This window comes from Neoarius graeffei, chromosome 3 (assembly GCF_027579695.1).
Source record: "Neoarius graeffei isolate fNeoGra1 chromosome 3, fNeoGra1.pri, whole genome shotgun sequence".
Lineage (NCBI taxonomy): Eukaryota > Metazoa > Chordata > Actinopteri > Siluriformes > Ariidae > Neoarius > Neoarius graeffei.
In genome coordinates, this window is record NC_083571.1 from 10,350,941 (window position 1) to 10,927,656 (window position 576,716).

The window sequence follows — 576,716 nt, forward strand, 5'->3', positions numbered from 1 at the left end:
CGAGGGCCTTTCTGTGTGGAGTTTGCATGTTCTCCCCATGGGTTTCCTCCGGGTGCTCCGGTTTCCCCCACAGTCCAAAGACATGCAGGTTAGGTTAATTGGTGGCTCTATATTGACCATATGAATGGTTGTTTGTCTCTGTGTATCAGCCCTGTGATTATCTGGCGATTTGTCCAGGGTGTACCCCGCCTCTCACCCGTAGTCAGCTGGGATAGGCTCCAGCTTGCCTGCAACACTGTAGAACAGGATAAGCAGCTACAGATAGTGTGTATCTATGTATATATATATATATATAAAAATGATATTATATGGCAGCACAAAGATATGAAGTTTATCTTCGAGTAGTGACTGTATATATTCACAAGTGAATGAAGCTAATGAGTGAAATATTTTTCAACACGAGAAAATAAACTTGATATCTTCACGTCACTGTGTAATGTTCTTTATATTATATGGACACACCCACCCACACACACACCCACACACACACACACACACACACAAACTGCAAGTTAATCAAAAGAATTTTAATTATGAACCGGTTTGCCATTTTGACAACGCACGTCTAACCAGCGGGAAAACACTGGGAGTGACGTCATCGGAGTGAAATATCAGGAAATATGTCACTCAGATCCATGATGCATTTCTTATGAAAAATACAAGCTTTTCAACACGCAAAGATAAACTTCATACCATTAAGCCAACGTGTGATTTTCTTTTGGAGATTTACATCACGGTTTTGGTTCTCCATGTCCTGGATGGAGCTCGTATGAAAAATATGAGTGGTGTATTTCCTAATAAAACACTCATGTCCATATAAGATTTTGGAAATTATTATGCATACAGGACACTTCCTTGATGGAATAAAAACATGTGTTCTATTCCCTTCTAGCAGGTTTCATTCATTTGATTTGATAACATGCAATATTGTTAGCATATCACTTATCCTATGTGTATTACGTCACTCTACCCAATGGAGAATGAGCGTTGAATATGGTTTACGATATTGCATGGTTGTTGAAACAACATGACATCACATGTTGGAGACGTCAAACTTCCACATTAGTGAGCAACTGGGACAATTTGTAAACAAGCATGGCCGCCAAGTTTGCTTTGTTAAATACAGAAGATTTTGAGAGCATTTTGAAAGAGAAAGATGCATTGAACACCCAAAAAGAATGTATAATAATAATAATAATAATAATAATAATAATAATAATATGGGCTGGCTTTTTGTGGTATATCAGATATATTCCATTCAGCTACTTGTCTTTGACTCATTCAGTATCATGCTAGCTGAATGGAATATATCTGATACACCACTCAACACCAGCCAATATTATTTAAATATGTCATGGTTGTAATTCTCAATGTCCTGGATGCAGCTCATATGAAAAAAAAAAATATATATATATATGTGTGTGTGTGTGTGTGCATGACACAAATATCTATCTTTCTCCATGGACTCAAGTTTCAGCCACTGCATATCGAAGTTCCTTCTTCACTTGAGGATGAGGTGGGCAGGCTGGAACCTCCTCATTCTCACAAGAGGTGTTTGTTCACATGACACAAGAGAAGCTTTTCAAAATTTGCATCAGAAAGACAGTTTCTCTTTCGTTGGAAAAGATCTTTTCCTCCACTAAAGGGCCGTTCACAAGCTACACTAGCAACAACTCCTGTGTTGTACAACCCCAAATCAGAAAAAGTCAGGACAGTATAAAAAATGCAATAAAAAAGAAAGCAGTGATTTCTAAATTTACTTTGACTTGTATTTCATTGCAGACAGAATGAGCCCCATATAGTTCATGTTTTGTTGGTCAACTTCATTTCATTTCTTAATATACACCCATTCCTGTATTTCAGGCCTACAACACATTCCAAAAAAAAAAAAAAAAAAGTTGGGATGGAGGTAATTTAGTGCCAATAATGAGGTAAAACAATTAAATAAAGATGTGATTTGAAACCAGTGATGTCAATAGGTGATTGTAAGCATAATTTAGTACAAAATCAGTATCCAGGAAAGGCCTAGTGTTTGAGGAGCTGAGATGGGCTGAGGATCTCCAGTTTGTCTATAAATACATGAGAAAGTGATTGAAATGTTGAAAAACAATGTTCCTCAAAGAAAGATAGGAAGGGATTTGGATATTTCACCCTCTACAGAGCATAATATCATTAAACGATTCAAGGACTCTGGAGGAATTCCAGTGCGCAAAGGGCAAGGGCTCAAGCCTAATCTGAACACCCGTGATCTCCAATCCCTCAGACGGTACTGCATCAAGAACCGTCATTCATCTATAGCTGATATAACCATACGGGCTCAGGATTACTTTGGCAAACCTTTGTCAAGCTCTACAATACAGAGTTACATCCACAAATGCCAGTTAAAACTTTACTGTGCAAAAAGGAAGCCTTATGTTAACTGTGTCCAGAAGCGCTGTCGACTTCTCTGGGCTCGGAGGCATCTGGGATGGACCATCACACAGTGGGAATGTGTATTGTGGTCAGATGAATCAGTATTCCAGGTCTTTTTTGGAAGAAATGAACATTGTGTGCTCCGGACCAAAGATGAAAAAGACTATCCAGATTATTACCAGGAACAAGTCCAAAAGCCAGGGTCTGTCATGGTATGGGGTTGTGTCAGTGCCCTTGGCAAAGGTAACTTACACTTCTGTGATGGAGCATTAATACAGAAAAGTACACTGAGGTTTTGGAGCAACATATGCTGCCTTCAAGACAACGTCTTTTCCAAGGAGATTTCAACAAGACAATGCAAAACCACATTCTGTACACATTACAAAGACATGGCTGTGGAAGAAGAGGGTGTGTCCCCTCTGTCCCCAGTAGAGAATCAAGTCAAGTCAAGTTTATTTGTATAGCGCTTTTAACAATAAACATTGTTGCAAAGCAGCTTTACAGAATTTGAACAACTTAAAACATGAGCTAATTTTGTCCCTAATCTATCCCCAATGAGCACGCCTGTGGCGACGGTGGCAAGGAAAAACTCCCTCAGACGACATGAGGAAGAAACCTCGAGAGGAACCAGACTCAAAAGGGAACCCATCCTCATTTGGGCAACAACAGACAGCATGACTATAACATTAACAGTTTTAACATGAAGACAGTTTCGTTGATGTTGTAACTCTTCACTGATGGAAACTTGAGTGCAAAACTGTTCATGACAACTGCAGTCCTAAAGTTAGCAAGTCAACTGTAGTCCTCAGCCATAAAAGCATTACTGTAAGAGTCCAGAGTGTCCCCCAGGTGTAACTAGAATGTGTGGAGAATTTTGAAATGAAAAATATGACGACGACGACCCCGTACTGTTACACACCTTAAGACCAGTTTGCAGGAAGAATGGGACAAAATAACACCTGAAATGCTTCATCACTTGGTGTCTTCAGTCCCTAAACATCTTTTAAGTATTGTGAGAAGGAATGACATCATTACAAAGTGGTAAATTATTTACCGTCCAAACTTTTTTGAAACGTGTTGCAAGAATCAAACTTGAAATGTGTTTATTTTGACAAACAATAAAATACATGAAATAAAACATTAGCTTGGCAGCACGGTGGTGTAGTGGTTAGCACTGTTACCTCACAGCAAGAAGGTTCTGGGTTCTAGCCAAGTGGCTGACGGGGGCCTTTCTGTGTGGAGTTTGCATGTTTTCCCCGTGTCTGTGTGGGTTTCCTTTGGGTGCTCCGGTTTCCCCAACAGTCCAAAGACAGGCAGGTTAGGCTAACTGGTGGCTCTAAATTGACCATAGGTGTTAATTGTTGTTTGTCTCTATGTGTCAGCCCTGTGATGATCTGGCGACTTGTCCAGGGTGTCCTCACCTCTCGCCCATAGTCAGCTGGAATAGGCTCCAGCTTGCCCACGACCCTGCACAGGATAAGCGGTTACAGATAATGGATGAATAGAAGAAAAACATCAGATTTTGTGCTGCTGTATTGTTTTGAGTGCAATACAGGTCAAAGATTATGATGACCTGTAGATTATTATTATGAGAAGGGTGATTTGTTGGAGTAAATGGAAAGTTTCTGCAGTAGTTTGAATGTGTTTATGTTTTAGTGTTCTTTCTTAGCAAAAACATCACTGAAATGTTTAAAGGTGTCTGTGGCAGCGGGGGCGTGGCCAAGCAGCAGCCTGTGAATAGAGGGCGGGGTCAGGGAAGGTAAGTGGCTAAGTCATTCCACCTGCTGTCAATTAATGTGTGTGTGTGTCACTGTTTGTTACAGGGACGGAGCATAAAAGGAGAGAAAGAGCAGAGAAAGGGAGCTCTCTCCCCAACCACAATAAATGTGTGTGTGTGTGTGAGAGTGAGTGAGTGAGTGAGTGAGTGATAGATAGATAGATAAAAGGAAGCTGAAAAGCTCAATAAAGTTTCGGATAAACATCACCTCTCGCCTGCCGTGCTTCTGTGCTCCACTCACATCAGGAAGTGTTACAGTGGTGCTGAAACCCGGGAGCACAGAAGAGAACCACCCCATGGAGTCCCCGCCATTCGAAGAGCTCATCCTTGCCCTCGCTACCGCCCAGCAGAACCAGCATCAAGTGCTGATCGCCCTCCGAAAGGAGCAGGAGCAATGCTTCGAAGCCTTGATACTGGCCCAGCAGGAAGATCGCCAGGCGTTTCGGCACCGGCTCGCGTCAGCAGAGGTGTCGACCACCGCTGCCGCCACTCTCACAAAGATGGGACCACAGGACGATCCGGAAGCGTTCCTCGCTCTTTTCGAGCAAGCAGCCGAGACGTGGGGGTGGCTGCTGGAGCAGTGCGTGGCGCGCCTTCTCCCGCTCCTGACGGGCAAGGCGCAGCTCACAGCGCAGCAGCTCCCTGCTGACAGCCGGCTGGTCTACGCTGACCTAACGAAAGCCATCCTGCAGTGGCTCGGCCACTCCCCGGAGCAACATAGCCAGTGCTTCCGGACGCTGGCATTGGAGGAAGTCGGCCGGCTGTTTGCATTTGGCCAGCAACTCCGGGACGCCTGCTGGCGGTGGCTGAGGGAGGAAAACTGCGATGCCGACGAGATCATTGATCTGGTGGCACTGGAGCAGTTTGTCTTTCGACTTCTGGAAGGAACAGCGGAATGGGTCCAGTGTCATCACCCGGCGTCGCTGGAGCGAGCCATCGAGCTGGCAGAGGACCATCTGGAGGCGGCTCTGACAGCAGGCAGATGAGGCATCTCCCCTCGCTTCTCTTCTCTCTCTCTCTCTCTTTTCTCCCCCTGTCTCTTGCACCCCTCCCCACCCCGTTCCCCTGCCACGGAGGTGGTGGCTGGCTCCTCCCCAGCCGGCCCATTGCACCCATGGTGTCCTCCCCTCTCCCATGTCTGTGTTGTCTCCCCCTCAGGTGAGTGATACCCATAACACCAGTGCAGAGGGAAAGCCTGGGCCGGTGTGCTGGCGCAGTGGGGAATCGGAGCATCTCCAAGGTCAGAGCTCCGCAAGGGAGGTGGGTGCTGTAATCCGGATCCCCGACGTGCCAGAAACTACCCCCGATCGGGCTGGAATGTGTTGCATACCGGTGAGTATCCAAGGGGCTACATATCACGCTTTGGTGGATTCCGGTTGCAATCAGACCTCAATTCACCAACGCCTGGTGCAAGGTGAGACATTGGGGGGAGCACAAGCGGTGAAAGTGTTGTGTGTGCATGGGGATGTTCACCATTACCCTCTAGTGTCTGTCCAAATTCTATTCTGGGGCCAAATGCATAGAATAAAGGCGGCGGTTAGTCCCCGTCTCACCCACTCGTTGATTTTGGATACTGATTGGCCAGGATTTAAAAACCTAATGGAATATTTAACACGCAATGGGTCCTGCACTAGTAGGGCATGGGAAGGTCCCGGTGTGGCGTTGACTGGAGAAGCTATCGCAGAGCCGTCTACATCAACATTGCAACAGAGTGAGGAGCAGCCCGTTCCTCCTCCCTCTCTTGGGGATTCCCTTAGGGATTTCCCGTTAGAGCAGTCGTGAGACAAGACTCTGCGGCATGCGTTTGACCAAGCAAGAGTAATCAATGGTCAAACTCTTCAGCCAAGCGCAGCACCGACCTTCCCCTATTTTGCCATTATTAAAGATAAATTGTACCGAGTGACGCAGGACACTCAAACCAAGGAACAAATAACCCAGCTGTTAATCCCAAAGAGCCGTAGGGAACTCGTGTTCCATGCGGCTCACTTTAATCCCATGGCTGGAAACTTGGGGCAAGATAAAACACTAGCCCGAATAATGGCCCGATTCTATTTGCCAGGGATTCGCGGGGATGTCTGTCGGTGGTGTGCGGCATGCCGTGAATGCCAATTAGTAAATCCCGCAGCCACTCCAAAAGTGCCTTTGCGCCCTCTTCCTCTAATCGAGACCCCATTTGAGCAAGTTGGGATGGATCTCGTCGGGCCATTAGATCGGTCAGCATGGGGATATCACTTTATTTTAGTTCTAGTGGACTATGCAATGCGATATCCGGAAGCAGTGCCTCTCCGCAATATCTCAGCACGCAGTATTGCAGAAGCGCTCTTCCGCTTTACCTCCCGGGTCGGGATTCCGAAAGAAATCCTGACTGACCAAGGCACTTGGTTTATGTCATGCACACTGCGCGAGCTGTATGGGTTACTGGGGATTAAGTCTATCCGTACCAGTGTTTATCACCCACAAACGGATGGCTTAGTAGAGCAATTTAACCAGACACTCAAAAACATAATCCGTAAATTCGTAAGTGAAGATGCACGTAATTGGGATAAGTGGCTCGAGCCCCTGTTGTTCGCAGTACAAGAGGTCCCGCAAGCCTCCACAGGGTTTTCTCCCTTCAAATTACTATATGGGCGTAAGCCGTGTGGCATTCTGGACGTGCTATGGGAAAATTGGGAGGAGGGACCTTCACCGAGTAAAAATGAAATCCAGTACGTTCTTGACCTGCGCGCAAAACTCCACACCCTCACACACCTAACCCAGGAGAATTTACGGCAGGCACAAGAACGTCAAAGCCGGCTGTATGACAGGGGCACGCGCCTTAGAGAGTTCACTCCAGGAGACAAAGTGCTCGTATTATTGCCCACGTCGAGTTCTAAATTAGTCGCCAAGTGGCAAGGGCCCTTTGAGGTCACACAGCAAGTCGGAGATGTCGACTATGAGGTGAAGCGAACGGATAGGGGTGGGGCACGGCAAATCTACCACCTCAACCTTTTAAAACGCTGGAATGAGGGGGTCCCCGTAGCGTTAGCATCAGTAGTCCCAGAGAAGGCGGAGCTGGGGCCGGAGGTAAAAAAGATAACATCTCAGACCACTCCGGTTCCTTGTGGAGACCACCTCTCACTGGCCCAACTCACGGAGGTAGCAAAGTTGCAGAAGGAATTTTCCGACGTGTTTTCGCCCCTTCCTGGTTGGACCCACCTCATAGAACACCACATCGAAATGACCCCGGGGGTGGTAGTGCGTAGCCGCCCTTACCACTTGCCCGAACACAAGAAAAAGGTGGTTCAGGACAAATTCAAGGCCATGCTTGAAATGGGCATAGTCGAGGAGTCCCACAGTGACTGGAGCAGCCCAGTGGTCCTGGTTCCCAAGACCAACGGGTCGGTGTCTAAATTTGACGCATACCCAATGCCTCGCATTGATGAGTTGCTTGATCGGTTAGGTGCTGCTCACTTTTATTCGACACTGGATCTAACAAAGGGATGTTGGCAGATCCCCTTGACTCCTCTATCCCGAGAGAAAATGGCCTTTTCCACACCGTTTAGATTACACCAATTTGTCACGCTCCCTTTTGGGTTGTTTGGGGCGCCTGCTACCTTCCAGCGGCTTATGGACAGGGTCCTCTGCCCTCACGCTGCCTACGCGGCCGCCTATCTAGATGGCATTGTAATCTACAGTAATGATTGGCTGAGGCACTTGGAACACCTGAGGGCTGTCCTAAAGTCGCTGAGGCGAGCGGGCCTCACAGCTAACCCAAAAAAGTGTGTGATTGGGCGGGTAGAAGTACGGTATCTGGGGTTCCACTTGGGCCATGGGCAGGTGCATCCCCAAATTAATAAGACCACAGCAATTGCGGCCTGCCCGAGGCCCAAGACCAAAAAGGAGGTGAGATGGTTCTTGGGGCTGGCTGGCTATTATCGTAGGTTTCTACCTAATTATTCGGACGTCACCAGCCTGATAACTGATCTCACTAAAAAGGGGACTCCAGATCCAGTCCAGTGGACAGAGCAGTACCAACAGGCCTTCTCTGAGGTAAAAGCTGCACTGTGTGGGGTCCACTTTTACACTCCCCTGACTTCTCTCTCCCATTTATTTTGCAGACTGATGCATCGGACAGAGGGCTGGGGGCCGTTTTGTCCCAGGAGGTGGAGGGTGAGGAACGCCCCGTGCTGTACATCGGCCGGAAACTCTCGATGCGTGAAAGCAGGTACAGCACAATCGAGAAGGAGTGTCTCGCCATCAAGTGGGTGGTCCTCGCCCTCCGATACTACCTGCTGAGGCACCCTTTCACTCTCTGTTCGGACCACGCGCCCCTCCAGTGACTCCACCGCATGAAGGATGCCAATGCGCGGATCACCCATTGGGATCTCGCCCTCCAGCCATTTAAGTTCGAGGTGATCCACAGGCCGGGGGCGCAGATGGTGGTGGCGGACTTCCTGTCCCGTCAGGAGGGGGGAGTCAGCTTCAGGCCGGACAGCTCCCCGGCCTGAGTTGGGCAGTGGGGGTATGTGGCAGCGGGGGCGTGGCCAAGCACCAGTCTGTGAATGGAGGGCGGGGTCAGGGAAGGTAAGTGGCTAAGTCATTCCACCTGCTGTCAATTAATGTGTGTGTGTGTGTGTGTCACCGTTTGTTACAGGGACGGAGCATAAAAGGAGAGAAAGAGCAGAGAAAGGGAGCTCTCTCCCCAACCACAATGCATGTGTGTGTGAGTGAGTGACCGATAAAAGGAAGCTGAAAAGCTCAATAAAGTTTCGGATAAACATCACCTCTCGCCTGCCGTGCTTCTGTGCTCCACCCACATCAGGAAGTGTTACAGTGTCACATATTTACCTCTTTCACCAAGCGCTGCAGACTACAGCTCAGCTATGATGCTAATTTCCGCATTGCTTAGTGTTCATGTTGCCACGTGTATTTTGTTTTGGTTTATGTCTTGTTTCTTTCCATGTCTTGTCATTGGTTGTCTCCTTCGTGTGTCATGATCACCTTCTCCTATTTTCAGGTTGCCCCTTGATTAACTTTTGTATTTGAGCCCTCATGTTTCTATATGCTGTGGGAAGTGTGTTTCTACCTACACTCTCAGAAAATAAAGTACATTAGTGTACCTTCAGGAGTACAACGGCTTGTCACTGGGGCAGTACCCTCTAAGGTACTTATTTGTACCCTTTATATACTGATTAGGGGGTGGCATGGTGTTGTAGTGGTTAGCACTGTCGCCTCACAGCAATAAGGTCCTGGGTTCGAGGCCAGCGAGGGCCTTTCTGTGTGGAGTTTGCATGTTCTCCCCGTGTCTGTGTGGGTTTCCTCCGGGTGCTTCGGTTTCTCCCACAGTCCAAAGACATGCAGGTTAGGTTAATTGGTGGCTCTAAATTGACCATAGGTGTGAGTGCGAATCAGTGGTGGCTGGTAGTCTTTCAAACGGGAGGCTGGTCGGTTATGATATTTCCAGATTTTAAAAGAAAAAACACATCAATTTTGCCCATACTCTTGCCTCTGATCTGGCTGATTGTTGGCAGGGTCACAAACTGTGAAATAACAGGTTCTTTTGGCCCATTAGCCTACTGTCCAATATACATGATGGTGGTGTTGGGGGGTATATTTTAAGATTTTATATTTTAAAATTGTGGCATGTTGTTTAAAAATTGATCATTATTGAAAGCAGCTCTTTGTCAGGAACCTCAGCAGTAACAGCAGAGTGTTCTGGAATAGGCACAAGCACTGACCTTGGGGAGCCAAACATAGAGCTGGGTGCCAGACATTTCATTCAATGACACTTTCCCTATATTTTACTTATTTTGACTGAGAAATGTTTTATTGACAATTTTGATAACCCCTCACTTTTAATCCAGGTCTGTAGTGTGAAATGTTCTCGGCTGTGTTTTTGTTTAAAAATGTTTTCCAAATTGTAGCTGTGTTTAATTCATATCCAGAAAAATATATATTCCAATATAATATACTCAGCATAAACATTTTAAATAGATTCTATATTTTTGGTCCATCCATGATATATTACTAAAGTAGCCTATTTACTGTTGTTGATGTGGGTCACTTGCTGTTAGCCAATTCACTTTCTCGTACCAGGAGAGCTGAAAGGAACGAGTATTATTCCCTACCTTTTTCACCAAGTCAATTTGAGGCGTTGGTCTACCCTGCTCTTTAATTTTAATTTTTTCCTCGAAAGGAAGACTGGCAAATGGCTTCGCCAAAATTAAATCAGCAATGCTTGGCATCCGTGCGCAGCTTTCTTGCTAGCTGACTAGCCCCCTCAAGTTCAGTCACTCAAATAAACGAAATTTCTGGAACTAAGATAGCAAACTTGACAACACTATATTTACACTTTATTTACAATGAAAATATATACAAACTAAAAAAGCTGGTAGAAGCCATATGTAATGAATGAAATCGAAGTGTAAGCTGATCTCTTACAATACACCACAGCACTTGCGAATCCGCATGGGACTGAACTGAAATTAACCGCTGCCTGTCTATATTTGAAATGAGCTGTCAATCAAAGAAAATATCCGGCCACTTTCACCAATCACCAGTCTCCTCGCGGAAAGCTTTGCCAGGTCCCTCCCACTGTGAGGCTGGGAGTCTGTGGGCAGGTGTTTTCGCAGTATTTGTCCAATAATCGTCTTGCATTTTGATATTGAAAAGCGCATAGCTCCCAAATGCCATTGAAGTCCACTGAGGCTGGGCTGCATCGCGCTGTCACGAGGGGGAAAAACTCATGCACACATTAGGCGAACTGGGGAAAGTTATAACGGAATGATTTCGCACTGTAGTTGGGTTGAGCACATATATTTCTATGATTCTGGATCTGAAATAGCAATGTTATAAGGTCGGCTATAACATAAGCCTAGCGCAATTCATCCTACACAATGTTCATCATTTTTAGAGGAGGCTGAGCCTCCCTCGTTGTCTTAGAGCAATCGCCCATGGTGTGAATGGTTGTTTGTCTCTGTGTCAGCCCTGCGATAACCTGGCGACTTGTCCAGGGTGTACCCCGCCTCTCGCCCACAGTCAGCTGGGATAGGCTTCAGCTTGCCTTCGACCCTGTAGAACAGGATAAGCGGTTACAGATAATGGATGGATGGATGGATATACTGATTAGGAACATATATGTATGTTTTTGGTCCTAAAAAGGTACACATAGTTACCTTGAGGTCGAATAATGAGCCCTAGGGGGTACATTAGTATAGATTGTACCTTGTGGGACAGAAATGGACTCCAATTGTACCCCTATTTCTGACAGCGTATCATTACTGAGCCTTGCTATGTGGTCACATTTTCATTCTGGTTAAGATCATTGTTCTGGTTTCCTGCCTCTTGCCTTGCCTAGTTTATGTCGTTTGCTCATTGCCTGGCCACTGTATGTTTCCTGACACTGAGTTTCTGCCTGTTGATTTGTTCTTTCATTGGGAATTTAGGATCATACAGATCATTACGTAGAAATCAAAAACATGCATCGCAAATCCTTTAACATGTGTTCAATTTGGGTCAAAATATTAAATTTTTTTATTTATCTTTTCATTGTGTGTCTTTCTTGAACATAGATGCATGTATGTTAGTAAGGTTAGTCATGTCAAATGTTCTTTTCTTTCTTAGCTGCTCTAAATTGGCCCGTTTGGTAACAGAATTGAGGGTTAACTGCGTCTCAGTGTGTCATTACAGGTGGGAGGTGTTGCTTATTCTTTCGTATTCATACATACCAGTGCAATTCAGCATGCAAGCCTTTCTTTCATCAACAAAACTTTGCTCTCGTATTACTTACATTATGCTTAGTGATTCCCAGCATTTCACTAAAGACCTGGTGAACTGGAAACATGATGAACTAGGACACAAGGGAGAGGGAGAGAGAGAGAGAGAGAGAGAGAGGGGAGAGAGAGGAAGGAGATGTAACTGAGCCTTGAGTGTCACAGGGCATCTTATAAAAGGACATTACAAACATTTCAGAGCTCAGAGCTCTTTGCCAGAGATAGCGATAAAGATATACTTCTGGACTTTTGGATGCCATGATGGCTGTTTCAGCTCTCCTAATGCCACTGGTCTTGTTTTTGGGCCAAACATCAGGAGCTGATGTGGATCCAACACTGCCTTTCATGGAGTATCTGGACTCAAATAGTAACTTCCTGCTCAGGTGGGGTTTTGACACAGTCAAGGATACCATCACGTTTGAGGTGACGGTGAACACCATGGGCTGGGTTGGCTTTGGGTTCAGTCCCAATGGAGGAATGGCTGGATCAGATATCGTCATCGGGGGAGTTGGGCCTAGTGGGATATATTTTACGGTAATGCATTTGGTTTTTTTTGCTGTTGTTGTTGTTCAGGGGGGTTTTTTGTGTGTAAAAAATATCCCTAATTAAAGTACATACAATTTTAAATTATTTACTCAAATTAATGCATTTGTGCATCATGTCATGAATTGCTTTGTGTTGGTGGATTATGCAATTTAATACCTGGAAGCAGTGCCTCTTTGCAATCTCTCTGCACATAGTGTTGCAGCGGCACTCTTCCGCATTATATCCTGAGTTGGGATTCCGGAAGAAATCCTGACTGATCAAGGCAGTATTTTCATGTCACGTACATTACGCAAACAATACAAATTATTGGGGATTAAATCAATTCATACCAGTGTTTACCACTGTCAAATGGACGGGCCGGTCGAAGGATTTAATCAAATGCTGAAAAACATGATTCATACGTTTGTCCATGGGGACACTAGAAACTGGGATAAGTGGCTTGACCCTCTGTTGTTTGCAGTGCGTGAGGTCCCACAAGCTTCCAACAGGTTATCCCTGTTTGAATTATTATATGGTCGCAAGCCTTGTGGCATCTTAGATGTCATGAGAGAAAAATGGAAGAAGGGACTGGCACGGTGGTGTAGTGGTTAGCACTGTCGCCTCACAGCAAGAAGGTTCTGGGTTTGAGCCCAGTGGCTGAGGGGGGCCTTTCTGTGTGGAGTTTGCATGTTCTCCCCATGTCTGCGTGGGTGCTCCGATTTTCCCCACAGTCCAAAGACATGTGATTAGGTTAACATGGGGGCAGCCTTGGGCTGAAGTGCCCCGAGTGAGGCACCGAACCCCCAACTACTCCCCGGGCACTGTAGCATAGCTGCCCACTGCTCTGGGTATGTGTGTGTGCTTGTGTGTGTTCACTGCTTCAGATGGGTTAAATGCAGAGAGGAATTTCACAAGTGTACGTGTGATGAATAAAGTTATTGTTTTTTTCTTCTTCTCAAAGCAAAAATGAAATTCAATACATTCTTGACCTGAGAGCAAAATTCTACACACGGAGTTACATAACAAAGGAGAATTTGCTACAGGCGCAAGAACATCAATCCCACCTGTACAACAGAGGGACACGGCTAGGGGAATTTGCACCAGGAGATAAAGTGCTCATTCTACTCCCCACGTCAAGCTCAAAATTACTGGCCAAGTGGCAAGGGCCTTTTGAAGTCACATGGTGAATTAGGGGACTCAACTATGAGGTCAGGCACACGGATAGGGTGATGCATGTCAAATTTAACACCTCAATCTCCTGAAACTGTGGAGAGAGGAGGTTCCTGTGGCTCTGGTGACAGTAACTCCTGAGAGGGCGGAGCTGGGAAGTAAGTCCCAAAAGTGTGGCCCGATTCACCCCAGTCCACTGTGGAGACCACCTCTCACTGTACCAGAGAGCACAGGTTATCAGATTGCAGGAGGAATTCTGTGATGTGTTTTTGCCTCTTCTCAGTCATACTAACCTCACAGACCTCATAGAGCACCACATAGAGACTCCTCTGGGGTGGTGGTGTGCAGCTACCCATATCAGCTCCCCAAACACAAAGAAACATGTGGTTTGGGATGAAGTCAAGGCAATGCTTGACATGGGGGTCACTGAGGAGACACATAGTGGCTGATGCAGCCTAGTGGTCTTAGTTCCCAAGAATAACAGGATAAAAGTCAACGTCGTGTCTAAATTTGATGCATATCTGATGCCTTGCATTGATGAACTGCTCAATCAGTTATGCAAGGCTTACTTTTATTCGACACTGAATTTGAATAAGGGATATTTGCAGATTGTCTTGACTCCATTATCTGGTGAAAAAAGAGCCTTTTCCACTACGCATGGATTATACCAATTTGTCAGTCTGTTTGGGTTGGTTGGGGTCCCAGCGACATTTCAGTGTCTCATGGGCAGAATTCTCTGTCCCCACAGTGTGTACGCCACTGCCTATTTAGACAACCTCATTATTTATAGTAATGACTGGCAGTGGCATTTACAACATCTGAGGGCTGTCCTGAGATTGCTGAAGCCTGCAGGACTTCCCGCAAACCCAAAGAAGTGTGTTCCTGATATCTGATATGATATCAGCAAAGCTCCTAATATGATTACAAATTAGCCAGCATCCTAATAGTTATCTGTAACCATACAAATGATCAACTTAACATGTAACACCAAAAGTTTGTGTTGTTTTGATGTTTTTCTTCCCCCTGCTTTTCAGTTTAAGACACTGTGTTTGTATCTTTTTTATTCAGTCCTGTATAGAAATTTCGATTACATGCTTGAGGCTGATGCAAAAATGTAAATTAAGTAGGAAATGATTTCCAAATATACCACGAGTTGGCCTAGTGGTTAGCGTGTCCACCTCTTGATTGGGAGATCTTGAGTTCAACTCACAATTGGGTCATACCAAAGCTCATCATAAAAAATTATACCTACTGCTGTCTGGCAAGGCATGCTGCAATACAGATGTGAGTGGGGAGTCAAACTCTTGTGGTTACCAGAGGACTAACCCCCCCACTGTAACCCTAGCTATGTGAGAGGCTGAGGGATATGGAAATGGAGATCGGTGCTGCCCTATGCACCACATGGTGTGGGAAGGACTTTGATTTGATTTCCAAACATACTGTATGTTGATTAGAGCAGAACCTGTTTTGCAAATCAGTACAAATTTGTCTTTTGTAATTGTCAGAAGAAGACTATAGCTCAAATGTAATAAACAAACAAACAAATAAATAAATAGTCTGTGATGATCTGGCGACTTGTCCAGGGTGTACCCCGCCTCTCACCCATAGTCAGCTGGGATAGGCTCTAGCTTGCCTGCAACCCTGTACAGGATAAGTGGCTATGGATAATGGATGGATGGATGGATGGATAAATAAATAGTCATCAAACCTAAACAAACAAACCATGAATCGTGCATTATGTATTACAGCACAGCGCTGCTGAATTCTCGACTCTGATTGGTCAGAAGGTGTTGATTAATTATTTTTTAAATTACATTAACAATAGATACTATAGTAAAAGCTTGTTCACAGGCTCTTGTATGTTGGCCTCTCCACAAAATTTACACCTAAAAAATGGCTGTATTTGTTGAGATGGTGAAGTTTTCTCTCAGGTGATGAGATATATATATATATATATATATATATATATATATATATATATATATATATATATATATATTATTTTTTATTTTTTTTTTTTTTGAAGGAGTCTATAATCAAAAAATAGTCCTGGGTATAACTTTAAACTGCAACTGGTGGTGAGTCTCAGGTCTGGGAGGACTTGAGTATTGGGGAAAGTGGAGATACCGCTTAATCACCATTGCTCCCAGGTCCACTCTGACCTGGAGTGGTAGCACCTGCCTGGGTTCCAGCTATGGGTTAAATAGTGCATCACCAATAAGGCACTGGCAGCAGGGTGCTTTTCGGTGCAATGTGGCTGATGAACCCAACAGGGTCAATGGCACACCACCAGATGGCATGAGGAAGAACCACTCAAATGGCCAATGGATGGCATCACTTGGCAAGTCAGTTGTCACTGTGGGGAAACTTCCATACCCATCAGGTCTGTGGCACTTTTATGCACCACTTGGCATCAGGTCTGGAAGTCCAGAGAGACAACACAATGGGGGCACAACATCTTACCTTACCAAGGTGCTTTGCTAGGAGAGGAGAATAGTATGTGAGAGCTCACAAGGCCAGACATTCCATGGCGGCTCGGCCGGGCCATTCATACCGCCGCTGCGGGCGACTCTGTCGCTCTGGTGCGGGCCTCGCGGCCAATCTACATTTCTGCACATCCTGATGAAGCAGTCATCATCGCTCGTGATGGACAGCCGACAACGAGTTCGCAAACTTATTAACAAACAAAAAGTGTCACCATAAAAAAATTACTTTTAATGATTGCACAAGTGGGCGGCACGGTGGTGTAGTGGTTAGCGCTGTCGCCTCACAGCAAGAAGGTCTGGGTTCGAGCCCCATGGCCGGCGAGGGCCTTTCTGTGCGGAGTTTGCATGTTGTCCGCGTGGGTTTCCTCCGGGTGCTCCGGTTTCCCCCACAGTCCAAAGACATGCAGGTTAGGTTAACTGGTGACTCTAAATTGACCGTAGGTGTGAATGTGAGTGTGAATGGTTGTCTGTGTCTATGTGTCAGCCCTGTGATGACCTGGCGACTTGTCCAGGGTGTACCCCGCCTTTTGCCCGTAGTCAGCTGGGATAGGCTCCAGCTTGCCTGCGACCCTGTAGAACAGGATAAAGCGGCTAGAGAGAATGAGATGAGTATTACTCTTTAAATAATACTTGATATATATGCAAATGTTTGGGCACCCCTGGTCAAAATTGCTGTTACTGCGAACAGTTAAGCAAGTTGAAGATGAAATGATCTCCAAAAGGCATAAAGTTAAAGATGACTCATTCCCTTTATATTTTGAGCAAAAACAATTTTTTATTTTCATCTTTTACATTTATTTTTTTGATTGTGCAAAACAATGTTGCTTTTATTAAGAGGACTGTTTGTGGCTTTTATCGTCTGGCTTATATCATGTCGCCCCTCGCCAGAAGGTGCTGGTGCTATGCCGACTGCGCTACTGAGTTACACCCGGGACCAGCTCCTACTTCTCAGTACCAGCTACACATCGGCCCCCCAGCTACCGTGTGAACTGCTGGCTCAACGCCCGGAGAGAGGTTGCAGGAGACGGACGCGAAAGAGGGGGAAACGTGGCGGAGTATGACAGAGACTACGGAGAAGAGCTAATAGACCATTACTGCCCTCCATGCTTCTCTGTAACGTCTGCTCCCTGAAGAACAAGGTTGAGGAGCTCAGAGTCAACGCCAGGTTTCTCCACGAGTACCGGGAATCATGTCTGCTCGTGTTCACTGAGACGTGGCTGCAGGAGGACGTGCCCGACTCACTAGTTTACCTGGATGGCTTCTCGTTGGTGCGCTCTGATAGGAACGACAACTCTGGCAAGAGCAAAGGTGGTGGCACCTGTGTCTACATCAACAACCTGTGGTGCTCGCAGTTCACCACGAGAGAGTCGGTCTGTAATCCCGACAATGAACTGGTATGTTTAAGCCTGAGACCCTTCTACCTGCCACGTGAATTTGGGAATATTTTACTATGTACTGCATACATCCTGCCTGGAACTAGAGGAGGCCACAGATACCATTACGGATTATATTAAGTTCTGTAAAGATAATGTGGTAACTCAAAAATCTATCACTATGTACCCAAATAATAAATCTTATATCTCCAAGGAGATTAAAGAGTGCATAGTACAGAGGAAAGTAGCATTTAAGAATGGGGACCTATTAAGCATGAAAAGCACGCAGAAGGAACTTAATCACAAACTAAGGACTGCTAGGAGGAAGGAGAAGGATAAATTTGAATCTCACTGCTCGTGTATCTCTCATCTCATCTCATTATCTCTAGCCGCTTTATCCTTCTACAGGGTCGCAGGCAAGCTGGAGCCTATCCCAGCTGACTACGGGCGAAAGGCGGGGTACACCCTGGACAAGTCGCCAGGTCATCACAGGGCTGACACATAGACACAGACAACCATTCACACTCACATTCACACCTACGCTCAATTTAGAGTCACCAGTTAACCTAACCTGCATGTCTTTGGACTGTGGGGGAAACCGGAGCACCCGGAGGAAACCCACACGGACACAGGGAGAACATGCAAACTCCACACAGAAAGGCCCTCGCCAGCCACGGGGCTCGAACCCGGACCTTCTTGCTGTGAGGCGACAGCGCTAACCACTACACCACCGTGCCGCCCCTGCTCGGGTATGAATACTAAAAAACTATGGGACTCTATGAAAACCATGACAAACATGACTCCAGCTAAGAGGTGTATCAATGTGTTAAATGAGGAGGAAAAGGCTAACGAGCTGAATAACTTTTTTTTTGCCGATTTGACTTGAGACTTCTCATATGAGAAGTAAATAGCTATGGATGGTGTACCTGAATCAGGCCCTGGAGTAATCACTATTGACCAGCATGCTGTGGAGAGACTTTTTTCATGCATCTGCCCCAGAAAGGTCTCTGGTCCAGATGGCATCTCTGGGCAGCTACTGAAGTCCTGTAGCAAAGAACTGGCAGAAGCCTGGTGTCCCATCTTCCAGAAATCACTAGACACTCATTCTGTTCCCTCTATCTGGAAAAGTTATCATTCCTGTGCCTAAAAAAGCAAGCTGTAAAGAGAATAATGACTACCGTCCTGTTGCACTGATTTCGTTGGTAATGAAGTGTTTTGAGAAAATCTTGAAGACAGAAGTTAGTGGTTTTGTAGATCCCTTTCAGTTTGCTTACAAGAGCAACAAATGTACTGAAGATGACATTTTAGCTGTGACCCACCTTATCAATAAGCACTTGGAGGATTCTAGCTCATTTGCACGTCTTTTATTGGTTGATTTTAGTTCAGCTTTTAATACTTTGCAGCCACATCTTTTAATTAGCAGATTAAATGATTTTGCTGTTCATCCTTTTATTATTAAATGGTACTTTTCGTTTTTTAACAAATCATAGACAGCGGATCAGTGTTAATGGAACTTTATCTGAAACTAAAACTCTGAGCACAGGTGCACCACAGGGATGCGCGAGTTCACCGGTTCTGTTCACTCTGTACACAGATGCGTGTAGACGTTTTTATACAAACAATCACATCATTAAGTTCTCAGACGACACTGCAATTTTATCACTGTTGAAAAAGAATCATGATATATCTGACTACTTTCTGGAAATTCAGAGGTTTGTTGAGTGGTGCGACGATAACCACCTCATTCTGAATGTGAATAAGACAGAAGAAATGGTGTTCGACCCTCGAGGACTGGGTGACCACAGGCCCGTGGTCATCCACAATCAAGTCATTGCCCAGGTGCAGTCATACAAATATCTGGGTGTCTTTATTGACAACGCACTCATCTGGAGCACACACGTCGACAGCCTTTGTTGCAGACTACAGCAACGGTTGCATTTTCTTCGTCGTCTGAGAATTCATGGTGTTGATCAAAGATTTATGTTGATTTTTTATAAGGCAGTCTTGGGAAGTCTGACCAGGTATAGTATCACAGCTTGGTTTGGTAACCTTTCTGTGCAGCTAAAGAACAAACTGCTTCAGCTAATTCATGCTGCTGGAAAAATTATTGGTGTTAAAGAGCACTTCTCCATTCAGAGTATTTATGAACAGGCCACTCTGCAACAAGCAAATAAGATTATCTGCGATCCATCACACATCATGCATGAGCTGCTACCATCTGGTAGAAGGTTTAGAGTTCCTCATTGCAGACTGAACAGATTTAAAAACCCATTTGTTCCTGTGTCAATTAAGCTGGTAAACAAGGTCAGATAAGACCAGAGCACAGATGACTTGTGGTGGTTTGTTTTGCACAGGTTAGTATTTTTACTTATTAGAATTTTAGCATTTTATTACACCTATTAGGTGTTATTTATTCACTCTTATTTTTTGTATTTTTATTATTATTATTTTTTTAATTTTTATTTTATTTTATTTTTAATTCACAATGTTTCTTGCACTTTTAGGCACCTTTGTATGTCTTTGTATGTGTATTGTATGTTCTGTGTTGTGGCTGCAGCATGGGTGAATGGCCCAGAACAAATTTCTCACTTTGTGAGACAATAAAGTTAATCTTGAATCTTTAATCTTGAATTTTCAAAATGACAAAAAAGGAAAAAGGCCCGAAGCAAACGTTTGGGCACCCTGCATGGTTAGTACCTAGTAACACCCCCTTTGGCAAGTATCACAGCTTGTAAACACTTTTTGTAGCCAGCTAATAATCTTTCAGTTCTTACCTGGGGGATTTTCACACATTCGTATTTGCAAAAGGCTTCCAGTTCTACAAGTTTCTTGGGCTGTCTTGCATGCACTGCTCTTTTGAGATCTATCCACAGATTTTCAATGATGTTTAGGTCAGGGGACTGTGAGGGCCAGGGCAAAACCTTCAGCTTGTGCCTCTTGAGGGATTCCATTGTAGATTTTGAGGTGTGTTTTGGATCATCGTCTTATTGTAGGACCCGTCCTCTTTTTAACTTCAACTTTTTTACAGATGGTGTGATGTTTGCTTCCAGAGTTTGCTGGTATTTATTCGAATCCATACTTCCCTCGACCAATGAAATGTGCCCTGTGCCACTGGCTGCAACACAACCCCAAAGCATGATCGATCCACACCCATGCTTCAGAGTTGGAGAGGTGTTCTTTTCCTGGAATTTGGCACCCTTTTTTCTCCAAACATACCTTTGCACACTGTGGCCAAAAAGTTCTATTTTGATTTCATCAGTCCACAGGACTTATTTCCAAAACGCATCAGGCTTATTTAGATGTTCATTTGCAAACTTCAGACGCTGAATTTTGTGGCTAGGATGCAGGAACGGTTTTCTTCTGATGACTCTTCCATGAAGGTCATATTTGTTCAGGTGTTGCTGCATAGTAGAACAGTGCACCACCACTCCAGGGTCTGCTAAATCTTTCTGAAGGTCTTTTGCAGTCAAACATGGGTTTTTATTTGCCTTTCTAGCAATCCAACAAGCAGTTCTTTCAGAAAGTTTTCTTCATCTTCCAGACCTCACCTTGATCTCCACTGTTTCTGTTAACTGCCATTTCTTGATAACATTACAATCTGAGCTACCTGAAAACACTTTGCTACGTTCTTGTAGCCTTCTCCTGCTTTGTGAGCATCAATTATTTTATTATTCAGAATGCGAGGGAGTTGCTTAGAGGAGCCCATGGCTGTTGATTTTAGGGACAAGTTTGAGGAGTCAGAGAATTTATACAGCTTTGAAATCTGCATCATCTGACCTTTCCTAACGAAGAATTTGAACAAACCACAGCTCAATAAGCTAATTAAGGTCTGGAACCTTGGTAAAAGTTACCTGAGAACTCAAATGTATTGGGGTGCCCAAACTTTCACATGGTGTTCCTTTCCTTTTTTCACTCTCCAATTGTACAAAACAAAAATAATACACAAATCTTGCAGAAAATGCTGAAAAGAAATGTGTCATCTTTACCTTTATGCCTTTTGGTGATCAGTTCATCTTCTACTCACTTAACTATTCACAGTAACAGACATTTTCAGTTAGGGTGCTCAAACTTTTGCATGCCACTGTGTGTATATATAAGTTTTTAAACCACAGATTAGTAACAGTTACCACAGAGTAATCTGTATTCATAAACAGTAAAATTCAAACTCTGTTTGCTGAAAGATTTGTGTTTCATTAAGGACAGGAATGCAGCTGGGAACTTCATGCCAGCTCTGGACCAGAAGCAGGACTATAAAGTCCTCTCTTTGACCGAGGCTAATGGACAAACTGTGATGAAGTTCCAGCGATCCATCAAGTCCTGTGATGAAAACGATTTTCCCATCACTGTGAGTAAATGACAGGAAATTCAGCTCATATATTCCACATCACCTTTCTATCACTTTCACATTCATGGCTGAGTTTTTGTTGGAATAATGGACACATAATATCTTGCAGGTTTCATCTTTCTCATGATTTATATGTTTCCAGGGGTCTAGAGTTGCTGAATATGTCTCTGTACTATCATACTTCAGGTTTCTTTCAACTCCCTGTATGCTATGAGCCTTTTTCATTTCTTTTCAGATAAATATTCTGTATTTAGTCTATGTTTATGTTCTTCGGTACTCAGAAGCCATCTTGTTTGCAAGGTTTAGTCAGTGATTTTTTTGGAAAACATCTAAAGCTAATCCTACTTGCATAATTGGGAAAAAAACTAGCACAAAAGGAACTGTTTTAAGGGTTCAAAATATTACAATATGGTTTTCTGTAGCCGTGAAAAAGAAAAATAACTAGACTCTCTTTTATTTTCTTGTCAGGAAATCCCAGTGAAGCTGATCTACGCCTATGGTAAAACTGATGACATCGGCTATCACAACACCCTGAGAGGAACAAAGGAGGTGAACCTTCTGAACTACATGCCCCGAACCAGCATCCCTGACAGCAAATACTTTGACCTGACCATGACCAATGTACGGCTGAGTTATCCTTATGCCTCATTGTTCTTATTGTAGATGGATAAGTTATGAGAAGAATGTTGTGAAAATAATCCACTATGACAATAGTTCTTAGACATCAATTCATTTTTCAAATTTATTTGTATAATGCTTTTAAAATAGTCACAAAGAAGCATTACAAAATTCCAGCCTTGAGAAAATGCTGTGATACCCTCTAGGTTGCCCCTAAGGTAGATCAAATGTGATAACTTTCCCTCTAGGGTGTTCTTACAATGGAGATCATGTGAAGTACCCTCAATGTGCCTGTAGTGTAGATACGATGTGATAACATGCCCTGTAGGGTATTCTTACAGTGGTGAAAATGTTATGAAGTGCCCTTTAGGGTTCCCCTAAGGTAGATAAAATGTGATAAGATGCCCGCTATGGTATTCTTAAGCTGGATAAAATGTGAGAAAGTGCCCTCAAGGGTATTCTTAAACTGGATAAAATGTGAGAAAGTGCCCTCTAGGCTGTCCTAAGGTAGCTAAAATGTGACAAGATGCCCCCTAGTGTATTCTTACAGTGGTGGAAATGTAATGATGTGCCCTCTCGGGTGATCCTAAGGTAGATAAAATGTGATAAAATGCCCAGTAAGGTCCCTTCTGGTGGAGAAAACAAGATGAACTGCCCTTTAGGCTTCCCTATATGTTAGAAAATGACATGAAGTGCCCTCTATTGGTGCTGCTATTGTAGAAAAAAAATGACTAAATGTCCTCCAGATACACCTGTCCCCCCCATATCTATTAAGATATTTCTTAATGGCCTAAAATTTTAAAACTACAGTGTAATACATTTATCTAAGTACCCTTCACTGCAGAACCAAAGGTCAAGCTCAACACAGAGTCAAACCAAAAGTTCAGGAGGTTGAGTCGGACCTTACACAGCTCAACACAGAGTCAAACTTAAAGTCCAGGGGGTTGAGTCAGACCTGATCCAGCTCAATGCAGAGTCAAACCTAAAGTTCCGGGAGTTGAATCAGACCTGATCCAGCTCAATGCAGAGTCAAAACAAAAATACAGGGGGTGGAGTCAGACCTCATACAGCTCAACGCAGAGTCAAATCTAAAGTCCAGGGGGTGGAGTTGAACTTCATACATCTCAATGCAGAGTCAAACCTAAAGTCCAGGGGGTTGAGTCAGACCTGATCCAGCTAAATGCATGGTCAAACCAAAAGTCCAGGGGTTTGAGTCAGATCTGATCCAGCTCAACCGAGAGTCAAACCTAAAGTCCAGGGGGTTGAGTCAGATCTGATCCAGCTCAATGCAGAGTCAAACCAAAAGTTCCAGGGGGTAGATTCAGATCTGATCCAGCTCAATATCAAAACCAAATATTCAGGGGGTAGAGTTGGTTCTGATCCAGCTCAACACAGAGTCAAATCTAAAGTCCTGGGGGTGGAGTCAGACATGATACAGGTCAATGCAGAGTCAAAACAAAAGTCCAGGGGGTGGAGTCGGACCTGATACAGCTCAATGCAGTGTCAAACCAAAGATCCAGGGGGTAGAGTTGGATCTGATCCAGCTCAATGCAGAGTCAAACCTCAAGTCCTGGGGGTGGTGTCAGACCTGATACATGTCATTACAGAGTCAAAACAAAAGTCCAGGGGGTGGAGTTGGACCTGATATAGCTCAACACAGAGTCAAACCCTGAGCACTGCTTTTCTGGTTATTGGTTGAACAATAGGCAAAACAATGAAATGATGGTCTTGCTTTTTCACTGAGGTACATTCTCTTCACAGTAAGTGTAACTGATATGCATTAAACTAAAATAAATGAAATAATCTAGGTTTTAGTTCATTTTTGTTTATTTAATTTATTATTAAATATGTTCTGGTGAAATCTGCTTATTAAAGAGATTCTTTTTAAAATTTCCTTGCAGTTTACGATACCTCCTGTAATCACTTATTACCAATGCAAGGTTATGAGACTTCCAGCCTTTGACAAGACTTACCATGTCTACCGTGTAAGTAGCAATGTTTATTCTTATGCCATAGCTTTATGTTAATTAGACTGAGCTTGCAGGTCTGACTTATTAAATAAGTAGTGCTGATGGAGTTTTGTATTCCATAAAGATAAAGGTATCTCAGAGATTTTCACCATGTTGTTGCCTCTAGATAGAACCAGTGATCCAGAACCAGGACCTCGTGCATCACTTGTTGCTGTACCGCTGTCCACCAACAGTGACCGAGCCCTATGAGACTCCATGTTACACCAGAGAGAAGGGAACAGAGTGCCACCAGGCCGTCGTTGTTTGGGGAGTTGGAGGAGGAGTAAGTGATGCCTATCTTTTAGGGTCTGGATACTGTTTCATAGGTCATTCAAGTGATTCCATGACTGAGGTGTTATTTGTGTCCTACTGGTATTACATGGGGCGGCATGGTGGTGTAGTGGTTAGCACTGTTGCCTCACAGCAAGAAGGTTCAGGGTTCGAGCCAAGTGGCGTTTGCATGTTCTCCCCGTGTCTGCGTGGGTTTCCTCCAGGTGCTCCAGTTTCCCCCACAATCCAAAGACATGCAGGACAGACTAATTGGTGGCTCTAAATTGATCATAGGTGTGAATGTGAGTGTGAATGGTTGCTTGTCTCTATGTGTCAGCCCTGTGATGACCTGGTGACTTGTCCAGGGTGTACCCCACCTCTTGCCCATAGTCAGCTGGGATAGGCTCCAGTTTGCCTGCGACCCTGCACAGGATAAGCAGCTACAGATAATGGATGGATGGTATTACATGTACAAACGTATGTAAAATAAAGGTAAAAAGACTTTAAAGTGCATATCACGGGTAAATTCAGGAGCAAGATCAATGTAATTCTCCTATTTTATATTAAACTTTGGTCAAATATCTGTCACATTTTGCATTTTGTGCAATTTTTTTTACCTTGCACAATACCAGAAAAATTTAGTTGAAATCGAGCCATTTGAGCCGAATTCGTCCGTCTCTGAAAAAACTTGGCATTTGGATTTCCCGGCAAACACTGATTTTCATGACATCACGTGCGGGACGCCTCCCTCTGAATCCTACGTCAGCGCTGGTTTGTTTATGAGAAAACGACCGTATTATTTACATCCCTGGTGTTGTCTCAGTCATCTTCACTACTTGAATCATCATCAAATCCAAACAGATGAAGCCCCAACTCTGACATCTCATTATATTCTTCATCCAAAAGTGAAGTAACATTGCGCTCAGGTGACAATTCCATATTTCAATGCAAAATCGCTAGCTGCTAAACTTGGTCTACACAGGCTGTGCACTGAAACCGTGCAAAGCTCGCGCAGCCTGCTGGCGCTTCCGCAGGTGACGTCATGAATCTGGCTCCAGACTCCCTTGGGATTTTTCCAGACGCGTTTTGTTATTTTATTTTTTTCTGCTGTAGACAGACAGCCTTGTGCAAAATTACCCTTCTGGATGAGTGTGTAAAGGGACAGACTTTCATATAAAAAAAAAAACGAAATTGGTCCAGGATATGCACTTTAAACACAACAAAAAGAGTCCTTCACATTAGCCTACCTGCATGTTTCAGATAAATAACTTGAATAAAATGTAATGATCTCTGGGCTCATTTGGTTTTCCTGTGTTGTGTTGGCTCTTCCCACCTGGTTCAGCCTCTATATACAGTGGTGCTTGAAAGTTTGTGAACCCTTTAGAATTTTCTATATTTCTGCATAAATATGACCGAAAACATCATCACATTTTCACACAAGTCCTAAAAGTAAATAAAGAGAACCCAGTTAAACAAATGAGACAAAAATATTATACTTGGTTATTGATTTATTGAGGAAAATGATCCAATATTACATATCCATGAGTGGCAAAAGTATGTGAACCTCTAGGATTAGCAGTTAATTTGAAGGTGAAATTAGAGTCAGGTGTTTTCAATCAATGGGTTGACAATCAGGTGTGAGTGGGCACCCTGTTTTATTTAAAGAACAGGGATCTATCAAAGTCTGATCTTCACAACACATGTTTGTGGAAGTGTATCATGACACGAACAAAGGAGATTTCTGAGGACCTCAGAAAAAGCGTTGTTGATGCTCATCAGGCTGGAAAAGGTTACAAAACCATCTCTAAAGAGTTTGGACTCCACCAATCCACAGTCAGACAGATTGTGTACAAATGGAGGAAATTCAAGATCATTGTGACCCTCCCTAGGAGTGGTTGACCAAAAAGATCACTCCAAGAGCAAGGCGTGTAATAGTTGGCGAGGTCACAAAGGACCCCAGGGTAACTTCTAAGCCAGCGTTTCTCAACCTTTTTTCAGTCAAGGCACCCTGCATAAATATACAAATTCTCAAGGCACCCCCATATAAAATATACGCAGTCATGCTGACCATACGCTGACCCCAGCAGTGACGTTATGACATGGGAAAGGGGGCCGTGAGACAAATTTTGATGATGCATGAGGTGGCGATGATCTGCATTAATGTAACTATCGTTTTTTGGAATTTTAATTCATTTTATTTATTTCAATGTTAGAATAAATCATTTTTTGATGGCACCCCGGTTGAGAAAGGCTGTTCTAAGCAACTGAAATCCTCTCTCACATTGGTTAATATTAATGTTCATGAGTCCACCATCAGGAGAACACTGAACAACAATGTTGTTCATGGCAGGGTTGCAAGGAGAAAACCACCACTCTCCAAAAAGAACATTGCTGCTCATCTGCAGTTTGCTAAAGATCATGTGGACAAGTCAGAATCAAATCAAGTTTCAAATCAAGTTTATTTGTACAGCGCTTTTAACAATAAACATTGTCGCAAAGCAGCTTTACAGAATTTGAATGACTTAAAACATGAGCTAATTTTATCCCTAATCTATCCCCAATGAGCAAGCCTGTGGCGACGGTGGCAAGGAAAAACTCCCTCAGACGACATGAGGAAGAAACCTCGAGAGGAACCAGACTCAAAAGGGAACCCATCCTCATTTGGGCAACAACAGACAGCCTGACTATAATATTAACAGTTTTAACAGGTATAACCCTCAACTGTCCTCATGGGGCCGTCCTTCACAGGAGTGGGGCGATAAAACTCCGACCAGACACAGGGCACCAGGATGGATCAAGCAGGTCCGAGGGGCAGAAGAGGCCAGCATCTCAATCCCAGGATCAACATGTAACTCAGAGGGACAGATGGGGCGGGGGAAGAGAGAGAGAGAAAGAAAACACGTTGTTAGGTATGCCCTAAAAATGACAAGTATTAAATCTGTGTGGTAGGCTCACAGAGACGAGAGTCTTTACATCAGGCATAACACACAATGTCATGTTAATATGGTAAAAAATATATCATGACCTGCTCTGGCTGGATGCTTGATTGGGTGATGGGAGCACACTCCTCAGCAATGATGAGATGCAGATGGGACCCTTAGGCCTGGCCAAGACAATTCAGTTACATTTCACCAGGTCTGGGACATGCGACAGAATGTCTGACGGCCGATTCCCTGCAGGCTACGATAGCCAGTCGAGGTCCCCACCGTCTCCACCAAAAGATTTCCTGTTGACTCCATGTAACTCAGAGGGACAGATTTGGGGTGGGGGGAGAGAAAGAAAACACAGGTGGTTAGGTATGCCCAATGTCACCTGAATAAGTAGGAACAGTATACATATTGCACCGAGTACAAGCAGGGACTCCGGCAACTAACTATGACAGCATAACTGAAAGGAGAGAGCCAGAAGGTAACACAGGCATGAGGGAGCCCCGGGACATAAAGCAGCCAGCCACTACACCGTCAACAAACTCGAGTGAGCAAGCGAGTGGGGACTGACAGCATCCATACATCCCAGTTTACCAAAACACTCTATGTCTGAGGACCCTCCAGATCTACTCCTTTACCTCATAAACACCATTAACAAAAGGCTTGACTAAACAGATATGTTTTCAGCCTAGACTTAAATGCTGAGACTGTGTCTGATTCCCGAACATTACTTGGAAGGCTGTTCCATAACAGTGGGGCTTTGTAAGAAAAGGCTCTGCCCCCTGATGTAGCCTTCACTATACGAGGTACCAGCAGATAGCCTGCACCTTTTGATCTAAGTAGGCGTGGCGGGTCATAGAGGAGCAGAAGTTCACTCAGGTACTGTGGTGCGAGACCATTTAGTGCTTTAAAGGTCAATAGTAGTATTTTATAATCAATACGAAATTTGATTGGGAGCCAATGCAGTGTGGATAAGACAGGCGTGATGTGGTCATATTTTCTAGTTCTAGTAAGGACTCTTGCTGCGGCATTTTGAACTAACTGGAGCTTGTTTATGCACTTATTGGAACATCCAGACAGTAAGGCATTACAATAATCCAACCTGGAGGTAACGAAAGCATGGACTAGTTTTTCTGCATCATGCAATGACATTAAATTTCTTATCTTTGCAATATTTCTGAGATGAAAGCGTTAGAAGGCTATTGGAAAAATATTTTGTGGACAGAGTAGATCAAAATAGAACTTTTTTGGTTTAAATGAGAAGCGTTATGTTTGGAGAAAGGAAAACACTGCATTCCAGCATAAGAACCTTATCCCATCTGTGAAACATGGTGGTGGTAGTATCATGGTTTGAGCCTGTTTTGCTGCATCTGGGCCAGGACGGCTTGCCATCATTGATGGAACAATGAATTCTGAATTATATCAGTGAATTCTAAAGGAAAATGTCAGGACATCTGTCCATGAACTGAATCTCAAGAGAAGGTGGGTCATGCAGCAAGACAACGACCCTAAGTACACAAGTTGTTCTACCAAAGAATGGTTAAAGAAGAGTAAAGTTAATGTTTAGGAATGGCCAAGTCAAAGTCCTGACCTTAATCTCATCGAAATGTTGTGGAAGGACCTGAAGCGAGCAGTTCATGTGAAGAAACCCACCAACATCCCAGAGTTGAAGCTGTTCTGTACAGAGGAATGGGCTAAAATTCCTCCAAGCCGGTGTGCAGGACTGATCAACAGTTACCGCAAACGTTTAGTTGCAGTTATTGCTGCACAAGGGGGTCACACCAGATACTGAAAGCAAAGGTTCACATACTTTTGCCACTCACAGATATGTAATATTGGATCATTTTCCTCAATAAATAAATGACCAAGTATAATATTTTTGTCTTTGCTTGAATGTATTTGTTTAACTGGGTTCTCTTTATCTACTTTTAGGACTTGTGTGAAAATCTGATGATGTTTTAGGTCATATTCATGCAGAAATATAGAAAATTCTAAAGGGTTCACAAACTTTCAAGCACCACTGTAAGATCAGTTTGGCAGATACCAGACAGACAGGCCTCAGGTGAGAGTTTTGTGTTGGCTCCTCCCACCTGCTCACCTGGGGCGAGCCAGCCAGGAGGAGTCAATATAAAACAGGAAAACCAAATGAGCCCAGAGATTGTTACAAAAAAAGTTAATAAAAATGAATGTCCCATTACCTGATCCATAATCAGTCACTGATTATGAAATGTAAGATTTAAACACTTCAAACAGGGTTACTGTAGAGTTTTTTTTAAATCAAATTTAATGAGATGAGAAATTTAATACTTTTTAAGATGTGACCAAACCTGGCAGTCTGCAAAAACCCTTCACATGGTCAACTTTCTGAGATTTTCTATGAGAAATAGTTCCCTTATTGTGAAATATATTACTCTTCTACACATACTACTAGTATGTCAACAAGAAGTACATTAAAGTCCACCAAAGCTAAAGAGAGATAAAATTTCATTTAAAGATATTCTGATTTCACTGAAAGATGCCCCACCTACTTCTGGAAAAACAATATGACTGACAAAGTCTAAATGATCCTAATTTTACAATAGGATATGCTGATCATCACTTTGATTATCAGTATCATCCACCTCAGTCCAGGGGCGCAGATACGTTTTTTGAACTGGGGGGGACAAAGCTGCCAGCAAACCAACCCCAACCCCAACATGTGTTGTGCGAGGAATATACTCTGATGCCCTTAAAACTGCCTTCTGAGCACTGTATCTACAGGCTACCACCGAAAGAAGGAGGCTACCAGAAAGGCATCTCTACTCCGTACGATTTTACTTTCACTACGACATTATTTTGAACAGACTATCAAAAAATTGCAAGGTGATATGATAAAGTAAGGCACAGTTTACTTACAGTCGTTGTTTTTTGAAAAAAATGATGCAATCGTTTTCTGCCTTTTCGGTTTGGCACCCTTCATCATGCCGTGTTGGGGTTCTGAACTAGGAGCTGTCCCCGATATGCCTGTCAAACTTGTTGTGGGTAACCATAGCAACCAAGCTCGAGCTCGCAACCTGTGCAGTCTGCGCAGCTCAACCAACCGAATATCAGTCTTTGTTTTGTTTTATGTGAGTTGTTGCAACTATGTATGTACTGCTGTGCACCTCAATAAACCGAACGGTAATTAGTAGGGCTGCACGATTATGGAAAAAATGATAATCACAATTATCTTGATCAAAATTGTAATCACGATTATTCTTGATGTTAGGGAAATCACTTACATTTTATTTCACTATATTCAAACAAACAATATGAACAGCTTTCAGTGCAGAATGAAATTTAAAAGAGAAATTCTGATTTCCAAATGACAAATAAATGAAATTTATCCAAGAAATTACCAAAGGATGAAGGAACTGAAAACTCAATTGCAACAATTACATAGCATTATACTGAGGCCTACAAGTTTTTAGCTAGAAAGACCAGCCTATCAACATGCTCTGGCTTTAAACATGAGTGAAGGCAGGTCACAGCATTGCCTCCAGTGCTAAATAGTCTGTTGTTCCGACATAGTTAGCTTTTCTCTCTCACCTCAATCTGTTACCTACTCTCACCCTATCACCCCTTGAAGATACCGCTGCACTGAAGCTCTGCGCACTTGGCTTGCTTGCTTATTTAGGCGGAATAATGAAACCTTACATGTGTTGGTTCGCCCCCTAATGGTTTGGCGGAGTACTGGTCAAAGTGCTTGACCAGATATGCAGCAGAGCTCGCATTTTAAATGGAAATAAATCGCGATTTTCATTTAATTTAATCGTGGCAGCCAAAATCGCGATTTTCAATTAAATTCGATTAATTGTGCAGCCCTAGTACTTAGTCTTTTGATTTTTCCGTGAGGTTTGCCTTATGCAAAGAAAGACAGCATAGACGTTTTTTCCTCCCTATAAGTGGGGGGGACCGAACAAGGTGAATTTAAATCTGGGTGGGACGAATCCCCCCCGTCCCCCCCTCTATCTGCGCCCGTGCCTCAGTCTCTGTCTCATGGACATTTTGACAGCCAGAATCTGGTCTCATCTCATTATCTGTAGCCGCTTTATCCTGTTCTACAGGGTCGCAGGCAAGCTGGAGCCTATCCCAGCTGACTACGGGTGAAAGGCAGGGTACACCCTGGACAAGTCGCCAGGTCATCACAGGGCTGACACATAGACACAGACAACCATTCACACTCACATTCACACCTACGGTCAATTTAGAGTCACCAGTTAACCTAACCTGCATGTCTTTGGACTGTGGGGGAAACCGGAGCACCCAGAGGAAACCCACGCGGACACGGGGAGAACATGCAAACTCCGCACAGAAAGGCCCTCGCCGGCCCCGGGGCTCGAACCCAGGACCTTCTTGCTGTGAGGCAACAGCGCTAACCACTACACCACCGTGCCGCCCCAGAATCTGGTTCAAAATTAAATTGATTCTGTTTCTCTACTCTTCAATTCTCCAAAACTGGATCATATCATGAGTAAATCACACTTACTGAGGTCTTAGACATCTTTAGACAAGCTGACTGCATTTACACTTACCGGCAACTTTATAAGGAACACTCACACACCTGCTGTTTTATGCAGTTCTCTAATCAGCCAATCCCTTGACAGCAGCACGATGCATAAAATCATGCAGATACAAATCAAGCACTTCAGTTAATGTTCACTTCAAACATCAGAATGGGAAAAACTGTGATCTCAAAGTGTGACTTTCTTTCACTGTGGCATGGGTGTTGGTTTGAGCCAGATGGACTGGTTTGAGTATTTCAGAAACTGCTGATCTCCTGGGGTTTTCTCTCTCACACACACACCAGTCTCTAGAGTTTACACAGACAGAATGGTGCGAAAGACAAAAAACAGTGAGTGAGTGAGCGACAGTTCTGTGGGTGGAAACAAACGCCTCGTTGATAAGAGAGGTCAGAGGAAAATGGCCAGATTACATAGTTCAAGCTGCCAGGAAGGATATAGTAACTCATATAATCACTCTTTACAACCGTGGTGAGCAGAAAAGCATCTCAGCATGCAACAGCAGAACACCACATTGGGTTCCACTCCTGCAGCCAAGAATAGGGATCTTAGAATCAAAAACAAGTTCCTTTTAAAGTGGCCAGTGAGTGTATACTGCATTTGTTAAAATGGATCTTTTACCCAATGTGATGCAGAAGGTTAGAAAATAAAGTTAAAAAAGGACAACTTTTTTTTTGCTGTTTTCCAGAATTAAGCTCTAGAGTCTTTCCAGACTGCCTTGTGCATTTCTTTTATTCAAAATGTGCATGAAAATCATGACAAATATCTTTAATACATAGGACACTGCTTAACATCTCCTGAAGTTTATCTAGCTTGACTACAGAAGCACAAACAAGCACAAAAACAAAAATGATTGATGAATAATTGATTATTATTGACATCCTTGCCATCGATCCTTAAAGTCGTAGACATTTTAAAATAGAAATTTATGATAAAATATTTAAATATGTTGCTTTTATCTATTAGGTATTGCATTTGATATACAATATATGTGAGAATGTAACTTCACATCACATCACATTATCTCTAGCCGCTTTATCCTTCTACAGGGTCGCAGGCAAGCTGGAGCCTATCCCAGCTGACTACGGGCGAAAGGCGGGGTACACCCTGGACAAGTCGCCAGGTCATCACAGGGCTGACACATAGACACAGACAACCATTCACACTCACATTCACACCTACGGTCAATTTAGAGTCACCAGTTAACCTAACCTGCATGTCTTTGGACTGTGGGGGAAACCGGAGCACCCGGAGGAAACCCACGCGGACACGGGGAGAACATGCAAACTCCACACAGAAAGGCCCTCGCCGGCCCTGGGGCTCGAACCCAGGACCTTCTTGCTGTGAGGCGACAGCGCTAACCACTACACCACCGTGCCGCCCTAGAATGTAACTTATGTTTTTTTTTTCTAGAAGAAGAGAAAAAAATGAAGCAGTGCAAATAAAAAAAAAAAATGGAAGTAATTGGCACCCAAACACAATTATTTTGAGATTAGATGTAAAATGTGCTGAGACATTTCAGTTAGGCACAGTGGGGATTAAAGTGCTTGATTCTTACATGAAATCTGAGAAACACAAGCAACTGCTGCTAATTTCATGTAAGAATCAAGTACTTTAATCCCCATTGTACCTAACTGAAACGTCAGCACATTTTACATCTAATCTCAAAATAATTGCTTTTTGGTGCCAATGTCTTGCAAAAGTATTTATCCTCCTTTGTGTTTATGCTGTTTTGTCGCATTACAAGCTGGAATTAAAATAAATTTTTGGAGGGTTAGCACCGTTTGATTTACACAACATGCCGACCACTTTAAAGGTGAATTTTTTAAAAAAATTTTTATTGTGACACAAACAATAATTAGGATGAAAAAAACAGAAATCTGGAGTGTGCATAGGTATTCACCCCCCTTTTGTATGAAACCCCTAAATAAGAGCTGCTCCAACCAATCCACTTCATAAGTCACATAATTAGTTGATTAAGATCCACCTGTGTGTAATCAAAATGTCACATGATCTGTCACATGATGTCTGTATAAATCAACCTGTTCTGGAAGGACCCCGACTCTGCAACACTACTAAGCAAGCAACATGAAAACCAAGGAGTTTCTAAACAAGTCAGAGACAAAGTTGTGGAGAAGTATAGGCAAGGCAAGTTTATTTGTATAGCACATTTCATACACACAGTGGTTAGCGCTGTCGCCTCACAGCAAGAAGGTCCTGGGTTCGAGCCCCGGGGCCGGCGAGGGCCTTTCTGTGTGGAGTTTGCATGTTCTCCCCGTGTCCGCGTGGGTTTCCTCCGGGTGCTCCGGTTTCCCCCACAGTCCAAAGACATGCAGATTAGGTTAACTGGTGACTCTAAATTGAGCGTAGGTGTGAATGTGAGTGTGAATGGTTGTCTGTGTCTATGTGTCAGCCCTGTGATGACCTGGCGACTTGTCCAGGGTGTACCCCGCCTTTCGCCCGTAGTCAGCTGGGATAGGCTCCAGCTTGCCTGCGACCCTGTAGAAGGATAAAGCGGCTAGAGATAATGAGAATGAGAATGAGTAAAATCATTAAAATCAAAATTAAAAGAAATTATGTTAAAGGAAATTAATTACACTTTAGGTAAAAATTAATCAAGTGAAAGCATCTGAAAACAGCTTTGTCTTGAGCCTGGATTTAAAACTAACAACAGTAGGAGCATTTTTGATCTCATCTGGAAGTTGGTTCCAAAGCTTAGCAGCATAGCAACTAAAGGCTGCTTCACCACACTTCGTTTTGACAGCTGGTATTACTAACAAGTTTTTCTCCTGTGATCTTAGAGACCTAGTTGGTGCATATAATTGAAACATATCCAGTAGGTAGCTGGGTCCCATCCCATTTAATGTTTTAAATAGAAGTAATGCCTTAAAGTCAATTCTATAGCTCACTGGGAGCCAGTGCAGAGACCTTAGGATTGGAGTGATATGGACTACCCTTTCTGTTCTTGTAAGAACCCTTGCTGCTGCATTTTGGATTAGTTGAAGCTCTTTGATGGTCTTTTTTGGAAGACCTGTGAAAAGGCTATTGCAGTAATCAACCCTACTGGAGATGAAAGCATGAATAAGTTTTTCTAGATCATGCTTTGACATGAAAGAGTTTTTTAGGTGATAGAATGCAGACTTTTTTACCACTTTCATATGACTGTTGAAGTTAAGTTCACTGTCAATAAGGACACCAAGGTTTTTGACAATATCCTTTGCTTTAAGCCCCTTAGTTTCAAGAACAGGCGGCACGGTGGTGTAGTGGTTAGCGCTGTCGCCTCACAACAAGAAGGTCCGGGTTTGAGCCCCGTGGCCAGCGAGGGCCCTTCTGTGCGGAGTTTGCATGTTCTCCCCGTGTCCGCGTGGGTTTCCTCCGGGTGCTCCGGTTTCCCCCACAGTCCAAAGACATGCAGGTTAGGTTAACTGGTGACTCTAAATTGACCGTAGGTGTGAATGTGAGTGTGAATGGTTGTCTGTGTCTATGTGTCAGCCCTGTGATGACCTGGCGACTTGTCCAGGGTGTACCCTGCCTTTCGCCCGTAGTCAGCTGGGATAGGTTCCAGCTTGCCTGCGACCCTGTAGAAGGATAAAGCGGTTAGAGATAATGAGATGAGATAGCAAAATGGACAGAATATGGCACCACTATAAACCTGACAAGAGAAGGCCCTGCCCACCAAAACTCACAGACTGGGCAAGGAGGGCATTAATCAGAGATATAACAAAGACACCAAAGATAACACTGAAGGAGCTGCAAAGATCCACAGCGGAGATGGGAGTATCTATCCAGAGGACCACTTTAAGCCGTACACTCCACAGAGCGGGGCTTTATGGAAGAGTGGCCAGAAAAAAGCCGCTGCTTTAAGAAAAACAGAAAACATGTTTGGAGTTTGTCCAACAGCAGGTGGCAGACTCCCCAAACACATGGAAGAGCATTCTCTGGTCAGATGAGACTAAAATTGATCTTTTTGGCCATCATGGGAAATGCCATGTGTGACTCAAACCCAACACCCTGAGAACACCATTCCTACAGTGAAGCATGGTGGTGGCAGCATCATGCTGTGGGGATATTTTTCATCTGCAGGGGCAGGAAAGCTGGTCAGGACTGAAGGAAAGATGGATGGCACTAAATACAGGGCCATTCTGGAGGAAAACCTGTTTGAGACTGAGACGAAGGTTTACATTCCAGCAGGACAATGAGCCTCAACATACTGCTGAAACTACACTGTTATCATTTCAAGGGAAACATTTAAATGTCTTGGAATGGCCTAATCAAAGCCCAGACCCCAATCCAATCGAGAATCTGTGGCATAACTTGAAGATTGCTGTACACCAATGCAACCCATCTAACTTGAAGGAGTTGAAGCAGTTTTGCCTTGAGGAACGGGCAAAAAATCCCAGTGGCTAGATGTGCTAAGCCAATAGAGACATACCTCAAGAGACTTGCACCTGTAATTGCAGCAAAAAGTGGATCTACAAAGTAATGACTTTGGGGGTGGGGGGTAAATGCCTATGCACACTCCAAATTTCTGGGTTTTTTTTTTTCATCTTAATTATTGTGTCACAATAAAAAGCAAACAACCCCCCCCCACACACACACACAATTTGCACCTTTAAAGTGGTAGGCATGTTGTGTAAAATCAAATGGTGCTAACCCCCCCAAAATCCATTTAATTCCAGCTTGTAATGCGGCAAAACAGGACAAACACCAAGGGGGATGAATACCCTCCATTTCCTTTTTTTTGGAATTTGCACTTCCTCATGTTCTTTTCTTCCAGAAACATCCTTTCTGGAAAGTCCTTATGTCATCATATCATTAGCATGGATGCTCGTTAATCACATTTTGTGTATTTGCTAATTCTTTGCTAACACCTTAACTTTGTTTCTTATTCAACAGCAAATATTTGGGTAAATTCATGTTTTTAGAATATATTTTGAAAAGAAAAGATTATTTTTTTATTTACTTTTGATGTTATAAAGCTGAATGGCAGTTAGTCATTAATTGTGACCATGTTTCTGATGCTCTGAGACAGATGCAGATCCTCTGCTTAGGTGGATTCCTATTTAACACAGTGTGTTGCAATTTAACTCATAATTTCTCTTTTTAACATCTTCAGGCTTTTGAATTTCCTGAAGTGGCTGGACTTCCTGTTGGTGGGGATGGAAATGGGAGCTTCTACAGGCTTGAAGTGCACTACAACAACCAGAAAAAGACTGCAGGTACAAATATACACAGATAGCTGACCTAACCAGCTAACATTACATTACATTAATGGCATTGAGCAGATGCTCTTATCCAGAGCAACATACAACGTACCCAGAGCAGCCTGGGGAGCAGTTGGGATTAGGTGCCTTGCTCAAGGGCATGTAAGCCATTCCTGCTGGTCCAGGGAATCAAACCAGTGACTTTTTGGTCCCAAAGCTGCTTCTCTAACCATCTGGCCATAGCTTCCCCAGCTAACACACTGATAATAAATGCTCATTATTGTTTTGATGCTAAACATCACATCTTTGTGTACAACCCCGATTCCAAAAAAGTTGGGACAAAGTACAAATTGTAAATAAAAATGGAATGCAATGATGTGGAAGTTTCAAAATTCCATATTTTATTCAGAATAGAACATAGATGACATATCAAATGTTTAAACTGAGAAAATGTATCATTTAAAGAGAAAAATTAGGTGATTTTAAATTTCATGACAACAACACATCTCAAAAAATTTGGGACAAGGCCATGTTTACCACTGTGAGACATCCCCTTTTCTCTTTATAACAGTCTGTAAACGTCTGGGGACTGAGGAGACAAGTTGCTCAAGTTTAGGGATAGGAATGTTAACCCATTCTTGTCTAATGTAGGATTCTAGTTGCTCAACTGTCTTAGGTCTTTTTTGTCGTATCTTCCGTTTTATGATGCGCCAAATGTTTTGTATGGGTGAAAGATCTGGACTGCAGGTTGGCCAGTTCAGTACCCGGACCCTTCTTCTACGCAGCCATGATGCTGTAATTGATGCAGTATGTGGTTTGGCATTGTCATGATGGAAAATGTAAGGTCTTCCCTGAAAGAGACGTCGTCTGGATGGGAGCATATGTTGCTCTAGAACCTGGATATACCTTTCAGCATTGATGGTGTCTTTCCAGATGTGTAAGCTGCCCATGCCACACGCACTAATGCAACCCCATACCATCAGAGATGCAGGCTTCTGAACTGAGCGCCGATAACAACTTGGGTCGTCCTTCTCCTCTTTAGTCCGAATGACACGGCGTCCCTGATTTCCATAAAGAACTTCAAATTTTGATTCGTCTGACCACAGAACAGTTTTCCACTTTGCTACAGTCCATTTTAAATGAGCCTTGGCCCAGAGAAGACGTCTGCGCTTCTGGATCATGTTTAGATACGGCTTCTTCTTTGAACTGTAGAGTTTTAGCTGGCAACGGCGGATGGCACGGTGAATTGTGTTCACAGATAATGTTCTCTGGAAATATTCCTGAGCCCATTTTGTGATTTCCAATACAGAAGCATGCCTGTATGTGATGCAGTGCCATCTAAGGGCCCGAAGATCACGGGCACCCAGTATGGTTTTCTGGCCTTGACCCTTACGCACAGAGATTCTTCCAGATTCTCTGAATCTTTTGATGATATTATGCACTGTAGATGATGATATGTTCAAACTCTGCAATTTCACACTGTCGAACTCCTTTCTGATATTGCTCCACTATTTGTCGGCGCAGAATTAGGGGGATTGGTGATCCTCTTCCCATCTTTACTTCTGAGAGCCGCTGCCACTCCAAGATGCTCTTTTTATACCTAGTCATGTTAATGACCTATTGCCAATTGACCTAATGAGTTGCAATTTGGTCCTCCAGCTGTTCCTTTTTTGTACCTTTAACTTTTCCAGCCTCTTATTGCCCCTGTCCCAACTTTTTTGAGATGTGTTGCTGTCATGAAATTTCAAATGAGCCAATATTTGGCATGAAATTTCAAAATGTCTCACTTTCGACATTTGATATGTTGTCTATGTTCTATTGTGAATACAATATCAGTTTTTGAGATTTGTAAATTATTGCATTCCGTTTTTATTTACAATTTGTACTTTGTCCCAACTTTTTTGGAATCGGGGTTGTATCTACTCTCAGAAAATAAAGTACATTAGTGTACCTTTTAGAGGTACAATGGCTTGTCATTGGCACAGTACCCTCTAAGGTACTTATCTGTACCCTTTATATACGGGTTGGGAACATATATGAACCTTTTTGGCCCTAAAAAGGTACACATAGTTACCTTAAGGTCTAATAATGAGCCCTAGGGGGTACATTAGTGTAGATTGTACCTTGGGGGACAGAAATGGACTCCTACTGTACCCTTATTTCTAATGGTGTAGCTTTGGATTAGTCATGTCTGAAAGAGGAAGCAGCAGTCTTCCTCAAGTTTCAAATTTCAAGTTTGTCATATGCAGTTGATGAGTGTATTTGTGGACATACCATATTTCTTCAAAAGCCTTAAAAAATAAAGTCTCTGTTGTGCCCTTTTACTGACATAACTAATATGCAGGGACCAGGAGTGGGAGTCAGAAATATGGATGCCTAGGAACTTGAAACTTAATTTCAATAGGTATATTAGTTATGTAAACAGGTAACCGAACAATTTTATTTCTCCTGAAGTTGATAATGAGCCCTTTTGTTTTCTCCACATTAAGGGACAAATTATTATGACACCATATTGACAGGTTCCTCACTTCATCCCTATATGCCGTCTCATCGTTATTTATTATGAGTCCCATCACTGTTATATCTGGAAATTTTGCAATGCTGTTTGTCGGATGTTTAGCTACACAGTCATTATGTATACAGACTATACAGCAAGGGACTGAGACAGCAGCCTTGTGGAGCACCAGTATTCAGAACTGTGGTAGATGAGTATCTGTTACCAACTTTTACCGTCTGGAGATGACCTGTCAAAAATTTTCAACCATTTGCAGATGGAATTACAGAGGCCAAGGTCTGTTTAGATACCAGAACAGATGGTATGATTGTATTAAAAGCACTGCTGTAATCAACCTAGTCCTGGGTATGACTTTAAACTGCAACCAGTGGTGAGTCTCAGGTCTGGGAGGACTTGAATATTGGGGAAAGTGGAGTTACTCCTTAATGACCATTGCTCCCAGGTCTGCTCTGACCCAGAGTGGTAGCACCTGCCTGGGTTTCAGCTATGGATTAAATAGTACATCACCAATAAAGCGCTGGCAGCAGAGCAGTTTTCGGTGCAATGTGGTAAATGAACCCAACAGGGTCGATGGCACACCACCAGATGGCATATGGAAAAGCCACTCAAATGGCCAACAGATAGCCTCACCCGGCAAGTCAGTTGTCACTGCAGGGCAACTTCCATACCCGTCAGGTCTGTGGCATTTTTGTGCACCACTTGGCATCAGGTCTGGAGGTCCAGAGAGACAACACGATGGGGGCCCAACATTGTTTGTCTTACCTTACTGTGCAAGGCGCTTCATTAGGAAAGGAGCTCCAGTGCGGGCCTCACGTCCCATCTCCATTTCTGTGCATCCTAATGAAGTAGTCCTCATCGCTAACGATGGACAGCCAACGACGAAGGCTGTAGTCAACAAACAGCATTTTGACGTATATGTTTTTGCCCTCCAGATGCTTTAACACAGTATGTAAAGCCAGTGAGATAGCATCATCCACAGATCTATTTGACCAATATGCAAACTGTCGTGGGTCAATATTGGTAGATATGTTATTATTGATGTATTCTCTTACCAGTTGCTCAAAGCACTTCATAATCACAGATGTTAAGGTTACAGGTCTAAAATCATTCAGGCAAGATGCAGGAGATTTCTTGAGCACAGGCACAATAATGGATTTCTGAAAACGTAGGAACCACACAAAGAGACGGTGACAAGTTAAAAATATCTGTGAAAACAGAAGAAAGCTGACTGTAACAGGACCTGAGGACTCGTGATGTAATGCCATCCAGGCCGGCAGCTTTGCCTGCTTGAATAAATTTAAAAACTCTCTACACATCAGCCTGTGTCATCTGATGTGTTGTCCCGATGAATGTGTTTGCAGCATGAATTTGTCCCTGTGCTGATGGCTCCCTGACATGCTCAAAACAGGAATAAAAAGTGTTCAACTGGTCCAGGAATGAAGCAGTGGTGTTGGTGAGGCCACCAAGCTTTGTTTTACAGTTTGAAGTCCCTGCCATAAGCGTCTTGAGTCCCTACTGTAGCAATAGTTTTAACGTTTGTCCCAGTATTGTTTTTTTGCTGACTCAATGCCTTCCTCAGCTTGTACCTGGCTTCCTTATAATGCTCATGACCCCCCCCCCCCGCTTTTAGTGCAGTGGACCGATCTTTTAGTCTCTGGTGAACAACACTATTAATCCATGGTTTCTGGTTTGGATAGAAGCAGATGGTATGAGTGGGAATACAGGTGTCCACACAGAATTTGATAGTCAGTAACTGCATCAGCATACTCTCAAGTTATCTGGATCTCTGAAGACTGACCAGTCAGTCGATTCAAAACAACACTGGAGTTTAAGCTCTTCCTCTGCCGGCTAGCACTTGACTGTCCTCATTGAAGAAATCAAATGATATGAAAGCAATGCACTAAAGTCTTTGCTTTACAATTTGACATGTTTTCTGCATGTCACTAATAAAATGCAAGACCATGTGTATATCATGTTTCACCTTATTTCACGGGCGGCACGGTGGTGTAGTGGTTAGCGCTGTCGCCTCACAGCAAGAAGGTCCGGGTTTGAGCCCCATGGCCAGCGAGGGCCTTTCTGTGTGGAGTTTGCATGTTCTCCCCGTGTCCGCGTGGGTTTCCTCCGGGTGCTCCGGTTTCCCCCACAGTCCAAAGACATGCAGGTTAGGTTAACTGGTGACTCTAAATTGAGCGTAGGTGTGAATGTGAGTGTGAATGGTTGTCTGTGTCTATGTGTCAGCCCTGTGATGACCTGGCGACTTGTCCAGGGTGTACCCCGCCTTTCGCCCGTAGTCAGCTGGGATAGGCTCCAGCTTGCCTGCGACCCTGTAGAAGGATAAAGCGGCTAGAGATAATGAGATGAGATGAGACCTTATTTCACTTCATGATAGTTTTTAGTTCTTGAATCTTCTCCATAGAATACACCCTTGCAATTAATTAACGTTTCAGACACTCGCAATAACTAACAAAACTATGTCTTAAAGTAAATCACTTGAACACAGTGTCTGTACTGGGATTAGAACACTGGAAGTTTTGGGAGTTTGAGGAGGAAATGGCGGGCGCTATTTTTCTATCTCTGACCATTTTGCTCGTGCTTGCTGTCAATCTCTATTCTTGGCAGCAATTTCCATCCAAGAAGCACGACAACAATTTCAGCATTAGACTGAATGCTGATTTCTTTGTGGGACTACAAGCAAAGGATGGTTTGGAGGCATTGTACCGCTGGTCTGGTACATAAATACAACCTAGCGTTGGGCATGTTTTGCTCAAGCATGAAAAGAACTCTGACTGAAGTTGGATTCTTGCTTAGTCTTCTTATGACTACTGGAACTGTCGAAGTTAATCCAGGTCCAATTTCAGCTCGTTTGTCTGGCTCAACAGTTAATTCTAAGCCCAAATTCCATAGTTTAAGCAAGTCCAGTTGTCTTAGATGCCTCTCGTTTAATGCCCAAAGCATTACAAGTCAAAACGAATCTGGCAGCGCCATAGTGAGCAATCTGGCTTCCATCCTAGATCTTGTGTATGCGGAGAATTTTGATTTCATGGCAGTCACTGAAACCTGGCTGCATGAGAACACGTTTAGTTCTGAAATCTTCCCATATGGCTATAACATTATTCGTAAAGACCACCCTGTTGACAAGCGTGGTGGTGGTGTGTTGATAGCTTTACGCGGCAATATTCGTTTTACAACTTTAAATATGGGAAGCTGGGGTGATCGCTTGGAGATTATTGCTATTGAAGTGGAACTCATCAACTTGAAAAGGAGCCTGCTGTGTTTGTTACCGGTCTCAGAGCTGGAATCTTGACAAATGGTTGGGTTTGTTTATTTCATTCCTAGAAACTATTTCTGGCTATGACAGAATACTAATTACCGGTGATTTTAACTTCCTGGACCTTACTTGGAATTCTGAGTTTGTTCCTGCAAGGGGTGCTTCCCCTGGGTCAGTTGAGTTTAGAGAAGTGACTATGGAGTTTTATTTAGAGCAAATGAATATGTACCTGACCAGACTGAATAATATTCTTGACCTTGTGTTCACCAACTCCCCTGAGGCTGTCACTAACGTGTTATGCGTACCGCCTCAATCAATAGGTCTTTTTAGTGACCACAGCCTATTGTTTTTTGACTGGGAAGTTTTCGTAAAGGCTCCCGCACGTGATGCACGTACAGTTTTTGATTATCGCCTCGCCGATTGGGACGGTCTGGCTGAAACCTTGTCACATATAGACCTTTCTCCCTCAGATATAACAAATGAAAACATCGATGATGGAGTGATACTTTTCTTGCCGCTGCGATTACTCATGTTCCTTTAAAATCTTTTGAGAGAAGTAACACCCCTCCTTGGATTGACAGTGATGTCAAGTGCTTGTTAAAGAAAAAAGAGACTGCCAGACGCAAGGCTTAGGCTAAGCTTAGCCTTAGCCTGCAGGAAAAGTTTCGCGATCTCCGGCGCGAATGTCTCATCTCATCTCATTATCTCTAGCCGCTTTATCCTTCTACAGGGTCGCAGGCAAGCTGGAGCCTATCCCAGCTGACTACGGGCGAAAGGCGGGGTACACCCTGGACAAGTCGCCAGGTCATCACAGGGCTGACACATAGACACAGACAACCATTCACACTCACATTCACACCTACGGTCAATTTAGAGTCACCAGTTAACCTAACCTGCATGTCTTTGGACTGTGGGGGAAACCGGAGCACCCGGAGGAAACCCACGCGGACATGGGGAGAACATGCAAACTCCGCACAGAAAGGCCCTCGCCGGCCCCGGGGCTCAAACCCAGGACCTTCTTGCTGTGAGGCGACAGCGCTAACCACTACACCACCGTGCCGCCCCGGCGCGAATGTAAAACTCTTATTTCGAAAAAAAACTAAGAGTTTTATGAGTCCTTGCCAAATTTGCTCAAATCCAGCCCTAAGAAGTTCTGGTCAGTTTTCAAATATGTTTACAGCCTTTCAAGTGTCCCTAATAAAATGACATGGACACAAGTCATTTTATTAGGGACACTTTTTTTTTCTCTCCGTGCTTCCACGGAAGGCGGTCGCATTCTCTGCTCTCCCTTTCCCTCCTTTTTTTCTCTGCTTGTGCTTCTTTGTCTTGTCTCGTCTGCTGTACTTTTTGAAGAGACTCTTCCCGCATTACTTTCTAAACTAAAAAAAAACCCCATGGAATTGATAAACTGGTCTCCTAACAAAATTGACACAGTTTTCTCGATGAGAAGCCTGGGTTCGGGGGAACCCACCTGTCCTGCCGGAACATTTGCAGCTGGTTACACGATGGACGCATGGGAGCAGTGGCAAGTCGTGTGTCTGGCGATTCTTTCTGTGGAGGACATTGAAGATATCTACCTATTCGGAACCATGATTACAGGACTTTTGCTGATTGGATTAGGCATTGCCCTGGTATATCGAGGAAATCAGACAATGGTGACAGCTGTTCAAAGCCCCACAAAGCTGCCCGATATGATTGGAGCAGTGGGCAAAGCTGTTGGCACTCAGACTGTGGATTTTCAGAACTTGAACCACAATATGGTTGTTATCTTGGAGAAGCTTTCGGCTTTGCAAGGAATAAGTTTTTCAGAGACCAGTTTGAACAGAATGGATGGAATGGACAGATATGGACGAGCGGTGTGGACGTGCAAAGACTGCGTCTGGAAAGACCAAACAATTTATAGCTTATCGACATTTGGCGCCCTGAGACAGCACCGGCCTCGGTCAAGGCCGTTGCTGAGGCAACATTTCCCCCTGAAGGTCACTGCTGGGAGACGCTCTCGCATTCCTCGCATTCTTTCTCCAACTTTCCGCGGTCGCCATTTTCATCCCCAGTGTAACAAGCGGGTGTGTGACCAGCGCCTTCATGGCTGCAGGAGCGGACGGCTGCTTGCTTGTGCTGGGTTACCTCTACCTCCTCCCCCCCCTTACCCCCCCACCCCTGATTGCCCCCTCTTTTCCCCCCTTTCCCCCCTCAAGTCCCATGTTTAAAGTGTACTTGTGTTATTGTGTGCTTATGTGCAAAGGTTTTTTTAAATGTTCCCACACTGTACTCCTGAAAGGAGCATAGTGGGAGGGTGTTCTTTTTTTTCCTTATCTCTCCTCATGTTGTGTTTCCTTTTCTTTTATCCCTGTCTTCCTGTCCTGTTCCCCCTCTGTAAGGACAGGTTGATGGTCAATTTCACTGGCAACAGTGATAATAAAGTGTTCATTCATTCATTCAAGATGGTGGTGGTACTATTACAACAGCTGATAATCCTGCCAACATCGCCGCACTACTGAATAATTACTTTTATTCGGTTTTCAAAAAAAACCTTTCGAGTGAGGAGTATCTATGACCGTTTCCACCTTTATCATTGCATAGTGAAACTGTTGCCAATGAATTTAGTACCATCTCCTTCTCCCCTACTGAAGTGCGAGACATTTTACTTTCATTGGACATGAATAAAGCAACTGGCCCTGATAAGATTCCAGCCAGGCCGTTAAGGGGCTCTGCACTTTATATCTGTGACTCTTTAGGCTCCTTGTTCAACAAATGTCTCAGCTTGGGGAAAGTCCCGTCTTCATGGAAATTGGCAAATATCATTCCTATTCACAATGGCGGGGCCACTAAGGAAGTGACAAATTATAGGCCTATTTCACTATTGCCCGTGGCTTCAAAAGTAATGGAACAGTGTGTTTACAACAAAATCATCGACCACATTGCCGCCCAACTGTACAAACTTCAGTATGGTTTTTTTGAAGGGGTTATCTACTACTAATCAGCTATTAAAGGTTCTCCATGAGATAGGTCAACTTCTTGACACCAGAATTCAAGCTGACGCAGTATACCTAGACTTCGCCAAGGCTTTTGATAGAGTAGATCACCACCTACTGCTCATGAAGCTGTGGCGGTTTGGTATTACGGGTAAACTTTTGGACTGGTTCTCATTATCTCTAGCCGCTATCAGAGAGTGATAGTCTTGGGCAAAACATCAGAGCCACTTCTAGTACTCTCTGGAGTGCCACAGGGCTCTATACTTGGGCCCTTGTTGTCAATGATTTACCCTGCGTAATCACGTCATCATCTGTTGCATTATACGCCGACGACACTAAGTGTTATCATGCAATTAACATCTCTGAGGACAGTGCATGCCTGCAAAACGATCTTGACAGCATAGTTGGTGTGATCTCTGGAGGATGGACCTCAATCTGTCAAAGTGTGGGCTTCTGTCATTTACGAGTAGCTCCAAGCCTCTGTTGACCACATACCAACTGAAGGATGCGCCTGTCAAAATGACTGAGTCAAAGAAGGACCTTGGTGTTACAGTCACGCCATATCTCAAGTGGAATTCTCATGTCCAATTGGTTTTAGCTAAAGTGAGTAAAATGTTGGGCTTTGTTAGAAGATCTACTTTTAAGGTTAGAGATATCAAGGTGCGGAAGTCTCTTTACATCTCTCTGGTCAGAAGCTGTTTGGCGTACTGCTCTCAGGTCTGGGCTCCGCAATCAGTTATCCTGCTCTACTCAGTTGAGAGACTCCAGAGACGCACAACTAAGTATATTTTATCTCTTTCGTTTAGATCAGATGTTAACTACAAGGACAGATTGTTAAAGCTAGGACTCCTTCCTTTGTGTTACTGGCATGAGTACCTGGATCTTGTTTATCTTTTTAAATCTATGTCAACAGACCATAATATTTCTATTAGTATACCTAGAAGGTTTACGAGGTGATTAGATTTGTCTAGGGGAACTAGACAATCTTTTTATATTTGGGGTCCTAGAATCTGGAATGTTTTACCCCCACATTTAAGGAATTTGAATCAATCACTTTCAGAGTTTAAGAAGGACCTTTTTTTTTATATGATAGTAATTTAACGAGGCTTTATTTTGATATTGATAGACCACAGACTTTTAAATCTGTGTGTGTAAAATGTCATACATGTCGGCCAATCTCCACTCTCGGCACCAGTTTGTGCTGCTTTTAGTATGTATACTTCTAGGCTGTTTTTCTCCCCTAATGTTTTATTTATTGTACTATTTAAATTTTTGTAATTTTGCGGGACCTCAGGTATTGGAGCTTATTGCTCTGTTGATGGATTCCCTGCCATTTAATCGGCGAAGTTTCTCATCTCATTCTCATTATCTCTAGCCGCTTTATCCTTCTACAGGGTCACAGGCAAGCTGGAGCCCATCCCAGCTGACTACGGGCGAAAGGCGGGGTACACCCTGGACAAGTCACCAGGTCATCACAGGGCTGACACATAGACACAGACAACCATTCACACTCACATTCACACCTACGCTCAATTTAGAGTCACCAGTTAACCTAACCTGCATGTCTTTGGACTGTGGGGGAAACCGGAGCACCCGGAGGAAACCCACGCGGACACGGGGAGAACATACAAACTCCGCACAGAAAGGCCCTCGCCGGCCACGGGGCTCGAACCCGGACCTTCTTGCTGTGAGGCGACAGCGCTAACCACTACACCACCGTGCCGCCCTCGGCGAAGTTTATAAATAAAAAATAAAAATGAATAAAATCAAGCAAGTCTGTGTGACATTACTGAGGAACTGGACATAAATTTATGCAGATATTTACGCAGAATATTTTAAATGACTAATTAGCAAAATTATGTGAATTTGATGTTTTTGCTGAACTAACAGTACAACTCTCAACTAAAATAAAGCCCTCTCTACCCAAGAAAAAATGTATATGCACACTACACTCACCAGCTACTTTAATGTGAACATGTTCCTGATTCTAAGATTCCTGTTCTTGGCTGCAGGAGTGGAAACCAATGTGGTCTTCTGCTGTTGCATGCCGAGATGTTTTTCTGCTCACCACGGTTGTAAAGAGTTGTTATATCCTTCCTGGCAGCTCGAACTAATCTGGTAGCATTTCCACCCACAGAACTATCGCTCACACGATGTTTTTAGTTTTTTGCACCATTCTGTCTGTGTAAACTCTATAAACTGGTGTGTGTGTGAGAGAGAAAACCCCAGGAGATCAGCAGTTTCTGAAATACTCAAACCAATCCATCTGGCTCAAACCAACACCCATGCCACAGTGAAAGAAAGTCACACTTCACTGTGAGATCACAATTTTTCCCATTCTGACGTTTGATGTGAACATTAACCGAAGCTCTTGATTTGTATCTGCATGATTTTATTTTGTGCATTGTGCTGCTGTCACGGGATTGACTGATTAGACAATTGCATTAAACAGCAGGTGGATTGCATTAAAGTGGCTGGTGAGTGTATATGATTAGACTAACGGAGTGTAAACTTTTTCAGTGCAAAATTTGCATCCCCCATGATTTATGTGCTGGGGGGAACAAAGAAACTTCTAATTTGCACTTTACCAAGAAATTGAAATGACAATGGATCTTTCTATAACAAGAACAAGGAAAGAAATCAACAGAAAAATATTTTGAAAGGAACATTTTTGCCGGGCGGCACGGTGGTGTAGTGGTTAGCGCTGTCGCCTCACAGCAAGAAGGTCCGGGTTCGAGCCCCGTGGCTGGCGAGGGCCTTTCTGTGCGGAGTTTGCATGTTCTCCCCGTGTCCGTGTGGGTTTCCTCCGGGTGCTCCGGTTTCCCCCACAGTCCAAAGACATGCAGGTTAGGTTAACTGGTGACTCTAAATTGAGCGTAGGTGTGAATGTGAGTGTGAATGGTTGTCTGTGTCTATGTGTCAGCCCTGTGATGACCTGGCGACTTGTCCAGGGTGTACCCCGCCTTTCGCCCGTAGTCAGCTGGGATAGGCTCCAGCTTGCCTGCGACCCTGTAGAACAGGATAAAGCGGCTAGAGATAATGAGATGAGGTGAGACATTTTTGCCTTCTTGGTCTCCATAATTGATATGAAGAAAGTGGTGTATGACATTGATTTAAAAATCAATACTTCAGGAAGAATGCTGAAGCAAATATTACAACTGGGAGAATCCAAAATTCTGTTAAAGTGACAATAAAAAATATTTTACTTTTAATAGTATTGCTTAGGTGGCACGGGTGGTGTAGTGGTTAGCACTATTGCCTCACAGCAAGAAGGTTGTGGGTTTGAGCCCAGCAGCCGACAGAGGCCTTTCTGTGTGGAGTTTGCATGTTCTCCCCGTGTCTGCATGGGTTTCCTCCAGGTGCTCCAGTTTCCTCCACAGTCCAAAGACATGCAGTTTAGGATAATTGGTGGCACTAAATTGACCGTAGGTGTGAATGTGAATGGTTGTTTGTCTCTATGTGTCAGCCCTGCGATGATCTGGTGACTTGTCCAGGGTGTACCCCGCCTCGCACCCACAATCAGCCGGGATAGGCTCCAGCTTGCCTGCGACCCTGTACAGGATAAGCGACTACAGATAATGGATGGATGGATAGTACTGTATAGCTTATAACTAATTAAAAAAATTAATATTAGAGATGACACTGAATCGATACCCAGTATCAATATTGGGATGATAGCAGCAAAAAATGATGGATTGGAGATTGGATTTGGAAATGCACATTTGGACACTGTATACAGAGTCGTTAATTAGTTCTCTTTTGTTTGGAATGATTATTTATACTTATTTTTATGTGAAAGAATTTAACTGTAAAGTGCTTCAGTAAAAAAAAAATACATTTTGAAGCTTGGTAGGATTTAAAGAAAATAGCACATGGGTATTGAGATCAGTGGATATTATAGTTTCAGTATCAGGAATGGAATAGAAAAAGTTGTTTCCTGCCATCATTACTGACCGTACATTGTTAGAAAACTTCTGTTGCTTATGTTTTTTTTTTTTTTTGGTAATTAAATTTCTCTTCCTTTTTTCTTACAAGTACGAACCTTTACTCTTGTATGTACTCAGAGCTTTTTTCAGCTCTCCTTTGCGTGTGTATGCAGGTATTGTTGATAACTCAGGCTTGCGTTTTTACTACACGGCTCAGCTGCGGCAGTTCGATGCTGCTGTACTGCAGACAGGACTCCAGGTGCTACTCGGGACAGGATATGCAATCCCACCTCATGCTGGAGCCTTCCTCACATACGGCATGTGTAACACCAGTCACTTTTCCCAGGTACAAAATCTGCTTCATATTTATATACACACACTTTTTTTTTAATCTAACATCACTCTCAGGCTCTGATTTACTCCGATCACTAATAATAAGCATTAATTTGTGTGTGCAATCTTTTTCAATTATATGTTGCTCAGAAAATGGTTTGAATGATGTCATGCAAAGTAGGAAGAGTGAATGATATTTTTGAGTGAGGTAAATCAGTAAGAAATAAAACACTTCAGTTGTGCCGTTTGCCTTTGGACAAACCCAGTGTTTCATGCTCTTTTTATCCATTTATACACTACATTATAGCCATTTAGCAGATGCAATATACAAGACCCTGACATACCCACAACAGTTGGGGGTTATGTACCTTGCTCAAGGGTGCTTCAGCCATTCCTGCTGACCCAGGGAATCGAATCAGCAACCTTTTGGTCCCAAAGCTACTTTTTTAACCTTGAGGCTATGACTTGCCCCATTTATAGTGACATTTAATGTTGTTTAATGTCCAAGAAACAAATTAATTCCTGTTAGGACTTACAGCACCTGTAAAGAGTGGTGTAAGGCCAAATTAAACAATAGTGCGCCACAAACATGTGCCTCACTTTTAAAAAAAATGGAGTTTGATCATATTCTGTGGCTGAACATATTCTTCAGGTCCTCGCTCAGCCGCCACAGGACCTACAGGTTTTCGCAGTTATCCTGCACACACACCTGGCAGGAAGGAAGGTGCGAGTCGGCCAGTTCAGGTAAAAACAAACAAACTGTAGCTGGAACAGAAAAATGTACAAAATTAAAGGGATCCTCCAGCGGATTTATTCTCAAACTTGTTTTAAGTAAAATTAGTTGCAGATTTCAAAACTCAAACTTTCATTTTCAGAGACCAAATCATGTTCAAGAAAAAATTATTATTATAATGCCAGATGGGCTTCCTGCAGTGGTAACTTATATGATGATGTCAGGTAGCGGTCACTTGGAGCAACTCAGCTGTTTATGTTCTGTTTACATCGTAGTTTTACAAGTATTTTACCAAATTTATCCGTTTTTAAATACATATGCCTCATTGTGTAGCATATAAATGCCACAATGATGCTAAAAAGAAAATCACAAGCTGGAACTAGACTGCATTTCCACAGAGAAAATGCAGTGTGCTGACTCAGCTTCGTGCTCTAAAATCTGTTTTAAACCATGCCACACTCTCTGTTAATCTACACAGAACCAGCTGTAGATCATGTAAAAAAAAAAAAAAAGATTTTTGAGCGCAGTGTCATGTCATGCTGTAAGTTGAGTCCTTTTTAAATAGAGATTTTAGAGCACGCAGCCATACACACTACACACACACAATCTGTAGAACATGTAAAAAAAAAAGATTTTGCAGCACGAGGTCTCGTGTTGAATCCAGTTTCTCTCGGTGACCCTCTGCTACAGCTGAGCAAGCACATTTTGCATTATCTCTGTGGAAATACGGTCTAGTTCCAGCTTGTGCTTTCTTTTTAGCATCATTGTGGCATTTATATGCTACACAATGAGGCATGCTTATTTAAAAACTGAAATTTGGTAAAATACTTGTAAAACTAGCAAAACTATGATTTAAATGGAGAATATAAACAGCTGAGTTGCTCCAAGCGACCGCTACCTGATGTCGTCACAAATGTTACTGCTGCAGGAAGCCCACGTGACATTTTAAAGAAAAATCTTTTTTCTCAAACACTATTTGGTCTTGGAAAATGAAAGTTTGATTTTTGAAATCTGTAACTACTTTTACTGAAAATAAGTTTGGCAATAAATCCGCTGAAGGATCCCTTTGAGTCAAACTAATGTGTGTTAAAATCATAGACCTGTTTTACATTTAATGAAAACCTGAGTAACGCATTTAAAGGACGTGGCGGTTCTGGAACGTTTTAGAAGTGATATGTAAAACTGAAATAAATCTGAAACTCTTGATCAAAAGCAAAGATTGAAATGCGTCCGAAACCAGCTAAAGCTTAAAACAAGCTTTACTGATTGAACAAAATAACAAAAGATGTCGAAACATGAGAATGTTTGTTTGCATGTTCAGTTACCTGAAACTTGTTATTGATCATTTTAAGAATAGAAAGGACCGAGTGTACAGGCGTGCGTTGAATGCTGCGTTTTGATGTCTTTGTGTTCTTTAGGGACGGAGAGCAGATTGATTTCTTAGCACTCAGTGAACACTACAATTTTGAATTCCAGCAAGTAACAAACCTGGGAAAAACCAAAACAGTTAAACCGGTAGGTATCGAGTTATTTCCATTTCTCAGAAATTCAATATGAGGAAACGTTTGAAATTTGTCTTGTATATTCCGATGCATGCAACATCCCAAATAATGACAAAAATCTAAATACATCTTTCCTCTCACAGGGTGACCAGCTTGTGGTGGAATGCACATATGACACGTATAATCGAACAGGACTCACTTGGGTTGGTCATTTGTTTGTTTAGTTAGAATGAACGTCTCAGTTTAAACCATTCGACACAATCCGTGTAGAGTAATATATTGTTTAAGTAAGGAATAAAACATTTGGAGGTGTGCTGTTATAGGAAAATAATCAGTGACACAGTGGTGTGATGTGGCATGAGATGAAGTGGAGCTACTCTTACCAGCCAGAACAGACAGGTTATTTTTTTTTTCCAATAACTGCACATTGCAGTGTTTTATTCCTCATATACCACAGCAGCATGTAGACAATTAAAAACAACACATTGTACTTTTTATCCATTTATGGTTAGTGTCTTGCAAAAGTATTCATCCCCCTTGGTGTTTGTCCTGTTTTGATTTTTTGGGGGGTTAGCACCATTTGATTTACACAACATGCCTACCACTTTAAAAGGTGCCTTTTTTTTTAAATTGTGACAAACGATAATTAAGATGAAGAAAACCCCCAGAAATCTAGTGTGCATAGGTATTCACGACCCAAGTCAATACTTTGTAGAGCCACCTTTTGCTGCAAGTCTCTTGGGGTATGTCTCAATTAGCTTAGCACATCTAGCCACTGGGATTTTTGCCCATTCCTCAAGGCAAAACTGTTCCAACTCCTTCAAGTTAGATGGGTTGCGTTGGTGTACAGCAATCTTCAAGTCATGCCACAGATTCTCAATTAGATTGAGGTTTGGGCTTTGATTAGGCCATTCCAAGACATTTAAATGTTTCCCTTTAAACCACTCCAGTGTAACTTTAGCAGGATGTTTAGGCTCATTGTCCTACTGGAACGTGAACCTTCGTCCCAGTCTCAAATCTCTGGCTGACTCAAACAGGTTTTCCTCCAGAATTGCCCTGTATTTAGTGGCATCCATCTTTCCTTCAGTCCTGACCAACTTTCCTGTCCCTGCAGATGAAAAATATCCCCACAGCATGATGCTGCCACCACCATGCTTCACTGTAGGAATGGTGTTCTCAGGGCAATGGGAAGTGCTGGGTTTGCTCCACACATGGCGTTTCCCATGATGGCCAAAAAGTTAAATTTTAGTCTCATCTGACCAGAGAATCTTCTTCCATGTGTTTAGGGAGTCTGCTACATGCATCACAAAAAAATAAAATTGCACCTTTAAAGTGGTATGCATGTTGTGTAAATCAAATGGCGCTAACCACCCCAAAATCCATTTTAATTCCAGTTTGTAATGCAACAAAACAGGACAAACACCAAAGGGGATGAACACTTTTACAAGATACTATACATTTAATGTTGTGGCACATCCACAAAACTTGTTCCTGTTAACACTTACATTAGAGCAGCTATAAATAGTTGTTCCATCACTTTTTTTTAAATCTTGAAATTAATTAGATAGGAACCCCCCCCAACTTTTACAACTGTACTCCTTCAAGAACTTTATTATCTAGAGCATCCACTGTACGAGTCCCTGTGTATGCTGTTACTATATTACATTAACGCCATTTAGCAGATACTGTTATCCAGAGTGATGCACAACATACCGTACATACCCAGAGCAGCCTGGGGAGCAGTTGGGTGTCAGGTGCCTTGCTGAAGGGCACTTCGGCCATTCCTGCTGGTCCAGGGACTTGAACTGGCAACCTTTTGGTCCCAAAGCTGCTTCTCTAACCATTAAGCCATGGCTTCCTTTGGAAATGCTACTGTATCAGAGCGAGTGTAGTAATATAAACCTGATTTGTAGTTTTGTTGCTGTTATAGAAAATTGATCAACACATTTTGATCAGTCAGATTGGTGAAATAGCCAGTGTAATTCTCTATTCTTCATTCTGTTAACAGGGGGGTCTGGGAACTAATGATGAAATGTGCCTGGCTTTTCTCTATTACTACCCCGCTATGGAGCTCAGCAAGTGTAACAGCTTCCCTGACTTTCAGACACTCATGACCGAAATGGGAGCCGCTAATGCCACGTAATACAGCTAATTACTGTCAGTCTCCTTGCTGGTGATTTTCACACCAGGTCCTTTTTTTTAAATCTGAAATCGCTTTACTTTCTTCACTATACAGAGACTGGATGAACATCATGAAGACAAAAGTGTGGGATAACAACTCCGTTCTGGAGTATCAACAAAAGCTGAAGACTATTAAACAGTACACTCATGCTGGAAGCTTAGTGGTGAGTTACACAAGTCCATCAGTTTTCGGTCCACTCAGCGGCCATCTTGGTAAATTAGTTTCCAGTTATACAACAGGAGAAATGAGGAGAGACCCATAAACCAGAAACAGATGTGTAAGATGATGTTTCACATGCATGAGCCAGCATTTCCATGAGACAACCTAAGTAAGGATGGGTGTCCATATAGCATTTTTTTTCCAGTTGTTCCCAGTGAGGAGAGAGCATGCGGACACCTTGAAAACAAAATACTGTGCCCAGCATAATTTTTCTAAGTGCTGTGCCATTTTTATATGGCTTCTCCAAGCACAAATTCCACCGAAACATGTTTTGGCCAATTTAACTGACTATATCAAACTGGAGCAAGACAAAGGTCAATATATGTATAGGCATGGGTACTCCTCGATTTACAGCATTCGATACAGTGGACCATAGGATCCTACTGCAGAAAGTTTAAGTTCTAGGATGTCATGAATCAGCCTGGTTTCGGTCCTATTTGACAGAGCAAAAGCAGTCAGTTGAGATTTGAGACACAGTCTCAACTCCCTTATTCATTGAATGTGGAGGATCAATTCTTGGTCCATTGTTTTTCTTTATCTTTGTGAATGACATTCCATCAGCTGTTCACTGCAAAACACTCCAATATGCAGATGATACCGCCCTCATAATGTTGGGCGCTAATACCAAGAACATAGAGTAGATACTCTCCTCGGAGCTCGAGTCTATTAGGGAATGGCTGACAACAGGCAGCACAGTGGTGTAGTGGTTAGCACTGTTGCCTCACAGGAAGTAGGTTCTTGGTTTGAGCCCAGTGGCCAACGGAGGCCTTTCTGTGTGGAGTTTGCATGTTCTCCCTGTATCTGCATGGGTTTCCTCCGGTTTCCCCCACAGTCCAAAGACATGCACGTTAGGCTAATTGGTGGCTCTAAATTGACCGTAGGTGTGAATGTGAGTGTGGATGGTTGTTTGTGTCAGCTCTGCAGTGACCTGGCAACTTGTCCAGGGTGTACCCCACCTCTTGCCCATAGTCAGCTGGGATCGGCTGGGATAGACTCCAGCTTGCCCGCGACCCTGCACAGGACAAGTGGTTACGGATAATGGATGGATGGATGGATGCTTGACAACAAGCTTTCCCTTCATGTTGGACAAACCAATACAATTCTATTTGGCTCCAAACAAATTAAGAAAACAAAATTCCATTCAGGTGCAATGTGTTGGAAATGCATTGAAATGCCAAACTAAGGAGAATTACCTAGGTGCCACTCTTGATCAAGCTTTATCTGGAGAGAACATGGCCATAGATGTAATTACCAGGGCAAATCCATCCATCCGATATCTGTAACCGCTTATCCTGTGCAGGGTCATGGGCAAGCCGGAGCCTATCCCAGCTGACTATGGGTGAGATGATCATTTCAGCATTGCGTGCTGTTTGTGTGCAAATTTGTTCATTTGTAATTGTTAACTGTTTCCATGTTCTTTGAAATAATATGGCGATCTAGAAAATAGCATTTAAAGATCCTTTTTGAAGCTCAGATTTAGAAGTATAATATATGAACTGAACTTTTCCTCCATTTTTATGGACCAGTTTGGTCATTTCCCACCCACCAGCCAGCTCTCCCTAATCATATGACAACTCCCAATTGTGGAGAGTGTGGACTCATGAAGCTAGCCTCCACATCTTTTGAAACTCTTGCTGTATCACAGGCCAGGGTAACACACTCTGAGAAAATGGCTATCAACCTTCTTCTGCATACATGAGCTCAGAGATGCCCAAGATTCGTTAGTATCCTTGTGATTGACAAGAAATTGACAGTGTGCCCCTCTCACACAGAGTATAGCTAATTTTTCTCCCTGGACTCCTGGCCATGGATGACTAGAACATCAGGATTCGAGCATGTGATCTCCTGACAATACAGTGAATGTTTTCCCATTACATGATCAATAGTTGGTGTCTGTCTGTCTGTTGCCATCCTCACAGCTGAGGGTCAACAATCCAGGAAACCATTCTGCAAATTTATACAGCATCCAGGTTGAGTGGTACTTGCTGCTCATTGATACTTTAAGCAGTGGCCTGTCTCCACTAACCTGAAGGTCTCCTGAGCTGTGATACTTACTACCCTTACTTTACGCCTGTGAGACCTGGACTGTTTACAGCAGACATGCTAAGCAGCTCAATCACTTCCACTTGACCTGCCTCCGCAAACTTTTTCATATCAAGTGGCAGGACAAAATCCCAGACATGGAGGTCCTAAAATGGGCTGGACTTCCCAGCGTGAACACTCTTCTACAGAAAGCCCAAGCCAGATGGACCGGCCAGGTTGTCAGGATGCCAGACAGTCGACTGCCCAAACAGTTGTTGTATGCAGAGCTGTGCCAAGGCAAGAGCTCATCTGGGGTGCAGAAGAAATGCTTCAAAGACAGTCTCAAAGTGTCCCTCAAAACCCTAGAAACAGCTCTCAACTCCTGAAAGTCACTTGCTCAGGATTGTCCAGCATGGTGGGCAAAGCTCAACAGTGGCATACATGCAGCAGAGATGAAATGCAGCGCCGAGGCCCAGAAGAAATGAGCTGTGCAGATGGCTCAAACTATCACCACCCCCACTACAGCACCTACCCACACATGCCCGACATGTGGGGGTACCTTCAAAGCCCGGATTGGCCTCATCAGTCAACTCCGGACCCACAACTGCCACCCACCAAACTGAAGTCATGGTCTTCTTTGACCCTGAAATACAAACATCATCAGTGTCCCATCTTTACTCATACTGGGATCCTGGAGAACTCTTTACCCTTTACATATGTGACGAGTCATGGAATCCACGGACATATGTCGGCCGAAACGAATCTGAGAAAATCGCAAAAGAAGCATTAATTAATTAATTAATTAATGCTTCTTTTGCGATTTTCTCAGATTCATTTCGGCCGACATGTGTCTGTGGATTCCATGACTCGTCACATATTACATTTTACTGCTTTCAGTATAACAAGTAGTTATTAGTTTTAATGAGTTGTAGTTACTTTTCTGGGTGAAACGGTGGTGTAGTGGTTAGCACTGTCACCTCACAGCAAGAAGATTCTGGGTTTGAGCTTGGTGGCCTTTCTGTGTGGAGTTTGCATGTTCTCACCATGTCTGTGTGGGTTTCCTCTGGGTGCTCTGGTTTCCCCCACAGTCCAAAGACATACAGTTAGATTAAGTTGCTACTCTAAATTGCCCATGTGTGTGAGTACGCAGAAGGAACTGGCCACCCTACTGCTGCAATTCTGGCCAAGTCAACCAAACATGGTTAGGCAGTGATGACGATGAGGCACTTTTATGTCTAAGGAAAGAAAGTGTCACTAAATGAGGCATGCCAGCACAAACTGAGTCAGGTGTAGCAAAAGTTTATTCTGAGAGCATGATTTGAAACAATAACATGAAAAAAATATCACCCACATTTTACATTGTTTTTCTAATTTTGCCATAAACATACGTACTACTTAATCTATAATGTATCCATCACCAAAATATTATACTGTAAAACAACCTATAAATGACTTTGTAGGTCAAATAAATGTTATAATGCCATTTATTAATTAATATTTCAATTTTCACATCAAAGTTTATCGCTGATTTTCTCCAAACTTGATTTTTTGTTATGGGGATGGTGATGATGATGAGGATGGCAGTGAGGATGATTATGATGGGGATGATGATGGGGATGGCGGTGGTGATGGTGGTGGGGATGGTGGTGGTGATGATGATGGGAGGATGATGATGATTATGATGGGGAAGATTATGATGGGGATGGGGATGATGATTATGATGGGGAGGATGATTATGATGGGGAAGATTATGATGAGGATGATGGGGATGGGGAGGATGATTATGATGGGGATGATGGTGATTATGATGGGGAGGATGATTATGATGGGGATGATGGGAATGATTATGATGGGGATAATGATTATGATGGGAATGAGGATGATGATTATGATGGGAATGGGGAGGATGGGAATGATTATGATGGGGATAATGATTATGATGGGAATGAGGATGATGAGGATGATTTTATTTATTTTTATTTATTTATTTAACTTCGCCTATTAAAATATAAGCTGGTGCCCACAACAGCTTCACCGATTACTGTGGGCCCGAAGGGAAAAAAATAAATAAATAAAAAATACATTAACCATTCCACACAATTAACTGCAGCAACTGACTGCAGTTACCAAACTACGGCTGGTATTGCACTTTAAACAAATAGTTTTCCAAGTATGAGGATTGTCTACATCATAGTTAATCAGTCGGGCAGAGTTATAATATACATACATCAGGCTCTTAAACTGATTTAAGGTTAAATTAGGCTGTTTCAGATTAACAGGAAGGACATTCCATGTTCTGATTCCTTCTTTATAAGAACATCGCTGAAAAGTCAGAGTTCGGCATTTACGAGATCGATAGTTTCTTTATCCAGAGTTCCTTGATCTTGTTACTCTAGTACAGGGGTTCCCAAACTTTTCCATGCCAAGGCCCCCCAAACAGCATTAGCTTCTGGCCGGGGACCCCCTTTGCAAACCCACAGACAATGCTACAAAATATGTAAAGAAACATCAACATTTAGAATGTTTTCTCTTTTATTCAACAGTCAATAATTGTTACATTTGTTTAGCATAAGAATATTATTAACTAACATGTTTTCAACACAAATATTTTCGCACTGAACAATAAACTTTTCAACAAACTGTTGATAAGAACAGCACAAAAGAAATCAAACCACTCTCAATTGTGTGTGTGTGTGTGTGTGTGTGTCTGGGAGTGACAAACGGTTTACACTAGTGGGAGGGATGGGCTTGGTGGCTCCTACATAGTTTGTCAACCCTGGGCTTAATCTCCGTCAGTGCCATACGCATGTCGTTGTCCACATGTAGACATGCTCTGTTTGGTTTTGAGTACCTTTAAAGTTGAAAAGCCAGACTCACACAAGTAGGTTGTTGCAAAAGGGAGAAGGCATTTCAATGCCCTGTCAGCCAAGCTGGGATAGTTCTTTCTTACATGTAGCCAGTAGTTAGACAGGGGAAGAGCCTCAAAGTCCATTTTTAAATCCCCTGAGTTTGTCATCTCAAATCGGCTCCTCCTGTGACTTTAAGTCCAGACTAGAACCGACACCGGGGGCAAAGGGGTTCCTAACCCAGTTTAAATGTGTGTTTTTGAGGTCAGGGAAATAGTCTTTGAAATATCCTTGGAGGTGCTCCAGGTGGGACTGGATCAGTGGAGAGACGGAGCCCAAATCATCACATAACAGCAGCTCCTGGTGAAGTAGTGGGAACATTTCTGTAACTCCCTCCTGGAGCTTGTTTGACCACAGCATGATCTTTTTGGAAAAAGCACGCACTTTGTCTTGCACCTGGAGTATGTACGCGTCACGTCCTTGCATGCTTTGATTCAGTACATTTAGATGCTAGAAAATGTCTGACATGTACTGTATGCAAGTTTGCGGATCCAGGTTGCATTGGTGAACCGATCTGCCAGCTGATGCTTTTCAGATGAGAGGAACTCTGCAACCTCCCTCTGCAGCTCATAGACACAGTTCAAAACTGCGCCCCGTGACAGCCAGCGCACGTTCGAGTGAAGCAGCAGACCCTCAAAACGAGCGCCCATCTCATTACAAAGCAGGGTAAACAGTCTGTGTTTCATGGGACGGGCTTTAATAAAATTCACTACTTGTATAACCTCCTGTAGTACCTGATTCAACTCATTATCCATCCTTTTTGCGACCAGTGCCTCGCGATGGAGCATGCAGTGTGTGGCCACTACATGCGGGGCCTTCTGCTTAATGAGAGCGGTCACTCCACTGATCTTCCCGGTCATTGCCGCGGCTCCGTCCAAACACACCCCCACACAACGGGTCCAGTCCAATCCGTTAGACTCAATGTAATCATCCAAAACTTGAAAAATGTCTTTCCCAGTAGTTCTTCTTTCAAGTGCTTTACAAAATAGTATTTCCTCCACAAATCTTTCCTGTGAAATAAATCTGATTTACACAAGCAGTTGGGCCGCATTGGATAAATCTGTGCTCTCATCCAGCTGAAGTGCGAAGTATTCGCTGGCTCTCACCTGCTCCAACAGCTGAGCAGATACGTCTTGAGCCATGTCACCAATCCGTCGGCTCACGGTGTTATCAGAGAGTGGGACAGCATCGATTTTTTTTTTTTTTGGCAGCATCCTCACCAAGCAATTCTCGGACAATGTCTTTGGTGGCTGGTAAAATCAAATCTTCTCCAATTGAGTGAGGTTTTTTAGCATGAGCAATGTGGTACGAGGCAAAAATGATGCCTTCAGGGCCCGCTCGGGGACAGTAGCTTGCTGGGTGAATGCAGCAGATTGCCTGACCAAATGCTCTTCTTTGCATTTGAAGAAATCTACTGTTTTTTTTTCGGCATCTGTCGGATGTTTTTGTACCAAGTGATGCTGAAGTTTTGAAGGTTTTAAGCACTCGTTTTACAGGGTCTCCAGACAGAGGACACATTTCGGGCAATCATGGCCATTTTTCTGTATGGCTGTAAAGCCATACTTAATGCATGCTGCCTCATATTTTCGGATTTTAGTTGGCCAGGACTTCTTAGTTTTTTTTCGCAGCAGTGTCCTCCACAGCAGGGCTGTTGGTTTGTTCCTTCGGTCTCTTCTTAAAAAACCTGTCCATTTTGCGCTAGCAATACGCTAGTTTGAAGAGCAAAGCAGCTTGATAAATGGTGCAAACCGCAACGTCACAGGTAATCAGAGAGATGAGCTTGGCGAACAACATTTCGATATGATGTATTATTATTAATAATTATTTTATAATAATGATTAAAAACTAATTACAATATATTTAATAATTATTAAAAAAAAAATTTCGCAGTTTTTTTGTTGTCGTCCCTCCAACTTTGAGGCCCCCCTAACGGCCCCCCAGGGCCGTTGAAGAAGACCAGGTCCAAAAACTCATGCCAATAAGTAACAGGTAAGAGTTCAGTAGCAATCAGCCTGTCCTTATAGCTTTCAGAACAGATGAAAGGAAGATTGAGGATGAATTTTGTTCCGTGTCTCTGAATGCGTTCAATTCTCTGTATCAGGTCGATTGACTGAGTACACCACACCTGTGTTGCGTATCCAATAGCAGGTCGTACTATAGTTAAGTAGATGGTCCGGTGTATATGATAGCTCTGTAATTGACTTGCGCAGCGTCGTGCAAAGCCGAGCAATTTATTGGCTTTAGCACAACGGTCTAACATGTTTGGTCCACATCAAATTGCAGCTAATCCAGACACCAAAATATTTTTCAGCTCATGTACCATATCTTCTAAGGTCTTACCATCCAGTTGATAAGATGTTTCTACAGGATTGATTTTTCTCGTTATCTGTTGACTTTTACACTTATCTGGGTTAAAGAGAAGGCCAGAAGTTGTAGACCAGATTTCACAGCTATTTAGATCTTTTTTTTTAAAGATTTTTGGGGCTTTTTCCACCTTTATTGGATAGGACAGTGTAGAGACAGGAAATGAACAGGAGACAGAGAGGGATTGGGAAATGACCTTAGGTTGGAATCAAACCTGGGTCCCCGGAGTTATGGTATGGCACCTTATCCACCTGAGCCACGACGCCCCAGCTATTTAGATCTTTTTGAAGGGCAGCATTGTCTGAGATGGAGTCTATACAGCTGAAGATCATGGTGTCATCAGCAAATGCGGCACACTTGGAATTGCTTACGATGTCAGGCAAGTCATTTACGTACAGCAAAAACAGGATATGCCCGAGAATCGAGCCCTGAGGAACTCCAGATGTAACAGTTTTCTCAGATGATGTTACCCCAAGGACAGTTACCCTTTGTCTTTGGTTGGCAAGATACGACTCCAGCCATTTAAGGAGGTTTCCCGATATGTTAAAACTGCGCATCTTTCTAATCAGAGCAGCATGGTTCACTTTATCAAAAGCTTTGGTCATGTCCAAATAAACAGCATCAATCTGCTTCCCAGCATCCAGGAGAACTCCAATGTGCTCGAGCACTTCGATGAGTTGTGTAGTACAAGAATTCCCTGGAAGGAAGCCATGTTGTGCATCATTGATTAACTTCAATAAGTGATCACGTATATTGATGACAATACATCGGTCTAGAATCTTCGAAACTAATCGGTAAGAGGGAAATCGGTTGATAGTTTTCAACCTGGGTTTTATCGCCCTTTTTATGGATGCGTACGATGTTAGCCAGCTTCCAGAGCTAAGTGACACGTTAAATAGTTGGGTGAGTGATGGAGCGATCTCTTCAGCTACCCCTTTTAGCAGGCGAGAGGTGATTCCGTCAGGGCCAGCGGCTTTGTTACTATCCAGTGACTTAAGAACATCAAATACTTCACTCACGGACAGACATACGTCTATCAGATCTAAACCTTGAGATGAAGCTTGGGTGGAAGAAAGATCTTCCAACATTCAATGACTAAAAACAGACGCAAAATGTTCATTGAACAGTTCCACTACTTCAGGTGGTGTAGAGGCAGTTTGAACACTGGAAGAATCTCTAGCTGTATCTTGGTTGCATCCCCTAACGACATGTTTCGGTACACTAGCCGCTTTACTGTCGGTCTTGAAGACAGACCAAAACCTTTTTGGATTAGCCTTGAGGTCTGTGACCAGAGAGTTGAAGTATGATTCTTGGCTCTCCCTTACCATTTTCTAGACCACTGCGCATAGTTTCTTGAACTTTTCCATGAGGACTTCGGTTAGAGAAAATTTCATCTTACAGTGAATTGTTTCCTTTTTCTTGATGGCGTGAAGAATATCACTAGTTATCCATGATGATGAATGTCTACCTTTTAAGCCTTTTAGTTGGAATATAGTCTGTCACAGCGGCAAGAAAAGCGTCCTTCCATGCCTCCAGTATGAGTTGATGTCTGTGTTTAGATGTTCAACACTAGTAAAGTCAATGGCAGGGCGCAGCAAAGGCCGTCGAATTATGATGAAGCCCCATTATGATGGGGATGATGATAGGGATGGGGATAATAATGATGGGGATGATACCTTGAACATTTTGCTAATCTCTCTGGATTGGCTCCACAAACTTTAATCAATAATAATTAAGTGTAAATTTAGAATATCCAATAAAACAACTTTTCATCTTATCTGTTTGTTATATTTAATGACACCATTATAGGCTCTTTGACAATGTGTACGGTGAAAGTTTTAAGCAGAACTACTTAAGAAAGTGAAAATATTTTTGTCCAAGAGCGTATAATAACTCCTGTAAAACCCTGTTTATCTCCCAGAACAATGTGCACAACATGGGGAAGATTCCTGAGATCAAGCTGTCTCCATCGAGCAACTGTTTAAGAAGCAGAGCTGAGATCCAGAGCCCCGTTACAGATGTCCTACTGCTCGGACTGATGCTCTCACTGATTCTCTTGTAACATCTTCACCAGCCAAACATCAGTCAGACTCCAGCTGTAGAAAATAAACTGATTTAACTGTATATGACTGATCGGAGGATATTTGCTGGTTTATATCAATGTAGATTTTTGTTCAGAATGAAACAAATCATGCACAAACCTGTTAAAGATTTACTGTCGCTATTAAATCAAACACAGTTGTCATTATGTGAATCAGCTGCAGATGAATCTGATTAGTGTTAAATCTAAACTGTGCTTCTGCTGCTACAACTTTATTTTGTCTGTTTCAACTGCCAGTTCAAACAAAATGACACATATATAGTCAATATTAGAAAGTAGACTATGGTTCATGACCTACAATTCACATTGTGTGTGTATATATATTTGAAGAAATGTAGACCAGGACATGCAGATTTTTGTGTCTGGGCTGTTAGTTGCCTATTGGACAAGCTGGTTCAACAACCCAAGAAAGAAAATAAACCCTAAAACAAATGTTAAATAACACTGCAACATCCAGACCTGTAAAATCAGGAAATAAACTACAATCTCTCATTCAGGAAAGTGCCACATGTTTGCTAATCAGTAATAAATTAATTTGACACAACTGTATTGGAAGGAAAAAAAAAACACTATCCATCCATTAGCTAAATGATTTATCTGTCATGGTTGCAAGGGAAGCTGGAGCCAATCCCCACCAAGTTTGGTTGAAATGCAGGGTTCACCTAGTCTGGTTAACACCAGACCATATCACAAGTGAAATATGGTCTGGAATCCGCCTATTGAATTTCTCGTAAGGGAGGTGTGGTTTACGATAGTCAATGGCCATTTATTGGACGTTGCAAATGTCTATCATTTGGCGTATACGTAGCCCATGGCCAATCATGGCAGTTGTACCCGGTGATGTAGTTAGAGCGACGAAGAGGCGAAGAAGAGAAGGAAAGAGAAAGAGAAGGCAAAACAAAAATAGGAAAACAATGGCACCGAACGATTACTGCCATTTGTGCAAGACAAATATGAGAGAAGCTGGTTTGGTTAGTTTGGTTCGTATCGCTCGCTGCCATGTTGAATGTGATCCGTAAACAGTCCCAAATAAACTACAAGCTTCCGTTTGTCGAGTAGTACGCGTCACCGTCTTTCCACCCCTCCCCACTCTCTGATTGGCTCCCTAACTCAGGCGAGCCTTTAGACCATAGTTTCCGTGCTCTCTTTTCAGATCGGAATGATTGTGCAAAGCAGCATGGGATTTCCCAGGCTAGGGTTCACCCTGAGCAAGTCGTCAGTCTATCCCAGGACTACACAGACACGAACCACCATTCAACATTCACACCAGTGGGCAATTTAGACTAGCCAGTTGACCTAATCTGCATGTCTTTGGACTGTGAGAGGAAACCCATGCACGCATGCAAAGAACATGCAAACTCCATACAGAAAGCCACCACTCAATTATGAGGTTTGAACCCAGAACCTTCTTGCTGTGAGGTGACAGTCATAACCACTGCACCGCCCACCACACACTAATTCAGTACAAAAAACTTGATCCATAATTCCTGTTAACGCATGTGACATGTCTTTATCTACAAAACAGCTTCAGAAACCCAGCTCAAGCTTGGCTGCTTGCAGAAACTCTCCCACCTGCGCCACACCATGAGTTCCACATCAGAAATCATCACTTTCATTTCTGCTTTACTTTCTAAGAAAGGTTTTTACAAAAACAGTCAAAACCTGTGATGCATAAAAGTAGGGTTTCAAAGCATGGAAACAAGTGAAGGAAGTCATAATCTAAATTTATGGTACTTTTACTACTACATTATAGTTACATTTAATTTATATTTAAACAGATAAAAAGTAATCATGACAAATTGCTGTGGTGTATAAGAGGAATTAAACACTACAGGATGTGTAAGGAAAGGAAGCAACTTGCATTTATTTGACAGAAAATTAGTTTTGAGAGTTGTGGGTAGGCCAGGTAACGGGATGAGCCTGACTGACTTGGAAAACCAGTCCATGATGTTTGTATGGTTCTGTGATGAAATTGATTGCTAGGTGGGACCAAGGGCGTTGGGGTGTGGGGAGCAGAATCAGTTTACCTACTGGAGGTGCCCGGGGTACCTTAACCTGGGCACAAGCAGAGCAAGAAGAGATGAATCAGTTAATGTCCGTGTGTATGTTCATGTTCTGGTGGGGTCGGGGTGTTTGAGAATAGGACCTGAGGTGAAGGCAGTTTTGAGCTGGGCGAATGCACTTTTGGCTGCCAGGTTCAACTGGAGGTGCTTAGGCCCCTTCTAAAGTAGGGAAGTGAGGGGAGCTGTAATGGAGCTGAAGCCCTGGATGAAGCGCAAGCAAAAGTTGCAAAACCCAGGAATCATTGGAGCTCCTTGGGTCAGAAAAGGCCAGAAGTTTGCTAACTGTAGTGCGAGACCATTCAGTGCTTTAAAGGCCAATAATAATATTTTATAACCAGTGCGAAGTTTGATGGGGTGCCAATGCAGTGTGGAGAAGGGTTGATGTCATCATATCTTCTAGTTCTAGTCAGGACTCTTGTTGCTGCATTTTGGACTAACTGGAGCTTGTTTATGCACCTACGGTACTGGAACATCTAGACAGTAAGGCATTATAATAATCCAACCTAGAGGTAACAAAGGCATGAACTAGTTTTCCTGCATCGTGTGACATTATGTTCTTTATCTTAGCAATATTTCTGAGATGAACGAAGGCTATCCTCATAATAATATTGACATGAGTTTCAAATGAAAGACTGGAGTCAATGATCACCCCGAGGTCTTTTACTGCTGCATGTGAAGAAACACAAAGGCCATCCAGAGTTACTATGTAATCAGAAAACTTATTCTAGCTGCATGTGGTCCTAGTACAGTTAAGTAGAAGGAAGTTAACCAGCATTCAATGTCTAATGTCCTTTACACATTCCTCAGTTTCTTTCAGCTGTTGTCTCTCATCTGGCTTTGCTGAAACATACAACTGTGTCTCATCAGCATAACAGTGGAAGTTAATACCATGTTTATGAATAATATTATCCAGAGGTAAGATATATAAAGAAAAAAAAAAGCAGTGGGCCTAAGACAGAACCTTGTGGAACACCAAACTTTACTTTAGTCAGCATAGAAGTGTCACCATTTACATCAACAAACAGATAACCAGTTAAACAAGACCTGAGCCAGGAGAGGACTATTCCTTTGACTCCCACAACACTTCCTAGTCTATCAAGGAGAATGGCATGATCAATCGTGTCAAAGGCTGCACGAAGGTCAAGCAAGGAGGCACAGCCCTGATCAGAAGCCAGTAGTAGGTCATTTACTACTTTAACCAGTGCTGTCTATGTGCTATGATGAGGTCTAAATCCTGACTGATGCATTTCATGGGCGTTATTCCTATGTAGATATGAGCAGAACTGCTGCGTCACAGCTTTTTCTAAGATCTTGGAGATAAACAAGTCAAGTCAGTTTATTTGTATAGCACTTTTAACAACAAACATTGTTGCAAAGTAGCTTTACAAAAAAAAAATCAAAACTCTAAATATATGAAGTAATTTTATCCCTAATAAATTTATTTATCCCTAATATGAGCAAGCCTGAGGCGATGGTGGCAAGGAAAAAACTCTTTCAGGCGACATCATAAGGAAGAAACCTTGAAAGGAACCAAGGTTCTAGGTGAATCACACATCTTAATCATTTCGGACACAACTATCAGCACTATTTCTTTCCGTAGACATGGACTTGGTCTTTTCTTCTTCTCCAAACATTGCATCAAGGCTTTTGGCAGCTTTTGCCATGGAATCTGAAAACTTTCCACCCAGTTTACTATAATATCAATCACTTGCTAGGAGATGGTGAACATGAAGAAGAGTATGATGAGGATGGAGGGGAATGGGCATTGGGCTGTTCCATCCTCTCTGTGGAAGACATTTTCATTCAATCTTAAGCAATTTTTTTTTACACCTAAAAATAAGGAAAATGTCATTCTGGAGTATGATACAGATAACTAAACTTTAAATAAAGTGAGTGAAATGTCACTAATGTGTCACTGTTAAGTCTTCTAAGTTTAAATAAACTTATGATTCTTGGACCAATCTTGCACCAGTTCTCTTGCCTGGACTGGCCTCAATGCTGACAATAAGTCAGCTTCTCGGAGGCAACATAAATCAACTCGTAGTGATTGCAATGTCTCTTCTACTAATTTCATACATGGGATTGGCAGACCTGGCAACACCACCGTCACAGGACTGGTTCAACTATTCTGCGCCAGGTTATGCATGACTAATTTGGAAAAAAGAACATACTAAACGACCTGCAAACGTTTCAAGTAATATCTTATAGCAAGAGTGACAGAAATGTATGTTTATCATGCTTGAAACTGGAACAGGTTGTTCTGATCACCATTTGTTTTGGCTAGTCAACATAGTCATAAGATTATGAGCCTGATGAGTTATGTAATGGTACAGAACATCTCTTTTCTTTCATACAGCAGTGTAGTCAAGTTTATTTTTATAGCACTTTTAACAGTAGGCATTGTCGCAAAGCAGCTTTACAAAATTTTAATCACTTTAACATAAGCTAATTTTATCCCTAATCTAGGAACCAGACTCAAAAGGGAACCCATCCTCATTTGGGTGATAACAGATAGCATGATAACATTTTTAACAGTTTTAACATGAAGTCTGTTTCGCTGATGTTATAAGTCTTCATTGATGCAAACTTGAGTGCAAAACTGTTCATGACAACTGCAGTCCTAAAGTTAGCAAGTCAAACGTAGTCCTCAGCCATAAAAGCATTATTATAAGTGTCCAGAGCGTCTTCCAAGTGCGACTTTCAACTGTCCATATGGGGCTGTCCTCCACAGGAGCGACGTGATGAGACTCCAGCCAGACATAGGGCACCAGGAGTCTAAACCAGTGATGTAATGCTTCATCACCCATTTACGTTATATATAGATAACTTAGTTTCGTCAATCACATCATCCTCATCCAATCACAGAGCTACAACACATCCTTGAATGTGAATATATCCTCATGTTTGTCCTACAATAAACTAAGAAACATCTCTGAACAACTGTGTCTGTGTCAGTGACTGTTTGCTCCCAGATTGATCCGTCAGCCAGAACTCAAGTGGCTGGACCTATCTCAACGAAGAGAACTCCATCGCGGTATCCACAAAGTATCTGAAGATACATCAAGTTTCTCTAAAGGTACAGATTTCCACACATACAATACGCGCAATAAGAATATGCTGAGAACAGTTCAATCCAACACCAACCAGGGTCTGTGAAGATCTCAAATCTTGTGTCTACACAGCTGGAACTCCTTACCTGATGACATTCAAAGAGCGGTGAAAAGTTTCTTCATAGTAAATAATTAGGGTTTTCATCTCATCTCATTATCTCTAGCCACTTTATCCTGTTCTACAGGGTCGCAGGCAAGCTGGAGCCTATCCCAGCTGACTACGGGCGAAAGGCGGGGTACACCCTGGACAAGTCGCCAGATCATCACAGGGCTGACACTTTTGCCGCTTTTCCACTACAAACGCGGCTGAGCCGTGCCGTGCTGAGTCGAGCTGAGTTGAGCTGAGCGGGGCTGTTGGAGTTGCATTTCGACTACAACCGCGCTGAACCGTGCTGGCTGGAAGTGGGTGGACATATTGGGTGGAGTTAGCGAAAGTGGGTGGACGTCACGTGATGTCGTTAAGCAGCACAAACAGTGACATCAGTGACAGTGGCGGAACAAGTCAGAGCCGGGCCGGGGGCGGGGCAAATGACCGGGCCCTTTATTAAAGCTTATCATAACATCATTTTAGGCTACAAAATGTCCGCAACAGCGGTGTTTACCAATTTCAACACTACCGGGTGCAACTATGTTATTTAGTAGTACATCAAGTCCTTCAAACGAACATGTAACTCAGAAACAAAAAACATTAGGATACTGTACATGGCTCATAATAAAACATCAATAGCCTATACTGCGCACATTATTTGAAGGGCATACGAATGAGCGCTCAGAGGTTGCAACGGTGACAGGAAGAGTCAGAAATAAAAGAAGGGCGGTGCAAACCTCACTGAATGCACTGTGTTTACCAATTTCAACACTACAGGGTGCAACTGTTATTTTGTACATTAAGTCCTTCAAACGAACATGTAACTCAGAAACAAAAAAACAGGTGACATACTGTACATGGCTCATAATAAAACATCAATAGCCTACTGCGCGCATTATTTGAAGGGCATACGACGAGCCTTGCGCTCCGCGAACTCGTGCACGATGCTCTGTATATCACTGATTCAGTGAGCTTTTAAGCAGTAGTCTCACGACCCGAATAGTAAACAATAAACATGGAGGACATGGAGTCGTTAGTGTTGCTGGTCTTGGTGCTGTGGCTTGTTGTCACCGACAACGCGAACAGATACTGGCAAGAGCGTATAGACGAGGCGAGGCGCAGAAGGCTTCAGAAATTCTCGTAATTCGTAATTCTCCTTCTTCCGGGTTTGCGGTGTTTACAGATCCCAGCGCGCTCGCGGGGCGTGTGTGGGCATGTGAGGACACTCCTCCTCACCAATCAGTGCACAGGGGAGTGTCTGCTCACGCCCCCAGCCTCACTCGGCACGGTTTGGCTCGCTTCAGCCCCACTCCAAAACCGTGCGAGTTTTAGGGGCTAAGCAGGGCTGAAGCGAGCTGAGTCGTGCTGGTTTTTGGTAGTCGAAACGCGAGCCGTGTCGGGCTGAAGTGAGCTGAAGCGAGCTGAAAAAGGGTAGTGGAAAAGGGCCAATAGACACAGACAACCATTCACACTCACATTCACACCTACGGTCAATTTAGAGTCACCAGTTAACCTAACCTGCATGTCTTTGGACTGTGGGGGAAACCGGAGCACCCGGAGGAAACCCACGCGGACACGGGGAGAACATGCAAACTCTACACAGAAAGGCCCTCGCCAGCCACGGGGCTCGAACCCGGACCTTCTTGCTGTGAGGGACAGCGCTAACCACTACACCACTGTGTCGCGCCAATTAGGGTTTTGTTCTTTTAAAAAAAATATATATATATATATATATATATATATATTTATTTTATCGATATTGTTTTTTTGTCATTATCATTCTTTTTGTCATATTTATTAGAATATTTACTTAGTATAGTTTTCAGTGAGGGCGGCACGGTGGTGTAGTGGTTAGCGCTGTCGCCTCACAGCAAGAAGGTCCTGGGTTCAAGCCCCGTGGCCGGCGAGGGCCTTTCTGTGCAGAGTTTGCATGTTCTCCCCGTGTCCGCGTGGGTTTCCTCTGGGTGCTCCGGTTCCCCCACAGTCCAAAGACATGCAGGTTAGGTTAAATGGTGACTCTAAATTGAGCGTAGGTGTGAATGTGAGTGTGAATGGTTGTCTGTGTCTATGTGTCAGCCCTGTGATGACCTGGCGACTTGTCCAGGGTGTACCCCGCCTTTCGCCCGTAGTCAGCTGGGATAGGCACCAGCTTGCCTGCGACCCTGTAGAAGGATAAAGCGGCTAGAGATAATGAGATGAGATGAGTTTTTAATGATATGTATATGGGTCCGTCTCAGAAACTGGTCTCTCATTTGGGACATTATGGTCAAAAAATAAATTTTCTAATTTTACTTTTTTTTTTTTTGCATTTACCGAACACTCAGTATTTCTTTTGTCATGTTTAATAAGAATAAAGATAATATCTTGCTTTATCTGGCCGCCACTGTGGAATTTTTTTTTTATTACAATTCAAATGCTTTTGTAAAATTGATTTCCATATAAAATAACTCCATCATGAAGAATTAAAGCCCCTCCTTCACAGATGAGTGAAAATATTGAATAAATTTCCTCTTTTTGATCGCTTGGGTTAAAAATGCCAAGTTATGATGACTGAATTGATTATTCACTTAAATATGAATAATATGATACATTTTGGGTATTTGATATGGCGAAATAGGACACAATGGAAAAATCAAGAACACACCTGAAAGATGAGAATAACGGTGGTGGTAAAAGAACAGCGACTGTACCGACTGAAGGCACGTGAGCAACAGGACATCACTACCGCACCGGACGGAGCGCGAGGCGGAGGCGGGGCAAAATGACTGGCCGTAGATTCTATCAAAAGTTCGATCTAAATTGACCGTGGTTGCAAAATATTGGCCAAAAATACGAAAACGCTATGAAATATGAAAGTAAGATGAAAAAGAAACATTCTATTGCCTTATACTGCAAGACTAAAACAAAATAAAACTGTCAAAACTCACCTTTTCAGTGATAACGTCCGAACAGATCACCCGCGTAACAGAAAGACCGCAAATGGAAGCACGATCAACTTCTAACTGTTGGAGTGGAAAATTCCATTCTACACACGCAAATTGTTAATGCGTGTCCTTCCCCGCACACAAATAACATGCTACGGTAAAAAATAGACCACGACTCATTTTATAGCTCAGAAATTCATACAAGACCAGCTACCATCGTAACATATTCTGTAAGAAACATATTCTATACCTAACTTTCAGCTTTCGTTTTAAAAAACAAAATCGCAGATTTATAACTACATTTTTATACGGCGTAGTGATTTTAAGTTACTACTTTTGGTGAGGTCGTGACCTTGACCCTGAGGCTTTCCATTTAGATCAAAACACACGATCGTATTGATTTCGGGTTTGCGGAAAATGGAGTTACGACGGTGATGAAATATTTTGCATGATGTTTTATTACGGTTATGATTATTCTGTGAGCGCACCAATCCTTAGGTGGATAAAGTTACAACTTAAAATACAATTAGTGATAACTGTAGACTTTTCAGTGGACTACAACCTGCGATGTAGTCGACCATTTATCATGTCCCAGATCAAGCCGCCATTTTTCAACAAATTTGCAGAATTTTTGCCAAATTCTGAATAGAGTATTCACATCAAAGATTTAGTTTTATCTGTATTATTTCTTTCATCATTTTATTTCAAATTAAAACCAACATCACCATTCAAAACCGTATAGTTTATTGACTGAGTATATTTAGTGGGCTACCCCCACAGTACCCAGTTTCTGAGACACACCCATATATATTTTTTCAACTTTTCCAGAGCCCTACTGAAAATCATATTGTATGACGTACAATATGTTTTACCTCGTGTTCATACCGTTTTTGGTAAATGTTTTTTTTTTTTTTTTTTAAATACACTGCCATCGTTGAGTGGAATAAGCTAGGTTCTGATACACAGAAGCTCAACAGTTTAAAATGTGTGAACAAAAAAGTTTTGATAATTTTATATCTGTATCAGAAGACATTTGTTCATTTTTCTTAATATGTTACGTTTTTAATATAATATGTTTAGTTTAAGTTATTTTTTTTATTGTTTGCTGTATTTTCTAATTCTTTGTATACCCTGGTTATTTTATTTCCACTACACAGAGGACCTCAATGGAAATAAGTCTTCTATTGGACTTTTTTGAGTAATCCTTGGATTAATATACTGTGGTACAATTTTTTTTTACTCATTCACCATTGTGTATTTTACAATTTGAGAATTGATGCATCTAAATGTACTTTTTTTTAAAATACCAAATAAACAAAACAAAAAAAGTAGGTTTTCTGAATAAAGATTCCTCTGAATAATAATAATAATAATAATTTATTATTATTAACAACAAGTGTTGCGGCGGCACGGTGGTGTAGTGGTTAGCACTGTCGCCTCACAGCAAGAAGGTCCGGGTTCGAGCCCCGTGGCCGGCAAGGGCCTTTCTGTGCGGAGTTTGCATGTTCTCCCCGTCAGGGCCGGCTCTAGGCGAGATTGAGTTTTGGCGCCCCCCCCCCCAAGAAAAAAAAACCCTCTAATAACATCTAAATAACACTTTAATCTCATCTCATCTCATTATCTCTAGCCGCTTTATCCTGTCCTACAGGGTCGCAGGCAAGCTGGAGCCTATCCCAGCTGACTACGGGTGAAAGGCGGGGTACACCCTGGACAAGTCACCAGGTCATCACAGGGCTGACACATAGACACAGACAACCATTCACACTCACATTCACACCTACGGTCAATTTAGAGTCACCAGTTAACCTAACCTGCATGTCTTTGGACTGTGGGGGAAACCGGAGCACCCGGAGGAAACCCATGCGGACACGGGGAGAACATGCAAACTCCGCACAGAAAGGCCCTTGCCGGCCCCGGGGCTCGAACCCGGACCTTCTTGCTGTGAGGCGACAGCACTAACCACTACACCACCGTGCCGCCTACACTTTAATCTAATCACTCTATTACTATTAAACAATGTACGGTGCATGGACAATAAACAAGAAGTCATTTTTATCTTTTTCATTATTGTTATTATTGTTATCATTATTCACATAAAGTGTCACAAAGTAAAATGACCACACAAATTCAATATATATCTCCATATAATGGGCAAAAACTCTTCCGCACCCTGTTCAAAGTGTAGTGCATGGACAATAAACAAGAAATTATTTTTAGTTTCTTTTTTGCTATTAAAAGTTAAGTCATCTCTGAAGAATTAACAAATTAAATGAATAAAAAATTCTACAATTCTAAATTGTGCAAACTTAAGCACCCTAGGACATCAATGGGCTGTATTTTCAAACAAAAGTGCTATTATGGGTACTTTATTATTGAAGTAACATTACAATGGGACTCGTCTGGTCTTCCTAATGGCAAATTCCTTGATAATATCATCAAATGATATTTCTCTTGAGATCTCTTGGTTGATGCTCATCAGAGCAAGCCCATTCAGACGTTCTTGACTCATTGTTGACTGTCTTCAGCAGTTTTAATTTTGAAAAGCTTCTTTCAGCAGAAGCTACTGTCACAGGTAGTGTAACAGCAGAGGTAAGGAGCGCGTATTTCTACATCCCCAGCCGCATCAGAGGTGTTGTAAAAAAGGTTTTCAACCTTTCATGAGCCAGGGCGCACTTTTTTCAATGAAAAAATCTCAAGGCACATCACCAATAGAAAATGTTGACTGAAACTAAAACGCTGTTGCCAATATTTACAATATACAGTCATTCTATAATTTTCCACGGTCAAAAAAAAAAAAAAGTCAAAGTCCTTCCCACGCCTTACAGTACCTGGTATTCCTAGGCAGTCTCCCACTCAAGTACTAACCAGGCCCAACCTGTATGTGGCGCATCGGGTGGCGCCGATCTCCGTTTCCATAGCCCTCGGCCTCTCGCCTATTACATAGCTAGGGTTACAGTGGGGGACTAGTCCTCTGGTAACCACGAGAGTTTAACTCCCCATGCACATCTGTATTGCAGCGTGCCTTGCCAGATGGCGGTAGGCACCATTTTTATGATGGTCTTTGGTATGACCTGACCGTGAATAGAACTCACGATCTCCCGATCGAGAGGTGGACACACTACCACTAGGCCACTAGTCGGTTAATTTTCCACGGTACACTTGGTGATCTCTCACGGCACACTAGTGTTCCGCAGTACTAGAGTTCGGCAGCGCAGTGGTTGAAAACACTGTACACCACTGATGCACTTGGTAACATCTCCATTCAATAACTCCATCCCTCCTTTTTGGTGGGGTTTTGGTCGCCCTTGGCGCCCCTGGGCACACTTTGCGCTCTAGGCAATTGCCTAGGTCGCCTATAGCAATCGCCGGCGCTGCTCCCCGTGTCCGCGTGGGTTTCCTCCGGGTGCTCCGGTTTCCCCCACAGTCCAAAGACATGCAGGTTAGATTAACTGGTGACTCTAAATTGACCGTAGGTGTGAATGTGAGTGTGAATGGTTGTCTGTGTCTATGTGTCAGTCCTGTGATGACCTGGCGACTTGTCCAGGGTGTACCCCGCCTTTCGCCCGTAGTCAGCTGGGATAGGCTCCAGCTTGCCTGCGACCCTGTAGAACAGGATAAAGTGGCTAGAGATAATGAGATGAGATGAACAAGTGTTGCCAGGCAAAACAAACCTCGCCTCATAGCACTTATGATGAATATGAAGGAAGAGATCACGAAAAAACGATTTTGACCTTGTGGATGAACATACTTGGCCAATAAACATGGTTCTGATTCTGATTCTCTGCTGCACTCAGCCAATCAGAACACACTGTACTGCGCAACATTCTTACAGCATGACGACATAGTGGCTACCGCCTCTATATTAAGCAGTAGCCACAAAATCCTTGACCGGATGACCCCCAATATGTTGGCGGTTCTATTTGAGACCAATGTTCATCTATCCTGAAAGTTTCATGAAGATTGATCCAGCCATTTTCCCGTAATATCATTAACACCCCCCCACACCCAACAAACGCTCGTTCGTGTAATTTCCTCGGGAATTACACTGAGATGTCAGCATTCTCCAGCCAGCTGACTGTGTCCATGTCCAGTTTCATGAGACCATCAGGCCCATGGGATGGCCTGAAGACTGGGCACTCCTGAAGGATGTGGGCAATTGTCTGTGTGCGACCGCACTGGCAGGCGTCGTCCTCACTAGCTCCAAGTGTCTTGAGGAAGGCCCATGCAAGGATGATGCGAAGTATTACGCCGCGTCTAGTGCACCTTACAGAGCCTTGTTTCCTGTATTTGTTGACCTCCTGGTTTTTCGACTCCTGTTTCTCGTCCCTTGATCTTGTATAGTTTTGCCCCTGATATTCTGTCCGCGCCTCGATTGACCTCCTGCCTGTTTCCTCGATTACAACTTTGTCTGCTGTTTCGGACTGTTTGTCTGTTATGTGCGTTTCACGCACTTTATGCTCATATCGCACTGTGTATTATTTAACATATCTGCATTTACATCCGCCTCTCCCCCACACACACACTGACAAACTGGGTTTTCGCGCCCAAACCACAGGAAGTCCATACAAGGTTATAGAAACCCTAATGAGGCTGAGGTGACAATCTAGTTAAAAAAAAAAATGTTAGAAAAATTACAGTGGGCGCTTTTCTAATATTCTTATGCGGCTATTGAAAAAAAATGTATGGTCCGACAAAGGGAGGTCACGGGCACCCCCCCAGCTACGCCCCTGAATTAGATGAATGCTCCTTCCCAAGTGCAGGAAGAACTGACTTAAAAACTCCTTTGTCCCTCACGCCATCAGACTGTACAACTCCTCTCTGGGGGGATGGGGGGGTGGAAGGGTAACAGGACGACAGAGGATGGGAAGGAGCAGTAGCCTAGCCTAACAATAAGTTCAAGTTTTATTTGTCACATATAATTACAAGTAATTACAGTGAAATTCTTATGTACCTTAGGTCGTTGAAAGTATAAAAATATATAGATGAGATAAATTAAAAACAATAGAAATAAAGGGGGGAAAAACCCTCTAAAACTATATTAATGAATGGAAACATGGCAGAGATGTGATGATTGTGTGGTTACGAGTCCTTAAAGTCCAAAGTGCAGTCGTGCATAGTAGTGTACCTTGTTATCATTATAAAAGAGTTCAACAGTCTGATGGCCTGGGGGAAGAAGCTCCTCATCCTCTCAGTGTTGGCCTTCAGCTGTCGGTAGCGTCTCCCTGAAGGCAGCAGGGAGAACAGTCTATTATTTGGGTGGCTGGGGTCGCTGGCGAGCTTCCTGGCTCTGTCCCTGTAGCGGTTGGAATAAATATCCTGCAGGTTAAGGAGGGTGGTCCTGATGGTTCTCTCAGCAGAGCGAACAGTGGTGTGCACAGACATTTTGGGGGGCAAGTGCTCTGGGGGGAAAAAGGGCACTTTTTTGCACATGTGGAACACCTTATTATAAAAGTCTGAGATTTAACCCTCCTCTTGTGTTCGGGTCGCCACTGACCCGTTTTAGTTTTTAAAGGTGTAAAACAACCACTTAATGTTAATTTATTACATCAAGGCTTTTTGACTTTGCCAGGAATCTCTAGTTGAACAAAATAGAAAAAGAAATTTTTGTTTTCCTAAATCTGAAAATGGTCTAGCAAAAAATATAATACTTATGTGCAGTTGTTTCTGTATGCGATGGGCTACTTCACGACAAAATAATTACAGCTTGGGCTTAGAGGGCAAACAATACATTTTCACTCGATTCATGTGTTAGCTGGCTGGTGGGGCAGGGGAAGAGCTGACTGACTGCCCGATGTGTTGTCTGCACTACGACAAGGCCGTGGCTTCCAGGACGCTACGCTGCTGCAACCTCCCATTGAATGCACTGCACGCTTGTTCACGTGACAGAGCAAGAGAGACAGAGGTCCGGTGTGTGTGCGGAGGGGGCACACATCGGGACATTATTTTCACACACGCTTTTAATCCCGTGGCTTTTCTAAAAGAGCATGTTGACATTGGCCTCAGTAAACTGTAAAAAAAAAAATTCAAAAGGGCACTTTTTTGGACAGAGGGCAGAGGGGCAGGTGCTTGAGCACCACCTCGTGTCTATCTGTGCACGCCACTGAGAGCGAACCACCTGGTCTCTCCTGGTGATGCTCCCACTTAGGACACTCTCAATAGTGCAGGAGTAAAAGTTCCTTAGTGCCCTGAGTAGGAGTTTGAAGTCCTTCAGTTCTCCTTAAGAAGTAGAGGCGCTGGAGGCCTTTCTTAACCAGCGTGTTGGTGTGACAGGACCAAGAAAGGTCCTGTGAGATGTGGACACCCAGGTATTTGAAATTGCCCACTCTCTCTACCTGGGCCCCGTTGATGCAGATGTGTTGGAGGTCTCTCGGCTGCTTCCTGCTGAAGTCCACCATCAGTTCCTTCGTTTTGCTGATGTTGATTGTGAGGTTGTTCTCCTCACTCCAGTCCGCGAGATATTTAATAAGCAATACCGGACAATGTGCAATATCTCTCCTGCTGGCCCCTTCCCCCATATCTAATCCTTTTTCTATTTGTATATGTAAATAATTTAATTTATCTAGAAGTTTTTTCTCTATTTTCTATTCTCTGTTTATCCTGTAATGATGCTGCTGGAATCTTAATTTCCCTGAAGGAACCCTCCCAAATGGATCAATAAAGTTCTATCTGATCTAAAATGACCGATGGGTGTGGTAATATGGCGGCCAGATGGCGTCACTCTGACAAGCCAAAGAGCATCCAGATGATTTACAGAGCGACCAGGGCACAAAAAGCGTTTTTTTTTTTTTTAAAGCTGTCGTCAGAAACAAATAGATTAATAAGATTAACTCAGGCGGCACGGTGGTGTAGTGGTTAGCGCTGTCGCCTCACAGCAAGAAGGTCCGGGTTCGAGCCCCGTGGCCGGCGAGGGCCTTTCTGTGTGGAGTTTGCATGTTCTCCCCGTGTCCGCGTGGGTTTCCTCCGGGTGCTCCGGTTTCCCCCACAGTCCAAAGACATGCAGGTTAGGTTAACTGGTGACTCTAAATTGACCGTAGGTGTGAATGTGAGTGTGAATGGTTGTCTGTGTCTATGTGTCAGCCCTGTGATGACCTGGCGTCTTGTCCAGGGTGTACCCCGCCTTTCGCCCGTAGTCAGCTGGGATAGGCTCCAGCTTGCCTGCGACCCTGTAGAACAGGATAAAGCGGCTAGAGGAGATGAGATGAGAAGATTAACTCAGGTTATTACCGACAGGGGAAAACGAGTCATATATGCCAGTCGGCTCTTTGAGTCATTCTCAGTGTTCAACGAATCAGTCGACTCGCGCATATGCATAGTGCATCTCAAAAAATTAGAATATTGTGAAAAAGTTCAATATTTTCCATCAGTTATTTAAGAAAGTGAAAATGTTATATATTATAGACTCATTACACAAACTAAAATGTTTCAAGCATTTTTCTATTTAAATTTTAATCAGTATGGCATACAGTACAAAAACATAAAAAAACCCATCTCAAAATATTAGAATATTTCATTTCGAGTTTGAGTAAAACAGTATGAACACAGTGTATCTCTCGGTCTAGTTCAGTACACACAACCACAATCATGGGGAACACTGCTGACTTGACTGTTGTCCAGAAGATGATCCCTGATGCCCTCCACAAGGAGGGTAAGCCACAAAAGGTCATTGCTGAAAAGGGTGGCTGGAAAAGGTGCACAAGCAACAGGGATGGCTGCAGTCTTGAGAGGATTGTCAAGAAAAGTTGATTCAAGAACTTGGGAGAGCTTCACAAGGAGTGGACTGAGGCTGGTGTCAGTGTATCAAGACCCATCACGAACAGACATCTTCAAGAAAGGGGATACAACTTTTGCATTCCTAATATCAAGCTACTCCTGAGCCAGAGACGATGTCAGAAGTGTCTTATCTGGGCTAAGGAGAGAAAGAAATGGACTGTCGCTCAGTGGTCCAAAGTCCTCTTTTCAGATGAAAGTACATTTTGCATTTAATTTGGAAATCACGGTTCTAGAGTCTGGAGGAAGAGTGGAGAGGCACAGAATCCAAGGTGTTTGAAGCCCAGTGTGAAGTTTCCACAGTCTGTGATGATTTGGGGTGCCATGTCATCTGTTGGTGTTGGTCCACTGTATTTTATCAAGTCCAAAGTCAACACAGCCATCTACCAGGAGATTTCAGAGCACTTCATGTTTCCATCTGCTGACGAGCTTTTTGGAGATGCTGATTTCCTTTTCCAGCAGGACTTAGCACCTACCCACAGTGCCAAAACTACTACCAAATGGTTTGCTGACCATGATATTACTGTGTTTGATTGGCCAGCCAACTTGCCTGACCTGAACCCCATAGAGAATCTATGGGGTATTGTCAAGAGGAAGATGAGAAACACCCGACCCAAAAATACAGATACGCTGAAGGCCACTATCAAAGCAACCTGGGCTTCAATAACACCTCAGCAGTGCCACAGACTGATCACCTCCATGCCACACCGCATTGATACAGTAATTCATGGTAAAGGAGCCCCAACCAAGTATTGAGTGTATAAATGAATATACTTTTCAGAAATTGGACATTTCTGTATTGTAAATCCTTTTTTTGATTGATCTTAGGGAATATTCTAATAATACTGGATTTCTGATTTTCATGAGGTATAAGCCATAATCATCAAAATTAAAACAAAAAAGGCTTTAAATATTTCACTTTACATGTCATGAATATAGTTTACCTTTTTGAATTAAATTATGAAAAAAAGGAACTTTTTCATGGTATTCTAATTTTTTGAGATGCACTATATCCCTTTTCTTTTGATCCATATCGCGTTACCTTTGTAGTGTAATTTCATCCAAAAACATTTCCAGTGAAACATCTTTCCAACACAAGTACTGTTCATTTGTGTGAATCACTCATTCTGACTCGTGTGTTTGACTCAGCTGTCACAACGCGACTGGTTTCAGTGAGGCCCATTTCATTAATTGAGGTCCACTGTACATTTCATTAATTAAAAGTACAAGCAATGAAAATGAAAAAAAAACTGATTTTAGAAGAAAAGAAGAAAAAAAAAAGAAGTGTCGTTTGGGAGTCGAGTCTTTTGTAGTGAGCCGAGTCAAATGATGTGACTCACTGAACAGAATGAGTTCTGGTTACCTGCTGCTGCACGCCGGAAATCTCGCAGACAGCCTGAGAGAGACATGGCGGACACTTCCGGAACTCCTCCAAACTTCTCCTGGGTGGAGGTGAATAAAGTGGCAGGACTTGCCTGGCCTTCCAGCCCAGCTCATTACCAATACTTAGTGAAGAATGGGATTAAACACCTGGTGTGCTTGTGTGAATCCAAACCGCCGGGTTCTGAGAGCTGCTCGGATCTCACACTGCACCACATCGCCATACTGGACTTCAGCCCACCGAGTCCGAGTCAGATCCGCACCTTTCTCTCCATCACTGAACACGCTGACACAGGACAGGTGAGAGTGCAACACACACACACACAGTGGTGCTTGAAAGTTTGTGAACCCTTTAGAATGTTCTATATTTCTGCATAAATATGACCCAAAACATCATCAGATTCTCACACAAGTCCTAAAGTAGATAATAGTGATGTATCGGTCGCGAACGATCCGGTTCAAAGAGCCGGCTCTTTGAAGTGAACGACGGGAGCCGGCTCTTCGGTGGGAGCCGAATTAGTTTTTTGTATTGGTGGGACATGGCGATTCATTTCCGCCAGTTCGTTCATGTCGGTCAGTTCAGCAAAGAAATTCGTTCGTTCACTCGTTCATTTTGATGACGTCACGGCAGAGGTGCCATCCACAATAGATTTTCATACATTACAATGTGCTTGAGAAAAAGATGGAAGAAAAACATTATCCTAGCATTATCTGAAAAAGACTACATAAACAAAGCTCTGAAAGTTAATTAAATGTAGATGAGAATAAAGCTGTTTTTATATTTATTATATTTATTTTAGTAGAGCCATGGTCTGCCGGCTATGCAGTTGTTCTCTCAAACCCATTAAGCAAAAAAAAAAAAAATTGCTTATTTAAGGCTGCTGGGCCATAGAAGGTTCACGCTGCACGCTACACGTTCACGTGAAGAACCGGACCCTGGGCCATTAAACTTCATGCTTGGATGTTCACGTGTTGCGTCTGTTCTACTTTGACCGAGTAACCAACAATAACCAACAATATGGACTCTTCGGATGACGACGATTGCCTCATTCTGCTTTTACTGAGACAGAGGAAGAGAAAAAGGAACAGAATTTGGAGCCAAGAACACTTCCTTCTGAGAGAAACCCGTGGTGAATTTCACCGAACATTCTATAATCTGCTTGACAATCCCGATGAAGAACTATTTTTCAATTATACCATTCAATTATATTTTTTCTGAAGTTTTCCCCTGAAAGCATAGAGTTATCTCCCTAGACCCGTTCTGATTGGCTGGCGCGGCGGTGACCGCATGCATTGACTGGAATTTCCATCTTCACGCCTAGAAAAAAGTGTGCATGTTCATTTCACGCTTCACGCGTGAAGTGTGCAGCGTGCAACGTGAACGCCGTTCTATGGCCCAGAGCAAGTCATGCTACGTTTGTCCACTTTTCTTTACACGCGTGCAGCGTGAACCTTCTATGGCCCAGCTGCCTAACAGCAACACTCATTTCAGAGAATAACATGCACCCCCCATCCGCACCCAAGTTCATGTTAAAGACCAACGGAATATTCAACTCTCGTCCCAGCCGGGGCGAAGGGGTGGGGGGGGAGACTTATCGTGATGGTAAAAGTTGTGATAAATCAAGTCACTGTAAAGTTAATCTGAAAAGGTAAATAAAGTTCTTGTAATTTTTATATGTATTCGTACTGCCTACATTGTTTGCATTGTTTCTTCTTGAACTGGTCTCAATTTTAAAACTCACAATTTACAATGACCAGTCAATTGTGTACTGTATCTGGCGCTAGCTCCGTCCAGTACTACTCTGTCAACAACGAGAGAGGTGGTGGTGTTGCTGAAAAAATGAATACAAATGCTAGTTCTGAATAAATAAGTAGTGGCAGCCCGCTGTATCTTATTCTCTCTTTTTTTAAGTATTATTATGAAATTGTAATAGACATGCATGCCCCCCGCCCCATAGTGGTGCGAACTTTCTGATAATGGTATCTCCCAGTAGGCAAGGGAAATAAAGTAAAGCCAACTACGATAGATCCAGACTGTTTCATGCAGTTGTTCAAACCCATTAAGTAACACCCATTTTGCTCATATTCAACAGCAACGCTCATTACAAAGAACAAACCACTTTATTATAAATTGCATTAACATTAAAAAAAACGAACACAGTATGCCGCGATCTCCAGAGCCATGTTCTTCATTGTTTATCACAGTCATGGAAACCGTTGCTATGCGCCCAGCCCAGTATGGCAGCAGGCAGGCTGGCTGCTGGCTGTTCGTTCGTTCGCGAACTGCTGAGCTCGTTCGCTGTGAACTGAAATGTATTGCTGAGTGAGAGCTCTAAATTGTAAACTAAAGACCTGGCATGTGTCAACGCTCTGATAATAGGGCTCAGATAGCCCTTAAAGAAGTAAAGTGGCGCTGCTCTGCACAGATCAAAATGCAAGTTGGACGCCCTTCTGCTACTGAACAGATCCTGCTGATTCGCCAACGACCGAGATTCAGCGACCGCCCTGCTGCCAGTGAGCAGAGACTGCTGATTCGCGAACGACCGAGAACGAGAGGCAGCGCGAACTAGTTCTAGTCGTTCACTTCGAAGACTCGTTCAAAAAGAACGGTTCGTTCGTGAACGACACACCACTAGTTTTTTGTCCTTAGGTGCCTCAGAGAGAGAGAGAGACTTTCACAAAAAAAGTTGCTGTCCGATTGCGTCTTTGTGTTGTCTATTACCATTCAAAGGAAAAAAAAGTAGCATGGTGTACACCTACTTTTTTTGGTTGGGGGGGTTGATGTCATTCACAGCTGCGAAAATACGAAAATTGGTGTCATGCTTAAAGGGATAGTTCGGGATTTTTGACATGAATCTGTATGGCATCCCCATCAATAGTGTCGTGCAAACACACTGACTTACCCCCGACAGCATCCTGTGAGTCCAGTTCTTGTCCAGTTTTGGTCCAGACGAAAGTAGTCCGGCAAGTTTGTTGGGGTCACGAAAGTAAAACGTTTTTCGTCTCAAAACAGTATGTGTTCAAAAGAGTGATATATTTGCATCACAAAACCTTTGCCAAATAAAAAGTCAGACCTCGAAATCGCTTGGCACTATTTCCATGTCAGGGAAAAAGAAACTACCACTGCTGCCTATGTAGTGCCCTATGTATACAAATAGGAGTCATTCAGGATTCAGCCATGTTTTTGCTCCGTGTCATGGCTGAATCCTGAATGACTCCTATTTGTATAAATAGGGCACTACATAGGCAGCAGTGGTAGTTTCTTTTTCCCTGACATGGAAGCGCACTTGTATACTGAGGAGGAAAGCAATTTGCATTACAGCCGTGAGGCGGCTCGGCTCAGCTTTCCCTTTCGGGCGCTCTCGTTTTCTGTTAGAATTTGGTAAAGAAAAAATAAATAAATAAATATTATTTACCAGCTTACCGGGTCCATGAACATAAATCTGACAGCTAACAAGGTCAGGATATAAACGAATCGAATACAAACCACCCGCCGGGACTCCTACTTATGCGGCTCCAGCTTATCCTTGAAGCTGGAGCCGCAGCTGGATGAAGCCGGCAGCGCGCAGGAAAATAGTGCCAAGCGATTTCGAGGTCTGACTTTTTATTTGGCAACGGTTTTGTGATGCAAATATATCACTCTTTTGAACACATACTGTTTTGAGACGAAAAACGTTTTACTTTCGTGACCCCAACAAACTTGCCGGACTACTTTCGTCTGGACCAAAACTGGACAAGAACTGGACTCACAGGATGCTGTCGGGGGTAAGTCAGTGTGCTTGCACGACACTATTGATGGGGATGCCATACAGATTCATGTCAAAAATCCCGAACTATCCCTTTAAAGCTGTGGAGCGCAGGGGAGAGGAGTCTGATATTTTATTTAATATTTTCTCATTATCTCTAGCCGCTTTATCCTTCTACAGGGTCGCAGGCAAGCTGGAGCCTATCCCAGCTGACTACGGGCGAAAGGCGGGGTACACCCTGGACAAGTCGCCAGGTCATCACAGGGCTGACACATAGACACAGACAACCATTCACACTCTCATTCACACCTACGGTCAATTTAGAGTCACCAGTTAACCTAACCTGCATGTCTTTGGACTGTGGGGGAAACCGGAGCACCCGGAGGAAACCCACGCGGACATGGGGAGAACATGCAAACTCCGCACAGAAGGGCCCTCGCTGGCCACGGGGCTCGAACCCGGACCTTCTTGCTGTGAGGCGACAGCGCTAACCACTACACCACCGTGCCGCCCCTATTTAATATTTTATTTAATAAAATATTTTGTTGCACATTGTTCTGTTTGTGTTAAAATAATTTCCAACTTTGCTTCATAGTTTCTTAGGCCTGATTTATACTTCATAATTTATTTTGTGGCATTTTGTTCAAGGTCGAGTGTGAAATAAAGCCATAAAGGATAAACAGTTGATGTCTTCTGTGTATTTTATATTGGTAATATATAACAGTTTTGCATTATGTTTGTGAGAAAATAATTTATTAATTGGTAAGTAAGTTTTATTTCTATAGCTAGAACATTGTTACACTGCTATACTTTACAAAGCTTTACAATGGCTACAAAAACTAAAAAATAAAATGGAAAACATCCTATTGATAAAATATAAATAATAATGTAATTAAGTAACTAGTTAATTGTAGCAATTAAATCAAAAATAAAATCTCAGGAGCCGTTTGGGAGCCAAAAGAGCCGAAATTCCCATCACTAGTAGATAAAGAGAACCCAGTTAAACAAATAGAGTAGAGTGGGGTAATACGCCCCCGGCCTGTTTTACCCAAAATAACCACCAGATGGCGCAAAGTTACATTTCTATTGTTGCTATGGACTGGCTTGACAACGGGGATATACAAATATCCACTGTGGATCGCATATCAGCAACGCAGCGGAGAGAAATCAAATTTCATGGTAAGTGATATAATTTTCAGATATCAGTAAAACTGTATTTAGATAGCTGCTGTTTCGTCAGATATCACAGCTGTGTATGTGGTATGAGTAGACAAGTCAGTACGTTAAAAAAAATACATTAGGTATAAAAAGTTGAATCACATTTTGAAAGTAAGACCCTTTTTTGTAAAAGTGTAGTCTGTGGGGTAAAACGCCCCCTTAATGGCGGGGTAAATGGCCCCCAGGGGGCATCGTTTCCTTTTATCATAATTACTGTATTTCATACATTTCTGAATAGCAGATACATAGTTTTTAATAACATCTCGCTTACCTGGTTGAGTAAAGCAAGTAATTTGAACTTGATATTAAAAATAATTGAAATTTAAAAAAAAAAAATTGAAATTAAAATGCGAAATATAATAAAATAATGCAGCTATTCATTAATTCAGGGATATTTTCTTGTTTCTTTCACATTATAGGCTTAAGTAAACACTTTTGCTATCCAAACAGCTTTTTTTGAGTGAGGGGGCCTTTTACCCCACTGGGGGGGGGGGGGGGGGGGTAAAAGGCCCCCTTGGCACAATGTTTTTGTAAAAAAAAAAAAATTAAAGTATTAACTTTAGGCAAACTTTAGGTGGCATTATTGTTCATGTCACTGTTGTCAAAAACTGTGATTAAAACTAAACACATGGTTCATTTCAACTTGGAGAAAAACTGAGTTTTCCTTAAGGGGGGCTTTTTCCCCCACTCTACTCCAAGACAAAAATATTACACTTGGTCATTTATTTATTGAGGAAAATGATCCAATATTACATATCTGTGAGTGGCAAAAGTATGTGAACCTCTAGGATTAGCAGTTAATTTGAAGGTGAAATTAGAGTCAGGTGTTTTCAATCAATGGGATGACAATCAGGTGTGAGTGGGCACCCTGTTTTATTTAAATAACATGGATCTATCAAAGGCTGATCTTCACAACACATTTGGCACGAACAAAGGAGATATCTGAGGACCTCAGAAAAAGCATCGTTGATGCTCATCGGGCTGGAAAAGGTTACAAAACCATCTCTAAAGAGTTTGGACTAGGGATCGACCGATATGTTTTTTTCAGGGCCGATACCGATAATTATGGAATTGGGATGCCGATAACCGATATGTGCAACCGATAAATGTAAACATTACCTACTGTATAATTCACATGAAATTAAACATAGCACACACTGACACAGACCTTCATATCCATAAAATGTATGTTTAATTGTAAAATTGAACATGAAATTTTGTGCAGGGAGATGCCAGCAGCATTTGTACAATAAAGTCAAACATTAGTTAGAATAAAGTGAGAAATAAAATAAATATTCACCAGTAAAAAAATAAATCACTCCCTACTATATTACAGCTCACCATTTTCAGTGGAAAATAAATGAAAATACACTCTGGATTCTTTTACACTAAGAACTAAGTAAGACTTACCAACTTCAAGTAGTTTTTAAATAACAAATCAAGTGTAGGGAGCTGCCTGCAGCATTTTTTAAAAAGTAAAATCAAACATAAAGTAGGCTATCACTCCCTATTATGTAACAACTTAACAGGTAACCATCTACATTCTAATGCTTTTAATGCCCAAGCCTAATATTCCCAATTTAGGAGGATTATATTGTAGTAAAGGAAGCATTACATGTAGTTTCAGCGAGACTAGTTGGTTGTAGGCTAATTCAAGTGCTTCCTTCCGTAAGCTAAGTTTGCCTGGCTACACAGATGCAAATGGACAATTTTAACGAGTAGTAGATGAAGAATGTAAACATATAATGATGTTGTGCTTTTGCAACTTGTGTGTTTGTGACTTACTACGGCAAAAGCAGCGTGTCCTTACCTTGAAGTGGGATCTGCTTCTGCCCGAGTGCCCATACGGCCGCCTTGAAACAGTTCACAGCGTTTAGCTACACGTGTCGATTGGCTATATGTCTTGTGCCAAACAAATCAGATGTTGTGGTGGGCGGGACCGTGTTCTTGAACTCAGAGAGGCGAGTGCAGGAAAGGACGTGCAGTGACAGTCACGTTAGGAACGAAATGGCTGCAAAAAGGCATGTTATTGGCATATCAGTGGAAATTATGGCCGATACCGATAACCCTAAAAATGCAGAATATCGGCCCGATATATCGGCCAGGCCGATTATCGGTCGACCCCTAGTTTGGACTCCACCAATCCACAGTCAGACAGATTGTGTACAAATGGAGGAAATTCAAGACAATTGTTGCCCTCCACAGGAGTGGTCGACTAACAAAGATCACTCCAAGAGCAAAGCGTGTAATAGTCGGCGAGGCCACAAAGGACCCCAGGGTAACTTCTAAGCAACTGAAGGCCTCTCTCACATTGGTTAATGTTCATGAGTCCACCATCAGGAGAACACTGAACAACAAATGGTGTGCATGGCAGGGTTGCAAGGACAAAGCCACTGCTCTCCAAAAAGAACATTGCTGCTCATCTGCAGTTTGCTAAAGATCACATGGACAAGCCAGAAGGCTATTGGAAAAATGTTTTGTGGATGGATGAGACCAAAATAGAACTTTTTGGTTGAAATGAGAAGCGTTATGTTTGGAGAAAGGAAAACACTGCATTCCAGCATAAGAACCTTATCCTATCTGTGAAACGTGGTGGTAGTATCATGGTTTGGGCCTGTTTTGCTACATCTGGGCCAGGACGGCTTGCCATCATTGATGAAACAATGAATTCTGAATTAGACCAGTGAAAATGTCAGGACATCTGTCCATGAACTGAATCTCAAGAGAAGGTGGGTCATGCAGCAAGACAACGACCCTAAGCACACAAGTCGTTCTACCAAAGAATGGTTAAAGAAGAATAAAGTTAATGTTTAGGAATGGCCAAGTCAAAGTCCTGACCTTAATCCAATGGAAATGTTGTGGAAGGACCTGAAGCGAGCAGTTCATGTGAAGAAACCCACCAACATCCCAGAGTTGAAGCTGTTCTGTACGGAGGAACGGGATAAAATTCCTCCAAGCCGGTGTGCAGGACTGATCAACAGTTACCGCAAACGTTTAGTTGCAGTTATTGCTGCACAAGGGGGTCACACCAGATACTGAAAGCAAAGGTTCACATACTTTTGCCACTCACAGATATGTAATATTGGATCATTTTCCTCAATAAATAAATGACCAAGTATAATATTTTTTGTCTCATTTGTTTAACCGGGTTCTCTTTATCTACTTTTAGGACATGGACATGTCCTAAAAGTAGATTATGGACATGGGATCAGAAAACTTATTTATAAGCAGTAGCCCCATGGACCCATAGGGTACCCAGAGGTGGACAAAGTACCCAACTTTATTACTCAAGTTAAAGTACAGATCCCACTGGTTAAATGTTACTCCAATACAAGTGAAAGTTGGACAGTCAAATTTTTACTTGCGTACTGAAGTACTTGCTTTTAAAAAAAAAAGTATTAAAAGTACATTTTCTGTCACAATGTTTATTGCCACAACGCTTACAAAACCTAATGCCTCTGAAGCCACCAACTGGATTCACTGACTAGCGCATAGAACCTGTAGAGCTGACGCTCCACCTGACATGCTAGCAAACTCTTTTCAAACTCGGTCATATTGGGTAACTAACGCTACTAGAAAAGAAAGATTTCTACATTGTTTATTTGGCAAGATTATGCGAAAACATATTTCTGAAAGGACTTCAGATAAGTTAACATTATTCATGTTAGCGCAACTCCATGCCATACTTTACATGCTAACTAACAGCGTCCAAGTTAACTAGCTAAATCCATAGAAAGTCATTTGACTACAGCAACTGCAATGTTATCGCTAGCTCTAAAAGCACAAACAACTTCATTGCAAGCTTTCTCTTGGAATAAAACGTTTACATCCCTCAATATGCTTCCGCAGGTTGGACGGCGAGTTTTTGTAGGCCGTGATGTGGTTCGTTTTCAACAAACAAAGCAAACATTTAAAACAAAACGACTTTAATCCTTTTAGAAAACTGAAACATGGGTTCTAGGTATAGTCATGGGTGCGTGCATTCTCCAGAAGAACCGCCTCCTTCCGTTCTGCCATCAACTGATCGTGTTAAATAATGCTGCGGAGAAATCAATGAACTTGATTTTATCCAGTGACGTGACCCTAGTGATTACTGATAGACTGTCTCAGTGTCACCTGCGATAAAACCAATCACGTTTTGGAAAAGAAAAGAAAAAAAATCCACTTTCAAAGCTGCTTCATAGTAGGGCCATCCTTAAAAAAAAATCCGTTTCCTGTCCACTGGGTGAGCAAAAAAAATTTTCAGTCGGGAGGGAGGGATTTTTATATATATATATATATATATATATATATATATATATATATATATATATATATATATATATGGATGGATAATAAATCGCAATGCTGTGTTTGCTTTTTCTTTCAGTACTTTTTTTTATTACAAAAGCAGACACATTTAATAAAATATGTCGGTTTAATCAACTGAAACTTGTACAAAAACTTTAAGTTAGCATTTTAAATGCTGACTGCAACATTTGCAAAACTTTTACAAAGGTACTTAAAATGTCCGACACACGGACTTTTTGTAGTTCTAAATCGAGCGTTAGGCCTAGTTCGGATGAAATTACACTATTAAAATGATCACCGAATGATTTGTTTTTCTGAATCTTTACTATTTTGTTGTTCGCTAGAATACCATTTTGCGATTTCACACTTAAGCAAATGTTTGAAAACTCCGGATCTCCTTCCTTCATGGCGGCTGCCATTTTTTTGTGCCGCACGGCGCATGCACAGAGCTGATTCAGTTCTATATTCTGCGTGGAATGCAGGGCTTTCCACAAGCGCCGGCTGCCGGCCATACAGCCGACTACACAATCAAGTCCAGCCGGCTACTTTAATGACTATTATTTTTGTAGCCCACAGGCTCTAAATATTAATTTGTGATTTTAATAAAATTTAAATGTTTATCTAATGGACTGACAATAATGTCAAACTGAACCGCACTCATTTAAGTTGTGATTCGTGCTGTTTGTACCGATAATAACCACAAATTCCCCGCCGACTTCGTTGATCAAGGGAGAGTAACTCATCCGCGGCCCCGACATGCGGTGTGTGCGCGCACTCGGCGGAGGCAGTAGTGTGTCGGGGCTGTCGGAGGGAACAGAAGCAGAGATAACGCTTATTTTGTTTCCGGTAAACCAGTCTTCTCTCGTTCAATTACGTGCTGGCATCAAAAGACACCGTTGGTTGTAAATGAAACCAAACTGAGTGGTTGGAGTGTATTTTCATACACAAATGGAGAAATGTTCGCTGAGTGTGTAATTGTGTCGCCCCACTGCAGACCGTTGTCGTTGTTAACCCTTTGGTGACTGACCCCTTGAAAATGGTTCCTCCAGGAACCATGACGTTTCAGTTGTCAAGACAACGGAAAAACTAAAATACAAATACAAGAGCATTTTGTTTTGTGCACAAGAGCATTGTGACGTATCTTTCTGTTTTTGTATTTTAGTTTTTCCGTTGTCTTGACAACTGAAACGTCATCGTTCCTGGAGGAACCATTTTCAAGGGGTCAGTCACCAAAGGGTTAATTCATAGCATGCTCAGCTGCGTGAACGTGTCATGCACCGAAAATAAGAGATTTACAAGCCAGGAACGCCTCATGTTGCAATATGCAAGAAAAGAAAGAAGATTTACTGCCATTTTACTTTGTATTTGAGTAAAGTGAATAAATAAATGGTCTGTGGAAAATACATTTAATCCTGGGAACTGCGTGCACAGGAGTTTATTTTGTGTTTACCCCCCCGGCTGGCTACTTATTTGTCATGGCTGGCTAGTATGAGCCTTAGTGGAAAGCCCTGGGAATGCGGAAATGTCAAGTTCAATTTTAGATTTACGAACCTGAAAAAAATGTCAAACCCGGCGTTAAAAAAAAAAAAAAAATTCAACCGCACAAACGGCACTCACCCGGCCGGTGGACCGGAAACAGAACCTTTTTTAATAATGGCCTAACCACTAGGCCAACTCGCGGTTGATTTTATCTATATTTATTCTAATTACATATAGCACCTTACTGCTGTCTGGTTTTAATGTTTATGTTCTGAACTGTTTTTTTGAGGAATTGTTTTTATTTGGGCCTCATGGAGTGCTATCTGAATCTCGTCATATTGTTGTTTGACTCCAATATAATGACTAAAGCTGTCTGATCTGATAAAACAGGGAGAACAGGTTTCCCTTCAAACACCTGGTGTTCGTACAAAAAGTTCTGGTACATAAAAATCTCCCGTGGACAACGTAGTGTCATAGCTCAGGAGCAAGTGGCTTAATTCGTTCAACATGTCTTCCACTCCTAAAATTACAACAAGATCCGGAAAAGCTGCAACGAAATGAACAAGTCGTTTGTCTTTACGTGCAGTCGCTTGCATATTTATTCAGGAATCTTTACTCGGCCTTTCTTCCGTTTTGTTTTTCTCTTTGAGGTGATGGATTTGACGGACGTTCCGTGATTTCCGCTGCCTTTTCTGTGGCTATGGACTCTTTTTGTATAATTTACGGGCACTTCAGTCCGTGTTGCTTTTTACCGTCTCCTCCATCTTTTCAATGACTGAAGGCTTTGGGCTTACGGATATTTTTGTTTGCTTGATGCAATTTCCGTGTGCCTTCGGTTTAGATATATAGATCCATCACCGATGTAATGCAACATTGCGCTGTTCTTAAAGTTTGGCGACAACGGGACGTGAACTTCTTTTCTATGTCAGTCTTTGGGTGAAATATGTAAACTCCCCCCCCCCCCCCACTGTTGCAAAAATGGCATTTCAGAGTTGTGTTCTCTGTCTATTATTAGATGTTTCACATCTTCTATCGAAAGACTCGTCTGCCAATCAGTGACTATTGGCTCGACTTTATGAGTATCTGCCGCTTCTACCTTCATCATCAGCAGATAACGTCACCATGGAGACAGTCTTTGTGACATCCGTGTTGTTGTTCCGTAGACTTGGAGCGACGTCCGTAAAATTAACCATCCGTGATGCATCATCCGTATGAAATCCGGAATATACTGGTTTACGCATGTGCAAAAAACCTTGACTTTTAAACACTTACCATGTCTTGCAAAAGTATTCACCCCCCTTGGTGTTTGTCCTGTTTTGTCGCGTTACAAGCTGGAATTAAAATGGATTTTTGGAAGCTTAGCACCATTTGATTTATACAACATGACTACCATTTTAAAGGTGAAAATTGTTCTTTTATTGTGACACAAACAATAAGATGAAAAAACAAATCTGGAGTGTGCATTGGTATTCACTCCCTTTCGTATGAAACCCTGTAGGGGGGGCTGCCATGCCGTAGCCATAAGAACCATCTTCCCCCTTTCACTGTACAGCATTGAACACATCAATCCCTGTACTTGATGTCACGTTCTATCTCCGCCCATTCTTCTGACTCCCTATGATGGTATTGGATACAGAGATGATACCGGATACCAAATAGAGTGACATCACGACTGTGCTTAAAGGGATAGTTCGGGATTTTTGACATGAATCTGTATGGCATCCCCATCAATAGTGTCGTGCAAACACACTGACTTACCCCTGACAGCATCCTGTGAGTCCAGTTCTTGTCCAGTTTTGGTCCAGACGAAAGTAGTCCGGCAAGTTTGTTGGGGTCACGAAAGTAAAACGTTTTTCGTCTCAAAACAGTATGTGTTCAAAAGAGTGATATATTTGCATCACAAAACCGTTGCCAAATAAAAAGTCAGACCTCGAAATCGCTTGGCACTATTTCCATGTCAGGGAAAAAGAAACTACCACTGCTGCCTATGTAGTGCCCTATGTATACAAATAGGAGTCATTCAGGATTCAGCCATGTTTTTGCTCCGTGTCATGGCTGAATCCTGAATGACTCCTATTTGTATAAATAGGGCACTACATAGGCAGCAGTGGTAGTTTCTTTTTCCCTGCCATGGAAGCACACTTGTATACTGAGGAGGAAAGCAATTTGCATTACAGCCGTGAGGCGGCTCGGCTCAGCTTTCTTCGGATAACAGACGGCGCACTCTCAGTCGCCAAGCAAGAGCGATCTCGAGTAAGGCTGGCATCTGGGCAATTGTTAGTCTTAGTTGTGGCTAGTTAATGTGAAGAGGGTCGTTTATTTGAATTCATTCATGGTTTAAATGTACGCATTTTGATTCACATGAAAGTCTGTCTTAAACCGCGTGTTGTTTGATTTGCTTTGTTTACTATCTGTATTTTAGTTAGATCGTGCATGCGTTCTCTCTCTCTCACTCTTTTTAACTCCCTCTGTCGCACTACACTCCTCTCACATTTTAACATCCACTCGCCCCTACACTGAACACTTGCATATAGCCTATTACTTCTGATCACCATTCGTGCCTTAGTTATCATATTCACTGCTGATTTCTTACTCTGTTTATTACTGGTTATTATTCTATTTATTACTGACTATTGCTCTATACACTACTGATAATCTCTTGTATATATTGTATCACCATTTATATTGAATTATTCCTTGGCTGCTATTGTTGCTATATCTGATCAGTATTAGTTTGCTAATTTGTGTCCGCTATTTCAATAAATGGTATCTTTGGAATAAACTGTGTCCTGTCTATTGCTACAACATTCACTGAGTGCCAACCTCTGCCAAACAAGTATTCTAATTGCCTTCGCCCATTTGGTTGTTATATGAATGTTAGAGATCTAGAGTAAACGTATTACATTAGAGCTACAATACTCACTAAAACTATAGCAACATCAGGTTATTCCATTGATTTTAATAGTTTAGCTATAAACTATTAGACACTTGAATTAATGATTAATGAATTTATGAGACTGATCCCTTTTTATACGAGACTGATTCGATAAGCCTATTGCACCTACAAACCCCTAAATAAGAGCTGGTCCAACCAATTCACTTCATGAATCACATAATTAGTTGATTAAGATCCACCTGTGTGCAATCAAAGGGTCACATGATCTGTCACATGATGTCTGTATAAATCAACCTGTTCTGGAAGGCCCCTGGCTCTGCAACACCATTAAGCAAGCAACATGAAAACCAAGGAGCCTCCAAACAGGTCAGAGACAAAGTTGTGGAGAAGTATACAGTAGATCAGGGTTGGGTTATAAAAAATATCCCAAACTTTTAATATCCCACAGAGTGCCATTAAATCCATTATAGCAAAATGGAAAGAATACGGCACCGCTACAAACCTGACAAGAGAAGGCCGCCCACCAAAACTCTCAGACCGGGCAAGGAGGGCATTAATCAGAGACTGGAGTATCTGTCCATAGGACCACTTTAAGCCGTACACTCCACAGAGTGGGCGGGGCTTTATGGAAGAGTGGCCAGAAAAAAAGTAATTGCTTAAGAAAACACGTTTGGAGTTTGCCCAACAGCATGTGGCAGACTCCCCAAACACATGGAAGAAGATTCTCTGGTCAAATGAGACTAAAATTGATCTTTTTGGCCATCATGGGAAATGCCATGTGCGGCGCAAACCCTGAGAACACCATTCCTACACTGAAGCATGGTGGTGGCAACATCATGGTGTGGGGATGTTTTTCATCTGCAGGGACAGGAAAGCTGGTCAGGACTGAAGGAAAGATGGATGGCACTAAATACAGGGCAATTCTGGAGGAAAACTTGTTTGAATCAGCCAGAGGTTTGAGACTGAGACGAAGGTTCACATTCCAGCAGGACAATGACCCGAAACATCCTGCTAAAGCTACACTGGAGTGATTTAAAGGGAAACATTTAAATGTCTTGGAACGGCCTAATCAAAGCCCAGACCTCAATCCAGTTGAGAATCTGTGGCATAACTTGAAGATTGCTGTACACCAATGCAACTCCTCTAACTTCAAGGAGTTGGAGCAGTTTTGCCTTGAGGAACGGGCAAAAATCCTAGTGGCTAGATGTGCTAAGCTAATAGAGACATACCCCAAGAGACTTGCAGCTGTAATTTCAGCAAAAGGTGGTGCTACAAAGTATTGACTTTGGGTGGGGGCAGAGTACCTATGCACACTCCAGATTTCTGTTTTTTCATCTTAATTTTTGCTTGTCACACAAAACAATGTTCACCTTTTAAAGTGGTCGGCATGTTGTGTAAATCAAATGGTGCTAACTCTCCAAAAATCCCAAAACAGGACAAACACCAAAGGGGATGAATACTTTTCCAAGACACTGTAAAGCTACTTATAATAGCTAATCATATGGCTGCACTTGGGCGGCACGGTGGTGTAGTGGTTAGCGCTGTCGCCTCACAGCAAGAAGGTCCGGGTTTGAGCCCCGTGGCCGGCAAGGACCTTTCTGTGCGGAGTTTGCATGTTCTCCCCGTGTCCGCGTGGGTTTCCTCCGGGTGCTCCGGTTTCCCCCACAGTCCAAAGACATGCAGGTTAGGTTAACTGGTGACTCTAAATTGACCATAGGTGTGAATGGTTGTCTGTGTCTATGTGTCGGCCCTGTGATGATCTGGCGACTTGTCCAGGGTGTACCCCGCCTTTCGCCCGTAGTCAGCTGGGATAGGCTCCAGCTTGCCTGCGACCCTGTAGAAGGATAAAGCGGCTAGAGATAATGAGATGAGATGGCTGCACTTATGTGCATTATTATAATTAGGGCTTGTACTATTGATATTCATCCCGTTTAAATGCTGTACCGGTACCCTTTAGTCAATGAGCAGGTTCATGGATTTCACCAGACATTGGTCATTATTTCTCTTTGGGAGGGTTAATGGGCTTTTGATGGAATGTACCCCATTCCTTAACCCCACTGAAAGTCTTTGGGATGCTAGAGAAGAGTTTCCAGAGTGGTTCGATTCTCAAGTCGTCAGTGTGAGACCTTGGCGAAAAATTAATACAACTCTGGATGGAAATAAATGTGACGTTGCATAAAGTTGTTTCAACCTGTTTTTTTTTTTTTCTTCTTCTTTGCGTTCCTCAGGCAGTTGCAGTGCACTGTAAACATGGCCACGGGCGTACAGGAACCATGCTGGCCTGCTACCTGGTGAAAACGAGGAAGATCTCAGGAGAGGAGGCGATTAAAATGATCCGCTCACTTCGCCCGGGGTCCATAGAGACGCGTGAGCAGGAGAGAGCCGTGCTGGAGTTTGAGCTGTACCTCAATTCAAAGACTGCTCTGTAAACACTGAGATACAAACAAACACCAACCTGAATACGGGCACAAAGTTTATGGTAGTGTTCAATCTTTTTCGAATGAAGATGTCTGATCACGATGATGATCATTTCTCTGTGATTGAGTTCGCGTTTTCCGAAGCAGTGATGCTTTTTAACATGAGTACGCTGTAATGAGCTAGCACTCAGCTAGCACCCCTCCCCCACCCTCAAATAAAAATTGTAGATTAGCAGACGAATCAAGAATGAATGACAGTTGTGTAGGTCTTTTGAACTCTGATATTAACTGACCCCTGGAAGCCCCACCCCCTTTCAACATCTTACATTCGTCTCAGTTTTCCAAATGCCGTAATTACTAGGTGTAATTCACACTTGAACGCCACCACAATGTCGTAATTACAACTCAGGAACCTGCGTTTTTTCTATAAACCCCTTCCTTTCCAACTTGCATCTGTCAGTACAAAAGTGAGATTTCAGCGGTAATCTTTGTGCTGTATATGGTTGTGGTCAAAACAGCACTCGTGACCGTGGCACGTTCCGATTTTTTTTTTTAGAATTCCATCCGTGATTGGGAAAGAGGGCGAGGAAACTCTGAGGCTTAGTACAGAGAGACGAGATGAGCAGGGCTGATCTAACAGAGGCTAAAACCAAAACAGCTCGTGTTTGCAGGAATCATTTTATCTCAGGGGAGATTCAAAAGCTTTCTCGATAACATCATGGAAGAATTTTATTTCGTGTTGCCAGAAGTCTGCTATAAAATGAGCGTTCTCTTGTCGCGGTTCACTCGGTCGTTGTTATAATTTTAACACGTGTATTACCATTTCGCTTCGAGGAGCGCCAGCAAAATTATACGATAGAAACAATCCAGACTGGGCACCCACTCAGAACATGGGCTACGTTTCGCCCAAGGTCAGACTTGATTCTTTGGCAGCTGATCCAGATAGAACGCAATATCTGGGTACTCTAGGTGTCTTATCTTCAGAAAATGGTCGCCCTGCCATGAACTGGAAGCTGATGGATCACTGTCTACAATTCAGATCACCATGGACTAAGAAGCTGCTGTCCAAGAAATAACCCCCTGCTCCAAAACTGACACCTTCAAGCAATAACTAAAGTTTGAAGCTGATCACACAGACAAAGAAAAAGCCTTCTGGAGGAAAGCTGTATGGTCAGATGAGACAAAGATTGAGGGACACTGTACCAGCTGGCGGTGGTGGTAGGATCATCATGCTCTGGAGCTGTTTTGCTGCCAGTGGAACTGGTTCATTGCACAAAGTGGATGGAATAATGAAGAAGGAGGACGACCTCAGAATTCTTCAGCATAAACTATCAGAAACTTGAACACGACTTGGGAGTTACAACAGGACAATGAACCCAAACACACATCAGAGCTGGTTGTGGAGGATAACGCAGGCGAACATTAAGCTTAAAACAAGTCCTGACTTCAACCCTATTGAAAATACATGGACCGGGCTTATAAGTCGAGTCCATGCCAAGAAAAAGAAACAAATGTAATTGAACTCCATCAATTCTACCCTGAAGAGTCGTGAAATATCCAACCAGATTTCTGCCAGAAGCTTGTTCATGGTAAACAAAATGTTTGGTCAAGGTGACTCTTGCGAAGAGACATTTTACCCAAATATTAGGTGTGCTGTATGTATATTTTTGACCCTGCATTGATTTGAGAAAATTAAAACTTGTGCACCAAATTATGATGTTTTTCTTTTGTATGCTGTACAATCATTCTGCCACAGAAAAAGAACAGTTCAAGAAATTACTGAAAGCCCAAATATTGCCATGACGTTCATATCCAAGATGACATTCACGTCACTGTATGTAAACTTCTGACCACAACTGTATATAACACAGGGTACACTAAAGTTATGGAAACTGAAAAGGGTAAAAAATAAAATTAAATAATGGCTGTATGGAAAGATTTCATGCAATTACAAGGGATGTTGGACAAGGGAGTTGCGAAACGACAATATATACAGTGGTGCTTGAAAGTTTGTGAACCCTTTAGAATTTTCTATATTTCTGCATAAATATGACCAAAAATATCATCAGATTTTCACACAAGTCCTAAAAGTAGATAAAGAGAACCCAGTTAAACAAATGAGACAAAATATTATATTTGGTCATTTATTTATTGAGCAAAACGATCCAATATTACATATCTGTGAGTGGCAAAAGTATGTGAACCTTTGCTTTCAGTATCTGGTGTGACCCCCTTGTGCAGCAATAACTGCAACTAAACGTTTGCGGTAACTGTTGATCAGTCCTGCACACCGTTGGAGGAATTTTAGCCCGTTCCTCCGTACAGAACAGCTTCAACTCTGGGATGTTGGTGGGTTTCCTCACATGAACTGCTCGCTTCAGGTCCTTCCACAACATTTCCATTGGATTAAGGTCAGGACTTTGACTTGGCCATTCCAAAACATTCACTTTATTCTTCTTTAACCATTCTTTGGTAGAACGACTTGTGTGCTTAGGGTCGTTGTCTTGCTGCATGACCCACCTTCTCTTGAGATTCAGTTCATGGACAGATGTGCTGACATTTTCCTTTAGAATTCACTGGTATAATTCAGAATTCATTGTTCCATCAATGATGGCAAGCCGTCCTGGCCCAGATACAGCAAAACAGGCCCAAACCATGGTACTACCACCACCATGTTTCACAGATAGGATAAGGTTCTTATGCTGGAATGCAGTGTTTTCCTTTCTCCAAACATAACGCTTCTCATTTAAACCAAAAATGTTTTATTTTGGTCTCATCCATCCACAAAACATTTTTCCAATAGCCTTCTGGCTTGTCCACGTGATCTTTAGCAAACTGCAGACAAGCAGCAATGTTCTTTTTGGAGAGCAGTGGCTTTCTCCTTGCAACCCTGCCATGCACACCATTGTTGTTCAGTGTTCTCCTGATGGTGGACTCATGAACATTAACATTAGCCAATGTGAGAGAGGCCTTCAGTTGCTTAGAAGTTACCCTGGGGTCCTTTGTGACCTCGCCGACTATTACACGCCTTGCTCTTGGAGTGATCTTTGTTGGTCGACCACTCCTGGTGAGGGTAACAATGGTCTTGCATTTCCTCCATTTGTACACAATCTGTCTGTCTGTGGATTGGTGGAGTCCAAACTCTTTAGAGATGGTTTTGTAACCTTTTCCAGCCTGATGAGCATCAACGACGCTTTTTCTGAGGTCCTCAGAAATCTCCTTTGTTTGTGCCATGATACACTTCCACAAACATGTGTTGTGAAGATCAGACTTTGATAGATCCCTGTTCTTTAAATAAAACAGGGTGCCCACTCACACCTGATTGTCATCCCATTGATTGAAAACACCTGACTCTAATTTCACCTTCAAATTAACTGCTAATCCTAGAGGTTCACATACTTTTGCCACTCACAGATATGTAATATTGGATCATTTTCCTGAATAAATAAATGACCAAGTATAATATTTTTGTCTCATTTGTTTAACTGGGTTCTCTTTATCTACTTTTAGGACTTGTGTGAAAATCTGATGATGTTTTAGGTCATATTTATGCAGAAATATAGAAAATTTTAAAGGGTTCACAAACTTTCAAGCACCACTGTATGAACAAATTTTACTCTGTTTGCGGGACTACCTCCCTCTCGGAGCTTGGCAGGTCTGATTAATTTTTCCCTTTCATTGTTTAAACATACCAAATCCTTCTTTCTGTTCTACAGGTTTCTCAGATGCCCATTCAAATACAGATCATGCAGGAGGGTGTGTCTGTGAAACGCAGGCCGTTTGCGTCCAAATACCTTATAAGCCCCATGATTGTCAAGCATGTGTGTGCGCGTCCTGTTTTCATGGTATATGAGGACAATAATAGCTTTTACATTCCACACCCTCTGTATAGTAACTCTTGGCTTAAGGACTGGTGCTTATAAGGCTACATGACGCTTCAAGAAGCTCCGCAGGCGTTTATATTAAGACTTGTTCCAGCACAGTCAGCCGATCAAGACTTCATTGGTTTTTAACAGATGTTTGATATTTATGTTTGAGAAGTGCACCGTGCTGGAAAGCGTTAGAACACCCTAACGCCATGTGCCTCTGGTGTTGCGACGACTTCTGTTGGAATAAGGCTTTAGGTTTATGTTGGTTGTTACGAATGACTTATAAAAGCTGTCATGTAGCCTGAGGAACAATCAAAGATGTTTTTATTAATAAATTATCATGGGATCATTGAATATAAATGTACATTCTGATTTGTCAGAGGGTGTTGATTCATTTTCTATAACAGCTCTATGTTACCACGCTCGTTCTAATAATATTGTTTCTAGGGTTGCAAAGGGCTGGAAAGTTTCCGGGAAACTTTTGAAGGGCCGGGAATATTGGGAATTTTCAATTTTGGCATTTAAGTAAGTTTTAAACATTTCATCACCCAGAAAAACAAATTAAAACCCATGTTAAGCCTTTCTTTCAGTTATGTACCGTTTTGTGCTCATTAAGAATAGGACATATTGCTAAAGGCCAATTAATAAAAGGCTTTTAGTTTTTCAGTATTAGTATTATATTCAGATTTTTCAGTGAAAAATTATTCTCAATCATCTAGTCCGAGGGACACTTAAAGGGGAACAGAGGGCAATATATAGAGTAAATATAACAATAAAACACACATTAACAAACCTTATTCAAGACTTACAAAAGTTTTTTGTTCTAAGGTTGGAAAGTTTTGAAAGTAGCTCGAGCAAACTATTTCCGCAGTTTGAACAGCCCGCCATTATATTAATTTTATCCAATCAGAATGCACGTTCATTTTCTCTGCGTAACGCTCATGACGTATGTATGCGCCCAGTTGTGTTGGCTCATTGAGGTTGGGAATAGCACGTGTGAAATACCTGTTTCTGCCTCTTGCGACGATTTCGCAAGTCCACGGGTGGCGCCTATCTCATTGCAGCAAATAAATTCTGCTGTACTCGTGAGCAACTCCACGTTACATTTTCTGCACGAGCACCACGCCGTGTCACCTGCACGCAGACGCTCTGCCCCACGCTCAGCATCAGTATCGGTCTCATCCTCGCCGTCATCCGAGCTTTCTTCTCTTATTTCATCACCGGAGTCGAGAGTACCTCTCCTAGGTTCAAACTGGCACCCTTCTAAGCCATAGCCTGCTTGCAGTGTGTCTTGCGGGATCTCTTCGTACGATTCGACAGAGCTGTCGCTTTCACTTGATGCGCCCGACGCCATGATTACACGCTTCTCTCCTAGTGCAGTGGGTAGGGCTGACGTCACGGTCTTTTAAAAATGGCGACTCTTGTGCCGTTTAGCGTACCGATTATTATATTTACAATTACCAAGATATTTCATTGTTTTCTAGTATATAAATTTGATAGAATACTTAAGAATACGTTACTTTGTCACATCAGCAACTGTATATATTATATTTGGTACCCCTTTAATAGAAATCCAGTCAAAATTGTCAAAGGTCAAATGCGCATTCCCAAGTTCCCGACCACAAAAGTGGAGAAGGTCTTGTATCCCTGGGTCGACTACACATTTTGAATACATGTGTGTGTGTGTTGGGGATCTCTCGAATCTGCATTTGAATAGATTTCTATTAAGTGTCCCTCGGACAAGACGTCTAGTCATTTTGAACTGAATCAAATCGATTATTTTTCTAGAGTGTACCCTTTGGTAAGAATTAACTGGAAATCTAACTCATTGCATAACAAGTAGTGATTTCTAAAAATCTTGCAAAAACTCAATTTTGACCATTTTTATTACAAAATTTTACAAAACTTGAAGACTTGTCTACAGATTTAAATCACAAAGGTATCACGTCATAAAATAAGGATTATTTAAAAAATGTAAAATTTCTAATTACTAGTAGTCTTGAAATAAGTTTTGCTGCTTGTAAAATATATTAGTGCCGCTTTTTTCTTTGAATCTGGAGCAAGGCTGTTTAATGTCATTGCTTTAATAGCATTGTAGACCCGAATCGTTACTTCTAATCCGATAATTTGCAACCAAATTACTTGACAGGATACGGTTTACAAACCAGGTGCAAAACGAAAAAGGAATTCGAGTTGTTGAAGTAGACTTAGTAAACAAAAAAAGTTACAGGAAGCAGTCTTCAAAATGAGAAGTAGAGTTAAAGTTGCTTTTGAAGAGAAGTTCTCACAAAGTCGAAGGTTATTGTTTAATTCATTCAACACGTACCAGGGAAAACCCGTATTGATTTTGTAAAACATTCGGTGGTTATTAATTTTCTCAGTTGTTTAATTAGTTACATGCTTGTTTTTGCTTGTATGTTCTTCCGAACAGAACCCCAGAGAAATATCCTAATCTGAATAAAAGGACCTGATTTTTTTGCATCAATTTTTCAGTAAAGTTGGTTTTCCCGTTAATTCCCATGGACATTTTCCACTCTGAAAATTCCCGGGAATTTTGCAACCCTAATCGTTTCTATCGTAACAGCTTACACAGGGACAACAAAAACACGCCTCGGTTAACGTGGTGAAGTTTTCTGTCAGGAGATGTTTCTTTAACATTTATGGAAGGAGTCTCCAGCGTCAGCGCTTTGTAACGACATTTTCATTCACGCCGTGAGTGTTTTCAGGGAACATGTAACCTTTATTATTCTATCGACATTCACTGGATGTGAGAAATCGCATGCTCTGATTGGCTACTCTAACTACTTGGGTATCAGCTCATATCCTTGACTTGCGAGTGACGTCAAAGCAAAATAGAAACCCGGATGTCGGCCATGTTGTTGGTGATACGAATGCTGGGTCAAGCGACGCTCCAAACAAAACACAGTCATGCGTGTGCGACTCTGTTTTGTTTTTCCACTGCTTTAAGCGTCGTTTTAGCTACGCCATATCTTTGTGCCGTATATGGTTGTGGTCACAACAGTACTCGTGACCATGGCACGCTCCGATTTTTTAGAATTCCGTCCGTGATTCGGAAAGAGGGCGAGGAAACTGAGGCTTAGTATGGAGACGAGACGATCAGGACACTTCGTCCAATCACCATTTTGTCCAAAGCCTTTTTCATACGCACTATCAATTATTTTATATTTCAGGTATTCCGGTGTTCACGAACGAAGCCGCCGTGACAGCGCTGTTCCGCGCCTGAAGATTTAATACGATCCAGCCGGAAACGTACACATGCACGGGCCGACCTGGTTACCCCCTTTAGTGTCGAAGCGCACATACTATGGCACTCATTTCCTTTACAAAAATGTGTTTTCCTTCGGTCAAATTCCATTGAGAATTTCTCCTTTTTTTCAAACAAATACCTGAAATATAAAATAATCGATAGCGCGTATGAAAAAGGCTTTGGACGAAATGACCTGTATTCGTACTCGATGGTCGGTAGAAGTGTCTTCAGAGAAGTCTGACTTTTTTAAGGTCAAAACCCACACACATCGATCTCCTCTTTGTATCGAATCTTCGCTCGAGCATTCAAATCGCGGTAATACTGAAAATTCAGCTTTGTTTACAGACACGCTTTCAGTACCTGCAATTGTAGTCGCTTTGTACTGTATATCCACAATCATGCTGGACGCTCATGACGTACTGTAGCACATTTTGATTACATGGCTGCAAGTCATCTATAGAGATCTTGCAGTCACGTGACCGGAAAGTACACAACCGCCATCTTGTCGGTCAAAAACACCGCTGAATACTGCTGCACTCGTGTACAGAATGGATCAATTTCAACCGACGGACTACACGGCTCATTTTTCTAATGAACAGATAACTAGATATGTGTCTAAAATAAACGATCTACAGATTAGTGACCCTTATGGCTTTCCGGACGGAGTTTTCACGACCGGATTTTGAACTGCCAGCGGAATACCCGGACGTGTATAATTACCTCATTAACTTTCCCTCGCTGTTCAGTGGTGAAGCACTGCGTGCTTATAAATCTCTGGACAGTTATCTTTACAGAAATTCAGGATTTGTCAGCGACTCAGATGTGGCATCTTGTAAACAAGAATCCTCATTGGACGGGTAAGTCACTTAAGTATTGAGTATAGCACTGACCAGCCGATTATAGAATAGAATAAGGTAATTCCAGCTGTAATTCCAAATCGTCCGTGTTGTTTACCATGGATCTGGCGTTGGAGAGGTAGAGGCTTAGCAGTGGAGGTTTGAGTGGCTGTTTTCTGAGCTTAGTCAACAGGCCGGCTCTGCCTGCAGCCTCGCTTTTGCTTCCGCTCCCGGTGCCGCCTCCTTCGCTTCCGATAACAATCCACGGAGACCCCGCTGGTCTCGCTATTTCGTCCGGAATGTTGTGCATGCGATGGAAATCGCTACAAACCGTCATTTTCTGCTGGAAACCAATGTCCAGTAAGTCCATACGGTTGTAGTGGATATTGAAGTCCGGTACAGACGAACAACACGCAAAAATACACACAAAAAACGTGCACAGGTAGGGAGAGCTTGTAGCCGCAGCCGTTGTAGTAGAATTGTATATAGTAGGGTTTTCCAGAAGAAAAGGTAGAAGTAAAAGCAGAAGTAGAAGGCGGAATATGGCGTTTGACCGACAAGATGGCGTCTGTCACAATCTGGATCGGCTGTGACGTCACATGCAAGTGCTCCATACCGCGAGTAGAGAAAAACAAAATGGCGGAGCTTGTTGCTGAACAAACTGAAGACGAAATAAAAACTCGACTTGAAAACATGGTAAGAAAATTATTACTACAGCATTTTTCCTAAATTGCTCGTCATTTTGCCGGTTTGTTTGCATTCTAAGCAGAAACGATTTTGTCGGACGGTCTGGATAAAGTGCTTTTTTTTTTTAAATCGAATTTGCAAAAAATCAAAATAAAGTTATTTCACTCAATCTCGTCGTACATGGCTTATAGCCGACTATCAGCTCATATACGACTCGATTTTGTGGACCTTCTCCAACATTAAAGTAAAAACAGATAAAAAATAAACCATGGTTATTTCAACCGTCATCGACAAACCGCTGTGGTACAAGAGGAAAAAAAAAACGATCAAGATTGTGTTTCACTCTTACAAATAATACACTTTTTTTTTTTTGTAAAATCTGAATTTATTTATGATTTACAAAATCCTAACATGTAACAACCAATAAAATGAAATCAAATAAACTCTTCCTGAACCTAAAATGATAAACGTATGAGTGTGTATACATGTCAGTTTACATTTCTGAAGCAGAAATCAAAGGTGAAAGGATATCGACACTGTAGTGTTACGTATTGGTTGAATTTACAAAGTGTGTGTATTGTTGAAGAAGAAGAAAAATGACGAAAGAAAAAATAATAATAATAATTTACACATACACCAGCAAGTCCAGAGTGTCAATGCAGATCTACAACCACATGGTCAACTTTAACTCCAATACTGTGATCGAGGGAAATGGAGCTAAATTCAGGAATGATGTTACATCATCATCATCATCAGGGCTGGTCTGAAAATCATAAACGAAAGGAACAAAAAAAAGATGAAAATCCTTTTTGTTAATCAAATTTCCAACTTGCGTGGATCAAAGAAACACCTGCGAAAGCAGGGCTTCTGTGCTCGTCTCGCTTCCTTTCACGTCTTTAACCTCAGCTCAACTATCACACGTCCTTTCGGTTCACCTCACTTCACTTCACTTCACTTCAAATCAAATCCTTTGAGAAGAATAAAAAACTAAAAGTGGGAAAAATAGAAAACTATTATAATAGAAAAATATAAAACTGAAACTTTCGCTCTCTCTTGAATTAGAATATAAACACAAACCTCCTCTTCTCCGTCCGGAAGCCAGAGGAAGACCGACGTTCGACGAGATTCATCATCAACTCTACTCTTAAATGTTCAAATGTTTACAGACACTCTCCGACTGCTGTTTCCTGGCAGACAGGAAACCGGTCCGAATCAGAAATGCTCAGAAAACGGGAAAAAATAAATCAAGTGTGGAAGCTTGCTGATAAAACGCCACCATAAAACGTCCCAATGTTAGAATTAATCAGTGATTTTTAAAAAATAATAATAAAATATGAAGCGAGCACGTTGCTTTTTTTCCCTTCCCCTCTCAGAATTGACATTTCACAAACCAAAAAATACGCCATTGCAGATCCATTATTAATAGAATTAAAACATTTGTACAGTGCTTTATTATATATCTGATACGCTGGAGGGAAAAAAAAAAATCACGCAGTATTGTGTCCTGACGCTAAAATTATACTTACTGCTCCAGTTATGCCATACAAATCAAAATTAATTTGGGGGAAAAAAAAAACAACAAAACAAAAAGACAAAGAAAAAGCGAAGCTCCGGCTGAATCTCTCTCTCTCTCTCTCTCTCCAGTGCTGGGTCAGGGATTCGTGTCGAGTCCTGCTAAAAATCTCTTCGCTACTGTTTCGTGTTCAGTTCGTTCTCCAGCTCCGTGAGCTTGCGCGAAGCCTTGACTTTGTTGGAAACCTCTTTTCCCTGTGAGAAAAGTCTCTGACGCTCCTTAAATGTGAGATTCTCCGGTGCTCCGGCTATCGAGTTCTCCTGGTCTGGTCCACTGAAATGAAAACAAACATCCACAATTTCAGGCTGAAAATGTGTAGCTGGAGACTAATAAACAGATATAGTTTTACTGGTCTTAATATATTAACCAGTAACTCTGAGATTAAAAAAAAAGTCCCAACTGTGAAATTTTAACGCACTATCTTGCGATTGCAAGAAAAGAATGTGGAGCTGTGTAAAAATAATTATTACATAATAAAGGTCACAATTGTGTGAAAATAACTCCCAATTGTGACATATAAAGGACAGTCACTTAACTTGAGAAAATAAGCTCCATGAAACCTTGCAATTAGATAAACGAGAAGGTCGCAAATGTGCGACATTAACTCAAAGAAATAACAAAGAAAATAACTTGCAATACCAAAAAAAAAAAAAAAAAAGGCACAATTGACATATAATATTCACTGGCAGTTTCAAGATTAGAAGAGTTACATGAAAATTATATAATGAACTCGCAATTGTGTGAAGAAAGGCGCAGCTGCGTGAAAATAACTCGCAATTACGAGATGTCAGAGATTAGTCAAAGGAGCAAGAAAAAGGTTTGCATCAAAGTGACTCAGAATTATACGAGAAAAGACGCAGTTGCATTAAAATAACTTGATTACGAGATGCAAGACGACGCAGTTGCGTTAAAGATGAGTCACATTAAAGTAAATCAAATTACGAGATAGAAGTCACAGTTGCATTAAAGTAACTCACAATTATGAGATAAGACGACGCAGTCGCATTAAAGAAAAAGTCGCATTTGCATTAAAGTAACTCAAATTACGAGATAAAAATTCACAGTTGCATTGACGTAACAACTGAGATAAAACAAGACGCAGTTGCATTGAAGTAACTCAAATTATGAGATAAAAATTCACAGTTGCATTAAAGTAACTCAGTTATGAAATAAAACAAGACGCAGTCGCATTAAAGTAACAATGAGATAAGAGACGCAGTTGCACTGGAGTAACTCAATTTACGAGATAAAACAAGACGCAGTTGCATTAAAGTAAAAGTTGTTGCATTTGCATTGAAATAACTTAAATTACGAGATAAAAAGTCACAGTTGCATTCAAGTAACTCTGTTACGAGATAAAACAAGACGCGGGTGCATTGAAGTGGCTCAAATTACGTGATAAAAATTTGCAGTTGCATTGAAGTAACTCAATCACGAGATCAAACAAGACGCAGTTGCATTAAAGTAACTCAATTGCGAGATAAAAATTTGCAGTTGCATTAAAGTCAGTCAATTAGAAGATAAAACAAGACGCAGTTGCATTAAAGTAACTCAATTAGAAGATAAAACAAGACGCAGTTGCATTAAAGTTGTTGCATTTGCATTGAAGTAACTCAAATTACGAGATAAAACAAAATGTGGGTGCATTAAAGTAACTCAATTACAAGATAAAACAAGACGCAGTTGCATTAATGTACCTCGATTACGAGATAAAACAAGATGCAGTTGCATTACTGTACCTCAATTACAAGATAAAACAAGACGTAGTTGCATTGACGTAACGCAATTACGAGATAAAATAAGATGCAGTTGCATTAAAGTAACTCAAATTACGAGACAAAAAAATGCAGTTGCATTAAAGTATCTCAGTTACGAGATAAAACAAGACGCAGATGCATTGAAGTAACTCAATTACGAGATAAAACAAGACGCAGTTGCATTGAAGTAACTCAAATTATGAGAGAAAAATTCGCAGTTGCATTGAAGTAGCTCAATTACAAGATAAATCAAGATGCAGCTGCATTAAAGTAAAATAAGTCACATTCGCATTAAAGTAACTCAAATTATGAGATAATTCACAGTTGCATTAAAGTAACTCAGTTATGAAATAAAACAAGACGCAGTTGCATTAAAGTAACAATGAGATAAGAGACGCAGTTGCACTGAAGTAACTCAATTTACGAGATAAAACAAGACGCAGTTGCATTAAAGTTGTTGCATTTGCATTGAAATAACTTAAATTACGAGATAAAAAGTCACAGTTGCATTCAAGTAACTCCGTTACGAGATAAAACAAGATGCGGGTGCATTGAAGTGGCTCAAATTACGTGATAAAAATTTGCAGTTGCATTGAAGTAACTCAATCACGAGATCAAACAAGACGCAGTTGCATTAAAGTAACTCAATTGCGAGATAAAAATTTGCAGTTGCATTAAAGTAAGTCAACTGCAAGATAAAACGACGCAGTTGCATTAAAGTAACTCAATTACGAGATAAAACAAGACGCAGTTGCATTAATGTACCTCAATTACGAAATAAAACAAGACGTAGTTGCATTAAAGTAAAAGTTGTTGCATTTGCATTGAAGTAACTCAAATTACGAGATAAAACAAGATGTGGGTGCATTAAAGTAACTCAATTACAAGATAAAACAAGACGCAGTTGCATTAATGTACCTCGATTACGAGATAAAACAAGATGCAGTTGCATTAAAGTAACTCAAATTACAAGACAAAAAAATGCAGTTGCATTAAAGTCACGCCAATTACAAGATAAAACGACGCAGTTGCATTAAAGTATCTCAAATTACGAGATAAAACAAGATGCAGTTGCATTAATGTACCTCAATTACAAGATAAAACAAGACGCAGTTGCATTGAAGTAACTCAAATTATGAGAGAAAAATTCGCAGTTGCATTGAAGTAGCTCAATTACAAGATAAATCAAGATGCAGCTGCATTAAAGTAAAATAAGTCACATTCGCATTAAAGTAACTCAAATTATGAGAAAAATTCACAGTTGCATTAAAGTAACTCAGTTATGAAATAAAACAAGACGCAGTTGCATTAAAGTAACAATGAGATAAGAGACGCAGTTGCACTGAAGTAACTCAATTTACGAGATAAAACAAGACGCAGTTGCATTAAAGTAAAAGTTGTTGCATTTGCATTGAAATAACTTAAATTACGAGATAAAAAGTCACAGTTGCATTCAAGTAACTCCGTTACGAGATAAAACAAGATGCGGGTGCATTGAAGTGGCTCAAATTACGTGATAAAAATTTGCAGTTGCATTGAAGTAACTCAATCACGAGATCAAACAAGACGCAGTTGCATTAAAGTAACTCAATTACGAGATAAAAATTTGCAGTTGCATTAAAGTCAGTCAACTGCAAGATAAAAATTGGCAGTTGCATTAAAGTAAGTCAATTAGAAGATAAAACAAGACGCAGTTGCATTAAAGTAACTCAATTAGAAGATAAAACAAGACGCAGTTGCATTAATGTACCTCAATTACGAAATAAAACAAGACGTAGTTGCATTAAAGTAACTCAATTACAAGATAAAACAAGACGCAGGTGCATTAATGTACCTCGATTACGAGATAAAACAAGATGCAGTTGCATTACTGTACCTCAATTACAAGATAAAACAAGACATAGTTGCACTGACGTAACGCAATTACGAGATAAAATAAGATGCAGTTGCATTAAAGTCACTCCAATTACAAGATAAAACGACGAAGTTGTATTAAAGTATCTCAGTTACGAGATAAAACAAGACGCAGATGCATTGAAGTAACTCAATTACGAGATAAAACAAGACGCAGTTGCATTGAAGTAACTCAAATTATGAGAGAAAAATTCGCAGCTGCATTAAAGTAAAATAAGTCACATTCGCATTAAAGTAACTCAAATTATGAGATAAAAATTCGCAGTTGCATTAAAGTAACTCAGTTATGAAATAAAACAAGACGCAGTTGCATTAAAGTAACAATGAGATAAGAGACGCAGTTGCACTGGAGTAACTCAATTTACGAGATAAAACAAGACGCAGTTGCATTAAAGTAAAAGTTGTTGCATTTGCATTGAAATAACTTAAATTACGAGATAAAAAGTCACAGTTGCATTCAAGTAACTCCGTTACGAGATAAAACAAGATGCGGGTGCATTGAAGTGGCTCAAATTACGTGATAAAAATTTGCAGTTGCATTGAAGTAACTCAATCACGAGATCAAACAAGACGCAGTTGCATTAAAGTAACTCAATTACGAGATAAAAATTTGCAGTTGCATTAAAGTAAGTCAATTGCAAGATAAAAATTGGCAGTTGCATTAAAGTAACTCAATTACGAGATAAAACAAGACGCAGTTGCATTAAAGTAACTCAATTACGAGATAAAAATTTGCAGTTGCATTAAAGTAAGTCAATTGCAAGATAAAAATTGGCAGTTGCATTAAAGTAAGTCAACTGCAAGATAAAACGACGCAGTTGCATTAAAGTAACTCAATTACGAGATAAAACAAGACGCAGTTGCATTAATGTACCTCAGTTACGAAATAAAACAAGACGTAGTTGCATTAAAGTAAAAGTTGTTGCATTTGCGTTGAAGTAACTCAAATTACGAGATAAAACAAGATGTGGGTGCATTAAAGTAACTCAATTACAAGATAAAACAAGACGCAGTTGCATTAATGTACCTCGATTACGAGATAAAACAAGATGCAGTTGCATTAAAGTAACTCAAATTACGAGACAAAAAAAATGCAGTTGCATTAAAGGTCACTCCAATTACAAGATAAAACGACGCAGTTGCATTAAAGTATCTCAGTTACGAGATAAAACAAGATGCAGTTGCATTAATGTACCTCAATTACAAGATAAAACAAGACGTAGTTGCATTGACGTAACGCAATTACGAGATAAAATAAGATGCAGTTGCATTAAAGTAACTCAAATTACGAGACAAAAAAGAATGCAGTTGCATTAAAGGTCACTCCAATTATGAAATAAGACGAGGCAGTTGCATTAAAGTCACTCAATTATGAGATAAAACAAGATGCAGTTGCATTAAAGTAACTCAAAGTACGAGGTAAAAGGAGACGCAGTTGCGTTAAAGTAACTTGCAGTTAAGGGATTAGAAAGAGTTGTAAATGTGCGATATTAAGTTACAGTTGCCTGAAAGCTTGCAATTACAAGATAAATAATTCTCAATTGCATGACTAACTCGCATTAAAATAACTTGCAATTAAGAGACTTAAAAAGTCACAAATGTGTCCTATTAATATTTTAGATGTGTGTACACATTGTATAAAAATTTACTAAATTAAAAAAAAAAAAAAACCCTTCATTTGATATTAATTCAGTATTTCAAGATGGATATTTTCACGATAAAGTGACAAACCCAGTGATTTGCGAAAGACTTGCAGAGCCGCTGTTCCGAGGGTTTTTCCTTCAAGTGCTCGTAACGAAGGTGTTCGCGAGAGCTACTCACCCTTTCGTCCATTTCTCTCGTGGGTCCTTGTAAACTTCTCCTGATCCTACAACTCCCGTCGTGTTTCCAGTGTACGAATTAAACCCTGTTTTCATTTTGGTAAATTATAAAAAAAAACAAAAAAAAAAAACAGACAGTGAATGACAGAATATACATATCACACCGCATCATGCGAATGACATACGCTTTTAGGGTTTTAACGTCTTCCAGAAGCTTCTGGGTTCAAATTCACGCCGTAATGATGTAAATCTGCATCACACGGAGCACATACTGTATAATTACAGTAAAATTAACATTCATATCAGGCTTTTACATGTAACCCAGGAGCTTTTGGGAGCAGTTCATCAAGCTGCCTTTACCACAGACTGGAAGCTGAGCAGCTGGAATACGCTGGCGGGGTTAGTACCAGAACGTTCTGAAGCGGGTCTGTGGGTCGCCAGTCTTCAGTGGAGGTCAACTGAGACAGTTTGAACATCCTGACATGAGCTCTGAACATGACGCTGACCTTAAAATGCACTCGAAACAGGGCTGCACCAAACCAATCGAGTTTTTAAAAATCTCGAATACGATACGGTTAAAGGTTTTTGATGGTTATCAGCCATCTGATTGGTTGAAGGACGCTCCAGTTGGCATGATGTACCTGATACGAGGACGTCTGTAAACCAAGGAAACACTGGTTCAAATATTTCTCTTTAATATCAGCCGTTTCTTGTGCAACAAAAAATAATTCCGTTAAGTATTTCCGTTGCTATTCAACAAAATAATGTTGTTGGGGGGGGGGACAAACAAACAAAAAAAACAATTGTTGAATCAGTAAATTAGCTGCTAGTCTGAAAGTTTCATTCGCCACCCGTTTAGAGGTGTAACAGCTAATATTGTTACTCTAACTGTTATGAATTATTAGTATAAATATGCAGGTGATTATAGAAAATCGTGCGTGCTGATTGGTCGAGAAATTCGGATTACTTCTTGATAATCACCTCACGTGACTCGGCAAAATGGCGGCTGATCGCTTTACAAATGATGAAAGAAAATGCTGTTCCTAAAAGCACTAAAGATGCTACGAAGTTTGGTCTAAAACTATTCAAACATAACGTGGAATTATGGTTATCGATTTCAAAAGAGGATTTGATGCGACTCGGCGTAAACAAGTGACGCAAGTCTGCGCCGCACCGTTATAACAAATTGTAAATAAAAACAGAATGCAATGATGTGGAAGTTTCAAAATTCCATATTTTATTCAGAATAGAGCATAGATGACATATCAAATGTTTAAACTGAGAAAATGTATCATTTAAAGAGAAAAATTAGGTGATTTTAAATTTCATGACAACAACACATCTCAAAAAAGTTGGGACAAGGCCATGTTTCCCACTGTGAGACATCCCCTTTTCTCTTTACAACAGTCTGTAAACGTCTGGGGACTGAGGAGACAAGTTGCTCAAGTTTAGGGATAGGAATGTTAACCCATTCTTGTCTAATGTAGGATTCTAGTTGCTCAACTGTCTTAGGGCTTTTTTGTCGTATCTTCCGTTTTATGATGCGCCAAATGTTTTCTATGGGTGAAAGATCTGGACTGCAGGCTGGCCAGTTCAGTACCCGGACCCTTCTTCTACGCAGCCATGATGCTGTAATTGATGCAATATGTGGTTTGGCATCGTCATGTTGGAAAATGCAAGGTCTTCCCTGAAAGAGACGTCGTCTGGATGGGAGCATATGTTGCTCTAGAACCTGGATATACCTTTCAGCATTGATGGTGTCTTTCCAGATGTGTAAGCTGCCCATGCCACACGCACTAATGCAACCCCATACCATCAGAGATGCAGGCTTCTGAACTGAGCGCCGATAACAACTTGAGTCGTCCTTCTCCTCTTTAGTCCGAATGACACGGCGTCCCTGATTTCCATAAAGAACTTCAAATTTTGATTCGTCTGACCACAGAACAGTTTTCCACTTTGCCACAGTCCATTTTAAATGAGCCTTGGCCCAGAGAAGACGTCTGCGCTTCTGGATCATGTTTAGATACGGCTTCTTCTTTGAACTATAGAGTTTTAGCTGGCAGCGGCGGATGGCACGGTGAATTGTGTTCACAGATAATGTTCTCTGGAAATATTCCTGAGCCCATTTTGTGATTTCCAATACAGAAGCATGCCTGTATGTGATGCAGTGCCGTCTAAGGGCCCGAAGATCACGGGCACCCAGTATGGTTTTCCGGCCTTGACCCTTACACACAGAGATTCTTCCAGATTCTCTGAATCTTTTGATGATATTATGCACTGTAGATGATGATATGTTCAAACTCTTTGCAATTTTACACTGTCGAACTCCTTTCTGATATTGCTCCACTATTTGTCGGCGCAGAATTAGGGGGATTGGTGATCCTCTTCCCATCTTTACTTCTGAGAGCCACTGCCACTCCAAGATGCTCTTTTTATACCCAGTCATGTTAATGACCTATTGCCAATTGACCTAATGAGTTGCAATTTGGTCCTCCAGCTGTTCCTTTTTTGTACCTTTAACTTTTCCAGCCTCTTATTGCCCCTGTCCCAACTTTTTTGAGATGTGTTGCTGTCATGAAATTTCAAATGAGCCAATATTTGGCATGAAATTTAAAAATGTCTCACTTTCGACACCTGATATGTTGTCTATGTCCTACTGTGAATACAATATCAGTTTTTGAGATTTGTAAATTATTGCGTTCCGTTTTTATTTACAATTTGTACTTTGTCCCAACTTTTTTGGAATCGGGGTTGTGTGTGTGTGTGTGTGTGTGTATATATATATATATATATATATATATATATATATATATATATATATATATATATATATAAAATCACCAGTATAGTTTTATACTAAAACCATTATCCCCCTCAGGCTCAGTGAATATTAACTGAACTTTAACGAATACAAAAAATGGATATATTGTGAACGCAAACACACAACATACCTGCAATTTATATTGTTCTCACTCAGTCAGCACTGTTATCCAGAGCCGATCCTGGGAACACTGGGAGTGAGGCGGGAATACACACAGGATGGAATTCCAGTCCAGCTCAGGTGGTGCTGGTGTTGTTATTAAAAGAGAAGATTAAACTGGAACTGAGAGCATGGAGTAAATGTTCTCAACCTACCCAGGATGATAATGTGTAATATTACATCGACACGAGTGTTTTACTGGGAAACACAGCACTCGTATTTTTCATACGAGCTCCATCCGGGACATGGAGAACCAAAACCAGGACATAAATCTTTATATGTAACTCGTGAGGAAATCGCCGAGCGAGTTGTTTTGATAAATTTGGGTACTTTTTGTTTGTCAGTGTGTCGATATAATAAAAAGAAAATCACATGTTGGCTTGAAGTTATGAAGTTTATCTTCTCGTGTTGAAAAACTCGGATTTTTCAGACGAAATACATCACAGATCTGCGTGACATATTTAAATAATATTGGCTGGTGTTGAGTGGTCTATCAGATATATTCCATTCAGCTAGCATGATACTGAACGAGTCGAAGACGAGTAGCTGAATGGAATATATCTGATAGACCATGAAAAAAGCCAGCCAATATTATAATAATAATAATAATACATACATACATACGCATTCCTTTCGGGTGTTCAACACGTCTTTCTCTTTCAAAATTATCTCAAAACCTTCCATTTTTTTTAACGAAGCAAACCTGGCGGACATGCTTGTTTACAAATCATCACAGTCGCTCGCTAGCGCGGAAGTGACACATCATGTTGTCTTGACAACCATGCAATATCGTAAACCATATTCAACGCTCGTTCTCCATTGGGTAGAGTGACGTAATACATGATGTGCTAACAATATTGCGTGCTGTCAAACCAAACGAACCCTGCTAGAAGGGAATAGAACATGTTTTTACTCCATCAAAAAACAAAAGTGGCCTGTATGTGTAATAATTCCCAATATTTCACTCTGACGACGTCACTCCCAGTGTTTTCCCGCTGGCTGGAGGTGCGTTGTCAAAATAGCAAACCGATTCAAAGTTAAAATTCTTTTCATTAACTTGCATATTTTTTTCCCCTGGATGTGTCCATATAATATAAAGAACATTACACGGTGGTGCGAAGATATGAAGTTTCTCATGTTGAAAATATTTTCAGTCGTTTGCTTCGTTCACTCGTTTAAAAAAAAAAAAAAAAGATATTCGTTACCATTTCCCATGGTTCTATTTTTAAAACAACTACTACTTACTGTAAGATGGTGGACAATCAGAACAGCAGTTGAACAGTTTGTTGAAATGTCTCTCAAAGTGCAAAGACTGGACTGTAAAGTTATTTTCCCACAGAGGTTTCATTCTTTGTAAAGTAAAATAGTGCAGTGTTCAGAGAACAGGATCATTAGATCAGCTGTAACGCTGAAGGGGCGGTTCATTAAACATCCAAACTAGCCGCTAGTTTACAGACTCAACAGCATATTATTATTGCTAATTTAAAAAATATATATATTGCTACTTTATAAAAGTAACTCACAGCGGAACTACTTTTTGTAGCGGATGAAATGGTCAGCACGTGGAAACGCTGATATTTGAAACAATCCTCAATAAATTGTTTCCTTGAGCTCGGGTCATTTTGTTATTCGCGACAACAAACTCCTTGTTGTTTTCTATTGCTGGGTTTCAGTCACGTGACTTTTCTTAGCCGTTTTACCAGAAGTGAAATAGCTGGTGGTCTAAACGGCTGCTGTAGTGCAAACAGCTAATCAGAGTATGCTCGTAATCTAGAAGCCACTGCTGGCTTTAGATATATTCACAAGATCGCTATGTGCAATGGAAAGAAGGATTTGATTTATCATACGATTCAGTCGAGTTCCCCGACATCTCGAACTATCTGGTGTTGCAGACGTCCTTCTACACCGCAAAACAGATGAAAGCGTGGAAGAGTACGGAGGCGTACAACTTTTTTGTACGTGGCTGGGTAAAGGACCTCGCTATCAAGTCGCTGCCCAATGAATCCTGGATTGTTTTGTATAAGCTTTTCAATTGCGTCTTTACAACGAAGCGCAAACAAACAAACCAACAGTTGGCTTGATTCTCACTCGTCTTGGCTCTTATCTCTCCGCTAAATCATTCACAAAGATCATCAGAAACCCCTTTAAAGACCTGGATCTTAGTTAAACAAGACGGAGAAGAAGTGATCACGGCGCATTGTAACTGTACGGCTGGGGAAGAATTTTGTCGCGACCTTCGTGCATATGGACTTTGTGAGGAGGAAACAAAGAAACAGCTGGAGAATCAGCTTTAGCGCTTCGAGACTTAAAAAAGTAGCGTAAAATAACGACACATAGCAAGAAAAGTACTTGGAAAACACTAAGGACAGAGCTGAGAGGGAAATACAAACCTTTCACCAAGTGATCGCTGCAAACTCCAGCACGCTTCGACTCGGCTCCCTTCGATTTCACCGAAAAGCCGCCTTTCTCCACGCCTTTTTGTGAAATCCTGTGTTCGTTCAGCCTTTTTTATAAGTTCACAGGAAACCCTGAAAAAACTTTATCAGTTTCACGGTTTGATCGATTCGCTACAAACAACGCAAGCGTACGGCATTTTTCATTCGACCGATGAACCTTCTCCGTACAAACGCTTTGTCAACTGAGCTCTGGTAGACCACCAGCTAAAGTTTTGAATAACTCATGAGGCGGATGTGATGTCACGTGAAACCCAGCAACAGATTAAATAAATGTTTTTAAAAAACAAACAAAAAACCCCCCTTACAAATCACCCAAGTTTTGGAGTTGATTCTTCACAGTGGATAAAGTTCATGAGCAGAGGAGAAAGTGAAGCGAGGAGAGAGAAGAGATTTCCCTGGCACTGTCTTTCTCCACGCTACCAACACCGACAGTATGTTGTATGGACTGTATTTTTGAGATCGCAGGTACTGAAGAAGTTCACGCGGTCTGTTTAGCTAGCGTTAGCTCTCCAAGTGATGTTGATCACGAAATTGAGGTGTCAAAATTTGCTGTCCTATCACTGGAAAAAAAAAAAAAAAAAAAAAAAAGAGTTTATTATGTAGTAGAGCCCTGCACTCCCGTGGGAGTCCCGCGGGACCCGATGCAAAGCAGTGCAGCGCGGGACAAATTTTGAAAGCTCATTGCGGGCGGGAGGGGTAGTGCACAATGCGGGCGCGGGCGGGAGAGGTGATAAGCTGCAGTCCCGCTAACTAAAAACGTGTTTAAAATAAAATTTATAAATTATTAATTTATGTCTGTCTATCATATATAATTTGTGCTGGATATTTTATTTGGCATTAATAAAAACATTTTAAGATGCCTAAATTTGCGGATGTGGTCTAATCTCGCGTACGTTTCCGATTCCTTTCCGCTCTTCCGTGTTTGAGATCTCCGATCATGGCAGAAGAGCAGAGCTCCTCTAGTGAAGCTCACAATGGGTATCTCTGTAAAGCCTCAGCTGTGGATGCCGCCTGGCAACGCGCACCCTCGCTACGTGCGCTAGGTGAAGGATCGGTCAGTGGGGAGCTCAGCTAAGCTCGGCATGTTTAATTCCCCAAGCCAATGACAAGAACTTTCGTGAGAAATAACGCGAACGTCTGCATCATGCGGGATTTGTGGGCGGGAGCGGGACAAAATATGGCAGGCGGGAGCGGGACTGCACAATGCGGGAGCAGGCCTGAAAATTCTGTACCGTGCAGACCTCTATTATGTAGTTCATAATTTCGCATTATTATTTTGAGTTGCAGAACTGAAACTAAAGAGTCAAATCCATTGGGTTCTAATCTCTGAATCCATTACTGGAAGCTTCTGGAAATCAAACTGCTGTAATAATAATAATACCCGAGTCTTCGTGATTTAACGCAGTTAGCTGAGAAGCATCCGGTTTCCTTCTTGCGTGTGTGTGAGTAAACTTCTCCAGCATGACGCTCTATATTTATTAAAGGTGTTGAGTTTAAAATACGCTTGGTAACTCTAACCAACTCTCCTCAAGCTTCTGTTGCCAGTTTGGGGACAGACATCGTTGGCGTAATGGATGTGGACAGTTTGCGTCCTGGGTTCTATGTTTAAAGGAGATCAACTTGTCCCCAGTTCACCCCACGTGTGTGTGTTTTCATGTACAAGATCGATTCGACAGAATCTGGTTTAGTCTCGCAAACCAGACTCCCAGCTACCATTGGTGTGTCTGGTACCTTTCTTCGTAGGCAAGAACCGCCCACTTTCGCTCCAAGCGGCAATGTATATGAACATTTTTGAAAACTGATTTTTTTCCTCCCACTCCCCATCAAGTCCACCAGTTTCGAATCACTGGAAAAGCTTTTTTTTTTGGAATGAAAACATGTCCTGCTCTGAAAGTTTACCGCCACCTACTGGGCTGGCATGCTCATGCAGTAGTCCATGATAAACATCTGTCCAAGCTACATGGACTACGTGAACCAGACCCACCTAGATGGGACTCCGAGCTAATGACACAGATTTGAAGTTTGTCCCGGGTCGTTTATTAAAAAAAAAAAGGTTATGATGGCAATCCTGAAAGAGGAGCTTTCTTGTACATTTTTTCGGCTAAAATATCGCCAAGATTCACTTCTGCGTGAAATCAAGGCTCCTTGTTACAAAAAAAAAAAAAAGGTGATTAAAAATGCTCAGTTGGGACCAAAATCAGTCATCGCCTCCAGTACCTTTGAAAGAAGAAAGCATGTTGTCATGATTCAAACGACCCCTGTATAGAACTTGATAATTATTCAATTGTTCATTAATTCTTTAACGATCTGCAGAAGTAAGGATTTAACGTTTATATTTTCAATGTATTTTGATGTGGTTGCTTGGTTACAAAATGGAATTTTTTTTTTTCTTCCTCAGTGCATATTTTAGTTATGGATTTATTGAGCATTTAATGTCGCCGTGGTAACAAGGAAAAACGTGCATGTAAATTATGGTTTAAAAAAAAGACAGAACTTCAAATTTCACGGCTTTAACTGGATTGCTGGCCATAAGCCAGTTTGAATGATGTCATTTGATCACATGATTACAGCACTAAAGCAACTCACTCATCGAGGCTTGCTATCACAACCTTCGAAGAAACTATTTATTGTAGATTAAAAAAAAAAAAAAAATCCATGATGGCGCTGGTCATTGGGCCTCTTGACCCGTGGACTAAACTAGTCCGGCGTGTGAGACTAAATCAGATTCTGTTCAACCGGTTTATGGACACTTCCTGTACATGTCACAAACACCGGTCACAATTTGTCCGTTTTCATTTGGGACGGGAATTTTTTTAAAACTCCGTATCGGATTGGTGCATCCCTTGTATCTCTATTGACCACGTTACAGAAATCCAAGCCCTGAGTGACTGATAGCATTTCTCTAAGCTAATAAGTTTAAACACTGCTAGCCTTCACAGTGACCTCCACCTCTGACCGGCTCAAGGCATCATCTATCAGGCTCGCGTGTCCGTGTGTCTGTCTGTCAGGGCGAGGAACAGTGAGTGCGTCTCCATCTACAACCTCTGGATACCAATCTTATTCTGCACGGTGGTTGTGGTGATGTCACAACCGCCATCCAAATGCATGTTGAGGTTCTTGGATGATGAAATGGACTGGGAAGGGCGGGGTGACGGGAGCAGACACAAACACACTGACGCCTGTGAGCCACTAAGTCACTCCGCTGACGGTTGCTCGGATTCAACAAAAACGCTGCGGCGAAACTCGGTACGTTTTATACCACAGTGCTGTTGATTAATTTTCTCTAACAGCAGCTCTGACGGTAGTTTGAGGTTTAGATCAGCGTGCTCGTTTATATTTGGTGGTAACGGCTCATTCACACGTACGGACGCTTCCGCACAATCCAAGAAAACGGTCAGAGAAATGTAATTTATTTCACAAATAAAAATGTTTAGTCGTTTATATATGGCGAAGTCTCCAGTGTCAGAGCCCCCTTCGGACCCCCCCACTATGGCAAAGACTTCAGGATGTAGGATTTGTGCTTTATTGTTAACATGACAAGATGTGCGTTTTTAATTATTTAGACCCTTTATAGCTGCTGTAATGGAAGTAATAACAGGAAGTAACCTGTTTCATGGATGTTCCACATCGATACATGGAACAATAAATGGATAAGTTCAAATTAGGCTTGCAAATCACAGCCAACCAATTCATGATTAGCTACATAGTATTTTTGAAAAAATAAATTAAATGAAAACGTTATTAGAAAAAAAATGCAACGTTTATTTTCCTAATCATCGACTTAAATCTTGTTTTCTTAAACTTTTAACATTTGCACTCCCACCATTTGCTTCTCTTCATCTTTCAGCCGTCTGTAAAAGGAGAGCTCGGATATCTCATTAAATTGATTTGTACAATCACGCAGCAGCTCTTTCCCCTTTTTGATCAGATTTTTGCACGTTTTTCCCAACATTCGAGCTGGGTTACTTCCGCCTACAGTGAAGTCAGGTGTATTCCCGTGATTCCTGCTGTCTAAACAACGTAATTACGGCAAGGACAATCTGAGATATTACGCAGCCTGATCGTTTTCATTTCGAATCGCCGGATGATACATTGTTACATACCTTGTGTAAACCGGTTAAAAAAAAATTGTAAATGCTGTGGTATAAAAGGAATAAAACACTCGAGGACATCCTATGGGAAAATAACAACAGCTCAGAGTGGGTAACAGTCACTCAGCTTTGCAGTGTTGATTAATTTCCTATAAGATCACGCCCCGTCGTGTTGTACTCATTCGGTAAACTTGTTTTCTCCAGTTTAGAAAGTCCCTTAGCTCAGTGGTCTGGCCACCGCCAGCGGAGTAACGAATGGAGGCGATGAGCAGAGCCCGGAGCCTCAGGTGCTGAAAGTTCACCTGAGGCTCCGCTGGCTTCTGAGGTGGAAGGAGGAGTTCAATATGCAGCGCTGATGCGACAGACACACGGAGACAAGACAGAACAGGACAGGACAGGACAGCACAGACAGACAGACAGCAGGTAAGAGCAGTGCAGCGGACAGATTTAAGAGAGCAGAGCAAAGCGCAGGCAGTAACCAGCAATGGATACGTGATCAGATTAATCTCGTCAGTCTGAAAAGCGAAGGATGCTGCCACAGCGGGATTGTGTTTTTTTTTTTTTTAAATTGGATAAGCAAGGTTAGTGATTTGTCCTTTGATTAGAACAAATGGCACTCTGATTGCAACAGGTCCCACTTGATGGGGGGGAATACAAAGCTGATTGCAAGTTGCATGCAAGATCAAATACACTGGGCATCTTTGTTAATCCGGGATGCATCGTAGGTGTTTTTGTCATGCATGGCTGTTTAAAACGTTGGTTGTTTTGTAGAACTTTGAAGAATCTTTTTTTTTTTTTTGCACAGTACTGAAGGCTTTCAACTTCCCCAACCTTCTAGGTTTCATTACAGAGCAAAGAAAACACAACCCATGCAAGTTTACTCAATTGAGAACCAAACGCATCTTTAAACAGCCATGCCGCAAAGCACGTGCCTCGTATGACAGATCTTTTCCCCCTTTGCCAAGTGTGCAGAAGTAGTCTGAGGAGGGCTGCTTCTGTGCGCCCGCCACAGCCAGTGACAGAAGCCAGCGTCTCATTCCCCTGAGCCGACAGCGGATGAGCAGGAGTCTGCGGAGGCCTGAGCCTTCCCCAAAGCAAACCACATACCCACACACTCACACGCACACACACACGCACACGGGATGGCCGGCAAAACCAACAGTACTCCGGAGTGAATTTAGAGGACAGGGTTAATCGTGGGCTTTATCGATTGCTTTTACACCGCCAGGATGATTGGAGGAAGAGGAATTTGGTAGGACAAGAGGAAATTTGGACAGGTGATCAAAAAAAAAAAAAAAATCTGATTGTCTACTGAAAAACAAGGAAGGTGAGACAACACACAGCGACAAGGAAACGAGAAAGCCGAAATAAACAAAGTAGGGGATTGGAGATCTACGGAATTTATACAGAGATGAGGAAAATTTGAGATTTGAGAATTACCTCTCATTGGGGGGAAAAAAGGAACAGGAAACAAAAAGGAAGACTAAAAAACATGAACCAATAAGAACGGAGGAGGTGTGGGCGGATATGAGGCCCTCCTCTCTCCTTGGCGTCTCTACCTTTGGGTTTGTTGGGAAAGGGAGGGGCTTGCCCTGCCTTGGGCGCAGTACTGTTGGCATTGGCCTCTGCAGGCAGCTGGAATGAGCTGGACAGAAAGATGCCGTCTGAGACGGGGCGGGGCTTGCGCGCAATAGGCGGCGGCGGGGGCTTTTGGGCAGGCACAAGGTCGCCATAGGACTTCCGCGTAGCAGAGAGCTTAACCTGACCTGCTAAGCCTGCATCATCCTCCTCCTCCTCCTCCTCCTCGTCATTGTACGAGACAAACTTGGCAGTATATAAGGTGTCGGGGGAGATGACCTGGGTTTTGAGGTACGAGGTGTTTCTCTGAGGCGGGGTCGGAGGAGGGTTGGTGGTGTTAGTGGCAGGAGGGGGGGGCTGGTAGTCCCGGGGGAGAGGAGGTCTGTACAGACCAGGCTCGTCTGGCGTCAGCAGCTTGCGCTCGGCCTCCTCGTGCTGCCGGCGCCGCTCCGCCTCCAGGCGGGTGTAGTACTCCTCTTCCTGTCTCCTCTGAGGGGAATAGGGGAAGAGCCAGTTAGAGCCGCCTCAGCTAGCCTCACCAGCCTCTGCCTGCTCATCTACCTGATTTGCTCATCGACTTTGCAAAACCATACAATGATGCTTGAAAGTTTGTGAACCCTTTAGAATTTTCTATATATTTCTGCATAAATGTGACTGAAAAAAACATCAGATTTTCACACAAGTCCTAAAAGTAGACAAAGAGAACCCAGTTAAACAAATGAGACAAAAATATTATACTTGGTCATTTATTTATTGAGGAAAACGATCCAATATTACATATCTGTGAGTGGCAAAAGTATGTGAACCTCTAGGATTAGCAGTTAATTTGAAGGTGAAATTAGAGTCAGGTGTTTTCAATCAGTGGGATGACAATCAGGTGTGAGTGGGCACCCTGTTTTATTTAAAGAACAGGGATCTATCAAAGTCTGATCTTCACAACACATGTTTGTGGAAGTGTATCATGGCACGAACAAAGGAGATTTCTGAGGACCTCAGAAAAAGCGTTGTTGATGCTCATCAGGCTGGAAAAGGTTACAAAACCATCTCTAAAGAGTTTGGACTCCACCAATCCACAGTCAGACAGATTGTGTACAAATGGAGGAAATTCAAGACCATTGTTACCCTCCTCAGGAGTGGTCGACCAACAAAGATCACTCCAAGGCGTGTAATAATCGGTGAGGTCATAAAGGACCCCAGGGTAACTTGTAAGCAACTGAAGGCCTCTCTCACATTGGCTAATGTTCATGAGTCCACCATCAGGAGAACACTGAACAACAATGGTGTGCATGGCAGGGTTGCAAGGAGAAAGCCACTGCTCTCCAAAAAGAACATTGCTGCTTGTCTGCACTTTGCTAAAGATCACGTGGACAAGCCAGAAGGCTATTGGAAAAATGTTTTATGGACGGATGAGACCAAAATAGAACTTTTTGGTTTAAATGAGAAGCGTTATGTTTGGAGAAAGGAAAACACTGCATTCCAGCATAAGAATCTTATCCCATCTGTGAAACATGGTGGTGGTAGTATCATGGTTTGGGCCTGTCTCGCTGCATCTGGGCCAGGATGGCTTGCCATCATTGATGGAACAATGAATTCTGAATTATACCAGCGAATTCTAAAGCAAAATGTCAGGACATCTGTCCATCAACTGAATCTCAAGAGAAGGTGGGTCATGCAGCAAGACAACGACCCTAAGCACACAAGTCGTTCTACCAAAGAATGGCTAAAGAAGAATAAAGTTAATGTTTTGGAATGGCCAAGTCAAAGTCCTGACCTTAATCCAATGGAAATGTTGTGGAAGGACCTGAAGCGAGCAGTTCATGTGAGGAAACCCACCAACATCCCAGAGTTGAAGCTGTTCTGTACGGAGGAATGGGCTAAAATTCCTCCAAGTCGGTGTGCAGGACTGATCAACAGTTACCGCAAACGTTTAGTTGCAGTTATTGCTGCACAAGGGGGTCCCACTAGATACTGAAAGCAAAGATTCACATACTTTTGCCACTTACAGATATGTAATATTGGATCATTTTCCTCAATAAATAAATGACCAAGTATAATTTTTTTTTGTCTCATTTGTTTAACTGGGTTCTTTTTATCTACTTTTAGGACTTGTGTGAAAATCTGACGTTTTTTTCGGTCATATTTATGCAGAAATATAGAAAATTCTAAAGGGTTCACAAACTTTCAAGCACCATTGTATATGACATTTTCTTTGAGTGAGGTTTCATATTCAGGCAGGAAGCCACGTACTGCTCCCTGATGGCTTCGACCATTGGGAAATTTGATAAACATGGAGTCGTGCTGCATTCCACCGTACAAGGAAGATGGAACGAGTCGCTTCTGATCGGTATATCGCGCATGCTTATCGCAAAATGATGCTTTACATTTGAATCGTTAAATGACCTCCGAAAGCATTTAGTGCTGAAATTTTAGACGGTCTCAACGCAAAACCTTCACTTGCAAATTCTCGAATCCGGTTAAGCACCAGGTGTTGGAACCTGCCCAAGGTTTCTTTCCATTTTTAGTGTTTAGAGGACAGTGGAATGCAGCATCAGAATCCACACAAGTCCAATTATTATTCATTGATAAATCTCTGCCTACGTGGTGATGTCATCAAAATCAGACGCTGTTCAGAGAAGTCATTCCATCGTGTTGGAAAATTACAGAAAGTCTTTCGAGTGATTAATAATGACTCTTGTACAATATGACCAGAGTGATGAACTGATGAGGTATGACACCCAAACACCTGAAAGGATATCGTGATTAAAATTTCAAATCTGGATATTCAAATATGGTCCTGAGGATAAACACAGAGATCAGCATGTCCTTCAAGAAAACCTGAAGTTTTATATAAATGTTTTGGAGCTTGATGATTATGATAAATCTCCAGTTCTACATTCTTCGTTTCCTCATGGGTCCATCAGGAGGCGCCAGAAAGACGAGTACAACTCCTACTAAAGTGCTTAAACAAATGGCCCTGGTTTTAACCGATGTGGAAGACGTGCCTGATTGGTGTTTACGACTGGCATTTTGAGGTTTTTCACAGGAAGGGCTGCTCTGGTCTCTGTACATGGATGACCCTGGGTTAATGTGCAGTGACGACGTCACTGATGACGGAATGAGGGTGGACTGGGACGGGTCGTTCCAGAACTACGTCTCCAAAACAGCGTCGGGTGAAATGATGGTTTCCCAAAGAAACGTTGGACTCTATACTATAATAATAATAAAAACCTGACAAGTGACTCATGCATTTTTTTTTTCCTTTTGGGTGGGGACACATCAGAAACACAGGACAGGGATCACTGTGAGAACATGCAATTGGACATTAGGTCTGGGCTCTAAATTTTCAGTGGTCTGAAAGTGACGCACAGGCATGGCCACACACTGAGATGAGATTCCCACTTAGCACTTGTGATGAATGATGGACGTTCAGACCGCTGGGAAATTTAATAGCCCAGTGAAACATTTCATAAGCATTTGAGACCGTGGATATGTAACACGGAGGTGCTACACAAACCGAGCTAACAACCTTCTACGTTCCGGCTAAAAATGCTTTCAAGCGATACTCGGAGGTTCCCATCAGCACCTCATCTGTATAAAATCGCACTAAACCTTTAACAATGTTATAAAACCTGAAATTATGCAGCATAACGTTATTTTTGTCCCTGATAAAACAGGACTAGTGTGAGGAGTCCTTATGAAGATAATCCACTGTTTTGCTAGCAAACCAGTGTTGTAATTTCAGATCAGAGATGGACGATACTTTTAAAGGTGGGTTAAAGCTACAGTAAAATAGTTGTGAACTTGAAGCCTGGTGATTAAACAAAGTCCTGCTTGATCGTTGCCTATGATATAACTGAAACACGTACGTTTGTAAATTCAAGTTTGTCCTCAGCTATTGGTTGCTAGCTATCCTGTCAACCTTAAACTGTTTTTCCTTCATTTTAATAAACCTTTTTAGTCGCTTGAATAAGTTCTTGCACAGTGGGAAAATTCTCCATATTTGATTTTCTGTGCTGAAATCAGAACATTAGTGCAGCCAAAGGTACTGGTTAATGAAGCAAATTCCATGCCAAAGTTAACTTGCTTTGAACCCAACACTTATGCTGTGTCTAAATTCGTTCCCTATTCGCCATAAAGTGCACTATTTGAAGTGGAACTATGTTCTAATTATCGTGTACTACATTATTATTAACAGGACCACGAGCTGGCCTAGTGGTTAGCGTGTTCGCCTCTCGACCGGGGGATCGTGAAGAGGTCGGGTCATACCAAAGACCATCATAAAAATGGTACCTACTGCCAGTACAGATGCAAGTGGGGAGTCCAGTACTGGGACAGGAGACTGCCTGGGAAGACCAGATCCTGGTGCGGGAGGGACTTTGACTTTTTGACATTAACGTGTACACTATATGTTAACTGATGTGCACAAAGTATCACAAAAAAAACAGTGATTTTTTTTTCCCTTCTGACAATTTGAAGTGGCGAATTTCACATAAACATGAATAAAAATGTTTAAACACCGTTGAAGTCCGCATTGGCTTTTAATATGTTTGTGTCTGTATGGGATTTGGGTTGCTATGTAGTTTGTACTGTTTGGATTGTTTAACGATGACGTGTACTCACCGGTCAGGGTTGTATAAATTCGGTCCGGTGCCTCGCTCATTTCTGCTCGACATAGTGTCCTGTTTAGAGTGGTCACTAGTGAACGAGTGAGTGAGCGAGAGATTCGAGACAGCCCAGGTTTTGCTGATAAAAAGATAGTATGCCTGGGTTTTTAGGAAGAAAGGGATACTCAACATCTACGGTGGATATAAAAAGTGTACACACCCTGTTAAAATCCTAGGTTTTTCTGATGTTTAAAAAAAAAAAAGACCACGATAGATATATAATTTCAAAACTTTTCCCACCTTTAATGTGACCTATAACCTGTCGAATTCAATTGAAAAAACTAAACAAATCTGTTAGGCGGGGAAAAACAAAAAATAAAAAAACGTACAATACGCTGGTTGCGTAGGTGCGCACACCCTTAAATTAATACTTTGTTGAAGCATGTTCTGATTTACAACCCCAATTCCAAAAATGTTGGGGTGCTGTGTAAACTGTAAATAAAAACATAATGCGATAATTTGCAAATCATGAAAACCCTATAGTTCATTGAAAATAGTACAAAGACAACATATCAAGTGTTGAAACTGAGAAATTTTATTGTTTTTTGAAAAATATATGCTCATTTTGAATTTGATCTCAGCGACACATTTCAGAAAAGTTGGGACAAGGGCGTGTTTACTACTGTGTTGCATCACCTCTACTTTTAACAACACTCTGTAAACGTTTGGGAACTGAGGAGACCAATTGCTGTAGATCTGAAAGAGAAATGTTGTCCCGTTCTTTTCTGATATACAATTTCAGTTGCTCAACAGTTCGGGGTCTCCTTTGTTGTATTTTGCACTTCATAATGCGCCAAATTTTTTAACTGGGAGACAGGTCTGGACTGCAGCAGGCCAGTTTAGCACCCGGACTCTTTTACTACAGAGCCATGCAGTTGTAATATGTGCAGAAAGCGGTGCCTTCCCTGAAAAAGATTTAGTCTGGATGGCAGCATATTGCTCTGAAACGTGTATATATCATTCAGCATTAATGATACCTTCCCAGATGTACAATCTACCCATGTCATGTGCACTAATGCCCCCTCATACCATCACAGATGCTGGCTTTTGAACTGTGCACTGATAACAAGCTGGATGGTCCCTCTCCTCTTTAGCCTGGAGGACGTGGTGTCCGTGATTTCTAAAAAGAATTTCTACTTTTGATTCGTCAGACCTCGGGACAGTTTTCCACTTCGCCTCAGTCCATCATAAAAGAGCTCAGGCCCAGAGAAGGGGGCGGTGTTTCTGGATATTGTTTATATCTGGTTTTAACTTGCATTTGTGGATGCAGTAATGAACTGTTTTCACAGACGATGGTTTTCTGAAGTGTTCCTGAGCCCAGACAGTGATTTCCACTACAGACACGTGTCTGCTTTTAATGCAGTGTCGCCTGAGGGCCTGAAGATCACAGGCATCCAATGTCAGTTTTCAGCCTTGTCTCTTGCATACAGAGATTTCTCCAGATTCTCTCAATCTTTTAATGATATTATGGACCAGAGATGATGTGATCCACAAATTCTTTGTGGTTTTACATTGAGGAACGTTATTCTTAAATTGTTGCGCTGTTTGCCCACGCAGTCTTTCACAGAGCAGTAAACCCCGCCCCATATTTACTTCTGAGAGACTCCGCCTCTCTGGGATGCTCTTTTTTTTATACCCAAATCATCTTACTGACCTGTTGCCAATTAACCAAATTATTATTATTTTTTTTTACCATTATGCAACTTTTTCAGTCTTTTGTTGCCCCGTCCCAACTTTTTTGAAACTTGTTGCTGACATCAAATTCAAAATGAGCATATTTTTTTTTCCAAAAACAATAAAATTTCTCAGTTTCAACATTTGATATGTTGTTTTTGTACTATTTTCAAAGAAATATAAAGTTTCCATGATTGGCAGATTCTCATATTCTGTTTTTATTCATGCTTTACACAGCGTCCCAACTTTTTTGGAATTGGGGTTGTAATTACAGCATTCAGTCTTTTTGGGTCGGAGTCTATCAGCCTGCCACATCTAGACTTGGCAATATTTGCCCACTCTTCCTTGCAAAAGCGCTCCAAATCTGTCAGATTGCGAGGGCGTGTCTTGTGCACAGCCCTCTTCAGGTCACCCCACAGACTTTCAATTGGATTTAGGTCTGGGCTCTGGCTGGGCCATTCCAAAACTTTTTTGGGGTCATTGTCGTGCTGAAAGATGAAATTCCTCTTCATCTTCAGCTTTCTAGCAGACACCTGAAGGTTTTGGGCCAAAATTGACTGGTATTTAGAACTGTTCATAATTCCCTCCACCTTGACTAAAGCCCCTGTTCCAGCTGAAGAAAAACAACCCCAAAACACGATGCTGCCGCCACCATGCTTCACCGTGGGTATGGGGTTCTTTTGGTGATGCGCAGTGGTGTTTTTGCACCAAACATACCTTTTGGAATTGTGGCCTAAAAGTTCAACCTTGGTTTCATCAGATCATAACACATTTTCCTGCATGCTTTTGGGAGAGTTGAAGGATTTTTTTTGCAAAATTTATCCGGGCCTGGATGTTTTTCTTTGACCCTACCTCATAGTCCAGACATATGGAGAATACGGGAGGCTGTCATCACATGTAGTACACAACCAGTACTTGCCAGAAATTCCTGCAGCTCCTTCAGTGTTGCTGTCGGCCTCTCGGCAGCCTCCCTGACCAGTTTTTGTCTTGTCTTTTCATCAATTTTGGAGGGACGTCCAGTTCTCGCTAATGTCACTGTTGTCCCATATTTTCTCCACTTCTTCTTGATGCCTGTCTTCGCTGTGCTCCATGGTATATCTAATGCCATGGAAATGTTTTTGTCCCCTTCTCCTGACTGATACCTTTCAACAATGAGATCCCTCTGATGCTTTGTAAGCTCTCTGTGAACCCTGGCTTTTGCTGGAGGAGGCAACTGAGTAAATCTCTGAACTTTATTTGGGGTTAATCAGAGTCATTGTAATTGATGGCGGGTGTGAACCCAAAAACACTGAATGCTGTAATTAAATCAAAAGGTGCTTCGACAAAGTATTAGTTTAAGGGTGTGCACACTTACGCAACCAGCTTATTGTACGTTTTTTATTTTTCCCCCTAACAGATTTGTTTTTCAATTGAATTGTACAAGTTATAGGTCACATTAAAGGTGGGAAAAGTTTTGAAATTATTTATCGTGGTCTCATATTTTTTACATCAGAAAAACCAATCATTTTAACGGGGCGTGTAGACTTTTTATATCCACTGTACATCAAGTGGCGAAGAGATTGTTCTCCTCCTCGTTATTATTATCTATTCTTAAATATAAACTACAGACTGTAGTCCTCTCCTGAATACCTCCACCACTCTGTCATTATGAAAAGGCTGGAAGTGAAACAGTGTAAGGTCATGTTTTTGAGCGTGACTCTCCGGGGTGTCGAGCGCTCTCAGGTCACTCAGCCTGGTGTACCTTCTCCTCGGCCTCTCGTCTGGCTCGCTCCTCTTCTCTCCGGCGTCTCTCCTCTTCCTGCTTGGCTCGTTCCTCCGCCTCGCGCTTACGGATCTCCTCCAGCTGCTGCTTCCGTCGCCGCTCCTCATCCTGCAGCTGATGACGCACACACACATGCAATGTACACGCATAATATGAGCATTTCTTAATAACCATTTGTTGCTATGGTTCTTCACAAACTTATCCTAATAGTGGCAAAGTGCATCTTAATTGCTGTGTATGTCAGAATTAATGATGCGTGCTTTAACCATTTTGGCTATTCGAATATCCACATCGTTGGTATGTTATATCTGGTTTTTAAATCACACGCTTCACCTAAAACCTTCTGTTTTTAACCCAATCTAGGTATAAATGAAGACGGTGAGCGGAAGTGTCCTTAATAATGTTTAAAATAAAATTCACTTTTCTTTTCACTGTGGCATGGGTGTTGGTTTGAGTATTTCAGAAGCTGCTGATCTCCTGGGGTTTTCACACACAGGATGGTGCGAAAAACAAAAAACATCGAGTTGAGTCAGTGAGCGATAGTTCCGTGGGTGGAAACAAATGTCTTGTGGGTAAGAGGAAAATGGATAGATTGGTTTGAGCTTTTTTTTTTTTTTTGCCAGGAAGGATATCCTTGTCTTGCGAGCGACGTCAAAGCAAAATAGAAACCCGGATGTCGGCGGAGATACAAATGCTGGGTCAAGCGACGTTCCATACAAAACAGTCACGCATGCACGATTCTCTTTGTTTTTCCGCTGCTTTAAGAGTTCTTTTAGCAACGCCATACCTTTATGCTGTATATGGTTGTGATCACAACAGTACTCGTGACCGTAGCACGTTGATTTTTTAGAATTATATTCGTGATTCAGAAAGAGGGCAAGGAAACTTTGTACGGAGAGGAGACGAGACGAGGTGAGGGGATCAGGACACTTTGTCCAATCACCATTTCATCCAAAGCCTATCAATTATTTTATATTTCAGGTATTCCGGTGGTCACGAACGAAGCCGCCGCGAGAACGCTGCCTGAAGATTTAATACGATCCAGCAGGAAACATAGACATGCACGGGCCGACCTGGTTACCCCACTTAGCATGCTCTTTAGTGTCGAAGTGCACGTACTATGATGGCACTCATTTGCTTTAGGATTTGAATGAAATGACCTGTAGTCGTACTTGGTCAGTAGAAGCGTCTTATCTTCAGACAAGTCTGCCTTTTTTTTTTTTTTTAAATACACTACCGTTCAAAAGTTTGGGGTCACTTTGAAATGTCCTTATTTTTGAAAGAAAAGCACTGTTCTTTTCAATGAAGATCACTTTAAACTAATCAGAAATCCACTCTATACATTGCTAATGTGGTAAATGACTATTCTAGCTGCAAATGTGTGGTTTTTGGTGCAATATCTCCATAGGTGTATAGAGGCCCATTTCCAGCAACTCTCACTCCAGTGTTCTAATGGTACAATGTGTTTGCTCATTGCCTCAGAAGGCTAATGGATGATTAGAAAACCCTTGTACAATCATGTTAGCACAGCTGAAAACAGTTGAGCTCTTTAGAGAAGCTATAAAACTGACCTTCCTTTGAGCAGATTGAGTTTCTGGAGCATCGCATTTGTGGGGTCGATTAAATGCTCAAAATGGCCAGAAAAATGTCTCGACTATATTTTCTATTCATTTTACAACTTATGGTGGGAAATAAAAGTGTGACTTTTCACGGAAAACACAAAATTGTCTGGGTGACCCCAAACTTTTGAACGGTAGTGTAATATGGGTCAAAACCCACACACATCTATCTTCTCTTCGTATCGAATCTTCGCTCGAGCATTCAAATCGTGGTAAAACTGAGAAAATTCAGCTTTGTTGATAGACACGCCTTCAGCGGCTGCCGTCCTAGTCGCTTTGTTGGACGCTCATGTGGCGGCACATTTTGGTCATGTGGTTGCAAGTCATCTACAGTAACTCATACGTATAATCACTCTTTACAACCGTGGTGAGCAGAAAAGCAACAGCAGACCACCACATTGGGTTCCACTCCTGCAGCCAGGAACAGGTTCCTATTAAAGTGGCTGCTGAGTGTATACTTTTTAATACAAATTTGAATTTCAAATCTCTTTCCACTAAACAGACAGCTTTTTATATTTATTCTGCGTTCATCAACTTTCTGACTCGGAACCTGGATACTCACATCTTTTAAAAAAAAATGTAAAATAAATAAAAGCCAAGATGACCAGTTTGGTTCGCGTTTCCTTCATTTAAAAAGGAGGAAAACACGAAAGCGTGCAGTTTGATTAAAATATCTTACTTTCCAATTATCCCATGCACATGATCCTCCTGTAATTTGGGATCTTAAAGTGACTCGAACACAAATAGAAAAACTTGGATGCCTGTTAACAAGCTTGAGACACATGCTATGGTTTCTTGGTCTTGTTTTGTCCTCCGGGCGCTGACGTGCTCAATAACGTCACCGAGTTTGACGCTGTTAAGAAACGTAATTGTCAAGCTGGAGGGCTGTTCAGATGAATTTTTGTCCGACTTGGAAGTTGGAAACGGTTCAATTCCCACTTACTGTGTAAATCGCACGGACTGAAAATGGATGTCTTCCGCCATTTTGTTGCATTGTGTCTCGTGATATCACAAACAGAAACAGGAGCTAGGGTACTTGTTGATGATGGGAAAGTGGGCGGGGTCAAGGTTTGGATTTTCTGGTTCCAGAAATACAGTGGGGCAAAAAAGTATTTAGTCAGCCACCAATTGTGCAAGTTCTCCCACTTAAAAAGATGAGAGAGGCCTGTAATTTTCATCATAGGTACACTTCAACTATGAGAGACAGAATGGGGGGAAAGAATCCAGGAAATCACATTGTAGGATTTTTAATGAATTAATTGGTAAATTCCTCGGTAGAATAAGTATTTGGTCACCTACAAACAAGCAAGATTTCTGGCTCTCACAGACCTGTAACAACTTCTTTAAGAGGCTCCTCTGTCCTCCACTCGTTATCTGTATTAATGGCACCTGTTTGAACTCGTTATCAGTATAAAAGACACCTGTCCACAACCTCAAACAGTCACACTCCAAACTCCACTATGGCCAAGACCAAAGAGCTGTCAAAGGACACCAGAAACAAAATTGTAGACCTGCACCAGGCTGGGAAGACTGAATCTGCAATAGGTAAGCAGCTTGGTGTGAAGAAATCAACTGTGGGAGCAATTATTAGAAAATGGAAGACATACAAGACCACTGATAATCTCCCTCGATCTGGGGCTCCATGCAAGATCTCACCCCGTGGGGTCAAAATGATCACAAGAACGGTGAGCAAAAATCCCAGAACCACACGGGGGGACCTAGTGAACGACCTGCAGAGAGCTGGGACCAAAGTAACAAAGGTTACCATCAGTAACACGCTACGCCACCAGGGACTCAAATCCTGCAGTGCCAGACGTGTCCCCCTGCTTAAGCCCGTCTGAAGTTTGCTAGAGAGCATTTGGATGATCCAGAAGAGGACTGGGAGAATGTCATATGGTCAGATGAAACCAAAATAGAACTTCTTGGTAAAAACTCAACTTGTCATGTTTGGAGGAGAAAGAATGCCGAGTTGCATCCAAAGAACACCATACCTGCTGTGAAGCATGGGGGTGGAAACATCATGCTTTGGGGCTGTTTTTCTGCAAAGGGACCAGGACGACTGATCCGTGTAAAGGAAAGAATGAATGGGGCCATGTATCGTGAGATTTTGAGTGAAAACCTCCTTCCATCAGCAAGGGCATTGAAGATGAAACGTGGCTGGGTCTTTCAGCATGACAATGATCCCAAACACACCGCCCGGGCAACGAAGGAGTGGCTTCGTAAGAAGCATTTCAAGGTCCTGGAGTGGCCTAGCCAGTCTCCAGATCTCAACCCCATAGAAAATCTCTGGAGGGATTTGAAAGTCCGTGTTGCCCAGCGACAGCCCCAAAACATCACTGCTCTAGAGGAGATCTGCATGGAGGAATGGGCCAAAATACCAGCAACTGTGTGTGAAAACCTTGTGAAGACTTACAGAAAACATTTGATCTCTGTCATTGCCAACAAAGGGTATATAACAAAGTATTGAGATGAACTTTTGTTATTGACCAAATACTTATTTTCCACCATAATTTGCAAATAAATTCTTTAAAAATCAGACAATGTGATTTTCTGGATTTTTTTTCTCATTCTGTCTCTCATAGTTGAAGTGTACCTATGATGAAAATTACAGGCCTCTCTCATCTTTTTAAGTGGGAGAACTTGCACAATTGGTGACTGACTAAATACTTTTTTGCCCCACTGTACATTTCTTTCTTGAAGCTTGTGAAACAGTCGAAAAGCGAACACTAGTAAACACTAGTGTCGGTGTATGACGTGGCTGAATTTTATCCAGAACTGCAGGAAATAATAAAACAAAAACATGCAGCGAGAAAGTCCAAGGTTTATGGTGACCCGTCACAGGTCAAAGTTCAACTAGATAAAGATAAAGCTGACACGACGAAAAAAAACTAACCGCTTTTCTGGCAGGGCAAATGTTTGGTTGCGCCATTTCCAGGTGTGTCTCTCAACACCCTGAGCAAAGGAGTCAAAAATTTTAGACTCTACAGCAAAACCGTAAATATTGGCACCTTTGCATCGAACAGCAGAAACACTGACTCATTCATACACTGGGATACATCCTGTATACACACACACACAAATCACTTCGATCTATATTTAACAAGATGGTATTTGATTATTTACGGACAAAATATAAAGGCGAAGCATCTTTTTTAAATTATTCTATGGTCAATATATACATTACTGACCTCAGATTATGTACAGTAGGTAGCTGTCATCTATGTGGCCATGCAACAGTAACTAGATACAGACTGTGACTAAAGTCAGAGTAATTTGCGCTAGCTGTTACGAACCGGGACATCTGGTCACCGTAGCCTATAGATCCGGAACGGTAAGAGATACAGAATGACGCTTAGTGAGGAAAAGTTGTGCCCTGAACAAAATTATTGAAAAAAAAAAATCATGAAAATTGATAGAGTTATAAGTGATCCAGATCAGCACCAAAAGTCATAGCAAATGTTATTCAACCCAGAATGTGAAATCTGATGATTGGTTGAAAACTGAAGGAGAAATGGCGTCCTAAAAATGTTAGAATAATAAAAATAAAGTAGAAAGATCCTGAATCCTGAGCGAGAGTAACAATTTGCGCCACCGCTGCTAGCGCAAATTAATCGGCGCTACCATGGCTGTGTAGCCATGGCAACGGGAAACGATCTAAAGATACAGTGGTGCTTGAAAGTTTGTGAACCCTTTAGCATTTTCTACATTTCTGCATAAATATGACCTAAAACATCATCAGATTTTCAAAAATATTACACTTGGTCATTTATTTATTGAGGGAAATGATCCAATATTACATATCTGTGAGCGGCAAAAGTATGTGAACCTCTAGGATTAGCAGTTAATTTGAAGGTGAAATTAGAGTCAGGTGTTTTCAATCAATGGGATGACAATCAGGTGTGAGTGGGCACCCTGTTTTATTTAAAGAACAGGGATCTATCAAAGTCTGATCTTCACAACACATGTTTGTGGAAGTGTATCATGGCATGAACAAAGGAGATTTCTGAGGACCTCAGAAAAAGCGTTGTTGATACTCATCAGGCTGGAAAAGGTTACAAAACCATCTCTAAAGAGTTTGGACTCCACCAATCCACAGTCAGACAGATTGTGTACAAATGGAGGAAATTCAAGACCATTGTTACCCTCCTCAGGAGTGGTCGACCAACAAAGATCACTCCAAGAGCAAGGCGTGTAATAGTCGGCGAGGTCACAAAGGACTCCAGGGTAACTTGTAAGCAACTGAAGGCCTCTCTCACATTGGCTAATGTTAATGTTCATGAGTCCACCATCAGGAGAACACTGAACAACAATGGTGTGCATGGCAGGGTTGCAAGGAGAAAGCCACTGCTCTCCAAAAAGAACATTGCTGCTCCTCTGCAGTTTGCTAAAGATCACGTGGACAGGCCAGAAAGCTATTGGAAAAATGTTTTTTGGACGGATGAGACCAAAATAGAACTTTTTGGTTTAAATGAGAAGCGTTATGTTTGGAGAAAGGAAAACACTGCATTCCAGCATAAGAACCTTATCCCATCTGTGAAACATGGTGGTGGTAGTATCATGGTTTGGGCCTGTTTTGCTGCATCTGGGCCAGGATGGCTTGCCATCATTGATGGAACAATGAATTCTGAATTATACCAGCAAATTCTAAAGCAAAATGTCAGGACATCTGTCCATGAACTGAATCTCAAGAGAAGGTGGGTCATGCAGCAAGACAACGACCCTAAGCACACAAGTCGTTCTACCAAAGAATGGTTAAAGAAGAATAAAGTGAATGTTTTGGAATGGCCAAGTCAAAGTCCTGACCTTAATCCAATCGAAATGTTGTGGAAGGACCTGAAGCGAGCAGTTCATGTGAGGAAACACCAACATCCCAGAGTTGAAGCTGTTCTGTACGGAGGAACGGGCTAAAATTCCTCCAAGCCGGTGTGCAGGACTGATCAACAGTTACCGCAAACGTTTAGTTGCAGTTATTGCTGCACAAGGGGGTCACACCAGATACTGAAAGCAAAGGTTCACATACTTTTGCCACTCACAGATATGTAATATTGGATCATTTTCCTCAATAAATAAATGACCAAGTATAATATTTTTGTCTCATTTGTTTAACTGGGTTCTCTTTATCTACTTTTAGGACTTGTGTGAAAATCCAATGATGCTTTCGGTCATATTTATGCAGAAATATAGAAAATTCTAAAGGGTTCACGAACTTTTAAGCACCACTGGATGAATGCTTACTAGTGACTAGTAGAGCGCGATTTACACGAGATGCGTAAAGAAGCACGGGAACCTTGGATTCATGTAATTCGAGTTGGATATTCGAATAAGCACGCACATCCCATCCCATCCTATCCTATCCAATCTAATTCACTATTTATGTTCTAAACATGACTCTTGGGTACGCAAGTGTGCCACTACTAGGACCCTTTGGCACAGCACACACACATGCACAAACACCAACATGCCGTTGTACGCTTGTGACTCCCAAGGTGAGCTTCATGTACATGCGAGAACTGAACACGAACACTAAACCACTGAGCACAAAAATGTCTCGCACAAGTCGACTCTGTAACACAATACCCTGATGTGTAAGAGGAGACGGAAAGGAAAAGAGCACGGCACAGATGAGGAGCACAGCAGCATGGACCAAGCTGAGAGACAGAGAGAGAGAGAGAGAGAGAGAGAGAGAGAGGTTTGACGCTGAGACCTGAGCATGCGGCCAGGCCAGGCGTTCGCTGCAGGAGAGAGGAGGCCAGCAGATCATGCACCAACCAGCCCTCCCTTCTCACTCTTACGTTCAACCACACTGAAACGAGAGCTTCGGAAATCCATAGAGCGTGACAAATCCAGCTCTCTGCAAATCCAGGAGCGGGTTCCTGTTCAATTTTGGATCTGATTGCATCGTTCATTGATGTCAAATCAATATTAAATAATAATAATAGCACCACATTAAGTTTATCCAGGGAGAAGGAACGACAGCGACGCACACCCCAGGATGGATTCCCTGTGGAAGCTCCCCCTTCCCGTTATAACCCTCAGATAGAGAAGAGAACGAAACCAAACGACCAACACGAGGGGGAGAGAATGAGCGAAGAGGGACACAGGTGGAGTCGGAGGTGGGGGAACAAACAAACAAACAAACAAAAACAGGAAGAGAGCGTCATTAAAGAGCATAGAGAACGTACCAAGTCTAGAACAGAGATTGCTGGGACAGCAGTCTGCTGCGGGGAGGAGGAAGAGGGGAAGAAAGAAAGAACCAAGAAAGGCATGAGAAAGAAGAAAGAGGACGTCGTGTAAGGGGAAGAGAATAGAAAAGTGAAAACGCGCTGCTGCGCTGCCAGTGACATTCCTGGGCAGAGTGGGATTGATTAGTGCCCGCGGCTCGCTTCCTGTCCACAAACACACACTTTGCACGGAACTGGCTCTGGCCCTCTCTCTCACTCACAGGAGAGCCGGCGAAGAATTTATCCATCATTCCGTCTCAAGCACGAGCAATATTTTCTCTTCGAACCCCGGGACGTGATCTCCTCTCTCAGCTGACTATAAAAGGTAAAAGATAAAACGTTCCTGCCGTCAGCCGTCGGCGCAGCTCTCGTACAAGGCTTCGATGATGATGATGATGTGTTAGACTGCAGGACCGAGACGTTATCCTGGTCTTTGGAATGCTTCATAGTCGAGGTTTTTCCGACCTAATTACCAACATGCTTTAATTTAAGCGCACTTACATTCGTCAAAGTCTATGGTGGATTCTGATCCGTATTCAATAACGGCAGCGCCGGCTCTTAAAACACGGGTTTAACGTATTTAAATAATGCAGGCTGGCGGTGAGCAGTACATTGGACATTAAAAGTCTACACACCCCGTTAAAACCCTAGGTTTTTCTGATGTACTAAATGGAGACCATGATAAATAATTTCAAAACTTTTCCCACCTTTAATGTGACCTATAACCTGTAATTGAAAACCAAATCTGTTCGGGGGAAAAACATAAAAAATAAAAAAACGGGGCGGCACGGTGGTGTAGTGGTTAGCGCTGTCGCCTCACAGCAAGAAGGTCCTGGGTTCGAGCCCCGTGGCCGGCGAGGGCCTTTCTGTGCGGAGTTTGCATGTTCTCCCCGTGTCCGCGTGGGTTTCCTCCGGGTGCTCCGGTTTCCCCCACAGTCCAAAGACATGCAGGTTAGGTTAACCGGTGACTCTAAATTGACCGTAGGTGTGAATGTGAGTGTGAATGGTTGTCTGTGTCTATGTGTCAGCCCTGTGATGACCTGGCGACTTGTCCAGGGTGTACCCCGCCTTTCGCCCGTAGTCAGCTGGGATAGGCTCCAGCTTGCCTGCGACCCTGTAGAACAGGATAAAGCGGCTACAGATAACGAGATGAGATGAGATGCTGGTTGCATAAGTGTGCACACCCTTAAACTAATACTTTGTTGAAGCACCTTTTGATTTAATTACAGCATTCAGTCTTTTTGGGTCGGAGTCTATCAGCCTGCCACATCTAGACTTGGCAATATTTGCCCACTCTTCCTTGCAAAAGTGCTCCAAATCTGTCAGATTGCGAGGGCGTGTCTTGCGCACAGCCCTCTTCAGGTCACCCCTCAGATTTTCAATTGGATTTAGGTCTGGGCTCCGGCTGGGCCGTTTCAAAACTGTTTTGGGGTCATTGTCGTGCTGAAAGATGAAATCCCTCTTCATCTTCAACTTTCTAGCAGACACCTGAAGGTTTTGGGCCAAAACTGACTGGTATTTAGAACTGTTCATAATTCCCTCCACCTTGACTAAAGCCCCTGTTCCAGCTGAAGAAAAACAACCCCAAAACACGATGCTGCCGCCACCATGCTTCACCGTGGGTATGGGGCTCTTTTGGTGATGCGCAGTGGTGTTTTTGCACCAAACATACCTTTTGGAATTGTGGCCAAAAAGTTCAACCTTGGTTTCATCCGATCATAACACGTTTTCCCACATGCTTTTGGGAGAGTTGATGGATTTTTTTTTTTTTGCAAAATTTATCCGGGCCTGGATGTTTTCCTTTGACCCTACCTCATAGTCCAGACATATGGAGAATACGGGAGGTTGTTGTCTCGTAGCACACAACCAGTACTTGGCAGAAATTCCTGCAGCTCCTTCAGTGTTGCTGTAGGCCTCTCGGCAGCCTCCCTGACCAGTTTTCGTCATCTTTTGAGGATGCAACTGAGTAAATCTCTGAACTTTATTTGGGGTTAATCAGAGTCATTGTAATTGATGGCAGGTGTGAACCCAAAAACACTGATTGCTGTAATTAAATCAAAAGGTGCTTCAACAAAGTATGAGTTTAAGGGTGTGCACACTTACGCAACCAGCTTATTGTACGTTTTTTATTTATGTTTTCCCCCTAACAGATTTGTTTTTCAATTGAATTGTACAGGTTATAGGTCACATTAAAGGTGGGAAAAGTTTTGAAATTATTTATCATGGTCTCATTTTTTTTACATCAGAAAAACTGATCGTTTTAATGGAGTGTGTAGACTTTTTATATCCGCTGTACATCAGATATTCCATTCAGCAGAAGGGAACTGTCAGGACCTTCAGAAGAGGTCCAAACATATCAGTGTTTAAAACGTTATATTTAATTTCTTACATAATTCTCTTCGAATTCAGCCACGTTTTCTATCGAACTTGCTTCAGGAATGAAAGGGTTATGCCCAGGTCAGACGGCAGAAAGGCGCATACTGCGACCTGTGATCGGTCGGGTGGCGACTGATCGCAGGTGGACGCAGGCGTTTTGCGTCAAATCCTTCGTATTGCAAGACGCAGAGTTTTTAAGCTGCACGAACAGACGCGCAATTGGCTGCGTCTACCTGCGAGTGCTGAAGAGTGGAGGCAGAAGTCCCTTGCAAATAGTCTGCGGTTCGATAAGATTTGACGCAACGTAGCTCTGCGTCTCGCCATTTCCGTTATTTATCCTGCCTACCACTACTTGAGACAAGTAGCAAGTAATCGCATGAGTAATTGCACCACTACCTGCAAATCGCACAAGGGCAAGTGGCAGGAACGGCATCATCAGTCTTGCAACTAGTTACGACAGGACGCGACCAGCCGGAAGCAGATGCAGCGAGACGCAAGTTGACGCAAACTATCTGCGTCTACCATCTCGAAAGATTTGTCTTCGCCTGCATCTAGCTGCCACTACTTGCTTCAGCCTGCGATTGGTTGCTCAAGCGTTGCACAACCGCCTGCCTCTACATGCGTCACCCTGCTATTTGCACCGATTGGAAGCGAATCGCAGCTGAAACGCGAACAGATCGTGATCCGCTTACGTCAAGCTGCCTTTACTAAAGACCCTCTGCCATTATCTTGCATCGACGCAAGACTGGTCTCGTGTCTACCCGCAATTTTATCATCGCAAGTAGCTGAAAACTAGTTGCAGCCTGCCGTCTGACCTGGACATCACTGTCCTGAAAACGTTAAAATCGAGTTATCCAGTGAGATTTTTTATTTGTGTTTGTTGTGGAAGACTTTCGAGCTGGCTCGCTCATTGGTTAGGACTTCATTGCCGGGACAGAAGGCCATGGCAGTGTATGTTTATGTCGGACGTGACGGATGAATCAGTCAATCAATCAGATTTTGATTTATCATGGGAGGGAACAAAAATTTCTCGAAGGCCAACACAAGCTTAACCGCAACAGTGCAGTCACCTTCCAGCCGGTGTAGTGTTCATCAGTAGTGTTAGCGAATGCTATTAAACTGGTCAAGCCAGTGCTATTTATCGAGAGCTACAGGCTCTAAAGTTGATTTTCTGATTAACTTCACGAGAGAAAAACAACTATCGCGAGTTAAGTGTGACTCCGCTTCATTCCACCACTGATTACTTTCCTACGCCCGCATGTGTAGCGCTTTATTCTGTTCATTTCAAACTTTTCGCCCGTATTATTTATTATTTGTCCCCTCCATGAACACTTTTAGATGCTTTTCTCTCATGTCTACTGATCGTTTCAAATACTTTCATCGTCCAATACACATCTGAGCAGGACTTCTCGAATCACATAAAATATAATAATCACTCGTCCTTAATACAGTCGCATGTTTTAAAGCTAGTGTTCAACTTTTCATCTTCAACAACTGCCCTTAGACGTCTTCCATCATCATCATCATCATCACGGAGTTTGGAGTTTATCTTTTCTTTCTCTGTACATCGAGAGTACCTACACATACTTTAAATAGCAACCAGAGCAGCGGCTACAATTATCAACGGTCCATAATTATCGACACCTTTTCAGATTTACCAATATTAAAATTTTACAAAGGTGAGTTTCAGTTCCAACAGTTATTATTGGTTAAGTAATCAACCGGAAGACCCGCCTCGCCCTTTGATCTTGTCGTCCGAGATGGAAATTTTTCCGCCCGATCAGCAACTTTTCAGAAAACGCGGACGCCATCATCGCAGGTAAGCACGGTGGAAAGATCATGGACACGTTTTTACTTCTCAAATTCACCGATATTTCATGATCTCTTTGTCGAAACCTACTTTGTTTCTTACTCTTTCATTCAACAGCCGCCATTTTGTATCTAAACGCGTGTTTGAGAAGTCACTCACGTGAGGTGTCGATAACAGTGATCACTTTCCACTAACGGTGTCCACCATTATCGACACCCTGTGGGATTTAGTGACATTTACATACAACGGTTATTGCTCGATATTTGCGTAATATTTCTGAAGTACTTTAAAAAAAAAAAAGTGCTGTGATTTATATTTTTTTTTCTTCTGATTCATAACAGAATGAAATGTTTGTAGAGTATTTGGAATTCGATTGCAATAAACAGAATTAGACCAGAATTAAATTAAAAAAAAAAGATTACATGCTTGAAATATTCAGATTTTTCGATTCCATTCAGAATTTTTTTTTTTTTTTGCGGTTTGTTGTAAATCTCTACCACGTATTACAATATCAGTAGACGTTTTAGATTTTGGTTCGAGGAATGAGATGCGACCTTTGACCTGGATTTTCACGTGGTTCCAATCTCAATTTCCTGTTGACGTTTATTGGTAAACTACAAAACTAGAAATTAATACAAACGACGACGAATGATGAACATAATGTGATCTACGAAAATCCTGAGAAAGCGGGTAGAAAGTGGAACAAAAAGATTTTCTGACGCAGGTTAAACAATTATCAGTTCATTTGTTTACAAACATTCGAATTACTTCCTCATTTACGTACGTCAGCACCGACATCGAAAAATATTTATATAAAAGATATTTTGGATTAAGTATCAGTCTGGGTAAAACAGGGATGAGAGTGGTGGTCATCAAAAAAAGCAGAAAACAAGATGGCGCCCGAAGCCAACCGGGGGGGAGGGGGGGCCTTCAAGATGCCCCCCGGAAAATTTTGAAAAATAAGGCCTTACAAACCACTTGTCCTGCAATCTGAGCTGTAGTAGATTAAAAAAAATGTCTTTTTTATATATTTACATGAAAATATGTTTCAAATCAATAGGAGTATTGTTTGAATTCAAGATAAAATCACATTCTACATTCAAGGGTATGGTTATAATTCATGATCAACAAAAACGACAAACTAAATTCACATTAAACGCAAGTTTTATTAATTACCAAAATGCTCATATATTAAATAAAATTTTAGGGTGACTGACCTTTTCTCCCTATGTCCTCATTAGTTGCATATGATTTCTTCAAAAAGTCTTTTGAAATATTTAAGTTTTCAAACTGTCAGCATTAATTCAGATTTACTGACCATCATATACATGTTCAATGTATTAAATCAAACGAATGCTAAGTTTACGGGATAATGTCTATGTACACTTTATACAATTATTTATAGTTCACAGTCACTTCTCATTTTCATTTAATCATTTCGACAACTTCTTCAGCTTTTTGGCCAAAGACAAGAGCTTGTCAGCTTGTCTCTCTGTTTTTTATACCAGCATTGATTTCACGTACCTTCGCTTCGTCTCGCTCGTCAATTGTATTCGGCATTTTGAGTAAAAAAGCCGATACGAAAGAGAAACGTATTTTTGAAGCGCAGCGACGATGAACATGTGCAAGTTTCGATAAAATAGAACAGATGCGGGTACTTTTGTAAGAACTGTTATGATTGGCTTTTGTTCTCTCTCACGCTCTTGTAAGAACGGTTATGATTGGCTATCATGCTCTCGCCAGCGATGTTTTGGCCAATTACATTGTAGATAACACGTATTCTACCGCGAGGCTTAGCGAGACTAAAGATGGCGAAAATGTAAACATGTAACATCGTCGTACATTGAGTATCACGAAGGAACATACCCCAACCCCCCTCAATAAATGAAAAAAAAAAAAAATAACGGATTTGGCATAATATAAAAAGGTTGATTTTTACTCGGAAAAAGCGGAAATCCGCCAAAAAGCGGAAAACTCTCATCCCTGGTAAAACAAATTTGAAATAAAAACTATATATGTTTCGTTAACTTAAGACCACATACCGATTATTTAAAATTTTTTTTAAAAATAAATAATCATCTGGATGTCGATAATTGTGGAACGGTGTCACATGATCTGATACGCTAAGTAATCGGGAATCAACTCGTATTTTTTTCCTCCAGTGGAAGTTTAAGTAATTATTCATGCGCAATTTACATACGGCCAAAAGATCGTTAAGGTGCCGATAATTGTAGCTACTCTGGAAAGAAGAAAAAACAATTTTGTAACCTGAAATCCTGAAAATCCTCGAGAACACACCAGATTTCAGAAGAACTAGCTGTGCTGAGACCGAGCACATGCATATAATAATAATAGCAGCAGCAACAACAACAACGAGGAGGAGGTGATTAATAGTGATCATGCCCGGTTGGTGGTCACGTGCTGGAGAGTACTGGTGAATGTAATCAGGATGAGAGTGGGTATGATCAGTCAGACTCGAGTGATGAGACGTTTGAAGCCTTGGCGTTCTTGATGGATGTAAATCAGAGATGCTGCGACGCTTTGCGAGAGCGTAGGAGTCGTGATGGGTCGGATTTGGACGTGGTAGGTTGAGATGGATCAAGCACGGGTGTTGAGGGCGGTGCTCGACATCCTGCAGCCTGTAAAACCCTCCCCCCTTGCCAGTGCAGCGGGAATCAGCAGCTCAGCATGGCAAAGCAATGACATAAGCATGGTACGGGTACACATTGCGCAAAAACATTATTAAATAAAAAAAAGACAAAAAACCCAAATCATCCTAACACCTTGAGCTTAAAAAAAAAAAAAAGATATCTGAAAAGATTGTCCTTTATTTTGTTCAGTTCTGTGTTACATGCAAAACCTGCATACACCTTTTATGGTACGTGCACACTCTGAGCGACGACGCAAGTATCTCGTACTCTTCCACATTTAACGGTAACAGCGGCGCGTTTTCTTTTTGCTTCAGCTTGTTTAGGCTGGGTGTGAAGCTTCATAGAGCTCTGTGTTACGCAGCACTCGTTCACATTTCGGAGCAATTTAGCTTAGCCAGTCCACCTCCTGGTATATTTTTGGATGCCGGGAGGAAACCCGGACTGACGGGCGAGAACTCGTCTGAAACTTCACACTGCAGAGACCAACACGAGGCTCAGAATCGAACCCCGGAGCTGTACGTTCAATTTGTCAGGACACGTTTCTTTTATTCATGTTTATCTTCATAATCATAAACTGCTACGACAAACTTTTTGTGCTTGATTTATTACTTCTTTTGTATTTCTGGAAACTCGTGCACGTGTTGAACCGAGGTCCCGATTGATCAGTGCTGGTTTTCTTTAAGGCCCCGTCCCAGAATACCGATAACTAGAGCAACTGTGAGCTACTGCTCAGTTACATGTCCCCTCACTCTCGCTTCTATCAGAATTGCAAGCGATCGAAGGAATAGGACGCTTATTATGAATGTTGACTTCAACAAATAATTAATTCTGAAACGAGAGCAGTGTTTCTCGCCGGGGATTTCAAATAGCATCCTGGTAAACGGTCATTTTGCTTCTTGAAATAGCACCAAAATCCACCCTTTGCGTTTCGTAAATACCAGGGCTTTGAACCGGTTCAAGGAACGAAAACCGGGAACTTTTTCTATTTCACATGGAACAGAAACAAAACCAGAAACTTTATTATTTTTTATGTTCCGGAACAGAAACGCTTATTAAAAATAATGGTAACCGGTTAATACCGGTTTTTATTTCGTTCCTCAAAGTTTCCGTAGCCTACAAATAAATAAAGTCATTCTTCTCCTGCGCAAGTTTCTATGACCCGCTGGGGTTCACTTCCTGTGTGACGTTCGCTGACTGAATGGAGAGAGCGGGAGGGTGGACTACTATCACGTCTCCACATCTTAAATAAGAGGTAAATATTGCAGTCTATTGTTATTCAAAAACGTCAATTTCAAACACGATATCAATATATTTGTCCACGTTAATGAGAGGCTCGCGAACATTAAATGACGTTAACCTCTGTTAGCCTATCAATGCATAGGGCCTGACTAGCCTTTGGTAACACACTAAACGAATTCTCTTTCATTTTTGGCACTTTTTCTGTTTGTGTAGATGGGAAGACATACTGAGAATCCAAATCGCCAACATTTGAAATAATAATTGTTTTGAATTATTTCTTGTCTTATTTAATGAAGGTTGTAACAGAATTAGCCTACATTTGGCTTAAGCTGGATGAGACAGAGACATAATTTTATAGCCATTTGTTAAACAGCTGACAGGGAACATAATTAACCGTTCCGGGAACAAAATTTTTTTGTTCTAACCGGTTCGGGAACGTCTATTTAATGGTGGAACCCAAAACCGGAAACGTTAAAATTCCGTTTCTGTTCGGAACGAACCAATAGGAAAAAAATTCTGGTTCAAAGCCCTGGTAAATACATTCAGTCGGTAAACAGGAAGTCGATGTGCGACGGACCTGAAAACGGTACACATGGTATAGAACCCCAAGCTGAAGCTCGGTACCAAATCTCAAGTGGCTATGATTTGTGGCTGCTGAGAAAAAGGGTGTTTCGGATGGACGGAGGTAAACCAGTATACCCCCCTCCTCCTTCCTTCCTTCCTTCCTTCGGAGCGGGGGTATAACTAGAACCATAACTCAGTCCCCTGCAGTTTATGTGGTCGGTGCTCACGCCTGGGTTTATCCGTATCTGTAAGATTGCTTCTGGAGAGAGCTTTCCAGACCTGGACCTGATCCGACATGATAAAACATCTGACCAATCAGGTCATTATTATTATTATTATTATTATTTACATCTGACGTTGTCTGAGCACACGCTATTTTATCTCGGGCATCTTCGTACCTCCTTGAAGTCACGGATTGACGGAAAATCAAAAAATAATACAAAGCACGGATCTTTTATTCACGGATGTGTGATTATTTTCCGTCAAATATCAATAAAGTAAACATATGACTGCAGGCAAGATATTTTCAGGGATGAGAATGAAAAATATTTAAAAAGTCTGAAAAAACCAGGGCGGGGCCCATGGCTCAGGGGGGCGGGGCCCAGGGGCTAATGATTTTTGGCTATTTTTTTTTATTTATTTATTAATTTTCTTTATTATTAGACAGGGATATTATTAGACAGGGAGATGATTATTAGACAGGGAGATTATTATTATTAGACAGGGAGATTATTACTATTAGACAGGGAGATGATTATTAGACAGGGATATTATTAGACAGGGATATTATTATTAGACAGGGAGATTATTACTATTAGACAGGGAGATGATTATTAGACAGGGATATTATTAGACAGGGATATTATTATTAGACAGGGAGATTATTACTATTAGACAGGGAGATGATTATTAGACAGGGATATTATTATTAGACAGGGAGATTATTAGACAGGGATATTATTATTAGACAGGGAGATTATTAGACAGGCATATTATTATTAGACAGGGAGATTATTAGACAGGGATATTATTATTAGACAGGGATATTATTATTAGACAGGGATATTATTAGACAGGGAGATGATTATTAGACAGGGAGATTATTATTATTAGACAGGGAGATGATTATTAGACAGGGATATTATTAGACAGGGATATTATTATTAGACAGGGAGATTATTACTATTAGACAGGGAGATGATTATTAGACAGGGATATTATTAGACAGGGATATTATTATTAGACAGGGAGATTATTACTATTAGACAGGGAGATGATTATTAGACAGGGATATTATTATTAGACAGGGAGATTATTAGACAGGCATATTATTATTAGACAGGGAGATTATTAGACAGGGATATTATTATTAGACAGGGAGATTATTAGACAGGCATATTATTATTAGACAGGGAGATTATTAGACAGGGATATTATTATTAGACAGGGATATTATTATTAGACAGGGAGATTATTATTAGACAGGGAGATTATTATTAGACAGGGATTATTATTATTAGACAGGGAGATTATTAGACAGGGATTATTATTATTAGACAGGGAGATTATTAGACAGGGAGATGATTATTAGACAGGGAGATTATTATTAGACAGGGAGATTATTAGACAGGGATTATTATTATTAGACAGGGAGATTATTATTAGACAGGGAGATGATTATTAGACAGGGAGATTATTATTATTAGACAGGGAGATTATTACTATTAGACAGGGAGATGATTATTAGACAGGGAGATTATTACTATTAGACAGGGATTATTATTATTAGACAGGGAGATTATTACTATTAGACAGGGAGATGATTATTAGACAGGCATATTATTATTAGACAGGGAGATTATTAGACAGGGATATTATTATTAGACAGGGAGATTATTATTAGACAGGGATTATTATTATTAGACAGGGAGATTATTAGACAGGGAGATGATTATTAGACAGGGAGATTATTATTAGACAGGGAGATTATTAGACAGGGATTATTATTATTAGACAGGGATTATTATTATTAGACAGGGAGATTATTATTAGACAGGGAGATTATTAGACAGGGATTATTATTATTAGACAGGGAGATTATTACTATTAGACAGGGAGATGATTATTAGACAGGGAGATTATTACTATTAGACAGGGATTATTATTATTAGACAGGGAGATTATTACTATTAGACAGGGAGATGATTATTAGACAGGCATATTATTATTAGACAGGGAGATTATTAGACAGGGATATTATTATTAGACAGGGATATTATTATTAGACAGGGAGATTATTAGACAGGGATTATTATTATTAGACAGGGATTATTATTAGACAGGGATTATTATTATTAGACAGGGAGATTATTAGACAGGGAGATGATTATTAGACAGGGAGATTATTATTAGACAGGGAGATTATTATTAGACAGGGAGATTATTAGACAGGGATTATTATTATTAGACAGGGAGATTATTATTAGACAGGGAGATTATTAGACAGGGATTATTATTATTAGACAGGGAGATTATTACTATTAGACAGGGAGATGATTATTAGACAGGGAGATTATTACTATTAGACAGGGAGATTATTATTATTAGACAGGGAGATTATTACTATTAGACAGGGAGATGATTATTAGACAGGGAGATTATTAGACAGGGATTATTATTATTAGACAGGGAGATTATTATTAGACAGGGAGATTATTACTATTAGACAGGGAGATTATTATTAGACAGGGAGATTATTAGACAGGGATTATTATTATTAGACAGGGAGATTATTATTAGACAGGGAGATTATTAGACAGGGATTATTATTATTAGACAGGGAGATTATTACTATTAGACAGGGAGATGATTATTAGACAGGGAGATTATTACTATTAGACAGGGATTATTATTATTAGACAGGGAGATTATTACTATTAGACAGGGAGATGATTATTAGACAGGCATATTATTATTAGACAGGGAGATTATTAGACAGGGATATTATTATTAGACAGGGAGATTATTATTAGACAGGGAGATTATTAGACAGGGATTATTATTATTAGACAGGGAGATTATTAAACAGGGAGATGATTATTAGACAGGGAGATGATTATTAGACAGGGAGATTATTATTAGACAGGGAGATTATTATTAGACGGAGATTATTAGACAGGGATTATTACTATTAGACAGGGAGATGATTATTAGACAGGCATATTATTATTAGACAGGGAGATTATTAGAAAGGGATATTATTATTAGACAGGGAGATTATTATTAGACAGGGAGATTATTAGACAGGGATTATTATTATTAGACAGGGAGATTATTAGACAGGGAGATGATTATTAGACAGGGAGATTATTATTAGACAGGGAGATTATTAGACAGGGATTATTATTATTAGACAGGGAGATTATTATTAGACAGGGAGATTATTATTAGACAGGGAGATTATTATTAGACAGGGAGATTATTAGACAGGGATTATTATTATTAGACAGGGAGATTATTAGACAGGGATATTATTATTAGACAGGGAGATTATTACTATTAGACAGGGAGATGATTATTAGACAGGGATATTATTATTAGACAGGGAGATTCTTTTGTGTAATCTGAGCTGAAGTGGGTTTTGTGCTTTGGTTTTTTGGGGCGCGCGTGCTCTCTCTGCCATGCCGATCCTGTAGGCTGCACTGACTCAGCTGAAAACTCCAGTCCTCGAGAAAAGAGATAAAAGCCCGCCCACACTGAAAGCTGATTGGCTTATTTTGCTGAGTAACCCAATCAGGATGCTCTTTGTCTGGCATGCGCTACATGAACAAGCACACAGGCAGTGTTGCCACACTGGGCGGTTTTAAGTGCATTTTGGCGGGTTTGGAACATATTTTGGGATGGAAAACATTAGCAGTATCTGGCAACACTGCACACAGTCTCCCTCACGCGCGCACGTTCTAAGATGCGTGATGCAGACCTTAATATTGCGCGCGCGCACGCTCAAAAACGATCATTTTGGTCTGAAAAAATCAGAAATCCGCCGATCGGCGGAAAATTCTCATCCCTGTATTTTAATTATGAACTTGGGTCCAAACGTTTAATTTTCTTCTTAATTTTTTTTTAATCCGTGACGCATGAAATAAACCGAAACGTCCGCGAACAATCCGTAAATTATTAGCACCCGTGATCCATCCGGATTAAAATGTATCCTTATCGGTTATCGGTGTTGTGGGACCGGGCCCGTAGGTCACAATGATGAATTTATTCCCAAATGAAAACGAGCGACATTTCAGACGGCGAGCGCCTTTTTAGTGTGCACGTGCCCCGATATCATTTCTCCCTCATCTCAGGAACGCATCTAAAAACGGCGTCTGTCACTAAACTGTCTAAGAGACGACAGACATGGTCTCTCGTGCCTAATCTCTTCCCTGACGACTGTAAAGGACGAGCGTGTCCTACAGCGCCTCACCCGTGCTCTCTTCTCAGCTTCCAGCCTCTGCATGATCAGCACCGTGTCGACGTCTTCGTCGTCCTCCTCCTCCTCGTCCTCCTCGCTCTGCTTGGACTCCTGGAGCCTCTTCTGGAACTGCCACTCCAGCATGAGCTTGCGCAGGCGGTCGCTCTCCTCGGCCGTGCGCTCCTGCTTGGCCTGCAGCTCCTGGATCTCCTTGTCGAGCAGGTCGACGATGTGCAGCTGCTGCTGCTTCTCCAGCTTCTCCCTGGCGTCCCTCTTCCACGGGTCCGGAGACAGGCTGTCTGCCGCAGACAGCTCCTCTTTGCTGATGGTGATGTACTGCAGGTCGCGCCTCTCGATGGTGCGCGGCTGCTGCTGAGGCTGCAGGTCCCGGATCACCGTGTCCTGAAGAGTGGGAGGAGGAGGAGCTCGGGGAAGAGCAGGCAGCTTCTCAGGGCGGGGAAGTTGCATTTGGGGAGGCTGAGCCGGGGGCAGGTAGGGCTGGGGGATCTGTTGCGGCGGGGGCTGGCTGCTGTTGTGCAGGATGGGTGGAGGCATGGCAGGGTTGCGGATCTGTCCCAGCTTCCTCTCCTGCTCCCTCCTCTTCCTCTCGCGCTCCTCCTCCAGCCGCGCCTTCTCCTTCTCATACCAGCGCTGCTGCTCCTCCCGTTTCTTCCGGTCGGCCGCGGCCTGCTGCTGGGTGACCGAGGGAGGAGGGGGGAGGGGTATGTCACCCTGCGGATCGTAGTCGAAGTGCGCCGGTGGAGGCGGAGGAGGCGGCAGAGGCAGGTCTGTACGAGAGGGTTGGGACACGCTCACCGGGCCGGGATGGGGTGCTCCGGGGGTCTTCCAGCGGCCAGCGCCACTCTTGTGGTTGCTCTGGGATTTGCTGGAGGAGGAGGAGTAGTTGTTGAGGTGCTCCTGGCTGGAGGTGCTGGACTCCACTGAGGAGGAGACGTGGTGGTTCCAAGGATCTCCACCACCACGATAGTCTGGATGCTGGTAGTCTGCATCCTGCTGCTGCAGGTGGAGCAACTCGTCCTGTCGCATTCGCTCGGCGGGGTATCTCGTGGGCACGTCACACAGGTCCTCCTGAGAGCGTGCTACCCGCTGGCACAAAAAACACATACACACACAAAATCAGACTAAATCTCAATACAAGGCTTTTTGTTTTTAATTTTCAAGCTCAAACACACACAAAAAAAAATCTAATCGAGTAACAAGAAACTGGAGTCTTTTTTTTTTAAGGAACTCCTTTCCCTGGATACAAGTCACGGCCTTATCGTGAGGAGTAGGAAAAGTACGCATCGCAACAATCCACAAAACCAGAGCGTCAGCGCGGCTGGAGCGATCACAAAACCACGGAGTAACGTTTGTGCAGGCTGATTCGATCTTCCGAAGAAAACAATCAATCAAAATCCATTGAAAACTCAGGGAGGGGTCGCGATTTTTGTGAATTGAGGACGGATGGCGGATGCCACGTGATGGCGATAAAAGAAACAGTCAAACATGAAAAAAAAAAAAAATTTATATTTTAACACCAAAAATTATGTATCTGAAACATTTTACGAACATTTTTCAAACCTATCCTACTCTGGTCTTACGGTATATACGGACAGGAAATCCAACACACGCTGAGCAGACTCCGCTGGATTTGTGGCTAGGTTCATTTGCAGGACTGGATCTCGACCCAATTCCCTTGTTTAAATAAAGATAAAACAGACCGATTAAGCAGACTGAGTTTACAGGGTGAAAAGGATTAGGTCGTGCCTCGATGTCTATCTGATCCTATACAGAATACACAAGTTCCTAGGTGTTTCCCATGACTTGAAAATGCTTAAGTGGGCGTGGCCCTAAAAGATACATCACTCGAGTTCATAATCTGTCTCAACCCGTATTGTAGTCGCGTCGCTAAACCTCAAGTCCGATCTTGAGTCCCCGGTGTTCAAGTCCGAGTCGTTAAAAAAAAAAATGTCGAGTCCGAGTCGAGAACAAGCCTCCAGCCGCACCGTTTGACGGTGGCTATTTCAGCGACGTTAACGTTAGTTTGTCCCTGAACAGGTGAATGTGCTTCTCTTTATCAGGGAGTGTCAAGTATTCGGTCAGAGATGGTTGGGAGACGGATGCAAGCGCAGAAGGTGTGTTTATTAATACAAGCGAAGACGGGAAACAATCCAGAACGGCAGGCAAAATCGTAAAACGGGCACAAACAGGCTATCGCAGACTCGGCGGAATCAAAGACGAGAATCAGGGATCAGGAAACCAAACAAGGAAATAAGGCTCGGTAATGAGTCAGCAACACAAGTCAATACTTCGCAAAGTAAGTGTTTTTTCACAGTTTTCAGATCGGCACGCTGGTTGCGCCTTAATCCTGTGTGGGTGCGAGTCGTATACGGCGCGTGCGAGAGTCCGCTTGGCGCGCACGCACTGTCCGGAGTCTATCTGACGCATGCGCCAAGGTGTGCAGGTGTGACACTCTTGCACAAAATTAGTATAAAAATGAATGTAGATTAGGGCTGTGCAATTAATCGAATTTTGATCACGATTTCGATTATTTTGCCATTTGTCGGGGACGCGCACACGCAATACATTTCCTTCCCGCAGGGCCATGCACAGACTTGCCGACAACACTCACTCACGCGGCGGGAGCAGTGTGTGTGTCTCTATGGCTCTCCACTCACGCAGCTGAAAGGAGGAGAGATTGTGAATTGTTTGGCGCGAGGTAGGCTCGCAAGATGACAGAAGGAGGGCGGAATCGGTTGGTCGACAAAAAGGGACGAAAAACGTCTGTAATATGGGATCACTTTGGATTCGAAGAATCTGACATGGAACAGAAGCGCATCGTGTGTAAGATTTGCAGTAAGGTAGTATCTGCGCCTCTTGGGAACACTACAAACCTCTTCAACCACCTGAAACTGAGCCATAAAGTTATTCACGACGAAACAATAAAAAACAAACAAAAAGATAAAGCCGATGCCGCCACAACCAGCAAGACAATGCAGCCACTCCGTATGACACGAGTTCGGAGAGGCACAACGCACTCACAGCAGCCATCAGATATTACTTAGCCAAAGACGTGCAGCCTGTGCACATTTGTTTTTCTCTGTCTTATGTCAAAAGAATATTTTTTTTGTTTTATACATCGCAAACTTAAGTTTTTCTAGACTATATTTATTTTCAGTTTGAAAGAAAGGTGAACGTAAATGATCAATAACAGAGGTTTTTTTTTGTTTTAAAGAGAAATGCTGAATAAATGCATTGTTTCAAAAAATCGTTTGAATAATCGTGATTTCAATATTGACTGAAATAATCATGATTATAATTTTTTCCATAATCGAGCAGCCCTAATGTAGATATACAGTGGGGCAAAAAAGTATTTAGTCAGCCACCAATTGTGCAAGTTCTCCCACTTAAAAAGATGAGAGAGGCCTGTAATTTTCATCATAGGTACACTTCAACTATTGCCGCTTTTCCACTACAAACGCGGCTGAGTCGGGCTGAGTGGGGCTGTTGGAGTGCATTTCGACTACAACCGCGGTGAACCGTGCTGGCTGGAAGTGGGTGGACACATTGGGTGGAGTTAGCGAAAGTGGGTGGACGTCACGTGATGTCGTTAAGCAGCGCAAACAGTGACATCAGTGAGCTTTTAAGCGGTAGTCTCACGACCCGAATAGTAAACAATAAACATGGAGGACATGGGGTCGTTAGTGTTGCTGGTCTTGGTGCTGTGGCTTGTTGTCACCGACAACGCCAACAGATACTGGCAAGAGCGTATAGATGAGGCGAGGCGCATAAGGCTTCATAATCCTCGTAATTCTTCTTCCGGGTTTACGGTGTTTACAGATCCCAGCGCGCTCGCGGGGCGTGTGTGGGCATGTGAGGACACTCCTCCTCACCAATCAGTGCACAGGGGAGTGTCTGCTCACGCCCCCAGCCTCACTCAGCTCGGTTTGGCTCGCTTCAGCCCCACTCCAAAACAGTGCGAGTTTTAGGGGCTAAGCAGGGCTGAAGCGAGCTGAGTCGTGCTGGTTTTTGGTAGTCGAAACGCGAGCCGTGTCGGGCTGAAGTGAGCTGAAGCGAGCTGAAAAAGGGTAGTGGAAAAGGGCCATACGAGAGACAGAATGGGGGGAAAGAATCCAGGAAATCACATTGTAGGATTTTTAATGAATTAATTGGTAAATTCCTCGGTAAAATAAGTATTTGGTCACCTACAAACAAGCAAGATTTCTGGCTCTCACAGACCTGTAACAACTTCTTTAAGAGGCTCCTCTGTCCTCCACTCGTTACCTGTATTAATGGCACCTGTTTGAACTCGTTATCAGTATAAAAGACACCTGTCCACAACCTCAAACAGTCACACTCCAAACTCCACTATGGCCAAGACCAAAGAGCTGTCAAAGGACACCAGAAACAAAATTGTAGACCTGCACCAGGCTGGGAAGACTGAATCTGCAATAGGTAAGCAGCTTGGTGTGAAGAAATCAACTGTGGGAGCAATTATTAGAAAATGGAAGACATACAAGACCACTGATAATCTCCCTCGATCTGGGGCTCCACGCAAGATCTCACCCCGTGGGGTCAAAATGATCACAAGAACGGTGAGCAAAAATCCCAGAACCACACGGGGGGACCTAGTGAATGACCTGCAGAGAGCTGGGACCAAAGTAACAAAGGCTACCATCAGTAACACACTACGCCGCCAGGGACTCAAATCCTGCAGTGCCAGACGTGTCCCCCTGCTTAAGCCAGTACATGTCCAGGCCCGTCTGAAGTTTGCTAGAGAGCACTTGGATGATCCAGAAGAGGATTGGGAGAATGTCATATGGTCAGATGAAACCAAAATAGAACTTTTTGGTAAAAACTCAACTTGTTGTGTTTGGAGGAGAAAGAATGCTGAGTTGCATCCAAAGAACACCATACCTACTGTGAAGCATGGGGGTGGAAACATCATGCTTTGGGGCTGTTTTTCTGCAAAGGGACCAGGACGACTGATCCGTGTAAAGGAAAGAATGAATGGGGCCATGTATCGTGAGATTTTGAGTGAAAACCTCCTTCCGTCAGCAAGGGCATTGAAGATGAAACGTGGCTGGGTCTTTCAGCATGACAATGATCCCAAACACACCGCCCGGGCAACGAAGGAGTGGCTTCGTAAGAAGCATTTCAAGGTCCTGGAGTGGCCTAGCCAGTCTCCAGATCTCAACCCCATAGAAAATCTTTGGAGGGAGTTGAAAGTCCGTGTTGCCCAGCGACAGCCCCAAAACATCACTGCTCTAGAGGAGATCTGCATGGAGGAATGGGCCAAAATACCAGCAACAGTGTGTGAAAACCTTGTGAAGACTTACAGAAAACGTTTGACCTCTGTCATTGCCAACAAAGGGTATATAACAAAGTATTGAGATGAACTTTTGTTATTGACCAAATACTTATTTTCCACCATAATTTGCAAATAAATTCTTTAAAAATCAGACAATGTGATTTTCTGGATTTTTTTTTCCTCATTCTGTCTCTCATAGTTGAGGTATACCTATGATGAAAATTACAGGCGCCTCTCATCTTTTTAAGTGGGAGAACTTGCACAATTGGTGACTGACTAAATACTTTTTTGCCCCACTGTAAATGTCTTGCGCCAAATTATGACGACACGCTACAAAAAATAAAGAAAAAAATCCAAGTCATCAGGGCTCAAATCCAAGTCGAGTCACGGAGTCCTTAAAATTAGGGCACGAGTTGGACTTGAGTATTAAAGCACGGTCTCAACGAGAGAGAGGGGGGGGGTGTGCGCTGGATTCTCATTTTTAATCCTCCTCATGTCTTTAATCCATTTGTAATACTTTCAAAAAAAGTATATTATGAATAAATAAATTGCTGTAAATGTAAACATACAGCACCGCATGGTTTTTGTTTCACAACCTCGAGCTTCTAACACGCCTCTCCAGCTTCAATCGGATACCCCGTGAACATTTCTGCTTTGCAAGCTTTCCTTAGAAACAAATACTCGTACCACGACTGTTATTCATATCGGGATCATATAGGGATATGTCGGACACACGTGTGCACATGTTGTCCTGGCTAACCTGCATAGCCATGCTATGGTGATGCTCGTCCATGGGAGGAAGAGGCTCCGGCTCGTCGCCCTGCCACACCTGCCCGGGTCCAGGCCCCATCCTGTCCTGAGATTTGGAGGCTGGGAAGGTGAAGTAGTCCCTGGGGTACGTCTGCGTGGGGATGGGGTACGCCTCGGGACGGGGCGGGGACGGCTCCTCCTAATAAGGATGACAGAACAGTTTAATGCTGATTACAAGTTGGGCTTTGAAGATGCAGCTATGATCCAGATGGCTCCACGGGCAAAAACCCAACACTTCCTGTAGTGTTTTGGTTACAGAGTGAATAATGGCTGCTCTGCTCACAGAAACCAGTGTGTGTGTGTGTGTGTGTGTGTTTAATCAGACACAGTGGTTGGAAACTTGATTACAACATCGATGCCTTTGTTTTCGACGGATCCTAATACGGCTTTCTGGTCAATTAACGAGAGGATTTCCAAATATGACGCTTCGATTGAAAACAGCTCCAGCGAATTTCCTTCGAGCTCCATGTTTAACACAATCACCACACAAAAAGACGATCACATAAAAACCAGCCAATTAGATTGTTTGAATCGCCGCGAGGGCAGGGGTTCTCAAACTTAAGGACCTCTTTAAGTGGATACAAAAATAATTGCACCCTCCATTATGCAAACGAAGGACTAATTTAAAGGTGCTCATTAATTGTAGCTAGAGTTAGAGATGTAGCCAGTGCTAATTTGCATACTGGATTCGATTGGTCAAAAGCAGTTTTGTGACATCACAAATTGAGCTTTCGTACACAAGCAGGCAATAGGCTGCATTCAGTCACGTGACTTCTGGTTGCACGTTTGAATGAAGTCGTGGTCGGGCAAACCGATTTAGCAGCTGTTATGTAAAGAGCGAGTGAAACCGTCTCTGACTACAGTATATCCAAATATATACCTTTAGAAAGTTGCTCTTTGCGATGGGATAGATCCTTACACACGAGTAAAGAATTAGAAAATCATCCATCCTTGAGTTCCCCGACATCTCAAACTACCTGGTGCTGCAGACATCCTTCTACACGGACAAACGGATGAAAACCCGGAAGAGCACGGACGCGTACAACTTTTTATATGTGGCTGAGTTAACCCTCTGGGGTCTGAGAGTATTTTCTGGCACTCTAATGATTTTGTCGTCAATTTCAACAAATCTAAACAGTATTTTCAAAGTCATATGACTTTTTTGTGTTCAGCTACAATAATATCTCTGCGCTGTGTTGGAATGTGTGATAAAGCATTACCCATTGTGTCGAACCGTTTTCATCCCTTGAGATGATTCTGTCCAGTATTGGGAATGGATCAAGCACAAAAACTTAAATCTGCTCCATTGATTTGGACAATTAACTGGTCATTAAAAAAATTATGTCCTATTGTTTTGAGATAAAGGGTTGGCAGTCGGAGGGGTATTCAATGAGACGGGTAAAAATTTCCATTCCATTCAATGAAAAGAGTGAAAGCCTCTCCCACTGTCAACTCTTAATCCCATCAGGTCAAGTCCCAATGGGTAAGGTCATGTTTTTTCACACATTCCAACAGTGTTCTAAAACTGCTTTTTACAACGGCTTCATTGATCTGGTATTGGACTTTATTTTGGTATTTGACTCGATTCAGTGCGTCTTGAAATGAACTCTTGTACTATTTTACTCAGTTCAGAGCCACAACCAACTCTGTTACACAATTACTCTGTCATTTTGCTCCAACCCCAAATTTTACACTCTAAACTCGAAGTAGAGCAAAATTAACTGTTTTTGAGGAAAACACTTAACTCTGGAAAAATTGCTCATTTTTTCTGTGTAGGCACTACAGTGCACGCATCAACCCATCTGCTCATCAGAAATAGGAGAAATATTTACATTTATTTGAGCTGATCTTCAGCCAGATCGAGTCATTTTAAAAAAAAAACAAAGCTCATCATCAGTGTCGCAGTTCTCAAGATTGAACTGAATCGCTGTCCTGAATCATGAATTGAAATCATCCATTATCTGTAGCCGCTTATCCTGTTCTACAGGGTCGCAGGCAAGCTGGAGCCTATAAATTGAATCACTGTGCTGAAATTGAATCACTGTGCTGAATCATGAATTGAATCACTGTGATGAAATTGAATCACTGTCCTGAATCATGAATCAAATCACTGTCCTGAATCATGAATTGAATCACTGTCCTGAATCATGAACTGAATCACTGTCCTGAAATTGAATCACTGTACTGAATCATGAATTGAATCACTGTGATGAAATTGAATCACTGTCCTGAATCATGAACTGAATCACTGTCCTGAATCATGAAATGAATCACTGTCCTGAATCATGAATTGAATCACTATCCTGAACCATGAATCGAATCACTGTCCTGATTTGAATCATGAATTGAACTGCTGTACTGAAATTGAATCACTGTCCTGAAATGAATCATGAATTGAATCGCTGTCCTGAATCATTCGAAGCGCATAAAATCTGCGTGCCATCTCGAAACGAGTTTTACCTCCAAATAGCCTAAACTATTTCTGACAGATTCGATCCTGTTTACGGTGGGCGTTCCCACCGCGAAAGATAAACCAATCGAAACCGAAAGAGTGAAAGTGATTATCATGACGTTACCATGTGAACAGTCTTTTATGAATGTGTAAGTGGGCGCTCAGCACTCCGACGTGACTGAGGAAGGTGACACGTTTTATGTTTCATCTAATTTAGGTCATTTAAAAACTATATTATTATTTGGCAGCGGGCACATAGGAAAGCGTAAAGTATAAAGCTTCAGTCAATATGTTTATCATGCTTGTGTGATGAAAAACTAGTGAAGATATTTATGTAAATACTTGACCTACTCATTCTAAACCTGCCGAGCTTCACTGGTGAAGCTCTCGACCCCAGAGGGTTAAAGATCTGGAGAGAAATCCTGTATTGTTTATGCCCAAGTAAGTAGGAATTTCTGGGCTTTTTGTACGTGTCTTTGGGGCGTTTCCTAGGACGCTACAAGTTTTTGTATCATGTATAAAAAAAAAAAGCGCTCAATTCTCAATCCTCCCTGCTCTTCTCTTCCAGATAAATCATTCACAAAGATCCAGAGAAACCCCGTTAAAGACCTGGGGATTGATGAAACAGGACTGAAGTGATCGCGGCTCACTGTAACTGCATGGCCAGGGAAGCGGCCTCGTGCTGTTAACTCGTGAGCTCTGCTTTTGTGTTTCCGTGGATCATCTTGATGATCTTCGCTCTCTAGTTCAGTGTAGGAGTCCAATATTTTTTTTTTTATTATTTAGTGATATTTTAACAGGATGCTTCTTCACCAAAGTGATTTTCAAGAAGGTCCTGTAAAGACTAACGACATGCTACAAGATTGAGAAAGTTTAAAAACGAAATATTTAAAGGGGAACTGAAGGCATTTTTTTAATCATCAAAATTCTATATCATTTTATTAAATATCGGAATGCATTTTTGATCGCTATTTTATCGCTGCTGTAGCAAGTGATGAGTGTTTGAAATATGCTCTGTAATATATTAGTCCATATGTCAAAGCAACGGCCGTAAATGAGATTCGTTGAGACCTGTGCGAGACATCGGAGGACGGAAGTAAAACGTACAGCGAAAAAATCAAAGCGACCGACATCTGCCAACGTTGTCAAAAGACGTGCGCGCCCTCTTTCGAACGCTGACGTAATCAAGCCAGAAGTTTTGTTTTGATAGCGATCAGGAAAGTTTGAAAAAAGTAGGCAGTAATCGTCATTTAAACTCGTTTTTGTGCAATACTTCGTTTGGAAAACAGTTTTCAAAATGGCGGCACTGACACCTGGCTGACGCGTCACGTTTCGAAGTCTCGCACAAGTCTCGTGAAGATCGCGCGGATAAGCGACGCCTGCCGTGGACCAAACGAACTAAATTCGACACGGCTAAAAACCGAATAGGCCGATAAGTATAATATTTAATTGCAATTAGTTGCCAATACGAGTCACGATATAAGGTTACTAAAACCGAAAACGTCATTGAATAACACGCTAATTAAGAAATAAAGCAAGTTTAAAAATGACTTCGTTTCCCCTTTAAACTAAGTGAAACAAATTGATAAAAAAAAATTATTACAATAATGCAAGGATACAGAAATTTGAATCTTGTGCATTGAAACGACTTTAAAGGAATTTAGATTTAAACTGGGAAATCTTACAGCACTGTTTAATATCGTCACTTAGAAGGCTTGATACGATATTGTTTGTTTTCCCCAATCTACATCAATCATTGCCCTTGTAAAGATTGCTAGGACGTCTGGATAAATAAAGCGAAAACGTGTGCGTTTTTTATTTACCGGTGAACTTTACAACCTATTTGAGTATACGCATCTCGCACAGAAAACCTGGGAGTTTATGATATCATTTTCGTAAGACTATCACTTTAAAGGAGAACCGAAGTCATTTTTAAACTTGCTTTATTTCTTAACATGTTATTCAATGATGTTTTCGGTTTTAGTAACCTTATATCGTGACTCGTATTGGCAATTAATTGCAGTTAAATATTATACTTATCGGCCTGTTTGGTTTTTAGCCGTGTTGAATTTAGTTCGTTTGGTCCACGGCAGGCGTCGCTTATCCGCGCGATCTTCATGAGACTTGTGCGAGACTTCGAAACATGAAGTGTCAGCGCCGCCATTTTGAAAACTGTTTTCCAAACGAAGTATTGCACAAAAACGAGTTTAAATGACGATTATGGCTGACTTTTTACAAACTTTCCTGATCGCTATCAAAACAAACACAACTTCCAGCTTGATTACGTCAGCGTTCAAAAGAGGGCGAGCGTCTTTTGACAATGTTGGCAGATGTCGGTCATTTTGATTTCCGCCGTACGTTTTACTTCCGTCCTACGATGTCTCGCACAGGTCTCGACGAATCTCGTTTACGGCCGTCGCTTTGACATATGGACTGATATATTACAGAGCATATTTCAAACACTCGTAACTTGCTACAGCAGCGACAAAATAGCGATCAAACATGCATTCCGATATTTAATAAAATGAGATAAATAGCATTTTGATGATAAAAAATTTTGCCTTCAGTTCTCCTTTAAAATGAAAGTAAAATGTGACTTCTGACAAACACTACTCGATATAATCAGACTCGGTCATTAACGCTTTAAACGTCGACTTTCTGAGTCGGGTTAAATGACGACTTCTAGATGACCGTGTTTAACGGTGTTCACTCACATCAGGACACAGGTTGCCCGTGGAGACGGAGGTGATTTTTCCTGGCGCTCCTGGATACACGGGCTTTCCCCCTGGACTCTGGGCTTGATCTGCAACAAGGCAAAAACAATCCAGGTTTCACTTTCAAAAACTAACCCGTGTTTGATAGCCATCGTACAGCTTCTCGGTTCTAATCCTGTCCTATCTAGCGTGTTTGGACACTCACTGGCCACGTTGGGGCTGGAGCGGTGATCTGCGCGGTTCTTCAGCAGCCTCTCGTCCCTTTTCTGCTCGGGGTACGAGTCCCAGTTCCCCTGCGGGCTCTCGGGAGAGCCGTTCTGCACGGAGTTGTTGTAGAGCTCGAAGCCTTCGCTCTTGGGCCTGGCTTTGCCTTTATCCATACGGCCCCGGTCTGCTGCTGAGGAGGGAAACGGGGACGTGTGCATGAGGGAAAACTGTCAGGAAGAGCTCAAATACACAAGTCAGCTTTATTCTGTGGATAAACACGAGCGTTGGTTTGAACGTACGGTCTCATAAAAAGCATAAATGCATTTTTAATAAATCAGCATGTGGATTTATTTAAATCTCACTTCATCAATCCAGAATTCTGCCATCATCAGCTTCCCAGAAATCAGAATAATTTAATACATCTGAATAATCAAACATCAGACTGGGGAGAAAAAAACAAAACCCCATCAGATGCTTTTTCCCCAGTCATTAATTTTCTCTCTCTCGCTCTCTCTTTTTTTTTTTTTGGACCTGGGCTAAAACTTTTAACCTAATTCATGATTTCCAACCTCGGTAAAACTGTGGATTAACTACGATTCTTAAAAGGGATTTTCCATCACTTCTTTACTCTCTCTTTCTTCCGTCCACACCTACTGAGTATTCTTGGGTTTCAGTCACGTGACTTCTCTTCGCGATTTCACTTCTGGTAAAACAGCTGGTGGGCGAGCAAGCCAAAACGGCTGCCGTAGCGCAAACAACTAATCAGAGTACGCTCGTAATCTAGAAGCCGCTGCTGGCTTTAGATAGATTCAGAAGATCGCTATGTGCAATGGAAAGAAGGATTTGATTTATCATACGATTCAGTCGAGTTCCCCGACATCTCGAACTATCTGGTGTTGCAGACGTCCTTCTACACCGCAGAACAGATGAAAGCGTGGAAGAGTACGGAGGCGTACAACTTTTTTGTACGTGGCTGGGTAAAGGACCTCGCTATCAAGTCGCTGCCCAATGAATCCTGGATTGTTTTGTATAAGCTTTTCATTCGCGTCTTTACAACGAAGCGCAAACAAACCAACCGCTGGCTTGATTCTCACTCGTCTTGGCTCTTATCTCTCCGCTAAATCATTCACAAAGATCATCAGAAACCCCTTTAAAGACCTGGATCTTAGTTACACAAGACGGAGAAGACGTGATCACGGCGCATTGTAACTGTACGGCTGGGGAAGAATTTTGTCGCGACCTTCATGCATATGGACTTTGTGAGGAGGAAACAAGAAACAGCTGGAGAATCAGCTTTAGCGCTTCGGGACTAAAAAAAGTAGCGTAAAATAACGACACATAGCAAGAAAAGTGCTTGGAAAACACTAAGGACAGAGCTGAGAGGGAAATACAAACCTTTCACCAAGTGATCGCCGCAAACTCCAGCACGCTTCGACTCGGCTCCCTTCGATTTCACTGAAAAGCCGCCTTTCTCCACGTCTTTTTGTGAAATCCTGTGTTCGTTCAGCCTTTTTTATTAGTTCACGTCGAACCCTGAAGAAACTTTATCAGTTTCACGGTTTGATCGATTCGCTACAAACACGAGCGTACGGAATTTTTCACACGAGCGATGCACCTTCTCCGTACAAACGCTTTGTCAACTGAGCTCTGGTAGACCACCAGCTAAAGTTCTGAATAACTAACGAGGCGGATGTGACGTCACGTTGAAACCCAAGAATTTCCTCATCTGTCTGTCTAATTAGCATTTTTTTTTACACATCTTTTTTCATCCTTAACCAGGATTCAAACTCAGACCCTTCTGTTTCTTAACCCAACATCTTAACCACTAGACCAGTGACACATATTTTGAATTTATGAATGAGTCCAGTCTTATTACATTATCAAGTAGTTTAAAATACAAAAGTCTTCCCGAATCTGAACACTAGATATAAAAGCAGTAAATTATGAACTGGGTTTAAAAACTCGAACCTCGGTTGAAAAATTCCATCTGATCTACAATTCTGACCTGCAACACTGACACTGTAGCGCCACTAGGGGGTGGAGAGAGCAAGTACAAATATCTTGAAATGACGTCAAATGGCTCGAAAAGTTCTTATTCTTTGATTATTATACAGTAAATAAAGCGCAGGATTATGCAGCTTGTTCTCAGGCACGTTTCAAGCTTCAAATTTGTTTTCAAGCAACATTCGTATTCTCGACATTGAAAATTTGTTTCCGAATAAAGGAGAACTTAAGGCAAATTTTTTACCATCAAAATTCTATTTCTCTCATTTTATTAAATATCGGAATGCATTTTTGATCGCTATTTTGTCGCTGCTAGAGCAAGTTACGAGTGTTTGAAATATGCTCTGTAATACATCAGTCCATATGTCAAAGCGACGGCCGTAAACGAGATTCGTCGAGACCTGTGCGAGACATCGTAGGACGGAAGTAAAACGTACAGCGGAAATCAAAGTGACCGACATCTGCTAACGTTGTCAAAAGACGCGCGCGCCCTCTTTCGAACGCTGACGTAATCAAGCCGGAAGTTTTGTTTGTTTTGATAGCGATCAGAAAAGTTTGAAAAAAGTAGGCAGTAATCGTCATTTAAACTCGTGCAATACTTCGTTTGGAAAACGCTTCACGTTTCGAAGTCTTGCACAAGTCTCGTGAAGATCGCGTGGATAAGCGACGCCTGCCGTGGACCAAACAAACTAAATTCAACACGGCTAAAAACCGAACAGGCCGATAAGTGTAATATTTAATTGCAATTAGTTGCCAATATGAGTCACGATATAAGGTTACTAAACCCGAACACGTAATTGAATAACACGCTAATTAAGAAATAAAGCAAGTTTAAAAATGACTTCAGTTCTCCTTTAAAATTGAAGCTTGAAATGAACAACAAAAAAGCCTAGTTTATATTTAAGATATTTTTCAGTGTAAGAACAAAAAAAAAAAAAAAAAAATCAGGTTATACAACCCATTTACGGGTGTGTGTGTGTGTGGAGCAGTTTTGCCTTGAGGAACGGGCAAAAATCCCAGTGGCTCGATGTGCTCAGCTAATAGAGACACATCCCAAGAGACTTGCAGCTGGAATTGCAGCTCTACAAAGTATTGACTTGGGGGGGGGGGGGGGGGGGGGGGGGGAATACTTACGCACACTCCAGATTTCTGTTTTTTTCATCTTAGTTATTGTTTGTGTCACAATAAAACACTTTTCACCTTTAAAGTGGTCGGCATGTTGTGTAAATCAAATGGTGCTAACCCTCCAAAAGTCCATTTCAATTCCAGTTTGTAATGCGACAAAACAGGACAAACACCAAGGGGGATGAATACTTTTTTGCAAAACACTGAACACCTCACCCTCAGAGTGATTCCGTATAACTGAAAAGTTAAAGCTGTACTCTTCTTACCCCGGGGCATCATGGGAGACGGCTGGTTGAGCAGCGTGGCCAGGCCGTGGTAAATGGCCCCCTGTTTGGCCACCTCCAGAGTCACCACCGAGCCTGTTCGGGTCATCAGCTCCGCCGCCCTGCCGACAAACACACAAACACGTCTCGGCAACAGAGCCACGCCGACAAAGCGCTCCCGGATCCCTGTGGAGATGTTTCTACAAGACCTCGCGCTTTACTTCTGGCAGAATGTCAAACCGACGAAACCACGCTGGCGTCGAGCGTCACATTCCTCAGATTTATAACTTCAAACACGATTAGAAAAGCGTAAACACCATCTGCTTTGAATCGGACACAAATCCTCCGTCTGAAACTTCAATGAACTTGCTTGGGGTTTTTTTTCCCTTCGTAATTATAACTGCGACGGGACAAAACTAGATTTTATTGACAGACAAATGAGTATTTTACTAAACCGAGCAGCTCTGGTTCAGAACACACTGTTTTTTTTTTTCCCCTGGAATGACGGGAAGAGCAGCGCCGAAGCTAAAGGGCTGACATCAGGACGAGGGATGTTTTAATTTAGGAACAAGTTCATTAACAAACCTCAGATGGGCGTGTATATATTTAAACTTTTTTTTTCCCCCCCTTTTTGTCTTCATGTTCATTCGCTGTGCTCCTGAATTCTGATTGGTCAGGACGTGTTACGTTTCTATAAATCACAGGTTAATATCAATGTGCTCGTTCTAATACGTTATTGTTTCCATAGTAACAGCTTGCGCAGAGATTTGCCACATAAGCTGATTGTAAAACGCGTGTAACTACGGTATATGCGGGTCATTCTAGAATTCGGGGTACGTTTTGCCAAGATGAACCTTTTCCACAATTTTCCACAAAAGAAATCTTTATGGAATCAGTTTTGAACAGGAACGACAAACTTTCACCAACAGCGATGCTTGATGTACGTTTTCGACCCAATTTATCCATAAAACATTTAGCTAAATGACTCCCACCCCTCCCCCCACATTACTGTCTGGCTTCGACTCCTGATTCAACTCAAAAAGTGATTCAGTCTAACGATCTGTTTTTTTCGAGCTTATTCTATTCACTGTTATAAAAGCAACTGCATAGAAAGTCTATTTTCTGTATTATGTGAAATTTCAGTCATAAAAAATATATATATATTTTTTAATCCGGCCCAATGTTCTCGTCAACTCTGTTATAAAAGTGCATAAAATCCACAAAGACTTAATAATAATAATAATTCACATGACAACTGCAACAAGTGATGTCACTTCCTGTGGCGGGAAACTTCAGAAAGGCAGTGATGGAGAGAGAGAGTTCTGTTTCTTCGCTCAGTAATTTGAACAAAATGTTGAGGATTTTACACCAACAGCACATTAATGATTCGTCAACTCTGTTGTGATATTGGAGCGAACCTCGCGCTCATTTTCTCAAAAAAAAACAACAATACGATTAAAATCCGTAACATTCTGTTTTAATACGTGCCACATGGTCGCTAGTTTGACGTTAGAACGTGGAGTCCAGACACAAAATGGCGGGAGGTGTCAATTCTGTTAACAGATTGCCCGGCTATAGACCCTTCCCACGTGACGTCACGACAAACACGGCCGCCATTTTGGACATGAACTACCAGTAGTCTACCGCAGCCAACAACGAGGAACGACGGCGAAGCGTCGAAAGGAATATAGCCATCAAAGGAAGTTTTTACTTTCAGCAAGACTTCCATCATGCCGTTATATTGTTGTGCACCTGGATGTAGTAACCATCAACACACAAGGCAAGATTTATCATTTTATCGGATCCCAACAGATGCTGACCGACGGAGAAGATGGATGGTCTTGAAAATATTGGCAAAATGATGTTTATTGACATAGCAATCGTGTGTAACGGGAAGCATTTGCATATCCGAAGTGTTGTGTTTACATCAAAGATAAAATAAACCGATATGACAACGACTGCTGCTGCCAGGTTGGGGACACAAACTAGTAGAAAGGAAGTGTGCCAACAGTGCCAACACACTTCCTTTGTGGTCGATTCTGCTTTAAGGTAAGATGCAGTTAATTATTCGTCTGCTGTGGGTTTGGAATCGGTAGCCTGACCGATTCGTTCATGTTTGTGGTGCCATTTGTTTGTTGACGCGTGTTGAAATGGAAGATTGGTTGTTGACATGATTTCCAGTGATGCTTTGGTGCTGCTGTGGATCAGATGTGTTGAGTAGCCTGACTGTTTTTTTTTTTTTCTTGCGTGTGGTATCATTGTTGACGCGAGGTTGTTTTTTGAACATGCCAATGCGGACACGATTTCCCCTGATGAGTTATGACTTCAGACGCGATGCGTGTGTGGAGTCCGCGTGATGTGTGTGTAAGATAGGCTTCTCATGTGTTTGGAGATCCGCGCTCTGAGACAAGCGCAAGCACACACCCCCCAAGGGAAAAAAAAGGGACCCCCCGAAAATATCGGCATAGTTCGAACACTGGGTTGGAGAAAGTAATGGCAAATAGTGAGTGCACAAACCATAGAAGGTAAACTGTACACAGCGCCAGGGCAGTGTGATGGTATGTCTACTTTTAGATTGTGTTAGCTTATCAATGAACGCACTCGTCACTCGACGAGTTTCACGTCTTTACGGCGGATACTTAAATGTGTGTTAGGTATTATTGTTGCAGTCTAAGCAGTCATTGTAGCAGCTAGATGAGCGAGAACCGAAAAGGTCTGTGCCATAAACCGTTATTTCTTCATGTCCAAAATGGCGGTCGCGTTTACGAAGGTCACGTGAGTGAAAAGGGTCTATAGCGATCACAGAGTTGACGACGGAGTCGACGCTTGAAATGCAAGGAGACTCGACTTCAAGTAAGCTTGCCATCACCTTACGAACAGAATACGGCAGACATCCGGCAACGTTAAACAGATGAAAAGCGCGACGTGTCGTTCTTCAAGGAATAAAATGTTGTAATGATGATCAGATTGCTGTGGAGTCGGAGGAATAAAACAACAAGAGGACTTCCTGGAATAGGAAAATAATAGGGCTGTAACGATACACCCAACTCACGATTCGATTCGTATCGCGATTTTTGACCCACGATTCGATACACCCACGATTTTTTTAAAATGTTTTTTTAAAGTAGTAAATTTGACTTATTAACATTTACTTACTTACATTAACTATTTAATAACAAATAATTCAGACCACTGCAGAGAATGAGTAATATGTATGCAAAAATGAACAAATGTATATCCAAAGATTGTTTTATTTCTCAAAATAATACTGTTGAGCCGGAAGCTCTGTTTTTTTCGGTTCTGAAAAAGTCATTTTTCCAAATCGTGTAAATCCGTTAAGATTTTTTTTGGGGGGGGGGGGGGGGGTGGCTCTCTCACTGTCTCACTCTCATAGGGCCAATGATTTTCTGTGATTGCTGAAAACAGATGGAAATTACAGAATTTTTATGGTGAAACGTTGCTCGCGTGTCAAAATGTAACTGCCGCAGAAGGCTTCCGCCCAAGCAGACATGCCTTCAGTGTTGCCAGATACTGTAACGTTTTCCACCCCAAAATATGTTCAAAACCAGCCAAAAAGCACCTAAAACCGCCCAATCTGGCAACACTGCATGCCTTTCCGGTCAAGTGATTGTGATTGGCTTGTGGCACACCTAGCCAGCCAATGAGCTGCTTGTTTACAGATTCGCTCCCCGCGTCACAACCAGAATGGCGACCGCTTAAAAGAAATGAATGCTCTGCCAGTGGCGAGTGCGGACGATGCGTGACTTGCAGAAGATTGTCGCAGGTCGGCGAAAAAACGACTTACTAATAGATATAAAAAATAAAAGTAATTTAAAATGTAATTTAAATAAAAAGTAAAGTATTCATAAATTGAAGTTTGGAAGCGCATCTGTTTTTGGGCTGAGGAGAAGTTTGAAAGGGTGTACCGCGATTCTGCCTTCTTGTATCGCGACACGGATCGTGGCTCTGCGTATCGCGATTTCGATACGCATATTGTTACAGCCCTAGAAAATAACCAACTTTCATTTCACCACCTGTTATTATGTTGATTATTTTCCGAGAACAGCATACCCCCAAGTGTTTTGTTTTATCCCTTATTTATCCACCAGAGACACCGGATATTACATGCTTAGCTTTAACTTTCAGAAATCCAGCTTAAAAAAAAAAAAAAAGGGTTATGAAAGTACCTCTCCTGAGAGAGTCCGACTAGACTTCTCCCGTCCACGCTGAGCAACTGATCTCCAGCAGCCAGACGGCCGTCCTGAAAAACACACACAGTGTTATTTTACCGGCATGACATAAACCCATCGTTGGCTCCACTGAGCTCATGCTTTGTATATTTATGTCCTCACCATGTCTGCAGCTCCTCCTTTGACGACAGACTTGATGTAAATGCCAAGTTTCTCCTGTCCAGCACCCTATTAAAACACACACACACACACACACACACACACACGCGCGAGCGATTAGAAAAGGAAGACCGAATTTCCCCTACATTCCCGTTCCCATAATGGATTCCAGTGTGAAACGCTACGCTCTCGAAACTCGCGAAAGACACCAGGACGACAAAGGGAGCCCAGATTATTGGTCACCAGATGAAAGCGAGCTTTTGTGGTGCAGTCATGAAGATCTCCTCCCCGCCAACATTACACGATTCTCCCCCTCTCCTTACACGTCCACGTCTGACAACGAGCTCCTTGAGATGCTGAATTCGGCGGGCGTGACGCCATTTCCTGCCCAAAACGCAGGAATGTTATAGCGGCACGGTAACGTCGCTCCGCCTCGGAGCCTCACAAGGCTTTGCTTTACTTTTACGACTCCCTTTTATGTCATGTCTGTTGTGCCAGTAGCCTGGATTCGTCATTGCAAGTCGCCGCCGCCACGTGAAATCCCCCTGGATGCTGCCAGAACGGCGTTAAACGCGATTCGAGGCTTCGTGTCCGCTTCCTGATCATCGCGCTGAATAGCGTCCACACCTGAACGGCACGGGTGTGAGGGGTGCGAACGGTGCGCTTTTATAACGTTACAGTACGCAGGAATGAAAGCTGTAAGAGGGAAACTGATGAAACGTCGCACCACACGCTTCATCGGCAGGATCAGAGGAATCATCCGATTCCGTCAAACGTCTGGATTTGTCATTTTGCGTGCCATCACTGAAATCATGGCTCTGATTGGTTGGTTGTTGCCCTAATTAGTTGCCCCGTGTATCATCTTTAAAGATGTATTAAAGACTGTTTCATGAACAGCCGATCTCCAGACTTAAAAGAATATAGTAATGCGTCGACAGGATTTTTGACGTGCATACGAACGACGTCCGTGTACAACCACCGAGAACCTGGTTGTAAGTGAAGGCAACGGATCTCATAAACACAACAAAATCTGTATCTTTATTTTTTTTTTTAAGATTTTTTTTTGGGCTTTTTTCACCTTTATTGGATAGGACAGTGTAGAGACAGGACAGGAAATGAGTGGGAGAGAGAGACGGGGAGGGATCGGGAAATGACCTCGGGTCGGAATCGAACCCGGGTCCCCGGATTTATGGTACGGTGCCTTAGCCACCTGAGCCACAATGCCCCCTGTATCTTTATTTACATAAGACAGACGGGTTTTTATCCAGTGCTTCGTTTTAGTTTGCTTCTGAAAAAACAAACGTGGGATTATTTACTAACACGTTTTGCAGAAAATACTGATAAAAAGCGTTTTCTAAACATCATTGGCTTTTTTTTTTTTAAGCTGAACGATTTCTTACTCCGCACACTCGTGTAAACTATGGAATCAATTTTGTGCCAAAATGTTCATACAATACTTTTGAAATATCAAACAAAAACGATAAATCAAAATTTAAAAAAAAAAAAAAAAGTCAATTTTTTTTCGACTGGCAAACAAATTATTCGTGTAATCGTGCAAAATATCAGTCTATTACTCTGCAGAAACCTTTTATTTTTGTTCCGCGTCTTTCTCAGTTTTGTTTGACGTAATTTATTTTGGTTGCGATTCCAGCTTTCTCGTTTGCGCTCCCTGACTTTTTGCTTGCAGTTTTGGCACAAACTTCACGTGTGGGTGGGCTGTCCAGGAATGCATTCCCATTGGCTAACTTGTGTTTGACTGACAGCTACGTACGCTCAGCGATTCCCCCGGAGGCTGTTGCGGCCATTTCCTACTCGGATTCTGGCGGACTGTTTGACGAGTGACCGATCCATTGACGGTAAACAAGGATGGAGTGGACTTCAGTGGCGACTATGATATTGAATTAATTCAACAAAGGGTAAGTACGGGACGTATGTGTTGCAGTAGTGCACATTATGCAGGCGTGTTTAACGTTAGCAAGACAGCTATTATATTGGGTAGTGGAGCCAAGGCTAACATTTGACTTGCCACGAAACACCTGCATAATGTGCACTACTACAACACATACAACACATCTGTCCCGCACTTACACTTTGTTGAATTAATTCAATATCATAGTCGCCACTGAAGTCCACTCCATCCTTGTTTACCGTCAATGGATCGGTCACTCGTCAAACAGTCCGCCAGAATCCGAGTAGGGAATGGCTGAGCGCAGCTGTCAGTCAAACACAAGTTAGCCAATGGGAATGCATTCCTGGACAGCCCGCCCACACGTCAAGTTTGTGCCAAAACTGCAAGCAAAAAGTCAGGGAGCGCAAACGAGAAAGCTGGAATCGCAATCAAAATAAATTACGTCAAACAAAACCGAGAAAGACGCGGAACAAAAATAAAAGGTTTCTGAAGATTAATAGACTGATATTTTGCACGATTACACAAATAATTTGTTTGCCAGTCTAAAAAAAATTGACTTTTTTTTGTATTTTGATTTGTCGTTTTTGTTTGATATTTCAAAAGTATTGTATGAACATTTTGGCACAAAATTGATTCCATAGTAAACAATTATTGTACAGTTCAATAGCAATTAAGAGCATCTTTCCTTAGCTTGAGATGATCTAAACCTACCGCGGATCGATATCGATTAGCTCTTACGTGCGATAATATTGGATGGTAACTATACAGTCGTGATATAAAGTGAAAGTGCTGGTTCACTGCTGTCCACCAGGCGCCCAGCAGAGTCACAACATCATAAACGTTGTGGTGGTGGTTCTGGCACATGGCATGCGATGTCAAAGAAAGGAATAAATATGCCTTCGTAACATCTGCCAACGCTGTCAAAAGACGCACGCGCCCTCTTTCGAACGCTGACGTAATCAAGCCGGAAGTTTTGTTTTGATAGCGATCAGGAAAGTTTAAAAAAAAGTAGGCAGTAATCATCATTTAAACTCGTTTTTGTGCAATACTTCGTTTGGAAAACAGTTTTCAAAATGGTGGCGCTGACACTTCACGTTTGGAAGTCTCGCACAAGTCTCGTGAAGATCGTGCGGATAAGCGACGCCTGCCGTGGACCAAACGAACTAAATTCAACACGGCTAAAAACCGAATAGGCCGATAAGTATAATATTTAATTGCAATTAGTTGCCAATACAAGTCACAATATAAGGTTACTAAAACCGAAAACGTCACTGAATAACACGTTAATTAAGAAATAAAGCAAGTTTAAAAATGACTTCAGTTCCCCTTTAAAGGCAGTGACTTTTTTTTTTTTAAACCTAATGATGTGAAACCTCATGAAAGAGAAACTCTGATGAAAAACATCACCGACATACTGAACGGCTAAATTTTAGAAATACCTTAAATCATTAGATATACATTTTAAACTAAATAAATAATTCAAACCAAGGAATATTGGCAATTATTCGATTCACATTCACTGGATATGAGCAATTGTGCGCTCGGATTGGCTACTCTACTACTAGGCTCATATGCTGTGCGTAGAGAAAAACAAAATGGCGGCGCGCATCAAGTCATTCATATATAAAATCACTTTGTTTTCAAGTATTTAAAAGAAACAAATAGCTAAAAGAATATAGCTCTCCCCCCCCAAAAAATGCAACAAAATATGGAATAAAAGTATTTGATCGTAAGAACATATTTTTTTTTCGCGGTGCGGTTTCCATCAAATCCTGCACTCTGATTGGCTGGCGAGCGGGTCCGTATCCTATGGTACGGACCCCGGTTACGGGCCTCTGGTGACTTCGCTCGTTCACAACAACAACAAACATAGTAGCATTTTTTGTCAACATTTATCTTCGCATTTCTCAGTATAACAGCATTAATTTTACAGCATGGATAGTGATAACGACAGTGTTCACAGCGAAAGCGAGTTTTACTACCCTGAGGAAGAAGAAATAAAAGAAAACATTTCAGGAGAAAGCTAAAAACCTGTAACTGTTGCTAACGCCGAGCAAAAACATGGCTGAATCCTGAATGACTCAATTTTGTATAAATAGGGGACTACATAGGCGGCAAAATGTAGTTTTTTTCCTGCCATGGAAGTGCACTTGTATACCGAGGAGGAAGCCATTTGCATTACAGCCGTGAATGAGGATTCAAAATGGCGGCTCGGCTCGGTTTTCCTCGGCCCTGAATACTGACCTCGGCCCAGAGGGCCTCGCTCAGTACTTTCAAGACCTCAGTCACGGTATTTCACCATACGGACCTCCCAGCTGGTAAATATATCATATATTTATTTTTCAAGAATTATCATCGTATTTTTCACAAATTACTCCTGTCATTTCGCCGGTTTGTTTACATTCTAAGCAGAAATTATTTTGTCGGACTTTTCGTATAAAAGTTTTTATTGATCGAATTTGCAAAAAATAAAAATGCTCCGTTTCCAAAATCCAGTGAATGTGGATCGAATAAAACAGTTATTCCACTCAATCTCGTCGTACATCGCTAATAGCTGACTCGGTGCTACGCGCCTCGTCAGCTATCAGCTCATGTACGACTCGATTTCATGGAATAACTGTTGAATAATTTATTTAAGAGATTTGAAGTTGAACTTCATCTCAAGCCACACAACCAGCGGCGCATTACAAGGCGTTCGAGGTGAACCCGCCCTTTCGGAGCTCCTTGATCTTCTCTAAAGCATGAGATGGAGCCGTGATCGCACCACTAACCCCGGAGCAAACCGGCGGAATAGCTTCCATATCTGGACGTTCTCCAAACACACACAACGCTGCTGGAACCAGTTTTACAGGTGAATAGACGGCAATTGAGTGCGAAACTGCGGTTTATTGTTTCGATGAGGAAGCTGCTGCTGCTGCACGGGGAAACGGAGCACGGCTTACGTTATTAAAAAAAAAAAGTGAAGGATGAAGGCGAGGAGCAGACTGTGGGCTGAGATGGAAACAGAATCCGCCTGGGAACTGCTCGCAATTTCTTTCAATAAAGACCACCGGAACAGACGCCCACCCACAGCACCGACCATCAATCACAGGAATCCACACACACACACACACACGCTGCAGGATTAAAAACCGTCCACATACTGAGTATACGATCAAGCGCGCACGAATATGATTGATGCCTATTCGAGGGTGGATATTCAGACAAGCGAGGCTGTTTAACAGGAAAATTTTTCCACGTCACCACGTGTTTGGGAATGACGATTAAATCAAAGAAGGGAAAAAAATAAAAATGCAAGCAAATCTCCAGTGGATCGAAGTTTAAATTCCATGAAAGAGCCGTGGAAATTATATATTTAAAAAAAAAAAAGATTTTTAAAAACGTCCCTACGACACGGTCTGGATACCAAATCACGAAAAACATGATAGATTATACATCGACACCATCGTAGGCTCCGCCCACAAGAGGCACTTTTCATACAAGGGAACATTTCAGAGGTCCAGAGGGAGCGTCCAGGGTCCGGCGGACACAAAGACGCCAAATACAGAAAGGCCCCCTCTGTTCGTGCATCCTGTTACTCTGAACACAACAAGGCAGGAATCGGAGCACTGGACCCCCCCAACACACACACACACACACACACACACCATCACGTCACGGTTAAGCGCTAAGAAGTTATTCGTTTCCTTTTGTGCCTTAAATTTGTCTGCAGGTCAGCGAGACACCCGACACCTGCTCTCCAGCCGAGTTGTTCACACGCTAGCGAGTAAATAACTGAAGGTCACATGCGAGAACGAGTTTCTCCGAACGCTACAGAGAAAAGCCACAGAGGGAGAAACTCGAGCGAACGCTCACAACAGCACAGAGCAACACGAACACAATTTAAACCTTCAATTTAGCTTTTTTTTTTTTTTTTAATTGCATCGCGACATCAGAAGGTGTTGCTCGGATACATATTTAAATAATACTGGCTGTTTTTTTCAACGTGTATCAGATATATTCCATTCAGCTAGCAGGATACCGAACGAGTCGAAGACGAGTAGCTGAATGGAATATATCTGATATACCACGAAAAAACAAACAGCCATTATTATTATTATTATTACATACGCATTCCTTTCGGGTGTTCGAGGCGTCTTTCTCTTTCAAAATTCTCTCAAAATCTTCCGTAGTTTTTTTTTTTAACGACGCAAACCTGGCGGCCATATTTGTTTACAAATTGTCCCAGTCGCTCGCTTGCGTGGAAGTTTTACGTCTCCGACGTGTGACGTCATGTTGCCTTGACAACCGTGCAATATCGTAAAGTAGGGCTGCACGATTATGGAAAAAATGATAATCACGATTATCTTGATCAAAATTGTAATCGCGATTATTAATCGCGATTATTCTTGATGTTAGGGAAATCACTTACGTTTTATTTCACTATATTCAAACAAACGATATGAACAGCTTTCAGTGCAGAATGAAATTTAAAAGAGAAATTCTGATTTCCAAATGACAAATAAATGAAATTTATCCAAGAAATTACCAAAGGATGAAGGAACTGAAAACTCAATTGCAACAATTGCATAGCATTATACTGAGGCCTACAAGTTTTTAGCTAGAAAGAGCAGCCTATCAACATGCTCTGGCTTTAAACATGAGCGAAGGCAGGTCACAGCATTGCCTCCAGTGCTAAATAGTCTGTTGTTCCGACATAGTTAGCTTTTCTCTCTCACCTCAATCTGCTACCTACTCTCACGCTATCACCCCTTGAAGAAGAAACCGCTGCACTGAAGCTCTGCGCACTTGGCCAGTGTTGCCAGATGCTGCTGACGTTTTCCAGCCCAAAATATGTTCAAAACCCGCCAAAATGCACTTAAAACTGCCCAATCTGGCAACACTGCACTTGGCTTGCTTGCTTATTTAGGCGGAGTAATGAAACCTTACCGCGTGGGTTTCCTCCGGGTGCTCCGGTTTCCCCCACAGTCCAAAGACATGCAGGTTAGGTTAACTGGTGACTCTAAATTGAGCGTAGGTGTGAATGTGAGTGTGAATGGTTGTCTGTGTCTATGTGTCAGCCCTGTGATGACCTGGCGACTTGTCCAGGGTGTACCCCGCCTTTCGCCCGTAGTCAGCTGGGATAGGCTCCAGCTTGCCTGCGACCCTGTAGAAGGATAAAGCGGCTACAGATAATGAGATGAATGAAACCTTACATGCGTCGGTTCGCCCCCTAATGGTTTGGCTGCGTACTGGTCAAAAAGTGCTTGATCAGATATGCAGCAGAGCTCGCATTTTAAATGGAAATAAATCGCGATTTTCATTTAATTTAATCGTGGCAGCCAAAATCGCGATTTTCGATTAAATTCGATTAATTGTGCAGCCCTATCGTAAAGCATATTCGACGCTCATTCTCCATTGGGTAGAGTGACGTAATAGACGTAGGATAAGCGATATGCTAACAATATTGCATGCTATCGAACCAAATGAATGAAACCCGCTCGAAGTGAACAGAACACGTGGTTTTATTCCATGGAAAAAGTGTCCTGTATGGATAATATTTAAATAATATGGGCTGGCGTTGAGTGAATATCAGATATATTCCATTCAGCTAGCATGATACTGAATGAGTTGAAGACGAGTAGCTGAATGGAATACATCTGATATACCACGACAAAAGCCAGCTATTATTATTATTATTAATACACACTCTTCATATCAGCGTTCTCGAATGCTGATGCTGGCTTACCCGCGACTTGGTGCTGTTAGCGCTGCAGTCCAGCTACCTTCCAGCTGGTGTAGTGTCAGCGCAGGCCAACGCTATTATTATTATTTTCCCTGTGTAATTTACTTAGCTACTTTTAAAATCAACATCGACAGCTACATACAACAGAGCGACCTGGCAGCCTAAATTCTCTCAAAATTTTCCCGCTTTTAGCGAAGCAAACCTCACAGCCATGTTTGTTTACAAACCATCACAGTCGCTCGCTAGCGCGCAAGTTTTACATCTCCGATGTGTCTCTTTTCCAGTTTTTCGATGGCATGTTTTTCTCTTGTAAATATGCGTGAAGAATATAATGAAGTTTCGGTCGCCTTTCAGGCGTTCAGCGCGTCTTTAGTTTCAGTTTTCAGTTTATTTATTTAGTGCTTAAACCGAGCACTGGAACAGCCTCGTCTTAATGTGCGTTGTCTTGACAACGTGCAATATTATAACAATATTGCATGCTCATTCTCCATTGGGTAGAGTGGTGTGATGCATGGAGGATAAGCGATACGCTAACAATATTGCATGCTATCAATAAACTTGCTAGAAGGGAATAGAATACATACATGTTATTTACCAGCCGGGAGGGCCGTATGGTGAAATACCGTGACCGAGGTCTTGAAAGTACTGAGCGAGGCCCTCTGGGCCGAGGTCAGTATTCAGGGCCGAGGTCACGGTATTTCACCATACGGACCGACCTTAAGCTGGTAAATAATATATTTATTTTTTTCTTTACCAAATTCTAACAGAAAACGAGAGCGCCCAAAAAGGAAAACCGAGCCGAGCCGCCATTTTGAATCCTCATTCACCGCTGTAATGCAAATGGCTTCCTCCTCGGTATACAAGTGCACTTCCATGGCAGGAAAAAAAAACTACATTTTGCCACCTATGTAGTCCCCTATTTATACAAAACTGAGTCATTCAGGATTCAGCCATGTTTTTGCTCGGCATTAGCAACAGTTAGAGGTTTTTAGCTTTCTCCTGAAATGTTTTCTTTTATTTCTTCTTCCTCAGGGTAGTAAAACTCGCTTTCGCTGTGAACACTGTCGTTATCGCTATCCATGCTGTAAAATTAATGCTATTATGCTGAGAAATGCTGGCAAAAAATTATAAGATTTTTGATAATCTTATAAATAAATCTTATAAAAAAGGATAAATGTTGACAAAAAATGCTACTATGTTTGTTGTGAACGAGCGAGTTGCCAGAGGTCCGTAACCGGGGTCCGTACCGTAGGATACAGACCCGCTCGCCAGCCAATCAGAGCGCGGGATTTGATGGAAACCGCACCACGAAAAAAAAAGTTCTATTACATGGGGGAAAAGTGCCCTGTATCACCGATATTTCACTCCGATGACGTCACTCCTAGCGTTTTCCCGCTGACTGGATGCGCGCTGTCAAAATGGCGAACCGGTTCAAAATTAAAATTCTGTTGATTAACTTGTGCATTTTTTTTTTGTCTCAATGCAATACAATACAATAAAGACGCATTCATTATGTTCACTTTGCTCAGTCGCGAAATATATTCACAACTCGAAGATGAACTTCGTGCCTTCGCACCACCGTGCGATATCCTCTGTATATCATATTAAAGCACTTGTTCTAATACACTACCGTTCAAAAGTTTGGGGTCACCCAGACAATTTTGTGTTTTCCATGAAAAGTCACACTTTTATTTACCACCATAAGTTGTAAAATGAATAGAAAATCTAGTCAAGACATTTTTCTGGCCATTTTGAGCATTTAATCGACCCCACAAATGTGATGCTCCAGAAACTCAATCTGCTCAAAGGAAGGTCAGTTTTATAGCTTCTCTAAAGAGCTCAACTGTTTTCAGCTGTGCTAACATGATTGTACAAGGGTTTTCTAATCATCCATTAGCCTTCTGAGGCAATGAGCAAACACATTGTACCATTAGAACACTGGAGTGAGAGTTGCTGGAAATGGGCCTCTATACACCTATGGAGATATTGCACCAAAAACCAGACATTTGCAGCTAGAATAGTCATTTACCACATTAGCAATGTATAGAGTGGATTTCTGATTAGTTTAAAGTGATCTTCATTGAAAAGAACAGTGCTTTTCTTTCAAAAATAAGGACATTTCAAAGTGACCCCAAACTTTTGAACGGTAGTGTACGTCATCGAGGGATCGTATTGTATCCCAGACATCAACGAAATGTAATGTGCTCTGTACGTTTTCTTTATGGTTTATTATTTACGAGGTTTTTTTTTTTTGTATTGACTTCAACAGAGTGATAACAGGAACTCACGGATGTTCCGCAGCATTAAAGGTAACTATAAATATTACTATAAATACGATACAATAAAACGTATGGTTGTTATACGTCTATTGCTGTGTTCACACTTATACCGGTACGAAAGTGGTATAACTGTATCGATACAAAGTATACCGGTACAGTTTAGTGCATCTGTCCACACTAGCGAGAAATGTTTGCGGTTTTCTTTCACGGTAGTTGAAATGCGCGTGTGCGAAATGTTTCCATGGTTACCGAGTAACTTCCTTCCAAGAATATACGGCATCCATTATTCCGTGATCTCGAGAAACCAAAATTATTTCACGATCTCAGCTGGATCACTCAGTGCGTTTACATGCACGTCCAAATCGAGCTACTGTCGGTAATCGAGCAAAGGGCCCCAGCAGGGGTGCCAGAGAAATCCAATCCTACATGCACAAGTGAAATCGGGCTATTGTGCAAGGTGCATTGTGCACCCGAGCCACACGTGGTGCTACACGCCCCATCGTGTTGGTTCACTTCCGGTTGTCGTCATGAAGAAGAGCTATAGTGTTGCCAGATACTGCTGACGTATTCCAGCCCAAAACATGTTCAAATCCGCTAAAATGCACTTAAAACCCCCCAATCTGGCAACACTGGCAGTTCCGTGTTCAAGCTGTTAGGCTTGCTCTAACAGACTGTATGGCTACAAACTGTCCGGCGCAGACCACTGTTTTGTAAGACAACTTATTTTGCACAATAATATTTTTCTAAAGTCCATTTTTTGCTTACAAAAAAATATATTTTTTTTGCTTACAATTTAACTTATGTCTTAATAAACACACAAAAAGTTCAATTGTTTTGTTTTTATTGACATTCTTCAGATGTTGGACATATATTTGTGTGTATATACACACACACACACACACACACACACACACACACAAATACAATGACTTGTTTATGTACACAATTCACAGCTATGCAACAGCTGTACAGATGTATTTGGTGATACAGTAAGTGAGTTAAATTTTAACAGTGCAAACAATGCCACAAAAAGAAAAGATTCATGCCGTTGTCATGCCGACCGAGGCTGTTGTGTTTCCCTTGTGGTCACTCGTCACTTCCGGAAGGGGCAGTGCTGAAGTAAGTAGCTCGAATACGTAGCTCGATAGGGTTTACATGCACTAAGTAGCTCGGCAGAAATCGCATAAACTAGGTCGTGTAGCTCAATTCCGAGAAATCAAGTTCGGTTCAATTTCAGCCGAATTAAGGTGTATACATGGCATTTTGAACTTCGATTTCAGTCGAGCAACGGCAGAAATTCGATTCTCTCTATGTGCATGTAAACGCACTGACTGTATCTCCGTCGGTAGAGACGAAGCCGGGCCAGTCTTCTGCGGAGGTGCCGCGGACTAATTTTGAAATGATCCCTTATTAAAAGACTTAATGCAATCTCTCCCTGTGTCAACCCCTGATCAAAATATTGCCTTATTAGGTGATCGATTATTCCAGACATTCTAATGACCAAAGTTGCGTCTATACAGAATGAGAAACAGCCCCAAAGTCAGCATATCACAAGTCTCTTGGCGCTCCTGAATGAACCATTTCTCAGCTGTTTACTCGAGATCATGAAATAAATGTTTTGTTTTCTCGAGATCTCGAAATAACGGTTTTGTTTTCTCGAGATCTCGAATTAGTTGTGTTGTTTTCTCGAGATCCTGAATTAATTATGTCGTTATCTCGGGATAACAAGGTGAATAAAAAAAAAAAAGGATTATACGAAGGGCCTCTCTCGGCTTCCGTACGGATGAAACAACATGTGTGCGCTTTTTGTTGTCAATGTACAGTCTGTATTTCTGGTGGTCATTTATTCAGTTGAATCGTATAAAACGCGCGAGGCAGTTGAGAAAGAAACAAACGAATCTCCGTTCTTCACTATTTTATTCAGCGAAGACATCGATTGAGGTGTGTGACTTTGCGCATTATATTTGTATCGATACAGAACCGCTTCATCTGTCCACACTACAGCGAAGCGCGACATTACCGATACTGTACCGGTTAGAAACCCATACATTTGTGGGTTTCGTACCGGTATAGTTGCTAGTGTGGACAGGTGTTGCGGTACGAAAGTAGTTTCGTATCGGTACAAAATCCCTAGTGTGGACAGGGTATATTAAAATGTTACACAGTTTTCCTTTTGCACCAAGAATAACGGGCCATTAATATCCCCCCCAAAGAAAGAAACACTGAAAGTCACATTACTTTCACTTCCCAACAGTATGAGGTGAGGTTCAAAGCAGAGGACCTTCATGGGTGATTACCGACAGGGTAAATAAGAGCATTTTAGCTCGACTTGGAAGCAGTTCAAGCTTGTCTTTGGCAGGCGGTTTCAGATCTGAGCTACGAATCACAGCGAGAGGGCATGAGGCTCGAATTTACTGGAGGCGTTTATTGACTCCAACAAAGTCACGGCATCTTTAAATCAATCTCAAACTCAAAGTCTGTAAAGCTGCTAATATGGCGTTTCTTCTCGGCTTATAAAGCAGCCACGGTGGGCCACGTCTTCGCTCTGGGGTGCAACAGTTTCCGTGAGCGAGTTTATTTGCGCTAATTATTAACTGAACATGGGCTTGAGACGAAGTAAAACCGAACTTCGTTCACAGATTTGGTCCAAACGCGTGTTTCAAACTGCAGCGTCTTCAAACTGCTGATTATTAACATCTGCAGAGAGACAATTACAGACAGCACGACACCAAAGCATGCTGTGGCGAGTCTGAGTGTGGACGTAAACACACACACGGATTGACTTAAGCTTTTATAACTATAGTCTTTAATCTAAAAAAGGACCTACAGGCGAACAAGCTGACTCTAGTGTGCTTTTAAGGTCCAAGACAATTTATTAGCATTTCAAAAACAACCAATGAGGGCTAGTTAATGTTTTTTTTTTTTTTTTCCTTGAACGAGTCTCTGAGTAAAAACAGTCTGTAGAGCGTTTAGCAACAGTTTATCTGGACGAGTCGACCTTCTATGGACTTTCTCATCCCTTGACCCATCGTAACTTCAACTTCAGCTCATGTGTACTCTATTGAGGATGAGCATGCTGCTTTATAATTTGTTAAAAAATAGCCTCAATGAGGCTGGAGCACATACCGGTAGCAGCCACCGTTGTCGCTGTACGAGTAGCAATTTTTTGTGAAATTGCACACGACCCCTGTGTAGCTGTATCCATGGCAGATGGCGCCACCCGGTGAAACAATTCTTCGTCTTTAGAGTCTTCTGGGTGAGTTTCAGTGAAAACGTCCCAGCAGTTTACAGATAGTAATGTTTGGTGTGACGAGTCACCCAAAATCTTCAAACGCCCATGAAACGGTAAATATGACAGGTGGCGCCGCCATCTTGACAAATTTTATACACACCCACCCGCGTAACATTCCATAAGAGTTTGATCAAAATCTGATCACTCCTGTAGGAAGAGTAGCGATTTTCATGAAATTGCGCATGACCCCTGTGTAGCCGCAGCCACGGCAGGTGGCGCCACCTGGTGAACAATTCTTGCTGGAATATGTCTTTAGAGTCTTCTGGGTGAGTTCCGGTGAAAACGTCCCAGCAGTTTACGAAGAGCAGCGTTTAAATGTGGAGTCGCCCAAAAAATTTCAGACGCCCATAAAATCGTAAACATGACAGGTGGTGCCACCGTCTTGACAAATTTTATGCACAGGCGCCTGTCGTAGTAGTCGCGATTTCTGTAAATTGTAGACGGACGACGCGTGATCGCATAAGCTCATCCGGCCTGGCCTGCGGCTGGATGAGCGAAAAACGACCCTTTTTGAAACCCTTCATACCGTGTTATACCAGGATACACTTGTCATGAATACCCTGTTATGCAAAATACACTGCATGGCCAAAAGCATGTGGAGACCTGACCATCACACCCATACGTGGTTCTTCCTCAAATAGTTGCCACAAAGTTTGAAGCACACGACTGTACAGAATGTCTTTGTATGCTGGAGCATTACAACTCCCCTTCACTGGAACCAAGAGGCCCAAACCTGTTCCAGCATGACAATGTCCCCGTGCACAAGACACGGTGTATCAAGTTTGGAGTAGAAGAAATTGAGTGTCCAGGGCAGAGCCTCGACCTCAATCCCACCGAATCCCAACTTTGGGACGGACTAGAATGCCGACAGTACCCCAGACCTTCTCACTCAACATCAACACCTGATCTCACAAATGCTCTTGTTTCTGAAGGAGCACAAATCCCCACAGCTATGCTCCAAAATCAAGTGGAAAGCCTTCGCAGAAGAGCAGAGGCTCTCTTCATGCACACAGTTCTGGAATGGGATGCGAGAGTAGGGTTGCACAGAACAGCTCTAACACTTGTTCAACACTATCATGGCAGCACAGTGATACAGTGCGGTGTGTTCCTGGTTCAATTCTGAGCTTGGGTTACTGTCTGTGTAGTGTTTCATGTTCTCCGTGTCCATGTCGGGTTCCTCAGAGTTCCTCGGGTTTCCTCCTACCTCTAAAAACATGCTGGAAGGTGGACCAGCTACATGAAATTGCCCTGATGTTAGGGGTCTCGTTCAAGGTGTATTCCAGCCTCACGTCGTGTGTTAGATTCTGGGATGGACTCCGGATCCCCTGCCACCATGATCAGGATCAAACACTTCTCAAAGATGAAAGAATGACCACTATAAGTTTTTTTTTTTTGTATGCCACGTTGACCGTTTGTTGATGATTTGCTGATAAACAATGCATCTTGGATTGCATTATTCATCTGACGCAGATTTTCGTTTTTCTCACCAACATTATTATTTCGGGATCTCTCCAAGTTCTAGATTTCTCCTGTTCCTTCAGATGTTTGCCTTTTGCAATTGCTTCACTGTCCTGATAAACATCTTCACCAATAATACACCTCTGTTTCTGTTCACACGTCGTCTTGTTAATTACGCACGATTTCGACTCGAGCTTGCGTCCCCGATTATCACCTTCCTGTTTATTCGCCGTTACGCCACATCGTAAGTGTAGCTTATTGCATCCAGGGCTGTCGTTGAATAAAACACTGGCTGCATATGGGTCAGCCATTTCTCACTTGCTGGACCTGGAAGCGTTCGCAGATCTCCGTGAAGTGTCAGCTCACTGGTTATAAGCAACAGAGACATTCCGCAAGCAGAGCGCACATCACGTCTACCTGCTGTCTGGTTTCCATGTGGTACAGATTAATCCCTAAAGACTTCGAGGTGGGCGTGTTGCTCTTCTTGAAACAGTGCAGGCTTAACACTTGAACAGAATTCAGAGAACCGAGACCCCACCCTGACACTTCCTGTCTGAGGAAGAGCTCTGCAACCTGTCGCAGGAAACTGGAAGCTGGAGATGTTCCATCAGGCTCCGTTTCCCATCTCCCTCGAGATGCATCGACTTCCTGTTTGGGATTTACGATGGAGAGAAGCGATCGGATTTGAGCCTGGCCTCCTTCGGGACCTATACAGTTCAACAGAGGTTCTTGAACCTTTCTGTTTAAGAGCTCAAAACGTGATGTATCGTGCATGCCGTATGGCGAGTCCTTGCTGAACAAATTCATCAGCCCTTTGAAAATCTATCGACAAGACCAAAAAAAGAAAGAAATACTTCGTTGGCATAACTCATATAATGGTAGCCTGAATATCTGTTGGAGTCTTTCAGCTGTATCTAGATCAGAAAGTGAGGATTGATGGACTGCTGCCGTCATTTTGGTGCTCTTCTGATGCCAGGTGCAAAATGTCATCACCAGAACAAGAGGCTTTCGGTAATGAGCTGCTTGCAGCCAGACGCATTCATCACATCTGAGAGGCTTTAATGATGGAGACTGTGGGCTGCTGGCTTGGGTAAAGAGAGACCAAACAATGTCTGCCATGCATCACAGGAATCGGGACGATGTGGTGGGGACAGGCAGGCAATCCATCTTTCCATTAAAGCTACCAACAAGAGCAAGGCAGGGCCTCATTCTTGATCTGCAAGTGGAGAAAGAGCCCTCCGTTTGAAAACTGTGCATTACTACAGTCGTTACGGTGTCCCAGTTGGTCAGGACATACAATCGGTCAGTCAACTCACTGCTGACTTTAAAAAAAATAACTCAATTAAAATGCATTTCTGTCCATTACAGCTGATCAAGGGTAACTCCCTTGGGGTCTGGGTCAGGAAGGGATGAAGCGTACAGTATTTATTAGCGCTTCCTAAAGAAACGTACCCTCTAACATCTGTTACTGCTGTAAACAAGTCACATTTCTATCTCTGCTGCCACTTCAGGGTAAGCTCGTTGATCTTTTTAACTGCCAAATCGGTAGCCTTGAACAACTTATTTATTTTAAATTGTTGCCTCTCGGAAAAATGCGTTCAACGAGACCGTCAATGACGGAGTAGCTCACTCCGGCCGTGTCTAGTCCAGAAGGAACGATCTAAAGTGGGCCACCTTGTGCAATAAATGCTGCAAGCTATATACGGTACACTATATACAAGCGATATCCACCCTAGGAATACCGACCCATTTGCCAGAAAGAATTCAAAATGCCAAGGAATTGACGAGAAGCGATTTTTGTTGAACTGCTCATTAAAAGAGAACGGAAGTCATTTTTAAACTTGCTTTATTTCTTAACGTGTTATTCAATGACGTTTTCGGTTTTAGTAACCTTATATCGTGACTCGTATTGGCAACTAATTGCAATTAAATATTATACTTATCGGCCTATTCGGTGTTTAGCCGTGTGGAATGTAGTTCGTTTGGTCCACGGCAGGCGTCGCTTATCCGCGCGATCTCCACAAGACTTCGAAACGTGAAGTGTCAGCGCCGCCATTTTGAAAACTGGTTTCCAAACGAAGTATTGCACAAAAACGAGTTTAAATGACGATTACTGCCTACTTTTTTCAAACTTTCCTGATCGCTATCAAAAACAAACAAAAAGCTTCCGGCTTGATTACGTCAGCGTTCAAAGGAGGGCGCGCGCGTCTTTTGACGACGTTGGCAGATGTCGGTCACTTTGATTTCCGCTGTACGTTTTACTTCCGTCCTACGATGTCTCGCACAGGTCTCGACGAATCTCGTTTACGGCCATTGCTTTGACATATGGACTGATATGTCACAGAGCATATTTCAAACACTCAACTTGCTATAGCAGCGACAAAATAGCGATCAAAAATGCATTCCGATATTTAATAAAATGAGAACTAGAATTCTGATGATTTAAAAAAAAAAATAATTGCCTTCAGTTCCCCTTTAAGGCTTAATTAGTCCATGACTTCATTAATAATTGCAATTAAGCAAATCTGGGTAGAACTCATATGCACCCTAGGTACCCCTACCTTCATGCTAGAAAGAATCAAAATCGGTGAAGAATTGAGATAGAAGACGCGATTTTCGTGAAATATGAACGACGCCAGACAACACGATGGCATAAACTCATCGCCTTTCGGCCAGTTGCGTTAATAACCAGAAAGAGCAGGTAGGAATCTCTTCCTGTTCCTTTGGAAAGAAGGCCATGTTTGAAGTTCAAGTGGTGCGATGTGTCTCATTCCTCTGACTATAGTACGAGCTAGTCGTGTCAAGCTCCACCACCCGCTGCACTACACACATCAGCTGATGTGGCAGATAAGATGGAAATGGACAACTGTTTGTGGAAGCGCTGACAAAACTGCCACACACAAGCGTCTCCTCATGACTAAGCATTTCGAGAGAAAATAAAGACGCTAGCAAGGCTTGAATAACATTATTTACTTGCAATGCTAGGACGGGCAGCATAGTGGTGCAGTAGTTATGAATGAATAACTATTTAAAAACACGATAAGTTAAATCAGCAGAGCTGGTGGGGTCGAGCATGTACAGACATACAAAGAAAAAACCCAAAACCAAAATATATACAAGCTTTATTATGAAAAAAAAAACTTAAAGCTAGACCGCCTTTCAGATTTTTCAAGTGTAGGTCATAAAAAGAATTTTCCCCGACACACAATTATTTTTGTTTATTAGACTGAAAGCTACTAAATTCAAATCGCAGACTTCCAATTTTTAGTTTTTTTTTTTTAAATAGAACAATTTATGAATTTAGAGCCACATGGCCCTAAATTCTCTGCTATTTTTTCCTGCTTCACCATGACCCAATTCAAGATACTACATCAGGCATGACATAGTGGTGGGCTTTCCCCGTTCGTGCAAGGCATTGTGGGATACAAATTTGAAACAGGAGAGAAAAATGGAGGACGCGAGTGTGCGAATGAAACGTGAAAGACCGACTACAGTAGCAAGAAGAAAAGACATTATGTTCTAGACGAAGGAAAGGAAACGCAGGACCAAACTAATAAATATCAGGGGGATCAGCTGTTCGTTTAGCGACAGAATGATGGAACCGTCCGTGCACGCTCAAAGGTAAACCTGCTCATGTGCACACACACACGGACTTCCTCTGTCTGCTTGACTGCGCGAAGCGAGCGATTTCATGCACATTTGCTTTAAAGCCCAAAAAAAAAAAATAAAGTGTTTCCGGTAACATGAAATACTAAAATAAGGTCGGTAGGTAGGAAAAAGTTTTTTTTTTCTTATTTTTTTTTTATTTTGTTCGAAAAAATTAACACAAGTAAACGTCTTACAAAATAGTATTTTGGCACAGAATCCTTTATACCACACATCATAATAAAATAAAAGTGTTTTAAATCTTTAAACGAATAAAAAAAAAATATTGCGAGAGTTCGAGTTATGATCTACGGAAGCGTATTGCTGCCACACTCAAAAAAAAAATTGGCTTAGAATCAAGTAATTACGTGAAAAGATATTGTTAAAGTTATCACGTTTTTACAATATATTTATCATGTAATAACATAACATCACGTAATTTCATGATACGAAGTTATCACGTTATTTCATGATATTTTCATGTAATAACGTGAAAACACCTCATCAAGAAATAACGTGAAAATAACGTCCTAGGCTAGGCTACTTCCATTAAAAGCAGACGGCCTAGCCTAGCCTACTGTAGAACTTGGGTCGAGCAAAAACATGGCTGAATCCTGAATGACTCCTATTTGTATAAATAGGGGACTACATAAGCGGCAAAACGTAGTGTTTTTCCCTGCCATGGAAGTGCACTTGTATACTGAAGAGGAAGCAATTTGCATTACAGCCTTGAATGAGGATTCAAAATGGCGGCTCGGCTCAGTTTTCCCTTCCTCCTTCAGTATACAAGTGCGCTTCCATGTTTATGCAGGAGGGCTGATAGAAGTGGCGAAACATTTTACTTTTTATCGTTTCTTTCACAACTTGAATGCGTTGAAACAAAAAAATTATGACAAACTAACGCCGCTTACACTAAAACATCGAGGGAAATTTGTAATAAAAACTTTACGGTCGGCAATTTCGACGCGGAAATTCTCGGTCGGTCGGGTTACCGGAAACACACTTTTTTTTTTTTTTTTGGCCTAATCCCTTCAAATGAAATAACTTCCCAGCCACAGAATGGCCTGGATTATTTTGTGAGATTTCAGAGGGAACCAAGTTTCACCCGTTTTATGAAATCGAAAGGCCGTCTAGCTTTAAAATCTGTTATCTTCACATTAAATGAACTAATAGAATGCCTAACTATCGTCTTTGTTTAGTTACAGCTATAACAGGATCAAAGTTTCTTCTGCGAATGTCAAATTTAGCCAGCAAACGCTTGAATTCTTTTCAGTTATTAGCCTTTGATTCCTTGCTCCTCTGTATCGTATGGCGTTCCGAGTAGAATTCGTTTCTGGACTTGGAAGAATTATGTCTCTGTTGTTTCTACTTTCACGGCTTGTGCAAATAAATCCTTGAATTCTGTAACGGTATAAAATTTCATGCATTTGAAGACGAACTCCGTACATCGTCTCCAAACTGTCCCGTCCTGTTTGCGGTAAAGCTTCTTCAGTGCTCGTGTCCCATGACAGTCTATATACTGTAGAATACGCCTGACCCTTGCATGGAGTTTTTCCAGGTGTGGCTTGTTGCACAATCCTTCTTGTTAGCACTGTTGCCTCACCTCTGGGTTCGAACCTCACGACCGGCGGGGGCCTTTCTGAGTGGAATTTGCATGTTCTCCCCATGTCAAAGACACGCAGTTACTCTAAATTCACCCACTGCTGTGAACGGTTGAGAGAAGAAAACCTCTCAACCATTGCTGGGTTTCACGTGACGTCACATCCGCCTCGTTAGTTATTCAGAACTTTAGCTGGTGGTCTACCAGAGCTCAGTTGACAAAGCGTTTGTACGGAGAAGGTTCATTGCTCGTATGAAAAACGCCGTATGCTTGTAGCCTGGCAAGCCAGACTAAATGTGAATATTTAGCCTGGCCTCGCTCGTAGACATTTCCGAAGCGGGTAGGAGGAACAACCCGCTGTCTTTCAAACTGTCTCTGTGCGTATAGGCCAACGCTCTGACCAATCAGCGCAACAGTGACTGTGACGTAGTCAGAGCGACAGAAAGCAGTGGGGGAGGCCTTGAAATAAATAATTTTTCAAAATGCGTATTAATTAATAAACAGGTTCTAGATATTAAGAAGTTTGGAGATAATGACCACAAGTTTGGAGTCTGTACCACATACTTAACTCATTTTTTTTCAAGTGTTTTCAAGGGTTTGCTTAAACTGTGTTTGAGAGTTTTTATTTAGTGGTGTTTGGTGAAATAATTTCCCTTAAATTTAAAATAACGGGAAAATAAGAAACAATCAAAAAGTAATGTTTCAAAGCTGTTTATTAATTCTTCGTACTGCACAAACTAGCCCCATCCTTTTGGCTACGAGCGGAGCCAGCTGGTAGATCAGACTTTTGCCATAGCCGGTCGGCAAAACAGCGAAAACGTCCTTCTTGAAAAGGAATGAGCGGAGAGCCTCTTCCTGCTCATGTTTCAACCAAAACTCCAAGTCTAATTCTTCTAAAACTGATTCCAAAGCGGAGTCAAACGAGCGCTGTTCACTAGCCGTAGCCATCTTTCCTGTTGTGCTTTCTCCAGCGTTGCGCAGCCTTGTCGTCACTCCTGTAAAAGCCCGCCCAAAGAATCCAAACAAAAACCTTGCGTTGTGATTGGCGGGCACGATTTGATGCCCGGGGTGTTTTGTTGATATGGTGCGAGGCTAGACCCACTCGTAGGCAAAAATATTTTTGGCCTCTAGGCGGGTGGGTCTAGTTTACTAGGCTAGTACGCTTGCGTTGTTTGTAGCGAATCGATCAAACCGTGAAACTGATAGTTTCTTCAGGGTTCCCTGTGAACTAATAAAGGCTGAACGAACACAGGATTTCACAAAAAGACGTAGAGAAAGGCGGCTTTTCAGTGAAATCGAAGGGAGCCGAGTCGAAGCGTGCTGGAGTTTGCAGTGATCACTTGGTGAAAGGTTTGTATTTCCCTCTCAGCTCTGTCCTTAGTGTTTTCCAAGCACTTTTCTTGCTATGTGTCGTTATTTTACGCTACTTTTTTTTTTAGTCCCGAAGCGCTAAAGCTGATTCTCCAGCTGTTTCTTTGTTTACGCCTCACAAAGTCCATATGCATGAAGGTCGCAACAAAATTCGTCCCCAGCCGTACAGTTACAATGCGCCGTGATCACGTCTTCTCCGTCTTGTTTAACTAAGATCCAGGTCTTTAAAGGGGTTTCTGATGATCTTTGTGAACGATTTAGCGGAGAGATAAGAGCCAAGACGAGTGAGAATCAAGCCAGCTGTTGGTTTGTTTGCGCTTCGTTGTAAAGATGTGAATGAAAAGCTTATACAAAACAGTACAGGATTCATTGGGCAGCGACTTGATAGCGAGGTCCTTTACCCAGCCACGTACAAAAAAGTTGTATGCCTCCGTACTCTTCCACGCTTTCATCTGTTTTGCGGTGTAGAAGGACGTCTGCAACACCAGATAGTTCGAGATGTCGGGGAACTCGACTGAAGGGTCGTTTTCCAGCTCGTATGATAAATCCTTCTTTCCCAGACTGTCGGGGTTGATTCCATTGCACATAGCGATCTTCTGAATATATCTAAAGCCAGCAGTGGCTTCTAGATTACGAGCGTCCTCCGAGTTGTTTGCGCTACGGCAGCCATTTAGACCACCAGCTATTTCACTTCCGGTAAAACGGCTAACAAAAGTCACATGACTGAAACCCAGCAATTACAATCCAGTACTGTAATTCTTCCCTCGAAACTTTGATGGCTGGAGCCGTCAGAACGGCCACGTCGCTGTCCTGATGTGCCAAATGGATGGATAGATCGAAAGAAAGCTAGGACAGAGCGTCACCGCTAAAAGCCAAATTGCTCCTTCACTATAGAGTTTATTAATGCGCGGAGCTAGCTAACTAGCTTGCCATACGTCATTACACTTTGTCTCACTTTTTAGCCATTAATTAGATTTCTGGGCATCCATCTGGACAGCACACTGCAGCTTGAGCTTGTTGGGCTACTTAATAAAGCGCTAAATATTACAATCTACGACTTGCAGAAGATTTTGCCCAAAACGTTATTTTCCCAAACTAACGAACCCTGATCGTCCCTGCAGCACATCTTGGGCGTACAGAGTCGAACAAGGAATGAAGGCAATGTCAAAAATGCGACCTTGACAGACGCGAGGTCTGAAAACAAGGCGCTGTCGAGTCTATCTAACAGCTGTTAAAAGATCATCAGCCAAGAGCGTAAGAGCAAACAGAAATCCAATCCAGGAGACGAGAACACAACAGCAGATACCGAGAGACTAATTACAGAACCGTGTTTGGCTTAAACCTGCCATCCATCTGAAGTCAAATTCCACTCGGGTGACTCACTGAAGCCATGCACATGCAGCGAGCATCTGGACAGGGTTTGCGATTACATGGATCTCGTGACTCTCCGTAAAGGCAGGAGACGAGAGAAAAAGAAAAAAAAAAAGTCTGTCCAGGTGCTTGTGTGGTTTCGAGGCTCTCGTCTTTCTTATTCTCCGAGCGTTCAGGAAGTGCACAAACCTGCGATATCCTGCTATTGTTAGCGCGGTGTACTAAAGGGGACAGGAGACGGAGGAACCTACAGCGAGGGAAGTCACGGTGCTATTGTGGTGCACTTTGTACAAACAAACACACGTCCAAACAGCGTTCCTAAGAAGCAGAGGTGTAGATCGAGTGGGGGAAAAAGATCTCCAAGCAGAAGTTCTGGAAGGAGGTTTGGATGGATGTGTGGACGAGATCAGACACTTCCTGGGTTCCTGACAGGACTGAATGTGTGTATGGTCGCAAGATTTCCCTTCGCTGTTGCTTAAAATGGTTCCACCGGGGGGGGGGGGGGGGGGGGGGGGGGGAATTATTTCTCTCACACACACCTGTAGCTCAACCGCCTGATATTCCAACATAATATACACCAGTAATGAATTATATGGTACGGAAGCCGAGAGAGGCCCTTCATATACGGTAATCCTTTTTTTTTATTCACCTTGTTATCCCAAGATTACGACATAATTAATTCAGGATCTCGAGAAAACAACACAAATAATTCGAGATCTCGAGAAAACAAAACCGTTATTTCATGATCTCGAGTAAACAGCTGAGAAATGGTTCATTCAGGTGCGCCAAGAGACTTGTGATATGCTGACTTCGGGGCTATTTCTCATTCTGTATAGACTAGTGGTGTCAACAATAATCGATTCGGCAATGCATCGCAATGCGGGGCATAGACGATTCAGCATCGATTCGGCAACATGCCAGATCGATTCAGCGTATTAAAAAAAAAAAACTTCCGTGGGCATTTCCGGAGCAACATCACAGACACGCGCAGTCTGTAGCTGCACGCCAGTCGAGAGAGCACTAGCTTAGCAAGATGGCTGAGGCGGAGGAAGAGGACTGCGAGAGACAGGTTATTATTAACGCACCCAAAGCTTGGAAAGCTGACATCTGGGCACATTTTGGATTCTACGAGGTTGATGGGAAAGTAGACAAGACCTGTGTGTAAAAAAGAAAGATCTGGTCTCATTCAAAGCACTAAAAAGCTGTAATTTGTTTTCTTTTTCATATTTGAAACTCTAACATTCAATTTTATTTTGTTTAAAACAGGAGTGATACACACAACAGCCAATAAAATGTTGTTCAGTATCTGACTGCTTGTATTGCCTCATGACTACTGAAAAATTTGCCTTGCTTTCAGTAAAATTTTAACACATCACAATGCATCGTAGAATCGGATTGAATCGAATCGAATCGTTACCCTCCGAATCGTAATCGAATTGAATCGTGAGGGCTGTGCCAATGCACACCCCTAGTATAGACGCAACTTTGGTCATTAGAATGTCTGGAATAATCGATCACCTAATAAGGCAATATTTTGATCAGGGGTTGACACGGGGAGAGATTGCATTAAGTCTTTTAATAAGGGATAATTTCAAAATTAGCCCGTGGCACCTCCGCAGAAGACTGGCCCGGCTTCGTCTCTACCGACGGAGATACAGCGATCCAGCTGAGATCATGAAATAATTGTTTTGTTTTCTCGAGATCTCGAAATAACGGTTTTGTTTTCTCAAGATCTCGAATTAGTTGTGTTGTTTTCTCGAGATCCTGAATTAATTATGTCATTATCTCGGGATAACGGTTTTGTTTTCTCGAGATCTTGAATTAGTTGTGTTGTTTTCTTGAGATCTCAAAATAACGGTTTTGTTTTCTCGAGATCTTGAATTAGTTGTGTTGTTTTCTCGAGATCCTGAATTAATTATGTCGTTATCTCGGGATAACGGTTTTGTTTTCTCGAGATCTTGAATTAGTTGTGTTGTTTTCTCGAGATCCTGAATTAATTGTGTCATTACCTCGGGATAACGGTTTTGTTTTCTCGAGATCTTGAACTAGTTGTGTTTTCTTGAGATCTCGAAATAACGGTTTTGTTTTCTCGAGATCTCGAAATAACGGTTTTGTTTTCTCGAGATCTCGAATTAGTTGTGTTGTTTTCTCAAAATCCTGAATTAATTATGCCGTTATCTCGGGATAACGGTTTTGTTTTCTCGAGATCTCAAATTAGTTGTGTTGTTTTCTTGAGATCTCGAAATAACGGTTTTGTTTTCTCGAGATCTCGAATTAATTGTGTTGTTTTCTTGAGATCCTGAATTAATTATGTCATTATCTCGGGATAACGGTTTTGTTTTCTCGAGATCTTGAATTAGTTGTGTTGTTTTCTCGAGATCTCGAAATAACGGTTTTGTTTTCTCGAGATCTCTAATTAGTTGTGTTGTTTTCTCGAGATCCTGAATTAATTATGCCGTTATCTCGGGATAACAAGGTGAATAAAAAAAAGATTGTATGAAGAGCCTCTCTCGGCTTCCGTAATATGGTGTGTGTTCAAGACTAGCACATGCAGCGTAAGGGGGGGGGGGGGGGAATGACCAAGTAATCATCCATCTTGCTATTTACAGAAAAACAGTGGAGTGCAAAAGTTTGCACACCCCAACAGGTTCTGAATGAAACTCTAGTTTTGTATTTTACAATATCTCTCTCTCTCTCTGTTTAATAAAGAGATTAAACAAGAAAACAAAAATGACGCAAAATTAAACAATCATGGACCGAGCCCTAAAAGACGGAACCGGATACATGTAGCATCAAGAAAAAGAAATGACATAAGGTTGATATTTATACAGAAAAAACAGAGTTGAGTGCAAAAGTTTACAACCCCCTCTATAGTTTTTGAATGGAGGGGAAGAAAAACAAACAAACAAACAAACAAAAACACACACATACCTGTATGTTACAAATGATCTTTAAATAACTATAAATAAATAAATAAATAAATAAAAAGGTTTGAATTCTCACATCTGATTGGTCAGCAGGTGCCGGTTCGTTTTTCTCCAAAAGCAGATGTTCAAATTGCAGGTTGATATTAGCGCGCTCGTTCTAAATACGTGATCGTTTCTATAGCGACGGCTCACTCACATGGGCTTGTCGAGCGAATGGGCCAAAAAATTAATTTGCGCTAGCAAATTAGGATCTCCCTTTTCTTCTTCGCCGAACATTTTTAGGACGCCATTTCTCCCTGTTTTCAGCCAATCAGCACCAAATTTCACATGAACGCCTCTGGGCTGAATTACGTTGCTCTGACTTTTGGTGCTGATCTGGATCGCCGCAGAATGATCCATGAAAAATGGGATTTTTTTTTCCCCCAATCACTTATAACGGTCAATTTTCATGATTTTTTCAAAATTTTTGCCTTCTTTTTTTAAAATTTTGTCCAGGGTGCAACTTTTCCTCACTAAGCGTCATTCTTACCGTTCCGGATCTATAGGGTACGGTGGACCAGGTGACCAGACGTCCCGGCTTGTACGAGCTAGCGCAAATTACGGTGACTTTAGTCGCGGTCTTTATCTAGTTGTTGATCTGCTGAAGTTTTCAGTAAGGAGATGTTTAACGTTCATGGAACGTTTTGCTTCGTAACAGTACGTTTTCCTCCACAGGAAACTTCACCACAAACGAGTTGCGTGGTTGGTTAACTGCTAACAATGCAACGCGCTGCATTTTCTTCGTCTTGTTAACCCTGAGAGAGAGAGGCTAGTGAGTGGTCTGTTTGTTTACAGCTGCTATAACATAAGGGACAAGAGGAACCAACTTGTCTTCTCACGGATGCATCGATGTGGAACTATAAACGAAAAATAAAATCGGTAACATGGTATAAGAGGAATAAACTATTTCTTGACCTGCACTTAGAGGAAAATGAACAACTTCTGGATCGTTCATATGAACTCAATTTGGTTGTTGGAAGGGTATACAGACTTTTGCGCCGTGTTTTGTTTTTCTTCCTTTTCCTGGAGAGGCACCTGAAGAGGAAACGAGCTCCAGTCTGTAAGCTGTAATAAATCCTCGTCAGTGGAATGAAAAGGAGTCTGTGCTACTGTTTCCCCTCACGCATCGAAACATCTCACCAGCTTCAAACATCTGGCAGTGTTTCCTCACACACACACACGCGCGCCAACCCAAGCAGCGCCTTACCGACTGGTCTTTCCTGCCGACCACAGAGAACCACATGCTGCTATCTCCGCTCTGGTTGTGAGAAGAAGCCGCCGAGTGTGACGCACAGCTGCTCCAAGAGCAACACGTTCCTTCTCAGGTGAAGCTGGATACGATCCGAGGAACCCGTCCGAGCTCAGCCTGATGCTACATGCTAAAGTCAAAACCGGCTCCCAGAGAAGAAAATCAGCAGATTGCCCCGGAGCGCAAGAATCCCTGGAGTCTGAGTGAACTTTCTGTGCTACTCCACACACACACACACACCGGGACAAACCTATCATTACTGTGCTCCGGCTGGATCCACCTCTCTCCTCCCTCCCACCCTCCCTCCTTCTCTGTGCACGGTTTCAAAATAGAAGTTATAAAAACAGTTCAGGCTAGCCTCCATCCTCTTGCCTTTTTTTGGGGGGGGGCTTAAGTTCTTGCATGGCCTCGAAATCCTCCTGCCGCATCTGGAATCGAGGCTTTCCTTCCTTCACGTTTACAGCTTACGACTAAAAGGCGATCTGAAGCAACTGCTGTGCGCGTCTACGCTTAAAACAAATCCTCCTCAAACGTACAGAACGCGTTCAGGACGCTTTTCAGTGCTCAGACCGCCGAATGTTTTTTTTAGTGCTGTCAAAAATATCGCGGTATTAACGCGTTAACTTGACTCAATTTTAACGGCGATAATTTTTTTATCGCGAGATTAACGCTCTGTGGCATGATGTAGGTTTTTCATAAGCTTTTGAAACTGCCAGGAACTTGGAACAGAGACTTTGCTTAGAAAAACGATAGCAGCTAGACTGTAATGCCACGCCCCGCACAGCCAGAGTCCTCTGCCCTCCTCCGAAGAGCCACGGTGCTCGGCTTAGGTTTCGTTTTCCCATCGGCGGCTCCAGCCCGACTTTGCAGTGGCTGTGACAAGACGTGTTATGCTCTGCAATAAAAAAAAAATAAAAACATTGGTACAACCAGTGTTCGAACTATGCCGATATTTTCGGGGGGTCCCTTTTTTTCCCTTGGGGGGGGGGGGGGGGGGGGGGGGGGTGCTTGCGCTTGTCTCAGAGCGCGGATCTCCATCGCGCGCTCACTTCGGATATGCAAATGCTTCCCGTTACACACGATTGCTATGTCAATAAACATCATTTTGCCAATATTTTAGAGACCCCCCCAACATTTCCCAAATCATGTTTTCAAGGGATCTCATGTCTGTTTCAGGGGATCTCGGATCCCCCGAGTACCCCCGTAGTTCGAACGGTGAGCAATTCACAAGCCCATTCACTTTTTTATGCTGATAAGAGAAATACATGGTTTTTCATGTGACAAAAATGTGCGATTAAATTGCGATTAATCGCGAGTTAACTATGACAGTCGCGACATTAATCGTGATTAAATATTTTAATCGCTTGACAGCACTATTTTTTTTATGAGCGGAACGTGGATGCACTGCGTAATCTAGGATCGCTTTTTAATGGTCATCATCAATGATCAGGAGGAGGAGATGCGTTTATTGGCTTAACTTTAAAAGTGAGAGAACGAATGTTTATAGCTTCATGTTCGACAATGTAAAGGATAATCAATCAACAGCTTTAATAAAGTGTCAAACTTATAGCTGGCCACAAGTAGCCTAGTAACTGGGGACACTAGCCGTAAATAAATACGATTAAAATCTGGCGGCACGGTGGTGTCGTGGTTAGCACTGTCGCCTCACAGCAAGAAGGTTCTGGGTTCGAGCCCAGTGGAGTTTGCATGTTCTCCCCGTGTCCGCGTGGGTTTCCTCCGGGTGCTCCGGTTTCCCCCACAGTCCAAAGACATGCAGGTTAGGTTAACTGGTGACTCTAAATTGAGCGTAGGCGTGAATGTGAGTGTGAATGGTTGTCTGTGTCTATGTGTCAGCCCTGTGATGACCTGGCGACTTGTCCAGGGTGTACCCCGCCTTTCGCCCGTAGTCAGCTGGGATAGGCTCCAGCTCACCCGCGACCCTGCACAGGATAAGCGGTTACAGATAACGGATGGATGGATAAAATCTGAAATATAAGCCTTAAGTCTTAAATGTATACTATAAAACTTAGAAAGGAATTCCTAACTGTTATTCTCAAAAAAAAAATCCTTGATTGGAATGGAATAGAAATACAGATATGACGGAATATACAGATATTAAACTTGCTTTATTTCTTAATTAGCGTGTTATTCAGTGACGTTTTCGGTTTTAGTAACCTTATATCACAAGTGAAATATGGTCTGGAATCCGCCTATTGAATTTCTCGTAGGGGAGGTGTGGTTTACGATTGTCAACGGCCGTTTATTGGACGTTGCGAATGTCTATCATTTGGCGTATACGTAGCCCATGGCCAATCATGGCAGTTGTACCCGGTGACGTAGTTAGAGCGACGAAGAAGAGAAGGAAAGAGAAGGCAAAACAAAAAATAGGAAAACAATGGCACCGAACGATTACTGCTCTAAACTATTCAGAGCAGTGTCTAAAGCTTGATCGAAAGTTTGGTTCGTATCGCTCGCCGCCATGTTAAATGTGATCCGTAAACAGTCCCAAATAAACTACAAGCTTCCGTTTGTCGAGTAGTACGCGTCACCGTCTTTCCACCCCTCCCCACTCTCTGATTGGCTCCCTAACTCAGGCGAGCCTTTAGACCATAGTTTCCATGCTGTCTTTTCAGATCGGAACGATTGTGCAAAGCAGCATGGGATTTCCCAGGCTAATCGTGACTCGTATTGGCAACTAACTGCAATTAAATATTATACTTATCGGCCTATTCGGTTTGTAGCCGTGTTGAATTTAGTTTGTTTGGTCCACGGCAGGCGTCGCTTATCCGCGCGATCTTCACGAGACTTGTGCGAGACTTTGAAACGTGAAGTGTCAGCGCCGCCATTTTGAAAACTGTTTTCCAAACGAAGTATTGCACAAACACAAGTTTAAATGACGATTACTGCCTACTTTTTTCAAACTTTCCTGATCGCTATCAAAACAAACAAAACTTCCGGCTTGATTACGTCAGCGTTCGAAAGAGGGCGCGCGCGTCTTTTGACAACGTTGGCAGATGTCGGTCACTTTGATTTCCGCCGTACGTTTTACTTCCGTCCTACGATGTCTCGCACAGGTCTCAACGAATCTCGTTTACGGCCGTCGCTTTGACATATGGACTGATATATATTACAGAGCATATTTCAAACACTCATAACTTGCTATAGCAGCGACAAAATAGCGATCAGAAATGCATTCCGATATTTAATAAAATGAGATAAATATCATTTTGATGATAAAAAATTTGCCTTCGTTTCAACTTTAAATATATATGAGTGATTCCACGCTTATGGGAAAAAACATTTATATGCCAAAGTCAGAACGTAACAGAAGTGTTGTGGACATATAGATTCTCAATTTTAACAATGTAGAATTACTTTTTGAAACATAGGAAGGTGATGTTTTAGCAAATATCATTAATAAACATGTGTAGTAGAATAAACATACACATTCTTTCAATAAGATTAACATGGTATAGAGCTAGATTGTAATTAATTTGTAACAGACGCGAGATGGACAGTCGTAACAGAAGTAATGGAACAGACATCATTGTGGAACTCATAGGCTTGACTTTGGCATATAAATATGTTTTTATTACATCCCAGAAAATTAAAGTTATCTTTTAACATATCATTCATTAAAGATTACATGTTTTGTGACCTGATGGTAAAAAAAGAAATGGTTTTAGGTGAATAAGTTCATGTCCCCATTTCAGTACCCATAAGCGTGGAATCACTCATATAATAAAATCTTAATCCTATACTAAAATGCTTAATATACATATATTTGAGGTTAAAACTCACCAAATCTAAATCTCAGTATTAAATTTGATATTAATATGCTGATTGTTGTATATTCGAGGTCGTGGTATCCCGCCTTGCGCTATAGATCCAAGATCCTTCTTTCTTATGCGGGACTTAAAGGAAGACACAGAATTTGCTTTTCTATCATTCCTATCGAGTTTTGGTCACAATTACGGGCCAAAGTATCTCAGTGGACGTGAATATTCACAGGGACGAAACGTTTTGAGGATGACGTTCAGTGCAAACAGAAACAGATTAAAAAGGATGATGTTATGCTGAAATTTAGTGCTGTACTCGAGACTGGTCTCGACCGCTTTTTGAACGTCTCGGAATCGACCGCATTTTTATCGATCGGTCTGGTCTCGGGCGCAGATATGGAGGAGGACTTGGGATTTTATTTCGCGACTGTGGGGATTTCACTGAACTGCCTGTGCATTGTCGGATTTGTGGACGTCGTTACTGTGACTGGGTGTAAAATTTCCTGCTTCGAATGCGACTCGTTTACGGCTGTCCTGGTCTTGATTCGGTCTCGCTCTCATCCCCTTAAACTCTTGGTCATGACTTGGGCTTGGTTTAGGTGGTCTTGACTACAAATCAAAATCCCTCTCACGCCAGGCTCTGGTCTTCCCAGGCAGTCTCCTGTCCCAGCACTAACCGGCTCTTTGCGGCGCATGGGTGTGGCGCCGATGTCCGTTTCCGGAACCCTTGGCCTCTCGCCTAAACAGCTAGGGTTACAGTAAGTGGGGGGCGTGTCCTCTGGTAACCGCGAGAGTTTGACTTCCCTACTCGCATCTGTATAGCCTAGGTCACAACTGGACGTACGATTTTTTGGCCGTGCGATTTTTGGCGTTTCCCAAATCGCTGCGTTTTTTTTTGTTCGTGGAGAAAGACGCACGTTGGCCGCAAGTTTGGCCGAATCCCATTTCACCCCTTGGACCAACCCCTTGGCCCTTCCCCTCCATTTTGCGCATTCACGTGAAGGGGTAGGGGTATCCCAATCCCAGTTAACGCGGAGGGGTAGGGGAAGGGGTAGGGCTTCTGTACCCCTCCAAACGGAGATTTTCCTGGAGCTGACTCCGAACGAAGGGGTTTGAGTGATTTCCCACAATGCCATGCGGATTTCAGCGAGATTTCATGCGGATTTCAGAAAGATGGCGGTTCCCGCGGCGAAAGATTGTCATAAATGTATTTTCTCCATTATTTACGTGTTTTAAGTTGTTATCCAGAGGAAACACGCCGCTTGATTCGCTTTCGAGCTGAGAATGAGCAGCAATTTCTGAAATCCAAGCTGCTGCTAAAAAGCTTTGGGAGTGAGTATTGTTTTCGGTTGCTTGACTGCGTACGTTTTGTTCTGTTATTCTCGCTTTTATTGTTTACATGAGTGTTCTGACACCTCATTCTGTCGGATGTGGTGCACGAAGCGCCAAAGATATCCCATTCAGTGGTGTTAGTTAACAGATCACACCCTGCCAGCAGAGATCTCTGGCTCTGACTGTAGCGGCTGGTCGCAGCCAATGACGCATTTGGTCGCGTTTTGCTAACGTAAACGCTGACGGAGGTACGCGATGACGTATGCGATCGTTGAAGGGCTATCCCAATACGTAGGGGTTGAATTTCAAGCCCTATCCCTTGTAGCTCAGTTTCAAGGGGAAGGGCCAAGGGGAAGGGGGAGGGGTAGGGGTAGAAATTAGAATTGGGATTGGGCCTTTGTCTTGCAACCTGAAAAAAACGTAAGCGCCCGTAGAGTTTGTTTGACATGACAAAGAACCTCTGCGGCCGGTCTACGGCTTGAAAATCAGCACGTCACATGCGCGCCCTCCGTGCGTTTCTTGCACGTAGACCGGCCGTAGGAGCACGTACAGCCGGTTGTGACCGAGGCTTATTGCAGCGTGCCTTGCCAGACGGTAGTACTGTAGGTACCATTTTTATGATGGTCTTTGGTACGACCCAACCGGGAGTAGAACTCACAGTCTCCCAATCGAGAGGTGGACAGGCTAACCACTAGGCCAGCTTGCGGTTGGTCTTGCAAACACTACTTAAAGTAAAAAAAAAAAAAAAGTAGATGACTTTCAGCAACTTCCCGTTACATAAAAGGGAATAAAACCCTTTGAGACGTAGGGTTAGAAGAAAAATCATTGAGGCTGATATGGTAGGTGCGATTCAACACGATGCAAAAGACTCAAGGATGGTCCGATGCAAGAAGAGACTTTTACATGGAAGCCATGGCCTAATGGTTGGCAAAGCAGCTTTGGGACCAAAAGGTTGCTGGTTCGATTCCCTGGACCAGCAGGAATGGCAGCTGCTCCCCAGGCTGCTCTGGGTGTGTTGTACGCCGCTCTGGATTACGAGTGTCTGCTCAACACTATGAATGTAATGCATATTCTGAAATCCCGTTGGCGCTGTGGCAAGAGAGCCGCAAGAACTTACTCGAACGCCTCTCGCGGAGATCACCAACTCGAGCAACAGTTTAAAGAGAAGGAATCAATATTAAAAAAAAAGTGTCACATTTCGAAGAAATAAAAACATACAGCCGGTACGAATAATTATATAATATACCGGATTTTACCAATATATTGGTAAAGATGTTAGAAATCATGCATCCTGATTTCATCATTTCATCCCAAAATTGTAGCTGGTGTATTTTTATTTTGATTTTTTTTTTTAAATTGAAGCAATCGAATGGTGAACTTTTCAATCAGTGCACTGATGTGACTCAGTGAATCCCAAGAGCCCTTTGCTAAGGATGATTTTTCCGCTAACAGGACGCGTCTTATTAGCGCATCCGGTCGTAGGCCAGGCTGGATGAGCTTATGCGATCACGCGTCGTCCGTCCACAATTCACAAAAATCGCTACTCCTCCTACAGGATTGATCGCATTTCGATCAAACTCCTAAACGATGTTCCCAGGTTGGCGTGTATAAAAGTGGTCAAGATGGTGGCGCCACCTGTCAGCTTTACGATTTTATGGGCGTCTGAATTTTTTTGGCCGACTCGTCAGATTAAACACGACTGGGACGTCGTCACTGGAAATCACATATAACCCTTTTCCACCAAATCAGTTCCAGGGCTGGTTTGGGGCCAGCGCTGGTTCACAACTCGTTCAACTTGCGAGCCAGCTGAGAACCAGTTTGCTTTTCCATAGCTCACGGTGCTAAGGGAAGCCACGTCATTACGTCGCTGTATACGTCAGTTACGTCGCTACGTTTGCATAAACCTTGGCGCGAATATCGAAGCAAAAACAACAACAATAATAATAATGGATGACTTCGCGTTTGTACAGCTGCTGCCTCTCATCGCTTAAAAATGGCGATCTTTCGCGGTCTTGTTATTGTTTTTCTGGCCCCAGAGCCAGTTCTTTGTCAGTGGAAACAGAAAACCCGGTTCCAAACTAAGCACTGGCCCCGAACCAGCCCTGGAACTGCTTTGGTGGAAAAGGGGCACCAGAAGACTCTAAAGACATTATTCCAGCAAGAATTGTTCACCAGGTGGCGCCACCTACCATGGATGAAGCTACACAGGGGTCACGAAAATCGTTACTCCTCCGACAGGATTGATCGGATTTCAAACACACACACGACAACAGTGGGGTATGAGCTCCAGCCTCATTGAAGCCATTTTTCCACACAGTCATTCCAGCATCTCGTACACATCTGTCGAATTCTTGAATCTGATTGGTTGAAAAGGTGTCCATCATTTGTTTGAGTGTCTATGAGCATGTTCACTCAAACATTTAACCGTTTCGATAGTAACCGCTATCTTTGTCCGAGAACAAAACATTTACAGAAAGAAACACCAGCGTTAAAGACCACAAGAGTGTGATATCAAGCTGTTTCCAGTCATGTAAAGATCAGCAGGAAGTTGTAACAGGAGTCACACCTCTTCCCTGTGACTGCCCAGGTTGTTATTGGCTCATTCTGAACAGATCGGATGCGATCGTCGCTCAGGCAAAGCGGACAGTGTTTGTCGGCTCGTTCGTTTCCGTCTCGGCGCTCGTTAAAAACCACGCTCGATCTTAATTGCAAACTTAACTTTCCGAGCAACTTTGATCTGGATCTCGGCTCCTTCCTCCGACTCGTAAACCTTTCAGCAGCAGCGAGTGAGATTTTCACCTCGTAAAGACAAACACGCTGAGAGCCATAAAGCCGGAGCTGAGAGTAGACTAAACACGATAACACAACAACAACGGCGGCACATGGAAGCTCCGCCCCCTACACCACAGGCATGGACTGAAACTCTCACTACTTTCTCAGGTTTGTCGTCTGAACACTTGGATTTGGCTGCTGCTGCTGCTGCGAGCGTCGAAACTCTTAAAGGAACGTTCTAGTGATTTTTAACCAAATCTGTCTCTCTCTCTCTCTCTCTCACACACAAAGTTCCACATAATCAGCTCGAGCTTTTTATTCCAGATCTACAGTGAAGGAAGCTGGGAAGAACATACACTAGATATTAATGTGAAAGTAAAACTCCAGATTGTATAATTAACTACAAAAAAAAAACCTTGATCATACTGCACCATTTCTGGGACGTCCAACATCTATAAAACAGAATCCAACATCTGCTCTGACGCATTATAAAAATGTCTGCTCTCCACAAACTCGACGTTCAAAGTCATTTAAAACCCAGTAGCTATATACGCGTCCCCAGGAGGCGCTCAGTTCCAGTGCCAGGACTGATGAGATGTTTCCTTACCTTGGCAGCGACGATGCTGAGGCCCATGCCATTGTGCTTCTTCAACGTCACCGTCACGATTTCAGGTTCCTTCCTCATTGGCTGTGAAGAGAGCAAAGAGCAAACAGTGGGGTTAGAGCTGACGGGACAGGAGCCGGAGCAGGATTGTGAGTTGTTCTGGGTTTCAGGCGCTGTCTCATGGCTGGTTCTGGACGAGAGGAGGAGGAGGAGGAGGAGGAGGAGGCAGGGCGAGGCACAGAGCGGCGGTTGATTCTCGGAGCGAGGCCTGACCACAAGGAGAAACGGCGGCTGCTGGAGCCGAGTCAAGAATGAAAGCCACATGCGTCAGCGCCACAGAGCGCCGAACTCGCTTCCACATGGGCCAGAGAGAGAGAGAAAGAAAGCAAGAGAAAGAAAGAGCACGCAAGACAGCACAAGAAAAAGCGAGAGCAAGAGAGAGCACGAGAAAGCACAAGAGAGAGCTAACGAGAGCAAGAGAGAGTGAGAGCACAAGAGAGAGCTAGCGAGAGCGACAGAGAGCAAGAACAAGAGAGAGAGAGCGTGAGAGCACAAGAGAGAGCTAACGAGAGAGCTAGCGAGAGCGAGAACAAGAGAGTGAGAGAGAGCGTGAGAGCACAAGAGAGCTAACGAGAGAGCTAGCGAGAGCGACAGAGAGCAAGAACAAGAGAGCTAACGAGAGTGAGAACAAGAGAGAGCGTGAGAGCACAAGAGAGCTAACGAGAGAGCTAGCGAGAGCGAGAACGAGAGTGAGAGCACAAGAGAGCGCTAACGAGAGCGACAGAGAGCAAGAACAAGAGAGAGCTAACGAGAGAGCTAGCGAGAGTGAGAACGAGAGAGAGCGTGAGAGCACAAGAGAGCTAGCGAGAGAGCTAGCGAGAGCGACAGAGAGCAAGAACAAGAGAGAGCTAACGAGAGAGCTAGCGAGAGTGAGAACGAGAGAGAGAGAGAGCGTGAGAGCACAAGAGAGAGCTAACGAGAGAGCTAGCGAGAGCGACAGAGCAAGAACGAGAGCTAACGAGAGAGCTAGCGAGAGTGAGAACGAGAGAGAGCGTGAGAGCACAAGAGAGAGCTAACGAGAGAGCTAGCGAGAGTGAGAACGAGAGAGAGCGTGAGAGCACAAGAGAGAGCTAACGAGAGAGCTAGTGAGAGCAACAGAGAGCAAGAACAAGAGAGAGCTAACGAGAGAGCTAGAGAGAGTGAGAACGAGAGAGAGAGAGAGAGAGCGTGAGAGCACAAGAGAGAGCTAGCGAGAGCAAGAACAAGAGTGAGAGAGAGCGAGAACAAGAGAGCACGAGCACAAGAGAGCGAGAGAGAGTGAGCGAGCAAGAGAACGCGCGCAAGCAAGAGAGTGCAAGACGGCACAACAGAGAGCGAGAGCGTGAGAGAGCACAAGAGAGAGCTAACGAGAGAGCTAGCGAGAGCGACAGAGAGAGCGAGAACGAAAGAGTGAGAGAGAGAGAGCATGAGCACAAGAGAGCGAGAGCACAACAGAGAGTGAGAGAGAACGTGAGCACAAGAGAGAGCGAGAGTGAGCATGAGCACAAGAGAGCGCGAGAACAAGAGAGCACGAGCACAAGAGAGCGAGAGAGAGAATGTGAGCACAAGAGAGCGAGAGTGAGCGAGCAAGAGAACACGCGCAAGCAAGAGAGTGCAAGAGAGAGCGCACGAGCAAACGAGAGTGCGCAAGATGGCACAAGAGAGAGCGTGAGAGAGCACAAGAGAGCGAGAGAGCACGAGAGAGTGAGAGAACGCACGAGCACAAGAGAGAGCGCGAGCGAGCAAGAGAGCGTGCACGCGGAAGAGAGTGTGCAAGAGAGTGAGAGAGCGCGCGAGCACAAGAGAGAGCGTGAGCGAGCAAGAGAGCGTGCACACGCGAGAGTGTGCAAGAGAGTGAGAGAGCGCGCGAGCACAAGTTCAGCTTCCCACAGCCTAGAGAGAGAGTACAGTAGAACACTCGCGTGATCATTTAACTCTGACAAACTCTGCTCTCCCCGAGACTAAATTATGCGATATCTGAAGGAATCTGATCAGCGCGAGGTCCTTCACCGCACACGCACTCTTCATTTACTTTAATGGAAGGAGTCTCCAGTTTAAACGCTGTGAATCCAGCTTTCTTAAAGTGATGTAATGCCTTACTGTAACGCTTTAAAATGAATATATATCATCAGTAACGACCAAAATGAATGAATAAAGCAGGGGGAAAATAGTGTTATTTGATCATCAAGCACAAAACTATCGATAAATCACGGTGTCCGGATCCCGGAAAAAGGCAGCCTTGCCTCAGGGTAAATCTCGCATGACGTCATGCGTGGAACCCCGGTTATCTGGGTCATTTCTGTTCACCTGACTCCCTGCTTGTTTACTCGCTGAAATTGGATATTGTTGATGGAATCTTACAAAATGTGAAATGTGAAAGCGCTGCGCTGCGTTTGGATGTTCAAATCCATATACAACGGGACATTCAGTTCACGAATTTCGAGAAAATGACGCAAATCTCAAGCGACAGCGGGTGGGTGCGGTTTGTGCAAACGAAACGGGCAGATTTCGTGTCGATTTCCTACTAATAATAAATCTGATTCATCAAGTGTTCACCACCACCACCACCAGAACGACCACATGGGAATTACTGGAGCAAAAACCAAACCTGTTCATTTAGTAAATGACATTTGAGCTGACGTTTGGACAGTTCATCGATTCGCCCATTATCTCACACACACGCAGGATTACGAGCAACATTTACACGCTCGCGACATCCGATCTCATCGTATCTGCTGCACTTTAACAGGAAGAAAAACGTGCGCACAATCAATTATTAACTGAAACGTATTAAATGCTCTCAGACTGCAACGTTGCAGGACTCGATTTGTTTTTAGTTTTGTTCAGGAAAACATGATGAAAGGTAACCACTGCGTTCTGCACATCTCTCTCTCTCGCGCACGCTACAGAGGAGGACAGTCATGAACGGAGTGAACTGGCATCCGTTTCTCATCTTGGGGGCTCGAGAACATCACCATTTACTCCGGAATATCCTTGATAATCATCTTCTCCTTCATCCGACATATACAGTGGTGCTTGAAAGTTTGTGAACCCTTTAGAATTTTCTATATTTCTGCATAAATATGACCTAAAACAGCATCAGATTTTCACACAAGTCCTAAAAGTAGATAAAGAGAACCCAGTTAAACAAATGAGACAAAAATATTATACTTGGTCATTTATTTATTGAGGAAAATGATCCAATATTACATATCTGTGAGTGGCAAAAGTATGTGAACCTCTAGGATTAGCAGTTAATTTGAAGGTGAAATTAGAGTCAGGTGTTTTCAATCAATGGGATGACAATCAGGTGTGAGTGGGCACCCTGTTTTATTTAAAGAACAGGGATCTATCAAAGTCTGATCTTCACAACACATGTTTGTGGAAATGAATCATGGCACGAACAAAGGAGATTTCTGAGGACCTCAGAAAAAGCGTTGTTGATGCTGATCAGGCTGGAAAAGGTTACAAAACCATCTCTAAAGAGTTTGGACTCCACCAATCCACAGTCAGACAGATTGTGTACAAATGGAGGAAATTCAAGACCATTGTTACCCTCCCCAGGAGTGGTCGACCAACAAAGATCACTCCGAGAGCAAGGCGTGTAATAGTTGGCGAGGTCACAAAGGACCCCAGGGTAACTTCTAAGCAACTGAAGGCCTCTCTCACATTGGCTAATGTTAATGTTCATGAGTCCACCATCAGGAGAACACTGAACAACAATGTTGTTCATGGCAGGGTTGCAAGGAGAAAGCCACTGCTCTCCAAAAAGAACATTGCTGCTCATCTGCAGTTTGCTAAAGATCACGTGGACAAGCCAGAAGGCTATTGGAAAAATATTTTGTGGACGGATGAGACTAAAATAGAACTTTTTGGTTTAAATGAGGAGCGTTATGTTTGGAGAAAGGAAAACACTGCATTCCAGCATAAGAACCTTATCCCATCTGTGAAACATGGTGGTGGTAGTATCATGGTTTAAGCCTGTTTTGCTGCATCTGGGCCAGGACGGCTTGCCATCATTGATGGAACAATGAATTCTGAATTCTACCAGCAAATTCTAAAGGAAAATGTCAGGACATCTGTCCATGAACTGAATCTCAAGAGAAGGTGGGTCATGCAGCAAGACAACGACCCTAAGCACACAAGTCGTTCTACCAAAGAATGGTTAAAGAAGAATAAAGTGAATGTTTAGGAATGGCCAAGTCAAAGTCCTGACCTTAATCCAATGGAAATGTTGTGGAAGGACCTGAAGCGAGCAGTTCATGTGAGGAAACCCACCAACATCCCAGAGTTGAAGCTGTTCTGTACAGAGGAACGGGCTAAAATTCCTCCAAGCCGGTGTGCAGGACTGATCAACAGTTACCGCAAACGTTTAGTTGCAGTTATTGCTGCACAAGGGGGTCACACCAGATACTGAAAGCAAAGGTTCACATACTTTTGCCACTCACAGATATGTAATATTGGATCATTTTCCTCAATAAATAAATGACCAAGTATAATATTTTTGTCTCATTTGTTTAACTGCATTCTCTTTATCTACTTTTAGGATTTGTGTGAAAATCTGATGATGTTTTAGGTCATATTTATGCAGGAATACAGAAAATTCTAAAGGGTTCACAAACTTTCAAGCACCACTGTAAGAATCCCAATCACTCTCGGAATTCTCTTCAAAATTCCATATCGAGACTGCTCTAACCACTGCTGCGCACAGGAACGAAATCGATACCTGGATCTGTGTTACGCGTGTGACGTCACGCACCACTTCGGGATCTTCCGGTTCAGTCTCCGTGAAAATCGGCTGATCTTACAGATTTTCCATTAATTCATCTTTCGAAAACACACATGGTCAAATCAACATAATGACTGTTGCTTTGGACAAGGGAAGACGTGTGGGTCAGAGGCGTTACATTCACTTTAAAGCTGCAGTTTTAAGTCTTCAGGACAAAGGAATGCTTTTGGTTTGTTGGTAAAAATCACGTGCTGCCTTCTTTGGTTTATTAACATCATAAAAACGAATAGAAAACGCAAGGCTTGTGAGGGACCCAGTGCTTCCTTAGCTCTGTGTAACGTGAGCAGTAACGGGAAGTACCTCAAGAACGTTAAACGTAACTCGAAATGGACGAAAAAAAAAATGGTCACAAAAATTGTTCGTGTTGGAAAATTGGTGTGCAAAACAGTAACTTCAAACTCTACTTAGTGTCGGGCTGCACTGATTATTTTCCTGTAACAGCACACGCACAATGTTTTACTCTTGGCTTAACTACCGTATTTTCTGGACTATAAGCCGCTACTTTTTTCCTAGGTTTTGAACCATGCGGCTTATACAAAGGTGCGGCTAGTCTGTGGATTTTTCTTCCACCGCTAGGGGCGCTCTAACCGGAAGTAGAATCAAAAATAAGATAGACGAAAAATCAATGCAAAGAAGAATTAGCAGATCTTTAGCAGATAGAACACGCACGACAAATTACTAACTGGTAATTATTTTCAAATCCAGCGAAGATGATTAAAGTGACTTGTGGTTTCAAACACAGGAGAAATGAAGGTAAATAAATACCGGTTATTTTCTCTTGGTTCTGTTCCGTTTTAATCAGCAAAGTTGCTGCCGTGTTAAAAGGCGCTGTTTGGAAATAATCTGTTCAGGTACATACATGTACATTTACAGTACAAAATCGTTCTGTACATGCAGTAAATATCTAATTTTTCAACATAGATATCTGCGGCTTATAGCCCGGTGCGGCTTGTATATCTTTTTTTACATTTTTTTTAAAAAATAGAGCGGATGCGGCTTATATACAGGTGCGCTCTATAGTCCAGAAAATACGGTACATACTTTTAAAGGAGAACGGAAGGCAAATTTTTTATCATCAAAATTCTATTTCTCATTTTATGAAATATCGGAATGCATTTTTGATCGCTATTTTGTCGCTGCTATAGGAAGTTATGACTGTTTGATATATCAGTCCATATGTCAAAGCGATGGCCGTAAACGAGATTCGTTGAGACCTGTGCGAGACATCGTAGGACGGAAGTAAAACGTACAGCGGAAATCAAAGTGACCGACATCTGCCAACGTTGTCAAAAGACCCGTGCGCCCTCTTTCGAATGCTGACGTAATCAAGCCGGGAGTTTTGTTTGTTTTGATAGCGATCAGGAAAGTTAGAAAAAAGTAGGCAGTAATCGTCATTTAAACTCGTTTTTGTGCAATGGACCCTTTTCACGTGACGTCACGACAAACGCGGCCGCCATTTTGGACATGTACTACCAGTAGTTTACCACAGCCAGCATTGAGGAACGGCAGCAAAGAAAGTGTTTATTTTCAGCAAGACTTCCATCATGCCACTATATTGTTGTGCACCTGGATGTAGTAACCATCAACACACAAGGCAAGGGTTATCATTTTATCGGATCCCGGTAGATGCTGACCGACGGAGAAGATGGATAGCGGCCATAAACAGGAAAGATTGGCAGCCCTCGGCATACCAACGCTTGTGTAGTGACCACTTTGTTGGAGGTAAGACGAATAAAATTAGCCAGAAAAGGCATTACATTGCTGCTAACATTCTGTGGCGGCGAGTGTGTAACCAAATAGGCTAAAATAACCCATTGTAACCTCTGCTCTTCTGTAGTAGCTATTAGCTAACGACATTAGCTAGCGTTGTGTTCCTTTGCTGTTGGTAGACTGTAGGACAGATCAGAGGCAGTGTCCTACAAACAGCGCTTAATTTGAGGGGGAGCAAGCCGGAGCGCGCTCCGGAACCTCGGGCGTTGGCTCCGGCAGCTATTTACACTGGATCCGGTGATCCGACACCTCTTTTGACTATGTAACAAAAAAAAAATAATAATAATTAAATAAAAAAATGCAAGTTTATTTAGTGTTAATGTCTGATTTTGATATCTGTCTTGTTGGTGATTTCTCTCATGAAACGGCATCCACAAAATATCTGCAGATGAACTTAATTCGCAGTGTTATTACAAAACATGCCCAGAAGCGCAGTGCCCCCCCCCCCTCTTTTTTCCGCACCGGAGCCGCTCATCCTCTGCGCTCCGGGACCTCCCACTTTACAAATTAAGCACTGCCTACAAATAAGTGTTCAAAACAAGAGTTTTCAGATCAATACCCGTGTATGGCGATGGGTTTTTAACGACATAGGTATACAGATCATGTGGGCCGAAGTCAGGTAAAGACGAGGGCTTCGTGTACTTCCGTACGTCAGTGAACAATCCAGGCGGAAGCAGATAAACGTCGTTCTCTAAGCCTGCTAACCTCAATTTTTGAAAATACCTCTCCCTCTGCTCGCCCTGTAAATGCCCTACGTCGCTGGATAGCGAAGGTGTTTTCTGCATCTCGCTCCTTTTTCTTGCATGTTCTCCGTTTGTCGCCTTCCTCGCATTCAAACCAATTCAAGCCGAAGTCCGCTACATGTCCAAAATGGTGGTCGCGTTTACGAAGGTCACGTGACTGAAAAGGGTCTATACTTCTTTTGGAAAACAGCTTTCAAAATGGTGGCAATGACACCTGGCTGACACGTCACATTTCGAAGTCTCGTACAAGTCTCGTGAAGATCGCGCGGATAAGCGACGCCTGCCGTGGACCAAACGAACTAAATTCAACACGGCGAAAAACCGAATAGGCCGATAAGTATAATATTTAATTGCAATTAACGAGTCACGATATAAGGTTACTAAAACCGAAAACGTAATTGAATAACACGTTAAGAAATAAAGCAAGTTTAAAAATGACATCAGTTCCCCTTTAAGTACGTTACGTTTCAGTGATCGCCAAGCTTTCTAGAGGCGGGCGGGCGGGGCATTAATCTTGGCTCATTAAAGAAATCTGATTATTAACTGTCTTTATTTACATTTAAATGCAGCAAGCCATAATCTGATTTTGTGTATGTATACAGGATATGAGCAATAGTGTGCTCTGATTGGCTACTCTACTACTAGGATATCAGCTCATATACTGTGAGGAGAGAAAAACAAAATTGCTGAAGCAACCGAGGACGAAATAAAAAGTCAACTTGAAAATAAATCCCTAAAAAATAAAATTAAAAAAGCAACAAAATATGGAATAAAAGTATTTGATTGTAAGAACGGATCTTTTTGTATTAATTTTTCAAGAATTATTAATCGCATTTTTCACAAACTGCTCCTGTCATTTCGCCGGTTTGTTTACATCTTTAAGCATTAAAATTTGTTGACATTTTTAAGCTCATTAATTTTAGCTAATTTAAAAGAAATCCACTAGAATTTGGTGCACAAGTTTTAATTTTCTTTGGGTTTTCTGAAATCAGCGCAGGGCCAAAAATATACATACAGCACACCTAATATTTGGGTAAAATGTCTCTTCGCAAGATTCACCTTGACCAAATATTCTTGTTTACCATGAACAAGCTTCTGGCAGAATTCTGGTTGGATATTTCACGACTCTTCATGGTAGAATTGATGGAGTTCAATTACATTTTTTTTTCTCCCTTGGCATGGACTCGACTTATAATCCCGGTCCATATATTTTCAATAGGGTTGAAGTCAGGACTTGTTTTAAGCTTAATGTTCACCTGCTTTATCCTCCACAACCAGCTCTGATGCGTGTTTGGGTTTATTGTCCTGTTGTAACTCCCAAGTCGTGTTCAAGTTTCTGATGGTTTATGCTGAAGAATTCTGAGGTTGTCCTCCTTCTTCATTATTCCATCCACTTTGTGCAATGAACCAGTTCCACTGGCAGTAAAACAGCCCCAGAGCATGATGATCCTACCACCACCACCAGCTGGTACAGGGTCCCTCTGTACATGGTGGTCATTGTGGCCAAACAACTCAATCTTTGTCTCATCTGACCATACAGCTTTCCTCCAGAAGCCTTTTTCTTTGTCCGTGTGGTCAGCTTCAAACTTTAGTTCAGCTTGAAGGTGTCGATTTTAAAGCAGGGGGTTATTTCTTGGATAGCAGCCTCTTAGTCCATGGTGATCTGAACTGTAGACAGTGATCCATCAGCTTCCAGTTCATGGCAGGGCTGTGCCATGGTGGTTCCCAGGTTGTTCCTGACCATCCAAACCAATTTCCTTTCAGCTCAGGGTGACGGTTTGGGTTTTCTTGAAGCAAAGTGACTACACCTCACAATAACTTGGATACAATTGTTTGAACTGATCTTGGAATTTGCACTTGTGTATATCTGCGATCCTCTTTCTCAGATCTGCACTGAGCTCTTTGGACTTTCCCATTTTACTGTGTGTTGGTCAATCCAGTGAGTGCTGTAAACAAACTCTTTTTATGAAGGAACAGAGAAGCTACCAGCTGTAGTCGATCATGATCACTAACAGGAAGTTAAGAGACGTCGGTCTTGGCAAGATAAGAGACGTTTTGGAAGTCTCAGCACCTCTGAATTAATAATCTAAGTGAGCGAATGCAAATTTTAACCCTGTGTTGATTTCAGAAAACTCAAAGAAAATTAAAACTCGTGCAGCAAATTCTAGTGTTTTTTTTAATTAAAGCTGTATGCTGTACAATCATTCTGCCACAGAAAAAGAACAGTTCAGAGAAATTACTGAAAGCCCAAATATTGCCATGACGACATTCCATATCCAAGATGACATTCACGTCACTGTATATATCTCATCTCATTATCTCTAGCCGCTTTATCCTGTTCTACAGGGTCGCAGGCAAGCTGGAGCCTATCCCAGCTGACTACGGGCGAAAGGCGGGGTACACCCTGGACGAGTCGCCAGGTCATCACAGGGCTGACACATAGACACAGACAACCATTCACACTCACATTCACACTAGAAATCACATTTATTTATTATTCACACACACACAATATATATATATATATATATATATATATATATATATATATATATATATATATACACATATATAAATACACAGCTTGTGTTGTGTGTGTGCAGGAAACGGGGAAAGCCCTCCCCACACACAAACACGAGCCCCTCTGGGAGCTGCTGCAGTTTTACACAGCAGTGCTTCAGCTCCCTGATAAAAGCAGCGCGCCTCACTGCAGCATGAATGAGATCGTTAAGAAGTCGTCTGAGACGCGGGGGCGGGTCTGTCTAATGCACCCGGGCTACGTGCCAATCAGAGGCTGCTTGGCGCTGGGACGCTGAAAGCTGGCTCCTGCTTGAGCGCGGCCTGGAGCCGATGAGGCCCGGCCCTCTGTGTTTGGGCACGGTGCATGCAAACCACGGCAGGAAAAAAAAAAAAAGAAAAAACGGAGATTACAGGGGAAGCGGTGCAACTCGGGGGGCTTTTGTGTGATTAGGGTGAGCAGAAAGTTATAATTTACAAAGCTCTGGTCATTAATTAGGTGCAGCGGTGGGAGCCGTGTTGACTGTAATCTAAACACACTGAGGTAGGTCTGCGGCGTATGCACAAAAACCGAGACGAGTCGGATCACGCACGTCGTCGTGCGGAGGTTCCGTGGTTGTGTTTCTGAAGATCAGACCCACCATCCATCCATCTCATCACACGGACAAGGAAGAAGACTCACGGAACACAACAAAGCCTTCTGAGCACTGAGTGTCTTTAAATATCAAAAGCGTATTCAAGTTATTCCACGAAATCGAGTCGTACATGAGCGGATAGCCGCTATAAGCCAATGTACAACAAGACTGAATTGACTTGTGTTGTTTTAAGCTCATCCGGTCATAGGCCAGAAAATTACAAAAAATTTTTTTTTTTACAAAAATCGTGACTCCTCCGGCAGGATTGATCGGATTTTGATCAAGCTCCCATACAACATTCCGCAGGTTGGTGTGCATAACAAGTTGTCAAGATGATGGCGCCACTTGTCATGTTTACAATTGTCAGATCACGGAATCCAGGGACACATGTCCGCCCGGGGGCATTTTGAGTTATTGACAGATTCAGAAAGTACAGTTTCTAAGCTTTCCAATGATGCCTTCCATGTGGAGATCTGACAATATTTGAAGAATGTGTGGCCTTTTGAAAGTGTATACCTCTTAAAACAGAAAAGGGACAAAATCGCCCTCAAAGTTTTCCTTCTCAGCTACTCTGGGTGCAGGGCGGGCACATAATGGTGCTTATTTGCATGATATTAATGAAAGCCCTACCCCCTACGAGCTAGCACGATACTACTTTCATGTAAACAAAGATCACCACGTCAATTTTCCTTCCATGCAAAGTATGCCCAACACAATTATGAAGTACAAAAATAAGTCCTAAAGTATACTTTAACGTTTTGTGGTTGAAAAATTACTCACACCGTAAGAAAGAAAGATAGCACGATGATGACACAACTAACACAACGCTAGTTTCATGTAACCAAACCACAACACTCTCCGTTACATGCAAAAATAACCACACAAACTTAGATTAATAAACTCACCCCATCAGAAAGAGAAATGGCACCTTGCACACATCAATGCCTCCGATGGAATATGTAGTCCTAGAACACTTCCTTTTGGTTGCGGTTTTTTTGCTAGAAATGGTGATCTCCGATGTAACTACCGTGTGTCTGTTTGCTTCGCGGTGTTTCAGCTCCTCTGCGCTCTGTTTAGCTTGCTCATTCCATAGTGAAATTACACGCCTGTATGCAGCTTAAGTAGCCACGAGCTCAGCTCGTATCATACAGCTGATCGGCGGAAAAAAACAAAAAAGAAGACTTAAATCATCATGTGAATGGCCCATATGGTAATTTACCCACACCCCCCAGCAGGCTACAGTCCTGACAACAACGAGACAATTTGCAACAAAAAAAGTATGCTTTTCCAACAAAACAATCTATTATCTGAAATACTGATTGCATTCTTCAAGATCTCAACTTGCACATGATGGAAAAAAACGAAAATCACAAATTTGGAAAAAAAAAAATGCTTCTTTTGCGATTATCTCGGATTCGTTTCGGCCGACACGCGTCCCTGGATTCTGAGGTGTCACTTTTATGGGCGCCTGAAATTACTGGGTGACTCGTCACATTAAACACTCCCGCGACGTTTTCACTGAAACTCACTTAGGGCTGCAAAGGGGTGGAAAGTTTCTGGGAATTTTGAAGGGCCTGGGAATTTTCAATTTTGGCATTTAATTAAGTTTTAAACATTTTAAAACATTTCATCACCCAGAAAAACAAATTAAAACCCATGTTAAGCCTTTCTTTCAGTTACAGTGGGGCAAAAAAGTATTTAGTCAGTCACCGATTGTGCAATTTCTCCCGCTTAAAAAGATGAGAGAGGCCTGTAATTTTCATCATAGGTACACTTCAACTATGAGAGACAAAATGAGGAAAAAAAATAAAAAAAAGTCACATTGATTTTTAAAGAATTTATTTGCAAATTATGGTGGAAAATAAGTATTTGGTCAATAACAAAAGTTCATCTCAATACTTTGTTATATACCCTTTGTTGGCAATGACAGAGGTCAAACGTTTTCTGTAAGTCTTCACAAGGTTTTCACACACTGTTGCTGGTATTTTGGCCCATTCCTCCATGCAGATCTCCTCTAGAGCAGTGATGTTTTGGGGCTGTCGCTGGGCAACACGGACTTTCAACTCCCTCCAAAGATTTTCTATGGGGTTGAGATCTGGAGACTGGCTAGGCCACTCCAGGACCTTGAAATGCTTCTTACGAAGCCACTCCTTCGTTGCCCGGGCGGTGTGTTTGGGATCATTGTCATGCTGAAAGACCCAGCCACGTTTCATCTTCAATGCCCTTGCTGATGGAAGGAGGTTTTCACTCAAAATCTCACGATACATGGCCCCATTCATTCTTTCCTTTACACGGATCAGTCGTCCTGGTCCCTTTGCAGAAAAACAGCCCCAAAGCATGATGTTTCCACCCCCATGCTTCACAGTAGGTATGGTGTTCTTTGGATGCAACTCGGCATTCTTTCTCCTCCAAACACGACAAGTTGAGTTTTTACCAAAAAGTTCTATTTTGGTTTCATCTGACCATACGACATTCTCCCAATCCTCTTCTGGATCATCCAAATGCTCTCTAGCAAACTTCAGACGGGCCTGGACATGTACTGGCTTAAGCAGGGGGACACGTCTGGCACTGCAGGATTTGAGTCCCTGGCGGCGTAGTGTGTTACTGATGGTAGCCTTTGTTACTTTGGCCCCAGCTCTCTGCAGGTCATTCACTAGGTCCCCCCGTGTGGTTCTGGGACTTTTGCTCACCGTTCTTGTGATCATTTTGACCCCACGGGGTGAGATCTTGCGTGGAGCCCCAGATCGAGGGAGATTATCAGTGGTCTTGTATGTCTTCCATTTTCTAATAATTGCTCCCACAGTTGATTTCTTCACACCAAGCTGCTTACCTATTGCAGATTCAGTCTTCCCAGCCTGGTGCAGGTCTACAATTTTGTTTCTGGTGTCCTTTGACAGCTCTTTGGTCTTGGCCATAGTGGAGTTTGGAGTGTGACTGTTTGAGGTTGTGGACAGGTGTCTTTTATACTGATAACGAGTTCAAACAGGTGCCATTAATACAGGTAACGAGTGGAGGACAGAGGAGCCTCTTAAAGAAGTTGTTACAGGTCTGTGAGAGCCAGAAATCTTGCTTGTTTGTAGGTGACCAAATACTTATTTTACCGAGGAATTTACCAATTAATTCATTAAAAATCCTACAATGTGATTTCCTGGATTCTTTCCCCCCATTCTGTCTCTCATAGTTGAAGTGTACCTATGATGAAAATTACAGGCCTCTCTCATCTTTTTAAGTGGGAGAACTTGCACAATTGGTGGCTGACTAAATACTTTTTTGCCCCACTGTATGTACTGTTTTGTGCTCATTAAGAATAGGACATATTGCTAAAGGCCAATTAATAAAAGGCTTTTAGTTTTTCAATATTAGTATTATATTCAGATTTTTCAGTGAAAAATTATTATTCTCAATCTCAATTATCTAGTCCAAGGGACACTTAATAGAAATCCAGTCAAAATTGTCAAAGGTCAAATGCGCATTCCCAAGTTCCCGACCACAAAAGTGGAGAAGGTCTTGTATCCCTGGGTCGACTATACATTTTGAATACATTTGTGTGTGTGTTGGGGACCTCTCGAATCTGCATTTGAATAGATTTCTATTAAGTGTCCCTCGGACAAGACGTCTAGTTATTTTGAATTGAATCAAATCGATTATTTTTCTAGAGTGTACCCTTTGGTAAGAATTAACTGGAAATCTAACTCATTGCATAACAAGTAGTGATTTCTAAAAATCTTGCAAAAACTCAATTTTGACCATTTTTATTACAAAATTTTACAAAACTTGAAGACTTTGTCTACAGATTTAATCACAAAGGCATCATGTCATGAAATAAGGATTTTTTTTTTCGCAGTGCGGTTTCCATCAAATCCTGCGCTCTGATTGGCTGGCGAGCGGGTCTGTATCCTACGGTACGGACCCCGGTTACAGACCTCTGGCGACTCGCTCGTTCACAACAACAGCAAACATAGTAGCAATTTTTGTCAACATTTATCTTTTTTACAAGATTTATTTATAAGATTATCAAAAATCTTATAAATTTTTGCCAGCATTTCTCAGCATAATAGCATTAATTTTACAGCATGGATAGTGATAACGACAGTGTTCACAGCGAAAGCGAGTTTTACTACCCTGAGGAAGAAGAAATAAAAGAAAACATTTCAGGAGAAAGCTAAAAACCTCTAACTGTTGCTAACGCCGAGCAAAAACATGGCTGAATCCTGAATGACTCAGTTTTGTATAAATAGGGGACTACATAGGCAGCAAAATGTAGTTTTTTTCCTGCCATGGAAGTGCACTTGTATACCGAGGAGGAAGCAATTTGCATTAGGGCAATTCCATGTAAATGTCAACCTCACCATGCAAAAATAAAGCAACATGTAATACATCAAAGCCACTCCCAGAGCTCTCACCTAGGCCTGTATTTTACAGATGTGAATAAGTTGAACCAATTTGTAACCAACCTAATATGTCACTGTCAGTCTTTCTTTCTTATAATGTAAAACCCAAGCTAAAATCAACTTTGATCATGTACAATTCTATATTATTGCCACAAGCCACAGAAATGTATGCTAAAATCCACAAAACAGCAAAACAATAGCCATCCTAAATATTATTTAAGAACTTTGATAGTTTTAGCTGATATTTAGAGAGTTTTTCAAAGGGTTATGGTGGTTAAATTGCTGATTTTCTAAACATATGCCATGTCTATTTCAGACGCGTCACATCCATAACGGAATTTCGTCACATCCATAACGCTGACTTTTCCTTCCGAAACTCTGCATGAAATACAAAATATTTTAAACAAAGATTTTTTAATATTCACCTTGGACCCCTCTATCAAATGGATATCTCCATTTCGACATTAGGTTTACAATTTCACAGAGTTTGATAAAAATGTACAGTCACCCAAGAAAAGTGATACTTTTTCTGTCACATCCATAACGCATCTTTTATTGGCGTTTTCTGGCATGCCCTAGATGTACTATGGGAATTGTTCTTGTTCTATCACTTCTCCAGTATGGTACAGCCTTAAAATATGCAACACCTGTTTAAATACTGGGAGACAATAAAACATGCACTGGGTCATTTGTTGCCATTTTGAGTTCAAGTGTCACGTCCATAACGCTGGAATTGCTCATTACAGCCGTGAATGAGGATTCAAAATGGCGGCTCGGCTCGGTTTTCCCTTTCGGGCGCTCTCGTTTTCTGTTAGAATTTGGTAAAGAAAAAAATAAATATATTATTTACCAGCTTAAGGTCGGTCCGTATGGTGAAATACTGTGACCTCGGCCTCGGTCAGTACTTACAAGACCTCGGTCACGGTATTTCACGATATGGACCTCCCAGCTAGTAAATAACATATATATATTTAAAAAATGTAAAATTTCTAATTACTAGTAGTCTTGAAATAAGTTTTGCTGCTTGTAAAATATATTAGTGCCGCTTTTTTCTTTGAATCTGGAGCAAGGCTGTTTAATGTCATTGCTTTAATAGCATTGTAGACCTGAATCATTACTTCTAATCCGATAATTTGCAACCAAATTACTTGACAGGATACGGTTTACAAACCAGGTGCAAAATGAAAAAGGAATTCGAGTTGTTGAAGTAGACTTAGTAAACAAAAAAGTTACAGGAAGCAGTCTTCAAAATCAGAAGTAGAGTTAAAGTTGCTTTTGAAGAGAAGTTCTCACAAAGTCGAAGGTTATTGTTCAATTCATTCAACACGTACCAGGGAAAACCCGTATTGCTTTTGTAAAACATTCGGTGGTTATTAATTTTCTCAGTTGTTTAAGTAGTTACATGCTTGTTTTTGCTTGCATGTTCTTCTGAACAGAACCCCAGAGAAATATCCTAATCTGAATAAAAGGACCTGATGTTTTTGCATCAATTTTTCAGTAAAGTTGGTTTTCCCGTTAATTCCCATGGACATTTTCCACTCTGAAAATTCCCGGGAATTTTGCAACCCTAAACTCACCCAGAAGACTCTAAAGACGTATACCAACAAGAGTTGTTCACCAGGTGGCGCCACCTGCCATGGATGCGGCAACACAGGGGTCACGTGCAATTTCACGAAAATCGCTACTCCTCTGACAGGATTGATCGGAGTTCGATCAAGCTCCCATATAAACTTCCGCAGGTTGGTGTGCATAAAGATCAAACAAGTGCAACTTTATTCATCACATACTTGTGAAATTCCTCTCTGCATTTAACCCATCTGAAGCAGTGAACACACACACATACCCAGAGCAGCGGGCAGCCATGCTAACAGCGCCCGGGGAGCAGTTGGGAGTTCGGTGCCTTGCTCAAGGGCACCTCAGCCCAAGGCCGTCCCATATTAACCTAACCACATGTCTTTGGACTGTGGGGGAAACCGGAGGAAACCCACGCAGACACGGGGAGAACATGCAAACTCCACACAGAAAGTCAAGATGGTGGCGCCACCTGTCATATTTATTATTTTATGGGCGTCTGAAATTATTGGGCGACTCGTCACATTAAACACTACTGCGACGTTTTCACTGAAACTCACCCAGAAGACTCTAAAGACGTATACCAACAAGAGTTGTTCACCAGGTGGCGCCACCTACCATAGATGAAGCTACACAGGGCTCGTGAAATTTCACGAAAAAAAAAAAAATTCGCTACTCCTTCGACAGGGTTGATCGGATCTCAAACTCGCACACAACAACAGAGGCCGGTCTGAGCTCCAGCCTCGTTGAGGTATAGAACAGCTTTCGATATTTATTTAATTCTTCCTTGGACATTTCAGTGATGTAATTTTCAATTTTCTTTGAGGTTTTGAACCAGCCTAAAAAAAAAAAAAAAAAAAAAATCAACAAATTTTATTGCTGAAAGATGAAGAACGTAAACAAACCAGCGAAATGACAGGAGCAATTTGTGAAAAAAATGCTATAATAATAATAATAATTATTATTATTATTATTATTGGGGGGGCGGTAAAAAAAAAAGTTCTTACCATCAGATACTTTCACGCCATATTTTTTTGCTTTTTTTTTGTATTTCTGGGGGTTTTTGTTTTCGAGTCGTTTTTATTTCGTCCTCGGTCGGTTCAGCAACATGCATTTTGTTTTTCTCTACTCACGGTATATGAGGTGATATCCTAATCAGAGTGCACGATTGCTCATATCCAGTCAATGTGGATAGAATAATAAGGTTTATTCAGTGTGTGTGTGGGAGTTAATCGGGTCATGTGACCTACCAGGTCAGAGTTATCCGCGGCGAAGTGGCTGTCGCAGTCGGCTCCTTCGAAGTAGACGGTCCAGGTTCCGGGAGAGCGAGGATGAGGTGTGAGACGGCAGAAACCTGGAAAAGCAAGTCAGCACACACCCTGAATACACATCCAAATCATGGAGATCCTTCTCTCTCTCACACACACACACAGTCACTTTGCTCCCTCGGTTATCTGTGTGTGTTTTTGATCCGAAACAAACAGTCCTTTCTGTGAGACCTTAACCAACCACATTCCACTAGTCACACATCAGCGTTAAACAAACAAGTTCCACCTACTTCCCCGTCACCGCGGCTCCCGGAATGTTCTGTGCTCCTCTTACCTCTCTGACACAGCGGCTCCAGGAACTCCTGGAAGCCGTTGGGAATGTTGCGGACCACGTCGCAGGAGTAGCCGTCCTCCGGGAGCAGGAAGGGAAGCTGTAGGTCGGGATCCTCCTCCAGCTGAACCTCTCGGCCGTCGCTGCGAGCCAACTCGTCCGCCGTGTTCTCCGCCACGGCCACCACGTGATCGATCAGCTCCTGCAGGCGACGGCATGACAGCGTTTGCACTTAAGCACAAACCTTTACCCTTTAAAATGCAAATCTGGAGCAAGAAACCACGAGAACTGCGTTCCAGCTCCTGATGATCAAAGCACACGTTTATATCATTAATCATCATCATTCATTAGTATCGCTAATATAAAGCACGTGTGTGTTCGTTTATCTTCAGGAAGCGTTTTGTCCTCGTCAGAGCTACAGAGGATTTCAGGAACAGGTCCGATCCCGAGAACACTGCGTGTGAGGTTTGAACACACCCAGGATTGGAGAATAGTTCATTTCAATCCATCTCTCTCTCTCACACACACACCTCTTCTGGTATGTTTCCATAATAATACAGAATAAAATGTCTAGAGAGAGAGAGAGAGATAGAGAGAGAGAGAGAGAGAGAGAGAGAGACTGAACAATGGATATAGAGGGAGAAAGAGAAAGCGACTGAATGAGAAAAACAATGACAGAGAGAGAGAAGAGGGGAGGTAGAGAGAGATAGAGACTGAAAGAGAGAGAGGAGGAAGTGAGACATTGCAAGACAGATTGAATGACCGAGAGAGAATGAAAGAAAGAGAATTAACAAGAGAGAGACAGGGGAAGGTAGAGAGAGATAGAGAGAAACACTGGAAAACAGATAGGAGGGAGAGAGACACTGAAAAACAGTTTGAATGACAGACCGAGAGATTGAAAGACAGAGATTGAATAACTGACAGATAGAATATTGGGGGGGGGGGGGGGATGTTGAAAGACAGAGCGAGAGGAAGGAGAGAGACACAAAAAGAGAGAGAGGAGGGACAGAGACAATGAAGGACAGTTTGAATGACAGGGGGGAGAGAGACTGAAAGACAGAGAGATTGAATAACAGACAGGATATGAGAGAGATTAAATAACAGAATATGAGAGAGAGGAGGTAGAGAGAGATTGAAAGAGAATATGAGAGACAGACAGATTGAATAACAGAATATATGAGAGAACGAGAGAGAGAGATTGAAACAGATATTGAATAACAATATATGTGAGAGAGAGAGAGAGAGAGAATGAATAACAGAGGAAGGGGAGAGAGAGGAGGGGGAGAGATTGAATAACAGACAGGATATGAGAGAGAGAGAGAGAGAGAGAGAGAACGAGAGAGATTGAATAACAGACAGAATATATATGAGAGATTAAATAACAGAATATGAGAGAGAGAAACAGATTGAATAACAGACAGAATGAGAGAGATTGAATAACAGAATGAGAGAGAGATTGAATAAGAGACAGGATATGAGAGAGTGACTGAATAACAGACAGAATATATTATATATGAGAGACAGGAGGCAGAGAGAGATGGAAAGAGACAGAATGAGAGACAGATTAACAGAATGAGAGAGACTGAATAACAGAGGAAGGGGAGAGAGAGGAGGGAGAGAGATTGAATAACAGACAGGATATGAGAGAGAGAGATATTGAATAACAGACAGAATATATATGAGCGATTAAATAACAGAATATGAGAGAGAGAAACAGATTGAATAACAGACAGAATGAGAGAGATTGAATAACAATGAGAGAGAGATTGAATAAGAGACAGGATATGAGAGAGAGAGCGATTGAATAACAGACAGAATATATTATATATGAGAGACAGGAGGCAGAGAGAGATGGAAAGAGACAGAATGAGAGACAGATTAACAGAATGAGAGAGACTGAATAACAGAGGAAGGGGAGAGAGAGAGAGGAGGGAGAGAGATTGAATAACAGACAGGATATGAGAGAGAGAGAAATTGAATAACAGACAGAATATATATGAGAGATTAAATAACAGAATATGAGAGAGAGAAACATTGAATAACAGACAGAATGAGAGAGATTGAATAACAGAATGAGAGAGAGATTGAATAAGAGACAGGATATGAGAGAGAGCGATTGAACAACAGACAGAATATATTATATATGAGAGACAGGAGGCAGAGAGAGATGGAAAGAGACAGAATGAGAGACAGATTAACAGAATGAGAGAGACTGAATAACAGAGGAAGGGGAGAGAGAGAGAGGAGGGAGAGAGATTGAATAACAGACAGAATACTGTATGAATGAGAAAGAGAGAGAAACATTGGAAAAACAGAGGAAGGAGAGAGAGAGAAACATTGAAAGAAAGAGAGGCACTGAAACAGATTGAATGACAGAGAATGAGAGAGACTGAAAGACAGATTGAAAGAGAGAATGAGAGAGCAAGAGGGGAAAGAGGGAGAGACATTGAAAGAATGAGAGACTGAAAGAGAGAGATCCTTTATAAACCTTATCCATCACACTGAGAGTGAACACACACTGCGTACTCAAACATTTCCTGTAAATATTTTCCCCACATTCACAACAATCCATCCATCCATCTCTCTCTCTCTCTCTCTCTCTGACCTGCACTCATGAAACATGACATACTGACGCTCTAACCCAGGGCTCTGATTCCTCAGGGAGCTCGATTACGGTTCCGCAGCTGAAGGGGAATTAAACCTGGTTTTATCTGCTCTACTCACACAGGACTAAAATTACACCAGGAAGCTGTAATTATTTGCAATTTTGTGAATGTGCAGCGTTCCGAATATAGGGAGCAGAAGAAATCCCGGCTCAAAGTGATGTCCTGTGAATGTAAATGGATTGCAGGGATTACTTCAGTCATGAGTGTGTGTGTGTTTTCAGTGAAGAGCGTTCCATACGACTCATAAGTACGAGAGAGACGACAGCAGAGTCACTCACAGGGGGGATGTAGGGCTCGTCCGGGGCACAGTGGTAGTTACTCATGAGCGCGTTGAGCTGCAGAGAGTTGAGCTTGAAGCACGTGTTGTTGATGGTCTGGACGTCCTGCATGGAGTACTTGTCCATGGTGAGGAGAGTCGTCGCCTGGAAACAGAAGACATTAACGAGATAACGAGTGCCTGTGAAGACTGAGCATGAGAAATCTTACATCAGTTCGGTGTCATCACAGACCTAACGTTTATATCCGAGACCTTCCTTCTGCAGCAGGTCGCCATGTTCACATCACTCTCAAACTGCTAAACTATTTACAAATACAACATCACTCGCGCGCGCACACAAAAAAAAAAATGCCAAGCATGTTCATGTCCATCACATGATCTCAGATCTAGAACTACACCTGTCCCAGAGTTGATTCAAGGACACACCTAAATAAATTAAAAACGAAAGCGCGATCAAAACAAATCCTGGAAAAGCATCAGTCGGGGTTTTGTAGGGGGAAAAAAAAGCCTTCAAAGCTCACAAAAGGCCTTGCATTCCTAAACACGTACGTGTAAACAGCATCTCTGGATGAAAAACAGGAAGCAAGCCGAGCCGTGACCTTGAACCACCCGTTTGGATCAATTCCAAAATCGAATCTGTTCATCCGCTGGTTCCAAAGATAATTCGATACAAATCTGGCAAAACGTCCTACAACGTGCTATTGAGAAGAACGCCGTATGAAATATTCAGTTTTGGAGACTCTGCAAAATCCATGGAAAAGGTTCTTCTGGTTTAATGAGACCACGGTTGAGCTTTTTGGCCTTGGTAGTGCTCATCACCCTGAGAACACTACTGAAGCATGGTGGTGGGAGCATTATGTCGTGGGGATGTTTTGTTCCATCAGGAGGGACTGGAGAACCGGTCAGGGGTGAGGGTAATATGGATGGGGAAAAGCTGCTCGGCTCCACTCTGCAAGAGCAAGAGGCTTGAAACTGGGGCAGATTTTCAGCATACACCGGAGAGGTTCAAAAACCAAGAACCCGAGTGTGTTAGACATTATGGCCGAGTTAACCCTCTGGGGTCTGAGGGTATTTTCTGGCACTCTAATGATTTTGTTGTCAATTTCAACAAATCTAAGCAGTATTTTCAAAGTCATATGACTTTTGCATTCAGCACAAGTTCAGCTACAATAATATCTCTGTAGTCTGTGTGTCATGATTGTACTTTCATTTCATCTCATCATCTCTAGCCGCTTTATCCTGTTCTACAGGGTCGCAGGCAAGCTGGAGCCTATCCCAGCTGACTACGGGCGAAAGGCGGGGTACACCCTGGACAAGTCGCCAGGTCATCACAGGGCTGACACATAGACACACAACCATTCACACTCACATTCACACCTACGGTCAATTTAGAGTCACCAGTTAACCTAACCTGCATGTCTTTGGACTGTGGGGGAAACCGGAGCACCCGGAGGAAACCCACGCGGACACGGGGAGAACATGCAAACTCCGCACAGAAAGGCCCTCGCCGGCCACAGGGCTCGAACCCAGACCTTCTTGCTGTGAGGCGACAGCGCTAACCACTACACCGCCGTGACACCCCTGATTGTACTTTAAAAAAAAAAACATAAATGAAGCTGTTGTATAAAGCAGTTTTAGAGCCGTGTTGGAATGTGCGGGGAAAAAAAAACCATGACCTTACCCATTGTGTCGAACCGTTTTGGTCATTTGAGGTGATTCTGTCCACTGTAAATCTGTTCCACTGATTTGGACAATTAACTGGCAATCAAAAAAATGTACTGTATGTCCTATTGTTTTGAGATAAAGGGTTGGCAGTCGGAGGGGTATTCAATGAGAAGAATAAAAATTTCCATTCCATTCAGTGAGAAGAGTGAAAGCCTCTCCCACTGCCAACTCTTAATCCCATCAGGTCAAGTCCCAATGGGTAAGGTCTTCCCCCCCCCACATTCCAACACAGTGCTAAAACTGCTTTTTACAACGGCTTCACCGATCTGGTATTTGACTATTTTGGTATTTGACTTGATTCAGTGCGTCTTGAAATTAACACTTGTGCTATTTTACTCAGTTCAGAGCCACAACCAACTCTGTTACACAATTGCTCTATAATTTTGCTCCAACTCCAAATTTTACTCTCTAAACTCAAAATGGAGAAAAATTAACTGTTTTTGAGGAAAATACTTTTAACTCTGGAAAAACTGCTCAGTCATTTTTTCTGTGTACGCACTACAGCGCACACATATCAACCCATATATCATCAGAAATATTTACACTTATTCGAGCTGATCTTCAGCTGGATCGAGTCGAAGTTTAAAAAAAAAAAAAGGCACTGTTCATCAGTGTCACAGTTCTCAAGACTGAATTGAATCGCTGTCCTGAATCATCCGAAGCGCATAAAATCCGCATGCCATCTCGCAACAAGTTTTACCTCCAAATAGCCTAAACTATTTCTGACAGATCTGATCCCGTTTACGGTGGGCGTTCCCACCGCAAAAGAGAAACCGATCGAAACCGAAAGAGTGAAAGTGATCATCATGACGTTCCCATGTGAACAGTCTTTTATGAATGTGTAAGTGTGCGCTCAGCGCTCCGACTCCGGTGTGACTGAGAAAGGTGACAAGTTTTATGTTTCATCTAATTTAGGTCATTTAAAAACTATACTAAGTAACTTTAAAAACGCACAATGGAATTCAACACGATATCACTTTAGATCCATGCATATATTTGAAATTTATGATATTGTATGTAATGCACACACATCTTGAAACATCGATAAAGGACATTTATTGTCAAACTCAAGAATTAATTCACAATAAAAAAATTCAAAGTGACAGTTGGTCCATGTTCGGACCGTCATGCTGGAGATTCCGGGTCTGTGTCGTCCAGGGGTCTCAGCAGCAGTGACTGAGGGTGTCAGGAATCTGTCACGGAGGTGAGCTAGCCTGATGTGCTGATCCTGAACTGGCGTCGTGACTCGAGGCTGACCAGGGCGTGGACGATCCCTGGTGCTCCCTGTCTGTCTGTAACGCTGACTCAAACGGGAAATGGTCGAATGATGAACACCGAAGTGCCGGGCGACCTCTGTCTGTGTACTTCCGGCACGCAACATCCCGATGGCCTGTTCACGTTGATTTTGGCTTAGGCGTGGCATCTTCAATAATGACAATTTTCCCATCATTTCCCCCGGGTATTTATAGGCAAGATTGTGTGTGTACAGTGTATGCAAAATTTGTTTGAAAATTAAAGCCTGTCCATGTCATTGACTACCCGAGTCATATGGCCCTTTTCCACTACCCTTTTTCAGCTCACTTCAGCCCGACACGGCTCGCGTTTCGACTACCAAAAACCAGCACGACTCGGCTCGCTTCAGCCCTGCTTAGCCCCTAAAACTCGCACGGTTTTGGAGTGGGGCTGAAGCGAGCCAAACCGTGCCGAGTGAGGTTGGGGGCGTGAGCAGACACTCCCCTGTGCACTGACTGGTGAGGAGGAGTGTCCTCACATGCCCACACACGCCCCGCGAGCGCGCTGGGATCTGTAAACACCGCAAACCCGGAAGAATAAGAATTACGAATTACGAGAATTTCTGAAGCCTTATGCGCCTCGCCTCATCTATACGCTCTTGCCAGTATCTGTTGGCGTTGTCGGTGACAACAAGCCACAGCACCAAGACCAGCAACACTAACGACTCCATGTCCTCCATGTTTATTGTTTACTATTCGGGTCGTGAGACTACCGCTTAAAAGGTCACTGATGTCACTGTTTGCGCTGCTTAACGACATCACCTGACGTCCACCCACTTTCGCTAACTCCACCCAATGTGTCCACCCACTTCCAGCCAGTACGGTTCAGCGCGGTTGTAGTCGAAATGCAACTCCAACAGCCCCACTCAGCCCGACTCAGCACGGCACGGCTCAGCCCGACTCAGCCGCGTTGGTAGTGGAAAAGCGGCAATATTGTACGTTACTGAGTACAACTCCCTTAAATTCTGATTTGAGCACAGATTTGGAACTTATTCGGGCGGAACAAAGTTATTTTTCCATTGTGATATATTTCTTTTCTTCTTGAGATAAACTCAGCATGAATTCAGCAAGTTTTATCAATGTGCGTTTTTAAAGTTACTTAGTGTATAATAATATTTGGCAGCAGGCACATAGGAAAGCGTAAAGTATGAAGTCTGGCAATGTTTATCATGCTTGTATGATGAAAAACTCCGTGAAGATATTTGTCTAAACACATGACCGACTCATTCTAAACCTGCCGAGCTTCGCCGGCGAAGCTCTCGACCCCAGAGGGTTAAAACCAAGACTGCAACCCTTGAACCTGGAGCCTGTTATATACCAAATGATTCTTAGGAATTCTGTCAAGAAGAATGGGGGGAAAAAAAAACAAAACAGTGCTCTTCCAATAAGAAGAAGGCCATTGGATGAGACCGAAATAAAACTTTCTGGTTTAAATGAGAAGCGTTATGTTTGGAGAAATGAAAACACTGCATTCCAGGATAAGAAGCTTCTCCTGTATGTGAAACATGGTGGTGGTAGTCTCGTGGTTTGGGCTGTTTTGCTGCAGCTAGGCCAGGACGGCTTCCCATCATTGACGGGACAATGAATTTTGAATTATTCCAGTGGTTTCTCAAGGAAAATGTCAGGACATCTGTCCGTGAACTGAATCTCAAGAGAAAGCGGGTACGTGAAGTAAGACATTCTCACTCTTCTCACATCAGATGTGGATCACAGAAATAATTTAATTCCACAAAAAATAAAACCTTTGAAAAGTGATCAATGCAGCTCACTTAGTTTTACAGTGCGTGTGTACGTACCTGTACTATGCGGCTGAGGTGGCAGTCGGCGGCGAGCTCCAGGCCCTGTTTCTCAGCCCAGGCCTCGATGTGGCTGAGCTGCTGGCGCAGGATGGCGCCCCAGTAGTGCGAGCACAGGCCCGAGTCCGACTCTGTCACCAGCTTGTTGAACAGCCACATGTTGATGAAGTGGAAGAGTTGAGAGAACAGCTGGATGGTGAGGGCCGCGTTCACACGGCAACGGCGCAGCAGCGACATGGCGCCTGTCAGCGTGTGCAGCACGTCCTCTGTGTGACAGGAAACAAGGAGACGTGGTCACAACGCGACAGTTTTAGATCTTCGAGTCGAGTTTTCCAGAAGGATCGTGAACGGGCCGATGAGCGGAAGCCCAGGCGGATAAACAATAAACCTCTTACAGTTTTCTTGAAAGTGTGTTCAGTGCACTAAATTTGCAACTACGATCATCTGAAATCTGTTTTAACTATGGTTCAATGACAAAAAAAAGCAGATTTATAATTAATCTTTAAAGGAACAGTCCACCGTACTTCCATAATGAAATATGCTCTTATCTGAATTGAGACGAGCTGCTCCGTACCTCTCCGAGTTTTGCGCGACCTCCCAGTCAGTCAGACGCGCTGTCACTCCTGTTAGCAATGTAGCTAGGCTCAGCATGGCCAATGGTATTTTTTGGGGCTGTAGTTAGATGCGACCAAACTCTTCCATGTTTTTCCTGTTTACATAGGTTTATATGACCAGTGACATGAAACAAAGTTCAGTTACACAAATTGAAACGTGGCGATTTTCTATGGTATGGAAAGTCCGCACTATAATGACAGGCGTACTAACACCTTCTGCGCACTTCGGCAGCGCATTGATATCTGAGCTCCGTATCAATGCGCTGTCGAAGCGCGCAGAAGGCGTTCGTACGCCTGTCATTATAGTGCGGACTTTCCATACCATAGAAAATCGCCACGTTTCAATTTGTGTAACTGAACTTTGTTTCATGTCACTGGTCATATAAACCTATGTAAACAGGAAAAACGCGGAAGAGTTTGGTCGCATCTAACTACAGCCCCAAAAAATACCATTGGCCATGCTGAGCCTAGCTACATTGCTAACAGGAGTGACAGCGCGTCTGACTGACCGGGAGGTCGCGCAAAGCTCGGAGAGGTACGGAGCAGCTCGTCTCAATTCAGAGAAGAGCATATTTCATTATGGAAGTACGGTGGACTGTTCCTTTAATATACAGTGCTTAACAAATTTATTAGTCCACCACCTGATTTAAGGTTTATGCCACAGCAACCATAAATATACAGTAATGATCACCAAAATAGTTTATGTTTATGAAATGGTTAATCCACCAGTATGTGCATATTCTTGAACTGAAATGACATTTTTAATGCTAAAATAAAATTAGTGTTATCTGAATTTTTTTTACTGTTTTTTTTAAATAGCAAAGTACAGTGTTATTTTTTTATTAAAATGCCAAATTATACTTATTTAATTGCATTCCTAAGTAGAAAAATTAGTTTCAATTTTCAAATATTATGCTTGATTAATTTCTGACTTGTCAAAGACGTCCTGGTTGTCAGCTCACATTTGGGTATAAAAACCGTGAATTCAGTTTGAAATTCCTCACTTCTGTTCAAAATGGCAAAACGCAGAGAACTGACTGAAAAGGAAAGAGTGCGCATTAAAGCACTCCATGATGCTGGATGGTCTTTGAGACAAATAGCGCAAGACATTAAAGCTACGTTCACACTGCAGGCTGAAGTGACTCAAATCCGATCTTTTCGCCCATATGTGACCTGTATCCGATCTTTTATTGACAATATGAACGACACAGATCCGATTTTTTCAAATCAGACCCAGGCCGTTTGGATATGTGGTCCTAATTCCGATTCCTATCCGCTCTTTTCATATGCGACTTCAGTCTGAACCGCCAGGTCGCATTCATCCGACTTACACGTCATCAACAAGCCACAAACGTCACTATTCTGCGCTGAAGTAGGCGGCGGGTCTCTCAAAAAAAGTTACAACAACATGGCGCATAATCACAGGCGCAGATAGAGGGGGGGGACTCGTCCCACCCAGATTTAAATTCACTTCGTTCGGTCCCCCCCCCACTTTGCATAAGGCAAACCTCACGGAAAAATCAAAAGACTAATTACCATTCGGTTTATTGAGGTGCACAGCAGTGTATACATAGTTGCAACAACTCACATAAAACAAAACAAAGACTGATATTCGGTTGGTTGAGCTGCGCAGACTACACAGGTTGCGAGCTCGAGCTTGGTTGCTATGGTAACCCACAACAAGTTTGACAGGCATATCGGGGTTGGTTTGCTGGCAGCTTTGTCCCCCCCAGTTCAAAAAACGTATCTGCGCCCCTGCGCATGACATCAATGCGAGGGACGCTTCGGGCTGTGAAGGTTCTGAATCTTCTCAATGGAAGGACGCAGAGGTTAGGGAGCTGATTTCCATTTGGGGGGATGCAGCTATTCAAGCTAGATTGGATGGGTCATACCGCAACCGGGCGGTTTTACTTCCGTAAACACTGGCCATGCTCACTGCGTGTGACGTCGTCGTATCCTGCAATGCGCATGCGGAACACTTTTAGGTTGCTTTTCGTTCATACTGAGGATCACATACAAGTCGCATATATTTGTTAATGTGAACGACCTCACAAAAAAATCGGATTTCACAAAAAAATCGGAATTGAGCATTAAGCCTTGCAGTGTGAACGTAGCGTAAGTGTTCTCACAGTGTGGTCAAGTATGCTTTGGATTCCATTGGCGAGACTGGTACCTACAAAATGCGCAAAGGAAGAGGCAGAAAACGAAAGCTGACTGAAGCAGATGTCAGGCACCTCAAGATTTTAAGTACTAGAGACAGAAGGAAGACCTCTGCTGATCTTCAGGCGGAGATGAATAGGTCTAGATCAGAGTCTGAAAAAGTCTCCAGAATGACCGTAAGCAGACGACTGCGGGAACAAGGCTTACAGGGAAGAATAGCTGCTAAGAAGCCGTTATTGAGGACTGCAAACATCCAGAAACGTCTCAGATTTGCCAGGGAGCATAAACACTGGACTGCAAATGACTGGAAGAAGGTACTCTGGACGGATGAGTCCAAGTTTGAACTCTTTGGTCAGCATCGTCGTGTTTATGTCCGTAGAAAAGCTGGAGAACGTTTTGATGCTAGATGTATTGCACCCACAGTGAAACACGGTGGAGGTTCCGTTATGGTATGGGGTTCAATTTCTGGAAACGGCATGGGCAAATTAGTGAAAAATCGATGGTATCATGAACAAGAAGGTCTACCACAACGGCTTGGTGCATCATGGAATCCCTTCTGGACTGAAACTGATTGGTCGTGGGTTCATATACCAAGAAGATAATGACCCTAAGCACACTGCAAAGCTGTGCAGAGACTATTTGACCAAGAAAAGGGAATCTGGAGTACTGGAACTGATGGATTGGCCAAGTCAAAGTCCAGACTTGAATCCTATTGAATAGATTTGGGATTTAGTGGATTCAAAAATAGATCGAACAAAAGTTTCATCCAAAGCAAGTCTCTGGGAACAGTTACAAACTATTTGGAACACGATAGCAAGAGAGACTGTTGAAAAGTACATAAAAACAATGCCAGCAAGAATGCAAGCCGTTATCAAGGCCAAAGGAGGCCATACAAAATATTAAGTTTTTTGGTTATTATATATAAACAAAAACTATTTTAGTTGTTTCATTTTGTTATTTTCCTAATAAATAACCATTAACTTTTTAAACACATTTCTGAGAGATTTCTAAAATATTTGTGTTTTCTTGCTTTTATGACAGGTGGTCTAATAAATTTGTGAAGCACGGTATATAGTTAAAAATGTAAAATAAAAATTGAAAAATGAATCTCTTTTAAAAAAAAAAAAACTACGTAAATCTGAAAAATAAAATTTAATTTGAAATCAAAATCAAAAATAAAAAAAACATCTGATCAATCCTTAAAAATATCTGTAGCTAAAAAGCAAATATGAAATATTTATCTTAAAAAAAAATGTAAAAATTTAAAATAAAGCTGAAAAAAAAATCTAACACACCTCATGATAAAAAGTTAAATAAAAATTGAAAAATAAATCTCTAAAAAAAAAAAAAACAAATAAAAAAAACCACCAAATCTAAAAAATAAAATTTTAAATCAAAATCTAAAATAAAAATAAAAAAATAAACATCTGATCAACCCTTAAAAACATCTGCAGCTAAAAAGCACATATGAAATATTTATCTAAAAAAAAAAATTTAAATTAAAATAAAGCTGAAAAGAAAAAAAAAAAATCTAAAAACGCACCTCATTCATTAATAAATAAATCAATCCCCAAAATGTGAAAGATGCTAAATTTGTCCTGGCTATTATTCTAACACTTACATTACTGAACAGATTAATTTCATTTCAAGTGCTTTGCTGTATTCTAACGGGCTCAAAAAGGAAGGTTTTTTTTCGTTGCTCCATCAGCTAAATTATTAACACAAATTATTCAAGTCACACAAATGTGCTTTTAATAAAAGTTTAAGGCAGAATGAAGTACAAGGCTCATGCATCCTGTTGGGAGGTTAAACATTAGGCTTGCTGTGTGTGTGTGTGTGTGTGTGTGTGTGTGTGTGTTACCGATCCTGGGTCTCTGCGAGTTTTGTTCTTCAGGATCATCGAGAAACGCCGACATGTAATTATTCAGATCTGACTGCAGGCAGTGAACCAGGTACCTGGGGGAAAATAAAGGGGGGGGGGGTTTGGGGAAAGAAACACATGGAAACTTGTAAACACGGAGCATCAACCAGAATTTATTTAAAAAAAAAATAAACTCTAAAATATGCAGCTGCAAATTTAAATTCTCGCAGTGAATTATCACAAACTGGCAATGACGCAGATGAGCAGGTTCTCGAAGACTGAGCAAACTTTTACAGGTTGGGCGACAAAGTGGGCGGGGTGAGTGATGCAACAACTTTTGGAAATGAGAGCCAAATTGAGATGGCATCACACGACCTGGAAGACAGCGCAATCTGCTATCTGCCCTCTTCTACATACAACCCTGATTCCAAAAAAGTTGGGACAAAGTACAAATTGTAAATAAAAACGGAATGCAATAATTTACAAATCTCAAAAACTGATATTGTATTCACAATAGAACATAAACAACATATCAAATGTCGAAAGTGAGACATTTTGAAATTTAATGCCAAATATTGGCTCATTTGAAATGTCATGACAGCAACATATCTCAAAAAAGTTGGGACGGGCAATAAGAGGCTGGAAAAGTTAAAGGTACAAAAAAGGAACAGCTGGAGGACCAAATTGCAACTCATTAGGTCAATTGGCAATAGGTCATTAACATGACTGGGTATAAAAAGAGCATCTTGGAGTGGCAGCGGCTCTCAGAAGTAAAGATGGGAAGAGGATCACCAATCCCCCTAATTCTGCGCCGACATATAGTGGAGCAATATCAGAAAGGAGTTTGACAGTGTAAAGTTGCAAAGAGTTTGAACATATCATCATCATCTACAGTGCATAATATCATCAAAAGATTCAGAGAATCTGGAAGAATCTCTGTGCGTAAGGGTCAAGGCCGGAAAACCATACTGGGTGCCCATGATCTTCGGGCCCTTAGACGGCACTGCATCACATACAGGCATGCTTCTGTATTGGAAATCACAAAATGGGCTCAGGAATATTTCCAGAGAACATTATCTGTGAACACAATTCACCATGCCATCCGCCATCACCAGCTAAAACTCTATAGTTCAAAGAAGAAGCCGTATCTAAACACGATCCAGAAGCGCAGACGTCTTCTCTGGGCCAAGGCTCATTTAAAATGGACTGTGGCAAAGTGGAAAACTGTTCTGTGGTCAGACGAATCAAAATTTGAAGTTCTTTATGGAAATCAGGGACGCCGTGTCATTCGGACTAAAGAGGAGAAGGATGACCCGAGTTGTTATCAGCGCTCAGTTCAGAAGCCTGCATCTCTGATGGTATGGGGTTGCATTAGTGCGTGTGGCATGGGCAGCTTACACATCTGGAAAGACACTATCAATGCTGAAAGGTATATCCAGGTTCTAGAGCAACATATGCTCCCATCCAGACGACGTCTCTTTCAGGGAAGACCTTGCATTTTCCAACATGACAATGCCAAACCACATACTGCATCAATTACAGCATCATGGCTGCGTAGAAGAAGGGTCCGGGTACTGAACTGGCCAGCCTGCAGTCCAGATCTTTCACCCATAGTAAACATTTGGCGCATCATAAAACGGAAGATACGACAAAAAAGACCTAAGACAGTTGAGCAACTAGAATCCTACATTAGACAAGAATGGGTTAACATTCCTATCCCTAAACTTGAGCAACTTGTCTCCTCAGTCCCCAGACGTTTACAGACTGTTGTAAAGAGAAAAGGGGATGTCTCACAGTGGGAAACACGGCCTTGTCCCAACTTTTTTGAGATGTGTTGTTGTCATGAAATTTAAAATCACCTAATTTTTCTCTTTAAATGATACATTTTCTCAGTTTAAACATTTGATATGTCATCTATGTTCTATTCTGAATAAAATATGGAATTTTGAAACTTCCACATCATTGCATTCTGTTTTTATTTACAATTTGTACTTTGTCCCAACTTTTTTTGGAATCGGGGTTGTACATGATCTCACAGATGAACATGATTAGCTAGTGCTGCTGTAAAAGACAGGAGAGAGAGAGAGAACCACTTAGTGTTGTCAGAGTCCAGTCTCGAGTCCGAGTCATTGAAAAATATTTCGAGTCGAGGCCGAGAACAAGACTCCAGCCGCATCGTTTGACGATGGCTGTTTGTTTCAGCACCGTTAACGTTAGTTTGTCCCCTGAACAGGTGAATGCGCTTCTCTTTATCAGGGAGTGTGAAGTATTCTGTCAGAGATGGTTGGGAGACGGATGTAAGTGCAGAAGGTGCGTTTATTAATACAAGCAAAGACAGTAAACAATCCAGAACGGCAGGCAAAACAGGCTATCGCAGACTCTGCAGAATCAAAGACGAGAAACAGGAAATCCGAGATCAGGAAACCAAACAAGGCAATAAGGCTCGGTCACATGTCAGCAATGCAACTCGATACTTCGCAAAGGAAGTGTGTTTTCACAGTTTTTATATCGGCGCACTGATCCTGCGCAAGTGTGAGTCGTTTACGGCATGAGAGTCCACTTGGCGTGCACGCTATCTGATGTACGCACTAAGGCGCGCAGGTGTGACACTCTTGCATGAAATTAGGACAAAAATTAGTGTAGATCTAAATATCTCGCGCCAAATTATTATGGCATGTTGCAAAATATAAAGAAAAAATCCTCGTTTCCAATGTACGAGGCCGAATGCAGTTGATGCACGAGTCCGAGTCGAGTCACGAGTCCTTAAAATTAGGGCACGAGTCGGACTCGGGTACAACAAGCCTGGTTCCAGCCGCCCGTTTTGGTTGGCTGTTCAAAAACCTGTTTCTTTACTGGACCGATTAAAACAAACCAAGTTCCCAAGAACGACTCCTGGACATATCTGTGAAGAATCTCAGTCATCCAGGTACATATCATCATAGAATCCGAATCAGAATGCTGATGGCTGCATTGTAGGTGGCCGATAAAAGATGTCATATGCCCCTTTTCCACCAAAGCAGTTCCAGGGCTGGTTCGGGGCCAGTGCTTAGTTTGGAACCGGGTTTTCTGTTTCCACTGACAAAGAACTGGCTCTGGGGCCAGAAAAACCGGTTCCAGGCTAGAACCAACTCTTTGCTGGGCCAGAGGAAAGAACCGCTTACGTTAGCGGGGGGGCGGAGTTGTTAAGACCAACAACAATAAGACCGCGAAAGATCGCCATTTTTAAGCGACGAGAAGCAGCAGCTGTACAAACGCGAAGTCATCCATTATTATTGTTGTTGTTGTTGCTGCTGCTGCTTCTTCCGTGTTGTTTTTGCTTTGCTATTCGCGCCAAGGTTTATGTAAACGTAGCACCGTAACTGACGTATACAGCGACGTAACTGGCGTGGCTTCGCTTAGCACTGCGAGCTATGGAAAAGCAAACTGGTTCTCAGCTGGCTCGCAAGTTGAACGAGTTGTGAACCAGCACCAGCACTGGCCCCGAACCAGCCCTGGAACTGATTTGGTGGAAAAGGGGTGATAGACACCCACCTCTGTTCAATGGTGGTCGTTCCAGGTTCTTCAAGCAAGTCCAGTTGCTCTCTTCAACCAACCACAGATTACTATGTACCTGGATGACTGAGTATCTTCACAGATATGTTTCTACGCACTTTGGGATGAGTTCCCTTCGACTGGTGTGGGAGTATGAGAGGACTTCCAGAAAACTGGCAGACATCTTAGCCAGAGAGGATCGCTCATTTTTGTCAACCTGGAACGACCATCACTGAACAGAGGTGGGCGTCTAAGACATCTTTTATCAGCCACCTACAGTGCAGCCATCAGCATTCTGATTCGGATTCCATGATGATCCACGAGAGGATAAATACTGGATACCAGAGGTGGACAAAGTCCCCAACTTCATTACTTAAGTCAAAGTGCAGATCCCGCTGGTCAAATGTTACTCCGATACAAGTGAAAGTTGTCCAGTCAAATTTTTACTTAACTTAAAGTACTTGCTTTTAAAAATACTTAAGTATTAAAAGCATCATTTCTGTCAACGCATTGTTGTATTATTCCCACAACGCTTACAAAACCTAACGCCGTTACCAAAGACAGAAATGTGAATTCACAAAATGAACGCATGCTGTGCCATCATGGTGGTTTAACGTTAAGCTAGCTAGTCAGTGAAGCTCCACCTGACATGCTAGCAAACTCTCTTCAAACTCGAAATCATATTGGGTAACTAATGCTATGAGAAAATCAAGATTTCTACATTCTGTAGAAATTTGGCAAGATTATGCTAAAACATATTTCTGAAAGGACTTCAGATAAGTTAATGTTATTCATGTTAGTGTAACTCCATTTTTACATGCTAACTAGCAGTGTCCAAGTTAACTAGCTATGTGTAAACGTTAGCCGTAGACAAGGCGACGGCAACTTGGTGGGCAAATCCGTAGAAAGTCATGTGACTAACCAGACTGCATAGCTATTGCAACGTAGCTCTAAAAGCACAGACAATTTCGTTGCAAGCTTTCTCTTGGAATAAAACATTTACATCCCTCAATATGCTTCCGCAGGTTGGACGGTGAGTTTTTGTAGACTGTGATGTGGTTCGTTTTCGTCAAACAAAGCTAACATTTTAAATGAAACAAATCTTTAATCCTTTCAGAAAACTGAAACATGGGTTCTAGGTATAGACCCTTCCCATGTGACGTCACGACAAAGGCGGCCGCCATTTTGGACATGAACTACCAGTAGTCTACCACAGCCAACAACGAGGAACGACAGCGAAGCGTCGAAAGGAATATAGCCATCGAAGAAAGTTTTTACTTTCAGCAAGACTTCCATCATGCCATTATATTGTTGTGCACCTGGATGTCGTAACCATCAACACACAAGGCAAGATTTATCATTTTATCGGATCCCGACAGATGCTGACCGACGGAGAAGATGGATGGTCTCGAAAATATTGGCAAAATGATGTTTATTGACAGCTATCGTGTGTAACGGGAAGCATTTGCATATCCGAAGTGTTGTGTTTACATCAAAGATAAAATAAACCGATATGACAACGACTGCTGCTGCCAGGTTGGGGACACAAACTAGTAGAAAGGAAGTGTGCCAACAGTGCCAACACACTTCCTTTGTGGTCGATTCTGCTTTAAGGTAAGATGCATGTAATTATTCGTCTGCTGTGGGTTTGGAATCGGTAGCCTGACCGATTCGTTCATGTTTGTGGTGCCATTTGTTTGTTGACTTGACGCGTGTTGAAATGGAAGATTGGTTGTTGACATGATTTCCAGTGATGCTTTGGTGCTGCTGTGGATCAGATGTGTTGAGTAGCCTGACTGTTTTGTTTTTTTTTCTTGCGTGTGGTATCATTGTTGACGCGAGGTTGTTTTTTGAACATGCCAATGCGGACACGATTTCCCCTGATGAGTTATGACTTCAGACGCGATGCGTGTGTGGAGTCCGCGTGATGTGTGTGTAAGATAGGCTTCTCATGTGTTTGGAGATCCGCGCTCTGAGACAAGCGCAAGCCCCCCCCGGGGAAACAAAAGGACCCCCTGAAAATATCGGCATAGTTCGAACACTGGGTTGGAGAAAGTAATGGCAAATAGTGAGTGCACAAACCATAGAAGGTAAACTGTACACAGCGCCAGGGCAGTGTGATGGTATGTCTACTTTTAGATTGTGTTAGCTTATCAACGAACGCACTCGTCACTCGACGAGTTTCACGTCTTTACGACGGATACTTAAATGTGTGTTAGGTATTATTGTTGCAGTCTAAGCAGTCATTGTAGCAGCTAGATGAGCGAGAACCGAAAGGGTCTGTGCCATAAACCGTTATTTCTTCATGTCCAAAACGGCGGTCGCGTTTACGAAGGTCGCGTGAGTGAAAAGGGTCTATAGCCATGAGTGCGTGCGTTCTCCAGAAGAACCGCCTCCTTCCATTCTGCCATCAACTGATCGTGTTAAATAAAGCTGCCGAGAAATCACTGAGCTTGATTTTATCCAGTCCATGGATGTGACGTGACCCTAGTGATTACTGATCGGCTGTCTCAGTGTCACCTGCGAAAAAACCAATCACGTTTTAGAAGAAAAAAAAAAGAAAAAACATCTACTTTCAAAGCTGCTTCATAGTAACGAGGACCTTGATAGAAATGTAGTGGAGTGAAAAGTACGATGTTGGTCTTTCAAATGTAGTGAAGTTAAAATCATAAGTTTCCAAAAGAAATAATACTCAAGTAAAGTACAGATACTAAAAAGTGTACTTAAGTACAGTACTCAAGTAAATGTACTTCGTTACTGTCCACCTCTGCTGGATACTCTCTATTAGTCAGACAGAACTGAGGAAGCCTTTAGGATGAGAGGCGAAACGTCTTCAAGAACCTTCAAGCAAGTCCAGTTGCTCTCTTCAACCAACCACAGACTCCTGGACAGTTCACGCAACCCCACGCCTCGAAAAACAAAGCACTTAAAGGATAAACCCCGACTCCTGTTCACTGCTGTACAGTGCTGAGCGTAAATGAGTGCACCCCCTTTGAAAAGTAACATTTTAAACAATATCTCAATGAACACAAACAATTTCCAAAATGTTGAAAAGACAAAGTTTAATATAACATCTGTTTAACTTATAACGTGAAAGTAAGGTTAAAAATATAAACTTAGATTACACATTTTTCAGTTTTACTCAAATTAGGGTGGTGCAAAAATGAGTACACCCCACAACAAAAACTACTACATCTAGTACTTTGTATGGCCTCCATGATTTTTAATGACAGCATCAAGTCTTCTAGGCATGGAATGAACAAGTTGGCGACATCAATCTTTTTCCATTCTTCAACAATGACCTCTTTTAGTGACTGGATGCTGGATGGAGAGCGATGCTCAACTTATCTCTTCAGAATTCCCCATAGGTGTTCGATTGGGTTCAGATCAGGAGACAGACTTGGCCACTGAATCACTTTCACCCTGTTCTTCTTCAGGAATCCAACAGTGGCCTTAGATGTGTGTTTAGTCATGTTGGAAAAGTGCACGATGACCAAGGGCACGGAGTGATGGTAGCATCTTCTCTTTCAGTATAGAGCAATACATCTGTGAATTCATGACGCCATCAATGAAATGCAGCTCCCCGACACCAGCAGCACTCATGCAGCCCCACATAAGGATGCTGCCACCACCATGTTTCACTGTAGGCACCGTGCATTTTTCTTTGCGACGCCATACACTTCTGAAGCCATCAGTTCCAAAAACATTTATCTTGGTCTCATCACTCCAGAGTATAGAGTCCCAGTAGTCTTCATCTTTGTCAGCATGGGCCCTGGCAAACTCCAGGCGGGCTTTTTTGTGCCTGGGCTTTAGGAGAAGCTTCTTTCGTGGACGGCATCCATGCATGCCATTCCTCTGCAGTGTACGCCGTATTGTGTCACAGGAAATAGTCACCCCAGTTTGGCTTTCTAATTCTTTAGATAACTGCGGTGAACTTGCATGCTGATTTTCTTCAAACCTTCTCATCAGAAGACGCTCCTGTCGAGGTGTTAACTTCCGTGGACGACCTGGACGTCTCTGTGAGATGGTTGCAGTTCCATCTTTCTTACATTTTTGTACCACTTTTGCGACAGTATTCTGACTGATAAGTAAAGCTTTGCTGATCTTGTAGCCTTCACCTTTGTGGTGGAAAGAAATTATTTTCTTTGGGGAATTCTGAAGAGACAAGTTGAGCGTCACTCTCCATCCAGCATCCAGTCACTAAAAGAGGTCGTTGTTGAAGAATGGAAAAAGATTGATGTTGCAAAATGTCGCCAACTTGTTCATTCCATGCCTAGAAGACTTGGTGCTGTCATTAAAAATCATGGAGGCCATACAAAGTACTAGATGTAGTCGTTTTTGTTGTGGGGTGTACTCATTTTTGCACCACCCTAATTTGAGTAAAACTGAAAAATGTGTAATCTAAGTTATATTATTAACCTTTCTTTCACGTTATAAGTTAAACAGATGTTATATTAAACTTTGTCTGGTCAATATTTTGGAAATTGTTTGTGTTCATTGAGATATTGTTTAAAATGTTACTTTTCAAAGGGGGTGCACTCATTTACGCTCAGCACTGTATATAAAGGGGGTTTAATGAAGAGGGTCTGGATTGAATTTCACGCTCAGCACTGCACTCTGCAATTTTACAAACAATTTATTCCCTCGTTACTTAACCGGCCTCGGCACCGACGAGTCGCTCAGCACACAGATGGTCTCCGTTAACCAACGTGCTACTCTTTCACACTTCGCCAAGGTGAGGACGGAAATGTGTGCGTGTGTGTTCTTTAAAGTAAAAAAAAAAAAACACGTGATTACAGGGAATCTGACACTAATCTGCAGTGTGTCTCGATGAACGCTGCCAGAACAAATCTCACCTGTCAGTTACGATTACAACCACCGTGATATTTACATACTGCAGAGCCAGAAATGTGACACTTAAAGTGCCATTCCACCATTGGATGTATTCTTTAGCATAAAATACAATATATTTTATGACAACATGACTAGACAGAGAAATCTTTTAGCTTCAAAATGATATATCAAACATCATTTTTTGACAACGACAAGTATATTAATTTTGCGACCAAAGTCACCTACCCTTTTAATTTCCGCGCGGTAGTGAAACGTGATGTCATCGGCAGGTTCCCCTTCTTGTGTACCACGTGTCGGTCTATTTTTAGACCAGGAAACCCCCAAAGTAGAGCCCTGCACTCCCGCGGGAGTCCCGCGGGACCCGCTGCAAAGCAGTGCGGCGCGGGACAAATTTTGAAAGCTCATTGCGGGCGCAGGCGGGACCGGAAGTGCACATATGCGCGCGCGAGCGGGAGTGCACATATGCGGCGCGGGTGGGAGTGGTGATAAGCTGCAGTCCCGCTAACTAAAAACGTGCTTGAAATAAAATTTATAAATTATTAATTTATGCCTATCATATATAATTTGTGCTGGATATTTTATTTGGCATTAATAAAAACATTTTAAGATGTCTAAATTTGCAGAGAAAGTCAGACTGCCAGACTGAGTGAGAAATGGCATCTTAAACTTGCCATTGATCACCCTAAGGGGAAATCCTTTGATCACTCTAATGGCTCGCAGTTCACACCCAGCTAGCAAGAGAACCACGAGTGAATTGATTTACTTGTTGCGTTAGTCTACAACTCTAATCAGAGAGACAGGTTACACAGTGACGGTAGGCTTGACTCAATGCTATCCCAGAAATCCTTCCTGTAATATGCAAATTTGGCTGTCCAATCAGAGGCGGACAAATTTGCATATTACAAGAAGGATTTCTGGGATAGCATTGAGTCAAGCCTACCGTCACTGTGTAACCTGTCTCTCTGATTAGAGTTGTTCACTCATGGTTCTCTTGCTAGCTCTGCTTTGCAATAAAAAAAAAAAAACAACATTGGTATAAAGCAAGCCCATTCACTTTTTTATGCTGATCAGAGAATTACAATGGTTTCTCATGTGATAAAAATGTGCGATTTGTGATTAAATATTTTAATTGTTTGACAGCACTAATTATTATTATTAGAGATACTACATGCTGAATTCAGAAACAAGGTAAACAATAACAAACGTGAGCTGTATATTTATGCTCAAATCCACTCAAACTAGAGGGCGGGGCACCATCACGCTGTGTCAAGACAAGAACTTTCCTGAGAAATAACGCGAACGTCTGCATCATGCGGGATTTGCGGGCGGGAGCGGGGCAAAATATGGCAGGCACAGGCGGGAGCGGGACTGAAAATCATAATTTTTTTGTGGGCGCGGGCGGGAGTGGGACTGAAAATCATAATTCTTTGCGGGCGTGGGTGGGAGTGGGACTGCACAATGCGGGTGCGGGCAGGACTGAAAAATCCGACCCGCGCAGACCTCTACCCCAAAGTGAGAGAGTCATTTCTCCTCGTATATGGGGGCCAAAAAAATTGCGAAAAATTGAGTTAATCTTTCACTTAGCTAGATTTATTGGTATTAGCTAGATTTATTGGTATTAGCTAGATTTATTGGTATTATTTTTATCGCATTCTATCCGCCATTGCTGATAATATGTGCCACGTCACACGGTACACAAGAAGGGGAACCTGCCAATGACATCACGCGCGGAAATTAAAAGGGTAGGTGACTTTGGTTGCAAAATTAATATACTTGTCGTTGTCAAAAAATTATGTTTGATATATCATTTTGAAGCTAAAAGATTTCTCTGTCTAGTGATACCATTTATATATGTTGTCAAAATATATTGTATTTTATGCCAAAGAATACATCCAATGGTGGAATGGCGCTTTAAGATTCCATCTTCTGCTCTGAGCCAGTAAAAGTAACTCGAATAAAACTTAAACACGAAAGAACTCGTGCTGCTGATAAGAAAATGGCTTCTATAAGAAACACACGACAAATCAAGAGTTCCATGGTTTTCTCTGAGAAATGAACAGTATTTCCGGAGCCCCTTTACAGAGTCTTCAGCGTCAGTTCACTTCTCTTCTGCTACTACATTAAACGTAACGACAAAAAGGAGGACATTAATAAATATTAATAAATATGTAGCTCTTTAATAAACAAACACCGATCGTATTTGTTGGGAATTTGGTGTGGTGTAAGAGTAAGAACACACCTCTGGACTTGATGTTATTCGAAAATAAATCAACTTTGAGGTGGCAGCAGTAACTCGGTCATCACAGATTATTTTCCTGTAAAAACATGTCACCCGGTGTGCAGTGGCGTAGCCAGGATTTTTTTTTTTTACATGGGGTGGCCAAAGGGGGGGCCAAGGATATACAAGGGGTGGCCATGCTGTGACTAAATAAAGGGGGGGGGTCCGGGGGTCCTCCCCTGGGAAATTTTGAATTGGCTAGATTTGATTTCCTGTATTCTGATGCATCTGGTGCCGAACTCACGAACAAAACCCATGTGAGCCAAGAGGTCAGAAATTAATGCATTAATTTATTTATGTAACATAAAGCATCTGCAAAACAAAGAAACCATCCAACTTGTTTACTCTAGTTAAGCATCCGGATTTTAACGATCACTACTAAAATGCAAAAGTAAAAACTAAAAGATCGCCTGTCCCAGGCACCTGGGAAGTCGTAAGGATATTAGTCAGGCTTGAATAAAGAGTGCTTTGCTCAGGAAAAGGAAAATACTTGTATACTTAACTCATACATACAACATACGTAAACACAACATGTTGTGATATTGTCCACTGTAAGTACTGTACAAACTAAATGTGTTGAGTTGCGTGTGAGAGAAAGTGTTACACTGATGGAACACATGACATAGATGAGGCGTAGTGCATGAGCGGTGTGTGTGTGTGAGAGAGAGAGAGAGAGAGAGAGAGGGAAGTATGTGCACTGCATGTAGATATACCGTAGATGAGCTGTAGTATACGAGGTGTGTGTGTGTGTTATATGTTACATGTAAATACAGAAATGTAGCGTATGGGTGGTGTGTGGGTGTGTGTGTGTTCAGAGTGCACGAGTGGTGTGTGTGTGTGTTCAGAGTGCACGAGTGGTGTGTGTGTGTTCAGAGTGCACGAGTGGTGTGTGTGTGTGTTCAGAGTGCACGAGTGGTGTGTGTGTGTGTTCAGAGTGCACGAGTGGTGTGTGTGTGTGTTCAGAGTGCACGAGTGGTGTGTGTGTGTGTTCAGAGTGCACGAGTGGTGTGTGTGTGTGTTCAGAGTGCACGAGTGGTGTGTGTGTGTGTTCAGAGTGCACGAGTGGTGTGTGTGTGTTCAGAGTGCACGAGTGGTGTGTGTGTGTGTGTTCAGAGTGCACGAGTGGTGTGTGTGTGTGTTCAGAGTGCACGAGTGGTGTGTGTGTGTGTTCAGAGTGCACGAGTGGTGTGTGTGTGTTCAGAGTGCACGAGTGGTGTGTGTGTGTTCAGAGTGCACGAGTGGTGTGTGTGTGTTCAGAGTGCACGAGTGGTGTGTGTGTGTTCAGAGTGCACGAGTGGTGTGTGTGTGTGTTCAGAGTGCACGAGTGGTGTGTGTGTGTTCAGAGTGCACGAGTGGTGTGTGTGTGTGTTCAGAGTGCACGAGTGGTGTGTGTGTGTGTTCAGAGTGCACGAGTGGTGTGTGTGTGTGTTCAGAGTGCACGAGTGGTGTGTGTGTGTGTTCAGAGTGCACGAGTGGTGTGTGTGTGTTCAGAGTGCACGAGTGGTGTGTGTGTGTTCAGAGTGCACGAGTGGTGTGTGTGTGTTCAGAGTGCACGAGTGGTGTGTGTGTGTTCAGAGTGCACGAGTGGTGTGTGTGTGTTCAGAGTGCACGAGTGGTGTGTGTGTGTTCAGAGTGCACGAGTGGTGTGTGTGTGTTCAGAGTGCACGAGTGGTGTGTGTTCAGAGTGCACGAGTGGTGTGTATACCAGTGAGTGTGTTACATGTAAATATAGAAATGTAGTGCATCATGCATGAGTGGTGTGTGTGTGTGTGTGTGTGTGTGTAAGAGAGGGTGTGTGTTGAGAGTGCATGAGTTGTATCTTATAGTGAGTGAGAGACAGTGTGTGTTGAGAGTGAAGTACATGTTCATATACGAGAGAGAGAGAGAGAGAGAGAGAGTTAAGACAGTGCATGAGTGTTACATTTAAATATAAAAATTTAGTGCATGAGTTGTGTGTGTGTGTGTGTGTGTGTGTGTGTGTGTGTGTGTGTGTTCGGGTTGCCAACCGTCCCGTATTGGGCGGGACATCCCGTTTTTCAGGTAATTTTAATTTGTCCCGTCAGGGACAGATCCTGCCCCTCACTCCAATGCTGTGGTGTAAATCGCGTTATTGCCGTGAGAAGCGCTATTACCGCGAGTCACGGTCATCTGCGATTTAAAACCATTCACTGTCAAAGGCTGCCATATCCTGAATTTTTAAGCTATACTGACAAAATAGGCATCAGATTAAACTAGAGCAGATGGTGCAGCCAGTGGATACAGCCTGACTGTTCGATAAGGATAGCAGATAGCTTAAAAAAACCCTTCCGAAACAGGATAGACCTCAGCCTATAGTAGGGGAGCTTTTCTGCCTCACTCCTGCCTTTGTGATGTCTTTCTCTCTTCTTCTTCTGCTATGAAGCATTGCAGAAGGTTCTTAGGGTTTTCAAATGGACAATTAAGCAAATATCAGGGTTTTACAGCTACAGCAAATACTTTTTCAGTTTATGACATTGCCTTCATAAATATGGCCTGATGAATTATTTGGCCAAAGTTTAAAAGAGAAAAATGAGCCAATAATATTAGAATTGTTTGTTATTTTGCATTAAGTTACTTAAAAATATCCATTAATTGGTCTATTAATTTTTAAAAGCTCTATTTTAGAAATGAATTTGTAGTGGCCTGCATTTGAAACGCTCACCTAAAGGCGATTCGGTAACTATTTTGGGGCGCTGGGGTGCGCGTACAGGGCCTGTACCGGTACTTGTCTGCACCCAGAACAAAGTGTCCCTCGTTTGGATATGAGAAAGTTGGCAACCCTAGCCTGTGTTGAGAGTGTATGAATGTTACATGTAAATATAGAAATGTAGTGTAGATGGAGCATGACTCTGATACCACCTGCTGCTTGAACGCGCGAAATGTTTATGTGCTACGGTAATATGCGTCCCCGCAGAAACCAAATAGGCGGAACAAAAATCCAGCGGGCGGAACTAACATTTCGAGGGACATATCAGTTTTATAAATTTTATTGTCCGGCCCTGGGGGTGGCCAGGGCGAGGCCAAGGTGTGCCCTGGGGTGGACACGGCCCCCCCGCCCCCCCGCCCCCCTTAGCTCCGCCCCTGCCGGTGTGTTATTGTTGACATACTGCATGACATGTACACTGTTCATGAGAGAGAGAGAGACTTGGATAGAAAGAACAAGACAGAACAATAAAACCACAGATAGAACCATAAAGATGTAGACAGACAGAAAAACAGGTAGATAGAACAATAGCTAGAAAGAAAGACAGATGGACAGAATGATAGAATAATAGACAGATTATTTTCCAATAACAGCACATCAAGTATAGTGCACTACATGTACACAGAGGGAAGGAGAGAGAGAAAGGGACAGAGGAGGAGAAAAGGACAGAGAAAGCGGGAGGGAGGTGGAGAGAGAGAGGGAGGGAGGGGAGAGAGGGGAGGGGAGAGAGGGAGGGAAGGGGAGAGAGAGAGAAAGAGGGAGGGAGGGAGGGAGGGAGGGAGGGAGGGAGGGGGAGAGAGAGAGGGAGGGAGGGAGGGAGGGAGGGAGGGGGAGAGAAAGGGAGGGGGAGAGAGGGAGGGAGGGAGGGAGGGGGAGAGGGGGAGAGAGGGAGGGAGGGAGGGAGGGGGAGAGGGGGAGGGAGGGAGGGAGGGAGGGAGGGAGGGAGGGGGAGAGGGGGAGGGAGGGAGGGAGGGAGGGGGAGAGAAAGGGAGGGAGGGAGGGAGGGGGGGGAGAGAAAGAGGGAGGGAGGGGGAGAGAAAGGGAGGGAGGGGGAGGGAGGGAGGGAGGGAGGGAGGGAGGGGGAGAGAAAGAGGGAGGGAGGGAGGGAGGGAGGGAGGGGGAGAGAAAGAGGGAGGGAGGGAGGGAGGGAGGGAGGGGGAGAGAAAGAGGGAGGGAGGGAGGGAGGGAGGGAGGGAGGGAGGGGGAGAGAAAGGGAGGGGGAGGGAGGGAGGGGGAGAGAAAGAGGGAGGGAGGGAGGGAGGGAGGGGGAGAGAAAGAGGGAGGGAGGGAGGGAGGGAGGGAGGGGGAGAGAAAGAGGGAGGGAGGGAGGGGGAGAGAAAGAGGGAGGGAGGGGGAGAGAAAGAGGGAGGGAGGGAGGGAGGGAGGGGGAGAGAAAGGGGGAGGGAGGGAGGGAGGGGGAGAGAAAGGGAGGGGGAGGGAGGGAGGGAGGGAGGGAGGGAGGGGGAGAGAAAGAGGGAGGGAGGGAGGGAGGGAGGGGGAGAGAAAGGGAGGGGGAGGGAGGGAGGGAGGGAGGGGGGGAGGGGGAGGGAGGGAGGGAGGGAGGGAGGGGGAGAGAAAGGGAGGGGGAGAGAAAGGGAGGGGGAGGGAGGGAGGGAGGGGGAGAGAAAGAGGGAGGGAGGGAGGGAGGGAGGGAGAAAGAGGGAGGGAGGGGGAGAGAAAGAGGGAGGGAGGGAGGGAGGGAGGGGGAGAGAAAGAGGGAGGGAGGGAGGGAGGGAGGGGGAGAGAAAGAGGGAGGGAGGGAGGGAGGGAGGGAGGGGGAGAGAAAGAGGGAGGGAGGGAGGGAGGGAGGGAGGGAGGGAGGGAGAGGGAGACCAAAAAGAGAGAGAGGGGGAGGGATACAAAAATAGACAGAACAGATACAAAAAAAAAGAAAAATAGATAGAATGATAAAACCGAAAGAGACCCATAGAACAATCTACTGAAATAATGAAATATAACGATAGAACCATAAACAGACAAATAGAAAAACAGACACAAAGAACAGATAGAATGTTACAGAGAATGACAGAATGAAAGATAGAACAAGACGAACAGATAGATAGAAGAACAGACAGCATGTTCGACAGATAGACAGACAGTGAACTGTGCATGGATCAGTTTGAAATAAAAGCAGGATGTTGCCTGGTCATTTGGTTTTTTGCCTTAAATAGTGACACTTTATACCATGTGTGTGTGTGTGTGTGTGTGTGTGTGTGTGTGTGTGTGTGTGTGTGTGCGTGCGTGAGAGATGGGCTCTAACACATGGAGCTCCTGTTAGTGCTCCTGGCATAAAAGCATACAAGAACTAATGCTGAAATGTATTTGATGCTAAATCTGAAGCGTTAAAATGCCTTTTAAAAGGAAGCTGATAGTGCGAGTGTAAACACGTGGGTTTTTTTTTTCCTGTAACACTTACTTGAAGGCCATCTGGACGAGGTGCGCGAGGACGTCCTGGGCGTCCAGCGTGACGCGGCTCAGGTCCTTGTCCTGCTTGATGAAGTTGAGCAGCTCCGAGGCGTTGGCCATCCAGAAGGCCAGAGCGCCAGCGATGTTTTTCTGCTTCTGTAAGAGAGATGGCGTGTTATCCACAGCTCGGGAACAAAGTCACGAGGGCCAGGAGAGGGGTTCTCACAGCCACAAGAAGCAGCAGCAGTCCCAGGACAGACTTGAGCCCCTGTCTGACCCACCCTCGCTCCCCCACAACCAGACACCGCCGGCCGACCGACCGGAGCGCAGATCTACTAAAAGCAAGGCTGCGCTGCTTTTTCCTTTAGCCATACATCCAGTATCGAAAATTTTACCGAAAGTTTCCCATTTCGCGTTTGGGAAAGGCGATCAACACTCAGGGAAAATAAGACGAGAGCGCCACCTAGTGTAGAAACTCACTAACTAACCCATAACATTATGAGCTTCATACACAACACTTTACTGCTGTGTTTTTCCAACAGCGTCTTCAATCAAAAAGTGCAGCCGCAAAAGCATTTCTGCTTTACTGAGCAACCTCTTAATGCAAATTAATTGTGTTAATGTTTTCAGTGCCTTCATACGCTGTACTGAATTTAACATTTCCACCAGATTTACAAAATTTTCGCTGATTTTCTTCAGAGCTCGCGTACACACGTGAATAAACACCACAAATTACAGTGAAGCATGTTCATGGCGTAGTGGATTTAAATTCAGCCACGCCCACAGAGAGCCAAAAACGATGACTCAACAGTGAAAGAGCGCCTCGTGCTAAACTTTCCAATAATGCAGCTCAGCCGCTGCAGCGCGTCAGCTACCGTAAGCAAACACAAACTCCTGCTCCTTTTAGAGGGCGCCATTACTTTATTCCTAATTACATTTGTCTTATTTATGGATTTCTTATGGACCGCTTTTATGGGAGTCATTAATGCGAAACAAGTGAATTTCACAATTCATTAAAAACGCAGAATGTGATTCACCCCCCCCTTGAGATTTCCATTAAGGTGGTGACGTCCTTCGAATATCCCGGCGTAACCAGTTCCCGATGGCGTAAAGCGTTCTGTCAAGCCAATAATAAAAGCCTGATGACTTTTGTGTCTCCGAATGTCAACAATATAATAAATGTTTAGGTGAATTTCCGCAAATTTGGACTATATTTGAAAGTGATGCTGCCATCGATACCCACGCTATCTTTCCGGTAGCTAAGAAAATGGCGTACTGAGTTCTGGATAGTCACAAAAATGACGTCATAGCTGAGGGTTTTTTTCCGAGAAATGCGATTTCGCACATATTAGAGTGTTCTGTTCAGTGTTACTACTATATATCTAGACAAGGGCCAAAAAAAAAAAAAAAAAACCACTTATTATTATTATTTTTAATCCTGATGTAGTTGGCATATTTTCTATCCACATTCACTGGATATGAGCAATCGTGCGCTCTGATTGGCTACTCCACTACTAGGATATCAGCTCGTATACCGTGAGTAGAGAAAAACCGAATGGCCGAGCATGTTGCTGAACCAACCGAGGATGAAATAAAAATAAAACCCCAAAAAATACAAAAAAAAGGAACAAAATCCAGAATAAAAAGTATTTCATAGTAAAAACTTTATTAATTTTTTCAAGAATTATGATTACCGTATTTTTCACAAATTGCTCGTCATTTCGCCGGTTTGTTTACATCTTTAAGCATTAAAATATGTTGAAGTTTTTTAGTTCAAAAGAAGTTTGAAAATTACATCACTGAAATGTCCAAGGAAGAATTAAATAAATGTCTAAAGCTATTCTATACCTCGGCGGCACGACAGCACTTTCTACAAAAAATTTTTTAAAAATTTAAAAAAACACCCTAAAGTCAACTCAAGCGGAAACGATTTTGTCGGACGTTTTGTATAAAGTTTTTATTTATTGAATTTGCAAAAAATATAAATCAATAAAAATGCTCTGTTTCTCAAAACCCAGTGAATGTGGATAGAATAAAACAGTTATTCCACTCAATCTTGTCATACACGGCTTATAAATACACTTGTGGTCAGAAGTTTACATACAGCGACGTGAATGTCATCTTGGATATGAACGTCATGGCAATATTTGGGCTTTCAGTAATTTCTTGAACTGTTCTTTTTCTGTGGCAGAATGATTGTACAGCATACAGCTTTAATTTAAAAAAAAACCACGAATTTGGTGCACAAGTTTTAACTTTCTTTGAGCTTTCTGAAATCAACACAGCGTCAAAATTTGCATTCGCTCACTTAGATTATTAATTCAGAGGTGCTGAGACTTCCAAAATGTCTCTTATCTTGCCAAGGCCGAGGTCTCTTAACTTCCTGTTAGTGATCATGATCGACTCCAGCTGGTAGCTTCTCTGTGCCTTCATAAAAAGGGTTTGTTTCCAGCACTCACTGGATTGACCAACACACAGTAAAATGGGAAAGTCCAAGGAGCTCAGTGCAGATCTGAGAAAGAGGATCGCAGATATACACAAGTGCAAATTCCAAGATCAGTTCAAACAATTGTATCCAAGTTATTGTGAGGTGTAGCCACTTTGCTTCAAGAAAACCCAAACTATCACCCTGAGCTGAAAGGAAATTGGTTTGGATGGTCGGGAACAACCTGGGAACCACCATGGCACAGCTCTGCCATGAACTGGAAGCTGATGGATCACTGTCTACAGTTCAGATCACCATGGACTAAGAAGCTGCTATCCAAGAAATAACCACCTGCTCCAAAATTGACACCTTCAAGCTTAACTAAAGTTTGAAGCTGACCACATGGACAAAGAAAAAGGCTTCTGGAGGAAAGCTGGATGGTCAGATGATACAAAGATTGAGTTGTTTGGCCACAATGACCACCATGTACAGAGGGGCACTGTACCAGCTGGCGGTGGTGGTAGGATCATCATGCTCTGGAGCTGTTTTACTGCCAGTGGAACTGGTTCATTGCACAAAGTGGATGGAATAATGAAGAAGGAGGACGACCTCAGAATTCTTCAGCATAAACCATCAGAAACTTGAACACGACTTGGGAGTTACAACAGGACAATGAACCCAAACACGCATCAGAGCTGGTTGTGGAGGATAAAGCAGGCGAACATTAAGCTTAAAACAAGTCCTGACTTCAACCCTGTTGAAAATATATGGACCGGGATTATAAGTCGAGTCCATGCCAAGAAACAAAACAAATTTAATTGATCTCTATCAATTCTACCATGAAGAGTCGTGAAATATCCAACCAGAATTCTGCCAGAAGCTTGTTCATGGTAAGCAAAAATGTTTGGTCAAGGTGAATCTTGCGAAGAGACATTTTACCCAAATATTAGGTGTGCTGTACCGTATGTATAATTTCAGAAAACCCAAAGAAAATTAAAACTTGTGCAGCAAATTCTAGTGGTTTTTTCTTTTATTAAAGCTGTATGCTGTACAATCATTCTGCCACAGAAAAAGAACAGTTCAAAGAAATTACTGAAAGCCCAAATATTGCCATGATGTTCATATCCAAGATGACATTCACGTCGCTGGATGTAAACTTCTGACCACAACTGTAAGTCAAGTTTGCTGGTAAGGAAGACTGAAAACCGTGAAAAACCTTCAGGCGACATGCACTGCAGCGACGAATCACTTCGAACCAAGAGATCATGGACGTTTTTGTTGGTACGCGAAACTGAAACGTCTTCATGAAAAACCCTCCCCTTTTCACGGAACATTTTTCACAAGAAGCGATGTTTTCATGATTGCAGATGTGAAGTACCTCTGGCCAGCGCAGGGTGAATCCGCGACGTCGAAAACAACGCTATCGAGAAAAGGTTACGCGACGATATTTTAATTTCGTCACCGTTACGATAATTAGCTGCGTAGATTTCTCTCAAGACTTTTTTCCCTAAACTGGTTAACGAACACTGAACGGTTCTTCCAACGTTGAACTTCAACACCGTTATGACGCAGTAGCTAGGAAGTAGCTGGCCACAGTAACCGCTGTTTCTCAAGTTGGTAAAGAATGAATGACTTCGTACTGGTCGAATGACGCAGTGTCTGGTTGCTGTGGAGTTCAATGTCCCAAGTACACAGCGAGGGATACACACGGCCCAGGCATACACACTTGCTGAACTGGAACCTTGTGTATACACACGCTCGTGCACCACACACACACACACACACACTCGCACTTTTCCCTCTGACGGCGACGGCTGCCCTCCCTCCCCTTTCTGGTTTCAGCCATAGAATGCATTCAGAAGAACGAGAACATTAACCAAAAGACGACAAAAAAAAAAAAGCAACAGAACATGGGCTTGTCTCGCATCCACACTGAAGTGCAGGAAGCAGAAGGTAACATGGAGATGCCAGAATTAAAATGCTGCCACAGTCAGAGATCGGAGTTTTAGTATCACATGGTCCAGGTTGGAACTGAATGAAAGGTTACATTTGGGTTTATTATTATTATTATTATTATTGTTTTTTAATGTCCAGCTGCTGGAGGAGGGATTATTGGCAAAGTTTCCATTATGGGAGGGGCAAAGGCATGTAAGATTAAGCCAAGCTAACTGAGGAAGGGGGGGGGGGGGGGGGGGATGAGGACAGAGAGAGAGAGAGACAGACAGAGAGACAGACAGCTCTCCCTGGCAGTACAGTCTCCTACCTGGTCACCTTCAGGAATCTCCTGCAGAGAGAGGAGGAGTGGGAAGAGGGGGAACAAACATCCGACAGGACAGAAAGAGAGACTGTCAACAACGGCCATGGCAATGGACAGAGATATCACAGGCATGTAAACACACACACACACACACACAGTCCTTTCCTGACCTGACATTATACACATGTGAAGTGATGCACCCTTACGCTACAGTTCTCAAGTGTTAAGTGTATTTAAAGGATATGGGACATGAAACATAAAAGCACGCTATATCAGTTTCTTTCCATTAAAAATATGAAATAATTGCATCAACAAATACAAAATCATTATTAAATTCAGCAAAATCGTTATATTCGTGATGATTATATGGCATTTCTGCTCGAGCTCCGATATGCATATTTTACAACCGGAAGAGCCACCGTCACGTGATCATACGTCACAAAAACTTTCAGGCACAGCACAAGCGGGTAGATGAATATGGAGAAGTGTGAATCGTGATGATGACGAATGCGACAAAATAGTTTTTGTGTCTTGGATGACAAGAAAATTGTTTCGTTTTTAGAGTGTTTAACGTACATTGAAGATTAGGGCTGTAACGATACACCCAACTCACGATTCGATTCGTATCGCATCGCGATTTTTGACCCACGATTCGATACACCCATGATTTTTTTTAAAATGTTTTTTTTAAAGTAGTAAATTTGACTTATTAACATTTACTTACTTACATTAACTATTTAATAACAAATAATTCAGACCACTGCAGAGAATGAGTAATATGTATGCAAAAATGAACAAATGTATATCCAAAGATTGTTTTATTTCTCAAAATAATACCGTTGAGCCGGAAGCTCTGTTTCTTTCGGTTCTGAAAAAGTCATTTTTCCAAATCGTGTAAATCCGTTAAGATTTTTTTTTTTTTTGGGGGGGGGGGGGGGGGGGGGCTCTCTCACTGTCTCTCTGTGATCGCGGAAAACAGATGGAAATTACGGAATTTTTATGGTGAAACGTTGCTCGCGTGTCAAAATGTAACTGCCGCAGAAGGTTTCCGCCCAAGCAGACATGCCTTCAGTGTTGCCAGATATTGCTAACGTTTTCCACCCCAAAATATGTTCAAAACCAGCCAAAAAGCACCTAAACCCGCCCAATCTGGCAACACTGCATGCCTTTCCGGTCAAGTGATTGTGATTGGCTTGTGGCACACCTAGCCAGCCAATGAGCTGCTTGTTTACAGATTCGCTCCCCGCGTCGCAACCAGAATGGCGACCGCTTAAAAGAAATGAATGCTCTGCCAGTGCGAGTGCAAACGTTGCGTGACTCGCAGAAGATTGTCGCAGGTCGGCGAAAAAACGACTTACTAATAGATATAAAAAAATAAAAGTTATTTAAGTAAGTTTAAAATGTAATTTAAATAAAAAGTAAAGTATTCATAAATTGAAGTTTGGAAGCGCCTCTGTTTTTGGGCTGAGGAGAAGTTTGAAAGGGTGTACCGCGATTCTGCCTTCTTGTATCGCGACATGGATCGTGGCTCTGCGTATCGCGATTTCGATACGCATATTGTTACAGCCCTATTGAACATCGTGGTGTATTGCGACCTCCCAGTCAGTCAGACGCGCTGTCACTCCTGTTAGCAATGTAGCTAGGCTCAGCATGGCCAATGGTATTTTTTGGGGCTGTAGTTAGATGCGACCAAACTCTTCCGCGTTTTTCCTGTTTACATAGGTTTATATGACCAGTGACATGAAACAAAGTTCAGTTACACAAATTGAAACGTGGCGATTTTCTATGCTATGGAAAGTCCGCACTATAATGACAGGCGTACTAACACCTTCTGCGCGCTTCGGCAGCGCATTGATACCTTCACTTGGAGTTGTACCATTATTTTTTAGACAGGGCGGACGGACCAGGGCATTCGCCCGCCTGGCCGTGCCCGACGAGGAGCGCTCTCGGCCGGCTTGGGAGGCAGACGGCAGCCCCTCCTGGAAGTGTGGTTTTACCATGGGCCTCATGCGGTAAGGATTAGTATTATAATTTTGGGTGTATCAATTATTGATTATCATAATTCTGACTCGTTTCGCCATTTTGAATGTTTTCATCTCGGACTCTGGAAGCATTGTATCTCAATCAATCTCGAAAAATATCAGCAAAAAAAACCTAGCTTGCGACGGACTTTAGCTAGATCTATGATGAACTTTCAATGTATGATACAAAAATAATACTTCTTTCAACAGATCATTAGCCTTTGAGCAGAATTGTTTTTAACTTACCAGGAAGTGTTATCGAGCCGACCGCTTTCAGTTTCATGAGGGCTGAATGAACTCTCACTCTCAGAATCATCTGACCCGTCAGAGTAAAGACAAGATCCATGTTCATGTGAATTTCCAGCTATCGGTTCGAATTGATAGGGTCTAACTTCACATCTCTGTGAAACATCGGGAATATCACTGTCGATGGTGTCCATTTCGGTAACCTGTTTACATTCGATTCCCAAGCGCTGGCTCCTTGGAAAGTTTTTGTGACGTCACGGGTCACGTGACCACTTAGCTCATTAACGAATCCTTGTTTTACGCTGATGTATAAAAAAGTTGAATAGTGTGATGATTTTCACATTTTTGACGCCCTGCAGTGATTTAGATGGCATTTCTTATGTCCTTTATACATAATTATACCCAGGTAAAAATCCATGTCCCATATCCTTTAAACAGACAGTTGTAATAAAAACGGTCGCCAGGACGGTCGCCCTTTCATGCATCACAGCTCGATTCCGCCAACAGTGACTTTTACTGTTGAATTTCTCTCCGTTTCAGTGTAATTACACCACAACATGGTTGGCCAGAAGTTGTCGATTCATTTCCTGCAATCGCACGACTCGTATCAGCTGCAACGCACATCACAGGTTAATGTTTTGCTCGCTGTTAGATTAACACGCCGCCTTTCCTACAGTAATTTACAGATTTTAAAAACGCCTTTTGTTGTCAACATTTTTCTAAGCAGGTGTTTATGGAACATTTACGGAAGGAGTCTCCAGTACCAGTGCTTTGTAACAGTCAGAGGTAAAGCTGTAACTTTAAGCTATCGAGTTCACGAATCAAACTACTAAATTGATAAATTAAGCTACCGAGTTTACGAATAAAGTTCATGGGGGAAGCCATGGCCTAATGGTTACAGACCAAAAGGTTGCTAGTTCGATTTCCTGGACCAGCAGGAATAGCTGAGGTGCCCTTGAGCAAGACACCAAACCCCCAACTGCTCCCCAGGCTGCTCTGGGTATGTTGTACGTCACTCTGAATAAGAGCGTCTGCTAAATGCCATTAACGTAATGTAATAAAGCTACCAAATTGATAAGCTAGCAAGTTCACGAATTAACTTATTCATCAATTTAGTAGCTTAAGCTACCGAGTTCACAAATTAAGCTACCAGGTTCACAAATTAAATTATTCACCAATTTAGTAGCTTAAGCTACTGAGTTCGCAAATTAAGCTACCGAGGTCATGAATTAAGCTACTAAACTGATAAGTTAAGCTACTAAATTGATAAATCAAGCTATCAAATTCATGAATTAAAATACTAAACTGATAAATTAAGCTACCGAGTTCACAAATTAAGCTACCGAGTTCATAAATTAATTTATCTATCAATTTAGTAGCTTAAGCTACCGAGTTCACAAATTAAGCTACCAGGTTCACAAATTAAGCTACCGAGTTCACAAATTAAGCTACCAGGTTCACAAATTAACTTATCCATCAATTTAGTAGCTTAAGCTACCGAGTTCACAAATTAAGCTACCGAGGTCATGAATTAATTTATCCATCAATTTAGTAGCTTAAGCTACTGAGTTCACAAATTAAGCTACTGAGGTCATGAATTAAGCTACTAAACTGATAATTCAAGCTATCAAATTCACAACTTAAAATATTAAATTGATAAATTAAGCTACCGAGTTCATAAATTAATTTATCTATCAATTTAGTAGCTTAAGCTACCAAGTTCACAAATTAAGCTACTGAGCTCATGAATTAAGCTACTAAATTGATAAATCAAGCTATCAAATTCCTGAATTAAGCTACCAAGTTGACAAATTAAGCCACTGAGCTCACGAATTAAGCTACGAAATTGATAGTTATCGAGTTCACAAACTAAACTACTAAATTTATATATTAAGCTATCGAGTTCACAAAATAAACTACTAAATTGATCAAGCTATTGAGTTCACGAATTAAGCTTTCAAGTTCAAAGAAAGCTATTAAGCTCACAAATTAAGCTATCGAGGTCACGAATTAAACTACTAAATTGATCAATTAAGCTATCGAGTTCACAAATTAAAATACTAAACTGATAAATTAAGCTACAGAGTTGATGAATTAAGCTACTAAATTGATTAATTAAACTACAGAGTTCAGAATTAAGCCATCAAGTTCACGAATTAAGCTACTAAGGTCATGAATTTAGCTACTAAATTGATAAAATAAGCTACCAAGTTCACTAACTCCGCTCCCAAATTTATGCTACCAAGTTTATGACTTGTAACATAGTTCAGAGTCTTCTGGCCAAAATTATTAGAAATTTAAACTCTGTATCCATTATTATCCATATTATTAACATTTCCTAGTTGCTAAGCAACAGAGCTCTCAACTTTATCCATATAAACAGTGAATGTTTTTGCACAAATTCTATTCAAGCACAACCTTAGAAAAGGCCACACCCACAAGATTCAACCCGGAGTGACAGCAGTGACTTGCTGCTTGCTAGTGTGAACGCAGGATTAACTTTTATAGTGGCAAATCAGCCTGAGACTTTAGTGTGAGGCTTAAAACGTCGAGTTTGTCAAAAAATTTAAATTAAAATGTCTTTTTACTGGGATTCAAGTTTATAATCCTCATTTTGGCCAGACGTACGAGACCACATTGACGCCACAAGTCCGCGCCTGGTGTGACCGTGTGTTCACTCACTCCCTCCATGTTCTGGCACAGGACCAGCTCAGACATATACGAACCTGTTTATTATTTTAACTCTCCTTATTCTTATCCTTTTACTTTTACCACACAGCAGGACAGGCCACCTACGACTGGGGCGGCTAAACAGCAGAGTAAATAAACCCGCGGAGGCTTTTAATTTGTCTGGCGCGTGATCACAGGCTGTGCGAGTCACCGCTCCTGAACAGTGTAAAGTGAAAACAGATGGGAGGGGAAAAACACGCAGACGAACACAGAGACACAAACACTGAGCAACACGGTCACGGACATAAGGGCCATGATTTGAGCTGTGATGTCGGCCATGCCTTAAACTCTACACCTACAGGAAACACTACGACAACTACAGCAATCTATACATCACAATCAGTAGGGACGGTCTTATCAGGCTACAAGGCTAACGTTGCTAGTTTAGCATCATTACACACTCTTACAACAAAGAGGCGTGGCTTAAGGTTGAAACGGAGTCCTGTGAGTGCAAAGTGAACTGCATTATTAAATGTACATTAATACAGCAGGCTTATTGTGAAGAAGGAAAAAAAAAAAGTGTGAGATAATGCTAAACTTTTTTTTTTTAAGCTACATTAGCCATGACAACGTTTGAGGTAGTGCGTCAGGTTTGTTATTTATTGATCGAGGACTGTAATAAGGCTGGGAACTCACCTGGATCACTCCTTCCATCATGCTCACCATCTTGTTGACGATGGCGATGACTTTGTGCGTCCGCTCCGATGCGCTGATGTCGGCTCTGTAGTGGCTGGATAGCACGTAGCGGCAGGTCATGTACAGCACGTACGTAGGGGACAGCTTAAAGTGCACCGTGGAGCTGTTGGTGTAGTTGATGATGGCCGACAGGAAAGCATCTTCAGCTGAGGAGCAGGGGAAGAAAAATAAAACAAAACACAGAAGCGTGATTTAAACACATTAAACAGAGACGGTCCTTAAAGGAGAACTGAAGGCAAATTTTTTAATCATCAAAATTCTATTTCTCATTTTATTAAATATCGGAATGCATTTTTGATCGCTAGTTTGTCGCTGCTATAGCAAGTTATGAGTGTTTGAAATACGCTCTGTAATATCAGTCCATATGTCAAAGTGACGGCCGTAAACGAGATTCGTTGAGACCTGTGCGAGACATCGTAGGACGGAAATAAAACGTATAGCGGAAATCAAAGTGACCGACATCTGCCAACGTTGTCAAAAGACGTACGTGCCCTCTTTCAAACGCTGACGTAATCGAGCCGGAATTTTTGGTAGTTTTGATAGCAATCGAGAGTTTGAAAAAAGCAGGCAGTAATCGTCATTTAAACTCGTTTTTGTGCAATACTTCGTTTGGAAAACAGGTTTTCAAATTCGCGCCACTGACACTTCACGTTTCGAAGTCTCGCACAAGTCTCGTGAAGATCGCGCGGATACGCGACGCCTGCCGTGGACCAAACGAACTAAATTCAACACGGCTAAAAACCGAACAGGCCGATAAGTATAATATTTAATTGGCGATACGAGTCACGATATAAGGTTACTAAAACCGAACACGTCATTGAATAACACGTTAAGAAATAAAGCAAGTTTAAAAATGACTTCAGTTCTCCTTTAAAATCTAAACAAACAGAGACATTAAGGCCACTTTCATGTCTATTAATTAATAGTTTGATGAATCTGAATCAAATGTTGACTCTTGATTCATTTGCTATTTGGCTGGGTTTGGTTTCACGTAAATAAATGAATCAAAGCGCAAAAAAAAAAAAAATGCTGGCTGAGGTGTGTGTGTATAGAGGTGTGTCCTGGAAATGTCCTTGTAGAACTCGGGTTCTTTGGTCAAAAATACAGCGAACAAAAAAAAGACAAACAGAAATCACCCAAACACGAAGAGCAGAGTCAATGCGAGAGAAATGATTCGTTACTTAAATAAGAAGTTGAAAACATTCTGTGGATTCTACCTGCCATTTATTTTCTCTTTTTGCTCATTGGTTACAGTTCTACAGCTCTGTCTTTTGGCTCTCCAAAAAAAAAAAAAAAAACCCCACACACTGCTTTTTAGATTCACTGCTTAACTGATTCACTTCCTGCATCCGATTCGATTCAGAATCGAATCACTTTCTCACTGCAATCGAGTTCGCTTGGAAGAAGACCGACATAGAACACACAAAAACACACGCCAGGGTCCCATTCGACACTTTTCAACTTTCTTCAAAGTTCTTCTCCCACGGCAGCACGTAGTGTCGTCGTTTAGGTGCTTAAAGTACGTCTTAAAACGAATAAGGACGGAACGGAGAGTGAGACGGGTGATAACATTGCCCTGCTGTTCCTGTTCCTGAGCAGGGGGTCACGCAGTCAGGACTGAATGCGCAACTCTCTGGTGAGCATCAAAAACACACACAATTTAAAAAAAAGTCAAGCAAATCAACCCTAATGAGTTATTATATGACTGGGAGATCAGTGCTGCCATCTTGTGGTGATTCAGGGAAGTGTGCAATGAATTTTATAATCAGTCCCTCAATTGTATGCAAATTAACGACCAATCTAATGCCTCGGTCACAACCGGCCGTACGTGCTCCTACGGCCGGTCTACGTGCAAAAAACGCAAGAAACGCATGGAGGGTGCGCGTGTGACGTGCTGATTTTCGAGCCGTAGACCGGCCGCAGAGGTTCTTTGTCATGTCAAACAAACTCTACGGGCGCTTACGGTTTTTTCAGGTTGCAAGACAAACTTACGGCCAACGTGCGTCTTTCTCCACGAACAAAAAAAAAAACACAGCGATTTGGGAAACGCCAAAAATCGCACGGCCAAAAAAAAAAAACGTACGTCCGGTTGTGACCTAGGCTTAAAGTGCCATTCCACCATTGGATGTATTCTTTGGCATAAAATACAATATATTTTGACAACATATATAAATGGTATCACTAGACAGAGAAATCTTTTAGCTTCAAAATGATATATCAAACATAATTTTTTGACAACGACAAGTAAATTAATTTTGCGACCAAAGTCACCTACCCTTTTAATTTCGGCACGTGATGTCATCGGCAGGTTCCCCTTCTTGTGTACCACGTGACGTGGCACATATTATCAGCAATGGCGGATAGAACGCGATAAAAATAATACCAATAAATCTAGCTAATATCAATAAATCTAGCTAACTGAAAGATTAACTCAAAATTTTTCGCAATTTTTTTGGCCCCCATATACGAGGAGAAATGACTCTCTCACTTTGGGGGTTTCCTGGTCTAAAAATAGACCAACACGTGGTACACAAGAAGGGGAACCTGCCGATGACATCACGTTTCACTACCGCGCGGAAATTAAAAGGGTAGGTGACTTTGGTCGCAAAATTAATATACTTGTCGTTGTCAAAAAATGATGTTTGATATATCATTTTGAAGCTAAAAGATTTCTCTGTCTAGTCATGTTGTCATAAAATATACTGTATTTTATGCCAAAGAATACATCCAATGGTGGAATGGCACTTTAAGTGTGTTGTCCGGCGTCCTTACGGCTTCTCTTAACTCTTAATTCAGTTTCGTGCAAATTCAGCACTCGATGTCATTAAATTTTATATTTTTTTAAAACTATATACACACTCGTTCTAATACGTTACTGTTTCTATAGCAACAGCTCATTCACCGGGACTTGTACGGCACACAAGCCATATAATCTATAGCTACAATACTAAACAAATAGTTTTAAAAATGTAGCTGAACAAAGAAAAAAAAAAAAAGGATAAATCGCTGATTTATTTTTTTTTTGCTAGGACTTCTATGGACGTGTCCCAGATTTTGAATGAGTCTCGCGGTGCTTTCAGACCTTTCCCAGCTTCAGTCTTCAGTACAGCACGTGTTTTTTCGTCTCGTTAACTTTCCGAAAGAGAAAAAGACAAGCTGGAAAGGGAACGACTGATGAGATCTGCTACGATGTGCCACAACGATCCGTCTAACTACAAACTGTTCGAAAGTGCAACAAGTTGTGTTGTTAACTACGGAATTGTAATCGTTTGCGAATTCCACTGCGATACAAGCGGAATAACGCGCTTCATGTGTTGTTCCTCATTTTTAAAATGGCCACCAAAACAATAAAATAAAACTCAGCGTTCAAAATACTTTAGTTTATTAGTGATAACGGTTGCTATAAAGGATTCTTCCATCACGCAATGTAACCTGTTAACAGTTAGCCACGGTTGCTAAGCAACATAACGGAGATTTGCGCATTCTGTGGAAACACGGTGTAAGTTGTTTTTTTTTTTAGCAGAAATAAAAAAGACAAGCCACGTATTAGGCCATGACTCTACATCAGTGTTCTGCGCTTCGCTCACCGTTCCTGTTCACTCACTGTACGAATGACAAGCTGACCAAAGTGCGAATCTAAATCCGAGCCCATACTTTCAAATATCCTCGATTTTTAAGAAAACCTGGACAGTAAAATAAGCATCAAGTACGCATTAATACATTTTTGCATCAGGTCCATGTTCTGATCTGATAGAGTACAGTACAGCACACTGTCTCTGTTCAATACTTTGCATGGACATTTGCATCATCCACCAGTAGCTCGCTCTGGAGCTTCCCCTTCATGTAAACATGCAAAGTGGATTAACTGAGACGCCGTCACACACTCACGACCCGACCTGCTACACCGAAACGGCGCAGACACAGTGCTCGGCATAAATGAGTACACCCCCTTTGAAAAGTAACATTTTAAACAATCTCTCAATGAACACAAACAAACAATTTCCAAAATGTTGACAAGTTTAATATAACATCTGTTTAACTTATAACGTGAAAGTAAGGTTAATAATATAACTTAGATTACACATTTTTCAGTTTTACTCAAAGTAGGGTGGTGCAAAAATCAGTGCACCCCACTGAAAGTCTCTGGAGCAGAGCTAAATTGTCGACTACAAATGTCTAATTTAACAAGAATCCAATCACAGGTGAGTCTAATTAGTCATTACACAGGTGACAGGTGACTATAAAAGGGCGTTACTGAAAGAAAACCCCTCCCCATTTCATGCTGTCAGCAACGGCACCACACGGAAGAGAAATGACACGAGACCTGAGAAAGAAAATAATTTCTTTCCACCACAAAGGTGAAGGCTACAAGAAGATCAGCAAAGCTTTACTTATCAGTCAGAATACTGTAGCAAAAGTGGTACAAAAATTGAAGAAAGATGGAACTGCAACCATCTCACAGAGACGTCCAGGTCATCCACGGAAGTTAACACCTCGACAGGAGCGTCTTCTGATGAGAAGGGTTGAAGAAAATCGGCATGCAAGTTCACTGCAGTTATCTAAAGAAGCAGAAAGCCAAACTGGGGTGACTATTTCCTGTGACACAATACGGCGTACACTGCAGAGGAATGGCATGCATGGATGCCGTCCACGAAAGAAGCCTCTCCAGGCACAAAAAAGCCCGCCTGGAGTTTGCCAGGGCCCATGCTGACAAAGATGAAGACTACTGGGACTCTATACTCTGGAGTGATGAGACCAAGAAAAATGTTTTTGGAACTGATGGCTTCAAAGCTGAGGAATGCAAAGAAAAATGCACGGTGCCTACAGTGAAACATGGTGGTGGCAGTGTCCTTATGTGGGGCTGCATGAGTGCTGCTGGTGTCGGGGAGCTGCATTTCATTGATGGCGTCATGAATTCACAGATGTATTGCTCTATACTGAAAGAGAAGATGCTACCATCACTCCGTGCCCTTGGTCGTCGTGCACTTTTCCAACATGACTAAACACACATCTAAGGCCACTGTTGGATTCCTGAAGAAGAACAGGGTGAAAGTGATTCAGTGGCCAAGTACGTCTCCTGATCTGAACCCAATCGAACACCTATGGGGAATTCTGAAGAGACAAGTTGAGCATCACTCTCTCCATCCAGCATCCAGTCACTAAAAGAGGTCATTGTTGAAGAATGGAAAAAGATTGATGTTGCAAAATGTCGCCAACTTGTTCATTCCATGCCTAGAAGACTTGGTGCTGTCATAAAAAATCATGGAGGCCATACAAAGTACTAGATGTAGTAGTTTTTGTTGTGGGGTGCACTCATTTTTGCACCACCCTAATTTGAGTAAAACTGAAAAATGTATAATCTAAGTTTATATTATTAACCTTACTTTCACGTTATAAGTTAAACAGATGTTATATTAAACTTTGTCTTGCCTACATTTTGGAAATTGTTTAAAATGTTACTTTTCAAAGAGGGTGCACTCATTTACGCTCAGCGCTGTATTTAAAACGAGCCGGAGTTTCGAGCGTTTATGAAGGATGAAGACGGGAAACAGGAGCTCGGTTTATTCACGCTGCCTGTCTGTCAACGGAGCTCTCGTGGATGGAGATAATTACACTCATTGCACACACAGCTTCATGTTTATTAGCTCTTCGGACACTGGATCGTCGTGTTTAATATGACGAACCTCAGTCTGGAGGTGCACAGTTACTGACTGCAGTCCATCTGCCTTACAAAGCGCTATAAAAAACAAGTATTGGCCCCCTTTCGTCTTTACCGTAAAAGAAAGGAAGCACCACTGAGCAGATGTACCTGGGTGGGTTGTTTTTTTTTTTCCCTCCCTTCTATCAGAGCACGAGCTCGAGGCACTAATGTGTGTGTATCAGAAATATTAAGGCTTTAAACAGCATTTAACAGATTATTAAAAAATAAATAATTTAAAAATTTTTTTACAAGGTTATTTGCTACATCATTAATCAATTAATGTAAAAATATGATCATATATGAATAAATAATATAATAAATCATATACAATATTATCTAATATCAAAAAAATTGATAAATATATATTCATATCAATTTTTATTTGGCTATATTTACAATGCTATACATTATAACATTTATATATACACTAGAGTATAAGAAAAATACAAAGTGTTATTCGAGGATATTTGTATTATTTTACAACCCCGATTCCAAAACAGTTGGGACAGAGTACAAATTGTAAATAAAAACGGAATGCAATAATTTACAAATCTCAAAAACTGATATTGTATTCACAATAGAACATAGACAACATATCAAATGTCGAAAGTGAGACATTTTGAAATTTCATGACAGCAACACATCTCAAAAAAGTTGGGACAGGGGCAATAAGAGGCTGGAAAAGTTAAAGGTACAAAAAAGGAACAGCTGGAGGACCAAACTGCAACTCATTAGGTCAATTGGCAATAGGTCATTAACATGACTGGGTATAAAAAGAGCATCTTGGAGTGGCAGCGGCTCTCAGAAGTAAAGATGGGAAGAGGATCACCAATCCCCCTAATTCTGCACCGACAAATAGTGGAGCAATATCAGAAAGGAGTTCGACAGTGTAAAATTGCAAAGAGTTTGAACATATCATCATCTACAGTGCATAATATCATCAAAAGATTCAGAGAATCTGGAAGAATCTCTGTGCGTAAGGGTCAAGGCCGGAAAACCATACTGGGTGCCCGTGATCTTCGGGCCCTTAGACGGCACTGCATCACATACAGGCATGCTTCTGCATTGGAAATCACAAAATGGGCTCAGGAATACTTCCAGAGAACATTATCTGTGAACACAATTCACCGTGCCATCCGCCGCTGCCAGCTAAAACTCTATAGTTCAAAGAAGAAGCCGTATCTAAACATGATCCAGAAGCGCAGACGTCTTCTCTGGGCCAAGGCTCATTTAAAATGGACTGTGGCAAAGTGGAAAACTGTTCTGTGGTCAGACGAATCAAAATTTGAAGTTCTTTATGGAAATCAGGGACGCCGTGTCATCCGGACTAAAGAGGAGAAGGACGACCCAAGTTGTTATCGGCGCTCAGTTCAGAAGCCTGCATCTCTGATGGTATGGGGTTGCATTAGTGCGTGTGGCATGGGCAGCTTACACACCTGGAAAGACACCATCAATGCTGAAAGGTATATCCAGGTTCTAGAGCAACATATGCTCCCATCCAGACGACGTCTCTTTCAGGGAAGACCTTGCATTTTCCAACATGACAATGCCAAACCACATACTGCATCAATTACAGCATCATGGCTGCGTAGAAGAAGGGTCCGGGTACTGAACTGGCCAGCCTGCAGTCCAGATCTTTCACCCATAGAAAACATTTGGCGCATCATAAAACGGAAGATACGACAAAAAAGACCTAAGACAGTTGAGCAACTAGAATCCTACATTAGACAAGAATGGGTTAACATTCCTATCCCTAAACTTGAGCAACTTGTCTCCTCAGTCCCCAGACGTTTACAGACTGTTGTAAAGAGAAAAGGGGATGTCTCACAGTGGGAAACATGGCCTTGTCCCAATTTTTTTGAGATGTGTTGTTGTCATGAAATTTAAAATCACCTAATTTTTCTCTTTAAATGATACATTTTCTCAGTTTAAACATTTGATATGTCATCTATGTTCTATTCTGAATAAAATATGGAATTTTGAAACTTCCACATCATTGCATTCCGTTTTTATTTACAATTTGTACTTTGTCCCAACTTTTTTGGAATCGGGGTTGTATTTCTAATCATTTTATACCATTATTATTTTGCTATTTATCATATTTTGACTACATTTTCTTTATTTCGGATTTTTTTCTTCACGCTATAAAACACTTCAGCGCACTTTAAAAATGTTTTTAAAAAAAGGCGAAACAAATTTCTTATTTGTCTCGTCATCGTCGTCGTATTCTCCTAAATTAGAATTCCCTGTCACCTCACGGAATCCAGGGACGCATGTCGGCCGAAACGAATCCGAGAAAATCGCAAAAGAAGCATTTTTTTTTTTAATTTGTGATTTTCGTTTTTTTCCATAATGTGCAAGTTGAGATCTTGAAGAATGCAATCAGTATTTCAGATAATAGATTGTTTTGTTGGAAAAGCATACATTTTTTGTTGCAAATTGTCTCATTTTTGTCAGGACTGTAGCCTGCTGGGGGGTGTGGGTAAATTACCATATGGGCCATTCACATGATGATTTAAGTCTTTTGTTGTTTTTTTCCGCCGATCAGCTGTATGATACGAGCTGAGCTCGTGGCTACTTAAGCTGCATACAGGCGTGTAATTTCACTATGGAATGAGGAAGCTAAACAGAGCGCAGAGGAGCTGAAACACCGCGAAGCAAACAGACGCACGGTAGTTACATCGGAGATGACCATTTCTAGCAAAAAAACCCAACCAAAAGGAAGTGTTCTAGATATTCCGATATTCCATCAGAGGCATTGGTGTGTGCAAGGCGCCGTTTCTCTTTCTGATGGGGTAAGTTTATTAATCTAAGTTTGTGTGGTTATTTTTGCATGTAACGGACAGTGTTGTGGTTTGGTTACATGAAACTAGTGTTGTGTTAGTTGTGTCATCATCGTGCTATCTTTCTTTCTTACGGTGTGAGTAATTTTTCAACCACAAAACGTTCAAGTATACTTTAGGACTTATTTTAGTACTTCATAATTGTGTTGGGCATACTTTGCATGGAAGGAAAATTGACGTGGTGATCTTTGTTTACATGAAAGTAGCATCGTGCTAGCTAGTAGGGGGTAGGGCTTTCCTTAATATCATGCAAATGAGCAGCATTATGTGCCCGCCCTACACCCAGAGTAAGGCTACATCCACACGACAACGGCAACGAAATTTTTTTTTTTTTAAATATCGCGTCCACATGGGCAACGGATCAGTAAAATATCAGGTCCATATGGCAACGCAACGCTTGCTGAAAACGATGCAATACACATGCCACACCTCTACGTGCGCTGTAAGACGGTCCCATCGGAGACACCAGAACAATAGAAGAAGTAGGACGCATGCGTATAAACCCCTTCTTCTGTAGCATCAGCCACATAAAGTTTTGATTATTAGTCAGTAGCGTAAAATAGTATCTATTGTCTAAGACACTTATTTATATTTCATATTAAAACGTCTATGTAAATTAATACATAGAAAGCCTGGCCAGGCGCTGAACGTTCTTCTGCCTTCACTTTAAGAGAAATTCAGGGCGAGCATGAGCCTAGGTTCTTCCCCGTCACTCTCACACGCGCACACCTTCTCACTCCCTATCCTATGGCTATAGTCCCTTTAAATCACGTGCTCGTTTTTCGAATGGAGACGTGGAAAGAGGAATGAACGGGGGTAGATGGAGAGAGAGAGGAATGAATGGGGGTAGATGGAAGCCGGTACGCCAACATTCTGATATCCTCCAGAATTCTTTAATGGTCCGGAATAAATTGAATGCTACACGTTGATGGATTACTTTGTTCTTCTACGCCCTTTTTGAGGAATGTATTGTCGGACTTAAACCAACATCTGAAGAGGTGAGATCGCTCCTTTTTTTTCCCTTTTTTTGCTGGCGGGATTGTCATGTGGTTGTGACGTCATCGTAAACAAATCCGTTCTACTCATCCAGACGACTTCGCAACGGCGCCGTTGCCAGATTTTTTCACTCTGGAACCCGTTCTCAAAAGATTTCGTTTTGGGGCACCCAAAACGCCGGTGCCGTGTGGACGCCAGGCCGAAACGATAAACAATTTTATCAGATTCACCTGAATCCGTTGCCGTGTGGACAGGGCCTTACTGAGATGGAAAACTTTGAGGGCGATTTTCTCCCTTTCCTGTTTTAAGAGGTATACACTTTCAAAAGGCCACACATGCTTCAAATATTGTCAGATCTCCACATGGAAGGCATCATTGGAAAGCTTAGAAACTGTACTTTCTGAATCTGTCAATAACTCAAAATGCCCCCGGGCGGACATGTGTCCCTGTCATCCTGTATGTGTACAATCTGAGACTAAAGCTTGTGTTCAGTGCGTGTGTGTGTTCGTTCAAGTTAATCGCCTCGACAGTGCTACTGGATGGAGATTTCTGATTGGCTGGCGGCCCTCCCACCAGGCTTGTAGTACTCGAGTCCAGGACTTGTGACTCGGACTCGTGCTTTAACTGCGTTCGGACTTGTAAATTGGAGACGAGGACTCTGATTTTTTTCTTTATTTTTTCGTAACGTCATAATAATTTGGCGTAAGATATTCATATTTACATTAATTTTTGGACTAATTTTTGGATTAAAACCTGCACGCCTTGGCGCGTGCATCAGATAGGCTCTTGGAGGCGCTCCGGATAGCGTGCGCACCAAGCGGACTCGCACCTGCACAGGATTAAGGCGCAATCAGCACGCCGATATAAAGACTGTGAAAACAGACTTCCTTTGCGAAGTATTGAGTTGTGTTGCTGACTCATTACCGAGCCTTATTTCCTTGTTTGGGTTCCTGATCCCTGATTTCCTGTTTCTCGTCTTTGATTCTGTGATAGCCTGTTTTGCCTGACGTTCTGGATTGTTTACCGTCTTCACTTGTATTAATAAACACACCTTCTGCACTTACATCCGTCTCGCAACCATCTCTGACAGAATACTTCACACTCCCTGATAAAGAGAAGCGCATTCACCTGTTCAGGGACAAACTGATGTTAATGGCACTGAAACAAACAGCCACCGTCAATTTCTTTAATGACTCGGACCTGAACACGGGACTCGAGGTTTCGTGACTCGACGACAGCACTGCCTCCCAGCCCGTCAGCACGAGTGACAGTTTGGTGATTAAAACCTCGACCGCACTGCTGTAGCTGATCCACACTGCGTGTATGACCTCAGTGTCACGATCTAATCCCAGCTCTGTGGCAGTGCGACAGCGTGATTGGTACTTTGATGTGTGACAGGACGCAACCTCGGGGTGTCAGTAAAGAGATGTAACGGTGCGCGCACACGCGTTTCTTCCCTTGAGCCTAATAATCATCCGTTAATGAAGAGTATCTTTTTCATCAGGAAGCAGTAACGCCGATTTAATCCCGATGATAATCTTCTCAGGAACTTTAATATTTAAACGTCATAGAGGCTAGAGGACCGTTCCTTTCGTTTCCTCTGCAGCTTTCACCTGGAAACAGGTCTGTAGATGTCCGGTGCTTTATAAAGAGGTCAGTTACTGGGGATCGTTTGTAAAGCGTGTTGGTTTTAGAGTGCGTCGGTCATCGTTAATATCGGGTGAGTATCGATGTGTGAATTGACTTTTCCTTGTGCTGCTCTCGGAAAATGGATTCAGTTGTTCAACATAAACATGAAGAAATGTTGTGTGTGTGTGAGAGAGACTTACAGTTGTCCCTGAACTCGATGCTGGCCGGCAGCGTGAGCTCGGAGCCGTCGTGAGGCCTGTGAGGAGAAAAGAGACGCTCAGTGAACCAGCTCACCAACTCCACGTTCACTCCACTGTCCACAGACACACTGCGCGCCAACACTGCTGCTGCTCCGCTCCGGCCGTACACCATGGTGCCGTGTGTGTGTGTGTGTGTGTGTGTACAGGTGTACTCCATTATAGATGAGAGAACCAGACAGGAGGGTTCAGGTGTCCGTGGTGTAAAATGACGGAGGAGTGGATCAGCTTTCAGATACACTTCATTCCCAAACTGACTTCACAACAACGACACACTTCCTCTCTACACAACATCGTGCTGTCGCAGCTCTCACCTCCCATCATGCTTTGCGAAGTCGGACTCTGCGCGGATCATGGGCTTCACCATGCCTCTCTCCCCGATGTTACCCGGGCGATCCATATCCAGCTTCCCTGAGCTCTGAAACCGCAACACACACACAGAGTTAGATACACCAAACAGTTCACGCATCCACATACGGGTCCGTCTCAGAAACTGCTCTCTCATTTGGGACATTATGGTCAAAAAATACATTTTCTAATTTTACTTTTTTTTTTTGCATTTACCTAACACTCAATGTTTCTTGTCATGTTTAAAGGAATACGCCACCCCCAAGTGAAATTGAGTCCGTCCCTGCAGTCCCTAGAGTTGGATGAGTGAGCCAAAGCGTTTTGTAGCCGACCCAGCCATTGCCCTGATCTGGAAACGCCCCGGTTAGCTTTAGCTTAGCGTAGTCGCTGTAATCCGGCGTGTCCAGATAGCATTCATTCATTCATTCATTCATTATCTGTAGCCGCTTTATCCTTCTACAGGGTCGCAGGCAAGCTGGAGCCTATCCCAGCTGACTACGGGCGAAAGGCGGGGTACACCCTGGACAAGTCGCCAGGTCATCACAGGGCTGACACATAGACACAGACAACCATTCACACTCACATTCACACCTACGGTCAATTTAGAGTCACCAGTTAACCTAACCTGCATGTCTTTGGACTGTGGGGGAAACCGGAGCACCCGGAGGAAACCCACGCGGACACGGGGAGAACATGCAAACTCCACACAGAAAGGCCCTTGCCGGCCCCGGGGCTCGAACCCAGGACCTTCTTGCTGTGAGGCGACAGCGCTAACCACTACACCACCGTGCCGCCCCCCAGATAGCATTGTCGTTGCAAAAGTGAATGATAAACACATATCAATGCAAATTAACACGAAGGGATTTACTAGACCAATTTATATCTGGAACTATTTTCGGCCACAGCACAGGCAAAGCACCGCTGCAGGCGCAAAGACACCACGCAGCGCCTGAAAACCCTGGTTTCCCTGGTAACACTGGTGTATTGACGGAAGTTGTGGTGCTGCGTGGTGTCTTTGCGCCTGCTTTGCCTGTGCTGTGGCCGAAAATAGTTCCAGATATAAATTGGTCTAGTAAATCCCTTCGTGTTAATTTGCATTGATATGTGTACTCGATGTGAATGTACAGGTCATGAGAAATAATTATAAAAAATCTTGAGTTATTTGATTCACTTTTGCAACGACAATGCTATCTGGACACGCCGGATTACAGCGACTATGCTAAGCTAAAGCTAACCGGGGCGTTTCCAGATCAGGGCAATGGCTGGGTCGGCGACAAAACGCTTTGGCTCACTCATCCAACTCTAGGGACTGCAGGGACGGACTCAATTTCACTTGGGGGTGGCGTATTCCTTTAATAAGAATAAAGATAGTATCTTGCTTTATCTGGCCTCCACTGTGGAAAATTTTTTGATTACAATTCAAATGCTTTTGTAAAATTGATTTCCATATAAAATAACTCCATCATGAAGAATTAAAGCCCCTCCTTCACAGATGAGTGAAAATATTGAATAAATTTCCTCTTTTTGATTGCTTGGGTTAAAAATGCCAAGTTATGATGACTGAATTGATTATTCACTTAAATATGAATAATATGATACATTTTGGGTATTTGATATGGCGAAATAGGACACAATGGAAAAATCAAGGACACACCGGAAAGATGAGAATAACGGTGGTGGTAAAAGAGCAGCGACTGTACCGGCTGAAGGTCGCGCGGGTCTCTGCTGCGGCGCGCGAGGAATGAGACATCACTACCGCACCGGACGGAGCGTGAGGCGGGGGCGGGGCAAAATGACTGGCCGTAGATTCTATCAAAAGTTCGATCTAAATTGACCATGGTTACAAAATATTGGCCAAAAATACGCAAACGCTACGAAATATGAAAGTAAGATGAAAAAGAAACATTCTACTGCCTTATACTGCAAGACTAAAACTGTCAAAACTCACCTTTTCAGTGATAACGTCCGAACAGATCACTCGCGTAACAGAAAGACCGCAAATGGAAGCACGATCAGCTTCTAACTGTTGGAGTGGAAAATTCCATTCTACACATGCAAATTGTTAATGTGTGTCCTTCCCCGCACACAAATAACACACTACGGTAAAAAAACAGACCACGACTCATTTTATAGCTCAAAAATTTATACAAGACCAGCTACCATCGTAACATATTCTGTAAGAAACATATTCTATACCGAACGTTCAGCTTTCGTTTTAAAAAACAAAATCGCAGATTTATAACTACATTTTTATACGGCGTAGTGATTTTAAGTTACTACTTTTGGTGAGGTCGTGACCTTGACCCTGAGGCTTTCCGTTTAGACCAAAGCACACGATCGTATTGGTTTTGGGTATGCGGAAAATGGAGTTACGACGGTGGTGAAATATTTTGCATGATGTTTTATTACGGTTATGATTATTCTGTGAGCGCACCAATCCTTGGTAGACCCCGAAGCCGCCGCCAGACGCCGCTAAAACCGCCATTTAGAATTTGAGCCGCCGCCAGCCAATAATTTTGTAAGCCAATTTGAGCCGCTGTCTAATAAAATTTGGCTGAGCCACTAAGAATTGTGTACATCAAATAATGGGTTTATCCACATCATGAGCTACAAGAAAAGCAACACAAACATGATCAACTGTACACACTAGTAGTAACACAATAGAGGCGTATAGGCATACACTGTAGAGATTTAGAACTGATATCACAGCACAGAGAGCCACCACAAGCTTGCCGTTGTGACTACCTGTCTGGCTTCCCGCCCCTCACACCGTTACCACGATACACTGGGGAACCCGGGAACCCACCCAGAGCATCAATCGACTCCGATATCGATGAGATGGCTGCATTCTTTGCCGCTGCTGAGGGAAAGTGTAAAGGTTTTTTTTGTTTGTTTGTTTCACATACTTCGAGATTGATAAAAAAAAAAAAGTACTCCACCACTCTACTTTCATCATAGTAAGATAGCTGCCAGTCCTTCACTGGTCATTGCTAGTGAGAGTAGATAGCTAGATGCCTTCCTCGAACAATCCAGATTAGCTTATTATTAGCATTGAACTACAATCTTGCTAGATTTATATTTACAATGAAGTAAGAGACCAGGGGACCTGTGGTAATTTGCTATTTATTCCCCCCATTTGTTTGATCCGTTCGCCCGGATATATGCCACACAGTGACGTCCAGTATCAGCCATTTGTAGCCATAAACATTTTGGTGGCTGCAGCAGCCATTAAGGTTTTGGCTGAGTCAGCTAGCCAGCCAATAATTTCATCAGCCAGCCATTATCCTGAAAACAAACGGCTTCGGGGTCTAATCCTTGGGTGTATAAAGTTACAACTTAAAATACAATCAATCAGTGATAACTGTAGACTTTTCAGTGGACTACAACCTTTTTAAGGGAATGCGATGTAGTCGACCGTTTATCATGTCCCAGATCAAGCCGCCATTTTTCAACAAATTTGCAGAATTTTTCCAAATTCTGAATAGAGTATTCACATCAAAGATTTAGTTTTATCTGTATTATTTCTTTCATCATTTTATTTCAAATTAAAACCATCATCACCATTCAAAACCGTATAGTTTATTGACCGAGTATATTTAGTATGGTACCCCTACAGTACCCAGTTTCTGAGACAGACCAATACACACAATAGTCCCACACACACACACACTGTGTACCTTGCTGGTTGGGAGTGCAGCGCCGCTGTGAAGGTCCCCGAGCATGTCAAAGGTCGTCTCTGGGACACTGCTATACACAAACAGGAAGGGGAGAGAGAGAGAGAGAGAGAGAGAGAGAGAGAGAGAGAGAGAGAGATGACATGAAAGAGTTGTTTATACACCAGACAAAATGGCTACGTTTGCTTATGTCATTCCCTCCTCCACTGAACTAGAGACAGAAAATGATGAGACGAGGAGGACGAAAGATGTCCATCATCATCAGTTTTGTTTTCATGTGTGACTTTTTGCAAAACGGAAGGAAGAACAACAACGAGGTGGTGTGATGAATACATCCTTGAAACATTTACTCCTCTTATCCCTGAAGGACTGCCAACTATTCCCATTTTTATTCATCACACAACATCGTGTTGTACTATTATCCGTCTACAGCTACATATAATGCCGTTAAGTCAGTCCTGCTCTCGTTTACCTTACACAGCATCTCTCTCTCTCGACATGTTAACGAGAGTGAAAAACAAACAAACCACTCATGTTACTGAGAAACCACAAAGCGCCGACACTGGAGACTCCTTCCATAAAACATTAAAAACATCCCTGGAAAGAAAACCACCACATCGAATGAAATTAAAAATACATGTTATTAGTTTTCGATTGAATAAAATCATCCGCTTCGGTGAGCAGTTACCATAGAAACGATAAATTCAAACGTGAAAATGTATCATGCACGTTGAAAGAAAATATTAAGTGCCGAGAGACGGACAAAACATTTTATCCTTTGCTTTTATTCCTGATGAAAATGTTTACTGACAAAATACTCGCGCTTGTTTTGTGGCCACGACCTCACAGGCCAAAGTTCACTTAGATACAAAAAGCAGAAGTAACTGCAAATGTGCATCAATCAAATTTGACTTGGCCACTCCAAAATAACTTTATTCTTCTTTAACCATTCTTTGGTAGAACGACTTGTGTGCTTAGGGTCGTTGTCTTGCTGCATGACCCACCTTCTCTTGAGATTCAGTTCATGGACAGATGTGCTGACATTTTCCTTTAGAATTCGCTGGTATAATTCAGAATTCATTGTTCCATCAATGATGGCAAGCCGTCCTGGCCCAGATGCAGCAAAACAGGCCCAAACCATGATGCTACCACCACCATGTTTCACAGATGGGATAAGGTTCTTATGCTGGAATGCAGTGTTTTCCTTTCTCCAAACATAACGCTTCTCATTTAAACCAAAAAGTTCTATTTTGGTCTCATCCGTCCGCAAAACATTTTTCCAACAGCCTTCTGGCTTGTCCATGTGATCTTTAGCAAACTGCAGACAAGCAGCAATGTTCTTTTTGGAGAGCAGTGGCTTTCTCCTTGCATCCTTGCCATGCACACCATTGGTGTTCAGTGTTCTCCTGATGGTGGACTCATGAACATGAACATTAGCTAATGTGTGAGAGGCCTTCAGTTGCTTAGAAGTTACCCTGGGGTCCTTTGTGACCTCGCCGACTATTACACACCTTGCTCTTGGAGTGATCTTTGTTGGTCGACCACTCCTGGGGAGGGCAACAATGGTCTCGAATTTCCTCCATTTCTACACCGACTGTGGATTGGTGGAGTCCAAACTCTTTAGAGATGGTTTTGTAACCTTTTCCAGCCTGATGAGCATCAACAACGCTTTTCCTGAGGTCCTCAGAAATCTTTGTTCATGCCATGATGCACTTCCACAAACATGCGTTGTGAAGATCAGACTCTGATAGATCCCTGTTCTTTAAATAAAACAGGGTGCCCACTCACACCTGATTGTCATCCCACTGATTGAAAACACCTGACTCTAATTTCACCTTCAAATTAACTGCTAATCCTAGAGGTTCACATACTTTTGCCACTCACAGGTATGTAATATTGGATCATTTTACGCTCAATAAATAAACAACCAAGTATAATATTTTTGTCTCATTTGTTTAACTGGGTTCTCTTTATTTACTTTTAGGACTTGTGTGAAAATCTGATGATGTTTTCGGTCATATTTATGCAGAAATATAGAAAATTCTAAAGAGTTCACAAACTTTCAAGCAGCACTGTAATAATAATAATAAGAGTAACAATTTGCGCCAGTGCTGCTAGTGCAAATTCAAAATCATGAATTTTCAATAAACAGGTCAGAATTTTATCTGATTTCAACAGGAAGGTTTTCAATTGTTTCTTGAAATCATTCACGTTTACACACGACTTAAGTTCTCTCCGTACGGTGTTCCATAACTCCAGACCTGCGTAGGCTCGCATTCTTCCACCAAATTAACTTCTCTTGATGCTCGGAACCAGGCTTGTAGTACTCGAGTCTGACTCGTGCCCTAATTTTAAGGACTCGTGACTTGATTTGGACTTGAGCACTGATGATTACTTTAAAGAACACGTGCACGCATTTCCGTCCTCACCTTGGCGAAGTGTGAAAGAGTAGCACGTTGGCTAACGGAGACCATCTGTGTGCTGAGCGGCTCGTCGGTGCCGAGGCCGGTCAAGTAACGAGGGAATAAATTGTTTGTAAAATTGCAGAGTGCAGTGCTGAGCGTGAAATTCAATCCAGACCCTCTTCATTAAACCCCCTTTATATACAGCAGTGGACAGGAGTCGGGGTTTATCCTTTATGTGCTTTGTTTTTCGAGGCGTGGGGTTGCGTGAACTGTCCAGGAGTCGTTCTTGGGAACTTGGTTTGTTTTAATCGGTCCAATAAAGAAACAGGTTTTTGAACAGCAGCAGCAACCAAAAACCAGGCTTGTTGTACCCGAGTCCGACTCGTGCCCTAATTTTAAGGACTCGTGACTCGACTCGGACTCGTGCATCAACTGCATTCGGACTCGTACATTGGAAACGAGGATTTTTTCTTTATATTTTGCAACATGCCATAATAATTTGCCGCGAGATATTTAGATCTACATTAATTTTTGTCCTAATTTCGTGCAAGAGTGTCACACCTGCGCGCCTTAGTGCGTACATCAGATAGCGCGCACGCCAAGTGGACTCTCATGCCATAAATGACTCACACTTGCGCAGTATTAAGGCGCAATCAGCGCACCGATATAAAAACTGTGAAAACACACTTCCTTTGCAAAGTATTGAGTTGTGTTGCTGACGCATTACGGAGCCTTATTTACTCGTTTGGTTTCCTGATCCCGGTTTCTCGTCTTTGATTCTGCCGAGTCTACGAGAGCCTGTTTCACCGTTTTACGGTTTTGCCTGCCGTTCTAGATCGTTTACTGTCTTCACTTGTGTTAATCAACACACCTTCGGCACTTCCATCCGTCTCCCAACCATCTCTGACAGAATACTTCACACTCCCTGATAAAGAGAAGCGCATTCACCTGTTCAGGAACAAACCGATGTTAATGGCGCTGAAACAGCCACCGTCAAACGGTGCGGTTGGAGTCTTGTTCTTGGCCTCGACTCGAAATTTTCTTTAATGACTAACACTGGGGACTCGAGACTGGACTCGGACTCGAGGTTTAGTGACTGCTCGGAACCACCAAATCATTGTTCTTGTGTGCTCGAGTTCTCTTTAGAGGTCTCTTCATGATAAGTTCTTCAAAGTATGGTGGAGGAAGGCCATTCATACCCCTTTTCCACCAAATCAGTTCCAGGGCTGGTTCGGGGCCAGTGCTGGTGCTGGTTCACAACTTGTTCAACTTGCGAGCCAGCTGAGAACCAGTTTGCTTTTCCATAGCTCACGGTGCTAAAGGAAGCCACGTCATTACTGTACGTCGCTGTATACGTCAGTTACGCCGCTACGTTTGTATAAACCTTGGCGCGAATATCGAAGCAAAAACAACACGGAAGAAGCAGCAGCAACAACAACAATAATAATAATGGATGACTTCGCGTTTGTACAGCTGCTGCTTCTTGTCGCTTAAAAATGGCGACCTTTCGTGGTCTTGTTATTGCTGTTGGTCTTAACAACTCCGCCCCCCGCTGACGTAAGCGGTTCTTTCCTCTGGCCCAGCAGAGAGTTGGTGCTAGCCTGGAACTGGTTTTTCTGGCCCCAGAGCCAGTTCTTTGTCAGTGGAAACAGAAAACCCGGTTCCAAACTAAGCACTGGCCCCGAACCAGCCCTGGAACTGATTTGGTGGAAAAGGGGCATCAGAGACTTGATCAGTTCTGGATCCGCTGATGTTCAGGCAACCAGTGGAGTTGTTTCATGGCCGGCATTACGTGCTCATAGTTGCGAAATGAACCGTGCGGACATCATCTATACCCTGATGACGGGCTTTAGTGGACGCTCTGGTAAGCCATAAAGGATAACGTTACTCCATGGCAAAAGCGTGTGAACGTTTTGGATGAACAAGATCGGTGGAGAACATTGAATAAACGTGTCACTACAGACACACACACACACACACCAGTCAGTCAATGACATGTTTGAGATGGAAATTTCCTCATCGAGATAAGCGAGTAACCATTTCCTGATCCAAACACGCCAAAGCAGACTGAGCTGATAGAGCTGCACCGGGTGTGTGTGTGTTCCTCACCATGCACACACAAACACACTCAAGGGAGGTCCTCCTCCAACACCACGGGCAAATCCACAAACTCACAATTTAGGAAAGTGCCGCTCAACCACCGAACCGAAACCGTTCACGTTAAATACAACTCCAAAATATACCAAAACTAAACACGCCCCGTTCCCTTCTTACATTTTTTTTTACGAAGTCGATCAACATAATCGGTTATCGCAAGACCACAGAATATCACAGGTTCACGTCCCGTTTGCTGCTTCCGTCCCTTAGAGAAACTGCGAGCGAGTGCGACAATCCAAGTCTTCAGAAGGACCGTGTCTGGTTCTGTAAGATGTTCAGTAAAACTTGCAGCTCATTTCCTAATCAGCTTTGTGCTTCTACCTTTTCTCCTTCAGGTGTCTACAGTCTACTCAGCCCACAGAACTACACGGTAAAGACTGTTAAGATGTGGCACGCTGATTGGAGACAGTCCTCTGATTCTTTTCACCAAGTTTCACGTTCGCCCCTTGAACACTCCGGCGCCACCAGAACACGATCCCACGTTTTCCCGCAAACCTTTTCCTGTCTCCGTTTCCGATTGAGAGTACGCGGTGCGCGTTTTGGCTGCCGCTTCTCACTTTTCTTTTTTGTGTAGTTTGATGATTGTTTTTTGTCCGCCGGTCGTAGCGTCGCTCCGGACCCAGTTTTGGTGTCGGTTTTCTGCGCCGTGGGTGATGCCTGTGCTCTTCGCTATGGACTGCAGTGAGCTCATTGCTCTTTTTAACATCGGGGTTGTCCAGCATTCTGTCCGGCGGTGCTTTTGTGCTTGATGCAGGCGGTGTGGGATTCATCTTTGTGCGCCTGGTGGGACTGTGGTCACGACGCCATCGGAATTACATCCTGACCCTCTCTGGTTGGACTTTTTTTTTTCTTTCCTTAATTGTAAAGCGACCTTGAGTGTGAGAAAGGCGCTATATCAATTGAACTGATTATTATTTCTTCTTTTCCGATACCGAAACCCTGACTCCCAGCCTTTGAAGTATTTTTTCCTTTTTAACAAGAGTGCTTGGAGAGCACAGTATCCCCCACTGGCAACTCGGCCAAAACTCTGGTAAAACGTGACTGAATTGAACGAAATTAAAATGTGTGTATTACTGACATATAACAAAGAATCCTGTCAAGTTTTGTGAAATTCTTCCAAAAAGAGTTGAGTGTACGTCGTGCGCATTCTGGCTGCCGCTTCTCACCAGAGCTTTTTTATTTTATTTTATTTCTTTTTCTATTTTCATTTTATTTATTTTTGTGTGTGTTTGTGTAGTTTGATGTTTGTTTGAGTGGGTTGTGGTGTAGCTCCGGACCCAGTTTTGGGTGTCGGTTCCCTCCAGGCCTTGGTTTGCCGTGGGCGATGCCTGCGCTCCCAGCTGTGGACTGCAGTGAGCTCGCTGCTCATTTAACATCGTGGTGGTCCGGCGCTCTGCGCTTTGACGCTTGGTGTGATGTTCCGAGCGATGTTGCTCGGTGGTGTCGCGGCGGCTGTGCAGGCGGTTTGGGACACACCAGCGCTCTGCGTGGCGGAACTTCTCTGCTCGCTTTGTGGATCCATGGCGTGGTGTTCGAGCGATGTGGCTGATGGCGTCACGGCGGCGGTGCTGGAGATGTGGGACTTGTTTTCATGCGCCTTTTGGTGGGACTGTGGTTGCTACACCATGGGAATTACATCCTGACCCCTACTTGGTGGACTTTTTATTTTTTATTTTATTTAATTATTATTATTTTTATTTTCTTTATTTTTTTTCCTTGTCTGTAATTGTAAAGCATCCTTGGGTTTTTTGAAAGGCGCTATATAAATCTAACTTATTATCATTATTAAAAAGTGTGAGAGGAGTTGATTTGAGAAAGCGAGTACCCTTCCTGAGACGGACATCGCCACAACATAATCCCCCTTCAGGCCTTTTGGCCAGCGGGGGAGAAAAACTGCTAAGCTTTAAAATAATTTCAAACCGAAGCACTTCAAAATGCCGAAACCCAATTCCAAGACCAAATTTTCCATTTGTTACAAGATCGGATCAAATTGTATTTATTTATTTTTTATTTCTCAGATATCCAATCCACCACTTCTTGCTGGTATGGTATTAACCCTTTGATGCAAAACATGGGTCAAAAGTGACCCGGCTGAGTTTTTATCTTCTATATCTTTGCAATAAATTAATTCCATCATTCAGTATTCAAGGTATTCCTCAATTAACTTGTTTTTGATCATCATACATCCTGATTTTATTTTTTCCTTTCTTACTTTTTGAATAAGAACCCTTTTTGTATCACTCCCCTTCTAATGCACAACATGGGTCAAAAACGACCTGCGTTCATTTTCCAGGTTATTTCATGTACGGCTGAGTGTTTCTATGATATACTTTTGAAATAAATTCATTTTGTCATTTACTTTTCCAAATATGCAGTAAATATCTTGTTTTTGTTTAGCACAAATCCTCATTTTTATTTTTCCTTTCTTAAGTTATGAACAAGCACAGCTTTTGTAATTCTACATCAAGTTTACACACATGGGTCAGAACCGACCCGCATGCATTTACTCCAGCGTTTGGTGGGAACTGTGAATTGTGCTTGTGTCAGACATTTCACAGCTCAGCACAGCACCCTTTGCCCATCTAATACATGCAAGTAATGTTTTTCAATTGTTCTAACATTACCTTAGAAAAAAATTGATTATGTTTAGGTTCCCTTGAGAGTGAGTAGATTACTTGTCAGAAAGTTACAAGTAATTACTATTAGCTACCGAGCTGTCGACATATTCTACTTTAGTTAGCTAATTTTATTGTAGTTGGCTTAGCTAACGACATAGTTAATAAATAAATAACTGGCCCCATTCACTGCTAAAGTAATTACTTGAAACAAATTATTATTATAGTATTAAGACATTTAATTTTAAATCACACTTGGATGACCCATGTGTAGTAATATAAAAAGTATTTTTGTTCATAAAGTAGGAAAGAAAAAATTAAATTAATGATTTGTGGTAATTAAAAACAAGATATTTAAAGAATATTTGGAATATTCAATCATAAAATAAATTGATTTCAAAAGATAGAGCAAAGAAAAACTCAGTCAGCATGAAATAACCTGGAAAATGAATGCGGGTCGTTTCTGACCCATGTTGTGCATTAGAAGGGGTGTGCATATGTTTTGCATCAAAGGGTTAAACCGATACTGATCCTGGGTATCGGATCAGTACTAGTTCTAACCTCTTCCAAAATAATTTTCCATATTTTCAGGTAAAATTCCACACTTTTCCAGAAATGCGAGTCACGGTGAGGAAACATGAGTCACAATGGAGACGCAAAACTTTATACAACAACCTGACAAACACATAATTAACAGAAATTTAAACACACACACACAGTCCAGCAGTTAAATCAGTAAAATACGATGAAAAATCAGAAGTGTGAGATTTATTTGCCTGTACCTATTAACACGAAGCTGATTTCCACTCAGTGGTGCTGCGCTGTGCTCCTGCATACACTGTGACCAGTTCATCCAGGACTTTATACACTACACTAAACTGTGTGTGTGTGTGTGTGTGTGTGTGTGTGTGTGTGTGTGTGTGTGTGTGTGTGTGTCCTGCCTCCAGCAAACACACTGCAGTGACACACAGCCACACCCGCTCTCTGATCAGATTATAGACTTTCCCTGCGCCTCAAGCGTCTCATAACCTTCTCTCTTTTCCACTCTCACTCACTCTGTGTGTGTGTGTGTGTGTGTGTGTGTGTGTGTGTCCCCATCCTGCCCTCCTGTACCTCACACACACGCTTGCATGGAGTGCTGGTTGCCATGGCGGTAGAATCTCCAGTGAGACACACGCCAGTGACAGCAATGCAAACACTGCACACCGGCGCAAACAAGCAAACGTCAACCCCCCCCCACACACACACACACAGCTGATGACGGAAGTATTTGCTCCCTGTGTGGGCGGGGTGATGTTCTCAGGGTCAGGTAAAATGACTTATCACAATATTTCCCCACCAAAAAAAAAAAAAAAAAAAACCTCAAAATGACTTTTTAAGGCTTAAATTTAAATCAGTCGGTCATTTTAACTTTTTAGTTTTTTATTTGGAGTTTTGTAAATTGCCACGGAAACTGCAAAGAAATACATTATTTAAAAATGAACACCCCTTCCCAATCAAGTGGTGCTGCACCAATGATTAGTCTTGTGATGGTGAAAGATATAAACCACCCTTGGACATCAGTTGTAGGAAAATAATGAACGTTCCCAGCTCCCCGAGGTTTATCATTTCCACAGAGGTTTATTCCACTAGCGCTACAGCAGCTTACCCGTTCACAACTATACGTTTAATGTTGTGGAACGTCCACAAAACACGTCACCACTTACGCTGGTCACTTCCTCACTAAAATTCTCTCCCTCTCCCCCGACCGTCTTTGTCTCTCTCCCCCAACCGTCTTTGTCTCTCTCCCCCGACCGTCTTTGTCTCTCTCCCCCGACCGTCTTTGTCTCTCTCCCCCGACCGTGTCTGTCTCTCTCCCCCGACCGTGTCTGTCTCTCTCCCCCGACCGTGTCTGTCTCTCTCCCCCGACCGTGTCTGTCTCTCTCCCCCGACCGTGTCTGTCTCTCTCCCCCGACCGTGTCTGTCTCTCTCCCCCGACCGTGTCTGTCTCTCTCCCCCGACCGTGTCTGTCTCTCTCCCCCGACCGTGTCTGTCTCTCTCCCCCGACCGTGTCTGTCTCTCTCCCCCGACCGTGTGTCTCTCTCTCCCCCGACCGTGTGTCTCTCTCCCCCGACCGTCTGTCTCTTTCCCCCGACCGTCTGTCTCTCTCCCCCGACTGTCTGTCTCTCTCCCCCTCTCCCCCGACTGTCTGTCTCTCTCCCCGACTCTGTCTCTCTCCCCCTCTCCCCGACTGTCTGTCTCTCTCCCCCTCTCCCCGACTGTCTGTCTCTCTCTCCCTCTCCCCGACTGTCTGTCTCTCTCCCCCTCTCCCCGACTGTCTGTCTCTCTCCCCCTCTCCCCGACTGTCTGTCTCTCTCCCCCTCTCCCCGACTGTCTGTCTCTCTCTCCCTCTCCCCGACTGTCTGTCTCTCTCCCCCTCTCCCCGACTGTCTGTCTCTCTCCCCCTCTCCCCGACTGTCTGTCTCTCTCCCCCTCTCCCCCGACTGTCTGTCTCTCTCCCCCTCTCCCCCGACTGTCTGTCTCTCTCCCCCTCTCCCCCGACTGTCTGTCTCTCTCCCCCTCTCCCCCGACTGTCTGTCTCTCTCCCCCTCTCCCCCGACTGTCTGTCTCTCTCCCCCTCTCCCCCGACTGTCTGTCTCTCTCCCCCTCTCATATCTGTCTCTCTCCCCCTCTCCCCCGACTATCTCTGTCTCTCTCCCCGACTCTCTCCCCCGACTATCTCCCCAACTCTCTCCCCCGACTGTCTGTCCCTCTCCCCCGACTGTCTGTCCCTCTCCCCCGACTGTCTGTCCCTCTCCCCCGACTGTCTGTCCCTCTCCCCCGACTGTCTGTCTCTCTCCCCCGACTGTCTGCCTCTCTCTCCCTCTCCCCCGACTGTCTGCCTCTCTCTCCCCCTCTCCCCCGACTGTCTGCCTCTCTCTCCCCCTCTCCCCCGACTGTCTGCCTCTCTCTCCCCCGACTGTCTGCCTCTCTCTCCCCCGACTGTCTGTCTCTCTCTCCCTCTCCCCCGACTGTCTGTCTCTCTCCCCCTCTCATATCTGTCTCTCTCCCCCTCTCCCCCGACTATCTCTGTCTCTCTCCCCGACTCTCTCCCCCGACTGTCTGTCCCTCTCCCCCGACTGTCTGTCCCTCTCCCCCGACTGTCTGTCCCTCTCCCCCGACTGTCTGTCCCTCTCCCCCGACTGTCTGTCCCTCTCCCCCTCTCCCCGACTGTCTGTCTCTCTCCCCCTCTCCCCTGACTGTCTGCCTCTCTCTCCCTCTCCCCCGACTGTCTGCCTCTCTCTCCCCCTCTCCCCCGACTGTCTGCCTCTCTCTCCCCCTCTCCCCCGACTGTCTGCCTCTCTCTCCCCCTCTCCCCCGACTGTCTGCCTCTCTCTCCCCCTCTCCCCCGACTGTCTGCCTCTCTCTCCCCCTCTCCCCCGACTGTCTGCCTCTCTCTCCCTCTCCCCCGACTGTCTGTCTCTCTCCCTCCCCCGTCTTTGTGTTTGTTTTCTTGTCTTTCTCTGTCTGCTCATCTCTCTTTCTCTATCTGCTTGTCTTTCTCTTTCTCTCTCACTCTGTCCATCTGCCTGTCTCTCTCACACACACACACACACACACACTTCATGACCCCAGGCTATTCTGTCTTTCATCAGAATCCAAACACATCATTCATTGATCGATGGATTTGATGGAATTTGATTCGAGTTCGTTTATCACCAGCATCTATGATTAAGCCCCATGTGTCTCGTCTAACAGACTAATCCTGTCCCGTCCCATTGGTCTGAAGGAGCTCAGTCTCGGTATGAACGACTGCTCACATTTCTCCTGTTCGCGTCTCCTCCTGCGCTCATGTTTTAACATCTTTACTAACATTATTTTTCTATAAAAAATACAAAAATATTACTCAACGTTTTATATACTTTTTTAAACTCTAATATTTTAACCAGTGTTTTTTAAATCTGTTTATTTTGAAGTAACATTGATGTCCCTGAGAAAGAGCTGTTGCTATAGACACGAAAGCATGATCTGCAGCTGCACTACACACTCAGACAATTACTTCACACTTTCTGACCAATCAGAGATGACAATTCAGCGTTGGGGTCTAAACCCTATTTAAAAAAACAAACAAAAAAAAGGCAGTTATTTCCCATTTCCATTTGTTCCCCTTCATTTTGTTTGGAGTTTTTCTGATTCGACTCCCGGTTCCAGTGATTAAACTGAACCACTGAGAGCTTTACGGATGGGCAGGTTGGAGTCTGGGGGATGTTTACGTTATAGGTTCAGTCATGATTACAGATTGGATCGTGTCGTCCCACAGTGCCTTTACATTCTCAAATCTGATTGGTCAGGAGGTGTGTTATCGTTTCTATGGTAACAGCTCACTCACAAGAACGTGTATGATGGACACACCACATGATCTAAGACTAATAATCAACTTTTTAAAATGTGTCACTGTTTACAAAAAAGTGAAATGTATAATCGTTAATGTGGTGATATTTTTAAGGAGACATTTATTTAACATGGATGGAAGAGTCTCAGGGAGTTACAGAGAAAGAGATAGAGAACGTGAGACAGAGAAAGATAAGAGATATATGGAGACAGAATGAGAGAGATAGTGATCAGAAAGGGAGAGAGATGGAATGAGCGAGAGAAAGAATCCGGGTTAATGAGAGGCAATGAGAAATAACAGACAGAAAAAAAAGAGAGAAAATGATACATAAGAGACAAGAAAGGAGAGCAATAAGAAATATAGATAGATAGATAGATAGATAGATAGATAGATAGATAGATAGATAGATAGATAGATAGATAGATAGATAGATAGATAGGAGAGCGAATGAGAGAATGTGAGACAGAATGAGAGAGAAAGAAAGACAGAATGAGCGTGAGAGACAGAGTGAAAGAATGAGCGAGAATGAGAATGGAGAGCAAATGAGAGAGAATGAGACAGAATGAGAGAGACAATGAGCAGAATATGAGAGAGAGAATATGAGACAGCAAATGAGAGAGACTGAGCGAGAATGAGAATGGAGACAGAGGATGAGAGAGGAGAGCAAATGAGAGAGAATGTGAGACAGAATGAGACAGCACGAATGAGAGAACGAGAGACAGAATGAGAGAGAGACAGAATATGAGAGAGAGAGAGAGAATGCAGAGCAAATGAGAATGGAGAGCGAATGAGAGAATGAGAGACAGACAGAATGAGAGACTGAGCGAGAATGAGAATGGAGAGCGAATGAGAGCGCGAATGAGAGAGAATATGAGAGAGAATGAGAATATGAGGGCGAGAACGAATGAGGCAGAATATGAGAGAGAGAATGAATGGGACAATGAGAGAGAGAGAACGAGAGAGCAAATGAGAGAGAATGTGAGACAGAATGAGAGAGAAAGAGACAGAATATGATCGAGAGAGAGAATGCAGAGCGAATGAGAATGGAGAGCGAATGAGACAGAATGAGAGAGAGACAGAATGAGAGACTGAGCGAGAAGGAGACAGAATGAGAGACTGAGCGAGAATGAGAATGGAGAGCGAATGAGACAGAGAAAGAATGAGAATATGAGCGAGCGAGAGAGAACGAATGAGAGAGAGAGAGAGAGAGAGAGAGAGAGAGAGGAGAGCAAATGAGACAGAGAGAGAATATGAGAGAGACAGAGAGAGAGAGAATGATACAGATCCAGTTTCCTGATGTGGTCCTCAGTGGACTAAGCGTGTGTGAGGAGATGGTGATGACGACGACGTTGGGTGTAAAGTGATGAGCCCTGAGGTGTGGCTCGTGCTGTACACATCCTCTCACCCTGACTTGTGTCTGCCCTTCACCATGCCCCCCGGGTCCCTCTTGGCCAGGGCGTGGTCGTAACTGGGGTCCACGAACTTGAAGACGTGCGCGGCGCCGAACTGCAACGTCATTCCGCTGCGCAGCACCGTGGTGTCCGAGATCCTCTGTCCGTCCACGAAGGTGTCCGCATCCAGAGTGACGGGCGTGACCATGACCAGGCCATCGGCGTGCCTCAGGTTACAGTGGTGGGGCAGGATACCCGGCCCAAACAGCTGTCACAGGGGAAACGCACACACTTCTTTTAACCCGGCCTCTCTTTAGTTCAGAGTGTGTGTGTGTGTGTGTGTGTGTTCGGCTCCAGATTCCCTAACGTGCGTGGCACCGAAAAAGTGAGTTTATCATCACATGTCCACTTTAAGCTGCTCACCTGGATGTTGCCGTCTTCACTCCGGTCTGAGCCGACCTCAGTCACGCTGTGCTGTAACCGGTACAGTTTAGGCTTATCCCTGGAGTCTGAACCATCTACACACACACACACACACACACACACACACACACACACACACAGTGAGAGAAACAGTACACTCTGCTGCATTTCCATCACATGCACGCAGGCACAGAAAATTAAACACGCCTCTCTTCACAACCACCACAACACACACACACACAACACTTCACACAGCAGCTCTATAGAGCCATCTGATCCAAAAAGCCCCGTGAACAAACGTCTACACAGATCGGACACTTTTACATCCAAAAATCGGATTCGATTCTTCTCCTCCAGCTGGGTTTCTAATAAAGGACATGCATCATATGCGATCCTCTGAACCTAAAATGGCGTAAGAGCACAGCTACCTGTTTAGCCCGATTCGAAAACGCCACGATCTGTGAATTTACACCAATTTGAAAAAACACTCCATATTGCCAGCATAAGGTAGTTTAGCTAGCTAGCTGACTGACTAGCTAGCTACAAGTAAACTAGCCTGCTCTTGTTACAAATAGACATCGAGTTTCAGCAGTACGTAGACAAACCAAGTGGTGCCTGAGACAATCAGATTTAACCAGCGAGCAATTAGATTTTAATTCGTACGTGTGAGCAGCAAGTTGTACGAAAATTAACTCCTGTTAGCTATCAAATTCCACAAAGCAAACCTTTTCATCTGGTATGTTGGCTGTTTAAACGTAGGACAACTCACAGCAACTATTTTTTTTGGCTTGGTTTTGTTTATTTTATGTTTCCTTTAAATTGTACGAACGAACTAACTAACTAGCTAGCTAGCTAGCTAGCTAACTAACTAACTAACTAACTATATGATGTCATCACTTTTCTAGCTGAGTAAATCTCTGGTTAGAATCAGCAACACACTCAAATTCGTACGGTAATTTGTCCAGTTATTGACAGTAGTACTTAGTAATCAGACTTAGTTCTTCTTAGTTCATCAATAACTTTAACTACGATATCTAGCCCATAGCAACGACATCCTCTTCTCACCTGTGATTGGCTGAAAAGTGTCATCACAAACTAGGGTCCAATCACAGCTGAGGTAAGGATGACCACACACCTGACCTGGAAAGTTCTGGTAGCTTGGAATGAGCATGCTAAGCTAGATAGCTAAAGCTAGCTAGTCAATGAACATAATACGTTTTGTCACAGCAACGTGATATTTTATCATCAGGTTTGAACATGAAAATCATTTGAGGACAAATCGCAAAGCTCTGCAGCTAATTCTAAGCCAAAAAAAAAAAAAATTCCGGTGGTTTACGAAGCCATAAAAACTATTTTAAAATAGATACAAACGACATTAAGTTCAGAGGTTGTTTAACATTTGTAACAGGAAAAATGCAAAAAAAAAAAAAAGTGCGCAGGCACTAAAACACTTGCTTACATAAGGAACCTTTCTGCGACGCCATGTTTCATTTACGTACGTATATTCAACAGTTATACCACGAAATTGAGTCGTATATGAACTGATCGCGGCTATAAGCCGTGTACAATCAGATTGAGTGAAATAACCGTTTTATTCTAATCAACGTTCACTGGATTTTGAGAAAAGGACCATTTTTATTTTTAGCAAATTCGATGAATAAAACCTTTATACAAAACGTCCGACAAAATCATTTCCGCTTAGAACGGAAACAAACCGGCGAAATGACTGGAGCAATTTGTGAAAAACGCGATGATGATAATTCTTGAAAAGTGTAAAAGATACGTCCTTACCATCAAATACTTTCATTCCATGTTTTGTTGCTTTTTCTGGGGGTTTTGTTTTCGAGTTTTTATTTCGTCCTCGGTTGGTGCAGCGACACGCGCCGCCATTTTGTTTTTCTCTACTCGCGGTATATGAGCTGATATCCTAGTAGTAGAGTAGCCAATCAGAGCGCGCGGTTGCTCATATCCAGTGAACGTGGATAGAATAACGTGCAGATATTTGATGGCGCTCGACAGAACAAGGTGTTTTACACCCTGGGTTCCGTTTTGGTCATGTCGAGAGCGACAGGTGAGTGAGGAAATGTTAGTGAGAGGGATGCAGGGGGCGGAGCAACAGGTGAAGAGAGGCGGGTTACCTTCGTGCTGCCGATAAGCGTAGTAGGCATAGTGATTCCCTCGCCCTAGGAGAGGACACATGCACAGGAGCCAAAGTGACCAGACAGAGAGAGAGAGAGAGAGAGAGAGAGGTAGCAGAAGAAAGATGATTAGTTTGATGATTAGCACACCACAGCTACCCCTCCGTCACCCGTCTCAGAACTGGTTACACACAGATAGTGTTAGTGAAATACAGGAACTGCAGCAGGAAGAGAGGGTCAGTGTTCAAGCAGCAGATATGGGGAAAATAAAAAACATCTGGCGCTCGGGAGTAACCGATGTGTTGTGTGTTATTTTGTCTCGAACGGCGCGCTTCAGCGACACGAATAGCATTCTGTCTGACCTACAGTATAGTGCACTATGTAGGGTGTACAAGACTGAGATTAAACCCTACGTAGTGGACATGTAGCGTGAGTGAGTGAACACAAGCCGACAGTCATGTGAAAAAGAAAGTACACCCTCTGAAGTCTAGATTTTAAGTGTCCGGACATCATAAAAATAAAAAAAAAATGATCTGGCCCTTCCCAGGTCTTAAAATTGGGCAATACAACCGCAGATGACCAATAACGCAGGACATTCACCCTGTACTGCGAGTTGACCTAGTGGGTAGCGTATCCGCCTCTCGATCGGGAGATCGCGATCTCTACTTGCGGTCGGGTCATACCAAAGACCGTCATAAAAACGGTACCTACTGCTGTCTGGCCAGGCACGCTGCAATACAGATGCAAGTGGGGAGTCAAGCTCTCGCGGTTACCAGAGGACACGCCCCCCCACACTGTAACCCTAGCTATGTAATAGGCGAGAGGCCGAGGGCTACGGAAACGGAGGTCGGCGCCGCCCTATGGCGTGGGAAGGACTTTGATTCGATTTTCACCCTGTCATTATTTATTTAACACAACAGTAAGCCAAAAATGCAGTAGCAGTGTGTGAAAAATTAAGTGCACCCTTACTGCTTCCATAGAAATTATGAAGGCAATTAGCAACCAGGTGTTGCTGATCAAACGAATTTGATTAATTGATCAGCAGCAAGTGTCTTAAAAAGCAGAAGTTTTGGCAGTTTGCTAGTCTGGAGCACTCAGTTGCATGTTAACACAATGCCAAGGAGGAAAGACATCAGCAATGATCTTAGGCTACATCCACACGACAACGAGATTTTTTTTTTTTTTAGCGGGTAAAAAAAAAAAAATATCGCGTCCACATGGGCAACGGATCAGTAAAATATCAGGTCCATATGGCAACGCAACGCTTGCTGAAAACGATGCAATACACATGCCACACCTCTACGTGCGCTGTAAGACGGTCCCATCGGAGACACCAGAACAATAGAAGAAGTAGGACGCATGCGTATAAACCCCTTCTTCTGTAGCATCAGCCACATAAAGTTTTGATTATTAGTCAGTAGCGTAAAATAGTATCTATTGTCTAAGACACTTATTTATATTTCATATTAAAACGTCTATGTAAATTAATACATAGAAAGCCTGGCCAGGCGCTGAACGTTCTTCTGCCTTCACTTTAAGAGAAATTCAGGGCGAGCATGAGCCTAGGTTCTTCCCTGTCACTGTCACACGCGCACACCTCCTCACTCCCTATCCTATGGCTATAGTCCCTTTAAATCACGTGCTCGTTTTTTGAATGGAGATGCGGAAAGAGGAATGAACGGGGGTAGATGGAGAGAGAGAGGAATGAATGGGGGTAGATGGAAGCCGGTACGCCAACATTCTGATATCCTCCAGAATTCTTTAATGGTCCGGAATAAATTGAATGCTACACGTTGATGGATTACTTTGTTCTTCTACGCCCTTTTTGAGGAATGTATTGTCGGACTTAAACCAACATCTGAAGAGGTGAGATCGCTCCTTTTTTTTCCCTTTTTTTGCTGGCGGGATTGTCATGTGGTTGTGACGTCATCGTAAACAAATCCGTTCTACTCAGGAACAAACACACAACAACAAGAAGAAGATGGCTGCGACTACGCGAGGAAAAACCGACTCTCTTGTCTGGACCGATGACGAGGTGGAGTTACTCCTGCGAGTTACTCCTGGGGTCCGCCATTGTTGCGGTTGTTGTTACGAATGATGCGCGCGAGAGTGCTGCTTGTTCTGGTCATGTGGTTGTGACGTCATCGTAAACAAATCCGTTCTACTCATCCAGACGACTTCGCAACGGCGCCGTTGCCAGATTTTTCCACTCTGGAAACCGTTCTCAAAAAATATCGTTTTGGGGCACCCAAAACGCTGGTGCCGTGTGGACACCAGGCCGAAACGATAAAAAATTTTTTAGCGGATTCACCTGAATCCGTTGCCGTGTGGACAGGGCCTATTAGAGAAGCAATCGTTGCCGCACATCAGTCTGGGAAGGGTTATAAGGCCATTTCCAAACAATTTGAAATCCATCATTCTATTGTGAGAAAGATTATTCCGAAGTGGAAAACATTCAAAACAGTTGCCAAGCTTCCCAGGAGTGGACGTCCCAGCAAAGGTCAGACCGTGCAACGCTCAGAGAAACTGCAAAAAAAACAAGAACTACCATCGAGGACTCTACAGGCCACAGTTAAAGTTCATGACCGTACAATTAGAAAAAGACTGCGCGAGTATGGCTTGTTTGGAAGGGTTGCTATAAGAAAGCCTCTTCTATCTAAAAAGGATGTGGCAGCACGGCTTAGGTTTGCAAAGATGCATCTGAACAAGCCACAAGCCTTCTGGAACAATGTCCTTTGGACAGATGAGACCAAAGTGGCTATAATGCACAGCACTATGCTCAGCAAAAACCAGACATAGCATATCAGCACAAACACCTCATACCAACCATCAAGCACGGTGGTGGACGGGTGATGATTTGGGCTTGTTTTAGAGCCACAGGGCCTGGGCACCTTGCAGTCATTGAGTCGACCATGAACTCCTCTGTATATCAAAGTATTCTAGAGGCAAACGTGAGGCCATCTGTCCAACAGCTAAAGCTTGGCCGCAATTGGGTCATGCAACAGGACAAATCTACAGCAGAATGGCTGAAAAAGAAAAGAATCGAGGTGTTGGAATGGCCAAGTCAAAGTCCAGACCTCAACCCAACTGAAATGCTGTGGCGGGACCTTAAGAGAGCTGTGCATAAACAAATGCCCTCAAACATGAATGAACTGAAGCGATGTTGTAAAGAAAAGTGCGCCAAAATTCCTCCACAATGGCGTGAGAGACTGATAAACTCGTACAGAAAACGATTGCTTCGAGTTATTGCTGCAAAAGGTGGTTCTACAAGCTATTGAATAGGGTGCATCAGTTGCCCCCTAAAAATGAAAAGTTCCTCCGATCATGATGCATTTTTGTTTTTATGTTCCTTTTGGTAAGAAAACACAATGGTGCCCCTTTTCCAGTAAATCAGTTCCAGGGCTGGTTCGGGGCCAGTGCTTAGTTTGGAACCGGGTTTTCTGTTTCCACTGAACAAAGAACTGGCTCTGGGGCCAGAAAAACCGGTTCCAGGCTAGCACCAACTCTCTGCTGGGCCAGAAGAAAGAACCACTTACGTCAGCGGGGGGGCGGAGTTGTTAAGACCAACAATAATCGCAAGACCGCGAAAGGTCGCCATTTTTAAGCGACGAGAAGCAGCAGCTGTACAAACGTGAAGTCATCCATTATTATTGTTGTTGTTGCTTTGATGTTCGCGCCAAGGTTTATGCAAACGTAGCGACATAACTGACGTATACAGCGACGTAATGACGTGGCTTCCCTTAGCACCACGAGCTATAGAAAAGCAAACTGGTTCTCAGCTGGCTCGCAAGTTGAACGAGTTGTGAACCAGCACCAGGACTGGCCCCGAACCAGCCCTGGAACTGATTTGGTGGAAAAGGGGTATGGGTGAAACATTTTGACAAAATTCAAAAGTTTAATGGTGGCACCAGGAGCTCAAAGTTCTGGAAAAAGCTGCTATTTTATGACTTTTATGACAAAATTTCGATCACTTTTCATGAAACATTATGGCACCTTATAGAGTATACCAAATATCTTATGGCCCTTTTCCACTACCCTTTTTCAGCTCACTTCAGCTCGCTTCAGCCCGACACAGCTCGCGTTTTGACTACCTTAGAGCAGCATGACTCAGCTCGCTTCAGCCCTACTCAGCACCCAAAACTCGCACGGTTTTGGAGTCGGGCTGAAGCGAGCCAAACCGAGCCGAGTGGGGCTAGGGGCGTGAGGAGACACTCCCCTGTGCACTGATTGGTGAGGAGGAGTGTCCTCACATGCCCACACACGCCCCGCGAGCACGCTGGGATCTGTAAACACCGTAAACCCAGAAGAAGAAGAATTACAAATTACGAGAATTTCTGAAGCCTTATGCGCCTCGCCTCATCTATACGCTCTTGCCAGTATCTGTTGGCGTTGTCGGTAACAACAAGCCACAGCACCAAGACCAGCAACACTAACGACTCCATGTTTATTGTTTACTATCCGGGTCGTGAGACTACCGCTTAAAAGATCACTGACGTCACTGTTTGCGCCGCCTAACGACATCACGTGACGTCCACCCACTTTCGTTAACTCCACCCAATGTGTCCACCCACTTCCAGCCAGCACGGTTCAGCGCGGTTGTAGTCGAAATGCAACGCCAACAGCCCCACTCAGCTCGACTCAGCACGGCACGACTCAGCCCAACTCAGCCGCGTTGGTAGTGGAAAAGCGGCATTAGATACACATTTTTAGTCCATATTCTAAATATATTATCAAGCACAGTTTGAGTTTTAGCTGTTCATTGAATCATTGTTCAACTACTTTTAAACAATACAAATGTATTATGAATCACATTAATGCTTCTCAATCCCTTGCAAAGGTTGTTAACATGATCTCTGGCTCACAAGAAATCAATAAATGGAGTCCAACATTGTGATTCAAACCTTACGCGAAAACATAAAATAAGCGTTTTTTTGGCAAAAAATGAACCTCATGGTGCCACCATTAGACTTTTGAATATGGTCAAAAAAATTTTACAGGATGTCTTTATTGGCGAAAAGGAACACCCAAACAAAAATGCATCAGATTTTATGAAAGTGACGGCAACTGATGCACCCTACTATTGAATCATTGGGGTGTACTTACTTTTTCACACATGGATTCGGCATTTTTCACTTAGTTTTTGTGAAATAAATAATGACACGGTGGAATCTGTTGTGTGCTGCTCTACACCTGAGGTCAGATTTGCAGAATTTTAGGACCTGGTAAGGATCAGATTTTTTTTTTTTTGCGTCATGTCTTGATTGGTAAAACTATGTAACTGGAAGAGGGTGTACTTTCTTTTTCACACGACTGTATTTGGGATTCAGTCTACGATGTGGATGTCTGGCTTCCTGAACACAAATGTGAAATGTTGAGTTTTAGGAATAAAATATGACGTGATGTGATGTGATGTGATCAGGGCTTTGAACCAGAATTTTTTTCCTATTGGTTCGTTCTGAACAGAAACGGAATTTTAACGTTTCCGGTTTTGGGTTCCACCATTAAATAGACGTTCCCGAACCGGTTAGAACAAAAAATTTTCGTTCCCGGAACGGTTAATTACGTTCCCTGTCAGCTGTTTCACAAATGGCTATAAAATGATGTCTCTGTCTCATCCAGCTTAAGCCAAATGTAGGCTAATTCTATTACAGCCTTCATTAAATAAGACAAGAAATAATTCAAAACAATTATTATTTCAAATGTTGGCGATTTGGATTCTCAGTATGTCTTCCCATCTACACAAACAGAAAAAGTGCCAAAAATGAAAGATAATTCGTTTAGTGTGTTACCAAAGGCTAGTCAGGCCCTATGCATTGATAGGCTAACAGAGGTTAACGTCATTTAATGTTCGCGAGCCTCTCATTAACGTGGACAAATGTATTGATATCGTGTTTGAAATTGACGTTTTTGAATAACGACAGACTGCAATATTTACCTCTTATTTAAGATGTGGAGACGTGATAGTAGTCCACCCTCCCGCTCTCTCCATTCAGTCAGCGAACGTCACACAGGAAGTGAACCCCAGCGGGTCATAGAAACTTGCGCAGGAGAAGAATGACTTTTTTATTTGTAGGCTACGGAAACTTTGAGGAACGAAATAAAAACCGGTATTAACCGGTTACCATTATTTTTAATGAGCGTTTCTGTTCCGGAACATAAAAAATAATAAAGTTTCTGGTTTCGTTTCTGTTCCATGTGAAATAGAAAAAGTTCTCGGTTTTCGTTTTCGTTCCTTGAACCGGTTCAAAGCCCTGGATGTGATACTTCCCTGCTTAAACAAGAGTGCTCCGAGGGCAAAGTATCCCGTGCTGGCAACTCGGCCATAACTCCGGTAAAATGCGACTGAATTGAACGAAATTGCAATATGCGCATTACTGACGTATAACAAAGAATCCTGCCAAGTTTGGTGAAATTCCTCCAAAAATTGTGAGAGGAGTTGATTTCAGAAAGCAAGCACACCTTGATGAAATTACCAAAGGACAAGTTTGTTAATAATCAAGGGCGTAACTAGGGCTGGGTAAAAAAAAAAAAAAAAATCGATTTAATCGATTTTGGATCGATTTCATTTAAATTTCGCACTATTGATTCACAGGGCATGAGATCGAGTTTTTTTTTTTTTTCCCACAACACAATCTCGTGTGTTGTATGATATTCCTCCCTCAGCCGTCTCGTGCGTGATGACGCAGCTGCGCAGTCGTACGTCGTGACGTTCAAGCACGCACACAAAACGGCTGAGGCCAGAGCCATGGCTGAGGCAGGGAAAACACCGCTCGGCAAGCCGTCTCAAATCAAATCTGACGTGTGGAACCATTTCAAATTTAAAACGACAAAGGACGAAGAGCTTGATAAAACCAAGGTATTGTATGGAGATATTTTCATTATTTAAGAGCAGATTGAACTGACTCAGATTGAATCGAATCGTGATTAATCAATTTAAAACCCTAAGAATCGAAATCGAATTGATCAAGGAAATTGACTGTGATACCCAGCCCTAGGCGTAACTCTGGCCAAATTTGCCCAAATTAAAAGTCCCATGGCATGAAATTTTCACTTTCTGAGGTTTTTTAACGTTAAAATGAGTTCCTCTGACCTTCTTAAGTCACCCCAGTGGCTAGAAATTTCATAATGTGTAAACCAAACTATGCCCAACATTTGAGAATGGCGCGTCAAAACGGCGCGTTGATAAACTCTTCCCTTGCCTACGTCAGCAAGGGAGATGATCCCCACGCCCCCCCCTCTGGATTCCCACCCACTGTATGGATTGCCCGCCCAGCTCAAAAGTTGCCACCAAACATGGAAATTGCGCTGTACATGGATGTGACAACACAGAAAGGAGTCTGTTTTTACTGCCGACAGGAGAGCCCCTGAAGACGCAGTGGCTTAATTTTATTTACTCCAATAATACGCCGTCGAGTCTACCTAAGACGGTGTATGTTTGTCGGAAGCATTTTCCTGATGAATGTTTCCACAACTTGGGACAGTACAGGGCAGGTTTTGCACATCAACTGTCACTGAAGCCTGGGTCCGTACCAAGCATCCCTGCCGCATCAGCCACAAACACCGAACAAGTAAGTGTATAACTGTTAAGTCGTTTTGCCATGTTTTAAAATCGATGCCACGTTAGCCTTGCAATGGCTACATTAGCTGTGCAGCTAACCGCTTCCTGCAGTTAGCCAGGTACTCTGCGCTACAAAACCAAAAAGCATGCAGCATGCTCTGTTATAATAGCCAATCAAAACAGTTTTTACAAAGACACCCACATTCTTTTTTTTAAGTCACTCGTTCATTTTATTTGTTTGTTTGTTCAGTAAAAACCCAAACATTTGTTGAATTTATTTTATTTCCTCGCGTCGCACCTTAATGACGTCAGCGCGCGGTATTTTTCCCTTCGCGGTTTGTTCCTTCTCTCTCGCCATAGTAAGACACCCACATCCGCTTGTTCTGACCCACTGGAGGTAGCGTCACAGTGCTGTTAGCCAATCAGAGGTAACACGTTTACATGTCATGAATATTAATGATAAGACCCGCCCCCACCCTCTACCCTTCCCCGCCTCCTGCTTCTCATTAGCAAAACGACGCACTGGGAAAAGCGCTGAAATGGGGCTTTCTCCCAGGAGGCTATATCTACGTGCCGAGGGTTCATTTCGAGTAAGGCTGCGGATATAACATCCGGAAACCTCCACGAGCCCGTTTAAAGCATCAACAAACCACCATGCCATGGGACCTTTAAATGAAATGTCAATCTGCGTATAACGGTCATATAACAAAGCCTTTTGCCAAGTTTGGTGAAATTCCTCCACAAGTTGTGAGAGGAGTTGATTTCAGAAGAACGTACACCCTCATGAAATTGTCAAAGTGCAAGTTATTTAATCAAGGGTCAAAACTCTGGGAAAATTTTCACAAACGAAATTAAATCGCAATCTGCGTATTACAAGGCCTTTTGCCAAGCTTCGAGAAATTCGTCCAAAAATCGTGACAGGAGTTGATGTCAGAAGGAAAAAACACGCTCGTGAAAAGTATAATTTTGTTAATCAAGGGCTGTAACTCTGGTAAAATGCGACTGAATTGAACGAGATTGCAATATGCGTATTACCGACATGTAACAAAGAATCCTGCCAAGTTCCGTGAAATTCCTCCAAAAATTGTGAAAGGAGGCGATTTCAGAAGGTGACCACCCTTCCCGGGACGGACAGACGGACATCACAATGACACAATCCCCCTTTGGGCCTTTCAGGGGATTAAAATAAAAAAGGGGAGAGTTTTGAAGGCTGATGCTGCATTCATGTGCTATGGGGAAGATGATATTTTCCAGTTGGGAAGTGGTATTTACCAGTGTGTTGTGTTCACATGCTTTTGTTGTTGTTGACAAATTAAAGATGGTGGACCAGATAGCTATCGTTAGCAATAGCGTCTGCTCTGGATAGGTAAAAACAAACCATAACACATTTTTAAAGGAAACGGATTTCTAACGTATTATATTACACTTGTTAATGACGCAACACTGCATAGACACCAAAAACTACCCACTAGTACTAGTAAAAAAAAAAAACCTTAGTAGCGTACAGTGCTTACTAGGGCTGTAACGATCAGTGATGGGAATAACGGCGTTAGAAATAAACGACGTTACTTTTTTTAGTAACGAGTAATCTAACTAATTACTTTTTACATCGTTATAACGCCGTTCCCGTTACTTACAATAAAATACTATGCGTTACTTTATTAAAGCTGTTCTCATCTGGCACGCTGCTCGCTCAGCCTTTCTTTCCTCTGCTTTAGTGTGGGGCGGGGAGACGCGAGACAACGGCACAATAAGCCAATCAGAGTAGATTTGGACAGCATACGTAGGTAGGCTCCGCCTACTGCACTACTGCACACACTTTCAATCAGAATACACAGCGATGGCAAGCGGTCAGCCCAGCACTGCGCTTTCACACTGGAAATACAGCCATTACTTTTCATTACTTGAAATAAAAGGCAAGAGTGTTTACGTGCAATGCACATTATGTCGAGGAACAAAGCGTTTGTCCTCGTCGGTGGCCAGTAATTAGTAACATAATTTTAATAACTACAAAAATATATTACATTTGATAGATGTCTTATCTCACATTATCCCACAAAAATATTAATATAGTGTAGATAATGTTATTAACTGGTTCTGTTAAGTGTCAATTTCAGTCATTAAACACATTTAACATTCACTTTTATTATGATTACACTAATTGAATTTGATTTTTTTTGGGGGGGGGGGGGAGGGGTAACACAAAATGTAACGGAATAATTACTTTCCCTGGTAATTAGTTACTTTTATGACAAAGTAACTCCGTTACTAACTCAGTTACTTTTTGGGAAAAGTAACTAGTAACTATAACTAATTACTTTTTGAAAGTAGCGTGCCCAACACTGGTAACGATACACCCAACTCACGATTCGATTTATATCGCGATTTTTGACCCACGATTCAATACGCCCACGATTTTTTTTAAAATGTTTTTTTTAAAGTAGTAAATTTGACTTATTAACATTTACTTACTTACATTAACTATTTATAACAAATAATTCAGACCACTGCAGAGAATGCGAGTTACTCCTGGGGTCCGCCATTGTTGCTGTTGTTGTTACGAATGATGCGCGCGAGAGTGCTGCTTGTTCTCGTCATGTGGTTGTGACGGCAACGTAAACAAATCCGTTCTACTCATCCAGACGAGCATTTTAATTCTGGCATCTCCATGTTACCTTCTGCTTCCTGCACTTCAGTGTGGATGCGAGACAAGCCCATGTTCTGTTGCTTTTTTTTTTTTTTTGTCGTCTTTTGGTTAATGTTCTCGTTCTTCTGAATGCATTCTATGGCTGAAACCAGAAAGGGGAGGGAGGGCAGCCGTCGCCGTCAGAGGGAAAAGTGCGAGTGTGTGTATGTGTGTGTGTGTGTGTGTGTGTGGTGCGCGAGCGTGTGTATACACAAGGTTCCAGTTCAGCAAGTGTGTATGCCTGGGCCGTGTGTATCCCTCGCTGTGTACTTGGGACATTGAACTCCACAGCAACCAGACACTGCGTCATTCGACCAGTACGAAGTCATTCATTCTTTACCAACTTGAGAAACAGCGGTTACTGTGGCCAGCTACTTCCTAGCTACTGCGTCATAACGGTGTTGAAGTTCAACGTTGGAAGAACCGTTCAGTGTTCGTTAACCAGTTTAGGGAAAAAAGTCTTGAGAGAAATCTACGCAGCTAATTATCGTAACGGTGACGAAATTAAAATATCGTCGCGTAACCTGTTCTCGATAGCGTTGTTTTCGACGTCGCGGATTCACCCTGCGCTGGCCAGAGGTACTTCACATCTGCAATCATGAAAACATCGCTTCTTGTGAAAAATGTTCCGTGAAAAGGGGAGGGTTTTTCATGAAGACGTTTCAGTTTCGCGTACCAACAAAAACGTCCATGATCTCTTGGTTCGAAGTGATTCGTCGCTGCAGTGCATGTCGCCTGAAAGTTTTTCACGGTTTTCAGTCTTCCTTACCAGCAAACTTGACTTACAGTTGTGGTCAGAAGTTTACATCCAGCGACGTGAATCTCATCTTGGATATGAACGTCATGGCAATATTTGGGCTTTCAGTAATTTCTCTGAACTGTTCTTTTTGTGTGGCGGAATGATTGTACAGCATACAGCTTTAATTAAAAAAAAAAAAAAAACACTAGAATTTGGTGCACAAGTTTTAATTTTCTTTGGGTTTTCTGAAATTATACATACGGTACAGCACACCTAATATTTGGGTAAAATGTCTCTTTGCAAGATTCACCTTGACCAAACATTTTTGTTTACCATGAACAAGCTTCTGGCAGAATTCTGGTTGGATATTTCACGACTCTTCATGGTAGAATTGGTAGAGTTCAATTAAATTTGTTTTTTTTTTCTTGGCATGGACTCGACTTATAATCCCGGTCCATATATTTTCAACAGGGTTGAAGTCAGGACTTGTTTTAAGCTTAATGTTCGCCTGCGTTATCCTCCACAACCAGCTCTGATGCGTGTTTGGGTTCATTGTCCTGTTGTAACTCCCAACTCGTAGCCAGCCAATGAGCTGCTTGTTTACAGATTCGCTCCCCGCGTCGCAACCAGAATGGCGACCGCTTAAAAGAAATGAATGCTCTGCCAGTGGCGAGTGTGGACGTTGCGTGACTCGCAGAAGATTGTCGCAGGTCGGCGAAAAAACGACTTACTAATAGATATAAAAAATAAAAGTAAGTTTAAAATGTAATTTAAATAAAAAGTAAAGTATTCATAAATTGAAGTTTGGAAGCGCATCTGTTTTTGGGCTGAGGAGAAGTTTGAAAGGGTGTACCGCGATTCTGCCTTCTTGTATCGCGATACGGATCGTGGCTCTGCGTATCGCGATTTCGATACGCATATTGTTACAGCCCTAATGCTTACCATTCAAGTGTCTTGTACCGCTCGCCGCCGTGTTGAAAAGGTTAAAGTTCATCTCATCTCGGCAACTCGTGTATCAAAATTTTCTACGAGTTGCCCAGTGGAAAATACCACAAGAGGGGGCGTTCATGTGTGCTTTCCATGTCGGCGTTTGGTATTTACCATAATTCCCATAGCACATGAACGCACCATGAATCTTTTAAAAAGATTAAAATTGCGAATAGAATTTTGAAAGGAACATGGCATTGATGCTACAGACATGTTTTCCTGAGACGTCGGACTCACTGCTGCTCTTTTTAGATCAAAACAGTCACAAAACCCGTGCGAAAGGGGAAGAGAAAAGGAAAAAAGAGTGACTGTGTGGCGCACCTGGACTCAGCTCGACCAGGTAAGGCAGTTTCTCAGGAGGTAGCGCTCCATGCACTTGCCCCATCCTGTCGCCCGGCTTGACACCTTTCTTCGGCAGGAAGTCAGGAGGACGTTTCTTCAGCTGGAACACTAACACCTCTGGAATGACACAACATCTGCTCTGAGAAATCACATGCTCACCATGCTCCTCTAACAGCATCACCCTGTGTAAACACTCGTACAGGGACATATCGGTCGTGTGTCAGACCTTTATCACTGGTCCAGTCTCTGAAGATCTGTAAAGGGCACTCCGAGTCCTCCAGTATGGTCTCTTTGACAGGTTTATCATCAGAGTGGACCACCTGAGGAACACAACACAACACAACACGTCAAACTCATCACCAGAATCACAAGCATGTCGAGGCTGGATCAGACTTGCCTTTGCCTACAGGCGCTGCGTCTCAAATTGCACCCTCGTGCACTATTCTGGATCGTTATTAAGCCATTACACAAACTGGTTTTCCTATTAGAGTTAAGGTGATGATACACAGGGCAACAACCAACCAAATCACATAAAAGCAAATCTATTGCCAGGGAGACGGACACCGCAAAGACAGACACTGAAGCATTTGTAGCCGTCACTTTTAAATCAGACGATAAGTTTGACAAATCTCTATTACAGCTCAAAAATCATGAGCTGTCCATCAGTTAATCTGACGCAAGAGAAGAGCTGACGTTATCCCGACATAGCTAGCTATAACTTCCAGCTAACCATGTTAGCAAAAAACGCCGCTAGTTAGCTAAATCCCATTCATTCAATCTCTATAGAGCGGTGGTTAGCTAACGGGAGTTTACACTTAGCCGGGAAAAAAATGAGGTAAATTCACCACTCTAGGTTTACACGGAGCAATTTATGACGCCGCGACCTTTGTTGAAAATTTCAGAAGCTCTCAGGTGGTCATGTGATTTGCTGCGAGCACTCTGATTGGATGATCTTAATAATAAAATGTTACCCAAAACCATCAAAATCGCTCACATAGAAATGTCGTCGCCCGATCTCAATGGGAAAGTGTTTCGACGCGTAATTGCTCGGCAACACTGCCCAAAAAGTTGCCCCTTTAGAGCTGGTGTTTGAATTTTAAAACGCTCTTGTGCAGCCTTCGAACCAACCAAAAGCTCCGTTTTGTGGATTTTTGAGATCGATATTTTCAAACGTAGGTCAGAGATTTCGATTCGAGATCGATTTCGGCAGCTTGTCGGCGTCGCGAAAACGTTTGGCGTGGAAACCTGACGGACGGACGTTTCAAGTCTGATGCGATCCAATGGATGCTGCTTCTAATCCTCCAGGTGTACATGAGGTGCGCAGATGAGTGAGTGCGCCACCTTCCAGTCCAGGCTCTCTCTCGTAAACAACGGTGGTTGGTTTCTCCAGTTGCTGAAACTTTATTAAACTTTAAAAAGTCTGTCTCTTTAACAATTTAGGAATTAAACGGAAAAACTCATGACAAAGCAACTCATAGCTTCACAGATTCACAATAAAAGTGTCCTTATTTTGTTTGGATTGTACAACCCCGATTCCAAAAAAGTTGGGACAAAGTACAAATTGTAAATAAAAATGGAATGCAATGATGTGGAAGTTTCAAAATTCCATATTTTATTCAGAATAGAACATAGATGACATATCAAACGTTTAAACTGAGAAAATGTATCATTTAAAGAGAAAAATTAGGTGATTTTAAATTTCATGACAACAACACATCTCAAAAAAGTTGGGACAAGGCCATGTTTCCCACTGTGAGACATCCCCTTTTCTCTTTACAACAGTCTGTAAACGTCTGGGGACTGAGGAGACAAGTTGCTCAAGTTTAGGGATAGGAATGTTAACCCATTCTTGTCTAATGTAGGATTCTAGTTGCTCAACTGTCTTAGGTCTTTTTTGTCGTACCTTCCGTTTTATGATGCGCCAAATGTTTTCTGTGGGTGAAAGATCTGGACTGCAGGCTGGCCAGTTCAGTACCCGGACCCTTCTTCTACGCAGCCATGATGCTGTAATTGATGCAGTATGTGGTTTGGCATTGTCATGTTGGAAAATGCAAGGTCTTCCCTGAAAGAGACGTCGTCTGGATGGGAGCATATGTTGCTCTAGAACCTGGATATACCTTTCAGGATTGATGGTGTCTTTCCAGATGTGTAAGCTGCCCATGCCACACGCACTAATGCAACCCCATACCATTAGAGATGCAGGCTTCTGAACTGAGCGCTGATAACAACTTGGGTCGTCCTTCTCCTCTTTAGTCCGAATGACACGGCGTCCCTGATTTCCATAAAGAACTTCAAATTTTGATTCGTCTGACCACAGAACAATTTTCCACTTTGCCACAGTCCATTTTAAATGAGCCTTGGCCCAGAGAAGACGTCTGCGCTTCTGGATTGTGTTTAGATACGGCTTCTTCTTTGAACTATAGAGTTTTAGCTGGCAACGGCGGATGGCACGGTGAATTGTGTTCACAGATAATGTTCTCTGGAAATATTCCTGAGCCCATTTTGTGATTTCCAATACAGAAGCATGCCTGTATGTGATGCAGTGGCGTCTAAGGGCCCGAAGATCACGGGCACCCAGTATGGTTTTCCGGCCTTGACCCTTACACACAGATTCTTCCAGATTCTCTGAATCTTTTGATGATATTATGCACTGTAGATGATGATGTGTTCAAACTCTTTGCAATTTTACGCTGTTGAACTCCTTTCTGATATTGCTCCACTATTTGTCGGCACAGAATTAGGGGGATTGGTGATCCTCTTCCCATCTTTACTTCTGAGAGCCGCTGCCACTCCAAGATGCTCTTTTTATACCCAGTCATGTTAATGACCTATTGCCAATTGACCTAATGAGTTGCAATTTGGTCCTCCAGCTGTTCCTTTTTTGTACCTTTAACTTTTCCAGCCTCTTATTGCCCCGTCCCAACTTTTTTGAGATGTGTTGCTGTCATGAAATTTCAAATGAGCCAATATTTGGCATGAAATTTCAAAATGTCTCACTTTCGACATTTGATATGTTGTCTATGTTCTATTGTGAATACAATATCAGTTTTTGAGATTTGTAAATTATTGCATTCCGTTTTTATTTACAATTTGTACTTTGTCCCAACTTTTTTGGAATCAGGGTTGTAAACCTGTAAAGGTTTTATGATTCTATTTAATTGCTGTTCAGTTTTCTCCCTGATATGTTCTCGGTCAGATCTACATGATCACACGACAGCAACAAATTGTGGCGGTGGTAAATGTCAGAAAATGAAGCACCAATGGGTTTTTTTCGAGCCCATGGACTATTGACTGACCCTGAACTTGCTTGTCCTTAGGGAAGACAGGGTTTATTTTTCATGTTGTGTCTCAGAGACACCTCGATGGGGCATAGGACAGCCAACATAATCACTCAGAGGAAAGCGCTATCTGCCCTCTTCTGCATACATGAGCTCACTGAGAGCTCATTGGCTAGTGTCACTGTGGAGACAGCCTGAAAGCATAGCCAATTTTACACTTTCGGACTCCCGATCACGGATGGCCGTGGCATCAAACTGTTGGGATTCAAACTCGTGATCCTTTGACGATCAGAACTCTTGTCTGTTGCGACAAATCGACATTTTCTTTATTCAGTCCCTACACCAATCGTAGATCTCGTCATTCAGCAACAAGTTGGTCCACATATCCATTTGGCATGAAGGCAGTTAAACCTAGTTTATCAAAAACTGGAAAAAAAAATCTGCAGAATGGCACGACTGGGTGTGACCAGGGTAGGCGATTGAGACACGGAGACTGAAAGTAACACCCCCACCACCACCTCTATGAGGGGCTCTTTAAGTGACTCCATAAATACTGAGAGGTGCTCCAGGTAACGTAACGCCTGTCACATCTGGACAGTGAAGGAGATGTCAGAGTTGTGGTGAGACTCGGACCAGATTTACCACTACAACAACGTTATTACTATGGGTTATAAAAATTATCATCTTTCGCTCCACCAAGAAGACGACGAAAGATGGAGTGAAGAACAAAAAGCAGGTGCAATATTTCTGTCCGCACATGCTGGCCCGCCATCGCCGAGCCAAACGGCAATTAATCAGACGCAAAGAGCTCCTCTGAACATTCGACTCTGGCTTGAGTCCCGCACACACCCTGTTCAGACATGCTGAGATACTGAGGATTTGTCGAGGGAGAAGCTGGAAGCATTTCATTATTATTATTATTATTATTATAATAAAGATCAATAAGCAAATTGGAACCTTGGCCAATTTACTACAGGCACAAAAAACCAGCAGGAGCGCTTTTAAAATTACTGATCATATTTTACATGTTCACTTGGAATGTTTAGAGATATCCCAAGGCTATTTTAACCATTCCCTGGATGCTGAGAAATTCTACAATGAGTCAAGTTTAAAACCAGTACCAACATGCATACTGCTGCTTTAAAGGGGAAAAAAAAAATTCAATGCTCTGAATAACTTGCATATTAAGCATTAAAAATAATCAAGATGTGATCTTCAAAAGACGTCCATTAATTATTTCCAAGTCGACTACGTTTAAAAGTAGTAATCAGGGATCTCAGCAGTAATTGAAAAAAATAGAGGAATGTAAGAAACTATCACCGGGCGGCACGGTGGTGTAGGCTAGTGGTTAGCGCTGTCGCCTCACAGCAAGAAGGTCCGGGTTCGAGCCCCGTGGCCGGCGAGGGCCTTTCTGTGCGGAGTTTGCATGTTCTCCCCGTGTCCGCGTGGGTTTCCTCCGGGTGCTCCGGTTTCCCCCACAGTCCAAAGACATGCAGGTTAGGTTAACTGGTGACTCTAAGGCCAAGTTTACATTAGACCGTATCTGTCTCGTTTTCTTCGCGGATGCACTGTCCGTTTACATTAAAACGCCTGGAAACGCCGGGAAACGGGAATCCGCCAGGGTCCACGTATTCAATCCAGATCGTGTCTGGTCCGGTGCTGTGTAAACATTGAGAATACGCGGATACGCTGTGCTGAGCTCTAGCTGGCGTCGTCATTGGACAACGTCACTGTGACATCCACCTTCCTGATTCGCTGGCGTTGGTCATGTGACGCGACTGCTGAAAAACGGCGCGGACTTCCGCCTTGTATCACCTTTCATTAAAGAGTATAAAAGTATGAAAATACTGCAAATACTGATGCAAATACTGCCCATTGTGTAGTTATGATCGTCTTTAGGCTTGCCATCCTTCCACTTGCAAGTGGTAAGTGATATGCGCTGGGATCACACACACAGCGGCTCAGTCCCAAATCACTGCTCGTGCGCTTCACTCGCGCGCTCTGTGAGCTGCGCAGGGCCGGAGTGCGCACCCTCCAGAGGGCACTCGCTGTTCAGGGCGGAGTGATTTGGAGCGCAGGATGCCTGCGGAGCCGAGCGTATCCGTGTATTGGCGTTGCTGTGTGCACGCGAATCGTGTATTAGTGTTGCTGTGTGCACGCTAATCGTTTTAAAAACAATAATCTGATGATCTGCTGATACGGTCTAATGTACACCCCACCTAAATTGACCGTCTTCTTCCAAGCGAACTCGATTGCAGTGAGAAAGTGAATCGATTCTGAATCGAATCGGATGCAGGAAGTGAATCAGTTAAGCAGTGAATCTAAAAAGCAGTGTGTGGGTTGTTTTTTTTTTGGAGAGCCAAAAGACAGAGCTGTAGAACTGTAACTGTAACCAATGAGCAAAAAGAGAAAATAAATGCCAGGTAGAATCCACAGAATGTTTTCAACTTCTTGTTATTTATGTAATGAATCATTTCTCTAGCACTGACTCTGCTCTTCGCGTTTGGGTGATTTCTGTTTGTCTTTTTTTTTTTGTTTGTTTGTTCGCTGTATTTTTGACCAAAGAACCCGAGTTCTACAAGGACATTTCCAGGACACACCTCTATACACACACACACACACACCTCAGCCAGCATTTTTTTTTGGCGTTTTGATTCATTTATTTACGTGAAACCAAACCCAGCCAAATAGCAAATGAATCAAGAGTCTACATTTGATTCGGATTCATCAAACTATTAATTAATAGACATGAAAGTGGCCTTAATGCCTCTGTTTGTTTAGATTTTAAAGGAGAACTGAAGTCATTTTTAAACTTGCTTTATTTCTTAACGTGTTATTCAATGACGTGTTCGGTTTTAGTAACCTTATATCGTGACTCGTATCGCCAATTAAATATTATACTTATCGGCCTATTCGGTTTTTAGCCGTGTTGAATTTAGTTCGTTTGGTCCACGGCAGGGGCGGCACGGTGGTGTAGTGGTTAGCGCTGTCGCCTCACAGCAAGAAGGTCCGGGTTCGAGCCCCGTGGCCGGCGAGGGCCTTTCTGTGCGGAGTTTGCATGCTCTCCCCGTGTCCATGTGGGTTTCCTCCGGGTGCTCCGGTTTCCCCCACAGTCCAAAGACATGCAGGTTAGGTTAACTGGTGACTCTAAATTGACCGTAGGTGTGAATGTGAGTGTGAATGGTTGTCTGTGTCTATGTGTCGGCCCTGTGATGACCTGGCGACTTGTCCAGGGTGTACCCCGCCTTTCGCCCGTAGTCAGCTGGGATAGGCTCCAGCTTGCCTGCGACCCTGTAGAACAGGATAAAGCGGCTACAGATAATGAGATGAGAAGAAACTATCAGCAGGGGTCAAGGGGGCTGCATTTAAAGATGCTATAGAACACATTTTTTACATAGATTTAACATAGAAAAGCAACAGAATTTAACCATAATGTGTATCTATTTGGGGCTGCACGGTGGTGTAGTGGTTAGCGCTGTCGCCTCACAGCAAGAAGGTCCTGGGTTCGAGCCCCGTGGCTGGCGAGGGCCTTTCTGTGCGGAGTTTGCATGTTCTCCCCGTGTCCGCGTGGGTTTCCTCCGGGTGCTCCGGTTTCCCCCACAGTCCAAAGACATGCAGGTTAGGTTAACTGGTGACTCTAAATTGAGCGTAGGTGTGAATGTGAGTGTGAATGGTTGTCTGTGTCTATGTGTCAGCCCTGTGATGACCTGGCGACTTGTCCAGGGTGTACCCCGCCTTTCGCCCGTAGTCAGCTGGGATAGGCTCCAGCTTGCCCGCGACCCTGTAGAACAGGATAAAGCGGCTTGAGATAATGAGAAGAAACTATCAGCAGGGGTCAAGGGGGCTGCCTGAAGTTGTTGAGATTTTAACATTTAAAGATGCTATAGAACACATTTTTTACATAGATTTAACATAGAAAAGCAACAGAATTTAACAATAATGTGTATCTATTTGATGCCATATTTTGTAATCAATGACACAAGTGGCAAAAAAAAAAATTATAAAAATTAGACGAAAATGTAGCTTTGAAGAATATACTTGCCTAAATATTCCACTGATTTTGTTATAACAATAGCATCCATAGTTCATCTCATTTGTTTAATTTTTTTGTTTCAAGTTAATGTCAAAACTAGTCTAATATAAGCCACATTCGTTTTTCAAAAATCATGAATATGAGCAGAAATCAATGATTCAGTAATATTAGGTATATACATATGTACAGCAAATACTGGAGATATTTGATTTAAACCTCTCTTTTTGAAAGGTTTCACTGCAAAGGAATTTAATGCTCTTTTCTGGGGTGCATTCTGTCTTTCCTCCAGTTTTCTCTGCTTTTGTTTCTCTGATCTTTCCTTCTGCTTTTCTGATGTTCCTGCAGCGCTCTGAATTAAGTTCAACGCATTAGAAACAAAAGCACGAACGGAGTTAAAACATGTTTCCTAGCAAATGGGCGCAGCCATATTGTTTTTCTTGTTCTATCGCGTACAGTCTCGCGGTCAGTGTTGCCAGATACTCCTGACGTTTTCCAGCCCAAAATATGTTCAAAACCCGCAAAAATGCACTTGAAACCCCCCGACTGGGCGGAGAACCGCGCAATCTGGCAACACTGCTCGCGGTATTTACATCAATTTAACTTCCGAGTGTTCCCGAATGTCGACGAGAACAAACGAAGCCGACGAAAACATCGCTAAACAAGCAAACCAAATCAGAACGTATTCTGCTGGTCATTTTACTTAAACATATTTTTAATGGATATACAAGAGATTTAAAAAAAAAAAAAAAAAAAAAAAAAAAAAACACTTTCGCTAGAAAATAGCGGAATTCCGCTAAATAGCGGACGTCTGGGATCCCTGAGTAATGCCAGCAGTGCTTGCCGTGCGGGATCCGTTTACGTAGTAAACTGCAAATTTTCGATTGCCGTGTGCCAACATAAAAAGTACGTTCAGCTTCACAAGAGTTGGGTATTTTATAGGAAAAATCCTGAATTTTCAGGATATGCACTCAGATTTTCATGTTACTGACTATTTTTGACACGGCGATCTTTTTTCTGAATGTTGACGGTGAAACCGCTGGGTGCGGCCATGTTGGATTTTGGTCGTAAGCCAATGACGTGCGATGTTGGACTCTAGCTCGCTTTCTATTGGTCGACACTGGCCGAAATCGATACCAGAGGTCGGGAACCATCATGACCCCTGGTGGACCTTTTCGCGGTCATTTCGGTCAAACTGGAAGCTGGCCAGGGACAGCAGACGCTCTAGTCACAGTCAATAGATGTATATTCTTCTATGGAAAACAAAAGATATAGGATTCTGAATGATCGAGAAAAAACGAGAAGGTTCAGGGATGTTAACTATATTGTTTTCAAGAAGGTACATTTGATTAGAAACGTGTAATACATAGCCTACCGCTTTTGAGCGCCGCCCTCTGAAAAGTAACGTGTGGAACTGTGCCATCACATGCAACAGTAAAACTTGACCATGATGGTGCATTTCATTCGTCCTGGGAAGTCAGGATTTCCGAGTTCCCAGTCGGAAATGTGAACTGGAACGCCCCGTGAAGTTGGATTTCTGACTCGGAACCTCACCGACCCCGACTTCAAAATCCAAGATGGCCGCTCCACAGGTCAACAGTAACGCCTCGGTCACAACCGGCCGTACGTGCTCCTACGGCCGGTCTACGTGCAAAAAAACGCAAGAAACGCACAGAGGGCGCGCGTGTGATGTGCTGATTTTCGAGCCTGGCCGCAGAGGTTCTTTGTCATGTCAAACAAACTCTACGGGCACTTACGTTTTTTTCAGGTTGCAAGACAAACTTACGGCCAACGCGCATCTTTCTCCACGAACAAAAAAAAAACGCAGCGATTTGGGAAATGCCAAAAATCGCACGGCCAAAAAATCGTATGTCCAGTTGTGACCTAGGCTTAAGAAAGCTGGAGTAACATACTGTTTATCAGCACGTCTGTCTTATTAAATCAGTAATGTCCGACTTCTATCTGTAGACATCTCAGGACGCTGTTTGAACATCCAAAATATCACGCATCAATATCGTAATCTGGTATTGGAACGCAACTTTATCCTTTATGTTTAAGATCGTTGAAACGTTTTCTTCTCATAAATGCTGCTAGCAATACAAAGCCCCCCCCATGACTCTTCAGATAAATAACACAGCACTAAGCGACAAACTAGCACCAGAGCAGGGTTCTGTGTACTGTACCCGAGCGATGCAGTACTCTTTCGGGTTCTCCTTCTCCAGGCCGTACTTCTCCAGAGCCTCAGCCACGGCGAAGTCGGCCGTGTCGGTGGTGGAGAGCAGGATGGTCTTATAGGGGATGTTGGGCTTCAGACTGTCTGCGTAGATCCTTAACGTCCCCCCTGAGATGAGCAGAAACAGAAAATAATCAGTTTGTTTCCTCCCCAAAGTTGTCACCCTCATGTGGAAGAACCATGCCTTTTGGTTTCACTGATGCTCCTGCAAAACTGGACAATTAGCTACAATTGAAAAGGCTTGGAACTACGTCCCTAGCTAAATACTGTACATAATAGTGTTGTTTTAGCCAGAAATAACGCTCCAAAGTTGGCAAAAACGCATTCTTATGCAGAGCCGATGTAGAACATACCCAGAGCAGCCTGGGGTGTGTGTGGGGCAGCTGGGGGTTAGGTGTCTTGCTCAAGCAGCCATTCCTGCTGGTCAAGGGAATCGAACTGGTGACGTTTTGGTCCCAAAGCTGCTTCTCAAACCTTTAGGCCATGGCTTGCCTGTTCACTTTGCTCACTCGTGAAATATGTTCACCACTCAAAGAAAAACTTGATACATCTTTGTGCAACTGTGTAATATCCTCTATTTATTTTTTTCGCGGTCCGGTTTCCATCAAATCCTGCGCTCTGATTGGCTGGCGAGCGGGTCCGTATCCTACGATACGGACCCCGGTTACGGACCTCTGGCGACTCGCTCGTTCACAGCAACAACAAACATAGTAGCAATTTTTGTCAACATTTATTTTCGCATTTCTCAGGAGAATAGCATTAATTTTACAGCATGGATAGCGATAACGACAGTGTTCACAGCGAAAGCGAGTTTTACTACCCTGAGGAAGAAGAAATAAAAGAAAACACTTCAGAAGAAAGCTAAAAACCTGTAACTGTTGCTAACGCTGAGCAAAAACATGGCTGAATCCTGAATGACTCCTATTTGTATAAATAGGGGACTACATAGGCAGCAAAATCTATGTTTTTTCCTGTCATGGAAGTGCACTTGTATACCGAGGAGGAAGCCATTTGCATTACAGCCGTGAATGAGGATTCAAAATGGCGGCTCGGCTCGGTTTTCCCTTTCGGGCGCTCTCGTTTTCTGTTAGAATTTGGTAAAGAAAAAAATAAATATATTATTTATCAGCTTAAGGTCGGTCCGTATGGTGAAATACCGTGACCTCGGCCTTGAATACTGACCTCGGCCCAGAGGGCCTCGCTCAGTACTTTCAAGACCTCGGTCACGGTATTTCACCATACGGACCTCCCAGCTGGTAAATAACATGTATATATTTTTTTCGCGGTCCAAATCCTGCGCTCTGATTGGCTGGCGAGTGGGTCTGTATCCTACAGTACGGAACCCGGTTACGGACCTCTGGCGACTCGCTCGTTCACAACAACAACAAACATAGTAGCATTTTTTGTCAACATTTATCCTTTTTTTCTGAATAAGATTTATTTATAAGATTATCAAAAATCTTATAAATTTTTGCCAGCATTTCTCAGGAGAATAGCATTAATTTTACAGCATGGATAGCGATAACGACAGTGTTCACAGTGAAAGCGAGTTTTACTACCCTGAGGAAGAAGAAATAAAAGAAAACACTTCAGAAGAAAGCTAAAAACCTGTAACTGTTGCTAACGCTGAGCAAAAACATGGCTGAATCCTGAATGACTCCTATTTGTATAAATAGGGGACTACATAGGCAGCAAAATCTATGTTTTTTCCTGTCATGGAAGTGCACTTGTATACCGAGGAGGAAGCCATTTGCATTACAGCCGTGAATGAGGATTCAAAATGGCGGCTCGGCTCGGTTTTCCCTTTCGGGCGCTCTCGTTTTCTGTTAGAATTTGGTAAAGAAAAAAATAAATATATTATTTACCAGCTTAAGGTCGGTCCGTATGGTGAAATACCGTGACCTCGGCCTTGAATACTGACCTCGGCCCAGAGGGCCTCGCTCAGTACTTTCAAGACCTCGGTCACGGTATTTCACCATACGGACCTCCCAGCTGGTAAATAACATGTATATATTTTTTTCGTGGTCCAAATCCTGCGCTCTGATTGGCTGGCGAGTGGGTCTGTATCCTACAGTACGGACCCCGGTTACGGACCTCTGGCGACTCGCTCATTCACAACAACAAACATAGTAGCATTTTTTGTCAACATTTATCCTTTTTTTCTGAATAAGATTTATTTATAAGATTATCAAAAATCTTATAATTTTTTGCCAGCATTTCTCAGGAGAATAGCATTAATTTTACAGCATGGATAGCGATAACGACAGTGTTCACAGCGAAAGCAAGTTTTACTACCCTGAGGAAGAAGAAATAAAAGAAAACATTTCAGGAGAAAGCTAAAAACCTCTAACTGTTGCTAACGCCGAGCAAAAACATGGCTGAATCCTGAATGACTCAATTTTGTATAAATAGGGCACTACATAGGCGTGTGTCGAATGTTAAAATGGCGGACATTTTGTGATGCCGCATGAAAACTAAGGATCGTCTAGAAGGAACAGAGGCCGTTTCTTTCTGGAGTCTTTGAGGAAGTATTGTGCGTCTCAACCGCTCAGATCTACAGACAATGAACAAAAGCACTGAGACTCTTCAGAGGGAGAAAGAGAGAAAATAGCTGTTCCGTACTAAAGGTTCAATAGGTTAAAAAAAAAAAAAAAAAGCTGGAATGCTCCTTTAAAAAAAAAAAAAAAAAAAACAGATGGGAGACAACAAACAAATAAACACGGGTCAGGGTACTCCAGTTGATGACATAAGATCTGATCTGCTTGAAAAAAAATAAAAATAAAAAATAATAGGTTTTGCGTCAAAGTATTTCCTGGAAACTAATTTGTGGTGCCTTTCAGCCTTGGGCAGCCATTTCCAACCCACACAGAACAGTGTGTCCGCCAAGGAGATGCCAGAGGCTGGCTGTACCCGAGGGCACTGACCAAAACCCAAACCGAACCCATCATTACAGAATCGCAAGCTGGTGTTATTAGACTCCAGTTCATTTTTTTTTTTTTTTTTAAACTTATTCATCGGTCTGAAATGCACAAGCTGCATGGCCTATATAAAATGACCCTGTGTGTTTTAACCTGAGTCAGGCCGGCCGTCTCCGCTGCGGAACTCCTGCATCCTCTTCTCCAGCTTCTGCTGTCTCCTCCTCTTCATCACCACCTCAGGGTTGGAGATGGTGCGAGTGAAGCTCGTCTCGGGCATGTCCTTGTACACTTCCGCCGCCAGCCTCGAGTTCTCACTAATCATTAAAATAATAACAGAACGGAGATACAGATCCAAATAAACACCTGCGGAACTAGAGGAGTTTCATGTGCATTTTTCGAGGACGAAACGTATAAAAAAAAAAAAAGTGACGCTTTTCTGTTCCGGATTCTCACCCGTCCTCTCTGTTCAGCGCGTGCTCGTCTCCGTCGGGAATCCGGGCGCAGGCTTCTTTATCTCTCTTCTTCTCTTTCTTTTTCTCTTTCTTGGACAGCGTCCTTTTGAAGTTCTGGATCACACCTTCTTTCTCTTTCTCAGGCCCGTTGCTTTGGATTTTCTAAAGAGAGAGAGCAGAAGCGAGACGAGATTTAAAAACTAAAGTTCGATCAGAAATAAAAATCTGCAAAATCCGTCATTATATCTGAGCTGTGACCATTTCGACGTCACAGTTTGGCCGACGACACGATCAGACCACAGGTTAAAGTGCATACAGCATCACGGGTAAATTCAGGAGCGAGATCAATGTAATTCTCCCATTTTATATTAAACTTTGGTCAAATATCTGTAACATTCTGCGCAATTTTTTTTTATCTTGCACAATACCAGAAAAATTCAGTTGAAATCGAGCCATTTGAGGCGAATTGGTCCGCCTCTGAAAAAACTCGGCATTTGGATTTCCCGGCAAACGTTGATTTTCGTGACGTTGCGTGCGGGACGCCTCCTTCTGAATCCTACGTCAGCGCTGGTTTGTTTATGAGGAAACGACCTGGTGGTTTTCTGCAAATTTCTTCAACGTTATCGCGTAATTATTAAAAATGGTTAACAGATGTATCGTAGGAGGGTGTACAGTAGCAACACCAATCTTGATGGGATTAGTACTCATCGTCTCCCAAAAGACCGGACAATGAGAGAGAAATGGGAGCGCTTGGTCTACACAGACTGTGCACTGAAACCGTGCAAAGCTCGCGCAGCCTGCTGGCGCTTCCGCAGGTAACGTCACGAATCTGGCTCCAGACTCCCTTGGGATTTTCCCAGATGTGTTTTGTTGTTTTATTTTTTTCTGCTGCAGACAGACGGCCTTGTGCAAAATTACCCTTCTGGATGAGTGTGTAAAGGGACGTACTTTCATATTAAAAAAACCCCACAAAATTGGTCCAGGAAACATGTTATACAATAAAGATCCTCTTACGATAGACCTATGATTTTAAAAAATGACCTGTTCTGTTGATGTGAGACAGAACGTGAATTCTAGACGATGCAAACTGTTCTATTTCTATTGGAGTTTCCAGATGTTGCACTGCCCCCCCCCCCCAAAAAAAATGTATCCTGTGTGTAAATGCTTTGCCGAGATAAAAAATGTCCCGCATTTTACGATTCAGAAGATCGTCAAAGCAAGTGAGCAACAATATCACGTGACCACTATGGCGCGTGTTTGACCCACTTTTAACCAAAACAAGTCGGCGCGGGTGAACATAGCGGACTCGGCTCTCCCTCCAGCGGAAAAGAAAAGGAAAGCCTGCCTAGTGAAAGCAACTGCAAGATGGAGCAAGGTCAGATGATGCCGTTTTTCTAGATGGATAACTAAATCATTCTAGCTAGCGCTTAGCTACCTTAGCCTTAGAATGCATGGGCTGGACTCGGGCACGGTAGCGAGTGAGTATGGAGTTACACACCTAAACAAACAAGAACACAAAAGCAGTAACGGAGAAAAGATATAAATATTCTTTTGTTTCATGGATCTATTCGCGAACGTCAACCACAAATTCCCTCCCTGCAACTCAAAAAAAAATAATTTAAAACTTCAGATGACTTTGCAGTGAGCACCTTTAATGTAATACGGACATATTTGTATATTAGCATGTTTCGTCGCTACGATCATATGACGTCCTGGTATTGGCTGATTTTAAACGAGTCTCGAAGCAGCGCTCGGACTCCGAGACTTTAATCCGAAAGCTACCACTTTGTCGTCAGCCATCTTTAGACCAAATAACGAGCAAAGAATTATTTTCCGTTCATCGGCACCACGGATAATACAGAACATCCCGGAATTTTCTAAACAACGATTTCATACATGTTCGCAAAACATTAGTTCCCGTTTCAGTTGTGATAAAGCCATCATCCCCCACATCATTCTCTCTGGTCACGTTACAAAGAAACCGCGACGCATAATTTTCTGTCCTGAAGATGTCCCTTTACCTGGAGCGTCCACCATACTCATCCTAGTTACTATGGAGCACTTGCATGTGACGTCACAGACAATCCAGATAGTGACAGACGCCATCTTGTCGGTCAAACGCCATATTTCCGCCTTCTACTTCTACCTTTTCTTCTGGAAAACCCTACTATATACAATTCTACTACAACGGCTGCGGCTACAAGCTCTCCCTACCTGTGCACGTTTTTTATGGTTTTTGTGTGTATTTTTGCGTGTTGTTCGTCTGTACCGGACTTCAATATCCACTACAACCGTATGGACTTACTGGACATTGGTTTCCAGCAGAAAATGACGGTTTGTAGCGATTTCCATCGCATGCACGACATTCCGGACGAGAAAAAAAAAAAAAACATTCCGGACGAGATAGCGAGACCAGCGGGGTCTCCGTGGATTGTTATCGGAAGCAAAGCGAAGGAGGCGGTGTCGGGAGCGGAAGCAAAAGCGAGGCTACAGGCAGAGCCGGCCTGTTGACTAAGCTCAGAAAACAGCCACTCAAACCTCCACTGCCAAGCCTCTACCTCTCCAACGCCAGATCCATGTAAACAAGACGGACGATTTGGAATTACAGCTGGAATTACCTTATTCTATTCTATAATCGGCTGGTCAGTGCAGTACTAGTAATACTTAAGTGACTTACCCATCCAATGAGGATTATTTTCTTGTTTACAAGATGCTACATCTGAGTCGCTGACAAATCCTGAATTTCTGTAAAGATAACTGTGCAGAGATTTATAAGCATGCAGTGCTTCACCACTGAACAGCGAGGGAAAGTTGATGAGGTAATTATACACGTCTGGGTATTCCGCTGGCAGTTCAACATCCACTGACACGGTCGTGAAAACTCCGTCCGGTAAGCCATAAGGGTCACTAACCTGTAGATCGTTTATTTTAGACATATATCTAGTTATCTGTTCATTAGAAAAATGAGCCGTGTAGTCCGTTGGTTGAAATTGATCCATTCTGTACACGAGTGCAGCAGTATTCAGCGGTGTTCTTTACCGACAAGATGGCGTCTGTGTACTTTCCGGTCACGTGACTGCAAGATCTCTATAGCAACGATAACCTATTTGGATAAACCTGCGGTTTTGTAGCTGGTTTTACAGAAAATTCATCAACGCTTTCTGGCGGGTCGCGCAGTCACTCACCTTTGGGATGATGTCGTTCTCGTTCTTGAGGACAAAGCGTCCCTCTCGGTCGTCTTTGTTCCAGTTGAGCTGCACCACCAGGGGCTTCTCATCCAGGTCCAGCTTCCGTTCTTCTGCCAGAGAGGACGAGTTCATGGGTCATATCTTTTTTTTTTTTTTTTGGGGGGGGGGGGTTCATATTCTTAGTTTGAAGTCCGTGCTCATCAGTTCTAGTCCACGGATTGTTTAAGGAGGTCAGAATATAGAGTTGGGACCAAAAATGACGAGAGATAATCCAAGTTTTTCGACTTAGCCTGGATGTTGTTTACGCTAGTATTAAATGCTTATCGACATCACTAGCTAGCAAAGACACAAAAAACTGTAAATACAGGAAGCAGATCATTTTAAAAAAAAAACTAAGTGTAATTCTGGAATCTGGTTCCAGATGTCAGTGCTTTTGTAACAGCTGTTAGCTACAACTAGCTAGCTAGTGTTTATGACTTGACTACTAATCATTAAAAGCAAAAAAAAAAAAAAAAAGCACCCGAATCAAGTTGTACAACAACGAAATTTGTCAGTTGTAAATCCAGCGAGTTCTGGGCGATAAGGAAACTCACAAATGTTAACCACGACTGATTGACTTCAAAATCGCACAACTGACAAAACGCGACTTGATATTCATGTTATCCTTAATTTATTTATTTACAATTTGTTTCGATTGCGCACCAACGTAATGAAGATATCGGAGTAACTCCGTCGCTTCATGTTTGCTACTCAAAAGAAAGGTGATCCAAAACAAATTCATACATTAATGCAAAAACTGTTTGGTGAAGAAAAAGTAATGGCACCCTGTAAAAGGAAGGAAATCGGTGTGAAGACTGAACGTGGTTACGTGATTTCCAAACGACAACATGAGAAAAATATGGACACCTCGATGAAAGAGGGTTTTGTTAGCTAGCTAGCTCACAGTTTATGATGCATTTGCATTCTCAAAAACAGCAAACTAATCTTGAGGTTGAGACGACGCTCGTGAATTTACGAGTAAGAATTCGGAGTTGAGAAGGTGCTTGCCTTGTTTTTTTTTGGTTTTTTTTACTTTTAGTTAAAATGGAATACTAACGCGCAAATACGCTTCACTTCCGTGCGCACTCGGCTGTTACACGAGTGTCATTGGTCACGTGTCCACTAGAGGGCACATCAGAGCCAAAACAGTCTATCTGGTTTCCAAGTCGAACTGAAACTTTTAGCCAGTTTTTTTTTTCCCGCAACGATGTTAAACAGACCGGCAAGCTTCGTTTCTTTAAAACTTTGCCGTCTTCTTGACTGTCGTCATGATCTGCATGCATCTCCAACCTAAAAGCCTCTTGTACCTTCAAAATGTTTAACTAGCAAATCCAGAAGGGTGTTAATCAAATCCAACCGAAAGCAGACCTTTCAGTAGGTTTAAGAGGCTTTTAAATTTCAAAACACAAGTGCTCGATTTTGAGACGTGATGTACACAGGGTCACATGATGCTATACCGCCTCCGCTATTTACGTAGGTATTGCACCTCGTTGAGACGCTAAGTTCTGAGGAAGTGCACGAGTCAAATGAATATCGGATTTGCATGGCGGCCATTTTGTGCAAGTCTGTGTCCATGGTAGAAGTCTATGGCTGAGCAATGATTTGCATCTAGGGGGCGTTCTTTTGCCATTTCGTCACCATTTTCAACACTGCCTTTTATGGAGTTTTGAGGGCGTGGCTAAATGTAAATCAGTTGTACCAGGTAATGAGAGTGGTACATTATACGTGATTGATATTTATCAACAAACACGTTATAAATTACGAAGATGATGTGGAAAACTTTTTGTTCGGTCTGGCCGACGAAAACACTGACAACTTTACGAAAGAATTTTGCAACAATTTCAGAGAACGCTCAGCTTTACAGATGTCCTGTGTTGCTACTCACCCCCACTGACGTGGACCTCGTATAGGGAGTATTTGGGCGAGGAGAGCATCCTCATGTCGGGCCGGAATTTCTCGGCCAGCGTCTCGATCACGTCCTGCGTGGTGGCTGTGCTGGACACACGGATGCACTTGGTGGCAAAGTTCCCAGCCACTCGGTCCTGGAAATAAAACCGCATCACGCCATGGAACTCCAACTCCTGCAGAGAGGAAGGTGAGCACAAATCAGTCCGGCTGTTTTGCACATCAGGTTCTCTAGAAAATCTGAAGTAGCCAGCTTAAACAAAAAAAAAAAAGGAGGTGGCTGTGAATTTGCAGCAGCAAATGCCAGGGGGGTCTGGGGGCATGCCCCCCCTAGACAACTTTGAAATTTACATGCCTTCTTGTGCATTCTCAGGTAATAAATTACCAACCATTTCCCTGTAAAATTCTGGCAAAACCTGTATGAAATTTCCCTCCAGATGTGCGTGCTTGGCTTTCTCAGTCCCCCTCTGTAGTACGCTGTCCGGCTCTATAACACGACTACATGGTGAGCTTATTTGGAGCATGTGTAATGTACTTGATGTTCTTCTGGTGTGATACTGTGTACGGTATAGTTTTAATTTCATCATAAATAATTTGTACACAATTAGTTATTTGCATTTGCACTTTATAAGTATGAAGCCTTAGCTAAGGTATTTGGGGTCTGGCTAGTAGTACTCGAGTCTGACTCGTGACTTGAGCACTGATGACTCGGATTTTTTCTCTTTAACATGCCATAATAATTTGGCGTAAGATATTTATACCTACATCAATTTTTACACTAATTTTGTCCAAGAGATGCACATTAACCTGCTCATACGTCATGTTTAGGAACAAACTAACATTAACGGCACTAAAACGTTTGGAAAGAACGCCGCTAGGATTGCTTCTACAGACTTCTCATGCAGTGGGGAAAAAAAAATGCACTGCTGTGTGTTCCATATGTAAAAGAACTATCGAGGAGACGACGGGGACGACCTCGAAATTCAATCGTCATTTGGCAAGACTTCGCCCAGAGAAGGAAGTGATATGCCATGTTCATTGCTCTGTTGATAGTGGGCGATGCTTGCTTGCTGAGTAGCTAGTGTTAACCCTCTCATTTTATTTGCCCTGTTTTTAGTGGGCGGGGCTTGCTGAGCAACGAACAAGCTTTTTATCTGTAGCCTGTTAACTAAAATGGAGCAGTCGAGCAGGAACGTTAGTCCGACACAGTAGCAGAGACGCTTTCAGATAAAGGCAGCAACAGCCACCGTCAAATGGTGCGGGTGGAGTCTTGTTCTCGGACTCGACTTGAAATTGAACACTGCGGACTCAAAACTGGACTCGAAATCTCGTCGAGTTCATTTCTACTCATCTCTGATGAATCGATCAGCTTTCGAAACATGAAGGAGCGAGATCCATCAGTGCCCGAACGGTGCTGTATGCCAACCCTAACCACATGACCCCATATCCTGAGGTCCTGATATTCTCTTTTTCCGGGTCGTGAGGTGGTCAGAGTGCCCTGAGGAGATCGGTTTTTGTCTCCACATGGCACCACGAGAGCACCTTTTGTCTTTCAACAGCCAAGCAGGGACTCCCCCCATTCTCATAGCACCAGGGCGTAATTTTCAACAGTAGCCAATGGATACAATCTCAGCCACTCAGGTATCCGAAAGCTTCTGTCCGATACAAACCGGCGGCCTCGAGGCGACACCCGGCCATCTGGGCCGAGTCAGCTCTGTGTTCCACCTACCTTCCTGCTTCAGCTACGTCATTTATTTAAATACGGCAGGGTTTTTAATTTTTAGCGATTTAAACCTGAAATCCCTGGTGAAAGATTTTAATGGAACATTCTAGCGATATGTACATTTTTTTTCCATCTTAAACAGTCTCCTGAAGGGTGCAAGAGAAAATCTGTGCTCCGAGTGGGTGGGAGGGGCTTACACAGGGCATCGTACTAGCTTGTGTATGTGGAAGACGGCGGATAGCGCTTTCAGAGTGTGTTACTCCACACCCTGTGATACGCAAATCATTACCTACCACATCTGCAGCATGCGAGACATCACGACAATCACGACTCCGATTAAAAGTGAGATTGGATCTCAGGTTTTTCTTCGTACTCGCTCGATGAATAGATGGACAGAGGTTCAACAAGAACAGATTAAAAGCTGCATGCTGTTATTTTAACAAAGGAGGAAACAAGAAAGCCTGGTGAATGAACAAGGCTCGGTTTGTTTGTTTTTTCAGCTGTTCCACAACATTAAATGCAAAATTTAAAAAAAAAGGACTGATGAGGGACTTCGGTCACTGATTTGTATTTTTTTTTCTTTTAGGTGGAATTCCCCTTCCAGCTCCATCAGAGCGAAAAACAATGAGGGTCAGGGGAGGGGGAGGGAGAGAGAATGTGTGTGTTTCCTGTCCACACTGACGACAGCGCAGGGATACAGAGTCTCATTCCCACTGCACGAGATCAAGCAGTGTGACGAGGAAAATCAAATTACGGGTGTGTAAACTTTATAACAGAATTAACAGCACACACACGCACACACTCAGGAATGTGTTTGAAGTGAGACTGTTGTCCTCTCTCCTTTAGACCAAACCTGTACCTTTGACCAGGACTCCTCCCCGAGAGGATCTGTACGATTAGTCATCTCTCTCTCTCTCTCACACACACACACTCCTGTCCACACAGAGTAACACACACACACACACAATCCTGTCCACACACAGTAACACACACACACAATCCTGTCCACACACAGTAACACACACACACTCCTGTCCACACACAGTAACACACACACAATCCTGTCCACACACAGTAACACACACACACTCCTGTCCACACAGAGTAACACACACACACACACACACTCCTGTCCACACAGAGTAACACACACACACACACACACACACACTCCTGTCCACACAGAGTAACACACACACACACACACACACACTCCTGTCCACACAGAGTAACACGTGCACACACACACACAGTAACACACACACACTCCTGTCCACACACAGTAACACACACACAATCCTGTCCACACACAGTAACACACACACACTCCTGTCCACACAGAGTAACACACACACACACACACACTCCTGTCCACACAGAGTAACACGTGCACACACACACACAGTAACACACACACACTCCTGTCCACACACAGTAACACACACACAATCCTGTCCACACACAGTAACACACACACAATCCTGTCCACACACAGTAACACACACACACTCCTGTCCACACAGAGTAACACACACACACACACACACTCCTGTCCACACAGAGTAACACACACACACACACACACACACACTCCTGTCCACACAGAGTAACACACACACACACACACACACACACTCCTGTCCACACAGAGTAACACGTGCACACACACACACAGTAACACACACACACTCCTGAACACACAGAGTAACACACACTCCTGTCCACACAGAGTAACACACACACACACACACACACACACACACTCCTGTCCACACAGAGTAACACGTGCACACATACACACAATCCTGTCCACACACAGTAACACACACACACTCCTGTCCACACAGAGTAACACACACACACACACTCCTGTCCACACAGAGTAACACACACACACACACACACACACACACACACACACACACTCCTGTCCACACAGAGTAACACACACACACACACACACACTCCTGTCCACACAGAGTAACACACACACACACACACTCCTGTCCACACAGAGTAACACGTGCACACACACACACACTCCTGTCCACACAGAGTAACACGCACACACACTCCTGTCCACACAGAGTAACACGCGCACACACACACAATCCTGTCCACACACAGTAACACACACACTCCTGTCCACACAGAGTAACACACACACACACTCCTGTCCACACACAGTAACACACACACTCCTGTCCACACAGAGTAACACACACACACACTCCTGTCCACACACACTCCTGTCCACACAGAGTAACACACACACACACTCTCCTGTCCACACAGAGTAACACACACACACACACACTCCTGTCCACACAGAGTAACACACACACACACACTCCTGGCCACACAGAGTAACACACACACACACACTCCTGGCCACACAGAGTAAAACACACACACACACACACACACACACACACACACACTCCTGGCCACACAGAGTAAAACACACACACACACACTCCTGTCCACACAGAGTAACACGCGCACACACAATCCTGTCCACACACAGTAACACGCACACACACACACAATCCTGTCCACACACAGTAACACGCACACACACACACAATCCTGTCCACACACACACACACACACAATCCTGTCCACACACAGTAACACACACACACAATCCTGTCCACACACAGTAACACACACAATCCTGTCCACACACAGTAACACACATACTCCTGTCCACACAGAGTAACACGCGCGCGCACACACTCCTGTCCACACACACACACTCTCCTGTCCACACAGAGTAACACGCGCGCACACACAATCCTGTCCACACACACACACACTCCTTCCACACACACGCTCTCCTGTCCACACAGAGTAACACGCGCGCACACACAATCCTGTCCACACACAGTAACACACACACACACACACACTCCTGTCCACACACACACACTCTCCTGTCCACACAGAGTAACACGCGCGCACACACAATCCTGTCCACACACAGTAACACACACACACACACACACACTCCTGTCCACACACACACACTCTCCTGTCCACACAGAGTAACACGCGCGCACACAATCCTGTCCACACACAGTAACACACACACACACACACACACACACTCCTGTCCACACACACACACTCTCCTGTCCACACAGAGTAACACGCGCGCACACAATCCTGTCCACACACAGTAACACACACACACACACACACACACACTCCTGTCCACACACACACACTCTCCTGTCCACACAGAGTAACACGCGCGCACACACAATCCTGTCCACACACAGTAACACACACACACACACACACTCCTGTCCACACATAGTAACACACACACACACACACTCCTGTCCACACACAGTAACACACACACACACACACACACACACAGTAACATGGAGACAATATAAACCTCAGCTTCACAATATGATTTTGTGGGTGTGTGATGATACTTTTACAACACTGACCACCTCAAGGGTTTTAGTTCCTCGTCCTCTCAGAGCCGGACCTGGACTTTTCACTGTCGCTGAGGTTCAGCGTCTGCCTTTTACCTCAAAACACGGATGCTGAGTCTCTTCATTCAAGTAAATTAAACAAAACTACTAATTTTACATTTATTAAAAAACTGAAAAGGAGAAAAGACGAGGGGGGGAAAACAAAAAAGTTATCAGATCAGCTGTTTTCAGAGACTTTTTTTTTTTACATTTATATTTAAAAAAAATTTTGTTACATGTGATGTGCATCACTATTTCAGTTTGTTCTGAAAATGTCAGGAATTAAAGTGTTAAATGTTGTAAGGTGTAAGTAATTACAAAAAACACATCTTTCTTTTTTAAATTGGTAAAAATATGAAATTTAAAAAAAGGATATATTTTGACATTTATAAACAAGAAAAATACAAAATCCTTATAATTTAAAATTTTCAATCGGTAAAAAAATTAAACAGGTAAAAATATACATTTATGCTACATTTTAATAAAGAAACAGAAATATGCCTCACGTTTCAAAACAATCTTAGAATTTGACATAAAAATTCAACACATCAACAGCTTGCAGTCAGATTGTCACCACTTAACAAAAATCAATTCAAAACAAATATTGCAACCGACAATTTTTTAGATCGTTTTCTGACAATTTTTTAACGTCCTCGTTCATGTGAAGCAGTGCAGAGCGCAGTCCCACCAGCAGGGGGCGACGAGACATCACCTTACACTGGATATAAAAGCATCTGAATCTGAGAGTGAACTCGGTCGTCATCCAGGACGTAAATCACACCAACTTCATCGCTTTAACACTATGGTTACGTCGCGAACTCGTCAAAACATACCGGACTGTTATTCCCCTCCCCCCACAGGCCATGCTGAAAATCTGAGTGACAGGTTAATCTAATCTAATCTCCACACACGGCCCGCAGAATGAGACACTGCCCTGAGATACAGCGATAACTCAAGCTGCCAGTGTGTGGGACAAAAGGACAAGAGCAGGATGGTGTACAGAGGGACGAGAAGAGACGAGACTAGACGAGACAAGACTCGGGTCGGCGCTCATGTGACCCCTAACGCGATTAGCATGCTAACAGCGCAGCGCCGTAGTCGTGTCCTGTCTGGAATCTGACGGATTTGTGTCCCGGAGTCTGGCTTTGTGTCCCAGAAATACAAAAAAAAAAAAAAAATACATCATTTGTAATCTCTAAGAGAGCTGAAGCAGGTGAAATACAGACGGTGTAAATCATTAACGTTAAAATTCCTTCATTTTAAGACGGACAAACCGAACCTTGGTACAAATCTCCCAAAATTCCCACCTGCACGTTGAACAAAAACGTTTCATTTCTTCTTCTCTGGTTGACTAGCTATTATCCTACGATCCTCCGTGAGAGCCTGTCAATCAACTAAGCCACGCCCACAAGCTCATGACCTTATCATTACACGAAACTGAGTGAAGTGTAACATTCGTAGAAGGACTTCTTCACGTCACTTGGGTCTAGATTCGGTCTTGACCCCGAGTCCGGGGATCCGGTCCCTGCTCTTTGTGAAACTGTCGACCGAACCGCAGCCCGATCCTCATCAGGAGTGACAGCTTCATACTGCGCAACGGAATTGGTCCACCTTGTCGCACTACTTCCTGTTTGCACTTTCACAATGGCTGAGAAATGACTACCACCAGACCTTCGTACGACTGGAGCGCTGGAATTAGCTCAGCTCTGTAACGCGAGTGCTTACACCGAGATCACTGTGGAAATATATATACACACACACACATGAGATCAGCAGGACTTCCTGAATGCATTCGGTAAACATGTCGATACCACAAAGGATGAACCTGTGATTGCAAGCCCCGCCCCAAACATGGAAAACGTCTCAAGCAGGGCATAACCTAGACAAGTGCAGCTCTAATTGCGTCTGTGTGTAGATGTCTGTGAAGATTCTCAATCATCCGGGTCATAGTAAACTGTGGGTGGTAGAAAAGGGCAACTGGACTTGCTTGAAGATTCTTGAAAACGTTTCACCTCTCGTCCAAAAGGCTTCCTCAGTTCTGTCTGACTAACAGGGAGGATCAGATGTGTGTAGGTTTCACTCTGAATATCCAGTGCATGGAAACACTTTCCTCTCAACATTAGTGATAAAGCAGGCGCCTGCTCTCTCAGACACACCCTACTGCTCCGACCGCTAAACCTGTGACACGCAGGAGGCATGAGGAGAATGTGATAACATTCCACCACACACACACACGTTACGTCACTCCAAACAGCACCCTCATGCAGCAGCTTCTCCCCCCCGACCTGGCTGCAACGCTGTTCTGCATTCAGCAACTGTTTTAACACTGCTTTTTAACGAGCAGAGAAAGAGCAATGCTCCAGTGAAACGTGTGTGTGTGTGTGTGTGTGAGAGAGAGAGAGAGTGAGTGAGTGAGAGAGAGAGATTTGAGGGAGGGGGGAGAGCGAGAGAGAGAGAGGAAAGAAACAGGGGGAGAGGGGAAGAGATTTTTGGGGGAGAGGGGAAGAGAGATTTTTGGGGGAGAGGGGAAGAGAGATTTTTGGGGGAGAGGGGAAGAGAGATTTTTGAGAGAGAGAGAGAGAGAGAGAGAGAGAGAGAGAGAGAGAATGAGGGGGGAGAGGGGGAGAGATAGAGGAAAGAGACAGTGGGGGGAGAGACAGAGGGGAAGAGAGAGAGGAAAGAGACAGTGGGGGGAGAGACGGGAGAGGGGAGGGGGGAAAGAGATTTTTGAGAGAGAGAGAGAGAGAGAGAGAGAGAGAGACAGAGTGGGGGAGAGGGGAAGAGAGAGAGGAAAGAGACAGTGGGGGGAGACAGAGGGGAAGAGATTTTTGAGAGAGAGACAGAGACAGTGGGGGAGAGACAGAGGGGGGAGAGGGGAAGAGATTTCTGAGAGAGAGAGAGAGAGAGAGAGAGAGAGAGAGAGAGAGACAGTGGGGGAGAGGGGAAGAGAGAGAGAGAGAGAGGAAAGAGACAGTGGGGGGAGAGGGGAAGAGAGAGAGAGAGAAAGAGAGAGAGAGAGAGAAAGAGACAGTGGGGGAGAGGGGGAGAAAGAGAGAGAGAGAGAGAGAGAGAGAGAGAGAGGAAAGAGACAGTGGGGGAGAGGGGAAGAGAGAGAGAGAGGAAAGAGACAGTGGGGGAGAGGGGAAGAGAGAGAGAGAGGAAAGAGACAGTGGGGGGAGAGGGGAAGATAGATTTTTGAGAGAGAGACAGGCAGTGGGGGGAGAGACAGAGTGGGGAGAGGGGAAGAGAGATTTTAGAGAGAGAGAAGGGGGGAGAGGGGAAGAGAGGTTTTTGAGAGAGAGACAGGCAGTGGGGGGAGAGACAGAGTGGGGAGAGGGGAAGAGAGATTTTAGAGAGAGAGAAGGGGGGAGAGGGGAAGAGAGGTTTTTGAGAGAGAGAGACAGGCAGTGGGGGGAGAGACAGAGTGGGGAGAGGGGAAGAGAGATTTTAGAGAGAGAGAAGGGGGGAGAGGGGAAGAGAGGTTTTTGAGAGGGGGGAGAGACAGACAGATTGAGAAAGAGATCTGAGAGACACAGATTTGAGAGGGGGACAGAGACAGATTTGAGAGAGAGAGATTTGAGAGAAATAAGTGGAGAGAGAGAGAGATTTGAGAGAGAGAGACAGATTTGAGAGACAGAGAAATGGGGGAGAGAGAGAGAGAAGTGGAGAGAGACAGATTTGAGAGAAAGAGAGAAGTGGGGGGGAGAGAGAGACAGATTTGAGAGAAAGAGATGTAGAGAGAGAGATTTGAGAGAAAGAGAAGTAGAGAGAGAAGTGGGGGGGGAGAGGGAGAGAGAGAGAGATGGGTAGGTGCTGGTCCTGATTTGGTATTTCCGAGGTGTCCTTAATCAGACAGGAGAAGACACTGAAGAGTTCAAAATAATTACAGCCAAGTTTATAGAAGAAAGTAGAGAAAGGGGCCACACACACACACACACACACACACACACACACACACCGGGGGGACGAAAGGAAAGCAGCTCGGACTCAGCAACTTTTGCGAAGTTCACGGCTTAATCCTTTCTTCTTCTTTAAGATTGTACTGTTAATGTCACAACGTTTAATTTTCCAGAAATAAAAGAATAAACACATACAGACGCAGTCAGCAGTCTGAACACACATTCTAATTCAACGGCTTTTCCTTTAGCTTTATTCATTAAAAGCCACTTCACGTCTTACAGGAACGACTGACGCCGTTTCTCTTCACTCAGTTGAGCGGCTCTTGATACATGTATCGATTACTGCAGTTGTGGAACAGGGCGATTTTATTATTGGCATTTTGATAATTTACTGTTTGGTCTCAAGCGCGTTAAGACAACAAGAAATTAGTCCACTGATCACCTTTCGACGAGACACACCTGCTAACGGAAAAGCATTCCAGGCGACTACCTCATGAAGATGGTTCAGATAACGCCAATAGTGCGCAAAGCGTCATCAAGGTGGATACTTTGAAGAATCTAAAATATCAAACACTGACACTTTTTGTTCGCTACATAATTCCACATGTGCTCCAGATGTTATTTCATAGTTTCGATGTCGTCAGTGTTGTTCTACAAATGTACAAAATACAGAAAAACCTATGAAAGAGTGGAGTAGGGGTGCACAAACTTTTGACTGGTACTGGAGATCGCTGCAAACTCAATCATCTAATGCGGCCAAATTAATAAACGCACTCGCTCGCCTTCGACTCGTTCCGTATCGTGCTAGCTGAATGGAATACATCTGATATACCACTCAACGCCAGCTAATATTTAAATTATTATAAAACACAGGAGACTTTTTCCACGGAATAAAAACGCGCGTGCTATTCCCGTCTAGCGGGTTTCATTCATTTGGTTTGATAGCATGCAATATTGGTAGCATATCGCTTATCCTACGTTTATTACGTCACGCTACCCAATGGGGAATGAGCGTCGAATATGGTTTACGATATTGCACGGTTGTCAAGACAGCACGATGTCACACATCGGAGACGTAAAACTTCCACGCCAGCGAGCGACTGGGACAATTAGTAAGCAAACACGGCCGTCAGGTTTGCATTGTTAAATAAGGAAGATTTTGCGAGAATTTTGAAAAAGAAAGACGTGTCGAACACCTGAAAAGAATGTACATGTATAATACTAATAATAATGGCTTTTTTTTTCATGGTACAGTGCCTTGTAAAAGTATTTACCCCCCTTGGCTTTTTACCCAGTTTGTTACATTACAGCCTGTAATTTAATTATTTGAATTTTATGTAATGGATCTGCACAAAATGGTCTAATTTGGTGATGTGAAATGAGAAGAAAAAAAAATTTTCATAAAAAACTGAAAATTGGCGTGTGCATATGTATTCACCCCCTTTGCTATGAAGCCCCCTAAAAAGTTCTGGTGCAACCAATTACCTTCAGAAGTCACATAATTAATGAAATAAAGTCCGCCTGTGTGCAATCTAAGTGTCACATGATCTGTCGGTATATACACACACACACACACCTTTTCAGAAAGGCCCCAGAGGGTGCAACACCACTAACCAAACACCACCATGAGGACTAACCAAACAGGTCAGAGACAAAGTTGTTGAGAAGTACAAGTCAGGTTTGGGTTATTTAAAAAAAAAAAAAAATCTTCCAAATATTTGATAATCCCCCAGAGCACCATCAAATCCATCATCATCAAATGGAAAGAACACGGTACCACAACAAACCTGACGAGAGAGGGCCACCCACCACAAATCACAGACGGGGCAAGCAGGGCATTAATCAGAGAGGCAGCACAGAGACCAAAGGTAACCCTGAAGGAGCTGCAAAGTTCCACAGCAGAGACTGGAGTATCTGTCCATAGAACCACACTCCACAGAGCGGGGCTTTATGGAAGAGTGGGCAGAAGAAAAAAAGTCATTGCTTAAGAAATCACGTTTGGAGTTTGCCCAACAGCATGCGGCAGACTCCCCAAACACATGGAAGAAGATTCTCTGGTCAGATGAGAATCAAATTGATCCTTTTGGCCATCATGGGAAATGCCATGTGTGGCACAAACCCAACACCCTGAGAACACCATTCCTACAGTGAAGCATGGTGGTGGCAGCATCATGCTGTGGGGATGTTTTTCATCTGCAGGGACAGGAAAGCTGGTCAGGACTGAAGGAAAGATGGATGGCACTAAATACAGGGCAATTCTGGAGAAAAACCTGTTTGAGTCGGCCAGAGGTTTGAGACTGGGACGAAGGTTCACGTTCCAGCAGGTCAATGACCCTAAACATACTGCTAAAGCAACACTGGAATGGTTTAAAGGGAAACATTCAAATGTCTTGGAATGGCCTAATCTAGCGCTACGTTCACACTGCAAGGCTTAATGCTCAATTCCGATTTTTTTGTGAAATCCGATTTTTTTGTGAGGTCGTTCACATTAACAAATATATGCGACTTGTATGTGATCCTCAGTATGAACGAAAAGCGAGCTAAAAGTGTTCCGCATGCGCATTGCAGGATACGACGACGTCACACGCAGTGAGCATGGCCAGTGTTTACGGAAGTAAAACCGCCCGGTTGCGGTATGACTCATCCAATCTAGCTTGAATAGCTGCATCCCCCCCAAATGGAAATCAGCTCCCTAACCTCTGCGTCCTTCCATTGAGAAGATTCAGAACCTTCACAGCCCGAAGCGTCCCTCGCATTGATGTCATGCGCAGGGGCGCAGATACGTTTTTTGAACTGAGGGGGGACAAAGCTGCCAGCAAACCAACCCCAACCCCGATATGCCTGTCAAACTTGTTGTAGGTTACCATAGCAACCAAGCTCGAGCTCGCAACCTGTGCAGTCTGCGCAGCTCAACCAACCGAATATCAGTCTTTGTTTTGTTTTATGTTAGTTGTTGCAACTATGTATACACTGCTGTGCACCTCAATAAACCGAATGGTAATTAGTCTTTTGATTTTTCCGTGAGGTTTGCCTTATGCAAAGAAAGACAGCATAGACGTTTTTTCCTCCCTATAAGTAGGGGGGACCGAACGAGGTGAATTTAAATCTGACTCGTCCCACCCTCTATCTGCGCCCGTGATTATGCGCCATGTTGTTGTAACTTTTTTGAGAGACCCGCCGCCTACTTCAGCGCAGAATAGTGACGTTTGTGGCTTGTTGATGACGTGTAAGTCGGATGAATGTGACCTGGCGGTTCAGACTGAAGTCGCATATGAAAAGAGCGGATAGGAATCGGAATTAGCACCACATATCCAAACGGCCTGGGTCGGATTTGAAAAAATCGGATCTGTGTCGTTCATATTGTCAATAAAAGATCGGATACAGGTCACATATGGGCGAAAAGATCGGATTTGAGTCACTTCAGCCTGCAGTGTGAACGTAGCCAAAGCCCAGACCTCAATCCAATTGAGAATCCGTGGCATAACTTGAAGATTGCTGTACACCAACACAACCCATCTAACTTGAAGGAGTTGGAGCCGTTTTGCCTTGAGGAACGGGCAAAAATCCCAGTGGCTAGATGTGCCAAGCTAATAGAGACTTATCCAAAGTGACTTTCAGCTATAATTGCTGCAAAAGGTGGCTCGACAAAGTACAGACATTAGGAGGGGGAATAGTTATGCACGTTGAAGTTTTCTGTTATTTTGTCCTATTTGTTGTTTGCTTCACAATAATAATAAAAAAAAAAAATTCACATCTTCAAAAGTTGTAGGCATGTGCTGGAAATGAAATGATGCAAACCTTCAAACAATTTTAATTCCAGGTTGTGAGGCAACAAAACCCGAAAAATGCCAAGGGGGATGGGGTGTCAATACTTTTCCAAGGCATTGTATATCAGATATATTCCATTCAGCTACTCGTCTCCGACTCGTTCAGTATCATGCTAGCTGAATGGAATACACCTGATAGACCACTCAACGCCAGCCAATATTATTTAAACGTGTCCCTCAGATCCGCGATGGAGTTCGTGTGGAAAAATGCGAGTTTAACACGAGAAGATAAACTTCATATCTTCAAACCGGCGTGTGATTTTTCTTATTATATCGACACATTCACAAACAAAAAGTCCCCAAATTTATCAAAACCACTCACTCACTGATCTCACGAGCGACATCTAGAGATTTATATCTTGGTTTTGGTTCTCCGTGTCCTGGATGATGGAGCTCATGTGAAAAATACACTACCGTTCAAAAGTTTGGGGTCACTTTGAAATGTCCTTATTTTTGAAAGAAAAGCACTGTTCTTTTCAATGAAGATCACTTTAAACTAATCAGAAATACACTCTATACATTGCTAATGTGGTAAATGACTATTCTAGCTGCAAATGTCTGGTTTTTGGTGCAATATCTCCATAGGTGTATAGAGGCCCATTTCCAGCAACTCTCACTCCAGTGTTCTAATGGTACAATGTGTTTGCTCATTGAGTGCGTTTACATGCACATAGAGAAAATCGAATTTCTGCCGTAGCTCGACTGAAATCGAAGTTCTAAATGCCATGGAAACACCTTAGCTCGGCTGAAATCGAACCGAACTTGATTTCTCGTAATCGAGCTACGCGACCTAGATTATGCGATTGTAGCCGAGCTACTTAGTGCATGTAAACCCTATCGAGCTACGTAGTCGAGCTACTTACTTCAGCACTGCCCCTTCCGGAAGTGACGAGTGACGAGACCACAAGCGGGAAACACGACAGCCTCGGTCGGCATGACAACGAATCATGACAACGGCATGAACCTTTTCTTTTTGTGGCATTGTTTGCACTGTTAAAATTTAGCTCACTTACTGTATCACCAAATACATCTGTACAGCTGTTGCATAGCTGTGAATTGTGTACATAAGTCATTGTATTTGTGTGTGTGTATATATATATATATATATATATATATATATATATATATATATGTCCAACATCTGAAGAATGTCAAAAACAAAACAATTGAACTTTTGTGTGTTTATTAAGACATAAGTTAAATTGTAAGCAAAAAAAAAATATTTTTTTGTAAGCAAAAAATGGACTTTAGAAAAATATACAATTGTGCAAAATAAGTTGTCTTACAAAACAGTGGTCTGCGCAGGACAGTTTGTAGCCATACAGTCTGTTAGAGCAAGCCTAACAGCTTGAGCATGGAACTTGTGAACACGGAACTGCCAGTGTTGCCAGATTGGGCGGTTTTAAGTGCATTTTGGCGGATTTGAACATGTTTTGGGCTGGAAAACGTCAGCAGTATCTGGCAACACTGCTGATAACTTTGTTTATACTCTTGAATAGCTCTTCTTCATGATGACAACCGGAAGTGTACCAACACGATGGGGCATGTAGCGCCACCTGTGGCTCAGGTGCACAATGTACCTCACACAATAGCTCGATTTCCTTGTGTGCATGTAGGATTGGATTTCTCTGGCACCCCTGCTGGGACCCTTAGCTCGATTTGGATGTGCATGTAAACGCACTGATTGCCTCAGAAGGCTAATGGATGATTAGAAAACCCTTGTACAATCATGTTAGCACAGCTGAAAACAGTTGAGCTCTTTAGAGAAGCTATAAAACTGACCTTCCTTTGAGCAGATTGAGTTTCTGGAGCATCACATTTGTGGGGTCGATTAAATGCTCAAAATGGCCAGAAAAATGTCTCGACTAGATTTTCTATTCATTTTACAACTTATGGTGGTAAATAAAAGTGTGACTTTTCATGGAAAACACAAAATTGTCTGGGTGACCCCAAACTTTTGAACGGTAGTGTACGAGTGGCTTATTTCCCAGTAAAGCACTCGTATCCATATAATATAACCTATAAAATCACGTATTTAAATCTGTAACAGTGACCCTACAGTGAGCTGGATATCTTGCTGCTCGTGAAAGAGGAACATCGAGGTGCTTTTGTAGCTCGAACGCACAATTCGGAGTTACGGAAAATGACGACTTATTGCTTCTGGGGTGAAACGAATGCAGCACGCGACGGTGTTGACCATTTACTAAACGAGTAAAACCAATAAACAAGCAGTGGAGGAGTTATACGGTGTTACTCTTTTGAGAAATCATTCTTTAACCAATAATAAAAACACACCCTGCCTGGTTGTTTTGTCCGTTTCTTCTCCTTTTTCTCATAACCTCTGCATGATCCGATGCGCTGAGGCTGTGTGAATCATCTCATCATTAACCATCCTCATTACATAGCTCGCGCTCTTCAGCGGAACGACTCGCTCGCTCACACAGGACTCAGCCACTGAATCGAGTGTGTGAAAGAGTTTCAGGAGACAATGGAGCTACACAAACGTGTACGCCACGGCACAGAGAGCAACGTACACCAAAATGGAGCACGAAAAAAAAAACCCAACACAATCGTCGATAAAAACGCAGTCAACACAAAAATGTAGCGTTGATCATGTAAGGAATAAGACAATAACACATTGTGTCATGTCTTTACAGGAAAATAATCAACGACAGGCTGGTGTGACGAAGCAGAGTCACTGTTACAGAGTCAAGGTTGATTATTTTCCTAACAGCACGTCCCCGAGGTGTTCGATTCCGCTTAGATCACAGCAATTTGAACAAATAAATAACAACCTAACTATTGGTTTTCGCAACCACAGGGAATCCGATCGTAACTGCAAGGCAACGAATCTCAAACACTTGATCACCGGACAACGAAATCTGTATCTTTATTTACACAAGATGGACAGGTTTTTAAATCCAGTGCTTATATTTAATTTGCTTTTTAAAAAAAATAACGTGGGATTATTTACGAACACATTTTACACTCATCGGGAGCGCCAATTTTAGGCAGTGACTAAATATTATAGAACTACATAGACACGAGTGTTTTACTGGGAAACACGCCACTAGTATTTTTCATACAAGCTCCGTCATCCGGAACATGGAGAACCAAAACCGGGACATAAATCTCTATTTTCTTTTATGGTGCAGTTTCCATCAAATCCTGCGCTCTGATTGGCTGGCGAGCGGGTCTGTATCCTACGGTACGGACCCCAGTTATGGACCTCTGGCGACTCACTCATTCACAACAACAAACATAGTAGCATTTTTTTGTCAACATTTATCTTTTTTTTTTAATAAGATTTATTCCTAAGATTATCAAAAATCTTATACATTTTTGCCAGCATTTCTCAGGAGAATAGCATTAATTTTACAGCATTGATAGCGATAACGACAGTGTTCACAGCGAAAGCGAGTTTTACTACCCTGAGGAAGAAGAAATAAAAGAAAACATTTCAGGAGAAAGCTAAAAACCTCTAACTGTTGCTAACGCCGAGCAAAAACATGGCCGAATCCTGAATGACTCCTATTTGTATAAATAGGGGACTACATAGGCGGCAAAATGTAGTTTTTTTCCTGCCATGGAAGTGCACTTGTATACCGAGGAGGAAGCCATTTGCATTACAGCCGTGAATGAGGATTCAAAATGGCGGCTCGGCTCGGTTTTCCCTTTCAGGCGCTCTCGTTTTCTGTTAGAATTTGGTAAAGAAAAAAATAAATATATTATTTATCAGCTTAAGGTCGGTCCGTATGGTGAAATACCGTGACCTCGGCCTTGAATACTGACCTCGGCCCAGAGGGCCTCGCTCACGGTATTTCACCATATGGACCTCCCAGCTGGTAAATAACATATATTTATTTTTTCGCGGTCCAAATCCTGCGCTCTGATTGGCTGGCGAGCGGGTCTGTATCCTACGGTACGGATCCCGGTTACGGACCTCTGGCGACTCGCTCATTCACAACAACAAACATAGTAGAATTTGTCAACATTTATCTTTTTTTAATAAGATTTATTTACAAGATTATCAAAAATCTTATAAATTTTTGCCAGCATTTCTCAGCATAACAGCATTAATTTTACAGCATGGATAGCGATAACGACAGTCTTCACAGCGAAAGCGAGTTTTACTACCCTGAGGAAGAAGAAATAAAAGAAAACATTTCAGGAGAAAGCTAAAAACCTCTAACTGTTGCTAACGCCGAGCAAAAACATGGCTGAATCCTGAATGACTCAATTTTGTATAAATAGGGGACTACATAGGCAGCAAAATGTAGTTTTTTTTCCTGCCATGGAAGTGCACTTGTATACCGAGGAGGAAGCCATTTGCATTACAGCCGTGAATGAGGATTCAAAATGGCGGCTCGGCTCGGTTTTCCCTTTCGGGCGCTCTCGTTTTCTGTTAGAATTTGGTAAAGAAAAAAATAAATATATTATTTATCAGCTTAAGGTCGGTCCGTATGGGGAAATACCGTGACCTCGGCCTTGAATACTGACCAGTTAGCTTCCAGCCGGTGTCAGGTTAGCGAAGGCCAATGCTAGCGCAATCAAGCCGAATATTATTTTTTTTTCCCTGTGCACTTTAGTTACTTTTAAAATCAACATCGACGGCTACACACAACAGAGCGACCTGGCAGCCAAAATTCTCTCAAAACCTTCCGTATTTAATGACACAAACCTCGTGGCCATGTTTGGTTACAAATTGTCACAGTCACTCACTAGTGTGGAAGTTTTACATCTCTGATGTGTCGCTTTTCCAGTTTTTTGATGTCCGTTGGTACGTTTTTCTCTCAGCGTGTCTTCGGTTTCAATTTCCAGTTTACTTATTTAGTGCTTAATCCTAGCCGTAGCACTGGATTAGTCTCGTCTTCTCTCTTTCCCGGCAGACAAAGAAATGATCGTGCGCATGCGCAACAGAAACGTTTCGTCACTGACTCTTCGTACGGGCTCTGATGTGTGACTGTGTTGTCTTGACAACATGCATTCTTATGACAATATTGCACGCTCGTTCTGCATTGGGGAGAGCGGCGTAATACACAGAGGATAAGCGATATGATGACATTGCATGCTATCAATGAACCCGCTAGAAGGGAATAGAACACATTTTTATTCAATGGAAAAAAGTGGCCTGTATGTATAATAATTCCCGATATTTCACTCCGATGACGTCACTCCCAGTGTTTTCCCGCTGACTGGATGCGCGTTGTCAAAATGGCGAACCGGTTCAAAATTTAAATTTTCATTAACTTGTGGGGGTTTTTTTTGTAGATGTGTCCAAACACTCGTTCACGTTGCTCACTCTTGTAATATATAAAAATATTTTCCTCGGTTTTTATACTTTATTAAAATCCATTTGTTACATTGAACATCGTCATAATCCAGTGACTCAGTATTAGTTCCTGTTCCAGCTCTTTTCTTTGCTCTCTGACTGTTACACAGAACTGACGCTGGAGACTCCTTCCATAAAATGCTAAAAGTCTCCTTATATCAAACCGTTTTAAAAATAATAATAATAATTACGCAACGCGTCTGCTGTATAAGCCCCTGAGAACGAGCCGTTACTATGGAAATGATAATGTATAAGAACAAACTGCTGGTAAAAGGAAATTGTTTGGACAACCTGTGACCAATCAGGGTCTTTTAGAAAAAAAAACCCATTAAAATTCCATTCAATTCTATTTGGAGATATTTGCAAAACTGGTTTGAAGAAGTTAGGAAAAAGGGTTTGGGATAAGTACTGCTACTGGATCTACTTTCACCTCCATGTTTCTGGAATATTCTCAACATGTGTACGGTAAAACATTTTGGCGAGACGTTAAAAACGGACTACGTCTGAATATTAGCCCATGTTTACATTAGACCGTATCAGCGGATCATCAGATTAACGTTTTTAAAACGATTAGTGTGCACACAGCAACGCCAATACACGATTCGCGTGCACACAGCAACACCAATACACGGATACGCTCGGCTCCGCAGGCATCCTGCGCTCCAAATCACTCCGCCCTGAACAGCGAGTGCCCTCTGGAGGGTGCGCACTCCGGCCCTGCGCAGCTCACAGAGCGCGCGAGTGAAGCGCACGAGCAGTGATTTGGGACTGAGCCGCTGTGTGTGTGATCCCAGCGCATATCACTTACCACTTGCAAGTGGAAGGATGGCAAGCCTAAAGACAATCATAACTACACAATGGGCAGTATTTGCATCAGTATTTGCAGTATTTTCATACTTTTATACTCTTTAATGAAAGGTGATACAAGGCGGAAGTCCGCGCCGTTTTTCAGCAGTCGCGTCACATGACCAACGCCAGCGAATCAGGAAGGTGAATGTCACAGTGACGTTGTCCAATGAGACGCCAGCTAGAGCTCAGCACAGCATATCCGCGTATCCTCAATGTTTACACAGCACCAGACCAGACACGATCTGGATTGAATACGTGGACGCTGGCGGATTCCCGTTTCCCGGCGTTTCCCAGCGGTTTAATGTAAATGGACAGTGCATCCGCGAAGAAAACGAGACAGATACGGTCTAATGTAAACGTAGCCTTAAACTCTCGACTCTAACGACGGCCGTTGGAGATGGTCGTGTCTTATAATCTCTCTCTGAGGTGATTAGTTTCCTTCCCTCAGGCCTGAGTTAATAATTAAACCAGCAAATCTTATAATCTGTCAAATCGGCACTTAAATCTTTCAGCTATCTGCACACACACGACCCACCACCTGCTCCTCTACATGTGTGTGCATGTGTGAGAGAAAAACACACCGCTGCAGCTGAAGCTCAGCTCATCCAATCAAGTGACAGCCCTGAGGTCACTTCCTGTTTACAGCCTGTTCTGTGCGAGTCACGCCCTCGGCACGGTCCGAGCGAAATCTGATTAGCAGCTTGTGTGTGTTCAGATTAACAGCTTCTGCAGTGTGAAACACGGACGTACGAGACGTGGGGGTTAGTCACGTTATTACTGTACTCATCAAAATGACCTGCGCGCGCACGTGTGTGTTCACGAATTACCTCAGAACTGTGTGTGAACTAATCTCACATACACAGAGTATCTGATAAAACGTCACATTTTCTTCCTCTTTGTGCAAACACTTATAAAAATCACCGTAAGGACAAGAAATTGACCACACTGCAGTCCCCCCCCCCCATCAAATTAGCGAACAAATCGAGAGATTTAAAATAAAACTAAATTCTGAATCGAGTAAATAAAACCCAACAGAAAATATGAAAAACACAAAGCTAAAACTTAAATAAATAATTAAAACTCCGAAGCATGCTGTGAGATAAGCAAGCAAATAAATAATCAAAATCAAATTTAAATCAAGTAAAAATAAGAGTACGAAAATAAAAATGTAACAAAACTCGCCAAAAGCAAAGGACCTGGGATCAAACAAGCAAATTGGGGGGGAACCAAACCCTAATAAATTAAAAATAAAGTAAATAAAATTAAAGAACTTAATAAATAAATACATAAATAAATATTAATACAATTAAAAAATAAAATTAAGGAAATAAAACAAAGAATTAATGTCTAAGTTAATTATAATGCATTTTTAAACAAAAACAAGAAAGTTAATAAATTAAAACAGGCAGATTAATTAAAATAAATTAATTAATCCTCTTTTTGCTATTTATTATTATTATTATTATTATTATTATTATTATTATTATTATTTGTTTTTATATTATCCATACTGTGTATTTCATTGTGAGCCATTTTAGGACAAAAGCAGATTTATTATTATTATTATTTATTTTTAAATCAAACTTAATTTATTTATAACAGAGGACTCGGAGGAAATGATCTTCCAGTCAAGATGCGACTCAACAGTCGACACCTGGTTACTCAGTGGCCTTAAAGTGCCATTCCACCATTGGATGTATTCTTTGGCATAAAATACAATATATTTTATGACACCATGACTAGACAGAGAAATCTTTTAGCTTCAAAATGATACATCAAACATCATTTTCTGACAACGACAAGTATATTAATTTTGCGACCAAAGTCACCTACCCTTTTAATTTCCGCGCGGTAGTGAAACGTGATGTCATCGGCAGGTTCCCCTTCTTGTGTACCACGTGTCGGTCTATTTTTAGACCAGGAAACGCCCAAAGTGAGAGAGTCATTTCTCCACGTATATGGGGGCCAAAAAAATTGCGAAAAATTTTGAGTTAATCTTTCAGTTAGCTAGATTTATTGGTATTAGCTAGATTTATTGGTATTATTTTTATCGCGTTCTATCCGCCATTGCTGATAATACGTGCCACGTCACGTGGTACACAAGAAGGGGAACCTGCCGATGACATCACGCGCGGAAATTAAAAGGGTAGGTGACTTTGGTCGCAAAATTAATATACTTGTCGTCAAAAAATTATGTTTGATATATCATTTTGAAGCTAAAAGATTTCTCTATCTAGTGATACCATTTATATATGTTGTCAAAATATATTGTATTTTATGCCAAAGAATACATCCAATGGTGGAACGGCACTTTAAAGACACTTTTTATATGTAGAAAAATTAAAAATAAAAACGCCGTAATGCTGATGTGCTACATGTCTACAGTGCCTTGCAAAAGTATTCATACCCCTTGAACTTTTTCGCATTTTTCCATCTTACAACCACGAAAAGTTTTTTATTGAGATTTTATGTGATAGACCAACACAGAGTAGCACATAATTGTGAAGTGAAACGAAAATGATAAATGGTCTTCAAAATTTGAAACAAATAAAAATCTGAAAAATGTGGTGTGCATTAGTATTCAGCCCCCCTGCATCAATACTTTGTAGAACCACCTTTTGCTGCAATTACAGCTGCAAGTCTTTTGTGGTATGTCTCTACCAGCTTTGCACATCTAGACAGTCAGTGCGTTTACATGCACATAGAGAAAATCGAATTTCTGCCATAGCTCGACTGAAATCGAAGTTCTAAATGCCATGGAAACACCTTAGCTCGGCTGAAATCGAACAGAGCTGGATTTCTCGTAATCGAGCTACGCGACCTAGATTATGCGATTGTAGCCGAGCTACTTAGTGCATGTAAACCCTGTTGAGCTACGGAGTCGAGCTACTTACTTCAGCACTGCCCCTTCCGGAAGTGACGAGACCACAAGCGGAAAACGCGACAGCCTCGGTCGGCATGACAACAGTAGTAGTAGCGAGCAGCAGAAGAGAACACGGAACTGATAACTTTGTTTATACTCTTGAATAGCTCTTCTTCATGACGACAACCGGAAGTGTACCAACACGATTGGGCGTGTAGCGCCACCTGTGGCTCGGGTGCACAATGTACCTCACACAATAGCTCGATTTCCTTGTGTGCATGTAGGATTGGATTTCTCTGGCACCCTGCTGGGACCCTTAGCTCGATTACCGACAGCAGCTCGATTTGGATGTGCATGTAAACGCACTGACTGAAATTTTTGCCCATTCTTCTTTGCAAAATAGCTCAAGCTTAGCCAGATTGGATGGAGAGCGTCTGTGAACGGCAATTTTCAAGTCTTGCCACAGATGCTCAATGGGATTTAGGTCTGGACTTTGACTGGGCCATTCTAACACATGAATATTCTTTGATCTAAACCATTCCATTGTAGCTCTGGCTGTATGTTTAGGGTCATTGTCTTGCTGGAAGGTGAATCTCCTTCCCAGTCTCAAGTCTTTTGCAGCCTCCAACAGGTTTTCTTCCAGGATTGCCCTGTATTTAGCTCCATCCATCTTCCCATCAACTCTGACCAGCTTCCCTGTCCCTGCTGAAGAAAAGCATCCCCATAGCATGATGCTGCCACCACCATGTTTCACAGTGGGGATGGTGTGTGCAGGGTGATGAGCAGTGTTAGTTTTCCGACACACATAGCGCTTTGCATTTAGGCCAAAAAGTTCAACTTTGCTCTCATTCTTCCACATGTTTGCTGTGTCCCCTACACGGCTTCTTATGCCTGTCTTTCAACAATGGCTTTCTTCTTGCCACTCTTCCAAAAAGGCCAGATTTGTGGAGTGTCCGACTTATAGTTGTCCTGTGCACAGATTCTCCTACCTGAGCTGTGGATTTCTGCAGCTCCTCCAGAGTGATCATGGGCCTCTTGGCTGCTTCTCTGACCAGTGCTCTCCTTGCTCGCTCTGTCAGTTTAGGTGGATGGCCATGTCTTGGTAGGTTTGCAGTTGTGCCATACTTTTTCCATTTTTGAATGATGGCTTGAACAGTGCTTCTTGAGATGTTCAGAGCTTGGGATATTTTTTTTTATAACCTAACCCTGCTTTAAACTTCTCCAGAACTTTATCCCTGACCTGTCTGGTGAGTTCTTTGGTCTTCATGATGCTGTTTGTTCTTCAGTGTTCTCTAACAAACCACTGAGGCCTTCACAGAACAAGTGTATTCATGCTGAGAGTAAATTACACACAGTAGGACTCTATTAACTAATTAGATGACTTCTGAAGGCAATTGATTGCACTGGATTGTATTTAGAGGTATCAGAGGACAGGGGGCTGAATACTAATGCACATCACATTTTTCAGATTTTTATTTGTTTAAAATTGTGAAGACCATTTATCATTTTCGTTTCACTTCACAATTATGTGCTACTCTGTGTTGGTCTATCACATAAAATCTCAATAAAAAACTTTTAAGTTCGTGGTTGTAAGGTGGAAAAATGTGAAAAAGTTCAAGGGGTATGAATACTTTTGCAAGGCACTGTAGTATGGAATCAATTTTGTGCCAAAATGTTCATACAATACTTTTGAAATATCAAACAAAAACGATAAATCAAAATAAAAAAAAAAGTCTTTTTTTTTTTTTTAGACTGGCAAACAAATTATTTGTGTAATCGTGCAAAATATCAGTCTATTACTCTTCAGAAACCTTTTATTTTTGTTCCGCGTCTTTCTCGGTTTTGTTTGACGTAATTTATTTTGGTTGTGATTCCAGCTTTCTCGTTTGCACTCCCTGACTTTTTGCTTGCAGTTTTGGCACAAACTTCACGTGTGGGTGGGCTGTCCAGGAATGCATTCCCATTGGCTAACTTGTGTTTGACTGACAGCTACGCTCAGCCATTCCCCCGGAGGCTGTTGCGGCCATTTCCTACTCGGATTCTGGCGGACTGTTTGACGAGTGACCGATCCATTGACGGTAAACAAGGATCGAGTGGACTTCAGTGGCGACTATGATATTGAATTAATTCAACAAAGTATAAGTACGGGACAAACGTGTTGTATGTGTTGCAGTAGTGCACATTATGCAGGTGTTTCGTGGCAAGTCAAATGTTAGACTTAAGCTAGCCGCACACTACGCCGATTTTCAGCGTACCGAGCCAACTGAAGTCGCGAGTCAGGCGTAAAGACTAGTTTTCGATGGTACCGACTCATCTCACAGCCGATTCAAAAAACTAATCAGGAGCCAGACTGATCGGCGAGAGTTGCTAGCCATAGCCAATCATATCTTTCGCAAATAACACGTGATATTTCGTGATCATATGACTTCTATCTTTTTGAAAAATGAACGGACTGACAATGTCAAACTGAACCGTTGATCAAGGGAGATCTGCGCCCCGACATGCGGTGTGCGCACGCACTCGGTGCATGCTCAGTTGCATGAATGTGTCATGCACCGAAAATAAGAGATTTACAAGCCAGGAACGCCTCATGATGCAATACGCAAGAAAAGAAAGAAAATTTACTTCCATTTTACTTTGTATTTGAGTAAAGTGAATAAATAAATGGTCTGTGGAGAATACATTTAATCCTGGGAACTGCATGCACAGGAGTTTATTTTGTGTTTACCCCCCCGGCTGGCTACTTATTTGTCATGGCTGGCTAGTATGAGCCTTAGTGGAAAGCCCTGGGAATGCGGAAATGTCAAGTTCGATTTTAGATTTACGAACCCGAAAAAAAATGTCGAAAAACCGGCATTAAAAAAATTTCACCCGCACAAACGGCACTCACCCGGCCGGTGGACCGGAAACAGAACATTTTTTAATAATGGCCCAAGATATTAACCTCTGCTTTCTTTCAGTCGTGAGTTAGTCAGGGATATGTGCGTGCCCTGTCGGGAGTCGGCTCTGAAATGGGTCGGGTCGGTACCGCGTGGATCGGCGTAGTGTGCAGCTCGCTTTAGCTCCACTAGCTGTCTTGCTAACGTTAAACACACCTGCATAATGTGCACTACTGCGACACATACAACACGTTTGTCCCGTACTTACACTTTGTTGAATTAATTCAATATCATAGTCGCCACTGAAGTCCACTCGATCCTTGTTTACCGTCAATGGATCGGTCACTCGTCAAACAGTCCGCCAGAATCCGAGTAGGGAATGGCTGAGCGTAGCTGTCAGTCAAACACAAGTTAGCCAATGGGAATGCATTCCTGGACAGCCCACCCACACGTGAAGTTTGTGCCAAAACTGCAAGCAAAAAGTCAGGGAGCGCAAACGAGAAAGCTGGAATCGCAACCAAAATAAATTACGTCAAACAAAACCGAGAAAGACGCGGAACAAAAATAAAAGGTTTCTGAAGAGTAATAGACTGATATTTTGCGCGATTACACGAATAACTTGTTTGCCAGTCTAAAAAAATTGACTTTTTTTTTTTTTTTAAATTTTGATTTATCGTTTTTGTTTGATATTTCAAAAGTATTGTATGAACATTTTGGCACAAAATTGATTCCATACTGTAGGTCCTGACCCCACAAAAGACACACACACACACACACACACACACACACACACACACACACACACACACTGAGAATAACGCAGTCGAGCGATGCAGAAACACTGTTCATGCACAGAGGGGCAGCTGCTTTTCCACAACAGGAAGTCCAGTGAGAGAGCAGAAGGCTGATTTCCTCTCCGTGCCCCACACACAGACTCGACTCAACGCTGTTTTAAATCACACGTCCTGCGTTTGCATTTCTGCACAAGACGTACGAGCTTCCTCCACTGAAACGCCTCGATGAAGTGAAATATTCATCCCCATGCCAAACAAGCATCCTTTATCTCTCTAATAGTCAAAAAAAAAAAAACCAGGTTATTAATCCCAGACTGCCTGCATTATCAACTACACTGAGCTTGCTTGCTAACGTTAAAGGTCACGGACCGTGATGCAGCTCTCGATCAAACTGGATACGAAGGAATCGATTTGAAGTTCAAACAAAATGCGTTCATGAGAATCCAGTTCACTGGGAAAGACGCTCGCATCAGTCATCAATCTGTGAAACTCGGGTCGTTTCGTATTCACAGCTTTGATCCGAAATTAAAAATAAATAAGACTAGCCCTTCAATAAGGCCAAGTTTACATTAGACCGTATCTGTCTCGTTTTCTTCGCGGATGCACTGTCCGTTTACATTAAAACGCCTGGAAACGCCAGGAAACGGGAATCCGCCAGGGTCCACGTATTCAATCCAGATCGTGTCTGGTCCGGTGCTGTGTAAACATTGAGGATACGCGGATACGCTGTGCTGAGCTCTAGCTGACGTTGTCACTGGACAACGTCACTGTGACATCCACCTTCCTGATTCGCTGGCGTTGGTCATGTGACGCGACTGCTGAAAAACGGCGCGGACTTCCGCCTTGTATCACCTTTCATTAAAGAGTATAAAAGTATGAAAATACTGCAAATACTGATGCAAATACTGCCCATTGTGTAGTTATGATTGTCTTTAGGCTTGCCATCCTTCCACTTGCAAGTGGTAAGTGACTTGCGCACAGCGGCTCGGTCCCGAATCACTGCTCGTGCACTTCACTTGCGCGCTCTGTGAGCTGCGCAGAGCCGGAGTGCGCACCCTCCAGAGGGCACTCGCTGTTCAGGGCGGAGTGATTTGGAGCGCAGCCGCTGAGGAGGAAGCGGTGAGCCGCACTGACACATTTCAACTTACATGCCGAATTAGTCATGTGATTAGCGTATCCGTGTATTGGCGTTGCTGTGTGCACGCGAATCGTGTATTGGCGTTGCAGTGTGCACGCTAATCGTTTTTAAAAACGTTAATCTGATGATCCGCTGATACGGTCTAATGTAAACCCCACCTAAGGGCAAAACTAATGGCACTCGATGAAAGAAGGAAGATTTAACGACTGCGTTTGTAGGTGTGGCAGCAACATGTGCACATGAGTATGGAGAAGTTGTGTCAATCCGGCAGGAATATTTTTGTTCGAAAAACATTTGCACTTTACGACTAGACTGATACATGAGGCGCAACATAAATAAAACTCCAGGTCATATCTTGACCTCTAACCTTTTTTTTCCCTCCCCCTCCCCAGATCCTGTTTCTTTACACATCCTCGAGCAAAGATATTCATTTTTGAAGTATTTCAGCGCTCAAACCCATCGCGTCAGCAGGTCCAGACCTACGTTCGTCAGTCCAAGCTCATGTTTGGGTGATTTAGGGGTTAAAAAGCAGGTGTGCGTTTTTAACCGCTACACAAACAAAACGCCCCACGTCCTGCACATTTCGCCTGAACAGGGTTTACAGACAATACTCACAAGGTCAACCGCAAAAAATGTGCTCCGTCAGTCCGAAACACTGACACACACACACACACACACACACAGAAAAGGAATGAGTGCACTGAGAGCAGCCGTGCACAAGACAGCCCTCTTTAGAGATCAGCAGCTGCTTTCAGCCCTGATCCCTGCACGTCCTCCTGTGTGTTACAGGAGCAGGACGGCTGCTGACCTACAGACTGACTCACCACACACACACACACACACACACACACACAATGAAGCTTTTCATACAACACTTGTCTCCCCCCCCGCCCCGCTGTGGATACACCATCATGCACTTGCTCGCTCTGCCTCAGAGTGCTTTCAGTTCGGCTCAAACAAAGAAAGAGCGGGAAAAACAGAAAAGACAGAAATGGGGGGAAAAAAAGGAAGACTGAATCAGAAAGACTGACAAAAAGACGGCGAGAAATGGAGAGAAGAACGAATGAGAACACAAAAATAAACAGAGAAAGAAATAGATTGTGAAAAAAAGACAGATTAAAAGGAAGGAAGGCAGACAGACACAGAAAAAGAGAGACAAGGGACATAGAGAAAAAGAGTGAGAAAGACTGAGCTGAGAGACAGAGAGACACATAGAAAGGCAGAGACAGTGAGAGAGAGCACAAAGATAGGAAACAGAGCAAAGATAGGAAAGAAAGAGCGCGAGAGAGAGAGAGAGAGCACCAGAGGTAAAAGGGAGCAAAGATGGAGAGAGAGTGTAAAGAGAGAAAGGCACAGGACAAGAGAAAGAAAAATATTGTTGAGAGAGGGAGAGAAAGTGAGATTGGGGAGGGAGAGGGAGGAAAGATGGAGAGAGAGAGAGTGAAGAGAGCGTGAACGAGAGACGGGGTAGAAAGGGAGCAAAGATGGGGAGAGAGAAAGACACAGGACAAGAGAAAGAAAAATATGGTCGAGAGGGAGAGAGAGAATGAAGAGAGAAAGACAGAAAAATATTGCTGAGAGGGAGAAAGTGAGATGGGGAGAGAGTGTGTGTGAGAAGAGAGCGAAAGAGAGACCGAGGTAGAAAGGGAGCAAAGATGGGGGGAAAGACAGAAAAATATCAAGAGGGAGAGAGAAAGTGGGATGGGGAAGGGGAGAGAGAGAGAGAGAGAGAGAGAGAGAGAGAGAGAGAGAGAGAGCAAAGACAGGAGACAGAGAGTGAGAGACCAAAGATAGGGGAGCACAAGAGTGACACAAAGGCAGAAAGAAAGCAAAGATAGGAGAGAGAGAGAGAAAGGCACAGAACAAGAGAAAGAAAAATATTGTCGAGAGGGAGAGAGAAAGTGAGATTGGGGGAGGGAGAGAGAGAGAAAGGGAGGAAAGATGGAGAGAGAGTGAAGAGAGTGTGAACGAGAGACAGGGGTAGAAAGGGAGCAAAGACGGGGAGAGAGAAAGACACAGGACAAGAGAAAGACAGAAAAATATGGTCGAGAGGGAGAGAGAGAGAGAATGAAGAGAGAAAGACAGAAAAATATTACTGAGAGGGAGAGAGAAAGTGAGATGGGGAGTGTGTGTGAAGAGAGCGAAAGAGAGACAGAGATAGAAAGGGAGCAAAGATGGGGGAGAGAAAGACAAAAAAATATCATCAAGAGGGAGAGAGAAAGTGGGATGGGGAAGGAGAGAGAGAGAGAGCGAGCAAAGACAGGAGACAGAGAGTGAAAGAGACCAAAGATAGGGGAGCACAAGAAAGACACAAAGGCAGAAAGAAAGCAAAGATAGGAGAGAGAGAGAAAGGCACAGAACAAGAGAAGGACAGAAAAATATTATCGAGAGGGAGAGAGAGAGGGAATGTGGGTCAGTGAAAGGTGTCTCCGTCATGCCCCCACACCAGCTCTGTCTCCTAGGAGAGAAGAAAAGCTATGTGCAGTTTGGCATGGTCATGTAGAGAGAGAGAGGGGCAGGGTGAGACAGACAGCTCAGCCCCGTGTGTGTGGGGGGGGGTGGGGGTTAGGGGTCAGTCAGTAGGGGCCCAATAAGTACAGGAAACTGGGAGGAAGGGTTCAGAGAACGGCCACATCCTGAGCAGCCCACTTCCTCACCATCAGCCGTACACCTGATGAGTGAATGGCTCTGAGGACGACACGTCTCTCCCACACACATTTACACTCATTTCCTCCTCTCCATTTCCTCCCTTAATCATGTCCCGCCCCCGGCGCTGGAGCAAAGCATTTCTTTTTGCCCAAAATACTAACCAATGCCTCTTGCTGCCTCATGTTGACTGTACTACTGTACAATGCTGCACACAAACACCACAAAAACAAGCAGCCCGGGGGCAGGAATGATTCTGATGGGTTAACCACCAGCAAAGACTCAGCTCAGGCACTGTATTTAGATGCAGAAGTTAACAGATTTTGTCCCCATAGTTTCACTGGAGCAAACAACGACAGTCTCCGTAGGATCCCAAGGGTGTCAAGAAAAACATGGAAGGCTGAAACTGCACAAGTTAGAAATTTCGCACGGACAGAATTCCTGGGACGGAAAAAGAAACTAACAAGTTGCCTTGAACTGCATAACTCCACCAATCCTTGAGGGAGACTAGAAAGAAAATCAGTCCTGAGCTGACAAACACACGCCTGTAAAGTCAAATATAATCCCTACAAACAGCAGAAGTATGCTTCCCAGTCCTTCTGACTCACAATCAAACTCTGGCAGAAAGAAGAAGTGGCCAAATGCCGAACCAGATGGTTCCTCCTCAGAATAAAGATGCATAATAGATGTAGAAAGTTCACAAGTTAACCAAGAGTGTGGATTTGACGGCTCGGGTGCTCAAAAGCGCCACCACGCCATGCTCCAGGCTCCATTTATCAGATACTAGGCTAAAAGTGGGCGTGACTGGTTTCTCTGGCTCTGTACACGGCTTCTTCCATGGGGAGGTGCAAGTACGAGTTATGTAGATGCGGCAAAGTCCAGATCTCAAACTTTTCCTGGCTCTGAGCCCTCCAAGGTTGCGTATCAACCCTTTCCTCAAGCAGTCAACATCGCTACGTCCTTCCACACTGAAGGGGGAATACAATATGATCAGGCTTACGGCATCCTTGGTCTGTCTGAACCCTTTTGGCTCTGAAAACCCATTCCACATACTATTGGACCTATACAGGAAGCCAATAGATTCCAGGTGCCTTCCATCAGTGGTCTGGAATGCAAGGTGTATTGAGAGGGATATGGGAGCGCAAAGGAAAACAGCGCTTAACCTTTTAACTATGTAAAGGAAACCTCAATTTCCTCTGTGGGGCTTTCCTCGTTTGCGCCTCAAGGCCTGCCCGTCTCAGGTTGTGCAAATAAAGCTGCCCTCTCAAGACTCTGGGCATGCCACAACAGCTAAATCTGCCAGGAGCAAGTATAGATAAATAAATAAATAAAACTCGAGGCCAATATTGATGGAGCTCGGACCAGGCTCCGATTGCATTCCGGGAGACACACCAAGAAAGACTTGGAAGGTCCAAGACAAATGTACATTTTGTGAAACTAATTCTCCATCCTGGTGCAGAGGACCATCATATTTCCTGGAATAAGCCAGCAATAACACCATGTGCAATCTTGAGCAACTGTTTCAGACGGCTAGAGTATGTTTTATCAGGTCGTTCATCATGCTGAAATGTGTGCCATGTAAACAGCGATGTAACAGTATACCTGGGGTAGAGGAGGATGGGGGTGGAAGGTGTTTCTGGTTACTGCAGGAACGGGGGGGTGAACACTGTTGGGTCTTGGTGGCTCACAGCGGTCTGCAAGCCAAACCGGAATTATTCCTGCCGCCCAGCAAGACGTAAGGGCACACCAAGGGCTGCCATTCCACAACATCCTAATATCTGCCCCTCGATCCATCTCGGCCCCAGAGTGGCTGGTCTTATGTCATCTGCACGTGCGGGAATCTGATGGCTTAATCAAGCTTCGACACGAGTCTTGTTGGCAGTCACAGTGGTGAAGGGCAGCAAAGTGCGTGCGTCCTATGAATCAAATGATCTGGACGAATATCACATGGCTCTGGGCGACCCAATTCAAATGGGACAAAAGGTTATGGACGCTGCAGGAATTATACCAACAGACACCCAAGGAGGAGACACCAAGAATGTATTTATGAAGATGAAACATAAGCACTTCGCTGATAAGGCAGGAAGACGTGTCTCCTGCTCTTGTTTATCTTAGGTTACATCATCATCATCTTACCAAAGCTAGACACAGTTGTGATGATGCTAAACTAAACAGATCCCACTAGCATCATCACCTCCCAGTCATTGCCTTTACAACAAGGGTAGAGCTGGGTGATGGGGCAATAGCTTTGGAATCAGTACTAATCCCTTTAGTGATCAACCAGGAAATTTTGAAGTTACAGGGTTATGTAACTTCATCATTATACATTAATACAAGATGTTCTAGATGAAAAAAATTTAAATGGACTTCAGCTTTAAACAAACAAACAAACAAACAAACAAACAAACAGACAGATGTTCAAGTTGTAACATCAGTCCGCTGGGCCATTTCCTCTGGTGTGGCCATACTGGATACATGGATGTATTAGGAGATAAAAACGAGGGTGGTGCTGTGGGATGTAGGATTCCACACGTCTTCCTCATTCCGTCCTGGATCCGAGACGTTTGGCCGAGTGGCTTCATCAAGTAAAGCGAGAAAACTTTACTCCTGGAAAAAGTAGCAAATTGTGCAGTGAGCATTTTCCAGAAGGTTATTTTGTGGAGGATTGGTATGGGGGAAAAAAAAATATCATAGGGAAGAAGCGAGACACGAGGCAGAAATGACAACTGAAGCCAGACGCCATCCTGACTTTGTTTCACCACAAAACACATGGTATGTTGTGCTACCGGTCACGCATCAAACGGATGGAAGATAAGCAGGTAATTTTTTTTTTAAATAAAAAAAACAGGCAATAAACGAGCCTCTACTTTATTTTGATTCCTTTTCTAATATTGCATTGCCACAATTTTTGTGGAGAAATGCAAACAAATTGACCGAGACCATAATACGCTTGATCATAATATTATACTATAGTCTAGTATAGCATGCACTTGTATACCTCCGGTGCGCGCCGAAAATGACATCACACACGATGGCGGCCTCAAAAAAAATAGTCCTGTCTGTTGGTTATATCGTTAAGAACAAATTCAACATGCAGCATTTTTTTTAATAAAGGACGGACATAAAGACCAACTTTTAGCTCAATTTGTTTATTTGTGAGATATTTCCTTTAACATCACAATATTACAGAATTTCAACTTATGATGAGCTGTGTACTTCCTGGTGCTTCTTCCTTCTGGTTAGATTTGCAATTTCAAAACAAAAGCATGCGATCACGATTCATACCCTATATGGGTACACACTACGTAGATGATATGATCTGGGGATTTTAGGGTTAAATAGGTTTTAAAAGAGAGAGTGTCATGTTCAGACCAAAGAAACCTACAGATATTTTTACATATGGTGGTGGGAGGGCATAGCGTGTGCCTGGAAGGGTTGGGTGATGTTATCGCTTTTTTGTTGTTCAAGAGAATAATCAATTATTTTTAAGATAACACTCAGTCTGTGTACAAAAGTTCTCCAGTGCAACACAATCTCTCGGGCAGACAAGACTCTCCATACCTGGATTGCATCAGGATTGTAGTCTAATTCAGCAGCGTGGAGGTAAACTTACACCCACAGCTGAAACCAGAACACCAAGAAGCACCTGGATCTCCTTTCAAATGCAGCATCCTGTTCCTTTTAGGTTGGCGTCTTTTGGTTTTTCAGTTGGCTTCGCGCACCACTTCACCGTGCCGTATCATTCTCCATAGACTTGGCATCTCGTTTTCTCACTGGCAACGTCTCGGTTGCTGAAACCAAGCCAGGCTGACTGTCTAAATCTATCTTGAGTAGAGAAAGAAAGCAGAGCAAGTCGGGATTCCCATCCAGACAGCTGATCTGTCTATTTTCATTTCCCTGTTTGAGGGTTGTAATGGAGTGGCTGGCGTGGTCATGCTGGTTTCCTGATCTGAAGGACTTAAGGATCTTGTTGTGGTTGGGTTTGTTAGAGAGGCAAGAGAAAAGCCACATCCATTTACCCTTGCACCAGTGGGCAAGTGGTTAGTTTTATCTACCTTGGTTTTCCCAATTTTATCTCAAAGAACAAAAGATAAATTATGCTACACGGCCTCTTGACCTCTTGGCTGCAAAAGCTACCCTGCTCTCCAGCAGGTGTAACAAAGCAACAATCATTCATTGTCGCTTCAGAGAGCAGGAGAAGAAACGACAATGGGAAATCAATACACCCTCGGGGCAACAGCTGGGGCAGAGAAACTGAGCTTGGCTGTGAGCCCTGTGGATACCAAACCCACAAGCAAAGCCGCAAGCCATCAACAAACCAGTCTACAGTCCTTCATACCATGTCCAATATCATGGTTCACAATTCCTTCGACCAGTCGTCTCCTAGTCCAAAGCCCTTTCATATCTCTGACATCATTTAAATAATACACTTGCCTGTTGGTTTGGTGGTGATGGATACCTGATAAGCTGAACGCAGCCATGCTACTGAATAATTCAGTTACCTTCAGGGTTCTAAACCTTGCTGACAAACTCTTTCTTTCGTGTCAGTATTTTCACCGTTACATCGATTCTACCATGTGTAGCAATTCCTTTACATCTGGAACAAATCAATAACTCATTATATCAATTACTTTGTCAAGGGTTGAAGCCGTGTCAGCGGTCTGAAGGCTTTCATGCGAGTCAGCAAAACGCCAGCAACTTCCACCACCACCGCTGAGGTTTCATTTAACTGCTCTTTAACACAAGGTCTTCTTTACCGCACAGAACATCGCAGACATCCAATCATGACGATAAGTGAGCTTTCTCTCTTTCCACCTGCAAAACCTGATTCTTCTTGAGACTCTTGTAACAAAACCTAGTCAAGATCAAGGCTGTACAGGAAGGAAGCTGAGGTCTAGGTTACTGTCGCACTGCAAGACCAAGAGAAATGATGCTCACGATGGCATAGTGGTTAGCACTGTTGCCTCACAGCAAGAAGGTTCTGGGCTGACAGCAGCCTTTCTGTGCGGAGTTTGCATGTTCTCCCCGTGCCCACGTGGGTTTCCTCCGGGTGCTCCGGTTTCCCCCGCAGTCCAAAGACATGCAGGTTAAGCTAACTGGTGGCTCTAAATTGACCGTAGGTGTGAATGCGAGTGTGAATGTCTGTTTGTCTCTACACGTCAGTCCTGTGATGCTCTGCCAACTTGTCCAGGGTGTACCCCGCCTCTCGCCCATAGTCAGCTGGGATAGGCTCCAGCTTGCCTGCGACCCTGCACAGGATAAGCGGTCACAGATAATGCCTGGATGGATGCATGATTCCACTTAACACAAATTTAACGCTAATCACAGTCAGCTCGGCAGAAAATCGCTTTGTTCTCCTCAATCAAGATAATCAGGGAATGAAAACCACCCTGGTCTGATTAGAGCAATCTGGGTTTTCGTATTCATCAATGCAAATAGAGAAAACAAGCAAGGCAAAGTAATCCCTGTTACTGAACCATTTTGAGGATAGGAGACATCTCGCTGGGTACGCCTGTGGATACAGGGAAGTCTAGACTAAAATTGCAGAAGTGCCAGTATCTTCAAGCATGTTTGATATTCTTGGTGATAAATCGTGTAGTGGGAAGAGTTGGATCTCTACAAGTAGCAGCAAGAACAGCACTTAAAAAAAAAAAAACGCCAGAGAGCCGAAAAAGAACTTGAATGCGCAGCAGATTCCTGAATACAGTTCATCATTGCAAGTCACTGCTTTCGCCACATACATTTCTTTGTGGGCAGCACGGTGGTGTAGTGGTTAGCACTGTCGCCTCACAGCAAGAAGGTTCTGGGTTTGAGCCCAGTGGCCGATGCGGCCTTTCTGTGTGGAGTTTGCCTAGGTTTCCTCCACAGTCCAGACATGCAGGTGAGGTTAATTGGTGGCTCTAAACTGACTGTAGGTGTGAATGTGAAATGGTTGTTTGTCTCTGTTACCCCTTTTCCACCAAATCAGTTCCAGGGCTGGTTCGGGGCCAGTGCTGGTTCACAACTCGTTCAACTTGCGAGCCAGCTGAGAACCAGTTTGCTTTTCCACAGCTTGCGGTGCTAAGGGAAGTCACGTCATTATGTCGCTGTATACGTCAGTTACATTGCTACGTTTGCATAAACCTTGGCGCGAATATCGAAGCAAAAACAACACGGAAGAAGCAGCAGCAGCAACAACAACAATAATAATAAATGACTTCGCGTTTGTACAGCTGCTGCTTCTCGTCGCTTAAAAATGGCGATCTTTCACGGTCTTGTTATTGTTATTGGTCTTAACAACTCTGCCCCCCAGCTGACATAAGCGGTTCTTTCCTCTGGCCCAGCAGAGAGTTGGTGCTAGCCTGGAACCGGTTTTTCTGGCCCCAGAGCCAGTTCTTTGTGAGTGGAAACAGAAAACCCGGTTTCAAACTAAGCACTGGCCCCGAACCAGCCCTGGAACTGCTTTGGTGGAAAAGGGGCATGTGTGTCAGCCCTGCGATGATTTAGTGACTTGTCCAGGGTGTACCTCGCCTCTTGCCCATATTCAGCTGGGATAGGCTCCAGCTTGCCTGCGACCCTGCACAGGATAAGCAGTTACAGATCATGGATGGGTGGATGTTTCTTTGTCCCCCCCCCCCATTCACATTTCTCTCACCACAACCGTAATCATGACCGACCCATTTATTTTTGTTTACTTGGGGATCAGGTGCCCTTCACTAGGGATGACTCCAGTGTACGAGCTTCGCCCGTAATTGCTCAGGTAGTAGGTCCTGTTGTGCGAGTTTCAGTGCTTGACGTTTTGAAGTTGTGTGGTCCATGTTCAGCTTCAGCATCATCAGATTTGTTCATGTTAGCAGTATTCGTGTCACACTGTGTGTGAAAACATGGTTGAGTCCGAGCTCTCCAATGTTGTGTCTTTGCCAGCTGGTGTGTTGCTCGACAGTGCTCATGCTCATTCCGGGAAACAGAGAGAGACGGATAAAGAGACAGACAGCACATGAGTGAGAGCAGGCCCAGCTGCAGCATTATCAATAGCTCCAGCACTGCGCCTGCAGCGCTGCTAAGTTCCAAGCAGAGTTTTCGAACGGAAACACACGACTGGGCTCAGCTGTGCTGCCGGCCAGCCCCCCGGGGGCAAGCTTTGATAGGAGCATAACGAGCAAGGGCCGACACCAGCTGTGCTCAGACATTTAATACCACAAAAAGAAAATCATAACTGAGCCATCATAGTCCCTTTGCAAGTGCAGGAAATTAAGGATGAAGTGCAGCCTGCTGGGTCTCAGTTTCATAGTTTTCGAGCCATCTATTATTGCTGGCAAGGATTTTGGAACATGTTTCAGTAATAAATAGTACTAATGATTTTGATTGCAAGCTGAACAGAAGTAGTTCAACATTAAGACCTTTCCTCATAAGGCTGACTATTGGAAACGTAAATACCGCACTGCAACCTAAGTTGTGGAATGCAGTCGAGAACTAGTTTCCGAAACTGGAAACCTGTCATTTTTTTCCCCCCGCAGAGTAACACTTATCTGGATTAAGCCTTGCTGATATGCATCGAGATTATTTAGTGGATAATTTGTTGCTGGACAAATGCACAGATTAAAAACCAAACCGCTTTCTTTGGGTGTATTCAATCCTTGCTCGAATGACAAGTGTGGGACAAATCGAAGGCCTTGCTTTGGAGGGTGTTTACACAACACCAAGGGCTCATGGAAGTAAAGACATTTTTCAGATCACGTCAGAATTCTTCAGCGGAACGATCTCTGCGTGTATGAAGAGTGGGGGCATAATCCTCTCCTCGTACCAGGCGGCGAGAGGAGCAGCACAGGAATGCAGTGAGCAGGGTCTGACGAAACCCAAATGGATAACTGCTTTGCCAGAAAGGGCCACATGCTGAGGCAGGGAGAGAAAGACGCTGCAGAAAACAAAGTGGGAGGACAGCTGGAGCAGACAGATCATCTTCATATGGCAAGTGAGGCCTTAGATTGGAAGGAACGGTCCTGAAGATCTGCCAAAAACAACCTCTTGTGGAATCTCGGTGAGGGTGTAGGGGTGAACAATGGCTGGAGTTTTAATAATGTGGAAATAATTTCCACGCATGACCTCGCCTTAGGTCTCCCTCTCCTTCCCTCTCTCATGAGGACATGGGGTGGGACTGTGCCCTGGTGGGCGGGAATTCTCCAGTTTCGCTGCATTGTGACTGTGTACTGAGAGATCTGATACCACTTGAAGGGGATTAAACAAAAACAACCAGACCATAACACACAGGGCCTGCATTGTAGCGGCGTACGAAGTTCAGAGCTTGGTCGGAAATGTAACTTCTCTTAATATGAAAGTCTAATCCACCATTTGTGGGACTATCTCCAAGGTAGAGAGAGATATCAATCCTTCCCTGAACACCAAGGGTCAGAAAAGGCCTGATGTTAATACTCTCGATACAAAAGGAAACTCGGACTGAATTCCTTACTTTAAAGACATGTGGCTTTGAGCAGAAAAGAATTACTGTGTGTGAGATGGGCGACGGGTCAGACCAGACAGGCTTTGAAAGGACAATCTGAAAGAAGCACCATGATCCCCATGACTAAAGCCAGGCCTGGACAATTTATGACCCTGGTACAACCCTCAGCCATCTACATTCCTCCTGATGAGCAAGGATAGATTACTATGTTAGAGTTCAGGTGAAAGTTGAACACTTTGGAAGTACTCTGGTAGGCGTATCAGACGCTCGCTGGCCGTGCTGTGAAAATTGTCCATGCAGATGCTCATCTGAAGGGGTGTTCACACGGCAACTTTTACTCCGGTGTAGCACCGGGGCTGCCCCGGTAGAGCGTTCACACGGTACAAAGTTATACCAGTGTAGCCCCTGAAAGCTGCTTAAACCGATGCAAATCTAACCCTGCTCGGGAGGTGGTTTAAGAAATTTACTCTGGAGTAAATGCTAGTTTGCGGGGCAGCACCGATATAAAATGGGCCGTCTGAACGCTACAGGGGTAGACTCGCTACGCGTGAGGGGAGTTGATTACATATGGGCATTGCATAATTTGCATCCTGGTATTTTGCGCTTCCAAAATGGCGAATATCAACAACAGAACTGCATGTCTTCCAGTGTTGCCAGATTGGGCGGTTTTAAGTGCATTTTGGCGGATTTGAACATATTTTGGGCTGGAAAACGTCAGCAGTATCTGGCAACACTGGTGTCTTCATCCACGTTGTTTTCCCGGCGCTTGGTGATGCCATGACAACCGGGAAAAGGAAGTACATTTTCACGCATGCGCATATTTCATTTCCGCATTATTACTATCGTATAGCACGGTCGCAAAAACTGCCGTGTGAATGCAAGTGGGGCTGCACCGGTGCTAACACGCTTCTCTCTAGTAAGCAGGTTTGTGACGTGTGAACGCTCCACAAAATTTACACCGGTGTAAGATATATCGCAACAAAATACATCGGTGCAGCATCGATGCAAATATGTGCCGGGTGAACACCGCTTAAGTTTCCAAATCAGTCATTGCTTAACTCTGTTGTGAATACGATCATTAAAAAGCTTATAATCTCTGCTTTCCAAAAAAATGTATCTGGTTAAGATCTGTTCAGTACTTTGGGAGTAACAGCAGGTTGAAGTCGGTACAACAGAGTAAAAAAAAAAAAAACTGCTCCCGGGACGTCGGGAAACGTCCGGTGCTTTTCTGTTTGTCACACGGGAAAGCGCTCAGGCTCGCTCTCTCGATCGGTTTCTGACTGGATTACTCATGAATAGCAATCAGATAACTTTTATTGGGACATTCTCTCGCTGTTTCTGATGAAGTACTCAGCAAAATTTTCCATTCGCTAATTTTGATGTTCTGATTCACAGGAGGCTTTGAAGAAGTGAGTTTTCATAGCTTTACCTACTTATTTTTTTTCAAATCAAACTGATTCTTGTGAATAAATAACTTTAGAATACAACTGTAGTTAATATTTTTAATCAAAAACATACAAGATCTTAGCAGTCGGAATGAGATTTTTAAAAGCCGCAAGTCAGAAACGCGAGTGTCAATTCCAATTCAATTAAATCCGAATTGTTTATTGGATGTGGATCACAAGTTTTTTTTTTTCCAAGGTTAGACTTGAAAGCTGTGAATATTATCATTCTTTCATATAAAACACTAGTAGGCTCTACTTTTGAGAAATACAAAGCCCTACAGAGCACAAACAGGGTATTAGAAATAATCTTTTATTACTTTATTTTGATAATGTAGATGTGAATGACATTCTAATTAACATTGATTTCTCCTTCTTTGTGATGTATAAATGAGAGTCAAGGTCAGCTCTATATGGCACAAATAAAGCCATTTGGTGAAACTTTTTGAAAAAGAGAGTGGACCGATTTAACGTTTTTACCTAATTAGCATAAGCAATACTAATTTGCATCATTGGTTTTTACCGAGTTTTCAAACATTGTATTCAGTATCCAACCATCTATGTGCTGCCAATTTCCATGTAAATATCGTGAAAAATAAAAGTTATGAAGAAAAAAAAAAAAAACATTTGATCTCATTGGCTAACGAGGCCCGTTTTGGACCACATGATCTTCATACAGAATATTACGGCCGTTTTCTAAAAAATAAGCCGTCTCTTCGATCTTTGATTTGTAAGATCGCAAGAACGGATAAACATTCTTTAATTCTGTAAAAAAAAAAAAAGTATGTGGTTCTGCATTCAATTCTGAATTCAGTGAGAGCAATTTGGATTGATTTTTCACCTGATATGCCTACAAGTGGCAGTTAAAGCCAAACAAAGCCTGAAAAAAAAAACCCTTCATTTGCCGATCAAGTGCCAGCAAGCGCCCTGATGAAAGTCCCTCGTACATTATGAAAATAAAACTAACAATTTATCCTTTATTTATTTTTTTTTAAATTTGTGATGTTGCTAAAAACAGGCTTACCTGGGCATGGCCATTTGCACCGAAACTGGATATCCGTTTGTGCGTTGCTTACGCACTTGTGCACCGTATGCCTTCGTAACACCGAGCCATCGACTCAAATTTTCTAGAATTTTTTTTTTTTGCAATTTTGTTGTGCAAACATGAAAAATGTGAGGAGGAAGAAACAAATTCCGGCGATACCGGAAGTGATGAAATGCAGCCATTTCGCAGCTTACTCCTTCAAAGTAATAACCTTTATAAGATTGGGGATGGCGGCACGGTGGTGTAGTGGTTAGCGCTGTCGCCTCACAGCAAGAAGGTCCGGGTTCGAGTCCCGTGGCCGGCGAGGGCCTTTCTGTGCGGAGTTCTCCCCGTGTCCGCGTGGGTTTCCTCTGGGTGCTCCGTTTTCCCCCCCAGTCCAAAGACATGCAGGTTAGGTTAACTGGTGACTCTAAATTGACCGTAGGTGTGAGTGTGAATGGTTGTCTGTGTCTATGGTGGGGTTTACATTAGACCGTATCAGCGGATCAACAGATTAACGTTTTTAAAACGATTAGCGTGCACACAGCAATGCCAATACACGGATACGCTCGGCTCCGCAGGCATCCTGCGCTCCAAATCACTCCCCCCTGAACAGCGAGTGCCCTCTGGAGGGTGCGCACTCCGGCCCTGCGCAGCTCACAGAGCGCGCGAGTGAAGTGCACGAGCAGTGATTCGGGACTGAGCCGCTGTGTGTGTGATCTCAGTGCATATCGGCATGCGCATCACTTACCACTTGCAAGTGGAAGGATGGCAAGCCTAAAGACAATCATAAGTACACAATGGGCAGTATTTGCATCAGTATTTGCAGTATTTTCATACTTTTATACTCTTTCATGAAAGGTGATACAAGGCGGAAGTCCGCGCCGTTTTTCAGCAGTCGCGTCACATGACCAACGCCAGCAAATCAGGAAGGTGGATGTCACAGTGACGTTGTCCAATGACGACGCCAGCTAGAGCTCAGCACAGCGTATCCGCGTATTCTCAATGTTTACACAGCACCGGACCAGACACGATCTGGATTGAATACGTGGACGCTGGCGGATTCCCGTTTCCCGGCGTTTTAATGTAAACGGACAGTGCATCCGCGAAGAAAACGAGACAGATACGGTCTAATGTAAACTTGGCCTAAGTGTCAGCCCTGTGATGACCTGGCGACTTGTCCAGGGTGTACCCCACCTCTCGCCCGTAGTCAGCTGGGATAGGCTCCAGCTTGCCTGCAACCCTGTAGAACAGGATAAAGCGGCTAGAGATAATGAGATGAGACATCCAAACGCTCAACACTTCAGCATCTTTAGGGTTGTTTACAACAGTGTACCCACTAAATCTCAGCCTCGGTAAGTCATGTGTCGTGCAAGTTGCATTAGTCTCAGATTCTCTCATGTAATTTGCACTCAGAGCGCGATATTTAAACCTCGAAGAAAGGAGGATGGTAGCGCCCACGGAAGCTTTATTTTAAAGGGAAAAGAATCTGTATACAGTATATGAACAAATGAAATCTCGAACATGTCTTGTATGGACATTTCTCAGTATAAAGGAGTCTTTTTTTGGGGGGGGAGGGGGGGGAGACTAGGTGCATTTTCACTGCAGGAGGAAACTGGGACTTTGGGAGCGGTTCCACCAAAGGAAACGGGCCTGATAATAATTCCTGGGCTGTAGATCCAGGAAACATTTTATTTCCTGCTTCAGGGTTGGGATGTTTCTGTAAGCCCACGGACTATTTGGTTGGAGCAGGCCATGCGGACCGTTGCCAATTAGTTGAACACAAACTTTACAAAACTACTAACCATCTGGTCCTGCGTTTTTTGTGGCTACTGCCTCATAGAGGTGGAGCCACTGTGGCATCATGTTGTAAGAATGAGTGCAACGATAGCAAAACTTCATAACCAATCAGCACTTATTCTGATTAAGTTTGATTACCCGTTCTACTTCTTGATAAACTTCGGAACCAATCAGAACCAGAAACGAAATAAGAGAAACCTCGTTATAACTTCATAGTATCGGAAGATAATCGGCAGATAAAAAGATAAACGAAATTCACCTCGTGGTTCGCCGAAGCGACTGATTTGATATCAAGTAAGTGGTATTTGTTTTTTATTTGAAGAAAATTTACCTTTTGATCATCATAGCTTTTGGTGGGTCCTTCTGAAAGTTTTTTTTTTTTTTTTTTAGCTTTTTGGTGTACAACCCCAATTCCAAAAAAGTTGGGACAAAGAACAAATTGTAAATAAAAACGGAATGCAATAATTTACAAATCTCAAAAACTGATATTGTATTCACAATAGAACATAGACAACATATCAAATGTCGAAAGTGAGACATTTTGAAATTTCATGACAGCAACACATCTCAAAAAAGTTGGGACGGGGCAATAAGAGGCTGGAAAAGTTAAAGGTACAAAAAAGCAACAGCTGGAGGACCAAATTGCAACTCATTAGGTCAACTGGCAATAGGTCATTAACATGACTGGGTATAAAAAGAGCATCTTGGAGTGGCAGCGGCTCTCAGAAGTAAAGATGGGAAGAGGATCACCAATCCCCCTAATTCTGCGCCGACAAATAGTGGAGCAATATCAGAAAGGAGTTCGACAGTGTAAAATTGCAAAGAGTTTGAACATATCATCATCTACAGTACATAATATCATCAAAAGATTCAGAGAATCTGGAAGAATCTCTGTGCGTAAGGGTCAAGGCCGGAAAACCATACTGGGTGCCCGTGATCTTCGGGCCCTTAGACGGCACTGCATCACATACAGGCATGCTTCTGTATTGGAAATCACAAAATGGGCTCAGGAATATTTCCAGAGAACATTATCTGTGAACACAATTCACCGTGCCATCCGCTGTTGCCAGCTAAAACTCTATAGTTCAAAGAAGAAGCCATATCTAAACACGATCCAGAAGCGCAGACGTCTTCTCTGGGCCAAGGCTCATTTAAAAAGGGGATGTCTCACAGTGGTAAACATGGCCTTGTCCCAACTTTGAGATGTGTTGTTGTCATGAAATTTAAAAAATCACCTAATTTTTCTCTTTAAATGATACATTTTCTCAGTTTAAACATTTGATATGTCATCTATGCTCTATTCTGAATAAAATATGGAATTTTGAAACTTCCACATCGTTGCATTCCGTTTTTATTTACAAGTTGTACTTTGTCCCAACTTTTTTTGGAATCGGGGTTGTACATTTACGCCAAGAATTTCAGCTGTTCAACAAAAACTCGAGAAGGCAGCGAAGACAACGTTGGAATCTTTTCAACGATCCACTCAGTTTGCAATACTACAAGCCCTGATGCTGCTCACAGCTTGGTGATGCTTGCAAGAGATGAGTCGAGTACAATTGATAACATGTATATGTGCGATATTTACTGTCTGGACATGGGATCAGAAAACTATTTTATTTATAAGCAGTAGCCACATGGACCCATAGGGTACCTATTTTTACAAATAGCAAAGTAAAACTTTTGCAAAGCTTTTCAAGCAAGTGTTGGGTCTAAAACACTGCAATGTAGTCACGGTGGAGTTCTCATTTAGGATCGTTTGCTGCGAGATAGCTTGCCCAACGTGTACATTAAACAATAAACCAAACTGAACGACTCCTCGACAGAGGCTATGCTCTATCCCCAAACCTACTTTTAAGGCTACTATCACACTGTCTTGTATCTTGCCACGTAAGTGACATGTGGGTCAAACGCCAAGAAATGAGGCGTATTTTGCCCAAAATTAAAGTCCTGTGATGTGCACGGCATACGTGTGATGTTTCCGTGGAGTTCCTGTGGCGTATCTGGGGTTTATATGGGGTTCAAGGGACGTAAAGTTATGGCGTACTGAGATGTATGCGTTGCCGTGGCGTAACCATTTCATTGCGTTTTGTTCTTACGTGTGACGCTGCTGCTGCGTACCTGCGCCGTTTACAGGTGGGTATATAAAAGGGGACCCCCACACTGCGTTCGTTGTCATCGGTCACAGTCAAGAAAGCGTCATGACAGCAAAGAAGTCAGGACCCAAGAAGGGCAGGTGAAGAGGGATGACAATCAGCCACATCCCCCCAGCCAGCCAGCCAGCCCGCCCTGGATCCACCTTCATCAGACACGTCAACTAAAGCATTTGCACGGCGCAACAGGTGTTCAAGCAACATTCCCGCTGCATCACTGTTGCGTAGCGTGTGACGTATCAAAGCTGCTATGGATTTTTTAAGTGCGGACATAAAAATACGCCGCACCCTGGCACACGAGATTGTGTTAAGCATCCTAGAGTATTAGCTACGTAAGCTGGCAATGCTGTGACGTTCCTTTCTTACTGCCATGTATCCCGATATGCCGTACATATGCAAGACTGAAACGCCAATCCGTGAAACAAGCACAAGTCTCGGGTTCATATATGGATCTACAGGCAGAAAGCATTACTACTTCTGCTATCTTCATCTTAGATGATCGTGTGGAGTCATATTCAAGAACGAAGGTTCAGAAGCAAGTCCACTACCTCCTCCTATCCGTGATCTTCTGAAGTCTTGCCCGAGATAAATAAAAATGTGATGAATAGTCTTCACCCCTACTTGTTTGTGTTTACAGGGTGACCTTAACACCTTCTTGCAGCGTGGGCAGCCAGAGGTTTGCAATGATGGTAATTTTGCTTGTCAGTGTGGATGTCCTCTGAGCCCTCATGGCTTTAATTAGACTGGTGGCAGAGTCAGACACTGCCTCCAGAGATCAGAGAACTGAGTGTGCTCTGGGCTCGCTCAGCCCCCACCAGCCCACTAGGTTTTCACAAACCAGACACTTCTGCTGATGAAGTTGTAAACATGGGATTTGAAATTTGCTTCACGATAACCCAAACACAATCAGTGATCATAGTTTTAATCGACTATTTAATAACGTACACAAACCAGTGGTGCATACACCTCATTTTAATACAACGTTTCACCTTTATTACAAGCTTGGACACGGAAATGCAATTTAACAGGAGGGTTTTTTTGCCCACACAGCTGTTTAGTCCCAACCCTGCGAGCTCTCGTTACATTGCGAGTGTCGAAACGCTCTTAATTTCGCTATTAAAAACAGTCACGAGTTCTACTGTCGATATTTTACGATTCGACTTCACCAAGCATTTAAGTGATCTCTGATCGTAGTCAGTCAAGAGTTGTACCTTTATTACAAGCTTCCACAGGGAAACGTATTTTAATTGGTGTTTAGAAAAAGCCAGCAGTAAAGTAACTGCTTGATCATACTCCCCGACTAACGTGCTCGGGACTTGAAAAACAGGTAGTCGGTTTTCGCAAGTCCTGATCGAAACACATGCCAGCGTTTCAACTCGGAAAACCATGGACATCCAGAGAAAGGTCCAGGGTTCATACACATTTTAACCAACAAATTTCCATGACTTTTCCATGAGTTGGCCACAAGTTTCCATGACTACGCATAACCTCTAAAATGTCAATATTAGGTGTGCTGTATGTATACAGTGGGGCAAAAAAGTATTTAGTCAGTCACCAATTGTGCAAGTTCTCCCACTTAAAAAGATGAGAGAGGCCTGTAATTTTCATCATAGGTACACTTCAACTATGAGAGACAAAATGAGAAAAAAAAAATCCAGAAAATCACATTGTCTGATTTTTAAAGAATTTATTTGCAAATTATGGTGGAAAATAAGTATTTGGTCAATAACAAAAGTTCATCTCAATACTTTGTTGTATACCCTTTGTTGGCAATGACGGAGGTCAAACGTTTTCTGTAAGTCTTCACAAGGTTTTCACACACTGTTGCTGGTATTTTGGCCCATTCCTCCATGCAGATCTCCTCTAGAGCAGTGATGTTTTGGGGCTGTTGCTGGGCAACACGGACTTTCAACTCCCTCCAAAGATTTTCTATGGGGTTGAGATCTGGAGACTGGCTAGGCCACTCCAGGACCTTGAAATGTTTCTTACGAAGCCACTCCTTCGTTGCCTGGGTGGTGTGTTTGGGATCATTGTCATGCTGAAAGACCCAGCCACGTTTCATCTTCAATGCCCTTGCTGATGGAAGGAGGTTTGCACTCAAAAGCTTACGATACACGGCCCCATTCATTCTTTCCTTTACACGGATCAGTCGTCCTGGTCCCTTTGCAGAAAAACAGCCCCAAAGCATGATGCTTCCACCCCCATGCTTCACAGTAGGTATGGTGTTCTTTGGATGCAACTCAGCATTCTTTCTCCTCCAAACACGACAAGTTGAGTTTTTACCAAAAAGTTCTATTTTGGTTTCATCTGACCATATGACATTCTCCCAATCCTCTTCTGGATCATCCAAATGCTCTCTAGCAAACTTCAGACGGGCCTGTACTGGCTTAAGCAAGGGGACACGTCTGGCACTGCAGGATTTGAGTCCCTGGCGGCGTAGTGTGTTACTGATGGTAGCCTTTGTTACTTTGGTCCCAGCTCTCTGCAGGTCATTCACTAGGTCCCCCCATGTGGTTCTGGGATTTTTGGTCACCGTTCTTGTGATCATTTTGACCTCACGGGGTGAGATCTTGCGTGGAGCCCCAGATCGAGGGAGATTATCAGTGGTCTTGTATGTCTTCCATTTTCTAATAATTGCTCCCACAGTTGATTTCTTCACACCAAGCTGCTTACCTATTGCAGATTCAGTCTTCCCAGCCTGGTGCAGGTCTACAATTTTGTTTCTGGTGTCCTTTGACAGCTCTTTGGTCTTGGCCATAGTGGAGTTTGGAGTGTGACTGTTTGAGGTTGTGGACAGGTGTCTTTTATACTGATAACGAGTTCAAACAGGTGCCATTAATACAGGTAACGAGTGGAGGACAGAGGAGCCTCTTAAAGAAGAAGTTACAGGTCTGTGAGAGCCAGAAATCTTGCTTGTTTGTAGGTGACCAAATACTTATTTTACCGAGGAATTTACCAATTAATTCATTAAAAATCCTACAATGTGATTTCCTGGATTCTTCCCCCCCCCATTCTGTCTCTCGTAGTTGAAGTGTACCTATGATGAAAATTACAGGCCTCTCTCATCTTTTTAAGTGGGAGAACTTGCACAATTGGTGGCTGACTAAATACTTTTTTGCCCCACTGTATTTTTGACCCTGTGTTGATTTCAGAAAACCCAAAGAAAATTAAAACTTGTGCACCAAATTCTAGTGTTGTTTTTTTTAAATTAAAGCTGTATGCTGTACAATCATTCTGCCACAGAAAAAGGAACAGTTCAAAGAAATTACTGAAAGCCCAAATATTGCCATGACATTCATATCCAAGAGGACATTCACGTCGCTGTATGTAAACTTCTGACCACAACTGTATATGCCAAATATTATGTAAACGATAGTTAGTACAAAGTACAAGTGTTTAATAGAAGTGACGATGCAACCAAAATGTGCACACCCTTAGAACAAAATTAAAAGGAATTTTCCACATTATAACCATTTAAGTTTATTTACTCAGTAACTGCAGTGAAACTAATAGGAAAGGTGTGTTGCAGTAGGGGTTCACGAATGTGAACCTAGACATTTAATGGATTAATAGGGGTTTTCTTGAGTTACATTCTTTCTGCTTCTCTTATTTGGCGCTGCATTCACCTCATTCCTTCTCACTTATTTTGTCTGAGCTGAAGACTGGAGTCCATTGTTTGCGTTGTTATTCGATCAACATGTTCAAACATCAAATATGCATGTTCGGAATAAACAGGATATAAATGTTATGGCTGCTTTCACAATCTCGCATTCTCATTCTCTTCTTTACCTTGTTATGAAGATAGTCCAAACGTGCAGAGATGTGCACACTTGCGTTCACTGCACGCAAATCTTGTGGCTATCTGACTGTTGGGAAACATGGCCTGGAACAACTGGGCTGTATCCTCACACGACTTGAAGGAGTAGTGAGCTTTGATTACCTTTAGCGCCCAGAATATCTCCGCAGTAAGCGAGTCGTTTCTAGTCACAGCACTTGAAAGCGTTCCTTGTCTCAAAGACGAGGTGGCAGTAATGCAGGTAGATGTCGGCGTCGGCGTGAGGTTGAAAAAAACTGCCGATTGAGTTTGCTTGGCGGGCAGCGACTACAGCTTGGTGCTTATCGCCTTTGGCATGGCTAGTAAGAGCTGCTTCTCCCATGTTAGCCATGTCGAATATTTTACTGCACAAGACACATTTGGCTCTTCCAGGGTCCTCTACCCTCTCCAACCACGATTTGTATTTTTCGGCATGAAGCCAGACATTATTAGATGTACATTTCCCTGGCATTGTGTACTTTGTCTCTTGGCATAGTACAAGCCACGCGATCTGATCTAAAGACTGAGGGAAGTTTACATTGCATCTAGGTAACACACGTCACATGTGATACGAACAGTGGCCGGAGAGGGGGAAAAAGCGGATCAGTAATGATCTCCGCACTGGCCGGTTAATCAAATCAACATGCACGATTTTCTTATCATAAGTTGTTTACAATAACCAATTTTAAATCACATTGTTCACAAAGGAAGGCGGATAAATTCCATAACTTTTCCAGGGTGCTCGTGTTTCCAGGAGTATTCCAGTCCTGGAAGACGACATAAATCACATTCCATAACTTTTCCAGGTTTTCCATGACCGTATGAACCCTGAAGGTCATATTTATATGCCGAGTCCTTTTGCTCATTAGAAATCTTTTATCACATGTTAATCACTTTAGTAAAATTGTGCTGAAATCAACGGACTTGCGTTAGAAATCTAAACTTGCAACGCAAAAGCTACATATCAAGTAAAATCAAGTTTTATCCAAAAGTACAAAATGGTGCAAATGGGAAACCTGTTGAATGTGTCCCGGTGTATTGTTGTGACATCAGGTGTGATTATGTCATAGAACTCGACCAAGGTGGATGTTGCCGGAGTTCCCGACTGGGAATTGTATGACCATTTCATTGCACTTTTCCATGTTGGACGTTGGGTTTTTCCTGAGTTTTGCATCCCACTGTAACACTAATATCTCTTGAGGTAAAGTATCAAGAAAAAAAAAAAAAAGTGCAGTACTGCTGGAGCAGCCATGAACCAAGATCAGTAACGTCTACGCGGTTTGCTTATTCGACTCTGAAGCTTTTTGAAAAGTAGTGGATTTTCCCAGCAGAGTCAGGTTCTTTCATACCCCCTTTCCACCGGTTTGGAGACGGTACCTCCTCGTGAACCAATCATGTTTCAACAGCCAAAGAACCAGCTTTTGGCCTATTTCGAGAGCACCACCAACACTTTGTTGATCTAGAATCAAGAACCATTTACGTCATGGGCTGGGGTCAGGATTATCATGACCAACAAGACCAACTAAAATGGAGACGTATATGTGACAGGTGATTTTTGAAATCAGGTGAATCTGGATTCACAGTTAGGTTGAGGGTTTGGGTAATCTAGTGGAATGTTTAATTTATTTGTCGCAACTCAATCCTCCGTGGTGCAGTGGTAAAGTGGTGGACTTCAAAACAGAAGGTCCTGAGTTTGATTCCCAGCAAGGATAGCAAAAAGTGGGAAAACGATCAACTGTGAGCGACTGCTCACTTACCTATCCCCACGCAAAATAACACACTTATTATGAATGTTGACTTCAAAAAATAACGAACCCTGAAACAATTAAGTAAAGAGCAGTATCTCTCCAGGGATTTCAAATAGCATCCTGCTAAACTGTCATTTTGAAATAGCATCAAAATCAACCCTATATATTTCATCAATACATTGTCAGTAAACAGGAAGTCGATGTGCGACAGACCTGAAAACGGTACACGCGGTATAGAACCCCAAGCTGAAGCTCGGTACCAAATATCAAGCAGTTGTGATTTGTAGTTGCTGAGAAAAGGGCTACGAAATGTTTGTATAGCCACGCTATATGTTTCGTAAATGTATTAAGTCGGTAAACAGGAAGTCGATGTGCGACAGAACTGAAAATGGTATACACGGTATAGAACCCCAAGCTGAAGTTTGGTACCAAGTGGATATGATTTGTGGTTGCTGAGAAAAATGGTGTTTCAGACGAACGGAGGTAAACCAGTATACCCCCGCTCTGAAGGACGTTTTACTTCACTGTCTAAGCAAATTAAATTAGACAGACAGAAAGGCGGGTATACAAGTGTAACTCTGGGTAGAGAGGTATAAGAAGATAGAAGATAGAAAAGGTGGTGGGGTGAGTGAGAAACGAGGGGGAAGAGTGAATAGTGTGTGGTCGGTGAAGTGTTCCCATTCTTTTATGAACCCCCTAAAAAAAAATCCCTTTTAAGAATGTCGAACTAGTTCACCTAAATGAATCCAGATTCACCCCATTTCAAAAATCACCTGTGACATGGCTCTACGGTGGCTCTAATTCACCTAAATGAATCCAGATTCACCCCATTTCAAAAATCACCTGTGACATGGCTCTATGGTGGCTCTCTAGCCTGCGACAAACCAAACCAGTTCTTAGAACGTTCGCAAGTTGAACCAAATCCGAACTAGCACCAGTGTGTCTACTGCGGACAGACAACAAAGTGTCTTGGTGAAAAGGAAGGAAATCTGAACCAAAGCCAGATAAAGTCTCTCGGTTCATTAGTTATGAGGAATCTGACATTGCCCTTTGCCTCCCCCACAGTATTACTACGGTCTAACGTTTAATTGGCCTACATGGTGTTCGGTGAGTCATCCGCAGAGCAAAATACGATGACACCCATGCATGTTGCATAACAGAGCTTCAAAGGCAAACTGAACCTTAAAGTCTGAAACAGAACTCGCACTGTATTGCGTAATCTTTTGCAATTATTTTTATCCGCATGACCTAAAGAAACCTCTATTCGAGAAGCTCTTTATGAAATCGTCTCGCACTCATTCGGGCTCCAAATCAAACTCGCACACCAATAAGACATGCCTCGACACCATTCCAAATGAACATCCATTAACACCCGAGTGCTTAACTCAAACCCAGCCAGATAACACTGCTGTACGACTCTGGATTGGTTCAACTATAAATGGTGCAGAACAGGTTGGGTATAGTCAATATTTACCCACAGACTGTATGACCAGCATTGTGATAAAGTCCCTGAAGGTTGCGCTGAAAGAAACCAGCTCCCATTGAGTGTAATCCTGTTTTACATAAATACCAACACCACCAAAAGTACCACATGACCATGCTCCAAGTACCTCCGAATGGCCATGCTGGCTCAACTACAGCACGGCGAATGCAAGTTGCGGTTTGAAGATTAACTCGTGAATGGAAGAAGCATGTTTACACCAAAGCCTGGGAGAGCCAACTGGAGTTGAAGTTTAACCTCCAAGCAAGCGAGATCCTGTCAAAACCTGTGCCAGGGAAAGTATGGTTGCTTTCACAATCGGTGGTGTTTTCCTTTCAATCATCAGCAAACAATTTGGATATGACCCTCTGGGTAATGCTTTGAATAAAGCACTGCCGTCAGCGTTTTTGGGGGTTTTTTTGATAAGAGGAGAAGAAAAAAGTTGAACTTTTCAGGAAACTGCAGAGTGAAGTTAAGCTTCTCCCTTCGGCCCCCCCGTGACAAATCAGGTCACATGTTGAGCACCAAGTGAGGGGCAACCCCCCCCCGCCCAAAAAAACATGGAAAACAGAGTGGAGGTAAAACATGCAGCCATTTCAAAGATTTACGTCATGCCGAGTCAAAAATATTTTATTCAGAGGTCGAAATCAAGCATATATCGACAGACATCTAGGCAAGTCATTCTCATACTCGGGCAACAATAAAATTATCACTAGGCTAATTGTCCATTGGACAACTGTGTTTGAATGTCTATTTTACCAAGAAAAATTAAGTTGTTGTGATTCCTAACAGAAACAGAACGAAAACTTTTTTTTTCCCGTCTTCTCTTTCGTTTGTCCTTGACTTTGGTTCGTTGCGGTAGTTGACGCTTCCATGCGCGAGATGGCGCTACATGATATTATGATTATTCACACGAGGCGCCGCTGTCACGTAGGCTAGAACGAACGAAGCGTCTTTTTGGACTGATTTTTAATTCTGATTTGATCAGTTACACTTGCCCATGATGACATGATGTTTTCTGACTGTTTAACATGTTTAATAGAAGATACTAGTAGTTTGTGGTTGGTAGAAGAGAGCAACTGGACTTGCTTGAAAAGTCTTGAAGACGTTTCGCCTCTCGTCCGAAAGGCATCCTCAGTTCTGTCTGTCTAATAGGGAGTATCAAGTATTTATCCTCTCATGGATCATCATAGAATCTGAATCAGAATGCTGATGGCTGCATTAAAGGTGGCTGATGGATGTCATAGACACCCACCTCTGTTCAGTGATGGTCGTTCCAGGTTGACAAAAAAGAACGATCCTCTCTGGCTAAGATGTCTGCCAGTTTTCTGGAAGTCCTCTCATACTCCCGCACCAGTCGAAGGGAACTCATCCCAAAGTGCGTAGAAACATATCTGTGAAGATACTCAGTCATCCAGGTACATAGTAATCTGTGGTTGGTAGAAACGTCTTCAAGACTTTTCAAGCAAGTCCAGTTGCTCTCTTCTACCAACTACAGATTACTATGTACCTGGATGACTGAGTATCTTCACAGATATGATACTAGTAGTTATACCTAGTTGTTTTACTGTTCATCATGATGAACTAAACACCAAACACGTATGAGTGTTATAACTTTTCTATCAATCAGTAATCAAACAATGGCAAAACAAGTTGAAATATTTTATTGCATACTCTATAATATACATCCAGATTGCTTTTTATGCAAATTACTTACCCAGTCAACCTGCAAAAAAGAAGGGCAACTGATACATGCATGCGGGCAAGTACATTTTTGGGGTTGGTTGCCCTGAGGGCGAGTACATTCAAAAGTTAATTTCGACCCCTGTTATTACCAATATTCCGATGTTGAAACTCAAGCACCTCTTGATTTTCTGCCTCTAAAGCTACAACGAAGGCAAACCACCTCATCACCACCAGACTTGCATCAATCTTTATTTCATCTATACCACTGCTTTAAGTGGGCCGGTACGCACTGGTACGCAGTACTGCCACTTCTAGATTTTAACCCCTGGTGTACCGGGACTTCTCACAAACTCGCAGTACCCTTTCCTGTCCTCTCCATATCAGAGTGTCTCTTGGCGATTCATTATGGCATTTAAGCTGCATTACCCAGGGTGCACTACGCGACGCTCACTTGTTCACAGAGAAGTCAGAAACAACAAACGGAAAAAACAAAGAAACAAAAAACATGACAGTAATGTTGGCATGGCTACAAAAGGGCACAAATACCCCTTTTCCACCAAATCAGTTCCAGGGCTGGTTCGGGGCCAGTGCTGGTGCTGGTTCACAACTCGTTCAACTTGCGAGCCAGCTGAGAACCAGTTTGCTTTTCCATAGCTCGCGGTGCTAAGGGAAGCCACGTCAGTTACGTCGGTGTATACATCAGTTACGTCGCCAAGTTTGCATAAACCTTGGCGCGAATATCGAAGCAAAAATAACACTGAAGAAGCAGCAGTAACAACAACAAAATAATAATAATAATGGATGACTTTGCGTTTGTACAGCTGCTGCTTCTCGTCGCTTAAAAATGGCAATCTTTCGCGGTCTTGTTATTGTTCTTAACAACTCCGCCCCCCCGCTGACGTAAGCGGTTCTTTCCTCTGGCCCAGCAGAGTTGGTGCTAGCCTGGAACCGGTTTTTCTGACCCCAGAGCCAGTTCTTTGTCAGTGGAAACAGAAAACCCGGTTCCAAACTAAGCACTGGACCTGAACCAGCCCTGGAACTGCTTTGGTGGAAAAGGGGCAAAAAAGAATGAGTGTCGAAACTGAGTCAGATGACGACGCAGCTCTTCGACAGTCAAATTCTACCGTGGCAGAAAATGCAGATGTGGAGCGGCAAGCTAACAGTGAAGAGCCTGTTGCTATTGATACTCCAGCCAACTGCAACGTTAACGATAACCTCTTCAACATGAATGGCCAGACTGTTGGTCAAAGGATCAAGTACAGTATTTTTGCTCACAGAACGGCTGGCTTATTTGTAAAGACAAAAAGCTTGGGTGTAAGATATGTAGCCGTCCGACTCGTATGCCAACAGGTGAATTTGGGGAGTACTGGTGCAAGAGCACTTCAGCCATTCCTGCTGGTCCAGGGAATCAAACCAGCAACCTTTTGGTCCCAAAGCTGCTTCTCTAACCATTAGGCCATGGCTTCCCCCAGTCAGCAAGCCAATAGTAGTTAAGCCTGGTAAGAGCATTGCTATACAACATGCATGCTAAATTCTGTTTTTCCCCCACATTTGTTCTTTTTAGCCTAAATCTTAACCATCCTGGTTCCTTAAAAAGCCAAGGCATGCTGTAAACCTTTTCTGGACAAATCAGCAGCCTGGAAAGCAGGGACAAGCTCATGTTGCGTCCAAGCTATTAGCATTTTTTAAACTCGTCGTTTCTCCCCGTGCCTACATGGGTTTCCTCCGACAGTCCAAATACACGTAGGTCAACTGGCTAAATTGCCCAAAAGGTATGGACGTGAGTGTTAGTCCTGTGATAGATTGGCGACCTGCCCAGGGTGTACCCCGCCTTTCACCCGAAGAAGTCGCACACTAATATTTCATCAGACCAGCTTTAGCTTTGATTATGGTGCACACTTGCCGTGACATCCCAAAGACTTTCAACAGGGTTGAGGTCAGGACTCTGTGGTGGCCAATTCATGTGTGAAAAGGATTCCTCATGCTCCCTGAACCACTCTTTCACAATTTGAACCTCATGAATCCTGGCATTGTTGTAATGGAATATGCTTGTGCCATCAGGGAAGAAAAAGTCCATTTATGGGGATAACCTGGTCATTCAGGCCATTATTAAAAAATGTTCTGTTTCCGGTCCACCGGCCGGGTGATGCTGTTTGTGCGGTTGAAATTTTTTTTTTTTAACGCCGGTTTTTCGACATTTTTTTCGGGTTCGTAAATCTAAAATTGAACTTGACATTTCCGCATTCCCAGGGCTTTCCACTAAGGCTCATACTAGCCAGCCATGACAAATAAGTAGCCAAAATAAACTCCTGTGCACGCAGTTCCCAGGATTAAATGCATTTTCCACAGACCATTTATTTATTCACTTTACTCAAATACAAAGTAAAATGGCAGTAAATCTTCTTTCTTTTCTTGCGTATTGCAACATGAGGCGTTCCTGGCTTGTAAATCTCTTATTTTCGGTGCATGACACATTCACGCAGCTGAGCATGCTATGAATTAACAACGACAACGGTCTGCAGTGGGGCGACACAATTACACACTCAGCCAACATTTCTCCATTTGTGTATGAAAATACACTCCAACCACTCAGTTTGGCTTCATTTACAACCAACGGTGTCTTTTGATGCCAGCACATAATTGAACGAGAGAAGACTGGTTTACCGGAGACAAAATAAGCGTTATCTCTGCTTCTGTTCCCTCCGACAGCCCCGACACACTACTGCCTCCGCCGAGCGCGCGCGCACTCTGAACTGAATCAGCTCTGCGCATGCGCCATGTGGCACAAAAAAATGGCAGCCACCATGAAGGAAGGAGATCCGGAGTTTTCAAACATTTGCTTAAGTGTGAAATCGCAAAATGGTATTCTAGCGAACAACAAAATAGTAAAGATTCAGAAAAACAAATCATTCGGTGATCATTTTAATAGTGTAATTTCATCCGAACTAGGCCTAACGCTCGATTTAGAACTACAAAAAGTCCGTGTGTCGGACATTTTAAGTACCTTTGTAAAAGTTTTGCAAATGTTGCAGTCAGCATTTAAAATGCTAACTTAAAGTTTCAGCTGATTAAACCGTCGTATTTTATTAAATGTGTCTGCTTTTGTAATAAAAAAGTACTGAAAGGAAAAGCAAACAGCATTGCGATTTCTTATCCATCCATATATTAAAAAAAAAAATCCCTCCCTCCCGACTGAAAATTTTTTTGCTCACCCGGTGGACAGGAAACGGATTTTTTTAAAAGGATGGCCTCAGGACGCCAGCTGACTTCATTTTATTGCTATATATATAACGGCGCCAAGCCTAGTTCATAGTTGCTTCCCTTCCTACCCCGACACCCCATCACTCAGGAATAGGGTCAGTCTGGACTCCTCAGACCACACAACCTTTTTCCATTGCTTCAGAGTCCAAACTTTACGCTCCCTAGCAAATTGAAGCCTTTTCTTCTGATTAGTTTCGCTAACAAGTGGTTTTCTTACGGACACACAGCTGTTTAGTCCCAATCCTGAGAGTTCTCGTTGCGTTGTGACAAAGGAAATGCTCTTACTTTCAGTATTAAACAACCACGAGTTCTGCTGTCAATTTGTATGATTCAGGCCTAGAAATTCATATATTTTTTCACCAGCCAGCCAGACTGGTTACCTTCCAAAGTAACTAACCAAACAGAAAATCAACTCGCCAAAATTTGTTCATGTATGAATTTTACTTCTGTCAAAAATAACGCAAAAGAGAGTAGATGAGTAGCATGCTATAGATGCACACTGGTGTAACGTAGGGAAAAAAATTAAAAATTCAGGTTTTGATTTTATGTACTGAAATAACTATTAGGCACAATTTTTAAAATATCTATATAAATTAGTAGTTTTTACCCATTTTAACCTTGAAATCAGCATTTTAATGATTACCCATAATGCATTGTTTATCACGCTAAAACAAGCAAAAACATCATAAGACAGTGGAAATACTACCTTTACTGCCTTCACGTGGCGTCTTTCTCGATCGCACGTGCCTAGAAGCGTACCTTCTAGAACATTCCTGGGTGGTCACGGACTGTCACGTAGCCTAGTTCAGTTGTGAAACTCGCTAGGATGGAGTATTTTCGCGAGTTTAGTGGCAAACTTTTGCGCCACAATTTCTCTATTCTCGAAATTTGTAACCTGAAACCCTACAAGAAATGTTTCATAATGTTTGGGATTTTGAAAAATGCTTCCAGCAAGTTTATTTCGCTGTATTTTTCCGTGAAACTTGGCATAAATCATCCTTAAGTGATGAGCGTGACATTGTTATTTTGGTCGGGGTCACGGAGTTAGTTGGAAGCGGGAGAAACGAGAGTTTCTCAACTACAGCAGCACTTCTCACCATAGACGGCTGGCGTGTTTCACAGCGTTTGGGATTTACTAAATCGACTAAATCTCTAGATCTACTGAAGCTACGAGGATATAAATCACCAAGATTCTAATTTACTGGGTGAGAAGTATTATATATATTTTTTGAAAGGTTTATTCGCGCTACAAGTCCATGAAAGTTGGAATTGTTCGTGAAGGGGTTAGTTAGATTTTGGTAGCGTCGCGCGCACAACAAGCAAAAGAAAAAAATTTTCTTCCGAATTTCCTTGCTTTATCAAAATTATTTTTTGATACATTAAAAGACTGTTTATAATATTTAAGCGATTTTTTATTATAGAGAATATTTGATCAAAACAGCATTCAAAGTGATTTTTCACGGGTGTAAATGTTACACGTGACGTCCATAATTACGTTAAATTTTAAGAACTAAAATTCTGTTAAAAATTCTAGATTTGTGCTATCATTCTGGGGTTTTGCTGAATAATACTTTAGGGAGTTCTCTTACAATGCTGAAAATTCAATGAGTTTTGGTGAAATTCGAGAAAAGTTATTTACATTTTAACGCACCTGATAGCGATTGTGCTCACACAGCGTGCTACTCATAAGTAGTTACCATTGCTCATGACTAATGTGCATTTATTTCAAGACCTGAGTATTTTGATACTGTTGTTAAATACTAGGGATGTCGAAAACTAAAAAAAATCTTGACCGACCACTGAGCCTTATTAGCCGGTTAAAGTCAGTTAACCTATGAGTTTAACAGGGATGCAAACGGCGCGCCTTTTGGCGGATGCCGCCTTTTTCACGACTGAATCGTGCAGATCCGATTTTTTTTTGGGGGGGGGGGGGGGGGGGGGGGCGTTGGAGTGTCTGAATAATTTCAACGGCATTTGCTTATTTAGTAATTTTAATACAGAATTTACTCTGATGAAATTATTCAGACACTCCAACGCCCCCCCTAAAAAATAAAAATCGGATCTGCACGATTCAGCCGTGAAAAAGTCGGCATCTGCTACTTTAGTTTGTGTGGAGAGATATGATCTGCAATAACATGCATTGTTGGCTACAGACCGAAACATACTTTCAGAATGCACTGGCCAAGGCAGGACTAAACTCCATGTGCCTTCTAATAATAATTTAAAAAAAAAACAGAATAGTAATTTGTAAGCTAAAAAGCCTGTGTCTACACTTTTCTCTCGCCAAGTGGCAGCTGTTTTCAACTGGGGTGGGAGGGCAGGACATGACTGAATGGGTGTTTCTGATGTGTCAGCTGTCTTCAACTGGGGCGGGAGGGCGGGACATGACTGAATGGGCGTTTCTGATTTGTCAGCTGTCGTCCTTACACCGCATGGCATGCCCAAGCGTTTACAACACAGAATTCCAGGTTCTCCGCTCCAAAATCGGCAGCTTCAAAACGATTGATTTTTTTTTTTAACCGACAACCAAAAAAAAAATTAACCAGTTGACACTGATTCGGTCAACCACTGGTCAAACGGTCATCGGTTAACATCCCTATTAAATACATAAATGAGAACAACACAGAGCACCATAATATAATATCAACAAATAATAATATATTGGAAAACTTGGCAACTTGGTGTATGAGTATTGAAAACAAATATACTTACTGTCATGACTATAGCACCCAAAATATGTCCAACATGCTTTCTGTATTTAACCATTTATGAGAGAGAAAGCATTAGGAGCTTCATATTGACGAGGAATCAACTTGAAAAAAATGAATTATTCCATAAAAATCGTATCGCAGCCAAGGCCTACCCTGCTCCCATGTTTGCTTGTAAGTCCTTTGTCGTTTCTCCTTCTCGTACGCTTTATCGGTGGCCTTTTTCTCCTCTTCAGACCGAGGTCGCTTTGTCCCCGTCTCTGGCAGTTTCTGTATACCTTTCAGAAAATTCCACATCGCAACGTAGCTTTGGCAGATGTAGATGTAAACAACAACAAAACCACGTGTTTAAATGGGCGATAATGTGGCCACATCTATTGAATTTGATAACGTGACTACCGCGATATTCAACGAGATGCGTTATATGCATGCGCAGTAATGACAAAACCGACAGCCTGACTCGTACACGATATGATTCAGAATTCTTCAGTAGTTTCCGTCCTGCCGATAAACACATCGATTAACACAGACACGGCACACGCTTAATATGTGGCGGCTTTAGTTGACGGTGTGTCTGAATCTTTGCTTCATATATATTTTTTATTTTCAACTAGCCAGCCGGGCTGGCTAGTGACAGGAATTACCCGCCAAATGACAAATTAAGTCACCTCGGGCGACCGGACCACCGCGAATTTCGAGCCGTGTGATTCGACTTCACCAAGTGTTTAAAGATATCATAGTCAGTCAAGAGTTTCCCGATCACATTTCTTCTGTGAAGTTGATGGTTCGTGACTATCCTTCCAGGTTGTAATGACGCGCTGGACAGTTCGTAACCCAATTCTAGTCATTTCAGTAATCTTTGCTTGATCCAGGCCAATAATTTGACCTTCTGAAACACAGGAACGCCTTTTCCATGAGCACGGGATACGGCTTCCGACGTGATTATTTAAGAAATGAGAAGCTACTCACTGCATCAGTTAGGGTTAAACAAACTGTTGCGATCTTAATCACTGCACTAATTATCCAAATCAAAAGGCTCTTAAGTGATCGCTTATTTAAATCCAAATGACGATGTTTTTTGGCCAGGCAGGCAATGTATTTATTTTTTTATTTTTTTTTTTTTTACTGTCCTGGGTGTAGGGTATTAGGCAGAAAAAGAAAATTACCAGTCAAAAATAATATTTTATATAATCCTGATGAGCGCCACAGGCGCGAAGTCCCTCTAGGGGGGTCTGGGGGCATGCCCCCCCAGAAAATTTTTGAAATTTAGACTTCATTTCCTGCATTCTAGGACATTTTCAGGGTGAAATGGCGTGTAATTTTTGATCAGAAATATTGCATATTTTTACTTTGTATTTTTTTTCAGTTTCACTCCTGAATGTATCAGATGTATGTATGGTGTTTAATTTGGTAACAAAAGTGAAAAGAAAATAAACAACAATGAATTGTATATAATCTTTTGATCTAGTTACAGTATTGAATGAATTAAAAAAAACCCAACAGTATTCTATTTTACGTGGCACAAATAAAATCGCAGAATGTCTGTCACTGACTATCATCCATAATATTTTGACCAAACTACTCAAAAATTAAAATTAACTTTGAAAGAACGGGAACTGAGTTTCTTTGGTTTACACAAAGATTACAGACGTCGAGGGGCCTGCAAGAATCGGTCTGCTGCTGCATCAAAGTCAAATTCCTGACGATCTAACTTTTCGTAGCTTTGTCTGATAAGCTGCTCCAGCCTAACTATACTTAATTTTGTTCTCAACTTGGTTTTGATCCTGTTCTGAACAGAAAAGACTCGCTCAGCCTCTGCATTGCCAACAAGCACACATATTGCCATTGACATGAGGTGAAACATGCTTGGATAGAGCCGCTGATTTGGCATGTTTGGACCTCCAAATATCTTCATCATGAGCTGAGTTGGTCTTGCAAAATGACCCTCTTCCTGCCATTCATCATCACCATCTGTTGAGAACCTGTTCTGGTATACTAGTCACTTGAAGACAAGAAATTCTCCTCTTGCCTGTCTGAGGGTCGCTATCCCTATCGATCGGACGGTGACCCCCCCCACACGGGGGGGCGCCTCCGCGGCTGGAGGCTCGCAGGCGCCCGCTAGGCGCCTCCGTCCTCCTAAACCCAGATGCGCCTCGCGCCTCTCAAGGCTCTCTCCCCCGACACGCGCCTCCCGCGTCACGCCGTGCGAACGCCTCGGCCCACCCCCCGCGGACGCGCGCGGCTGCCGGTGGATCCTTCCACTCTGGCTGCCCGCGCGTGCCCCGGACCGGGACGAGACGGGGTCGCGGCCACGGGCGCGAGAGGCTCAGGCTGAGGCCGGGGGTCTGAACGACGAGAGGCGAAGGGCTGCCTGAAGGGGAGGGCCCCCTCTCCCTTTTTTCGAAAACCCCATCCGAACGCGACCTCAGATCAGACGAGACGACCCGCTGAATTTAAGCATATTACTAAGCGGAGGAAAAGAAACTAACCAGGATTCCCTCACTAGCGGCGAGCGAAGAGGGAAGCGATGAAATATTCTGATTTTTCATTTCAAGTTTTCAGTATTTTTCGTATTAAACTGTGTTTCTTACGATTTGTAAATGATGGCGGAACATAACTGGATTTATCGGATGACATGTGGGAGTATTCATGTGCGAAAAATTTCGCCATTATCGTCCGTTTCAGTATCCGTCTGTGTGTATACTTGCCCGTTGAAATCGGTAATTGCCCGTCAAATTTACGGGTGGACGGGTCTCTGCCTAATACCTTACCTGGGTGGGTGGGGGGTGGGTGGGGGAATTGGGGGCGCAAACCCGATCTGAAATTTGAGGACTGAAGGAGATGAAATCACCCACGCATCCATCTCCTTTCAGATTAATAAAGACGGGATCAGCCAGTTTATCGTCAGCCTCATCAGGTTAGCTTAAGCTTCAGCGCACTGTACGGAGACGGACAGGATTCTCTTGCATTCTTCATTCCACCTTTTCACCTCAGCCATTTGCTTTCAGGAGACGCCTATAATGTCGTCCCCACCAAAAAAAAAAAAAAAAGGCCGTCACTGAAGAGGTATGCACAGAGCCTAATCTAGGGCGCGTAATACGCATTTTTTATCTGTCTGTCGCACATCCACTTTTTGGGCGCGAGAGTGATATCGCATATCTATTCATTTTGTCGCGCATTTATAAGTAGAGAGCGTGTAGTCGCGTTTTACTGAATCTTGTGCGTATCAATTTGTCAGCACCAGCTAGCAAGCACTGCGGTAAATATAGCGTTGTTTACACACCAATCGGAAAATATCGGAAAGGACCGCTTATAACATACATCAGCAAGTGATGCAACCTGGACACATCTTCAGTGATGTTACCTGGGGTCTTCGAGTGTTTTGGGTCTTTCAAACATCATACACTCTCACCCAGGTGACCCAGCCAGGGGTGATCAAGCCCCAGCTTGTGTCCAGGTAGCGCTACCCTGCCCACGGATCTCCTCTTTTGATCCACAGCCACCGTGAGGCAACTTCAGCTGCCTCAGTGGCTTCCTTTATGGCACTTTGCCTCCTTGCCCCTGTGATGCCCAGCATGTTATAAGCCCTACAAAGGGACTGGCCTGCAAACCCTCTATATCCAACCTCAATGGGTTCACATCTTGTCCCCCACCCATTGCGGCGGCACTCCTCCACTAGTTGAGCATACTTAGCTCTCTTCCTCTCATTAGCTTCCTCAATGCGCTCCTCCCACGAGACAGTAAGCTCCAAGAGGACCGCCTGTTTGATGGTTTCTGAGGTGAGGACTAGATCTGGTCTTAGCGTTGTTGTGGCTACCTTTTCCGGGAACTTAAAGTGCTGATGACACGTTTTTGACATCTTTGGCGATGTTTTATAACAAAAAGTAATTCCCGATGATCCATATATTAATTCACGAAGGCGCCTATTTTACAAGTTATGATGATAAACGCGGCTATTTGGGCAAATTTGACGGGGCTGCAGCACCCAGGAGACGAAGGAGGAGGAGGAGCTATATGACGTCAGCAAAAGAACCTTCCTCCTAACTTACCAGTTTGTTGTTGATGCGACAGGTGTTCAGTTTATCATTATTAGTATTTTTATTATACATTATTATACATTATTATATATATAGTTATTGTGCCTTCGCGTTGTGTTGCCGGCTTTTGCTCCAAAACCCACAAGGATGGGGTAAGTTTATTCAAGTTTCCCAGAGATCCCGAGCTGCATGCGAAGTGGGTGAAGCAAGTCAGGTGCACTCGTGACAAGTGGGAGCCCTCACCAACATCCGTCCTGTGCTCTGAACACTTCGATTTGGATTGTTTTGACACCCTTCCCAGCTTAAAAGAATCTCTTGGGTGTTCAGTTCAGCACAAACGTGTGTTACTACCATCAGCAGTGCCTACACAGTGTTGCCAGATTGAGAGGTTTCCCGCCCAGTTGGGCGGTTTCAAGTGCATTTTGGTGGGTTTTGAACATATTTTGGGCTGGAAAACGTCAGCAGTATCTGTTGCCAGATACTGCTGAAGTTTTACAGCCCAAAATATGTTCAAAACCCACCAAAATGCACTTGAAACCGCCCAACTGGGCGGGAAACTTCCCAATCTGGCAACACTGCCAGTATTCCGGAGGGGGTCTACTAGTAGCTATGCCGGATCCAAAGACAGTCCTCCTGTCAGAACATGTGTTGTGAAACGACATAAGATAAAGGTACGTACAGCTATAGGTTCTACATGATAATCATAAATGTAATCATAAAGTCGGCGTGATATCAGTCATGTATTTGCTTGTGAAAGCTTGCGGCTTTCATGTAACTGCCGCCTAGCAACGAGAGGCAAAGGGTAAAGAGGGTAGGCTATCATAGATTCTATTCGGAAGAGATCAACACAATTCTAGACTCCCAGAAGAGGAAGAGCTAGCACTAGAGAGGTCACCGGCGTTTTCATGCGCCATTTCCATTGAGTAGAACCAGAGTAGAACAGCCAGTGAACCGCAGCGTGTTCTCCCGCTGATGTCACAACATGGCCGCGAGCCACGGAACATTTAGCTTTAAATAGCCTGCTTGGGTTCTGTTGAAGACTTTGTACTCGCGCGTTACAATGTGTGCTCAGTGACCCGTACGGTAAGCTTGACCCGCAAGATGGCCGCCACTAGGGAATCCCCAAATCTGTGATGTCATGTGAAAACTATGTATAGTGCCATAATTATGATATTATATAGATTAACATGGGCGGCACGGTGGTGTAGTGGTTAGCGCTGTCGCCTCACAGCAAGAAGGTCCTGGGTTCGAGCCCTGGGGCCGGCGAGGGCCTTTCTGTGTGGAGTTTGCATGTTCTCCCCGTGTCCGCGTGGGTTTCCTCCGGGTGCTCCGGTTTCCCCCACAGTCCAAAGACATGCAGGTTAGGTTGACTGGTGACTCTAAACTGACCGTAGGTGTGAATGTGAGTGTGAATGGTTGTCTGTGTCTATGTGTCAGCCCTGTGATGACCTGGCGATTTGTCCAGGGTGTACCCCGCCTTTCGCCCATAGTCAGCTGGGATAGGCTCCAGCTTGCCTGCGACCCTGTAGAAGGATAAAGCGGCTAGAGATAATGAGATGAGATGAGATAGATTAACATCTGATATGAATGTTTGTTACATGTATTTAGTTTTATTAATAAAACTGGTCTGTTTATAGATGTACTCTTGAAAATATCTACCAATGTATTACTTATTTTTCTGTCCTCACTAACTGGAACAAATGAGGGATATTTTTACCCATGTTAATATTTTCTGTCCCCTGTTCCTACAACCCCGATTCCAAAAAAGTTGGGACAAAAGTACAAATTGTAAATAAAAACGGAATGCAATAATTTACAAATCTCAAAAACCGATATTGTATTCACAATAGAACATAGACAACATATCAAATGTCGAAAGTGAGACATTTTGAAATTTCATGCCAAATATCGGCTCATTTGAAATTTCATGACAGCAACACATCTCAAAAAAGTTGGGACAGGGGCAATAAGAGGCTGGAAAAGTTAAAGGTACAAAAAAGGAACAGCTGGAGGACCAAATTGCAACTCATTAGGTCAACTGGCAATAGGTCATTAACATGACTGGGTATAAAAAGAGCATCTTGGAGTGGCAGCGGCTCTCAGAAGTAAAGATGGGAAGAGGATCACCAATCCCCCTAATTCTGCGCCGACAAATAGTGGAGCAATATCAGAAAGGAGTTCGACAGTGTAAAATTGTGAAGAGTTTGAACATATCATCATCTACAGTGCATAATATCATCAAAAGATTCAGAGAATCTGGAAGAATCTCTGTGCGCAAGGGTCAAGGCCGGAAAACCATACTGGGTGCCCGTGATCTTCGGGCCCTTAGACGGCACTGCATCACATACAGGCATGCTTCTGTATTGGAAATCACAAAATGGGCTCAGGAATATTTCCAGAGAACATTATCTGTGAACACAATTCACCGTGCCATCCGCCGTTGCCAGCTAAAACTCTATAGTTCAAAGAAGAAGCCGTATCTAAACATGATCCAGAAGCGCAGACGTCTTCTCTGGGCCAAGGCTCATTTAAAATGGACTGTGGCAAAGTGGAAAACTGTTTTGTGGTCAGACGAATCAAAATTTGAAAGTTCTTTATGGAAATCAGGGACGCCGTGTCATTTGGACTAAAGAGAAGGACGACCCAAGTTGTTATCAGCGCTCAGTTCAGAAGCCTGCATCTCTGATGGTATGGTGTTGCATTAGTGCGTGTGGCATGGGCAGCTTACACATCTGGAAAGACACCATCAATGCTGAAAGGTATATCCAGGTTCTAGAGCAACATATGCTCCCATCCAGACGACGTCTCTTTCAGGGAAGACCTTGCATTTTCCAACATGACAATGCCAAACCACATACTGCATCAATTACAGCATCATGGCTGCGTAGAAGAAGGGTCCGAGTACTGAACTGGCCAGCCTGCAGTCCAGATCTTTCACCCATAGAAAACATTTGGCGCATCATAAAACGGAAGATACGACAAAAAAGACCCAAGACAGTTGAGCAACTAGAATCCTACATTAGACAAGAATGGGTTAACATTCCTATCCCTAAACTTGAGCAACTTGTCTCCTCAGTCCCCAGACGTTTACAGACTGTTGTAAAGAGAAAAGGGGATGTCTCACAGTGGGAAACATGGCCTTGTCCCAACTTTTTTGAGATGTGTTGTTGTCATGAAATTTAAAATCACCTAATTTTTCTCTTTAAATGATACATTTTCTCAGTTTAAACATTTGATATGTCATCTATGTTCTATTCTGAATAAAATATGGAATTTTGAAACTTCCACATCATTGCATTCCGTTTTTATTTACAATTTGTACTTTGTCCCAACTTTTTTGGAATCGGGGTTGTACAACTAGTGAGGGATCTGTCCCCTATTTTCAAATTCCTAGATTAGGCTCTGTATGCATATAGCTTGCATTACATGATTTGATTATAAATTAGGATGTAGGCGCACCATGCAAAATACTGAGCAACTACCAATGGTCGTCACCACAACCCGAGAGCGTTAATTAGCGCTCCACGAAGAAGACAAGACGACAGGCTTCAGCTCACAGCCATGATGATAGGTCCCAGTCTTCGGAGATTATCATGCCCAAAGATGATGCAAGACGAAAGTAACACAGAGTCTTGGATAAATGACTTGAGAAGGAGCAGAGAAATAAATAAAACCACTCCCTTTTGTTTCCTGGTTCTTGTAGCAGCCAAGTGCGGCCAGGTCACGTCCCTCGCTCCCTCCCTTACAGATTTCTCATCCATCAGAGATCAACTGAGGCAGGAAGACGAAGGAATGCGATGGCAAACAAACACATTGCTCACCAGAGTGAAAAAACGGCTCCTCGCTTAGCATTTCCTCCCAGAGCTCGAGAGACGGCTTAGAAGAGAACAAGCAACAACAAAAAAATTAAAATAGAAAAAAATAAATAAAATAAAAAATAAAAAGGGGGGGAGGAGGGGAATGTCGAGCTGTGAAGTATTCTTAAGTGTCTTTCTGCTGAGGCATGACACCTCTGCGGCTGACATCACGGCTTCTGCTGAAGGAGACAGGACCCTTCACTGTACATTCAGGATGAGTCAAGAACAAACAAGTAGATATGACTCGACAGGACATCAAGTCAGGACAGTCAACAACCAGATACGGCAATTTTGTGCTAAATTTAGCATGCATGTATCATGGAGTAAAGCAACATCATGATGACTCATCAGCGGTGGGCAAATCAGGAGCTCATGATCCTTCAATGGGTTCTGGATATCAATCAGGATTTTATTCAAGGGCTCAATTATTCAACCAGAAAAAGGAACTAAATCCTGGAAACTGCTGACTTTCCCAAAACCAAAAAAGTTTCATTCTGCATGTTTAAAAACGTAACACGCTTTACAATCAATTAGGGCTGTGCCGATAGACGATGCCATCGTCCATCGACGATGGTGGTCATCCATCACGATGGAGAGCCACCATCGTGATACCACGCCCCCCCCTGTCATAATCATGCATATACGGTATCATCTGGGCCTATTTAACCTAAAAAGTTAGTTTTTTGCTAGTTTAGTTTAATATATAAATATATAACAATTATAAATACATAATTATATAAATCATTATAAAGTAATATCCTATTACCGCTTGTTCACGTAGGCTATGGTGCAGGGACGTGCTAGTGAACATAACATGTGGTTACACAAATACAGTATGCTACTAATAATACATTTTGACTTCATTTTTTAGCCTACACTATACTTTTAATGTAAAATTTGTCATGTTGTTCAAACCAGGGCTTTGAACCAGAATTTTTTTCCTATTGGTTCGTTCCGAACAGAAACGGAATTTTAACGTTTCCGGTTTTGGGTTCCACCATTAAATAGACGTTCCCGAACCGGTTAGAACAAAAAAATTTCGTTCCCGGAACGGTTAATTACGTTCCCTGTCAGCTGTTTAACAAATGGCTATAAAATGATGTCTCTGTCTCATCCAGCTTAAGCCAAATGTAGGCTAATTCTATTACAACCTTCATTAAATAAGACAAGAAATAATTCAAAACAATTATTATTTCAAATGTTGGCGATTTGGATTCTCAGTATGTCTTCCCATCTACACAAACAGAAAAAGTGCCAAAAATGAAAGAGAATTCGTTTAGTGTGTTACCAAAGGCTAGTCAGGCCCTATAGAGGGCTACCGCATGACGTCACCGCGCCGTGAGATTTTGTTAGGCGCCATATTGGAAGACCAAGTACACATCTATGCAAGTACATACATACATAAAACAAACTACACCTGAAATGTAGCCAGGGCCGGTTCTGCCCTAATCTGGACCCGGGTGCAACATCGCGCAACCCCCCCCCCAAAAAAAAAACCAGTCTAAATCAGGATAACCATCACATAACTATAACTATAAACATTTTATATCAACTATTTTAACTAAATGGGCTATAATAAATAAGCCTGCAGGCAGCCACGGCGGGCTGCCTCAGAAAACTAACCATTTGTCCTACCTTAAAACTCGTTTTGCATTTTCTGCCTCCTTTTTTGTATTTTCGACCCTCCGTTTATTTTCTTTCCTTTTCTGAAAACCCGATTTGTGTCCAGACATTTTGTTCTGCTACCAACGAACTAACTCGTCAGGTCTCATCTCTCGAGCCCGCGATGATTCCCGTGGGAAGGGCAACAACTGATACATTTTTACAAACAGCCAATAGGGAGCTTGCATCGTTCAGGCTCTTCTTTGCTCAGACACTCAGTAATGCACTTACTCACTTATCACGTGAAGACGTGATAGTCCACCTTCCCGCTCTCTCCATTCAGTCAGCGACCGTCACACAGGAAGTGAACCCCAGCGGGTCATAGAAACTTGCGCAGGAGAAGAATGACTTTTTTATTTGTAGGCTACAGAAACTTTGAGGAACGAAATAAAAACCGGTATTAACCGGTTACCATTATTTTTAATAAGCGTTTCTGTTCCGGAACATAAAAAAATAATAAAGTTTCTGGTTTCGTTTCTGTTCCATGTGAAATAGAAAAAGTTCCCGGTTTTCGTTTTCGTTCCTTGAACCGGTTCAAAGCCCTGCTTCAAACAAATAGCCACTATTAACGACTTCAGTCGGGAAATATTGCACCTTATCAAACGGCAGTGAAGCGCAGACTTCGGCAGAAGTCAAATAACTTTAATCTGGTAAACAGGCCTACTTTCAGACACAAAATGGTCCACTCTGAGCCATAATGTCAAACCAAATGGAAGAATGAAGGTGATTCTGACAAATGTAAAGACAGTAAAAAAAAAAAAAAAAAAAAACAATATTAAATCATGATTTTAAAAGCTGGCGCAATAATTCAAACACTAATAAATTGGAAAAATTAGCACGTTCAGGTGCGCACTAAAGGCCGAAACACATCTTCAATTGATATGGTGTAAATAAACAATGAGTAATAGCTTAAGTGTAGTTTCTTCTCCTAGTTTGAATACTAGTCTTTCATTGTTAGAGCAGATTAATATCTTGGCGTGATCAGTGAGTGCTCGGGGAGGTTCATTTCCACCTGCGCTTTGCGCAGCTCATTTCTCCGAAGCCAGCTGTGCGCAAACGCAGTGTTGACTGCTCGGCAAACTCCAAACGCTCGGTCTGTACTGGCCCTCTGTTGCGCAAGCGAGTTGGTTATGGCCAGGTTCAAATTGTGCCCAAAACAACTTAACCACGGCCATTTCAATTGCCTGATGGCTGCGACAATATTCGCCCCGTTGTTATACAGGCGATCTTTTTCTCCTCTATTTTCCATTCGGCAAGTGTCTCGCGCAATGCGTCTTCTAAATTGTCTGCTGAATGTGTCTCTGGCATGAAACTCGTCTGCAGGCATTCGGACTGCATTGCCCACTCTCGGTCCACATAATGTACGGTAGCTGACATATAGGGCATCATGTTGCAGCTGGACCACATATCCGTTATCCAGGCCAAATATTCCACATCACCTAGCGCTTTTTTTTCTTTACGTGCCAAAGCATCGGATGAGTATCTAATACTTTTAATAATAATAATAATAATAATAAATATATTTAATAATGTGGTATTAAAATCCTCCCCCCGCCCACGATATGATCGTCCATCACGATGTTTGCACTGTAAACATCGCCGATGCCAATTAAGGGGACATCGCACAGCCCTACAATCAATCATGTATATGAGTAGCACGCTGTGTGAGCACAATCGCCATCAGGCGCGTTAAAATATAAATAACTTTTCTCGAATTTCACCAAAACTCATTGAATTTTCAGCATTGTAAGAGAACTCCCTAAAGTATTATTCAGCAAAACCCCAGAATGATAGCACAAATCTAGAATTTTTAACAGAATTTTAGTTCTTAAAATTTAACATAATTATGGACGTCACGTGTAACATTTACACCCGTGAAAAATCACTTTGAATGCTGTTTTGAAAGTTTTGATCAAATATTCTCTATAATAAAAAAAAAAAAAAAATGCTTAAATATTATAAACAGTCTTTTAATGTATCAAACAATTTTGATAAAGCAGGGAAATTCGGAAGAAAATTTGTTTTTTCTTTTGCTTGTTGTGCACGCCACGCTACCAAAATCTAACTAACCCCTTCACGAACAATTCCAACTTTCATGGACTTGTAGCACGAATAAACCTTTCAAAAAATATATACCGGTAATACTTCTCACTCAGTAAATTAGAATCCTGGTGATTTATATCCTCGTAGCTTCAGTAGATCTAGAGATTTAGTCGATTTAGTAAATCCCAAACGCTGTGAAACACGCCAGCCGTCTATGGTGAGAAGTGCTGCTGTAGTTGAGAAACTCTCGTTTCTCCCGCTTCCAGCTAACTCCGTGACCCCGACCAAAATAACAATGTCACGCTCATCACTTAAGGATGATTTATGCCAAGTTTCACGGAAAAATACAGCGAAATAAACTTGCTAGAAGCATTTTTCAAAATCCCAAACATTATGAAACATTTCTTGTAGGGTTTCAGGTTACAAATTTCGAGAATAGAGAAATTGCGGCGCAAAAGTTTGCCACTAAACTCGCGAAAATGCTCCATCCTAGCGAGTTTCACAACCGAACTAGGCTACGTGACAGTCCGTGACCACCCAGGAATGTTCTAGAAGGTACGCTTCTAGGCTAGCCTGGCAAGCCAGACTAAATGTGAATATTTAGTCTGGTCTCGGTCGTAGACATTTCCGAAGGGTGGGAGGAACAACCCGTCGTCTTTCAAACGGTCTCTGTGCGTATAGGCCAACGCTCTGACCAATCAGCGCAACAGTGACTGTGACGTAGTCAGAGCGACAGAAAGCAGTGGAGGAGACCTTGAAATAAATAATTTTTCAAAATGCGTATTAATTAATAAACAGGTTCTAGATATTAAGAAGTTTGGAGATAATGACCACAAGTTTGGAGTCTGTACCACATACTTAACATACACTCTTTTTTTTCCCCCAAGTGTTTTTCAAGTGTTTGCTTAAACTGTTTTTGAGAGTTTTTATTTAGTGGTGTTTGGTGAAATAATTTCCCTTAAATTTAAAATAACGGGAAAATAAGAAACAATCAAAAAGTAATGTTTCAAAGCTGTTTATTAATTCTTCGTACTGCACAAACTAGCCCCATCCTTTTGGCTACGAGCGGAGCCAGCTGGTAGATCAGACTTTTGCCATAGCCGGTCGGCAAAACGGCGAAAACGTCCTTCTTGAAAAGGAATGAGCGGAGAGTCTCTTCCTGCTCATGTTTCAACGAAAACTCCAAGTCTAATTCTTCTAAAACTGATTCCAAAGCGGAGTCAAACGCGCGCTGTTCACTAGCCGTAGCCATCTTTCCTGTTGTGCTTTCTCCAGCGTCACGCAGCCTTGTCGTCAATCCTGCAAAAGTCCGCCCAAAGAATCCAAACAAAAACCTTGCGTTGTGATTGGCGGGCACGATTTGATGCCCGGGGTGTTTTGTTGATATGGTGCGAGGCTAGACCCACTCGTAGGCAAAAATATTTTTGGCCGCTAGGCGGGTGGGTCTAGTTTACTAGGCTACTTCTAGGCACGTGCGATCGACAAAGACGCCACGTGAAGGTAGTATTTCCACTGTCTTATGACGTTTTTGCTTGTTTTAGCGCGATAAACAATGCATTATGGGTAATCATTAAAATGCTGATTTCAAGGTTAAAATGGGTAAAAACAACTAATTTATATAGATATTGTAAAAATTGTGCCTAATAGTTATTTCAGTACATAAAATCAAAACCTGAATTTTTAATTTTTTTCCCTACGTTACACCAGTGTGCATCTATAGCATGCTACTCATCGTATCGATGCTGTAACTACAACACGCGCTTACGAAACCTAACACCTGCTGCACTACATACATCAACCGAGGTGTGATCCGGTTAATTTTTTACGCGGTGGATTAATTAGCATGTATCAGGGATCGAAACGGGAATTTGGGAGCACTGGTCCATTTGGACCTCTCAGAGGTACTGGTCCGAATGGAGTAGCACTGGTCCGTATTTATAATTACAAATTTCAAGCCGATTTTATATATTTATTCATATAATACAACCATATTATACACGAGTGATCAAGTTCAACTGTCTATAAACTTCTTCTTCAGTCATCTCATTATCATCACAATCTTCGAAACCTTAGGGCTTAGGTTGATTGATCTGTGTATCCTTGCTGGTGCTCGGTTGATTCGGCTCATTCGGATTCCTAGATGGATTGGTGGATGATTTGGGTGGAATGGTGGATGACTTCTTGTGAACACTCTTGAATAAGGGCCACATACTTGTTGAGCGATATCCGTTTGTTTTGATAGCTGTCAGAAATGTCAAGCCAAGGACTTTTAAACTTCGCGGGGGTTTAATCTATCTGACCAATAGCGGTTCAAGTTACATTTGTCTTCACGGGCAGCAACGAAAATGAACAGGAAGAAACGAAACTTCGCGCAGCCATGCTGCATGTAGCGGTGTATACTGCGCACGTAAACAATATGGCGGCGCCCGTGTCTATGCCAACTTGACAAATGTCTCACAATCTATTGAAATTATCGTAAAAAACGGTAAAATAGACCAAGTTCTGCTTAAAATGGGCAAGAATCGTTGATAGAAACCATCTAGGCAGTGAGTAGTTTGATATATATAGCGTGGCGAGCCAGTCACCCACTTGGTCGAGTACATGTTGTCACTAGTTTCCCGTACCCTTTCCAACTCGCATTGGCGAGTGTGCGACCGCCCGTTTCGATCTCTGATGTATGGATCTTTTCATAATGAGGAATACGTGGAAAACACTGATAACCAGAACGTCAAGGACGTAACGTAGTCGTTCATCTGGCCTGCCATCAAAACAACCATGACGGCCAAACCATCAAACAGAACTGAAACATGATGACGCGAGAGAGGACCGACCTCTACGACTAATTGTTTCCAATAGGGAAAAAAAAAAAAGGACTACATTTTGTTCCCCAAAACATCGATCAGAACTGAATTCGCATGATACAATTCTAGTCAGAAGAGAAATGTGTTAAGTTGATCTAATTACTAATTTGTTAGCAAAAAACCAACCAGACGGTCGAGTTCTTTCAAACAAAACAATCAGAACTGAAACCCATTGAGAACGGAGAGAGGGAGGAGACACGATTTAAAGTGCCATTCCACCATTGGATGTATTCTTTGGCATAAAATACAATATATTTTATGACATGACTAGACAGAGAAATCTTTTAGCTTCAAAATGATATATCAAACAATTTTTTGACAACAAGTATATTAATTTTGTGACCAAAGTCACCTACCCTTTTAATTTCCGCACGGTAGTGAAACGTGATGTCATCGGCAGGTTCCCCTTCTTGTGTACCACGTGTCGGTCTATTTTTAGACCAGGAAACGCCCAAAGTGAGAGAGTCATTTCTCCTCGTGTATGGGGGCCAAAAAAATTGCGAAAAATTTTGAGTTAATCTTTCAGTTAGCTAGATTTATTGGTATTAGCTAGATTTATTGGTATTATTTTTATCGCGTTCTATCCGCCATTGCTGATAATCTGTGCCACGTCACACGTCACGTGGTACACAAGAAGGGGAACCTGCCGATGACATCACGCGCGGAAATTAAAAGGGTAGGTGACTTTGGTCGCAAAATTAATATACTTGTCATTGTCAAAAAATTATGTTTGATATATCATTTTGAAGCTAAAAGATTTCTCTGTCTAGTGATACCATTTATACATGTTGTCAAAATATATTGTATTTTATGCCAAAGAATACATCCAATGGTGGAATGGCACTTTAACTGAAAATAAACAAAACAAACGACCGAGTTTTGCTCCTCGAGAGAAGATCTACCCAAAACGTCAATCGGAACTGGAATCGGATGAGAAACCAGAGAGAGAGAGGAGAGACAGTTTTCGTGAGAGGCCTGGAAAATTCTTTAATTTGACCTAATTAGTAACGCGTTAGCAAAAAATTTGACAAATCAAGTTGCGTGTGAAGTGATGAGTTCTTTCAAACGAAACAATTGGAACAGAAACCCGTGGAGGGGTGATGGAGGAGATACGATTTAACTGAATCGCGGACGGCCGGACGACAGACGCCACGCCATGGCAACAGCTCATCGGCCTTACGTGCGGCTTTATGTGTAGCATACAGTGCAATTTAACATGTTGAGGAAAAAAAAAAAAAAAAATGCTACCATGGGACAGGTTTTTGTTTTTTAAATACCTGACCCAATCCACACCACCCGACCTGCAAAAAATACATTACTCAACCACCCAAACCTGACCCAACCTTCAAACCACCAACTTTATCTTGTATCGTAATGAAAGTTTCTGACTTGCGCTTCCTGAACTCGCGATATTTTTCCAGAAAGCTTACCTGAACCCCCAGGACCCGCTGGTTATGTTTTGACCCGTGCGTCACTACTAGCTGGACTCCAATAATAGTTACTTTTGTTAACATCTCGTAGCCAAAATCAACTTTGGGACTTTTACCCCTTACCTGAGGTCACAAACTCAACGCACTACGCAAGAACTAACTACAGTAGGGAATTTATACACTTGTTTTTGCATTTGTTCGCATCTAACGAACCGTTCGCATCTACGGTAGCTTACCCTTGGTGTTGGCGATAAATTTGTAATCACTTCGGTTTCCACGAGGCCGGACAGCGCACTGGAGCTGTTGGGCTAGCGAATAAAAGTTTATGGCTTGTTCACACGTACTTAGCATAAAATCTTACGTCTGTGCTCAAGCTACACTGACCCTCAGTAAGTCGATACCTATTTTTGGACGTCTGTGATCATAAACATGGCTCCAGGTATGGTGTTTCTAGCCTGACCTTTCCTCATACCGGTCATCTACCGGAGGCAAATCTAGTGAACTCCGCTTATCTGTGGAAGATTAGCAGGACATCCAACACCTCTCTCAAAGTGCTCCTTTATCATAACCCACTATCAGGCTCTCAGCAAGCCGCGACATACACAAGCCAGATCCCTTCTAATCCCAACCAATCAAACAGGACATGGACCGTGTGGTCCAGGGAGCACAAATATCATCAAGTCGCATAATTTCTCTCTCTATAAAGAGCTCTGCAGACTTGAGATTTGGGAGCAGACACGTGTTACGCCCCGACCAGCTGGTGTGGGTTGCGAATGGAAAAACCAAAATGGCACTTTTTAAAAAAAGACCAACATGACGTAACCCAGGCTCGGAGTGATATTTTCACACAGGCACTCCTTATCCTTACCTTCATCCCACGTACATCATGAGAAAGGCAGAGCATGTTAGCCTGTTACTAAAAAAAGCCGTTAGGCCGGAACGCTTAATAACAACGATGAGTCCATGATGACTGTCTCATCACACCTCCAAGGCTGGATCAGGAAATCCGAAGCACGCGTGAGGAAGCTCGATATTCATTCGATTCAAAAAGGGAAAACATGTGACGCATGCAGTGCACAGCCATGGATGCTTTCGAAGTCGTGAAAACGTTTGCGAGATCCACATTTCGGCCGTGCAACCAAAGCAAATTCAAAAGTAATCCCAAGGGCTTGTTTTCCGTCAGAATCTTATTAATATGGCTGATCTATCCTACCGCCTTTGTTAGGCGTTTCAAAAACAAACCATGAGGCTTACGCAAGCATAAAGAGGTCTTTGATGTCCTGGCTGCATATCCATTAAACCCAAGAGCAAAAGATTTTACGAGGAGTTTGAAGCATTGAATTAATTTTTCCGAACTCGCCATGTGCGGCTTTAGAAGGTTTGACTCGCGGGCCATGACAGAGAGCGCGCACGTTCAATATGGACCCTTTTTTACTAAAAGAGCTTTATATAGACACAGCACTGTTTATCTCAAACATGCAGAATGTTAAGCGGTCCTCCCCCCCACCCCCCAACTCCTCTTACGTGAGGTCTGGATGCAAAGTATTTCACTCAACCGAACCAAGTCTTCGACAAAAGAACAAAAAAAAAGCAACTAATCTGACTGGCGTACGTGCCAGGGTCATGGGTGTCGAAGGCTCATTGATTCGCATGGGGCGCGAAGGCTTGCCCATATGGTCCAATCCATAAGAACAGAAACGCTCCTGTAGCACAAACTGCTGAAAAAGTTAATGCTGACACCTTTCTGCTTTCGCCAGCGTTCACTTTTCCAGCAGTTTGTGCTACAGGACCATTGGACTGTATGGGCTAGCCTTCGTGCCTCATGAGAATCACCCTATCGCCGGTTCACCGGTTGTCCTTTGGATCCTTGGCCAATTTTAGTAGCCACTAACCAGGCTTGTAGTACTCGAGTCCGACTCGTGCCCTAATTTTAAGGACTCATGACTCGACTTGAGCACTGATGACTCAGACTTGTGCATTCAAGTGCACATCACGGGTAAATTCAGGAGCGAGATCAACGTAATTCTCCTATTTTATATTAAACTTTGGTCAAATATCGGTCACATTTTGTGCAATTTTTTTACGTTCCGCAATACCAGAAAAATTCAGTTGAAATCGAGCCATTTGAGGCGAATTGGTCCGCCTCTGAAAAAACTTTGCATTTGGATTTCCCGGCAAACGTTGATTTTCGTAATGTCACATGCGGGACGCCTCCTTCTGAATCCTACGTCAGCGCTGGTTTGTTTATGAGAAAACGACCTGGTGGTTTTCTGCAAATTTCTTCAACGTTATCGCGTAATTATTAAAATGGTTAACAGATGTATCGTAGGAGGGTGTACAGTAGCAACACCAATCATGATGGGATTAGTACTCATCGTTTTCCAAAAGACCGGACAATGAGCGAGAAATGGGAGCGCTTGGTCTACACAGGCTGTGCACTGAAACCGTGCAAAGCTCTCGCAGCCTGCTGGCGCTTCCGCAGGTAACGTCACGAATCTGGCTCCAGACTCGCTTGGGATTTTTCCAGACACGTTTTGTTGTTTTATTTTTTTCTGCTGTAGACAGATGTGCAAAATTACCATTCTGGATGAGTGTGTAAAGGGACATACTTTCATATTAAAAAAAAACAAAAACAAAATTGGTCCAGAATATGCACTTTAACTGCATTCGGACTTGTGAATTGGAGACGAGGACTCGGATTTTCTTTATTTTTTGCAGCACGTTCTACGTTCAGCTGCGCACCTTGGCGCGTGCTCTGGACAGCGCACACCAAGCCAAGCGGACTCTCGTGTGCTCGCCGTAAACAACTCGCACCTGCACAGGATTAAAGGCGCAATCAGCGCGCCGATATAAAAACTGCGAAAAACATACTTACTTTGCGAAGTATTGAGTCGCATTGCTGACACATTACCGAGTCTTATTTCCTTATTTAGTTTTCTGATCCAACACCTGACTGTTCTTTCTTGCTGCCGAATATATATTGCTGCCTTGAGAGGTGCCATTGCAATGAGATAATCAGTGTTATTCACCCAAGTACAGGAAGGGGTAACAGGAAGGAAGGTCATTCATTAGGCTTGCTGATTCGGCAAAAAAAAAACCTACCCGCATTGAATCATTATTTAAAGGAACAGGAAGAACAATCAAAAGTATTGTCAAGGGTCTTTGTGGTTGCTGACAGCTGATTTGATAAAGTGCAGCTCCACATCAGAATTGGTCATGGATTCCAGCTGCACGTCGTCACGTCCCGTTCGTTCACCTGCCCTGCTTCAAAAAGGCTTTTTAAGGCGTGACTGCACAGTGGGAGTAGAGCTGACGACGGAGCGAGTGTCTTGTTTCTATTTACAGAGGATGATCTATGAGGGACTGATGATGATGATGATGTGAAAACACTTCAAGTAAGCACGGTATGGTTTCTTTTGCTTCACACACGCACGCTACAGAAACCACGACATCACCCCACTGAGACGCAAACAAACCAGAGGGTTTTAAAAGATCACCACCACGCAGGGCTTTGAACCGGTTTAAGGAACGAAAACGAAAACCGGGAACTTTTTCTATTTCATATGGAACAGAAACGAAACCAGAAACTTTATTATTTTTTTATGTTCCGGAACAGAAACGCTTATTAAAAATAATGGTAACCGGTTAATACTAGGGCTGGGTATCATTAGATACCTCACGATACGATACTATGGCGATATTTTGCCCACGATAACAATAATATCACGGTACTGCGATTCTGCGATAATCGATATATTGCAAGAAATTTCAACCACATCACGATATCTGTCACTGAAGAAAATCAGAATTTATTGACCACTGTAAAACATAACTACACACTCTTGCCAGACATATATTTGTCTCGATTCCACTGTTGGCAAAACCAAGAGTTGCTTCACTACAACATACAGAAAATTCCCATTTCTGTGCTAGTATTATCAACTTTTCTGTAAGCATGGACACATCAGTGCTGCTTAACAAGCAGAATCAAATTGTTTTATGAAAACTTAAAACTTGCACTGCAGACTGCACATACATTTCAGTGCTAACACTAATATCAATTTGTTCTTTGTAAACTTGAGAACATATACCGGAGAACATTTAACTTGTGCTTATTCTGCAGGAACAACACACTGTCTGAAACACAGTGAAAAGTGCAGTGTGCATCTTAGTCTCCTACTGCGCATGCGCGAAGCCGACTGCGCATGCGCAGAACACATGAATCAGCAAGTTCTCATACAGACCGGTTTATTATTCAAAACAAGGCATTACAAATTATTTGACTCGGCCAAAGACTCGACCAATATGCACAAAACATAAAAATCGGCAAATGCGTGAAACACTCACCGATTTTCTATCAGCCCAGCTGATCGGTAGGACAAAACTACTGTTGAATTTTCCTACCCTCCTGGATTTCGCGCATGCGCAGTAGGCTTGGTAGGACAAATCCAAGAGGTAGGATAACTTTACAGAACACCGGCTCACTGTTTTTTTCTCCTTTCCTTTGGAATCCAAAGTGCCTCCAAACATCTGCCTTAAAATTCGGCGGCGTCTCTAGGTTTACGCTAACAGCCATGCTTGATTGGTTTTTTTCCTCACTGCAACCGCCGGGGAAAAAACAGAAGACGAAGAGTGCCTTGCAGTGAGGGAGCGGCACAGCGACACCTCGCGGAGCGGAGGTGCGGAAGTCGTACTGGATTTACAACCCGTCTGAAACATGATTTATTATTTGAAAAAATATCGATATTCAAATTTTGAGTATCGATATTGAATCAGAAGACAAAGTATCGCGATATATCGCCGTATCGATATTTTTTGCACACCCCTAGTTAATACCGGTTTTTATTTCGTTCCTCAAAGTTTCCGTAGCCTACAAATAAAAAAAAGTCATTCTTCTCCTGCGCAAGTTTCTATGACCCGCTGGGGTTCACTTCCTGTGTGACGTTCGCTGACTGAATGGAGAGAACGGGAGGGTGGACTAGTATCACGTCTCCACATCTTAAATAAGAGGTAAATATTGCAGTCTATCGTTATTCAAAAACGTCAATTTCAAACACGATATCAATATATTTGTCCACGTTAATGAGAGGCTCGCGAACATTAAATGACGTTAACCTCTGTTAGCCTATCAATGCATAGGGCCTGACTAGCCTTTGGTAACACACTAAACGAATTCTCTTTCATTTTTGGCACTTTTTCTGTTTGTGTAGATGGGAAGACATACTGAGAATCCAAATCGCCAACATTTGAAATAATAATTGTTTTGAATTATTTCTTGTCTTATTTAATGAAGGTTGTAATAGAATTAGCCTACATTTGGCTTAAGCTGGATGAGACAGAGACATAATTTTATAGCCATTTGTTAAACAGCTGACAGGGAACGTAATTAACCGTTCCGGGAACGAAATTTTTTTGTTCTAACCGGTTCGGGAACGTCTATTTAATGGTGGAACCCAAAACCGGAAACGTTAAAATTCCGTTTCTGTTCGGAACGAACCAATAGGAAAAAAATTCTGGTTCAAAGCCCTGCCACCACGACATGAAAAGTCATCGAGTACTTGCTGACTCAAACTGGCTGATCTGCCAAAACCTGCTGCTTGGCCTGTTCTTTATGTGCTGTGTTGACAGCGTAAACAGCTTCCTCAATTTTGAGTGATCAAGCCAGCGAGAACGGTAGTTAATAATTTATCTCCTCATGCTCAGGAATGTCACAAATCAACCCCGGCAATCGTTTAACTGGAGGTGGCGACTTGATAAACGGGAAAACCAAGGTTAGGTGAAGCTGCAACGCGGACAGCGCTGTCGGAGCGAGCTGCCAGGAAAGGGACGCTGCGTCCTTAGGAAGAGGAATTTGCTGAATCCCGAATCTCGACCCAAGTCCAAAGCGTGATGAAGCACAAGCTGGAAATGGCAGGAATAAAGTGTAAAATATAAGCTTTTACTCTCAAGGTTGTGGTCAGTGCGGTCTCTCCTTAAAACGGCCTGCACGTTAAATACATCAGTATCGCCAGATCTCGACCCGAAACACTAAACGAGGATCGAGTTGTTTTCCAGTCGGATATATCGACGCAATTTATTGTTAAATGCTGCTGACTGGCATGACAAGCAATCAATGGTCTTTAATTAGATAAGATAAATATGCATATCTTTTTTTACATGGCAAAGCAGAATACAAAAAATGTTTTTATATACACACACACACACACACATCACATCACAAAACATCAGGCCGTTCTGTGGCTGGGAAGTTATTTAATTTGAGGAAGTCCGTGTGCGTACGCATGCGCAGGTTTACCTTCTTCTTTTGGGTTTTACAGCAGCTGGCGTTCACAGTAGGGCTGCTCGATTATGGAAAAAATAATAATCACGATTATTTCAGTCAATACTGAAATCACGATTATTCAAACGATTTTTTGGAACAATGCATTTATTCAGCATTTCTCTTTAAAACAAAAAAAACCTCTGTTATTGATCATTTATGTTCACCTTTCTTTCAAACTGAAAATATAGTCTAGAAAAACTTAAAGGAACAGTCCACCGTACTTCCATAATGAAATATGTTCTTCTCTGAATTGAGACGAGCTGATCCGTACCTCTCCGAGCTTTGCGCGACCTCCCGGTCAGTCAGACGCGCTGTCACTCCTGTTAGCAATGTAGCTAGGCTCAGTATGGCCAATGGTATTTTTTGGGGCTGTAGTTAGATGCGACCAAACTCTTCCGCGTTTTTCCTGTTTACATAGGTTTATATGACCAGTGACATGAAACAAGTTCAGTTACACAAAATGAAACGTGGCGATTTTCTATGCTATGGAAAGTCCGCACTATACCTTCTGCGCGCTTCGACAGCGCATTGATACCTTCACTCAGAGTTGTACCATTTTTTTTTTTTTTAGACAGGGCGGACGGACCAGGGCATTCGCCCGCCTGGCCGTGCCCGAAGAGGAGTGAAGGTATCAATGCGCTGCCGAAGCGCGCAGAAGGTGTTAGTACACCTGTCATTATAGTGCGGACTTTCCATAGCATAGAAAATCGCTACGTTTCAATTTGTGTAACTGAACTTGTTTCACGTCACTGGTCATATAAACCTATGTAAACAGGAAAAACGTGGAAGAGTTTGGTCGCATCTAACTACGATTTCGTGGAATAACTGTTCAATATTCCCTGAGGGTGACGTGAATATTGGTGAATATCATCCCAGGTGAAGCCGAGGTTAATATTCACGGAGCCCGAGGTGGATAATTGTTTTAGTATAAATTCATATTAAAAAAATTTCAATCTTCAAAAACAGCATGTGAATGTAATAAAGGTGTGGCGAAGACGGACTTGCGTTACTCATCTATGCCAAGTTGCATAAAACCCTTTTGCTTTGAAATCGATAAAATAAAATCCCAATCCTACCATAACTTTGAACGGTTTTCGACCAAACTTCGTAGCATCTTTAGTTCTCTTAGGAACAGCATTTTCTTTCATTTGTAATTCTTCCTCACTTACAGTGACAAAGTGATTGGCCGCCATTTTGCCGAGTCACTCGAGGTGATTCTCGAGAAATCGTTCAACCAATCAGCGTACGTGATTTTCTATAAATCGCCTGCGTAGTTATACCAATAATCGACAGATCTTCAGGCAGGAAAATTCGAATGCGGCGTCACACACCAGCTGAATTACATTCTTCGTCATGACGCCTGAAAGTAGTTCGGCCAAAGATCATCGGAAACTGACTTTCCAAATTTTAGCTATCGAGCTCATTTTTGATGGGGGAAAAAAAACCCGAACACTCAGCAGTTTATTAACTTGCAGGAAGTACTGTAGCTCCGTACCACGTCACTACAGTTTGACGGAATTTACATCCTTCGGAAGAAAACGTCTCGTCAACTCAGAATTCCGAAGGAAGTCGAACGCAGCGTAACCATAACAGATCCTCTAAAGCCTAGGTCACAACCGGACGTACGATTTTTTTGGCGTTTCCCAAATCGCTGCGTTTTTTTGGTTCGTGGAGAAAGACGCACGTTGGCCGTAAGTTTGTCTTGCAACCTGAAAAAAACCGTAAGCGCCCGTAGTTTTTGTTTGACATGACGAAGAACCTCTGTGGCCAGTCTGCGGCCAGTCTACGGCTCAAAAATCAGCACGTCACACGCGCACCCTCCGTGCGTTTCTTGCGTTTTTTGCACGTAGACCGTCCGTAGGAGCACGTACGGCCGGTTGTGACCGAGGCTTAAAGGAGGATTCGATATCTAAGCAACGTTATCTTCATTACGTAGACGATTAAAGCAAAAAAGTGAAATCGGTTCACACGGCCAGGGGCAATTGTGCATTTTTGAATGAGCGTCAACTGATGTTAATTATTAGCCAAATAAAACCCGGTCTTTCTTTGTCCTGATGCACAACCTGGACGTGTTTAAGATCGTCTCGTGATTCTGTGGGTAATGCAGGAAAGGAAATGACTCATTCCTCTGATACAGTCCACACAGAGCTTATCGTGCACAGCAGGTGGTGGCACAACAGACTGAAAGGTAACAATCTGTTACCACGAGACGTGATGAACAAGTGTGTGTGTGTGTGTGTGTGTGTGTGTGTGTGTGTGTGTGTGTGTGTAGCTACAAGAAACGTCGAGCCAGCAAGCAGTAAGAAACATTACAATTAGCCTAATTCACTCCCCAGAGTGCGTAGCAAATAAAGTTACGGAGTATCTGAGTGGAGCACAGTACGGATACCAGACCCAACGCACACAAGCCCCGACTGTTCCTCACAGGACGTCATTCAGCCTTCACAATCAGCTCGAGTGGTGACGGCTACCTCAGACAAAAACGCACTTCCCAGCACCTTAAACTCCAACGCTAGAGACGCAACGTCCTGCTCCTTACCGCATCACGAATCTGTAAATACAGACGTTCCAGCGAGTGAGCTCACTCTCACTGCACCAGGACTGCGGTGGCATGATATCATCATCAGGTTAGGCTCGTATGGATCACCACGAGAAACATTTGTCCCTAACCTCACCACCATTAGCTGGCAGGCTGCAGTGTGTGTGTGGTTTGGGATTTGGACATGTGCACTCCTGCTGCTGGGTATGGAAAAAAAAAAAAAAAAAATGACGTTTCTGTAAAAACCAAGGCCATCCTTAAAAAAAATCCGTTTCCTGTCCACCGGGTGAGCAAAAAAATTTTCAGTCGGGAGGGACGGATTTTTTTTTTTTTTTATATATATATATATATGGATGGATAAGATATCGCAATGCTGTGTTTGCTTTTTCTTTCAGTACTTTTTTATTACAAAAGCAGACACATTTAATAAAATACGACGGTTTAATCAACTGAAACTTTAAGTTAGCATTTTAAATGCTGACTGCAACATTTGCAAAACTTTTACAAAGGTACTTAAAATGTCCGACACACGGACTTTTTGTAGTTCTAAATCGAGCGTTAGGCCTAGTTCGGATGAAATTACACTATTAAAATGATCACTGAATGATTTGTTTTTCTGAATCTTTACTATTTTGTTGTTCGCTAGAATACCATTTTGCGATTTCACACTTAAGCGAATGTTTGAAAACTCCGGATCTCCTTCCTTCATGGTGGCGGCCATTTTTTTGTGCCGCACGGCGCATGCGCAGAGATGATTCAGTTCGGAGTGCGCGCGCACTCGGCGTAGTGTGTCGGAGGGAACAGAAGCAGAGATGACGCTTATTTTGTCTCCGGTAAACCAGTCTTCTCTCGTTCAATTACGTGCTGGCATCAAAAGACACCGTTGGTTGTAAATGAAGCCAAACTGAGTGGTTGGAGTGTATTTTCATACACAAATGGAGAAATGTTGGCTGAGTGTGTAATTGTGTAGCCCCACTGCAGACCGTTGTCGTTGTTAATTCATAGCATGCTCAGCTGCATGAATGTGTCATGCACCGAAAATAAGAGATTTACAAGCCAGGAACGCCTCATGATGCAATACGCAAGAAAAGAAAGAAGATTTACTGCCATTTTACTTTGTATTTGAGTAAAGTGAATAAATAAATGGTCTGCGGAAAATACATTTAATCCTGGGAACTGCGTGCACAGGAGTTTATTTTGTGTTTCCCCCCCCCGGCTGGCTACTTATTTGTCATGGCTGGCTAGTATGAGCCTTAGTGGAAAGCCCTGGGAATGCGGAAATGTCAAGTTCGATTTTAGATTCACGAACCCGAAAAACTGGTGTTAAAAAAAAAAAATTTCAACCACACAAACGGCACTCACCCGGCCGGTGGACCGGAAACAGAACATTTTTTAATAATGGCCCAATGACTTTTTTTTTTTGAAGAAACCCAATAAGGCACCGCGTGGATGGGTTAATGCACACAAGCGCGCACACCAGAGGTGGACGATATGATCAAATATATCATGATACTCAAAGATCACTCAAAACACACACACATTTCCAAGAAGCTGCAAGCGAAAACAAAACGCTAGAATTTTTATATAAATCATTTTTTAAAAAATAATGAATAAATAAATAAATTTCACATTATTTAAGATCTACATCAATAGAAATGCAGAAATATTAGAAGAAATTGTTAAACATTAAATCATGAAGATTGTAAAATGTTAGTTTTCATGAAAAAAATGTGCTTCCTATCAGTCTGTAATCTAATTAACTAAATAAAAATGCGAATTAATGAATTAAAAGTAGTTAAACAATAGACAAAATTACACTCAAATATATTTACAGAAAAAAATTTTTTTTAAAAAAGGTTGGGAAAAAAAATCCAAGGGGGGAAAAAAAAAAAATTTGTTTACTGCTACAGTTTTTCCCCCTCATTATACTAATCGCTTTCATTTCATTTACACTTCTTGTTCATTAATTAGGTAATCATATCATTTAATTCCTTCACTTTGTCTCAGATCATTTTTGCTTTATTAGTATCACACATAGTATTGCTCAAGTTTCAAATCTGACTTATTTCTCATATCTCCAGGATTTAAGTTCAAATTGCTTGAAATTGAATTCAGAACATCATATTTTTTACAGAATTAGAAATGTTTATCCATTCGAGATACTACAAAATCAAAAGATTGAAGAGACGGCTTAATTTTTAGAAAACGGCCGTAATATTCCGTATGAGGATCACATGGTCCAAAACGGGCCTCGTTAACCAATGAGATCAAATGTTTTTTTCCTTAACTTTTTAATTTTCAAGATATTTACATGGAAATTGGCAGCACAGAGATGGTTGGATACTGAATACAAAGTTTGAAAGACGAGTCAAAACCAATGATTCAAATTAGTATTAATGATGCTAATTAGGTAAAAATGTCCACTCTCTTCTTCAAAGTTTCACCTTTATTTGTGCGATATAAAGCTGATCTTAACTCTCATTTATACATCACAAATCAGGAGAAATCAAATGTTAATTATAAATAAAATCTGCATTGAAATGTCATTCACATCTACCATTCTCCATCGTAATAAAAGATTATTTCTAATCCCGTCTTTGTGCTCTGTAGGGCTTTGTACTTCTCAAAAGTACAGCCTACTAGTGTTTATATGAAAGAATGATAATATTCACAGCTTTCAAGTCTAACCTCAAAAAAAACCTTGTGATCCACATCCAATAAACAATTCATTCCCATTAACCTAACTGAAATCGACGCTCGCATTTCTGACTTCCGGCTCTTAAAATCTCATTCCGACCGCTCGATATATTTTTGATTTTTCATCGAATCAGTTTAATTTGAAAAAAAAAAAAAAGTAGGTAAAGCTTAGCTTTAGCTAAGGGCTGGGTTCAAAAGATCGATCCACGATCCGATATCGATTCATGTTCAAAAAATACGAGATCGATTCAAAAATGTGTGGATCGATCTCTTCCAGGTGGCTATAGGCACTATTTTCTCGACCGCGTAAGGACCGCTATAAAAAGCGGGTGCCGGCAAACGAAACTGAAACTTAAGAACGCGAGATGGCTGAAGCTGCACAGCTAAAATCACCACCTGGCCTGAAAGCTGATGTATGGCATTACTTTGGATTCAAACGTTACGAGGACAGAGACGAAGTCGACAGAACAAAAGCAGTGTGCAAACTGTGCCACATAGAGGTAAAATATAGTGGCAATACAACCAATCTCCGCAACCACTTATCCAGGCACCACGCCGACACAGTTTCAGCTAAACCTGCGGCGAATCAAACTGCACTGGAGAAGGCATTTGGTGTTAAATTACATGCACAAACACATATGGGGCTGTTCCTGTCAACAGGGACAGTTTTTACTTTAAAGTGACAATCCAGCAATATCTAAGTAGATCGATATCGGATCGTGACCTTATGAATCGGAATTGAATCGATCCAGGAAATCTGGATCGATTCCCAGCCCTATAAAGCTATGACAACTCACTTCAAAGTCTCCCGTGAATCAGAACATCAAAACTAGCAAACAAAAAATGTTGTTGAATCCTTCATCAGAAACCGTGAGAGTTTCTGAGAACATCCCTGTAAAAGTGATCTGATTTGATATTCACGAGTAATCCAGTCAGAACCTGATCAGAAGAGAGAGCGTGCGCGCCTGGGCGCTTTCCCATGACTCAAAAAGAAAAGCATCGGCAGTTTCTTGACATCCCGTGAGCAGTTTTTACTCTGTTGTACCGACTTCAACCTGCTGTTACTCCCAAAGTCCTGAACAGATCTTAATGAGATAAATTTCTTTGAAAAGCAGAAATAAGCAGCTTTTTAATGATAGAAAATGTTCAAGTGTTAAGCAATGACAGATTTGGAAAAACTTAGATGAGCGTCTGCATGGATAATTTTCACAGCATGGCCAGCGAGCGTCTGACACACCCATTAGAAGTTGTTTGTTTGTTTTTTTCGTATATCTGGCTAGGAATTTCTCTTACAATCTTTTATATTTAAAGTATTAAGTTTAACAATTAGTATTTAGGATTTTTAACATTAGTAGAGCATGTGTATTTAGCTTTCATATCAGGTAAAGGGTGCTCACCATGGCAAGGGAGCGAAGCGACCGGGGGGGGGATGGTGCCGCCGGTTGTCCATCCCCCCCTCCGCCGTGCGAAGCCTTTGAAAAATTGAGGCTACAATGGGACATTCTGAGGCTATCTGACAGGGAAATTGTAACAAATTGCCAACATTGAAAAAGAAAAGTAACCTTCTTCTGCCCGGACGGTCTTTGGCTTTCTTCCGTTTCGTGCCGCAGGATGACGTCTTTAAATGCCCAAGTGTCAACAAAAACAACTCGCGAACTATTTGTCAAAAGCTCCCGCGCCGGTGGGTGAAAGGTCATTCAGTCTCGAGAAATCTCGCTCTGCAAGTCAGCTGACCTTGTATGTAACCCATGTCAAATGTCGCGAGAGCAGCTGCGACAAGTAAACAACTAAACAACATGGCGCCTCAGTCTGGAAAACGCCAATTCGGATTGTTTTTGCACCGTCTGGCGGTGTATCTACTATGATTGGAATATTTTTGGAGTAATTATAACGTATTTGATGATCAGACACATTGTCACGTGGTGTTGCTGGGATGTTTTCATGGAGAAAAGATCGTTTTGAGAAAGACTGCATGTTGTGCAGTAGCATACAAGTGCATGGCCCAAGTGTGACTTGGGGTTCAATCGGCATTTCGGTAAGGGGGCGCACGCCGAGAGTAAGAGGGCGCAGCGCCCCTGTTCCCCGGTTTAGACAAAAGCCTGATATTTGTGGAAAATTATATTAAATCATTTTTTTTTTTTTTTTAAAAGTGGTCATGATCTATCACAATACAGATACATGATCACATCACCCAGCTGTAATGCATGTTCTTATCCACCTCCGCTGTTTTTCCTCCACCTTCGTGCCACGGTTACCATGGTAAGAGATGCAATGATGCGAAGTGCCAAGGCGTGAAACTCCGCCCTCACCCTCACCATCTCACAAGGAAATCATCAACCAGACTTTTTTTATTGTCTGGATCTGTGTAATGTGGTGTGCGACGTTCGTTTTGGGGTTTTTCGTTTGTTTTAAATCCACCTGTGAATCGAGGATGAAGTTCTCAAATAAACGGATTTCAACAGAGGCCATAAATTCCTCAACTCCCTCAGACCTCAGTCTTAACAAACGGAGAATGGTGTCTGGCTTGGATGTAAAACTGTTGCGACGTTTCAGAACCCTGCCAAAAGAAAGAAAGAAAGAAAAAAAAAAAACCTGCCCTGCATTGCCTTGCTTACGTACTGGAGTCAATCTGCTCTGCGCATATGGAAGCCATTCCCTGTTCAGGGTTTCCCTGAGGCCCGTGCCAAGCCCGAAGCCACCCACCACAGCCAGACAGCGTGCGAGACATGCGAGAGTGCCTGACGGATCAGACAGCATGAGCTCGGCAGAACAGGATCTGCATCTTCATGCCTTTGGGCGTCATCCTGGGGTTTGATTGGAAACATTAGGGACTCTCCATACGATCAGGAAGTATTCACAAGTACAAATTGTCCTCCCTTTCAGTGTTGAATCGTTTATTTTTGGCCGTACATGAAGCTCTACCTCTAAAGTACCTTATGCAGCCAAAAGTATGTGGACACCTGACCATCCATAAGTCCTTGTGCTGTTCTAATAACCTCCACTCTCCTGCAAAGTCTTTCCACTAGATTTTGGGGTGTGGCTGTGGAGGCGTGTGTTCGTTCAGCTACAAGAGATTTAGTAAGATGAGGGGTGCAGTCGGTGGTTCAGTTCCATCCCAAAGGTGTTCACAACACTTGAGTTCTTCTACATCAAAGTCTTCAGAGAGGCATCATCATGCTGGAACAAGTTTGATCCTGAGAGTTCCAGTGAAGGGAAATCACGTACGGGTGTAATGGTCAGGTCGGGACAGGTATGCACAAACTTCTAACCATATAGTGTATGGCTTACAAAAGATACCCAGTGCACAAGCCAGTGTAGACTTGGTGCCAGTCCCAAGCCCGGGTAGATTGGGGAGGGTTGCGTCAGGAAGGGCATCTGGTGTAAAACTTATAACAAATCAAATATGTGGCTCATAAATTGGGAAGAATGATCTGCTGTGGCGACCCCTAACAGGAGCAGCTGAAAGTATTGGTAGTAGTAGTAGTAGTAGTGTACGGCTTACAAGAGCTACAGCAATGGAGGGAATTCACGAATGATTTTTTTAAAAATGGGATTAGATCAATGTAGCGAAGCAAGAGAACAGTCACCTTATCCTGCCTTGAACCCAGGTCTACAGAATGCCAAACCTGCACCCTGACCACAACACCAAAGAGCCAGGCTTGTTGGTATGGCAGTCAGAACACATACTCAACTGTAGTGACGGGCACTGTCACACTGTCCTCCCCTTTGGAAGGCGCACCCGTGCGCTTCACACAAACAGGCGTCTCTCACACATCCCCTAGCCGTACTTCTCCCATACCAGGGTGCCCCACACACTCGTGCTTCACCCATCTCTGGGGTCCCTCATACAGCTCACACACAGGGCACACCTCCAATGGCCTCACGGCAAGCCACCCCACTCCTGACACCATCTGTAGCGAAGCGAGAGAACAATCACCTTATCCTGCCTTGAACCCAGGTCTACAGGATGCCAAACCTGCACCCTGACCACAACACCAAAGAGCCAGGCTCGTTGGTATGGCAGTCAGAGCACATACTCAACTGTAGTGACGGGCACTCTGTCACAATCAAAATAAGCGAAAAATGAACGTCATGAGGAACAAAGGAGCTCAGACCAACCAACAACGGGAAAAAGGAAAAGCTCGTCTCTGTCTTTGGGTCCAAATAAAGACAGGTTGAAGGAGGACAGCTATTGGAGCAGCTTTTTAATGTGCTTAGATGTGACCCATCTAAGGAAGGGAAGCCATGGCCTAATGGTTACAGAAGCAGCTTTTTGGACCAAAAAGGTTGCTGGTTCAATTCCCTGGACCAGCAGGAATGGCTGAAGAAGTGCCTTTGAGCAAGGCTCGTAAACCCTGACTGCTCTGGGTATCTCGTACAATCGCTCTGGATAAGAGCGTCTGCTCAATGGCTGGAAAGAGTAGTGGACCCCCGAGCACAGCGAGGTACAAACAGCATGCTGCCATAGGCAGTGTGTAAGCTAGGGGGTTCTGGGGGCACGTGCCCCTGGAAAGTTTTGAAATCCAAGAGTTCATTTTGTGGAGACCTCTAGAACCGATTTTTATCAGTTCAACATGTTGGGAATGAAAAGGGTATACTTTAGTTACAATTTCACTGACTTCACTCCCTAAAATCAGTCCATCCAATACAACCTGCATCTCACAAGCAGTGTCCTGGTCCAAAGGAGACTGCAGTTTATTTCACATCAAAGTGAATGCTGATGCAACATGGCACGAGTTGTTCAAAACACTGATCATTAAATTTTTGCCAACAGTGCGGATGACCAAACCCTCTCACTGTCGGACTCAAGCTGGTCACCATCATGCAGCAAACTGGTCGTGGTCTCACAAAGATGGGAGTTGTTTTCTGCAGTTTTCTTTGTGAAAAACTCCGTAATTGAGCTGCAACCCGTCTGTTTTTTCCTGGTGAAATACCTCACTGGATCTTTAAGGATTCATGAGGATTGTCAAAGACCTGCCAAAGATCTTTAAAAGATAAGGATCTTCAAAAGATCTTCATATGCAAAATCATTTGTAAAGATCCTCAAGGATTTGATCCTACAAAGATCCTCGTAAATGATTCCCGCAAATATCTTTGCAAGGATCCTGCAAGATCCTCAAGGATCTTTCAAAGAGCTTAGAAGGATCCTTCTAAGGACCTTGTTAAAATCTTTGCGGATGTGACCTGGATCTTTTAAGGATCTTTGTCAAAATCTTCACAAGATCTTTACAAAGTTCCTCCATGATCCTCAAAGATTTAACAAGGGTTCTTTAAAGATCTTAACTGGAATCCTCAAGGATTTAATCAGGATCCGTGACAAGGTCTTTACAAGATCTTTGTGAGGATCCTTTAAGGTCCTCGAGGATCTAATGAGGATCTTTCAAATTTTTTTTTTTTTTAAATGATCCTAATTCAACGGAAGTGGCAAGGATGGAAACTTACATAACGACGGTTCAGAAGAATTGGATAAGGATATACCAAGGAATCCTGAATAGCCAACATCTTGAAAGAATCTTTCAGGAGTTTCAAGGTTTCAAAGATCTTGAAAGGATCTCTTGGTCAATCAACTGACGACTTCTACTGAAAATGTCAGGGTACGAGTTATGATGGCGTCAATAAAGAATTGTCTTGTTTGGAATCGAATGTGGTTTAAGATTCTTGTCCATCTCGTCAAGAATTTCAAAGATCCTTGAAGATCTTTTGAGGATCTTTGTTGAGATCCTCAACAGGATCCTCAAAAGGCCCTCACAAAGAACTTTACGGTTCCTTGAAAGATTTTCACCAGGGTTGCTCACTTGTACCTGGCTTGAAGTCTCCGCCATTTTTGCATAAGTTACCTATGAATATTCGTTGCGCATCGCTCGTTCAGTTCAATCAATGTGGGATACTGCACACACACAGCCAGTCAGAGCGGTATACCCCTCTCTGACATCAGCTGTGAACTGGGGTCAAAGTTCAGAGCCATGGGCTTGCATGGACTGGACTGATTACCTGCTCAAAGGCTACAAAACACATACACGCTGATTGCAGCTTTATAATGTTGGCCTAAACTGTAAGCAGTGGGTTAACAGGTAGCGGCAAGTCATCACTAAGCGTATCGGTCAATTAATTAAGCATAGCATTATGATGCTTTAGGGGAAACCCTGCTTTAATGTAATTAGACAGTTATGCTACAGGTTACTGGTGTTGTTCTGGAAGATTCTCAAGCAGTTCACAAAAATCTCTCTTACACACACACACACACAGTCCTCCTTACAATACGGTTCCGAAGATCCGATCCAATAAAGCCTTGATGACCAGGAATGGAAAGCGTCTTATAGACCGATTCGTAAAAATACACAAACTTGCGACGGTGATTAAACTTTTCTTTAGCTCTTTTAGATTAACACTGTTATACTGAAGATATAAACTGGAAGGAAAAAAAAAACTCCCATCTGGCTCTGACATCTGAGGTGTGGTTTTGAACACAGAAGGTACACTGATTAAACACACACCCTGAAAAAGAGAGAGAGAGAGAGAGAGAGAGAGAGAGAGAGAGAGAGAAGCAGCACAGCAGGGAGGTGAAAATAAGAAACGGCACATGTTCTGAATTTCGTGACTCGGGGTGAGGCCCCTTGAGCGCTGCTCTGCTGTTCTCCAGGCGCCGATTTCCACGCCAAGAATGCAGAAGGGAATGAGATGACGACGACAGAAGGCTACGGGGCAAACACGACCACGTCCTAAACACGACAGCGTCCCAACAGCGTCCGTTTTCATTTTATTTACATATTAATTCAAGAAATACGCTCATCGTTCACCCCACAGCGCTGCTGAATTCTCGATTCTGACACAGGTTGTTCATTCATGCGCTCATTCGAACACGTTATGGTTTCTATAATAACACTCAAATTTTCTGTAAGGAGTCACTGATTTAACATTCGTGCATGCAAGCAGTCTCCAGTGTCGGCGCTTTGTAAAGTTTTCCGACGGAGGAGTTTGATTTCTCGTTAATGTCTCTGTAACAAGGTCTTTTCACTTTGGGGGGGGGGGGGACGAGGCCGGCGAGGGAACTTGCTACAAACGCAAGTGATAACTTGTTTCATGGATGTTCCACAACATTAACTAACTATAAACAGATAAAAAGTACAACATGGCACTGATTATTACATTTTTAAAATAATCGTTGGGAAATCCATGGGTTATAAAAGAAATGCTGTTACAGACAAGTAAGTAGTAAACACCACAGCCCATCATGTTTTACTCCTCACTTTAAAAAAAAAAAAAAACTTTGCAAAATTAAGTTAAGGATAAAATTATGACTGTGTCCCATTTGCTTTACAAAGCACCAGGTTTCTGTTTGCCACACTGTGTGTAAAAAGGTGTAAAGACGCCTTCAAATAAATACGTCATTCAACTAAGCTAGTGCATATTTAAAAAAAAATAAATAAAAATAAAAAAGGACAACCCCCCAACACACACACCCTCACCCCCCCAAACACACAACCCTCCAAACACCCCCCCTCCCCTTTACCCCCAAACCCCTCACCTCCCCTCCAAACACACACCTCTCACCCCCCAACACAGACACCCCCTCACCCCCCAAAACATACAACCCTCCAAACACACACCCCCTCCCCCCCGAAACATACAACCCTCCAAACAAACACATCCCTCCCCAAACACACACACACGCCCACTCACCCCTGAAACATACAACCCTCCAAACACACACACCTCCCCCTCCCCAAACACACACATGTCCCTCACCCCCCGAAACATACAACCCTCCAAACACACACACGCGCCCCCAAACACACACCTCTCACCCCCAACACACACGCACACCCCTCACCCCCAAACACACACACCGCTCACCCCCAATACACACACACACACCTCTCACCCCCTTCCAAAAACACACACACCTCTCACGCCCCAATACACACACACACCCCTCACCCCCCCCACACACACACACCCCTCACCCATACACACACCCCTCACCCCCCCCACACACACACCCCTCACCCCCAAACACACACACACACCCCTCACCCCCCTCCAAACACACACACTCAACACCCCCAAAACACACACACCTCTCACCCCCTTCCAAAAACACACACACCTCTCACCCCCCAATACACACGCACACCCCTCACCCCCCAAACACATGCCCCTCACACCCCTCCAAACACATACACCTCTCACGCCCCAATACACACGCACACCCCCTCAACCCCCCCAAACACACACACCTCACCCCCCCTCCAAACACGCACACTCCTCAACCCCCCCCAAAACACACACACCTCTCAACCCCTTCTAAAAACACACACACACCTCTCACCCCCCAATACACACACACACCCCTCACGCCCCCCCAAACACACGCCCCTCAGAAAACATGCCCCTCATGCCCCTCCAAACACACGCCCCCTCACCCCCAATACACACGCACACCCCCTCAACCCCCCCAAACACACACACACACACACACACACCTCACCCCCCCTCCAAACACGCACACTCCTCAACCCCCCCAAAACACACATATACCTCTCACCCCCTTCCAAAAACACACACACCTCTCACCCCAATACACACACACACCTCACCCCCCAAACACATGCCCCTCATGCCCCTCCAAACACACACACCTTTCACCCCCCAATACACACGCACACCCCCTCAACCCCCCCAAACACAAACACACACCTCACCCCCCCTCCAAACACGCACACTCCTCAACCCCCCCAAAACACGCACACTCCTCAACCCCCCCAAAACACACACATCTCTCACCCCCTTCCAAAAACACACACCTCTCACCCCACAATACACACGCACACCCCTCAACCCCCCAAACACACACGCACACACACCCCTCACCCCAATACACACGCACACCCCTCAACCCCCCCAAACACACGCACACCCCTCAACCCCCCCAAACACACACACGCCCCTCACCCCCAATACACACGCACACCCCTCACCCCCCCAAAAACACACACACCCCTCACCCCCCCCAAAAAACACACACACACCTCACCCCCAAACACACGCACACCCCTCAACCCCCCCCAAACACACACACGCTTTACTGGTACACTTCAAAGGAAAGACACGCCCTGAACCATCAGTGCTTTTTTTTTAAAATAAATAAATCATGTTGCTCAACTTCATCCGTCAGAGCTCACAGCATCTCCCCGAGCACCTGGACTCTCATTCCTGTGTTATCTTAAGGCCTGTTCTCTCTCTTACCCCCATCACACACACCGAGTTTATCTCCTCTGGCCAACACAAACAGGGGTTTGTTGGCGGGGTCAAGAGAGGGCGACCTCTTCACCTCCCCAAAGACCGCTCACTCCAGCACGGACATCTACATCGTCTCTGAGCTGCTGTAAAAATACTCACGTGTTGTAATGGTGTGTGAGAGAATTGTTACAGTGTGCTGCAGTTACCTCAAAAAAAACCCACACAGTTTAAAATGCATCTGTTTATTAGCCCCACCTGTACATTTTGTTTGACCCAATCATGTTCCTGATTCCACCCGTCTTCTCAACTCGCCCCAAGTCTACTACAACACCCTCCGATTCTCAGCACCGCACACGCGGCCATCTTTTAGCGGTGTTTAATCCGCTACTGATAGAAAACACATTACACTGCTGTTACTGCTCTCGGTCTGAACATTTTCCAAACTACAAACTTCAAGTCTGTCATCTATGGAATCAATTTTGTGCCAAAATGTTCATACAATACTTTTGAAATATCAAACAAAAACGACAAATCAAAATACAAAGTCAATTTTTTTTAGACTGGCAAACAAATTATTCGTGTAATCGTGCAAAATATCAGTCTATTACTCTTCAGAAACCTTTTATTTTTGTTCCGCGTCTTTCTCGGTTTTGTTTGACGTAATTTATTTTGGTTGCGATTCCAGCTTTCTCGTTTGCGCTCCCTGACTTTTTGCTTGCAGTTTTGGCACAAACTTCACGTGTGGGTGGGCCGTCCAGGAATGCATTCCCATTGGCTAACTTGTGTTTGACTGACAGCTACGCTCAGCCATTCCCTACTCGGATTCTGGCGGACTGTTTGACGAGTGACCGATCCATTGACGGTAAACAAGGATCGAGTGGACTTCAGTGGCGACTATGATATTGAATTAATTCAACAAAGTGTAAGTGCGGGACAGATGTGTTGTAGTAGTGCACATTATGCAGGTGTTTCGTGGCAAGTCAAACGTTAGACTTCGCTCCACTACCCAATATAATAGCTGTCTTGCTAACGTTAAACACGCCTGCATAATGTGCACTACTGCAACACATACGTCCCGTACTTACCCTTTGTTGAATTAATTCAATATCACAGTCGCCACTGAAGTCCACTCGATCCTTGTTTACCGTCAATGGATCGGTCACTCGTCAAACAGTCCGCCAGAATCCAAGTAGGGAATGGCCGCAACAGCCTCCGGGGGAATCGCTGAGTGTAGCTGTCAGTCAAACACAAGTTAGCCAATGGGAATGCATTCCTGGACGGCCCGCCCACACGTGAAGTTTGTGCCAAAACTGCAAGCAAAAAGTCAGGGAGCGCAAACGAGAAAGCTGGAATCGCAACCAAAATAAATTACGTCAAACAAAACCGAGAAAGACGCGGAACAAAAATAAAAGCTTTCTGAAGAGTAAAAGACTGATATTTTGCACGATTACACGAATAATTTGTTTGCCAGTCTAAAAAAAATTGACTTTTTTTTTGTATTTTGATTTGTCGTTTTTGTTTGATATTTCAAAAAGTATTGTATGAACATTTTGGCACAAAATTGATTCCATAGTCATCCACTTGATAACGACGCAACATCATTACCGGTCATGAAATTATTAGATGGAGATCCAGCTCAACTTTCCACAGGGAGCAAAATAGTAATAGAAAGATAGTCAGAATTCATGTGACCTCACCCTAGGCGGAAGTAATACAGCTCGAATGCTGCAAAAACACACAAAATGGTAAAAAGAGATGTGAGACTGACTAAAGATTTAACAAGAAATCAGAGCTCTCTTTTTGCAGACTGCTGAAAGATAAAGAAAAGGGACGTGAACGAGAAAGTACAAAATGTTCATAAACTTAAGTACTTCAGTTATTTATTTATTTATTTATTTGGAAATCGCTCGTATGAGCGTTTACAGAAGAAAATTAGCAATCCTGTAATTTCAGTGGGGGGGGGGGGAGAAGACATGTTCATAGCCTGCTTGTGTTCCTGAGTGTGCGCGCGTACACACATGAACTAGCTAAAGCTAAACCTCGACTTGATCAAATTCAAATCGCATAATCTGATTAGATTACTGCACTTTTAAATCTGGACTATCCTGTCGGTGTTTAAACTGATTATGGTTTATTTTATAGCGCTTGCAGTGGTTAGCAGATGCTCTTATCCGGATCGATTTCCAGAGGAGGTTTGGAGTTTTCTCAAAAAAAAAAAAAAAATCATTGTGCTAGTTCACGAGGTCAGGGACTAAAACTAATACCATCGAGATCATCATAACGCATTATTCAATTCATTTTATTGACAGAGCAGTGAGTCAAAATAACTTCCACTTCGGTCTTTCAGCCTTTACCCTGATCATTCATTTCATGCTCCTTTACCTTTTATGGAGTTTTGTGGGCGTCACCTGCATGCAAATGAGCTGCATGTGTGTCAGGAACGTGCTTTGCGGTTTCCAAGCGATACATGCATACGAGTACAAAGAAATTTTGTTTTTTTCCTTTTTTTGTGTCTGTAATTTCCCTTTTCGAATTGCCCACGGTGGATATTGGCAGTTTTTTAATGCCTGTTGGATGTGTTGGTTAGGGATGTCCCGATCAGGTTTTTTTGCCCTCCGATCCGATACCGATCATTTGATTTTGAGTATCTGCCGATACCGAGTCCCGATCCGATACTTCTTATAATCCATAAAAAATAATAAAGACGAGGAAAGAAATGGATCCAGGATGTTCCTCATTTTTTATTTAACACCTTATTTTAACATCCAACAACTCCGTTAGCAAACAGAGCACTTACGTGAGGCAGTTTGAACAATAAATAACAAATTTAAAAAAATAACCTTAAAATACCTGGCAGGAATGTAAACAAATAAAAAAAAATAAAGTGCCACAGTGCCGGTAATTTGCTTTTAAGAACGCATCTCACAGTGGTGTACAGTAATTTCAATGAAGGAAATGAACGTTTTGCTTGATGAAAACAAGCATTTCTACCCTTTCAGGTTTGAGCCCGTTTCTTTTGTCATCCAACGAAAAAAAAAAATGATCTCATGCTTTGCTTTCCGCTTCGAACTGCTTCCGTGTTCAACTTTGCCGGCAACAGGCAGCCAATAACCAATAGCGTCTCCGCTACAAAGTGATGTCATGCCGCACGTGGTGATGTTGCTGTGTTGAGACAAGAGGTCTGGTCTCACTCTGTGCCAACGCATAGCTATTGATGTGTTAAAAATGAGAATATATTATATAGATATATATCCGATCCCTGATCGGGAGGCAATGCCCGATTCCGATCGAGTCTGAAACCATGTGATCGGGCCCGATTTCCGATCACGTGATCGGATCAGGACATCCCTAGTGTTGGTCCTCCTCCTGTCTGTCTTTCCCCTCCGTGATGTTCTGTGCTCGGTTGTATAGTGTTCTGATTACTGACATTTTGTGTGCGATGGGATGTTCAGATGTCCAGAGAAGATATTGGTCGGTATGTGTAGGTTTTCTGTATGTTGTAATTCTGATATTACCTTCTTCTGTGTGGTGTATTTTTAGGTCCAGAAACGCTATTGTCTTGTCTGTTTCCTCTTCGTAATTCAAAAAGGAAAATTACAGACACAAAAAAAGGAAAAAAAACAAACAAACAAACAAGAAAAAACACAGAAAAAACAAACCGGGGCTTTGTCACATTACCATACGTAAAAGGAGTTACAGAACGCATCCAACGATCCATGAGGAAATACCACATCAACACCCCGGTCAAACCATACAAGAACCTCCGACAGCTGCTCGTTCACCCCAAAGACGAAATACAACTGGACAATAAATGCAACGTCATCTATGAAATCCCTTGCCGTTCATGCAATAAAGTCTATATTGGTGAAACGGGCAGATGCTTCCACACTCGCAGGAAAGAACACCAATTAGAATGTGAAAAAGAAACAACAAAAAGACTCACAAGACCTGAAAAAGAAAAAGCAAACCAAGAAAACTTAAAATCAGCCATTTCAGATCACTGCAAACGACAAAATCATATAATGAATTGGGAAGAGGCCAGAGTCATTCGTGCTGAAGAGAATAGATTCCAGCGTTGGATTTTGGAGGCAGTGGAGATACGAAAGCGGGCGCAGAAGACGATGAACCGGGATGAGGGAGCGTACGCGCGGTCACACACCTGGAGCGCCGTCCTGGGGCAGCGACCTGACAGCAGGAGGCGTGGACTACCTGTCAAATTGGGCGGGACGTTCACGCCTCCATAGAGTAACATCAGCTGATAAGGCACGTCACCACTCGACATCTGGTGACTGTTTTGAAGAAGGCGGAAGTGTTCGCCGAAACTGTCAACAAACGAGGTAACATACTAAAAAATACGCATCTTAAGAAAAGAACTTAAAGAATAGAAAAGAGATTTTAATATAGAAACGAAAATATTTTCTTTAAGAGAAAGAGCTAATTGTTTTAGAACAATCAGAAACGAACTAGACTGCATTTCCACAGAGAAAATGCAAAGTGTGCTTGCTTATCTGTAGAACAGCAGCTTAATCCAACGGAGTGCCTTTGGGATGCATGGGTTAAATCAGAGGTTTAATCAGAGAAGCTAATGCTAACATTCTATGGTTAATACGCCAGCACGCTAATGCCAACATCCTAACATGCAAAAGTTAACATGCCAATGGCAAGTATGTTAACTGCTAGCGTATTAAGTGTTGGCATGCCAACACTAAGGTTAATACACGAACAGCTAGCACGCTAACAACGAGCATGCCAAGACACTAATGCCAATACGCTAACATGCAAACATTAACAAGCTAATGGCTAACATGTTAACTGCCAACATGAGAACATGCTAATGGCTAACATGCCAACACTCTAAGGTGGGGTTTACATTAGACCGTATCAGCGGATCATCAGATTAACGTTTTTAAAACGATTCGCGTGCACACAGCAACGCCAATACGCGGATACGCTCGGCTCCGCTGGCATCCTGCACTCCAAATCACTCCGCCCTGAACAGCGAGTGCCCTCTGGAGGGTGCGCACTCCGGCCCTGCACAGCTCACAGAGTGCGCGAGTGAAGCGCACGAGCAGTGATTCGGGACTGAGCCGCTGTGTGTGTGATCCCAGCGCATATCACTTACCACTTGCAAGTGGAAGGATGGCAAGCCTAAAGACAATCATAACTACACAATGGGCAGTATTTGCATCAGTATTTGCAGTATTTTCATACTTTTATACTCTTTAATGAAAGGTGATACAAGGCGGAAGTCCGCGCCGTTTTTCAGCAGTCGCGTCACATGACCAACGCCAGCGAATCAGGAAGGTGGATGTCTCAGTGACGTTGTCCAATGATGACGCCAGCTAGAGCTCAGCACAGCGTATTCGCGTATTCTCAATGTTTACACAGCACCGGACCAGACACGATCTGGATTGAATACGTGGACGCTGGCGGATTCCCGTTTCCCGGCTTTTCCAGGTGGTTTAATGTAAACGGACAGTGCATCCGCGAAGAAAACGAGACAGATACGGTCTAATGTAAACGTAGCCCAAGACACTAATGCCAATACGCTAACATGCAAACATTAACAAGCTAATGGCTAACATGTTAACTGCCAACATGAGAACATGCTAATGGCTAACATGCCAGCACTCTAAGGTTAATATACTAACAGCTAACACACTAACAGCTAGCATGCCAATATGCTAATGCCAACACTAAGGCTACATCCACACGACAACGGCAAGGAGATGTTATTTAAAAATATATCGCGTCCAAATGGGCAACGATCAGTAAAATATCAGGTCCATATGGCAACGCAACGCTTGCTGAAAACGATGCAATACACATGCCACACCTCTAGAGGCGCTGTAAGACGGTCCCTTCGGAGACACCAGAACAATAGAAGTAGTAAGGACGCATGCGCATAAACTATTATGCGCGAGACTTCATATTAGCCACAAAGTCAGGAAAATCTGTTCGTAAAATTACATTATAATGACCAAATACAATGAAAAGTATTTTTCCAGTCTCACCTGTGAAAGGTAATCCCATGTGATCTCGTTTGGACGGCAAACCTGTTGGTACAGTTAAACGCAGCTAATCTTTATTCTCCGCTTTGACCTATCCAATATGGTGGCGAGGATGACGTATGATTCTACGCGGAAGGCGGCGTCTTTAATGGTCCGGAATAAATTGAATGCTACACGTTGATGGATTAATTTGCTCCTCTACGCCCTTTTTGAGGAATGTATTGTAGGACTTAAACCAACATCTGAAGAGGTGAGATCGCTCCTTTTTTTCCCTATTTTTGCTGGCAGGATTGACTCTGCCCTAAGGGCTATTCTCTCTCTCTCTCTCACTTTGTACCATTACACAATAAATATTCACAGTGAAAATATTTTGTAAGCGCGTTTCATGAACCAAGTTATAGGATTTGTTGACAACTCGCATCGAGTTCGTTACACTTCTACCCGGCGTGAAGCACTGACAGTCATGTGGTTGTGACGTCATCGTAAACAAATCCGTTCTACTCATCCAGACGACTTCACAACGGCAACGTTGCCAGATCTTTCCACTCTGGAACCCATTCTCAAAAAGATTGCGTTTTGGGCACCCAAAACGCCGGTGCCGTGTGGACGCCAGGCCTAAACGATAAGCAATTGTATCGGAGTCACCTGAATCCGTTGCTGTGTGGACAGGGCCTAAGGCTAATATACTAACAGCTAGCATGCTAACACACTAACAGCTAGCATGTCATTAGAAAGAACTGATTGTGGGTTAAATTTGTCTCTAGAATTATAAAATGGTGGAATTTTGTGTAAAGCCAGTCTTCACAGGTTTTCAATGAATCACTGGATCAGGACTGCCTGCATATCGTGCCTGTAACGTCGTCAAGTATCGTGATATGACAAAAATATCTCCCCCCAGGTTATGATCCCGTACACACATCAAACCATAACCCCTCTGTACTGTGGGAATAACACAAAGCCCATTCTCCGCTAAACGAAAGCAGTTCAGTCTGAACGGTGCTCAGTGAGGCGGGACATCACGCAGGGACACTTCATTAATTACAACGCAGCGTTTATGCCACGACACCATCAGCCAGTCGCTGCACGGGGACCGAGGCCACCCTGACACAACGTCCTCAAATGGCTGCTTCAGTAACAAAGTAGAAAGACAGCAACGGGAACACACACACACACACACACACACACACACACACACACCGTGGTACAGAGCGTGTGAGAACATTAGAGTTTAATGAGCTGAATCTCACGCAGCAGAAACACTCAAAACCAAGAAAGAAACAATGAAGGTTTCGGGTTTTCCATCCTTTACTCTCCTCTAGACCTGAAAGCGGCCTTAAAATGTTCTCTATGTCCAGAGAAAATAAACATCTGTCCCTCTTTTCAGCTGGTGATCCACACATCAAAAATCGCCGCGTTTTGATCACTATCCAAAAGACCAGCGTGATGCGACACAATAATGAGCACCTCAGGCTCCTGAGTGTTGTAACTGAAACGCATCCGGAAATCGCCAGATCGAATCTTGACAATACCACCGTCATCTGTGACTGGGAAGAAAAACTGACCATGCTGTCTATGTGGGAGGAGCATACTTACACTTACACTCACATCAATAAGAGCACCACGAACCAACCATGGGTGCTGGGTATGAGGAAGAGGGCAGATAGCGCTTTCCTCCTGAACAACTCTGTACTATAAGCAGCAGCGTGAAAAGATTTAGTCTCGCGTGTTACCTTCACCTTCCTCAGCTGGTAGACCTCGTGTGATAGGTGGGGTTTTTTTTGGACCGGTGTTCAAAAATAAAAGGTGCGTCTTTATTTGACCCCTAAAGCGGTGTGGAAGTGTGAGCGCTCAGACACACTGTAACCCTGGAGCACTAATTTACTGAATACTACGGAGTGGATTGCAAAATTCATAAAAATCTCTAACGGTTGCCAAATAATCTGCACATTTAACCAGATCCCTGGGGGAAGCATGCACACCTGAGCCTGGACTGAGTAACGATGGAAAGCGCACCCCCCACACACACACTAACTGCAGTGCTTTCTGCATAATAAAACTCTACACTATGGAGACATTCCACACTCACCTCCTAAATAAGCGCATTCGAGAGAGAGAGAGAGAGAGAGAGAGAGAGAGAGAGAGAGAAGGCCCAAAGCAAAACACACACAAAACAAAAGACTGAAAGCCACACCACAAATAGTTGGCAGGCTACAGGACCATTTGTGCAAGCCTTTGCTCCACAGACGGTCAAGCATAAGGGCTGGACAAGAAAGGGTCATGTTACTCAGAACAACAACCCTAAACAACAAGAACTCCAAAACAGCAGCAGCCACAACCCCAAACAAAACCCCAACAACAACAACAGCATCCCCAAAACAACAACAACCCCAAACAAAACCCCAACAACAACAGCATCCCCAAAACAACAACCCCAAACAAAACCCCAAAAACAACAGCATCCCCAAAACAACAACAACCCCAAACAAAACCCCAACATCCCCAAAACAACAACCCCAAACAAAACCCCAACATCCCCAAAACAACAACCCCAAACAAAACCCCAACAACAACAACAGCATCCCCAAAACAACAACCCCAAACAAAACCCCAACAACAGCATCCTCAAAACAACAACAACCCCAAAAACAACAACATCCCCAAAACAACAACAACCCCAAACAAAACCCCAACAACAGCATCCCCAAAACAACAACCCCAAACAAAACCCCAACAGCATCCCCAAAACAACAACAACCCCAAAAACAACAACATCCCCAAAACAACAACAACCCCAAACAAAACCCCAACAACAACAGCATCCCCAAAACAACAACCCCAAACAAAACCCCAAAAACAACAACATCCCCAAAACAACAACAACCCCAAACAAAACCCCAACAACAACAGCATCCCCAAAACAACAACAACCCCAAACAAAACCCCAACAACAACAGCATCCTCAAAACAACAGCATCCCCAAACAAAACCAACAAGAGCATCCCCAAAACAACAGCATCCCCAAAACAACAACCCCAAACAAAACCAACAGCATCCCCAAAACAACAACCCCAAACAAAACCAACAGCATCCCCAAAACAACAACCCCAAACAAAACCAACAGCATCCCCAAAACAACAACCCCAAACAAAACCAACAGCATCCCCAAAAACAATAACCCCAAACAAAACCAACAGCAGCATCCCCAAAACAACCCCAAACAAAACCAACAGCAGCATCCCCAAAACAACCCCAAACAAAACCAACAGCAGCATCCCCAAAACAACCCCAAACAAAACCAACAGCAGCATCCCCAAAACAACCCCAAACTACAACCCCAACAGCATCCCCAAACAAAACCAACAGCATCCCCAAAACAACCCCAAACTACAACCCCAACAGCACCCCCAAACAAAACCAACAGCAGCATCACCAAAACAACCCCAAACTACAACCCCAACAGCATCCCCAAAACAACAACCCCAAAGAAAACCAACAGCAGCATCCCCAAAACAACCCCAAACTACAACCCCAACAGCATCCCCAAACAAAACCAACAGCATCCCCAAAACAACTCCAAACAAACCAACAGCAGCATCACCAACTCCAAACTACAACCCCAAACAACCCCAAACTACAACCCCAACAGCATCCCCAAACAAAACCAACAGCATCCCCAAAACAACCCCAAACTACAACCCCAACAGCACCCCCAAACAAAACCAACAGCAGCATCACCAAAACAACCCCAAACTACAACCCCAACAGCATCCCCAAAACAACAACCCCAAAGAAAACCAACAGCAGCATCCCCAAAACAACCCCAAACTACAACCCCAACAGCATCCCCAAACAAAACCAACAGCATCCCCAAAACAACTCCAAACAAACCAACAGCAGCATCACCAACTCCAAACTACAACCCCAAACAACCCCAAACTACAACCCCAACAGCATCCCCAAACAAAACCAACAGCATCCCCAAAACAACCCCAAACAAACCAACAGCAGCATCACCAACCCCAAACTACAACCCCAAACAACCCCAAACTACAACCCCAACAACAGCATCCCCAAAACAACCCCAAAGAAAACCAACAGCAGCATCACCAAAACAGCCCCAAACTACAACCCCAACAGCATCCCCAAAACAACAACCCCAAACAAAACCAACAGCAGCATCACCAAAACAACCCCAAACTACAACCCCAACAATAGCATCCCCAAAACAACCCCAAACAAAACCAACAGCAGCATCCCCAAAACAATAACCCCAAACAAAACCAACAGCAGCATCACCAAAACAACCCCAAACTACAACCCCAACAATAGCATCCCCAAAACAACCCCAAACAAAACCAACAGCAACATCTCCGAAACAACAACCCCAAACAAAACCAACAGCATCCCCAAAACAACCCTAACAGCAACCACAACCCCAAAACAACCAACAACAAACACCAACTCCAACCCACAACTCCAAAACAGCAACCTCAACCCCAACAAAAACAACCCCAAAACAGCAACCACAACCCCAAATAACCCACGACAGCAACCCCAACAAAAACAGCAGCAAACACAGCAACCACAAGGGGCGCTGTAGCATAGCTGCTCGCTGCTCTGGGTGTGTGCGCGCACGCATGTGTGTGTTCACTGCTTTAGATGGGTTAAAATTCACTGTGTGCTTAAGTGCATGCGTGACAAAGCCTTGGGTTCCTCTGTTCTTCTCAAAACAACCCCAACTCAACCACCACCAACAACCGCAAACTGCATAAACGTGCTGAACACTAATCAGCGGCTCTGACTGGGTACGGTCATCTGAACCTGTGTGTGAGAGCGCGAGCGTGCATGTTTGTGTGTTATTGTCCATCAGAGCTTCTGAGAAGATGAATGGTGGGTAAGGAGGGCAACAGATTGAGGAGTAAAATTAACACCACGTGACCAATCAGAATTGAGAATTCAACCAGCGCTGTGGTCCAACGTGACTGTTCTCCTGATATCCGTCCTAACTTTGGCAAATCAGCCGTAAAGTACTGGAAGCGGCGATGCAGGCAGCACAGCGAGTCTAGACCTTGTTAGCACATCTGACCTCTGATTCCGCTTTTAATCACGAGAAATCAATCTCTGGAAACCTGCCAAAGTGGTCACATGTCAAACGAGGCTACGCGCATGTAAACGCACAACGCTGGGAGAAACTTCACACACAGAACATGCACTGACGAGGGTGTAAAATGCAGGTGTGCGTGTTGCAAAGAGAATCAAGAATGTGAGGGGAGGAGCAGGAGGAGGTGGTGTAAGGAGGGAGGCCCAACCCTTAACGCCACATGAGCAGATTCGTTATGGTTCATCACAATTCCGGAGAAAGAAAGAAAAAAAGACAACCATTTGTTGAAGACGGACACAAATAGCAGCAGGTTGTTCGGACCCACAGCAAACAAAAATCTCAACAAGGTGGCTGTGATGCAGACGAGAGAGGACTAATCCCCAAAACGCTGCTCGTGTTAGTGCTGCCTGGTGCGAGATGAGATCCTCGTCCATTTTGTGTCTCGCATAATTACAGTGTGTGAGTGCTTCAGGAGCTTCACAGCGGAGGAAGTGTGGAAAAACAGGAAAACCATTACCATGGTGAAAGTGTGCCTGGGAGGCACAGGGGAGCACGCACATCATTTTCAGAATTGCATTTTTTCCCCCCATTTTATAAATTCAGTGAAGTCTGAAAACTCTTCCCAGAGAACAACATACTAGGGCTTGACAATATGATATGATACATCATCGCTATTGTAATAAACCTTGGCATGATGCACTGTCTTGCAAAAGTATTCATCCCCCTTGGTGTTTGTCCTGTTTTGTCGCGTTACAAGCTGGAATTAAAATGGACTTTTGGAGGGTTAGCGCCATTTGATTTACACAACATGCCGACCGCTTTAAAGGATATGGGACATGAAACATAAAAGCACGCTATATCAGTTTCTTTCCATTAAAAATATGAATTAATTGCATCAACAAATACAAAATCATCTATTAAATTCAGCAAAATCGTTATATTCGAAACTTTCGGGCACAGCACAAGCGGGTAGATGAATGGAGAAGTGGATGACAAGAAAATTGTTTTTATAGTCTTTAACGTACATTGGACATCATGGTGTATTGTGCTGCTTATGGTTGCAATAATTCCAATGGGAAATGCCCTGGAGTAAGTTTTTTTGCATTCCCCAAGGACCCGAAGCTGAGGAAAGTGTGGGCTCACCTGCGCATGCGCAGTAGGCTTCGCGCATGCGCAGTAGGCTTGGTAGGACAACTTTACAGAACACCTGTTGAAAAAACTTTGCACCTACTGTTTCCCACAAACTGTATTCGGACCATTTCACTGAGGATTCTTTCAACATTAATACTCAGGTACTGAGCGATATTAATTCATGAAACAGGAAGTATAAGGATGAGAAAAAAAAAAACAGTTTAAATCGGGAAGCTGCGCACATTTGCACCAGGCTGCACAAATGTGCGCAGCTTCCCCATTTAAACTCTTTTTTTTCTCATCCTTATACTTCATGTTTCATGAATTAATATCACTATTTTTTTTTTTTTAAATCGGATCTGCGCGATTCAGCCGTGAAAAAGGCGGCATCCGCCGAAAGGCACGCTGTTTGCATCCCTGCACGGAAGCCAGGGCAGGAATATTTTTGTTGATATGAGTGATCCGGTGCGATTTCGCAAGCCCCCCTGTTGAAGACCTCTGCGCTAAGCGACTGAAAGCCGAGGTAAGGATTAGTATTATAATTTTGGGTGTATCAATTATTGATTATCATAATTCTGACTCGTTTCGCCATTTTGAATGTTTTCATCTCGGACTCTGGAAGCATTGTATCTCAATCAATCTCGAAAAATATCAGCAAAAAAAAACTAGCTTGCAACAGACTTTAGCTAGATCTATGATGAACTTTCAATGTATGATACAAAAATAATACTTCTTTCAACAGATCATTAGCCTTTGAGCAGAATTGTTTTTAACTTACCAGGAAGTGTTATCGAGCCGACCGCTTTCAGTTTCACGGGGATTGAATGAACCCTCACTCTCAGAATCATCTGACCCGTCAGAGTAAAGACAAGATCCATGTTCATGTGAATTTCCAGCTATCGGTTCGAATTGATAGGATCTAACTTCACATCTCTGTGAAACATCGGGAATATCACTGTCGATGGTGTCCATTTCGGTAACCTGTTTACATTAGATTCCCAAGCGCTGGCTCCTTGGAAAGTTTTTGTGACGTCACGGGTCACGTGACCACCTAGCTCATTAACGAATCATTGTTTTACACTGATGTATAAAAAAACTTGAATAATGTGATGATTTTCACATTTTTGACGCCCTGCAGTGATTTAGATGGCATTTCTTATGTCCTTTATACATAATTATGCCCAGGTAAAAATCCATGTCCCATATCCTTTAAAGATGCAATTTTTTTTTTTTAACTGCAACACAAACAATAAAATGAAAAAACAGAAATCTGGAGTGTGCATACCGTAGGTATTCACCCCCTTTCGTACGAAACCCCTAAATAAGAGCTGCTCCAACCAATTCACTTCAGAAGTCACATAATTAGTTGATTAAGATCCACTTGTGTGCAATCAAAGGGTCACATGATGTCTGTATAAATCAACCTGTTCTGGAAGGACCCTGACTCTGCAACACTACTAAACAAGCAACATGAAAACCAAGGAGCCTCCAAACAGGTCAGAGACAAAGTTGTGGAGAAGTATAGATCAGGGTTGGGTTATAAAAAAACATCCCAGGGAGCACCATTAAATCCATTATAGCAAAATGGAAAGAATATGGCACCACTACAAAACTGACGAGAGAAGGCCCCGCCCACCAAAACTCACAGACCGGGCAAGGACGACATTAATCAGAGATGCAACAAAGACACCAAAGAGAACACTGAAGGAGCTGCAAAGATCCACAGCAGAGATGGGAGTATCTGTCCATAGGACCACTTTAAGCCCTACACTCCACAGAGCGGGGCTTTATGGAAGAGTGGCCAGAAAAACGTGTTTGGGGTTTGCCCAACAGCATGTGGCAGACTCCCCAAACACATGGAAGAAGATTCTCTGGTCAAATGAGACTAAAATTGATCTTTTCGGCCATCATGAGAAATGCCATATGTGTGATGCAAACCCAACACCCTGAGAACACCATTCCTACAGTGAAGCATGGTGGTGGCAGCATCATGCTGTGGGGATGTTTTTCATTTGCAGGGACAGGAAAGCTGGTCAGGACTGAAGGAAAGCTAGATGGCACTAAATACAGGACAAAACCTGTTTGAGTCGGCCAGAGGTTTGAGACTGGGACGAAGGTTCACAGTCTAGCAGGACAATGACCCTAAAAATGTTTAAAGTGAAACATTTAAATGTCTTGGAACGGCCTAATCAAAGCCCAGACCTCAATCCAGTTGAGAATCAGTGGCATAACTTGAAGATTGCTGTACACCAACACAACCCATCTAACTTGAAGGAGGTGGAGCAGTTTTGCCTTGAGGAACGGGCAAAAATCCCAGTGGCTAGATGTGCTAAGCTAATAGAGACATACCCCAAGAGACCTGCAGCTGGAATTGCAGCAAAAGGCAGCTCTACAAAGTATTGACTGCACACTCCAGATTTCTGTTTTTTCATTTAATTATGGTCTGTCACAATAAATAAATAAATAAAAAATGTTCACCTTTAAAGTTGTAGGCATGTTGTGTAAATGAAATGGTGCTAACCGCCAAAAATCCCAAAACAGGACAAAACACCAAGGGGGATGAATACTTTTGCAAGACACTGTAGATAGATAGATAGCTTTATTCCTCCTAAGGAAATTAAAGCAATTTATATATTTTTTTAAATATCACATTGTAATTTTTTTCATTTTCACGCATTGTATCATTTGCCACTTTGTTGTTTAAAAAAAAAAAAAAAATTCCTGAAACGCCGCATCATACAAACATTTTCAAGAATACTGATATAATATTTTTGTCGTATTGTCCAGCCCTGGTGAGAGAGTTATCACAACTATCCTTTCTTACCAATGCATGCTGAGTAACGTGATTGGCTGTTGTGTCATTTCCTGTTTCTAGTTTGGTAATAGTGAGGAAATCATCAGCGGAGGAAACGGAGTGTGATATTGATCTAAAAATAAATAAATAATTTATAAAAAAAAAAAAAAAAGACGTTCTTTGGACTAGAGAACCAGAATTGGTTCACTTTCATGGTGTGAGAAGAGAACGACATCACTACAAAAAAAAAAAAAAAAGGCTTAAAAAAAATTAAATAAAATAAAAATCACAGCTTTTTCTGAAAAGGTGTTAGCGTTTGCACCAGTGGAAAAAGAGTAAACTGATGACTCAAGTGCCGGCTAATATATTCAAATCCGTCTGCGCATAATTATGCATGATTATAAGCCACGCCCCCAAATAGTCCCGACTCAAATATTTATTAAAAATTTAAAAAAACCTGCCCCGATGCTTTATCAGGATCCCGGGTGCCTGGGATGAGCAGAGTTCATATCTGGGATATTAGTTTGTTTTATTCGTAGAAAACTAGCTGTACGAACTGACGAGATGACAAAAATAAACGCTTAGCTTTGAACACGCCGCTCCTTATTCCGGATTCAAATCATTCCCGTAGATTTAAACTAACCCTGTTTCTTTTGTGCAATAAACCTCATACTAAAAGTGTGTATTCCTTCCCTTTTCCCGTAACATACTACCCTCTTCCTGACACACACACAAACACACCCTGGTGGTGTTTCCCAGGTGACCGTTTCCCCAAATCTCATTTCCTTCAGCCCTGTAGTGGAAACACAAGCGCAGCCAAAACGGATGCAACATCAGCGAGACTCAAAGCGCAGAACAATCGGGCTGGAGCGCTGAAAACAGGGTGGAGATGTGTGGCTTGGACTGACCGGCTGACTTTCACACGACACTCAAAAAAAAAAAAAAAGCTTTGTTTTGGGCTCCGAGAGAAACAAAACTAAAATAAAAACAAAAAAATCGTTGACGACAAGCTGGACATTTACTACCAACACTCCACGAATAATAATTCATCTTTTCGCTCTTTAGGAACCGATTTGGCTTTGTAAACATTTCCAGCTACATTACGTGAAAAAAATATGCATATATAAAATCCAATCTCCTCGACAGCACTGTGCAAAACTTTTAGTCCCCGTATTTCCCCTCCCCCCTTTGTTCTAGATTTCTACATCAGTCAGTACGTTTACATGCACATCCAAATCGAGCTACTGTCGGTAATCGAGCTAAGGGTCCCAGCAGGGTGCCAGAGAAATCCAATCCTACATGCACACAAGGAAATCGAGCTATTGTGTGAGGTACATTGTGCACCCGAGCCACAGGTGGCGCTACATGCCCAATCGTGTTGGTACACTTCCGGTTGTCGTCATGAAGAAGAGCTATTCAAGACTGTAAACAAAGTTATCAGTTCCGTGTTCTCCATTGCGCGTTTTTCTCCCCTCCATGAATTTTAATATATTCAACTCCTTAATCTGAATGAGCATGAACTCTGTCTCCTCATTGCTCCAGAAGTGCACGTTTCTGCTCGCCATTTTCTCTTCTTTGTTTGTCCTTCCTGACCTCTTCTGCTGCTCGCTACTACTGTTGTCATGCTGACCGAGGCTGTCGTGTTTCCCGCTTGTGGTCTCGTCACTTCCGGAAGGGGCAGTGCTGAAGTGAGTAGCTCGACTCCGTAGCTCGATAGGGTATACATGCACTAAGTAGCTCGGCTACAATCGCATAATCTAGGTCGCGTAGCTCGATTACGAGAAATCAAGTTCGGTTCAATTTCAGCCGAGCTAAGGTGTTTCCATGGCATTTAGAACTTCGATTTCAGTCGAGCTACGGCAGAAATTCGATTTTCTCTATGTGCATGTAAACGCACTGAGTGTTTTCCCCAGAAAAAAATTAAAGCCCTAAATTCTGGCATGATAATACACAGACAACTGAGCGCCAATGGCGAGAAATGAAACTAGGGGGGTTCGGGGGCATGCCCCCCGGAAAATTTTTTTTTTTTTAAATAGATGCTCTCAGGTGCATTTTCAGGGTCTCTGAGAGGTTTTAGATCCATGATTATAGGATGGATTTTACCAGTGTTTCAGTGATTTCTGACCTAAATAGTATTAATGTAGACACATTTGAAATTTCACCTTAAAGTTCAACATGCAAGTTAAACTGTCTTGTTATATGCCGCTTTTCCACTACAAACGCGGCTGAGTCGGGCTGAGCCGTGCCGTGCTGAGTCGAGCTGAACGGGGCTGTTGGAGTTGCATTTCGACTACAACCGCGCTGAACCGTGCTGGCTGGAAGTGGGTGGACACATTGGGTGGAGTTAGCGAAAGTGGGTGGACGTCACGTGATGTCGTTAAGCAGCGCAGTGACATCAGTGAGCTTTTAAGCGGTAGTCTCACGACCCGGATAGTAAACAATAAACATGGAGGACATGGAGTCGTTAGTGTTGCTGGTCTTGGTGCTGTGGCTTGTTGTCACTGACAACGCCAACAGATACTGGCAAGAGCGTATAGATGAGGCGAGGCGCATAAGGCTTCATAATTCTCGTAATTCTCCTTCTTCCGGGTTTGCGGTGTTTACAGATCCCAGCGTGCTCGCGGGGCGTGTGTGGGCATGTGAGGACACTCCTCCTCACCAATCAGTGCACAGGGGAGTGTCTGCTCACGCCCCCAGCCTCACTCAGCTCGGTTTGGCTCGCTTCAGCCCTACTCCAAAACGGTGCGAGTTTTAGGGGCTAAGCAGGGCTGAAGCGAGCTGAGTCGTGCTGGTTTTTGGTAGTCGAAACGCGAGCCGTGTCGGGCTGAAGTGAGCTGAAGCGAGCTGAAGTGAGCTGAAAAAGGGTAGTGGAAAAGGGCCAATAGATTACTGAGGTATATGATCGCTTTGAAAATCTACGGGGATCCCTTAATTCAGGGCTGTGAAATAGAAATTACAAAATCTGAGGAAACAATTTTAGCAGGGGGTCTGGGGGGAGCAGCCCCCCCCCAGGAGCTGGGGGCCCAGAAGCTGAACAGATTTTGTGTATATTGATAGATTTGAAGCATCTCCTGAAAGCAAATATTTTCTCAACCATGCCATTTAATTTGAACTGTTTATTATTATTATTATTATAATAAATTGAATATATAAATGTGAACAAGATGGTCTACTTGGTAATCTATAGTTCGATAGCTTCAATTTCACCAATTCCGCATGTTTTTTCCTTTAACATGGTCAACCAAACGCGTTCTTCCACCAGAAACGTACTTCACATCCTGATGGCACAAGATGCAGTAAGCTTTCCCCGGTTCTTTTATCTTCCGTATGTGCTCATTCACTACCGACTTTAAACTCCAGCCATCGCCAATTCCATGGATTTTTGATGCCGTTTTCCTTGTCAAATGTTTTTGACATCGTCGGTCTCACCGTCCTCCCTCTGAACGATGTCCCTCCGTGACACGGACATACCGCGAAATTCTCCTTTTCAAAACCGTTGATATCGAAAGCGTGTTTAAAGAGCACAAGATTCGCGCCGTGGTTTGTAAGCATGGCGCAAATGCCGTAAACCGGTCTGTCATTGTCGCAAAAGAAACCTCCCCCCCCCATTTTTATTGCAAAATTAGATGATTTACTAAAATGATATTTTTGGCGGCCAAATTCACGGAATTCCGCGGATTTTTCACAGCCCTGTTAATTACCTATGATCAAGTCGTGTTGTAACAAAAATGTGCATGAAAATACGAACAGTGGTTTGCTCCATCTTATGCAACCCAATGAAGAGAATCGATCATCATGACCTCCTGTTGATCACAAAGGGATCTGAACCTAAGACCTGCCACCTTAAAATAAGTTGCTGTGTTACTATAACTGTAATGATTTAGAATGTTTCGGATGCAATTACCGTAATATATGTAGAACTAAGATGCACTGAAAAGAAAAGTAAGGCGACTGCATATTATAAAGTTTAAATTTTTGCACTTTATTAAATGGACTGGATTAAGATTAAAACATTTAAAGGAAAAGAAAACTTAATTCGTACATTTAAGTTTGCAGAAAGATTATGTACTTATAAACACATTCATGAATGCTAATAGACTAGGTCAAACTTTTGTGATTTAAAATCAGTCGGCTTTGCCCGTCCGGTGCGGGACGACATCGGCAGCCAATGAGATTGCTTATAATGAATCGGAAACTTCCGGGATGTCTGACGTTTTCTTTCGATATTTTTATTGGACGGTTTGAACACGTGATCTTGACGTACCCAACAGATTACAGTTTGTTTACATCATACCACGCGGACATATTACTTTGACAGAATCAACACAAACATTGGGAAAAAAAACCCGCTTGTTTAACACGAATATCAATCAATATGTAAATGGATCTGTTATTTGCTCTCCTATGTATCTAGTTACTTGTGGGTAGGAAATTTAACGTATCGCAGGGTTCTCCACGAGGGGTTTTAGAGGTGCGGGCCGCCCCCCTTTCTGTGATTCCCGCCCCCGTTTAATTTCTGCCGCCCCTTTACAAAGAGACGTCCCTTTGTTTTCTTTGTGACAGATAGCCTTTCTCTGTTGGAGTACCGACGACGCGACAACACCCGAGTGTGAAACTCATTTACCAGCAATTAGTTTAGTCAGTCTGATGATTATAGTCTAAGAAAAGCGTTTCACACTTCGGCGTTTTTGACACATTGTTCTTGCGCCAGGAGATAACACGCCTTTATAATAACGTGTGAATCGACACCAAGTTCGAGATAACTGATTGTTACTGTCGGCAGAGAAATAAAGGATAAAAACAAAAAGTTCAAAGTTGGTGCGGCAAGCGTGATATTGCCTATAAAACCGTGAGGATATAACCTGGCTGTCGGTGTTACTGTAGCTCTTGAAGTGCGTACACTAGGGCTGTAACGATACACCCAACTCACGATTCGATTCGCATCGCGATTTTTGACCCACGATTCGATACACCCACGATTTTTTTTAAATGTGTTTTTAAAGTAGTAAATTTGACTTATTAACATTTACTTACTTACATTAACTATTTAATAACAAATAATTCAGACCACTGCAGAGAATGAGTAATATGTATGCAAAAATGAACAAATGTATATCCAAAGATTGTTTTATTTCTCAAAATAATACTGTTGAGCCGGAAGCTCTGCTTTTTTCGGTTCTGAAAAAGTCATTTTTCCAAATCGTGTAAATCCGTTAAGATTTTTTTTGGGGGGGTGGCTCTCTCACTGTCTCACTCTCATAGGGCCAATGATTTTCTGTGATCGCGGAAAACAGATGGAAATTACGGAATTTTTATAGTGAAACATTGCTCGCGTGTCAAAATGTAACTACCGCAGAAGGCTTCCGCCCAAGCAGACATGCCTTCAGTGTTGCCAGATACTGTAACGTTTTCCACCCCAAAATATGTTCAAAACCAGCCAAAAAGCACCTAAACCCGCCCAATCTGGCAACACTGCATGCCTTTCCGGTCAAGTGATAGTGATTGGCTTGTGGCACACCTAGCCAGCCAATGAGCTGCTTGTTTACAGATTCGCTCCCCGCGTCGCAACCAGAATGGCGACCGCTTAAAAGAAATGAATGCTCTGCCAGTGGCGAGTGTGGACGTTGCGTGACTCGCAGAAGATCGTCGCAGGTCGGCGAAAAAACGACTTACTAATAGATATAAAAAATAAAAGTAATTTAAGTAAGTTTAAAATGTAATTTAAATAAAAAGTAAAGTATTCATAAATTGAAGTTTGGAAGCACCTCTGTTTTTGGGCTGAGAAGTTTGAAAGGGTGTACCGCGATTCTGCCTTCTTGTATCGCGATACGGATCGTGGCTCTGCGTATCGCGATTTCGATACGCATATTGTTACAGCCCTAGCGTACACTCTGTCGAAATGTCTCTCGAGCGATTCGGTTTTACGCGCAAGCGTTCCACTGTCGACATCGAAAACATCGATCCAAATTAATTTATCGGTCCAATTGATTCCTCTATTCTAAATGATTACTATTTGAGAGTATTTTATGCAAATGACGTGTGTAAATTTATGCAAATTTGTTTCAAGGTCATCCGATTGACCCCCATCCCCCTATATTTTCAATCCGTGGAGAACCCTAGTATCGGTATAAATCTAAGCGTATCGGATTTTAACTAAAGCGACTAAGTGGATCGGCAGGCAGAGCAAGCGGATCGGGCCCGACACGCTAAAACGCTTTGGGGAAAACCATGCTATATTATCAAGTCAAAATGTTACAAAAGCTCGTTTTCTAGCAGAAAATCATATGTTACAGGGGAACATTTCGGTCCACTAAAATATAACTACCGTATTTTTTGGACTATAAGTCGCATTTTTTTTCATGGTTCGGCTGGCAATGCGACTTATACTCCGGTGCGACGTATATATGTTTTGTTTTTTTTTTCACCGCGGAATAACTGGAGCTGATGCCGAGTCTGACGACAGCCACGCAGAAGAAGAGGAAACGGCGCTTCGTCTGCCGCTGGAGTTGGCAGAGTTGTTCAGAAGCGACACCGAGGATGAGGAATTCAATGGATTTGCTGATTTGGAGTGAAATCGTCAGCTTGATAAACTTGATTGACCTGTGTTTTATTATTAATGATAGGCCTATAGTTATTTAAATAAGTTATGTAGTGATTTTAGGCAGTGCTTAATTTGTGAAGTGGGAGGTCCCAGAACGCAGGAGGTGGGTGGGTCCGGCGACTCAAAAAAAAAAAAAGGCGGGGGATGGTTTACTATAACTTTACGCACATGCGCTTATTGTGTGTGTAAAATAATAATAATAATAATAATAATAATAATAATATCAGACATTATGATCTTAGAAAACGCTTTAGTGACAAACAGTTACAGACAGTAATATGTCGTGATATTATATTATAAAATATTAATTTTTATTAGTCTATATATTAAATTATATATTACATTTATCTTCTAAAATAACAGACTGTACTCATCACAACCGGTTTATTTCACCATTGGAGATCAGATCACACAAGACATGAGTTAAATGACTCATTTTAAGGATTTAAGTAGGGGATTTAAAAGCGGTTGTTGTTTTTTTTTCACTAGACGGTTGTTTTTACTATCGTACCTGTCTTTGGAGATGATATACCTATAGCCTACTTGACCTCTGATTTGATGAAATAAAATTCGACAAAAATGAAGAATGACTCTCCTCGATGATGACTACAGCTTTAATAACACAGATGAAAGAGCCATGGGGCGATAATAAGCCCTACCGGTAAAAATATTCTAAAAGCAAACTGATTAATGCATCAGTAATAGGCTACTAATATTAGTTATAATAATAATATAGGCTATTAGTAATAACGATAGTGATAGTATTAAAGATAGTAGTAGATATTTAAAATAATCAGACTAGGCTACTTACAGGGCAAAGGGCGCGTTATCACTGCTCAGCTGTTCGTTTATTAAATAAACAATGCAGTCGCGCAGTAACCACGCGCCGCTTATCAGATACAATCACAGATTCTATGGATAGAATAACCCTTCAAAAAAGTGCGACTTATAGTCCGGTGCGACGTATATATGTTTTTTTCGTCTTCATAATGCATTTTTTGGCTGATGCGACTTAAACTCTGGAGCGACGTATAGTCCGGAAAATACGGTAAGTGTCGGGAAAATTCTTTTTAATAAGCTACACTTAAAAAATCTGAAAGGTAGTCTAGGTTTAAAGTTGAAACATTTCATTTCATTAGTCATTTCTGGTCGACGGCATTTCTTTCCATGTGCCTAAGACTTAAACATAAATTTAAGTCCGCCTGACTCCTCCGCCATCCCTGTGATACTAACTGATGTTTCGTCGTGATGAAAATGTGACGAATGATCAGATCAGAACTAAAACCAGCTTTAATTTCAGGTGCTCTCTGAAATCATCCACAGATTCAAACCTGTTGCAAATAGGTAATAATCTAAAAAAAAAAGTTATTATATGGCACTTCCGGTAAAATAGTGCGCTCTGATTGGTTGCTTGGCGGGCAGAATTTTCCCGTAAGGCCATTATTAAAAAATGTTCTGTTTCCGGTCCACCGGCCGGGTGATGCCGTTTGTGCGGTTGGAATTTTTTTTTTACGCCAGTTTTTCGACATTTTGTTCGGGTTCGTAAATCTAAAATCGAGCTTGACATTTCCGCATTCCCAGGGCTTTCCACTAAGGCTCATACTAGCCAGCCATGACAAATAAGTAGCCAGCCAGGGGGAGTAAACACAAAATAAACTCCTGTGCACACAGTTCCCAGGGTTAAATGTATTTTCCACAGACCATTTATTTATTCACTTTACTCAAATACAAAGTAAAATGGCAGTAAATCTTCTTTCTTTTCTTGCGTATTGCAACATGAGGCGTTCCTGGCTTGTAAATCTCTTATTTTCGGTGCATGACACATTCACGCAGCTGAGCATGCTATGAATTAACAACGACAACGGTCTGCAGTGGTGGCTACACAATTACACACTCAGCCAACATTTCTCCATTTGTGTATGAAAATACACTCCAACCACTCAGTTTGGCTTCATTTACAACCAACGGTGTCTTTTGATGCCAGCACGTAATTGAACAAGAGAAGACTGGTTTACCGGAAACAAAATAATGCCGCTTTTCCACTACAAACGCGGCTGAGTTGGGCTGAGCCGTGCCGTGCTGAGTTGGGCTGAGCCGTGCCGTGCCGAGTTGGGCTGAGTCGAGCTGAGTGGGGCTGTTGGAGTTGCATTTCGACTACAACCGCGCTGAACCGTGCTGGCTGGAAGTGGGTGGACACATTGGGTGGAGTTAGTGAAAGTGGGTGGATGTCAGGTGATGTCGTTAAGCAGCGCAAACAGTGACATCAGTGAGCTTTTAAGCGGTAGTCTCACGACCCGGATAGTAAACAATAAACATGGAGTCGTTAGTGTTGCTGGTCTTGGTGCTGTGGCTTGTTGTCACCGACAACGCCAACAGATACTGGCAAGAGCGTATAGATGAGGCGAGGCGCATAAGGCTTCAGAAATTCTCGTAATTCGTAATTCTCCTTCTTCCGGGTTTACAGTATTTACAGATCCCAGCGTGCTCGCGGGGCGTGTGTGGGCATGTGAGGACACTCCTCCTCACCAATCAGTGCACAGGGGAGTGTCTGCTCACGCCCCCAGCCTCACTCGGCTCGGTTTGGCTCGCTTCAGCCCTACTCCAAAACGGTGCGAGTTTTAGGGGCTAAGCAGGGCTGAAGCGAGCTGAGTCGTGCTGGTTTTTGGTAGTCGAAACGCGAGCCGTGTCGGGCTGAAGTGAGCTGAAGCGAGCTGAAGTGAGCTGAAAAAGGGTAGTGGAAAAGGGCCATAAGCGTCATCTCTGCTTCTGTTCCCTCTGATGTCGCCTCCGACGGCCCCGACACACTACTGCCTCCGCCGAGTGCGCGCGCACACAGCATGTCGGGGCCGCGGATGAGTTACTCTCCCTTGATCAACGAAGTCTGCGGGGAATTTGTGGTTATTGTCGGTACAAACAGCGCGAATCACAACTTAAATGAGTGCGGTTCAGTTTGACATTATTGTCAGTCCGTTAGATAAACATTTAATTTTATTAAAATCGAAAATTAATATTTAGAGCCTGTGGGCTACAAAAATAATAGTCATTAAAGTAGTCGGCTGTATGGCCGGCAGCCGGCGCTTGTGGAAAGCCCTGCATTCCGCGCAGAATATAGAACTGAATCAGCTCTGCGCATGCGCCGTGCGGCACAAAAAAATGGCAGCCGCCATGAAGGAAGGAGATCCGGAGTTTTCAAACATTTGCTTAAGTGTGAAATCGCAAAATGGTATTCTAGCGAACAACAAAATAGTAAAGATTCAGAAAAACAAATCATTCAGTGATCATTTTAATAGTGTAATTTCATCCGAACTAGGCCTAACGCTCGATTTAGAACTACAAAAAGTCCGTGTGTCGGACATTTTAAGTACCTTTGTAAAAGTTTTGCAAATGTTGCAGTCAGCATTTAAAATGCTAACTTAAAGTTTCAGTTGATTAAACCGTTATATTTTATTAAATGTGTCTGCTTTTGTAATAAAAAAGTACTGAAAGAAAAAGCAAAACAGCATTGCGATTTCTTATCCATCCATATATATATATATATATAAAAAATCCCTCCCTCCGTACTGAAAATTTTTTTGCTCACCCGGTGGACAGGAAACGGATTTTTTTTTAAGGATGGCCTAACGCCCGTGGGTGATTACGGACTCTCTTTCCAAGGCGCCGGCTTTCAAATGTTGCAAAAACAAACAAGAGTGCTCTGAGAGCACAATATCCCCGCTGGGAACTCGGCCATAACTCTGGTAAAATGTGACTGAATTGAACGAAGTTGCAATCTGTGTATTACCAACATATAAAAAAAGAATCCTGCCAAGTTTGGTGAAATTCCTCCAAAAATTGAGAGAGGGATGGACGGACAGTGGGGGATAAAAATTGTAAGGGAAGTTGATTTCAGAAAGCAAGCTCGGTCTTGACGGAAAAATACGGTCTGATATTTTCCCGTAAAGACCGAGCGAGCGAGCGAGGTTAATAAGTAGCTATTAATAATGCTCATTTAAGGACTCGGCAGAATCCTAGTGTCAACTACGTAAGGAATAAAACTTCATGGTATGCTGTTATAGGAAAATAATCAGTTATGGAGGGGTGATGAAGCAGTGTCAATTAAACATTTTCCTGGAACAGCTTGAGTGTTTTATTCCTCTCGCACCACAGCGATTTGGAAATTTTACTCACGCTTTGCTCACACTGGGTTTAATCTGCGCATACTCGGCGATGAAAAATCGTTAGCGTCACCGTGAATGTTCAAGTTGCTTTTTATTGCGTCTCCGCTTCGTGAGTAGAAATTTGTCACTAAACTAAGTGGTGAATTCTCGCAGAAGGGTTTGGAAACGCTTCCCGAAGCTCGGGGAAGCATCGGCACCAAAACGCCTCCTTTTCATCGCGAGCTGTAGTGCGAACGAAGCCTTAAGGAACAAACCGTGATTCTTTTCGTCAGTTGAACGCAGTGGGAAATCTGCAAAAATACCGAGCAGCTATAAGAGATCGTTCCTCTTCTCCGTCTTGAAGCTACCAAAAGCCGTTTCCTGTGTCACCGTCTGAGCGAAAACATTTCCCCCGAAAATGGAGACTCCAAATAAACGTTTCTTTATAGAAAAACGTCACCATATCAAGATCCGTTTACAAGGAGTGGTCATCCTCAGTGACGCTGCTGTTACTATCGAAACGATGACGTATTAATCTGACAGTTTACGTTGAATTTTTTTGCACATTTGCGCTGAAGTTCTGTCGAAGGCGAGAGAAAAATGAAACGTGTCTTTTCCCAGAACATTCGATTTAATTCCTGATCAGTTCTTTGTCGAGCCGAAGCCGGGGCCGGTGTTTACTCCGGTACTGACGTGATTATATCAGATCCATCCGAGACACAGCCATGACGTCGTTGATGCGTTTCTGCTGAGTTTTGTAGAATTAAAAGCTGTAGTGTGTGGTGTTGTCGAGGATTTGGATTAAGACCGTACCAGGCTCCAGCTGGAAATCAGGAAGATCATGTGTGCTTCCACACGACACAGGAAACTCATCAACACTGATAAATACATGCTGAGAAAACCGTACGATCTTTTCCTTAGTCAGAGGCTGAGTGTCTGTCTCTCTCTCTCTCTCTCTCTCTCTCTGTCTGTCTGAAGTGCTCATATAGTTATTTATGTGAAGGTGAAATATGACGCAAGAAGGAATAAAACACATGGGTGGTGTGCAGTTTTAGGAAAATAATCAAACAGGGTGGTGTGACGGAGCAGATTTACCGTTAGCATCCAGCAATTTTCTTCTAACAGCAAGTGTTTTTCTCCTCTTACACTAAAGCATTTGGACAATTTATGTATTTAAGGAGACACATCGTTTATAGTTTCATCTGACAAGTTACTTCCTGTTCTAACTAACACACTCGCAGCAAGAAATCACTGTTCTCTCAGCAGCCCCTCCCCCTTCTCTGTCGCTCTCTCCCCGTCTGTCTCTCACTCACTCAGTACGTCCCTCTGTCTCTCCGTCCTTCCGTCCCTTCCTTTCCCTCTCCGTCCGTCCGTCCCTTCCTTTCCCTCCGTCCGTCCGTCCCTTCCTTTCCCTCCGTCCGTCCGTCCCTTCCTTTCCCTCCGTCCGTCCGTCCCTTCCTTTCCCTCCGTCCGTCCGTCCCTTCCTTTCCCTCCGTCCGTCCGTCCCTTCCTTTCCCTCCGTCCGTCCGTCCCTTCCTTTCCCTCCGTCCGTCCGTCCCTTCCTTTCCCTCCGTCTGTCCGTCCCTTCCTTTCTCTCCGTCTGTGTCCTTCCGTCCGTCCCTTCCTTTCTCTCCGTCTGTGTCCTTCCGTCCGTCCCTTCCTTTCTCTCCATCTGTGTCCTTCTGTCTGTCCCTTCCTTTCTCTCCGTCTGTGTCCTTCCGTCCGTCCCTTTCTTTCTCTCCGTCTGTGTCCTTCCGTCCGTCCCTTTCTCACTCTGTGTCCTTCTGTCCATCCCTTTCTCTTTCTGTCTGTATGTCTGTCTCTCGGTCTGTCTTTCCATCCATACCTTTCTGTGTCCTTCCATCCATCCCTTTCTCTCTCTCTCCATGTCCTTCCATCCATCCCTTTCTCTCTCTCTCCATGTCCTTCCATCCATCCCTTTCTCTCTGTGTCCTTCTGTCCATCCCTTTCTCACTCTCTGTCTGTGTCCTTCCATCCATTCCTTTCTCTCTCTCTCTCTCTGTCTCTCGGTCTGTCCTTCCGTCCATCCCTTTCTCTCTGTCCAAGTCCTCCCGTCCATCCCTTTCTCTCTCTCCCTGTCTCCCTCTGTGTCCTTCCGTCCATCCCTTTCTTTCTCTGTCTGTCCTTCCATCCATCCCTTTCCCTCCCTCTCTCTCCCTCTCTCCCTCCCTGCCTGTCTGTCCGTCTCTCATCATGGGTTTCCAAGAAACTGCAAACTCCGTCCTTAAAGTTAGAGCTTTACCTCTGACACCAGAGACTCTGTCCATAAACTCCACCATAAATATCGGTCTTTGTTGAATAAAAACACATTTTTTAAAATCTGATCATCAGTTATGTGGCGCATCCAACATACAAGTTGCTATAGAAACGATAACGTATTACAGAGCGTATTAATATAAAATTCTCAACTTACACACAGAGCTCCTGTCCACACTGTCCTATTATACAAAATTAATCAGATCTGAGAATAACATGAGGTTGTTAAAAACGTCTTCTCATTTGGCGACAGATCACCAGACACGTCTCAAAAGTATCGGACCAAAAACAATACTCAGAATGCTGATATCGAGGTGCTATGGAATGAAGTAATTTCAGTGGCATTGCTGCGTTCTGACATTCAGACAATCCACAGGAGACCATGAAGACGTTCCCAGCTCGCGCCTGGTTACGGTTAAACACTCGCAGGTAGTGTGTGTGTGTGTGTGTGTGTGCACGCGTGAGAGAGAGTGAAAGTCAGCGTGCTGATCACGCTGCAGTATAGGTGCGTGTGAGCTCAGAACACAGAATTAGGCAAACCGAGCTTAATCAATCACATTAGGAAATGTCATGCAAACATCTCTGATCCGGCTCGACTTGAAAATCCACATTCATGACATTTGATCAGTGCAGGATTTCTAAACCTCCTCAGCAGTTCCAGTTGTGATTGTAAGCGCTGCCATTTTTGACGCGTTAAGTGACGAACCAAAACACTTCCTAGGACATTATCTGACCTCTTTAACCAACAGTGTTTTATTCCTCAAAGCAAGGTAATGGTAGACACTTCGCTGTCTCTGGGTTAATCATCACCAACACACACCATTTTAACACAAACATCCACCAAACTACACACAGAAGAGAGACAGTCACAGAGAGAGAGAGAGAGAGAGAGAGAGGAAAAAAAAAAGACACGTTCACTCAGTCAGAGGCACATTCAGAGAGACGCTCACCCAGTCACAGAGAGAGAGACGCACATACAGAAAAACATTCACATGGAGTGAGACGTTCAGAGAGAGAGAGAGAGAGAGACAGTCACGGAGTGAGAAGCTCAGAGAAAGAGACACACACAGTCACGGAGTGAGACGTTCAGAGAGAGAGAGAGAGAGACGCAGCCACAGAGAGAGACGTTCAGAGAGAGAGAGAGACGCAGTCACGGAGTGAGACGTTCAGAGAGAGAGAGAGACGCAGTCATGGAGTGAGACGTTCAGAGAGAGAGAGAGAGAGAGAGAGACGTTCAGAGAGAGAGAGAGACACGCAGTCACGGAGTGAGACGTTCAGAGAGAGAGAGAGACACGCAGTCACAGAGTGAGACGTTCAGAGAGAGAGAGAGACACGCAGTCACAGAGTGAGACGTTCAGAGAGAGAGACACGCAGTCACGGAGTGAGACGTTCAGAGAGAGAGACACACAGTCACGGAGTGAGACGTTCAGAGAGAGAGACACACAGTCACGGAGAGAGACGTTCAGAGAGAGAGAGACGCAGTCACGGAGTGAGACATTCAGAGAGAGAGAGACGCAGTCATGGAGTGAGACGTTCAGAGAGAGACGTTCAGAGAGAGAGAGAGACACGCAGTCACGGAGTGAGACGTTCAGAGAGAGAGAGACACGCAGTCACGGAGTGAGACGTTCAGAGAGAGAGAGACACGCAGTCACGGAGTGAGACGTTCAGAGAGAGAGAGACACGCAGTCACGGAGTGAGACGTTCAGAGAGAGAGACACGCAGTCACGGAGTGAGACGTTCAGAGAGAGAGACACGCAGTCACGGAGTGAGACGTTCAGAGAGAGAGAGACACGCAGTCACGGAGTGAGACGTTCAGAGAGAGACACGCAGTCACGGAGTGAGACGTTCAGAGAGAGACACGCAGTCACGGAGTGAGACGTTCAGAGAGAGACACGCAGTCACGGAGTGAGACGTTCAGAGAGAGAGACACGCAGTCACGGAGTGAGACGTTCAGAGAGAGACACGCAGTCACAGAGTGAGACATTCAGAGAGAGAGAGAGAGAGAGACACGCAGTCACGGAGTGAGACGTTCAGAGGGAGACACGCAGTCACGGAGTGAGACGTTCAGAGAGAGACACGCAGTCACGGAGTGAGACGTTCAGAGAGAGAGACACGCAGTCACGGAGTGAGACGTTCAGAGAGAGACACGCAGTCACGGAGTGAGACGTTCAGAGAGAGAGACGCAGTCACGGAGTGAGACATTCAGAGAGAGAGAGACGCAGTCACGGAGTGAGACGTTCAGAGAGAGAGAGACGCAGTCACGGAGTGAGACGTTCAGAGAGAGAGAGACACGCAGTCACGGAGTGAGACGTTCAGAGAGAGAGACACGCAGTCACGGAGTGAGACGTTCAGAGAGAGAGAGACGCAGTCACGGAGTGAGACGTTCAGAGAGAGAGAGACGCAGTCACGGAGTGAGACGTTCAGAGAGAGAGACGCAGTCACGGAGTGAGACGTTCAGAGAGAGACACGCAGTCACGGAGTGAGACGTTCAGAGAGAGAGAGACACGCAGTCACGGAGTGAGACGTTCAGAGAGAGAGAGACACGCAGTCACGGAGTGAGACGTTCAGAGAGAGACACGCAGTCACGGAGTGAGACGTTCAGAGAGAGAGAGAGACACGCAGTGAGACGTTCAGAGAGAGAGACACGCAGTCATGGAGTGAGACATTCAGAGAGAGAGAGAGAGAGAGAGAGAGACACGCAGTCATGGAGTGAGACGTTCAGAGAGAGACACGCAGTCACGGAGTGAGACGTTCAGAGAGAGAGACACGCAGTCACGGAGTGAGACGTTCAGAGAGAGACACGCAGTCACGGAGTGAGACGTTCAGAGAGAGACACGCAGTCACGGAGTGAGACGTTCAGAGAGAGAGACACGCAGTCACGGAGTGAGACACGCAGTCACGGAGTGAGACGTTCAGAGAGAGACACGCAGTCACGGAGTGAGACGTTCAGAGAGAGACAGACACGCAGTCACGGAGTGAGACGTTCAGAGAGAGACAGACACGCAGTCACGGAGTGAGACGTTCAGAGAGAGACAGACACGCAGTCACGGAGTGAGACGTTCAGAGAGAGAGACACGCAGTCACGGAGTGAGACGTTCAGCGAGACAGACACGCAGTCACGGAGTGAGACGTTCAGCGAGACAGACACGCAGTCACGGAGTGAGACGTTCAGCGAGACAGACACGCAGTCACGGAGTGAGACGTTCAGCGAGACAGACACGCAGTCACGGAGTGAGACGTTCAGCGAGACAGACACGCAGTCACGGAGTGAGACGTTCAGCGAGACAGACACGCAGTCACGGAGTGAGACGTTCAGCGAGACAGACACGCAGTCACGGAGTGAGACGTTCAGCGAGACAGACACGCAGTCACGGAGTGAGACGTTCAGCGAGACAGACACGCAGTCACGGAGTGAGACGTTCAGCGAGACAGACACGCAGTCACGGAGTGAGACGTTCAGCGAGACAGACACGCAGTCACGGAGTGAGACGTTCAGCGAGACAGACACGCAGTCACGGAGTGAGACGTTCAGCGAGACAGACACGCAGTCACGGCGCAGTCACGGAGTGAGACGTTCAGAGAGACAGGCACGCAGTCACGGAGTGAGACGTTCAGAGAGACAGGCACGCAGTCACGGAGTGAGACGTTCAGAGAGACAGGCACGCAGTCACGGAGTGAGACGTTCAGAGAGACAGGCACGCAGTCACGGAGTGAGACGTTCAGAGAGACAGGCACGCAGTCACGGAGTGAGACGTTCAGAGAGACAGGCACGCAGTCACGGAGTGAGACGTTCAGAGAGACACGCACGCAGTCACGGAGTGAGACGTTCAGAGAGACACGCACGCAGTCACGGAGTGAGACGTTCAGAGAGACACGCACGCAGTCACGGAGTGAGACGTTCAGAGAGACACGCACGCAGTCACGGAGTGAGACGTTCAGAGAGACACGCACGCAGTCACGGAGTGAGACGTTCAGAGAGACACGCACGCAGTCACGGAGTGAGACGTTCAGAGAGACACGCACGCAGTCACGGAGTGAGACGTTCAGAGAGACACGCACGCAGTCACGGAGTGAGACGTTCAGAGAGACACGCACGCAGTCACGGAGTGAGACGTTCAGAGAGACACGCACGCAGTCACGGAGTGAGACGTTCAGAGAGACACGCACGCAGTCACGGAGTGAGACGTTCAGAGAGACACGCACGCAGTCACGGAGTGAGACGTTCAGAGAGACACGCACGCAGTCACGGAGTGAGACGTTCAGAGAGACACGCACGCAGTCACGGAGTGAGACGTTCAGAGAGACGCACGCAGTCACGGAGTGAGACGTTCAGAGAGACACGCACGCAGTCACGGAGTGAGACGTTCAGAGAGACACGCACGCAGTCACGGAGTGAGATGTTCAGAGAGACACACTTGCTCACAGTGATACACAATCAGACACAGACACAAGCAAGGAGACACACAGGCACACAGATAAACACTCATACAGAGTCACACAAGCTGGGAGACAGAGACGTTCGGAGAGACACGCAGTCACGGAATGAGACGTTCAGAGAGACACTCGGTCACAGTCATGGAGTGAGACACACAGATAAACACTCATACAGAGTCACACGAGCTGGGACACAAAGACACAGGCAAAATACATAAAGACATGCACACAGTCACCACTGGAAACACACCAATACACTCATCCACACACACACACACCTCCTTATGACGTCACTGAGATTAGTGTAGCCAGCCTCTGTTTGGGCAGTGAACGGTCTCCCCCGAGCTAAACCTCCAGCCTTATTCATCCTCATCTTACACACAGTTGGGTTTTAGCTGCTTTAACGTTGTTTAACTGAAGGATGGTTTGTGAAAATCCACATCAGCATTATTAGCCTGTTCAGCTAAGTTAGCTAGCTGTTAGCTTAGCAGTGCAGCCAGGTTAGCTAACATCACCGGGATGGGATTTACTAGCGGGAAGCTAACGGCTCGCTGATCATCACTCATTAAAAAGCTAATTAATAAATAAATAAATAAATAAAACAAAGAGCACAAGCATCCAAACACCGGAGCGAGAGCAGTAAACTGGAAGCGGCCGGTCGGGCTGGGTATCCCGGGTAACCTTTACGTGACATTAGTGAGCTGTGCAGACCGGAAGCAGAAAGTGGCTGTAATTCCCACTGTTTACACTCAAACACACATCTGCAGCACGGGCTTACACATTATACAGCTGCGTTCAGACACTACACTGGGATAAACAAACAAGCAAATACAGTCAATAATCAGTAAATAAATAAATAAACCCGGGCGTTAGTGGACACGGGAGAGGAAACGGGGTCAGGATTCGACACTCAGCGCTGCGCTTTCTGTCCAGGTGAGACAGAGAGAGACAGAGAGAGAGAGAGAGAGTGTGTGTGTGTGAGAGAAAGAGTGTGAGGCCACACCGAGGCCTGGCGGATCTCCCCCCGGTGTGTGCGTCTCTCACCTCGGTCGGTTGGCTGATCTCGAACAGGTCGAGCCGGTTCGCGTTCCAGTGGTTAATGATGTCGGCGAGTTTGCGCCGCTCCTCCTCTCGGTTCCCCGACATCTTCCCCCTCTCTCTCTCTCTCTCTCTCTCCAGATATTCTCAACAATCCGATTTAATCCAAAGAATCGCACAAAAACACTGCGGGTTAAATCGCGGTATTGGAGCGCAGGCGGTCTCCGGTTGACGCGCCTCTGTCTCTCTCTCTGTCTCTCCTCGGATCTCCTCCCGTTTCCGCGTTCTCGTTCTCTGTGCCTCTCTCTCTCGCGCGCGCGCGCTCCCGTATCCTCGGCCGCGCGCCCGTTCTCCGATGATGTATTCCCGTTTCTCCTGCTGGACTCGCGCGCGCCCAGCAGCCACACAAAAACGCAGAGGCGCACGCGCCGCAAGAATCCGGATTTTAAAGGAACAGTTATATAATAATAATAATAATAATAATAATAATAGACAGCATAGATAGACTAGGGAACGAGATAGATTGAATAGACAGACGGAATAGATGGATAGACAGACTAGAGAAAGAGAGAGATAGACAGGCAGACAGACTGGAGAAAGAGAGAGATAGGCAGACAGACAGACTGGAGAAAGAGAGAGATAGACAGGCAGACAGACTGGAGAAAGAGAGAGATAGGCAGACAGACAGACTGGAGAAAGAGAGAGATAGACAGGCAGACAGACTGGAGAAAGAGAGAGATAGACAGGCAGACAGACTGGAGAAAGAGAGAGATAGACAGGCAGACAGACTGGAGAAAGAGATAGATAGACAATAGAAAGAGACAGACAGACACGGAATAGATGGATAGACAGACTAGAGAAAGAGAGAGATAGGCAGACAGACTGGAGAAAGAGATAGATAGATAGATAGATAGATAGATAGATAGATAGATAGATAGATAGATAGATAGATAGATAGACTAGATGGATAGACAGACTAGAGAAAGAGAGAGATAGGCAGGCAGACAGACAGACTGGAGAAAGAGAGAGATAGATAGATAGACAATAGAAAGAGACAGACGGAATAGATGGATAGACAGACTAGAGAAAGAGAGAGATAGGCAGGCAGACAGACAGACTGGAGAAAGAGAGAGACAGATAGATAGACAATAGAAAGAGACAGACAGACGGAATAGACAGACAGACAGAATAGAGAGATACTAGATAGACAGAATAGATAGACATACAGACAGATGGATGGAATAGATAGCTAGATAGACAGACAGACAGAATAGATAGATAGATAGATAGATAGATAGATAGATAGATAGATAGATAGATAGATAGATAGATAGATAGATAGATAGATAGAGGGAATAGATAGACAGACTTGAGACAGAGGGACAGACAGACATACTAGACAGATGGACGGAATAGATAGATAGATAGATAGATAGATAGATAGATAGATAGATAGATAGATAGATAGATAGATAGATAGAGACAGACAGACAGACAGACAGACAGACAGACAGAATAGATGGATAGACAGACTAGAGAAAGAGAGAGATAGGCAGACAGACAGACTGGAGAAAGAGAGAGATAGATAGATAGACAATAGAAAGAGACAGACGGAATAGATGGATAGACAGACTAGAGAAAGAGAGAGATAGGCAGGCAGACAGACAGACTGGAGAAAGAGAGAGACAGATAGATAGACAATAGAAAGAGACAGACAGACGGAATAGACAGACAGACAGAATAGAGAGATACTAGATAGACAGAATAGATAGACATACAGACAGGATAGACAGACAGACAGATGGATGGAATAGATAGCTAGATAGACAGACAGAATAGATAGATAGATAGATAGATAGATAGATAGATAGATAGATAGATAGATAGATAGATAGATAGACTTGAGACAGAGGGACAGACAGACATACTAGACAGATGGACGGAATAGATAGATAGATAGATAGATAGATAGATAGATAGATAGATAGATAGATAGATAGATAGATAGATAGATAGATAGATAGATGGGCAGATAGATAGATAGATAGACAGACTTGAGACAGAGGGACAGACAGACATACTAGACAGATGGACGGAATAGATAGATAGATAGATAGATAGATAGATAGATAGATAGATAGATAGATAGATAGATAGATAGATAGATAGATGGGCAGATAGATAGATAGACAGAATAGATAGACATACAGACAGGATAGATAGAGACAGACAGACAGACAGATGGAATAGATAGACAGACTTGAGACAGAGGGACAGACAGACATACTAGACAGATGGACGGAATAGATAGATAGATAGATAGATAGATAGATAGATAGATAGATAGATAGATAGATAGATAGATAGATAGATAGACAGACTTGAGACAGAGGGACAGACAGACATACTAGACAGATGGACGGAATAGATAGATAGATAGATAGATAGATAGATAGATAGATAGATAGATAGATAGATAGATAGATAGATCTGAATGCATCCTCTGCAGTCTGGTTTGGTTCGGTTTGGTGTGCACATCTCATCCATAGAACAGCATCAATAATCTCAATAAGAGGCACTTTAAATGATCCAATAACATTCATTCAAAGAGGATGACAAAGGATGTGTCAGTTTTATAATCAATGGAGTTCATTTATGGCTTTTTTTTTTTTATTTAAAACCTGGGTGCATTCACTTCCACTGTCGCTTTAATCGAACCCTGTTCATATCAGTCAGAACAGCGTCATTAAATGGCAGACAAATTCCATGAGCCTAATATCATTATATTAACACTGTATAAATTAATATATAGGCCGCCTGGTGCTCCTGTTTTCATCCACATGGTGCACTTGTGAGCACGTTTATAATTAGAAATGTGCCCAAGAGGGTGAGGAAACACACAGGGAGGTCTGAGATGATCTGAGATCTGAAGCTTGACAGTAATCTGAAAAAGATCCAACAAACACGATGACGAGATGAAGTGGCTATGAATAGTGATATTTAATGTGCGCTTATGCAGCACAAAATTAAATTCTTAATCAGTTTTTATGATAATTCTTTGTTGAATTATTTGGGTTGAAATGAAGTGAAGCGGTGAGACAATCCGAGCGTCTCAGTGTGCACTATCTGTGGCAGGAAGTGGTACACAGGAAGTGGTATACGTCTGAGGGTAATATGGTTTCCTGCTGTGGTCTGAGCTTGAGCACTTTCAAAAGACTGTTACATCTGTGATTTTAGCAGGAAACCTGGAGTTTAAAAAATCCGGGGGAGAATCTGATAATAAGTAAATTACAAGGAGGGTTTCCGAAAAGCTGCAAACTAGAAACAATGCTCGAATTAAAAACTGCACAAACGAAAACCTCTAATCTTTAAATAAAATACATAAAAGTTTAGGTGTGGTTATTTTTAAAGGTAGTCGGTGATTTCAGACTTCCTCTGTATTTTGATTGAATGGTATCATAATGTAATAATATAATAAGGAATAAAACCCTTGGGGTTGGGTCATCTCATCTCATTCTCTAGCCGCTTTATCCTGTTCTACAGGGTCGCAGGCAAGCTGGAGCCTATCCCAGCTGACTATGGGCAAAAGGCGGGGTACACCCTGGACAAGTCGCCAGGTCATCACAGGGCTGACACATAGACACAGACAACCATTCACACTCACATTCACACCTACGCTCAATTTAGAGTCACCAGTTAACCTAATCTGCATGTCTTTGGACTGTGGGGGAAACCGGAGCACCCGGAGGAAACCCACGCGGACACGGGGAGAACATGCAAACTCCACACAGAAAGGCCCTCGCCGGCCACGGGGCTCGAACCCGGACCTTCTTGCTGTGAGGCGACAGCGCTAACCACTACACCATGGGTTGGGGTGTTATAGGAAAATAATCAACAATGAGGTGATGAAGAAGAAGAAGGTACTATCAGGTACACAAAGTTCCTATAACATCACGTCCTAAAGTGTTTTATTCCTCTTATACCACACTAATTTGATGCTTACGATTTTTGGGATGTTACAGAACAACACTTCACTTTACTTTTTATCCATTTAGAGTTACATATAATGTTGTGAAATGTCCACGAAACAAGTTACCACTTTGTGAGATCACTTTACAGCAGTTATAAAGAGTTCCTTCACCAGCATCTCTTTTCTATCTATATAAAAGTTACTAAGGTTTAAAAACAAAGAAAGAAAGAAAGAAAAATGCAGCTTGTCATGTTATCAAGAAAAAAACGTAAACAGTGTAAACACGTCTGTCATGAAAATGTCGGAAAAGTTCATCTTACAGCTTTTCGTCTGACTGTTTCGCAAAGGGCCGACACTGGAGACTCCTAAAGAAACAAGCGCATTAATAAAAAAACGTGATGTGCAGCTGCACTATTGTCAGGCTGCTGTTACAGAAAACTAATCAACACCTTGTGACCAATCAGAATCCAGAATTCAAAAGTGTTTTGTTAAAACAGCAAACAGTTTCTATCCCTTCTTATGTTCTATCACTCATTCATTCACATTTCTTTCAAATGACGTCATAGTTTTGTCCATTTCTAGTTCCGTAATACATATTATTCTCCATATGGGACACTTTTTCGATGGAATACAAACGCGTTCTATTCCCTTCTAGCGGGTTTCATCCATTTGATTTGATAGCATGCAATATTGTTAGCATATCACTTATCATATGTGCATTACGTCACTCTACCCAGTGGAGAATGAGCGTTGAATATGGTTTACAGTATTGCATGGTTGTCAAGACAACACGACGTCACACGTCAGAGCTGATGCGAATATCCATTGAGAAACTTTTCTGATGCGTATGCGCACAATCATTTCTGTATTTGCCGGGAAAAAGAAAGACATGTTGAATACCCGAAAGGCTACCAAAACTTCATTAGATATTCTTCACGTATATTTACGAGAGAAAAAACATATCAACGAACATCGAAAAACTGGAAAAGAGACACATCGGAGATGTAAAACTTCTGCGCTAGCGAGCGACTGTGACAATTTGTGAACAAACATGGCCGCCAGGTTCATCTCATCTCATCTCATTATCTCTAGCCGCTTTATCCTTCTACAGGGTCGCAGGCAAGCTGGAGCCTATCCCAGCTGACTACGGGCGAAAGGCGGGGTACACCCTGGACAAGTCGCCAGGTCATCACAGGGCTGACACAGACACAGACAACCATTCACACTCACATTCACAACTACGGTCAATTTAGAGTCACCAGTTAACCTAACCTGCATGTCTTTGGACTGTGGGGGAAACCGGAGCACCTGGAGGAAACCCACGCGGACACGGGGAGAACATGCAAACTCCACACAGAAAGGCCCTCGCCGGCCCCGGGGCTCAAACCCAGGACCTTCTTGCTGTGAGGCGACAGCGCTAACCACTACACCACCGTGCCGCCGGCCGCCAGGTTTGCTTCATTAAATGAGGAAGATTTTGAGAGAATTTTGGCTGCCAGCTCGCGCTGTTGTGTGTAGTTGTTGATGTTGATTTTAAAAGTAAAATACTTTTTAAAAAAAGTGAAAAATACTGTAGCAAGTGTGTATGGAAGAAGAGTCTGGAGACAGAAATCTTAGTTTCTTGGTAATTAATATGTGCTACTTGCTCTTGGTAGCACTGGCTTGACTGCTTTATTAGCATTCGCTAACACTACTAATGAATGCTACACCAGCTGGAAGGTGATTGCAATAATAATAATAATAATAATAGGCGGCACGGTGGTGTAGTGGTTAGCGCTGTCGCCTCACAGCAAGAAGGTTCGGGTTTGAGCCCCGTGGCCGGCGAGGGCCTTTCTGTGTGGAGTTTGCATGTTCTCCCTGTGTCCGCGTGGGTTTCCTCCGGGTGCTCCGGTTTCCCCCACAGTCCAAAGACATGCAGGTTAGGTTAACTGGTGACTCTAAATTGACCGTAGGTGTGAATGTGAGTGTGAATGGTTGTCTGTGTCTATGTGTCAGCCCTGTGATAACCTGGCGACTTGTCCAGGGTGTACCCCGCCTTTCGCCCGTAGTCAGCTGGGATAGGCTCCAGCTTGCCTGCGACCCTGTAGAACAGGATAAAGCGGCTAGAGATAATGAGATGAGATGAATAATAATAATAATAATGGCTTTTTTTCATGGTATATCAGATATATTCCATTCACCTACTCGTCTTCAACTTGTTCAATATCATGCTAGCTGAATGGAATATATCTGATATACCACTCAACGCCAGCCAATATTATTTAAATATTTTCGAACATCTGCGAAACAAGTGAGTTCTTGCTATCATTGACATTACAACAGCGTAAAGTTAACACACTATAAACATTTAGAGTCATTCCCTCATCAGATTTTGTTAAATAATACAGGTTCTTTGTTTGTTTGGCATTACTTTTTCGATAAGAATCATCAAACTGGTAATAATAATGAATAGCAGTCCAACTGGGGTTTTTTTCTGCAGTGATATGCGAATCAACAATACAGGAAGATGATTCTTGATAACGTAACGGACATTTACGCTTAAACATTTCTTGAGAACTGTAAGTGATAAGACAAGACAAAACACAAAGCAGAGCGTCTCAGTTTTATCTGACAAAATCACTTAATCATGCGTAAAGTATTCAGCACAAAGCTAGAGAGACTAATTAAGCTACAAGTCATGCTCTCTCTCTCTCTCTCTCTCTCTCCTTCTCTCTCTCTCATATTATTCTTCTCCATACCCATTCCACAACTTCCAGTTGTGACACTATGTTGAAATTGAAATTCATCTCATCTCATTATCTGTAGCCGCTTTATCCTGTTCTACAGGGTCGCAGGCAAGCTGGAGCCTATCCCAGCTGACTATGGGCGAAAGGCAGGGTACACCCTGGACAAGTCGCCAGGTCATCACAGGGCTGACACATAGACACAGACAACCATTCACACTCACATTCACACCTACGGTCAATTTAGAGTCACCAGTTAACCTAACCTGCATGTCTTTGGACTGTGGGGGAAACCGGAGCACCCGGAGGAAACCCACACGGACATGGGGAGAACATGCAAACTCCGCACAGAAAGGCCCTCGCTGGCCACGGGGCTCAAACCCGGACCTTCTTGCTGTGAGGCGACAGCACTAACCACTACACCACCGTGCCACCGAAATTGAAATTAAAACTGAAAACAATGATTTGTAAATAATCTTTGACCTGTATTGCACTCAAAACGATACAACAGCACAGTATCTGATGTTTTACCTCATGAATTTTTTTTTTCAAAATAAACACATTTCAATTTTGATTCTTGCAACACATTTTAAAAAAGTTGAGACGGTAAAGCACTTACCGTTTTATAATATTCCCATTCCTTCTCACGACACTTAAAAGATATTTAGGGACTGAAGACACCAAGTGATGAAGTGTTTCAGTTGTTATTTTGTTCCATTCTTCCTGCAAACAAGTCTTAAGGTGTGTAGCAGTAAGGGGTTGTCGTTGTCATATTTTTCATTTCAAAATTCTCCGCACATTCTCTACTGGGGATTATTCCAAACGTTTGAACTTGCTAAATTCTTTAGTGCAGAATTACAGCCACCATAGGCATCCAATCAAGGATAAAGGAGGCAGTAGAAGTTTGCTTGCAACCTTTAATCTCCTTTAGTCATTGATCTAGGGCGAAGCCATGGCCAAATGGTTAGAAAAACAGCTTTGGGACCAAAAGGTTGCTGGTTCAATTCTCTGGACCAGCAGGATAGGCTCAAGTGCTCTTGAGCAAGGCGCCTAACCCCCAACTGCTCCGGTGAGAGTGATGGTGTACCTTGTGTCTGATTAGCCAAAGAAAAACTGACGATATGGTTATCAGTTCGGGCAAGAACCTGACCATAACTAAAAAACTGTCATTGATGGAGTGTGGTTATTTGTTTCATCTCAACAAATCCAATAATACTGGATTCTTCTTCTAACCAGTTCTGAACCTTCTTCAGTTCTAAATTTTATGAACGTGTACTGTGCAGCACTCAATTATATCTTCCCTCCCTGCTTCTGCTTCCATTCCGCTTCTTGTAGCCATCCTTCATGGAATACCTCCCCAAATTATCCCTGATCTCTGATTGGTCAACAGAACACACATCAAACCAATCACCTAAAGCAATACTGAACATTGTTGGTCTTAAAGAAACATATGCATCACTTTTGTGAGGGCATTTTCAACAGGGACAGAGGGGACACACCCTCTTCTTCCACAGCCATGCCTTTGTAATGTGTGCAGAATGTGGTTTTGCATTGTCTTGAAATCTCCCTGGAAAAAACGTCGTCTTGAAGGTAGCATATGTTGCTCCCAAATCTCAGTGTACTTTTCTGCATTAATGCGCCATCACAGAAGTGTAAGTTACCTTTGCCAAGGGCACTGACACAACCCCATACCATGACAGACCCTGGCTTCTGGACTTGTTCCTGGTAACAGTCTGGAGTACATGGCATCCATTTCTTCCAAAAAAGACCAGAATACTGATTCATTTGACCACAATACACGTTCTCAATGTGTGATGGTCCATCCCAGATGCCTCCGAGCCCAGAGAAGTCAACAGCGCTTCTGGACACAGTTAACATAAGGCTTTCTTTTTGTACAGTAAAGTTTTAACTGGCGTTTGTGGATGTAAGTCTGTATTGTAGAGCTTGCCAAAGGCTTGCCAAAGTAATCCTGAGACCATGTGGTTATATCAGCTATAGATGAACGACGGTTCTTGATGCAGTGCTGTCTGAGGGATCAGACATCACAGGGTGCTCAGATTAGGCTTGTGCCCTTGCCCTTTATGCACCAAAATTCCTTGAAACATTTAATTATATTATGTACCGTAGAGGGTGAAATATCCAAATCTCTTCCTATCTTTCTTTGAAGAACATTGTTTTTAAACATTTCAATAATTTTCTCACACATTTCTTGACAAACTGGAGATCCTTGGCCCATCACAGCTCCTCAAAGACTATTCTTGGATATTGATTTTTTACCCAAATCATGATTATAGTCACCTGTTGACATCACCTGTTTCAAGTCACATCATTATTTAATTGTTTTACCTCATTACTAGACCTAAATCGCCTCCTGTAGCAGTTCTACCAAGGGGTGGAGCACAGAGTACGGCAGGACAGAGATCAGGTTGGTAAAGCTCGTGTTTTTTATTGCCACACTTTTCAGTGAACATAAGCAAGTACCACAGACACACACACACACAACCGGCGTCTGGTTCGGGGATGAGCTCCTCTGCTCTACGCTCTCCCTCCTTAAGTAGGGTGCAGTCACTGGGAAGACACACACAAACACAGGTTAATTGACATCAGGTGTAGTGATTCTGCCACTTACCTTCCCTGACTCCGCCCTCCTGTCACAGACCGGCGCTTGACCACGCCCCCACTGCCACATACCCCCATCACCCGACTCAGGCCGGGCGGCCGTCTGGCCTGCAGCCGACTCCCCCCCCCCCCCCTTGACGGGAGAGGAAGTCCGCCACGACCATCTGCGCCCCCGGCCTGTGGACCACCTTGAAAGGGTTGGAGTGCCAGATACCAACGGGTGATCCACGTGTTGGCATCCTTCATGCGGTGGAGCCACTGGAGGGGCGCGTGGTCCGAACAGAGGGTGAAAGGGCGCCCCAGCAGGTAGTAACGGAGGGCGAGGACCGCCCACTTGATTGCCAAGCACTCTTTTTCGATTGTGCTGTAGCGCCCCTCACGCACCGACAGCTTCCTACTGATGTATAAGACTGGGTGGTCCTCCCCCTCCACCTCCTGGGACAAAACAGCCCCCAGCCCTCTGTCCGATGCATCCGTCTGTAACATAAAGGGGAGAGAAAAGTCAGGGGAGTGTAAAAGTGGCCCCCCCACACAGTGCAGCCTTTACCTCAGAAAAAGCCTGCTGGCATTGCTCCGTCCACTGGACCGGATCTGGTGCCCCCTTTTTAGTGAGATCAGTCAGCGGGCTGGTGACGTCTGAATAATTAGGTATAAACCTATGATAATAGCCAGCCAGCCCCAGGAACTGTCTCACCCCCTTTTTGGTCTTGGGCCTCGGGCAGGCCGCAATTGCTGCGGTCTTGTTAATTTGGGGACGCACCTGCCCGTTGCCCAAGTGGAAGCCCAGATACCGTACTTCCACCCGCCCAATCGCACACTACTTCGGGTTGGCTGTGAGACCCGCTCGCCTCAGCGACCTAAGGACGGCCCTCAGATGTTCGATATGCCTCGGCCAGTCATTACTATAGATGATAATGTCATCGAGGTAGGCGGCCGCATAGGTGGCATGGGGGCGGAGGACCTTGTCCATCAGCTGCTGAAATGTAGCGGGCGCCCCAAACAGCCCAAAAGGAAGTGTGACGAATTGGTGTAAACCGAACGGTCTGGAAAAGGCCGTTTTTTCTCGGGATAGTGGAGTCAAGGGGATCTGCCAATATCCCTTCGTTAAATCCAGTGTCAAATAAAAGCGAGCAGTGCCTCGTCGATCGAGCAACTCATCAATACAAGACATTGGGTACGCGTCGAATTTAGACACCGCGTTGACTTTTCTATAGTCCACACAGAACCGGACTGACCCGTCAGCCTTGGGTACCAAGACCACCGGGCTGCTCCAGTCACTGTGGGACTCCTCGACGATGCCCATTTCGAGCATGGCCTCGAGTTCTTCCCAAACCACTTTTTTCTTGTGTTCGGGTAGCCAGTAAGGGCGGCTACGCACTACCACCCCCGGGGGCGTCTCAATGTGGTGCTCTATGAGGTTGGTGCGGCCGGGCAGGGGCGAGAACACATCCGAAAACTCGGTCTGCAACTGGGCAACCTCCGCGAGTTGGGTCGGGGAGAGGTGGTCTCCACAGTGGACCGGAGAGGTATGCGATGTCAATGCGCCCTTTTGAACCTCTGGCCCCAGCTCTGCCTTCTCCGGAACCACTGACACCAACGCTACGGGGACCTCCTCGTTCCAGAGTTTGAGTAGATTGAGGTGGTAAATCTGTAGCGCCCCACCCCTGTCCGTTCGCCTCACCTCATAGCCGACGTCCACGACTCGCCGTGTGACCTCAAAGGGTCCTTGCCACTTGGCGACTAATTTAGAGCTCGATGTGGGCAACAGTACGAATACTTTATCTCCCGGTGCGAACTCTCTAAGGCGCGTACCCTTGTCGTACAGGCGGGTTTGCCGTTCTTGGGCCTGCCGCAAATTCTCCTGGGTTAGGTGTGTGAGTGTGTGGAGTTTTGCGCGCAGGTCAATAACATATTAAATTTCGTTTTTACTTGGTGAAGGTCCCTCCTCCCAATTTTCTCGCAGCACATCTAAAATGCCGTGCGGCTTATGCCCATATAATAATTCAAACAGGGAGAACCCCGTGAAGGCTTGAGGGACCTCTCACACTGCAAATAACAAGGGTTCGAGCCATTTATCCCAGTTACGTGCATCTTCACTTACGAATTTTTTAATTATGTTCTTGAGGGTGCGATTAAACCGTTCCACTAAACCATCCGTTTGTGGGTGATACACGCTGGTGCAGATCGGCTTAATACCTAGTAACCCATACAGTTCGTTCAGTGTTCGTGACATAAACGAGGTGCCTTGATCAGTCAGAATCTCTTTGGGGATTCCAACTCGGGAGATGACGTGGAAGAGTGCCTCCGCAATACTGCGTGCTGAGATATTGTGAAGAGGCATGGTGGCCACTGTGCTCTTTGGGACCTGTAAAGCTGCAGCAATTTTTCTGTACCCTCCTCCAGATCTATGCCTTGACACAATCCTGTTTCTGAGGTCTGAAGATAATTCCTTTGACCCCATGGCTTGGAGTTTGCTCTGACATGCACTGTCAACTGTGGGACCTTATATAGGCAGATGTTGGCAATCCCTAATCATGTCCAATTCATTGAATTTACCACAGGTGGACTCCAATTAAGTTGTAGAAACATCTCAAGCAGTATCAGTGGAAACAAAATGCACCTCAGCTCACTTTTGGGTGTCATATCAAAGGGTGTGCACACTTGTATACATATCTCATCTCATCTCATTATCTCTAGCCGCTTTATCCTTCTACAGGGTCGCAGGCAAGCTGGAGCCTATCCCAGCTGACTACGGGCGAAAGGCGGGGTACACCCTGGACAAGTCGCCAGGTCATCACAGGGCTGACACATAGACACAGACAACCATTCACACTCACATTCACACCTACGGTCAATTTAGAGTCACCAGTTAACCTAACCTGCATGTCTTTGGACTGTGGGGGAAACCGGAGCACCCGGAGGAAACCCACGCGGACACGGGGAGAACATGCAAACTCCACACAGAAAGGCCCTCGCCGGCCCCGGGGCTCGAACCCAGGACCTTCTTGCTGTAAGGCGACAGCGCTAACCACTACACCACCATGCCGCCTGTATACATATGATATTTTACATTTTGATATTTAATAAATTAGCACAAATGTCGAAAAACCTGCTTTCATTTTGTCATTATGAGCTATCTTGTGTAGAATTTTGTGACAAAAAATGAACTCAATCTATTGTAACATAAGTCTGTAATGTAAAAAAACATGGAGAAGGTGAAAGGGGTGTGCAGACTTTCTGGCTTGACTGTACAGGTATGTGGATCCAGGATTTTTTTTTTCTTGACTGTTCCCAACGTAACTCAAAAAGTAGTGAACAGATTTGGATGAAATTTGGTGGACAGCTTTAGTATTATCCTAGGTTCAAATGGTCTAATTTTGATGTTGATAACATGTGGCTTGGCGGAGATATGCACTCTATCAAGTGCCCTTCCAGTTCTATCTGTATCTATGGGGGTGTGCCAAATGAAAACCTTAAAGGTGTGACATTAATTAAAAGTGAATTCAATTTTTTTTTTCTAGACAACTCCAGAGACTCACTATGCTTGGAACGTTTGCATTGACAGAAATGGAGATTTTGTAGAAGAACAATCCACTTTTCTATCACCTATTTGCAATAAACAATGCAAATGAAAAAAAAAGGTTTCCATTGTGAGTGTGTGAAGTTTTTGACACTTGGATCACTCCCATCTCAAAAATGCACACATTCTCCCAGCGGTGTAGGTGTGTCCCTTTTACACACTGTCTGCAGGAAAATTATATTTGTACAGCTGTTGAACAAAGTTTGGCAAAAACATTTGGGAATGATGATGAGTATTTCCACTGTGGAAATTTCCCCGAATCACAGCTGACACAGCTGAGAACCCAGGACTGTTCTGCTGTTTCAAAGTTTCAGTTTCAATAGGACAAATATTTGTAGCACATTATAAACTACCTCATGCTTAGACAAACACATAAGTGAGGAGTAGTAAGTAGGAAAGAGTTCAAGCATTCAAATATTTAGGGGTGTGCTGTTAAAAAAAATCAACAACAGGATGGTATGATGAACTTGTCTGTCCTGAAGATGTCAAAAAATAGTTACAGCTCCACCTCTGACACTGGAGACTCCATCCATCCATCCATCCATCCATCCATTATCTGTAGCCGCTTATCCTGTAGAGGGTCGCAGGCAAGCTGGAGCCTATCCCAGTTGACTATGGGCGAGAGGTGGGGTACACCCAGGACAAGTCTGATGCTGGAAATTCCTTCCATAAATATTAAACAAAATCCTTCTTCCAGAAAACTTTACCATATTAAAGGTTACTGTGGCAGCGGGGGCGTGGTCAAGCGCCGGTCTGTGACAGGAGGGCGGAGTCAGGGAAGGTAAGTGGCAGAATCACTACACCTGACTGCAATTAACCTGTTTGTGTATGTCTTCCCAGTGACCGCGCCCTATTTGGGGAGGGAGAGCAGAGAGCAGAGGATCTCTCCCGAACCAGACACCTGATGTGTGTGCGCGTGTGTCTGGCTGTGTGTGTATGTTAGACTAAAAAGTGTAGCAATAAAGCTATTTGTTGAACCTGATCTCTGTCCTGCCGTCCTCTGTGCTCCACCCCTTCATAAGAACTGCTACAGTGGTGCCGAAACCCGGGACCTGGAGCACAGCAGCCTAACAGCCCCATGGAGTCCTCCCCGTTTGCTGAACTGGTCCACACCCTCACCACGGCCCAGCAAAGCCAGCACCAGGTGCTACTCACCCTCCGAAAGGAGCAAGAAGAGCGGTTCGAGGCCCTGGTGTTGGCCCAACAAGAAAATCGAGAGGCGTTCCGGCACCTCCTCGCGTCGGCGGGGTCCACCAGCGCTCCTACCGCTGGCCCGTCTCCCCTCACCGTCACCAAGATGGGCCCGCAGGACGACCCCGAGGCGTTCATCATGCTCTTCGAGCAAGTCGACGAAGCCTCGGGGTGGCCGATGGAGCAGCGCGGGGCGCGCCTCCTTCCCCTGCTATCGGGAGAGGCACAGCTGGCCGCACTACAGCTCCCCGCCGACTGCCGGCTGGCCTACGCGGACCTCCGCCGGGCCGTCCTCCAGCGCGTGGGGTGCACCCCAGAACAGCAGCGCCAGCGCTTCCGCGCGTTGCGCTTGGAGGAAGTCGGCCGGCCATTCGCATTTGGCCAGCAACTCCGGGACGCCTGCTGGCTGTGGCTGAGGGCCGACAACTGTGACGCCGAGGGAGTCATCGACCAGGTGGTGCTGGAACAGTTCATCGCTCGCTTGCCAGCAGGAACTGCGGACTGGGTCCAGTGCCACTGCCCGGCGTCGCTGGATCGGGCAGTCGAGCTGGCGGAGGACCATTTGGCGGCTGTCCCGGCGGCAGGACAGCAGATGGCATCTTCTCTCTCTCTCTTTCCCCCTCCTCCTGTGTCCCGTCCTCGCCCCATTCCCCCACCGTGGAGGCGGGGGCCGGCACCACCCCAGCCGGCCCGCCACACCCGCGGTGCCCTCCCGTTTCTCCCTTCTGTGTCTGTCTCTCCCCCGTCTCAGGTGAGTGAGCCCCGGATCACCGGTGCAGAGGGAAAGCCCGGGCCGGTTTGCTGGCGCTGCGGGGAGCCGGGCCACTTTCAACAGCAGCGCACAGAGATGGAGGTGGGTGTGGTGGTTCGGATCCCCGACACGCCAGAGGCCGCCCTTGATCGGGCCGGAGCGTATCGCATACCGGTGAGTATCCAAGGGGATACATATCAGGCGTTGGTGGATTCGGGCTGTAATCAGACCTCAATTCACCAAAGCCTGGTGCAAAACGAGGCATTGGGGGGAGCACGGGGGGGTGAAGGTGTTATGTGTGCACGGGGATGTTCACAGCTACCCTTTGGTGTCAGTCCACATTTTTTTCCAAGGGGAAAAATTTATAGTGAAGGCAGCGGTTAATCCTCTCCTTACCCACTCTTTGATTTTGGGGACTGATTGGCCGGGATTTCGGGGTTTGATGACGCGCTTAGTAGAGAGTGGGTCCTGCCATTTAGCAGGGGGAGGTCCCGGTGTCGCTTTGGCGGGAGCAGCTGTCACAGAGTCGTCTACGTCATCTCCGCATCAGAGTGAGGAGCCCCAGGCTCCTCTTCTCTCTCTCGGAGAATTCCTCGCGGATTTCCCGTTAGAACAATCGCGAGACGAGACTCTCCGACATGCGTTTGACCAAGTGAGAGTAATCGATGTTCAAACGCTCCCGCCGAACGCCACCCCGTCCTTCCCCTATTTCTCTATTATGAAGGATAGATTATACCGAGTGACGCAGGACACTCAGATGAAAGAGCAAATCACACAGCTTTTAATTCCAAAGAGACGCCGGGAATTGGTATTCCAGGCGGCTTACATTTTATCTCATGGCTGGACACCTAGGGCAGGACAAGACACTAGCCCGAATAATGGCCCGATTCTATTGGCCGGGGATTTGCGGCGATGTTCGTAGATGGTGTATGGCATGCTGCGAATGCCAGTTAGTAAATCCAGCGGCCGTTCCAAAAGCGCCTTTGCGCCCTCTTCCATTGATCGAGACCCCGTTTGAGAGAATTGGGATGGATCTCGTCGGGCCATTAGATCGGTCAGCACGAGGGTACCGCTCTATATTAGTTCTGGTGGACTATGCAACGCGATACCTGGAAGCAGTGCCTCTGCGCAATATCTCAGCACGCAGTATTGCAGAGGCACTCTTCTGCGTTATCTCCTGAGTCGGAATCCCGAAAGAGATTCTGACTGATCAAGGCACTACATTTATGTCACGGACGCTGCGCGAACTGTATGGGTTATTGGGGATTAAGCCGATCTGCACCAGTGTGTATCACCCACAAACGGACGGTTTAGTGGAACGGTTCAATCGCACCCTCAAAAATATCATTAAAAAATTCGTGAGGACGCACGTAATTGGGATAAGTGGCTCGAGCCCTTGTTGTTCTCAGTGCGAGAGGTTCCCCAGGCCTCCACGGGGTTCTCCCCGTTCGAACTATTATATGGGCGTAAGCCGCGCGGCATCCTAGATGTGCTGCGGGAAAATTGGAAGGAGGGACCTTCACAAAGCAAGAACGAAATTCAGTACGTTATGGACCTGCGCGCAAAACTCCACACGCTCACCCAACTAACCCAGGAGAATTTGCGGCAGTCCCAGGAACGGCAAGCCCGCCTGTACAACAAGGGTACGCGCCTTAGGGAGTTCACCCAGGGAGATAAAGTACTCGTACTGTTGCCCACTTCGAGCTCCAAATTGATCGCCAAGTGGCAAGGGCCCTTTGAGGTCACACGGTGAGTCGTGGACGTCGACTACGAGGTGAGGCGAATGGACAGGGGTGGGGCGCTACAAATTTACCACCTCAATCTCCTTAAACTCTGGAAAGAGGAGGTTCCCGTGGCATTGGTGTCGGTGGTTCCGGAGAAGGCGGAGCTGGGGCCGGAGGTTCAAAAAGGGGCATTGACATCACGTACCCCTCCGGTCCCCTGTGGAGACCACCTCTCCCCTACCCAGCTCACGGAGGTCGCCCAGTTGCAGACCGAGTTTTCGGATGTGTTCTCGCCCCTGCCCGGTCGCACTAACCTCATAGAGCACCACATAGAGACGGCCCCGGGGGTAGTAGTGCGTAGTCGCCCTTACAGACTACCCGAACACAAAAAAAAGATGGTTCGAGAAGAACTTGAGACCATGCTCGAAATGGGCATCGTTGAGGAGTCCCACAGTGACTGGAGCAGCCCGGTGGTCTTGGTACCCAAGGCCGACGGGTCGGTCCGGTTCTGTGTGGACTACAGAAAAGTCAATGCGGTGTCTAAATTCGACGCGTACCCAATGCCTCGTATTGATGAGTTGCTCGATCGACTCGACACTGCTCGCTTTTATTCGACGCTGGATTTGACGAAGGGATATTGGCAGATCCCCTTGATGCCACTATCCCGAGAAAAAACAGCCTTTTCCACACCGTTTGGTTTACACCAATTTGTCACCCTTCCGTTTGGGCTGTTTGGGGCGCCCACTACATTTCAGTGGCTGATGGACAGAGTCCTCCGCCCTCACGCCACCTATGCGGCCGCTTATCTAGATGACATCATCATCTATAGTAATGACTGGCAGCGGCACCTCGAACATCTGAGGGCCGTCTTTAGGTCGCTGAGGCGAGCGGAGCTTACAGCCAACCCAAAGAAGTGTGCGATTGGGCGGGTGGAAGTACGGTATCTGGGCTTCCACTTGGGCAACGGGCAGGTGCGTCCCCAAATTAAGAAGATGGCAGCGATTGCGGCCTGCCCGAGGCCCAAGACCAAAAAGGGGGTGAGACAGTTCCTGGGGCTGGCTGGCTATTACCGTAGGTTTATACCTAATTATTCGGACGTCACCAGCCCACTGACTGATCTCACTAAAAAGGGGGCACCAGATCCGGTCCAGTGGACGGAGCAATGCCAGCGGGCTTTTTCGGAGGTAAAGGCTGCACTGTGTGGGGGGCCACTTTTACACTCCCCTGACTTTTCTCTCCCCTTTGTGTTGCAGACCGATGCATTGAACAGAGGGCTGGGGGCGGTTTTGTCCCAGGAGGTGGAGGGGGAGGACCGTCCCGTCCTGTACATCAGCAGGAAGCTGTCAGTGCATGAGGGGCGCTACATCACAATAGAGAAGGAGTATCTGGCGATCAAGTGGGCGGTCCTTGCCCTCCGTTACTACCTGCTGGGGCGCCCTTTCACCCTCTGTTCGGACCACGCGCCCCTCCAGTGGCTCCACCGCATGAAAGATGCCAACGTGTGGATCACCCGTTGGTTTCTGGCACTCCAACCCTTCAATTTTAAGGTGGTCCACAGGCCGGGGGCGCAGACGGTCGTGGCGGACTTCCTCTCCCGTCGGGGGGGGGGAGTCAGCTGCAGGCTGGATGGCTGCCCGGCCTGAGTCGGGCGGTGGGGGTATGTGGCAGCAGGGGCGTGGTCAAGCGCCGGTCTGTGACAGGAGGGCAGAGTCAGGGAAGGTAAGTGGCAGAATCACTACACCTGACTGCAATTAACCTGTTTGTGTGTGTCTTCCCAGTGACCACGCCCTATTTGGGGAGGGAGAGCAGAGAGCAGAGGATCTCTCCCGAACCAGACACCTGATGTGTGTGCGCGTGTGTCTGGCTGTGTGTGTATGTTAGACTGAAAAGTGTAGCAATAAAGCTATTTGTTGAACCTGATCTCTGTCCTGCCGTCCTCTGTGCTCCACCCCTTCATAAGAACTGCTACAGTTACATACATTTTTTTATCAGTTTGTATGGAACGTCCATCATAAGCCCCTTTGTAAGCTGTTAAGACAGAAATAGAAACTGTGACATATTAGAACACGTGCATTAATACAGTATAGACCTGTGATTAGTAGCTGAACTACTGTCAGTGCTGCTGTTACAGAAAATTAGTGCAGTGGGCACGTGCCGTCCTTGACCGCCATGCAGTGGAGTAGTAAGGTATCTCCTTCCCTTCACTAGCCTGGGGTGGTGCCTTGAGCAAGCACTAGCAACCCCTCACTACCCCTGGTCAGGGTTACAACCAAAGACTGGACTTGGCAGGTGGTCTGCATGGCAGAGACCACCACCTGGTGGTTCAATGGGCAGGATGGCCGACCCAGCAAAGTGTTTGTGGATCATGATCAGGACACAGTGCAACACATAGGACAATGTTGGCCATCGATTGCATCCCGATCTAACTCTTGCTGTCCTGATTCTGCCTTGCACCTGGACCCAGTTAGGTTGGGACAAGAGAGTGAGGTTGATGGCTGTGCAACTCTCCCTCACTCTAATCCAAGTCATGCGCAAGTCATGTCTTCAACTCCAAATTCAAGTTCTGTGGCAATGGGCAAGTGGTGAAGCAGCAAGTGTGGAAACACTGGAAGCTGTAGTCACGAACCTGCACACAGATGGCCCAGGGCATAGGGTCACTCCCTGCTGGAATGAAGCAGCAGCGGAGTTCGGCAGCCCCCTGGGTGTCTGAGCAGCCCTGTTTAGGATTCGCTCTGCTCACCTCCATGGAGGAAGGGGCTAGAAAAGGTGCCCCAAACATAGCCTGCTTCACCTCACCCTGGCTAGCACACCGCAGCTGGCAGGGACCCTACTCAGTGGTCAAATACACCAAAAAGATAGTGAAGGTACTCAACCTTGGCACGTGGAACATTGACATGTGGGCATACCTTTAAATCCTGGATTAGCCTCATCAGTCACCTCCGGACTCATAACCACCACCCATCAATTTGAAGTCATGGCCATCTTCGACCCCAAAGAACGAACATAATCATCATACAGAAAATTAATCCCCTTCTGACCAATCAGAATCAAGAATTCAACAGTGTTAGGAAATATAATAATCATTAATCCATTTTTCTTTCATTCAGCACATAGTTTCTTCTTGTTTCTTCACACTGTTCTAAAGTTGCAGTCAAGAAGAACAACAACAACTTTATTCATCACACGCTTGTGAAATTCCTCTCTGCATTTAACCCATCTGAAGCAGTGAACACACATATGCACACACACACACACACACACACACACACACACACACACACACGTGAGCAATGAGCACACACACATATCCAGAGCAGTGGGCAGCCATGCTAACAGCGTCTGGGGAGCAGTTGGGAGTTAGGTGCCTCACTTAAGGCCACCTCAGCCCAAGGCCATCCCATATTAACCTAACCGCATGTCTTTGAACTGTAGGGGAAACCAGAGCACCCGGAGGAAACCCACACAGACACAGGGAGAGCATACAAACTCCACACAGAAAGGCCCCTGCCAGCTGCTGGGCTCAAACCCAGAACCTTCATGCTGTGAGGCGACCGTGCTAACCACTTACACCACCGTGCCGCCCAAAATCGCTCCAGCGACGGATTTCCTCTACATTGCCTACTGGTGTCCAGTACACAAACCTATAACTGACCTTGTGTCCGAAATCACTCACTACTCACTATATAGTGGGCTATAAAATGAGTTTGCCATTTTGTAGCACTGTCCGAATGTATAGTGAGAATTATTACACCTTATATAGTGGACTCAAAGTATCCCACAATGCATCATGAAAAGTAGTGTACAACTGATTGGCACTAACCAAGCAAAATATATAGAGTGTGCACGTGACGTCACGAGGTCACATGATATTTGTTTATCTGCCATTTTGGATGGCAAGGTCGCGCACAGAACTTAGACAAACCCATTCTAATTATCAAGTGTGTGGGAGTAGATCTTTCGAGAATGGTTATATCTTGTTCAGCATTTGGTTGTACCAATAGACAGGGCCAAAAGGAGGGCCTGTCATTTTATAGATTCCCCGCAGACGCGGAGAGACGCGCAAAATGGGTGTCCGCTGTGCGAAAAGAAAACTGGTACCCCAGTTCTACCAGCCGAATTTGTAGTGAACACTTCATATCAGGTAGGTGTAATCTTCTAATTCAATACTCCTAGGACATCTGTTAAGTTGATTTTCGGATTGAATGATAACTGCATACTTAGAAACTAGACAGTCTCTAACGTTTAAAATGGCTATGCCTAGCCCTACTACCCTGGCCTAGTCTATGACAATGTTTTATCTTTTTGGCTCATATATGCCTTTGAAAGGCCAATCCATAGTAGGGATGGCGAAAACTAAAAAAAACTTGACCGACCACCGAGCCTCATTAGCCGGTTAAAGTCGGTTAACCTATGAGTTTAAACAGGGATGCAAACGGCGGATGCGCCTTTTTCACAGCTGAATCGCGCAGATCCGATTTTTTTTTGGGGGGGGGGCGTTGGAGTGTCTGAATAATTTCATCAGAGTAAATTCTGTATTAAAATTACTAAATAAGCAAATGCCGTTACAGTCCATGAAAAATAGGAAGTATTAGTATGAGAAGAAGGCAGTTAATCAGAGAGCTGGGCACATTTGCGCAGCTTCCGCACAAATGTGCGCAGCTTTCTGAGTTACTGTTTTTCAGACAAAAACATACATATTTACAACCCTGTCATTATCTGGAACTGAGTTTAGATTACGAACATTCTTAAGATAAAATGTCCTGCATAGTCTCTTTATGATAAACGTCTTAATGCCACTTACCCGTGAGGTTATCAAGTAGACATTCTTCTTCGGAACCTTCCAGAGGTATAGTTGAGATACTCATCCTGCAACAAAATATTTATAAGCTTCCAGGCTCTTGTAAGCTTTGAGGGCTTTGCCAGTGTTACACGATTCACGATTAACGAGAAAATTGTAAATGTCGTGGTAGGCCAGATCGGGCAAATCGCCGGCACCGCAGCTCCGAATTTCCCTGAACAAGGATTGTGGCAAGTTGTACGGATCTGCAATCCCCAACCTGGAACACTTTTCCACGTAACGCTGCCTCACGTCACCTTCAAGATGCTGAACAAACTTAGACAAGTAATCGCGCGATGTAGATGGGGTATTTTCCGAATTTTCTTGGGGATTACTGCCTGGATCCATTATGCTCGCGCAAGGTAAACTATCCTGATGCTGTCCAATATGGAGGAGTGTGAGGAGTACACACGTGCGGGTCACGTGACTGCACATCCTCTATACCATCATGCATTGTGGTCGCACTGAAAGAAAAAAGTGTGTTGGGGTGACTGGACGGAGGAAGCAACACATTATAAATGGACATTCAAGTACAATTAAAAATAGTAAGAGAATAGAAAATAAGCTAAAATAGACTAAGACAGATAAAATACAAGAATAAAAGTTACAGTGCAGAGTGAGGAATTAATCAAAAGCCTCAAATTTGACTGAATACAAGGCAGCAGCAAAGAAGAAAGTATTCAACCTTGATTTAAAAGAACTGAAAGATGCAGTAGACACAAAGTACTTTGTATTTATTATTGTAGGAAATACGATCAGTATAATATGGATTTATCACAAAAATACATGCAGTTATTTATTATTTTGAAAACCCACCCGCCGACTGATCTGGCATGTTTTAATTGTGCGACAGTAATGATGTAAATAACGGCGTGGCGGAGTAGTGTCCAAAAGTGAGTGATTTTGGACACAGGGTGAGGCTTCTAAACAGTAGCTCAAGTTTATTGTCCAAATAAAATGCGGCTAGTAAGGACAGTTTAACTGGCTGATGAACCTGAAAATATTGTTGTAGTCAAGACCACCTAAAACCACCATGACCAATACTGGGGCGGAAATTTAGGGCTAGTAATGAGGTAAAACAATTAAATAATGATGTGATTTAAAACAGCTGATGTCAATCATGATTTGGTACAAAATCAGTATCCAGGAAAGGCCTAGTCTTTGAGGAGCTGTGATGGGCCGAGGATCTCGTTTGTCAAGAAATGTGTGAGAAAATTATTGAAATGTTTAAAAACAATGTTCTTCAAAGAAAGATAGAAAGGGATTTGGATATTTCACCCTCTCCGGTGCATAATATCATTAAAAGATTCAAGGAATTTGGAGGAATTTCGGTGTGTAAAGGGCAAGGGCTCAAGCCTAATCTGAACACCCATGATCTCAGATCCCTCAGATGACACTGCATCAAAAGCCATCATTCATCTATAGCTGATAGAACCACATGGGTTCAGGATTACTTTGGCAAACCTTTGTGGAGCACTACAATACAGGCTTACATCTACAAATGGCAGTTAAATCTTTACAAAAAGGAAAAAGGAAGCCTTATGTTAACTGTGTCCAGAAGCGCCGTCGACTTCTCTGGGTTTGGAGGCATCTGGGGTGGACCATCACACAGTGGAAACGTGTGTGTGTGTGACAAAATAACACCTGAAACACTTTATCACTTGGTGTCTTCAGTCCGTAAGCACCTTTTTAGTGTTATGAGAAGGAATGGCAACATTATAAAGTGGTAAATGCTTTACGGTCCCAACTCTTTTTTTTTTTTTTTTTAAATGTGTTGCGATACAGGTCAAAGATTATTTACAAATCATTGTTTTAATTCATGATTAGTTATGAAGTTATCCTCAATTTGTAACTGGATATCCGTAACCAATCAAAGCCGTCCATGATCAGATGTGTACCAGACATAGACACATCTACGTGTGTATGGTTTCAGAGTGAAGCAGCACCTCCACCTCTCACTGCTCATCTTGAAGGTACGCTTCACATCTCTTCTCTCCTACGCTTTTCACACAGGCCGTCTCGGTAAAAGCCAGGTCACGCCCCACCACAAACACACATCACACCTCTTCTCGCTCTTGGCGTGTGGTTTCCGTGGCGATAGCTTTGGCAGCTTCACCTCGTTCAGCCCGAGAGCCTGTTGAATGAGTGCAGCCTCCGCCTTGCACCATCAACATGAAAAAAGGATGGCTTCTTTTATGTTTTTACAGGCAGCTGGACTTCACCGATATAGGCTAAATGATAAGATTTTATTTACAGGGTGAGAGAGAGAGAGAGAGACATCTGAAGTCCGGTAAACATCGAAAAGGATGATGCAACGTCCTTAACAGAGAGGCTCTCAGATGCTAAGAATGCACCTGTTAATTGCATTCACCATGGCAACTGTTACTACTTGGTGCAACTTCTGTATGAGGGATGGAGCTGAAGGAGACTCAACAACCTCCCATCCACCTACCCACACTCACACGGGCTGGAAGCAATTAAACACGCCTGTATTTCTGCTCTGCACAAGTACAACATGAATAACTGCAGTGGCGACAATTCGGCGAAACTCAACAAGCTGAACAACATCAATTCACTGGAAGTCTGAATTGCTGGTGGCATCTTTACTTTACAGGATTGGTGAGATAAGGTGTAGACCAGTGCTTTGAAAAGAAATGATGTGCAATTTTTTTCATGTCTCATTAATTTTCATTCCTGACCGTTCAGCATTTTATATACAGAGAAGGGAAATAAATATTCAGACTTTATACACAATCATTAGCATGAACCAAATGTAAAGATACATTTATAAAAATGAATGAAAAAGTAATCAGATGCTATATGACAATGCAGCAGAAAATATTCTTGTGTAACTTGCACCTAATGTCATTACAAAAGACGTCTTTTTATTAGCCCATGTGTCCACAAGGCCGATGAGCTGTTGCCATGGCATGGCGTCCGTTGTCTGTCCGTTGTCCACAATTCAGTTAAATTGTATCTCCTCCGTCAGTTCTCCATGGATTTCCATCCGATTGTTTTGTTTGAAAGAACTCATCACTCCGCACAAAACTTGGTTGCTGTTTTGTCAAATTTTTTGCTAATGAGTTAGTAATTAGGCCAAATGAACGAATCTTCCAGGCCTCTCAGTAGAATTGTATCACCTCTCTGATTTCTCATCCGATTCCAGTTCTGACTGATGTTTTGGGTAGATCTTCCCTTGAGCAACAAAACTTGGTCATTTGTTTGTTGACTTTCCTGTTGTAAACAATTTGTTTACAACTGTGTTTATTTTCAGTTAAATCGTGTCTCCGTCAGTTCTCAATGGATTTCAGTTCTGATTGTTTTGTTTGAAAGAACTGGATCTTCTGCGCTGTCAGATTTTTGCTAACAAATTAGTAATTTTCTTCTGACTAGAATTGTATCTCCTCTCTCACTTATCATGCGAATTCAGTTCTGATGGATGTTTTGGGTAGATCTTCCCTTAAGGAACAAAATTTAGTCCTTTGTTGATTTTCTTGTTGTAAACAATTTGTTGTGGAGGTTGGTCCTCTCTCACACTGTCACCTTTCAGTTCTGTTTGATGTTTTGGTAGTCATGGTGGTTTTGATGGCAGGCCAGATGAGCTACTATGTCCTTGACATTCTGGTTTTTTGGGAAGCTTTTATACAACAAGTACACTGTCAGAAAAAGGGGTACAGTAGGAGTCCATTTCTGTACCCTCTAGGGCTCATTATTGGACTTCAAGGTAATTATGTGTAACTTTTAATGGTCAAAAAGTTACACATATGTTCCCAATCAGTATATAAAGGTTACAAATAAATATCTTAGAGGGTTCTGCCCCAGGGCGGCATGGTGGTGTAGTGGTTAGCACTGTTGCCTCACAGCAAGAAGGTCCGGGTTCGAGCCCCGTGGCTGATGAGGGCCTTTCTGTGTGGAGTTTGCATGTTCTCCCCGTGTCCGCGTGGGTTTCCTCTGGGTGCTCCAGTTTCCCCCACAGTCCAAAAACATGCAGGTTAGGTTAACTGGTGACTCTAAATTGACCGTAGGTGTGAATGGTTGTCTGTGTCTATGTGTCAGCCCTGTGATGACCTGGCGACTTGTCCAGGGTGTACCCCCCTGGGATAGGCTCCAGCTTGCCTGCAACCCTGTAGAACAGGATAAAGCAGCTAGAGATAATGAGATGAGATGAGGTTCTGCCCCAGTGACAAGCCATTGTACCCTTAAAGGTACAATGATATATTTTGTTTTCTGAGAGTGTAGCAATCATGGTGAAAGTGAAGAAACTTCCAAAATTTCTTCAGGAACGACATTATGAAACAACAATCAAACTGAAAAAGATACAGAGCCATAGCAAAGACCTTAATGTCCCTGTCAGTACAACTGATTCGATAATCTGTAGGTGGAAAGTTCCTGAAAGCACAACTAGTCATCCCTGGACAGGTGCACCATGCAAGATTTCACAAGAGTTGCAGGATGATCCGAAATCAGCAGGAACAATAGTTACAGAGAGAACAATAAGCAATGCACAGCAGTCATCTCCATCCCTACACCTCATACAAACAAACTTCTCAGATAAAAGCAAAGCATAGATATACGAGGGTACTTCAAAAAGTTCTCGGCCTCACCCAGAAACAAGGGGTGTAACGCCCTTTCTGGGGCATAACTGTATACTACAAAGCTGTTTATCACTGTCCACAAAAACTCAAATAAAAGAAGCAATAAAGAAAAAAGTAGAGGAAAGCTTCAGGCTGACGTGATGTTGCTCCAGGACAATGTGCCCGTCCATACAGCACAGGTGGCAGGGGCAGAAGCAGCCATATGTAGCTTTGAACTCTTGCCCTATGCACCTTACTCACCTGACCTGGCACCGCCTGACTTCTATATTTTTCCCAAACTGAAATCCCACTCCCGTGGTCACCATTTTCAGACTGACGATGTAGTCATACATGCTGTTGAGGAGGATCTGGAGGCTGAAGATGTGACCTTCTTCTGCAAAGGGATAGCAAAGCTTGAACATCAGTGGACCAAGTGCATTGAAGTTAAAGGAGACGATGTGGAAAAAAATGCAAGAACAATCTTTCTCCTGTAATGTTTTCTGGGTGAGGCAAATAACTTTTTGAAGTACCCTTGGTATACATCTAAAAGCATTTAGACAAATCAGAACACTTTTTGAAAAATATACTCTGGTCAGAGGCAAAAAAATTTTTTGACAATAATTCAATTCGCCACAAGTTGGCCTGTGTCTGCCTCTTGATCAGGAGATCATGAGGTCTACTCACAGTGGGGCCATATCAAGACCATCATAAAAGTGGTACCTACTGCCATTTGATAAGGCATGCCTTAATACAGATGCGAGTGGGGAGTCAAACTCTCATGGTTACCAGAGGACTAGCCCCCCACTGTAACCCTAGCTGTATAGGCGAGAGGCCGAGGGCTATAGAAGCGGAGATTGGCACTGCCCAACGCGCTTTAAGGGCCTGGTTAGTACTGGGATGGGAGACTGTCTGGGAAGACCAGCCCCTGGCACGGGAAGGACTTTGACTTTGAATAATTCAATTCAATATGTGGGGCGGCACAGTGGTGTAGTGGTTAGCACTGTCACCTCACAGCAAGAAGGTTCTGGGTTCAAGCCAAGTGGCCAACGTGGGCCTTTCTGTGTGGAGTTTGCATGTTCTCCCTGTGTCTGCATGGGTTTCCTCTGGGTGCTCCAGTTTCCCCCACAGTCCAAAGACATGCAGGTTAGGTTAACTGGTGGCTCTAAATTGACCATAGGTATGAATGTGAGTGTGAATGGTTGTTTGTCTCTATGTGTCAGCCCTGCGATGATCTGGCGACTTGTCCAGGGTGTACCCCGCCTCTCGCCCATAGTCAGCTGGGATAGGATCCAGTTTGCCCATGATCCTGCACAGGATAAGTGGTTACGGATAATGGATGGATGGATAGAATTCAATATGCTTGGAGAAATAAGAGTTGTGCATATGATCTCATGAACACTATCATATACATAGTGAAGCACAAGTGGTGGGAGCATCATAATATGGGGCTGCTTGTCTGTGAACTCTACTGGGGCATTATCCAAGGAAGCATTAATGGAGCCATACACCTGGATATATTAGAGGAGATTTTAATTTCTCATGAGCCAAGAAACTGAATCTACAGAGAAGATGGATGTTTCGACAAGACAATGAATCCAAATATACAGCCACAATAACTCAAGAAGTCTGTGCATGGCCTCGCCAATCTCTTGACTTGAATCCAACTGAAAATTTATGAAGGATTTTGAAATTGAATCCATCACATGCACCCTTTATAACCATGGGGGAATCAAAGATGATTTGCCAAGCGGAATGGACCAAAGTTGAATCACAATGCTGCAAAAAAACTGTTCTTACTGTCGGCATCTCAAAGCTGTAATTGTCAAAAACAGCTCTGTTAAAAAAAACCCAAACAAACGCTAATGACTAATGTTGGTCATTTATAGTCTGAATACTTTTTGCTATCAACTTCATTTTTAAACTATTTATATCCCTCAGTGTTTGTCCTGTTTTGTCGCATTACAAGCTGGAATTAAAATAGGTTTTTGGGGGGGTTAGAACCATTTGATATACACAACATGCCTACAACTTTAAAGGGGCAAATTGTTGTTTTATTGTGACACAAACAATAATTAAGATGAAAAAACCCCCAGAAATCTGGGGTGTGCATAGGTATTCATCCCCTCAAAGTCAATACTTTGTAGAGCCACCTTTTGGTGCAATTGCAGCTGCAAGTCTCTTGGGGTATGTCTTTATTAGCTTAGCACAGCTAGCCACCGGGACTTTTGCCCATTCCTCAAGGCAAAACTGTTCCAACTCCTTCAAGTTAGATGGGTTGCATTGGTGTACAGCAATCTTCAAGTTATGCCACAGATTCTCAATTAGATTGAGGTTTAGGCTTTGATTAGGCCATTCCAAGACATTTAAATGTTTCCCTTTAAACCACTCCAGTGTCGCTTTAGCAGTATGTTTAGGATCATTGTCCTGCTGGAACATAAACCTTCGTCCCAGTCTCAAACCTCTGACTGACTCAAACAGGTTTTTTCCCTGTATTTAGTGCCATCCATCTTTCCTTCAGTCCTGACCAGCTTTCCTTTCCCTGCAGATGAAGAATATTCCCACAGCATGATGCTGCCACCACCATGCTTCACTGTAGGAATGGTGTTCTCAGGGTGTTGGGTTTGTGCCACACATGGCATTTCCCATGATGGCCAAAAAGATCAATTTTAGTCTCATTTGACCAGAAAATTTTATTCTATGTGTTTGGGGAGTCTGCCACATGCTGTTGGGCAAACCCCAAACATGTTTTCTTAAGCAATTACTTTTTTCTGGCCACTCTTCCAGAAAGTCCCACTCTGTGGAGTGTACGGCTTAAAGTGGTTCTATGGAGAGATACTCCCATCTCCGCTGTGGATCTTTGCAGATCCTTCAGTGTTATCTTTGGTGTCTTTGTTGCATCTCTGATTAATGCCCTCCTTGCCCGGTCTGTGAGTTTTGGTGGGCGGGGCCTTCTCTTGTCAGGTTTGTAGTGGTGCCATATTCTTTCCATTTTGCTATAATGGATTTAATGGTGCTCCGTGGGATATTCAAAGCTTGGGATATTTTTTTATAATCCAACCCTGATCTATACTTCTCCACAACTTTGTTTCTGGCCTGTTTGGAGGCTCCTTGGTTTTCATGTTGCTTGCTTAGTAGTATTGCAGAGTCAGGATCCTTCCAGAACAGGTTGATTTTTCCAGACATCATGTGACAGATCATGTGACACTTTAATTGCACACAGGTGGATCTTAATCAACTACAGTCAAAGTAAAATGCATGTGAACCCTTTGGAATTATCTGGTTTTGTGCATGAATTGGTAATAAAAAGTGATCTGATCTTCATCCAAGTCACAGGTACTGATATACACAATGAGCTTAAGCCAGTAACACAAAAAAAATCTACTTTTTCATGACTTTATTATACAAATGCATTCAACATTCACAGTAGTGGTGGAAAAAGTAAGTGAACCTTTGGATTTAATAACTGGTTGACCCTCCTTTGGCAGCAATGACCTCAACCAGGCGCTTCCTGTAACTGCAGATCAGACCTGCACATTGTGCAGGGGGAATTTTAGCCCATTCTTCCCTGCAGAACTGCCTTAACTCTTCCATATTCTTGGGTTGTCTTCTGTGTATGGCTATCTTCAAGTCATTCCACAGCATCTCAATAAGATTGAGATCTGGGCTCTGACTAGGCCACTCCAAAAGGCGGATTTTGTTCTTCTGAAACCATTGTGCTGTGGATTTGCTGCGATGTTTGGGGTCATTGTCCTGTTGCATCACCCAGCCTCTTCTAAGCTTCAGTTGACAGACAGACACCCTCACATTATCCTGGAGAATTTGTTGATAAATTTGGGAATTCATTTTCCCCTCAATGATGGGAAGCTGTCCAGGCCCTGACGCAGCAAAGCAGGCCCAAATCATGATGTTCCCTCCACCATACTTTACTGTAGGCATGATGTTTTGATGTTGATATGCAGTGCCCTTTTTACACTAAATGGAGCTCTGCTTGTTCCTCCCAAATAGTTCAATTTTGGTTTCATCACTCCACAAAACATTTTGCTCTTTTGCAAAATTCAGGTGTGCAGCACTGTTCTTTTTTGACAGCTGTGGCTTCCTTCCTGGGGTCCTGCCATGGACTCCTCCTTTCTTGTTCAATGTTTTGCGTATTGTTGAATCATGAACAGAGATGTTAGCCAGTTCTAATGACATCTTCAAGTCTTTCGCTGTCACTCTAGGGTTCTTCTTTACCTCATTAATGATTTTGCGTTGTGCTCTTGGGGTCATCTTGGCGGGGCGCCCACTTCTAGGTAGAGTAGCCACAATACCTAATCGTCTCCATTTATAGACAACTTGCCTGACAGTAGACTGACGAATACCTAAAAATCTTTGAGATGACTTTGTAACCCTTTCCAGCCTTATGTAAGTTAACAATTCTTAGGTCTTCAGATAGCTCTTTTGTGCAAGGCATGATTCCCATCTGGATATGCTTCTTGTCAAACGTTTAAACTCAAACTTTTCAGGGGTTTTTATGAATCAAAGTAATTCTAGGCCACACCTCTGAACTCGTTTCATTAAATGGAACCCAGGTGTGCTAAATTCTGACTGCAATGAGCTTTTTAAAAAGTCATTAGCTTAGGGTTCACTTACTTTTTCCAACCTTCAGTTTCACATTTTGAATGATTTATTCAATATGGTCAAAGATGGGGCAGCACGGTGGTGTAGTGGTTAGCGCTGTAGCCTCACAGCAAGAAGGTCCTGGGTTCAAGCCCCGGGGCCGGCGAGGGCCTTTCTGTGTGGAGTTTGCATGTTCTCCCCGTGTCCGCGTGGGTTTCCTCCAGGTGCTTCGGTTTCCCCCACAGTCCAAAGACATGCAGGTTAGGTTAACTGGTGACTCTAAATTGACCGTAGGTGTGAGTGTGAATGGTTGTCTGTGTCTATGTGTCAGCCCTGTGATGACCTGGCGACTTGTCCAGGGTGTACCCTGCCTTTTGCCCGTAGTCAGCTGGGATAGGCTCCAGCTTGCCTGCGACCCTGTAGAAGGATAAAGCGGCTAGAGATAATGAGATGAGATGGTCAAAGATTCTTTGAAAATCTGTGTATCTTTAGTTATAGGAGACTGTCTTTGTTCATTATTTTGACTTACATGAAGATATGACCATGTTTTATATGGGAATTAGACATAAATATAGAAAATTGCAAGGGGTTCACAAACTTTTTACTTTGACTGTAATTATGTGACTTATGAAATGAATTGGTTGGACCAGCTCTTATTCAACGGTTTCATATGAAAGGGAGTGAATACCTATGCATACTCCAGATTTCTGTTTTTTTTTTCATCTTAATTATTGCTTGTGTTGCAATAAAATGATAAAATGCACCTTTAAAGTGGTAGGTACGTTGTGTAAATCAAATGGTGCTACCCCCCCAAAATCCATTTTAATTCCAGCTTGTAATGCAACAAAACATGACAAACACAAAGGGGGATGAATACTTTTGCAAGACACTGTATATGTTTAGTGGATATATGCACTATAAGTATATTTAATGACAAAACAATGTGTCTGAATACTTCTTTACACCTCTTCAAACATTCTATACTATGACTCAACATCCCATCTAACAATTTTAATTTAGCATGAAGTTTTCTGAACAGAAATGAAATGAATGTAAAAATTCAGCTTCGGTGACAAATATAATTTGCATAATCAGTGTATTGAGAGTAAACAGGACCCTACAGCTACATATTGTGCTTTGCTCTTTTCCAACGAAGCTCAAAATCACTAGATTTACTGAACAGCTTGAGAAAAGTGGCCTCTGTGGGGGGATACGGTTAGTAACTGGAATGTGTTCCAGGATTTGCAGTCTCACAATATGAGCCAAGGCCTAATGACGAAGCCCAGGCTTACAGTTATTATATTACCTAACAGCAGTGGCTGGCTGGAGGATGTAGCCGACCTGCTTTTCAGTCTAATATCCCACAGTTATCACGTCAAAGCAAATTTGCACGCAAAATCATCAGCTTTTTTCCATGATTCAATTGTTAGAAAACAAAATGAAATGAGAAGAAGCATACTTTTCATCATTTCAGTGATGGCTATAATTTTAGTGTATTATCAGTAGATTTTTTTATTTATAGCTAAATATGATGTACACTGATCAGCCATAACATTAAAACCACTGACAGGTGAAGTGAATTACATTGATTGTTTCATTACAATGGCACCTGTCAAGGGGTGGGATATATTAGGTGGCAAGGGAGCAGTCAGTTCTTGAAGTTGATGTGTTGGAAGTAGGAAAAATGGGCAAGCGTAAGGAGCGACTTTGACAAGGGCCAAATTGTGATGGCTGGATGACTGTGTCTAAGTGGTTTTTGTGGGTTCTTCCTCCAGCCTGGTCATCAGGATGAGTGCCCCTCTGTTGCACCTAGAGTTGGTTGAGACCTTTCATCACAATGGAAATCACCTAGTCTGAGGCTCCCAGAGCCACTCAGCCTCCCCATCCTCCTGTCTGGGTAAATAAAGATACTCCAAAGCCTCCAGCCTGATCAGCCTTGTCTACACCCCTACAAGATGAGCCAATGCCTACCGCTCCCGAGACACCATCGCCAGACCTGTTTGGGAAGTCTTGGCTCACTGGCTGCATGGTATACACCCTCCAGAGCCCCCGGATTCTGAGAGTCCTTGTGTAGGTGGATGGTGCTGAAAAACTTAATGCTGTCTAAAACAGAAAGGTGTCAGCATTAACTTTTTCAGCAGAGTGTGCTGCAGTAGGTCTTCTGTTCTTCTGGACTGGACTTTGTGCCCCATGTCAATCAATGAGCTTTCGACACCCATGACCCTGTCGCCTGTTCACCAGTTGTCCTTCCTCTGCCCACTTTTGGTAGGTACTAACCACTGCATACCAGGAACACCCCACAAGATGTGCCAATTTGGAGATGCTCAGACCTAGCCATCACATGCCCCTTTTCCACCAAAGCAGTTTCAGGGCTGGTTCGGGGCCAGTGCTTAGTTTGGAACCGGGTTTTCTGTTTCCACTGACAAAGAACTGGCTCTGGGGCCAGAAAAACCGGTTCCAGGCTAGCACCAACTCTCTGCTGGGCCAGAGGAAAGAACCGCTTACATCAGTGGGGGGGGGGCCGAGTTGTTAAGACCAACAACAATAACAAGACCGCGAAAGATCGCCATTTTTAAGTGACGAGAAGCAGCAGCTGTACAAACGCGAAGTCGTCCATTATTATTATTGTTGTTGTTCCTGCTGCTGCTTCTTCTGCGTTGTTTTTGCTTCGATATTCGCGCCAAGGTTTATGCAAATGTAGCGACGTAACTGACGTATACAGCGACGTAATGACGTGGCTTCCCTTAGCACCGCGAGCTATGGAAAAGCAAACTGGTTTTCAGCTGGCTCGCAAGTTGAACGAGTTGTGAACCAGCACCAGCACTGGCCCTGAACCAGCCCTGGAACTGATTTGGTGGAAAAGGGGTAACAGTTTGGCCCTTGTCAAAGTCGCTCCTTATGCTTTCTCATTTTTCCTGCTTCCAACACATCTTCAAGAACTGACTGTTCTCTTTCTGCCTAATATATCCCACCCCTTGACAGGTGCCATTGTAATGAGATAATCAATGTTATTCACTTCTTCACCTGTCAGTGGTTTTAATATTATGGCTGATTGGTGTATATACAAAGTTTAAGAAGGTGACTCTGTTACAGTAATGGCAATGTCAGCTTTGTAAATTATATCTTGCACCTAAAAATCCTTCCTGGGAAATACCAATGACCCCAAGTGAGATATAGAAAATGTACATTTGTAGTGTACCAGCATGTTCTTCTTTTTATACCACAGCAAATGACCAACACTTACATTATTAATTATTAAAGAATGACACGTCATACTTTTTATCCATTTATGGTTCCCGTTAATGCTGGGGAATGTCTGTGAAGCAAGTTGTCATGGCTATTTAGCAGTTATTCCACGAAATCGAGTTGTATATGAGCTGATAGCTGACGAGACACGTAGCACCGAGCTGCCTATACGCCATGTACAGTATGATGAAAAATGAGTGTAATAACTGTTTTATTCTATCCACATTCACTGGAGTTTGAGAAACAGAGCATTTTTATTTTTATTTTTTGCAAATTCGATAAATAAAAACTTTATACAAAACATCAGACAAAATAATTTCTGCTTAGAATGTAAACAAACCGGCGAAATGACAGAAGCAATTTGTGAAAAACACTATCATAATAATTCTTGAAAAATACAAAAAGGTACGTTCTTACCATCAAATACTTTTATTACATATTTTGTTGCTTTTTTTTGTAATCTTTGGGGCTTTGTTTTTGAGTAGAGTTTTTATTTCGCCCTCTTGTTGGTTCAGTAACACGTGCCGCCATTTTGTTTTTCTCTACTCACGGTATATGGGCTGATAGCCTAGTAGTAGAGTAGCCAATCAGAGCACACGATTGCTCACATCCAGTGAATGTGGAGAGAAAAGTGTTCCCTCACTTGCCAGCAACAGGAAAGTGTGAACTTTTGTGCCTGACACTGAAGACTCCTTCCATAAATGTAAAATAAACATCTCCTAAACATTTTTCTTTTTGAAATAACAACACATTTTCATAATTTGTTCATTATAAAATGAATCTACACTTTCTGAACAATCAGATTCGAGAATTCAACAACGCTATGGTAATATCGTCATGGTTCAATCATCTCATCTGATCTCATGATAGATTTCAACTGAACAAGGTTGATTTTGTTCAGGTTCAAGTAGAAACTCTTGGAAGAAATGCGGAAATAAATACTAAACTTGGTTCTTAATGTAACCTTAAGTTACAATAATCTTATATTCATGTGCAACCTCTGAATATGAAGTCTTGTATATCCACCTGCATGTTAAGAGGCATCCCGGCCTAGCATAAAATTAACACTGTTAATTTTAACACAGTTTTCCTCAATAATAGGGTCCTGTCCTCTTCAGCTGCCTGTTCTTAGAGTCAGGAGATAAAAGGATGCTTGAGCAAGACACATTTCCCACAGTCGCTTTTCTCCAAAAGCGTGAACACGGCCTGCAATTTGCCTGCCTAATTAAAGGCCATTTTAGGAAGCGTGAAGGAGTGGAAAGCGACACTCTCTCCTCCTCAGACAGGGCTGGAATAAACCTGTCACAGGCCTGGCCGGTGAAGAGGAGATGGAGACAAAGGAGGAGCTGAATAATTCATGTTGGTTTTTGCATAGAAAAACGCTTTCCCTCTTCTTCTTTCTGACCTTGACATCTCTAATTTAATTCTGTCCTCTATCAGGCAAGCAATCCTATCGTTAGCACACCAGACATGATCTTCAGCAGCCTTCATGGAAATGCCATTGTGAAAGCTTCGGTGGTTTCAAGTGCAAAGACACAAAAAGTGCATAAAGCAATTAAGCAGCATTCACACCAGATTTTCACCTTTTTTTTTTCATTGGTGGAGTATGGGCGGGTGTGATGTAATGCGAGTTTTGAGGTAGCATTAACTACCTGGCTAATTTGTTTTGCTTTTCAACTGTGACTGAAACCAGGGGTGGACAAAAGTTGAGCCGTTATACTTTGTTACTACAGAAATGGACAAAGGACCCAACTTCATTACTTAAGTCAAAGTACAGATCCCACTGGTCAAACGTTACTCTGATACAAGTGAAAGTTGTACAGTCAAATTTTTACTTAAGTTAAAGTACTGAAGTATTTGCTTTTAAAAATAATTTAGTATTAAAAGTACATTTTCTGTCGATGCATTGTAGTATTATTCCCACAACGCTTACAAAACCTAATGCCTCTGAAGCAACCGACTGGATTTACTGACTAGCTCATAGAACCTGTAGAATAAACGCCTGGTGGAATGTTATAAAATGAAACACGACTTACAACCAAGCAGAATCATCAATAAGATGCTAGCTAGTTTTTCTCTTTGGCACGAACGTTACCAAAGACAGAAATGTGAATTCACAAAATGAACACATGCTGTGCCATCATGGTGGTTTAACGTTAAGCTAGCTAGTCAATGAAGCGCCACCTGACATGCTAGCAAACTCTTTTCAAACGCAAAATCATATTGGGTAGCTAACGCTACTAGAAAAGAAATATTTCTACATTCTGTTTATTTGGCAAGATTATGCGAAAACATATTTCTGAAAGGACTTCAGATAAGTTAACATTATTCAGGTTAGCATAACTCTGTTTTTACATGCTAACTAACAGTGTGCAAGTTAACTAGCTATGTGTTAACATTAGCTGTGGACAAGGCGATGGCAACTTGACAGGCAAATCAATAGAAAGTAATTTGACTAACCAGACTGCATAGCTATTGCAATGTTATCGCTTGCTCTAAAAGCACAGACAACTTCATTACAAGCTTTACATATGCTTCTGCAGGTTGGATGGCAAGTTTTTGGAGGCCATGATGTGGTTCGTTTTAAGCAAACAAAGCAAACATTTAAAACAAAATGAATCTTTAATCCATTCCCCAGAAGAACTGCCTCCTTCCATTCTGCCATCAACTGATCGTGTTAAATAATGCTGCTGAGAAATCATTGAACTTGATTTTATCCAGTCTATGGACGTGACGTGACCCTAGTGATTACTGATAGGCTGTCTCAGTGTCACCTGCGAAAAAAAACAATCACGTTTTAGAAAAGAAAAGAAAAAAAACCATCCACTTTCAAAGCTGCTTCATAGTAACGAGTAACGAGGACCTTGATAGAAATGTAGTGGAGTGAAAAGTACGATATTTGTCTTTCAAATGAAATGAAGTTAAAGTCATAAGTTTCCAAAAAAAAAAAATACTCAAGTAAAGTACAGATACTCAAAAAGTGTACTTAAGTACAGTACTCAAGTAAATGTCCACCTCTGGTTACTATAATACTTATGTAAGTACTATTTTGGTGTATTTATATTGTACTTAATTACATTTACAAGAAAAACTTATTTTTTACTCCTTACATTTTTATATTAGACCTTCTTGAAGGTCTCTTCATCTCTCATCCAGCCAATGATGGTACACTGTACAGTACATCAACTGAATTGGCTCAGTTTAGCATCTAGTCATTTCAGTTTAGCATTACATTACATTACATTGTGTAATGTAATGCACCTTGAATACGTGGAGTGTTTTGTCATGTTCTGTGTCTTCGTGATGCTTTCTATTCTCTCATATTCCCTTTTTCTTTCTTTTAATCTATTCTGTTGTATTATCATGACTGTCTTTCTTTTCTACAAACTAAAAAGAATATGTGTAGCATTTAGTCATATTCTTTTTGACATCTCCAGAATGCTTTCTATTCAATCATATTCCCTTCTGTTCTCTTATAATATACTCTATTATATTGTTGTAATGTCTATCCTATTCTATATGATGATGACGATGATGATGATGATGATTATTATTATTATTATTATTATTATTATTATTATTATTATTATTATTATTCCTCTCATGTTCTCTTCTGTTCTGTGCACATGCATTCGATTCTCTATGTTCTATCTTAATGTATACTAATTTGTCATATTCTATTCTATTCTATTCTCTATTTCTATCCATAATGCATTATACTGTCATTCTTAGTCCTGGGTATGACTTTAAACTGCAACCGGTGGTGAGTCTCAGGTCCAGGAGGACTTGGGTATTAGGGAAAGTGGAGTTACCCCTTAATCACCATTGCTCCCAGGTCCACTCTGACCCGGAGTGGTAGCACCTGCCTGGATTCCAGCTATGGGCTAAATAGTACATCACCAATAAGGCGCTGGCAGCAGGGCACTTTTCAGTGCAATGTGGCAAATGAACCCAACAGGATCAATGACACACCACCGGATGGCATGCAGAAGAGCCACTCAAACGGCCAATGGATGGCATCACTCAGCAAGTCAGTTGTCACTGTGGGGCAACTTCCATACCCATCAGGTCTGTGGCACTTTTGTGCACCACTTGGTATCAGGTCTGGAGGTCCAGAGAGACAACACGATGGGGGCACGACGTCGTTTGTCTTACCTTACTGTGCAAGGCGCTTCATTAGGAAAGGCGAAAGAAAGCCCTGTGGCGATGAAGTAAATGTGACAGCAGCAGGTCTGAGAAGCAGGAAGTTGCTAGCAGGAACATTACACACAGGTGGCTCACATTTGATGGTTGCAACCTTGCTGAAGCCCTGGGTAACAGCAGGCTGAGGCAGCACTGCGGGTGTCCAGGCAGCCCTATTTAGGGAGAGCACTGGAAAGGGAAGCCCCTAAAAAAGGTGGGGTAAAGAAACTTACCCAGTCCTTACCTGGCTGGCTCACTGCAGGTCTCCATAATAGTGGTAGAAAGACAAAGAATATGAATTTGATAGTTGGGACTTGGAATGTCCGCACCATGTTGGACAATGATAAGAGACCTGAGCTTAGAACAGCTCTGATCATGAAGGAACTAGATCGCTACAGCATTGACATTGCTGCACTTCAAGAGACAAGGCTTGAAGGCCAAGGACAAGTGCAAGAGAGTGAAGATACCTTCTTCTGGAGTGGGAATATGGACAGAAGAAAAAAAATGCAGAAGTTGCTTTAGCCATTTCGAATAAGATAGCTAGCAAACTGCCATCATTACCAGTGGGAATATCTGAGCAAATCATAAGTTTACGTGTACCCACAGGGAATGATCGTTACCTAAACCTGATCAATGTGTATGCACCTACCATCACCTATCCCAATGAAGAAAAAGAAGCCTTTTGTCACAAATTAGTTCATGTGGTAGACAGGGTACCTCAAGTAGAGAAGCTTGTGCTACTGGGAGATTTCAATGCAAGAGTAGGGAATGATCACGTAACGTACAAAGGTACTATTGGGAAATTTGGCAAGGGACATAGGAATGCAAATGGTGAACTCATGCTCAACTTTTGTACTCAACGTGAACTATGCATCACAAATACCTACTTTCACCAATCAGACAAAAATTACTTCACCTGGTGCCACCCAAGATCTAAACACTTACATCTCCTTGATTATGTCATGACTCACAGATCCAACATAAAAGAGATTCTGTCAACAAAGGTAATGTGAGGAGCTGAATGCTCAACAGACCACTATATGGTCCAATCAAAGCTGAGCCTCAGACTTGTATTTCCTAGATGCAAGAGAGCAGCATCCACAACAAATAAGAAACAGGACATAGACAAGTTGAAGAATGATGAGACACAGCGCAAACTCAAAATAGTTATTACAACTGCTCTATAGGAAAATGCCCATGATCAAGAAGACGCAGAAAATGTTGAGGACATGTGGCAGTAGCTGAAAGATATTGTGTACACAACTGCAAGTGATAGACAGCAGAAGAAAAGTACACCAGACTGGTTTCAAGAACAGGTCAATTCTATCCAAGCTTTGTTAGAAGAAAAATGCAAAATTTACAACCTACATCTAAAAGAGAACTCAGATAAAAGCACGAAAGCTTTCAAAGATAAAGTGAAAGTGCAACAAGAAATCAGAGCCATGAAAGACAGGTGGTGGTGCAAGAAAGCTGAGGAACTATAGGAACTGGCAGACAGTAAGGATGACCATGGATTATTCACCAGACTGAAGACTCTCTATGGACCAAGAAGCAATGTAGTGGCACCAGTGAAAAGTGCTGATGGAAGTATACTCCACACAAATCTGGAAGACATAAAAAGAAGGTGGAAGGAGCATTTCTCCAGTCTCCTAAACCAGCAAGTGTCAGCCAATCCTGAGGCATGTCGCTGGCTTGAGAGGAAACCAACAAGAGAATATCTGTGTGTACCCATCACATCAGATGAGCTTGAGAAAGCACTCAAGGATACTAGATGTGGCAAAGCACCAGGCCAAGATGGCATCCCAGCTGATGTGCTGAAGTGAGGTGGCCCCAGCCTAACAGCTGCACTCTTAAAACTGTGCAATGCACATTGGGAGAACATGTGTCTTCCTCAAGACTTCAAAGATACACTAATTGTGACCATCTACAAAAAGAAAGAAGAAAGGAGTGAATGTGGAAACCACCGTGGCATATTTCTGCTTTCCACTGCAGGCAAGATTCTGGCCAAGATAGCTCTAAATCAAATTAAAAATATCTCAGAAGATGTACTTCCAGAAAGTCAGTGTGGTTTCAGGGCTAGCAAATCTATCTCAGATATGATCTTTACTCTGAGACAATGCCAAGAGAAAGCCATCAAGCAACGTTAACCTCTGTACATGGTTTTCAATCTTGCCAGACTCAAGTCCTCAACCAAAACTCAGCAAATTTCAGTGTGAGAACTGCTGTATGCAGATGACTCTGTATTTGTAGCAACAGATTTGGATGACATGCAGGAAATTGTTGATCGTTTTGCCACAGCTGCAACCCTCTTTGGATTGAAAATCAATACCACGAAAACAGAACTCCTGTACCAAAACCCTCATCTAAGCCACAGGCAAGGTCAAACAATGTTTTTTGGTCAATGGAACACCTCTTAGGAATTCTGAGAGTTTGAGAGTTTCATCTACTTAGGCAGTGCAGTTAACAACACAAACTCATCAGACTTGGAGGTAGACTGCTAGATTCAAGCTGTCACCAAAGCCTTCGTTGCATTACAAAAGCAACTATGGTTTTGCCATGACATCAAGAGAACAACCAAATTGAAAGTATACAACGCCACAGTCTTACCATCTCTGCTTTACACCACCGAATGCATGACGCTCTACTATAAATATTTCAAGAAAATGACCAGGCTACAACTCCGACACCTGCATCAAATCCTCAAAATAAGATGGCAGAACAAGGTCCCTGATGTAGAAGTCCTCAGGCGAGCCAATAACAGTAAGTATGGAAGCCCTGATCACAGCTTCCCAACTTTGTTGGGCTGGACACATCTGGTGCATGCCTGACACGCACCTCCCCAAAGCTGTTTTCTGCGGAGAACTGAGCCTTGGAAAGAGGAGACAAGGAGGACAGAAACTGAGGTACAAAGACGTCTTGAAGAGGAACATGAAGAATGCCGGAATTATCGATCAGACGTGGGAAAGGGATGCCTTGGATAGAGCAACATGGCGAAGCATAGTTAAAAGCTCAGTGTCCACAATTGAAGACAAGCGTCAAAGGGAGTATACAAAGGCTCACGAAGCAAGACATTCCATGGCAGCTCAGCCAGGCTGTTTGTGCCACCACTGCGGATGACTCTGTTGCTCTGGTGTGGGCCTCGCGGCCCATCTGTGTTTCTGCGCATGCTAATGAAGCAGTTATCATCACTAGCGATGGATAGCCGAAGGACATTACATTACATTAATGGCATTTAGCAGATGCTCTTATCCAGAGCGACGTACAGTACAACATACCCAGAGTGGCCTGGGGAGCAGTTGGGGGTTAGGTCAAGTCAAGTCAAGTTTATTTGTATAGTGCTTTTTACAACAGACATTGTCACAAAGCAGCTTTACAGAAAAGTAAAGACTTTAAACATGAGTTAATTTTATCCCTAATTTATCCCCAGTGAGCAAGCCTGTGGCGCTGGTGACAAAGAAAAACTCCCTCAGACGGCACAAGGAAGAAACCTTGAAAGGAACCAGACTCAAAAGGGAACCCAGCCTCATCTGGGTGATAACAGATAGCATGATTATAAATAACTTGCTTCTATAATGCATGAAAAAGAGTCCATGAAAGAGAGTGTTTTGGGGGAGGAACATAGTGTGTTGTCATATCTAATGACCTCATGTCTCATTCACATGTAAAAAAAAAAAACCACCTAGTGTTATCATAGTGAATGTAAACAATATACATGGCCTGTGTACCCACAGCTGTTGACTAGCTCGCGAGCTTTAGCAATATGTCTGCCTCGCCTTGTGAAGACTCTGAGCATGCACACTTTTCACATTAGCTCTGCCTAATGTTAACATTTTCCTCATTTCAGCATTGTAACATCAGCATGCTGCATGAATGCTGCTTAGCTAATGTTAGCTTGAGCATCAATTAATTTGACAAACATAGATTTTCTTGGACTGGTCACGTGACTGCACCCTTAAGAGAAATTTAAAGAGGTACAGCAAACTTAAATGCATTTTTTGTGCTGTAAACTAAAAGATATGACTGTGCTGTGATGAAACGCATCAACGCTGGTGTTTATTGTTCATAAAAAAATTGGCCTTTCATTGGTTGAAAAGGCTCAACCCGCCATCTACTGGTTAAAATCAAACTGAACGTCGCAAGGTCAATGTTGATGTAGAGCTGACCATTTGGTAATCTATGTAGTGAAGTTAAATGTTAATACCTTCTAATCAGAGGTGGGCGGCTCACCTCCCCCAGACCCCGGCCCTTGTATGGGAGTCTGTGAAACTATGCCGATTTTCAAAAATACTAGTAGTTATTGCCTGTGAACATCAATTACCTTTGTATAACACAAGTCTAGAAGGGGGGCGGCACGGTGGTGTAGTGGTTAGCGCTGTCGCCTCACAGCAAGAAGGTCCGGGTTCGAGCCCCGTGGCCGGCGAGGGCCTTTCTGTGTGGAGTTTGCATGTTCTCCCCGTGTCCGCGTGGGTTTCCTCCGGGTGCTCTGGTTTCCCCCACAGTCCAAAGACATGCAGGTTAGGTTAACTGGTGACTCTAAATTGACCGTAGGTGTGAATGGTTGTCTGTGTCTATGTGTCAGCCCTGTGATGACCTGGCGACTTGTCCAGGGTGTACCCCGCCTTTCGCCCGTAGTCAGCTGGGATAGGCTCCAGCTTGCCTGCGACCCTGTAGAACAGGATAAAGCGGCTAGAGATAATGAGATGAGATGAAGTCTAGAAGGCCCAGTGGAGAGCTGAGTGGACACATGTGATATATATGTTTTCACTGTGTTCTGTCAAAATGATGTAAATCGCTCCCCGCGTCTCCTCAGTGACGTAGACTCGGCCCTAGCGGAAGTGTCCAGCGAGGAGCACTGATTGCGAGCTCCCATAAAATCAAAACTTTCAGGTGAGTCGGGGAGGGGATTCCCCACCGAGGCTGCGTGCAGTGTGTTAGCGTGAACATGTAGCCTATGGGAAATGCGTTAGATGTGTGTTAGATTAGCGCTAATCCCATGTTTTGGAAAATCAAAAACATTGTCTTGGGCCCCTCTGGGGTGTCACCAATCCATGTGCAAAGTATGGAGTATGTGTGTCCAGCTCTGTCGGTTTGCATAGGCGAACAGACAGAGAGACAGAAAGAGAGAGAGAGACAGACAGCCTTCCTTTTGTAGTATAGATGTTGATCAAGACTCATCATACATAGGCATTTACACTATTTTTTGCAAATCCCCACCCCCTCCTCAGCCTCTCCCCACCGTCTCTTAACCCCTTCCTGCCCCTTCTCTCAGCCCCCCCAAGGAGGTACATTAATGTAGATTGTACCTTGGGGGACAGAAATGGACTCCTACTTTTCCCCTATCTTACAGTACACTTTAAAAAAGAACCTCCTACTAAATCTGACTTCAGCAAAAAAACGTACAGTATGTTCATTTTTCATGCTGCTTTATATTCAACACCTCTGTTGTTGTTGTTGTGATACCATACCAAAACTTCTCCAAGTGCTACTTTACAAAAAATAAAAAATAAATAAAAAAAGACTTGCCAGCTCGAGCTTTTCAGAAGAGGTGGTGGTGTGGAGAACACTCAGTGTGGTAGTGAGCTGATTGGATTTAGCTAAATAAAGCCATTTTTGCAGGGTGTCAGCATTGCTTGCTGAGCCACATTGTGCATTGTGTTGGGAGAAACAGAACAGCAGATCTCCATGTGCATCAGCAAACAGTTAACAATAGGGAGGCAGCGAGTGACTCACGCCTGTCACCACAAGCTATCAGCAGGAAAAACCCGTTTCACTTGTTCTACCACACACACACACACACACATCCCAGGAAAGATATACATATATAACGCAAAAACCTCTCAAAGCAGCTACATTTCATGGAATTGTGGGTGGTAAAAGAGAGCAACTGGACTTGCTTGAAGATTCTTGAAGACGTTTCACCTCTCATCCGAAAGGCTTCTTCAGAACGTCTTCGAGCAAGTCCAGTTGCTCTCTTTTACCACCCACAGTTTACTATGACCTGGATGACTGAGAATCTTCACAGACATTTCATGGAATGTATATTAATATTGATAACACACTCACGGGCTACTTTAATAGGAACCTGTTCTTGATTCTAAGATTCCTGTTCTTGGCTGCAGAAGTGGAACCCAATGTGTTCTTCTGCTGTTGCATTCTGAGATGGTTTTCTGCTCACCACGGTTGTAAAGAGTTACTATGAGTTACTATATCCTCATCTCATCTCATTATCTCTAACTGCTTTATCCTGTTCTACAGGGTCGCAGGCAAGCTGGAGCCTATCCCAGCTGACTACGGGCGAAAGGCGGGGTACACCCTGGACAAGTCGCCAGGTCATCACAGGGCTGACACAGACAACCATTCACACCTATGGTCAATTTAGAGTCACCAGTTAACCTAACCTGCATGTCTTTGGACTGTGGGGGAAACCGGAGCACCCAGAGGAAACCCACGCGGACACGGGGAGAACATACAAACTCCACACAGAAAGGCCCTCGCCGGCCACGGGGCTCGAACCCGGACCTTCTTGCTGTGAGGCGACAGCGCTAACCACTACACCACCGTGCCGCCCAAGCTTGAACCAATCTGACCATTTTCCTCTGACCTGTCTTATCAACAAGATGTTTGTTTCCACCCACAGAACTGTTGCTCACTCAACTCAATGTTTTTTTTGTTTTTCGCACCATTCTGTCTGTGTCAACTCGAGAGACTGTTGTGTGTGAAAACCCCAGGAGATCAGCAGTTTCTGAAATACTCAAACCAGTCCATCTGGCTCAAACCAACACCCATGCCACAGTGAAAGAAAGTCACACTTTGAGATCACAATTTTTTCCCCATTCTGATGTTTGAACATTGTGAACATTAACTGAAGCTCTTGATATGTGTCTGCATGATTTGATGCACTGTGCTGCTGTCAAGCGATTGGCTGATTAGAGAACTGCATAATGTTACTATAGTGGTGGTGGGTGGATGGATGGGTGTACCTTATAAAGTGGCCACTGAGTGTATATACGGTAGATGCAGGTTATTTTCAAGTAAGCTCTGGATTGTTACTTCTATCCAAAGGTTGCTTCAGTATTTATGTAAATTTGTGCAGATTCAGATCACCTGCTTGACTTGTCAAATTCCTAAAATAATACCAATGTTTAAAAAAAATCAATGCTAATTGAAGTGCACCCCTGGAAAGAAAATAAACCGTTGGTTTGAAGGATAAGCTGACTGAGCGCTCATACAGCTCACATACACGTACATCTCACTTTAAGTGTTGTTCATCATTTTCTCCATAAACAGTCCGAGTCTTGATGTAAACAACGTCTCAGATTAAGATGCTGTATCCTCCTATGTCCATCCATCCATCCATCCATCCATCCATTATTTGTAACCGCTTATCCTGTGCAGGGTCGCAGACAAGCTGGAGCCTATCCCAGGTGACTATGGGCGAGAGGCAGGGTACACCCTGGACAAGTCGCCAGATCATCGCAGGGCTGACACATAGAGACAAACAACCATTCACACCAATGGTCAATTTAGAGCCACCAATTAACCTAACCTGTATGTCTTTGGACTGTGGGGGAAACCAGAGCACCTGACAGAAACCCATGCAGACACGGAGAGAACATGCAAACTCTACACAGGAAGGCCCTTGTCGGTCACTGGGCTCAAAGCCAGAGCCTTTTTGCTGTGAGGCGACAGCGCTAACCACTACACCACCGTGATGCCCTTGTGGTTGCTGTGTTTGTGGTTTTCCTCCGGGTGCTCTGGTTTCCCCCACAGTCCAAAGACATGCAGGTTAGGCTAATTGGTGGCGCTAAATTGACTGTAGGTGTGAATGTGAGTGTGAATGGTTGTTTGTCTCTATGAGTCAGCCCTGTGATGACCTGGCAACTTGTCCAGGGTGTACACCGCCTCTTACCCATAGTCAGCTGGGACAGGCTCCAGCTTCTGTGAGACCCTGTACAGGATAAATGATACAGATAATGGATGGATGTATATAATATTGGCCTGAAATTGTATTTTATAGTTTTTGAGTGCATTTATGATTTCTAAAACAAACATTTCAGACTGACATATTGTGGTTATCTTAAACTGTCAGACAGGGGCACCGAACTTAACAGTGCTCCTCACCAAGGTGATCCATCCATCCATCCTTGGCATAGCTCGAGGTCAAGTATCCTTTCCAAGATCAAGGCACTGGGTCCATGACCTTGGAGCCCTTCACTGAGAATTTGCTGAGAGTGGTGATCAGTTCATGATGCTGATCCACATTGCTTGGCCTGGGCAGATCTTGTTCCATGGCAACACAGAAAGTAGAGACGATGGGACCCTCCGCAGCTTGCATCCCACAACCATTCACACCTATGGACAATTTAGAGTAGCTAGTTAACCTAACCACGTCTTTGGACTGTGAGGAAAACTGGAGCACCCCCATGCGGACAACAAGCAAACTCCACACAGAAAGGCCCCCATCAGCCACTGGGCTTGAACCCAGAACCTTCTTACTATGAGGCAACAGTCCTAACCACTACACCAAGGTGATACAACACAAAGAAAAATGAAATGGAGGAAACCATGGCCTCAAGTTTAGAGAAGCAGCTTTAGGACCAAAAGGTTGCTGGTTCAATTTCCTGGAAATTATGAAGTGAATTGGTTGGACCAGCTCTTATTTAGGGGTTTCATATGAAAGGGAGTGAATACCTATGCACACTCCAGATTTCTGTTTTTTCATCTTAATTGTTGCTTGTGTTGCAATAAAACAACAATTTGCACCTTTAAAGTTGTAGGCATGTTGTGTAAATCAAATGGTGCCAACCCCCCCAAATCCATTTTAATTCCAGCTTGCAATCCAACAAAACAGGACAAACACCAAGGGGGATGAATACTTTTGCAAGACACTGTGTATGGAAGAAGGCAGATAGCATTTTCTGCTGAGTGTGTTCCACCACCCTGTGATGCAGCATGAGCAGCAGTTTGAAGCCATGGCCTAATGGTTAGAGAAGCAGTTTTGGGACCTAAAGGTTGCTGGGTTGATTCCCTGGACTAGCAGGAATGGCTGAAGTGTTCTGTGTACACAGTATGTCACTTTGGGAAAAAAAGTTTCTACTAAATGCCTGTAATGTAAAGTTGGCTGATGAATAAGAAAGGGGAGAAATCCAAATAAGTTTTTCTTTTTAAAACCCATGTTCTTGACGCTTTTATCTTCTTTAATATCTCATCTCATTATCTGTAGCCGCTTTATCCTGTTCTACAGGGTCGCAGGCAAGCTGGAGCCTATCCCAGCTGACTATGGGCGAAAGGCGGGGTACACCCTGGACAAGTCGCCAGGTCATCACAGGGCTGACACATAGACACAGACAACCATTCACACCTACGGTCAATTTAGAGTCACCAGTGAACCTAACCTGCATGTCTTTGGACTGTGAAGGAAACCGGAGCACCCGGAGGAAACCCACACAGACACGGGGAGAACATGCAAATGCCGCACAGAAAGGCCCTCGCCGGCCACGAACCCGGACCTTCTTGCTGTGAGGTGACAGCGCTAACCACTACACCACCGTGCCGCCCTTCTTTAATATACTTTTAATATTTTGTGGTAATTCTAACGTGTTGATGCATAGTTAGACCTACTTCTCATATAAGATTTTGATCTTTATGAAAAACACTAATATTTTTGTCCCAAAATAAAAAGCGCTTTATAAACAAAGACAGTTATCATTATTTCTGAGGTTATTAATGACCAGTGGGCCTTTATGACTTCAATGCATTAAAAAAAAAACCCAGTGCTATGATTAACAGTTTCTGAATCATGGTTAGAGCTCATTTGGCTGAACACAGAGAAATCTCAAATTAACTCGGATTTTGTAACTGACCTAGTTATGTTTTATTTTTGCAAGTTTCTGCTTAGCAGAGGATAAGGGTATGACTCTGTGAGTGTGTGTGAACGTCATTTCACAGCGGATTTTAGCTTGAGCAGAAACTTTGAGAAAAACTACTGGTTCCCATAATGACCATGAAAATAGACGACATGGCACTTTGGCATCTATGGTATTATAAATTTAAGCACAAGTTTGAATATGTTTATGTGATTGGCGCTTAAGTTACTGTAAAAAAAAGTCTATGAAAGAAGTGTGCTAATCTGTAAAGAGGCATGTTTGCACTCTACTTCACCTCAGTTGTTACTCACACAGCAGGTGTTAGCGTAAGCACTTCTTAACTCGTGTTCAACATTGACCTCTGGTGGTGTAAATGAGGCAAAGCAAAACTAATAAATTAATATTTGTAGGATTTCCATCCACTGTGTTGTGCATCTGATCCAGGAAACATCTGGACATCGAACTGCAGAGAAAAGAGTCCAGAAATAACCACAATGTCATGAAATAGTGAGATCAGTCTTCACTGGAAATTTTAAAAGTCATTTATTTCATGTCTTTCCCTCTGGAATATAAACAGTTAGGTCTGAAATTACAGTGACTTACACCGGCCAGCCACAACATTAGGACCACTGACAGGTGAAGTGAATAATGTCTTTAATAATCCATCCATTCTTCCATCCATCCATTATCCGTAACCGCTTATCCTGTGCAGTGTCGCGGACAAGCTGGAGCCTATCCCAGCTGACTACGGGCGAAAGGCGGGGTACACCCTGAACAAGTCGCCAGGTCATCACAGGGCTGACACATAGACACAGACAACCATTCACACTCACATTCACGGTCAATTTAGAGTCACCAGTTAACCTAACCTGCATGTCTTTGGACTGTGGGGGAAACCGGAGCACCCGGAGGAAACCCACGCGGACAACATGCAAACTCCGCACAGAAAGGCTCCCGTCGGCCACGGGGCTCGAACCCACAACCTTCTTTCTGTGAGGCAACAGTGCTAACCACTACACTACCATGCCGCTTGTCTTTAATAAACAATGTGAATAATGTTTTTAATAACATTATTGACCATTGCTAGTGGCATACAAGGTAATGCATCATAATCATATCATACTTACATAAAGCTTATTCAAACTCCAATTTACGAGTCTATTATGATACTAAACTTGATCTATTTACAGTGGTACTTGAAAGTTTGTGAACCCTTTAGAATGTTCTATATTTCTGCATAAATATGACCTAAAACATCATCAGATTTTCACACAAGTCCTAAAAGTAGATAAAGAGAACCCAGTTAAACAAATGAGACAAAAAATTTATACTTGATCATTTATTTATTGAGGAAAATGATCCAATATTACATATCTGTGAGTGGCAAAAGTATGTGAACCTTTGCTTTCAGTATCTGGTGTGACCCCCTTGTGCAGCAATAACTGCAACTAAAAGTTTGCGGTAACTGTTGATCAGTCCTGCACACCGGCTTGGAGGAATTTTAGTCCATTCCTCCGTACAGAACAGCTTCAACTCTGGGATGTTGGTGGGTTTCCTCACATGAACTGCTCGCTTCAGGTCCTTCCACAACCTTTTGATTGGATTAAGGTCAGGACTTTGACTTGGCCATTCCAAAACATTAACTTTATTCTTCTTTAACCATTCTTTGATAGAACGACTTGTGTGCTTAGGGTCGTTGTCTTGCTGCATGACCCACCTTCTCTTGAGATTCAGTTCATGGACAGATGTCCTGACATTTTCCTTTAGAATTCGCTGGTATAATTCAGAATTCATTGTTCCATCAATGATGGCAAGCCATCCTGGCCCAGATGCAGCAAAACAGGCCCAAACCATGATACTACCACCACCATGTTTCACAGATGGGATAAGGTTGTTATGCTGGAATGCAGTGTTTTCCTTTCTCCAAACATAACGCTTCTCATTGAAACCAAAACGTTCTATTTTGGTCTCATCCATCCACAAAACATTTTTCCAATAGCCTTCTGGCTTGTCCACGTGATCTTTAGCAAACTGTAGACGAGCAGCAATGTTCTTTTTGGAGAGCAGTGGCTTTCTCCTTGCATCCCTGCCATGCACACCATTGTTGTTCAGTGTTCTCCTGATGGTGGACTCATGAACATTAACATTAGCCAATGTGAAAGAGGCCTTCAGTTGCTTACAAGTTACCCTGGGGTCCTTTGTGACCTTGCCGACTATTACACGCCTTGCTCTTGGAGTGATCTTTGTAGGTCGACCACTCCTGAGGAGGGTAACAATGGTCTTGAATTTCCTCCATTTGTACACGATCTGTCTGACTGTGGATTGGTGGAGTCCAAACTCTTTAGAGATGGTTTTGTAACCTTTTCCAGCCTGATGAGCATCAACAACGCTTTTTCTGAGGTCCTCAGAAATCTCCTTTGCTCGTCCCATGATACATTTCCACAAACGTGTTGTGAAGATCAGACTTTGATAGATCCCTGTTCTTTAAATAAAACAGGGTGCCCACTCACACCTGATTGTCATCCCATTGATTGAAAACACCTGACTCTAATTTCACCTTCAAATTAACTGCTAATCCTAGAGGTTCACATACTTTTGTCACTCACAGATATGTAATATTGGATCATTTTCCTCAATAAATAAATGATTGTGGCAGTAGGGGCATGGCCAAGTGTCGGTTTGTGAATGGAGGGCGGGGCCGGGGAAGGTGAGTGGCTAAGTCATTACACCTGATGTCAATTAATGTGTGTGTTTGTTGCAGGGATGGTGGAGCATAAAAGGAGGGGGAGAGCAGAGAAGAGGTCTGTGTGTGTGTGTATGGGTGAATGAGTAAAGCTGAAAAGCTGAACAAACTAGCTAAAATAAAGTGTATGTGTGAACATCAACTCTCGCCTGCCATGCTTCTGTACTCCTGGGTTTCGGCACCACTGTAACAGATCCTGATGTGGGTGGAGCACAGAAGCATGGCAGGCGAGAGTTGATGTTCACACATACACTTTATTTTAGCTAGTTTGTTCAGCTTTTCAGCTTTACTCATTCTCTCACACACACATTCTGGTCGGGAGAGACCTCTTCTCTGCTCTCCCCCTCCTTTTATGCTCCACCATCCCTGCAAAAAATACACACATTAATTGACATCAGGTGTAATGACTTTGCCACTCACCTTCCCTGGCCCCGCCTTCCATTCACAAACTGATGCTTGGCCACGCCCCCGCTGCCACAATGACCAAGTATAATATTTTTGTCTCATTTGTTTAACTGGGTTCTCTTTATCTACTTTTAGGACTTGTGTGAAAATCTGATGACGTTTTAGGTCATATTTATGCAGAAATATAGACAATTCTAAAGAGTTCGCAAACTTTCAAACATCACTATCTATCAGAGATTTTCTTAAAAGGGACATAATACCTTTTTACAGTACTAAATACACTGGTGCAGTGGTCAGCACTGTCACATCACAGCAAGAAGGTTCTGGGTTCGACCCTCATGTCTGATGGGGGCCTTTCTGTGTGGAGTTTGCATGTTCTCCCCATGTCTGCATCAGTTTCCTCCCACAGTTTGAAGGCATGCAGATTAGGTAAACTACCCAGCCACAGGGGTTGCACAAGCCAGTGCATACTTAGTGCCGGTCCCAAGTCCAGATAGATTGGGGACGGTTGCGTCAGGAAGGGCATCTAGTGTAAAACCTTTGCCAAGTCAAATATGTGGATCAGGACGATCTGCTGTGGGGGCCCCCAATGGGAGCAGCCAGAAAAATAAGGACTTAGTACCTTCTTTTTTGTGATTGACATTTTATTCTTTTAACAGCATAACAGAGCATGGTATTACAGAATGAAAGATTCACAGCATATTTCCAACCCTCCCTCCCACAAACGAGCCCCCGTAAACCATCACCACCAAATGCTGATCCTTCTTTGGTTGTTAATTATTTAATGTTGTGCTCCTTCATGTATAGCAGACCTATCTCTAGTAACTACAGCCACACTAGCTGTACCATTCATGAAAATGAAAAGAAAAAGAATTAAATAAATGCAGAACATAACTGGGCAGCATGGTGGTGTAGTGGTTAGCGCTGGTACCTCACAGCAAGAAGGTCTGGGTTCAAGCCCCGTGGCCGGCGAGGGCCTTTCTGCGTGGAGTCTGCATGGGTTTCCTCCAGGTGCTCTGGTTTCCCCCCAAAGACATACAGGTTAGGTTAACTGGTGACTCTAAATTGACCGTAGGTGTGAATGGTTGTCTGTGTGTCAGACCTGGCAACTTGTCCAGGGTGTACCCTGCTTTTTGCCCGTAGTCAGCTGGGATAGGCTCCAGCTTGCCTGCGACCCTGTAGAACATGATAAAGCGGCTAGAGATAATGAGATGAGAACATAACCCATAATTACATAAATCAGATACCTCTATCAATACACCTTCATGTACAAATACATACTTGCCAACCCTCCCGATTTTGGCAGGAGGCTCCTGATTTTAGCCTCCGTCTCCCGCCTCCAGATTGTATTTGTTAAAAAACTGGATAATCTCCTACCGCCAAGTTAAAAATACTCCCGATTATGTCCAATCAGAATTGTCTGAGAAACACTGCTGACGTCAACTGATTTTTAACCAATCAATGAACAGAACAACAGTCACTTCTGTAATGTAGGATTCACCCAGGCTGTCCGACATTTTTTACAAGCATTCATTCATCATAGCCACTAAACCAAATACCAAACGGCAAAAATATGAATGCAAATACCAGGTTGCATGGGAGAATGAATTTCCGTGGATAAGCAAATGTTCGACCAGCCAGTTACACATTTTAAGGTTAAGATACCTTAAATCAGAATATACTGGACATTTGAGTGTGAAATTAAACTAGTTTAATTATTTAAAAATAATTAAATAATTGCAGAACATAACCAGGCGGCATGGTGGTGTAGTGGTTAGTGCTGTCGCCTCGCAGCAAGAAGGTCTGGGTTCGAGCCCCGTGGCCAGCGAGGGCCTTTCTGTGTGGAGTTTGCATGTTCTCCCCGTGTCTGCGTGGGTTTCCTCCGGGTGCTCCGGTTTCCCCCACAGTCCAAAGACATGCAGGTTAGGTTACCTGGTGACTCTAAATTGACCGTAGGTGTGAGTGTGAATGGTTGTCTATGTGTCAGCCCTGCGATGACCTGGTGAACTTGTCAAGGGTGTACCCCGCCTTTCGCCTGTAGTCAGCTAGGATAGGCTCCAGCTTGCCTGCGACCCTGTAGAACAGGATAAAGCAGCTAGAGATAATGAGATGAGATGAGCCTCCCCTAGACCTAGGGGCTGGGGAGTCAAGTGCCAAGGTTCTCCACATCAATTGCTGGCAGTTCCAAATTCCCAAGAACAGTTTTTAACCTGCACTTCCATGACAATTTACAGTGCTGTTTACTGATGAAAAATACCACTTTTCATGCTCACTTAAATATTTATCCTTTTACAATAGTTGTACATTACAGTATATGCAAAATGTTCTTTTTCATAAAGAAAAAGAAGAGAAGAACCCTTCCTCAATTCCTTATTATTCTTTAGACCACAGCACTGAATTCTCAAAGTTGATTGGTCAGGAGTTGTTGATGAATTTTCTATAACAGCAACTCATTACATTAGTGCAGCTACAAATCACAGGATTATGTTAATACACTCACAAACTGAGTGCGATTGAGTACAAATACAACAAATACAGGCAAAATGAGAATAAATCAATTCAGACCATACAATTATTGGAAATAATCCATTTTAGAGTGGTAAAAGTAACTCTGCTTCATCATATCATCTTGTTGTTGATTATTTTTCGATAACATCATGATCCAAAGTGCTTTATTTCTTCCACTCACACTGTTGATCACCCCATCCTCCTATCATCCTTATCAGCTCTAGGGATCTGCAGGACAGAACTAGACTGGTTCAAGTCCTACCTTTTCAGTCTCTCCTTCCAGGTTACCTGGTTTGGTACTGTATCAGCACCACACCCACTTACCACTGGTGTCCCTCAAGGTTCAGCCCTTAGTCTGCTTCTCTTCTCCCTCTACACCCAGTCTCTCGGCCCAATTATCTCTACTCATGGTCTATCCTACCGCTGCTATGCTGATGACACCCAACTGTTTCTCTCTTTTCCTCCTTCTGAAACACAGATCTCTGCTTGCATCTCTGCTTGCCTGCGTGACATCCAGAGCTGGATGGACAACCATCACCTGAAGCTCAACACAGGACACAAGATAGAGACACAAGATAGAGATAATCTCCATTCCTGCTCCATTCTCTTTATTCCTGGATATTGTCATCTCCCTGGGAGTAATCTCTAGGTCACCTAAACCCAGTGTGAAGAACCTAGTGGTCATGTTCGATAACAGACTCTCCTCCTCAGCAAACATTGCTGCAGTGACCTGGACATGTAGATTCCTCCTCTATAACATCCAAAGGATCTGCCCTTTTCTGACCACCTACTCTACTCAGCTCCTGGTCCAAGCACTGATCCTCTTCTGCTTGGACTACTGGAACTCTCTCCTTGCTGGCCTTCCAGTTTCTGCCATCAGACCCCTGCAGCTCATCCAGAATGCTGCAGCTCACCTGGTCTACAACCTCCCTTGCTCTTCCCATGTCACCCCTCTGCTTGCCGACCTGCACTGGCTACACATCGCAGCTCATGTCAAATTTAAGATGTTGGTGCTAGCTTACCAGGCTGTCAAGAGGTTTGGGCTAGCATACCTCTGGAGTCTGATTTGCCCCTACATACCAGCCAGATCCCTACGCTCTGCTACTACTGGTCACCTGGCCCCTCCTCCTCTCCACTCCTGCCCAGCCTGCTCAAGACTGCTGTCTGTCCTGGCTCCCTGTTGGTGGAATGACCTTCCCACTGAGGTCAGACCTACTGACTCCCTGACCACCTTCAAGCACAGACTGAAGACTCACCTCTTTAGGCTGGACCTCTCCCCTGTTTCCATCCCCACCGTGTAACTGCATATCGGTCTAGACCAACCCAGGCTGTGTACTGTCTCACCTGGGGTTAGCCATTTGAGTTCTCTATTTAGTTGTATTTTGTATGGTTGGTTTGTTTCCTTGGCTGTTTGCTGAGTGTTGGTACTTCAACAGAATATTACACTAAGTATTATTCTGTCACTTCTTCAGTTGGCACTAGAACTTTCTTGTCTAGAAGTTCAGCACTTTGTGTACCTGACTTTTACACTTGTTGTATGTTGGTCTGGATAAGAGTGTCTGCTAATGCCATGCAATGTAATGTGTATCTAATCTAAACCACAGTGTTGAGAGACACAAGTTTCACCTGAAGAGTTTGATAATTGTTTTTGCGTCAGGAATGTGGTTGCTTGGTTGTTATCAGCTTCGTCCCATCTAGTACAAATACAAAGCAATAAAACAGACTGCTAGGATTAAGGAGAATGATTATGAATCACTGCAGAGTGGATTCTTGGCAGCAATGTGTCTCTTGGCCTCAGAGCAAGGTTCATTCTTTAGGTTTTACATTTTTGATGAAAACAAGGACGTCAATTGAACAAAATGATGGAGCTTATCTGAAAACAACTCATAAATGCACACTGTTTTATATATATATGAGAAAACTTTATCAGTGATTGGAGAGACAGTTTATTCTATAGTCACCATATGCAAACATACAATCTTATAATCAACATTCTTAGATAATTTATCTTATCATGTGGCCTTAAATGACTGGACCTTGCTACTCGGGTGTGATTGCACAGTCAAGGAACTGAATAGAGTTACAGTAACTAGTGCATCCTGAAGAAAGATGAAAACATCACACTTTATCTAGATGGTACAGATTTATTAGCACAAAGTGCAATGACACTTAACAAGTATCAGTTACAACCCCAAATCGGAAAAAGTTGGGACGGTATGTTGAAATTGAAATTAAAACTGAAAACAATGATTTGTAAATAATCTTTGACCTGGATTGCACTCAAAACAATACAATAGCACATTATTAGATGTTTTACCTCAAGAATTTTATTCTTCTTTTCAAAGTAAACACATTTCAATTTTGATTCTTGCAACAGATTTCAAAAAAAGTTGGCACGGTAAATAATTTACCACTTTATAATGTTGCCATTCCTTCTCACAACACTTAAAAGATGTTTCGGGACTGAAGACACCAAGTGATGAAGTGTTTCACGCATTATTTTATCCCATTCTTCCTGCAAACAGGTCTGCAACAGTATGTGGTTGTCACACATTCTGTACTGGGGACAGACGGGACAGGCACCCTCTTCTTCCACAGCCATGCCTTTGCAATGTGTGCAGAATGTGGTTTTGCATTGTCTTGTTGAAATATCCCTCAAAAAGATATCATATTGAAGGCAGCATATGTTGCTAAAAATCAATGTACAAACCCCATTTCCAGAAGAGTTGGGATATTTTCCAAAATGCAATAAAAACAAAAAGGCTCAGTCTTTACAAGCAAGGATGGGTCATGGCTCACCCCTTTGTGTCAAAATGTGTGAGAGAATTGTTAGTCAGTTTAAAAAGAACCTGTCTCAATCAGGCTTGTAGTACTCGAGTCCAGGACTCGGACTTGAGTTTGACTAGTGCCCTAATTTTAACGACTTGTGACTTGACTTGGACTTGAGCACTGATGACTTGGACTTGGACTCGTGCGTTAACTGCATTCAGACTCGTAAATTGGAGATGAGGACTCTGATTTTTTTCTTTATTTTTCTAACATGCCATAATAATTTGGCATGAGATATTTATATCTACATTAATTTTTATACTAATTTTGTGCAAGAGAATGCACATTCACCTGTTCATACATCATGTTCAGGAACAAACTAACGTTAATGGCACTAAAATACCTGGAGAGAACACCCCTAGGATTGTCTGCTTTGCTTATACAGACTTCTCGTGCAGTGGGAAAAAATGCACTGCTATGTGTTCCAAGAACTATCGAGGAGATGACGGGGACAACCTTGAACTTCAATCGTCATTTGGCAAGACTCCACCCAGAGAAGTAATGGACACGCTATGTTCATTGCTCTGTTGATAGCGGGGCTTGCTTGCTGAGTGATGAACTAGCTAGTGTTAACCCTCTTTCATGTTATTTGCCCTGTTGATAGTGGGCGGGGCTTGGTGAGTGATGAACAAGCTTTTTATCTGTAACCTATTAACTAAAATGGGGCAGTCAAGCAGGAACATTAGTCCAACACATTAGCAGAGACAGTTTCACATAAAGGCAGCAACAGCCACCATCAAATGGTGCGGTTGGAGTCTTGTTCATCGTGAATCCCATTGCTAGCAGAACAGAACCTAGTGCTAGCATGTTTTAGAGAGTGTGCGTGTGTGACAGCTGTGCCATTTGTGTCGGACTCAACTCGGCTCAATAGTGGACTCGACTCAGACTCGACTTGAAATTTTCTTTAATGACTTGGACTTGACTCAGACTTGAACACTGGGGATTCGAGACTGGACTCAGACTTGAGGTTTAGTGACTCAACTACAACACTGGTCTCAGTGCAAGATTTCAGAGATTTTAGGTCTTTCAAAATCTCCAGTACATAATATTGTGAAAAGATTCAGGAAATTCAGAGACATCTCAGTGCGTAAAGGGCGAGGTCGGAAACCGCTGTTTAATATGCATGACCTTCAACCCCTCAGGCAGCACTGCCTGAAAAACTACCATGCTAATGTGACAAATATAGCCACATGGGCTTGGGAGTACTTTGTAAAACTGTTGTCACTTAACACAGTCCACCAACTGCATCCAGAAATGCAACCTGAAACTGTATTATGTAAGGAGGAAGCCATTCATCAAATCTAGGCAGAAATGCTATTGATTTCTCAGATGGACCAAAAGACAGTGGAAATGTGTGCTGTGGTCAGATGAGTCCACATTTCAGCTTGTCTTTGGGAAAATTGGACATTGAGTTCTCAGTGCCAAAGGTGAACACGACCATCCAGTTTGTTATCAGAGAAAGGTGCAAAAGTCAGCATCTGTGATGGTACGGGAGGCGTCAAGGCCAGTTTATGCTGACAACCCAGTCCTCGCAGACGGTGTCGCAGACAGTGTCTGCGTAGCCCCCCCACCTTCGCAGATGCTCTGCGCGCACCTCCCAAAAATTGTGACCACCGCAGAAGCCTCGCAGACAGCGCCGCAGACAAGAGGGCTCTGATTGGTCCACTCTACATCCGCTGTACACGCACTTCTGCTTCCCTACTTTCCCGGTTTGTTTTGTTTTCACGACCGGCATTTTTAAAAACACAAGCGAAGATGGAGCAGCATGAAGAGCGGTTGATTGAGGAAGTGAGGAAGTACGTACATCTATACGACTCCAGTTCTAGTCATTATAAAAAAAAAAGTTCTAGTCATTATAAGTAACCGGAGGATAAACACTCCACTAACCACACCCACCAACTACTCCTAGCGACTTCGCGCCCCCTTGTGTTGTGCCGGTGAATAACATAGCGCACGCCTATTCCCCCGCTCAACAATAAATTACAACTGTCTGCGAAAAGCTATCTGCGAAAGCCTTGTCGCAAGAGCATGCAGAGGCCTTCAGTGCTCACAGCATGGGTGAGTTGCATGTGTGTGAAGGTACCATTGACGTGCAGGCATATATTGGGATTTTAGAGAGACATGTGTTGCCTTCAAGGCGATGTCTCTTCTCAGGAAGTCCATGCTTATTTCAGCAGGACAGCGCCAGGCCTCGTTTTGCATGGGCAGCAACAATGTGGCTTCATAGACACAGAGTGCATGTGCCTATGTTTAAGCATAATGCACTAGGCAAAGTGGACTTGAGTTTGTTTTAATGAGTTACAAATACTACTTATACCCTACATATATGGTCAAAAGTACGTGGACACCTTACCATCGCACCTATGACATACATGTCAACCTTTGGTCAATCAAACCTGTATAACCAACCTCCAAAATCCTTATTTCCCTTATAAAATCCTTATAAGATGCAAATTAAAATAATTTACCTAAAATTTGAATGATAATTAACAATGATATATCCCAGTTACTTTTTATTCAATATTAATAACAATAAACCTTCAGAATGAATACAAAGCTCCAATGTTTGACAAAAACACAAAGTGTCACGCTAATGTTCTGAATTGTACTCCATGACAGCTTTTTTAGCACTCTGCACCAATACCTCACTAGGCTGCATGTCACAGCAAGTGTCTGTGTTGATCTTACACTGCAGTAGGCCAGGTCAGTGTGTCTGCATTCAGGTTCTTTCTGCTCTCTGTGTGTATCTTCCTGACTTGAGAGAAAACTCTCTCACAGTCAGCCAAGGGCGCAGATGGCACTGGGGACGGGGGGGGCATGTCCCCCCCCAGATTTATAGTGACCCCTATCTGTCCCCCCCCCCACCGTCCCTACGTAAGGCACCAAACATAGGTAGAAAAAGTGAGGACTAATGTTCCGTTAGTTAGACTAACTTACATTGCAGCACAAAGTTGAAATGGCAGCAGCAGTAGCCTTGTCAGTGATCAATCCACATTACACCGATTCAAGAAGGGGAAAGGCTGGAGCAGATCCTTGCAGAGTTGGGAAAGCAAGGTATTCAATTTTCCACGTAATTCTCGGTTAATAACACTGCACAGCTCATCCATTTGGTGTTTTTGCTACGACTAATGTTGCGTTCAGTTGTACTCCTAAGTTGGAAGTTTGAAGTCGGAAAAGCACTGAAATCTAGCATCTACCAGCATAAACGTTGGGGTTTTCGTTTCATTTCATTAACTGTCCATTTTTTTTAGAATTCCATGTTCCATGATGTCCCAGTTTTTAAACTGGGAAGTGGCGGAGAGATGTTTTTGGGACCTACTGAGTCTGCTTCGAGACGGTAAATTTGTTTGGCTGCAGAGGGAATTTTTTTTTCTATCAATTTTGTTTATTGGAAAAAATACTTTTTATTTTTATTTGTGTGAATCTGTTGTTCAAGTGTTTATACTTCTGTTTTCATACACATTTTATGTTTCTAATCATTTACATGAAGGCACGAGTGTGAATCATTTCAATTTGATTTTGTTATTAATTTTTGGACATTTCCCTTTTTGTTAGAAGTTACAGTTAAAGTTTCTGTGATGAGATTCTTCATCCTGCTGAGATCAGCAAATGTTTAAATAAAACATGCAGAAGACATGAAGTTTTGGAGCGTGATTAACATACCAGACAAATAACAATTTGATCATGTATGGCTAGTGTTGACCAGGTAGGCCTTTGTCTACCAATGTTCATTCAGTTAGAAAACTCACAATTCTAATGTATATTGAAGCTTCAGTACATATATGCATTTACACAAAATGGAATCATTTGCTGACAGCTCAGTCCCCCCAGTTCAAAAATCCTATCTGCGCCCCTGCAATCAGCATTACTGTGGGGTAAACAGAGCACTGCCTAACTTGAACTAAAACGCCCACTACCTTGTGTTTTCTGTCTTTTCCAGTTGTTGGCATATCAGTTTTTGAGCGCGCAAATACTGTCATCAGTGGCTGATTTTGCCTTTGGCTTGCATTCCGCTGATGTAGTTTCGATTTGAAATGTTCTTTCACATCATACACTCCTGATGCTGCAACTTTGATGTCACGCACACACAGTGTGCAGTGTGCGTATTCTTCGTTTTTGGAGGCTGCCGGTTGGATTATGCCATTGAAAAGGTCCTTCCATTCAGGGAGAAACCTACCGCTGTATTGTGTTTTGAATTTCTTTGCCGGAGTGCCCATTAAGAATCTTTTCAGTCGCTACTGAAAGTTGCTCAGGTGGAAATACGCTTTTCAAACAAAATGTTACTTCACGGTTGGCGGGATTCTCGCAATGCGGTGTGCGCATGATCAAAAGTGGAACGAAGTCTCGCTACCACAAGATAACGCCCAATTTCATAAGACTCTTTACTGGCTGTCTGTGCTTTCTGTGGTGTACAGTACGTTTGTAAATGTTATGCGCTCTTTTATCATCGTGGGAATTGATTATAACTCTAAATAAATATTGAAGTTTTTTTAAAGAATCTGTATAACTTTATTTGTACGCCCGTATACTACGTTTATTGAATCAAATCCGTATAAAATACGGACATTCCGTATAAGTTGACATGTATGATATGAGGTTCTTCTCCAAATTGTTGCCAAAAAGTTGCTTCAAAATCGAGTAGAAAGCCTTCCTGGAGGAGTGTAAGTTAATATAATACCAATCTGAAATGCAATTTTCAAAGCACATATGGGTGTGATGGCCAGGTGTCCACAAACTTTTGGCCATATAGTGTATGTTAAAGATAGACTGCCTTTCAGATTTTTCAAGTTTAGGTCATAAAAATAATTTTCCCTGACACCCATTATTTTTGTTTAGTGGACCGAAAGCTATTGAATTTGAATCACAGACTTCCAATTTTATTAGTTAAAAAAATAGAACAATTAATGAAGTTAGAGCCACTAAATTCTCCACTATTTTTTCCTGCTTCACCATGAATCAATTCAAGATACTACGTCATGTATCACGTGGTGGGCTTTCCCCATTCGCGCAAGGCATTGTGGGATACAAATTTGAAACAGGAGAGGGAAATGGAGGACGTGAGTGTGCGCATAAAACGTGAAAGGCTGACTACAGTAATGGAAAGCGAGAAGAAAAGACGTTAGGCTATATATGAAGGAAAGGAAATGCAGGACCAAACTAATAAATATTGGCAGTCAGCGAGCACCTTGGTGTGATCAGCTGTTTGTTTAGCGACAGAATGATGGAACTGTCAGTGCACGGTCAAAGGTAAACCTGTAGATGGCAGTAATGCAACACTGTGGATGCCAGCTGCTGTAAAACCCAGAAGAAGAAGAAGAAGAAGGTAAACCTGCACATGTGCACATGGACTTCCTCTGTCTGCTTGACTGTGCGAAGCGAGTAATTTCATGCACATTATTTGCTAAGGAATCCCCTCAAATTAAATAACTTCCCAGCCACAGAATGGCCTTTTTTTGTGAGATATTACAGAAATAAACACATATCACAATGACCAAATTTCAGAGGGAACTAAATTTCACCGATTTTATGAAATCAAAAGGCCGTCTCGCTTTAAGAATTCAAAATGCTTAAAAAAGATTATCATTAAGTGTAGTGCATACCCATACAGAATTACCAGAATGTTTACAATACCTTATGAATTATAAGGCATTATAGCATGTTATGAATGTGTTTATAGTTTATTAATCATAGTTAAGCAAAACCATATCAGTTTGTGTGGATAACCAATAACTATTTTTACATGAGCTAAGTTTACACAAGTTAACTTTCAGCTGCTCTTGCAATGATACATTGTATTGTAGTGATAAAAAAATCATAACTAAATAATGATTATATTGTAGTGACAAATAACCATTAACTAAAACTATAACTTGGCATATCTGAACATGTTACACATGATTTACCGGCACTAAACACAGAAGTGCTGTAAACACATCAGATCCTGTTTCTGTGATACTGTAAAGTAATTATATTGCTTTTTATTGAAGTCAGCAGTGTTTGACTGGGAAATACACCACTCGTATTGTTTATACGAGCTCCATCCGGGACATGGAGAACCAAAACTGGGACATAAATCTCTATATGTTACTCATGAGGAAATCAGTGAATTGTTTTGATAAATTTGGGTACTTTTTGTTTGTGAATGTGTTGATATAATAAAAAGAAAATTACACGTTGGCTTGAAGTTATGAAGTTTATCTTCTCGTGTTGAAAAACTTGCATTTTTCATACAAAATACATCATGGATCTGAGGGATATAGTTAAATAATATTGGCTGGCATTGAGTAGTATATCAGATATAGTCCATTCAGCTAGCATAATAATTAAGTCGTCCTCAGACGAGCTTGACAGCAGAGTCTCCAGTCGTCTCGATCCTCCATACATCCGGCCAGTTCCCCAGAACTCTCCACTCCTGTATCTCTCCTCAGCACGTCCATGTATATTGGGGTGGGACATCCTCGTGCCCACCGCCCATGTGTTGGCTCCCATAGCCCCAGTCTACTGGCTGGGAGCTCTTGATGTCTATGGCAGTGGCCAGTGAGCTTCATCCTCCTTGACGCCACTTTCTCGCTGAGCTTTGGTAACCCTCCATACAGCTGCTTGTTGGTGATATGCTGGTTCTGGTCGATGTTTAGCACAGCACACAGCATTCTGGTGTAGCACCCATCCAGGGACTTCTGCATGGAGGGCTTCAGAGTCCAGCTCTCACAGCCATACAGGAGGACAGACTCAACAGTCGCCTGGAAGAAGCTCAGCTTGATGTGTCGGGGGATTTTGGAGTTCCACATACTGTTCATGCCATTCAGGGCCCTCCATGCCAGTGTCTTTCTCACCTTAAGGTCCTGTTCAGAGGAATTAACCCAGGAGCCCAGGTACTTGAAGTCACTGACTTCTGCCAGTGCACTGCCCCCTGCTGTCTCAAGAGGTGGGTGGTCCAGGGGGATGTTGTAGGTGATAACCTCCATCTTTTTGGCATTCAGCCTGAGGCCCACCCTGGCACACTCTGCCTCCACTCTACTCAGGAGCTCCTGTGTCTGCTCCACACAGTCAGACATCAGATAGATGTCATCCGCATAATCCAGGTCTGTCAGGACAACAGCAGGGTTTCTTCTAGACTTCTTAGGTGTAATTGTGAAGCCAAGCTCCTGCTCCCACCCACTCATGGCTTTCCTTAGCGTGTAGTCCAGAGCTATGATGAAGAGGAAGGGGGCAAGTGTGTCTCCCTGCAGCACCCCTGCCAGGATGTCGAACTCCTCGCTGTCACCATCCGGGGTGACTACTTTGGATCTTGTGCCTGTGTACATGGCCTCTATGGCCCAGAGTAGATGGGGGGGACTCTGTAGGCCTTAAGGATTTTCATCATCATACCTCTGTGTATTGAGTCAAATGCTTTTTTGAAATCAATGAAGCACAGGACCACTGTGAGGTTGTTCTTTTTCACCTTCTTGATGATTCTTCTTAGGGCCAGGATCTGGGATATGGTGGACCTTCCCTTTCTAAACCCATTCTGGTTGTCCCTCAGGTGGGGGTCAATGGCCTCCCAGATCCAATTTAGTATCATGCGGTTGTACATTTTCACTATGACACAGTTCAGGCTAATGCCACAATAGTTGTCTGGCTTAGACAGATCTTCAGATTTGGGCACCGGGATGATGTTGGAGAGGGACCATATATCGGGCTTGATGTTCTCTATCAGAGCCTGGTTGCAGATCTCCAATATGATGTTGTCAAGATCACAATTCTTGAGGACCTCTGGGGGGATGCCGTCTGGCCCAGCGCTTTTCCCCTGCTTCAGAGTGGACTTCACTGTGGCAAACTCCGTAGTTGTGAAGGGGCCATCATTAATTTCGAGATTTGCAAGGACTGCAGGCATCTCTTCCTCATCTCCCGCCATTGTCGGGGGTGTGCCGAGGAGATCCTGGAAGTGGATAAACCAGCAGGTCACTCTCTCCGCTGGACTGCAGCCTGCAAGTTGTCCCTCCCTCGACCTCTTGCACCCACTTGTCTCGTTGATGATCTTCCATGACTCCTTGTATTGCCGCTCTACATGCACAGCCTCCACTTTCCGCACTTTCTCCATCAGCTCCTCCCCTTTGATCCTGTCGTAGGTGCTGAACAGTTGTTGTTTGGCCTCGTTCAACACCTCCCAGCTCTCTGTAGTCCCCTGTCTCAAAGTTCCTATGTGCCTCCTCCACCCTTGCCTGCGCCCTTGTGACCTCCGGGTGCTTGGATCTGGGGGAAGCTCTGTTTCTCTCCTTCATCATCACCCACCTCCTTGTTGCCTCCTCGAATTGTGGTGAGAAACTGCCCGTATGTTGTACGAGGCTCATCCTCCTTGGCCAGCAGGTGTAAGTGGTCTCTCACCTCCGCTGTGTAACTGGCCTGGAGGTCGGGGCTTCTTGCAAAGGCCACCCAATCAGGCCAGGTCCTCGGAGTGTGTTTGGGGACCCTCAGACTCAGGCACACCCTCATAGAGACATGTTTCAAAAAGAACATTGCTGCTCATCTGCAGTTTGCTAAAGATCACGTGGACAAGCCAGAAGGCTATTGGAAAAATGTTTTGTGGATGGATGAGACCAAAATAGAACTTTTTGGTTTCAATGAGAAGTGTTATGTTTAGAGAAAGGAAAACACTGCATTCCAGCATAAGAACCTTATCCCATCTGTGAAACATGGTGGAGGTAGTATCATGGTTTGGGCCTGTTTTGCTGCATCTGGGCCAGGACGGCTTCCCATCATTGATGGAACAATGAATTCTGAATTATACCAGCGAATTCTAAAGGAAAATGTCAGGACATCTGTCCATGAACTGAATCTCAAGAGAAGGCGGGTCATGCAGCAAGACAACGACCCTAAGCACACAAGTTGTTCTACCAAAGAATGGTTAAAGAAAAATAAAGTTAATGTTTTGGAATGGCCAAGTCAAAGTCCTGACCTTAATCCAATCGAAATGTTGTGGAAGGACCTGAAGTGAGCAGTTCATGTGAGGAAACCCACCAACATCCCAGAGCTGAAGCTGTTCTGTATGGAGGAATGGGCTAAAATTCCTCCAAGCCGGTGTGCAGGACTGAGCAATAGTCACCACAAACGTTTAGTTGCAGTTATTGCTGCACAAGGGGGTCACACCAGATACTGAAAGCAAAGGTTCATGTACTTTTGCCACTCACAGATATGTAATATTGGATCATTTTCCTCAATACATAAATGACCAAGTATAATATTTTTGTCTCATTTGTTTAACTGGGTTCTCTTTATCTACTTTTAGGACTTGTGTGAAAATCTGATGATGTTTTAGGTCATATTTATGCAGAAATATAGAAAATTCTAAAGGGTTCACAAACTTTCAAGCACCACTATAATTTTAAAATCAACATTGACAACAATGAAGTGACCTGGCAGCCAAAATTCTCTCAAAATCTTCTGTATTTAATGAAGCAAACCTGGCGGCCATGTTTGTTTACAAATTGTCACAGTCACTCGCTAGTGCGGAAGTTTTACATCTCCGACATGTCCCTTTTCCAGTTTTTCAATGTATGTTGGTATGTTTTTCTCTTGTAAATATGCGTGACGAATATCTAATGAAGTTTTGGTTGCCTTTCGGGTGTTCAACACGTCTTTGTCTTTCCTGGTGAACAAAGAAATGCTTTAGCACATGCACAGCAGAAAACTCATTGGATAGTCGAATCAACTCCAATGTGTGATGTCATGTTGTCTTGACAACCATGCAGTATCATAAACCATATTCAACGCTCATTCTCCATCGGGTAGAGCGACGTAATACACGTAGGATAAGCAATATGTAAATAATATTGCATGCTATCAAACCAAATGAATGGAACCTGCTAGAAGGGAATAGAACACATTTTTATTCCATCAAAAAGTGGCCTGAATGGATAATAATTCCCGATATTTCACTCCGATGAAGTCACTCCCAGTGTTTTCCCACTGACTAGACATGCGTTATCAAAATGGCGAACCGGTTCAAAATGAAAATTCTTTTGATTAACTTGCATGTTTTTTTTTTCTTGGTGAATGTGTCCATATAATATAAAGAACATTACATGGTGGCACAAAGACATGAAATTTAACTTCTTGTGGTGAAAATATTTTCACTCATTCAGTTCGCTCACTCATGAATATGTTCAAGTCAAGTTTATTTGTAGAGCGCTTTTAACAACAGACATTGCCACAAAGCAGCTTTACAGAAAATTAAAGGCTTTAAACATGAGCTAATTTATCCCCAATGAGCAAGCCTGTGGCGATGGTGGGAAGGAAAAACTCCCTGAGACAACATGAGGAAGAAACCTTAAGAGGAACCAGACTCAAAACGGAGCCCATCTTCATTTGGATGAGAACAGATAGCATGATTATAAATAACTCTCTTCTATAACAGTGTCCTATAGAGTCACTAAGTATAACTGTGTAACCAGGAAATTCATTCTCGTTTTAATATGAAGTCTATTTTATTGGGGTTATAAACTGTTCATTGATGGTGACTTGAGTGCAAAACTGTTCATGACAACTGCAGTCCTAAAGTTATCATGGTGATTGTAGCCTCAGTCATCGTAGCAAAACTGTAAGTGTCCAAAGCGATCTTCCAAGTGTGACTTTTGACTGTCCGTATGGGGCTGTCCTCCACAGGAGCAACGTGATGAGGCTCCAGCCAGAAGTAGGGCATCAGGATGGATCAGGCAGGTCCGAGGAGCAGAAGAGGTCAGCATCTTACTGGTGTCTCAGGATCGACATGTAACTCGACAGAGAGAGACAGACAGAGGGAAGAGACAGGGGGTTAAGAGAAAACACAGGTTGTTAGGTATGCCCAGTGTTACCGAATGAGTAAGAACAGGATATATTTTGCAATGAGTGCAAGCAGGGACTCTGTCAAAATGAACTATGACAGCATAACTAAAAGGGAGAGCCAGAAGGTAACACAGATATGAGGGCGCCCTGGGACATAAAGCAGCCAGCCACTACACCGCTATGTTAGCAGCATGTTTTGGGCAGCGTAGTGGTTAGCACTGTCACCTCACAGCAAGAAGGTTCTGGGTTCAAGCCCAGCAGCAGACGGGGGCCTTTCTGTGTGGAGTTTGCGTGTTCTCCCCATGTTTCTCCTGGATGCTCTGGTTTCCTCCGAAGACATGGTTAGGTTAACTGGCTACTCTAACTTCCCCTTGTGAATGGTTGAGAGAAGAAAACCACTATAATAATCCAGTAGAAGACAATGGGAAACCACTACTGTAATTCTTCCTGAGAAACTTTGAAGACTTAAGAAAAAGCTCTCACTGCAGTGATATGCCAAATAGAGAGAGCGCAACATGCTTTGGCAGTTTATCTAGTACCATACACTCCCTGATTCTGAAAACACGAGCTTCTCTGGTATAAAAAAAAAAAAAAGCCAGGCTTTTCCGCTCACAGCTTTATGTTTCCCATGTGCCGAACTTTGTCCTCCAGTACAACGAGCTGCAGCTCCTCAGTATATGAAGTGTGTGGAAATCTGACATATGCCAGTCAGAAATTATCTCCTTGTGAGCTGCTGTTCTGATATTTTGTGGCGTTTCGCTCTTTTTTTCTATTTACAGAATTTTTAATCTGCCAAAATGATAAGCCGAAATACCAAAAATGTGCTTGTGGTGTCTTTTGGATTTTTGTTCTTGTTTACAGCATATGGAGGACTGCAGAGTCTACAGGTAATTGTGTCTCAGTTTTCTATACGAACATCTCTGACAGTAGTGGTTATGGATAATGGATGGATGGATGGATGGATGGACATACACTACTGTTCAAAAATTTGGGGTCACCCAGACAATTTTGTGTTTTCCATGAAAAGTCACACTTTTATTTACCACCATAAGTTGTAAAATGAATAGAAAATATAGTCAAGACATTTTTCTGGCCATTTTGAGCATTTAATACATTGGGCATTTCAAGCATTTAATACATTCTATACATTAATGCAATATATAGAGTGTATTTCTGATTAGTTTAAAGTGATCTTCATTGAAAAGAACAGTGTTTTTCTTTCAAAAATAAGGAAATTTCAAAGTGACCCCAAACTTTTGAACGGTAGTGTAGTTCACACATAGGAAACAAACAAATGAAGAATGCGAGCTACATGATATGGGTTAAAATAAAAGTGAGACGCTGAACATTACAAACAAAGGCTTTTCTCCACACACACACACACACACACACACACACACACACACACACACACACACACACACACACACACACAGGTATTTGTAATGACAGGCGTTCCCACAAGCAGCAGTGCGCTCTTGGAGATATGCTTCAGAAACACTCGAGAATGCTCTTTGGTACCAACATGACACATATTTATCACAAAGTTATATTAATGCGCTTGTTGTAATGCGTTATTGTTTCTATACAGCTCATACACGAACTTATATGGCAGACACTCACATAATCTAACACTAATACTGATTTAAAAAGAAAAATGTTATTTAACAAAGAAAAAATCCATCTATTATCCGTAACCGCTTATCCTGTGCAGGGTCGCGGGCAAGCTGGAGCCGATCCCAGCTGACTATGGGTGAGAGGCGGGGTACACCCTGGACAAGTCAACAGATCATCTCAGGGCTGACACATTGAGACAAACAACCATTCACACCTATGGTCAATTTAGAGCCACCAATTAACCTAACCTGCATGTCTGTGGGGGAAACCGGAGCACCCGGAGGAAACCCGTGCAAACACGGGGAGAACATACAAACTCCACACAGAAAGGCCCCCATCAACCACTGGGCTCGAACCCAGAACATTCTTGCTGTGAGGCGACAGTATTAACCCCTACACCACCCCAAAGAAAAAAAATGTAATCATTCATATGGTAACAATAAGTTTTATTATTTACTTATTTAGCATTTATAGAAGAAGTCTCGGGCGGCACGGTGGTGTAGTGGTTAGCGCTGTCGCCTCACAGCAAGAAGGTCCGGGTTCGAGCCCCGTGGCCGGCGAGGGCCTTTCTGTATGGAGTTTGCATGTTCTCCCCGTGTCCGCGTGGGTTTCCTCCGGGTGCTCCGGTTTCCCCCACAGTCCAAAGACATGCAGGTTAGGTTAACTGGTGACTCTAAATTGACCGTAGGTGTGAATGTGAGTATGAATGGTTGTCTGTGTCTATGTGTCAGCCCTGTGATGACCTGGCGACTTGTCCAGGGTGTACCCCGCCTTTCGCCCGTAGTCAGCTGGGATAGGCTCCAGCTTGCCTGCAACCCTGTAGAACAGGATAAAGCGGCTAGAGATAATGAGATGAGATAAGAAGTCTCTAGAGTCAGTTCTTTATAGCAATGTGTTCAATACGTTGCATTTCTTAGCATATTAACTTCATTTATAGCTGCTGTAATTGAAGTGATATCAGGAAAGTACTTACTTCATGGATGTTGCACAACATTAAAATGTAGCTATACATTGATAAAAATTAAGTTGTGTCATTCTTTAAAAAAAGAAAGTCTAATCCTTGGCATGTCGCTGTCATGTACAAAGAGCAAAACACTTTGTGACATGCTGTTCATTGAAAAATTTCAGCATAGTAATGGTGGTAAATTCTACTTCATGTTGTGCTTGTTTACTTGCTGAAATTCTATATTATTGTAGGAATCTTACAAAAATAATGATGTGAAAGCATCAAACAAAGCGGGCAGATTTCATGTCACCTACTAATAATAAATCTGATTCATCAAGTGTTTGTCACCACCTGAACGACCACATGGGAATTATTGGAGCAAAAAAAAACCCCATTTATTTAATAAATGACATTTGATCTGACATTGGGCGGCACGGTGGTGTAGTGGTTAGCGCTGTCGCCTCACAGCAAGAAGGTCCTGGGTTCGAGCCCCGGGGCCGGCGAGGGCCTTTCTGTGTGGAGTTTGCATGTTCTCCCCGTGTCCGCGTGGGTTTCCTCCGGGTGCTCCGGTTTCCCCCACAGTCCAAAGACATGCAGGTTAGGTTAACTGGTGACTCTAAATTGACCGTAGGTGTGAATGTGAGTGTGAATGGTTGTCTGTGTCTATGTGTCAGCCCTGTGATGACCTGGCGACTTGTCCAGGGTGTACCCCGCCTTTCGCCCATAGTCAGCTGGGATAGGCTCCAGCTTGCCTGCGACCCTGTAGAAGGATAAAGCGGCTAGAGATAATGAGATGAGATGATCTGACATTTGGACAGTTTGTCAATTCCCCTATTATCACACACACACAGGATTATGAGCAACATTTACACGCTCGCGACATCCGATCTTATCATATCTGATGCGCTTTAACAGGAAGAAAAATGCGTGTGCAATCATCATCATCATCATCATTAATTATTAACTGAAACATGTTAAATGCTCTCAGATTACAATATTGCAAGACTCGATTTGTTTTTAGTTTTGTTCAGGAAAACATGAAGATGTGCGTTCTGCACATCTCTATCTATCTCTCCATTTCTCGCACGCTACAGAGGAAGCCAGTCATAAACTGAGTGAACTGGCATCTGTTTCTCATCTTGGGGGCTCGAAAAGATCACCATTTACTCCAGAATATCCTTGATAATCATCTTCTCCTTCATCCGACATATAAGAATCCCAATCACTCTCAGAATTCTCTCCAAAATTCCATATCGAGACTGCTCTAACCACTGCTGCGCACAGGAACGAAATCGATACCTGGATCTTTGTTACACTTGTGACATCATGCACCACTTCGGGATCTTCCGGATCAGTCTCCGTGAAGATTGGATGATCTTATTGATTTTCCATCAATTTATGGCCTTTTGGATCAGCTATGGTTCGAAAACGCATGGTCAATCAACATAATGATTGTTGCTTTGGACAAGGAAAAAAGTGGGGTTTAGAGGCATTACGTTCACTTTAAATATCACTAGTAATATTTATCATCAGTTTCATAAAACTCTCATTTCTCACTCACATCTCTCTCCTTTAGGACCACAAAGACGAATTCTAAGCTACCTTATTATATTACAACATTCAAAATCCCAGATGACATCCCATCTCAAGACTATGAGCATATAAATATGTCTTCCAAGTTTCTCTCTCACACATAAATACCATTTTCTCCAACGTATCCAGGCTCAGTTGACTGCAGCAACTCATTTGTGGTGTCTGGACAACACAGATTTTTGTTGACATTAATATTGTGTGGCAAAACAAAAAAATATTTTATCCCTATCTGTAACTAATATGCCAAAGGCTGGCTATGGGATGATCTGCGTAGGCTACATGTAGCATTAAAACATATGATTAAATTATGTCAGGACAACTATTGGTGTCTACATGAAATCAAATTGTTGCTGATCTGTTAAATAAACTTAGTCGGGGCAAATAGACCAACACTGTAGATATTCGTTAAACTACTTGAATTTTTGAGCTGGCCTGGCACACTAATCATACAGATCCTACGCTGTAAATTCAACATAACCAGGCTACATGGAGTGGTTTTTATGCACCAACATAATTCGATAGGTTACACTGTTAATCAGGGCCGGAGTGGGCCCTGTTTTCAGTCCGGGAGTTTAATTCACATTCAGGCCACTTTGAAATGGAGGAGGAATTTGAGTACATTAAAAAAGATAAAACAAATAACTGTTCTTTCACAATGCTTTTTATTTGGTTTAAATTCAGGTAAACTTCACTTCACTTTAACAATATAGGTTCTCGCGTGCATTTGAACCAGTGCTTGTGCATTACATGCCACATACGCCTCGAAAATAATGGCAAATCAACAATGCTGGGTACTCAGCAACCGGCAGATAAAGTGTGAGGGCGCATTAGGCAACTCAAAAATGGTTAAATGAAATGTAGGCTAAAGCAAGTGTTCGATTCTGCTTAGAATATTGGCATACGCATACACCTCTTCTAAGTTATATATTTAACAACAATTATTTAACATCAAATATGACTTCTAGGCCTATGTGTTCATAACCACAATGTGCGCACGCCTGTGGAAATGCACGGTGTGACAGCGAGATGAAATAGGCTGGATGAGGAAATAATGCGCAACAGCACATTTGGGACCTGTTCATCTAAAATTGTTAATAACTGGGATGTAAAGCAATGTCCGGTTCTTCTTAGAATTAAGACATACACCACATCTATACCGTGTAAATTGCGAGATTTCACATGACATCAAAAAGCTGAACTGACATTGCAAACTATCGACACATTATAGGCCTAGCATAGACTGATAAAATCGACAAACAGGGTTATCATACTCCATATCTTTCGTAACCTACCAGCTGGTCTTGAGAACATATCTGTCAATTTGGCACATTTTGCTGCCACCTCCTTCCTTTTTTTAAGCTTCGCCCTTTCGGTTCCACCTGGCCTCTTTCTGCCCTCCATCACTGACGCGCGCTGTTTTGCGCCAATGTTGTTTAAGTTCCCTGCAATACAGAGGAGGAGTCTTGGACCAAACCAACTGCAATAGAGGGGAGGGGAGAATTTCCTTATTTGGTAGCGCCTATTTAATCTGCTGCGATGCTGTCGGCGTCTGGGCTGCCATGTGAAAATGCAGAGTGCAGTTGAATTGATGATTAATGCAAGAATAAGATCAGTGACCAAAATTAGTGAAAATTATTTTCCCCATGCTCCAAGCAGGCCACCATTGATGGTTTGGGCTGGGGATGGTCCCGGCTAAATATAGGGCCACCCCGGCATTGCTGTTAATACATTCTATATACACACCCACGGTCGACGATTGATTTACCATCTGTTTTCATCTTGAAAAATCCAACAATAGTGGATTGTTTTTTTTTTTGAAGTTGTCTTCCAACCAGTTCTGAATGTTCTTCTGTTGACGGTTACCAACATTTTGAATGTGCACTGTGCAGTGCTCATGGGCAGTTATGTCCCCCCTTTTCCCGTGTTCCACCCATCTTTGGACGCTGCAAGTCAAGTTCCGATCTGTTTCAGTCAATCGTTCTCTATTAATCTCTGACTTTTTTTGAGGGTGAAAATACCCAGGGCTATAGCCCTGAGTGATAGGCACTGGCCGATTACTTCAACAAAGTGTTTTTCCAACAGAAAGGGTCCCAGCTACACTTGTTTGCATGCTAAATCTGAAAATATCCACTGAACCCTTCAAGAACCCACAATACACCAAACGTCTTTTTAAGTTACTTCATTGTTGCAGACAAATTTCCAACATTGGAATAAACTCATGAGCATTTTCCTAGAGTTGTGGTGGCACTCCTGTCATGTCAGTCATTTGGTGCAAGGTGGTCAAGATAGGTGTCTTGAGTCAGTCTTTTTCCTGTCTTTACATACAGATAAAATCAACCGTATTTAATATTATCATACGTTTTATTTGGCCCATGCAAATACTTATATGGACATTGTCAAAAACCAATAGGTAAACTTGGTCCAGGACCAAACAGGAAGCAGCAAACCAGGTGCAGGAACATGTCTCCAAAGGAAGAACTCTGTGAGAAGGTGTCAGATTTTAGTCTTTTCAAAGACTTCTACATTGTCAGAAATGGGGGAACAGTAGGAGTCCATTTCTGTCCCCCAAGGTACATGCCAGTGTGTCCCTCCCACACCAGAATCTGGTCTTCCCAGGCAGTCTCCTGTCCCAGTACTAACCAACTCTTTAAGGCGTATGGGTGTGGCACCGATCTCTGTTTCTATAGCCCTCAGCCTCTTGCCTATACAGCTAGGGTTACAGTGGGGGGCTAGTCCTCTGGTAACCGCAAGAGTTTGACTTCCTCATTCGCATCTGTATTGCAGCACGCCTTGCCAGACAGTAGTAGGTACCATTTTTATGATGGTCTTTGGTATGACCTGACCACGAGTAGAACTCGTGATCTCCAGGTCAAGAGGTGGACACACTAACCACTAGGCCAACTCACAGTCCAAGGTACAGTTGACACTAATGTACCCCCTAGGGCTCATTATTGGACTTCAAGGTAACAATGTGTAACTTTTAAGGGTCAAAAAGGTACATATACATTCCCAAGCAGTACATAAAGGGTACAAATAAGTACCTTAGAGGGTACTGATCCAGTGACAAGCCATTGTACCCCTAAAGGTACAATACATTACAGGCATTTAGCAGATACTCTTATCCAGAGCGACATACAACGTATCCAGGGGGGGTTAGGTGCCTTGCTCAAGGGCACTTCAGCCATTCCTGCTATTCAAGGGAACCTAACCAGCAACCTTTTGGTCCCAAAGTTGGTTCTCTAACCAATAGGCCATGGCTTACCCCAATAATACAATAATGTACTTTGTTTTCTGAGAGTGTAGTGTATGGTTAGCACAAAGAAACCTTTTTTCTAAAGGGGCTTTTCCACTACCAACGTGGCTGAGTTGGGCTGAGCCGTGTGGTGCTGAGTTGGGCTGAGTCGAGCTGAGTGGGGCTGTTGGGGTTGCATTTCAACTACAACCGTGCTGAACCATGCTGGCTGGAAGTGGGTGGACACATTGGGTGGAGTTAGCGAAAGTGGGTGGACGTCACGTGATGTCGTTAGGCGGCGCAAACAGTGACATCAGTGACCTTTTAAGCGGTAGTCTCACGACCCGGATAGTAAACAATAAACATGGAGGACATGGAGTCGTTAGTGTTGCTGGTCTTGGTGCTGTGGCTTGTTGTCACCGACAACGCCAACAGATACTGGCAAGAGCATATAGATGAGGCAAGGCGAGGCGAGGCGCATAAGGCTTCAGAAAGAGAGGGAACTTCTTCAATTCCTTCTCAATGAAGACGACGAGGACACAGACGATATGGATGACACGGACGACACAGACACAGACGATGGAACAGTTTCTGACACGGAGTTCGAGCTTGCTAGCAAGATACAACATGTAATGGTAAGCTAACAGTTAAATTTCTAGCTTTCCACCCTGTCTCGTATAGTGCAACAACATTGTAAATCGGCGTCCCTCTGGTTCGCCGGACGGTGGCCGTAGATAGCGTCCATCTGATTGTACCATTTCCACCGCTTGCGGCTAGCCCCACTTTGTCCATTGTGGTCCTTCACTTGCCTATATTCACTCTTCAGTTTCTTCAGTTTATCCCGGCACTGAACCACGGTGCGGGGATAACCGTGTTCCGATATCAGCCGGGATATCTCCTGGAACACCTTCTCATTACGCGTAGCACCGTCGAGATTTTTCTGAATGTGCTCCTCAGCCACAACACAGAGAAACGTCTGTGTCTCCACGATGGACCACTGGCTGGCCTTTCCTCGCTTGGGTTGGTCTTCCATCTTCTAGTTTTCTGATCTTCTTCTTCTTCTTTGTCGTAATTCTTCTTCTTCCGGGTTTACGGTGTTTACAGATCCCAGCATGCTAGCGGGGTGTGTGTGGGCATGTGAGGACACTCCTCCTCACCAATGAGTGCACAGGGGAGTGTCTCCTCACGCCCCTAGCCCCACTCGGCTTGGTTGGGCTCACTTCAGCCCCACTCCAAAACCGTGCAAGTTTTGGGTGCTGAGTAAGGCTGAAGCGAGCTCAGTCGTGCTGCTCTGAGGTAGTCGAAACGCGAGCCGTGTTGGGCTGAAGTGAGCTGAAGTGAGCTGAAAAAGGGTAGTGGAAAAGGCCCATAAGACAGAATGCATTTCCATCTGGGTGAGCGTATGGTACAAACTCCAAATTATTGATCATTATTTTCTTCCTAGAGATACCTAGAACCTGCCAGGTGTTTAAATTTAGCCAAACTGTTTGTCTGTATTCACTTCTTTAAGCTGTTCTTTGATGAGGTAAGGGTTCTTAACCTTAATCCTAAAATATTCATACTGGGAGCCCTTTGTGATAGGGAAGCTCTGTTGTAGATAAAATCAACTGTGTTGATCGTAAGTTTTTAGTTGGCTCATGGACATCAACCAATAGGTGAGCTCTATAGAGGACCAAACAGGAAGCAGCAAAGCAGGTACATCTCTCCAAAGGAAGAACTCTAGATGCATCGGATTTTAGCCTGCTCACCCAGACAGACATTACATTACAGGCATTTGGCAGATGCTTTTATCCAGAGTGACATATAACGTATCCAGAGCAGCCTGGGGAGCAGGCGCGTTGCTCAAAGGCATTTTAGCCATTCCTACTGGGACAGGAATTCAAAACAGTGACCTTTTGGTCCCAAAGCTGCTTCTCTAACCATCAGGCCATGGCTTCCCTACAGACTACCATTAAAGAACCATTAGTTGTTCTAGATTTTTGAAGAATGCATCACTCACAGTGGAAATAGATCACAAAGATGCATGACTAGTGAAAGTTAAACATCCCTGATGTCACCTCAGTCTGAAAATATTGACACACGCATACATACACAGAATTCAGTTGACTCAGCTTTATGCTCTACTTACTGAAACGAGGCCGAAGAACACAGACATGTAGGACGTTTTTTTTTAAATAAATAAATAAATAAATTATTTTTATTTTATTCCTGGAAATAAAAAGGACATTTTTGAAATTCTGAAAATTGTAAAACAAGAAAGGAAATGCTCAAATATCTTAAATATTCAAGATAGTTAAAATCTTGTACTATTTCTTATGACACTGTTAACTCCTTTGTACATAAGACATTATACTTTCTTAAGTCTTATCTTTATATTGAAGCACATATTCAGATGATAATATAGATAGATAGATAGATAGATAGATAGATAGATAGATAGATAGATAGATAGATAGATAGATGCCTTACTGATCCTGAGGGAATTTGCAAGACTTTCTGGAATATCATCATCAATCAATTAGTTTATTTATTCCTTCTAGCAGCAACAACTGAATTACAAGGAATATCAGCAAGACACAAACAATCCGACATACAAAGATACATATAAACAAGACCGTCAATGGCGGCGTAGCTCACTCTGGCCCCTTCTAGTCCAGAAGGAACGATCTAAAGTGGGCCAACTTGTGCAACAAATGTTGCAAGCTATATACACTATATAGAAGCTATATACAGAAGCTATATTCACCCTAGGTACCCCTACCTTCATGCCAGAAAGAATTAACACTGGTGAAGAATTGAGGGAGAAAAAGTGATTTGTATGGAAACTGCTTGTTAGGGCTTAATTACTCCATATCTTCATTATTAATTGCAATTATGCAAATTTGGATACAAGCTATATGCACCCCAGGCAGACCTACCTTCCTGCCAAAAAGAATAAAAATTGGTGAAGAATTGAGAGAGAAGAAGCAATTTTTGTAAAATGTGGACAACTCCAGACGGACGCCGGACAACACATGTTGGAATAAGTTCATTGCCTGCTGGCCGGATGAGTTAATAATCATTAACAATGAATTATTACATATTATAAATAAAGTAAATAGGGAAATTCAAGTCAGGTTATATTAATCTACTTTAATATCTTAGTATCAACTTATGCCCTAATCAGCAAGTATTTTTGGTGGCAGATGGTAATAAAATCATTTAAGTGCTTGGTTCTAGCCACCACTTCAACTACCCTAAAGTTTCCTGACCTTAAATTAGAAGGTTGATGGAATTCAGCAGGGGAAATAAGGCACTTTATGAGAGGGACCACACTGCACTTCTTCATAAACTTAATACATAATTCCTCACGTCAATCACTGAGAGTAGGTAATTTAGAAAGCTGTAAATCTTCTTTGTAGCTTGAACCTGGGAAAATAATACACGGTGGTGTAGTGTTTATCACTATCGCCTCACAGCAAGAAGGTTCCGGGTTTGAACCTTGCGGCCGACGGGGGCCTTTCTGTGTGGAGTTTGCATGTTCTCCCCGTGTCTGCATGGGTTTCCTCCAGGTGCTCTGGTTTCCCGCACAGTTCAAAGACATGCAGATTTAGTACAACCCCGATTCCAAAAAAGTTGGGACAAAGTACAAATTGTAAATAAAAACGGAATGCAATGATGTGGAAGTTTCAAAATTCCATATTTTATTCAGAATAGAACATAGAGGACATATCAAATGTTTAAACTGAGAAAATGTATCATTTAAAAAGAAAAATTAGGTGATTTTAAATTTTATGACAACAACACCTCAAAAAAGTTGGGACAAGGCCATGTTTCCCACTGTGAGACATCCCCTTTTCTCTTTACAACAGTCTGTAAACGTCTGGGGACTGAGGAGACAAGTTGCTCAAGTTTAGGGATAGGAATGTTAACCCATTCTTGTCTAATGTAGGATTCTAGTTGCTCAACTGTCTTAGGTCTTTTTTGTCGTATCTTCCATTTTATGATGCGCCAAATGTTTTCTATGGGTGAAAGATCTGGACTGCAGGCTGGCCAGTTCAGTACCCGGACCCTTCTTCTACGCAGCCATGATGCTGTAATTGATGCAGTATGTAGTTTGGTATTGTCATGTTGGAAAATGCAAGGTCTTCCCTGAAAAAGACATCGTCTGGATGGGAGCATATGTTGCTCTAGAACCTGGATATACCTTTCAGCATTGATGGTGTCTTTCCAGGTGTGTAAGCTGCCCATGCCACATGCACTAATGCAACCCCATACCATCAGAGATGCAGGCTTCTGAACTGAGCGCTGATAACAACTTGGGTCGTCCTTCTCCTCTTTAGTCCGAATGACATGGCATCCCTGATTTCCATAAAGAACTTCAAATTTTGATTCGTCTGACCACAGAACAGTTTTCCACTTTGCCACAGTCCATTTTAAATGAGCCTTGGCCCAGAGAAGACGTCTGCGCTTCTGGATCATGTTTAGATACGGCTTCTTCTTTGAACTATAGAGTTTTAGCTGGCAACGGCGGATGGCACGGTGAATTGTGTTCACAGATAATGTTCTCTGGAAATATTCCTGAGCCCATTTTGTGATTTCCAATACAGAAGCATGCCTGTATGTGATGCAGTGCCGTCTAAGGGCCCGAAGATCACGGGTACCCAGTATGGTTTTCCGGCCTTGACCCTTACGCACAGAGATTCTTCCAGATTCTCTGAATCTTTTGATGATATTATGCACTGTAGATGATGATATGTTCAAACTCTTTGCAATTTTACACTGTCGAACTCCTTTCTGATATTGCTCCACTATTTGTCGGCGCAGAATTAGGGGGATTGGTGATCCTCTTCCCATCTTTACTTCTGAGAGCCGCTGCCACTCCAAGATGCTCTTTTTATACCCAGTCATGTTAATGACCTATTGCCAATTGACCTAATGAGTTGCAATTTGGTCCTCCAGCTGTTCCTTTTTTGTACCTTTAACTTTTCCAGCCTCTTATTGCCCCTGTCCCAACTTTTTTTGAGATGTGTTGCTGTCATGAAATTTCAAATGAGCCAATATTTGGCATTAAATTTCAAAATGTCTCGCTTTCGACATTTGATATGTTGTCTATGTTCTATTGTGAATACAATATCAGTTTTTGAGATTTGTAAATTATTGCATTCCGTTTTTATTTACAATTTGTACTTTGTCCCAACTTTTTTGGAATCGGGGTTGTACAATGGGGCCATTGTAATTGGCGCAAGCTGTACAAAAATAAATAAAATATAAAATAAATCAAAAATAAATATAAATCAGAACATCAAGGATGTAGTCGCTCATCTGGCCTGCCATCAAAACAACCATGACGACCAAAACATCAGACAGAACTGAAATATGACAACGTGAGAGAGGACCAACCTCTACGGCAAATTGTTTACAACAGGAAATTCAACAAAGGACTAAATTTTGTTCCCCGAGGGAAGATCTACCCAAAACATCAATCAGAACTCAACTTGGGTGAGAACTATGAGAGGAGATACAATTCTAATGAGAGGCCTGGAAAATTTGTTCATTTGACCAAATGAGCAAAAAATTTGACAAAACAATGATCGAATTTTGTGCGGAGTGATGAGTTCTTTCAAACAAAACAATCGGAATGGAAATCCATGGAGGATTGACGGAGAAGACATCATTTAACTGAATGGTGGACGATGGACGGATGATGGATACCACACCATGGCGACAGCTCATCGGCCTTACGGACAGATGAGCTAATAAAACTTTCTTTTGAACTGACTCAATAAAGTCAGAAAGATAATCAGGTAAGGTAGACCAAACTGGGGACGTATATTCAAGTATGGACCTAATGATTACACAATAGACCTTAACCAGATCCAAGGGAGGGAGACCACTCCTCTTAAGCAATCTAATGATGAATAATCTTCACTAAAGATTAATTTATTTGTGCTCATAAGATCATCTGTACTGAAAAAAAGTTTGTATTAAAAAAATTAATACAAAATAAAAGCACTTTCTCTACTAGTCTTAGACTTTCAGACCCTGTGTATGTGAATTCAAATAAACGTCCTGTAACGTCATGTGAAAAACATTACATTTTCTCATAATAACACTACTTTTAGTGCACAAATATAAGCTACATGAAGTCAACATCGGCATATTGTTTCATCTCATACCCATCAATTAATTCTTGAATAAAAACTAATGAATTGATAAATGGTTTTCTGGACTTCTAAGTGGAATTAATGCTGAATTAGATTTTGAAAGTATGCTGTATATTACACTGTGTATCACAGAGCAGTCTAAACGCTGAGGAAGGAATGGGCGTGATCTCACTGAGCGTCATCTACGGAACCATCATCCTGTCCTCCATGTTTCTGCCTCCCATCATGATCAAAAACCTGGGCTGTAAATGGACCATCTTCATATGCATGGCCTGCTACATCAGCTATTCTTTTGGAAATCTCTTCCCTGGATGGTGAGCTTGATCATCTACAAACATTAATGAATGAACAATTTGGAAGGGTATGGTTCATGTAGTCATCACTGCCTTATACTGTTGTTTATGTAACTTATATATCCTTGAGATAAAATAAAGACGACAAAGAAATATACAATGTGTACTTATGTACACCAACAAGACATACAGTTATTCTACGAAATCAAGTCATACTTGAGCCATGTACGACGAGATTGAGCGGAGTAACTGTTTTATTCTATCCACATTCACTGGCTTTTGAGAAACAGAGCTTTTTTTTTTTTTGCAAATTCGATAAATAAAATCTTCATACAAAACGTCGGACAGAAATCATTTCCGCTTAGTGGACACGCAACAAATTGAATACACGTGTTGTAAAATATTCAAATTCGACAAGATTCACATCAACAGTCGATCAGTGAAAACACATATTTTTACTGAAAAAAAAATGAAGCTTCAAACTTTGAGTAGATTTTATTTCATCCTCAGTTGGTTCAGCAAAACACCCCACCATTTTGTTTCTCTCTACTCATGGTATATGAACTGATATACTAGTAGTAGAGTAGCCAATCAGAGCGCACGATTGCTCATATCCAGTGAATGTGTCAGATTGCAGGCACTTACGGATGCAATTGCAGGGAAGAGCAGGTGCGACACAAACTGCAGACAAAGCCAAAACATGAGTCAGAAATCGTAGTCAGGGAACAGGCATGGGTCAATCGATCGGCAAACAGCACAGCGTAGGGCAGGCAAGAAGATGAATTTGAATGAGATCAGGAACAGAGGTTGTTAACAGGAAGTCAGTAGATAAGCAGAAGGCTTGGTAAAGTCAGGTACGGGACACAGAACGATACTTCGCAACTGGAGTGAGTGATTGCTGAGCTTATATAGGGTTGGTGATTGCGGGGTAATTGGCTTCAGGTGAAGTTATTACAATTCTGGTGACCAGGGGGCTGTGGCTCTTGGGAAGGGTAGTCCGGAGTGGCCGTGTTTGGAGGCTGCTCCAAACTCAGGTTGTCAGCACTGTCACTGACAGAATGTGGATAGAATATGAAAAAAAAAATATATATGGCGGCATGGTGGTGTAGTGGTTAGCGCTGTCGCCTCACAGCAAGAAGGTCCGGGTTCGAGCCCCGTGGCCAACGAAGGCCTTTCTGTGTGGAGTTTGCGTGTTCTCCCCGTGTCCGTGTGGGTTTCCTCCGGGTACTCTGGTTTCCCCCACAGTCCAAAGACATGCAGGTTAGGTTAACTGGTGGCTCTAAATTGACCGTAGGTGTGAATGTGAGTGTGAATGGTTGTCTGTGTCTATGTGTCAGCCCTGTGATGACCTGGTGACTTGTCCAGGGTGTACCCCGCCTTTCGCCCGGAGTCAGCTGGGATAGGCTCCAGCTTGCCTGCAACCCTGTAGAACAGGATAAAGCGGCTAGAGATAATGAGATTTATATATATATATATATATATATATATATATATATATATATATATATATTAGTGTGTGTGTGTGTTATTCTAGAATTTGGGGTACATTTCGCGTCTCTGAGATAAACTTTTTGTTATTTTCCACAAAAGAAATCTTTATTAAATCAGTTTTGAACAATACTGCAAATTATGACAAACTTTCACCAATAGCATTGCTTGATGTACATTTTAGACCCAATTTCTCCATAAAACATTAACTAAATGACTCCCACCCCTCCCCCCACATTACTGTCTGTCTTCGACTCCTGATTCATCCATTCAACTCGAATAAACATGAAGTGATTCAGTCTAACAATCTGTTTTTTGGGGGTTTATTCCATGAACTGTTATAAAATCAATTGCATAGAAAGTCTATTTTCCGTATTATGTGACATTTCAGTCATAAAAAATGTATATTTTTTTATCCGTCCCAATGTTATTGTCAATTCTGTTAGCTCTGTTATAAAACCGCATAAAATTCACAAAGACTTTTAATAATACGCATGACACCTGCAAAGAGAGATGTCACTTGCTCTGGCGGGAAACTTCAGAAAGGCAGTGAAGTGTGTTATGTTTCTTCTCTCATTAATTTGAACAAAATGTTGAGGATTTTACACCAACAGTAGATTAATTATTTGTCAAATCTGTTATTGTGATATTGAAGTGAATCTCTCACTCATTAAGAAATAAACAATAATATGATTAAAATCCATAAAATTCTGTTTTTATACATGCCATGTGGTCGGTAGTTTGAGGTTAGAATGCGGAGTTAAGACACAAAATGGTGGAAAATGTCAACTCTGTCATCAATTCTCTTAATGGATTGCCTAGTTTAAGGTCAACAGAGTTGACAATGACTAATTTTTTTGCTTTCTTTCAACACTTGAAATGTACCCACAATTATAGAATGGGCCACACATACATATATAAGTATTCTATAACATTAATACAGACTAATAGTGACTTTGACAAGGGCCAAATTGTGATGGCTAGATGCCTGGGTCTGAGCTTATAATGCATTTGATATATACATATTTTAAATTTCTCTATTTTTAAAGGTTTATATTGACCGAATATAATTTCAATTGCATTTATGATTTTTCAATTAATAAACATGTATTTTCCTGAACATTTTCCAGCACTGACTCTTTAACGAAATATGTCACATCCACAGGCCGAGTCTGATCGCTACATCTGCTATTCTGGGTTTGGGAGGCTCTCCACTTTGGTCTGCGAAATGCACGTACCTCACCATCAGTGGGAATACACAGGCGGAGAAAGAAAACAAGAAAGGCCAGGATATCATAAATCAATACTTCGGCATGTTCTTTCTCATCTTCCAGTCATCTGCTGTATGGGGAAACCTCATGTCGTCACTTATATTTCAACAAGACACTAACATAAGTATGGCTGAAACAAAACGCAACACGTGTCTCTGATTGTGATCATTAGATCAATACAGTATACTGTATTTAATAAAGGTGTGTCTGTTCTTTAAGCTAAAGTCCCTGAGGAGAACCTGCAGTTCTGTGGTGCTGCTCTGTGCGCCGAGAACTTCACCACCACAGGGAGCGTCAGTCGTCCGAAGCAACATCTTGTCAACATATTGATGGGCTGCTATATTGGTAAAACAGTTAGGACTAACAGTTACACTGCAACCCCATATTGAGGTATTTCACCTGACGTCACAGGGTCACGTGACGCCCCGGTGTCCGCCATTTTGAACGTCAAGCTAGCTAATGTCAACAACAGTAGCTGGTATGTTACTGTAGCAATGTTTACGTTCAGTCATTTAGATGACTGTTAAAACCTTTCAGTCTCAAGTTTTTCCTTTACTGGATTTACTAGTTTACTGAGCTAGCGTGCCGGCCGCCGGCAGGCTAGCACGCGCCGGCTGCCGGCAGGCTAGCGCGCGCTAGCTCCCAGCTTGCCCGAGCGCGCTAGCTCAGTAAACTAGTAAATCCAGTAAAGGAAAAACTTGAGACTGAAAGGTTTTAACAGTCATCCAAATGACTGAACGTAAACATTGCTACAGTAACATACCAGCTATGATGTTGTTGACATTAGCTAGTGCTAACAGCTAGTTGCTAATACACTGCTACAACTACACCGACCCTAATAATACAGTTCTTGGTCATTGCCTGATAACAGCAAATTTATAACGGGCCATGTCTCAACAGACTAAGAAGTTATTTCAATGACATTTAATAACATTTTGTTTATCCTGAGGACCGAAAGTAAATGAAAATGTGAACAAACCTTAGCTGTAATAAGATGGCGACCACCGGCTCCAGGGACGACCCGCTGATGTAGGTATGTTACCCAGCCTGACACAAAATATTTGTAGGTATCCAAACTCTTATACGCTTTCAGATCAATACCTGTGTATGGCGATGGGTTTTTAATGACATAGGTATACAGACCATATGGGCCGAAGTCAGGTAAAGACGAGGGCTTCGTGTACTTCCGTATGTCAGTGAACAATCCTGGTGGAAGCAGGTAAACGTCGTTCTCTAAGCCTGCTAACCTCAATTTTTGCAAATACCTCTCCCTCTGCTCACCCTGTAAATGCCCTACGTCGCTGGATAGTGAAGGTGTTTTCTGCATCTCGCTCCTTTTTCTTTTATGTTTTTCGTTTGTCACCTTCCTCGCATTCAAACTGATTTGAGCCGTGCCGTCCAAAATGGCAGCATCACATGACTTGGTCACGTGGGTGAAATACCTCAATATTTGTCACATTAGCATGGTAGTTTTTCAGGTAGTGCCGCCTAAGGGGTGAAGGTCACGCACATTAAACAGCAGTTTCTGACCTCGCCCTTTACGCACTGAGATGTCTCTGAATTCCCTGAATCTTTTCACAATATTATGTACTGGAGATTTTGAAAGACCTAAAAGTGAATTCAGCATAAATATAAATTAAACACAGTTAGTTTTGTTTTACGTAAGAGTGAGTGTTTGGTGTGACAAATGGCTCCATTTAAGTATTATGAACTTTTTGGGATCACAAACTATTTGGAAGCCCAACAAGGAGTTCGTTATAGTGGGGTTGCAGTGTATTCGCTTTTCTACACAGCATTGTTTAATTCTTTTGTAAAGTCAATAAAAGTACTTTACATAACGTAACTGAGCGATACTTCTGTAGGTGTGGGGGTTCTGGCCATGGCCCTTGTGGCGATTTTCCTGGACAACATTGACGGAAATGAAGCAAAGGAATTTCGGAAGACCAAAGGCAACCAAGCATTCTGTAGTACCTTCCTGGCCACGTTCAGGCTTTTACGAGATAAGAGGCTGATAATGCTCATTCCTTTGACGATGTACAGTGGATTCGAGCAAAGCTTCCTCGCCGGTGAATACACCAAGGTGAACAGATCTGAGAAGATAATTACTTATATATGCCATGTCCCAAAAACGTATTAAGCCACACTTACAAATGTATGATTATCACTGCATTAGAAAACACTATGAACCATGTGACATTTATGTTAAAGAACGATACCACAAGCACACATTTCAAGCAAAACATTTCCCAAAAATTAGATTATGTTTGAAAATATAAAAATAATAGATACGCTGGTGATGATTAGACAAAAGAGTATTTGGACAAGCAATCCTGGCTCCATTAGCGATCACACTTGGAGTGTTTTTGTGTTTAGTTTGCCATCCTTTGTTTCTCAGGACTACTTGAAAACATCTTAGCATGGAATCAACCAGTTGTGGTGGAATTTTCCTCCAAGTTTCAACCAACAATCCAAAAATCTACTAATTTCTTCTCCACTGCATCCCATAGAGGCTCTATAGAGTTTAAAATCAGGGCTCTGGGAAGTGTTCTTTGAAAAGGTGACTGGTATGCTTTGGATCATTATCCTGTCAAAAAATCCACCTCTATCGCTTGCTGATTTCTGCCAGCTTGCATCTGAACTAACTCTGTACAATTCTGAATTTATGATGCCATCAGTCAACATAAGCTCACCAACACCACTGGAGGAAAAATAGCCTCAATGAGGCTGTAGCTCATACCGGCCACTGTTGTGTGTGAGTATGAAATCCAATCAGTCCTGTGGGAGGAGTAGCGACTTTTGTGAAATTGCATAATGACCCCTGTGTAGCCGCATCCATGGTAGGTGGCGCCACCTGGTGAACAATTCTTGTTGGAATATGTCTTTAGGGTCTTCTGGGTAAGTTTCAATGAAAACATCCTAGCAGTTTATGAATAGTAGTGTTTGGTGTGATGAGTCACCCAAAATTTTAAAATGCCCATAAAATGTTAAATATCACAGGTGGCGCCACTGGCTTGGCAACTTTTATACACGCCAACCTGGGGAACATTCCATATGAGTTTGATCAAAATCTGATCACTTCTGTAGGAGGAGTAGTGATTTTCGTGAAGTTGCACATGACCCCTGTGTAGCCTCATCCAAGGTAGGCGGCACCACCTGGTGAACAATTCTTATAGGTACATGTCTTTCGAGTCTTCTGGGTGAGTTTCAGTGAAAACGTCCCAGTAGTTTATGAAGAGTAGCGTTTAATGTAACGAGTCACCCAAAAATTTCAGACGCCCATAAAATTGTAAATATGACAGGTTGCACCATCATCTTGACAACTTTTATACACACCCACCTGGGGAACATTGGATGTGAGTTTGATCGAAATCCGATCAATCCTGTCAGAGGAGTAGTGAATTTTGTAAATTGTGGATGGATGACGGATGGACGACGTGTGATCGCATAGGCTCATCTGGCCTGGCCTACAGCTGGATGAGTTAAAAACAGCCCCAGCCATGTCCATGCTTTATTGCATCCCTTACTTACCCTTACTTTTCCCCACACAAACACTACTACTAGGTGAAAATGTGAATTTAATTGCATTTAATCTAAACCTTAAAGGAACCTTAAATTTAGTATTGTATTTAAATTACCATTAAGACCAGCCCTTAAATTTAGTAGTAAATTTAAGTACCTTTCCTGAACTTTTTAAATTCATTAAATATACTAGTAACTTAAAGACGGGCGGCATGGTGGTGTAGTGGTTAGCGCTGTCGCCTCACAGCAAGAAGGTCCTGGGTTTGAGCCCCGGGGCCGGCGAGGGCCTCTCTGTGTGGAGTTTGCATGTTCTCCCCGTGTCCGCGTGGGTTTCCTCCGGGTGCTCCGGTTTCCCCCACAGTCCAAAGACATGCAGGTTAGGTTAACTGGTGACTCTAAATTGACCGTAGGTGTGAATGTGAATGGTTGTCTGTGTCTATGTGTCAGCCCTGTGATGACCTGGCGACTTGTCCAGGGTGTACCCCGCCTTTCGCCCGTAGTCAGCTGGGATAGGCTCCAGCTTGCCTGCGACCCTGTAGAAGGATAAAGCGGCTAGAGATAATGAGATGAGATGAGTAACTTTAAGACCCTTTATTGGTATTCTTAAAAGTAGTAGTGACATTTAAATGTTAAATTTAGTAACTTTAACAAAGTGACATCTTAAACATTCTTTTTAACAGCCTTTCGTTATCTTTAAGAAACATGTCTTCTGGTCCAGAATGCTCGTTTGTGTTTGGATGAGCTTCTTGTCAATCAATTTATAGACACTCCTCCAATGCCTTTCTTCTACCCACATTTAAATCTGAAATCACTAAGCACCCAGCGCAGCCAGATAATTGTCCTGCAAACAAAAATCACTCTGTGCTTCAAAAAACCAAAAAAACCCCCCAAATCTGATCAGTAAAATCAGATGCTATCAAGCAGATGAATGTGCTATCTTTTAGCTAACAATGCTAACATGCAATGCAAACATTAGAGCTTTGAGCTCATAAGCTCTTCTTTCAAAGCAAAATGGACAGTGAAGGTGCTCGTTGAACATCTTCATGAATCAGTATGAAATGAATTGTTTGTGTTTAGTGCTCCATCTTGACGTTCAAGCAGCTGAATATCTGAGTGCGCTTGAAAGTGATGTCCTGATAGGTCTTGCTAATCTAACTCTAGTTAGCATGGAAACACCAGTTAAGCAAGATAGGTTCTGTGGGTGGAGCTTTGTAGGCATGGGGAAATGGGGGTGGGCTCATGGAGTAAAAAAAAAAAGAATTACCTCATGCACGTTTAAGGATTCTGCAGCTATCGTTTTTGTAATCTTTAAGAGGTCATGGAAAGTCACTTAAGATTACACTATAAGAATTCTTAAAGTTATAAGTAAATACACTGAAATTGAGCATTTCGTAAACATTTAGGATACTTTAAGAACATCTTAAAGCTGTTAATTCGTCTAGTGCAGGGGTTCTCAACCTTTTCTGCTTTGAGGCCCACCTATTCATACTTGTAACGAGTCAGGGTCCATTAAAAAAAGATCCCCAATTATTTTGGCTTATCTATTCTATTAGAATATAATAATCTACTGTAAAGTGTATTAATGGAACGAAACGTTACAGATGGGAGCCCAGGAATTAAATAAATGCAATAAAAGCAAACTGTTTTTAGTTGTAGGTATTGTATTTAATACTGTATGGACATACCAGAAGCCAACATAAAACCATGCATGCAGGGCATTCTCAGTCAAAAGGGATTAATGATCCAAAAGTGGAGTCTGGTCCATTAACACAAGAACTTATTGCCACGTTTGTGTATAGCAAAGAAGCAAGTTATACAAAGAAGTACACTCAAAAGAAGTGGATATAGAAACCACTCAGTGGGATTAGATCCTGACACACTAACAAAGAAGGATTTTTCCTATGAGTTGGAAAATTATCCATCCATTGAGTTCCCTGACATCTCAAACTTCCTGGTGCTGCAGACATCGTTCTACACGGACACACAGATGAAAACCTGGAAGAGCACGGAGGCATACAATATGTGGCTGGGTTAAAGATTTGGGAATCAGGACACTATAAGGTAGACGGCAGTAGACGGATCTAAGTGCAGGAAGAGTGTTTATTAGCAGGCGTGATATTTACAAAAGCAAAACAAAAAGCAGAATATTTAAACAGTGGTATAAACATGGCTAAAAACAAATGTGATAACGATAATACTTCGCAAAGCCTCTATGAAAACAGTGTCCATATCTGCATGTGCTGATTGTGCTCAAATCAGTATCAGGTGTTTCCCATAACTACTGGGTCTCAAGCGCATGCACAACACACTTCGTGAGCATGCGTGGCCGCTCGAACTGCGCCAGACTCAAGCTCGCAAAGCCGCGACAGTCAAGTGTTCACCTACTGTGTGACCACAACATTTAGCTCATGTGTATATCCAAAACGCCACCAAAACGCCTCATTTTCATCGATAACCTGCTGCAAAGCATCGTGAGCTGTAGTGTGACCATAGCTTAATGAGATGGATGTGATGTCGGATGCAACCCAGCAATTATACCCTACTACGATTAAAAAATTAACTTCAACTTTTTAAAAAAATTGCGGCCCACTAGATGGCACAGCCACTCATTACTTTATCCATCATTACTTTAAGACATGAAGTGCCTTTTAATTAGGAAAAATAAAGGAAAAACACTGAATTAGAAGGTGTTTCCAAACTTTTGACTGGTACTGTAGATTTTGCTTAGAAAGTGTTTGTGGTATCCTTCTTTAAAATAAATGCTACTTGATTTGACGTCCTGTTTTCTAATGCAGTGAAATTCATCCTGACTTCAGTGTCACCTGAGAGAGACATGTGTTATCGTATATGGCAGGGGTTTTCAAAGTGTGGGACAGTCAGCCCCCCTCAGAGAGCAAATAAACAACAGCGCCCCCTTACAATTTTTATTGTTGCTATACTTAATGTTCCATTCGTATTTAAAAAAAATGGTTGTTGTACACATTTTTATTTTTTTCTTTTACACATTTTAAACATCTGTGCTTTTTTAAAACATTTTTTACACATTTTAAACATCTGTGCTTTTTTTAAAACATATTTTTTTTTACACATTTTAAACATCTGTGCTTTTTTTAAAACATCTTTTTTTTTTTACACATTTTAAACATCTGTGCTTTTTTAAAACCTCTTTTTTACACATTTTAAACATTTGTGCTTTTTAAAACCTCTTTTTTACACATTTTAAACATTTGTGCTTTTTAAAACATCTTGTTTTACACATTTTAAACATCTGTGCTTCTTTTTAAAAACATCTTGTTTTACACATTTTAAACATCTCATAGCATCGTTAGCTAGCACCTCTTGGCAGACAACACACTGTGGCAGTGGAGCATCTTCAGATCCAGTCCATGAAAATCTCATCTCATCTCATTATCTCTAGCCGCTTTATCCTGTTCTACAGGGTCGCAGGCAAGCTGGAGCCTATCCCAGCTGACTACGGACGAAAGGCGGGGTACACCCTGGACAAGTCGCCAGGTCATCACAGGGCTGACACATAAACACAGACAACCATTCACACTCACATTCACACCTACGGTCAATTTAGAGTCACCAGTTAACCTAACCTGCATGTCTTTGGACTGTGGAGGAAACCCACGTGGACACGGGGAGAACATGCAAACTCCGCACAGAAAGGCCCTCGCCGGCCATGGGGCTCGAACCTGGACCTTCTTGCTGTGAGGCGACAGCGCTAACCACTACACCACCGTGCCGCCCCTCCATGAAAATCCAAACTTTAAATAATCGTGGTCATACTTCCTTCTTTTTTTGCTTGGCCCAGACTCTGTCTCCTCACTCACTGTAGCTTTAGGTACTAAAAATCGATCCATTTTGTCTCTGGCAAAGGCTAGCTGAAGTTCGCTAAATGTCCGCAATAGTAACTTATTCTAGTTTATTTTTCCTCACGTTGTGCCCCCCCTGAAGAACTCTGGCGCCCCCTAGGGGAGGCGCACCCCACACTTTGAAAAGCCCTGGTATATGGTATAAAAAAAATCTTTCTTCTTCTTTTGGCTGTTCCTCTTAGGGGTCGCCACAGTGGATAATGTCCTTCCATCTCCTCCTGTCCTCCGCATCTTTTTCCTGTAGTAACAACCATCCTCATGTCCTCCTTTACCACATCCATAAATCTCATCTTTGTGCTTCCTCTTTTCCTTCTACCTGGAAACTCCATCTCCAGCATTCTTTTCCCCAATATACCCTCCTCTGTATGTGTCCAAACCATCTCAATCTCACCTCTTTTATTTTGTCTCCAAGACATCCTACATGTCCTGTCCCTCAAATATTCTCATTTCTAATCCTGTCCAACTTTGGCACTCCCAATGAAAATCTCAGCATCTTCAGCTCCGTGACCTCCAGTTCAGTTCAGACTCCCGTCTTTTTGTCAGTGCCCCTGTCTCTAAACCATACAACATAGCTGGTCTTACTACTGTTTTGTATACTTTCACTTTTACTCTTGCTGGCAACCTTCTGTCACAAATCACTCCTAACTAGAGGTCTGCGTGGGTCGGATTTTTCAGACCCGCTCCCGCCCGCGCCCACATTGTGCAGTCCCACTCCCACCCACGCCCGCAAAGAATTATGATTTTCAGTCCTGCTCCCACCCGCGCCCACAAAGAATTATGATTTTCAGTCCTGCTCCCGCCCGCAAATCCCGCATGATGCAGACGTTCGCGTTATTTCTCAGGAAAGTTCTTGTCTTGACACAGCGTGATGGTGCCCCGCCCCCTACTTTGAGTGGATTAGAGCATAAATATCTACAGCTCACGTTTGTTATTATTTATCTTGTTTCTGAAGTCAACATGTAGTGTCTCTAATAATAATAATAAGTGCTGTCAAGTGATTAAAATATTTAATAGCAAATTGCACATTTTTGTCACATGAGAAACCATTGTAATTCTCTGATCAGCATTAAAAAGTGAATGGGCTTGCTTTATACCAATGTTTTTTTTTTTTATTGCAAAGCAGAGCTAGCAAGAGAACCATGAGTGAACAACTCTAATCAGAGAGACAGGTTACACAGTGACGGTAGGCTTGACTCAATGCTATCCCAGAAATCCTTCTTGTAATATGCAAATTTGTCAGCCTCTGATTGGACAGCCAAATTTGCATATTACAGGAAGGATTTCTGGGATAGCATTGAGTCAAGCCTACCGTCACTGTGTAACCTGTCTCTCTGATTAGAGTTGTAGACTAACTCAAGCAGTAAATCACTTCACTCATGGTTCTCTTGCTAGTTGGGTGTAAATAGTGAGTCATTAGAGTGATCAATGGCAAATTTAAGATGCCATTCCTCACTCAATCTGGTAATCTGACTCTCTCTGCAAATTTAGGTATCTTAAAATGTTTTTATTAATGCCAAATAAAATATCCAGCACAATTTGTATGTGATAGACATAAATTAGTAATTTATAAACTTTATTTCAAACACGTTTTTAGTTAGCGGGACTGCAGCTTATCACTGCTCCCGCCCGCACCCGCATATGTGCACTCCCGCCCGCGCCGCATATATGCACTTCCGGTCCCGCCCGCGCCCGCAATGAGCTTTCAAAATTTGTCCCGCGCCACATTGCTTTGCGGTGGGTCCCGCGAGTCCCGCGGGACTCCTGCGGGAGTGCAGGGCTCTACTCCTAACTCTATCCTCCATCCATTCCAACCTACTTGCACTCTCTTCTTCACTTCTCTTCCGCACTAGCCATTACTTTGTACAGTAGACCCCAGATATTTGAACTCATCTGCTTTGATCACCTCTGTTCCTTGTAGCTGTACCATTCTACGGTCCTCACCCTCATTCACACACATGTACTCTGTCTGTCATCCACCTTCCCTCTAGTCCAGGGGTTTTCAAAGTGTGGGAGAGTCAGCCCCCCCTCGGAGAGCAAATAAACAACAGCGCCCCCCCCTTACAATTTTTGTTGTTGCTATGCTTAATGTTCCATTCGTATTTTTAAAAAATGGTTGTTGTACACATTTTTATTTTTTTTCTTTTTCACATTTTAAACATCTGTGCCTTTTAAAACATCTTGTTTTACACATTTTAAACATCTCATAGCATCGTTAGCTAGCACCTCTTGGCAGACAACACACTGTGGCAGTGGAGCATCTTCAGATCCAGTCCATGAAAATCCAAACTTTAAATAATCGTGGTCATACTTCCTTCTTTTATCAGTCCCCCCAGGATTCCGCGGGCCTTTTTTGTGATTGTTGCGGGCTAAAATGTCTGATGTTGCGGGGGTTTCCAAAAAATTGTGATGAAAGTTGCGGTGTTTTTTTAGGTTTTTGTTGCGATTACATTGCGGGAGGAAGTGAAAGTTGCGAGAAATTGTTGCAATTTTCTCTTTTTGTGATTAAAATTGAGTGATATGTTAAATATTAAGTTATTACTGAAAAACGTTTGATTAAAAAAAACAAAGACACTGAGAAATGGTCCTATAAACAACTTTACCAATACAAAAGATTACCAGGACTACAAAAATGCAGAAAATAGGCTTTACTTATCCAAATGCACCTGTTGGTTCAAAGTGCATAGAACCTCACAGCACAACATGAAGTTACCTTAAAATATAATATAAATGCCTCAGCTTTCATGTAAGAAAAAAAAACTATTAATACTAGTACTGTGTGCAGGCAGTCTCTCCTGAAGACTAAATTAAACAATAATTATAAACTAATAAAATAAATGGCTCAGGCTTCATAGAAGAAAAAAACAATTTGAACAGAATCTCACAGTATGATGCTGAAGCTGCCTAAACAATGGAAAATAAAATACCATTTTGGCAAAAATGTTGGCATCCATTAATTTCTTGTATTAAGTAAAAAAATAATGTAAAGTGCACACAGTCATTCACTGTAAACATAACACACTTTCAGTAACAGAATTTAAGCCTATATAAACACTGACTCGCACATGCAGTGTTGCCAGATACTGCTGACGTTTTCCAGTCCAAAATATGTTCAAAACCTGCCAAAATGCACTTGAAACCGCCCAATCTGGCAACACTGCACGCATGCTGCTTCTCTTGAACGTATACACGCAAGTAAGGCGGAAGGTAGTTTGTTGACGTCACCTCAAGACGACGCCAACGATTAATCAAATTTGCGGGAAAGTTGTGGTGATTGGATATAATTGCAACACCGCCCTGAATTTGCGGGGATTGGTTGAATTTGTGTTGAAGTTGCAAATCGCAACATCCTGGAGGCTCTGTTTTTTTGCTTGGCCCAGACTCTGTCTCCTCACTCACTGTAGCTTTAGGTACTAAAAATTGATCCATTTTGTCTCTGGTAAAGGCTAGCTGAAGTTCGCTAAATGTCCGCAATAGTAACTTATTCTGGTTTATTTTTCCTCAGGTTGCGCCCCCCCTGAAGAACTCTGGCGCCCCCTAGGGGAGGCGCGCCCAACACTTTGAAAAGCCCTGCTCTAGTGCATACCTCCATGTCTCTAAGTTTTCTTCCACTTGCTCCCTGTTCTCACGACAGATCACAATATCATCTACAAACATCATTGTCCATGGGGCCTCTTGCCTGATGTTGTCTGTCCATTATCATTTGCAAACAAGTCGATATGGGATAAAAAAAAACATTTGAGAAGGAAATGCATTTCTGAATGCTTTTCAGAGAACAAAATGTTTGTGGTTTGTCTTTGTAGAATTATGTGACCTGTGCATTGGGAATCCATTATGTTGGATTTGTGATGATCTGCTTCGGTGCTGTGAATTCGCTGAGCTCTTACACATTCGGGAAGCTTTCACAGTACACCGGGAGGATTGCCCTGTTTTGCTTTGGTAAGCCAGTTTAATCCAAGTAGCATGAGGTGGGAAGTAATTTAGTGATAGTACATTGTTGCTGGACCTGAGTATCATTTTAGAAGATGAATATTTCTAGGTTAATAAAGATCATATCTCAAATATTTTTTCACTAGAATGGATCACTAAAACTTTGAACATGTACACTGCCTTGCAAAAGTATTCATCCCCCTTGGTGTTTGTCCTGCTTTGTCACATTACGTACAAGCTGGAATTAAAATGGATGTTTGGAGGGTTAGCACCATTTGATTTACACAGCATGCCAACAACTTTAAAGGTGCAAATAGTTTTTTTTTTTTAAATTGTGACACAAACAGTACTTAAGGTGAAAAAACAGAAATCTGGAGTGTGCATAGGTATTCACCCCCTTTTGCATGAAACCCCTAAATAAGAGCTGGTCCAACCAATTCACTTCATAAGTCATATAATTCGTTGATGAAGATCCATTTGTGTGCAATCAAAGTGTCACATGATCTGTCACATGATGTCTGTATAAATCAACCTGTTCTGGAAGGACCCTGACTCTGCAACACTACTAAGCAAGCAACATGAAAACCAAGGAGCCTCCAAACAGATCAGAGACAAAGTTGTGAAGAAGTATAGATCAGGGTTGGGTTATAAAAAATATCCCAACCTTTGAATATCCCAGGGAGCATCATTAAATCCATTATAGCAAAATAGAAAGAATATGGCACCACTACAAACCTGACAAGAGAAGGCTGCCCACCAAAACTTATAGACTGGGCAAGAAGGGCATTAATCAGAGATGCAACAAGGACACCAAAGATAACACTGAAGGAGCTGCAAAGCTCCACAGCAGAGATGGGAGTATCTGTCCATAGGACCACTTTAAGCCGTACATTTAAGCTTTATGGAAGAGTGGCCAGAAAAAAGCAATTGCTTAAGAAAACACATTTGGAGTTTGCCCAACAGCATGTGGCAGACTCCCCAAACACATGGAAGAAGATTCTCTGGTCAAATGAGACAAAAATTGATATTTTTGGCCATCATGGGAAATGCCACGTGTGGCGCAAACCCAACACCCTGAGAACACCATTCCTACAATGACGTATGGTGGTGGCAGCATCATGCTGTGGGGATGGTTTTCATCTGCAGGGACAGGAAAGCTGGTCAGGATTGAAGGAAAGCTGGATGGCACTAAATACAGGGCAATTCTGGAGGAAAACCTGTTGGAGTTGGCCAGAGGCTTGAGACTGGAACAAAGATTCACGTTCCAGCAGCACAATGACCCTAAATATCCTGCTAAAGCTACACTGGAGTGGTTTAAACGGAAACATTTAAATGTCTTAGAATGGCCTAATCAAAGCCCAGACCTCAATCCAATTGAGAATCTGTGGCATAACTTGAAGATTGCTGTACACCAATGCAACCCATCTAACTTGAAGGAGTTGGAGCAGTTTTGCCTTGAGGAATGGGCAAAAATCCCAGTGGCTAGATGTGCTAAGCTAATAGAGACATACCCCAAGAGACTTGCAACTGTAATTGCAGCAAAAGGTGGCTCAACAAAGGATTGACTTTGGGGTGAATACCTATGCACACTCCAGATTTCTGTTTTTTTTTTCATCTTAATTATTGTTTGTGTCACAATAAAAACAATTTTCACCTTTAAAGCTGTAGGCATGTTGTATAAATCAAATGGTGCTAACCTCCAAAATTCCATTTTCATTCCAGCTTGTAATGCGACAAAACAGGACAAACCTCAAGGGGGATGAATACTTTTGCAAGACACTATACAATTTGGACCAACCAGGTGTGTAAAAGCCCAGGTGCGGTGGGACAGGGTTGGATATGGACGTTGGTACTGCATTCTTAGAGGTCTTATTGGTATTTATCACTTTCTCCTCACAGCTGCTTTGATAAACCTGAGCTCTGTGATAGCTCTGCTGTACTGGAGGCCTCATCCGAACCAGCTGCCCGTTTTCTTCGTGTTTCCTGCTCTCTGGGGCATGGCAGATGCTGTGTGGCAAACACAAACCAACGGTGAGACTCTTAACAAATGAATCATCTTTCTTACAGAAGCATCACTCTGATAAAGCCGGTGTTTATAACCCTACAGAACAACTACACAAGACATTGATATAAACCTAAAAGATAAAAAAACCCACATAAAAATGAAAACTAATTTTGTGAGGCGTCAGCTGTTAGAAAAACGTTGACAGATGATTTTGTAGCTTTCTGATGCACTGTGCAGAAGTGATACAGGATACTGTAACATATCAGCCTACCAAGTAATTGAAAAATTGAACAAAGATAATAATTTAAAAGTCTGCTCAGTCTCAAGATCACAAAAGCATACCAATCCTCTCTAGTGCATAAAAAAGTGGAAAAAAAGAAATTTGTAATTATAGCCTTATGGCATTTCCACAGATAGTCATAAAAATGACTAATAAATTAAAAAAACAACAACAATGAAACTCAAATCAACAGCAAGACTGGCAAAAGCATAAAATTACCTCAATTCAAGTCAATTCTTGAATTTTATTTATATAGCACTTTTAACAATGGACATTGTTGCAAAGCAGATGTACAGAAATACAGATATAACATTGTGGCAGTTTGTAGGAATGGGAGGAGCACAGAAGACGGCAGGCCAGAACTGAGTTTCGTCACTCTTTTTATTTTGATACTTTTCAGTTGTCTCTTACACACTCTCGTACACACACAGACACACGCGCACACATCAGGTGTCTGGTTGGGGAGAGAGCTCCTCCTTTGCTCTCGCTCTCTCCTTAAATAGGGCGTGGTCACTGGGGAAGACACACAAACACACGTTAATCAACATCAGGTGCAGTGATTCTGCCACTTACCTTCCCTGACTCCGCCCTCCGGTCACAGACCGACACTTGACCACGCCCCTGCTGCCACATACCCCCGCAGCCGACTCCCCCCCTTGATGGGAGAGGAAGTCTGCCATGACCATCTGCGCCCCCGGCCTGTGGATCACCTTGAAGTTAAAGGGTTGGAGTGCCAGATACCAATGGGTGATCCGCACGTTGGCATCCTTCATGCGGTGGAGCCACTGGAGGGGTGCGTGGTCCGAACAGAGGGTGAAAGGGCGTCCCAGCAGGTAGTAACGGAGGGCGAGGACCGCCCACTTGATCGCCAGGCACTCTTTTTCAATGGTGCTATTGCGCCCCTCACGCACCGACAGCTTCCTACTGATGTACAGCACTGGGCGGTCCTCCCCCTCCACCTCCTGGGACAAAACAGCCCCCAGCCCTCTGTCCGACGCAGCCGTCTGTAACATAAAGGGGAGAGAAAAGTCAGGGGAGTGTAACAGTGGCCCCCCACACAGTGCAGCCTTCACCTCAGAGAAAGCCTGCTGGCATTGCTCTGTCCACTGGACCGGATCTGGTGCCCCCTTTTTAGTGAGATCAGTCAGCGGGCTGGTGATGTCCGAATAATTAGGTAGAAACCTACGATAGTAGCCAGCCAGCCCTGGGAACTGTCTCACCCCCTTTTTGCTCTTGAGCCTTGGGCAGGCTACAATTGCTGCTGTCTTGTTAATTTGGGGATGCACCTGCCCGTTGCCCAAGTGGAAGCCCAGATACCGTACTTCCACCCGCCCAATCGCACACTTCTTCAGGTTGGCTGTGAGACCCGCTCGCCTCAGTGACCTAAGGACGGCCCTCAGATGTTGTAGGTGCCGCGGCCAGTCATTACTATAAATAATTATGTCATCTAAGTATGCGGCCGCGTAGGTGGTTGGGGGCGGAGGACCCTATCCATCAGCTGCTGGAACGTAGCGGGCACCCCAAACAGCCCAAAAGGAAGTGTGACAAACTGGTGTAAGCCAAATGGTGTGGAAAAGGCCATTTTTTCTCGGGATAATGAAGTCAAGGGGATCTGCCAATAACCGTTTGTCAAATCCAGTGTCGAGTAAAAGCAAGCCATGCCTAGTCGATCAAGCAACTCATCAATACGAGGTATTGGGTACGTGTCGAATTTAGATGCCGCATTGACTTTTCTATAGTCTACACAGAACCGGACCGACCCGTCGGCCTTGGGTATCAAGACCACCAGGCTGCTCCTCGACGATGCCCATTTTGAGCATGGCCTCGAGTTCTTCCTGAACCATTTTTTCTTGTGTTCGGGTAGCCGGTAAGGGCGGCTGCGCACTACCACCCCCGGGGGCATCTCAATGTGGTGCTCTATGAGGTCAGTGTGGCCGGGCAGGGGCGAGAACACGTCCGAAAATTCGGTCTGCAACTGGGCAACCTCCGCGAGTTGGGTCGGGGAGAGGTGGTCTCCACAGGGGTACACAATGCCAATGTTCCCTTTTGAAACTCTGGCCCCAGCTCCGCCTTCTCCGGAACCACCAACACCACGGGGACCTCCTCATTCCAGAGTTTGAGTAGATTGAGGTGGTAAAATGGTAGGGCCTCACCCCTGTCCATTCGCCTCACCTCATAGTCGACGTCCCCGACTCACCTTGTGACCTCAAAGGGTTCTTGCCACTTGGCAATTAATTTGGAGCTCGATGTGGGCAACAGTACGAGTACTTTATCTCCCTGGGTGAACTCCCTAAGACGCATACCCTTGTCGTACAGGCGGGTTTGCTGTTCTTGAGCCTGGCGCAAATTCTCCTGGGTTAGGTGGGTGAGTGTGTGGAGTTTTGCGCACAGGTCAATAACATATTGAATCTCATTTTTACTTGGTGAAGGTCCCTCCTCCCAATTTCCTCGCAGCACGTCTAAAATGCCGCGCGGCTTACGCCCATATAACAATTCGAATGGGGAGAACCCTGTGGAGGCTTGTGGGACCTCTCGCACTGCAAATAACAAGGGTTCGAGCCATTTATCCCAATTACGTGCGTCCTCGCTTATGAATTTTTTAATTATATTTTTGAAGGTGTGATTGAATCGTTCGACTAAACCGTCCGTTTGTGGGTGATAAACGCTGGTGCAGATCGGCTTAATTCCTAATAACCCATACAGTTCGTTCAGTGTTCGTGACATAAACAAGGTGCCTTGATCAGTCAGAATCTCTTTGGGGATTCCAACTCAGGAGATGATGCGGAAGACCGCTTCCGCAATACTGCGTGCTGAGATATTACGAAGAGGCACTGCTTCTGGGTATCACATTGCATAGTCCACTAGAACTAATATAAAGCGATACCCTCATGTTGACAGATCTAATGGCCCGACGAGATCCATCCCAATCCTTTCGAACGGGGTCTCAATTAATGGGAGAGGGCACAAAGGCGCTTTTGGAATGGCCGCTGGATTTACTAACTGGCATTTGCGGCATGCCGTACACCACTTATGGACATCGCTGCGAATTCCTGGCCAGTAGAACCGGTCCATTATTCGGGCTAGTGTTTGATCCTGCCCTAAGTGTCCAGCCATGGGATTAAAGTGAGCCGCCTGGAATACCAATTCCCGGCGGCTTTTTGGAATCAAAAGCTGTGTGATTTGTTCTTTAGTCTGAATGTCCTGCGTCACTCGGTATAATCTATCCTTCATAATTGAGAAGTAGGGGAAGGACGGGGTGGCATTTGGCTGGAGCGTTTGACCATTGATTACTCTCACTTGGTCAAACGCATGCCGCAGAGTCTTGTCTCGCAACTGCTGTAATGGAAAATCCACAAGGGATTCCCCAATAGAAGGAGGAGGAGCCTGCGGCTCCTCACTCTGACGCGGAGATGACGTAGACGGCTCTGTGACAGCTGCTCCCGCCAATGCGACACCAGGACCTCCCCCTGCGGAACTACGGCAGGACCCACTCTTCACTAAATGACTCATTAATTCCCCAAATCCCGGCCAATCGGTCCCCAAAATTATCGGGTGGGTAAGGCGAGGATTAACCGCTGCCTTTACTCTAAATTTTTCCCCTCAAAAAAGAATGTGGACCGACACTAAAGGGTAGTTGTGAATCCCCATACACACACAACACCTTCACCAACTGTGCTCCCCCCAATGCCTCGTTTTGCACCAGGCTTTGGTGGATTGAGGTCTGATTACAGCCAGAGTCCACCAACACCTGATATGTATCCCCTTGGACACTCACCGGTATGCGATATGCTCTGGCCTGACCGAGGGCGGCTCCTGGCGCATCGGGGATCTGAACCACCGCACCCACCTCTATTGCCGAGCACTGCTGTTGGAGGTGGCCCGGCTCCCCGCGGCGCCAGCAAACCGGCCCGGGCTTCCTCTCTGCACTGGCGCTCTGGGGCTCACTCACCTAAGGGGGGGAGAGACAGACACAGAAGGGAGAAACAGGAGGGCACCGTGGGTGCGGCAGGCCGGCTGGAGTGGCGCCGGCTCCCACCTCCATGGTGGGGGAAAGGGGCGAGGACTAGAAACAGGAAGGGGGAAGAGAGAGAGGAGAGGGAAGAAGAGGTTGTCTGCTGTCCTGACATCAGGATAGCTGCCAAATGGTCCTCCGCCAGCTTGATGGCCTGATCCAGTGACACCGGGCGGTGGCACTGGACCCACTCTGCGGTTCCTGCTGGTAGGCGAGCGATGAACTGCTCCAGTACCACCTGATCGATGATTCCCTCGGCGTCGCGGTTGTCGGCCCTCAACCACTGCCAGCAGGCGTCCCGGAGTTGCTGGCCAAACGCAAACGGCCGGCCGACTTCCTCCAAGCGCAAAGCGTGGAAGCGCTGTCGCTGCTGTTCAGGGGTGCACCCCACACACTGGAGAACGGCCCAGCGGAGGTCCGCGTAGACCAGCTGGCGGTTGGCGAAAGGGGAGGACTCCATGGGGCTGTTCTTCTTCTGTGCTCCAGTCCCGGGTTTCGGCACCACTGTGGCAGTTTGTAGGAGTGGAAGGAGCACAGAAGACGGCAGGCTAGAACTGAGTTTCGTAACTTTTTTTATTTTAACACTTTTCAGTTGTTTCTTACACACTCTCGTACACACACAGACACACACGCGCGCGCACACACATCGGGTGTCTAGTTGGGGAGAGAGCTCCTCCTCTGCTCTCGCTCTCTCCTTAAATAGGGCGCTGTCACTGGGGAAGACACACAAACACACGTTAATCAACATCAGGTGCAGTGATTCTGCCACTTACCTTCCCTGACTCCGCCCTCCGGTCACAGACCGACACTTGACCACGCCCCCACTGCCACAAACATTTAAATGAATAAATTTGGCAAACTACCTGAGAAGACATGAGGAAGAAACCTTGAGAGGAACCAGACTCAAAAGGGAACCCATCCTCATCTGGGTGACACTGGATAGCATGATTATAAATCTTTACTTTTCTATTTAACAATTATTCTTTGAAGGCAAGGCGAATATCGGTTATTAATAATAATGGCTTTTTTTCATGGTATATCAGATATATTCCATTCAGCTAGCATGATACTGAACAAGTCAAAGACGAATCGCTTAATGGAATATATGATATACCACAAAAAATAGCCATTATTATTATACATACACATTCAATGAAACAATTATAGATTTTACAAAAAGTTAACGGGGGGGGGGGGTAACTTACCAACATCCAATATTGATTCTGATCCAATGTAATTCAATGTTCTGTCAAGCCAATGTGCATGTACAAAGTCAAAGTTCTAACAATAAAAATGGTCAAACTCCAAAAAAAAATCCAACTCCAAAAACTCCTGTTTTTCTTTTGTAAATATACATGATGAATATCTATTGAAGTTTTGGTAGCCTTTTGGGTGTTCAACACGTCTTTCTCTTTCAAAATTCTCTCAAAATCTTCCATATTTAATGAAGCAAACCTGGCAGCCATGTTTGTTTACAAATTGTCCCAGTCGCTTGCGAGAGAGGAAGTTTTACATCTCCAACATGTGACGTCATACAATATCATAAACCATATTCAACGCTCGTTCTCCATTGGGTAGAGTGACGTAATACATGTAGGGTAAGCGATATGCTAACAATATTGCATGCTATCAAACCAAATGAATGAAACCCACTAGAAGGGAATAGAACACGTTTTTATTTCATCGAAAAAGTGTCCTGTATGGATAATAATCACAGCTATTCACAGAGCCTGAGGCAGATAATTGTTTTAGTAGAAATACACAGAATTATTTAAATAAAAAAAAATGCACTGAATTTTTTTTAATCTTCAAAAGCAGTATGTAAATGTAATAAAGGCACATAGACTTGTGTTACTTATCTACACTGAGCCACATAAAAGCCTTTGTTTTGAAATTGATAAAATAAATCACAGTTCCATCTTTCCTTTGAATAGTTTTAGACCAAACTTCATAGCATCTTTAGTGCTTTTAGGAACAGCATTTTCTTCCATCATTTATAATTCTTCCTCACTTAGATTAGATAGAACTTTATTGATCCCTTTGGGAGGGTTCCCTCAGGGAAATTAAGATTCCAGCAGCATCATTACAGATACTGTAAACAGAGAAAAGAAATAGAGGAAAACTTCTAGATAAATTAAAATAAATTTACATATACAAATATAAAAAGAATAAGATATGGGGAAGAGAGGGAGGGGGGAAGGAGGGAAAGAAGGAAAAAGAAAAAAAGGGGGGGGGGCAGCAGCAGGAAAGATATTGCACATTATCCCCAGAGAGGAGTTGTACAGCCTGATGGCATGAGGGACAAAGGAGTTTAAGTCTGTTCATCCTGCACTTGGGAAGGAGCATTCGGTTACTGAACAGGCAACCAGAGGAGCCTGTTCAGTGACAGTGGCTTGCAAAAGTATTTATCCCCCTTGGTGTTTGTCCCATTATAAGCTGGAATTAAAATGGATTTTGAGGGATAACACCATTTGATTTACACAACAGGCCTGCCACTTTAAAGGTGCACATTGTTTTATTGTAACAATTAAGATGGAAAAAAAGCAGAAATCTGAAGTGTGCATAGGTATTTACCCCCTTTCATTTTTTTTTTTTTAAAGATTTTTTTGTACTTTTTTCACCTTTATTATTGGATAGGACAGTGTAGAGACAGGAAATGAGCGGGAGAGAGAGACGGGGAGGGATCGGGAAATGACCTCGGGCCGGAATCGAACCCAGGTCCCCGGATTTATGGTATGGCGCCTTTCACTTCATAAAAAAAGGGTCACATAATTAGTTGATCAAGATCCATCTGTCTGCACTCAAAATGTCACATCATCTGTATAAAATCAACCTGTTCTAGAAGGACCCTGACTCTGCAACACTACTAAGCAAGCAACACAAAAACCAAGGAGACTCCGAACAGGTCAGAGACAAAAAGTTGTGGAGAAGTATGGATCAGGGTTGGGTTATAAAAAAAAAAATCCCAAACGTTGTATATCCGACAGAGCACCATTAAATCCATTATAGCAAAACGGAAAGAATATGGCACCACTACAAACCTGACAAGAGAAGGCTACCCACCAAAACTTACAGACCAGGCAAGGAGGGCATTAATCAGAGATGCAACAAAGACACCAAAGATAACACTGAAGGAGCTGCAACCCAACCCTGATCTGATCTATACTTCTCCACAACTTTGTCTCTGACCTGTTTGGAAACTCCTTGGTTTTCATGTTGCTTGCTTAGTAGTGTTGCAGAGTCAGGGTCCTTCCAGAACAGGTTGATTTATACAGACATCATGTGACAGATCATGTGACACTGATTGCACACAGGTGGATCTTAATCAACTAATTATGTGACTTATGAAGTGAATTGGTTGGACCAGCTCTTATTTAGGGGTTTCATACGAAAGAAGGTGAATAAAGAAAACTGGGAAAAGATGCTAGTAACCCAGCAAATTATAGGCCAATAGCTTTAACTTCTCATTTAGGTAAATTAATGGAAAGGTTGGTTAATGGAAGGTTAATGCACTTTATTGAAGAAAGGGGATTGATGGCTAGCTATCAGAGTAGTTTTAGAAAGGGGAGAAGTAATATTGATTCAATCATATGTCTTGAGGATGAAATAAGAAAAGTGCAAGTAAAGAAAGAGACTGTTGTGGCAGTATTTTTAGATGTGGAAAAAGCATATGATATGCTATGGGTAGAGGGTCTTTTAATTAAAATGCATATGCTAGGGATTGGGGGAAATTTGTTTAACTGGGTAATGGACTTTTTAAGTAATATAAGTATTCAGGTGAAAATAGGGAAAGAAATATCTAGAAGGTGTGTGGTTGAAAATGGGCTTCCACAAGGCAGTGTTATTAGTCCGTTACTTTTCAATATAATGATTGACATTTTTTTCTAATGTTCAGCCAGGGATTGAAAAGTTGCTATTTGCAGACGATGGTAGCATATGGAAAAGGGGGAAGAATGTGAAGTACACCCTGAAGAAGGTGCAGGAAGCTCTAACCCTGGTGGAGGATTGGGGAAGGAAATGGGGTTTTAGACTATCTATTGAAAAGACTAAGGTGATGTTCTTTACTAGGAAGAAAATAGATGAAAGTTTAAAACTGGATCTGAATGGTAGGACTTTGGAAAGGGTTAAGTTTTAAATTTCTTGGTGTATTTTTTGACACGACTTACATGGAGAGATCATGTATCAAAAGTAATAGGCAAATGTAAAAGGATTATGAATTTAATGAGATGCCTTGCTGGCACAGAATGGGGAGCAGATGTAGCTTCTTTGAAGCAAATTTATATATATAATTAGAGCAATAATTGAATATGGATGTTTTGGTTTATGGATCTGCAGCCAAATCAGTTTTAGCTGGGTTAGATATAGTTCAAGCTAAGGCACTGAGAATATGTACAGGAGCTGTGCGATCTTCCCCAGTATGTTCCTTACAGGTAGAAACGAGAAATGCCACTCTGCTTGCAGAGAAAGCAGCTTCAGGCTAACTATTGGGTTAATCTGATAGGTGAAAGGTGTGATCACCCAGTTAAAAGTATAATTCAGGCAAGCTGGGAGAGAGAGGTGGCGAGACATCCAAGTTTTGGATGGGTAGGAGAGACAGTGGCACAGGAAATGGCTATTCTTGACAAGAACTTTTGTCCAGGAGTAATGTGGCCATCAATTCCTCTATGGCAATTGGAGATCCCAAAGACTGATTTTGAATTGCTTGAGATTAAGTCAGATAATCCTGAGGCAGATTTGGTGCATGAATTTCAATGTCATGTAAGAGAAAGGTATCAAGAATACATATTAATTTTTACTGACGGTTCAAAGGATCAAGAAACGGGTGCTACAGGAGCAGCTTTTGTTGTTCAGAGGTGGAATATCCAAGCTGTTAAGAGAACCTCAAACTTTCTAAGTGGGCGGCACGGTGGTGTAGTGGTTAGTGCTGTCGCCTCACAGCAAGAAGGTCCGGGTTCGAGCCCCGTGGCCGGCAAGGGCCTTTCTGTGTGGAGTTTGTATGTTCTCCCCATGTCCGCGTGGGTTTCCTCCGGGTGCTCCGGTTTCCCCCACAGTCCAAAGACATGCAGGTTAGGTTAACTGGTGACTCTAAATTGACCGTAGGTGTGAATGTGAGTGTGAATGGTTGTCTGTGTCTCTGTGTCAGCCCTGTGATGACCTGGCGACTTGTCCAGGGTGTACCCCGCCTTTCACCCGTAGTCAGCTGGGATAGGCTCCAGCTTGCCTGCGACCCTGTAGAAGGATAAAGCAGCTAGAGATAATGAGATGAGATGAGAAACTTTCTAAGTGTATTCACAGTGGAATTATATGCAATCCTGATGGCAGTACAATGGGCTGAACAGATTCAGAACCATAAAGTATTGATATGTAGTGACTCTGTGTCAGCAATCAATAGTATTGGGAAAGGGTTATCAAAGAGCTGACAAGACCTTATATATGATGTTCTTCTGGCAATTAGAGATGTGAAAAGGAGAGGGGTAGAAATATCATTTGTATGGGTCCCAGCACATGTAGGTATAGCATCAAATGAAAGGTTGATAAGTTGGCTAAGGAAGCTGCTCAAAAGGTAACCATAGATATCAACATAAATCTGTCCAAAGCGGAGGGTAAAAGTATTGTGTGGCAGGATACAATTTTAAAATGGCAACAGCTTTGGGAGCAAGAAAACAAAGGGAGGCGTCTATTCTCAATTGTTGGTAGGGTAACTGATTCAGTTAATATCTGTAAGGGGGGGGCTAGACGAAAGGAAGAGGTAATTATTTCTAGATTGAGGATTGGTCACACATTTCTGAACAGCACTTTATTTATTTTGGGAAAGCATCAAAATGGCCTCTGTTTTTGCCAAGAGCGCGAGACAGTGCATCATGTTTTGATTTCTTGTAGAAATTATGACCGCTAAAGGCAAGATTTAATTAGACAGCTGCGGAAGATTGGCTTGGAAGAAGTATCTCTGAAAGATATTTTAGAAATAGGGTCAAGCGGGAGGGGAAGACGATGTTTTTTTTTTTCAAGTTCTTAATGGACGCTGGTGTATATAGCAGGATATAGTACACTAAGGTCATAGTCCTGTAGATGGCAGCAATGCAACTTTTTGGATGCCAGCTGCTGTAAAACCTCGAAGAAGATGATTCCTGGTTTTTTTTTCATCTTAATTATTGTTTGTCTCACAATAAAACAATAATTTGCACTTTTTAAAACTGTCGGCATGCTGTGTAAATCAAATTGTGCTAACCCTCCAAAAATCCATTTTAATTCCAGTTTGTAATGTGACAAAATAGGACAAACACCAAGGGGGACGAATACTTTTGAAAGAAACTGTATGGTGTCTTTGGCTGCCATCTTGCCGAGTTGCTCGAGGTGATTATTGAGAAATAGTCCAAATTTCTTGACCAATGAGTGTGCACGAGTTCCTATAATCACCTGCATATTTATACGGAAAATGTGTATAGATTCATAAAGTGCTCATTGTGTAAAAAAGAACTTGAGTATGAACTTGAGCAATATTAGAGTTTTTAATTTGAGTCTATCAATCTGAGTCTAATTTGAGTCTGATTTGAGTCTAACACTAATAAAAAAAAGCCTTTACATAAACGTCGGAGAGTAAATACATGTACAACTCATTATATCATTATGGTCTCATGACATGAATGTAATTATACAAATCTTATAAATAGCAAGATGAAACACTTTACTCAATAAGAGACACATTACTCAGCTGTTATATCACACTGAGCTACAAAGTCATCTGTCATAATGTAAGACTTTATAAATGAAAGGCTTGTGTAGGTGTTATGTACAGTCCTCAGCGTAAATGAGTACACGCCCTTTGAAAAGTAACATTTTAAACAATATCTCAATGAACACAAACAATTTCCAAAATGTTGACAAGACAAAGTTTAATATAACATCTGTTTAACTTATAACGTGAAAGTAAGGTTAATAATATAAACTTAGATTAGATCATACTAATCTCTCATTTTTCAGTTTTACTCAAATTAGGGTGGTGCAAAAATGAGTACACCCCACAACAAAAACTACTACATCTAGTACTTTGTATGGCCTCCATGATTTTTAATGACAGCACCAAGTCTTCTAGGCATGGAATGAACAAGTTGGCGACATTTTGCAACATCAATCTTTTTCCATTCTTCAACAATGACCTCTTTTAGTGACTGGATGCTGGATGGAGAGTGATGCTCAACTTGTCTCTTCAGAATTCCCCATAGGTGTTCGATTGGGTTCAGATCAGGAGACATACTTGGCCACTGAATCACTTTCACCCTGTTCTTCTTCAGAAATCCAACAGTGGCCTTAGATGTGTGTTTAGTCATGTTGGAAAAGTGCACGACGACCAAGGGAACGGAGTGATGGTAGCATCTTCTCTTTCAGTATAGAGCAATACATCTGTGAATTCATGACGCCATCAATGAAATGCAGCTCCCCGACACCAGCAGCACTCATGCAGCCCCAAATAAGGACACTGCCACCACCATGTTTCACTGTAGGCACCATGCATTTTTCTTTGTATTCCTCACCTTTGCGACGCCATACAGTTTTGAAGCCATCAGTTCCAAAAACATTTATCTTGGTCTCATCACTCCAGAGTATGGAGTCCCAGTAGTCTTCATCTTTGTCAGCATGGGCCCTGGCAAACTCTAGGTGGGCTTTTTTGTGCCTGGGCTTTAGGAAAGGCTCCTTTCCTGGACGGCATCCATGCATGCCATTCCTCTGCAGTGTACGCTGTATTGTGTCACGGGAAATAGTCACCCCAGTTTGGCTTTCTGCTTCTTTAGATAACTGCAGTGAACTTGCATGCCGATTTTCTTCAACCCTTCTCATCAGAAGACACTCCTGTCGAGGTGTTAACTTCCATGGATGACCTGGACGTCTCTGTGAGATGGTTGCAGTTCCATCTTTCTTCAATTTTTGTACCACTTTTGCTACAGTATTCTGACTGATAAGTAAAGCTTTGCTGATCTTCTTGTAGCCTTCACCTTTGTGGTGTAAAGAAATTATTTTCTTTGGGGAATTCTGAAGAGATAAGTTGAGCATCACTCTCCACCCAGCATCCAGTCACTAAAAGAGGTCATTGTTGAAGAATGGAAAAAGATTGATGTTGCAAAATGTCGCCAACTTGTTCATTCCATGCCTAGAAGACTTGGTGCTGTCATTAAAAATCATGGAGGCCATACAAAGTACTAGATGTAGTAGTTTTTGTTGTGGGGTGTACTCATTTTTGCACCACCCTAATTTGAGCAAAACTGAAAAAATGTGTACTCTAAGTTATATTATTAACCTTACTTTCCTGTTATAAGTTAAACAGATGTTATATTAAACTTTGTCTCGTCAACATTTTGGTAATTGTGTTCATTGAGATATTGTTTAAAATGTTACTTTTCAAAGGGCGTGTACTCATTTACGCTGAGCACTGTAGCCCTGTGGAGTCCACTCTTAATACATCACAGAAGCAGTTCGAATAACTTTCCATGTGCTTTTCCATTTCAGCACTGTACGGCACTCTGTTCCCCAAGGACAAGGAGGCAGCGTTCGCTAATTATCGCATGTGGGAGTCTTTGGGCTTCGTGATAGCCTTTGCATACAGCACATACATCTGTCTGTCCACCAAACTCTACATCCTCATTGCAGTCCTTTTACTGACCATGGTGACATACATATGGGTGGAGTACAATGAGTACAAGCATCCTACTACAGCAGTGAAACACGACAAGAATGAGACGGACGAGATGTACATTAACGAAAAGGAGAAAATCAAGAAGATTATTAGTCAGACTAGATTATAGGTAAGGGTATGTTCATACAGAGAGTAGAATCTGTTTTATTATTATTTTTTGTGAATGGAATGAATGGTGACTTAGTCATCACTGACATCTTTGCAGTTAAATAAATAAAGCCATTTTCCATCCATCCCATCCATTATCCGTAACCGCTTATCCTGTGCAGAGTCACGTGCAAGCTGGAGCTGATCCTTGCTGACTATGGGCGAGAGGCAGGGTACACCCTGGACAAGTCACCAGATCATTGCAGGACTGGAACATAGAGACAAACAACCATTCACGCTCTCATTCACACCTACGGTCAATTTAGAGCCACCAATTAACCTAACCTGCATGTGGTGTAGTGGTTAGCACTGTCGCCTTACAGCAAGAAGGTTCTGGGTTTGATCCCAGTGGCCCATGGGGGCCTTTCTGTGTGGAATTTTCATGTTCTCCCCATGTCCGCGTGGGTTTCCTCCAGGTGCTCCGGTTTCCCCTACAGTCCAAAGACATGCAGGTTAGGCTAATCGGTGGCTCTAAATTGACCATAGGTGTGAATGTGAATGGTTGTTTGTCTCTGTGTCAGCCCTGTGATGACCTGGTATCAGCTATAACATTATGACCACTGACAGATGAAGTGAATAACACTGATTATTCTATCCACATTCACTGGATATGAGCAATCGCATGCTCTGATTGGCTACTCTACTACTAGGATATCAGCTCATATACCGTGAGTAGAGAGAAACAAAATGGCAGAGTGTGTTGCTGAACCAACCGAGGTTGAAATAAAAACTCTACTCGAAAACAAAACCCCCCAAAATACAAAAAAAGCAACAAAATATGGAATAAAAGTATTTGATGGTAAGAATGTATCTTTTGTATTTTTCAAGAATTATTACGATAGCATTTTTCACAAATTGCTCCTGTCATTTCACCAGTTTGTTGACATTCTAAGCGGAAATTATTTTGTCGGACGTTTTGTATAAAGTTTTTATTCATTGAATTTTGCGAAAAATAAAAATGCTTTGTTTCTCAAAATCCAGTGAATGTGGATAGAATAAAACAGTTATTCCACTCAATCTCATCGTACATGGCTTATAGCCAACTCGGTGCTATACACCTTGTCGCCTATCAGCTCATGTACGACTCGATTTCATGAAATAACTGTTAATTATCTCATTACAATGGCACCTGTCAAGGGGTGGGATATTTTAGGTAGCAAGAAAGAGAACAGTCAGTTGCTGATGTGTTGGAAGCAGTAAAAATGGGCAAGCATAAGGAGTGACTTTGACAAGGGCCAAATTGTGATGGCTCGATGACTGGGTCTGAGCATCTCTCAAAATGGCACATCTTAAGGAGTATTCCCAGTACCTACCAAAAGTGGTCCAAGGATCCAAAGGACAACCGGTGAATTAGTGACAGGGTCATGGGTGTCGAAGGCTCATTGATTCGCATGGAGCATGAAGGCTAGCTCATATGGTCCAGTCCAGAAGAACAAAAGATCTACTGTAGCACAAACTCCTGAAAAAAGTTTATGCTGGCTCAAACTGAAAGGTGTCACCATTAACTTTTTCATTTGGGAATCAATGAGCCTTGAACACCTATGACCCTGTTGCCGGTTCACCGGTTGTCCTTCCTTGGACCAGACCAGGTTCAGATTTACTGGAGACACAGTTTCCAAGAAATGTACTCAGCTTTGTGTTATGTCACAGTAAAATCATGATGCTTGAGAAATGAGGCATGAATGGTGTGCAAATGACGATGTTTCCACAAGATCTTTTATTGCACAACCGCAAACACATCATCAGACGTTACTCTGTACAGGAAAACCCCAGAAAACCAGCTGAACGAAGAGCAGGAAAAACAGAAACTGTGACAGATGATAAATCCAGGATGCTGGTTAGTGGTGCAAGCGGCTGATGAAGTTTTTGTTCCCACACTGTGTTTGTTCTTGGTTATTCTTTTGCTGAGTGGCTGCATAACTCTTGAGCCTTCCCTTCTCAGGCATGGGAAGTGCTCTGGTCACAAGTCTGAGCAAGTTTAAGAGGTGGTGCAGAGTTGCTGAAGCACTTACACTGGAGTACAACTCGGGAAAGACTCAGAAGAATACAAGAAGACTTTTTTGCTTTCTAGCTTTTTTTTTGTGCTGAAATCTTCAGGACATCTCAAGACACTGGATTCACGAAGCTACGGATAATAATAATAAATAATAAACAAGACTAATGGCATTCCACGCAAGTGATGACTGTACAGCTAGAAGTAAGGATCTTTACACATTCTACTCCTCTGTGATGATAGTTGAGTTAATCTTAGCACTTCCTCTGAACCTCACTGTGCTCTACCTCTTCATTTTTAAACTCAAATTCTGGAAAGCCAAAAACCACAGCATTTTTCTGTTCAATCTTGTCCTGGCGGATATACTGCTGCTTATTTGCTTGCCAGTCAGAGCGTACTACTTTCTACGTGGAGAGAGACGGAGTGACAACGACGTTGTATGCAAATCAGTTCTTTTTATGCTTTTTTTGAACCGCGGAGCCAGCATCGTCTTCCTGACTATTATTTCCATTGACCGCTACTTCAGCGTGGTCCATCCCAAGATGAAGAACCCGTTCAAAACTCAGAAACAATCGATTCTCATCTGTGTTCTGGTCTGGATTTTGCTTTTGCCTCTGACTATCCCGTCCATGCTGACCACCTTCGAGTGCTGCGACAGCAATAAGACGGATGGAAACACAGCAGATAACACCACCAATGATATCTTCAGAGAGCTTACGTTTTTCACACCAGTTCTCATCCCATCTATCATCCTGGTCTACTGTACCATAAAGATCACGAAAAGGCTGAAGGAGCAAACAATCGGTAACAGGACTAAGCTGAGAAGAGCGGTGTTCCTGGTCACTCTGGTCATCTTGGTGTTTTCTTTCTGCTTTTGGCCGTCTGCTATTTCAAGGCTGGTGTTGTTGATGGTCAGAATAAAGGCACTACCAAGAGCAGAAGAAATTGCGGTTCAGGTCTATGATGGCCTCATGTGCCTCTCATATCTGGATTGCCTGCTGGATCCGATCGTCTACTGTCTGTCCAGTACCAAGTTCAAACAATTGTATATATCCACATATCTACCTTTTCTGATGAAAGGACAAGGAGCAGAACATCACTGAAATGTCATCTTGTGCACAAATACTCAAAAGAATGAATGCAATAATAATAATAATAATAATAATAATAATAATATTTCAACCAACATGAATCAACATGAAATTCAAGAGTCTTATTAATACAATTTTAAATTGTGATGGTTTTAATCTGTGGTGCAGTGGTTATCATTGTTGCCTCACAGCAAGAAGGTTCTAGGTTCAAGTCCCATGCTCGACTGGGGCCTTTCTGTCTGGAGTTTGTTTGTTCTTCCTTGTGCCCACATGGGTTTCTCCCACAGTCCAAAATACATGTGAATTATTTAATTTATTTTTTTATTGATTACTTTATTCTGAATAATAAAGAAGAAAGATATAAAAATAAAAAAAATTTAAATAAAAAATGCAATGATCAAAACATCGTCATAAACAAACAGAATAGCGTAGCCACAAGGCAATAACATAATAATGTTCAGAAAGGATTAGGAAGAAGTAATAACTTATCCAATCCTAACCCTCTATACCACCGCTAATCAAACGTCACTTTCCACCATAATAAACTATATATACAAAAGAAAACAAAAGCAACAAACAAAAAGAAAACATACCAACATACCAAGACATACCGACATGGTATAATATCGACCAAATCAAATCATATATACATATACTTTTGTTATGCATATGTATATACACACATACAATACATTTATACAATACATACATATACACCTACCTATAACTATATACAAAATACAAGAAGACCAGTCACAGACTTACATCATCTGACTTCTCTAAATTACTCATAAGCATGAATGGTTGTTTGTCTCTGTTTTGATCCTGCGATGGATTGTCAACCTATCCAGGGTGGACCCTGCCTATTGCCCAATGTCAGCTGGGACTGGCTTCCACGACCCGCAATACAGAAAATGAATAAATGATTTTAATCGATGTTGTTTTGCATTTAAGTAAAAAAAAGAAATCATGTGTGTTATTAGTTAGTTCTATTGTTAATTGTACTGTTGGACTGAATTCTTTTTTTTTCTTTTTTTATTTGTTTATATGGCAACATGCACCAGATCATGTATCATGTGCTTAAAGGCTTCTGCATTTCACATTTTCATTCTCATTAAACATGCTGTTTTTTTTAAATCATAGAGGTGTTTTTATGACTATGAATTGCTGCAAGTAGTGTTTGAAATGTAAAAAAGCCAACAACTCAAAGCTGTGATGGTTCAAACAACTCAGAATTGAGAGGTATCGTTATTCCTCAGGACCTGTATTGCTACATAACTACACATCTTTTACTTGAGCAAAAGAGCAAATATTGTACTAAAAGTTGTGATAATGTGCAATAAACTGATTATGATTCAAACTATTGAGCATGAATTTATAACCTAAGCTTCCATTATACAACCCCGACTCCAAAAAAGTTGGGACAAAGTACAAATTGTAAATAAAAACGGAATGCAATGATGTGGAAGTTTCAAAATTCCATATTTTATTCAGAATAGAACATAGATGACATATCAAATGTTTAAACTGAGAAAATGTATCATTTAAAGAGAAAAATTAGGTGATTTTAAATTTCATGACAACAACACATCTCAAAAAAGTTGGGACAAGGCCATGTTTACCACTGTGAGACATCCCCTTTTCTCTTTACAACAATCTGTAAACGTCTGGGGACTGAGGAGACAAGTTGCTCAAGTTTAGGGATAGGAATGTTAACCCATTCTTGTCTAATGTAGGATTCTAGTTGCTCAACTGTCTTAGGTCTTTTTTGTCGTATCTTCCATTTTATGATGCGCCAAATGTTTTCTATGGGTGAAAGATCTGGACTGCAGGCTGGCCAGTTCAGTACCCGGACCCTTCTTCTACGCAGCCATGATGCTGTAATTAATGCAGTATGTGGTTTGGCATTGTCATGTTGGAAAATGCAAGGTCTTCCCTGAAAGAGACGTCGTCTGGATGGGAGTATATGTTGCTCTAGAATCTGGATATACCTTTCAGCATTGATGGTGTTTTTCCAGATGCGTAAGCTGCCCATGCCACATGCACTAATGCAACCCCATACCATCAGAGATGCAGGCTTCTGAACTGAGCGCTGATAACAACTTGGGTCGTCCTTCTCCTCTTTAGTCCGAATGACACGGCGTCCCTCATTTCCATAAAGAACTTCAAATTTTGATTTGTCTGACCACAGAACAGTTTTCCACTTTGCCACAGTCCATTTTAAATGAGCCTTGGCCCAGAGAAGACGTCTGCGCTTCTGGATCATGTTTAGATACGGCTTCTTCTTTGAACTATAGAGTTTTAGCTGGCAACGGCGGATGGCACGGCGAATTGTGTTCACAGATAATGTTCTCTGGAAATATCCCTGAGCCCATTTTGTGATTTCCAATACAGAAGCATGCCTGTATGTGATGCAGTGTCGTCTAAGTTCCCGAAGATCACGGGCACCCAGTATGGTTTTCCGGCCTTGACCCTTATGCACAGAGATTCTTCCAGATTCTCTGAATCTTTTGATGATATTATGCACTTTAGATGATGATATGTTCAAACTCTTTGCAATTTTACACTGTCGAACTCCTTTCTGATATTGCTCCACTATTTGTCAGCGCAGAATTAGGGGGATTGGTGATCCTCTTCCCATCTTTACTTCTGAGAGCCGCTGCCACTCCAAGATGCTCTTTTTATACCCAGTCGTGTTAATGACCTATTGCCAATTGACCTAATGAGTTGCAATTTGGTCCTCCAGCTGTTCCTTTTTTGTACCTTTAACTTTTCCAGCCTCTTATTGCCCCTGTCCCAACTTTTTTGAGATGTGTTGCTGTCATGAAATTTCAAATGAGCCAATATTTGGCATGAAATTTCAAAATGTCTGATTTTGACATTTGATACGTTGTCTATGTTCTATTGTGAATACAATATCAGTTTTTGAGATTTGTAAATTATTGCATTCCATTTTTATTTACAATTTGTACTTTGTCCCAACTTTTTTGGAATCGGGGTTGTATTACAGGCATTTAGCAGACCCTCTTATCCAGAGCTATGTACAAGATACCAAGAGCGACCCAGGGAGCAGTTGGGAGTCAGATGCCTTGCTCAAGGGCACTTCAGTCATTCCTGCTGGTCCAGGGTATCAAACCAGTAACCTTTTGGTCTCAAAGCTGCTTCTCTAACCATTAGGCCATGGCTTCCCCATTTCAAGCTTGGCTTCTCTAAGTTGGACCTTTAGGCTCCAAGTACAGCATCACATGACATTTTAGCAGTTTATGTTTTGAAGAGCTAATAAAAGTTGAAAAGGTCACAAATACTATCATTTCTATTCCATTTTCTGAAGTAGAATTTTAGTGATTACTAATACATTAGATTACATTACAGGCATTTAACAGACACTCTTATCCAGAGCAACATCCAACATGCCCAGAGTATGCAAACCTGTTGGTGTTATCATTAAAACTTGCACGCAGCACCTTTGTCATACTGCCTGGATGCTTGCATGTTCTGTTTCTTGTATTGTGTGCGCGGTCTCTCTTGGTTTTTACTAGCCTGGCGTTTCTGGTGAAAACGAACACTGTCTACGTTTGCATTTGTGTCCAGTTTAAAGTTAGTCTTCATGAGCTCTTGTTGCTTTTTCACCCTGTCACTCTGTCGCGCATGATTCACGGCTCTCTCTAGAGTAAGCTCTGCATCCATTTGAAGCTGCTCCGATAGCTTTTTATCCTGCAGTCCCACAACGAGTCTATCACGAATCATCTCATCATGTAAAGCACCATAGCCACAGTGCTCTGCTAAACAATAAAGGGCTGTGATAAAACTATCCACCGTTTCTTTCTCATCCTGGTGCCTCAGGTTAAATTTTGCACGTTCGAAAATCACATTCCTTCTCACAACGAAGTAAGCTTCTAGCTGTTCCACCACAGTTTTGTACTCTTTCACTTGGTCATCTGTCAGTCAGAGTGACGTTACTACATCCTCGGCATCATCTCCCATAGTGTACAACAAGGCATTTACCTGGCTTTCACCTGGCTGTTTATCTAGCCCCGATGCTATCCGGTACCTTTCAAACCTTTTCTTCCACTTGGGCCACTCCTCCGGTTTCGAAATGTCGAATTTTGGTGGTGGTGGGGGAATCTGGAGTCCTGGTGGCGGAGGAATCTGTCACTGCTCCAAGTTAGCGTCAAAGAGGGATCAAATATCTCTGCTAGCGTCCTCCGGAGCCTCTCCCATATGCTAGCTAACATTAGTTTCACTTTGCAAACTAGCTAGCCAGCAAACTCCATGGATGTACGTTAAAAACACTCCTAAAGACCAACCTTCGCCTTCTAAGCAGGTCCTATTACACCGAAGACACTTCTGACACCATGTTATGTTATTAGGTGCAGACTAATAACTAAAAAGAATGATGACAACCATTAACATGAATGGTCTCCAGGTTTACTCAAACGTGCTCAAGCAAGTACAAGGTACCACACGTGACTCTCCAGAACAGTAGGGGGCAGCAATCACTCATTAACACAACACATGGCTTATAGGCAACTCGGTGCTATGCGCCTCATCGGTTATCAGCTCATGTACGACTCGATTTTGTAGAATAACTGTTCAATAAATAAATAAATGGATAAGTAAATAAATAAATAAATAAATAAATAAGCAAGCAAGCTAGCTTGTGCATGGGTATGTATATGTATGTATGCTGATGTGTCAGAATTATGGGGTGCTGGGGGGGGACTTACAGCTGCCTTTTGATTTTTTTTAAATGTTTGGTGCTTCTTTGTTGGTTATGGTATCTCGTCATATATCTTGCAGATTATTCGACAAATTCATTTCATCATCATTCCACTTTTTTGTTGAATGTTGTAACACTTCCTGATGTGGGTGGAGCACAGAAGCACAGCAGGTGAGAGTTGATGTTTTATTCAAAAACTTTATTGAACTTTTCAGCTTCCTTTTATCACTCATTCTCTCACTCACTCACACACACAAGCATTGTGGTTGGGGAGAGAGCTCCCTTTCTCTGCTCTCTCTCTCTCCTTTTATGCTCCATCCCTGTAACAAACAGTGACACACACACACACACACACACACACACACACACACACACACACACACACACACATTAATTGACAACAGGTGGAATGACTTAGCCACTTACCTTCCCTGACCCCGCCCTCCATTCACAGACTGCTGCTTGGCCACATACCCCCACCGCCCAACTCAGGCCGGGGAGCCGTCCGGCCTGAAGCTGACTCCCCCCCCCCCCCGACGGGACAGGAAGTCCGCCACCACAATATGCACCCCCGGCCTGTGGATCATCTCGAACTTAAATGGCTGGAGGGCGAGATACCAATGGGTGATCCACGCATTGGCATCCTTCATGTGGTGGAGCCACTGGAGGGGTGCGTGGTCCGAACAGAGAGTGAAAGGGCACTCCAGCAGGTAGTGTCGGAGGGTGAGGACTGCCCACTTGATGGCGAGACACTTCTTCTCGATTGTGCTGTACCTGCTTTCACGCATCAAGAGTATCTGGCTGATATACAGCATGGGGTGTTCCTCGCCCTCCATCTCCTGGGACAAAACGGCCCCCAGCCCTCTGTCTGATGCATCAGTCTGCAAAATAAATGGGAGAGAGAAGTCAGGGGAGTGTAAAAGTGGCTCCCGACACAGTGCAACTTTTACCTCAGAGAAGGACTGTTGGCACTGCTCCGTCCACTGGACCGGATCTGGAGCCCCCTTTTTAGTGAGATCGGTTAGCGGGTTGGTGACGTCTGAATAATTAGGTAGAAACCTACGATAATAGCCAGCCAGCCAGCTCCAAGAACCGTCTCACCTCCTTTTTGGTCTTGGGCCTCGGGCAGGCCGCAATTGCTGCGGTCTTGTTAATTTGGGGACGCACCTGCTCATGGCCCAAGTGGAACCCCAGATACCGTACTTCCACCCGCCCAATCGCACACTTTTTTGGGTTAGCTGTGAGGCCCGCTCGCCTCAGTGACTTTAGGACAGCCCTCAGGTGTTCCAAGTGCCTCGGCCAATCATTACTGTAGATTACAATGTCATTGAGATAGGCAGCTGCATAGGCAGCATGAGGGCGGAGGACCCTGTCCATAAGCCGCTGGAACATAGCGGGCGCCCCAAACAACCCAAAAGGGAGCATGACAAATTGGTGTAATCCAAATGGTGTGGAAAAGGCCGTTTTCTCTCGGGATAGAGGAGTCAAGGGGATCTGCCAATATCCCTTTGTTAGATCCAGTGTCGAATAAAAGCGAGCAGCACCTAACCGATCAAGCAACTCATCAATGTGATGTGAGGCATTGGGTATGTGTCAAATTTAGACACTGCATTGACCTTTCTATAGTCCACACAGAACCGGACCGACCCGTCGGTCTTGGGAACGAGGACCACTGGGCTGCTCCAGTCACTGTGGGACTCCTCGACTATGCCCATTTCGAGCATGGCCTTGAGTTCATCCCGAACCACCTTTTTCTTGTGTTCGGGCAAGCGGTAAGGGCGGCTACGCACTACCACCCCCGGGGTCGTTTCGATGTGGTGTTCTATGAGGTGGGTATGACCAGGAAGGGCCGAAAATACGTCGGAAAATTCCTTCTGCAACTTTGCTACTTCTGTGAGTTGGGCCGGTGAGAGGTGGTCTCCACAAGGAACCGGAGTGGTCCGAGATGTTATCTTTTTTACCTCCGGCCCCAGCTCCGCCTTCTCTGTGACTACCGACGCCAATGCCACGGGGACCCCCTCATTCCAGCGTTTTAAAAGGTTGAGGTGGTAGATTTGCCGTGCCCCACTCCTATCCGTTCACTTCACCTCATAGTCGACGTCCCCGACTCGCCGTGTGACCTCAAAGGGCCCTTGCCACTTGGCGATTTAGAACTCGACATGGGCAATAATACGAGCACTTTGTCTCCCAGCGTGAACTCTCTAAGGCGCGTGCCCCTGTCATACCACCGGCTTTGATGTTCTTGTGCCTGCCATAAATTCTCCTGGGTTAGGTGCGTGAGGGTGTAGAGTTTTGCGTGCAGGTCAAGAACGTACTGGATTTCATTTTTACTCGGTGAAGGTCCCTCCTCCCAATTTTCCCGTAGCACGTCCAGAATGCCACGCGGCTTACGCCCATATAATAATTCGAAGGGAGAAAACCCCGTGGAGGCTTGCTTAATGGGACTTCTAACTCAACCTCATTTGCCTTGATAGCCTCTTTGGCCATTTTATCCACTTTCTCATTACCCTCAACCCCCTTATGAGTTGGAACCCATGTAAACTGAATAAAAGTTTTATGTTGATTTATCTTAAATACGAGATGGTTAATTTCATCTAAGAGATCTTGTCGGCATGTATATTTTCCACTCTGGATACTATTTAAGGAAGAGATAGAATCTGAGCAAATAACTGCTTTACTAAGCTTCACCTCCTCCACCCACTGCAGGGCCAGTATAATAGCCATCATTTCTGCTGAAAAAATTGACAAGTGATCTGACGTCCCTTTCCCAATACTTATATTGTAGCTGGGGATGAATACTGCTGCTCCTGTCTTACCAGTTTCGTCTTTAGAAGCATCTGTATATATCTGTGTCATGTCATCATACATTACTTCTAAATACTGCTGTACATTCTGGTAAAAACCTCTGGATTTTGCAATCTCCTTAGTTTTCAAATTTACAATAGGGAAATAAAATAACCAAGGGGGAATGATTGACCTCGTAATTGTTTTGCAAAGCGGAATGTCACTGACCCCCAATTGATCTGCCTGCTGATTACCATCCCACCCAAAACTGCATACGGGTCGACCATACTCCCAGCATTCCCTTAGTACCTGTTTGGTTGGGTGATTATCTTCATGACCCTGTAGGTTTAGCCAATATGATACTGATAATTTCAGTCACCTGAGGTCCAGTGGCATCTCCCCTACTTCCACCTGAAGTGCTGGGACTGGAGAGGTCCTGAAGGCACCACAGCATATATGGAGGGCTTTGGCTTGTATCTTGTTTAGCTCTAACAAGGAAGTCTTGGCTGCTGAATTATATGCTATACATCCATAAT

The 576,716-nt window shown here is 43.0% G+C and overlaps 5 protein-coding genes across 16 annotated transcripts; 4 read left to right on the plus strand and 1 right to left on the minus strand.

Annotated features, from left to right (window-relative positions):
* The first annotated feature begins 12,201 nt into the window (after positions 1 to 12,201).
* moxd1l (monooxygenase, DBH-like 1, like) lies at positions 12,202 to 64,542 on the plus strand. Its single transcript, XM_060915609.1, has 13 exons — positions 12,202 to 12,474; positions 21,693 to 21,839; positions 22,308 to 22,460; positions 24,359 to 24,442; positions 24,594 to 24,749; positions 37,321 to 37,423; positions 50,266 to 50,438; positions 51,078 to 51,169; positions 52,577 to 52,673; positions 52,804 to 52,863; positions 54,669 to 54,799; positions 54,897 to 55,005; positions 64,275 to 64,542. Exons 1-13 carry the CDS (start codon positions 12,202 to 12,204, stop codon positions 64,413 to 64,415), a joined length of 1,719 nt encoding a protein of 572 aa, XP_060771592.1. The 3' UTR covers positions 64,416 to 64,542.
* A 17,244-nt stretch (positions 64,543 to 81,786) lies between these two features.
* dusp23a (dual specificity phosphatase 23a) lies at positions 81,787 to 101,214 on the plus strand. Its single transcript, XM_060916394.1, has 2 exons — positions 81,787 to 82,086; positions 97,644 to 101,214. Exons 1-2 carry the CDS (start codon positions 81,814 to 81,816, stop codon positions 97,842 to 97,844), a joined length of 474 nt encoding a protein of 157 aa, XP_060772377.1. The 5' UTR covers positions 81,787 to 81,813; the 3' UTR covers positions 97,845 to 101,214.
* Positions 101,215 to 106,896: 5,682 nt separating this feature from the next.
* Positions 106,897 to 455,716, minus strand: afdna (afadin, adherens junction formation factor a). 12 transcript variants are annotated; one of them, XM_060916385.1, is made up of 33 exons: positions 455,412 to 455,716; positions 326,184 to 326,379; positions 324,257 to 324,369; positions 321,073 to 321,233; positions 320,773 to 320,933; positions 317,652 to 317,809; positions 308,387 to 308,480; positions 308,140 to 308,277; positions 293,711 to 293,805; positions 293,302 to 293,555; positions 280,351 to 280,420; positions 276,640 to 276,743; positions 276,269 to 276,324; positions 264,840 to 265,045; positions 259,213 to 259,233; positions 254,535 to 254,680; positions 238,734 to 238,828; positions 234,099 to 234,364; positions 229,287 to 229,430; positions 226,346 to 226,544; positions 225,994 to 226,097; positions 208,291 to 208,371; positions 172,939 to 173,004; positions 172,774 to 172,847; positions 168,590 to 168,708; positions 165,193 to 165,381; positions 164,988 to 165,076; positions 159,772 to 159,960; positions 153,713 to 154,807; positions 132,741 to 132,875; positions 124,643 to 125,150; positions 113,558 to 113,642; positions 106,897 to 108,338 (listed from the first exon to the last, which is right to left on the minus strand). In XM_060916385.1, exons 1-33 carry the CDS (start codon positions 455,511 to 455,513, stop codon positions 108,182 to 108,184), a joined length of 5,670 nt encoding a protein of 1,889 aa, XP_060772368.1. In that variant the 5' UTR covers positions 455,514 to 455,716; the 3' UTR covers positions 106,897 to 108,181. The 12 variants fall into 12 exon arrangements, with proteins under 12 accessions (XP_060772368.1, XP_060772366.1, XP_060772367.1 ...); XM_060916383.1 differs by having other exon boundaries at positions 165,193 to 165,384; positions 324,257 to 324,366; positions 455,412 to 455,715; XM_060916384.1 differs by having other exon boundaries at positions 165,193 to 165,384; positions 280,351 to 280,417; positions 455,412 to 455,715.
* A 67,630-nt stretch (positions 455,717 to 523,346) lies between these two features.
* unc93a (unc-93 homolog A) lies at positions 523,347 to 565,554 on the plus strand. The gene is made up of 8 exons (XM_060915799.1): positions 523,347 to 523,436; positions 536,216 to 536,397; positions 539,030 to 539,259; positions 539,355 to 539,480; positions 540,998 to 541,215; positions 550,333 to 550,468; positions 552,359 to 552,490; positions 565,259 to 565,554. The coding sequence occupies exons 1-8, from the start codon at positions 523,347 to 523,349 to the stop codon at positions 565,552 to 565,554; spliced, it is 1,410 nt and encodes a 469-aa protein (XP_060771782.1).
* Positions 565,555 to 567,395: 1,841 nt separating this feature from the next.
* On the plus strand, positions 567,396 to 570,036 carry LOC132882706 (12-(S)-hydroxy-5,8,10,14-eicosatetraenoic acid receptor-like). Its single transcript, XM_060915800.1, has one exon. The coding sequence runs from the start codon at positions 567,753 to 567,755 to the stop codon at positions 568,686 to 568,688; it is 936 nt and encodes a 311-aa protein (XP_060771783.1). The 5' UTR covers positions 567,396 to 567,752; the 3' UTR covers positions 568,689 to 570,036.
* Positions 570,037 to 576,716: the final 6,680 nt, after the last annotated feature.

Coding starts and splice junctions, on each gene's coding strand:
- dusp23a (XM_060916394.1), top strand. CDS start 81,814: ATGGCGGACACTTCCGGAACTCCTCCAAACTTCTCCTGGGTGGAGGTG. Junction 82,087..97,643: donor AACACGCTGACACAGGACAG/GTGAGAGTGCAA, acceptor TGCGTTCCTCAG/GCAGTTGCAGTGCACTGTAA.
- LOC132882706 (XM_060915800.1), top strand. CDS start 567,753: ATGGCATTCCACGCAAGTGATGACTGTACAGCTAGAAGTAAGGATCTT.
- afdna (XM_060916382.1), bottom strand. CDS start 455,513: ATGTCGGGGAACCGAGAGGAGGAGCGGCGCAAACTCGCCGACATCATT. Junction 168,709..172,773: donor GTCGGACTCTCTCAGGAGAG/GTACTTTCATAA, acceptor GTTTGTCGGCAG/GGCGGCGGAGCTGATGACCC. Junction 132,876..153,712: donor AAGCTGAGAAGAGAGCACGG/GTGAGGCGCTGT, acceptor GTGCGTCATCAG/CTGCAGGATGAGGAGCGGCG.
- unc93a (XM_060915799.1), top strand. CDS start 523,347: ATGATAAGCCGAAATACCAAAAATGTGCTTGTGGTGTCTTTTGGATTT. Junction 536,398..539,029: donor GGAAATCTCTTCCCTGGATG/GTGAGCTTGATC, acceptor TCACATCCACAG/GCCGAGTCTGATCGCTACAT. Junction 541,216..550,332: donor TCGCCGGTGAATACACCAAG/GTGAACAGATCT, acceptor TTGTCTTTGTAG/AATTATGTGACCTGTGCATT.
- moxd1l (XM_060915609.1), top strand. CDS start 12,202: ATGGCTGTTTCAGCTCTCCTAATGCCACTGGTCTTGTTTTTGGGCCAA. Junction 22,461..24,358: donor TTGACCTGACCATGACCAAT/GTACGGCTGAGT, acceptor ATTTCCTTGCAG/TTTACGATACCTCCTGTAAT. Junction 37,424..50,265: donor CAACCAGAAAAAGACTGCAG/GTACAAATATAC, acceptor GTGTGTATGCAG/GTATTGTTGATAACTCAGGC.